At 35.8% G+C, this 576,716-nt stretch overlaps 1 protein-coding gene across 3 annotated transcripts; it reads right to left on the minus strand.

Annotated features, from left to right (window-relative positions):
• Window positions 1–26,802: 26,802 nt before the first annotated feature.
• Window positions 26,803–263,243, minus strand: TLL1 (tolloid like 1). Of its 3 annotated transcripts, none has more exons than XM_021101281.2 (21): window positions 262,562–263,243; window positions 145,398–145,508; window positions 141,269–141,349; window positions 139,500–139,652; window positions 138,588–138,705; window positions 129,233–129,411; window positions 124,531–124,636; window positions 111,859–111,983; window positions 99,996–100,111; window positions 83,669–83,771; window positions 80,480–80,596; window positions 78,605–78,750; window positions 68,816–69,011; window positions 66,251–66,376; window positions 64,984–65,144; window positions 62,408–62,588; window positions 51,792–51,917; window positions 49,457–49,584; window positions 34,622–34,835; window positions 30,155–30,405; window positions 26,803–29,020 (listed from the first exon to the last, which is right to left on the minus strand). In XM_021101281.2, the coding sequence occupies exons 1-21, from the start codon at window positions 262,728–262,730 to the stop codon at window positions 28,886–28,888; spliced, it is 3,042 nt and encodes a 1,013-aa protein (XP_020956940.1). In that variant the 5' UTR covers window positions 262,731–263,243; the 3' UTR covers window positions 26,803–28,885. The 3 variants fall into 3 exon arrangements, with proteins under 3 accessions (XP_020956940.1, XP_084830017.1, XP_084830018.1); XM_084973891.1 differs by having other exon boundaries at window positions 124,518–124,636; XM_084973892.1 differs by lacking the exons at window positions 141,269–141,349; window positions 145,398–145,508; window positions 262,562–263,243 and having other exon boundaries at window positions 99,996–100,170; window positions 111,827–111,983; window positions 124,518–124,636; window positions 139,500–139,521.
• Window positions 263,244–576,716: the final 313,473 nt, after the last annotated feature.

Genomic DNA, 576,716 nt, shown 5'->3' on the forward strand with positions numbered 1-576,716 from the left:
TTGCTCACCAGCTAGCAGAAAGCTGTGCTTCCCAGTGCATCCCCCCTCCCCCTACCCTGTGTGTACACACTGGACCTGAGGCTGCCTGCCATCCTGGAGGGCTGGCCTCATCATTTGCAGGAAGCTGACCACCACAGGGGTTTTCCCTGACCTGGCCTCCCTGCCTGCTGGAGGGGCTAGAACCCTGTGGAGCAGTGCCCAACACCACCAGCCCCCTGGAAAAGGCCCTTAGCCCAGAAAGGATAGAGCAAGCTCTGCCCAGCTGTGCAAAATCTGCTTTCATTGCAGGGTGGTCCTGCCAGTTCTGGCTGCCCTGGGGAAGAGCCCCTTGAGTTCTCAGCAGCCCAGCTAGCTGCTCCCACCCTTGGGGGTGCTGTACTCCTGTGGAACAGCTGCCCAGCACTGCCAGCCCCCTGCAAGAACTCCCCATGCCCAGAAAAGCTAGAGCAAGCTTGGCCAGGCTGTGCAAAATCTGCTTTCATTGTGGGACAGTCCTGCCAGTTCCGGCTGCCCTGGGGAAGAGCCCCTTGGGTTCTCAGGGGCCCAGCTTGCCACTCCTAGCCTTGGGGGTGCTGCAATCCTGTGGAACAGCAGTCCAGCACCACCAGCCCCCTGGAAGAGCCCCACAGCCCAGAAACACCAGAGCAAGCTCTGCATGGCCCTGTGAAATCTGCTTCCAGTCCTGTCTGCCCTTAGAAAGTCCTCCTTTGATTCAGAGAGACCATGTCAGCCCCACCCACCCTCAGGAAAAGCCACACTGACTCAGAGAAGACTGAGAAATAATGCCAGCCCTCAGGAAACATTCCACAGCAGTGCCAAGGCAAACCCTGCCTGGCCATTGGGAGTACAACTCCACCAAGAAAAAGAAAATAAGCAAGATGAAGAAGCTGAGAAATCATCCCCAGTTAAACCAACAGGAGAACTCACTTAAAGCAGTCAACAATGAAACAGACCTCTGCAGTCTGACAGACTTGGAGTTCAAAAGGGAAATAGTGAAAATACTGAAGGAATTAAGAGAAGATATGAACAGTAATGCAGATGCCCTCAAAAAGGAACTAGAAAATATAAGGAGGAGCCAACAAAAGCCATAAAATTCATTTGCAGAGATACAAACTGAGCTAAAGGCAGTAAAAACCAGAATGAATAATGCATAAAAACAAATTAGTGATGTGGAAGATAGAATAGTGGAAGTCTCCTAAACAGGACAGCAGATAGAAAACCAAATGAAAAAACATGAAAGCAATATAAGAGACCTATGGAATAATATAAAGCAGGCCAATCTACACATAATAGGATTTCCAGAAGGAGTAGAAAAAGATAAGGGGATGGAAAATATATTTGAAGAAATTATCGCTGGAAACTTTCCAAATCTAAAGGATACTGATTTCAAGATACAGGAAGCACAGAGGGCCCCAAACAAGTTGAATCCAAATAGACCCACACCAAGACACATTATAATAAAAATGTGAAAAGTTAATGATAAAGAGAGGATCCTAAAGGCAGCAAGAGAAAAGCAAAATGTTACTTATAAGGGAACCCCCATAAGGTTATCAGATGACTTCTCTACAGAAATTCTACAGGCCAGGAGGGAATGGAAAGAGATATTTAAAGTGCTAAAAGGAAGAAATACACAACCTCCAATACTCTATCCAGCAAGAATATCATTTAAAATAGAAGGGGAAATAAAAATTTTTTCCAACAAACAAAAAGTAAAAGAATACAGCAATACAAAACCCAGGCTAAAAGAAATATTGACAGGGCTTCTCTAAATCAAAAAGAAAGAAAGGAAAGAAAGGGGGGAATAAAGAGGAAGAACTAGGATTTAGGAAACCACAATCAGAGAGCAGTCACTCAAATAAGCCAGCATACAGATTTAATCATGAACATGTTTAAAACAAAATAAAATTAAAAATAAAAAAGAGTCATCAAAATCATAAAATGTGGGCAAGGGAAGTAAGGAAATAAATAGGCTCTTTAGGAGTTCCCATCATGGCTCAGTGGTTAATGAATCCGACTAGGAACCATGAGGTTGTGGGTTCGATCCCTGGCCTTGAGCAGTGGGTTAAGGATCCGGCGTTGCTGTGAACTGTGGTGTAGGTTGCAGACATGGCTTGGATCCCAAGTTGCTGTGGCTCTGGCATAGGCCAGTGGCTACAGCTCTGATTAGACCCCTAGCCTGGGAACCTCCATATGCCACAGGAAGCAGCCCTAGAAAAAGGCAAAAAGACAAAATAAAAATAAAAATAAATAGACTCCAAAAAAATTTTTTATTTCCTTTTCTTTTCTCTCTCTCTTTTTTCTTTGTTTTGTTTCTCTTCTTAATTTTAGTATAGTAATGAAGTGTTTGAACCTACAGGACTATCAAGCTGAAACACACAATTATAGGAAGGGGTTAGCATACTTAAAAAAACAGGGCCACCACCAATCAAAACCAAACATTGCATTTGCAAAAAATGAAAAGAAAAACACCCAAGCAGAAAATAATCAGAGACCATCCAACCAAAAAAAGAAAGGAAGAATGGAGAATCATAGAATCAACTGGTTTAAAATGGCAATAAATAATCATCTATCAATTATCACCTTAAATGTCAATGGACTGAATGCTCTAATCAAAAGACACAGAGTGGCTGAGCGGATAAAAACACAAAAACCTTCAATATGCTGCCTACAAGAAACTTACCTTAGGACAAAGGACACATATAGATTGAAAGTGAAGGGGTGGGAAAAAATATTTCATGCCAATAGACAGGACAGGAAAGCAGGAATTGCAATACTCATATCAGACAATATAGACTTTAAAACAAAAGACACAAAGAAAGACAAAGAAGGACACTATTTAATGATTAAGGGATCCATCCAAGAAGAGGATATTACTATCATCAACATATATGCCCCCAATACAGGAACACCCAGATACATACAACAAATATTAACAGACATAAAGGGAGAAATTTATGGGAATACAATTATAGTAGGAGACTTTAATACCCACTCACATCAACGGACAGATCCTCTAGACAGAAAACCAACAAAGCAACAGAGATCCTAAAGGAAACAAAAGAAAATTTAGACTTAATTGACATCTTCTGGACACTATATCCAAAAAAACCAGAATACACATTCTTCCCAAGTGTGCATGGAATATTCTCAAGAATCGACCACTTATTGGGACACAAAGCTAACCTCAACAAATTTAGAAGCGTAGAAATTATTTCAAGTATCTTCTCTGAACACAATGGTGTGAAACTAGAAATCAACCACAGGAAAAGAAATGAGAAAAAATGCACTACATGGCAACTAAACAACATGCTACTAAAAAAACACAAATGGGTCAATGAGAAAAATCAAGAAGGAAATTAAAAAATACCTTAAGACAAACGATAATGAAGACACAACCTCTCAAAATCTATGGGACACCGCAAAAGCAGCGCTCAGAGGGAAATTCATAGCGATACAGGCCTCCCTCAAAAAAGAAGACAACTTAACCCTACACCTAAATAAATTAGAAAAAGAAAAAAAAAAAAGACCTAAAGGCAGCAGAAGGAAAGAAATTATAAATATCAAATAGGAAATCAATAAAATAGAGATTCAAAAAACAAGAGAGAAAATTAATAAAACCAAGAGCTGGTTCTTTGAAAAGGTAAACAAAATTGACAAACCCCTGGCTAGACTAAGAAGAGGAGAGAAAGAATCCAAATAAACAAAATTAGAAATGAAAAAGGAGAAATCACAATGGATACTGGAGAAATACAAAATACCATAAGAGAATACTATGAACAACTATATGACAACAAATTTGACAATCTGGAAGAAAAGGACAGTATTCTAGAGTCTTACAGACTGCCAAAACTGAATCAGGAAGAAACAGACCAACTGAACAGACCGAGCAATACAAATGAAATTGAATATGTCATAAAAACACTCCCTACAAATGAAAGTCCAGGACCAGATGGCTTCACAGGTGAATTATACCAAACATATAAAGAGGATCTGGTGCCCACTCTCCTTAAACTTTTTCAAAAGGTTGAAGAAGAAGGAACACTCCCAAAGACATTCTATGATGTCACCATCACCCTAATTCCAAAACCAGACAAAGATACCACCAAAAAAGAAAACTATTGGCCAATATCTTTGATGAATATAGATGCAAAAATTCTCAACAAAATCTTAGCCAACCAAATCCAACAACATATCAAAAAGATCATACACCATGACCAGGTAGGGTTCATCCCAGGTGCACAAGGATGGTTCAACATACGCAAATCAATCAGCATCATACAACACATTAACAAAAAAAAGTCAAAAACCATATGATCATCTCAATAGATGTAGAAAAAGCATTTGACAAAGTCCAACATCCATTCATGGTCCAAACTCTCACCAAAATGTGTATAGAGGGAACATTCCTGAATATAATCAAAGCCATTTATGACAAACCCACAGCAAATATAATACTCAATGGAGAAAAACTGAAAGCCTTCTCATTAAAATCTGGAACAAGACAGGGATGCCCACTCTCACCACTGCTCTTCAACATAGTTTTGGAAGTCCTAGCCATTGCAATTAGACAACAAAAGAAATAAAAGGCATCCGAATAGGAAGAGAAGAGATAAAATTGTCACTGTATGCAGACGACATGATACTATACATAGAAAACCCTAAAGATTCAACCCAAAAACTACTTCAACTGGTTAATAAATTCAGCAAAGTAGCAGAATTAACATTCAGAAATCAGTCGCATTTCTGTTTACCAGCAATGAAATATTAGAAAAGGAATACAAAAATACAATACCTTTTAAAATTGCACCTCAAAAAAACAAATACCTTGGAATACACCTGACCAAGGAGGTAAAGGACTTATACATTGAGAACTATAAAACATTAATCAAGGAAATTAAAGAAAATATAAAGAAATGGAAAGATATTCCATGTTCCTGGATTGGGAAAATCAATATTGTAAAAATGGCCATACTACCCAAAGCAATCTACAGATTCAATGCAATCCCTATCAAATTACCCATGACATTTTTCACAGAACTAGAACAAACAATCCAAAAATTAATATGGAACCACAAAAGACCTGGAATTGCCAAAGCAATCCTGAGAAACAAAAACCAAGAAGGGGGCATAACTTTCTCAGACTTCAAGCAATATTACAAAGCCAGTCATCAAAACAGTGTGGTACTGGTATCAAAACAGACAGACAGACCAATGGAACAGAATAGAGAACCCGGAAATAAACCCTGACACCTATGGTCAATTAATCTTTGACAAGGGAGGCAAGAACATAAAATGGGAAAAAGAAAGTCTATTCAGCAAGCATTGCTGGGAAACCTGGGCAGCTGCATGCAAAGCAATGAAACTAGAACACACCCTCACACCATACACAAAAATAAACTCAAAATGGCTGAAAGACTTAAATATAACACAAGACACCATCAAACTCCTATAAGAGAACACAGGCAAAACACTTGCTGACATCAACCTCATGAATATTTTCTCAGGTCAGTCTCCCAAGGCAACAGAAATAAGAGCAAAAATAAACCAATGGGAACTAATCAAACTGACAAGCTTTGGCACAGCAAAGGAAGCCAAAAATAAAACAAAAAGACAACTTACAGAATGGGAGAAAATAGTTTCAAACAATGCAACAGACAAGGGCTTAATCTCTTAAATATACAAGCAGCTTATACTTGTAAGCCAATCACCCAATGGAAAAATGGGCAAAAGACCTGAATAGATATTTCTCCAAGATATGCAGATGGACAACAAGCACATGAAAAAATGCTCAACATCTCTGATTATAAGATAAATGCAAATCAAAACTACCATGAGATACCTACCACCTCACACCAGTCAGAATGGCCATTATTAATAAGTCCACAAATAAATACTGGATGGGGTGTGGAGAAAAGGGAACCCTCCTGCACTGCTGGTGGGGATGTAAGCTGGTGCAGCCACTATGGAGAACAGTTTGGAGATACCTTAGAAATCTATACATAGAACTACCATATGACCCCACAATCCCACTCTGGGCATATATCCAGACAAGAGTTTCCTTGAAAAAGACACACGCACCCACATGTTCATTGCAGCACTATTCACAATAGCCAAGACATGGAAACAATCCAAATTTCCATTGACAGATGATTGGATTAGGAAGATGTGGTATACATACACAATGGAATACTACTCAGCCATAAAAGAGAATGTCATAATGCCATTGATGGAACTAGAGACTCTCATACTATGTGAAATATATCAGAAAGAGAAAGACAAATACCATATGATATCACTTATAACTGGAATCTAATATCCAGCACAAATGAACATTTCCATAGAAAAAAAAATCATGGACTTGGAGAATAGACTTGTGGCTGCCCTGGGGGAGAGGGAGGGAGTGGGAGGGATCAGGAGCTTGGGGTTATCAGATGCAAACTATTGCTCTTGGAATGGATTTACAATGAGATCCTGCTGAGTAGCATTGAGAACTATGTCTAGATACATCACAACAGAACAAAGGGTGGAAAAAAAATGTATACATGTAAGTGTAACTTGGTCCCCATGCTGTACAGCATAAAAAAAATAAAAGTAAATTAAAAAATAAATTAAAAAATTTAAAAATTCTTTCTGAGAGTTCCCCTGTGGAACAGTGGGTTAGGTATCTAACATTGTCACCAAAACAATTGGGTCACTGCTGTGGCACAAGTTCGATTTCTATCCTAAGAATTCCACATGTCATATGCACAGCTGAAAAAAAAATTTCTTTCTGTTTCATGGTCTGATTGGATAACATTCATTTTCTATATTCCAGATCACTTACTCTTCCTTATGTATTATTTAGTCTGCTATTCATTGCTTTCAGATTGATTCTTACTATGGAAATTGAATTATGTAATTTTGATTGGCTTTATGGTTCCCAGTTACTTCTTACAGTTATCTGTATTTCTATTGACAATCTTTATTTGTTTAGCATTTTTATTATCTCCTTTTTTAACTCAAGGGTCTAGTAGACTTGTAAAGTCTGTTTTATTATTTGTTCTTTTAGGGTATTCCTCTTGTTATTTTACTTTTTATTTATTTAAAAAAATTTTAAAGTATTTTAAAATTTATTTTTTTTTAGGACTGAACCTGTGACAAATGAAATTTTCCAGGCTAGGGGTTGAATTGGACCTGAAGATGAGGTCTGTGCCACAGCCAAAGCAATGCCAGATCTGAGTCACATCCACTACCTATGCCCCAGCTTGCAGTAATGCCAGACCCTTAAACCACTGAGTGAGGTGAGAGATCAAACCCACATCTTCAGGAACACTATGTCATGATCTTCACCTACTAAGCCACAGTGGGAACTTCTCTCTTGCTTTTTAATTGGGAGTATTTCTTCTATCTTTTCATTTTACTTAACTTTTATGTATCTATGAATTTTGGAAAAGCAGTTATCTACCATGGTCTTAAAAATGTGTTTTAGGGAGTTCCCATCGTGGCTCAGTGGTTAACAAATCCAACTTGGAACCATGAGGTGGCGTTTGATCCCTGGCTTCACTCAGTGGGTTAAGGATCCAACATTGCCATGAGCTGTGGTGTAGGTTGCAGATGTGGATCAAATCCCGTGTTGCTGTGGTTGTGGCTGTGGCCAGCAGCTAAAGCTCAAATTAGACCCCTAGTCTGGGAACCTCCATATGCCACTGGTATAGCCTTAGAAAAGACAAAGAGACAAAAATAAAAATGTGTTGTGAGGAGTTCCCATTGTGGTTCAATGAAAACAAATCTACTAGTATCCATGAGGATATAGGTTTGATCCCTGGCCTTGCTCAGTGGGTTAAGGATCTGGCATTGTCATGAGCTCTGGTATGAGTTACAGATGTGGCTTGGATCCTGCATTGCTGTGGCTATGGTGTAGGCCAGCAGTTGGAACTCCAATTCAACCCCTAGCCTGGGAATCTTCAGATGCCACAGGTGAGGTCCTAAAAAGACAAAAAAAAAAATGTATTTTGATGTGGGAATGTCCCTATGTTCACTGTACAGATACCAAATTTTTGGCATGAGGACTGTTTTTGGTACAGATGTCCTCCATATCTTTCCTAAGAGTGTGCTGACCATTATTCCACTGATTGGGGTGTGATTTGTATTGTGGTGTCCAGATACTGCACTGATGGCCAGAGTCTCCTCTTAGCTCTGAGGTTGTCATAGCCCTCTTGTGGATGGGATCTTCTCTCCAGTTTTTGAGTAGAAACTCTGAGGGTTGGGTTTGATAAGTCTCCATTACCCCGAGTGCATGCTCTGTCCCAAAGGAGGTGAGGATTGAAGGAAGTAAGGTCCACATGAGCACAGCAAACCTGTGCACCATCCATGCAGGCATCCCCAGTTTCATCTAGAAGCAACTAAATGTCATGTCCATTTTTTTGTTGTGTTCATCCAAGACCTAGTTGTGTTCATCTAAGACCTAGTTCTAGGCTGGTTCTGGGGGCAGGGATTGTTGCTGCAAAAACTGAGGTGTTTTTTCTGCTGATTGGGACCTAGGCTGCCTCTGAGACAGACCTGTCCCAGGACATTTCTTCCCCAGATTTGGCTCCAAGCTATGGTGTACAGAACTGAGGCACACTTGCAATGAAAACAATCACTGTGTACTCCTCCCCAGTGGCTCTCTGCCTAATATTTTCATTTCTGTGGTGTCACAGAGTATGTGTGCCAATAAAGTCTGTGGCCTTTCCTGAACCTGCAGTGTGATGACAGTAAGCTTTAATGCTAGACCCATTCCCTGTTATGCACACGCTCAAAATGGGCTCTGATGCTGGAACCATATCTGTGGTGTTCCCACTGACAATGAGCTCTGAGATTCAGCCTGATCTATACCCCAAGTCCTCTGGGTTGTCTCCATGCAGTTAGAATTCTTTGCCAGGGCCCATCTGTCTGAGATTTGGTGCCTGGATACTAGCCCAACCCAGCAAGTATTTTGGGCTGGGAGTGTGGCAACATGGAACCTGTCAGTGCCAGTCTTTCTCTGTCCTGGTTGCTAGAAAGCCAGGTCATGTGCACAGCTTGTGTGTAGAATACAGGTCCTTCCAGCTCCTCTATCTGATCCAGTGGATCTGTCAGAAGGCAAGGGGGCTCCCCAGGGTGGGGGTCTGCTTATGTGACATTCCCTCTTTCACAAATCCTTCTCAGGGCAACTGGTCTCATCATAATGCTTTTTCATTTTTGTATTACCAGGTTGTGTGGAATTTTTTTTTTTTACAACTTTGGGTGCATAAAAGATATTCTGCCAGTTTCTTTTAAAATTAATTAATTAATTAATTTTGCTTTTTAGGGCCATACCTGTGGCATATGGAAGTTGCCAGGCTAGGGGTCGAATAGAAATGCAGATGCCAGCCTGCACCACAGCCACATAAATGGGGGATCTGAGCTACGTTTGCAACATACACCACAGCCTGTGACAATGCCAGACCCACTGAGCAAGTTCAGAGATCAAAACTGCATTCTCATGGATACTAATTGGTTTCATTACTATTGAGCCACAACTCCTCCACCAGTTTCTTATTGATTTTCTATGAATTATTCCAGATGTAATTGTATTTTGGATGTGTTTGTGAAAGGGGGTAAGTTCCATGTCCTCCTATTATACCATATTTTCCCTATTCCTGTGTTTTTTAATATTAAATGCTCATTATTAAAGAGTTTTAACATAAATGAGAAAGTAATGTTTGAAAATTCATTATTTATACCATAAATGTCTTTGAATGTTTAGCATGATAAAAATAGTAAATTAAAAATGAGAAGAAACCAACTATAATGGAAAAAATCATTTAAAAATAAAAATGAGAAGGTAATAATTTCATTTTCATACTTTCCAAGGAAAATAATAAAATATGACATGAAAAATACATGAAGTGATCACACAAATCAAGGACATAAAATGCTGTAGTAGACATTTTCTAAAGTGGCTTCAAATTACTCCTGCCTGTGTGACCATTTCCTCTTGACTGTAACTAACTTCTAGTTAGTGACTTACTTCTAATAATGAAATATGGCAAAAGTGATGGAATTTCACTCCTGGGATTAGGTTATTAAAAGGCTATAGTTTATGTTATGATTGTGTTCTCTCATTCTCTTCCTCACTCTGAGAGAAGTCAGCCCACATGTTGTGAGTTTCCCAGATTCTCATGGCTGAGAGCTTAGGGGAGGGAGAACCCTGGCCAACTCCAGTGACTAACTGAATCCTGCCAACAATCACATGGAAGTGGCTTCTACCCCAGTCAAATTTTCAGATGAAACCACAGGACCAAGTGGCACATTGACTGGAATCTTGTGAGAGGCCTTGAGGCAGAGGCATCCAGATAATCTAACCTGATTCCTGACCCCCGCTATGAGGTAAGAAATATTTCTTAAGTCATCCAATTTTATGGTACTCTTTTACACAGCAATAGATAATTAATATAGATGCCAGCTTGTGTTTGTATAGCATCTAGTCTCATATTTTTTTCATAAATTACTAATTTGCCAGGATATAAATTTTAAAACCTTACTTACTAGGGTTCTTGAAGCTTGGGTTTTGAAGGTCATTGCTTTACTAATTAAAAACGACAGAATGAATTTGGAAAGGCAAAAATAAGGTGGAAGTTATTTTTCTGCTACTGTTGGGAGCTCAGCAGCTTGGTAATGGGATGATTTTCTTTAGCACTTTTGCAGGGTCTAGTCTTCAATTTCAAAGAGGTCAAGAGGCACTAGTGGCCGTGAAATTCCCATCAGCAATGTGCTCTTGAGCTCAAAATCTCAACAGGCAGTTTTCTACCCTCTAAATTGTAGCACAGAGAGCAGTTCCTTTGGCATGTCAGTTTTGCAATGTTCAGGGAGATAATGCTGGCAGCCCAGACAGGAGACTACCCCACTGCTATTCTCACAAGTATGTAAGTTTCTTCTCTATTTTTTTTTTTTTTGTCTTTTTGCCTTTTTTATAGGGCCACTTCCCATGGCATATGGAGGTTCCAAGGGTAGGGGTCAATCAGAGCTTTAGACACCGGCCTATGCCAGAGCCACAGCAACGCAGGATCTGAGCCATGTCTGTGACCTACAGCTCATGGCAATGCTGGATCCTTAACTCACTGAGCAAGGCCAGGGATTGAAGCCACAACCTCATGGTTCCTAGTCACATTTGTTATCCACTGCACCATGAGGGAAACTCCTGTAAGTTTCTTCTTTTTATACTTAAAACACCCAACACAGTTTTTACTTCCTGCAGTAAACACAGACTCATTCTTGAGTACACACTTATAAAAAGCAGGTATTATCACTGTGGTTTTATCCCAAATCTACTTAATTTTGTTATACTTGTGCATAATCATCTCTATGTACTATCCTAATATAGAGTTCATTTAATTAATTTAATAAGATTTGCTTGCTCTCAAAATTTGTATTGATTGCTTCCTTTTTATCATTAAGAATGTTTTTTTTCAGTTGCAGTTCTCCACTCTGGAGACTAATCCAATTCTTAGTCCTTTACCCTCATTTAAGTCCACCCAAATTGAGAATTCATTTAATCTAATTCAATACAAATGAAGAAATGTAGTTCATAGATTTTAGAACTACATCTGTATATTTTTATTGAATTGAATTGCACTGAATTTGTATTGAATCATTTTGTATTGAATTGTATTAAGTTTGTTTAGGAAAAAGCAGTTTCAGGTTTGCTGAAGGTTAAATTAGAATAGGAATAGATTATCTGTTCATTTCAAACTTCCTGCCTATTCAGTTTTGTAAGGTTTCCACAGAGATTGAAATCCCCTCTTTCCAGGAATATTAAAAGAACAAAATATATCTTATTTAGGGGAAAAAAGTTAAATGGAGGTAAAATATTTAAATTTTTAGTTTTTCATTCACTTATTAAATAGAGGTTGATAATCCAGCCTTTTTAAAATGATAAATAATTGCCCTTTCAGTCACATAGATTAAAGGCAGTTAAGAAAAATATTTACTTAAGAATGAGAATGTAAATTTTCCTCATTATTTCCATTATATATATAATAATTTGCATCTGTTGATCTCAAAAACTCACTATCCATCTTTCTCTCATTCTCCTTCCCCTTTGGCAATCACAGGTCTATTCTCTTTTGTAGATAAGTTCATTTGTGCCATATTTTAGATTTAATATATGTGATGTCACATTATATTTTTCTTTCTCTTTCTGAATTACTTTACTTAGTATGAAAATCTGTAGATCCATCATGTTGCTTTAAATGGAATTATTTCATGCCAGGATGGATATGGAAATTCTGGGTCTTTTATGGTTTCATATAAATTTTATAATAATTTTTCTAGTTCTGTGAAAAAATGTCATAAGTAATTTGATAGAATTTGTATTAAATCTGTAGATTGCCCTGAGTGGTATGGCCATTTTGACCATATTAATTCTTCCAATTCAAGCGAATGGATATATTTCCATTTTCTTGAATAATCTACAATTTCCTTTGTCAATGTTTTCAGCATATAATTCTTTCACCCCTCATCTTGTTTATTTCTAAATATTTTTTAATGAGAATTTATAAGGGATCATTTATTTACTTTATCTTCTTGATGTTACATTGTTTGTCTGAAGAAATTCAATTGATTTCAGTGTATTAATCTTGTATCCTGCTACCTTGCTGAATTCATTTTTCTGTTCTATCAGTTTTAGTGTGAAGTCTTATAGGGTTTCTATATGTATATATAGTGTTATGTCATCTGCATACATTTTTTTCTCTTCCTTTCCAATTTGGATAACTTTGATTCCTTTTTCTTCTCTGATTACTGTGAAATTCCATTACTATATTAAATAGAAGTGGTGAGAGTGTACATACTTGTCTTGTTCCTGATTTTGGCAGAAAGGCTTTCAGCTTTTCAACATTAAGTAATATATTGGCTGTGGGTTTGTCATAAATAGCTTCTATTATGTTGAGTTATGTTCCCTCTAAACCCACGTTGGTAAGAGTTTTCATCAAGAATGGATGCTGAATTTTATCAAATGCTTTTTCTGCATTCATTGAGAGAATCATGTGGTTTTTGTCTTTTCTTTTATTGATGCGATGTATCATATTGTTTGATTTGTGTACATTGAATCACCCATGTGACTTTGGGATGAATCTAACTTGGTTGTGGTGTATGATCTTTTTTTTTATGTATTGTTGGATTCAGTTTGCTAATATTTTATTGAGAATTTTTAGTTCTTATTCATTAGAGATGTTGACCCATAATTTTCTTTCTTAGCACTCTATTTGTCTGTTTTTTTTTTTTATCAGGGTGATGAATGACTTCATAGAATGACTTTGGAAGTATTTCCTCCTCTTCTGTCTCTTGAAAAAGTTTGAGGAAGATTGCTATAAATTTTCTGTGTACATTTTCTATAATTCACCTGTGAAGTCTTCAGGTCCTAGACTTTTTTAGGATTCTTTTTTTTTACTCATCTGCATACCCACCTTTCCTCTGCCAACCACAAGTTTGTTCTCTGTATCTATGAGTCTTTTTCCATTTTGTTTGTTCATTAATTTTGCTTGTTTTTTAGTTTCCCTATACAAGTAATATATCTGTCTTCCTCTATCTCACTAATTCCACTTAGCATAGTACTTTCTAGTCCATCATGCTGTTACAAATGGCAAGACTTTTTTTTATGGCTGAATAATATTCCAAGTAGGTATATGGAATATGTAGATACATATAGTGTGTACACACACGTCTTTTTTTTTTCTTTTTTAGCCACACCTGCAGGATATGGAAGTCACTGGGCCAGGGATCAAATCTGAGTAGCTGTGACTGATGTCATGCCTGTGACAATGCTGGATTCTTAACCCAACCTGCTGTGCTGGGGAAAAAACCCACACAACCACAAAGACAAGCCAAACCATTAACTCACTGTGCCACAGTGGGAACTCCCTACCCCACATCTTTTATTTTAATCCATTCATCTGTTAATGAACACTTAGGTTGTCTCCATATCTTGCTATTGTAAACAATGAATTTATCATTTTGAGTTAGTGTTTTTATTTTGGTCTTAGATAAATACCAAAAAGTGGAATTGCTGAATTGCCTAATATTTTTTATTTTAATTTTTGAGAAACTCCATACTGTTTTCCAGAATGGCAGCACTAACATTCAATCACACTCACTGCACAAGAGTTCCCTTTTCACCACATTCTTGCCAACATTTTTTATTTGTTTTCTTATTGATAATAGCCAATATGACCTATGTGAGGTGATATCTCATTGTGGATTTGATTTCTATTTCCCTGATGATGAGTGATATTGAATATCTTGCCATGTGCCTGTTGGCCATCCATATGTCTTCTTTGGAAAAATGTCTATTCAGGTCTTCTGCCAGTTTTTTAATTGGGTTGTTGGGGGGTGTGTGTTGAGTTGTATGAGTTCTTTGTATATATGGGGTAATAATCCATTTTCAGATATATCATTTGCAAATATCTCCTCTCATTAATAGGTGATCTTTTTGTTTTGTCAATAGTTTGCTTCACTATGCAAAACATTTTTAGTATGATGTAGTGCTATTTATTTTGCTTTTATTTCCCTTGCCTGTGGGAATATTTAAAAAAAAAACTGCTAAGACTGATGTCAAAGAGTGTATTGCCTATGTTTTAACAGGTTTTTGTTTCTGGTCTTACATTTAAGTCTTTACTCTTCAGTTTATTTAGTATATTGTGTGAGAAATGTTTCTAATCTCTTTCTTTCATATGTAGCTGTTCAGTTTTCCAAAAACCACTTATTGAAGAGGCTATCTTTCCCCCATTGCATATTCCTGCTTCCTTTGTCATAGATTATATGACCATATAAGATTTAGTTTATTTCTTGGCACTATTCTATTCCAGGATAAATGTAATTATTTTTGTGCCAGTACCATACTGCTTTGATTACTGTAGTCTTGAGTATAGTTTGAAATCAAAAGCATGATATCTCCAACTCTGTACTCCTTTCTCAAAGTTGCATTCTGCTTGAGATCTTTCCATATATAAATTTTAGAACTCTTTGTCCTAGTTCTGTAAAAAATGCCATTGGTATTTTCTTAGGGGTTGCATTGAATGTGTATATTGTCTTGGGGATTATGATCAGTTTAATAGTACTAATTGTTTCTATCAATGAGCATGGTATATTTTTCCATTTGGTTGTGTCATCTTCAATTTATTTCTCAGTGTCCCATAGTTTTTAAAGTATAGGTCTTTTACTTCATTGGTTAGATTCATTCTTAGGTATTTTATTCTTTTTGATTCAAATGTAAATATGATTGTTCTCTTAATTTCTCTTTCTGTTATTTTGTTATCAATGTACCTAGATTTCTATATATTAATTTTGTATCCTACAAATTTATTGAGTCCATTTACTAGTTCTAATACTTTTTTGTAGTTTCTTTAGGATGTTCTGTACATAGTATTATGTGATCTATAAACAATGACAGCTTAACTTCTTCCTTTTCCACTTGGATTCTGTTTCAGTCTTTTCCCCTTTTCTTTCTTTCTTTCTCCCTTCCTTCCATCCTTCCTTCCTTCCATCCTTCCTTTCTTTCTTTCTTTCTTTCTTTCTTTCTTTCTTTCTTTCTTTCTTTCTTTCTTTCTTTCTTTCTTTCTTTCTTTCTTTTTCTTTTCTATCTTTCTCTCTCATCTCAATGCTGTGGCTAGGAGTTCCAATACTATGTTGAATAAAAGTGGTGAGAGTGGGCATTCTTGTTCCTGATCTTGGAGAAAATGGTTTCAGCTTTTCATCATTGAGTAGGATGTTGTCTGTAGATTTTTCATATATGACCTTTATTATGGTGAGGTATGTTTTCTCTATAACTACTTTGTGGAGAATTTTTTAATCATCAATTGATGTTGAATTTTTTCAACAGCTTTTTGTGCATCTATTTATATTATCTTATGGTTTTTATTGTTCATTTTGTTAATGTTTTGTATCACAGACATCAATTTGCACATATTGAATCATCCTTGTACTCCTGTTAGAAATCACACCTAATCATTCTAACATTGTTAAATTTGATATTCTGATGTTTAAGTTTTTTTTTTTTTTTTGGTCTTTTCTAGGGCTGCACCTGCGGCATATGGAGGTTCCCAGGCCAGGGGTCTAATCAGAGCTGTAGCCACCAGCCTACACCAGAGCCACAGCAACACCACATCCAAGCTGCATCTGTGGCCTACACCACAGCTCATAGCAATTCCAGATCCTTAACCCACTGAGCAAGGCCAGGGATTGAACTTGCAACCTCATTGTTCCTAGTTGGATTTGTTAACCACTGAGCCATGATGGGAACTCCCGGATTTTTGCATTTAAGTTCTTTGGTGATATTGGCCTGTGATTTTCTTTTTGTGTGTCTGTGTGTGTGATGTTTCTGTGTGGGTTTCGTATCAGGGTAATTTTGACCTTATAGAATTAGTTCAGAAATCTTACATCCTCTTCAATATTTCAGACTGGTTTGAGAAAGATTGGTGATACCTCTTCTTGAAACATGTGGTAGATTTCACCTGTAAAGCTATCTAGTTCTGGATATTGCTAATGGTAAATTATTTTTTATTACTGATTCAATATCACTATTGTAATTGATCTGCTTGTATTTTTTATTTCTTGCTGATTCAGTCCTGGAAAGCTGTGTGTTTCTAGTAATTTATCAATTTCATCTAGTTTGTCTGTTCTGTTGACACATATTTATATTAATATTTTATATACTTTGTATGTTTCTGGTGTTGGTTTTTACTTCTCTTTCATTTCTGATTTTATTTATTTGAGCCCTCTCATTTTTGGCTTGATGAATCTGTCTAAAGATTTATCAAATTTATCTTTTCAAAAACCCAGCTCTTATATTCATTGATATTTTCTATTGTTTTCTTCATCTCTTTCATTTATTTCTTCTCTAACTTTTATGATTTCTTTTCTTCTACTCAATTTGTGTTTTCTTTGTTATTTTTTCTTTAGTTGCTTTAAGTATAAACTTTGTTTATTTGAGATTATTTATTTGAGGCTTTGTTTGTTTCCTGGGGTAGGCTTATATTGCTATAATATTCCTTTTCATAACTGTTTTTGTTTCATTCCATAGACTTTGTTTTTTTGTGTTGTCATTTTATGTATTTTTAGGTATTTTTTGATTTCCCTTTTGATTTCTTCATTGACCTATTGGTTATTTGGTAGTGTATTGTTTAGACTACACATGTTTGTGTTTTTTTCCCCCAGTTTTTCTCTGGTAGTTTATTCATAGTTTTATATTGATGTGGTTTGAAAATATGCCTGATAAATTTCAATTATTCTTCAAATTCCTGATACTTTTTTTGTGGCCTAGCATGTGATCTCTCATTGGAGAATACCCTTTAAAAGAATTGTGTACTGCAACTTTCAATTGGAATATTCTGTGTATATTTGTTAATTCTGTCTTATCTAATGTGTCATTTAAGGTTAGAAATTCCTTATTGAATTTGTCTGAATTATTTGTCCATTCCTGTAAATGATCTATTAAGGTCTCTTATTATTGTATTACTGCAATTTCTCCCTTTATTTTGATAATATTTGCTTTATATATTTAGGTGCTCCTATATTGAGGTCATATGCATTCAGAATTGTTATATTTTCTTGATAAATTGATCCCACATTATTAAGGAATGTCTATCTTTATCTTTTGCCATAGATTTTATTTTAAAGTATATTTGTCTAAGATGGCTGGATTGAAGGACTGGAGCTCAACTTCTCTCAAAAACAACAAAATTACAACCATGTGCTGAACAACCTTCAACCAAATGGACTGGAAACTTTCAAAAAGATATCCTACTAAAGAAGACAAAGAGGAGGCCACATCAAGAGGTAGGTGGGGCAATTACGTGTTATAAGCAACCCCATACATCCCAGATGGGAAACTCAAAGAATGGAAAGTAACTGTATCACAGAGACTCACCTACAGGAATGAGAGTTCTTAATCAAGTTCCCATGCCTGGGGATCTGCATTGGGAGAAAGTGTCCCCAGAACATCTGGCATTGAAAGCCAGTGAGGCTTGTTTATGGAAGCTCCATGGAACTGGGGGAAATGGGGACACAATTCTTGAAAGGTGCACACAGGTTTTCATAAGCACTGGGTCCCAGGGCAAAGCAGAGGCTCCATAGGAATTTGGGTCAGACCTGACTGCAGTTCTTGGGGAATCTCCTGGAAAAACAGGGGGTTACTGACTGTGGGTCATTGTGGGGGAATGACATTGGAGGCAAAGCTCTTGGGAATATTCATCAGCCTGTGTTTCTCTGGAGGTGGCCATTTTGGGAAAATATGGCCCAACCCTTCAGTGCTGAGAAGTGCCAGGCCAAACAACAATCCAGGTGGGATCACAGCCCCACCTATATGTAAACAGGCTGCCTAAAGTGCCCACATACACAGCCTCTTCTAGTTTCACCCAGAGACAAAGATCCATCCATCAGAGGGACAGGAATAAGCCCCAACTACTAGTGGGCAGGCAACAGTCCCTCCCATCAGGAAGCCTACAGCAAGCCCTTGTACCAACTTTAGCCAGACATCAGAAGTAAGGGAGCCTGAAACTCTACAGTCTGCAAAAAGGTCACCACACCAAAAACCTCTAAAAATGAAAATGAAAAGTCAGAGAACTAAAACTCAGATAAGGGAGAAAGGAAAAAAAAAAAAAACAGAAAAACAGCTAAGTGATCTGGAGATTATCAGCCTCCAGGAAAAAGACTTTAGAGTGATGATGCTGAAGATGATGCAAGGCATTGGAAATAAACTGGAGACAAAGATGGATAACTTAGAGCAAACATTGAGAAAAAAATACAAGATTTAAAACTTAAGCAAGCAGAGATGCAAACTACAATAACTGAAATAAAAAATTCATTAGAAGCATCCAATAGCAGAATACTGAAGGCAGAAGAATGAATAAACGAGGTGGAGGACAGATTAGTGGAAATCACTGATGGGGAACAGAAAAGAGGAAAAAAGATTGAAAAAAAACAATGAGAGTCTAAGAGAACCCTGGGATAATGTTAAATGTACCAACATCCATATTATAGGGGTGCCAGGAGAAGAAGAGAGAGAGAAAGGGACAGAAAAAAAATATGTGAAAATATAATAGCCAATAACTTCCCTAATATGGGAAAGGGACCACTCACTCAAATCCAGGAAGCACAATGAGTACCACATAAAATAAACACAAGGAGGAACACCCTGACCAATTAACACATATTAATCAAACTGACCAAAATTAAAGACAAAGAAAACATATTGAAAGCAGCTAGGGAAATGAAATAAAAAAAATATACAAGGGAACCCTGACAAGGTTATTGGCAGAGTTTTCAGCAGAAACTCTGCAGCTCTGCAGGCCAGAAGGGAGTGGCATGATATACTTAAGATGAAAGGAAAAAAACCTCCAACCAAGATTACTTTACCCAGCAAGGCTCTCATTCATATTTGAAGGAGAAATCAAGAGCTTCACAGATAAACAAAAGCCAAGAGAATTCAGCACCACTAAACCACCTTTACGACAAATACTAAGGAACTTCTCTAGGCAGAAAAGAAAAGGCCACAATTAGAAACAAGAATACCACAAATGACAATGCTCACCAGTAAAGGCAAATACACAGTAAAGATAGGCAATCCATCCATGCACAATTACCGCTACCCAAATCAGAAAGTGTGAGAAGAGGAGGGCACAAATGCAGGACACTGAAGATGCACTTGCAATTAGGAGACCAACAACTTAAAACAATCTCATTTATACAGACTCCTATATAAAAACTTCAGGGAATCTGCAAACCAAAAATCTACAACTGATACACAAACAAGAAAAGTCAACTCAAATACAACACTAAAGATAGTCATAAACCCACAAGAGGAGAGACCAAGAGAAGAAGGGAAGAAAAAAGAGCAACAAAAAAACCCCAAAACTGTTAATAAAATGGCAATAAAAACATACATATCAATAATTACCTTAAATGTAAGTGGACTAAATGCCCAAACCAAAAGACACAGAATGGCTGAATAGATACAAAAACAAGATCCATATATATGTTGTTTTCAAGAGATCCACTTCATTTCTAGTGACACATACAAATTAAAAGTGAGAGGATGGAAGAAAATATTCCATGCAAATGGGAATCAAAAGAAAGCTGGAGTAGCAATACTCATATCAGACAAAATAGACCTTAAAATGAAGAATATTTTAAGAGACAAGGAAGGACATTACATAATGATCAAAGGATCAATCCATTGAAGAAGATATAACAATTTTAAATATATATGCACCCAACATAGGATCACCACAATATATAAGGCATTTGCTGACAACCTTAAAAAGAGAAATTGACAACGACATAATAAGAGTGGGGGACTTTAACACCCTGCTTACAGCAATGGACAGATCATCCAGGTAGATAATCAAGAAGGAAACACAAGTCCTGAATGAAGCATTAGACTAGATGGTCTTGATAGATATTTATAGGACATTCCGTCCCAAAGCAGCAGAATACACATTCTTCTCAAGTGCACATGGAACATTCTCTAAGATTGATCTCATTCTCAGCTACAAATCAAACCTTGATAAATTTAAGAAAATTGAAATCGTATCAAGAATCTTTTCTGACCACAACACCATATGACTGGGAATCAACAAGAAAAAAATACTCCAAAAAAACACAAGCACGTGGAGACTAAACAACATGCTACTAAACAACCAATGGATCACTGAAGAAATCAAAGAGGAAATTAAAAAATACCTAGAAGCAAATGACAGCCTCATGTAAAAGAAGGAAGTTAGAACACTTCCTAACACCATACACGAAAATAAACTCAACATGGATTAAAGACCTAAATATAAGACCAGATACTCTAAAACTCTTAGAGGAAAACATAGGCCAAACTCTCTCTGACATAAACCACAGCAACATCTTCTTAGATCCGCCTCCTAGAGTAATGACAGTAAAAATGAAAATAAACAAATGGGACTTAATTAAATTCTGCACAGCAAAGGAAACCCTAAACAAAATGAAAAGACAACCCACATAATGGGAGAAAATATTTGCAAATGAAGCGACTGACAAGGGATTAATCTCCAAAATTTATAAACACCTTCTGCAGCTCCATACCAAAAAAAACAAAGAACCCTATTAAAAAAAAAATGGGCTGAAGATCTAAACAGACAACTCTCCAAAGAAGACATACAGATGGCCAAAAACTACATGAATAGATGTTCAACATCACTCATTATTAGAGAAATGCAAATCAAAACCACTCTGAGGTGCACCTTACACCAGCCAGAATGGCCATCATCAAAAATTCTACAAACAATAAGTGCTGGAGAGGGTGTAGAGAAAGGGGAACTTTCATACATGGTTAGTGGGCATGTAAATTGGTGCAACCACAGTATGGAGAGTCCTCAGAAAACTAAACCTACAATGACCTTTTGATCCAGCAATCCCACTCCTGGGCATCTATCCAGAGAAAATGACAACTCGAAAAGGTACATGTACTCTGATGTTCATTGCAGCACTATATACAATATCCAAGACATGGAAACAACCTAAATGTCCATCGACAGAAGAGTATATAAGGAAGATGGGGTACATATACACAATGTAACATTTCCCATCCATTAAAAGGAATGAAATACCAGCATTTTTAGCAACATGGATGGACATAGAAATTATCATGCTATGTGAGGTCAGTCAGATGGTGCGACACCAACATCAAATGCTATCACATACATGTGTATAATAAAAACAGGACACAATGAACTTCTTTGCAGAACAAATACTGACTCACAGACTTTGAAAAACTTATGGTTTCCAAATGAGACAGGTTGGGGGTGGGGGATGGGCTGGGATTTTGAGATGAAAGTGCTATAAAATCAGGTTGTGATCATCATTATACAACTATAAATGTAATAAAATTAATTGAGTAATTAAAGTAAATAAATAAAGTGAAAAAAATAATAACAGGTGAGGATCTAAAAAAAATAAAATAAAATATATTGTTCTAATGTAAGTGTTGCCACCCAGTTTTCTTTCCTATTTGAATGGAATACAGTTTCTATCCTTTCATTTTCAGTTTGTATGTGTCTAGATCTTAAGTGGTTCTTTTTAAGCATTGCATATATGGGCCTTTTTTTCCCTAATACATTCCATCATTCTGTGTCTTTTGATTGGCACATTTCATTTAAAGTATTTATAGGTATGTACCTGTTGCCATATTGTTAGTTTTTTCCTGGTTTTTTTTCTAGTTCTTATTTCTTCCTATCTTCTTTTGATCTTTTCCCTTGTGATTTGATTACTGTCTTCTTCTTGTTCTTGCTCTTCTTCAGTGGTTGCACCCATGGCATGTGGAAATTCCTGGGCCAGGGATTGAATCCAAGCTGCAGCTGTGACCTTTGCCTCAGCTACCAAAACCCTGGATCCTTAATCCACTTTTCCCAGCCAGGGATAGAACCCATGCTGCTACAGAGACAATGCCAGTTTCTTAACCCACTGCACTGCAGAAGGAACTCATGATGACTGCCTTTACCATTATGTTTGTTTTTATTTTCTTTTTTTTGCATATTTATCAATTATAATTTGGATGTGATTATCATGAATTCATATCATTGAACTTTTAGAAAGCACAAATGCAAGTAATGACAGTGGAAATTCAAGGATAGGGAAAGATTGCCTATGTTAATACTTGTCTCAAAATCCTTAAACACGTTGTTTGGAATAATACTCTCCAAGTGGTAGTAAAATGCACGAGTATTTTATATTAAAATTATTTTTTTCTGATTGTTTTGAATTACTACTAATATTTATCTCTTCATCTAAAATCTAAGTTTCATGAGAGGAAAGATGGTGATTCTTTTTACTGTCTCATTAAATTCTTAATATTTAACATAGTGCTTGGCATATTATAGGCATTAAGCAAATATTTGTTGAATAAATAAATAAATGGAATAAATGAATAACTAAACTATAGGGTTTATGCCTTTTGGTTTGAAAATGATAAAAGTTATTATGAAGGATTCTTTATTCCCTTGGAATTCATACACAACTAATAGACATATGATTGTGTAAAAATGATTTTAAGAATTTATTAGATCCCTGTGGAAATTTTTCCTGCAATTTGTTTTAAATTTTGATTATGCCCCTCTAAGCAATGTCCAGTAATATTGTTTTAAGATAGGTTTCCATATTTAAGCCTCATTATCTATATCCTTTCACTATTTGTCTTTTTTACCTTTTGTCTTTTTAGGGCCCTAACCATGGCATATGGAGGTTCCCAGGCTAGGGGTCAAATCAGAGCTGTAGCTGCTGGCCTACACCACAGCCACAATCAACATGGGATCCGAGCCATTTCTGTGATCTACACCACAGCTCACAGCTATACCAAATCCTTAGCCCACTGAGCAAGGTGAAAGGTCTAATTTATGTCTTCAGGGATACAAGTTGGGTTCATTAACCACTGAGCCATGATGGGAACTCCCACTTACTTGTCTCTTATGGGTGATTCTCCCTGCCACTTCAACCTTGTCCCTACTATTTTAGCAGTTGGCTATCATTTTTGGGAGACATCCATTTTTTTACATACCCCGAAAACTATCATGAGGGAATATAGATGCACTTTACATTTTGACTGAAAAATTATTATCTAAATCTCTATAGTTACTCTTTAAAAAATTCCCAAGAGAGGGACTTCTTGTCTTTGGCTCAGCAGGGTAAGAACATGACATAGTGTATGTGAGGATGCAGGTTTGATCCCTTGCCTTTCTCAGTGGGCTAGGGATCCAATGTTGCCACCAGTTGCGGCATAGTTTGCAGATGCAGCTCAGATCTGGTGTTGCTGGGCTCTGGTTTAGGCCTGCAGTTGAAGCTCTGATTCAACCCCTAGCCCGGGAACTTCCATATGCTGCAGGTGGGGCTGTAAAAAGGAAAAAAAAAAAAAAAAAAAAAAGAAAAGAAGAAGCATATAGTGGCCCAGAAGCAAAAATCTGGAAAACATTATGCTCATGATGGGGCAGAACACACACAAAACCTTAATTAAAAATAAAAATTAAGCTGAAAAACCTTACCATAATTTCCTGAGAGCTTTTTATGGATATGAAATTTGTCAGTCCTTAATTTGTTGTATAGTTAAATATTATGATTAATATAATCATAATATAATATTTAATAGAAGAGGCATTCTTAGACCTGCTTTTTAAAATGTAATTTACAAAATACACTGAAGTGTGGAGCGCTCGTTTGAAATAATGTATAGCGGTTTGAGTAAATTTAGTTGCTATTTTTATTTCAGATGCAAGAATGTTCTAAAAATTTGACAGCTGGGCAAAAATGAAATAATGTGTAACTAATTTTCTTGCTATAGAGAAAATATACAAGTAGATGGAGCAGAGTAAGGGCAGAGGAACTGATGAGCCATTTTCTTGTATTTGTACAGAAACAGCACATAATAAGAAAAATAATTTCATTACTTAACACCTCCATACTGGAAGCAAAGGCAAGACCCAACTGCTAGGGCCTTCTATCTATGTTTTGTGCTCTATGTTAGTGTTTAAGTCTTCTGTCTTCATAGGCTTTAATGCAAATATATTTCTACTCAAAAACCTTCTAAAGTTATAAGTTGAGATTTACTGCATTGATTTTTTTATTCAAATATTAGATGAGAGGGAAATTATATATAAGAGACATGCTCAGGGTCCTACACACTCTTTGGAATCACCATGATTTCTGAACCATGTAGGTGCATGTAGGTGTCATGGTATTGACTAGAATTACATGGTAAACCTGAATTCAGGCTGAATACCTTGGTGGGGACTGAAAAGTAGTCAGGTTGAAGGTGGACAATTTAAAAAGCACAATTTAAAAGACAATTTGGAGACTAATAATATTTATAATGTATAGGTGCCAGCCTTTCCATCATTTCCTAAGCTAATGACAAAATCTATTTTATAACAATAGCACTAAAAGACTAAAAGTTAAATATACATTGGCAACCATTTACTATGCACTGAAGTTAAAAAAAAATTCAATTCATTCATAGGCCATCATTTTTTCTTTTTGATAAGGTCATATTTTTTCTTATAAAACAGAAAGCATCACTGCAGTTCAAGTTATAGGTCTTTATATGGTAATTATTTTTCCTGTTTTCCTCCTCCCATGCTGGATTTAACAAGTAGTATTAAATGTTTTCCTTTATCCAAAATATTCTCACTAAATAAAATTGTCGTTAAATAAAATTTCCAAACATTTTGATAATTGCCTTAAGTAAAAGTTATTTTTAATATTGCACATGGCTATAGTTCACAAAATCTAAACAGATGTTTTAAAACCAAAATTTAAGGTTTCTTTCAAAATATTTTATCTTTGTAAAGAATAATAATTAGATGGTTTTAGAGATTTTTCTATGTGAGAATAAAATTTCATTACTTGAAGCTTACCATGAAAAATATAGTAATAAAAATAAAAGAGACCAAGATACTCTAAAAAAGTAGACATAATTTGAATCTAATACAATGGTATGCAAAAATTAGTCCTAGATAACAAAACTCAGACAATACAGGCAGGGGACATTTGCAGACTCTGGAAATAGAATTGCAGTTTCCCATACATTTCTTTAAAAATCTTGTTTTGTGCAGTTGTGTTAAGTCATGGTCTCCTAAATAAAGTAGATTAATATTCAAATTTGCCTTTAAAAATAATTTAATAAAATCATATTAAATGGGAGCAGGGTTTTTTTTTTGGTATGTGTTGAGTCAGTGAAGAATGTATAGGAGTTAGGACTTTGGCAAACAGAGAACACAACCAAGACTAATGGAGGAGTTGATGTCGGGATTGAAAATAAATTTACAAAACTAATAAAATGTCTAGAACAGTAACAAACAATTATTAACAAAATAACAGTGAAACTACCTGTATTTGAATTTAACAACACACACAAGCCAAAGTGGAATTAATATAAAAGTAATATGCAGTGAGCTGATATCTGACATAAGGTACAATAAAAATTAATATACCCACTGAAGACCTAAGTTCTGATAACACCTCTCTGGTATGCCTTCTAAACACTTCTCAATTGTGTCAAAAATATCAACCCAAACATCCACAATATTTCTAAAAGGAGAATCTCTCCTACCATACCAGATAAAATAATTTAATATATTTATGTTAATAAGAGGCTCACAGTTACTAACTCCAAAATTCAGAGTAGGCTTTTTTTTTTTTTTTTTTTTAGTTTATAGCATTATGGTTCTTAAAGTATCTACAGTTGGTATTTGAATTGTCATGCTAGTACTGAAAGGAACAATGTCTATCCTGAAAGTTTTACTCTAATTCACCTCTAAAACTGACTTTAAGTGAAGTTTCATCATAAAAATATACCTACATAAAAAAATCAATATTGATTCTATTACATTTTGTAGAACAAGCAGATTTTTGTATCAGATAATCTGGGTTTAAACACTATAACCCTGGGAAATTTATATACCTTCTTTGAGCCTCAGTTCATAAATTACAAAATGAGACCATTACCACGGTTTTTCAAGGGTGGTATAAAAGTTTAAAACTAGTATACTGGACTGGGCACAGTGAAGTGCCTTAGGTGTTAATGGTTTTTATTCCTCTCATTCCCAGTATTTTGGCTAATTGAAGATTAGTGAAAAAGATATAGGAGAAGTTACCAGAATAAATCAGCTCCACTAAAAATCTCATTATATTGCAAGCATCAGTTATGCATTCCCAAAGTAAGATTCAATAAGATCAAAAGATTGGTTTTAAAAATGTATTTACATAAGCAAGAAAAGATTTTTCAAGGTGACAGATGACAAGAAAACAAGCTAAATCTGTGTGTATAGTTTAATTTTGTAAAATAAAGAAAAATTCTCAATTTTATTAAATGTTGAATGTTCATGGACAGGTAACAGAACCAAACCTACTTCATATAGCAATCTATACCAACATCAGCATCAAAAAATATCAAAATAGAGTTTCTCTAAATGAATGCGCCTTTTTTAAAATGGGGTTGATAATAATTAAAAGTTCCCATTATTTGTCCATGAAACATCCTAAGGAAGGTGCTACTTCAAACAGGATTCTAGTAGAACTTGGCACATAAATTTAAATTTTTTAACCACCCACAGCTTTTCACCTTCTTATAGCTTCACTCACTCAATCTCACATATATATACATTAATATATATTATATAAAAAAAAAACACAGCAGCTGGCTTTAAAGCGGAAAATTCATTTTCTACAATAAAAGCAGGTCACCATATTTATATCCAATGCTCTCAGCCACAGAAACGGAAATGAATTTTCCTCATAGAGATGCTAATTACCACACACTATTATGTTCAGCTTTTCAAAAGGTATGTCTCTTAGGAGGATCTGTTTGATCATGTGAAAGAATTCTAAGGCATTATAAGCAGTTGTTCAACAGGACAAGTGCTGCCCTTGCAATGATATACTCTTGATACATGTAACAAGTCTTAAGTCTTCAAGTGCTACCAGCCAGAGATGTTCATAGCCTACAGGTTGGCTCAAAGGTCAAAAACTTTGTTTAAAAAAAAGAAATGTTTATGGAATAGCACCATAGAAAGTTTTTCAAAAACAAATCCCTTTTTTTTTTTCAACATTGCTTTTTAGGGCCACACCCATGGCATATGGAGGTTCCCAGGCTAGGGGTCAAATCGGAACTACAGCTGCTGGCCTACACCACAGCCAAAGCAATGCAGGATCTGAGCCTCATCTGCAAACTACACCACAGCTCATGGCACTTCTGGATCTTTAACCACTGAGCAAGGTCAGGGATCGAACCTGCAACCTCATGGTTACTGGTCAGATTGGTTTCCGCTGTGCCACAATGCGAACTCCCAATACTGCATATTTAAAAAACTGATTCCTAGGAAGAGAAAGAAAGAGATCTTTCAGTTCTTACAAGGCCTATTGCCAATTCATTTCATTTCATTTTTTAGAGAATACGACATTTACCATGAAAATATCAATAATAACAATGATAAAAGATCAACAATAAAAGAAACAATAGCAGCAGTGGAACTTGAGTATGAACCATCCAGGCAGTCACTTAGAAGAATCCTGTTCACACCGGTTGGGAGTTTTTTCATCAAGTTCATAAGATATTACGTGGCTTCCTGGATTTGGTGTGAAAAGGCAGCACTTTCACTGAAAGAACTGAGTTTACCAATTAACTGTGCATTTTCCAGCACTTAAATAAATGATGTCTAGAGTGAACTGCAATAGACACTATTGACATTTCAAACTGGTTGAAATCTCAGTAAAACGAAGTGGTCTCAAGATCCTTTACATTTCAAAGAGGTTAATTTAGCCTGCAAGTAAAAACAATGAAGCTGAAATATTCCAGTTTACAAACATTGGACACACCCACATTTAAAGTATAAACAACTCTCAAAAGACTCCCATTTCACAAGACCTTAAATGGATCTGGTTTACATTGTCTTCAAGATACAAAGTCAAAGCAATTATCCTAAGGTATGGGGAGAGGGTTTTCCAGTTTTTCACCTGCAAGATAATTTTATTTCTTCCATATACTGAAAAATTGTCAAAAAGAACACTCTGCAGGGTCACAGACCCTGAGCGGAACTGTCTGAATTGTGAAGCATCTGTGTTGAGCTGTGAAGAAAAGATTGTGGTCTTCACTGAAGCATGAGATGCTTTCACAAGCTTTATTTATATTTATACCATCAAGAACAGAGTTCAGATATCCTGGCAATGCTGATCACGGTTAGCAGGAAACTTCTCTTTTGATACAAAGATAATTCTGGTCTTGTAGTTTTCTTCTGTTCAAATTCATTATATAAAACATTTGTGCTAAAATCTTCATTTAAAAAAGAAATACATCTTCTCTCCATTATGCACATCTCTTTATGTTCTGATGGAGATTTTGGTGTTATTTTTTGGTATGCGTAGTATCTGGATAGCTGATGCTTTTGTATCTTATATGAAATCCTTTCTTGCTGATTGTGTCATCAGTGTGAAAATGAATTAAAACAGTATCACCAATTGAATTGATCTCTTCTGGTGGCTGAAGACAAAAACAAACAAAGCAAATAAACAAACAATAATGAATTTTTCTTCAATGCAATTCATGTTTGGAAATTTTTTGGTATATAATTTCATCCTCCCAACAACTTTGAAAAGTGGATAACAGTGACTTTATTTTACAGACGAAAAAACTTGAGTTTCAGAGAAGAGATGACATGCTCAAGATCACAAGGCTGATCAGGGATGGACCTGAGCTTTGAATACACTGTTTCCAAGCTCTGGAACTTGGTGTTTTTTTCCCAAAATTTTAAACCAATTTCCTTGGCTTTTACAAGTAAATCAAATGAGGTTGAAAGGAAAGGGGGGCATTAAATCTGTTTTTGAAGCTGCTCTGAGGCAGAGCCACTTCCAGAATCCAAATCATCCATTCCTTGTTTTAATAATCTAATTACCAAGGAGCATATTTGTTTCATTTCAATTTTTATTTGCTTCAATATTATTTAAGCTCAGTGTTATTTAGGCAATAGGTACTGGTAGACATTTCAAAAATGGGACTAATATATTCAGGACAAAATATGTACTCAGAAGTATAGTCAGCATGAATGAGATCCTGGAGGAAAAAAAGCACTGAGAAAGCCTTAAGGTTTTTTCCTATTTCTCACAGGGATACTCTCTGACTTGTGATACACAGCAGTGGAACAGCATTCAACAATATTGGCTAAACCTCCACACTGATGGTGGACCCTACCACTTATCAAATATATTGTTGATGGGAGTGCCAATTTAAATAGTGTGCATATTGTTTTTCTTGTATCTTTTAATTTAGGAAGCTTGCGAAATTATCAAAGGTGTGTGTTTAAGCGTATTGTTTGTAGATAAAATATTTAAATAGTTATTGCGCAATAAAAATAAGAATTTTAAAAATTAGGATGTGCATAGTAACAAGAAATTATAGCTACTAAATTCATTTGTCTTATTCGATATTATCAAGCAAATTCACTAGATAGGGAAAAAATGAGGGAAGATGAGGTGTGCCATAATTTTCAAATCATTAATAATATGAAGTGCTATTTTTTTGTAAAAAGCATTGTTGATTGTATACAATACACACATCAATAACCAATTGACTGACATTTTTATCAGATCTATGGTATCCTGTTGGTACTGTATTTACCCCTGATCCACAGAATCGACCAAGCCCCACTGCTGTTGAATTGAGACCGTCAAAGAGCTCAACATAGTCATAGCCACAGTCAGCTTCTTCTTCCACTTCAAAAATCTGGAAGGATAACTCGAGTCGAGAGCCCCGTTCTGACACTAACACCCATTCACAGTCAACTTGTCCTGGGTAGTTGTTGTCACCAAACTGAGCATGAGAATACAGATCTCCTGGTTTTGATTCTGCTTTCAGTCTGCCACCACATTCTGCCCAGGAAAGAAAAATAATAAGTGAGCTCAATGAGCTTTAACAATTCCAACTTCACTTTCAATATAGTCTAACCTCTCTCTGTCTTCCGTATTCTTTTCCACCATAAGTCATATTTCCCATATTTGAAGATTAAGATGGTGAAATGGGTTCTGCAATAGGTCCTAGAGAGGCTGCTGGGATGGAATCTCAGCTCCGATACATACAAAGTTACCTATAGTGACTTTGGCTAAGTAACCTCACTCCTCTGATCTGTAGGGTAATGTGGTCAAGAGTAAAATGCAATTGATAATAATAGTACCCATCCTAGTGGGTTTTGAGAATTTAATTAATACATGGAAATAAAACAGTGCCTGCCATAGAGAAACTTGCAACAAGTATTTTTATTATACATTTCATATTGTTTTCAGTCTAAAACAACTGTTTTCACGGAAAAAAAAAGGTCAGTGTCTTAAATCAAGTGTAATCTTAGTAATTTAAGAACCTGGGTTCCAAAGAAATAAGAAATAACTTAGACATCAACAAAATCCTGTATGTGTCTGTGTGTCATATAGAACTCTTCACATAGAATATACAGACCAGTATTGCTTAACTTAGGTAGAAATAATTATCTAAATCTGTTGGGGAAAACATAAACAAACCATTAATTGTAGTTACTTTTGTAGTTCCAGAACTTAGTTATAGTTTGTGTTTTTAATAACAAAAAATTTCGTATTTATTTATTTATTTTTGGCTGCACCTGACGCTTGTGGAAGTTCCCAGGCAAGGGATGGCACCTGCGCCACAGTAGTGACCCAAGCAGCTACAGCGACAATGACAGATCCTTATTAACCCACTGTGCCACTAGAGAACACCCCACAAATTTTAAGTGCTCTTTTTACAGCTTCTTTTTAAAGAGCTATTAATAAACATATGCTTTATTAGTTACTACTTTTATCAGTAGAAGTAAATACACCAAAGAAATAAATAAGACCGCATAAAAATTTGCAGTTAGTATAATTTAGAGAATAAAGGTTTTCAAACTTTTCTCAGGAACTCTCTGTAGTCTGAACTCCCCAATCTTATTTTATTTTTTATTATTATATTTTTTTCTTAAGGCCACACCTGTGGCATATTGAGTTTCTCAGGCTGAGGGTTGAATGCTAGCTTCAGCTGCTGGCCTATACCACAGCTACAGTAACATCAAATCCTTCACCTACTGAGAAAGGCCAGGGATCAAACACTATGTCAGGTTCTTAACCTGTTGAGCCACAATGGGAACTCCTTTACTTTATATTGATTAGGGATTAAATAAAAATAGAGAAAGTCTGCAATGTCCCCTCCAATCAAGTCCATATGCAAACATATGGCTGTGGGTAAGGAGAAAATAGAAAGTGATACGAAAAGTGTCAGGAAAAAGTAGTTTCTTTCGGCCCTTATTTGCCAATGACTAAGGTTCTTGGGAAGTAGTAATTTCAGTACTAAAATCAGGAAAGTCCCAAGAAAACTGGGATGAGTGGGGAAGGAACAAAAATAAAAATTCAGTGTGGAAAGATATGGGCAGTTAAGCAAATAGTTATCAAAACACAACTGTAGCCCTGATGTGGTCACCTGTGATAGAAGAGGCTTGGCAAAACCCTATGAGGGTGGATGAGGACAGCTAACGTTCCTACTTGGATTTTTCAGATTTTAAAAAATCTGAAAATGGTTTACTTACATCGTGATTTCATGATTATAAATAACAAAATATTTCTCAGAGTTCCCGTCATGGCTCAGCAGAAACGAATCTGACTAGGATCCTTGAGGACACAGATTTGATCCTTGGCCTTGCTCCATGGATTAAGGATCCCAGTATTGCTGTGAGCTGTGGTGTAGGTTGCACACGCAGCTTGGATCTGGCATTGCTGTGGCTGTGGTGTACACCGGCAGCTGTAGCTCTGATTCGACCCTTAGCCTGGGAACCTTCATATGCCACAGGTGCAGCCCTAAAAAGACAAAACAAAAATAAACAAACAAAATATTTCTCAATCCCCAGGATGGAACACTGTTCAGCTGTGTCTGAACAGGCATAGGCTCAACCCAAACTGTCACAGACATTCAGAGACCTTTGTGTGACTAATATATGAGAGAACTTCTAAGTAGGGTTTCAATCATGGGAATGGCTTCCCCATCATGTTACAGGTAAATGTCCCTCTGTCTTCCAGATGGTAAGTGGGGAATCCTGCGTCATCTGTTGATATAGGTGCCGCTATTACGAACGTAAACATGTGAAGGAACACATGCGCTTAGAACCCTTCTGGAGAGCTGGGAATCTAATCAGTCTTGAAAAATCGTCTCTTGGGTCCCACAGACTGGAAGCCAAGTATCCTTTCTTTCCCACCATGGTGCTTCTCTTATCCCAGTAATTCCAAGAATTGTCCTCTCCCTGTGACAGAACACCATACATAGCCACATGGCCTGGGTATCAATACTAACCTGTTCTTCATCAGCTGTGGGACTTTGTTCCCCACTTCATTCCCCAAATGGGGATCATACATAGTACTCACATCATAGGGTATAGATGAAGAGAATATAATACATGTAAAATTCTTGAAAGATACCTGGCATGTAGGAAAAGCTATATAATTGTACAGTATAATGTACTGCTATTATTTTCTAGTGAGAACATCCTAAATATCACTATCTATACTTCCAGGGATCCATTCAGGAATATAAAGAAAAGCCAGAAAAAACTGAAAAACAATTTAAAGCAATTAAAACAATTTAATTAATCTGTTAAAAAGGAAGAGTCGGAGTTCCTGCTGTGTCACAATGCGCCAGAAGTGTCTCTACTACACTAGGACACAGGTTCGATCCCTGGCCAGGCACAGTGCATTAAGGATTTGGCATTGCTGTAGCTGTGGTGTAGTTTGCAGTTGTGGCTTGGATCTGATCCTTGGCCTGGGAACTCCATATTCCTTGGGGCAGCCAAAAATAAATAAATGAAGGATTATATTTTTGAAGGCCAGCAAAATAGTTTGTAAAAATATTTCTGAATTCAATACATAAATGTATAAACCAGTTTAATCTCATTTACATATATTAAAAAATTCTGATTCTCAGTATTTGATATAATTGAATGATTTATTTTGTTTTCAACTGTCAGCACTTGTATTTCTTTTATTCCACAGCCCAGGAAGGGTAGACTGTGAAGTACAGAGAAGCACTGACTTCTTGTACCTGTTTGACAGAAACAAATCAGCAACTGAGTGACCAGGATCTTGGGAGGGCAATTCTCTCAGCCCTGGCTCAGAACAGAAATCAAGAGGGAAATGCAGTATTTGAACAAAATGGGAAGAGATTTTGTAAAGCCTTTGCGAATCTGAAAATGACATTTCTAAAACAAAATGAAAGTAAAAGAAAAAACAACAATCAAGAAACTATGACAAAAATTATTGCACTAAAATCTCATGAATGAATTTGCAGACTTTTATAGCAAGACAGATTTCTGAGTCTCAATAGTGCATGCATTGAGTTTGCCACTAGGTGTCACTATAAGCTAGATAATTTCAGTAAATAGTTAACTGATTTTTTTTTTTTTTTTTTTTCAACTGAATCAAAAAAAGGACATTTGCTGGACATTTATGGACTATATTATTAAATTGGTTCCAAATAATAAAAAATTATTTTGCATTTTTGCCTAAAAAAATCCATATTTTTTCCAAGTTATATTTTATTTCTTAAAGACATCCATTACAGCTGAAATCTATGAGTCAAATTAGGGATTAGGATTAGAGAAAAGATTGTGTTGCATACCAAATAAAAGAGGAAGAAATGAGGCTATGTAAAACAGAGTTAAATCCCAAATTTGATTTACAAAAATATATTAATGCAAAAATTAGCTAATCAGGTAGGATATTAGCAGAAACAAAATTTTGAATACCAAGCTACAGGACACTGTCACACAACATAAAAATCAAACTTAAAGTTAATATGGAATACATTATATAAATGTTTAGAGATATTGCTTGGTCATACCACATTGAACATGAACCAGATCAAACTACTGCATTTCTTTCTAAACATTAGTCAGCTACAAAGAGATTTGGCAGGATGCTCTGTCATTCTCAAATACTTCACATGGTGCATCAGTGAGATTCCTTCTGATTCACTTGTCATTCTGTTACAGGATGCCCTGCACTCACTAGAAGAGAAACGTGGATCCTAGCAAAGAGAAGGATCCGCTAATTTACTGACCTGTAGAATGTGTGGCTTGAAAGCCTTTTCTTTGAACAGATGCATCAGAAACAAACCGAACAAACATCTTATTTCCAGTAGCCACAATGGGCTCTGGTATCTTGTTCCCACACAGTCGTCCAAGAATGGGTGATTTTTCTGTTTCTCCATCAAATACTTCCAAGTGATCATAAGCACATTCTTGATGCTGCTCAATCTCAAACTCACTAAAGGCCTGTTAAAAAAAAAAAAAAAAGAAAAAAGGAAGAAAACAAAAAACACAAAAACACATATCACTCAAAATAGGTCCTATTTTGAGTATGATGTTCTATTGAACATCATGATAACTTTGAGCACTTAAACTAAATAGAAAACCCCATAAAGTAATTTAAAAAGCAGTTATTTTTGCAAAAACTAAATGCAGTGAATCCTAACAGAATACCTAAAACAAAGATTTTTTTCATTATATATTTCTTTATTCATATCTTACAACCTAAATTATTAGATAATACTAATATGACTTTAGGCTAGATTATTTTTAACTAATTTTTCAGAGAGATGGTACACTTATTGTAATATTTAGAGTCTTACAAAACATATTAGTGTGTTTTTATGTGTAGGTGCTAGCAAATTCATAAAATAAAAATATTAAATATATAATATAATAGAAAGTTTAATATAACAGTGGAAGGTTTAATTGCGATAGACTGAAAATAACCATTGAACAAATTTTATAATTCCAGGTATTATAGATTATTTGCCATTGACAATTAAAGCTTTTTCCTTTCCTTAAAAACCATCATACATTTAAGAAATTAACCATTACTCCTACTTAAGTCCATGGAGCAAAGCTAAAGAAAAATAAAAGAGTGAAACCTAAGGAAATAAATAGTATGTTTGAAAATGAGTTACATTTGCTACAATCCCTGTAGGATAAAATATTTACACATAAACATTTATATATGGGTTTTCTTTAATGCAGTTTTGTGAAGTGATCATAATTCGCAATTTAAGACATATTTTTGTATTTTTGAAAAAGTGGCTAAGCCTCATCATTATCCCTTACTTCTGGCCACACTACCATCTGCTCTCACTTCTGACTTTGGAGGAGCAAGGGAAGAAATGAAGGAAGCAATTTATATTAATTAGGGAGTAAAAGAAAGGAGCAAAGAGACTAAAAAAAGAAGCAGGCTGACCACTCATGTCTCATTCCATTGTGCCCCACTTATAAGTAGAAATTAAAAAATTATAACCAATAAGCGTTAGTGAGTCACTGTTTGTTATAATTATTATGGATAAAAAGGAATATTCACTTCCTTCAACCAAAGTCACTGGATACTGCAAAAAAAAAATTTAATACAGCGCAAAGATATTACTGGAAACAAATACAATGCAGAAAAATATAGTGAGCAAGGAGACTTCACCAGAGTTTATTTCATCTGAAGCACAACATTCAATCTACACCATCACTAAAGGGTTTGTCACTATTACTTTTTTTTTACTTTTTAGGGCTGCACCTGCAGCATATGGAGTTTCCAAGGCTAGGAGTCGAATCAGAGCTACAGCTGCCAGCCTACACTACAGCCTCAGCAACTCTAAATTCAAGCTTCATCTGTAACCTACCCCACAGCTCACAGCAACACTGGATCCTCAGTAGGCCTTACTTACTGACCAAGACCAGGGATCAAAACCACATCCTCATGGACACTAGCTGGATTCGTTTCTACTGAACCACAACAGGAACTCCTATCACTTATTAATTTCATAATCTAGTGGGAGAGAGTGAAGCAGAGTAGATACACAGTGTATGGAATATAGAAGACCCTGAATGGATGTTGGCTGGATGTCTGGATAAATCTGTCCATCCATCTACCTACCTACCTAAACCTTGTTTATGGCCAATATCAATGGATGGAAACACAGTAGACATGGTAAATCAAAAATTCTTTTTTCTGCCTCTCATGAGCTGCTGCTCAGTCAGCTTCTATTATCTTTGTGTACACATAAACAGTCAATATCAGTTTGTAACAGTTAAGAAACCAGTAAGAGCAAATTGGCCTAAATGCACCCAGGTTTTTTTTTTTTTAATTAAATATGAAATCACAGTTCTGAATAATCAGACAAATAGTGTTTAAAGAGAAAAATAACAATATCTGAAAACCACTGCATGTTGAATGATCATTAGCATCATTCATCTATAAATATAGAAAGCAGACAAATCTACTGCATAAAAGAGAAACATTTTAAGAACGATGGGCATAAAGGCATTCTAAAGTGTATACTTTAAGTAAAAGTTAAAAATGGGATTATAATTTACAGACCACACATGTTCAGTTAATTGGTCCGCTGAAAACTAAGTGAATGAGATAACTTCACTCTCTAATGAAATGCAGGATGTCTGGAATAAATCATGACATCTGTTTTATGGAATAGAGAAACACCACACAAGGTGGCACTGAGCTAGTGGTCTGGAGAGCCTGCTGACAACTGGCGTGGAGCCAGCTGGCTCCAGCTTCTTATCAAATTACTAGTGGAATCAGAATGACTCTATAAGAGTGACATTAGGCAAAGGTTTTGTAGCTAACACTTTCTCGAGTAATGCAAATGACACTCATTCATTAAAGTGTTAATTACTTTTCCTCTTGAAATTAGTAGTAGTTTGCTAGGTCAGCTAATGATTGGTAGTCTTTTTGGTCCTTTTCCAGAAATCAGCGTAAGGCAAAAGCTCCACCACATACAAGCAAAATGTTACAAATTCACATACCGAGATCTTATAAATTTTCCCTGTAATATCATAGAGACATCCACAGAGAGACACTTCCATTTATAGTGACTTTGCTTTAATAAAAATTATTTCTAGGCCACAGAAAGGTATTAGAAGAATCCAAGGGAAAATGGAAAATCTGTTTGTTTTTGTTTTTAGTTTTTGGTTTTTCTTCTTTTTTGGCTTTTTAGAACTTCCATGGCATATGGAAGTTCCCAGGCTAAGGGTCTAATCAGGGCTGCAGCTGCCAGCCTATGCCACAGCCACAGCAATGCAGGGTGTGAGCCACGTTTGCAACCCACACCACTCATGGCAATGCCAGATCCTTAACCCACTGAACACGGCCAGGGATAGAATCTGAATACTCATGAATACTAGTTGTATTCACTAATGCTATGCTAAAACGGGAACTCACAGAAAATGGAAAATCTTTAAAAACAGTTTTTAAAGTTTCCAAAGCTAAAGTGAGGTGCACAGTTTATTATTTTATTCTATCACACATTCTGGACCATGAATTTAATTATCAGTTAAGTCTCTCAGAACCAAGACAGGACAAGGCCAGGAATGAGAGGTCCTTCTCCTTATTTGTTCAGAATGTTATCCCTTTTCTAGCAGGAAGACTTTTGAAGTATCTTTTGACCAAGGTTTCTTTTACTTTATAGTTATTATCATGTAGTTGGCATCTCGGGATTAAACACACATGGACACACTAAAAACAAGGCAAACATATTAGTTTCCTACTGCTGCTCAAGCAAATTACCACACACTAGTGGCTCAATACAATACACATTTATTGTCCTAGAGCTTCAATTTATTTATAAGTCAGTGGTCTAAAATGGGCAAGGTAACACTGTGTTACTTCCAGAAGTCCTAGGTGTGAATATGTTTATTTGCATTCTTCCTGCTTCCAAAGGCTGCTCTCATTCCTTGGTTCATGTCCCTTTCCTCTATATTCAAAACCAATAGTATAGGACCTTCTTTCTGAGCCCCTGCCTCCCTCTTGTAAGGATCCTTATAATTACTTCAAGCCCACCCAGATATACCAGGATAATCGTTCTGTTTTAAGACCCTTAATTTAGTCGCCACTCTATTTGTCATGTAAGATAATATGTCCAGATTCTAGGGATTAAGACTTGGTCATCTTTGCAGGGTGGAGAATGTTATTCTGCCTATCACAGAGAGTAAGGCCAAATGCTTTCACTCTGTGATTGTCAGTGGAAATGTGGACATATACTTATGACTACGTGGCTTCAAACTCTTACCCTTGACTTTCTTTGCTCAGGTGAACAAAGTCCCACAGGGGAAATCTGGCCTGAAGCCTGTTTTTAGTAATTAAACTTTTACTGTTACACAACCATTTCAATTCATTTGTGTATTGTCTATGGCTGCTTTCACACTAAAATGGTAGGTTGTTGCATCACAGACTATTTAGTCTACAAAGTCTATAATATTTAATATCTGGCCCTTTAAAGAAAGAGTTTTCTAAAAAGTAATCACTAGCTAAATTTGTTAGGATTGAATTTCAGGGAAATTAACTAAGATTATGAAGGAGAAAGACCCTTAGTTCACCTCCTTTCATGAGCACACCAAAATTATAACTATTTGCACAATAATCACCACTAAAAAAACTAGGACCTACCAAAAAAGATATTCTACAAGTAAAGACATAAAACAAAGAATCGCAATGAGAACAGTAAGAGGGGTAGACTTGGTCAAGTCCCATGCCCCCAGGTGGGCAACACTCAAACTGGAGAATAATGATATTGCAGATGTTCTCCCACAGGAATGAGAGTTCTGAGCTCAATGTCAGGCTCTCCAGCATGGGAGTCTTGCACTGGGAAGATAAGCTCCTAGAGAATTTGGCTTTGAAGCTCAAAGGGCTTAATTATCAGAGTCCCACAGGACTAGAGGAAATAGACACTTCACTCTTAAGTGGCACATGCACAAATCTCACATGCACTGGGACTTTGATAGAAGCCTGTGCCAGACCTACATGCTGGTCTTGAAGAGTCTCCCAGAGAGGCAGGTGAGGGGATGGTAGCTATACCTTGGGGACATACACACTGGTATGTTGATAAACCCCAGAAGAACTAAGTGAAGTAGAGATAGGCAATCTCTCTGAGAGAAGGTTTAGTGTGGTGACTGTAAAGATGATTAAAGAACTTGGGAGGAGAATGATGCACCAAGCAAGAAGTCAGAAGTTTTTAACAATAAGTTGGAAAATGTAAATAACAACTAAACAGAGATGAAAAATACTATAATTGAAATGAAAAGCACACTAGAAGGAATCAGCTGTAGACTAAATGATTGAGAAATGTTTAGTGAGCTGGAAAACAGAAGTTGTGGAAATCGCTGATGCTGAACAGAAAAAAGAAAAAAATGAAGAGATAAGGACAGTTTAAAAGGCCTCTGAGACAACATCACATGCACTAATATTCACATTATAGGGGCCCCAGAAGAGAAAGACAAAGGAGCTGATAATATATTTGAGCACATATAGCTGAAAACTTCCCTAACCTGGGAAAGGAAGCAGCCATTCAAGTCGAGGAAGCACTGAGTGCCATATATGATTAACAAAAAGAGGAATGCACCAACACATATGGTAATTACAATGACAAAGAGATAAAGAGAGAGAATTAAAAGCAGCAAGGGAAATCAATAAATAAAATATGAGGGATCACATATAAAGCTGATTTTTTAGTAGAAAATCTGCAGACCAGAAGGGAGTGGTTTATTTAAAGTGATGAAAGGGAAAAACCTACAACCAAAAATACTCTACTCTGAAAGATTCTTGTTCAGATTTGATGCAGGGAGATCAAAAGCTTTAGAGAAAGCAAAAGCTTAGAGAATTCATCAGCATTAAACCAGTTTTGCAACAAATGTTAAAGAGACTTCATTAGGTGAAAAAGAAAAGACTACAACTAGAAACATGAAAATTATTAAAAAAAAAAAAACTCATCAGTAAAGGCAAACATCAAGTAAAGGTAGGAAAACATCCATGCACAAAGCTAGTAAGGAAGTTAAAAGACAAAGTAGTAAAAACACAATAAGCAGTTAAGGTGTACATAAATTAATTAGATTAGATATAAATTATGATATCAAAAGCAGTAATTGTGTGGAGAGGAGAGTACATATTTAGAGATTTTAAAATGTATTTGAAATTAAGAGATCAGCAACTTAGAACAGATATATATATATATATATATATATATATATATATAGTAGATATCTCATAGTAACTACAAACCAAAAATCTATAATAGACACACACACAACAAAGAAAAAGGAACCCAAACATAACACTAAAGATAGTCATCAAATCACAAGAAACAAAAGAAAAAGAAAGGGAAAAAAAGACCTACAAAAACAACCCCAAAACAGTTACCAAAATGAGAATAAGAACATACATATAAATAATTACCTTAAATTTAAATGGACTAAATGCTACAATCAAAAGACATAGATAGCTGAGTGGATACAAAAACAAGGTCTATATGTTTGTTGCCTACAAGAGACTTGCTTCAGATCTAAAGACACACAGCTGGAAAGTGAGGGGATGGAAAAAAGTATTCCATGTAAATGAAAATTTAAAAAAATCTGGGATAGTGATACTAATATCAGCCAAAACTGACTTTAAAATAAAGATAGTTGTAAGAGACATAGAGGGATACTATATAATGATCAGAAGATCAATCCAAGAAGATATAAAAATTGTGAGTATATAGGTACCCAACATAGGAGCACCTAAATATATAAAGCTAATATAAAGGGACATAAAGGGAGAAATTGACAGTAATACAATAATAGTAGGGGCCTTTAATACTCCACTTATATCAGTGGACAGATTATATACACAAAAAATCAATAAGGAAACACTGGCCTTAAATGACACAGTAGACCAGATGCTACTAAAACAATCAATGGATCACCAAAGATTGGATTTCAAATTGATAAGGATACACAAAAACTTGACCATGGTTGAATTATTCAATAAAAATAAAAATTAAATAAAACACTACCATAATTATGATTTACATTATGATATCATACATCAATGTTTATTGGCATTTAATAAAGCACTGTGTCAAATACATTATACACAAAACTTGTGAATAAATAGCAGCTTAAAATTCCAGATGAAAAAATCAAGGCTTTAAAATGAGAAATATCTTTTTTTTTTTTTTTTTTTTGTCTTTTTTGCCTTTTCTAGGTCCGCTTCTGTGGCATATGGAAGTTCCCAGGCTAGGGGTCTAATCAGAGCTGTAGCCTCCAGCCTACACCACAGCCACAGCAATACGGGATCCGAGCCACGTCTGCAACCTATACCACAGCTCACGGCAACGCCGGATCCTTAACCCATTGAGCAAGGCCAGGGATCGAACCCACAACCTCATGGTTCTTAGTCGGATTCGTTATCACTGAGCCATGAAGGGAACCCCTAAAATGAGAGATATCTTCCAAAGATAACACAACTAGTAAGTAGAAGTGCTAGGATCTAGACTTATCTCTTTGAGTTCAAAATATGTTTCTAATCCCTCCATATGTCTCTGTTGTGTATTTATTTTATTTAATCATTTTAACTGTCTTCCTAATACGATTATTTTCCACTTAAATTACTGCATAAGTGTACACAGCAATTATGGATCTCTTTCCTTTCTGATGCAGGATGTTATAATGAAAAATAAGATTTTTTTATAGAGACAAAATGCTTGGCATATGCAGGCATTTATATGCTACTTTGCTGGGTATGATGACTTTTCTCTGTTAATATTAGTTACTGTTTTTATTTGTGCAAATTTGAATTTTAGCTAAGCCTTACATTAATCTATACATGTATTCTAGCAATGTATTTGATAACTTAATTTTCATGTGACATCAATTACATTAAACAATGTTAGATGGAGGAATTGACAGGAAACATTAATCAACTGGGAAACTAAAAAAATAAGATACTTAGACAATATGACTATATAAAATCTTCTTTCTCTTAGCCTAACTCTTCTCCTTCATTTTCTTCTCGTCTAAAATTTTTTTTAATTATTTTTCCAGCACAATAGAAATAATTCTTGGGCTTGAAGGTGTTTAGACCTCTACTACCTTTATAACTTGCCAACTCATCTAAGTGTCTTGTGACTGTGTCCATATCTATAAATGTTATTTATGACACCAACCTCATATAATATACAGGATACCATTTTGAAACCATTGGAAACCATACACACTATCTTACTCCAAGTCAGTTTTAGGAGGTACAAATATGTCAAGCTACATTTTATTATTTGGAGAGCACTTTCAAGAAATGGAAAACTTAAGAATATTCACATTTTTATTTGAGAATTCCATATGAAAGTCACTATTTTAGAATTTTTTAAAGGATATTCCCAGGCTCTCTGGATCCTAGCTCTCCACCTTACTGCATTTATATGAATATGATGTTTCAATGTCTTATAAAGATCAGAGAAGGTATAAGAAAGAATATAGAAAATGTCAAGAACTGACATATTCACTCATAAGCACAATTCTACTTAATTTTCATATTTAGCTTTAATAGGAAATTCATGATATAAGGACAAAAATTAATAAGTATGTTCATTAAGTAGTATATACATAATTTAAGTTGTATTCAAATTGCCATTTTATATTACTGGATAGAATTTACTATGGCATTAGAGAAAATTACCTTTAATTATTTCCTATTTATATACCAGGTGGTGAAAAAACTAGTCAGTAACTCATTTGTGTTATCTTTACTTCCCTGAATATGTGCAATCTCATATACTTAAATGAATGTGTGGGATTCATATGGTCACATATTCTTTGCTACTCCTCCCACTGAGACATAAAGTCTAATACTCTTCCCCTTCAATCCTGGCCAGACTTTGTGATTTGCTTTACCAAGAAAATGAGTGCAGATAATGTTCAGGAGCTACTGGGATGTTCCCCTAGGCCTCTTAAAATACCCTCTTTGGGGGACCATTACTGCCATGTAAAAGGGTACAGTTCCCCTGAGACCACCATGCTAGAATGGTCATGTGTAGATGTTCTAGCTGTCCCAGCTGAGTCAGCTTTCCAGCCCTCCCTACCAAGGTGATAGACATACAGTTAAAACCAACCTGATCCTCCCAACAAGAACATGTCCCAGGTGAATACCTCAATCAATTACTTACCTCAATCAATGCCACGGGCAACAGAAGAACTGCCAACATTATTCAAATCATGACTTTCTCTCCCCCAAATTATGGGCTTATAACATGGTGCTTATTTTAAGCCATGAAGCTTTGGGTTAGTTTAGTATGAAGCAGTAGATAAACAAGAATAGTTCATAAAAGAAGAATAATTGCATTTTAATGCCAAAGTCTTAAATTTCTATAAATCTATAATAAATTGACCACTGCTGATATTTCAGTCCTTAAACATAATTATTGTATAATAATACATACTAGATATGAATAACCACACTAAGAACTGAATATACTTATGATAAAGGAAGAATGTTCATATCTCACTGGACATTGAATTTCATTACAGTACTATTATACCACATAATGGCATGATGATCTAAATAACTTTAATACTTACAGTCTCACAAAAAAACTAAAATAATGGTTATTATAGACACAGTGAATGAGCCTTGCTTAGAACCATAAGCTACTACTTGCATGTCACTCAACACAATTTTATACTAGATTAAAGGGATATTTGGGTTAGAAAGAACAATAAGACTCTCAAAGTTCATAAATAAGTTCTTTTAATATCTTGTTAAGTTGTCTTCAGGAAAAATTTCCATTTCTTTGCTTCTATATGAAAAGATAAAATATTTAGAATTTTTTTCTTATTTTTCCATGCAGCCTAAGGTCAGAAGGGTAGTCGTGAGTTGTAAAGAAAGGTCCACAGTGCACATGAGGACAAGTTTTTTCTTTGCTTTTCCTTTTCACCTTAGCCTATAAATAAACTAGCTTGAAACTAAGTATCTATCCAGCTCTTGATCTAATAGAATTAAGAGATTTTATAATTTCCAAGTTTTCCTGGAATCTATTTTCAAAATTAGTTTGGGTTCAAGTTCCTCCCTGAAAATTAAGTCTCCTAAAGAAGCCGAGAAACATACATTTATTTTAAATAAATTATCTTCTGGATGAAATATCCTATTTAACAAATGTCAAATTATTTGGGTAGGTGATTGAATTTTTTGAACATTACAAATAGTTTTGGCCAAATGTCCATTGGCTGATGTCTGCAATAGTGATTTCAGATTTAAAGTAGGTAAGATTCATTAACAGTTCTATTACAAAGCCAGTATTACCAATGATAATGTCGAAACGGTAAGAGGTAAAAATATAGAACTAAAATATCACTTGAAGTTAGTAGCTAATTTGTTACAAGACACTTTTTACTGATGCTGATTGTTAGTGATATTGTGAGTCAGGTTTAATATGAACATGGTTAATGAAATAAGATGGTGGAATCAATATTATGCTCTGATTCAGAAAACTTGTCATGGCAAAATGTCTTTTAACAAATCTCCTAGGCAATTCTGATGCATAGTAATATTGAGAAAACCTAGCTTAGACTGTAGCTACTTCAACAAAGACCACAAAATCAAATACTTAAAAATCAATAGTTGCATTAGAGCTTTCATTTTACTTCTGAAAATTACCTTAGGATACTAGCAGGTATGACCATTTTGTGTGTGTGTGTGTGTGTAGTTTTATTTATTTATCTATTTTCTTATTGTTTTAGATGATTTTTATTTTTTACATTATAATTGGTTTACAGTGTTCTGTCAATTTTTACTGTACAGCAGTGATCCAGTCACACAAATACATTCTTTTTTTCACATTATCCTCTATCATGTTCCATCATAAGAACCATTTTTGAACAAACTATCCTGATCCTCAGGTGGAATATTTACCTGTAATTTGTGAAGAAGTAGACTGTCCTAGAGTTGGAAGGGATGCTCAATAAGCTGAAAGGTATATAATTGAGAACATATTATTGCCATTTTTCAAGTTGAGGTTATTAGGAGTTCTATTTCCCCTTGAACATAGAAAGTTGAAAGAAATACTGCTTCTACTCTACCAAGAAAACTCATGTAAACAAACAATCAAAAAATCATAACTTTGCTGAACACATCAAAGAGCCAAAGTCACTAGTCAACCAAATAGTATCAAATCCACTGACTCTCAGGCCCCACTGAGGAGAGATGAGACATGAACTCCTGCTACATTTAGAAGGTGACATACTACATTTAGAAGAGATGCTGTGTGGGGTTCCTGTCGTGGTGCAGTGGTTAACGAATCCAACTAGGAACCATGAGGTTGCAGGTTCGATCCCTGGCCTTGCTCAGTGGGTTAAGGATCCAGCAATGCCATGAGCTGTGCTGTAGGTCACAGATGCGGCTTGGATCCCGCATTGCTGTGGTTCTGGTGTAGGCCAGTGGCTACAGCTCTGATTAGACCCCTAGCCTGGGAACCTCCAAATGCCACAGGATCGGCCGTAGAAAAGGCAAAAGACAAAAAAAGACAAAAAAAAAAAAAAAAAAGAGAGAGAGAGAGAGAAAGATGTTGTGTGCCATATAACCAAGTAAGACACATTCAGCTACAATTGTAATGTATCAGTAAAGGTGAGGTGTAGATTGGGGTAAGAGTATAGCACACTGGGAGCTGTAGACACAGGAGTTTGTACCCACTCGCAGGCTCTTTTCCATGAACTCTATTCTCCTGCTCATGAGAAATATTGTGGGAAAAGCAAGAGATGGACAAGTGCTTTCCTTGGTATTGAAGGCTTGGAGGGTTAAGTGGTCACTTCTCGGAAGAAAAGCATGAAACCTTGATGCAACTCTTCTCTGGGAAACAAAGCCTCAAGCCTCTGGGAGGAAGAGCATAAATCCAGGACAAATGTTCAGACCCACAGTAGCCACAAGAAAGCTTAAATAAACAAACAAAAACACTTCCATCCCCGGGGAAGTCTTGGACCCAGGAGCCTACACCAATAACATCAGAGACCTGCTGTAACTGGGAGAGGGAAGAGAAACTCTCCCATGGAGAACTAAGCATAGTTAAAAAATGGAGTTTGGCTGCTAGAAAGAGAATAAACAGAACCACTTTTTTTTTTTTTTAAAAAAAAAAGGCTCTCTCTAACACCTAAAAACATAGATCCTGTCTAAGATGGAGGCTACTAAAACAGTAGAGAACCCCTTGCCCTCACTGCAAGACTACCAAGCACCAAGCAGCATGTAACTGCAGTCTACCACTGGTTGAGGGGGAAAACATACGGGGAGGTAATACAGTTTGGGGTAGAGATGAATGAGGAAGTTAAGATGAAGGAGATATTGAAAAAACACATCTGAAATTCCAGCTTTCAATCTAAGAGAAAGGAACTCAGAGCCAATGGCTTACTACAGTTAATAATAGAAACAAGACAACCCAAACTCAGCTAATTACTGACTATAATCACTCAACAACATCCCTTCCCATTTACATACATTCACTAACAGCCTAACAGAAGCAATATAGTTAGACACATAACATCTAATGTTTAATTAAAAAAACTACATGACACACAAAAGGGCAAGACAAAAAGTACAGTGTTGAGAGAAAATAATCAACACAAGAGACTCAAACATGACCTCTATATTTACATTATCAAATGGAATTTAAAGTAACTATCATTAATATGCTAGAGATTCCAGCAGACAACACTTAAGAATGGATGAGAAATTTCAGCAGAGAGATGCTGTTATGAACTCAATTGTACCCCATAGCCAAATTCATACATTGAAGCTCTAATCCCAATGTGATTATGTTTGCAGACAGGTCCTTTAGGGAGGTAATCAAGATTAAATGAGATCCTAAAGGTGAGACCCTAATCTCACAGGACTAATGTCCTTATAAGAAGATGAAGAGACACCAGAGTTTGTCCTCTCTTGCTCCCCCTTTCTCTCTATGAGGGAGAGTATACCACAGAGGAAAGGCCATGCAATGATAGTGTTAAAGTGGCCACCTACAAGAAAGGAAAAGAGGCCTCACCAGGTACCACCCCTAACAACACCTTGATCTTGAACTTCTAGCCTCCAGAAATGTAAGAGAAAAAAAAAAAACTTTGTTGTTTTAGCCACTCAGTGTGTTGCATTTTTCTAAAGGTAATCTAAGCAGACAAATACACAGGGGGACTATAATAATGGATCAAAGGGAAATACTAGAAATAAAAAACAAACATGATAAGAGAGATAAGGAATACCTTTGGCAAGCTCATTAGTAGACTCAAGACTGCTGAATAGATAATCATTGAACTTGAAGACAGGCCAATAGAAATTACCATGCTTCAATTCAAACAGAGTGACAAAAATAACAGAGAATTCAAGATTTATAGGATAGTATGAAAAAATCCTACATATGTGTATTTTGAATACCAGAATAAGAGAGACACAATGCAGAAGAATCTTGTAAACAAACCATGGTCGAGAATTTTCAAAAATTCATGGCAGACATCACAATACAGATGCAAGAAATTCAGAGATTTCTCAGAAGTATAAATTATTAAACACACACACACACACACCCCAGATACATTATATTCAAACTGCTGATAAAAAAATGGTGAAGGCAGCCATCAGAGAAAAGAAACATTACTTCCACAGGAATAAAATTAAGACATCACAGACATTAAAAACCATGAAAGGCAGAAAAGAATAGAGTTAGGTATTTAAAGTGGAGAAGGGAAAATAAAATTGCCGTCTTAGAATTTTATACCCAATGAAAATATCTTTTAAAAATGAAACTACACAGACATACTCTACACAAAATATGAAAGGAAATTCTTCAGGGATGAGGAATACAATGCCAGACAAAACTTGGATCTACACAAAAAAAATGTTCAGAAAAATCCATTTTCCCAACTCCCTTAGCTACTGCACCACTAAAAAATGAAGCCTCTGTATCTCAGCCCATAGCTTCAGAGTGGGCCTATCAATCAGGATCTTGAACAGGATTGGAAAGCAATAAAACGCCTACAATGTTATTTCCTAGCACCTAACATTCTTTCAAAGAGTGGCTAAAATGAAAATGTCAGAGTTAACATCTCTGTTTGGAAAGTCATTTACTGATAGTTTACAACTGTGGTGATTGGAAGGAACTGCATAATAGGAATATGTATGTCTCAGTGACAGTCTCTAATATTATTATGTTGCATATGAATAAGACATCTTTACTGAACAAAAAAGAAAAAAAACTACTGAAGGAAAGAGTTCAAACAGAATTAACAACTTTATGGCTGGACTGGCTCAGTAAGCTACCATGAACTCATTCTCAAGACAATTTCTTGTCCTTTATAACGGTTCCTGCTAGACTGTCCTGAGCCTTGATAGTTGGAATCCCCTCCTGTTTTTGAAATAGCATATTGCAGAAAATTGTTAAAATTTCTATATACCTATGGTTCTATTTCTTTTAATTATATTTTTCAAGTATTCTGTAGCCTATAATGAAATTTAATAGGTACTATCAGATGACCAGGACAGAATGCATGACTCAAAGAATACAGGAGAAAGGACAAACATTATGTTCACATTTGTATTTGGGAGAAGCCTAAGGATATTGGTATTCATCTAAAGAGGGAAACATATTATGCAAAAATAATACTCCATAAACCACAAAATTAGTTTTATTATAAAAATAAATATGATTTGCATTATGAGGCATATAGAACAGACACAACCAGTAGAGTTTACTCTGCTGGGCTGAGTGAACACTTGTTACTTTTTTGGTGAGTTTCTGATATTTTTGTTCCTTCATTTATTTTTCCATTTGGAAACATTTTCCAGCATATTAGGAAGAGCCTATTGTTCTACAGTAACTTCAGTAATGCATTTCAAAGCATCCCATCCTGGATAAGAACACCATAAAAGAATTGCCTGGCTACCATTAGTATCACCTTGATCTAGGAAATCAGGGATTTATTTAGTGTTATTTAGGAAAATATTTCCCACTTGCCTCTTAATTCAGTTTAATTCAATAAACATTCATTTCCATGAACTAGCTGTGCAAGACATGGGCAGGCAGCTTAATAAAAAAAAAAAAAAGAATGATGTGCTCACTTACTAATTTGACTCGATGACCAGGTGTGGCACTGATTTCCCATGTGCATTCCTTCCTGCTTGGGTATTTGTCTGGCCAGTTGGGGCTAGTGATGAAGCCACTTGGACTGTGAATCTTCTGTTCACACTCAGCTATGCCAATAAAGATAATAATATTAATTAGCGTGGAAATGTAGCCCAGGACTGGACTAGCAAGCAATAGCCTATTTACCTACTATTTCTGCTGAAAAATTTGCTGAATAACTAATTGACACTCTAGTCTCCATTATCAAATGTGTTGCTAATCATAATCAGGCAGTTTTGTTTTCTAGTTCATATGAAATTAAATGTTTACAATGAATTAGATAAATGCTAAAAAGAAAATAAACTGTTTTGTCAACTGTTAGATCTATAAGCTCAGATTTTTTCACAGGGCAAGATTATTGACAATTAAGGGTATCAACTCTTGGTATGTGCAAAATATTTAATGCAATACCACAACAAAAATCAACGGACTATGCCATTTTCAATTCTTTTTTTCCTATTAACAGAAACATCATTTATATCTAATTAGTGTCATTAAGCCACTTCATGAAACACATCTTTACATTTTCTCTCTCCCTTTGTTAAAGTATACACTTGAATACCTAAACCATAATTTTAGCTGCTAAAGTAAATTATCTGTAATTTCATCAAAATTAAATGAAGCACTAAGGGGAAAATAATGAACAGTTACTAGCTTCTGAACTAATTTCAAAGAATATCTCATTCAATTAAACATGAAACATTTTAGGTTTTACAAAATTTAAATAACTTCATTTTGGAGGGGACCATTCTATACTGTGACTATCAAGTTTCAAAACATGATTTATTTATTTATTTATTTATTTATTTATTTATTTATTTATTTATATTTTAAGGGCTGCAGTCGAGGCATATGGAGGTTCCTAGGCTAGGGATCTAATTGGAGCTGTTGCTGCTAGCCTACGCCAGAGCCACAGCAATTCCAGATCCGAGCCAAGTCTGCAACCTACACCACAGCTCAGGGCAACACTGGATCCTTAACCCCTGAGGGAGGCCAGGGATCAAACCTGCAACCTCATGGTTCCTAGTTGGATTTGTTTCCGCTGCACCATGATGGGAACTTCAAAAACATGATATCTTTAGACTGTGTTCTAAGTATATCGTTTATGAAGCTTCATCCTGAACATCCTGGTTTATACTAGAAATTATTTGTTCTTTATTGTGTATCCCATTCTAAAATACAATTAATTCTCTGAAATTTTCCAAGAAATCTCAAGGGAAATTATTTACTATATGAGCAAAACATCTGTTACATTACAGGACTGTACAATAAAAATAAAAGGCCCCACACATTACTGTGTTGTTGGTTCATGACTTCCTACTAGAACTTTAATTGTGCTAGGTTTCCACAGGGAGATTTGGGTTTCATGAAGTGGCTTAATGATGCTAATTAGATTTAAATGGATCTGAATGGAGCAAGGATGATTCGGGGTATTCTGCACTATTCAAATGTACATTCAAAAAGTCATTACCTAATTGTGGTTCTAGTCAGGCATTTATCACTCTCCATGTACTAATGACTAGTTATAAAATCTGTCTTAGTAATAAATCTAAGTTAAATAGAAAATTCAAGAGCGGACCACAAAGGAAAAAATTAAGGCTTGAATAAGTAATTCTTGTTCCCATGTAGCTCATATTTGCTGAGAAGATTAAGGTAATTATCTTTATAAAACCTTGGAATGTTGTAAGGCCTTGGGACCAAAACGGGTAGGCTACTATTGTGCTACTACGATACTCTGTCTATGAGCATGTGTGTGCAAAACCATGAATTAAAACTTTAAATGGCACACTCTATACCATTTTAAATTGTTTTCTTTCTGGTAGGCATTTAAGTTTGATACTCTTGGTATTTAAAATGACATCACTCATGTGGCACATATATGAGATATTCTGGGGAGGGAAATTAAACCAAATGCAAAACATTTAGCAGAAATTAAGTTTAAATGTGGAGACTGCTATAAGATCTGTTCTATGAAAACTGGGGGATAATACAGTGCTTTTCTGGGTTCTAGATGGCATCACAGCAGCTTTATGTCTGTTATAAAAAGTTATTCTAATGCCACCCATGTGTGAGGTACAGAACCTTTAGGTAATATGAGATTTCCAGTAGTATGCCATGTATCTTTGAACACTGAATGAATTTTTTTTTTTTTTTTTTTTTTTTGGCATTAGAACAGTCGACAAGGACATCACTCATTGATATGAGTGGAAGCAGTGCTTTACCCAAACTGTATGAAATTCCAGATGTTGTCAAAAAAAGAACATATCTTTCATACCTTCCTTGCAATCATGTTTATTTTCATGCAGCACAAATCCATTCCGGCACTGACATGTGTAGCTTCCCATTGTGTTGACGCACTCATGTTGACATCCACCATTATCCTTAGAGCACTCATCTTTGTCTAGCAAAGAGATAACCCCATAGATTAGTAAGGAACTTTGAAAACAAAGAATATCACGAGAGTCATTTAGTGGTGATTAACACTGTCAACGGGTAAACTAAGTCACAGTTTTCCCTGTTGCCAACATAAAACACCCCCCCTCCCATTTATAGTGTCTTAGTTCTACCCACTCCTTGTTTAGCTTGGAGACTTGTGCCATGAAGTGAGTTTCCAAGATCATTTGTGCTAGGATGACAGCATGTAGTCCTCTTTCACTCCTATGCTGGAGAAGTTTTGAGTAGGACAGAGGAAAGGAAAGAATCATTTTCCAACTAATCCTAAACATTTATTGCCAATTTTTAAGATACATTAAAATTTGTGAGTAGTTTGAATAAATGCAAAAACAAAACAAAACCAAACAAAACAGCATTTAAGTGGATGGAAATCTTTCACTATATTAACCATGGCATATAGACAGAGGCTAAACAAGGTTCCAAGATTTGTGTGTAATCACTTTAAAAAAAGTCACTCAGTATAACTACCGTAGCTGACTTTTTTTATTAACTTGGCGGTTATGCATAGCATTCATGAATCTGGACATTTTACAATATTCCAAGACAGAAAAGAATAGACTACCCTAAAGAAGAAATTTAATTTATGTCTTTTAAATTACTCTACTCCAGCAGGCCACTTTATTAAAAAGTAATTCCCTAAAAGGGCTTTTACTGTGCAAAAAGTAAAGGTTAGAATAGGAAACATGAGCTTTAAGAAACAGTCAACAAATTCCCTACAGGGAAAAAAGCCCAACTCTATTAGCAAGCAGTCAAATCAGTGAGAGGCATCAGCCACCATATTATGTCACTCAGCAGTCATTCTATGGCTGGTTTGTCCATTAAAGTCAAAACTAGCCTCTACTCCTGACACATGCATATGATGACACAACACTCAAACCTTCCCACTCCTGTACCATAGAGAACAGAAAGAACACATGGCAGTCACATCAGAGGTCAGGCTGAATTTAAAATTTACACTGTCAACTGATTTTTTCCAGTGAGAACTTGTGAGCTCACGGTATTGCACAAATAACAAATGCTATTTTTGCTTTTTTTGTCAAATTAATTTTCCTTTGATGGAGATGGGTTTAGCAGAGATGTTTTTATCCAAGAATCTGATAATAATTTTTAAAGATGTATTTATTTTTCCCATTTTGGAGATTGACAACATGACATAGCACACATATGCTCCTGGGATATATTCACGCATTGGAAATAGCAAAATATTCCAAATACATAAGGCAGTCTCAAAGTTCTAAAAAAATACAGAAGAGTCAATAATATGTGATTTATGTGTTCTCTACCTATCCTTTACATTTCCACTATAGTTTTTAATATTATGGAGACTAAGCAAAGAAAAAAACATAGAAAATAGACAATTACTCTCTAAAAGGACATCAAACATTGAAATGTACAAGAAATTAGAAATTAATAAAGAATTGGCCTTGTAAAATTAATGTCAGAGCAATTTATAATTATGTGGAAGTCTCATCACCTTAATTGTATCAACAGTGAAAATTACAGTTGATGAATTGTGAATAACATGGATAATAGGTGAATGGTGAACCATAGTTTCTACTGCTATGTCATCAGCTACCTGCAATTCCTAATTTGACAGTCAAGCAGTAAATGATTTGAATTTAAGATTTTAATGTACTTTTCCAGAGGTTCTTTGGAAAATACTTCCTCATGAGTTGATGTAGAAATATATTTCATCATTGCTAAATGAAAGAGCCAATTTGAAAATTTCTGGCCCTAAGATTACTTACTCTGACATAGTTTCATACTTCCTACAAAAATGTTTATCTAGTGATTGTTTGGAGTACCTAAAACCTGATATAGAGTGAACTTTAGTTGTACACTAGGTCAACCAGATTTTTGAGAGTTGATTGGAAATGTAACAATTGTATGTAAAGACGTTTAGAGAAAATTAGTTCGTATTTTCAACTGACTGGTAAACAGGTTGCTCAGTGAAAAACCTAGTGCAGCATGGACTGCCTGAGCCATCCTTTTATTCAGATCTGTTTAGATTGCGAGTACAAAAATGTTAAAAATGTTAAAAAAAACCCACAAACACAAAAATGTTAAAAATGTTTTAAAAAAACCCAAAACACAAGTTAGTATTGCTGAATTTTTAAACCCATAGTCATTTTATGATGAAAACAATTCCAAAACATAAAATATTTCTAACATTTAAACTTTATTCTAGTGGAAATCTTATGTTACAAGGTTATATTTCTTAGGGAAATTATTTTCTTTAGATTTAATAAAATATAATCTGACTTGTGGTAATGGTAAAGAGAAACAGTGTTGAAAGTGAAACCACTCATATTTGTATAGTAGTTTTTGTAGCCAACTTTTCATCCTTCTATCATGCTGAAAAAAAAATATTTAAAAATAATTTTTAGAGCAAGAAGAAGAAAATGAAGGAGAAGAGTCAGGGGAAGAGAAGGAAGATTTTATATAGTCATGTTGTCTAAGTATCTATTATTTTATTAGTTTCCCAGTTGATTAGTGTTTCCTATCTTAATCTCTATATCTAACACTGTTTAATATAATTGATATCTCATGAAAATTGAGTTATCAAATACATTGCTAGAATACATGTATAGATTAATGTAAAGTTTAGCTAAAATTCAAAATTGGACAAATAAAGACAGTAACTAATAGCAATGGAGGAAAGTCATCATGCCAGCAAAGTAGCATATAAAACTGTGCCTGCATATGCCAAATAGTCAATATGAAAAAAGAAAATTTCAGTAAACATTGGAATACTTGAAATTATTCTGACTTTTTACATCATGCAGACAAAGAAAGCTATTCATTTAACTTCATTTTATAAAAGACAAATTCCACAAATATATTCTGGACTTGTTATTATAAAAGGTCATCAAAGATGGGGAAAAAATATTAGAAAACATGATTTTGTTTTCACTTTCTTCTCTTTTCTCCTCTCAGGGCACAAACTACAAAAATTTTGAACAATGAAAATCCAAAGAGAGAAAAGGAAAGAGGATGTGGAGTTTTAAAAATTTCTCAGAATGTCTGCATAACATATTCAATAATTGCAAATTATATATGATCATTTGAAATTTTCTAGCATTTTCATACTGTAGGCATGAAATTTTAAAAATTGTTTTTATTAGTAAGAGAAACAAATGTTTTATTGAGTAGAAATAAAAACATTTACTTTTTGCAGATGGAAATTAGCCTCCTTCTTTAGGATGGATATATTTGATTTCCATTCCTTCATGTTAGATGAAGGAAAGGTCCATTATTAGGGAAAAAGGAGGTGGCATTTTCCCATCAGAGGCCTGCAGAGTATCTCTGAGACTATTAGAGGCCATCAGTTTATGAATAATACATACTGTATGGAACTGGAGTAGCAACCTGTATCAAGTTCTTGCAAGATTCAAAAATAAAAATTTTCTCTTTGCAGAAAGCTTCCTTGTCTGTAGGAAAAAGAAGTAAAGGTTCCATGCACCAGAACAGAAACACAAATGGGCAGATATACTTACAATAAACTCAAATATAAAATAAACAGACCATGCGCACACATGCGTACACATATACACCCCAGAAATTTGTGCATGCAAATAAGGCACACACAGGTTTCAACATAAAACTGTTTTTAAAAAAATCACCTTCAAAAAAGCACTCGTAAGCTCTATTGAGAGCTACAACACAGATAATTTTTTCTTTCCAAAACATGCAATTATATAAATATCACTAATCATGAAACTTGGAATAGGATTCAGAGTCATAGGAGAGTTTTAATTATGTCACTATTTGAAATTAATCACACTAATATTTAAAGTTTTGTTAGAATAATATCAGGTTGAATTTATTCTAAAAATATCTATGACCATTCCATGAGAGAAACGGTGTACAGAAGGAATAGAAATATTTAGAGAAATATGTGAACAGTGAAAGGTGGGTAAGATGAGAAGCAGGTCAGTTGAAATCACTTGAATTTAAAGGTAAGAAAATCATACAAATCATTTTATCTGACTTCTATATTTGTTACAGACAGAAATAAACTGAGAGTCAAGAACTCTGGGTTTCATTGCATTTCAGACAATGTGCAAGTCACAAGGTCCTCAGGAAAATATCACATTCCCATTAAGTTACCCATGAGGGAGATTGCCATTAAAAGAAACTTATCCTTCTTGCTTCTGCAGAGGTTGTGACTAAGTCTTTTCACCACTACAGGGCTGCCTAAAGAAGGTGGACATCTCTGAATAGCTCTCAACGACTGAAATCACTCGTCACATTATTCCTCAATAATGAACTGTGATTAAATTTAAAGTCAAGTTTCCCAAATGTTACTGTTTTTATATGCATAAAATAACTACTACGATTTTCCAAGTTTAACCTATTTAAAGAAAAATAACTTTGTTCTGAGTAGAATACAGTTTGCTTAATCACGTAAAACAAGTAAACTATATCATGTATACCTGTGCAGATCTGTAGAGTTTGGTTCAATACATCATATAAAAGTAAGTTTGGTTTTTACTATCATATAAAATAATTATTGTTAATCTAAAAAAAACCTCCTTCAGTCAAAGAAAATAACAGTACTATATTGCTGGACCAAATATCTTCTAGAAATGCCTATGCCATTATATTCTGAATTACCTAAAAAGTTTAATAGACACATAATTCTATATCATGATCAAGGAGCCTGACTTTGATAGTCCTAATTTCCTTACTTACTTTGATATTATTTCATTATATTGTTTTATAAATATACCCATAGAATCAGAAGTAGATGAAACTGATTTTTGTCGAGGAGCTTGTGGATTTTCATCTGTAAAAGCCACTAACTTTTAGATTTTCAAGCTACAGAATTTTTCATGACTAATTTAAGATATTAAATAAAAATTTATATAATGGGTTCTTTGGTGAACAGAAATCTATATTAGTTAATTAGTTATTCTGCTACTAAGTTTTTAGGGTCACCTAATTCTATTTCTTAGGTCTAAAAAGCACTTATTTATTTATTTATTTAATTTTATTTTGTCTTTTTGCCTTTTCTAGGACCGCTACTGTGGCATATGGAGGTTCCCAGGTTAGGGGTCCAATCAGAACTGTAGCCGTGGGCCTACACCAGAGCCACAGCAATGTGGGATCAGAGCCACGTCTGTGACCTACACCACAGCTCACGGCAATGCTGGATCCTTAACCCACTGAGCAAGGGCAGGGATCGAACCCGCAACCTCATGGTTCCTAGTTGGATTCATTAATCGCTGAGCCATGATGGGAACTCCTAAAAAGCACTTATTTAAAATCAAATTTATTTAAAAATAAAGTTTTGCACAATTTATTTGTGCAAAATAATTATAATGTCAATATTATTATTTCATTAAATTACTGTATTTTAAAAATTAATGCCATAGTTTTAATATAAATCGCCTTGTGTTTTTTCTTCTTTGATGCATAAATTAGTTGCAAGAAAACTAGAACATATTTTTATTTTTATTTATTTTTATTATAGTTGATTTACAGTGTTCTGCTAATTTCTGCTATACAGCAAAGTGACCCAGTTATACATATATATATACACATTATATATATATTCATTATATATATATATATATATATATATACACACACATTATTTTTTCTCACATTATCGTCCATCCTGTTCCATCACAAAGTGATTGGATATAGTTCCCTGTGCTATATAATGAAATTTTCAGCAAAACAGATGGAACTAGAAACTCTCACACTGGGTGAAGTAAGTCAGAATAAGTCAGAAAGAGAAAGACACCATATGATGTCACTTACATGTGGAGTCTAAAATATGGCACAAATGATCTATCTACAAAACAGAAACAGATCATGGACATGGAGGACAGACTTGTGTTTGCCGGGGGGAGGTGGAGGGAGGGGAATGGATGGGATCTTGCTGTATATACTTATTTTTAAATAGATTTCCTTTCCAAGTAATATGGTATCACCTATAATAAATAATGTTTCATTTTTTGTTGAATTTCTTGACAATGTTTCTGGGGAAAATTATATGGAAAAAATAGCTGAACATGTTACATTTCTCATTATGTTTTGATAACCACTTCCAAAATTTTCAGAACATGGACTACACACAGAACCACTTAGGATCAAGTCTTCATAAAATATTTCTGGATTATTATACACAATATAGCAAATGTTTATTAAATTGTCTATAATATCAATTAACTACAAAAATCATAAAATTTAACTCACTACAAAATACCTGTGTTAATATTAACTTAATCTTTATTAACTAATTCATAAATATATGGATTTAAGAATTTCTTCACTCTCAAGGAAATATTTTCAGATCTAGAAAATATTTAGGGTAAGAGTAGGAAGAAATGCAATATGTGTCTTCCTTCTAAAGTTATTTTTATATTTAAGTCAGATGAAAACTGAGAAAATTGGAGGAAATCTATAATGCACCATCTTTTCACCTTAACACAAACATTCTTGTATTTTTTATATAACAACTTTCAGATCTGTTCCCATCCACATGCTTAGTTGTATGCACAGGGCAACAGATAGAGTCCACACAGTGCATTTGAAGGTTGTTTCAAATTTCTGTTGCTTTCACAGTGTATTGAAAATCCTTCTTCCAGATTTTGAAATATTTCTTTATGAAAGAGTCCCAAGAATGGAATTTCTGAGGCGAATAGAATAGTCATTGTATGGCTATGACTTCCAAAACCATGTTGAATAGTAGTGGCGAGAGCGGACATCCTTGTCCTGTTCCTGATCTCAGCGGGAATTCTTTCAGCTTTTCATCATTGAGAATGATGTTAGCTCTGGGTTTGTCATATATGGCCTTCATTATTTTGAGGTAGGTTCCCTCTATGCTCACTTTCTGAAGGGTTTTTATCAAAAACGGGTGTTGGATTTTGTCAAACGCTTTTATTGCGTCTATTGAGAGGATCATATGGTTTTTATTCTTCAGTTTGTTAATGTGGTGTATCACACATTGATTTGCGGATACTGAAGAATCCTTGCATCTCTGGGATAAATCCCACTTGATCATGATGTACAATCTTTTTAATGTATTGTTGGATTTGGTTTGCTAGTATTTTGTTGAGGATTTTTGCAGAATAGTCATTGTATGCATGCTAAATTTATTCCTAAAGAGTTTGTCACAATAAACCCAGTAATGCGTCATGACAAATATTCCGAGAGTGAATTTTAACCTTAAGATATTCTTCAGTTTTGCTTGTAAAATACAATATCTTCTTGGTTTACATGTCTACTTTCTAGTAAATATGATGAGTAATTTGACTTTTAACACATGATTATATCACTAAAATTATATTTTTTTCTCCCTCTCTCCTTTTTTTAAAAATTTTTTTTTTTTAATGGCTGCATCCACAGCATAAAGAAGTTCCTGGGCCAGAGAATGAATTCTAGCCTCAGCTGTGACCTAAGGTGCAGCTGAAGCAATGCCTGATCCTGTAACCCACTGCACCCGGCTGGGGGTCTAACTGCACTTCTCTAGCAACCTGAGCCTCTGCGGACAGATTCTTAGCACATTACACCACAGCAGGAACTTTTAAAGTTATATTTTCAATGTGAATAGAACCTATAAATTAAAGTGGATGATCTTTGGTACATTGCGACTTAGTAATATGATCATAATCAGAACATTAAGTAATGCTGCCATCTCTTATGGTACTACATCAGCTTTTTTCACAAATATGTTTTTGTCTTCCCTTTTCTTGACCAAACAACTTCCTCACTAAGAGAAACTTCCAAGAATTTAAATGTGAAATAGATCTAATTACTTATCCAGGACTACAGTATTTTAAATATGAATCTGACAAACTGCCAAGACTTTTCAATGAATCAAAAAGAAAACATTGAACATTTATACTTATTTATCTTGGAATTTACAAAATGGTAATCTAATAAAGAAGTGAGACGTATATCCATTGGTTTCCAGGTAACAAATATGTTGAATGTAGCATACAACTAACACCATTTACAAAGGGCATGATCAACTTTTATAGTTAAGACAGGAATTCCGTTGTGGAGCAGCGGAAACGAATCTGACTAGTAACTAAGAGGTTGAGGGTTCGATCCCTGGCCTTGCTTAGTGGGTTGAGGACCCAGTGTTACTGTGAGTGTAGGTTGCAAACATGAATCAGATTCAGTGTTGCTGTGCCTGTGGTGCAGGCTGATGGCTACAGCTCTGATTTGACCCCTAGCCTGGGAGCCTCCATATGCTACAGGTGCGGCCCTAAAAAAGTTTTTTTAAAAATTAAAAATTATGGTTAAGAAAAACTAAGGCAAACAACAGTTTAAATGTTTTGTGACTCTGAGCAGTTTACTTATTTTCTCAGCTGCTTAGTCTGTCAAATGAATATACAATGAGATTATTAGCTTTATTTTGATTATTAAAGAGATAATGTATGCTTGTACAGTAATTTCTCAGAATGGCAGCTACAATATGAGGATTTGGGGTTTAATTTCCCCTTCAACTTCATTGTTCAGGTTACTTAACTGCATTTCAATATTATTGTCCTAAAGACATAATTTGTCCTTACAATTTAGAAAGTTTTGCCTGAACAGAAACATCAGAGCATGAATTTTAAATATTCTGGATAACTTTAATCATATTTTGTCACCAGTATATGTAGCATATGTCTTTTTAAAAAGTCTTATTAGGAGTTCCCATTGTGGTGCAGCAGAAACGAATCTGGCTAGGAACCACAAGGTTGCAGGTTCAATCCTTGGCCTCGCTCGGTGGGTTAAGGATCCGGCGTTGCCATGAGCTATAGTGTAGGTTGCAGACATGGCTCAGATGTGGCGTTGCTGTGGCTGTGGAGTAGGCCAGCAGCTTTAGCTCTAGTTGGACCCCTAGGCCTGGGAACATCCATATGCTATGGGTGCAGCCCTAAAAAGACAAAAGACAAAAGGAAAAAAAAAAGTCTTATTAAATAAAATGAATGATTTAAGGATCATGAATATTAATATTACGAAAAATTTATTCACCTTGTAATTTTAATTTTTAAAATAAATATTTAGGTGGCTTGAACTTAAGAAGCCTTATCTCTAACCACCGGGTCATCTCGAATTTGTAAAATACATGATATTTAGAAAATAAAAAAGTCTAAGGAAATCTAACTTTCATGAAAATAGTATATTAAAATTCTACTTTGAATAACGAGTCTTAAATGAATGCCTGAGAATAATTTTTATTTTTTATTTTTATTTTTCCTATTTATTTATTTTTATTGAGGTACAGTTGATTTCAATGTTATATTAGTTTCAATTGCCCAACATCATGATTCAATATTTTTATAGGTTATACTCCATTTAAAGTTACTATAAAATATTGGCTATATTCCCTGTGCTGTACACTGTATCACTGTAGCTTATTTATTCTATATGTTATAGTTTGTACCTCTTAATCCTCTTTCCCTGTCTTGCCTCCTGTAAGAACTACTAGTTTTTTTTCTATATCTGAGAAGAATTTTTAAAAGGCAATTAAATCTGAGGAAAGGAAGGGAAGGAGAGCAAGGGAGCCAAATCCATGTATTTTGAATGTACTTTTGTATATCACTTGGACCTCAATGGAACTTGTGAACCATTAACTTCAATTACACTGAAAACCCCAAACAAACCCTGAGCATTGTAAATCTCATTAATTTTAAATACATTGGGACTTTATTAAATGGACTTTGAATTAACTCGATCCAAATTACCTAATATTAAAATGTAATTGGAATTCAGTTGCTTTAGATTGCTTGCCAGTCTGAAAGGCAGAATGGATTGTTCTACCAAAGCTTGTTACAATTTTATCTATTTTTGAAGTTTCAGAATAATATTTTTAAGAGGTACAATTTTAAAGTTAGGAATATGAGGAAATCTCACTGATGTTTCTATTTTAATAAAATTTAGGGCCCTTTAATCAAATTTCAGCTCTTTAAGAGGGAGTTTTTTACTGTGAGCTGGTTCATGTTAAATTCCAAACATAGACCTGTGAACTGCTAGATATATCTGAAAATATATTATTTTTAGTAAAATTATAATTTACACATTTCTAGGTCTCTATCTGCAGTCATTTCTATAGTGATAAGGTAAAGTATGATTTTAATGTCTGCTTAATAATAAGAATGAAAATGTAATAATAAGAAACGTGTTGCTTAGCAGTAAGAATAAAAAATATGTTTCTAAAATGAGACCACACATTCCAAAGACAAAGATAAATTGTTTTGAAAAAGTCTGCTACTTTTCAGAGGTCTGGTAAAGGGTGTGTTTCATCAGGGCCTTATTACTAATAAACTAATTTTAAATAAAAAAATTATTAAACTAGGATAAATGTTCATGCATTCTATGTACCTTCAAGTTCATTTACAGAAAACTATGAAGAATGGATAGTATATAATTTAAGCCAATCCACCTTGAAAAAATACATAATATATACATGCAGCATGAAAATACTGATACCTGAAAAGAAATGTGCTTTGAACCCCTTCTTGGATACAGTATTGTCGGATTTGAACTCAATTCTCATATTGTTGAACTGGGATGTGATCACTTCAGGCACTTCAGCACCACAAAATTTGCCATGCAATTTAGACTCAGAAGAAAGACCACTCCAAATTTCCACATAATCATATTTGCAAACCTAGAAATAAACATGGTTACTGTAACCACAAGATTTGAAAGCATCAGATGATTGACATTTATTTTTGAAAAAAATGACCATGTTTTTCCCTCTTTAATCCTGTAGTAGTAAAACTGGATTTAACAGATCCAAAAATCAAGAAAAGTGTCCAAAATGAAGCAGAAGTCATGAAAGACAGAAGATTCTTGCTCTGAACATCTCCAAGAGCTCTATATACAACAGTATACTTGTATATATGTACTTACAGCATGTATCTTTTCCAAAAAATACTGAGTTAGGGAAAACTGAAATGACTTGTTTAACAATGTGTGTGATTGAACTCTGGGCCGGATGTATACTTTGCAATATGTCAACTCAAATTACTGGTTCTTGTGATATTAATTAAATGATAAGTCAGTAAACCTTGCTAGGAAAAATAAGATAAATTTTCCATCTACTTTGTTACAACTGTAGCTTTTATTTAGAGAGGCCTCTGACTCCAAGATAGGATAATGTTACCTTGGCTAAAGTTGCTTGATATTGGCTTTCCTTTTGGATATCAATATAATGAATAAAGCAGTGAAGTTATAACTTAATCCAGTATTCTATAAATCAAGATTATGCTTACACCTTTATTTTAAATAGCTAAGACTTCAAACTACAAAAATGCACAGAATTTTAGTAGCTTCCCACACAGTAACCTCATCATGAGTTTAAGAATTCCAAGATATGTTACAGAGTTTATAAAGCCTGCATCCAGGAATAAAGACTGCTACCATGAAAAAAATGCTTCAAACATACTGCCCCATACATTTAAAACTATCTACCTTTCTTCCTTCCAAACATAAACATCTTTCCTTCTTAGGAACATCTCTCAATGAGTGAGTCAAAATGTCATTTTGCCACAACAGCTTTATGGAAACTGAGACAGTAGAAGCCATTCAATAATAAGCTCACATGATACCACAGAACTGGCAGGGAGATTCCCATTCAAAAAGTGTCACTTTTATAAACCCTTTTCTAATATTACTATTATAAAAATATTTTCTTCACTTTACAATTTCCTCAAATTTAAGGTAAGTAAGAAAAATGTTTCATGTGGATAAAGTTTGTTAGAATATAAATTGTAGTCTTTTCCATCATAAAGCTTACACATGAGGTAAAGAAGTTCTTAAAGTGTCCATTGAGCTCTAAAACTCTATAACATCAGTTCATTATATTTCAGACTATAATTTCCTTTAAGGAAACACAAAAGTTTGCTCTTCTTTTAACCTTAAAGCCATCAGAAGACACTAAAAAATTACAGAGAAATGCCGTGTTCTACAATAAGCAGAATTTTAAAAAGGTAATTAAAAAGAAGGAAGGAAAAGTAGGAGGGAAAAAAGAAGCAACTTTACATACACAAAGACAAAATTATGGTATAAAACCCACAAATGTGACTAATGGTTATTGCCCAGGAGCACAGATATATTATATTTCTGTTCTTTCACTTCTCTGCAAGTGTTCAACAGATATACCTCAAAGACTAAACACTTTTTAGGAATGAATTTTATCATATTTAGAAGTTTGAACCTTATTTTAAAAAACGGCAGCTGAGAGAAAGGATAAGGGCATTTTACTTAAAGAGAAAAGAAAAAGTAGAAAAGCGCAAACAAAACAAACATTTGCTACATTTTTTTCCTGGACTTAACCAATGTTGATCAATCACACAAGACACAATTCTCAAAGGTGTCATTTCCAGAATCGACATTCCATTTGAATTTGACGTGTGTATACTACCACGTGGGAATTCTCAAATAAATGATTTCACTTGTCTAAATGTGATCACCCACAGAAAACTGGACCTTTACTACAGTAAGCTATATTATGTAAAGGAAAGACAGTGTCAACTAAATGCATTTTTATTAAGGTTAAAAAATTAATCTTTATTTGTGAACCTTAGGCATACTCATGATGCGAAACTACTTACATAAGGAAAATATGCCTAGTTCTACAAGTGAAATGCACCAGGTTCTCCCAAACAGGTATTTTTGTTATGACTCAACAAATGCATTTTGGATTATTTTTTTCTAGATAAGTCTATGTGACATGAGCCTAATATTTTCGCAGTATTTTAATAAATCAGGAAACCACTGAGTGTTAATACAAACTCCCTCGGAGTCATTGTCAACCTTCCACAAGCAGTCTAAAATATCCTCCAATGCCAACAGGAATACAAGCAGTTGCACAAATGAGAAATAGAGCAAAGAAAGATTACAGCATCTATACTATTGTACTACTGAAATTTTCCTTCCTTTTTTCCTTCCTCCCCCTCTCCCTCCCTCTACCTTTCTCTTTCTTTCTTTTTTAGTTTACCAGATTTCCTTTAGAGATTCCCAAAACATGATATAAAATTTTGTATTTATTTTTCACTTACTTCATTGCCCTCCAATTCAAAAAACTCAAACTTCATAGAAATTCTGTACTGTGTTGGTGCGACCACTTGCCACACGCAGTGTTTGTTGGGGGGGTATTCTTTGGGCCAGCCTGGAGTGGTTATGGTACCATTCAGTTTTGTGAGAAGTCCACCGCAAGCCGCTGGAAAGAAAGAAAAAGAAAAATTTCCCCTAATAAAGTCATCCCCTTAGCACCTTTCCATTGATAATCAAACATCTCAGCATTAAATTTCAACCACCTGGAGTTTTCAAAATCTAGAAAGCTGCAGTCTCTATTCCTTGGTCTTTAGCACAACTATTTGAATCATCTAATCCTATTTATAAAATGTTATTTTGTAGCTTTGGAGCCAAATAAATAATGGCTGTACTACAACATTTTAGATCACTTGAAAGTTGGGAGAGCAATATAAAAAAGGGGGGGGGTCAATTTTCTTATCTTTTAAATGGGTATAATAATATCTGTACCATACAGTTGTTGTGAGGATTAATAAATACATATATATAAAGGACAATACAGTCTGATGTAGTAAGATGAAAAACAACTGTGTATTTACTCAGACTCTTTCCAAGACGAGCAACTCTTGGGAAGAGTTACTTGAGCAAGCACGCAGGATAAACTATAGTAAAGAGAGTATATATGCCCCCCAAACTCTTTTTAACACTGGATTTCTTTCCCTTTTGGATGATCTATTTAACAGAGGTATTATTTATGTTACCTCTCCTTATTAATAGTGAAATTAGCAAATTTAGAGTATTAAAAAGCAAGTTAAATGAAAAGAAAATAAATATACCATTCACAGCTCTTAATTAATTCCTAGGGAGTCAACAGTTAGCTAAAGTAACTGGTCTCTATTTTTTAATTGCCTTTTGTATATACATATATGTGTGTGTGTGTGTGTGTGTGTGTGTGTGTGTGTGTGTGTGTATTAACTAATATAGGTATTACTATACCTACAAATATATTTTAAAAACTGCTTGTACTTTCATATTTATTTCTTTTTGGTAAATTACCTACAAAAGGTAAAAGTTTATTTTTAAGAGTCACACAGAAATAACAGCCACATTACCTCATTGTTATCTGGTATATAACGTCCTCTGTTTTAAAGATACTGACTTTTCTTCATAATTGTGTGCATTTTATTCTACTATATTAGGAAGGCAGAAGAAGATAAAGAGAATGAGACTACCTGAAAGAAAGGATTGAGCAGGGATTTTGGGCAGGAGTGCCATGTGCAAATCCAGTCCTACCTTCACAGGTCCTTTTGTCAGGCCCTAGCTCATAGCCAGGCTCACAGGAGCACTGGTAACTGCCCAGTGTGTTCAGACAGCGCTGCTCACAGCCTCCACGGTCAGGCTTGGCACACTCGTCTTCCTCTACAAAGGTGGTGGCAATTAAAGAACAGCTAAAATATTTGGTTTTTACATATAATGTGCTGATTTTTTCTGAAAATATGATGTTTAATAGCTCTGAATGAAACTAAGACAATTGATTTCTTTAACAAAGGAGCAGGAACAATTTGCAAGCCCTCGATGGATGACATAACAAGAATTCACATCACACAGTTCCCATTGTGGCCCAGTGGATTAAGAACTGAACATAGTGTCCATGAGGATGCAGGTTTGATCCCTGGCATCAATTAGTGGTTTAAGGATCTAGTGTTGCCTCAAGCTGTGGCATAGATCACAGATGTGGCTCAGGTTGGTGTTGCCATGGCTGTGGCATAGGCCTCAGCTGCAGCTCCAGTTTGACCCTACCTAGAAACTTCCATATGCTGCAGGTGTGACTGTTAAAAAAAAAAAAAAAAGAATCTGTGTCACTGCAATCTAAGAATTGTGTAAGAACTAGAAGGACTGGGCCAACTGGCGATCATCTTATCTCAGACCCAGTATGTTGTTTTCTGATTTTGAAGTCAAAAGGGATTAGCAAAGCCTAGAGATTTTTCAGAATGAAATAGAAAACAACTACTGAAGAAAAATCTTTTTTTTTTTTTTTTTTAGGGCCGCACCAGAGGCATATGGAGGTTCCCAGGCTAGAGGTCAAATTGGAGCTACAGTTGCCAGCCTATGCCCCAGCCACAGCAATGCCAGATCCGAGCCGCATCTGTGACCTTACACCACAGCTCACGGCAATGCCGGATCCTTAACCCACTGAGCGAATCCAGGGATTGAACCTGCAACCTCATGGTTCCTAGTCAGATTTGTTTCTGCTGCACTACAACTTTACTAAATGCTTTTAAAGAAATATCATTATTAAGAAATAGATTATGGTGACTAAAAAAATTAGAGAGGGAAAATTCAAAAACTTATTGGATCTCTTTAAATTTAAAACATTTGTTTATAAAGACATGTTGATTCCATATTTTTGTAAACACATACACTAATGGTATATGGAAACATGAAAAATATATATGAAATAGACGTGAAAAAATATACTATTTTAAAAAACATAAATGACAAGATACTGCATAATCTCACTCTTTAAGAATAACCTATTCTGAATTAGGAAAATGGTAAACAATATTCACTGGAGAAATTATGCATCATCAAAATAAAAAGTATTTTGATATTCAAATACACAAACATCACATGAGAGCTCCTTATAGCATGTTTCCTCCGCTATAAAATATAACAGAGAAGGTCTGAAGCATGATTATTTTAATGAATACTTTGGATACATATAGTAGTATTGTCAAAGTTCTCTGCCTTTCAATTCATATGGTGAATATCTAAGTAACACTCAGGAAAAATTCATGATATTGTTGCTCTTTGAATAATAAAAATTATTATCCACACTAAATTTTGACATAAATGAATCCATCATTTATTCTGGAAATAGTAGTGTAGAGAAAATTTATTTTATATTTATTTTAAAAGAATTTTCTTCTATAATAACACATTTAACCTAAGCACCTATGAATTTTCTAATTGCAAATTTGATGTTATTGTCATTTCCACTAAAATAGCTTTCTTTTGACATCAGAAATATATATCGAACATAGGACAGGAAAATAAACTAAAATTGGTTAAGCCATTCAAAATTAAAACTGATAATTAAGAATTATTTGTCAAAAGTACATTTTGGAAGAAAATCACGGACTTGGAGAATAGACTTGTGGCTGCCCGACGGGAGAGGGAGGGAGTGGGAGGGATCAGGAGCATGGGGTTATCAGATACAACTTAGAATAGATTTACAAGGAGATCCTGCTGAATGGCATTGAGAACTATGTCTAGATACTCATATTGCAACAGAACAAAGGGTGGGGGGAAAAATGTATACATGTAAGAATAACTTGATCCCCATGCTGTACAGCGGGAAAAAAATAAATGAAAAAAAAATACATTTCGGGTTTCAGAATGTTCTACTAAGGAGGTTATAAATGATCTCTAATGTGGTAAAATGCCATTCTCTAAGGGATGGTTTAGAAATGCTGCCACTTAGAAATAAATTGATGGAACTATATGTCACTAACCCCCTTCTGGTTATGAACCCTTTGTTGACTATATTGTAAATATTTTCTTCTGTCTGCCTGTATACCACTTTCTGGATTTTGCTATTTTGACTATATTTATGAAAAGTAGAATGGTAGAATAAAAGCAGATGGTAGAATACCCTAGTGGACCTACATTGTGCTACAAAAACACTAAATTCCAGTATTTTACCACCAATCATTTTCATCAAAAAACATCAAAATATCTTTATGAACAGTGCATACTTCAACCTTCAATATTACTTTAGTTCTCCCCTAATTCAAAGCTGAATATCACATTACCCATGACAAAGAAAAGCTTACACTTTAAATGATTTCAAGTTACCTTTGAAAAAATTGGCAGCAAACCCTGCCTTGTTCACAGTTCCATCAGAAACAAACTTCATCCACAGGGTATTGGAGGTAGATTTGATATCTTCAGGTTTATCATAGCCACAAAAACGCCCTATCAAAGGGCTATTTTCACTGTTTCCATCTCGAACTTCTAGGTAGTCATAAGCACAGTTGTCATGTCTTTCAATCTATGGCGGTAAAAATATGTGAAGGTCTCTCTCATTAACAGACACAACACTTTCTATAAGAAGAGTCAGTGCCATGGTACTGGTACACCCATATAACAAATGACTTAATCCAAGTGAGAGCATTTCTGATGAGTGTGTATGGTACTATCCAAACTGTCTGTGAACAAAGGACATATTCATCTTGTAGACAGAGAGAAAGAAAAATCGATGAAAAAGTACATCCGCATGCATTAAGATCTGCAGATGTTAGCTGCCCTTTAAAATAAAATTAAAACACATATAGTAATTCTTAGGAAAATAGAATTTAAGAAAATCTGATGCTGTAGAGTACAGGGAACTATATTCAATCACTTGTGATAGAACATGGTAGGAGATAATATGAGAAAAATAAGTCATACACATATATGAGTCATATATGTGTATGACTGGGTTACTTCGCTGTATAGCAGAAATTGACAAAACACTGTAAATCAACTACACTCTAAGAAATTTTAAAAAAGAAGAAATAATTTAAAAAAGAAAATCCAGACAAAGTGATCATTAGAAATGTGGGCTAGATATGCTATATAAGAAATGTATGATACATTCTGAAACATAGTTACAAAAATTATTCATAGTTCACCAACAAAAATCATCATTTTATTAACAGAGGGGCTTAACTCAAATTCTATTGACAGATATTGCACTGTTTCACATTACCCATGACAAAGAAAAGCTTACATATCTTTTGGAAGGAATATGTCGTAACATGGGATTACATTTCTTCCTAGTCTATGTAGCTCGTTATCCACAGTTAGCACAGCTGTGAGTGGGATGACACCTTCAATGTAGAATCAGCACTGGCTACCCCTCTCAGGGTAACAGAGCTTGTTTAGAGGGGCCCTTTAACCTCAATACATTCTTTTCAATCTGTGTACCCTGGAGGAACTCAATCTTTCCTAAACAGTCATATGCAAATATTAGCTCAGATTATTGGCCTATGAAACTTTATGAAGAAGTGCAGGTTCGTGGGCTTTTAGTCCCAAGCTTTGACAAACAACAAACCAAAATTTACACGCTGTTTTACAAATTATAAGACAATTTCTAAATAAATTCTTGCTTTTTATTTTTTCATAGAAAATTGGCACTAACCCTGAAGTCTTAATAGAGTCAACTGCTTATTAGGTATTGGAAGCTGGAAAGCATAGCCAGCTCTAATTAATAATACATGAAATGTATCACCTCTTGCCAACCATCATCCAACATGCAATTCACTTATCATGGAATTCTCCTATTACAAAGCAAAGGTCAGGAAACATGTTCATTCCATGGACATGAATCAATCTGTAGGCATGAAACAGCTGGCATAGTTGGCTGAAGAATTCATTTCCTGATTTGTCAATACATTAACAATGACAGTCTTGAAATTAGGCAGCATAAAGACAAACAGGAAAGAAATAGATTTCGAAGCAGATTTGGTTAGAATGTAGTACTGCATTTGCTACTGCCCTTTTCCTAATCACACATCAGGATTTATTCACTTCAACAAATATTCCCTGCCTGCTCTATGCTGGGTACTCTTCCCACAGATTAGTGTGCATCACTCAGCAAAATAACAAATTACCTTGCCGTCCAGGAGCTTACCCTGGTGTGTAGAGAGCAAAGGTAAAATAAACAGTGTAAATAATAATCATAAAATATCAGAAAGTAAAACATTCTGTGCAAAATTACAAAGTGACACAAATAGGAAGTATGAGAATTGGGGCTGGGAGGGAGTGAAGGTTGTGATTTTAAATTATACTATCAGTAGAAGTTCACTGTGATGCATAAATCCAGATCTGTTTCCCTAAAAATGTATTCATGTCGTGTGTGGAATTATGGGAAAGAATTAAAGATATCTCATTTTTAAAGCATGTTTTTGAGACTGTAGCTGTTAAGAAGAGAGATAAGAGAGAGCCAACAGCCACACTAGTAACAAAATGAGTCATGGGGTGACCAGGCCAACCTGACCAGCTATAGCTAGAACTTCTATCAGTCTTTAAAACACTCCCTTCAGAATCAGAGTTCTTTATGAATAAGAGAACATTTCCAGATGGCCAAAGGCAATCCCCTTTGGTCAGGGGATACATAAAATAACATCTAACACTCTCGAGGTGTAGAGCTTGATAAAAGAATAAGCAAAACTGAACTAATGACAAAACTGTGGGGAAAATAACCAACCTAGTTTCACCTCCTTGAACAGCACAGAATGAACTGCTCTCAACTCAGGAGTCATATGGACAAGGGGCAAAGGCTAAGTTAGAAGGAGAAAGGTGTGTTCAGAGCTTGGTGTTAATGGATGTAAACTATTGCTTTTGGAATGTATTAGCAATGAGATCCTGCTGTTTAGCACTGAGAACTATGTCTAGCCACTTATGATGGAGCATGATGATGGGAGAAAAAAGAATGTATACATGTATGTGTAATACATGTATGTGTCACGAGACTGTACAGTAGGAAAAAAATTGTGTTGGGGAAATAACGATAAAAATATACATACAGCCATGGTCATACTAGCTGTATTCATAATAGCCAAGAGGTGGAAGCAATCCAAATGTCCAGCAGTGGATGAAAGGATGAGCAAAATGTGGTATACACATAAGACGGAATATTAGCCTTAAAAAAGAAGGAAATCCCTTCATGGATGAGCCTTGAGAATATTACATGAAGTGAAATAAAGTCACAAAAAAGTCAAATATCATATGAGTCCACTTACATGAGATAACTACAGTAGTCAAGCTCATAGAGACATAAAGTAGAAGAGTGATTGCCAGGGGCTTGGGGAAGGGAGGAGTGGAAAGCTGTTGCTTAATGGGTGAAGAGTTTAGTTTTGCAAGACGGAAAGTGTTCTGGAGGTTGATTGCACAACAGTGGGAATGTACTTAACACTCCTGTGTTATACGCTTAAAAATTAGTTCAGATGGTAAATTATATATTACGTCTGTTTTAAAATAATAAAAAACCTCTTCTAGGAGTGTTAGAATGTAATTTCAAAATTTAATCAACACTATCAACTATATAAATTATTAATCTTTTATAGACAGTGTAACTTAAAATTCTAAACATTTGGAACAATGCTAAAGTTGTTATTTTTTGCTTTGGGGAAAAATGTTAAAATATGACTAACAAAAAAAATCCAGATTAGCATCTATTACCAAAAATAAATGTTAATAATGGGAAAAATAAAGTCTAATAATGCTACTGACAAAAGGAATTTTAAATAAAAAGGAGAAAAGTGTAATAGGTTTTAAAATGTACTATTATTCTACTTAATATTTAATGAATTAATGTTATATTTATTGCTACTATTTAATATTTAATGATATATACCTGCAGCTCAAAATAGAGGGGAAAAAAACAAACTTAGTCAACTCTGTGAAAATCAAAATCATGAGTCCGGGTTAGGTCTATTTTCATATGATTCAGGTTTTGCAATGCTGCCATTTAACGTTTTTCCTTCATGACAAAGTTATTTTTAACTCATAAATTTAAAAACATTTATTGAAAACCTATGGTCAGATAAAACATACTCGATAGTGTATAAACACTGATGAATAAATAGACTGACAGACATTTATTGTTTAAACAGCACAAATGTACAAATGACAATAGTTATTGAAGGGAGATGATTTAATGCCATGAGGGAATACAGATGCCTCACTTAACTACCAAGAGCTGGTGCAAGAGTGCCAGGCTGTGGAACTGGTTTCAATCACAGTGCTACCAGCTATGACTTACGTGTTCTTGGGCAAGTTTATTTAATCTATTCTTTCAGAGTAGAATGATGGACTAAACTATAATTCTGAGGAGCTAATTAATTCTGCTTTACAGTCATTAACCAATACATATTCTCAGCCAAATATCCAAAAATAGTACAGGGCAAGCATAAAAATGTTAACTGATTAAGATCTCCTTGTCTGGGCTTCCTAGTTTATTTACAAAGACTAGTCTACGTAAATTCATATAAAATATTTAAAGGAATTAAAGGATTTCCTTTTTTCCCCAAGGGAAATAAACGTATTTTTACTAACATGAATATGTTATGAAGTCTGAGGTAACAATGAGAAAACTGACTAAAAGTGTCTTAGATATGCTATAAAGTATTTTCCCACATTGCATCAGCACTTGTTGCTGCTCTCCATGAGGCTAGATACCCCATATTTTTTCTTTAAAGAAAAAAGTTTATTAAAGTGTAGTTGATTTACAATGTTCCTTCAATTTCAGCTGTGCAGTGAAACATCAGTTAAATCACAGAGAATATTTGACTGTTGCACAACAGAGGGGTTAGGGGTGCCAACCCAGGGCAGCTATCTCCGCCTCAAAAACAAAGGAATTGCTAAATGACTCATCCAAGAGAAGGAAGCTGAATCAGTTTGGAGAACTTCACTCAAACTCAAGTTCTTTGTTCTTTTATTCTGCATATTTTGATCTCTAATTAAACACAAATTTTCCCCATGCTTGAAGATCCGTAAAGTGAAAATAATAAGTACTATGTTTATTTTTAAAAAATCTACATACAAGTGGATCCTTGCAATTTAAACCTGTGTTGTTCAAGGGTCAACTATACCAAGATACAAACTTCTGTACATAGTTTAGAATATTGAAGTTGGTAGTAACGATGTGGAGGACTACTCACACCATGGTTTTATAACTGGAAGTATAACCAAATCGGAGTGTGTAGAAATGTTGCTAAGTACCTCAAACTTAATCCCACTTAAATAAATACATGGAGGGGTTTCAATTAAACAGGAGTAAGCTCTGGTTTTATTTCACTTATTTTCTGCTTCAGTGACATTTCTTTGAAGGTCTACTGTAAACATTTTCAGTCTCCCCAACTTTTTCTCTTATGTATTTCTGCATGCTGAAAGTATCCGAATAAAACAGTCTTACAGAAGTTTCTTTACAAATAACACTGCTGCTGAAGGGAAGACAAGCTCTTCAAAATGATTTTGAACACTCATGTACAAATTCACTTCAGTAATGGTCTTAAGAATCAATGTACAGTAACTACTAGAGAAGAGAAAGTTTCCCAAAGGGTATAATTACAGAAGTATTATGACTCTTTCACCCTCCAGATAGGGTCTTTTCCTGCTCAAAGAGTCCTGAAACTCACTAACAAAGGTTCTTGTTCAGATTTTCTTTCTGTACCTACATCAAAATCAAAGTAGATTTTAGAGAGGAAGTTATGACATAAATTCACAGAAAGATGTAAATTCTTTATAGTAGATTTCAACAGATCTAGCTTATCTTAAGGGCCCCTTTATCTGAAAGGAGAGAGAGTAACAGGCAGTGAAAAGAAAGTTTTTGAAAAAGTCAAAGACTGATATCAGTGAATAAAAAGTTTTGTCAGAAAAAGACATAAAACAGAAATAGAGAAGACAAAAATTATACATTTTTCAATATAAAATGCATAAGCTATATATTGAAAATACATTATATAAACAAAGATACATTGATATAAACAGATAAATGACTAACCAAAACAAAATACCTAATGACCACTAGATCAAATTAAATACACAGTTGGTTCTGGGTATTTACCATAGTTGAGTTCAACAAAGTCACTGAAAACACTGAGTTAGTGTTTTCCTAACACTAGGCTCCTGGCTCCTGGGGAAATACAGGGTTAGTTTTCTCTGAGCTTCTGGTGACAAAATTTTTCTCAACTAATCTATACTTAAATGCTTTTTATGTGTGTTTCTGTTTAAAGGCACCTTCACATATGCTGCCAATTCTTTAACACTGAACTCACGGCCAAGAGAGCTGTATAACACATTCCTGAAAATCTAGCACAAAGCTTTTTCTTTATGAGGCACATCATAGGTGGGAATGTGCATACTGGATGACTCAAATATTTTGCTGTTCTCTGCATGTTCATAGATGACCCAGAAAACACTGCACTGATTTGAGGGTTAAGAATGAATTTTAATGAGTAGGAGAATTTGTAAACAAAGAATCTGTGAATAATGAAGATTGACTATACTTGCTAGCTTAACCCTTGCTCACTTAGTATAATACTAGGTTAATGGTTTAGTTCCCTCACTTATGAGATTTAGACAGCATATTATGACACCTAAATTCCTTGTAATTTCTGAAATTTTTAGACCCAAGGATCTCTAGTCTAAATTCAGCCACACTGTACACTAGGTCTTCCAAAACCTAAACCTTTTTACCTACCTAGGCTTGTTTCCCTCTGCATGGAAACTTATGTACATTTGATAAAGAAAGGATATATTAATTTCCACCCACCAGTCATCATGCACTCACACCTTCAAGTATAACCATCCTCCCCTTATTAACTATTAATCATATATCTAGTGGTGATGGAAAGAGTGATCAAAAAGATCACTGAAGGTAAGATTCCTATCCTTTAGTGCATATTTTAGTGAGACAGACAATAACTAAACAAGCAGATTCATAACATAAATTCCAGTATTTGTAAGTGCAATGAAATAAAATAAAAGAGAATAATGGTTCATAGGCAATTATAAGTAAGAAAATATTTTAAACAGAGTTAGCAGGCAAAAACTTTTTAAGGAGGCAATGATTAAGCAGAGATTTGAATGAAGAGAGGAATGAAAGCACAGATCTAGAGGTAGACCAACATCAATGGCAAATGCTGTTATGTGAGAGTAATCTTGGCAGTTTTGAGGAAGAGAAACAAGACCAAAAGCACTGGTAAAGAGGGAGTGAGAAGAAGCTCAGGACCAGATCTTGGGTGGCTTGAGCCATGGTAAATGAGTATGGGTTTCATTTTAGGTGTGATTAAAAAAAAAAAAAAAAGACAAAAGCCTGGAAGAACTTAAGCAGAGTAGTGTTTGCTGTAACTTACATTGTGAAAGTATCATCCTGGCAGTTGTGTGGGTATCAGGATAGGTAGGGCAAGAGTAGAGATGTGAAATGCTCACCACATGCCAAGACGAGCGGCAGTGATGAGAACAGTGGGGGCCAGATGGTAGATATCAAGTGATGATATTGCATGTGGTATATTTTGAAGACAAAGCAAATGGAATATGCTGATGAGCTAGCCTTGGGGTTTAAGAGGAAAAGGTAGAATCAGGGATATTCCTTGAGTAAGTAATAACTCCACTGAAACACTAAATGCTGAAATAGGGAAGACCAAAGATGAATGGATTAGTCTAAGACATGACTATCACAGATTTGGTGTTAGTCAATTAAAGATGAAAGGCCTACTAGACATTCACAGATGTCCACTATATAAATAAAGGAAGAATAAACATAAGGAAATAAAGCAAAATGAAGAAAGGGTAGGAAATGAGATAATATATAAAATGTACTGTCAACCAAACTATGATATGACTTTACCCCAGTTGCAAAGCTTGTCAATAACTTAGTCATTTATTCAATCAACAAATATTTATTAAGTGACTACTCTGTGGCAGGCATGGCTCCAAATGCCTGAGGTATAAATATTTCCTACTTGGCTTCACATTATCCTATTACTCTGTGGCAGGCATGGCTCCAAATGCCTGAGGTATAAATATTTCCTACTTGGCTTCACATTATCCTATTTTTGAAGAATATCACTCAATATATTGATATATCAAAACAAACAAAAAAACAGAGAACAAAAACTGCAAACCAGCTAAAGCAGCAATTTCTGCATCTTAGGTATTTTTTTTTTTTCTTGCTTTTTAGGGCCACAGTTGAGGCATATGGAAATTCCCAGACTAGGGGTCAAATAGGAGCTACAGCTACCAGCCTATGCCACATCCACAGACACGCAGGATCTGAGCCATGTCTGTGACCTACACCACAGCTGAGAGCAATGCTGGATCCTTGGTCCACTGAGTGAGGCCAGGGTTTGAATCCTCATCCTCATGGATACTAGTTGGGTTCATTACTGCTGAGCCACAATGGGAACTCCACATCTTAGTTTTGGGATGCAGGGAATCAATGTATTCTCTGACATCATATTGAAAGACAATTCATCTCAATTTTTGCAATAGCACAAAATACATGCAATGTGGTCATTATGCAGATAACCAGTGGTTTTGGTCTAAAAAGTGGGTGAATCCTACCCAGTTAATTTACTCTTTATAATATGGTGATCTATTTGAATAATGTTTGTGGGCTTACTGATCAAATAAAATGACAAAATTCCAACGTGAATCAAATAATCCAAGAACTAAGATTTCCAAAAATGCAAAGTAGTCAGGAGTATAAACATCGTGATCACGGCAGAAAAATATAATTTTCCTCTTGATTATAAGAAGAAATATGTCTTGAAAATTAAATGGTACAAGCAAAGAAGCAGAGACAGGAACCAAAACATATGTGACCCAGCTTACAGGTGGGGGTATGAGGTTCTCTGGGCTTATGGGTCATACCTGGATCCCCCTGATGTTCCTGCTCTGGGCACAGGGACATCGTGCAGTCACCACACTCAGTGATAAGGATATCCTGGCTGTGGATGGGGTTCCCGATGCCCTTCTGATCACATGGGCAGTAAGGAGGCCTCCTAATCAGTAAATCAGTAACCTCTAATTATGGCATTTGGGTCTCTAACTCCTTCCTGGACCTTCTGCAACCACCTCCCCATTCCTTCCCACTCCACCTGGGGCTCTCAATTTCCAGCCTGAATCTATAATTTAAACATATCCAGGAGTTCCTGATGAATTCCTACATCTCTTGACTTCTAGTTCCTCATTCAGTTCCCCTCGCCATTCAACAATGACTCATCAGCCTTGAGCTAGTTTTGGACGCAGACTTTGCTCCAGGGTTCAGACTGACCTTTGGTTTATTCTGCCCTCATCTAATAATGCAATGTTGCTGCTGATCTCTTCCCTGATAAATTTTTTTTCTTTTGTCTTTTAGGTCTGCACCCATGGCATATGCAGGTTCCCAGGCTGGGGGTCTAATTGGAACTACTGCTGCCAGCCTATGCCACAGCCACAGCAATACCAGATCCAAGCCATGTCTGCGACCTACACCACAGCTCATGGCAATGCCAGATCCTTAACCCACTGAGCGAGGCCAGGGATCGAACCCTCAACCTCATGGCCCCTAGTCAGATTTGTTTCCACTGCCCCACAACGGGAACTCCCCTGATAAATATTTTTGATGAAGTCAAAATCTCCTAAGAATATTTAAACCCCTGTTTCTGATATAAATGATTTTCTACCTAATGATTAAGAGGTGAAAAATGGATCCCCCCCAACAACAACAAAAAAGACAATCTATCCAATCTAACCTTTTACTTTGGAAGAAAAATCAAAGTTCTCTTATTTAATGGATACTTCAAGCGTTCTTGTGAAAGAAGCCTGGGCACTTGTCAAAAGAAACTATTGTCAGGTACTTCAAACATTCTAATTCGAAAAGCACAGATAATGTAAACTCACTTTAATCTTCTTGAAAATGTCTGCAACAAGACGAAAGAAAAAGAAAAAAACACCCTCTTTTGCTCTTGATGTTCCATTTTATAGGCAATCATTTGCTTCTTCACTGATTAAAAAGCTGATTCTCTAGTTCTTTGCTTCTTTAATGAGGATCCCCTTAAATGCACTGTCATTTATAGAGTGTGTGCCCTGCACAGGCTGCCTGAAAGACTTTACCTCAAAGGCCTGAAAGGTCAGCCCCACGTAACAGTCTTCTGACACTGCTATTTTCCACACACATTCTTTCATTGGCCTATAGTCATCCGGATAATTAGGAGACTGAATCTGTCCTTCATTTTTACGTATCTCACCTCCACAGATAGCTGAGGAAAGCAAAAAGAAAAAATAAATAAATAAACTGAGACATGCCATTTCATTTGCATTTTTTTCTAGGAGAACATTTTAGTTCACTGCCTGTAGCTGAGTTCAAAAAGTTCAGGTTATAAAAATCAAGGTTTTTATTAATAACCTGAACTTTTTTTTTTGAGGTTATAAAAAAACCTTGGTTGTAAGTATTTAATTGATTGTAAAAAAAAAAAAAAAAAAAAAAGACCTAGCCACCTAACTGTAAATACTGGATAACAACCTGTGGAGGAATTTGTGATTTTTTTCACTGTTAATTCACATCTTTACAAAAATAAGCATTTAAAAAAAAAAAAACTTTTAGAAACCTTTTGAGATTTTGTAAATTTACTCTATGAGAGTTTGTCCTATGATTTTTTTGAACTGCTTTTTTCTGTCTTTCAGCCTCAGGTGGAAGATGATCAGGAGAGGCACTCCACAAAACTCCCTGGGCCTCTGGCTTTGAGTGGGCCTGGAGCTCAACATCTGTGGCTCCACCCAAACCATCCTCTTCACAGCCACACAGTTAATCTCTAAAACAAATGCTTCCGTTCTCCTAAAAGTCTAAGGGAAGCAGTAATCTTCTGTCTTCTCAATTGCCTTAACTGCTGTGCTGGCATAGGCAGGAGCAAGAGGGTCTTCTCTGCCCCTGACCTGGCAAGAAGGGAGCCGTTTCCAAAGGCAGGAAGCACAACACCAGCTGATTGTTTTTGAGATGTATGGAACAAAGCATCTAGTAAATTCTTCTTGAATGCTGACTCTTTCATTTAGACAAACAAGCTCCAGAACTCTGCACAGTTACTTTTTCTGCAGTTTCCTATAACAGGATTTTCAGCAGTACAGGCATCAAATATACACAGACCCAGTACAAAGAGAAGTGGTAATTTCTTTTTCTTTTTTTTGCCTTTTTGTCTTTTAAGGGCCAAACCCGAGGCATATGGAGGTTCCCAGGCTAGGGGTCTAATCAAGCTATAGCCGCCAGCCTATGCCCAAGCCACAGCAACGCCAGATCTGAGCCTTGTCTGTGACCTACACCACAGCTCACGGCAATGCCAGATCCTTAACCCACTGAGCAAGGCTGTAGATCGAACTCGCAACCTCATGGTTCCTCATCTGATTTGTTTCCACTGTGCCATGATGGGAACTCCCAGAAATGGTAATTTCTCTATAATATTTTAATACTTATCATGAAAAAACAACAGAAGTTCAATAACTCTTGCATTATTTTTTGTTGTTTTCTATCCTTGATGAGTTCCTCTCCCCCAGACCACCTGCATTCTGTTAAGTACATTTACATGTCACTACATTACTGGTACCAGAAAACAGGTTGTTCTTGCTGTTTAGATATACCAAATATGTTAATTAAAATCATCCTAATGAAAAAATACGATTCTTACATGGACCATGTTACTATGGTGGCATGACTAGCACATTCTCTTCCTGTAGTCAAATGCTTGGGAGGCCATATCAGAACCAGTCTTTTTTTGTGACATTATTGCTCATTCACTGATTTATTAAACAAGTATTTATTGAGCACATATTATGTGCCAGGTAAAACAAACAAAAATCATCCTGATGAACATTATAAGAAAGTTTTCTAAAACTTCATAATTAAAATACAGTTGCAATATCATTCCAATGAAATTGAGAGAAAAGACATTTTTGTTAAGTGACGTAAGGGACGCCATGTCTAAGCTCAAAGTGACTTACCTTCATAGATTGCTGCAAAGCCCTTTCCTACCCAGTTACTGCTGCTGCGAAACTCAATCCACATTCTGCTGTCTGTAGAGGTAAGAACTTCAGGCAATTTGTCCCCACAGAATCTACCTAAGAGAAATAAAAGAATAAAGAAAAACTCTTAAATATGACTTTATATTCTAATTGGTTTCCACACTAGCTACAAATTACTTACGTAAAACCTGATTTGGTTCCTTTCTCTATCCCTAGCAACTAGACCCATGCCTATTTCTTAACATTTGCTTAATAAAGATGGATAAATAGCAAATCTCTTCATATTTATTTCTAGAATATTGGAACATATAACCCTCAGATTAAATAAGTGATGTCAGTATCATTATCTGTAGAATCAAGAAACAGCTAGCTTAAATGTTTCATCTGTAAAAAAACACATGCTACATTAAGGTGGGTAATATTATTTATGAAGAACAGAAAAAAGTACAAGCGATCTTGAAAAACTGGTTCAAATGATCAGTCTGGTCATTAGCAGAGGGAGTGTCAGCTCAAGGTGTAGCCAGGTCTTTGTTTATCCAGGTTCCTGGTGAACTATCAGGGAAATCCACAGCCTACCCAAGGGCCTTATATTACTACATACATTCCGTCTCATTTATAAAGCTGTAATATGCAGTGTAGTAAGCAGAGTGGCAAACAGTATCAGAAGGCTTTTTTTTCTAATTGTGTATCCATAAGCGAGTATAATTCCAAATAAACATAATGATACCTGTCGTTCCTTCTCCTTCCCTCAACCTTTCACAAATATTCATTGCTTACTGTACAACTGTGCTTTAAGCTTTCATTTGATGACGAAAGGTTAGATATGACAAGGCACATGAAATAATTCTACATAGAATAATGAGTTGTCATTCTGTGTGCCCTTGGTAATGACATTGTACATAGTTTTAGTATATGAAACATGTCAGTCAACTGAAAACAAATTCATACCACCAGCTAGCAGGTGAAGAAATGTCTTCCTAAATGGTGAAGTACATTAGGGATATGTAAAAGAGAGCAATGTTTCTTAAACTATAATGTGTGGGAAAGGGAAGGGGAGAGGGACAAATTAGGAGCATGGGATTAACAGATAAAATTATTGTACATAAAACAAATAAACAACAATGATTTACTGTATAGCACAGGAAACTATGTATCTTATAATAACCTATAATTGAAAATAATTTGAAAATATCTTTCTATATACTGAATCACTTTGCTGTATACCTGCTGCTAACAGAATATTGTAAATAAATCATACTTCAATTAAAAAAAAAGCTTAGAGTTCCCATTGTGGCTCAGTGGGTTAAGGACCCAACATTCTCTCTGCAATGAGGTGGGTTCAACCCCTGTCCTCGCTCAGTGGCTTAAGCGAGGTATAGGTGGCATTGCTATAAGCTGTGGCTTGGTCCAGTGTTGCTGTGCTGTGGCATAGATTGGCAGCTACAGCTCAGATTAGACCCCTATCCCAGGAACTTCCATAGGCCACAGGGGCAACTATTAGAAGAAAAAAAGAAGAAGCATGAAAAAAAAAAAAACAAAAAAACAAAAAAAAAAACCTGACTATAAGAGAAAAAGCTATAAAGTCCATATTAATTGCCAGGGAGTCTGTTAAAAATGCAGTCTCTGGAGTTTACTGCTGGCTCAGAGGATTAAGGATCTGGCATTATCACTGTAGTAGTGTGGGTCACTGTGTGACGTTAGTTGGATTTATGGCCTAGGACTTCCACAGGCCATGGATGAAGCCAAAAAAAAAAAAGCAGTCTCTGGTTCAGAAAGTTTGGAGTGGGACCCAAATTTCAACATTTCTAACCTTCCAAGTGATTCTGATGCTGCCATGTGAGGTTACACTCTGAGGAGCAAGGGCTCAGAGGAAATAGTTTCATGTGAACAAGTGGTCAGAATGAGCCATTCTGGAAGGCAGCATGTAATGCTGATGGTGTGCTCAAAAAAGCGCCTCAATATTTCAGCTGTCGATTTGATTTTTCAACATGAGTTTAATGAAACATTTCCTCTGGAACAAACACATATATGTTTGTGTTACAAGTTGCTTCATCTAGGCTGAGAAACTAAATGTTCAAGACAATGTTTTCCTCAACCTGATTTATCTTTATTTTCCCTTATTTTTTAAGCATTTCAACAGATCTCTCAGACTTACTAAGACTGTCACTTTTAATACAACTGTGTCCATTCAGCAGGTTTTAGGTGTTAAAAAAAGAAGATCTGTATGGTTGTTGTATTTTTATATAAATAGAACTTAGCAAAGCTACCTCTAAAAATAAAGAAAAGGCTTTCCAGTTGTGGTGCAGCAGAAACAAATCCGACTAGGAACCATGAGATTGCGGATTCAATCCCTGGCCCCACCCAGTGGGTTAAGGATCTGGTGTTGGTGTGGCTGGGGTGTAGGCCGGTAGCTACAGATCCGATTGGACCTCTGACATGGGAATCTCCATATGCCTTGGGTGCGGCCCTCAAAAGACCAAAAGACAAAAAGCCAAAAAAAAAATGAAATAAAAATAAAGGAAAAGTCACAATCTCAAAACAAACAAACAAACAAAAAAACAAAGCAGCTCTCACCTTTGAGAAAACATTGGAAAATGTGGTGTGGTCCATGGTTAAATGTCGGCATATTTTTATAAGCACCAAATCTGAGCTACAATGTATGGCACAAATTACAAATGCAACTTCTCAGCCACAAAAACCTGTCTGAGAAGCAAAACTGTGATGTCTACAGTACAAGCCAATATCCTTGCTGTAGGAAGCTAAACCTGTTCCTAACAACTCAGGTCCTAGTACCTTAGCAAAAAAAAAAAAAAAAAAAAAAAAAAAAAAGCAAAGCAAAACAAAACACACACACACACACAATTTATTTGGTTTTCTCATTAAAATTCTGATTTTTAAATTAAAAAAATAGAAACATGATGAATAGTTACTATAAGCATAATATGAAAGCTATTATAAATCATTATGTTATGCCACACACCTATAATTTAAGCTAGTTTAAATCAGTCAATGGTCTATTTATTGATATGTCTGTATTTTGCTATGGTTGAAAAAAAAGTATAATAAAAATTAAAATATTGGTCTCACACATTTTAAACTCTAAGTTGACTCTTGAAAGAATTGTCTTTCAAGACAGAGCAGACACGTAAGAGGCAACTAATCTCTTACCAAGGAGAGGTGATTTCCTCCAGTATCCATCTCTTACTTCAATGTAGTCATACCAGCACAAACTACTTTTGTATAGGTCCATGGTAGTAAAATTTAAAACAATCTGCAAAATGGAACAAAAGAGCACAGATTAAAAATAATTGTAACTTCACATAAGTGATTTGGCTCCCGGAGGCTGGGAACACAGGACTGCTGTGAAAATGGATTCACAGCAAATTGTTTTTGCTCTTCCTAGGTTAGAATGCCTCTCATACTTTTTTCTTAAGAAACACTTCAAGGAACCCCACTTTCACATTTACATTAACTTTTAACAATTTAGACACACAACGTCCATAAACAAACTAAACATCTTAGCAATTAAAAAGTTTCTGGGAGTTCCCGTCGTGGCGCAGTGGTTAATGAATCTGACTAGGAACCATGAGGTTGTGGGTTCGGTCCCTGCCCTTGTTCAGTGGGTTAACGATCCGGCGTTGCCGTGAGCTGTGGTGTAGGTTGCAGACGCTGCTCGGATCCCGAGTTGCTGTGGCTCTGGTGTAGGCTGGAGGCCACAGCTCCGATTTGACCCCTAACCTGGGAACCTCCATATGCCGCGGGAGCCGCCCAAGAAATAGCAAAAAGACAAAAAAAAAAAAAAAAAGTTTCTGTAATTTGAACAGTTGTGAGACAAATAGAAAGCTTTATTCAAATAGTTTATTTTGAATCTTCTTAAATATGACTTAAGCCATGAGAACTTATGATTTTTGCCATGAGTGTCTTCTTTTTAATAATTTATTTCAGACGTCTATAATTATGTTAAAAATAACCACCATGTGCCATATTCCAAGAACATAATATCATTGTGTATGTTGAAATGTTTTAAATACAGCTCTAGAATTCAAATTTGTCCATGTAACTATAATCAAAGACAGATGTCACTATGTTTCTCTAGATCCAAGAATATATATTCAAAGACCTTTCAAGTTAGAAGATCTTGTAACTGACCCTTCATTCTGTACTTCGTTTTCAAATAAAGCTTCTTTTTAAGATATTTCAAGAACAACTCTAGGAAAAACAGTTTTCTTAATGTTGTATAAACGACTTTACTTTTCAAATAATTAACTTTCTTTTTAGTTGATTATACCAAAAGTAAAGCCAAACTAACATAAGAAATGCATGTGTCTGATGAGGTAAAATTCATCTGGAAAGTTTTTATTTTTTTATATTCAATAACTCATTCTCACACTATTCTGCTTAAAATATCTCAGATTCTTAATGAATATAGTGAACATATACTTTACTGTAGAAATTGAAATAGACTTTGGCCAAAAGCAACAAATTATGAGTATTTGAAATACTTCTAATATAAAACCATAGTTTGTAACAGTATTTAAAAAGTCCTTTTGGAAAAATATAAAATTTTGAGTATAAGAGGACTCTTGAGGAATGAAAAAAAGAAAAACATAAAAAATATAATCCATCAATCTTGAGTTTATATTCCTAAGAGTACTACCATTTTTGTGTTAGAAAACATGTGTTAGAAAACAAAAAGTTCTCTCTTTTCTTGAGCACAGCATTTAACTGAAAGGTTAAGTACTAATTTACAGCATATCAATCCTTATCTAGTTTACTTCTTCCTAGAATGAAGATACAGCATAACAAAAAATATTTCTCATGGCATCTTATATCTCAGCACAGTGATCACTGATGAAATTATATGCCAAAGTTGGTTTTAATTGTCCATATAAACAATCGTTTCACAGAGATAGAGACCAAGAATTTAACCATAATGAAAGTCAATAGTACCTTATATTAACATTTCACCATCAAATTCAAAGAGATGAAAAAAAAGGATGAAATCTATCAAGGATGTGAAAATGATGCTATTTTTTAAATGTAATAACAGCAGGCACAGCATAATATTGTTTAATTTAATACAACTTTTCCTTTATTTCTGTCTACATTATTTATAGTTTTTCTCTTTCATTTTTCTTTTCCTGCATCTAATTTTATCATGCTAAATATTCTTAAAAAAGGTTTACAAGAATTTGCAAAATATCAAAGGACTAAGGACTAGTCCTTTTTTTCCCTTTCTTTTTCAATAATCCTCAATACTTGATTATTAAAATGCATAATTTTTTCATCATTTTTCCAAAATTCCCAATATGGTTGCTCCTCTATCTCTGAACACTAAATACTGATGCAACATTAGGTTATTCTTATGACACAATTAGGAAATAATTTCTGGTTTCCCCCCCTTAACTTTGTATTTACTTTTTTTTTTAAAGGCTGCACCAGTGGCATATGGAAGTTCTCAGGTCAGGGGTTGAATCAGAGCTGCAGCTTTGGCCTATGCCATAGCCAGGGCAATACCAGACACATCTGTGATCTACGCTGCAGCTTGCAGCAATGCTGGATCCTTAACCCACTGACCAAGCCCAGGGATCGAACCCTCATCCTCATAGACACTATGTTGGGTTCTTAATCGTCTGAGCCACAAAGGGAACTCTGCATTTACTTTAAGTCTGCTACAAATGGGGAATGCTACCACTGTCTCATATTATTTCCTTCTACACTTGTAGTCTCCCTATAGAAACCAATTTGGTACAATCATGTAAGAATTCATTTAGTATGGCAGAGAGGGCCAGACTAGAATACAGACACAAACAGTATAAAGGGGAGCTTTATAATAGTATGTAAAGAGTTTAAATTTCCTCCTGGATGAGGAAAAAAATCAGCTAAACTGGAAAGATGTGTATCATCAAAATTTATTCAAAATTGAAATAATTTGCTAACAAATAGTTAATATTTTAAGTTTGGAACACACACACATATACCCACACACACCCACACACACAGTTGAGGGGTAACTCTAAACAGGAAAGTTTCCTATCTTGTTTTTAATCTACTACTTTAAACTCCAAGCATAGCAAAAGAACAAAACTGGCCTACTTTAATATAAAACACAGTGCTTTAGAAGCAGAAAATGTAATAAAGATAGGTTTTCTAATATCAAATCTTAGGACTCTGATGTAGAAATAAAATGCTGGCCTTTGACTAAGGTTGCTAGCAGATTTCCATACACAAATTACCAATTGAAAACACCTGACTATATTTAGTTGTTTTATATTATACTATTTTATGAAATATGTTGCATATTTTTTTCAAAGAATGATGAAATAAAACTACCAGCAGGATTATATAAATGTTTTATTTCTTATGGTAAGTATCAATTTACCACTTATCAATTTAAAATGAACCATAGTTCCCTTGGACCATGGGATTGAGGGGGATACATGGAACAATTCTAAAATTTCCTGTGATCTGTTAGGAGTCTCAGCTGCTATTATGCAAAGTTAAATTTTAACAATTGCTGTAGAGTTTCCTTATTAAAGAGTTTGTTTTAAAATCCTGCAGAGTGCACAGCCTTGAAGAAAGGTAGATCAATGGTCAAGAGACCAGATGTCTGGAAGTCTCCAGAGAAAGATATAATCAGTAAACTTTTGTCATCACAATTAAGACATTATTGACTACCTAATTCCGTGAGTACCATAAAAAGACCAATTAGAATAATATTTATACCTTAGAGTGCTGAGAATGGGGAAGGCACAAATCTCATCCATTAGACTGATAATTATTAAACAGTTCTTTAGAAAGAGATATTAGAATCAAAAGCAGTGAAATAAAATAGAAGCTAGGCTCCAGCCAGAAGCAGCTTGGACAAGTCTAATAAACTCTCTAGGGAAACAACAATTTTCTCAGAAGTAAGACCAGGGGCAAGATCAGAGATCAGTAAACTGTACCCTGTGGGCCAAATCTAGCCTTCAGCCAGTTTCTGTAGAGACGTTTTTATTGTACACATTCCTTTACGTATAGCCTATGGCTGCTTTTGTAATACAACGGTAGAATTGAGTATCTGAACAAACTGTATAGCTGGCAAGGCCAAAAATATTTACTGTCTGTCCTCTCCAGGAAATTTGCCAAATCCTAGAATAACGATAAAGTTTTGCTCAGCACAGAATTGTAACATATTAAAGGAGGAAATTTGCGTTTTTTTTTCTACAGCTGGAAGCTATTTGTGGGGCTGGGAATCAACAAGCCTGGGTTCAAGTTCTAGCTTCTCAGTTTGCTAGGTTAAATTTTCTGAGTTTGAATTAATCTCCTTACTATAAAATGGAGATCATCATATTGAGCTGATCTCAGCTGAATTAAATCAGAACAATTTAATTGTATAATGTGTAGAAAAACACTAAATTAATTTAAATACATTTTTGGAATTCCTGCTGTGGTGCAATGGGTTAAGAATCTGACTGCAAAAGTGGGTATAGAGGGAAGGAACATTCCTGAATATAATCAAAGCCATTTATGATAAACCCACAGCAAATACAATCCTCAATGGGGAAAAACTGAAAGCCTTCTCACTCAAATCTGGAACAAGACAGGGATGCCCACTCTCACCACTGCTCTTCAACATAGTTTTGGAAGTCCAGGCCACAGCAATTAGACAAACAAAAGAAATAAAAGGCATCCATATAGGAAGAGAAGAGATAAAACTGTCACTGTATGCAGATGACATGATACTATACCTAGAAAACCCCAAGGACTCAACCCCAAAACTACTTGAACTGATTAATAAATTCAGCAAAGTGGCAGGATATAAGATTAACCTTCAGAAGTCAGTTGCATTTCTGTATACCAGCAATGAAACATTAGAAAAGGAATACAAAAATACGATACCTTTTAAAATTGCACCTCACAAAATCAAATACCTCAGAATACACCTGACCAAGGAGGTAAAGGACCTATATGCCGAGAACTAGAAAACTTTAATCAAAGAAATCAAAGAAGATGTAAAGAAATGGAAAGATATTCCATGTTCCTGGATTGGGAAAATCAATATTGTAAAAATGGCCATACTACCCAAAGCAATCTACAGATTCAATGCAATCCCTATCAAATTACCCATGACATTTTTCACAGAACTAGAACAAACAATCCAAACATTTATATGGAACCACAAAAGACCCAGAATTGCCAAAGCAATCCTGAGAAACAAAAACCAAGCAGGAGGCATAACTCTCCCAGACTTCAAGAAATACTACAAAGCCACAGTCATCAAAACAGTGTGGTACTGGTACCAAAACAGACAGACAGACCAATGAAACAGAATAGAGAATCCGGAAATAAACCCTGACACCTATGGTCAATTAATCTTTGACAAGGGAGGCAAGAACATAAAATGGGAAAAAGAAAGTCTATTCAGCAAGCATTGCTGGGAAACCTGGACAGCTGCATGCAAAGCAATGAAACTAGAACACACCCTCACACCATGCACAAAAATAAACTCCAATGGCTGAAAGACTTAAATATACGACAGGACACCATCAAACTCCTAGAAGAAAACATAGGCAAAACACTCTCTGACATCAACATTATGAATATTTTCTCAGGTCAGTCTCCCAAAGCAATAGAAATTAGAGCAAAAATAAACCCATGGGACCATCAAACTGAAAAGCTTTTGCACAGCAAAGGAAACCAAAAAGAAAACAAAAAGACAACTTACAGAATGGGAGAAAATAGTTTCAAATGATGCAACTGACAAGGGCTTAATCTCTAGAATATATAAACAACTTATACAACCCAACAGCAAAAAAGCCAATCAATCAATGGAAAAATGGGCAAAAGACCTGAATAGACAGTTCTCCAAAGAAGATATACAGATGGCCAACAAACACATGAAAAAATGCTCACCATCGCTGATTATAAGAGAAATGCAAATCAAAACTACCATGAGATATCACCTCACACCAGTCAGAATGGCCATCATTAATAAATCCACAAATAACAAGTGCTGGAGGGGCTGTGGAGAAAAGGGAACCCTCCTGCACTGCTGGCAGGAATGTAAACTGGTACAGCCACTATGGAGAACAGTTTGGATTTACCTTAGAAATCTATACATAGAACTTCCATATGACCTCGCAATCCCACTCTTGGGCATCTATCCGGACAAAACTCTACTTAAAAGAGACACGTGCACCCGCATGTTCATTGCAGCACTATTCACAATAGCCAAGACATGGAAACAACCCAAATGTCCATCAACAGATGATTGGATTCGGAAGAGGTGGTATATATACACAATGGAATACTACTCAGCCATAAAAAAGAATGACATAATGCCATTTGCAGCAACATGGATGGAACTAGAGAATCTCACCCTGAGTGAAATGAGCCAGAAAGACAAAGACAAATACCATATGATATCACTTATAACTGGAATCTAATATCCAGCACAAATGAACATCTCCTCAGAAAAGAAAATCATGGACTTGGAGAACAGACTTGTGGCTGCCTGATGGGAGGGGGAGGGAGTGGGAGGGATCAGGAGCTTGGGCTTATCAGACACAACTTAGAATAGATTTACAAGGAGATCCTGCTGAATAGCATTGAGAACTATGTCTAGATACTCATGTTGCAGCAGAAGAAAGGGTGGGGGAAAAATGTAACTGTAATGTATACATGTAAGGATAACCTGACCCCCTTGCTGTACAGTGGGGGAAAAAAAAAAAAAAAAAAAGAATCTGACTGCAGTGGCTGAGGTCACTGTAGAGGTGCAGGTTCAATTCCGAGCCTGGTGCAGGGGGTTAAAGGATCTGGCATTGCTACAGCTGTGGTGCAGGTCACAGCTGCAGCTTGGATTCAATACCTGGCCTGGAAACTTGCATACATCATGGGTGTAGTCATAAATTTTTTTTTTTAAATAATAAAAAACAAAACACTTTGCTGTACAGTAGAAAACTGGCAGAACACTCTGAACCAACTATAATGGAAAAAATAAAAATCATTTAAAAGTTTTCATAACCAAAAAAAAAAAAAAGTTTCACAGGAAAATCAACAAGTTAAAGTAAGGGATTCTTAGTTTGAAATCTAAAGAAGAATGGACCAGAGAATTTGGGCCCTTAGTTTAAGCCCCTGCTTTTACAACAGGTTAGCTGCATAAATCAAGTAGATCCTAATTCTATCAGGGATTAATTTTATGATAGGTGAAAATTAGGAGTTGGATTATGCTATGAAAATAAGCTTTCTGCTTAAACATATGGCATCAGTGTTTTGGAATTTTGATTTGTCTTCGCCAACTATTCAAAGGAACATTTTTTTTTATCCCTGCCTTTCCTTAACCCCCACTCTATCCCCATATTTAGTCAGTTACCAATTTCTACAGATACTCTGCAATGCCCTACAAATATTCTTCTCCTTTTCTTCTGTCAGTGCTCTCCATGCTCCTCTGAGTTAATGCAATAGCTTTGCAAGATGCATTTTGGTTTACAGTTTCACACTTCTCCAATGCATCCTACACTCTATGGCTGTTTAATTCCAGTAAAGTAGAGTTCCCATCATGGCATTGGTGGCTTATATCCAACTCAATATAAATTTCTAAGCCTGGTCATCAAAGCCTCTAGGCCATAACCTACCTTTGCTGCCTCCCTTTCACTATCTCAAACAGAGAATCTTCATCGCACTCCTGTTGTTGTGTCTGGACAAAGTGCCCCAATTTCAGTATCCCTTTATGAAAGGTGTACACACCTGAGATTCCATGTTCCCCTTTCCTATATCTAGAAACTCTTCTCATCTCTTAAAGACAGAATTAAATGCTATACTCTCTACAGTCAGGTCTGGATCACTCAACAAGATCTGAGCTCGCTTATCGCTGCAAATCCTTGGCAAGTTGTATCTTGCTTTCTTTAGTTATTTTTTCAATTTGCCTCATATATTACTGGGCTTTGCCCTTACTGTATGTTTGTAAGATACTTGAAGGCAAAGATTTATTTCACATACCAGGAGATGCATTTATTTTAAAGAGATCAAAGATTTATCTACACAGTAATTGCTAAATATAAGCAGTGCCTTCAGCAATATAAATATCATATTGGGAATTGACCCCATATGTGTAAATCATTAGAGTCTATAAAAAGAAAGTTTTGCAGAATGAAAGTGGTCAAATGATAGCTTTGAAACAGGCTATAGCGGAAAAGAAAAAAAAATATTAACTCTATTGAAGACATAAGCAATATGCCCTTGTTAAAAGGTCAGGGGATAAAAGAATTGATACTGTTTGCTTCTATCAGCTCAACACAGCTATGTTCTCAGAGGCATATTCTGGGCTATTCCCTGCATGTGTTGTGCAACATCAATGGCAGCCTGAGATCTGACAGGACTGTCTTTAATTTAGGAGGCTCAATCCTAGGAAAACATACGAGTACATTGACAATCTTATTATTTTTAACTGTGATAAAATGAACATCATGTAAAATTTAACATTTTAACAATTTTAAGCATTACAGCTCTGTGGCATTAAGTACATTCACATTGCTGTGCAGCACTCTTATTTAAAAAATATCTTTTCCCAGATAAAATAGTATATGCTTATTGAAGAACATAAAAGAAAGAAGAAATGAAAAACTATGTACATCCATCAGGAAGAAATAAACATTGTCTTGGTATATATTCTTCCATAATTTTGTCTTTAACATATGTAATTTAAAAATCAGATCTTTTTGTGCCTATGATTTTTAACTTGCTTATTAAATTTATCAATAGTTTGAGAACATGGTCCTCTGGTTCCAGGAAATACAGTCTTTCACAAAAAAATAACTTTTGCAATGAGTGCCATATTTTTAGATAATAACTCGTGATTATCTTCAGAGAGGTGAATTTAGTGACAGCCTTCTCCCTTTATACCATGTTTTATTCCTTCTTAAACATAATTTGATAATTATCAAATGAGCATTTCACTTTTACATTGGCCATTGTGTATGTTTTTGTAAAATAGAATATTTAATCCTTAAAAAAATCAATCAATCCATGTTTTCTTTTGCCTTTCAAATTTTGTTTTCAATTTTTCATTAATTAAAAATAACTAATCTTTGCACATACCCAGATAATTGTTGTAAGATAAATTTCTAGGATAAGTGAATACATGCTTTGCAAAATGCGATACAGTTTGCCAAACTTCTTAAGAAAAGTTAATTCAGTGTGTGTCCTCACAATCATTTGATATCATCATCATATCCCTTCTTTGCCAATTTGACAGTGTGAAATACAACACACCATTGTTGATTCAAATAGCATTCTTTGATAAAGAATTAGAGTAAACAATTTCATATATTGATTATCTATTTGCACTGATACTTTAATAAATATTTTGCTTCCTTATCTAACCAAGTATTAATCTTTACTTATTTATAAAACAAACCACTTGTGTTTTCTTTAGAAAAAATATTCAGTATGAAGTGAAAGTTGAAATTTTTAAAAAAATATTTTAAAATGATTTCATTATTTAAAAATTCATTTCTGATTTATTTGAAAAAATCTTCTCTATAAGTATATGACAAAAATTTTATATTCCCTCAAGTTGAGTTCTGGCCTTTTTTGATTGTTCCATTAATCCAGAAGCTTATTTTGACATTACTATAAAATTTGCATTACTGAAACTTAAAAATGTTTTTCTACCACCTTACAGTGTAATTCACTCCCTTTCATTAATTATTTTCAAATTTGCCTCAGCTATTGCAACCCTTTGATTTTTAGAAATAAACTCTGGAGAAATTTGATCTAGCTATAGATCTATTGGAAATTTATTTGGAATTGCATTAAAATCATACATTAATTTTGGAAAAACTGACAATTTATAACATATTCTACTATACAATGTATCATTTCGTTTTAGTCCTAGAGTAATCTTCAGTTTTCTAAAGACTATTACATTTTAATATATTTGTTTTTATTTGATCAGCTCTACTCCTGTTTTCTAGTTGATTATTTTGAATTTTCAAGAAGAAAACCTATTCTCTATAACTAAAAAAAATGCAAATCTGTGTGATGTTAGGAAGATTATTCAATCTTAAATTCAATTTTCTTCACATGTAAAATGGTGATATTTGTAATACTAAACTCAGTAGGGTGTGAGTATTAGAGAAATTTAGCACAGCACCTGTCATAGTATAAGCACTCAATAGAGATTAATTTCTTCTATTTATTGTATTGAAAACAAAACTTTCTAATCCTAATTTACTAGATTATCATTAAATATAGTAATTGAAATCTAGCATTTATGGAAAATTTTGAAAAATTTAAATTTTTTCCATTTTCATATTATTAGTTGACTAATTAACAGATTTTATAACACTGGCCTCTCAAATTACTAAATCAAAACACAATTTTATAAATCATAGCGCTTGAGTTGATTTTATTATATGTATACAATATGTATACAATATCCATGTGTTTACATTTTATAAATTATACATTAAGCATTTCATAATTATTTCATATGTGTTGGAGGGTGCCTGTCAAAATTTTACTACTTCAATAAAATAAATGACGAGACTACACAATATTTTCCAATGCACTTGAAATACATTTTATATGGAAAGCATCATTTTAAATAATACTTTTTAGCAATTTATTTATATGGTTGTTAACATTAAACTTCTTGTGCTCATTAAATCAGATTTGCTAACTTGAATTTCCAGGAATCCACATTTTAAGAAATATTTTAAAAAAGTGATTTTTCAAGTTTTGATTATTAGCAAATCAAATATATAGCTAGTTGTAGCTACTGAACCTATTTTATCATGAATTCGAGTTAAAAAAACCTTTAAAGGGAGTATAGTATACAAAAAATATTGAATCACTATATTGGACACCTAATGAAACAAACATAATATTGAAAATTAACTACACTTTAATTTAAAAAAATGTACATTTCAAACAGGAAAAATACTGCCAAAAGAAGCTGAGTTAAAAAACTAATCTAAAATACAAACAAAAATCAGGACAAAATGAGCTTGGTGGAAGTCTGAGACGTGAGAAGAAATACTGAATAAAAATATTTGGTAAATCTTCAATAAGTGCCTTGCGAAAAATGGCTCTCCAGTGGAAGAGAATGATGTTAGACTCTTAAGCCATATACCAAAATCAACTCAACAATGGATTAAAGACCTAATCATAAGACTCAAAACTCCTAAGAGAAAAAATAGGGGGAAAGCTTCATTCTATTGGATCTGAAAATAATTTCTTGGATATGGCTCCAAAAACCCAGGAAACAAAAGTGAAAAATTAGTACTATGTCAAACTAAAAATCTTCTGTGAAACAAAGGAAACAATCAACAGTGTCAAAATGCAACTACAGAAAAGGACACAATGTTTGTAAACCATATATCTCAAAAGGGGTTAATAGCCAGAATATATAAAGAACTCCTACAATACAACAAGAAAAAAATAAAATAATCTAATTTAAAAAATGGGCAAAAGACTTGAACAGACATTTCTCCAGAGATGATGAACAAATGGTCAATAATCATATAAAAAATGTTCAACATCACTAATCTTCAGAGGAATGCAAATCAAGCCATAGGAGTTATCACCTCATACTCATTAAGATGGTGATTATGAAAGATTTTAAAATAACATGTGTTGGTGAAGATATGGAGAAATTTGACCTCATGTGCACTTGGGAGAGATTCTAAAATAGTGAAGCCATCTATGAAAAACAAAAAATTAAAGATAGAACTGCCAAATGATCCAGCAGTCGTTGAGAATTTATGCATGCTACAACATGGATAAGCCTCGAGGCCATTATGCAAAGCAAAATAAGCCAGTTACAGAAGGACAAATACTATGTGACCCCATTTTTATGAATTATCTTAAAGTAGTCAAATTCATAAGAAACAAAAAGTAAATGGTGCTTAGCAGGAGCTGAGGGGAGGGGAAAATGGAAAATTGGTGAATGGACATAGTATTTCAGTTTTGCAAGATGAAAAAGTTCTGGAGATCTATTTCTCACAGTGTGTATACACTTAATGCTACTGAATTGTATATTTAAAAATGGTTAAGACAATTTTATGTTGTATGTTTTTTATCACAATATTAAAATGTTAGGTAAATATCTACATAAAGTTAAATTTTACGTGCAAAAAATAATATATCTTCTTTTTCTCAGGAAGAAAATGTGCTTGAAAACGAAACAAAAAAATAGCTTGTAAGATAAAGACAATGTGAATCATAATCTTTTTTTTTTTTTTTTAGAATCTTTTTATGGTTTAGGAAGAGGCTAAAGATACCAATTACATATGCCTAGAAAAAGGTACCAAATAATAGACAACACATTTAAAATTTTCAAACCAGTAGAGAAAGAAATTACATGAGGGGAAAGTAAACCATAATTCAATACATAAGAAAGCAAAACATAGAATAAAAGAAGTCAGTGGACATAGAGTATGCTGATAAGAAACAATAATATATCTGTAATTGTAATAGATGTAACTGTAATAAGCGCTTGAGTTAAAAACAAAACTTTACATTATGGATTCAATAAAGAACAAAACCAAATCATTTGCTGTCTAAAAGGGAAACACCAGAGACACAAGATCTTAAATGGCTAATTGTCTAAAGCAGGATAGAAATACCAGGCAGAAATATTAATCAAAAGAAATCACAGATTTATTAATATCAGAAAAAATATTTTTAACCTAAACTATGAATAGAGATTAAGAGATTCACTATATAATGATAATAGTTTACCTTATTAGAAAGCCGTAATAGTCTAAAAGTATTTATGTATACAATATGTAATAAGATAGTGTAAACAAATATTTTAACTGTAGAGTAATTAATAACATCTACCAAATAGTGGGAAATAATATTTAAATATATTAATAACATATCTTTCTACTATTTCATAGATGAAGTCAAAAACAATAATATAAAAAATATATCAACAGCACAATTAAAAAACTAATTCATATATAGAAAACTCTGTACTCAACCACTGCACAAAACATATTTTAAATCAAAGATTATTTTTCTATGAATATTGGTCAATTCCCAAGTCATTCTGCCAGCCTCAAGCTATTTCAAAGACTGACATCAGACAAATGATAATCTCCAAAAAGTAATTAAAGGAGAAATTAATAAGAAAAGGGAGACTGAAAAACAACATGTTTGTAAATTAAAAAAATATTATTGAAAAATATATGGGCTTAGGAGAAATGATAAGATATGAAGAATTAGAATTGAAAAATAACAAAAATACTATGCATCAATTTGGTAAAATTCAGATAGAGTAGTTCTTAGAAGAAAATTCATAGCCTTGAATGTCTGTATTGGAAAAAAAAAGATGCTTGAAATTAATGAGTTAAACTTGCAACCAAAGAAGTAAAAAATACCAGCGTAAAAAAGACCCATTAAATTTACAGGTTTAATTCCTATCAAAATATCCATGACATTTTTCACATTACTAGAACAAATAATTCTAAAATTATTTAGAATGGCAAAAGACCCCAATACCAAAGCAATTTTGAGAAAAAAGAACATAGCTGAAGGTATCACATTCCTTGACTTTAAATTGTGCACAAAGCTACAGTAATCAAAACAGCATCATTTTGCCACAACAACAGACATATAGAAAAATGGAACAGAATGGAGGGTCGAGAAATAAACCCACACAATTATGGTCAATCAATCTAAATCAAAAGAGGCAAGAATATATAACGGAGAAAAGACAGAATTTTCTATAAATGGTGCTAAGAAAACTAGACAGCTACATGCAAAAGAATGAAATTAGAGTATTTCCTCACACCATATAAAAAATAAATTCAAATTGTATTAAAGACCTAAATGGCTGAATCCTTAATCACTGCACTGGGCAGAGGATGGAACCACATCCTGGCTGCTGCAGAGACATCTATCAATCTTGGTGTACCACAGCAGGAACTCCTAGACTCATAATTCTTAAATTTAAAAATAAGTACATAAAGAATTATATATGCGACCATGTATTGCAAAGTTGTAAACTTTTATGTGTAAAATCTATTTATGCTACACAAGAGTTTCACTTAGTCTTCATTGCGAGTATTGCCCATACCCACCATACTACTCATTATAACACAGAATTATCAGAGAGATCAAATTTTCTTTAACTGTATTTGCATTCTCATCAATACTCAAAATGTGGGTGAGTCATTCCAGATGAATTAGTGAAAGGCAAAAGACAAAAACCATTTAACAACTACTAAAAAACAAAGATAAATATCAATACGATCTTGCTCTGGGAAGACTTTAAAGGCTAGCATTTAAGACAGAATCTAGAAATTAATAGATTTATTCATTTTATTTCTTAATAATTTTAAATTCTATAACCCAACAATATGATAAAGGAAAGGTTATGTCTTCATTTTTAATTTATATATATATATATATATATATATATAATTTCATTATCTTGTGTTAATGTGCCACTACTTTCATCAAAGTGTTAAAAAAGAAGAGAAGTGGTAAACATTCTTGGTTTTTTACCTATCTTGAGAGAAATACTTTCAGAATTTCTCCAATGATAAGGGTATTTGCACTAATTTTTGTTGATTCCCTTTATAAGATTAAGAAGGCATTCTTGGTTTGCTCAGGATTTATTGTCATAAAATCATTAATAGATTTTTTCTTGATTTAATTGATATTTATCTAATGATATTTGTACATATATACCCATACATATATGTACACATACAAACATCTAAGTAATAAATAATACATATATACACATACCCAAGTACATATATTTGCACTCGAAATATATATATAACATATTTTATATCTTATTTATATATTTATATTGTATAGACACATACATATATGTGCATATATATTTGCATTTGATTTGGTAATGTGGGGAGGATTTTACATAAGTATTCAAGTGTGAGTCTGGGTTAAAATTTTTCTTTATTACACCATTTGCGTCATCAGGATGGCTATCAAGGTTTTGCTAGCCGTATAAATAAGAGAGTATTTTTTTAATTAACTGAGAGATTTTATATGAGATTACACTTATTTTTTATTTGGTTATTGGGTAGAACTCACTAATTAAGCCATCTGAGCCTGGATTTTCATTGTTGAAAATTATGACTAAAATTTTAATTAAATAGTAATTTGATTTCTTTACTGGTTATAGGAGCATTCAAGCTTTTTATTTCTGCTTGACTATGACATTAGTAACTAGTATTTTGTAGTAATTTTCCCATTTCATTTACATTTTAAAGTTATTGGCATAATTTTAAAATGTTCTTATTCCCATTTTGGTGTCTAAAGCATCTATGTTATAATAATCTTTTTTATTCTAAAAATTAGATAATTGTGCTTTCTCTGTTATTCTTTTTTCTTTCTTGATCTCTTTTCATCCTCTCTTCTATTTTTCTAAGTTGTTTCAAAGTACCAACTTTGTCTATACTTTGTACCATGATATTTTTATGTTTTTAAATTTATCTTTTTTGTTTTTTTGGTCTTTTTAGAACCACAAGTGTGGCATATGAGTTTCCAGGCTAGTGGTGGATTCAGAGCTGCAGCTGCTGGCCTATGCTACAGGCACAGCAATGCTGGATACTTAATCCACCGAGAGAGGCCAGGAATTAAACCTTCATTATCATGGATATTAGTCAGGTTCTTAATCCACTGAGCCGCAATAGGAACCCCCTAACTTTATCTTTTATTTATAACTTCTTCCTTTTTGTACATTTCCATTAATTTTATTGCTCTTTTCCAGCCTCTTTATGTGGATATCTATCTCATTAGTTTTGAGTTTTTCTTTTTTTTTCTTTTGCTTTTAGGGCTGACCAGCAGCACACGGAAGTTCCCAGGCTAGATGTCAAATCAGAGCTTTAGCTGCTGGCCTACACCACAGCCACAGCAATGAGGGATCCAAGCCGCATCTGCAACCTACACCACAGATCATGGCAATACTGGATCCTTAACCCACTGAGCGAGGCCAGGGATCAAACCCACATCCTCATGGATACCAGTCAGATTCGTTTCTGCTGAGCCACAATGGGAACTCCCCATTATAATTATTTTCTTATGGGAGTACTCAAGTGTGTGAATTTCCTAAATACTGCTTTTAGGTGCATGTAGGCTTGGTGTTCTCAGTATAATTCTCATAATTGAAAATAATTTCTAATTTTCATTATAATTTCTTCTTGGCTAAATTGGATATTTGATGTAAATTTCTTAATTTTAAAATGTGTGGGATTTTTCTAATTACCCTTCTGATACCGAATTTTAATTTAATTGTGTCTGAGATCACAATTTGTACCATTATTTCAACTCTTAGACCATTTACCACTTATTTTAAATTTACGTCTTTCAAAAAATTCCTGGATTTTGAGTCATTTCCTTTATAAATTTTCTGAGCTATTTGGTCTCTTATTTGATGAGTTAAATAAGAATTAAAAAAAGTAAATTATATTTGAAAGAAGATGAACTTTTGCTTATCTGAGATTAAAAGAGACTTGATGGGATAAACTACCTTCTCCCCTGCAGTCACAGAAACTCTCCAGATGCAGTGTGTATAAGAAGGGTAGCCATTTGGAAATCCTGGGGAGGAAAGATTGCCATTGGATTCTTGAAGAGTTTCTCCACATGCTAAAAGAAAAAAATATGTATATTTGATTTTTTTAGATAGATGAAATGATAATATCATTCTTTAATTTTTTATGAAAGACATGGCATCATACATAAATGAAACCTTGAGCATTTTGGTGTTAGACTAGAATATATATTTGTATTTCACAAAACACTTATGTCTTTCTTACCACAATTTCCATACACTTAATGGAATCACTAGAGCTAATCATATAACAAGATTCTGAGATTAAATAGTCTGGCATTCCTAAAGTTCTTCCTCATGGAAACCTTTCTCATTCATTCCCAAGGAGCCAGCAGCCAACTTCTAAGTCACCCATATTTAGACTCAGGCCAGTGGATGCCTAGGGTGGCTTTGGGACCACATGAAACATTCCACTAATACATCTGAAGTAAAGTAAGGTTAACCTTTTTTTTTTTTTTTTTTTTCGCTTTTTAGGGCTGCACCTGCGGCATATGGAAGTTCCCAGGCTAGGGGTCAAATCTGAGCTACTTCTGATGGCCTTTAATACAACCACAGCAATGCTGATCCGAGCCATGTCTGCAACCTACACCACAGCTCATGGCAATGCTGGAAACCCTGACTCACTGAGCAAGGCCAGGGATGCAACCCATATTCACATGGATGCTAGTGGGATTTTTTTCCACTGTGCCACAGTGGGAACTCCCAAAGTGAGGTTAATATTAATAATGAATACCATATCAAAGTTGAAAAAAAGAAATCTTAATAACTAAAAATTATCAATTAAAGAGGTTTCAAAATGTCATACACAAAGAAAATTTTTCTCAGGATAAGCTGGAAAAAATTGAAAGATAAAAACATCAGAGAAGACTCAAATATTCCTACAAGAGGTAGACATTTATTTACTCTGTTTTCTGCTGCTCATACGTAGAAATTGCTGGAAATGCAATTATATTTTCCTCCTACTAAGCCTGTGTAACTCCTTGGAAGAAATTATTAGTCATCTTAAATGGCAAATAATCATCTGCACAGAGTCAAGATGTATGATTGATACCTCCAGGGCCATTTCAACAGACAAAGAGAGCATAATTGGCTCATTGGTTCAGCCACTGTTGTAGTCAGAAGCATTTTATAATGGATTTTCTTGCTGCTTTTGCAAAGTGTGGTACAAGCCACATGAGCTAGGCTGCTTTAAGCACCCTTAATTCAAAAATAATTCCTCTTTCTGACTTACTTCACTCAGTATGAGATTCTCTAGTTCCATTCATGTTGCTGCAAATGGCATTATTTTGTTCTTTTTATGGCTGAGTAGTATTCCATTGTGTATGTATATTTGGAATCTAATATACAGGACGAACGAACCTTTCCACAGAAAAGAAAATCATGGACTTGGAGAATAGACTTGTAGTTGCCTAGGGGGAGGGGAGGGAGTTGGATGGATTGGGAGTTTGGGATTAATGGATGCAAACTATTGCTTTTAGAGTGGATTAGCAGTGAGATCCTGCTGTGTAGCACTGAGAACTATGTCTAATCACTTATGACAGAGCATGATAATGGGAGAAAAAATAATGTATTCATGTATGTGTAACTGGTCACTATGCTGTACAGTAGAAAAAAATTGTATTGGGGAAATAACAATAAAAAAATTCCTCTATGGCAGCCCATTTATATAAAGATTTATAAAAAGATATTTATAACCTTCATTAAGTAATTTGAAAGAGCAACTCTTCCCTCTGAAGGAGACTTAAATAAAAACTGATATATTACCATATTACAGAGCCATAGCTACCATCAGGTGAACTCTTGCCTCATCAAAACTCAATAAATGATAAATGGTTCTGCATCTATTGAGTTAAATGAAGAAACAAAGACGACAACTTTGAAAACATAAAGTAGAGCTGTAAAATCTGACACAATATGAATATTTAGAAACACAGATATTTATGTTTGCAAAACAAAATAAATTTAAATTTAGAGCAAGCAATGTGTGGCCTTAAAATGAATTAACAATGAGATCCTACTGTGTAGCACTGAGAACTACGTTTAGATACTTATGATGGAGCATGATAATGGGAGGAAAAAGTATGTATACGTGTATGGGTAATTGGTTCCCCATGCTGTACAGCGGGGAAAAAAAAATGTGTTGGGGAAATAACAATTAAAAAAAAGCAACAATGCTTACTCTGATGAATAGGCAGATAAAATCACTTTAGAATAGAATGAAACAAAAATACTCAAGGTAAAAAATATATAATCAGCACTTTCCATGAGTCATCTGAGGGCACTTGATAAATGTGACGTTATAAATAAGAATCCTTAGAAAAATGAAAAATTTGTTGAGATCATTAACACAAACAATGTGCTTCTAACTAGGATTGGTTTTTTAAAAATAAATTCTGTAATAATTGAAAACTCTATTAAGCCACAAAGAATGCTGGTACCGGATTTTCTAAAGTTGAATCAAAACAATTAAATATATTTAATACATAAATGTAAATAAATTATATTGTTTTGGTAAAAATATAAAGCAAAACACTCTCTAAAGAAGAAAAAAATAATTCAAAAATTAAATAAATCTATTATATAGCACCTACTTATAATGTAAAAATTGCAAACATCTATTATCAAATTCAGGTAATTATTCATACATTTTTCCCAATGAGTGTGGCTGTCTCAGGCTACCTGATCCATATTTCAAATCAATTTTCCCAACCATTTGTTGATTCATGCTCAGATATAAAAAGGAAACTTTATTATTAAAAGAACTGAAGGAAAATTATCAAGGAAAAGGCAATACCACTGAGTTAAATGCATAGTCTGTCCATTTACTCAGAAAGGTATGTGGATAAAAAAAGAGAAGTTTGCGTAGTTCCCACTGTGGTGCTACAGAAACAAATCCAACTAATATCTATGAAGATGCGGGTTTGATCCCTGGCCTCTCTCAGTCAGTTGGGGATCCAGCGTTGCCATGAGCTGTGGTGTAGGTCACAGATACTGCTTGGATCCCACATTGCTGTGGTTGCTGTGGCTGTGACATAGGCCACCAGTTGTGTCTCCAATTCAGTATAAAGCCTAGGACCTTCCATAAGCCATGGGTGTGGCCCTAAAAAAAAAAAAAAAGAAAAGAAAAAGAGAGAGAGAGAGAAGTTTAAGTCATGGCATTATTCCTTGTTAATTATTTCATACAAGCAAGTTTCAAAAACTTTAATCTCAATTTTTTTTTTCTTCTGTAAAGTGTATTTCATAAAGTTGCCTTGTAGGGCTCAAGAATTGTGATGCCAAAGACCCCTTTTTACCTCTAATACAAGTAGGAAGGTTGTCACAATTGCTACAATTAACAATTGTTAATTGCTACAATATGCCTTTGAGCTATAAAATTCAGTCATATTTAAGAGAAAAAAAGTATAAAGTAATATACAAAGGTAAATTATTATCATTATGTTCCTAATCAAAATTATTCTAAAACATAATCCAGAAGTTAAACTTCTATCTCTCTAGGCAGATGACATGATCTTATATGTACAAAACTGCAATGATTCCACAAACACACAAAAATACTGTTAGAAGTAGCAGAAAAATCAGCAAAATTGCAGAATACAAAATCAACACACAAAGAATGAGTCGCATATTCATAAACTAACAACAAACAATATGAAAGGGAAATTAAAACAATCTCATTTATGAGAACACCAAAAAGAAATAAAATATTTAGGAATAAACTTAACCAATGAGGCAAAAGACATATATACTGAAAACTGCAAAATGTTGCTGAAAGAAATTAAAGAAAGACACAAGCAATGTGTTCATGTATTGGAAGACTTAATGTTAAAATGTTCTCCATACTACCCAAGGCAATCTACAGCTTCAATGCAGTCCCTATCAAATTCACAATGGCATTTTTTGCAGAAATGGGGAGAAAGTCTTAAAATTCATATAGAACCACATACCTTGAATAGAAAAGAAAAACAATCTTGAGAAAAAAGAACTAAGTTGGAAGCCATATACTTCTTGACTTCAAAACATATTGCAAACTGACAGTAATCAAGAGTATGGTGCTGGCATAAGGAGACCAATGGGACAGAATGAAGAGACAAAAATATATCCACACCTAAACAGTAAAGTGGGATATTCAACAAGAGTGCCAAACCTACACAGTGGGGAAAGAATAGTTTCTAGATATAAACATATAAAAGAATAAAGTTAGACCCTTATCTTTCACTACACACAAAAATCAACTCAAAATGGATTGAAGACTTACATAACACCCTAAATTGTAAAATTCCTAGAAGAAAAAAAATAGGTGAAAAGCTTTATAAATGTAGGCTTGGCAATGGTTTCTTGGATTTGAAATAGCACAAGCAAAAAAAGCAAAAAAAGACAAGTGGGACTACATCAAAGTAAAAAGTTTTGTGCAAAAAAATAATACTAATACAGGAGTTCCCTGCTGTGGTGCTATGGGTTAATAGTCTGGTTTGTCTTTTACCCAGTGTAGCGGGTTAAAGGATGCAGTGTTGCTGCTTCTGCAGCTCACATTCATTCCCTGGCCACGGAACCCACATGTGTTGAGGGTGCAGCTGAGTGAAAAATAAATAAATAAATAAAAAGCCTTGTTCAGCAAAGGAAACAATCAATGACATGAAAGCCAGTCTTTGAAATGGAAGAAATCATTTGCAAATCATACATTTCATGTGGGATTAGTATCCAAAATAGATAAAGAACTCCTACAACTCAATAATAACAAAACAAAACAAAACAAACAACCAAATTTTAAAATGAGCAAAGGACCTGAACAGACATTTCAAAGAAGACATACAAATGGCCAACAGAAATGTGAAAAAAATGCTCAACATCATTAATAACCAGGGAAGTGCATATCAAAACCAAAATGAGATATCACCTGTTAGGATGGCCATTACCCAAACAAACAAACAAACAAAACAGGAAATAACAAGTATTGGTGAGGATATGGAGAAATTGAAACAAGTTTGCACTGTTGGTAGGAATGTAAAATGGTGCAGTCACTGTGGAAAACAGCATTGAGTTTCCACAGAAATTATAAAAAGAACTACCAAATGGTCCAGCAATTCCACTTCTGGATATTGATCAAAAAGAACTGAAAACAGAATCTTGAAGAAATATATATATACTCATATATTCATTGAAACTTTATTCAGAGTAACCAGGAGATAGAAACAACCTAAATGTCCACTGACAGATGAATGAATAAAGAAAATGTGGTATATACATACAGTAGAATATTATTAAGCTTAAAACAGAAAGAAATCTGCTATGTGCTACAACATAGATGAATCTTGAGGACACTATTCTAAGGGAAATAAGTCAGTCATACATAGAAGGACAAATATTGCATGAGGTTTCTAAAGTCATCAAACACACAGAGGTGGAAAGTAAAATAGTGGTTGGGAGGAGGGGAAAGGGAGTTGGTCTTCAATAGGTATAGAGGTTCAGTCATGCAAGATGAAAAAGTTCTAGAGGTCTGCTGTATGATATGCATATGATTAACAGTACTGTAATTAAAAGTGTGTTAACAAGATAGGTCTCGTTATGAGTGTTAATTAAAATAAATTAATCATTAAAAATTAAACTTCTAAATGCTTTATCATATGATCCATCTCATTTTTGCATCGACTCTTATGTATTTTTTTTCTTCTAAGATAAAAAATTGTGTATGAATTGTACAAATGCTAGTTGGATTGTGTGTGGCTAAGTAATTATCACAAATTCTTGTGTTTTTAATAATATGGTTAAATTTACAGCTAACTGTATATTTGCATCGACAAATATTTTACCAGCAAATGTCTATGTTATCTAATAAATATCAAAGGTTGAGAACTATTTCTCCATATTCTGTAAGAACACATTTACAATTTTACTAACTCTAAAGAAAACATACACTAACTTATATCAAATTAATCTCTTCCCAAAGGATCTTTTATTTATCTCTATATTTATTTTATTACAATTGATTTAGTGTTCTGCCAATTTCTGCTGTACAGCAAAGTGATGCAGTTATACATACACACACACACGTATATATACACACATTCTTTTCCTCACGTTATTCTCCATCATGTTCCATCACAAGTGATCAGATATAGTTCCCTGTGCTATACAGCAGGATCTCATTGCTTATCCACTCCAAATGCAATAGTTTGCATCTACTAACACCAAACTCCTAGTCCATGCAATCCCTCCCCCTCCCCAGGGCAACCGCAAGTCTGTTTTCCATGCCCATGAGTTTCTTTTCTATAGACAGGTTCATTTGTACCATATATTAGATCCCAGATATAAGTGATATCATATGGTATTTGTCTTTCTCTTCTGACTTACTTCATTCAGTATGAGAGTCTCTAGTTCCATCCATATTTCTGCAAATGGCATTATTTTGTTCTTTTCTATGATTGAGTGATATCCCATTGTATATAAGTGTCACGTCTTCTTAATCCAGTCATCTGTTGATGGACATTTAGCTTGTTTCCATGTCTTGACTATTGTGAATAGTACTGCAATGAACTTAGGGGTGCATGTATCTATTTCAAAGAAAGTTTTGTAAGATTTATGCTGAGAAGTGGGATTGCTGAATCATATGGATATGTAATTAACTTTTTCTTACATCTATGGCTCCCTTGAACTTTTATTTGTAATAAATAAGATATAGGTTTAAATGATTTTAAGATAAGGAATGTTAAAAGGAATCCTAAATTATCTGAGTTGTAATGGTTAGATTAATTTACTGATTTTATTTTTTATTTTTATGGCCCCGCCTGTGGCACACTGAAGTATTTTAAAATATATTTCAATAGTAACTGCCTAGCCAAGTCTGATTCATTCATTTCTTTGGCCACGCCTATAGCATGTGGAATTTTGTGGCCAAGGATCAAATCCGCACGATGGCGGCGACCCAAGCCACAGCAGTGACACCAGATTCTTAACCTACTCCTGAGTCATCCTTTAAGAGGAAGCACAAATACCAACTCCAAGAAGACTTCTTCCTCCAGAGTGTGCTCATTGTAGGCAACTCTCTCAGAACTGCTTTAGCATCCTTGCCTGAAAAGATTTTCTTCCTCGATAAGTGATATTATTTATATAATCCAACAGATGATTGGCTATTTATGTGTATCATCTGTGTTTTCTTCTCTGTGATTATAACATCTGGTACAGTGCCTTTCACAAATTAAAGCAACTATTTCATTCCTACAGGAACCACCTATTGTGCACCTAATTTATAGCTGATTCAGAATATCATGAGGGAAAAGCCCAGTGGCAGTCCTAAAGAATCTTATACTCTAATGTGGAAAATGAGAAGTAAATTGATGATTATAAGATTAAGACATAAAAGCTACAATAATATAAGACATTTACAACCATGGGTGTCCCAGGAAACCAGGGAGTTTTTAAGTAGGAGGTTACACAGGAGAGAAATCCTGAATATGAGTTAAGATTTAGCCAGGGAGGCAGTTATGAGTTTCTTGTCTGGAAGAGGAGACAGAAGGCAAGCATACTTTAGTGTCAGGACTGAATGAAATAGAGGTGAGAAACTAGGCTGTTAAGGGAAATACATAAAGAAGAGGCTGAAGGAAGAGACAAGGAAAAATCTTGAAGGTGACATTGAAAAGGAAATCACACTTTATCCTAAAATAAGCAGAGTAAGATTTGCATATTAAGAAGTTCCTTGAAGAGCAGTGTAGCCATAGAACTAAAGAGATGTAAGAATGGAGGGAATAGGTCAACTGGGAAGCATTGTAGCAATCCAGACACAGTGAGGATCCCTGGCCTAGAGGATTCACTTCAAAAATGTGAGATACCCAGGACTACCTAGTAGCTGGTGGGAGTGCAGTGGGTGAGGGGTGGGGGGGATAGACCATGATGGAAGGTAATATAAGAAAGAGAATGTATGCATATATGTGATTGGGTCACTTTGCTGTACAGCAGAAATTGGCATAACATTGAAAATCAATTACACTTAAAAAAAACCTCATATTAATTTTAAAAATAAATTTAATAAAACAAGTGTTTAAAAAGTTTCTAGTATTCAAATTCCATGCACATTGAAACTGGTCTTCCATTCCTACAACCTCCACACAGATGTGCATCCATAGACATGGATATTCTATACATATACCGTATGTTTAACAATACTTCATTTTTTTCTTTTTAGGGCTGCACCCATGGCATATGGAGGTTCCCAAGTCAGGGGTCCAATTGGAGCTACAGCTGCCGACCTATGCCACAGCCACAGCAACACAGGATCCGAGCCGCATCTGCGACCTACACCACAGCTCATGGCAATGCCAGATCCTTAACTCACTGAATGAGGCCAGGGATCGAACCCACAACCTCATCGTTCCTATTCAGATTCATCTCCGCGGTGCCATGACAGAAACTCCTAACAACACTCTTAAATTTGTGAACATAAATTTTATGTGTGTTCATGGGTAAATACAATACACTTTTATATAACAAAGAAGATTCTAATCCTCAGAAACCATTATTTTTAGATATCGATTTACTTTATATTTTTCCTAATTTTATTATATTACTTGATATTTAATTAAAGAAAATTTACTCAGAGAATATTAAGATTGACAGTCGGTATAAGTATTAAGTAGTTATAAGCCAAAGATCATGGGACTATATAAAAAACTATTTTAAGAGAAAATGCAAATAAAGACCAGAGACTGTATCAGGAGAGAAGTTAAATTTGAGCAGTTTAGAAATAGAAAGGGAAAGTAATCCTAAATTTAAATTAAATAAGAGGAGAATATATTTAAAAAACAAGAGCCACAAGAGAAAGAAGGTCCCAAAAAGAGAGAGAGCAAGAGAACAAATGAATCATTTATAAAGAGAAGAAGACACACCACTGACACACCCCAGAGAGGATCTCTTTCACCAGAAGACTGCTGAGTGCTGGGATAAAGGGAAGATGAAGGCTATCCTCTGCCTTAGGTGGATATTCTTGTGCTAACAGCATGTAGGGTGCAAGCGATGATAATGCCAGGTAAGTGGGTATCCTTTCAGATGCCTTAATGGTAGGAAAGCTTGGAAGCCTTTGGAGGGGCACAGGATTGGTTCTTGGACAGCAGTGTCAAGACATCTATTCAATCTCAGGGTTGAGCAGCGTCCTTCCCTTTCCCTTCCTGTTTCCCCCCTGGGTGTGTGCTCTGGAGATCAATGACTGCGTCTTAGATCAGTGGAGCGCCAGGGCTGTAAAGGATCATATCCCTTCTTCACATAATAATGTGCAGGGAGACTTCCCTTGCTTGCTTCTAAAAGTAAGAACAAGAAGTGGCAATGAAAACAATTCTAAACTGAAAGAAACTTTTCCTCATCCCCCTCATGCTAAAAACACAACTCTATTTCTGTATGGAGCATTTTCATGATGCATATACACTGTACAATAAGTAATTGAGTTTTCACACAGAAATCTAATTTACATTTTTGGCACATATATATATATATATATATATATATATATATATATATATACTACAATGGGTTACAAATTCTTTATCTTCTACAAAGACCCACAAAAATACCAGTTTATACTGTTTTAAGGGAATTGAAACATATACATTTTTAATGTTGTTCATCTTCCAGTTGATAAACACAACAGTATTTGCAGTTGGCCAACTATTACCTGCCTATCAGAAACTAGCCTTTTGAGACTCAGGGCCCAACTTAACAAGCCTTATCCTTGTATATCTTAGTGTGAATCAGGTCAGTATTCTTTTCAAAATTAAACTCTATGAAATAGTTCTATAAAATACAGATCTATAATAGAGTTTTGAGCATAAACCCATAAAGAGTAAAATGTTGGAGTAAAAACTAGCCAAATACCTCTGATTGACCTTGTTCATCAGAAATTTCTAACAAAAGAAAACAATAATGTCCATTGGCAGATGAATGGATTAAAACATGGTACATAAATGAAAAGGAATACTACTCAGCCATAAAGTGAATGAAATAATGCCATCTGCAGAAACAAAGATGCAACTAGAGAGTCTCATACTAAGTAAGTCAGAAATACAAAGACAATTACCATATGATATCACTTATATATGGAATCTAAAATATGTCACAAATGAACCTACCTACAAAACAGAAACATACGGACATAGAGAACAGACTTGTGGTTGACAAAGGGGACAAGGAAGTGAGATGGATAGGGAGTTTGCAGGTTAACAGATGCAAACTATTCATTCAGAATAGATAAGCAGTGAGGTCCTATTGTACAGCATAGGGAACTATATCTAGTCTCTTGGAATAGACCATGATGGAAGATAATATAAGAAAGGATACATATATGACTAGGTCATTTTGCTGTGTATCAGGAATTGATACAACATTGTAAATCAACTATAATCTAATAAAAATATAAAAAGAAGTAGACAGTGGAAATATATAAACAAAACAAAAAGAAAACCAGACATACTCCAAAGGAATATGCAGTTTTATAACCCTCTCATCTCTGTATTAAAAATAAAATATACTAGATCTTAATTCATAAACCCTTACTGTCTTTCTAGGTGATCTATCAATATCAATGACCAGATCAATGAGTTACATGTCATCATCCATATTGAATTATGAAATTCCTAGACGTTTCCTGAGTTTATTCGACCAAGTCACTTTTTTTTCGGCTTGCACTTGAGTGTTAATTTGCACAGTAAGAGAGTTTTATACTATATGTCAAGGAGCAAATATCACATTTTTGTGAATGACTCAGTGAGCCCTCTTCTGTATTCTATAAAGGAATTTCCTGGACTAATATAAATAATCACAGTAAATTTACTTACTATAACTTTTCATAATCAAATATATATGAAATTTTAAGCATCAGAATCTATGTAAAACTTCAATGATTAATATACCCATCGTATCTCTGAATGTATGTAGAAATTATTAGAATAGCATCCAATTAAAACTTTTATAGTCATTTTACCACTTGTGATCTTAGTATATGGAATAATATTTCTAAAAGTGAATTCTATAGGTAAGTATTAGGTAAAAAGAGGTTTCCATGGGTAAAAAAAAAAAAATCTGAGAAAGCCGTGTTAAGCAAGTTAGGCATATATCTTTGACATGGGCTATTCCAAAGTATGTTGAGTGTACAGGAGGTGCACTGGGTATGCAGTATTTCCAATTTGAAAGCAGACTCTTTTCCTTCTTGGGCCAGCAGGGTATTAGTGTTCCCTTGGAACACTATTATTGAGCATTTCTTTAATCTTTTTTCACAACTTTATCTAGTAGCAAACATACAATAATTCATTAACAGCATAGTTAGAACTTTTTTTTTGCAACAAATTTATAAATCTCACCTAATAAAATTTAAATTTATATACTGGTAATGATAGCACTTGCAAGAAAAGATCATTCAGGAATCAGTTCTGAAGTTGAAATAAAGAATTTTTTTATGTTGACAAGGAAACTCATCATTTGAATATGAAACCATGCCACTATTTAATAACAACTATAAAACAACCATGTTTTCTTACTCTTTTACTCATTAAATTAAAATAAATAAATAAATAAATAAAAGCTTATTATCTCTGTTCTTGATTTCTAACAATATGTTTTAATTATAGCAATGGGTGTCCTGGAGTTCTCTCCTATTACACTTTGTGATTAGTGACTTTGAACTGAATATGTTAGTCACTTGGCAGTATGGAGAGAGACAAGTAAACAATGGAGTAAACTGTGGCTTATTCATCTGGAAGAGCACTATCAGGCACAATTATGCTTCTAAGTTTGGATGGCATAATACCTGGACATCTATACAGCTTTCTTGCCTGTGCAATATCTCCTTTGCTTAAACGGGTTCGTTGACCAATTGCTGGACGTATGCCATTATCATCACGAGAGGGGAGAATGGTATCCAGAAACATCCCCCTGAAGAAAATGAGAAGCAAGCAACACATAAGTCACCAAATTAAGACACATGCATTCCTTACAAATATAAGGTTATTTTTTTCTAATACATATCAAAGAGAAATACACCAATGTTGATATTTAAACAATGTGCCAGGCTTTCACAAGACTTTCATCAAAGTAGAAAAAAAATGTATGTTAAATGTGTATGGCTAGCATAAAGTCAATGGTGACATTCACTTTTTATTTAAAAGTATATGTTTCTTGGGTGGGGGGATGTGCTTGGGCTATGGGATGGAAATCCTGTGAAACTGGATTGTTATGATCATTATACAACTACAGATGTGATAAATTCATTTGAGTAATTAAAAAATAAATAAAATAAAATAAAATTTTAAAAAGTATATGTTTCTTAAAAATCTAAAATTGTATATAGTCTCACATCAAGTGTTTGTTTTGGTCTCTCAAGATCTAAAAGTACTTAACTTACCAAGTTGCTAATCAATTCTTCCTAATAGAGATCTGTTTTCTTAAGGACAGTTTATAATACAATATGTTTTAGATGATTAAAATTGTAAAAGCCCAACAAAATATATATGTTAATATTTTTGAATTAAACTACTAATTTAATTTAAATATTTTAGAGGTTCAAAGATTTTAATATATGTTAAAACAAGAAAAGAACAAGACTGTCAAATTTTAGGACAGTTTAGATCAAAATAATTTTTGGACACACACACATATACACATACAAGCACACATGTGTACATACAGTATAAAAACTTCATGGTAAAACTAATAAGCAAAAAAGCCTGAGCAATGCCCTAATTGCCTAAGCTACAGACACTGAGTTGTTTATCACAACTCAACTCAAGGTTGTGATAGAAACTTGCTATTTTTCTTTATATGCACTACTAAAAATTCGGAATATAATGCACTAAAGATACAATCTAATTTTGTAAGAAATAGCAACATTTATAGCTCTAAAGAAACTGCTGAGCTTAAAGGACGAATGGATGGGGAGACAGACTAGTGGAAATCACTGATGCAGAAGAGAAAAGAGAAAAAAGATTAAAAAGAAATGAAAAGAGCCTGAGAACTCTGGGACAATGTTAAATGCACCAATTTAACATTGGTTAAATTATAAATTATAGGGGTGCCAGAAGGAGAAGAGAGAGAGAGAAAGGGACAGAAACAGTATTTGAAGAGATAATAGCCCAAAACTTCCCTAACATGGGAAAGGGACCACTCACTCAAATCCAGGAAGCACAAGGAATACCATATAAGATAAATGCAAGGAGGAACCTTGAGACATATATTAATCAAACTGATCAAAATTAAAGACAAAGAGAAATATTGAAAGCAGCCATAGAAAAGAAACAAATAACATACAAGAGAACCCCAATAAGGACATTGGCAGATTTTTCAGCAGAAACTCTGCAGGCCAGAAGGGAGTGGCATGACATATTAACGTGATGAAAGGAAAAATCCTCCAACCAAGATTACTCTACCTAGCAAGAGTCTCATTCAGATTTGAAGGAGAAATCTCCTTCAAATTTACAGATAAGTGAAAGTTAAGAGAATTCAGCCACTCTAAACCAGCTCTACAACAAATACTAAAGGAACTTCTCTAGGCAGCAAAGAAAAGGCCACAACTAGAAACAAGAATACCACAAATGACAAGGCTCACCAGTAAAGACAAATATATAGTAAAAACAGGCAGTCTATCCATGCAGAATTATGCTACCCAAATCAGAAAGTGTGAGAAGAGGAGGACACAAATGCAGGACACTGGAGATGTATATGCAATTAAGAGACCAACAACTTAAAACAATCTCATTTATATAGACTCCTATATAAAAACTTCAGGGCAACTGCAAACCAAAAATTTATACTTGATACACAAACAAATAAGAAAAATCAACTCAAATACAACACTAAATAATTTCGCCAAACCATAGGAGGAGAGAACAAGAGAAGAAGGGAAGAAAAAAGAGCAACAAAAACAAATCAAAAATAGTTAATAAAATGGCAATAAGAACATACATATCAATAATTACCTTAAATGTAAATGGACTAAATGCCCCAACCAAAAGACATAGACTGGCTGAATGGCTACAAAACAAATTCCATATATACTATCTTAAAGATACCCACTTCACATCTAGGGGCACATACAAACTGAAAGTGAGAGCATGGTAGAAAATACTCCATGAATATGGGAATCAAAAGAAAGCTTGAGTAGCAATACTCATATCAGACAAAATAGATCTTAAAATAAAGAATATTATATGAGACAAAGAAGGACATTACATAATGATCAAAGGATCAATCCAAGAAGCTATAACAATTGTAAATATATATGCACCCAGCATAGGATCACGTCAATATATAAGGCAACTGCAAACAACCTTAAGAGGAGAAATTGACAATAACACAATAATAGCAGGGGACCTTAACACCACACTTACAGCAATGGACAGATCATCCAGACAGAAAATCAACGAGAACACAGGTCCTGCATGAAGCATTAGACCAGATGGAACTAATGTATATTTATAGGACATTCCATCCCAAAGCAGCAGAATACACATTCTTCTCAAGTGCCCATGGAACATTGTTTAGGATTGATTATGTTCCGGGTCACAAATTAAGTCTCAGTAACTTTAAGAAAACAAATCATATCAAGCATCTTTCCTGACTACAACGCTATATGGCTGGAAATCAAAAACAAGAAAAAAACTGCAAAAAAACACAAACACGTGGAGACTAAACAACACGCTACTTAACAACCAATGGATCATGGAAGAAATCAAAGAAGAAATTTAAAAAAATGTGTAGACGCAAATGACAAGAAAGATACAACACTCCAAAACCTATGGGATGCAACAAAAGGAGTTCTAATAGGAAAGTTTATAGCAATACACACCTCCCTCAGGAAACAAGAAAAAGCTCAAATAAACAATATAACTTTACATCTAAAGCTACCAGAGAGAGAAGAACAGATAAGACTTAAAGTTAACAGATGGAAAGAAATCATAAAGATCAATGCAGAAATCAATGAAATAGAAATGAAGAAAACCCATGAAAAGATAAATGAAACTAAAAGCTGGTTCTTTGAAAAGATCAACAAAAGTATAAACCCTTAGCTAGACTTACCAAGAAAAAAACAGAGAGGACTCAAATCAATAAAATTAGAAATGAAAAAGGATAAGTTACAATGGACATCACAGAAATACAGAGGATCATAAGAGACTACTGTAAGGAATCATATGCCAATAAAACAGAAAACGTAGAAGAAATGAACAAATTCTTAGAAAAGTACAATCTTCCAAGACTAAACGAAGATGAAATAGAAAAGATGAATGAACCAGTTGCAAGTACTGAAATTGAAACTGTGATTTAAAAACTTCCAACAAGCAAAAGTCCAGGACCAGATGGCTTCACAGGCAAATTCTATCAAACATTTAGAGAAGAGATATGAAAACCAGAAAAATACCACAAAAAAAGAAAAATTACAGGCCAATTTCACTGATGACCATAGATGCCAAAATCCTTAACAAAATACTAGCAAACAGAATCCAACAATACATTAAAAGGATTGTATATCATGATCAAGTGGGATTTATCGCTGGGATGCAAGGATAATTCAAAATCTGCAAATCAGTCAGCTTGATACACCATATTAACAAATTGAAGAATAAAAACCATATGATTCTCTCAAAAGATGCTGAAAAAGCCTTTGACAAAATCCAACACCCATTTCTGATAAAAACCCTTCAGAAAGTGAGTATAAAAGGAACTACCCCTCAACATAATAAAGGCTATATATGTCAAACCCAGAGCTAACATCATTCTCAATGGTGAAAAGTTGAAAGAATTCCTGCTGAGATCAGGAACAAGACAAGGATGTCTGCTCTTGCCACTACTATTCAACATAGTTTTGGAAGTCCTAGCCAGGGCAATCAGAGAAGCAAAAGAAATAAAATCAATCCAAGTTGGAAAGGAAGAAGTAAACCTATCACTATCTGTGGATGCCATCATACTATACCTAGAGGATCCTAAAGACTCTATCAGAAAACTACTAGACCTCTTCAATGAATTCGGTGAAGTTGCAGGATACAAAGTTAATACACAGAAATCAACTGCATTTCTATATACTAACAGTGACAGATCAGAAACAGAAATTAGGGAAGCAATGTCATTTACCGTCACATCAAAAAGGATAAAATACTTAGGAATAAACCTACCTAAAGAGACAACAGAACTTTACTCTGAGAACTATAAGACACTGATGAAAGAAACCAAAGATGACACAAACAGATGGAAAGACATACCATGCTCTTGGACTGGAAGAGTCAATATTATCAAAATGACTATACTACCCAAGGCAATCTACAGATTCAATGCAATCCCTATCAAATTACCAAGGACATTTCTCACTGAACTAGAACAAAATATTTTAAAGTTTGTTTGGAAGCACAGAAGACCCAGAATAGACAAAGACATGCCAAAAAAGGAAAATGGAGCTGGAGGAATCAGGTTACCTGACTTAAGACTATACTATAAAGCTATAGTCATCAAAACTATACAGGACTGGCACAAAGACAGAAATATAGATCAGTGGAACAGGATAGAAAGCCCAGAATTCAATCCACGCACCTATAGTCAACTAATCTATGACAAAGGAGGTAAGAATATACAATGGAGAAAAGACAACTGCTTCAACAAGTGGTACTGAGAAACTGGACAGCCACATGTAAAAGAATGAAATTAGAACACTTCCTAACACCATACACAAAAATAAACTCAACATGGATTAAAGACCTAAATATAAGACCAGATACTATAAAACTCTTAGAGGAAAACATAGGCGAAACACTCTTTGACATAAACCATAGCAACATCTTCTCAGATCCATCTCCTAGAGTAATGACAATAAAAAGAAAAATAAACAAATGGGGCTTAATTAAACTTAAAAGTTTCTGCACAGCAAAGGAAACCCTAAACAAAATGAAAAGACAACCCACAGAATGGGAGAAAATATTTGCAAATGAAGTGACTGACAAGGGATTAATCTCCAAAATTTATAAACACCTTCTGCAGCTCAATACTAAAAAAAAACAAACAACCCATCAAAAACGGGCAGAAGATTTAAACAGACAACTCTCCAAAGAAGACATACAGATGGCCAAAAAAAAAAAAAGAGATGAAAATATGTTCAACATCACTCATTATTAGAGAAATGAAAATGCAAATCAAAACAACCAGGAGGTACCACCTTACCTTGGGCATAAAGGCCATCATCAATATGTCTACAAACAATAAATGCTAGAGAGGGTGTGGAGAAAGGGAACCCTGTTACACTGTTGGTGGGAATGCAAATTGGTGCAACCACTGTGGAAAACAGTATGGAGATGCCTCAGAAAACTAAAAATAGAATGACCATTTGATCCAGCAATCCCACTCCTGTCATCTATCCAGAGAAAACCACGACTCAAAAAGGTACATGTACTCTAATGTTCATTGCAGCACTATATACAATAGCCAAGACACAGAAACAACCTAAATGTCCATTGACAGAGCAGTGGATAAAGAAGATGTGGTACATCGGAGTTCCCGTCATGGCGCAGTGGTTAACGAATCTGACTAGGAACCATGAGGTTGCGGGTTCGGTCCCTGCCCTTGCTCAGTGGGTTAACGATCCGGCGTTGCCGTGAGCTGTGGTGTAGGTCGCAGATGCGGCTCGGATCCCGCGTTGCTGTGGCTCTGGCGTAGGCCGGTGGCTACAGCTCTGATTCAACCCCTAGCCTGGGAACCTCCATATGCCGCGGGAGCGGCCCAAGAAATAGCAACAACAACAACAAAAAGACAAAAGACAAAAAAAAAAAAAAAAAAAAAAAAAGAAAAGAAAAAAAAAAAAGAAGATGTGGTACATGAATGCAATGGAATATTACTCAGCTACTAAAAGGAAAGAAATAATGGCATTTGCAGCAACATGGATGAACCTAGAAATTATCATGCTGAGTGAAGTTAGCCAGATGGTGAGACACCAACATTATATGATATCACTTACATGTGAAATCTAAAAAAAAGGACGCAATGAACTTCTTTGCAGAAGAGATACTGACTCACAGACTTTGAAAAACTTATGATTTCCAAATGAGACAGGTTGATGTGGTGGGGGGGGAATATGCCTGCAGTTAGGGACAGAAATGGTATAAAACTGGGTTCTGATGATTGTTGTACAACTATAAATGTAATAAAATTCATTGAGTAATTAAAAAAAAACAGATATTTATTGAGCGTTGCTATAGCCCTGGATTTATAACAGTAAGTAAAAGAAACAAAAATCCTCCTCTTAGATTCTCACATTCTAATAGAAGGAGAAAGTCATTAAACAAGAGCTTAATGACAGGTACTATGGAGAAAAATAAGGAAGAGAAGATGAATATTGATTATCCACTGATAGGAGAGCTTTTAAAAGAGTGATCAAAGGAAAATGCCTTTGGAGTTTGACATTTTAGCCAAACATGAAGGTGAGGAAAATGTGGGTAACTGTGAATAGAGAGTCCCAGAGAGAAACAATTAAAGAAACACAACCACCCTGAGACGGGATACCCCTCAAGTGTTTGAGTGCCACAGAGTTTTAGCCTGAGGAAAACTCTTAATATGTGGATAATGGTAAAAAAAGGCATGACACGACCCATGAGTAATTTATAACTAAGCATCCTAACTGCTAGGTAAGGGTAGTGGGTAGAGATCTTTCGATAAAACCCGGGAAACTCAAATAGAGATTGGAACTCTGAAGCCAAATCTAAGTCTCTGCAAAACTCCAAACTACCTGAGGTGAAGGTAGGAAAAGGGAAAGATTTATGGGAATTGACCATCAAAAGTGAGAGCTTGCAGTGGTTAACGAACCTGACTAGGAACCACGAAGTTGAGGGTTTGATCCCTGCCCTTGCTCAGTGGGTTAAGGATCTTGCATTGCTGTGAGGTGTGGTGTAGGTCACAGACATGGCTCAGATCCCGCATTGTTGTGGCCCTGGCATAGGCCAGCAGCTATAGCTCTGATTCGACTCCTACCTAGCCTGGGAACCTCCATATGCTGCTAGTGTGGCCCTAAAAGACAAAAACACAAAAATACTAAATAAATAAATAAATAAATAAAAGTGAGAGCTTGTATACACTTAATAAGATGTGACTCTGTCTAGGCCAGTGCACTTGAAGAGGATGTTGAGCCATAGGGTAGCATTGAGAAAAGCCATTTTTCCACTTTGCTGCACAAATCAACAGATACATTAAGTAGATAAGTTCAAGTTAATAAACAGTTACAATTTCTGCAGTACTTCTGTACTAATGAAGTATTCATTATTTTCTATTTCTAAAGCATTTTGAAAAGTTTTGTTTTTTTTTTTTCAGTTTTCAAAAAAGATTCAATTTTAAAAGGTCAAGGACACCTTGGAGTAGATACATTCAAACTCAGACAATAGAATGATAACTTTTGGCTTATTCAGTTTATTGAGGCAAACTTCTTTCTATTTATGTGGGAGTCACCCATTCTTTTGATTTTTCTTTGTGGTCATAAAGTTAACAATTCTCTCCCTCCACATTCAGGCCATTAAGCAATGTAAACTCTTCCCAAACATTCTCTCAGACAGACCATAGATGGTGTCACTTACTAATATTCATTTGTTTTACCTACATTAGAAGAGCAAATTAACTATGCTTTTTATAATGCTTCATAAAGTTTCACCATTATTTTATTAATTAGAAATGGGAAGTTCCAGTTTGTGAACATCTACATTACAAATTACTGATACATATAAAGGCTCCATATATACAGTCTTGTTATCCCTACAGTAAGAACTTAAATCTGCTCATGGGCAACACTGATGAAAACAACTAAAACTTTTCTAGACTATCTGGGTTCAGAATAGAAGAAACCATAACACTTCACCTATTTACATTAGCAGAATGAAGGATAACAACCACGTGCTCATCTAATTTTCACCAAAAAAAAGGATGTGACAAAATTTGATACATTTTCATGATAAAAGCACTCAACAAACTGGTAATAGAAGGAAACTATCTCAACATAAAAGGTTATATAAGAAAAGACTACAGCTAACGTTATACTCAACGGTGAAAACCAAAGTTTTCATCTAAGATTAGGAACATGGCAAGGATGTTTGGTCTCATCATTTCTATTCAAAATATTATTGAAAGTCCTAGCCAGGGCACTTATGAGAGTAAAGAATCAAAAGGCATTCAAATTGAAAAGAAAGAAGTCATCTCTGTATGCAAATGACATGATCTTAAATATAGAAAGTCCCAGATAGTCCACCAAAAAACTGTCAGAACTAATAAATGAATTCACCAAAGCAGGAGGATACAAAACCAGAACTCAAAAATCAGTTGCATTTCTATGCAATACATTGAACAATTCAAAAAGGAAGTTGAGAAAACAATTCCATTTCAAATAGTGTCAAGAAAAATAAAATACTTGGGAACAAACCCAACGAAGAGGAAAAAGACTTCTACACTAAAAACTATAAACTATTGTTGAAAGAAATTAACAAAGACACAAATAGAAAAACATTTTATATTTATGAATTGGATGACTTACTTTGTTAAGATGTCCACACTACTCAAAACAATCAACACAAGCCCTATATAAACCCCAATGGCATTTACCGCAGAAAGAGAAAAAAGTTCTAAAATTCATATGTAATCTCCCAGGACCTTGAATAGTCAAAATTTTTTTGCAAAAGAAGAACAAAGTTGGAGAACTCACACTTCCTGATTTCAAAACATATTACAAACCTAAAGTAACTAAAACAGTGTGATATTGTCATAAAGACAGACCTATAGACCAATGAATAGAACAGGAATCCCATAAACACATGTCTATAGTAAATGACTTTTAACAAAGGAATAAAAATAATTCAAAGGGGAAAAGATAGTCTTTACAAGAAATGATGTTGGTAAAACTGGATATTCAAGTGCAAAAGAACAAAGTTATATCCTTATCAAAGCTATATATAACTTAAAAAAATAACTCAAAATAGATTAAAGACCTAAACGTAAAACCACCAAATTATAAAGCTCTTAGAAGAAAACATAGAGGAAACCTTCATAACATTGAAAAAGACAACAACTTCTTGGATATGACACCAAAAGCATAAGCAAAAACAGCAAAAATAGGTAAGTGCATGGCAAAAACAGCAAAATAGGTAAGTGCATTCAATCAACAGAATGAAAAGGAGAGAAAATATTTGCTATATATATTATATATGCGCTCTCTCTCCACACATGACAAGAGGCCAGAATATTCAAAGAAATCCTATGACTCAACAGAAAAATTCAAATAATCTGATTAAAACGTAGGCAGAAGATTTAAATAGATATTTCTTCAAAGATGATATATAAATGACTAAGCATATAAAAAGATGATTAACATTACTAATCATTAGAGAAATGCAAATCAAAACCACAATGAGACATTATGCCATATTTGATAGGATGGCTACTATCAAAAAAATAAAAAAACAAAACAGAGGGAGTTCCTGTCATGGCTCAGTGGTTAATGAACCTGACTAGTATCCATGAGGATGCAAAATCGATCCCTGGCCTTGCTCAGTGAATTAAGGATCCGACTTTGCTGTGAGCTGTGGTATAGGTTGCAGATGTGGCTTGGCTCCTGTGTTGCTGTGACTGTGGTGTAGGCCAGCAGCTATGGCTCCGAATGGACCCCTAGCCTGGGAGCCTCTGTATGCCCATGTGCCGCAGGTGTGGCCCTAAAAAGACAAGAAAGAAAACAGAAAATAACTCATGTTGGTAAGGATATGGAGAAATTGGAACCCTCCTGCACTGTTGCTAGGACTGTAAAATAGTGCAGCTTCTAAGAAAATGTCATTAAGTTTCTTTAAAAAATTAAAAATGGAACTACCACACAATCCAAAAATCCCACTGCTGTGTATATATCCAAAAGAATGGAAAATAGGGTCTGGAAGAGATATTTGCATACCCATGTTCATAGCAGCACTATTCACAGTAGCCAAGAGGTGAAAGCAACTCAGGTGTCCATCAACAAGTGAATGAATAAATAAAATGTGGTATATACATCCAATGGAATATTATTCAGCCTTAAAAAGGAAGGAAATTCTGTTACATGCTACAACATAGATGAACCTCAGGGACTTTATGTTAGGTGAAATAGGCCAGTCACAAAGAGACAAATAACGTTTGATTCTATCTGGTATCTAAAATAACCAAATTCATCAAAACAGAAAGTGGAATGGTGGTTACCAGAGGCTGGGGGGAGAGGAAAGTGGAGAGTTGTTGTTTAGTGGGAATAGGGTTTCGGTTTTGCAAGATGAGAAAGTTCTGGATATTCATTTCAAAATAAGAGTACTAAATTGTACACTTGAAAATATTTAATATGGTAAACTTTATATTGAAGTTTCTTTACCACAATAAAGATAATCATCATCATCATCATCATCATAAAACTTCAAATGCTTTGGAGGTGGTAGCTGGGGACTGTGTCAAATATTTTGTCTTCTTGAAATTTAATTAAAACATATTTATTAATAAATATCTTCCTTAAAATCAGGGGGAAAATGTTAATTAGATCACATTCATAGTAGACATAGTTACTTTCACTTTAGGAATATAAGTTTATTTGAGAAAAGTGAAGAGGAAAATTTTGAAACAATAAGAGAAAATAATAGTGCAAAGATAACTGGCATGCATCACCAAGGTAGGTATAGGGGGTGATAAACCACAAGAGCCTTGGGCCTTATGGAAAAAAGACAATTTAAACACATAAAAGGAGTTTAGGATTGGGCATTGCCATGACCTGTGGTGTAGGTTGCAGAGGTGGCTTGGGTTTGGCATTGCTGTGGCATAGGCTGGAGGCTGTAGCTCTAATTTGACCCCTAGCCGGCTAACTTCCATATGCCGCAGGTGCAGCCTTAAAAAGACAAAAATAAATAAATAGATAGACATGTAAAAGGAGTACAGAATAAAGGAAATATATATATTTCAAATTTGGGTATAGATTCATTGTCTATCAGTGACAGAGAAAATAAACAAATTTTCCACTCTCCAGTTCCAAAGACTCTAAACTTAGTATATTTCTAATTAATATAATTCAACAATATAAGAACATCACTTTGGCCAAACTGGTACCAAGTCCCCATTTTTTACATATTTCTAAGGAAAATTCAATTCCAAGCATTAACCTAAAAACAAATATTCATAACACTTTAATTTCAGGCCAAACTTATGGATGTATATTTGAACAAATATATGTACATTATAAATACTTTAGGTGAAAATAATTTTAAAAATACAGTCAACATCCAATTATTTTACTAACAAAGTTTGGTCTTAAAAAAGCATATTGGAGTTCCCTTTGTGGCGAAGCAGAAATGAATCTGACTAGGAACCACGAGGTTGCAGGTTCAATCCCTGGCCTCACTCAGTGGATTAAGGATCCGGCACTGCCATAAGCTGTGGTGTAGGCTGGCAGCAACAGCTCCAATTAGACCTCTAGTCTGGGAACCTGCATATGCCATGGGTGCGGCCCTAAAAAGACAAAAAGACAAAAAAAAAGGAAAAGAAAAAAGCATAATTTAAAAATGTATCTGAGAAAAATGTATCTAAGTACTAAGAGTTTGTTTACACCCATCTCCACTTTTAGAATTGTTTTTTAAAAGGGAATTAATTTGAATTTTTGTCTTCTTGACTCTGCCTTTACATACAGACATTAGTGAATTGTGAAATGAACACGGTGATAAAAAAGAATGAGTGCAATGGACATATGAGTGTAAAAAGGGCATAAAAATGGGAAAAAGAGATGACTTCAATGGTTTAACAGTTCCAAATTCCTTACCTGGAAATTATTTTCTTGATGACATCTTCTTTATACAGTAAAATAGATCAAAACCTAAATTTATTACACTCTTAAACATTAACATTCAGTCACTAGTGAAATAGTTTAAGGTTAATAAGTGACAAATTCTAAATTATATGAAGTTAAATATCTTCCTAAAATGCTCTCTGAGGATTATATACTATAGCAGTTTTCTATTATAACTAGTATAACAAGCAACAGGAAATACACAATAGAAAACACAAGTCACATAGAGAGTATAACATTGCAACTAAACAACTGAGTTCTCTATTTGATTGAAATGACTAATTTTCATTAACAGCACTTTGCCAATTAATGTGCTGATTGGTAATCACTTTAATTGATTACCAAAATAAATTTATAAATAAATTTATAAATAAATTTATATTTATGATATTAAATAATTTAAGTAAATCATACCCTTTTAATTTTTACTTTGAGTCTATTTATTTCATAGGAAATGTGAAAATGTATTTTTAAAATATCAAATGCCTAGTGTTGGCTATAAATGCCAATCAAGTAATTTTTTGTACTTTATAGCAGCAATATTTGAACATGGTTCTATTCTAACATTAAACCTAGTTTGTGAGGAGCCACACAGAGAAAAGGAATTAAAAGTCAAAAGGTATAACCTGAGACTCCAACCTTGAGAAGGTGTTCCTGGCATAGTGCATAATACTGTCAAAATCATATCTTTCTCCAAGTGAGTTTACTTCTCCAGGCTCCATCTTCAAAAAATTGTATTCTTGACCTAAGAATCAGGCACAGAAAACACTTTAGAAGCATGTTAACAGACAGAAAAGAGCATAGAAGAAAGATTCTGGCTGGTATCTGCTCTCTACTGAACCCTGGTCATCATGTGGTTGTATTTATTCACAAACAGGTACATGCCAAAGGGTATATTCATGCCATTGTGTGCACTTGACTACTGCCCATAAAGAGTAATATTGAATGTCATTAATAATTTCAGCAAAAAAAGGTAGATTACAAAAACATACTTTAGATTTGTTTTCTTGTATACAATTTCACTTTGTCCTAACATTTATTTCTTTAAATTTTCACTGTTATGGGGAGTTTATATCACAGCTCAGTGGGTTAAGAATCTGACAAGAAGATGTGGTTTGATCCCTGGACTTGCTCAATGGATTAAAGATCAGTATGGAAATACCTCAGAAAACTACATATAGACTGAGCATATGACCCAGCAATCCCACTCTTGAGCATATATCCAGACTAAATTTTCCTTGAAAAAGACACATGTACCCACATGTTCATTGCCACACTATTCATAATAACCAAGACATGGAAACAACCTAAATGTCCATCAACAGATGAATGGATTGTTCTTTTTTATGGCTGGAATACTACTCAGCCATAAAAAAGAACAAAATAATGCCATTTGCAGCAACAGGGATGGAACTAGAGACTCTCATACTAAGTGAAGTAAGTCAGAAAGAGAAAGACATACCATATGATATCACTTATATCTGGAATCTAATATATGGCACAAATGAACCTTTCCACAGAAAAGACAATCATGGACTAGGATTACAGACTTGTGGTTGCCAAGGGGGAGGGGGAGAGAGTGGGATGAATTGGGAATTTGGGGTTAATAGTTGTAAATTATTGCCTTTGGAAAGGATAAGCAATGAGATCCTGCTGTATAGCATTGGGAACTATATCTAGTCATATATGATGGAGCATGATAATGTGAGAAAAAATGTATATATGTATGTGTGACTGGGTCACCTCGCTGTACAGTAGAAAATTTTTAGAACACTGTAAAACAGTTATAATGGAAAAATAAAAATCAGTATAAAAAAGAAAAAGAAAAAAAAAGTTCAGGTGTTGCCGCAGTGTAGGTCATAGATGCAGCTTGGATCCTGCGTTGGTGTGGTTGTGGCATAGGCCAGCCGGTGCAGCTGGATTCCACCCCTAGTCCAGGAACTTCCATATACCGCAGGTGTGGCCCTAAAAATAAATAAATAAATTAATTAATTAATTAATTAATTAAAGTAATAAAATAACATTTTACTGTTTTTTATAATATTGTGATTGTAAAAAGTTATATTTTTATGTAATGAGTTTTCCACCTTTCTCTTATAACTATACTTACCAAAGCCAAAGAAATATCTCTCTCTTTGTTTTAGATTCTTTCTATGAAACACTGGGGAAAATATAAAAACAGTATTGTATATATACACAACGTTGCAATCATTTGCTATGTAACTTTGTCATTGAAGATAAAACAACAGCATAAATATCACTCAGAATTGAAATGAGTTCTTTCTGATGAAAAAGAGGCTCTATTTGGAGGGAGGGCTTTTTTGGTCAAGAGAATATGCTTCAAGCTTAATAATTTTTTTTGTACTTTCACATCCGTTATTTTTAACTTCTGGACATCATGTTAATAGATTTCTCAACTGCCCATTTGTGTCTGTATTGTAATATTATTTCTTGAAATATGAAAATAACATAGAGTTAACTATGTAGATCTACATCAATAGTTCCAGAAGCAGAGTGTTTCCTCAGAAAGATTTTAGGTTTCTTGATTCATTTTTCACAATTTCACAGCCAAAGATGGCTGCTTTTATAACTCGTTTGGAAACATCAAAATGTAAAGGTGAGCTGTTTAGGATTCCAAACTCAAGGCTGGAGTTCAAAACAGAACTATTAAGACATTTATATAACTATGTTAATTTTACTCTAACTGACATGTTACTACTACATATGAAAAAAATCACATTAAGAAAAAGATTTCCAGGAGTTCCAATAGTGACTCAGTGTTAATGAACCCGACTAGCATCCATGAGGATGCAGGTTCAATCCCTGGCCCCACTCAGTGGGTTAAGGGTCTGGCACTACCATAAGCTGAGTAGCATAGGTCACAGATGATGCTCGCATCTGGCATTGCTGTGGCTACGGCATAGACCAGCAGCTGCAGCTCCAATTCGATCCCTAGCCTGGGAACTTCCATATGCCACAAGTGAAGCCCTAAAAAGAAAAAAGAAAGAAAGAAAAAGTTTTTCAAAAATCAATAAAGAAACTGAATGATGCCCCAGAGTATAAAACCTTTCCTACATGTGATAAGGAAATCTGATATACTCACTTGAGCATTAAAGATGAAACAATCAGCCTGAAGTTACAGAACTCATGTACCAGAGGAAAGCGTTTTAGTCCATGTTACAATGAATTCATACAATACATAGTTTTCAATAAACTAACCAGACCATGTAGTTAAAACATATGTTTCACAAATCTCTGCTTTATTTTCTCTATTACGACCATTCTGAGGAAAAACTCTGCGTTATCTTCAACCTCTGATAGAAACAACTGTTAAAACTCTCTTCTTTATTAAAAATGGTTTATGGTAGAATGGAACAAATCTGATTCTAAGGGGAGATTTTAATAAGGCTATAGAGTTGATTTTATAAATATTAATCTATAACCCACCAATGATTTCAATCTTCAGTCACAATATGGGATCACATTATTTAATTAAAGCAAGAAGGTTCATAAAAATTTCTGAAAGTGTAATATTAAGCAACTTCGGTAATACATTTTGCTGCATATAACTGAGTATATGACACAGTGTTTTGTCATAATTAAAAAGAACACAGCCACACATGGTCCAAATAAAGAAAATTAGATTTATTTCATGAAAGAATAGAAGAGGATCAGAAGATACAGAGCACCAGCCAGAACTCACCCTACACAATTTAAGAAAATAGCAAGCCTCCTTTTTGAAGGAATTTTCTAAAATGGATCAAAGAAATTCAATCCTTATACCAAATTGGCTGCTATCAAAGTCACTAATTTTGCTTATAAACACAAAGCTAAAGTCTGCACTTGAATAAAACTTGATCTTAAGTTTCTGAGCCAAAGCAAGTCACAAATTTGTTGGAGATTATTCTCTAACACGAACTCTCATACTAGAATTACCTTACTATGGTACAGTCAGTTTTGGGAATCTTCAGAGGGTTGGTTCCAAGACCCCCTTGGATATCAAAACCCATGGATGCTCAAGTCCCTTATATAAAATGGCTAGTACAGTGAATGAAAAATTTCAGTTCAAAGGTTGGTTGAACCCACGGAGGCAAGACCCTGTGAATACGGAGAGCCAACTATTCATACATACAAATGATTGCAAGTGAGTGAGAAAAGTGCGGAGAGTCAACTTGACGGTGTTTACAATACCATCAAGTCCTAGCAAAGTGTGACAAAATGTGCATGGAGTTCCGAATACTCAAGAAATCTCAATCAATCAATGTTTTCTTTTCTTTTCTAAAACATTTTTTAGGGCCGCACCCATGGCATATGGAAGTTCCCAGGCTAGGGGTCGAATTGGAGCTTAGCTGCCAGCCTACGCCACAGCCACAGCAATGCCAGATCTGGGCTGCGTCTTTGATCTACACCACCCACAGCTCACGGCAACGCTGGATCCTTAACCCATTTAAGTGAGGCCAGGGATTGAACCTGCATCCTCATGGATACTAGTCAGATTCATTTCTGCTGAGCCACAATGGGAACGCCAATCAATATTTTCTACTAGCTTGAATTATGAAAAGCCATAATTTACTTAGCACTGTGTTAAGGATTATATATGTACATACATTTCTACTTTGCTTATTCTTAAAATACATACAAGCTTATAAGAAGATTCCAAACAACAGGACTTTTTTTTGGGCAACTGGAATGTACTGATCTCAATGAATTTTTGAAAGGTAAAACAAATGAAGAGCTTTAAATGAGGGGATTATCACACATGGACTGTCAGAGAAAATTAAATTTTAATTATACATTAACTAGTGAACTATTGAAACTATCAAACATATTCTCAAGTATTTGCCTTTAGGTTAGTCAAATTTAAGGTGAACTCTCAAGAAAATATTTGGGCTACTTTGGGAACCAATCACTTCCATGGAATTTTCTCCAGAAATTGTCCCTGGTATAAGATAGATTCCCACGGCAGGAGCACACTTTGTGGCAAATCCTGGACCTTTTCTAAATCCTTCCAACATAAATTATAGAACTAAGTATAGAAAATACATTTTAAAATTTAATATTATTTTATAGTTCATAGCTATACCTATCCTTGGAAAGCACAGAAGTTTTAGACATAACAGCCATCTTAAGGGGAAAAAAAGCAAGCTAAAAAATGTGTAAGATCATTCAGTTTGTAGATAAAAATTTTAAATTAACACTATACTGAATATTTTTTAATCAAGTTAAATGTTGATATACAATATTCAATTCACATCTTTTAAGAAGTTAAATGATAAATAGTACAATACTATTAACAGATATTTAGTCAACCTTAAACCCAACACATTCTGAAGGGTCTCACCTGGCTGGATGTTTTCTCTTATGATAGTTACATGATTATCTCGATCTGGTCGTGTGTGTTCATGCCAAAAGCCTATTACATGGCCCAATTCATGAACAACAATTCCAAATTTATCACAGTTCTTGCCAATTGAGATTGCCTGAGGTCCATTTCCACGCCGACCTACATAGGAGCAGCATCTGGAATAAAGCAGAAAATGCAGATGGTGGTGGACAGGAAGATGCTGAGTGAAGTACAATAGGGTGAAAATTTTGGTAAAAAGTTCTGATGGACTTTACTGTGGGATGGAAATCCTGTGAAATTGGATTGTTATGATCATTATACAACTACAGATGTGATAAATTCATTTGAGTAATAAAAAAAATTCTGATGAACTTTAAAGTCCAACACATTCAGAAAAAGACGGTTTTTCATTAACAAACATAGCTAATTTCTAGTAATTCTGATAATTTTCTGTACAATGAGTCTCTAAAAAATCAATTGAAATACCTTTGTATTAATTCATATACTAGAAGATGTTCCTTAAATCATTTTTAGGAGTATTTAGAAGATAAATCCAAAAATAAAATACTTATGATGATGGTTTTTGGTTATTAAATATATAGCTAACCTCAAGACATCAAGTCACTTTTATTTCTAATACAACTTTTTATCCTCACTACCCATGGAAATCATTCAGGTAATTACTTTGTCAATATGGTTATCTAGCAATAATTCATTATTTCAGTTTTAAATATAAAAACAAAATTTATTTCTCCTCTTTGAAAAAATAATTACACTTGTGAAAGATGTTGGTTAACTAAAAGAGGGAATTACTTTTCCTCAACATGAGAAAAACTTTGTTAAAATAAGTCAATTGAGGAAAATTAGTTTCAAAAGGCAAATAATCAAGGGTTAATGGTTGATTGACCAGTGAAGAATTATGAGACTGGTGAGACTGTTTCAAATTGTCAGGCAAATATTTAGTGTCATATTCCATCTCACCTTCAAGAAAGAATCTCTTGGACTGTCAGAGTGTGAAACATCCAGAGCATCTTCTTGCAAATTTTTGTCGATTTTTCAAAATTTATACATAATTAGGGATGTGTTTCTACTCAAAGTACAGAAATTCTGTTTATTCATTGTGTGTGTGTGTGTGCATGCATACCCGTGTGTCAGCATGCGTGAGTGAGTGTGCACACACATATAAGGGGGGAAGCACAAAGGACACTCTGTAAAATAAACTTTAAAAGGTATAACAATGTAGTAACTACAATTACAATTATAAATATAGTTACACATAAATTTCAATAAATTGGAGTTTACTTTAAAATAGCTTATATAAGGCCACCTCTCTAGACAGCAAAAGAATGCAGTAAAGAATTGGTTTTGAAGAGAATAGGAATCATGATGTACCAGAAACCAAACATCTTTTCTAATTTATTAAGTTAAAAGAGAAAATTGTTCAAATTTAATTTTCCAAACGATTAAAATGAATTCCACTAATTTCACTTTTCAGAGTAAGAACATTTGGTAATCATTTTGATTGTTCACGAATATAAATACTTGTCATTCCAATTATTCCTGAAGGCTTTAATAGCATTTTAACCTATACCATACCAGTTAGGGGTAATTTGACCTACTATTTATGAATCTAGTATAAGGGTTAATTAAGCCTAATAAATCAATACTAGAAAGAAAAGTGAGGTAACTGGTAGGAAAAAAAAAAATCAAGGAATTGTATTTTTACTGCCAGGCTTTTTGTAAGCACACTTTAACTTTTATAGACATGGTTATTTATTACATACTGAAATAGTAAAGTATTAGCTGTAGAAAAATAATATTTCACAGATTTTGAAGATATTTAAACTTAAATGTATGCTACCATAAAACAACAGAAATGAAACTGAAATATCTGAGGATTACATAGCAAATAAATTGCTCACACTGAATTATTCTTGCTGGTTATATTCAGAGAAAAAAAAGTATTTTGCAAATCAAAATCCAGGAGATTGTCAAGCAATGTGGTGAATTTATTTAATCTAAAATACCTTTTATTAGCATAATTTTACCTATAAAAATTTCCAATAAATAAGATGGGTTTTCATAATGGAAAGCAAAAATAAATTTCACACTGATTTTTACAATGGTCCTGTGAAAACAGAAAAATAAGGTGGTTGAATCTCTGACATACTACAGGTCTAGGGACAAAAGAATTCTAGATGCTCAAATAACTAAATAGATAAATATATGCACATACAATTATGTATGGAATGGCTAATATCAGCATTTATAAAAACATGATTTTAGCACAGCTATGCCTTATCTTCATTTCTTACACAATCTTCACACTCAAATATCTTACCATGTAGATCTCACCTCTTATCGTCCTTGTCACTTCACTCAAACTATGAAGTTTCCTTGCTGTGCCCTGAGCATGCAGACATATTCTTGCCTCAAAATCCTTTTACTATCTATTGCCTCTGTCAGGAACTCTGTTTCCCAGGTATCCACAAGGCTTGTTTCCTCATCTTTTTCAAGCTTTGTGTAAATGCCCTCCCATCCAACTTAAACTACTTTCCTCTGTCCTAGAATTTACTGTCTACTAATACACTTTGGTTTGGTTTGGTTTGGTTTGATTTCACCCATGGCATGTGGAAGTTCCCAGGCCAGGAAGTGAACCTGTGCCACCTGAGCCACTGCAGTGACAATGGCAGATCCTTGACCTACTAAGTCACCAGGGAACTCCCATTTTACATTTCATTTATTTTTGTTGGGTTTTTGCCTCCCCACCTAGAAGGTAAGCTTTTTGTGGGCAGAAAACATGCTATAACTCCAGCTCCTAGAATATAGCCTGGCACCTAAAAGAGCTCAGTACATAGAGAAAACAGATTGTCAGAATCAGGGGATGGGGGAGGGTGGAATGGGTAAAGGTGACCAAAAAGTACAGACTTCCAGTGTACAATGAATAATTTCTGAGGAGGTAATTGCAGCATGGTGACTAAAGTTAACAATACAAAAGATAACACAAGAAAAATATGTAACTATGTATAGTGAACTTATAATAATAATAAGCAATCATTTTAATATATACAAATATAAAATCATGTTATACACATAAAACAGTACAATGTTATATGGCAATTTTATCTCAACAAAAGTGAAAATATTTTGAAAATAAGAAGTCAAAAAAATTAAATAAATAAATATTTATTGAAAAATCAGATCTCCTAAGGCAGGACAGAGCTAAGACTACAGTAATTAGCAGCAAGCATCTGAAGAAGTGGTGGAAAACTCATGGTGAGGGGTTTAGCATGTTCTTGTTAAGATTCCTCTTTCAGCCTGACTCTCCACTTTTTCCATTAGTGTAATTCTATAAATTCCTTCCAAAAAACTGTTTTTTTTTTCTGCTTAAGTTAGCCAGTCTCTGTTGTTTAAGAACAAGAATCCTGGCTAGTACACTTCCTCTGTCTAATAATAATCTCCTTGAGGACAGAAAACACCTTCCATTCAATTTTATAGTTCCCCAAAGTTAGTACAGTAAGTGGCACAAAATGAGAATTCAAAAGGAGAAGAAGAGTAAATGCTATTGTATAATCTGAATAATCAAACTGACCTAATAATCAAATTGTGTTTAAAAGTTAAACACAAGAGTTTCTATTGTGGCACAGTGGAAGCAAATCTGACTAGTATCCATGAGGACCTGAGTTTGATCCACGGCCTTGATTAGTGGGTTAAGGATATGGCATTACCATGAGCTGTGGTCTAAGTTGCAGACATGGCTCAGATCCTACGTTGCTGTTGCTGCTGCACAGGCCAGCAGCTGCAGCTCTGATTTGACCCCTAGCCTGGGAACTTCCATATGCTGTGGGAGCAGCCCTAAAAAGCAAAAAAAAAAGTTAAATATAATTAAAGCACACAAAATATAGAAAATAAGAAAATAAGTTAGCTTTGTTTGGCAATCATTAAAAATTAGCACATAATAGACAAAGGTAATAAACTGAATCACATAAGTTTCTGACATGTGAAGCAACTTCTATTATAAATAAAATCAAGCAACTTCTATTATAAAATGGTCTCACATTTTGCTGATTACAATTAATAATCTAAAATAATGCCACTGAAGATAAATATTCCTTGAAAATATTTATATCTCAGTTCAAACCTTTTGCCAATATAAAGGTTAAAGACTATGCCCCACTGTAGATGGATCAAAGATACCACATACCTAGAATATCACCTCACACCAGAGGGTGTAAAAAAAAGGGAACCCTCCTATACTGCTGAGGGGAATGTAAATTGGTGAAGGCATTATTGAAAACAGTATGGAGGGTTCTCAAGAAACTAAAAATAGAGTTGCCATGTGATCCATCAATCCCACTCCTGGGCCTATATTCAGAAAAACTCTAATTTGAAAAGATATAGGAGTTCCCGTTGTGACGTAGTGGTTAACGAATCCGACTGGGAACCATGAGGTTGCAGGTTCAATCCCTGACCTTGCTCAGTGAGTTAAGGATCCAGCTTTGCTGTGAGCAGTGGTGTAGACTGCAGATGCGGCTCAGATCCCATGTTGCTGTGGCTCTGGCATAGGCCGTTGGCTACAGCTCTGATTAGACCCCTAGCCTGGGAACTTCCAAATGCCATGGGAGCCGCCCAAGAAATGTCAAAAAGACAAAAAGACAAAAAAAAAAAAAAATACATGCACCCACATGTTCATAGCAACACTATTCACAATAGCCATGACATGGAAGTGACCTAAAAGTGCATCAAGAGATCAATGGATAAAGAAGATGTGGCACATATATACAATGAAATAACTACTCAGCCATGAAAAAAGAATGAATTAATGCCATTTGCAGCAATATGAACGGACCTAGAGATTATTGTACTAAGTGAAGTCAGAAAAAGACAAACACTATATGATATTACTTATATGTGGAATCTAAAATATGACACAAGACATTATCTATGAAACAGAAACAGACTCAGACATAGAGAACAGATTTTTGGTTGCCAATGGGGAGGGAGGGGGAGTTTGGGATTAGTAAATATTAACTATTATATATAAAATGGATATACAACAAGGTCCTACTGTATATCACTGAAAACCATATATAATATTCTGTAATAAACCATAATGGAAAAGAATATGAAAAAGAATGTATATATTATATGTATATATGAATATATATGTGTATCTGTGTATAGCTGAATTAATTTGCACAACATTGTAAATCAACTATACTTCAATAAAATAAATTTTAAAAAGCTATCATATACCTGGACACATGTGTGTGAAAATACATACAAACAGATATATATAAACATACTGTATAGCTATAATGCAGCTTAAAAACAGGAAATACACTGGAGTTAAATGACAAAAAATTCTGACCTCTACTTTTTGCTTTTTGAAATTTTATTATTTTCTCACTTATCAAAGACCTGATACAGAAATATTAAATAAATATTTATTGAATGAAAATTGATTGTAGTGGAATAAGGTGGGAAATATAATGTTCAAATGATACAGATAATTTCCTATTTATTAATTCTTCCCATAAGTGTAGAGATTATTTTAGCTTTTATATTAAAAAAATTGCAAGAGCTACAAGTTGTCTGACTCAGTCAAAGTGATGACACTGCTAAGAAGTGCTAAAACACGTTTGCCTTCCAGATTAAAGCTAGAAACAGAACTGACAAATGTTGCCATTCATATCAATGGCACCACCTTCCAGATTCTCCATATTCAATGGAGATTGACACTAGGTGTTGTTAAATATGATACATTATATGCCACTGCTCTCATAAGAAAGACCCAACACTAAGTCCAATAGGATATATATTGAAATATATCTTATTCTAGATGGCCCTCAGTATTTTGTGCAATACCAACTGTCGAACTCTTTAATAAATTAATTTTTATGAGATGTAAATGTAGGATTATCATAGCAAAAGTGATGAAGTAACTGTTTCATGAAACTGTGACCAGTAATAGTAACATCAAATGATATTTAGAAGTCACAAGATGATTAGAATGATCAGCAAACCAATGACTAATTTCTATGAAAAGTATCATCTTTTTTATCATGGAAAAAATAATACAGGGCAAAATTTGAACTAGAAAATGAGCCCCCAAGCAAATCACTGCAATATTGCTACCATAACAGTCATAAATACACATATATATGAATACTCAAGATTCTAATTTCAGTGATGTAATTACAGATTCAAATATCTTTGGGCAAGTCACGGCTTTAGGTTTCACATCTCTAAAATCATGAAATACGTGTTCTTCAAAACTCCTTTAAATTTTCACCTTCTCTCATTTTAGCAATACACACAATTAACTTTAGCTGACATGTAAATTGTCAGTATTGTCCCCATCACCTGCTTACAAAGCGCTGTTCTGGGGCTCATGGGAACACAGAGGTAAGCTCCCTGCCCTCATCACTAATGAAGGCAGACATTTAAACCAACAGTAGAAATGGAGCTATTACAGCTGTTTGTAGTGCAAAGTCCTTCTGCGGGTAGCTCAAAATGTATGAGAATGAAAAATATTTCCACTGATGAAAAAAGAAAGTTAAGGCATTCGAGCAACTAAAATGTCACAAAAACAAATATGAAGAAATGATAATGAATGGGGAAAATAGTTTAGCAGGATAAAACAAGTGAAATGGAAAACTTTGAAAAGAGTCAAATTAATAAAAGAAAATGAATATTAACAGGAATTTGATACAAACAGAAATTGAGCATTAAAATAATAAGTAGTTGGTGGTTTGGATGTATTTGTTTTACAGAATTGAAGGGTGGGAAAGGGAAAAGATGTACTGATCTAAATAATTATATAGTTAGAAATATGTGGGTTGAGATATATCCACTTCTATTAGATAACTAGAAGAAGGAAGGACAGTCTACATTTGTGCTTTTTTCATATAAGAAACTAGGAGAAACTTTAAATGTAACCAAAACTTAGCAGGCTAAAACATAGAGTGATTCAGAAGGAAATATTGCTTAAATAAGTCATAGCTAAAAAATTATGGCACTATCTAAAAATACATAGAAAGATGATAATGTATAATTCTTCTTAATGTCACTTGATAGGGCCAAAATTAAAACTCATTACTTCTTTTTTTTTTTTTTTTTTTTTTTTGTCTTTTTAGGGCCTCACCCGCAGCATATGGAAGTTCCCAGGCTAGGGGTCAAATTGGAGCTGTAGCTGCCCGCCTACCCCATAGCCACAGCAACACAGGATCCAAGCCATGTCTGTGACCTACTCCAAAGCTCATGGCAACACCAGATTCTTAATCCACTGAGCAACGCCAGGGATCAAGCCCGTGTCTTCATGTATACTAGTTGGGTTCATTACGGCTGAGCCACAATGGTATTCCAAAACTCATTACTTAAAATAAGTTAAATGTTCTAGGAAAATATTGTAGAACAAAGCCAGATGATGTAATGACCCCAATACCTAGTGAAATATATATTTTCCTCACCCTGAAAACATGTCCAAAGGAATTAAGCTTTTATTTTTACTTCCCTACATGAACTATAATAGAGGGTATTCAAACAGTCATAGCTGATTAGAGAAAATTTCTTTTTATAGAAGAATTTTAGTTAATAAATGTTGAAGTAATAAAAAATAAAAGGCCATTTTAGAAAATCACTATTTTGCAATGAGGAGAACTTACAATGGTGGGACCTTGGCTGTCAGCACTTGAACCAACTGATCCATCACAGTATCACTAAAGTGGCAGGTCCAGGCACATGTGCCTTTTGATGTGATGCAGTGTAAAGTAGATAGCACACCCTTAGCAGGTGAACAAACAAAAATGGAAGCTGAGGGGGAGGGAGTGGGGTAGACTGGGAATTTGGGGTTGGTAGATGTAAATTATTATATTGAGAATGGAGACTCAATGAAGTCCTATTGTACACATGGGGAACTATATCTAATCTGGAGATAGAACATCATGGGGGATGATATGAGAAAGAGAATGTATATGTATATATGACTGGGTCACTATGCTGTACAGTGTGGATTGGCATAATGTTGTAAATCAACTATCCTTCAATTTAAAAAATGGAAGTTGAATTTAAATATTCAAATATTTAAATACGAGTTCCAGTTAACTGGAAATACAGAGGAAAAAAGTTTGAAAATTTTCACAATGAAAATCTTTTGAAGTATACACTGTTGCTTAAAGAACTGCTGTAACTGTAACTTGGCTAGATGATGAGTTTTGTGGAGAGATGTGGAGGCAGAAGAAGCAGCAGATGGCAGTTGTGGTAAGTTCATGAAGGCATTCCTTAAATGTTATATCAAAGAATTTCAATTTTACTCTCAGGCTAGCATTTCCCAAAATGTTTTCTGGGATACTGATATACGTTCTTCACTATTAAAAGGGTGATATGTGTGCTCCCTTTTTAAAATGGGGAACACTGTATTCTATATTCTTTTTAGTTGGCTGAATGTTAGTAAGATTTGACATGCTGCTTGTAGAAATACCTATTGAAATTTAACACAGCATTTTCACAATTTACAGAATAGTTGTTTTGGAGAGAGTATTACTATAATTCCTGTAAGAAGCAAATCTAGAAGACCCCGCTGTAGGAAGAAACCCTGAGGAATCACAGATGTATTTGCTCTGACTAGCACTTTGGGGAGATCATTCTAGTGGCCGTGAATTGGTTCGGCAAGACTGGAGAGCAGTTGGCATAGACCAGGTGTGAGATGACAAGACATGAGTAGACCAGGAGACTGACACAGAATAAAAATGGGAACTGAAAGACATAGTGAATATCAATTCATTGTGTAGATTTTAGAGGAAGCACAACAGAATCACTAAAGAACAACCCTGAGGTTTCTAACTCAGGTGAGCAGGATGTTGGCAACACCGCTGCATAGTTAGAACAGAAGGAAATACCGTTGAGGTGGTGAAGGAATACTCTTGGAATAGATGCAGAGACGTCTGTGATTAAAGAATATATCCATTTAGAATATAATATTCTCCTATGTAAAACTCATACCTTTTCATGGGCAAAATACTAAGCAAATATTTAAAAATGAATCTTACCTGTGGATTTAACAAATTTACTTATTTTTATTAGAGTATAGTTGACTTACAGTATTGTGTCAATTTCTGCTGTACAGAATGGTAACCAAGTCATTCATATGTATATGTGCTTTCTGTCATACATCTTCCATCATGTTCTATCCCAAGCGATTGGATAGAGTTTCCTGTGCTATACAGTAGGATCTCCTTGCTTATCCATTCTAAATGTGGAGTTTGGCGTTGGTAGATGCAAACTATTTCATTTACCTGTGGATTTTTTTACCCTTCTACATTTCTTTAAGTCTTTCCCTGATTCTACTTACCCACAAGGCCTGTATGTGAATACAATGTAACTCTCTTCATCCATTCTTTCAATGAAAGTCACACACGTGTGTTTTTCCCAGTGCCTCATGGCCTGCTTGAACATGGCTCGCTGGCTGCCTGGAAAAATGGAGTGACACGAATAAAACAGTGCCGCCCCAGAGAGGAGTGTGCATGTGGCTCCCCCTTCCCAGACCAGCCGTGCAGTTCAGATGCCACCATGATCATCAACTAAAGAATACCAGCCCGAGGACCATGGTAAGCCATTGCTGAGAGTGGACACTGCCTTCATTACCAGTAGGTTTCAGCTTACTGTCTCTACAAGTATGTGTGTACAAGGCTCCATGAATGAGACATACATTCTTCCTGTCAGCTGAAAAGAAATCAGCTTCCACACTGAATGGGCATATTTGAAACCCAATTTAAAAATCAGAATAGTTCTTTAGATTCTTAGAACTCAAGACTAACTATACTTTTAAATTTTAAGATTTCCTGATGACTGAGGAAGTATTTGGAGTATTTCTCAAGTTTGATTTAATACTATGGGGTTTTTGTTTTTGTTTTTGTTTTGTTTTGTTTGCTTTTTAGGACCACACCCACGGCATATGGAGGTTCCCAGGCTAGGGGTCCAGTCGGAGCTACAGCTGGCAATCTACGCCACAGCCACAACAATGCCAGATCCGAGTCACATCTGTGACCTACACCACAGCTCACAGCAATGCCAGATCCTTAATCCACTGAACGCCAGGGATCAAACCTGCAACCTCATGGTTCCTAGCTGGATTCATTTCCACTGTGCTGCAACAGAAACTCCTAATACTGTATTTTATATTAACATTCTATATAACTATATACTTAATCTATATGAAGATGATTATTTCTTTATCAGTGTAGACCCTCTGGGAATATCTTACCAGTAAAGTTGCCTCCTATAACATAAGGAATGACACCTCCAGGCCATACTCTTTCAGTTCTTGATGTAGCAGCTCTGGGAACTCGATTTTTCTCATTTTGCCCTGAGAATTTTAGAGGTACTTTTTCTTTAACTGTGTTGTTTTGCTCCAAGCCTGCAGTGACATTTAAAACATTCTGTGAAACAGAAGTCCTTGGTCAGGGAATCATTTACCTCTTAAAGGACAAGTTAAAATGTCTTATTTACATATTTATATAAATATGCCTGAAGTCAAAGTGCATTAAAGAAAATGTCAGTTATATTACGATCTTGAAAAAATCCTTAAAATATTTAAGCACTTTATGTCAAAATACTATTTCATAATCCTCTATGAGCAAATACTGATGAATTTCCATATAACGGGCTCCAGTGGACAGAAGTCAGACAAACTTTGTAAGCCAACAGACAAGTTATTTTATGTATTCAACTTTACTAGATGAAAGAATTTCGCCACCAGAATACAATAAACATTTTTTAAAAAGCCCTGTGATGTTCAGATCTCCTCTTATTCCTACTAAATCCCTAATCCTTTAAGTCAGAATTAATATTCTATAGTACAGCTTAAAAATTGTGAAGATTACACTGCAGGGATAGTAAATGAAATAAGGATAAGACAGATATAATCTCAGATTCTGGGACAAGGGGCTCTCTCCACTCCAATTTCCTGTGACTCATATCCAGGCAATAGCATGATTTAGATATCAGCACACAAGGTGAACAGGTCAACCTAAGTGTGGTCTGTTCTGGAGCAGTTTTCAAAAGGTCTACTCACTAACTTTTCTTGCTGTCCTTTCATAATTTTTTGTTACTGTTTTATTTTTCCTAAATTTTCATGATTATTTTTTCTTATTTATATATATCACTGTTGATATAAGTATCTTCCACCTTTCATACATTTCAGACACAACAAATACTGAAAGTCCTATGCATGTCCCTAATATGTATCTTTTTAATATCCTAGAGCAAAGTATCTTTGCTTTGGAAAATTTAATCCTTGAATGTAAGTACTTTTAAATATTTAATTAATATGAATCAATGTAAGGTATGTTACAATATGAACTTTGAACAGACAATTTTAAAAAGAAGCTCTAAAATCTACAAATAGGGATTAATAAATACAGTACTTTAAATATTAACTAATCATGAAGCCAGAAGGCAGTTTTCTCATATATATATATATAAGATAAATATAATATAATATATATATTATATTTATATAATATATATTATATAAATATAATATATATAAATATAAATAAATATAATATATATAAATATAATATATACACATAAATATAATATATATAAATATATTTTGGAAGGACTGAAAATATTTCAAACTATTTTTAATCTAATAGTTTGTCAATTTGCTTTAAGTGAATTTTATTTCAAAACAAATGTTTTTTCATTTGATTAAATTTCATGTCGCTCCATGCTTGATAAAAACACCTTAGTATGATACCAACTTGTAAATAAATATCAACAATAAAGTAAATACCTAATACATTTTCAAATAAGGAGAAGATGAAAATAAACAAATAGTTCAAGGGTCCCAAATTAAGTTCTAAACAATTTATATTGATTATCAACTAACAAAATAAAAATTAATAAAGGACCCTTTCTCAGTATATACCCTTTTCATACTTTGCATCTTAATGGCAAACTGAAGTACTATGAGTATAATATTCATTGTGTATCATCAGGTGTCTGCAACTTTAAACATTTATATACCAGAGCCAATTCTTCTTATTCTGTCTATAAGTTGGTAGAGGGCCCCTCTTTTCTTTGATATACCATGGTCTCCAAATCCACCTTAAAGAATAAAAGAAAATAGTTAAGTTAAACTCATTGTAAATTAAGATTCTTTTAAATCAGCAATAGTATTAGGCTACATTGATTTATCTTTGAATCTCTTTTTATGTGGTCTTAGAGTGTTAGAGTCATGAATAGCCATAAATCTTGCAAGAGGGTAAAAATTCTACAACATCACATTTTAGTAACTAAGACTAAGGGGAAAGGAGAGGTCTAGAGAGCAATCTAAACGACTGTATTTGGGAGTTCCTATCATGGTGCAGCAGAAACTAATCTGACTAGGAACCATGAGGTTGCAGGTTCGATCCCTTGCCTTGCTCAGTGAGTTAAGAATCTGGCATTGCCATGAGCTGTGGTGTAGGTCACAGATGCGGCTTGGATCCTATGTTGCTGTGGCTGTGGCAAAGGCTGGGAGGTGTAGCTCCGATTAGACTCCTAGCCTGGGAACCTCCATATGCTGTGGTTATGGCCCTGAAAAGACAAAAATAAATAAATAAATAAAAGACCATAAATGACTTTATTTGAACATCATGGCAACTAAGTCATCTATTGATAATGTGAAGCACTTTTCTCCACTGTGACTTTGACTTTACATAGTGTTATGTAGGATGACAGCAAGTTGTTCTGCCCTGTTCATTACGTTCCAGCTATTTCCCCAATGCAAACTAAATGTTTTTAGATGCCAAATCAGCAAATAGAAGTAAAAACATGAGAAGAGCATGATATATGTCAGTTATTTCTCAATGAAACTAGAAAAAAACCAAGCTTTGCTCCAAAGCTTGCATTGATTTATAAAAGCATGATATTTTAATATATTCAGATAAATTTTCAAAATTAGATTCTACAATTTATAAAAACCAATAACATATACTTAGAAAAAAGTCACAAGATGAGAACCCAAAAGGATGTCCAGCTGCAAAATACATTCTGTTATGTAATCTGCAAATTTTACTTTAAAAGACATAAAGAACTTTACAGTTCAAAAGGTAAAGATGAGGTTGGGGATAAGGTAATATGTCTTCTTACAATTTTAAGAACAAAGTCATGTCAGAAAGCAGATCTTTGATGAAAATCCAAGTCTTCTGATTCTCATTCTTTAATAAATATTCTTTATTAAATGTTTTGTTAAAATGCTCCCTCAATTTTATCTCCTATTTTGCCTACTCCTTGAAATTTTTTTTTTTTTTTTTTTTTTTAGCAGTATCCACAGTATATGGAAGTTCCTGAGCCAGGGATCAAATCTGAGCCACAGCTGTGACCTATACTACAGCTGAGGAATTGCTGGCTCCTTACCCTGTTGCACCACAGCGGGAACTCCTCTCCTTGAATTTTTGATAGACACATGACAAAGAGGTATCACTGAGCAAAACACTAATATGATCACTAATGATATCAGAACAAGTAGTTCATGAACCTGTGTGCAAAGACCAGAAATTCATGAAAAAAACAAACTGTCCTTGCACTTTGAAATATTTCCTTCTATTACCTCTTCCCCCTTTGAAATTGATACTGAAAATTACCTAGATTGAAGCTAATAAAAAAACAAAAACAGTGGTAAAAATTATTACCATATAATCCTCTTATATAAAAAAAATCAGTTAAGTCAAATAAGGCAAATAAGTTGGAAGCTTGTTCACTGACTAATAATCTGCTTAATTACTTGTATGACATGGTCACATTTTTGCTGGGCCCTTGAGAAACATTTTTGAATTTTTTCTTAGTGAACAGTGGTAGAAAAATGAGGTAATAGATAAATGTATCCATTTCTAATCAGTTACAAGAAACATTTTTAAAGGATGGTGAAAACGTATTTGAAATGACCATTGCATAACAGTTGTATTGGATATTACATAGGCCTGAAATATATGTAAATAGATATAGAAGGAAGTTAATTATGAGGAAAAATGTCTTAACATTAAAGTGATTATAAGGATAAGAGTAATCATAGACTAGGAAAAACATTTTAAGACTATCAAAGTCACTAATGTTTTTAATATTTTAGTAATTTTGAATAATTTTATAACAATTGAAATAAAATCTTGTGTAGGTATTTCACTGAAAAAAAAAGAAAATTCATTCATTATACAAGTGGTTATTTCTCACATAGTCTAAAAGTTCTGAAATTAAAATATACAAACCAAATAAACATTTATGGTAAAGACAATACATTCTGAAATAAAAAAATAAGAATTATAGTCAATTCAGCACAAACTAATAAGAAAGGAACAGAGAGAATAAGGAAAAACTAAAATATAGAATACTTTCATGATCTTTGAAATTTAACTGAAGAGTACAAATTACTTTGAAATGTGTACCCTTTCACATATATATTTAGAATGTATGTTTTTATGATTGATAGTCTAATCTTGCTTTGTTATTTATGTAAAATAATGATGTTTTCTTCCAAATATTCCTATTTTAGAGCTTAACTATCAGTGAAATGACAAAATTATATATAATCAAAATTTTTTAAATCACAGAAAGAATCTCAGTACAAAGAGAGGACAATGGATTAATAGATGACTTGAATAAAGCTTTAATCAAACACAAATTAAAAAAAAACCTGAAAATGTAACATGATAAATCTAAGATTTTGCTGAGTTGTATCATGGTCCCAAATCCATTGTCTCTGTGGCACTGTTAAATGTGAGATGGTGGTTGGAAAGTCTGACAATAAACATATCCTGCAGGAATGCACTATCTTGGATTATATTGCAGAGCAGCTTTCCTCCTATATTTGGTGTATATTTCAGAAAAGACTTTCACTATATATAACAAAGCCTAAAGCATATTATTTTTAAAGTTCTGTATTATTTTAAGTAAACCCCTTAAGTTTTATTATCTTATATGTTTCTTATATGTAATAATGACATTTTGACTATATACAATGTTTTTAGTCTTAGAAAGTGCAGGCTAAACTACTTAGTATTGAAAAGCTATGCTGTCTGGAATTAATTTCAAAATATTTTATACCTACTCATGCATGTATACATGCACACACACACACACACAGAGCAAATATAGAAAACCTAATTGTTGAATCCATAAGGTGTGTTGGTGTCACTTGCATTATCCTATCAACTTTTCCATATCTTTGAAACCATCACAATAAAAAGTTCTGAAAAAGTAAACTGGGCAAAGAAAGGTATTAATTCACAATAAAGAGTATTAAGTCTAAAAAGTATTTGTCAGCTGGATACCACACAGGAATTATGTATTATATTTTCCTTAGATAAAAGAAGAAAATAAAAATGGTTTGGGCTGGAGGAGAGATTCAGTGTGACAAATCAAAAAGCATGACATCGAATAAATGTTTTAGCTACAACTACAAAAAGAAATTTTACTTTTTTAATCTTCCAATTTTTCTCCAAAATAAAATACAGAATAAAAATTATATCAAGATAATATAAATAATTTAACTCTAATAAAATATTTTAAAATGATAACCCAAATAAACTTTGAAATATTACAAGGCTCATATAGGCATAATTTAAACATGTTCAAACAGCTAAAATTGAAACTGTCTTCTGGGTTTCATAAAAATTATAAGGATAGATTAGATATCTATATTTTTTAAGTAAGTGTGTGTATAATTACTGCAAGAACAATTTACATTTTGTAACTCAGTATCCAAATGGGAGACCACTGAATATAATGTTCAAGAGTATGAAATGTGGCCTTCCTCAGAACTGAATTTTGGTCCTGACTCAGCTGTTTGCAAATCTCTATCTCCTCACTTGTAAGTCATGGTACTATTATTAGCACCTACCCTCATGGGGTTGTTATGAAGATTCAAAGAATTAACACCTGCAAAGTGCTTAAACCAGGCCTGGTACATGGTAAACACTACAACATTTTTATTAAATGCATTGATTAATAAAATTAAAACTATGAACAAAACCTTGATTCTAAATAGACTCATTTATTTGTATCAAGGAAATCAGAGTTAATTAGTGGAACATTAAAAATGATTCAAAGAGCATTTTAGCATTTCAAGAGTGTGTTTTCTTCTAAACTAATGCAAACTGAATCAAATAATCAACCATACCTGTGGAATGTCCAAATTTTCCAAAGGGGTTCTGTGTAAGGTCAATTGTCCTATCAATTTGAAAGATATTTAAATCTTCATCATCTAAGGCAATGTCACCCCAAAACACAGCTAAAAAAGAAAAGTTCAATTAAAATGTAAATTATTTAAGAGCAAAAATCAATGCAAACAAATCTAACTAAAAATATTGCTAAAAATAATGGAAATGTCATTATAGATATAGATATATTTTGGAAACTTAGTATAACTGAACATACTGAGCCACCTGTGAAAGGATGCAACTCTTTTTTTGCTTTGAGGTTTGGCGGGAGAGGGAGAAAGTCACTTCTTTGAGTGAAATGGTCTCTGATTTATGGGGGGAGGTTCTAAGGAAAGAGAATTCAGCAATCATGGTCAATTTGTAAAAAAAAGCGAAAATCTAATAAGAATGCTTTCATTTACAGTGGACTCTTGAGGTCAGAAGTAGGTCTTCACTAATAGAAGGAGAGATAGTAGCAGGTCTTCACCAATAGAAGGGGAAATAGTAGCAATTAAACCATGTGCTGGGCTAACTTTATAAAGTGAGGTGCAATTAAGACAAAAGAAGATTGTGCTGTTGAAACAATGCATTCATCACATTTTATACAGTTGTAATGTACTTTCTCTAAAGATAGCATTGCGTCTGAGTCTCTATGTAATGGATAAATAACTACCAAAATTAATATTTGTCAACACTTATTTAGGCAGTGACTAGGTGCTGGCCTTTAATCTTTAATGACAAATAAGACATTGCCTATATTTTCTGGAGCTTCAAAATCATTGCCCTGATCCTGGAAACACTCTAACTTATATAACTAGCAGTTTATGCTACTTAATAAAGCAAACCTACTTAAAAACCAGTATGTGAATTGTTAATCTACTTAAAAACCAGTATGTGAATTCTCTTAAGAACTGAAATATATATTTGTATAACTAAATGGCCTCCTTGTTTATTTGTTCAAATATAGACTAATCAATTCCTTTGTATTGCCAGATATCAAAATAACTTTAGGAAACATAGCTAACTTGAGAGAGAGAATAAAATAATCATGAAATAGTAAAACATTGACAAATGCCTTAGAAATTCTGGGATATTTGTTTCTTGATGCATGTTTACAAATTACGTTAAAATTTTATTTCAGATTTTTCTTCTGCAAAACCAAAATGGAGAGGAGGAACTTACCATTAAAAAATTAGAAAATAACAAAAATCCATGCTTTTCAAATCACTATATTTTACTGGGTTCAAACCTTATTTATTTTGCATGAATTTTAGCTATAAAAATCTAACTAGTAAAATTAATTTATAAAATTTAAACTTCAGTCCTGAAAGCTATACAATGCTTTAAGCTTTAATCAAAGTTTATCATAAAATTGTAGAGTTCATGTAGTTTGCTTATACAAAACTGACATGAAATAAGAAGGGGTTTATTTATGTGTAAATATAGAAAGGAAGAAAATAAAAATTAGTGTAAGGTGGGTTATCAGTTCAATATATGAAAAAAAAAATTATTAGAATTTTCTCATCAGCCCTTCTCTTCTGCCCTACTGTTCATGAATGGCAGTTTGTAGATGTAAATTGATACTTACAAAGTAATGGGAAGTCTGTAGGACAGTTAACAGTGCTGGCTAAGAAGTTGGTCCTGATGCCTGAAATTAAATCTAGATTCTAACCAGCTTTACATACACATAGGAGGCACCACTGAGTCTCCACCATCCCTAAAGCCAGACACCTTAGGAGATAGATGGCTTACCTAAACAAAATAGTTTGCAATTATAGAAAAGCCTTGTTAGGTTTTATAAAAACAAATTTTGCACTGTGTTTTTTGCCAAGATTTTTCACTGTTCTAAAGTAAGTCCAAGTTTGCTAGTTATTTATTATGCAAATAGTTGTGGGCACTGACTGGCAGTGATTCTCAGTCTGCCTCTTCCTTTCGTAGTGGTGGGGGACAACTAGAGACACTAAAAAAGTGCTTCTCTAATTTTGTTTGCTCAGGAATCACAGTGAATCTGGTTAAAATGGAGGCTCTGACTTAGTAGGTAAGAGGAGAGGCCTCAGATCTGCATTTTTAACAAGCTCTCATTACTACAAATGATCATCATTGTCATTGTGTTTATCGGTATTTTTTTTCCCTGCAAGAATAAATTTTACTTCTCTTTGGATCACCTGGTTGACTTGAAAGCTTAGGCACTCAACCGAATAAAATGTAGTTTGTCAAGACTACATATACAATAAAAGTAGTAGTAAAATAAAGCTCAGATGTGTTTTAGATTTTTTCACTTTATTGTAGTGACTTTTCACATGCAGGATTCATTTCTTGATGGATTATATCAAAGAACAGCAATCCAAGAAGAAGAAGAAGAAAAAAAAAAAAAAAACTACTTCTGAGAGAAGCAGAGGCATACAGCCAGATCGTTCTCAAAAGGAGACAAAACTGCTCTGGAGTATGTTAAGCCATTTTATTCTTATTTATTTATTCATTTATTTATTTTACTTTTTTGCTTTTTAGGGCCACACCTGCTGCATATGGAGGTTCCCAGGCTAGGGGTCGAATCAGAGCTACAGCTGCCGGCCTATGCCAGAACGACAACAATGCCAGATCTGAGCAGCGTCTGGGACCTACACCACAGCTCATGGGCATCACAGGATGCTTAACCCATTGAGCGAGGGCAGGGATCAAACCCGCAACCTCATGTTCCCAGTTGGATTTGTTTCTGCTGGGCCACAACAGGAACTCCCTGTAAGCCATTGTAAATGTATTGTTATTTTTTTTCTGAACCAATAGCTTCAGTAGCTTTACAGTTTTGAATACAGCGTGAATTGCTTCAGAAGAAAATAAAAATAAATATCTGAGAATAGTGAGTAACTAAACCAATTAATTTATTGCAGACCTGATATACTATAGGCCATATACATCTTTAAATTTTTTTTTTGTCTTTTGCCTTTTGAAGTCCACACCTGCTGCATATGGAGGTTCCCAGGCTAGAGGTCTAATTGGAACTACAGCTGCTGGCCTAAGCCAGAGTGACAACAATGCCAGATCTGAGCCACCTCTGCAATCTACACCACAGCTCACAGCAATGCCGGATCCTTAACCCACTGAGCGAGGCCAGAAATTGAACTACAACCTCATGGTTCCTAGTCGGATTCATTTCTGCTGTGCCACCACAGGAACTCCACATCTTTAAATCTTCATATTACCAACAACAAAAAAATAGACATCTTAGAGTTTTCAACCTATTACAGAGTATAAAGTGCACAATTTCTTTTTTTCTTTTGCACACATTTGAAAGTTTCCTTAATTCATCTTGCCTAAGTGTCTTATTTCTGCATGTTAAAATATTTACTTATGCATTGGCGTGGCAAGCTGGACCATGACAATTTATATAAATATGAATTTAGAATTTGCATTCTCACATCCACTGTAGAACTTTTTGTTTTTCTTTCTTTTATTTTCTATTTATTTTATATTGAAAAACAAAAATTAAAGACAGTTTTAAAAATATGAATTATCAGTCACTAGCCCCATTTAATATAGTGATTTGAATTTAGTGACATCAGAACTGAAAGCAATATAGGAAACTAATTGGCACTGATGATACTGGGGAAATGCTCAATGCAATTAGAATATTTGCTATCTGTTTGGAATTCTGCTCAGAATCTTATGGTCAAAAAATGGGGTTAGAGCTAACCAGTAGGCCAAAATAAAAAGTCAGAAAGAACAAATTTGAAACTACATGGAAAACCACAGGTTTTGTTTCTCATATGAAGGCTATTTGCATTCATTGCATTACACAATTTTTTTTAATCAGAGCCCCCCAAAAGTGTGCTTTTTTGGTAGTAGAGAGAGTAAACACATTTTATAAAAGAATGTGTAGGGGGAATAAGAAATCCAAGATTGTGATTCCCTACACTCTAACTTTAAATAATCTTTTCCATGCACCTCCCAATTCCCCAGTGATCTTTAATACTTCAGTTCTGAAGCTAAGGTCCAGGGAACAGCTTTAAGGAGGCCTTAAGTCTGTGATTTCTAAAAGCTATATGCAAAAAAAACATGTATGAGTTTGTAAACACAATCACCACATGTTTTTCAATGGAAAGGTCCATAATAGATTTTTAAAATGAATCACAAAAAGTAAAGAACCACTACTTTGGCCAAAAGCAAAGCCTTTCAATGCAGTAGGGAGAAAATACTCTGAACCGAATACCCTCAAAAAATGAATATATTTTCTTGATAGCTGATTACTTGGCAGCACACTGTAATAGACAAGGTGATAGAATCTCTTTGGGCAATACAGACAGTCCTCCTAGAAGCTCCCTCCAGCTGACCCCATTAGGTGTCTCATCTGCTTCTATGCCTATCATCTTGCCAACACACAAGATTTCATAACATGTTCTCAATTTTCTTATTCCTCAGCCTAATTTTGAAAATACTGGCCACAGGAAGCATGTGTTGCTCATCTTTAAACACTCACTGCAAGAGTGGCTGACATAAAATAGGGCCTCAGCATTATGTGTTGGGGCACACACAAAAAATGTGAATGAGAAAATGGATTGTGTATTGGATACAACAAAAATGAGGTTAGGTATGCATCATACTTCACGAATTTGCCTTAAGACCCCCAATACTGCTATTCAACTATTCCAAAGAATATTTCAAATCCTTTCTGTCTTACAGTGAATTACTGTTATGTACTTTAAAAAAAAATTAAAAGGCAGCTGCTGGGAGTTCCTGTCATGGCTCAGAAGAAACTTTTCTCCTAAGCATCCATGAGGATGCAGGTTTGATCCCTGGCATTGCTCAATGGGTTAAGGATCAGGCATTGCCATGAGGTGTGGTGTAGGTCACAGATGGGGCTTGGATCCAGTGTTGCTGTGGCTGTGGTGCAGGCCAGCAGCACAGCTCCAATTCGACCCCTAGCCTGGGAACCTCCAAATGCCATAGGTGCAGCCCTAAAAGACACACACATGCATACACACAGGCACTGCCTTTCTTTTTTATTCTAATAGTATATATTGATAAGCATAGCTATGGGAAATGTGTCCCTTTTTTTCTAAGCACCACACTGATACACTCAGGAAATAGATGACTAAGGTAACAGATCAATTATTTTGAGATTTATGGGATTTGCAGAGATAGCTTAAAGATTTAGCAATAGCCAAGAAGACTTGCTTATTATACTTTTTCCATATACAGTTTGAATTTTATGCTGTTATTGACATTGGATTTAGAGAAGAAGAATGATACTGTGTGAGGGCCTGGCAAAGCTACTTTGGCTACTCTACACCACAATAAAGGCCTAGTGAAAATTTCCTCAGACAAGGGCAACAGTGAAAGTTTAAAAGCCAACTATTTTTACATTAATTGACAACCACTAAGCAAATGTCCAAGGAAAAGTAAGACTTGACAAAATTCCAATACATACATTTTGGAGACAATGTTATATTACTTAAATGAGAAAATAATTTTCTGGTGGCATTTCACATGAACTGAATCATTTTTTTCCCCAAACAACAAACATGAAAGTTAACTTAAATTACAAGTTTGGTAAAAATTATCTAACATTTTAAAAGTTCTTGAAATAACATAAAAACAAATAAAGGTTTATTTTTATATAGACTCTCAGAAATGCTCTTCTTCACCCCTACTACTACTGAGGCTGAGTGATGCTGTTAGCACAGTGGTGCTGATACTCGCATGCCCCAGAGCAGCTCCAGGCCCACCCACTTTTGTCCAGAAATATTGGCTTCATACAGTGTCACAAAGATTTTCTGCAAGAGAGGAAAGGGATCAAGATGGCAGAGGAGTAACTCACGGTGCTCATCTTCTCCCACAAACACATTTAAAAAAAAACCATCTACATGTGGAATGATTTGCACAGAGCATCTACTGAATGCTAGCAGAAGACCTTAAACCTCAAAAAGGGCAAGAAACCATCCACTTAACTGGAGAGAACAAAAGGAAAAAGAGAGAGAGAAGGAATCAGGATGGACCAGCACTCCTGAGAGGGAGCTGAGAAAGAGGACAGGAACTCACACCCTGTGAGGCTCCCAAACCAATGGGGAGAAGAGCCAAGGTGGAGGGACCTCAAAGCCACAGAGAAAAGTGCAGCCACTGGACTGAGGAGGGCAAAGCAGAGTGAAAGCCACACTGACCATCAGTACCACTGCTCCTGGACACCATAAATTGAGATGCTTGGGTGGGGGAAGTCACCTCAGACTCCAGAGGTGGGTGTGGCCCACCACTATGGTTCTATGAACAGGGATCACCTGGGGCCCAGGTCACCTCAGAGGTTGGCACAGCAGAAGGCACTGTAACCAAGTGCCACCCGTTGTTGCTCTCACTCCCCTGGGAATGCACACACCTAGCTGCTGCCACTGCCAAATGCTGCAGTACCTCTACACCTGCCTAAGGGTCACTGCAACTTCCCAATGGTCCACTAACTAGGAGTAACCTGCACCATTTTCTGCACGTCCTTGCCATGTCAAGGGCACAGCAATCAGGTACTGGCTACTAGCCCTGCCTATTGCCTCTATTCCTCTGTAAGCATGCACAACACCCTATCAAGGGGATAACAGGGACAAAATTCCCAGGGACACTATTGCTTATGAAGAGCCCTCCAAGATTACAGTAGTTGTTTTCCCTAAACTCACAGAATAAGAAAAAAATATAAGAAAAAAGGAGATGCTCAGGAACAATTCCCAGTTAAAAGATAAGGAGAATTCCCCTAAAGGAGCAAATAATGAAACAGAACTCTGCAGTCTAATAGACACCAAATTCAAAAAGGAGATAGTGATAATACTGTAGGAATTAAAAGCAAATATGAAGGAATTAAGAATGAGGATGACACCAATGCAGGTTACTTCAGAAAGGAACTAGAAAATATAAGGAGGATCCAAGAAAAATTAGAAAATTCATTTGCAGAGATGCATGCTGAGTTAAGGCACTGAAGAGCAGAATAAAAAATACAGAGGAATGAATAAGTGACTTGGAAGATAGAATAATGGAAATCACCCAATTAGGACAGCAGGCAGAAAAACAAGTGAAAAAACATGAAAGCAATATAAAAGATCTATGGGATAATATTAAGTGGGCTAATATTAAGTGGGCTAATACTGGATAATATTAAGTGGGCTAATGTAGATATAGTAGGGAAAAATGGGGAGGGGAATATATTTGAAGAAATTATGGCTGAAAACTTTCCACATCTAAAGGAAACAGTTATCAAGATATAGGAAGCACAGAGGGCCCAAAACAAGTTGAACCCAAACAAACTCACACCATGATACATTTTGAAAACATGGCAAAAGTAAAGATAAGGAGAGGATTATAAAGACAGGAAGAGATAAACAAAGCATTAATTATAAGGGAACCCTCATAACTCTAGCAACTGATTTCTCTGCAGAAACACACTCAGAAGAGAGTTGCAAGATACATACAAAGTTCTAAAAGGGAAAAAATGCCAGTCTAGAGTACTCTACCCAACAAGAATATCATTTAAAGTAGAAGGACAAATAAAGAATTTCTACAACAAACAAAAACTGAAAGAGTACAGCAATACTAAACCCATTCTAAAAGAAATACTGAAAGGGCTCCTCAAATTCAAAAAGAAGTAAGAAGAAGTATGATGGAGGAAATCGCAATTGGAAAGTGATCACTTCAAGAAGCCAGTATACAGATATAAAAGGTAAAAACAAAACAAACCCTATTGCAAAAGTGACAATATGCACAAGCAATAGCAAAAGGGCAAACATGAAGATGTTAAAAAAAGGACTTCAAAATCATAAAATGTGGGGAAGGAAAGTGAGAAAACCTAGACTCTTTTTTAAGAATGTATTTGAGCCTATATGACTATCAGGCTAAAGCAAGTAGATATAAGAAGGGTTAACATACTTGATAACAGGTCAACCATAAATCAAAACAAACATTACATTCACAAAAACTAAAAAGACAAGTACACAAGCATAAAATAAAAAGAAATTATCCAACCAAAGAAAGGAACAAAGGAGAAACATAGAATCAAATGGAAAATGGTTTAAAATGGCAATAAATACATGTTTATCAATAATTGCCTTAAATGTCAATGGACTGAATGCTCCAATCAAAAGAGCAGTCACAAGTTCCCACCCATCATGGTGCAGCAGAAATGAATCTGACTAGGAACCATGAGGCTGTCGGTTTGATCCCTGGCCTTGCTCAGTGGGTTAAGGATCCAGCATTGCCATGAGCTGTGGTGCAGGTCACAGATGCAGCTTGGATCAGGTATTACTGTGGCTCTGGAGTGGGGCAGCAGCAACAGCTCTGATTAGACCCCTAGCCTGGGAACCTCCATATGCTGCAGGTGCGGCCCTAAAAAAAGGACAAAAAAAAAAAAAAAAAGCCTACAATATACTGCCTACAATATACCGCCTATAAGAGACTCGCCTTAGGGCAAAGGACACATCTAAATTGAAAGTGAGAGGATGGAAAAAATATTTCATGCAAATGGAAAAGATAGGAGAGCAGAAATTGTAATACTCATATCAGACAAAATAAACTTTAAAATGAAGACCATAAAGAGAGACAAAGAAGGACATTATTTAATAAAAAAGGATCCATTCAAAAAGAGACTATAACACTTTATTTATATAAAGCTCTAATATAGGAGCACTGAAATACACACAACAAATACTAAGAGACATAAAAGGAAAAATAAATGGGAATACAATAATAGTAGGAGATTTTACCACCACACTCACATCAATGGACAGATACTGTAAACTGAAAATGAATAGGTTAAGAGCGATCCTAAATGACACAATAGAAGAGTTAGACCTAATTGACAATTTCAGGACATTACATCCAAAAACAAACAAAAAACCCCCCAAAACCCCATAATATTCATTCAAGTGCACATGGAATATTCTCAGGGATTGACCATATACTGGGGCACAAAATTAACCTCAACAAATTTAAGAGTATAGAAATTTTTTTCAAGTATCTTCTCTGACCACAATGGCATGAAACTAGAGATCAAACACAGGAAAAGAAATGAGAAAAAACTAACTACATGGAGACTAAACAACATGCTACTAAAAAACCAGTGGGTCAATGAGGAAACCAAAAGGGAAATTAAAAAATACCTTGAGACAAATGGTAATGAAAAAACAACCATTAAAAATCTATGGGATGCCACAAAAGCAGCGCTTAGAGGGAAGTTCATAGCAATACAGGCCTTCCCAAAAAAAAAAGAATAAAAATCTCAAATCGACAAGTTAACCTATTTCCTAAAGAATTAGAAAAACAAGAACAAATGAAACCTAAAATCAGCACAAGGAAGAAAATCATAAAGATCAGAGTGGAAATCATAAAATAGAGATTCAAAAAAACAATAGAAAAAATCAATAAAACCAAAAGCTGGTTCTGTAAAAGGGTAAACAAAATTGAAAAATCTCTGGCCAGAATCACCAAGAAGAGAAGAGAAAGAACTCAAACAAATGTAAAAGGAGAAATCTCAATGGATATTGCAGAATAAAAAAAAATAAAATAAAAAAAAAATAAGAGAATACAGTGAACAATTATATGCTAACAAATTTGACAACCTAGAAGAAATGGACAATTTTCTAGAGACATATAGCCCACCAAAACTGAATAAAGAAGAAATAGATCAATGAACAGACCAATCACTAGAAATGAAACTGAATATGTAATAAAAACACTCGTTATAAACAAAAGTTCAGAACCAGATGGCTTCATAAGCAAATTCTACCAAACATACAAAGAACTTATAGCTATCCTTCCTAAAAATTTCCAAAGCATTAAAGAAGTGACACTCCCAAAGACAATCTATGAAGCCACCACCATCCTAAACCAAAACCAAAGACACTACCAAAAAAGAAAATTATAGGCTAATATCTTTGATGAATATAGATGCAGAAATTCTCAACAAAATTTTAGCCACCTGAATCCAGCCAATGTTTAATTAAGATCATACCCCGTGACCAAGTGAGATTCTTACCAAGTTCACAAGGATGGTTCAACATACCCAAATCAATCACCATCATACACCACATTAACAAAAGAAAAGACAAAGACCACATGATCATCTCAATAGATGCAGAAAAATCACTTGACCAAATCCAACATCCATTCATGATAAAAACTCTAACCAAAGTGGCTGCAGTGGGAGCATAACATAATAAAAGCCATCTATGACAAAGCCACAGCCATTAAAATACTCAACAGACAAAAGCTGAAAGCCATCCCATTAAAATCTAGAACAAGACAAGGATGCCCCACTCTAACCACTTTCATTCAACATAGTATTGGAAGTCCTAGCCACAGCAACAAGATAAACCAAAGAAATAAAAGGTAGACAAATTGGAAGAGAGGAGGGAAAATTATCACTCTATGCAGATAACATGATGCTATGTATAGAAAACCCTAAGAACTCCACACAAAAAACTACTTGAACTGATTAATGAATTCAGCAAATTAGCAGGATACAAGATTAACATTCAGAAATTGGTTGCATTTCTATTTTCTAAAAATGAAATATTAGAAAAGGAATATAAAAATACAATAACTTTAAAATCTTACTGCAAAAAATTTAAATGCCTAGGAATAAACGTGACCAATGAGGTGAAAAGCTTATATGCTGAGAACTACAAAACATTAATCAAGGAAATTAAAGAGGATTCAAAGAAATGGAAAGATATTCCATGCTCCTGGATTGGGGGAATTAATATTGTTAAAGTGGTCATATTACCCAAAGCAATCTGCAGATTTAACATAATCCTTATCAAATTACCCATGACATTTTTCACAGAACTAGAACAAAATAATGCCATTTGCAGCAACAATGATGGAATTAGAGACTCTCATACTAAGTGAGGTAAGTCAGAGAAAGACAAATACCATATGATACCATTTATAGCTGAAATCTAATATATGGCACAAATGAAATTTTCCACAGAAAAGAAAACCATGGACTTGGAGAATAGATTTGTGGTTGCCAAGGGGGAGGGGGAGGGAGTGGTGTGGATTGAGAGCTTGGGGTTAATAGATGTAAACTATTGCCTTTGGAATGGATTAGCAATGATATCCTCCTGTGTAGCCCTAGGAAGTATATCTAGTCATTTATGATAGAGCATGATAATGTGAGACAAAAATGTAAACTTATATGTGTAACTGGGTCACCATGCTGTACAGTAGAAAAAAAACTGTATTTGGGAAATAACAATTAAATAGATAAATAAAAAAATAATTTTTAAAAAGAGGCCAATAAACAATGAATACACATATCTGCCCCCCCCGTTTTAAAAATAAGCTATTCAAATTGAAAAATAAATAAATAAATAAATAAATAAATAAATAAAAAGAGCATATCTACTTCTAGGTAAATATAGTGCATTAAAATCTTTCACCTAAAAAAAAAAAATCCAAAAATTTATATGGAATCATAAAGGACCCAGAATTGCTAAAGCAATCCTGAGGGAAAAACAAAACAAAACAAAACAAAACACACAGGATGCTTAACTGTCCTGGACTTCAGTCAATACCTTTGTAGTATGTTACAGTAATCAAGACAATGTGCTACTGGTACAAAAACAGACATGCAGACTAATAGAACAGAACAGAGAACCCAGAAATAAAACACGTTAATCTGCCTTTCTAACCCAAAGTGTCCATGGAGAGAGTTTCTCAGGACATTTCTAAAATATCCACACCACAAATACTCATTTTAAACTCAATAACTCAGAAGAGTAAACCCAAGAGAAGAGCACTTTGAACAATGAATATTGAAATATATTTTGTGTATGGCCTGATATTTTCTGCCACAAATTTTAAGAAAACAGATTATTGTAGCTCATAAGTTTCTAAAAACTGCCATTCTTATACAACTCAATTAATATATAATCGATACTACCAAGATTTGAATATTTATATTCCCCGAGTCCTGCATCTTTTAACAACAGAGATAAGACCTATTTTTTTCTACCCTTATACATAATTGTCTACATTTGTGGACAGTGTTGGAGTCATCCTGATACTTTTTAAATTAATTTAAATTTTTAAATTAAATTGGTTTATTTTCTAAATATTTACATTAGCTGTTGTATTAAATGTCGATGCCTTCCTGGAAGTAAGACCATTCATGAAAATATGCTATTTTCTATAGTTTAGCTATGTTTTACCCAATGGCTGCTCACCTCTTCAAACAAAAAGAAGAATCTTTTTCTTACTTTTTTCTGTTTTTATTGAGTTTACTATTATAGGTTAAGAAGTAAATGCTGCATTCTAACCTTCCTTGCTATTCATCTTTGTAAAAGATTTCCTCTAGGGCACAAGTCAAAGTTCCTCTAGCCTTTCCCCTTTGCTTAATAATGCCACTGCATAGCCCTCAGGTCAACATGTGCTCAGTGAAATAACCTTTTAAAAAATTCAAAAGCTCACTGACATCTTAAAAACTTGACTCTACATACTGCTTTATATTTCTTCTCTTCATAGTCCCAGAGACCTTCAACAATTGCAAGAATAACTTAAGAGAAATGTATTTATACTGAAACAAACAAACAATTGAAAGTCTGTGAAATATCCATAGTCAATATAATTTTGGACATTGTAAAAGTTCTGTGAATTGTCAGCAACTTATATTGATATATATTGGAGTACCAGCTATTAAATTCTCAAATTTCTCTGTAGCATTGCTGATGAGTTCTTTTTAAAAGAGAATAATTTATAAGCTAAAAAACTACTAAATATGTATAATAAGAAAAAAACTATATATTTATAAATAAATATTGTATATAACAACATATTAAGCAAAACGATCCATCTGGGGAAAAAAAGCTATGTATTAATTAACTTGAATACAGTCATTGTTGTATTATAAAGCAAATCAATGTCTAAAAAATGAAAAGAAGGGTCATAAATACAGGTTCACTTTTACTACCGCCACATTGTAATTTCTTTAACATTCATACTTTACATCTTTAAGTGTATCCCTTAACTATTTATTGTGGATATAGACAATTTTATTACTCTTGTCTTTTAACTTTCCTATTAGCTTTATAAGTGCTTGATCTATGTGCTATGTATTTGTCTTAACCAATGAGATTTTTCATTTTTATAATGTTCATATTTTATTCCATCAACATAAAATAAATAACTATAAAACAAAAACATATACACAAAGAAAACACACACACAAAGAAAGTAGCCCTATCATAACAGCAAATATGGTCATCGAATCACAAGGGGAGATAGGAAAAGAAGAAGGAACAAAAAAGAACTACAACATAACCCCAAAACAGTGAACTAAATGGGAATAAGTACATACTTATTAATAATTACTTTACATGTAATGAAATAAGTGTTACAATAAAAAGATATAGAGTGACTGAATGGATATGAAAACAAGACCCATATATATTCTGTCTATAAGAGACTCACTTGAGATTTAAAGACACATACAGACTGAAAGTGAGGGGATGGAAAAAAAAATATTCCATGCAAATGGAGATGAAAAGAAATCCAGGGCAGTAATAGTTACATCAGAGAAAATAGAATTTTAAATGAAGGCTTTAACAAGAGACAAAGAATACATTACATAATGATGAAGGGATCAATCCAAGAAGAATATATCACAATTGTAGATATGTATGCACCCAACATAGGAAGACATAAATACAGAGCAAATACAAATGGAGAAATTGACTCTAATACAATAATTGTAGAGAACGTTAACATACCACTTACATCAACAGGCAAATAATTCAGACAGAATTCAGTAAGGAAACCCTGGACTTAAATGACACAATAGACCTGACAGCCATATGTGTGTGTGTGTGTGTGTGTGTATAAAAGGGGGGGAATAATCCATCCAAAAGCAGCAAACCACACATTCTTTTCAGGTGCACACAGAACATTCTCCAGGGTAGATCACATACTAGTCCACAAAACAAATCTCAGTAAACTCAAGAAAACTGAAATTATATCAAGTATCTTTTATGACCACTACAGTATGATACTAGAAATCAATTACAAGACTAAAACCACAAAAAACAAACATGTAGAGGCTAAACAATATGACACAAAACACCCAATAAGTAAAAAAATCAAAGAAGAAATAAAAAATACCTGGAAAAAAATGAAAACGAAGAGACAATGACCCAAAACATATTGGACACAGAAAATTCAGGCAGGGAAATTTATAATGATAAAAGAAATGTTAGAGTGATACAAACCTATCTCAGGGGGAAAAAAAGAAAAATCTTAAATAAACAACCTAACTTTACACCTAAAAACACTAGAAAATATGAACAAATAAAACCCGAAAGTTAGTAGAAGGAAAGAAATTATAAATATCAGAGCAGAAATAAATGAAATAGAAGTTAAAAATATAGAAAAAAATAAATGAAACTGAGATAATTCTTTGCAAGATAAACAAAATTGATAAATTTTAGTCAGGACTAACAAGAAAAAGAGAGGGCCAAATGCATGATCAGAAATGAAAACTGAGAAGTTATACCATAGAAATACAAAGCAGGGAGTTCCCATTGTGGTTTGGTAGAACTACCATTTGATCCAGCAATCCCACTCCTGGGTATCTATCCAGAGAAAACCACGACTCGCAAAGACACATGTACTCCAGTGTTCATTGCAGCACTATTTACAACAGCCAAGACATGGAAACAACCTAAATGTCCCTCGACAGAGGAGTGGATCAAGAAGATGTGGTACATATACACAATGGAATATTACTCAGCCATTAAAAAAAAACGAAATACCAGCATTTTTTGCAACATGGATGGACCTAGAAGTTATCATGCTAAGTGAAGTCAGCCATATAATGAGACACCAACATCAAATGCTTTCACTGACATGTGGAATCTGAAAAAAGGACAGTCTGAACTTCTTTGCAGAACAGATGCTGACTCACAGACATTGAAAAACTTATGGTCTCCGGAGGAGAAAGTTTGGGGGGTGGGGGATGTGCTTGGGCTTTGGGATGGAAATCCTGTGAAATCAGATTGTTATGATCATTATACAACTACAGAGTGGTAAATTCATTTGAGTAATTAAAAAAATGAAAAAATAAATAAAAAAAAGAAAAAGAAAACAATGTACATAGTAAAAACTGAATTTTGTTTTCATTTATCAAACTTCAAAACAAAGTTTTCACAAATGACTTAGGAATAGTTTTTATGATGGTTTTAAGCATACAGAGAAACAATTTTTGAGCAAAATCTTCTTGAAATGATTGCAAGAGAATGTTAAGCATTTGCTGTGGATAATTACCGAAGAGATTTTGGAGTTCCTGACATGGCTCAGTGGTTAACGAATCCGACTAGGAACCATGAGATTGTGGGTTCGACCCCTGGCCTTGCTCAGTGAGTTAAGGATCCAGCATTGCTGTGAGCTCTGGTGTAGGTTGCAGATGCGGCTCGGATCCCACATTGCTGTGGCTCTGGCAAAGGCCGATGGCTATGGCTCCGATTTGACCCCTAGCCTGGGAACCTCCATATGCTGTGGGAACGGCCCAAGAAACGGCAAAAAGACAAAAAAAAATTACCAAAGAGATTTTAGTTTAATCAACAAGCTGTAAGTGACAAAATTCTATATTTGACATGTTGCTGAAACAGTAATTCTTAATTTATATTGTGTTGTGCATATGAACAAAACATTAGCAATACTATGAATCAGTATTTTTCTTATTTTTATAATCACATATTTAAACAAATTTTTAAGTTTTACTGTGATGAGCTAATAAATAATTTAATTATTCTTCCGCTTTACTTGTTGGGAAATTTCTAGGTCTTATATAGCTAGCAACTGAGGAGATGTGATTGATGAACTATTTATGGAATGCAAAATCAGTAAAGTAAATGTCATATAATTGTGACTGACAGTGAAACAAATGTGGTGAAATCTAGGAGTGATATGTAAATAAGATGGTGGAATTTTTTTTTCACATCCTTCAGTTACATGTTAGAAATATAATTGTAATACAGAAAATATAACAGAATGACTATTCTTGGGCAGAAAACTAGTGAGCTAATATTATCACTTAAAAATATCTATTTGACATAAGAGATTATGTAATTACTTTGTCAGATATCAAACAAGATGTTCAAACAAGATGGGATAAAACTGTTATATTTTTTAAGATTGAATTTAAGAAAGATTTAACACTTCACTCTGCCAATAAAAACGCCAACTTTCAAGACAGCTTGCTTGTAGAGAATATAGTTTATTAGAATCTGGTAAAGAAATAGTCAAATTGGTGTGACTTCAGAACAGAAGTATTTCTTACATTGTGCCTGGTAGAAGTAGTCTTCCAACATTGAACATGCTGAAATTAGTGTGCATCTGATGCAAGCCAGTGGAAATATGGAGATTTGCTATATTGAAATAATTAGAGTAAATAATTCTTTACTACTATATTTCTTTTTTTTTCTTTTTTCTTTTTTTGTCTTTTCTAGGGCCACACATGGCATATGGAGGTTCCCAAGCTAGGGGTGTAATCGGAACTGTAGCCGCCAGCCTACACCACAAGCCACAGCAACCCGGACCCAGGCCGTGTCTGTGACCTACACCACAGCTCATGGCAATGCACAGCTCACAGCAACGCCGTATCCTTAACCCACTGAGCAAGGCCAGGGATCGAACCCGCAACCTCATGGTTCCTAGTCAGATTTGTTAACCACTGAGCCACGATGGGAACTCCTACTACTATATTTCTAAATGCAAGATCAAGGGAAATTTTATCTCAGGGAGGTAGGGGTAAAATAATTTTAAATATTCTTGATAAAATAATATGTGAAGACATTTTAAAGTCTTCTGAAAATATGAAGAATTTTCTTCGAGCAGCACAAACATCTCAAATTTGAAGAATGGACTAGGTAAAATAACAGGAATTGAAGGATCTGATTAATCTTTACCCAGATGATGGAAATCTTTGAAACTTAGTGATGTTACCATCAACAATAGCCTACAATGGTAAACATTTGACACCCGCTGATCACCTTTGGAAGTGAGTGGAGAAATTGTTTTTCCCAACTAAAATTTTAAACTGTTAGGATTGATTTTTAACACTTTTATTAGTGAAATTAAAATCTTTTGGAGAAAATCATATTCTCTTTCAAGTCTCATAAGTTCATTCTATGATGGTATTAGTTGGCTTTCCTAAATATTACTTTTAACATTCAGCTATTTGGTATTCACACAAAAAACATATTGAAGCCGTATCTATAATTGTAATATGGTGGAATAAATTTATCAAGAAAGACATTAACACAAGTTCATCATGTAGTTGATATAGTAGATGGTGAATTCTGTGATAGGGCAAGATAAGTTCTACACAAATGTTTTGAGTAGCAATCTGCCAGATGACAATGTCACTTTTATGATAGTATTTAGAAACAAACAAGAACTGGTAGTGATAACAAGTTTGACAGAAAGTTAAAAGAGTTAATAAAATTGTAAATACAACTGTGACATAACTGCATTATTTACAAAAAAAGCATCATTAAGTATATTGTCTGTGTAGCCTGTCAAATGTAGGTATTATAAAAATAAAATTTGCATATGTAGTATAATATATGTAATATATTGATTGCATCTGAATATTTACATGAATGTTTGGTCTTACCAATAAGGGAAGCAGGACAGTCTTGTTTATATCTATTGTGAAGAACTGAAGGTTAAACATTTATTTGCACATTTCAGAAAAGCTATTTAAAAAAAAAAAAAGAAAAGCTATTTTTTTCATTTGTTTATTTCTCCTATGATACTTGGAATTTATGAAATTGTCAGGGACCTCAAATAAAAACTAGATAAAATGGTAGAAAAGAAAAGAAAAGAAAAGTTCATAAATAAAGACGTCCTCCCAAGAAGGATACATTTAAAAACTAATGCTTAAACAATGCTCAACATCATTGATTATTAGAGAAATGCAAATCAAAACAACCATGAGATACCACCTCACACCGGTCAGAATAGCCATCATTAATAAGTCCACAAATAACAAATACTGCAGGGGGTGTGAAGAAAAGGGAACCCTCCTGCACTGTTGGTGGGAATGGAAGCTGGTAAAACCACTATGGAGAACAGTATGGAGGTATCTTAGAAAACTACAGATAGAACTACCATATGACCCAGCAATCCCACTCTTGGGCATATATCCAGACAAAACTTTCCTTGAAAAAGACGCATGCACCTGCATGTTCATTGTAGCTCTATTCATAATAGCCAAGAGCTGGAAACAACCCAAATGTCCATCAACAGATGAATGGATTAGGAAGATGTGGTATATATACACCACAGAATACTACTCAGGCATAAAAAAGAACGACATAATGCCATTTGCAGCAACATGGATGGAACTAGAGACTCTCATCCTGAGTGAAGTAATTCAGAAAGAGAAAGACAAATACCATATGATATCACTTATATCTGGAATCTAACATATGGCACAAATGAATCTTTCCACAGAAAAGAAAATCATAAACTTGGAGAATAGACTTGTGGTTGCTGAAGGGGAAGGGGAGGGAATGGGAGGGACTGGGAGCTTGGGGTAAATAGATGCAGAATGTTGCCTTTGGGAGGGATTAGCAATGAGATCCTGCTATGAGACCCTCCAATGAGACAGAGCACTGGGAGCTCTGTCTAGTCAATTATGATGGAACATGTAAAGTGAGAAAAAAGAATGTATACATGTGTGTTAACTGGGCCACCATGCTGTACAGTAGAAAAAAATATATATAAAGAAATTTAAAAAAAAAACCACTTAAAATCCATTTTTTTCTCATTTCATTTGTGGTCTTTTGTGAAGTAACAAATTAATCATTGTTATAGCCATTGGCTCAGAGGAAAAAGTAATTCAAGCATCCAATCAGTTGTAATGATGGACAGTCATCAGGATCAATGTTTTATTATACCTAAAGGTACAAAAGCTAGTAAAACCAGATACCCTGTGAGCAGTTACTAGGGTGATGTGAGTAATTCTGGCAGTGAACTCTATTTTTATATTCCTTGCAATAATTGAAATTGGCTGTCAAGTACCCAAGGCTACTGTAATTTTCTGAATGGTAAAATAGAAAGTTATGGTGGTTTTTAAATCAATTTAAGTTTGTGTTGGAGTTCCCATTGTGTCTCAGTAGGTTATGAACCCAAATAGTATCCATGAAGATGCAGTTCAATCCCTGGCCTCACTCAGTGGGTTAAGTGCAGCATAGGTCATGGATGCAGCTTGGACCCAGCATTGCTGTGGCTGTGGCATAGGCCTATAGCTGCAGCTCTAATTCAATCCCTGGCCACAGGTGTTTCCATAAAAACTAAAAGAGGAAAAAATTACCTTTGAATGTTTAAAAGAGCCTACCTGATGTATAGCTTTATTGAGATAACTGTTACATTTTGACATGTAAAATTGTAAATTTAAGGTTGTACAAACATGGTGATTTTATAAATGAATATACTGCAAAATGATTCCAATGAGATTAGTGAACACACCAAACACCTCACATAGTTACACATTTTTTGTTTTGGTAAGGACTTTTAAAATCTATTCTCTAGATTTGGTTGAATTTACTTCTCAGTAAACATTTAGATTTTGTCACTATAATAAATATAAATTACATTTTAAAATTATATTTTCTAGGTATATCTTGTAGGCAAGAAAAAAATTTTATAGTTTATCTTGCATTTATACAGATATATTGAACATTTCTCCTGGCTCCAGTAGATCTCTTGCATTACCTTTGAAGAGAATTCTCTATCATTCAAAAGTAATAAGTTATGTTCATCTTTTGCATTTCCAGTATGCGCATGTTAACTTACTATTTTGTTGTACACAATTCCTAAAACCTTAGCCTTGAAAAAAAAAACCTGATAGCAGAAATACTTGTCTTACAACTTTTTAAAGAGAGGCCTTCTATGGAGTTCCCATCATGGCTCAGTGGTTAACCAATCTGACTAGGAACAATGAGGCTGCAGGTTCAATCCCTGGCCTCTCTCAGTGGGTTAAGGATCCAGCATTGCCATGAGCTGTGGTGTAGGTCACAGATGTGGCTAGGATCCCATGTTGCTGTGGCTCTGGCGTAGGCCGTTGGCTACAGCGCTGACTGGACCCCTAGCCTGGGAACCTCCATATGCTGTGTGAGTGGCTCTCAAAAAGGCAAAAAGACAAATAAATAAATAAAAAATAAAGAGAGGCCTTCTAATATTTTTCTGCTGACTATGTGTTTAGCCAAAGGATTTTGGCAGGTACTTTTGCAAATCAAAGTAGACTCTTACACTCCTATTTTGAATTTTAGCAATTTGATTTTTAAAAGAGACTGGCTCATAATATTTTTCTCTTTTTTCAGCTGTCTGACTTTAGAATCAAAGTTGTAGTAGCCTCATAAAATGAGATGGCATTTCTTTTCTAGTTAGTCAATTTGTATAAGAATTGATTATCCCTTAAATAGTTTATAGCAATGAGCTGCACCTGTGTCTGGCATGGCATTATATTTAATGGCATATATTTTTCTATATAGTAGCCTAGATGTTTCCTGCCTCCACTGCTCCTATAAATAGGGAGAGAAGTGGGAGAGGGGTACCACTACTAGAGTCTTTTTTTTAAAATTTATTGAAGTATAGTTGACTTACAGTATTATATTAGTTTCAGATGCACAACATAATAATTTGGTATACAAAGCTATAAAAATATTAGCTATATTTCCTGTGCTGTACATTACATATCAATAACTTGTTTATTTTGTAACTGGTAATTTGTGTCTCCTAATCCCCTCCATCTAGTTGTCCCTTTCCCCACCCCTCTCCTTTCAGTTTGTTCTCTGTATCTGTGAGTCTGCTTCTATTTTGGTATGTGTTCATTCATTTTGTTTCTTTTTTTAGGGCCACACCTGAAGCATATGGAAGTTCCCAGGCCAGGGGTCGAATCTAAGCTATAGCTATTGGCCTATGCCACAGTCATAGCAATGAGGGATCCAAGCTGTATCTGCAACCTACACCACAGCTCACAGCAACACCAGATCCTTGACCCACTGCGTGAGGCCAAGGATCAAATCCGCATCCTCATGGATACTAATTGGGTTCATTTCCACTATGCCACAACAGGAACTCCCATTTTGTTTCCTGGATTCCACATATAAGTGAAAATATGTATTTGTCTTTCTCTGTCTGACTTATTTCACAAAGCATGATACATTCAAGGTCCATCTACCTTGTTGCAAATGACAGAATTTTTTTAATGGCTGAGTAGTATTCCATTGTGTGTGTGTGGGGGTACATTTTCCTATAAATTCATCTGCCAATGGACACTTAGGTTGCTTCCATATCTTGGCTATTGTGAATAATGATGCTGTATCTATGGTGGTTTTTAAAAGTTGCTTTGATGGGCTGCTGAGAGCCTACCTCTTTTTTGAAGAATTTATTCTCAGATGCTAGAAAAGTTGTTGACTGAAAGACTTCAGCTATACTTTCTCTTGGCTGACGACCTGTCTCATCCAAAGCCACAACACTTTCTGTAGGTAATCATCATCCAATGACTGGTAGAGGAGAGTTCATAAGGCTGTAGCTGCCCACCTCAACGCAACCTGAGACATCTCTGATAAGCCATCCCAGCAGCAGGGCTCTAAATTTGCCAGGCACCTTCCCTGAGACTATATTATAGCCCAACATCTTCTTTTGCCCAGTCTTGCTTTCTTCACTTTCCTTTCACAAGTAGTGCTCCCAAGAATTCTCCCTGATAAACCCCACATATTAATGTCCATCACTGTGTCTGCTTCACAAGCAACTCAACCTGTGGCACTTAATGTCAATATTGGTACACACAGGCAGACACTAAAATGAGATCTTGGCAATAGGAATTTTGGGCTGCAATGAAAATGTCATCATTGGTTGTAGGTAGAGCACAAATAGCCCTTGGCATAAGATAATAGTATAATCTCTAAATCCTTTTCCTGCAGTGATGGTAGATCATATTAAGGAACATTAATGTAAAGTATCAGGTTTGTGCAATATAGAGGAAACATTAATTCCAAGGATTGCAAATTAGGAGCGTAATACTAAACTCCATTGATGTTTGTTTAATGTTAATAAAAGACAGAGAACAATTGATTAGTAATTACAAGCTATGGGTGACAGCCAGAAAGCCTTCTAAGTAGCATATAAATATGCTCTTGTCACCTACAGCCTGATGATGGCAGAGAAAATTAAAGAGGAGGTCCAGGACAAAGTCCTAAGAATTATTAGACCTGTAAGGAAGTGACATCTTCCCGATTTTAGCAGGTCAGATATACCAAAGTTAGGTTTTACTTGGGAAAAATGGTATCCTGATACAAAACGAGGATATAAGAGTTGATGCACCTGAAAATTTTGATCATCCAGATCTCTTTGAAAACTCTGAGTCTGAAGAAGTGGCCTACTCCATCTTATTAAGGACTAATATTTTCCCCTTATTTAAAGATGATGCAGTGACTCTACCATGAAAGACAAAGTGTATCCCTCAAACTTGCCCTCACCTTTCTTTCTGGCTTCTAAGCCAATAATAACCGCAGATAAATCATAAAACAACCTGGCTAGGATGTGGTGGACCTAAAACGGGAAGCAAGAGACTATATCCAGAAGGATTACAGATCTTAGCTAACTTGTATCTGGAAGAGCCCAGAGAGTACACAAGGACTCAAATCTAAGAGTGGAACATAAAGTTATATAAGACAGAATGTATTCATTTGGAAGTGCAATTCTGGGACATAGATTTTAATGCTCTCGACAAGACACCAGAAGATGCAAACATGCTATTAGCACTGACATAAGTAAGAGAGAAATGCCAGAAGTTTAATATCAGAGGGATTAAGTCTCAAGAAGTAAGTATGCTTGAATGTACATACTATGTTCAGTCAGAAAAGCCATCTGATGAGTATTGCATAGAAATACCCTGACAATGCACCATTTACCATTACCAAAGTCATAAGGAGCACAATGGTGAAAGAACAAATGTCACTAAGAAGTGATAATCCTCTGAAAACCAAGACTGATGGCAGAAGATTGTGTTACAGAACTGGGCTTGCTAACAATAGGTATGATAAATCCCCCAAACTCCAAAATAGCAGTCATAGGATAAAGCTCAATTATCATAAACAATTGCTACAAGCCAGGTGGAGTTAATTATCATAATTCATGACAAGGTTGTGGTCACATGCAGGAACCCTGACTCTCGGAAAGTTATAAGATAGTTCATAGAACATGGCATACAAGGAGGAAAAACAAATGGGAAACCATCTAAGGGTATTATGCAATGTGTACAATAAAAAATATGAAAGCTGCAAGAAGAGGAGATTGAAAGCGGTTAATTTTCACCTTCCAAAAATACCTTACTGAGCTTCAGGATCTGAGCCAGTGTTCAGACCTGGAAACCATGTACTGAAGAAGGAAACAGGGTTCTAAGAAGAAGAATCCTGTACACCATGAATATATAATAATGATTCTTCAGTTCTTCCACAGATGCTTCAGCTATTTCCTTGGATAACCATACACAGACATTTTGAGGAGTGTTGGAAACAGAGCATGAGAAGAAGATGTAGCCCCTCAAAACTAGATGAAAGAAAACATCAAAAATTAACAAATTCTTAAAGGCTCAGTGTGGACTGGTATCAAAATAAAAAGCCTAGAGGGAGAAATAGAATGGCCCTATTACGACCACTTTCAGTTGGTCATTGGAAAATTTGTGCTTCTCTGGAATACAGACCAGGATTTTAAAGGTCCTGGTTGACAAAGAAAGAGCTTTTCTACCTGAAGACAAAACAGGAATCCCATTGAAATTTAAACTATGACTGCTGTCTGGCCTCTTTGTGCCAAGGGAAGATGAGGAGTCACCATCCAGAAATGGTAATTTATTCTGATTATCAGAGGAACTGGGACTGCTGTTACACACTAGGCCATGGAGAAATATTTTGGGTAGCAGTTAATTCCCTTGGGAACTTCATGATACTTTCTTGACTAATTTTTATTATAAATGTAGCATCTGTGGCCTGAGAAAGGCATAGTAAGTGACAGTTTAGAGCCCTTAGGTAGTGGGTATAGGTGAAACCACTAGATAAGCCACCCAGAGTAGTCAAAGAGAATCTAAAACTACCAAGCCTAAGGTGTTATCTTGGGGAGGAAAAGAAAGCTCATGAACTTCAATTTCTGTTGCATATGATAGATATTGGATCACCAGTAAACGAATTCAATTTTATATACACTACTTATTCTTTAAAAATAGAATAACTATAATAACTTAAATAACGTATAAATGTAATTTAAAGAAGCATACTCTATAATAGGATATTTTAATAGGTAAAAATATATAGTCTAATATTCTCAGAGTTCAGTTATACACAGTCGAAAAGAATAATGTCTGTTTTAAATGCTACCATTTTTGTGTTGCCTATAAAAAAATTATACCCGGAGTCCCCATCATGGCGCAGTGGTTAACGAATCCGACTAGGAACCATGAGGTTGCGGGTTCAGTCCCTGCCCTTGCTCAGTGGGTTAAGGATCCGGCGTTGCCGTGAGCTGTGGTGTAGGTTGCAGACGCGGCTCAGATCCCGCGTTGCTGTGGCTCTGGCGTAGACCAGTGGCTACAGCTCCGATTAGACCCCTAGCCTGGGAACCTCCATATGCCGCAGGAGCGGCCCAAAGAAATAGAAAAGACAAAAAAAAAAAAAAAAAAAAATTATACCAACCTCTTCCTGAAGTCATCTCTTACCAGAAGAGAATAAAAATTGAGCATGGAAAGCAATATACTTTAAATGTCTCAAAGAATTCACTTGCTTAAGGACTTTATATTTGGTCATATTTCAGTTACTAGTGAATCCACTGTAGTGAATTCTCATTGGATCACTCCTGAAGATGTTGTGATAGTGTGTACTTGTGTTCTTTCTTTCATACATTTAGAAATCAAAGAAGGAAGAGAGATCAAGATGGCAGAGTAAGAGAACATGGAGCTCACCTTCTCCCACAAACACATCAAAAAATACATTCACAAATGGAAAAATTCTCAAGGAAAACTAAATGAAAACTTGCAGAAAGACTCCTATAAAACCAAGTTTGTAAGAAAGATACACATATAATCAGGTAGGATAAGAAGAAAAGCATCAGATGGGGATCTGTGCCCTTGGAAGGGGACTCAGAGATAAAGGGAGATCACATGGGCAGACACTTGCCCCAGGAAGTGAGTGAGACAAGCCATAGACTGGGCATCCCAATCTTGGGGTCCTATGCATAAGAAACCAGCCCCTTTGGCTACATGGAGAACTTCTAGGACAGATAGAAGGCCTGGAAGAGCCTAGGCTCCATTCCTGAGGAATGCAAGGGTGCTGCCTTAGAGGTCTGCCCTAGCGTCTCCTCAGCACTAGCTAAGCACCTCAGTCTCACTAACTCCATGCCACAGTTTGACACGGCATCTAGGATGCCCAATACCTGGGAAAATACTTGACTTAGGGATGCAGAGACAACCTCATCCTGTGACAGAGCTTACATGGGCAGTGGCCATTGTTAGTGTTTACTCAAGCAGCACCTCAGAAGCAGCCCCTAATAATGTGTCATTGGCCAGCATACCCTGAGTAAAGACATGACTGGCATCCATAGCAAACCCAGCCCTCCCACCAAAGGCACTGTGACAGTCTCACATAAGAACACCCCTTCAGAACCAAAATAGGTCTTCAGGTTTTACCCAAATTCATAGAAACAGAGAAAATTAAGTAAAACGAAAAGGCAGAGAGGAACTACTCTTAATTGAAAGAGTAAGAGAAAACCCCTGAAAAATAAATAATGAAACAAATAATTTACCAGACAGAGAATCTGAAACATTAGTAATAAAAATGCTAAATGAACCAGGGAAGAGAATCGATAACACAGATCATTTTGGCAAGGAACTAGAAAATATGAAAAAGACCCAATTGAAAATAGATAATTCAATATCTGAGATAAAAGGCACTCTAGAAACACTCTAGACTAAATGACACAAAAGAATGCATAAGTGATCTGGAAGGTAGAATAATGGAAATAACCCAATCATAACAGCAGACAGAAAAACAATGAAAAAAAATGAGTGCAACATGTGAGATATATGAGATAACATCAAGTGTGACAACTATTTCATATTAGGGTTCCAGAAAAGAAGAAAGATAAGGGTATCAAAAATGTATTTGAGGAGTTCCCGTCGTGGCGCAGTGGTTAACGAATCCGACTAGGAACCATGAGGTTGCGGGTTCGATCCCTGCCCTTGCTCAGTGGGTTAAGGATCGGGCGTTGCCGTGAGCTGTGGTGTAGGTTGCAGACGTGGCTCGGATCCCACGTTGCTGTGGCTCTGGCGTAGGCCGGAGGCTACAGCTCCGATTAGACCCCTAGCCTGGGAACCTCCATATGCCGTGGGAGTGGCCCAAAGAAATAGGAAAAAGACCAAAAAAAAATGTATTTGAAAAAATATGGCTGAACCTTACCAAAGAAAATAAAGAAACAGATATCCAGGTACAGGAAACACAGAGTCCAAAAAAATATGAACCCAAATAGACCCACATCAAGACATATGAAGAGACAAAATTTAAAGACAAAGAAAGAATTCTAAAGGCAGGAAGAGGAAAACAAAGAGTTAGTTATAAGAGAAACCCCATGAGTCTATCAGCAGATTTCCCTGCAGAAAATTTGCAAATCAGAAGGGAGTGCCATGATATATTCAAAGTCTTAAAAGGGAAAAACTTAGGATAGTCTACACAGCAAGATCATCAATTAGAATGAAAGGAGAGATAAAAAAAACTTCTCAGGCAGACAAACACTGAAATAATTCATCAATACAACCTACCTTAAATGAAATGTTGAAGGGTCTTCTCTAAAAGGAAAGGAAGTAAGAACTCTAGGAAAGGGAAAGTATATAATAAGGACTGAAGGTCATTTAAATAAGTGAGTACATTGATTAAAAGACAAAAAAATTGTAAACACAACTGTAATGACAATAAATAGCAAATGAATAAGCATGAAGATATAAAATATGACCTCCAAGACACAAAATGTTGGGGAGAGGAGTAAAAAAACTGTAGATCTTTTAGAATGTGTTTAAACTTAAATAACTCTCAGTTTAAAGCAAGAAGATATGATGATGGGTCAACATATATGAGCTTCATGGAAATCCCCACAAATTAAAAACCTACAGTAGATATGCAAAAAGCAAAAAGAAAGGAAATTAAGCATTATATAAAAGAAAATCTTAAAACTACAGTGGGAGAAATAAAAAGAAGAAGAAATGAATAAAGTAGAATTAAAAAACAACTGGAAAACAAATACTAAAATGGCAGTACATACGTACGTATCAAAAACTTCTTTAAATATCAGTGGACTTAATGCTCCAATCAAAAGACATAGGGTGGCTAACTGGATTAAAAAAATAAATAAAACACTGTCATATGCTGCTTTCAAGAGATTCATTTCAGGGTTAAGACACATACAGACTGAAATGAAGGAATATAAAAGAATATTTCATGCACAGGGTAATGATAAGAAAGCAGGGGTGGCAATAATCATAGCAGACAAAATAGACTTTAAAACAGGCAAGAACAAAAGACAAAGAAAAGTGTTATATAATGATAAAGTGATCAATACAAAAAGAGAATATTACGCCTGTTAATATATATGTACCCAATATGCTTAGAAACACCTAAAAACATAAAGGAAACAATAATAGACATAAAAGCAGAAATAAGACAATAATAGAATAAAAATTGTGGGGGATTTTTATCCCATTGACATCAATGGACAAATCATTCAGACAGAAAAATCAATAAGGCAATGACATGACACACCAGTTGAACTTAATAGATATCTATAGACCATTACATACAAACACAGCAGAATACACATTCTTTCAAAGTGCACATTCTTTTAAAGAGCCTGTTGTGGTTCAGTGGAAATGAACCTGACTAGTACCCATGAGGATGTGAGTTTGATCCCTGGCCTCACTCAGTGGGTTAAGGATCCAGTATTGCTGTGAGCCGTGGTGTAGGCTGCAGACGTGGCTTGGATCCCAAATTGCTGCGGCTGTGGTACAGGCTGATAGCTACAGCTTCTATTTGACTCCTAGCCTGGGAACTTCCACGTGCTAGAAGGCAGGCAAGGCCTTAGAAAGCAAAAAATAAATAAAATAAAGTGTACATGGAATGTTCTCTAGAATAAATCACATACTAGGTCACAAAAGAAACCTCAAAAAATAGAGGAGGATAGAAATTATATCAAGCATTTTTTCCAACAGCAGTATAAAACTAGAAATCAGCTACAGATAGAAAAGCAAAAAAAGAACTAACACATGGAGACTAAACAACACACTACTAAAAAATCAATGTGGCAATGATGATACCAAAGAAATCAGAAAGCATCTCAAGACATATGAAAATGAAATACAACTTTCTAAAAACTATGTGATAAAGCAAAATCAGTTCTAAGAGGGAAGTTCATAGAGATAACAGGTTTTCCTCAAGGAACAAGAAAAATCTAATAAACAACCTAGCCCACCTGCTAAAAGAATTAGAAAAAGAACAAACAGAACTCCAAGTCAGCAGAAGGAAGGAAATAATAAAGAGCAGAGAGGAAATAAAGTAAAATTGAGATAAAAATGGAAAACATCAATGAAACAACTGGTTTTTTGAAAGATAAATGAAATTGATAAACCTTTAGCCAGGCTCACCAAGAAGAAAGGAGAGAGAACCTAAACAAACAAAATAAAAAATTAAAGGGGAGGAGTTCTCTTGCGGCAGAGCAGGTTAAGGATATGGCCTTGTTATTGCAATAGCTTGGGTCACTGCTGTGGCATGATTTCACCCCTATTCCAGGAACTTCCCCATGCCAAAAATAAATAAATAAATAAATAATAAAGAAAGAAATGAAAGAGGAGAAATAATACCAACACCACAGAGATATAAAAAACACAAGAAAATACTATGAACAGTTATATGTTAAATTAGACAACATGGAAGAAATGGACAAATTTCTTGTCAAGACTGAGTCAAGAAGAAACAGATAATTTGAACAGACACTGGAAGTGAAATTGAATTGTGAAAGAAAGAAAGAAAGAAAGAAAGAAAGAGAAAGAAAGGAAGAAAGAGAAAGAAAGGAAGAAAAAGAGAGAAAGAAAGAGAGAAAAGATAGAAAAAGAAAGAAAAAGAATGAAAGAAAAAGAAAAAAAGAAAGAGAAAGAGGGAGTTTCCGTCATGGCGCAGAGGAAACAAATCCGACTAGGAACCATGAGGTTGCAGGTTTGATCCCTGGCCTTGCTCAGTGGGTTAAGGATCCGGCGTTGCCCTGAGCTGTGGTATAGGTCACAGATGTGACTTGGATCTGGCACTGCTATGGCTGTGGCATAGGCCAGCAGCAGCAGCTCCCAATTAGACCCCTGGCCTGGGAACCTCCATATGCCACCAGTGCAGCCCTAAAAGAACAAAAGACAAAAAAAAAAAAAAAAAAAAAAAGAAAAAAAAAAGAAAAAGAAAGAAAAAGAAAGAAAAGCTCCCAACAGACATAAGTCCAAGACCAGAAGTCTTTATAAGGGATTCTGCCAAATATATAAAGAAATGATACCTCTCCTTATCAAACTACTCCAAAAAATGAAGAGAAGTAGATACACTCAAATTCATTCTCTAGGGTCACAATTACCCTGATATTAAAAGCAGAAAACGGCACTACAAAAAAAAAAGTGAGAGAGAGAAAATTACAGGTTGGAAACTTTGCAGAATATAGATGCAAAAATCCTCACCAAAAGTTTAGGAAACTAAATCCATCAATACATGAAAAGGATCATACACCATGATCAAGTTGGATTTATTACAGGGTCTCAAGGATGGTTCAACATTTGCAAATCAATCGGTGTGCTATACCACATTAACAGAAAGGCAACATCTCAAAAGATGCAGAAAGTGCATCTGACAAAATTCAACATGTATTCATGATAAACTCTCATCAAAATAAGTATTTAGAGAACATATCTGAACATAAAAAGGGCCATTTATGACAAACCTATAGCTAACATAATACTTAATGGTGAAAAGCTGAAAGACTTCCCACTAAACCAGGAATAAAACAAGTATGTCTATTCTCACTACTTCTATCAACATAGTATTGAAGATCTAGCCACAGCAATTAGACGAAGAAGAGAAATGAAAGGTATCCAGATTAGAAGGGAAGAGGTAAAACTATCACTGTTTGCAGAAAACATGATACTTCATATACAGAACTCTGAATCTTCACCCCAAAACTATTAGAATTAATAACCAATTCACCAAGGTTGCAGGATACAGGATTAATATACAGAAATCTGTTGTATTTCTGTACACTAAAAATGAACTGTTAAGAGGAAAAAAAAAATCCCATTTCAAATTACATCCAAAAAATTTCCTGGAGTAACCTTAGCCACAGAGGTGAAAGAACTGTACTCTGAAAACCATAGAACACTGATGAAGGAAACTGAAGATGACACAAAGAAAGGGAAAGATCCCTGTGCTCTCAAACTGGAAGAATTAATATTTTTTAAATGGCCATACAACCCAAAGCAATCTACAGATTTAATGAGATCCCCATTAAAATACCCATGCTATTTTTCACAAAACTAGAGCAAATGACACTAAAAGAAACAAACAAACAAAAAAACCTAAATTGAAAAAAAACCTTGAGAAAAAAGAACATAGCTGGCTAGATATACCCCACCCAGTTTTCACACCATACTACAGAGCTACGGTAATTAAAACAACATGATGGTGGCACTGAAATAGGTACAGATTAATGGAACAGAATAGAGAGGCTAAAAATTCAAACATTTATAATCAATTAATCTTCAACAAAGGAGGCAAGAATATACAATGGAGAAAAGATAGTTCTTCAACAAGTGGTACTGGGAGAACTGGACAGTTATATTTTAAAGATGAGAATAAAAGTACACTCATGGTGTAGTGGTTTAGGATCCAGCATTGTCACTGCTGTGGCTTGAGTTTGATCCATGGCCTAGGAACCTCTGCATGCTGCAGGTGCAGTAAAAAATAAAAATAAATAAATTTTTTAAAAAAATGAGAATAGAATATTTCCTCATAACATATACAAAAAATAAACTCAAAATGGTTTAATGACTTAAATGTTAACACCTGAAACCATAAACTCTTAGAAGAGAATACAGGCCGAACACTTTGACATAAATCACAGAAATATTTTTTTGGATCTTTCTCCAAAGGCAAAAGAAATAAAATAAAAAATAAATAAATGAGACCTAATTAAACTTATAGGCTTTGTACAGAAAAGGAAACCCATCAACAAAACAAAAAGAAGAGTTCCCATTGTGGCTCAGTGGTAACAAACCTGATTAGTATTCATGAGGATGCGTGTTCAATCCCTGGCCTCAGTCAGTGCGTTAAGGATCTGGTGTTGCTGTGAGCTGTGGTGTAGGTCGCAGATGTGGCTCAGATCCTGCAGTAGTCCAGGAACTGTAGCTCTGATTTGACCCCTAGTTGGAAACTTGCATATGCCGCAGGTGCTGCGCTAAAAAGCAAAAAACAAAACAAAGAAAACCAAAAAAGATAATCTATAGAATTTAAGAGAAAATATGTGGAAGTGATGAGACTGCCAAGGGGTTCATATTCAAAATATACAAATAGCTCATACAACTCAATATACATTAAAAAAAAAAAATCCAAAGATGGGCAGTAGACCTGAATAGCCATTTCTCCAAAGATGTATAGATGACCAACAGGCACATGAAGAGATGCTCAACATCGCTACTTATTATTAGAGATATGCAAAATCAAAACCACAGTATCACTTCATGGCTATCACTATGGCCATCATCAAAAAGTCTACAAATAGGGGAGTTCCCGTCGTGGCGCAGTGGTTAACGAATCTGACTAGGAACCAGGAGGTTGCGGGTTTGGTCCCTGCCCTTGCTCAGTGGGTTAACGATCCGGCGTTGCCGTGAGCTGTGGTGTAGGTTGCAGACGTGGCTTGGATCCCGAGTTGCTGTGGCTCTGGTGTAGGCTGGTGGCTGCAGCTCCGATTGGACCCCTAGCCTGGGAACCTCCACATGCCGTGGGAGCGGCCCAAGAAATAGCAAAAAAAAAAAAAAAAAGACAAAAAGTCTACAAATAGCAAATGTAGGAGAGGACAGGAAAAGAGAGGAAACTTGTACACTGTTGATGGGAATGTAACAATTTACATTGGTGCATCCACTATGGAAGACAGTATGGAGGTTCTTCAAAAAACTAAAAGGAGAACTACCATATGATGTAGCAATCCCATACCTAGGTATATATCATGAAAAAATGAAAACACAAATTTGAAAAGAATACATGCACCCCAATGTTCACAGCAGCATTGTTTCCAATAGCCAAGACATGGAAGCAAATCCATGTGTTCAGCATCAGATAATTAGATTAAGATATGATAGGAGTTCCCACCATTATGCAGTGGGATAAGAATGAGACTGCAATGGCTCAGGTTCCTACAGCGGTGCAGGTTCAATCCCCAGCACACCACAGTGGGTTAAAAAATCTGGCATTGCCAAAGCTGTGCGGCATAAGTCAGCAACTGCAGCTCAAATTCAATCCCTAGCTCAGGAACTTCCATATGCTGTGGGTGAAGACATAAAAAAGAAAAAAGAAAAAAAAGATGTGATACACTAGGGGACTGGGGGTGATGGTGGTGGTATTACTCAGCCATGAAAAAGAATGAAGTACATGGGGATTGACCTGGAGAAAATATGCTTACTGAAATACATCAGACAGAGAATAACAAATACTATTTGATATCACCTAAATGAGGAATTTAAAAAATAATAGAAATGAGTGCATATGCAAAAGAAAAACAGACTCATAGATAACAGAAAACAAACTTGTGGTTACCAAAGGGGAGAGGGAAGGGGAAGGGACAAATTAGGTATGGGCCAAACAGATACAAACTACTATATGTAAAACAGGTAAGTAACAAGGATATGCTGTAAAGTACATGGAATTATAGCCAATATCTTTTTATAAGCTATAAAGTAGTATAATCTGCAAAAATGCTGAATCACTATGCTGTACACCTGAAACTAACATATTAAAAAACTAACATATTAAACTAACATTAAAAAAAAAAAAAGAAATGAAAGAAAGGAGGGTTCCTCAAGGAAAGGCTACCAAGACTGGAACAAAGGATGGAGCCAGACTCTGAGGGCTGGGGGCTCTCAACTTGAGAGCTTATAAGCACTAACTTTACTAGTTTAATGCAGATTTATGGCCCTATCTTCAGAGAACATATTCCACTGGATTTTTTTTTTTTGACTCCTCACTAATTCTAATGTGTACAATCCACACTGAGAAATGGTACTAGGGAAGATGGAGCCATTCTTTGAAAGCTTTGCACAGAATTTGGGTTAGAGCTAAAATTTGGAGTCTGTTTGAAAATATGCAACATATATTCAGGGTTTTAAAAAACATGTATACATATGACTAATTGCATATGTTATGCATTCCAACTCTACTAAATAAAGTTATAGACAATCTTGATGCATTAGGGTTCTGATCTCTCTAAATGGATGTCTGCTGAAACATGATAATAAAGGTGAAACTATATAAGCAATGATAGAATAGACTAAGCATTTCATTAATAATTAAACATACTGGGAGTGACTTAAGACATTTGGCCAACCAAGGCACAAATTAAAAATTTAAATTAACAGAGGCATTCTGGTCTAGAATAAAATTTAACATTGAAAAGACAAAATTTCCAAGTTCAAATAAGAAGCTCCCATAGTTAACAGAAATTTCTCATAAAATATTAGAAATTAATCAGGAGGAGTTCCTGTTGTGGTTCAGCAGAAACGAACCCAACTAGGATCCATGAGGATGAGGGTTCAATCCCTGGCCTTGCTCAGTGGATTAAGGATCTGATGTTACCATGAAGTGTGGTGTAGGTCACAGACACAGCTTAGATCCTGCATTGGCATGGCTGTGGTGTAGGCCAGCAGCTGCAGCTCCAGTTTGACCCTTAGCCTGGAACCCACCACATGCCACAGGTGCAAGCCTAAAAAGAAAAAAAAGAATCAGGAATGAAAGTCCTTCTTAAAATATCCAGAGTTATAAACTTAAGAGAAAAAGCAGTTTTCAAAATGTGTTTTGAATTTTACTAAACAGAAAACATCTCAATGTGAAATTTAATTTTGCCAAGCTCTAAACATTTCTAAGTCTCCAAGGCTTAACACATGTACATTTATATTCTTTCTTTTCACCATCTAGGCAACAATGAAAATAGCTTTCCAAAACCACAATTGATATTTCTTTGACCCCAAGTATCACTGTTCCCTATGTGGCTCATCTCGACTATTGTTACAGTCACATGGAGGGAAAAGTTCTGACTTTTAATTTAAAAGATGAGCCAGTAAAACAATTCTGATCTTATGGGTTAAAAAAAAAAAAAAATGATATTTTGGTAGAAAATAGTACAGTTTGAATCTTTTTCCTTAAAAATATTGGCACAACAAAACTCATTTCTCTCTTTTAGCCTATCAATGTGGCTGAATTGGCTTCAATTTTCTGTGGGAGAAAGCCAATACCTCCATGTCCATTTTAATAATCATGCATTTAATACAACTATTTTGGCAAATAATGGTCCTCTAACACATATCCCAAAAGAGTAAGGACTGAGCCTGAGACCGAAAACCTCTCCTCCAAAGAGTCATGAAAAGGCAATGCTTTTCACCAGTCACTTGATTGTCTATGTTTCCCAGGCAGAAAACTGGTGAAATAGCAACTAGGGGTAATAATTCAGAATTGGAAGTGGGCACAGAAAAAGTATGCTTTTAAATCCTTTGGCCTAGAAGCTGTTTGTTTACTATGAGAAATATATGAGTCCTTTATGTATACTATTATATAGTGGCTACTAATGTAAAAGTTCTACAAAAACAGTTAAAACAACCTCAGAAATTTAGATGTATGCTTCTTCTTAATAAGTTCCATGTTGTGAAAGAAAAGATGAACTGTATAGGTAAATTACAATTCTTGTTCTGCAGACAGAATTTTGAGTGAGACCCAAGTTAAGTAAAGAACTCTTGGATAACTGCTCACACTTAGAGAGGGGGTGTAAAAGTACTATGCAGGCACTTATTTCTAACAACAACTTTGTAAATTTGGTACATCCTTTTACAGATAAGATAATGGGAAGTTCAGTGAGGTAAACAAACTTGACTAAGGGATAATATTCAAACTCAGGCATTTATTACCATATTATATTAACTTACAAATAAATTAAAGCCAGATTAATGATAACTAAAGGATAAATTCCAACGATTGATTTTAAAATCATTTCCTTTCCAGTGACATCTAAATATGCTGCTTTGTCATTGCCTCTCCCTCTTGTCTGTCATATTTAGTGTGGCCACCACATTCTGTTGACTCTGCCCTCTACAAATCCCTAATATTTTTCTGTCTTTTCTAATGTTTCTGCCACTGTGCCAGGCTAGGTTCTCATTACCTCCTAACCTAACTAATTAGTACTTTTCACATTGACCACTGGCATGCCACTCTACTAGATTACTCTTTCTGGAACATTTTCAACATTGTTTTTCTGGGCAAAACTTCCAATGGATGGCTCCATCTTCCCTGGTACCATTTCTCAGTGTGAGCCTTAGATTGTACACATTAGAATTAGTGAGGAGTCAAAAAAAAAAAAAAAAAAATTGGGAAATGTTCTCTGGGGCCATAAATCTGCATTAAACTAGTGAAGTTAGTGCTTATAAGCCCTCAAGTCGAGAGCCCATAGCCCTCAGAGTCTGACTCTATCCTTTACTCCAGTCTTGCAGCCTTCTCATTGTCTCACAACCTCAGATTCTGTTCTACCCCCTTCACGCTGTTTACTGATGCACCCTCTTCTCCTATCCTTGTACTTTCTAATTGCAAATCCATGTCTTTCATGCTGCTATTCTAAATATGGTAATGCTTCTTAGTATTGGACAAGTGAACATCCATATGAATTCTTAGATGGCAATGTAATAAAATATAATTCACATGTACAACCTTCATGAAGAGCTAACACTCTCTCTCAGTGACTCATAGTAGGTACTAAGCATGCAGCTTATTGGGAACTGCAGGATACACCTCCACGCTGACATTAAGGTTGCTCCGTCCTCCCCAGGATATATGGGTCACTTCTCCGGCTGCTGGGACTCTTACTTCCAAAAGCTTTACACCATCCTCTTCAAGTTCTCAGATTCAATATGATGTGGGTCACTAAAACTGCTAAGTAAGCTTGTTAAAAACCTACACTAGGAAGGAATCAATAAGGATCTGGTAAAAATTTCATAAAATAACGCACCCAATTTTTGTGCCAGAGAGTTGTGTTGCATTTTGGAGTCCTTTACCTACTTCAAGATTCAATATTCTGCTCTCTAGGGTTGAAAAACATTCTAAATCTAATTTCAGAATAAATGGGTGTTGATAAAAATCATCTATAATTGCTTTTTTTATATGTAAGTTTTCTTAAAGGTAAGCATAACTTGATCAAAATTATCCAAACATTTCTACAAAGAAATATATTAAAGCTTTGCTAAGTCTATATAATATCCCAACATGATACATCTATATTTAGATTTTCATTATTTTAATTGAAGACAGAAATAAAGTTAAGGGCAGAGTAAAAATGTAATTTTAGAAATCTAGAAGATCTGAACATAAAAAACCAGGTAACATCAATCAACATAGTATTCACACATTAAAAATGAAAACTAAATCCCCTCAAATTATGCAAGGGTAATTGAGATGAATGCATTTATATACATTTGATCAAACTTTTAGAGAATCTCTGTAATACCCACACCACAAGACTTTGAGGCAGAGATTACAACATATGAGAAAACTAAAGATAAGAGATGAATGAAACATCAGAGTCACAACTAATCAGCCTCAAGGCAAGAACCAGGCCTGGATCTGTGTGACAACTTTACAGTTGGAGTTCTTAAGAGAACCACGCCCAAACAACACACACTCACAGATACAGAGACACATTCAGACACATACAGAGATTTCTGATGCCCTAGATAGCTTCTTATTCATAATTATTCTTGTAACTGGCTGTATGTAGAAAACACTAAAGATAGTATTTTGCAAATATTGATAGACAATAACTTACTAAATAATCTAGCTATTTTCCTCAGATTAAAAAAAAAAAACTGATGAAGAAATTAAGCCTCAGAGAAATTCACCAGCAAATTACCAGGCTCAAACCCAGTCTAATTACAAAACCCAAATATTTAACCATAATTACCTTTCTAATATCTTCTTTTATAGCACTAAATTCTTTCTAGTGTATATATCAAGATATGTTTCCCCCCATAAAATCTTAATGGGACTCTGTTACATTTAGCTTAAATCTTGAGATTCTGGCACACTGCCTGCCATATAAAACTTTCTCATTAAGTGTTAATGACAACACAATTCTAGCAAAGATATCATTTCACACTTGTTGAGTAATCAGTGATATTTTATTTTATTTATTTATTTATTTTTTTATTTTCCCACTGTACAGCAAGGGGGTCAGGTTATCCTTAGATGTATACATTGCAGTTACAGTTTTTTCCCCCAAAAGTAATCAGTGATATTTTAAATAATTTTCTGATGCACTGGTATCTCCTTCCATTTCTCCCAAACTTAGTTTTCACTTAATCCATTTCCATGCTGAATGCACAGTGCATGTGAATTTGTAAACCTCACAGCCATCACCATGGAGACTCAGATAATCATCCTCTCCCACCAGGTGTAGATAGAGACCCTTATCTATTGAGCTTCCACCCTTGCTCCTCACAGTTTATGATAAATTATAGACAACTGCAATCCTTCCAGTCCTTCAGTAATGTTATACATTTTTCCCTTTGCCTGGATTATCTCTTTTGTTTATTATTCTTCAATCCTCACTACAAAAATCTTAAAATTACAGAATCAAAATTCAACCTTCCCTGAGCTTCAAGGAGAATATAATGCCCTCACTTAGCCTGCCAAAGAAAGAAAATATGACATATGACAAACATAAAACAATGGTAAGACCATCATGAGGAGAAACTAGTCCAAATATGTGCTTATTTAAAGATCTTTGTAACACTGAATCTAAAAAACCTATAGTCTCAGAATTCTTTCTTTTGTTATCACACCCCAAAACTGTGCTGAGCTGATTGGCTTTTTTTTTCCTGCAGTACTATTTTTAAGTTTGTGGTCATAATTTGTTCCATTTATCTTTTTATGAGTCTACTGATATCTTCCAGACTCTTAAAAAAGTCTTCCTTTTGAAGAAGTTACTTGTTCCCTCTAAGTGTATTTACCCCTTACACTCCTCTCAAATGTACATGTATTCTGAGTATTCAAACAAATAGTTATGGTCAGTCTTATTGAGACATTCTTAAAATTCTCCTTTCCCCATACACTTGGCATCTTCCACTGTGGTTGGGTGATGTTGTGTGACCCTTTGCAACATTCTTATACAAATCCAATCAGTGAATATTAGAAAGAAGGCAGTAATTATTTGAGGAGTTAAAGTCATAAAGATCCAAAATGAGTATAATAAAAATAAATTTTGAGTTTGAAAGATTATTATAAGAAATTCTGCCACAGGATCCTTTCTTAGGCCTAAAAACCTCACAAGGATTCCCCACTGGAATTTATTTCAATGACAAAAGGTTAGCATTCACATTCCAATTCAGAAACACCTTCACTCTAATAAAGTTGTAAAAAATGATTTAAGGGAAATTATGCTCTACTGTTAAATAAAGAGAAGTATATAAATGGCATTGTGTCCTTGACTAAACTGAGTGAAATTCACTCTCTTCCTTTGCACCAAAAATATGACAGAGGGAATGGGTGACCTATCTCAAAGGTGTTTTTGATGATAAATAAATACCACTGCAGTTAACATCTCTGCAAATGGAAAGCAACAACAACAAAACCAGCTGGGTGCTGCAGCATGAGGCAATATATAAATAGATGCTCCAGGGAGAGAACGCAGCAGTGGAAAGGCAGGTAGAAGTTGGCTCCTGGTGCTGCAGCATTGGCACAGTTAACCAGACTCCAGATGGAGAAGGGAAGCTTGGGGGAGCCAGGTATGTGAGAAGCACCGGCTGTCCATCTGGCAGCCCCTCGTGGTTCATGAAAACTACAGCATGGGTGAGAACTTGAGCAACGACAATTAAAAAAAAAAAAAAGGACAAATACCATACTCACTTGGATCTGCCTCAATTACTCAAGGCCATGGTTTAGTGTCAAAATATAGAAGTCATTCATCCTTTCAGCATGACACTGCTAGTCATGGTGTCAAACCTAGTATGTGTAGTACTGTGCCTTGACAAGACAGTAACTGCTTTTAACATCTTATTTTGACCTTCATTTTGACTTTATCTGAGACATGTTAATTCTGTTTGAAAGACTGGCAAAAAAAAAATTTAATAGTATTATAATTAAGGAAATATACATAAGTGAAGCTGGAAATTAAGCAAATGTGTCAACAACAAAATCTACATAATATCTCAAGTTGCCTTTCTGTTTTTAACCTCATTCTTGCTCTTTAGTGTAAGACACTTTGTCCAGTATAATTTAGAAGACAAAAAAAGACATTTTTCCTTTTAATTATTCGATCTATTTGTCTTTTGAAAATATGATTTTGTTTTCTTCCCACTCATATCATAGCATAGGTATTTTGGCCGAGAATCAATTCTATTGTGCCCTCCATTGACTGTTAATATACTTGAACCATGAAAACAGTAGCTCTGTATGTCCTTAGAAGGCACTCAACATCCTCTACATATCCTATAATCCTTCATTTATTTATTTACCCGTATTTTCGAACCCTTCAATCCACCCATTCTCATCAATCTTCATAAGAAATCCATAAAATGAAACAGCAACAACTAGGCGAGGGGCTTGAAGGTCACAAAGTTATGAGCTGTAACTAAAACTTACTCAGGCTCTTAATTCCTTGCTCAATGATCTCCCAACTTTACTTTCTCATTATTCAAATCACTGTTTAAAATATTCAACTGTAAATTTAATGTACAATTTATAAATCACTCTCAAACCAGTTTTCTTCAAAACCAGAATAGAGAATCATTCAAATGTTTCAAATGTTTTATCAAAATTGTGCAAAAAACCTGAGTTCCCATCATGGCTCAGTGGTTAATGAATCTGACTAGCATCCGTGAGGACACAGTTCAATCCCTGGCCTTGCTCAGTGGGTTAAGGATCTGGCATTGCCGTGAACTGTGGTGCAGGTTGCAGATGCAGCTCAGATCCTGCATTACTGTGGCTGTGACATAGGCCAGCAGCTACAGCTCCGATTCAACCCCCAAGCCTGGGAACTTCCATATGCCACGGTTGTAGCCTTAAAAAGCAAAAATAAAAAAAGAAATTGTGCAAAAACTTTTAAAAGTTATATCTGACATTTCATAATTTTAATAAGGGACAATATGAACAAAATAACAGTCAAGTATTATTTAAATTTAGTATGTTGTGGAATGTTTCCTATTTAGAACAGCATCATTTCACATTTTCCTTGACTTGACCAAAATTGTGGAGTCCATTAGAATAATTTGATGAGCAGGAAATTCTCCATTTTGAACAATATGAGAACTATTTCTAACAGGTGCTACTTGTAATTGCAAAAGTCAACACTTTGTTTCACCTGTTCATAAAATACAACAGAGCAGCTGTTCAGATTTATAATAAAAGTATAAAATAAGCACAATGCTACACAAAATGTTATGCAAAGCAGATTAGCAGTGCTCTAGCAATGTGCCCTTTAAGATCAACAACTCTGCTTGAAAAGGATGAAGACGTATGATCACCTAGGTCGTGTTGGTGCAAATGGACCAATGATTAACATAGAATTAGAACACTTTTCAGAGTATAACAAGGTGCTTGTATTTGTCACCTGAAGAAACTTTACTCCAGGACAAAACACCATGGCTGAATAGGGAGTTCATTGTAGCACTTAACGCCAAAAGGGGAACCATCTTTGCCACTAGTACCACCAAAGCTTGAAGTCATGAAAATAGGTCAAAATTCTCCACATACCCTCTGCATCACTGGTGTAAGGCACATAATTAGCCCTTTCTTTTTACATGACACACCGTTTTGAAACTTCTCTCCTTCCAAGCCTACTTAGACATTCTTGAACGTAGCTACTGAAGTCAATAGGCCAATATTGACCAAGACAGAATTTATGTCTGTGACCTATTCTTGGCAGGAGGCTGAGTCTGGGACTCCCCTTGGTGCAATGAATCTGCATTGGGGCACTGCACCATAGCCTGGTTTGCCTATTTTGTGCTGATCCCAACATTTTTCACCAAATTCCAGCTTTTCTATACCTGAAGTTTTCTCTCTTGGAAGGATTTTATCTGGAATTTGATTCTTTAATAGATATATTAAAGAAATATAATTACCATCTCTTCTTCGATGAGTTTTGGTAGTCTGTGTCTTTCAATGATCAGTCCATTTCATCTAATTTATGTGTGTAAGATTTTTTGCGGTTTTCCAATTCACTTGTTACGGGATCCATAATTATTTCCCCTCTTCCATTCCTGATGTTTGTTTGTTAACTTGTGCGAGCTCTTTTTTACTTTGTCAGTCTGAGTAAAGTTTATCAATTTAATTGTATATGTTTCAAAGAATCAGCTTTTGGTTTCATTGAATTTTCTCTAATGTTTGTCTCTTCTCAATTTAACAGATTTATGTTCTGATATTTATGATTTCCTTCCTTTTACTTGCTTTATCTTTTTTCTTCTTCTCATCTAGATTCTGAAGATATAAGATAGAGTTTTTGATTTGAGAATTTTATTTTCCAATGAAAGAATTTAATGCTATAAATCCCACGCTAAAAACTGCTTTAGCAATAACGTAGATATTTTGATACGTTGTTTTCTTTCAGTTCAAATTTTTCCTAATTTGTTTTGATATATTGCTTCTTTGATCCCTAGTTTATTTACTGGTATGTTATTTAGATTATTTAGTATTTTCAAATATTTGGAGATTTTCCCACCTATCCTTCTGTTATCTATTTCTACTTTAATTCCATTACAGTTTTAAAAAAGCTTCAATAATTTCATTTTTCATTTTTTAATAATAATTTTTTTAATAAGGCTGATTTTATGACCCACAATACAGCCTAACTTGGTGAATGTTCCATGTATACTTGAAAAGAATGTATATTCTAGAGTTCCCATCGTGGCGCAGTGATTAACGAATCCGACTAGGAACCATGAGGTTGTGGGTTCGATCCCTGGTCTTGCTCAATGGGTCGAGGATCCTGAGTTGCCGTGAGCTGTAGTGTAGGTTACAGACACATCTTGGATCCTGAGTTGCTGTGGCTCTGGTGTAGGCCGGAGACTACAGCTCCGATTAGACACCTAACCTGGGAACCTCCATATGCCGCAGGAGTGGCCCTAGAAAAGGCAAAAAGATTTAAAAAAAAAAAAAAAAAAAAAAAAAAAAGAAAAGAAAAGAATGTATATTCTGCTGTTGTTGAGTAGAATGTTTTCCAAGTCAAATAGGTCAGGTTTATTTATTATGTTGTTCAAGTTTTTATTTATTATGTTGCTCAAGTTTTCTGTATATATTTGCTCATTTCCTTCTTGTTACATCAATTAATGAGAAACCAAAGTTGAAGTTTCTAAATATAATTGTGGATTTTTCTATTTCTTTTAGACCTTTTCATTTTTGCTTCACATGTTTTGAAGCTTTATTGTAAAGATGTACATAAATTTTTATGCCTTAATGAGTTGACCCTTTCATCAATCCAAATTATTCCTTTTTGTCTCTGGTAATTTTTCTTGTTCTAAAGCCCTCTTTGACTGTTATTATTTCACCTCTCTAGCATTTTTTTTTTCATTTTAATTTGTGTGGTATACTTTTTCAATCTTTTTGTTTTTAGCCCACCAGTCCTATCGTGTTTCAAGTGAGTTTCCTGGTAGACAACATATAGTTGAGCCTCACTTTAACATCTAATCTGATACTTGGTCTTCTAATTTTATAGTTAGACTGTTTACCTTTAATGTAATTGATGTGGCTGGATTTATGGCTAACATTTTAGAATTACTTTTCTATTTATTCCTTACATTTTATTGTATTAGTTTTCTACCACTTTTGCAGCAAATTAGCAAAAGTATAGTGTTTGAAAATAATACTCATTTACTATATCAGAGTTTCCACAGACTGCTAGTCCAGGCACAGAGTGGTTCAATTAGTTCCTCTGTTTAGAGCTTCAGTAGGCTGAAATGGAGTAAGGGTCTGGGAAAGCATCAGTTTCCATCCTCTGTCAGGTTGTTCGAAGGATTCAGTTCCTTGTAGCAATAGAGATGAAGTCTCCATTTCTTTGTTGACTCTTGGTTGGGAGCCTCTCTCAGCTCCTTAGTGTTACCTGCATTTGTCATCACCTTGATCTATAATAACAGTAGGTTAAAGACTTCCTCACTTTAAATCTCCCTGACTTCTATTTTTACTGAATCTCCCTCTTTTACCTTCCTCTTCTGCTTTTGAGGGCTCATTGATTACACTGAGCCAATCTAAATCAAATAGGATAATCTCCCTATTTTAAGATCAGTTGGTTACTTTTTTGTGTGTGTGTGTGTGTGGCTTTTGTCTTTTTAGAGCCACACCTGCGACATGTGGAGGTTCCGAGGCTAGGGGCTGAATCGGAGCTACAGCTGCCAGCCTACACCACAGCTACAGAAATGTAGGATCTGAGCTGCGTCTGCGACCTACACCATAGCTCATGGCAACACGGGATCCTTAACCCACCTATTGTGGCCAGGGATTGAACCTGCATCCCTGGATACTAGTCAGGTTTGTTAACCATAACCACTAAGCCACCATGGGAATGCCCCAGCTAGTTACTCTTAATTACATCTGCAATGGCCCTTCACAGCAGTAGTTGGATTAGCTTGATTGAATACCCAGGAAACATCTGGGAAAAAGATCTTATGAATTATGTCTATGGGTGCCCTCAGGGCCCCAAAGGTTCAAAGCACTCCCAAATGCAAAATACATTTGCAACCCTCCCAATGTTCCCAAGAGTTTCATACCATCATGGCCTCAACTGAAAGCATAAAAATCTCATGTAAATTTCATCTGCTCAAAAGTCCCAAATCTCTTCATTTAAATCAAGTATGGGTGAGTAATCTATTAAGTAGAATTCCTGGAATTATCTCTCTGTCTGTGGACCTGTGAAATTAAAGACACATGTTATCCGCCCCAATACACACCTGTGAGACAGATAGGCTGTTACAAATACACTAGTTCCAACAGGAGAAAAATGGAAGATAAAACAGTCACAGGTTCAAAGTTTTAATATCTAGGTAGGAAAAACACAGTAGGGAACTTGGACACTTGGGAAAATTCTCATTTGGCCTTTGGTTCTGCTCTCTAGGACCCCAGTCCCATTCTTTAGGTTCAGTGCAGCTCTGTTTTCTCTGAAAGGCAGCACCTATTGGCAGCTGAGTAGTTTTACCCTTAGTTTTATTTTCCAGTAGAGTTTTAGGGATCAAACAGCCAATTTTATTTCACTTCATACTCTCTGTCCAAGCTGGCAGTGCTTCCACAGTATAAAATTCTCAAAACCCCTATGGGCTTTTTGTGAATTTCACAGGGTTTCACTCCATTAGACAAGATGTCCCTCTACAGATCTTTTCTAGATAATCTCTTCTCTACTTTGTGCTTTGAAGAGATGGCTGAGGAAAAACACCTTCAGATTCCTAGAAGCCACCAGTTTGAATGAAGGGATCACACCCTTAATCTCTTCAAAGCCTGGAACTTTGATCTTTTGTAGAGTCACACCCTTAGCCTCTTCTCCACAGCACTTTCACTGGCAATATATCTCTTAATTTTAGAGTCTTTTGCCATCTGGACAGGCTAAGAACCTCCAAAATCATTGAGTTCTTCTTTGTTTTTAATATTTTCCCCTCAATTTATCTTCCTCTTCTCACATTTTAGAGTCTTTTGCCATCTGGATAGGCTAAGATCTTCCAAAATCATTGAGTTCTTCTTTGTTTTTGATATTTTCCCCTCAATTTATCTTCCTCTTCTCACATTTTATAGACTCTATAAGCCAGCAAGAAGAAACCATATGTTATGGATTAAATGTGTCCCCCTAAAATTCATACCTTGAAACATTAACCACAATTGTCTGTATTTGGAAGAAGAAAGTAATGAAAAACATAAGAGTAGGGCCTTGATCAAATAGGATTAGTGTTTTTAGAAGAAGGCCTAGAGAGCTCACTCTTCCTCTGCACAAATCCAGAGAGGTGTCCATGTTAGCATATAGCAAGATGTTAGTCACCTATAAGCCAAAAGAAGAGCCCTCAGAATGAAACCTACCTGACCAGTACCTTGACCTTGAACTTCCAAAAGTCCCAGCCTCCAAAAGTGTGAAACATAAGTTTCTGTTGTTTAATCCTCCTATTCTGTGGTATTTTGTTATGGTAGCCTGAGCAGACTAATACAGGGTAACACCCTCCATATTTTGCTTGGAAATCTCAAGTAAATAACCAAGTTCATCACTGGCAAGTTCTGCCTGTAACATAACTACAGGGCACAATTTTTTATTGTACTCTGCCACACTGTGACACTCTGCCACTATGTGACAGTGATCCCCATTCCTCCAGTTTCCAATAATGTGTTTCTCACTCCCTTCCAAGCTTTCACCAGAAGCATCCTTAATGTCCACATTCATGTTCAAGGCAATCTAGGCTTTTTCTATCATATTCTTCAAGTTTCTTCCAGCCTCTTCCCACAGCCCTGACTGTAAATCCATTTCTACTTTTTAAGTATTTGTTACAAATGCACCCTGCTTCCCAGATACCAAAATTGTATTAATTTTGGAACTCTACCCAATATTCTGTGATATATATGGGAAAAGACTCTGAAAAAGAATGAATGTGTATATGTGTATAACTGAATCATTTTGTTGTAGAGCAAATATTATCACAACACTATAAATCAACCATAGTTCAATAAAATTTAAAAAAATGAAAAAAATCTTATTAATTTTTATTGCTGCCCTAACAAATTATGACAAATTTTGTGGCTTATCCCAACACCATTCATCTCATAGTTGCAGAGGACCAGGCATGGTGTGGCTCAGCTGGTTCCTCTCATGGGGCTGTGAGCACATAGCAGCACAGCAATGTTCCTTTCCATAAGATCTAGAGAAGAATTAGCATTCAAACTCCTTCAGGTTGTAGGAAAACTTCATTTCCTTGGGCCTCTAGGGCAGATGTCCCCAAGGACACTTATCTTTGGGAGCCTCTTTCAGCTCCTTAGAGACATGTACCTCACTCTTCACTTTGTGCCTCCTGCAAAAAGCAGGTGGAGCTGTTTTTCCCTCACATGCACTGCAGGTCTCTCTGACTTCTCATTCTATTGCATCTCTCTGACTGACTCTTCTGTCTTCTCTTTTCAAGAGCTAATGTGACTACAGTGAATTCACCTGAACAATCTAGGATACTCTCCTTATTTTAAGGTCAACTATTTAGTAACCTGACCTGCATCTTCCAAATGCTCTCAGAGCAGTACCTGGATTACTGTTTGACTAAATGACCTATGGACAAGAATTGTGGGGGGACATCTTTAGAATCTGCCTACCAAACTTCCAATTCTTTGGTTTTCCATCCCTCCCCACTTTTGATATCTTTGAATACTTTTTTAAGAATTCCATTTAAATTTTCCCTTGGCTTTTTTTTCTATAATCTTTTATATAGACTTTATATAATCTCTTCAGTTATTCTAATTCTTACAGTATATAGTTCACACTTTACACCATCAACTTAGAATGAATAATTTTCCCATTTAGAGCAAAAATAAATAAGCAAATTTTATATTTATACAGGTCCTTTACCATCCCCCTTTTGGATGGCATTTTATGTATCACATTGAAAGATTTATCACAGAATTTCTCTGCTCTCTGCTGAATCACCAGCCATTCCCTCTACACAGGGTGACTCCCATCAACATACAAACTTGCTCCAATACCTATTATTTGTAAAAGTCCTCCTGATCCCAGATGTCTCTAGTGCTATTATACCACTCTCTGCTTATCATACAGAGCAATTTTTAAAAGTTGTCTATACATGCTGCCTTTAGTGCTTCATCTCCTCTTTAACAAACTTCTGTCCAACTTTTGCCACTATGACCACACTAAAACTTCTCTTGCCAAGTTAGTTATAGTGCATGTGGTTTATTTCAATCTCTCAGGAACATCATCCAAGGCAGAACATTCACTCCCCTCAGCCCCACAATCCTAGCTTTCCTCTTACCTTATCTGCTGTTCCCCTCAGTCTATTGCTGATGCTACAAAATTTTGCTTCCTAAATGTTAGGATTTCTCAAGCTTTTCCCCTGGACTTACCTCCTTTCCAAAACTGCCTCCCAGTTAAATATATCCAATTCTGTGTATCTGAATAACGGTTACATATTGAAGGTTGGAAAGTTAATTTCTTTAGTTAAAACATCTTTTCTGAGTTTTCCACTCTACTACCACTACTGAAATCCACATCACCATCTTCTTCCCTAGATATGCACAAGCCTCATAATGGATTTTTGCAGTATGATTCTTTTCTACATCTAATCTAATCTCCAAGAGAAATGAATCTGAAATCTTTTAAATTCAGACCTTTTCATTCCTTGCTTGAAAACTTACCAAGATTTCTCTTCATACTATGAAATAAATCCAGTTTTGTTTAATGCTGCCTTACAGCCCCTGATACATTAAGTAACTTAATCTCATGACAATATCTTGCCACCTATTATGTTCCAGTAACACTGGGATTTTCTTCAGTTTCAGGAACACATCAGGCTCCTTCCTGCCTCAGGAACTTTGCATAAGCTATTCTCTATGTGTGAGGAAATATATTCTTGATCATTCATTTCTTAACTTTTCTTACATTCAGTGTTGATTATGTGCTAGTCATGATGTCAATACATGGAGCCAATACATGGGCTCCTATTAAATAATATAGATAAATCCCAAGTCTTCAAGGCCCAGTGTTGGTGGTGGAGAAGACAAACAATAAAAAAGGAAACAAAACCTATGTATAATCAAGTAAATAAATAATATTATGACAAACAACATGAAGGAAGGACTAAGTTGAAGTTAATGAAGAAGGCTTCTCCAAGAAGGTAATAATTGATTTGAGGCCTGCATGATGAGTATAAATCAACTCAGTCTATGAGCCAAGAGCATTCAAAGCAAAGGAAGAGAATGTGCAAAGGCCCTGAGTCCAGAAAGCATCCTGGGTTAGAAGATGTGAAATAAGGCCATGGAGACTCAAGCACTTTGAGTTAGAACAGAGGGCCTGCAATAAAGTAGGGAAGCAGAGAAAGGCCGAATCAGGCAGAAACTGGATTTTATAAGCATATTGGACATCTTTTAGAGTTGTTTAAGTAATAGTTGTTTAAGTAACAATTTGATTTTAAAAAAAACTTTAAAAAGTAATTTTAATGTAGTGCATTTTAACATCTCTCTCCATAAGACACCTAAAATCAAAATTAAGATCACCAGTAATAAGGGAATCTGCAAATAATGAATGTCTTCCAAAGGAGCATTTTACCCTTTTATTATGAAGTTATATCAGAAGACAGCTATTCTCAAATAAAGTCTGAAACAATAATTTTTTTAAAAACCTCCAAAATATATATACACACAAGAATAAAAGGTCAATCCCCAGAAGGAAGGTAGAATAGCTAAACCAAATAATATCATGATGGGCAGAAGCCAATATACAGTTGTGCATATGCGGCAGCAATAAAAAAAAAAAAAAAAAAAAAAAAAACCAAGGAAGTTCAATTCAAATAAAATACAGAGCAAAAAGTCATAAATAAAAAATAACTCCAATCTACTTTAGCAGCATTATTTATGTAGTGCATGCATTTTCTTTTTCATGACTTTGTCTTACTATGGATTTAACAATGAGGTCAGTAATAAGAATTTTGCTTCACATTTTCCAGAGCACATGCGGCTTAGGAGGACTACAGGAAACAATTTCCAAATAACCACAGATTAGAACTCAAATTCATGGTTTACTTAATACTTCTTGGCATGATTTATTTTAAAGGTTCAATTATAAGGAGATAAGCAGTTTTCTTTTAAAGAAAGTTTTCTCTACTATATGCATTTAATCTTTTACACAAGAAAAACCATATTAGGAATATCCAAAAGCAGTAAAAAATGTAAAATACTACCAAGAGAGAAGACCGTATGATGTTTTAAAATTTGGAACTTCCAAGTTCTCTAAGAAGATTTCTAAAAGCATAACTAAAACTGACATTATAGTGTATACAACTAAAAAAATAAGTTTTTCTTTTTTAAATCAAGGAGTTTCTAAGAAAACTAATACCACTTTTCTTCTCTGCATGAATGCTTAAAATTAACTGTTTTTTTGGGGTTTTTTTGTCTATTGTCTTTTTTAGGGCAGCACCCATGGCATATGGAGGTTCCCAGGCTAGGGGTAGTACCAGAGTTATGGCTTCCAGTCTATGCCACAGCCACTTGGGATCCGAGCCACATCTGCAACCTACACCACAGCTCAGGGCAACACTGGATCCTTAAACCACTGAGCAAGGCCAGGGATCTAACTTGCATCCTCATAGATGCTAGTCAGATTCGTTTCTGCTGAGCCACAATGAGAACTCCAAAATTAATTGTTTTGATAATCTTTTTAAATTGTTAAATAAAAAAGGAGGAAAATCCATGTAATCAATCATTTGATTTGCATGAGCTAGCAGTCCTTTCTTATACACCAGTATAGTAAATAGATAAGTCAATCTTGCAGTGCAATTAATTTTTTAAAGTACCCAGACAAATATTGCAAATTTAGAGAGCATTAAAGGAAACCTGAATGTCTTATTCACTTTAGATAACTGAAAGGTTTTTTTTCGTTTGTTTGTTTTTTCCCCCTGATCTTTCTAACCTTTAAATGAAATATTCTGGCAGAGAAAATACTTGTCTGACATGAAAATAAATAGTGCTAAAGTTCCAGGCCCAGAGATATATGACATAGTTAGGTATTCTGAGAAAGCCTAAGTTTATGAATAACCTAGAACACTAATAATAGTCACAGAAATAGCTCTCACTGAGTAAGTTTCAGTGGCATATATGCACTTAACTTACGTTATCTCAATGCTCACAATTATCCTGTGAGCATGGAAATAATGCTAAGCCTATTTGTACAACTGAAGAAGCAAAAGCCTAAAGAAGCAACTCATTCAAATTATAACTTATAATTTAAAAAATTATATTCTTATCTCAATTGCTGTTCCATACTGAAAGATACTCAGCTAGACTCTGGTAATAGAAAGACAGAATACAATTTCTGTCCTCAGCCTGATCATGGAGTTAGACAAATAAAGCAGTGACTATAAAGCACAGTGAAAAAATTAAAACAAGGAATGCCATGGGAGCCCAGCATTATTATTTTTTTAATGATGCTGGACAGAGAAGAGAGGCTTTTTGCTAGAAGTGAGGCAAGGATTTCAACTGAGTCTTGGAGGAGGATGAAGAGTTAGCCAGGAAGAGAAGTGCACAGGGTAGTGGGAAAAACCTAGAAGTGCATTGCAAAGTCATGCTAATATGAAAGGCAGCTGCAGATGCCAATGGTGTTGGGAGCATAGGCTTGTGTAGAGAAATGGCCAAAAATGAACCAGAAGAGACATCCATAGAAGTCCCTAATGAAGACATAATGAATTATGCTACTCTGGGGAAATCTACTTAGTTTTTCTCCATGCTCTCATTTCCTCATCTTTAAAACAGGTTAATAATACCTACACTTTTTGTGAGGAATAAATATGTACAGAACACAGTACGTATTCAAATATTTGCTAACAGGAGAAAAGTACCTGGGCCCAGATGGTACAGTTGATAAGTATTCTAGCTAAGACCTTAACTCCAGTCAGAGGGACCCTGATGTCAGAATAATTCAAACAGCAAATGTTTTTCCTCATTTTTTACTTGGGAGCTCCCAATATTTTTAAAATCCCAAAATTAAAAAAAAAAGGAAAAGAAAAAGAAAGAAAGCCAAGGTGACAAGGAAGGAAGAGTTAGATAACAGGAGAGATTGAATACAATAATTGCTTTATAACGTAGAAAAATTAAAGATAGAGATATAAATGAAAGAGACAGGAAGGAAGGAAGGTAGGCAGGAGGGAAAGAAGGAAGAAAGGAAGAAGGGAGGGAGGGAAGGAAGGAAGGGGAAAAGGAGGAAGGAAGGGAGGAAGGCAGTCTAACAAACATTAGCTGTTGGTAACAGAATTTACTTCTTATATGTGGAGTACTTTGGACAGTTATTTCCTATTTTAAACTTAAAGTTTTTTTTTTTTTCAAAAGATGTACTTTAAACTTAAACACAATTCATTTTAGCACTGGGCCATAAAAATCCCAATATTTTGTTAAGGTGTAAAGCTAAGTTAGATAAATCACTCCATTTCAACAACAATGAATTATTAAAATATGTCTTAGACTATCATTCATTAAATACATTGGGCTCTGTTTCTCTCCTCATAAATGTTCAGCTATAAAATAAAATGCTTTGTTAATAAAATGTATAAAATGGTTTATACCTTTGTTTCATTCATTCATGGTATATGTTCCTTTCACACTTTTTTTGGCCATGCCCATGGCACATGGAAGTTCTGTAGTAGTCACAACACAGGATCCTTAACCCACTGAGCCACCAGGGAACCTTTTCAAACAATTTCTTGTCTTCAATTTATCTTTACTTTACTTATGTTTACTTTTTCCCTAAAATTTAATTATTGCCTCATCATTAGAACAATCTCAATTTATTCTGTGGACCTGAGAAGAATTACCTCTTCTCAAGCCCTCTCTTTTATTAACTGGTAAATAAGGAGTAAATTAAGTCAGTAAAGTCTTTAAGTTAGAAGTAAAGACACTAGAACAAAATTACAGGAGATGAAATAATGTCTTTCAAATTATGTAGTAAGAAGGCATCCATTTTAAGTTTTCATATAACTTAATTAAAAAGCTCTGGACCCAATTACAAAGCTCTGAAGATATAGAAAATATGTTTTATTCTCCGTTCTAAATGATGTAAAGCGAGTAGGAAATCCGATACAACAAAATCATGTTAAATTCTGAGTATCATATACATATATATATATGTATATAAACAAGCAATTGTAGGAAATAGGATTGAGCAAACATATAACATTTCTGGCTAAGTAGCATGATATAGAACACCAAGAAGAAAGAATCCAATACATGGTAAATGCTTACAAAATTCAAGAAAAAATAAAAAGGCATTGTATAGATTTGGGAGAAATTAAACCAATCAGATGCCAAATTTAGAAACACCAAGCACAATTAAATAAACCCAGGAGGAGAAAGGCATTTAAAACAAAATGGTTAAGTGATATTCAGCATAGCTATCAGTGAGATACACAGACCCCTTTCCTGCCCCAAATTTGTAAGGGTAACAGCTTACATAATCAGGAAGAACATGAGTGGATCTTTCTTTGGAGGTAGAAAACCACACGCACCAAGCAAAACATGTACAAATAATTCTGGAATTACCAGTGAATACATTCACTCTGCAGTGAAGCCCAACACCCTGCATGGCCCATTTAGGCACATGGAGCCTCCAAACAGCTTTTCAGCACTTGACACTTCATATGACTGGATAGTTAAGAACCACCAGACATCTGAGAAATATGCCTAACTTGAAAAAGAAGAGCGAAAAAAAAAAAAAAAAAAAAACAAAGAGAAAAAGAGAACCCTGAGGTTGCAGAAAAACCTTCCAGGAAAACTTAATTCATATACACAGACAGATAAAACATCATTGCAGCCATGAAAAATGAACAAGATGTTAAAAAAAAATTTACATAAGAAAAGGAATGTATATGTATGTATGACTGGGTTACTTTGCTGTACAGGAGAAACTGGCACAACATTGTAAATCAACTACACTTTAATCAAAAAATAAATTAAAATATAAAAGAAAAATTTTAAATACAGCTTAAATTAAAATACTTTTTAAAATGGTAGTTAGAAAAGTTCAGGAAATCTATAAGAAAGTAGAACAAAAGGACAGAGATTTTAAGAGTAACTGCAAGCACAGAAGACAGTGGTTGCCAGGAAAGGAGGACAGGGAAAGGGGTCTGATGACAAAGGAGCACAAGGGAAGCCTGGGATATTGCAGTGGTAGTTAAATTACTGAATGCATTTGTCAACACCTTGAACTCTAAACTTAAAAAGGGTAACTTTTGCTGTATGTAAATTATATTAAAAAAAATGCAAAGATATGATGTCTTACTCCTTTTGGGCTACTTAAACAGATTACCCCAGAGCGGGCAATTTATAAATGACAGGCTTTTATTTCTCAGAGTTTTGGATGCTGGGAAGTCTAAGATCAAGAAATTGGCTGGGGAGAGCCTGTTTTGTGGCTCCTAGACAGTCATCTTTTTCCCCACATACACAGGAAAAGCAAGTTGTCTGGGGTCCCTTTTGTAAAGACTAATCTCCTTCATTAGGGCCGCACCCTCACGACAAAACCAACTCCATCTCTAAAGATCATCCCATTGCAGATTAGGAATTCAACATATGAATACAAGGAGGGGCAAACTTCAGACTATAGCAGATGGAAACTAGAAAAACAAAAGGAAGACAATCAGAAAATTAATCTAGGAAGCTAAGCATTCAACTAAATATGAATTATAAAATGTGAGAATTAAGAAATGGAGAAGAGAAAAATTAAAGAAATAATAGAAGACACTAATCATCAGAGAAATGTAAATCAAAACGACAATGAGCCATTACCTCATACTTGTTAGAATGGCTATTGTCAAAAAGACAAGGAGTTCCCATTGCGGCGCAGCAGAAAAGAGTCCGACTAGGAACTATGAGGTTGTGGTTCAATCCCTGGCCTCACTCAGTGGGTTAAGAATCCAGCATTGCCATGAGCTGTGGTGTAGGTTGCAGACATGGCTCAGATCTGACATTGCTGTGGCTGTGGTGTAGGCCAGAGGCTACAGCTCTGATTGGACCCCCTAGCCTGGGAACCTCCATATGCCACAGGTGTGGCCCTAAAAGGACAAAAAAAAAAAAAAAAAAGACAAGAAATAATAAGGATGTGGAGAAAATAGAACCTTTCTATACTGGAAGGTTGGTAAACTAGTGCAGTCACTGTGAAAAATAATATGGAATTTCCTCAGAAAACTAAAAATGGAACTGCAATATGATCCAACAGTTTCACTTCTGAATATTTACCTGAACAAAATGAACAATCTAATCCCAAAAGATATATGTATCCCTATGTTCACTGTAGCATTATTCACAATAGCTGAGATATAAAAGCAACCTAACTATCCACTGATAGATGAATAGATAAAGATATGGTGGAAATATACAATAGAATATTACTTGGCCATAAAAAAGAGTGAAAATTTTCCATTTGTTAAAGAAATGGATGGATCTAGATAGACAGTATTATGCTAAGAGAAATAAGACAGAGAATGACAAATACTCCAGGCTCTCAATTATATATGCAATCTAAGGAACAAAACAAGAAAAATAAAATGAAAACAGACTCAAAGATACAGAGAACAAATACATGATTCTAAGGAAGCAGGATTGAGTGAAACAGGTGAAGAAAACTAAGAGGTATAGACCTTCAGTTATAAAATAAATAAACTGGGATATAATATATGGCATAAGGTATAGTCAACAATATGGTAGTAAGTTTGTATGGGAACAGATGGTCACTATCTACCATGGTGATCATTTCATATTATACAGAAATGTCAAATCATTAGAGATCTGGTCAAAACCAGGATATTCATTGGCTGTATTAATTCTGGAAAATGGGTATCTATAGTTATAGTCCTGAATTAGACAATGAATGGGCTGATATTCAGAATCTGGGCTTTTAGATATTATAACAATTAAATACATTAAATAAATTAAACTCAGTAAGGAGTTCAGATTTTTCAAAAAGAACTACAATAAAAAGGTGGTAGTGGAAAAAACACTAGAGTAAGAGTCAAGGGGCACATGGATTTCAAGCCTTGCAATAGCACTATCTTCAGATCACTCAAAATTCTAAGTTCTGTGAAAGTAGGAACTGTTTGTCCTATTCATCATTAAATCTTCAATCAATAAATATTTGCTACTTAATGAAAATAGTCAAATCACTATGCAGTTCACCTGAAACTAGCTATATTTCAATTAAAAAATAGAAATAAAAGAAGAACATTTTCTCAAACTGAAGAACCAGACTTTCCACATAAAACTATTTTACCTGGTGCCTAGCCTAGTGAAAGAATAAAGACACTAAGGCAAATGCTTGAAGAATTTCAGAAAACTTAACATGAAAATCAGAAAAAGGAGAAACAAACAGTAAAACAGGACTCAGTACAGCTTCTGAATTTCTACATAATATTAGATGCTCAAAAACAGTGAGGCAATACTATCAAAATAATTAAAGGAAATTATAGTCACTCTATTATTTTATATCCAGTCCATGAAGGAAACAGATAACAAAAATTTCCCAAAATAAAAATATTTGAGACAATATATTAAGAAAGCACATCGTATACCTGAAAGTATCAACCCATAACTATTAACATTGATAGGTAATCTAGTAAAAATCTGGACTTAAAAGAAAAAAATCCTGGAGGTCTTAAGATAAAAGAAGTATATGATATATAAAGGATATTTAAGAGTAATGCTTTATTTCAAAAATAGAGTATGTTAAGATGCTAAAAAAAATGAAAATGTGAGCCAAAGATATTTAACCAACAAAACTGACTTTTAATATAAAGTATACAAACTGTTACTTTGGAAGGAAAGAACTTACAGAAGGTGGTTACTATTAGCCTTTCTTGAGGAATATGTGAGAGAACAAATTTCAGACAAAACAACTAGAGCGACATCAACAGAAGAATTTGTGTGGAATATTAAAGAAATAGCTACTTGCGGAACAAAGAGAAATGAAGGTTGGAAGGCAGAAACTGTATGTCATGGCATAAATTCTGATTAAAAATGGAGGTTCCCAGATGTACTATATGCAAAGATATTTTGTTTTATTGTTTTCAGTAATCAGGATTGCTAATAATAGTCCTAGTATTATTATTCTGAGAATGTTGTGTATGATAAGTGGGAGAGAACAATTATGGAATATTCTAACATCCTCTGTGACCTTAAAAACCAAAATGAAATCGATAAGTGGAAACTCCAAGATCCAAACTTTAAATTGGTAATATCTGAAAGAATTCACCAGCTATTTCATCTTTAAAAATATCTACTATTCCCTAGTTTTTCCAGTAACTAGTCCAAGAAACAGTTGTAAATGATAGAACAAAGGATCTTGGAAAATGAGGAAAGAAGAACAAGAGAAGGAGTAGAATCTGGGGTCTATACAACAGGATCATGAATTTTATAAATCATATTTGATGATTAAAATGAAAATTATAATACTGCTGCTCAAGATGATATTTATTTTTCCCAGATTTATTGAGATAAAATTGACATACAACATTGTGTAAGTTTAAGGTGTACGGTATGTTGATTTGGAAACTTCATATATTGCAAAATGATGGCCACCATACCTTTAGCTTCTCTATCATGTCACATAATCACCATTTCTTTTTTGTGGTGAGAACACTTAAGATCTACTCTTCAGCAACTTTCAAGTATATAATACAGAATTATTAACTGTAGTCACCATACATTAGATCCCGAGAACTTCTTTATCATAAAACTGGAAGTTTGTACTATTGGACCAACATCTTCCATTTTCCTCTGCCCATCAGGGCCTGGTAATAAGCATTCTAGTGTCTATTTCTATAAGTCCAGCTTTTTTAGGTCCCAAATGTAAATTACAGCACACAGTATTTAAGAAAATGATATTTAAATGTGGGGAAGGTAAAGAGACCTAACTGGTGAGAAAGTTTTTACCTTCTTTAAAGAAGTCAAATGTTAATATCGCTAGATGATATCATGGATGTATACTGTAATACCCAGAGCAACCACTAAGAAAACCACATCAAAAATCACAGTCCAGGAGTTCCTGTTGTGGCTCAGTGGAAACAAATCTGACTAGGAACCATGAGGTTGCAGGTTTCATCCCCGGCCTTGTTCAGTGGGTTAAGGATCAGGCATTGCCTTGAGCTGTAGTGTAGGTCACAGACGTGGCTCAGATCTAAGTTGATGTGGCTGTGGCATAGGCCAGCAGCTGTAGGTCCAATTTGACCCCTAGCCTGGGAATCTCTGTATGCCGTGGGTACAGCTCTAAAAAGCAAATAAATAAATAAATAAATAAATCACAGTCTAAACAAGCAAGTCCTCAAATACTGCCTGTTCCTAACAAGGAAAATGCAGAATTTTGGTTAGGAGTAATTAATCTTTTTTTTTTTTTGGTCTTTCTCCCTTCTTAGGGCCGTGCCAGTGGCATACGGAGGTTCCCAGGCTAGGGGTCCAGTCAGAGCTGTAGCCACCAGCCTAGGCCAGGGCCACAGCAGTGTGGAATCTGAGCCTTGTCTGTGACCTACACCACAGCTCATGGCAACACCAGATCCATAACCCACTGAGTGAGGCCAGGGATCGAACTTGTGTCTTCATGATGCCAGTCAGGTTTGTTAACCACTGAGCCATGACGGGAACTCCCAGGAGTAATTAATCTTAATATTTTTATTCCCTTTCCCATTACTAGCTTCCATGTATTTTGAACCAAGAACTATTACAGGTTTTTTTTTTTTAATTAAACTATTTTTCATTATAGTATCTTTTTATTATAGGATCCTGTGGCCATGGTGACAAAGGCACAAAAATGTACCAGATTTCTGGAGGCCACTGACAAGAGGATGAAGCCACAAGAAGACTGGCTAGAGATGACCCAGAGTTGCTGGAATGAACTCAACTAAGGCAGTAAAAAGGCATGTGGTGCCAGGGCGGGGAATGAATTCCTGAGCACTGGCCTTTTCTTTTTAAGCAAATCTCTTTTTTTCACTGACTTCAGCACCCTGGGACATCCTCCTAAAGCTAGACACAAGGTCTTTGTGTCTGGTTTGTAAGCACCACTTTTTGTACTTAAAACTCATTTGAATCATTGCCTGATGGCGAGCCCTCATTCTCTAAATTCCAGTTGCTGGAGCCAGTGCAGTCAGTTTAAGTCATGTATCAGAGTGTACAGAAATGATATTCCGAAACATCACTGTATTTAAAAAAAATTTTCGGAGTTCCCGTCGTGGCGCAGTGGTTAATGAATCCGACTAGGAACCATGAGGTTTTGGGTTCGGTCCCTGCCCTTGCTCAGTGGGTTAAGGATCTGGCGTTGCCGTGAGCTGTGGTGTAGGTTGCAGACGCGGCTCGGATCCCGCATTGCTGTGGCTCTGGCGTAGGCCGGTGCTACAGCTCCGATTCAACCCCTGGCCTGGGAACCTCCATATGCCGCGGGAGCGGCCCAAGAAATAGCAACAACAACAACAACAAACAACAACAACAACAAAAAATGACAAAAGACAAAAAAAAAAAAAAAAAATTTTCCTCTAGGACACAGAGTGTTTCCCAGCAGGCATTTTGCCCTTGAAAAGGGAGTATGGACACAACTTTGAGAAGGAAGTGGCTCTGACCTATGGGAATTTCCAGCAAAACTGAAAGGAGAAAGAAAAGAAGCTCACAGAAATTTGAAGGGTAAGAGAAGCAGCAGGGGTATCAGTCATGAAGGGTGGTCCAGCTCCCACACCATATGTTGAAACAGTTAAGGGTACAGGGGACGGGACGAGCTTGGGCTGCTGAGAGAAAGCTGAATGCAGAGGGCACTTGGAGAGAGAAGCCCCCCGGCCACTGGCCTTCCTCCAGCGGGGGCCATGCAACTTAGTACTTCCCAACTCTTGGGGGCAGGGAAGGTGGTCAGGATATTTCTCCATGACTGGCACAGGATGCAAAGGTAGCTAAGGGTGCTGGATAATTCTTACAAGGGAGTCACTGCATCAGAGTCAAAGTGGTCCTGAAATGAAAAGCTGAAGGACAGACTACCAGGACGGAATGGACTGTGGAAGTAGGGATTTTCAACCATGGTGACACCCATGGGGTTTGTGTCAGCAAGGGCACAAGTTCCTCATCCCTGACTTTCCACAGTGACTTCCAGCTAAGGAAACAACAGTGGGCACAAGGCTAGCATCATCACCACCCCCAGCAGAGACCAGTGAGAACACAGAAACAATTCTCAGAGCTGAGGCTTCCTTTCACTCAAGACCATGATGTAAAAAATCAACCTTTCTACCCGGTTTCCATGCACCCATGTAACATCCCAGGAAGTATATGATGCAATGCTGATCATACAGGGAGGTGAATTTATTGAACAACTATGCAAAATGAAGACTGAGGTAACTACTTGGGGCTTTAAGTACCCATCACCACATCCAAACTACCCCAGCATGCAATGAAAGCTTGAAAAATAGGACAGAGGAAAGAAAAACACTTGGGTTTTATTTCAGGGTTTTTGTTTTGTTTTGTTTTTTGTTTTGAGGTTTAGGGGGCACATATAGTAGGGTATGAACTTTAGAAGTCTTATACAAGAATTATTTGAGAAAGGACTTCCCGTGTGGCTCAACATGTTATGAACCCAACTAGTATCCATGAAGATGCAGGTTTGTTCCTGGCCTTGTTCAGTGGGTTAAGGATCTGGTGTTGCCAGTGAGTGGTGGTATATGTCCAAGACGTGGCTTGGATCCTGCATTGCTGTGGCTGTGGTGCAGGCCAGCAGCTGCAGCTCTGATTCAACCCCTTGGGAAATTCCATATGGTCCTGAAGATCCAAAAAAAAGAGTATTTTGAGAAGGTTCCTGTAATTAAGGCTGCTCTAACATACTAATCAAAAGTGGAAAAGTGGTACACATACCTAGGTAACCTAAGTGTCTTACTGCGCAACTGATAAAAGCAGTAGTGTATCTGACCAACATTTACACTGTAGCTTTCACAGATCTTTTCCATACATCAAACGTCACAATTCGTTCCACAGTGCAGCAAACCTTATCATCTCAGAAGAAATTTAAATTTTCAAATCAATGCATACAAAATGGATGGCTTTATTCATAGAGTCAAAGGAACAAGGAGTATATTACTGATTTTAATGTATTAAAATATGATCAATGTATAGCTAATTAATGATTTAATATACAAATAATATATAATTACAACTGACATAAATTACATAAGCAAAATAATTATAGAATTAGTATTAATGTATTAGTGTTTTAAAATATTTTCCTGTCAAGTAATTCTAAATCTGTTCAATAACAACCTATTATAAATAATTTCAAAATAGTTGAGTCTATTTCTGTTTTGTGAATAAGTTCTTCTGTATAATTTTTATTGGATTCCACATATTAGTGATCTCATATGTTTGTCTTGGATGGATTGAGAGGTTAGTATTGGCATATACACACTACTATATATAAAATCGATTGGTAACAAGGACCTACTATATATCGTGGGGAAATCTATTCAATACTCTGTGATAGCCTATATGGAGAAAGAATGGATATGTATGTATATGTATGGCTGTTTTGCTTTGCTATACACTTGAAATTAACATGACTTTGTAAGTCACCTATACTCCAGTAATATTTACATAAAAAATAATAATTTCGAAAGAACAGGAGGGAATCTGAATCATGAATGTCAGAACATTCAGCTACAGTCTTCATGAACCTGGACACTGAGCTCCATCTCCTGAGTTATGAGTTATGTGTGGTTACTGCAGACCTGGATCAGTGTCTTTAATTTGAAAGGTTTATAAGATTTCTGTTTATGAATCTGCCTTTTTACCTTGAGGTAACTAGCTATACAAATAGACCTTTATAAAGATGATAGGAATAAGGTATGAGAAATACCTTGTTAGGAATATCCACTTTCTACACACAAAAATATTTCAGCTGAAACTCTCCCAGTATAAAGAAACAATCTAGAAGAGATGGTGACAGGAAGAACAAGAGAAATAACATTTTCAGAGTTAAAAGCTCATGGCAACATGCCAAAGAGCTGAAACCACAGTGCCAAGGGTTCAAGAAAAAGGGATCTGGCGGGAGTTCTCATGAGCATGGACTAAGAAGGGGACTTTCTGATCTCAAATATCTCTGACGGCATTCTTTGCCTTTGCTTCTCATCACTTTCCATTGTATTCTTTGTGCTTCCCCAAGACATGTTCTGGAGTTAGCAGAGTAAAGTGGCATGAAATACTGGACTGCAAGCATCTCACTACCTATTTCACAACCTTTGTCTGACTTAAGTCCCTTTGGTGCTTCAAACTCGAACAGTCAATCCTCTGACATGGTTAATGATCAATTTAGCATAGCTTCTGCTTTACTGCTAAAAGCCATGGAAGGGACTATACCCTTTGCTTGCCAGTTATCCACTCACCAGCTAAGAACTTGTCTTTGCCTCAGGCAACTTCCTCTCTGTGTAAACGTAGTATCTCAGAATGAACTGCTGAATGGAGAACTACCCTGTGCAGGGTAAAAGCCTGTCACTGAAATCTCCAATATGGGCTCACTTGAGTTAACTTTGGAGAAACAGAAAAATAAACCCAATAGAAGCCTAACTGAATAAAAAATTTAATTAAATTTAGAAGTTTAAGAAAATTAAGTTAAGCTCAGAACTGAAAACTACCAAATTACAATTCAAGGTAACTCTCCCATGATATTGAAACTATTCCCATCATTCTTAATACTTTTGTCATGAAGTGTACTTAGTGCCTTGGCTTTACAGTCTCAAGAAATATAACTATTCATTCGTATCAATAAACCCATGAAATATACTATAAATGATAATTAGGTTTTTTTTTTACAAGTTAAAGTCTTCAACTGCATTCATAACTAAAAAATGTCATTTATAAAACAAGGATAGTAATCATCCAACTTCAAATGGTTGTTGAAGAAAGAAATTTAAAAGTACTTAGAACAGTGTCTAACACAGGGTAAGCATTTTAGGAGCATTTGCTATTGTTATTTTTATTTATTCATATACCTAACATAACTGGTAACATACAATTCAAGACTATACTGCTATATGCATGTTTTTTTCTGGATTACTTACAGATAGTAAGAAATGTTTTTCCTTTTACATATTATTTTAATATTTGCATTTAAAAAATTTCTCTGGTATTATAAAGCAAATAGGATACAAAATAAGAATTTGCGATTATCACTTTTTCAAAAGACAATAATTCCATTTATCTAGGTGGATACAACCCTGAGAGAATTTATCTATATTTTCTTGTTTCCCTAAGGTATTTCTTTTTCTTTTTTTTTTTTTTTGCCTTTTCTAGGGCTGCTTCCCGCAGCATATGGAGGTTCCCAGGCTAGGGGTCTAATCAGAGCTGAAGCCGCTGGCCTATGCCAAAGCCACAATTATGCGGGATCCGAGCTTCGTCTGTAATCCACACCACAGCTCAGGGCAACACTGGATCCTTAACCCACTCAGCAAGGCCAGGGATCGAACCTGAGACCTCATGGTTCCTAGTCGGATTCGTTAACCACTGCGCCACAATGGGAACTCCCTTAAGGTATTTTTTTAAATAAAGGGTCAGCATACTTTTTCTGCAAAAAGCCAGGTAATAAATATTTTTTTTGTGGTCCATGAATCCTCCATTACAACTATTTAACCTGCCACTGTAATGCACAAGCTGCCACAGACTACCTGTAAGTGAATGAGTGTGGCTCTCTCTTAAGCAGGCATCAGATAGTATTTACATAGAAAATAAAATAGACCATAAAGGAACATCCACCTATGGCATAACGAACAATCTTTAAGAACTGAAAACATTTTAAATCTCATGTCACACTTAGGATTGCTTGCCTATTAATGAATGCTTCAGTATAGTCCATCTTTTAGTACCATCACAGGGCTGTATATACCAAAAAGGAACATGTTGGCCTTGAATACCTCTTCCTCCTCTTACCGAGCTGATTGACAGCTGAGTTTGATTGATTCTGGGAGCATGCACCCCAGGCCTTGATTTCTGAACATTTCCCCTTAGCTCAATACAGATTTAAAACTAGTGGTTTAATTTAGTGGTGACGTTAGTAAAGATGTACTGATTTCACTTCAGCCAAGTCTACTCTTTTCTGGGATGTTTATTAGGTTGAATGAAGTTGTGACAAGTTCAGAATGAATAGCTAATCATGAATTTTATGTTCTGGTGGGGAAAAAGAAAAGAGTGGTTGCCAAATGTTAGACTACTTAGAATTCAAACATACAAACAGGGAATTAACTTATATCAAGGGTGGAAAAATACTTATTTGTGTTATAGAACTTTTTCCTCTCAAAATACTCTATAGACATTACTTCATAAGTCCTAAGCCATGAACAGCAGGTATTACTAGATTTATTTCTAGAAGGAGAAATTCAGACATCAAGAAGTTAAGCATAACAGAAAGTCAGCAGCTTGGCTGGAAATAGAAAACAGATTTCCTGAACTCTCAAGTCACTGTGAAGTCTACTACGTAACTTCTTTTTCTATATAGACATTTCCAAAGAAAAGCAGTAAAAGGATTTATTCCACTTAAACTCCCTTCTCCTGAGCAAAGTCAGATTTGCTGAGGGAAAATTCAGGCAAAATGTGTCTACTTCTTTACAGCCGATAAAAAGATTAATTTCCCTCAGAATACTTGTTTCCTTTTATGACATACTCTAATTTTCTGATTTTCACAGCTGCAAAAAAAAAAAAAAAAAAAAAAAAAAATCAAGTATGATGGTGTTTAGGCCAAGCTGAGGACCACTAGTTCGGCAGTGCTGGCCAGTTTTTGGTCACCAAGCCAAAAACTGGTGCTGCCTGTCAACCACGTGTGCCAGAAGCCTTGGCATTACTTCTGTCATTGTGCTCCCTTGTGTGTTAGGAGGGCTGAACGAAATGATACTACACTTGGCTCACTTGCATTTGTGAAGTAGATCAGCAGTTTTAATCACCCACGTCTACTGCCCCAAGGGGTTATTAAAATTTTAAATTATTTTCAAGGGAACTTGACAGTGGTGGTGGTAAGCAGGCACCTTTTAAAACATTGGATGTGTTGTTCTTGAATTTTCTACAGCACAAGCCACAGCTTTAACAATGAAGCAGCAGATGAGGCACAAGTTAAAGCAAGTACAATAGGAAAGACGGGACCTAATGGGATCCTGGGGCTGTTAGTGCTTGCGATATACCCGCTGGACACAAACCAGTGCAAGGGCCACGTGACATATACTTTTCACGGTCTTAAAATTCTTTTGGAAATGTTGGATATTTTAAAGCAACATAAGAAGGGCATTTTTATTCAGTGACAATGTTCCCATTACACGAAGCTTTTCAGCATGACTTAACATAGCAGGGCCTCATAATGGTAAGCTATCCCTAGCCTACTCCTTCTGTCTGGGTGTCCTGCCTCCCCTTCTGCCAAATGCCTCCTCTCCTCCAATGGCCACATCAGTTTACCTTCTCTCTGATGACTAGTCACAGGTAGTGGCTGTCTACCCCTGTCCCATAGACTTTTACTAAAATGCTCATCATATTGCAGGGTCATTTCTGTTTAAGTGTCCATCTCCCCAATTAAATCACAGGCATTTAGATTATCAGGAACTAAATCTTCTGGTCTCCTGCATCAGTTCACTCGCAGCACCTAGCATGACATGAGACAGAGAAGAGGTTCTCGAGTCACCTTGAATAAATGGTTTAGCCAAATAATTTTGATTTTATTGGGCTAGAATAAACCTTAGATCTTGTTCAGTTCTGCCTTTTAGAGATAAAGAAATCAAAGAATGTAAATGATATGTCCAAGGTCATGCAGCCAAGTGCAGGTCTCCTGACCTCCTTTTCACTCTGCACAAGCCACACCTTAGGAGAAAACTTTTAAGAGATTACACTGAGCACAAAACAGACAGCCACTTACCTTTCTCCATCAAGTAAGAGGAATGGAAAGAGAAAGAAGGAAAAGGAAAGAAGACAGAGATGAGAAAGAAGCCAAACTGTAAACACTTCTAGACCAGGACTTCTCAACATTGGCACTTTTGATATTTTGTACCAGATAATTCCTTGCACAGTGGGATATTTAGCAGTATCTCTGGCTTCTACTTATTAGATTCCTGTAGAACCCACCTCCCCAATTGTGTCAACCAAAACTGCTTTCAGATATTGCCAAATATGTTCCCTGGGGGCAAAACTGGTCCTTGACTGAGAATGACTGCCTCAGTGAATAATCTCAGAAGAGGTAACATTACTTCAAGAAAAGTGCCAACACATGAGCAGGGGTAGTATACTGGCTTCAAACCAATACTCTCATATTAAGCATTGAAGCCAGAATCTGAAATGTTTAATCCTCTTACATTTTTATTAATCCGTTTTATTAAAAACAATGATGTTGTCACTTAGACTATTGCTGCTAATGCAAACGCTAGAGCAGGAAAAAATAGTTAAAATGCCTAGTTCTAAAGGGAATTAAACACACTTAACATGTTCTAGAAATAATCTCAATAATGTTTATTTTAGTTTTATTTTAAATTTGCTTAAAGGTCCTTCGTAGTATCTAATATAAGAATTACAAATTCAATACTCCTACAAAACACAGTCTAAGGAAATAAAAATTTGTGAAAGAGTGAAAGAGTAAGTGAATTTCCTTCTTTTGATTTTAATATCTATATTTCAAAAGCCATGTCTTCACTCATGGTAGCAAAAACTTCCAATTGAGATTTTTATATACTTGTGGTTTTTTTTAATTCTTTTTTTTTTTTTTGTCTTTTGTCTTTTTTAAGGCCGCACCTGCAGCATGTGGAGGTTCCCAGGCTAGGGGTCTAATCACAGCTGTAGCCGCCAGTCTATGCCACAGCCGTAGCAATGCCAAATCCTTAACCCACTGAGCAAGGCCAGGGATCGAACCTGCAACCTCATGATTCTTAGTTGGATTCATTTCCACTGCGCCATGATGGGAACTCCTGTTTTTTAATTCTTAAGGATCGTTCCAGTAGATAGAGTTTTGCTCTAGATTCTAAATAAGTAGCTTAACACCAAATTCACATTTCAAAACTGTAACATCAAATACGAATAGTCAATGGCCAGAGTTATTACTTTTTATTTTGATAAAGAAGCTGGAATTGATTTAAAAAAAAAAAGAATAATATACACCTAGTATTCTCAATTAATCTAATGTAATAAAACCTTATCATGATGATTTAATGAGTAGAAGTCCAAAACTATAGTTGCTCAATTGTATAAACCATGAGGCTCCAAATGGAAAATTTAGTGAAACAGAGTTGGGTAGTACAACGATCTGGCTGGGAGTTTTGGGGTCTGGCTTTTAGCTCCTGGCTCTGGCATGGCACCACTGTGTAGCAGCTGTCCTCTCTAGTTTAAATATCATTGAAGGAGTTTCCATCATGGCTCAGTGGTTAAAGAATCCGACTAGGAACCATGAGCTTGTGGGTTCGATCCCTGGCCTTGCTTAGTGGGTTAAGGATCCGGCATTGCTGAGAGCTGTGGTATAGGTCGCAGACATGGCTTGGATTCCACATTGCTGTGGCTCTGGCCTTGGCTGGCAGTTGTAGCTCCGATTCAACCCCTAGCCTGGGAACCTCCATATGCTGCAGGTGTGGCTCTAGAAAAAGGCAAAAAGAAAAAACAAAGTAAATAAATAAATAAATATCAATGAAAACTGGAGTTTCCTTCATGGCTCAGAGGTAACGAATCTGACTATATCCATGAGGACAAAGGTTCAATCCCTGGCCTCACTCAGTGGGTTAAGGATCCAACCTTGCCATAAGCTGTGATGTAGTTTGCAGATGCAGCTCAGATCCCGCATTGCTGTGGCTGTGGTATTGGCTGGCAGCTACAGCTCCAATACAACCCCTAGTCTGGGAGCTGACATGTGCCATTGGTGTGACCCTAAAATAAATAAATATCACTGAAGACAACACATGGCACTAATGCTAGCTGAGATGTCCAGAACAGCAGGAAGCCCTGAAAATCAGGTGATTTCATGACTAGATTGTGCAAATTAGAATCAAGACTCACCCTCTGGCTTCTCTTTCCTGAGACTAGGTGGCCTCCTTTTTCCCTCCCTGTATCACCCTCCCCCATAAGAACTTTAAGCAGAGGATAAGAGCAAATTGCCAATCACATTATTTCCAAATTTAATTTCTTTTGGGGTTTTAATACACTCACTCATGGTTTTAAATGCATTTAAGAATATTACAACTTTAATATGAAGTTTTTAAGCAAAAACGTTTCCCATTCAGCTTGCAATCTCTTCAATAGGGTCTTAAAACCTGAATACATATATTAAAAAAATGGATAGATACAAAGATAGGTAGATAGATAAACCTACACACACACACACACAATTTGATATTTTAATTCTATGCAAACCCCAGGCTCCCAAGTTATCTGAGAATCTGAGATGCTATCAAAGTTGGCAAATCATAATTGCTGACACCAACTCTTTAACCCATAATAGCATTCAAATTTTAATCCTTTATTTATTTATTTATTTATTTATTTATTATCTTTTTGCCTTTTTCTAGGGTCGCTCACACGGCATATGGAGGTTCCCAGGCTAGGGGTTCAATCGGAGCTGTAGCTGCCAGCCTACTCCACAGCCACAGCTACGCAGGATCCGAGCCATGTCTGCAACCTACACCACAGCTCACAGCAACACCGGATCCTTAACGCACTAAGCGAGGCCAGGGATGGAACCTGCAACCTCATGGTTCTTAGTCACCACTGAGCCACGACGGGAACTCCTAATCCTTTATTTAAACTGCACAATATCCTAGCTCCAAATTCTCACTAAATAGCATAGAAATAATCTTTATATTTCAGATTTATTTTTATAATAATTAATATCATATGGCTGTATGTAAAACAAATACTTTATATAATATTTTAAATAATACTTTAAAACTTTGAAAATGGACAGATAAAATGTGGATGATCTGTTAGTTCTAAAAGAGAGCCATTCTTGTTTATTAACTAAGAGTAAAGAAAAGTTTTTGCTTATTGCAATTCTTCTGCACAGAGAAGGTACTTGTCTGTAATTTATTCAAAAACAAATCCAGGCAAATGATATTCCTACCTGAGAGAGAGAGGTCTGCTAACACAGCCTGAGAGTCAATCAAATACAGAAAACCAAGCAAAGGATGAAATCTCAAGGGACCAGGGGCCGATGTTCACATGGTGTGCTGGCTAGCAGATCCTCAACTGCAAAGAAAAGCAGCCTCTATCTAAAGATCACACTCCAAAATTTCCAGTTTTCACACACATATAAATTCTGGAAATTATAAGATGACACGAAAAAATAGCCCAGATGGATTAGCAATGAGATCCTGCTGTACAGCACTGGGAACTCTGTCAAGTCACTTGTGATTCAACACGTAATATGAGAAAAAAGAATGTACACATGTATGTGTAACTGGGTCACCATGCTGTACAGTAGGAAAAAAAAAAAAAAACAATAAAAGGTTTAAAAAAAAAAAGCCAATCTAAAAATTTTGGAATAAAAATGAAAATTTTTAACTTAAAACCCCAAATAGCCCAGATTATTGAAGTAGTGCTCTAGTTTTTTTTGTTTTTCTTTTAAACTTTTTTGTTTTTATCACTATCCATCTCTATACAACAAGGAAAATTTGAAAATTCAGGGGGGCACATGACCCTTCCTTGAGTTGATGGTGCCTGTGATCGATGCTTGAGGAAAATCCTCTGAAGATGTGCCATTGACTTACAGCCAGTGAGGAGCTATAAGTCTAAAGAAATCATTCTAAAATCATGGGGTGGGAGAACTGAAAACATGGAAGGAAAGAAGGCGCAAAGAGACGTGGAAAGAAAGGCAGGGAAGGAAAAGGATGATTGTAGTAGAGAAATGAAGAAAAGGGAACTCTGAAGAAAAATCAACCCCAACTTTCTGCCTCAGGGTAATTAAAGAATGGTAAACAATGTTCAAGCAAATATTGAGATTTTTAAACCACTCTTTCAATTGCAGGCTTCAAAAACAACCAAGTAACAAAGAATCACAGAAGTATTTGATGCTAATAAGTTTAAATAGTTTCAAAACGGACATTCTTCTCAAGTTTATGAAGTTTAAACTATGAATGCCAAGATAAATGAATTTCTTACCTCCTGCTACCCATTCATTTTTTTTCCTCCCTTCCACTATTTTTGGTGTGCACTGTCCCCCAGGTGCCAGAGGCCCAGTCAGCTTTCCTGAAGTCATCCCAACAAGGCACAGCAACTCTGGTATAGTGAGTTCTCTGTCCTTCTCTCTCATCCAACAGCCTTTCAGAACTTATTTCCAACCAAAAAAAAAAAAAAAAAAAAAAAAAATCACCTTTGACTGCTCTTCTGTTTATGCAACTCAGGGTTTCTATGCATTTCTTCTCAAACTCCACTTATTTCCTTTAATGAATTATTTTTCTGTTTCTGCTCTTCTCTGACTTTTCATTCTAAACGCATGATGTGACTCTATAAATTTTTCTTTAATTGTAAACGGTAGTGACAGATACAACTAAAGGGTTTCAAACTACAGAATTCAGCTGAAGTGTGGCTGTACACACCTGTCAACTCTGCCTGACAGTGGTTTTGTTAATCACTGACTGGGTCATTTCGTTGTACAGCAGAAATTATCACAACCTTGTAAATGAACTACACTTCAATAAAACTTAAAAAAAAAATAAAAATTTTAAAAAAGACCATTCTCTTTTCTGTGGTCTGCATCTCAGAGCTCCATCTTGTCTTACAAGAAAATAGCAAGGGAAAGGTGCCCAAACACTTTCTACAAAACCTGCCAGATGTCTACATGATTCAATACCAAAAGATGGGGTCCACAGGGCATAAACCCAAGGTCAGGAGACAAGCAGGAAAGTCTCACCTACCTTGGAAAGGAGGGAGAAAAGAGAAAACAGAGTTGAGAAAGGTAGAGATGTGGTAAGTTGGAGAAGGCAGGGGAGAAAGGAGAGGGCTGACAAAGACAGTTTGATTCCAGGATATGCCCAGGATATATGTATATGTATGTATTTGCTTTTCCAGGGCTGTACCTGTGGCATACGGAAGTTCCCAGGCTAGAGGTCGAATCAGAGCTGTAGCTGCCAGAATACACCACAGCCACAGCAACATGGAATCCAAGCCATGTCTGTGACCTACACCACAGCTCACTGGCAACTCCAGATGCTTAACTCACTGAGTGAGGCCAGGGATCAAACCTGCACCCTCATGGATACTAGTCGGGTTCATAACCTGCTGATCCACAATGGGAACTCCTGCTTTTCATAAATATTTTGATGTTGTTATTCTTTGTATTTCAGCCCACTCTCTATTAATTACTGTGTTTATTACTCTCTTTTCAATTAAAGCTATATAAGAAGACAAACTTTAAAGTTGCTGGATAAAATACCCAGAATATTTTAAATGTTTTGTGCTAAATCTTGTACCCAAAAGATTAACAAGTTTTTTACAGTGTGTTACAGTTAACAACATACTTTTACGTATTTAATCTCATTTGGTCCTCACGACAACCTAGGAGAGTAGGCAGGGCAGGCAGGAGTCATATCTGATGCTCAGAGAACTTAAATGACCATTAAACCAATTTTGGGAATCCTAAAGAATACCTGGGGCTTTTTGCTTTATGTACCATGTGCTTTCCAGTACTCACTATTTTAATATGTTATGGATTGGATTCAATTAAGGAAAGTGGCAATATGTAAAACACTGACTTATACTATAGCAGTTCAAATTTGTTTATCAGAGTAAGACAGAAAAACAGAAACTTTTTTTTTTTTTTTTGGCTTTTTTGTCTTTTTAGGGCCACACCCACAGTATACGGAAATTCCCAGGCTATGGGTTGAATGGGAGCTACAGCTGCTGGCCTACACCACAGCCACAGCTGTGAAGGATCTGAGGCGAGTCTGCAACGTACACCACAACTCACAGCAACATGGGATCCTTAAACCACTGAGTGAGGCCAGAGATCGAACCTGCAACCTCAGGGTTACTAGTCAGGTTCATTTCCATTGCACCACAACAGGAACTCCGAAAAACAAAAACTTATTTGAAATGTTACTTACTGTAGAATTTTGTTGTCCCTCCTGTATAATTTTTACACAAGATGTCTAGATAAACTGTACAAGGTAAATTATCTTCTTGTGATCTTCAAGCACCATAACCTTATAGCTTATAAACAGTTAGAAAAATTATTTTATAAGAGGCTTACGGGTTTCCTGTTGTGGCTCAGGAGTAAGGATCCCAACTAGTATCCATGAGGATGTGGGTTCCATCCCTGGCTTTGCTCAGTGGATTAAGGATTCAGCTTTGCCATGACTGTGGTATAGGTTTCAGACTCAGCTTGGATCCTATGTTGCTGTGGTGTAGGCCGGATTTGACCCCTAGCCTGGGAACTTCCATATGCCACATATGTGGCCTTAAAAGGCAAAAAAAAAAAAAAAGGAGAGAGAGAGAGATTTAGATCTCCGGGATTTGATAAGAATAAAACAATGATACTACAATATTTTTATTATTTCATCACTTTTTCCTCTTATCTATGTTTTTAATGAAAACCCTATCTCAATACAAGCATCATAGTATAACTTCATTATTTTGCCCTAAAGGATAACCCAATCCTGATCTCCTCTAATTTATCACAAAGGCATGTTATTACTACTACTATTATCCATTTGTACACATCAAGTGTCTTCTGATACAATTTACTGAGTTTTTTCCTACTTCTCTGGCAATTCATGAAGTAACATCACTGAAAAGAAATAAATCTGTATTGAGCCACAATGCTCAAATTATAGCAAAATCAAAACTATTTTCAAAGATAGAAAATTTGCAGATTTAATCACTTATGTGCATTCATGAGTACATTTAAGCTTAGATTTAAAGGCCAAGAAAATTTAAAATTAGATCTATAAGTTTTCTCTAAATTATTGTTGATGCAAATATTCAAGTTCAGTCCAATTTCCTCAAATTAATATTTTCATGGAATTGAACATATCCCTTGTATCAAGGGTAATACAAGGGAAAAAACAAATTGGACACATTCTATCTTTGGACTATGCCTTTCACCAGAGATTCATAAGAATTAGTACTTGAGAAACAGTTTTTTTTTGGTCTTCTTAGGGCTGCACTGCGACACATTGATGTTCCTAGGCTAGGGGATGAATCAGAGCTGCAGCCGCTAGCCTACACCACTGCCACAACAATGCCGGATCTGAGCCATGTCTGTGGCCTACACCACGGCTCAAGGCAATGCTGGATCCTTAACCTACTGAGCAAGGCCAGGGATCGAATTTGCATCCTCATGGATACTAGTTGGGTTTGTTTCCGCTGAGCCACAACGTGAACTACAAGAAACATTTCTAAAGTTTTATTTTAGGTTAATAGCAAGAGTTTGGGGTACGATGATGACAAGCACCATAGACTAGAAATCAACTTTTACGTGGCTGACTTCACAGACCTAACTCCCTGACAGGATTTCACTGCCCCAGTTAGGAAGTCACTTACATGGATTCTGAACCCACTTCATGAGAAGTCCGGGTGTTCCTTCCTGAACATCAAGGGCTCAGGCGTCCCAGGCATTGCCCCAACACTGATTAGAGCAGTGGTCAGTCTGGATGTAGAGAGTCACAGTGGTATCCCAGAGGGAGTGCTTTAAACAAGCCTCCAAGAGGCATTCCCACGGCATCCAAGATTGGCCACATGTCATTTGAGACTGTACCATTATCCCACCACAGCAAGAAATGGTGATGAAAACCTAGAACAAACTATTTTTCCAAAGGATGTATCACAAAAGGTTTCCGAATGCATTTTTCCATATTGCCATTCTTTGGGAAATTAGTTTTAATGGCATAACAATATTATAACTCCCTATTTTTAAAAATCCTGGAACACATAGAAAGCCAATTAACTATAGACAGTATATGAATAATATCACCGCTTATAAATGAGAAAAAAAAATCACGAGAATTAATATAAAATACTTAAATTACTTTAAGTGATCTTTAATTATAGTATGTATGTATTGTTTATTCTACCATCTTTAAGCTTAATATCTGTCCCATAATTAAAACTAGTCTATTACACATATATTACATAACTACTGAATTAAGTCAAATGTAATATAGCAAACACGAAGTGCATAAAATTTGAGTAACCAACTAAAAGTACACTGTACTTTTCTTCTGGCCACAGACAGCTCTATTTATGCCACAGATGGACCAGTCCAGGTCAGGTACATAGGGGCTAAGCCATTCCCCAGTGCTTCAGAAAATACAAATGTACTGTACCCATGAGGCTCATCCACCAAACCAAGGCCTGGCTACACATGATAGGTCTATCCCAAGGGTTTCAGGGACCACACAAACTCAAAAGAAAAATACAATCAGGAGTAACCAAAGGAACGCAGTGTGAGAGAGTGGGAAAAGCACCGGTTTAGGGAGACTAAGATTCTTTCTCAATTCTGAAGGCAAATAGCTCTGTGACTTCACCAAGATCTAGAGCATTTCTGTTTCCTTTCTAAATGTTGCCAGAAAACAAAAAACAAAAGCAGATGGATGATTCTGACATTAACATTACAGTAGAATCACCGGGGGAGCTTTTGAAAACTAGGGCTATTCACAGCCTATTCACAGAGATTCTATTTTAATGCATCTGGAGAATGACATTAGTAATTTTTTAAAACTCCCTGAAATAAGGATTAAAAAACACTAATTTAAAATTCCAGATGATCTCAAAGCTTCCTCCCAACCCTCCAAACTGTATAATTCTAAACTATCAGCTTATTTCATCACCTTGAAAAATATGAAATATCATGATTTAAAAAATAATTTGAAATGATATACAAAAAAAGCATTGCATAACTAGTGAACTATAGTAAATATAACTTTGACATTTATTTCTCCTTCAAATTATATACTATTATATGTTTATACATGCTGAGGTGGATAAATATATTTATTTATATATCCAGCTAACATTTTCATTAGTCAAAAATGGTACCTACTACAATTAAGACTATCATTATCCACTTACTGTGAAAAAAATGGAATCTTTACATTGCAATTTTTTAGTTATATTAATGATTTAAGTTTTAATTTCTCATTCTTTTAAAGTTCTACTGTTCTTATATTTTGAAATATAAGAACAGTTCTTACATTTTGAAATTTTAGGGAGAACACAAGAAAGCAGTTAATCAACACTAAAACCTGAGAAAGCAAAAAGAGTCTTTTAAGGCCAACAGAGTTAGGGAAAAAGTAAACTTAATAGTGATGGGCTTTATAGACGACTCATGCTTCTGTGTAAAGAACTGTAATAATTACAGTGTGAATGTTTTATTGACAGGGCAAGTGAAAATGTAAATCCTATAAATATTTAGAAGTACAATCTCTTATGAAAGTGAATGTCAGCTATAAATAAAAAATAAATAAAACAAAACATAAAATGTTAAAAAAAAAAAAGTCATTCAACAGCAAATGCTAAGGTTACCACTAATAAAAGCTATAACAGATTTCAGTAAATACTATGATCTGTAGAATGCAATTGTTATCCCTATTTTACATCCAAGGAAAAAGCTTCGGAGAGTTACTCAAATGTAACTTTCCCCAAGGTCTCACACTTAGAAATGTCACAACCAGAATTAAACCTAAGGTAGTTCTGACTTAAAGATTCTTATTCGCGGATTTCTGGAAGAGTATATGAGTAAAGAAGAAGTCATTTTTAGGTAGTCCTTCATTATGACTTATTCCAGTCAAACACCAGAGGCAAAGTCATTTTTTTCCCCCAAAAAGACATCAGGAGAATCTATGTAAAAGTTCATGGATCTTTTCTAAAGAAATTGCCCTCACTTCTGTACTTTCAAATGAATTCATTGATTAAGAAGTGCCATTTGCATTAATTTGTATGTGAAGGGAAAACAGAATGGAAAGTTGTTCTAAATATCAGAGAATATATAAATTCATAATTGAGTCTAATGTGTTAAACTAAAAGAAGCGCAAAAAGTATCTCAATGCTACCAGCATGGAAAATTAATAAGGGAAGGAAAAAGGATAGTCTCTGGAAATTAGGAGTTTCAGTAGCCCCATAGAATGCCCTTTCTTTTTCAGCTTTGATAATACTCATGATTTTTCCGACATTTATGTAAAGAAATTTTGGAGCAAATGCTCAAATTTGAATGTAAGACGAGCAATAGAACAAGTTCTTTGAGGATTTTTGGGTTCTAGTTGCTGCCCTGCCAATGACTGAATCTTATTCTCCCTAAACTGCACTTTTCTCATTTAAAAAATGAGAGTTGAGGAGTTCCCATCGTGGCGCAGTGGTTAACGAATCCGGCTAGGAACCATGAGGTTGCGGGTTCGGTCCCTGCCCTTGCTCAGTGGGTTAATGATCCGGCGCGTTGCTGTGAGCTGTGGTGTAGGTCGCAGACGCGGCTCGGATCCTGCGTTGCTGTGGCCCTGGCATAGGCCTGGGGCCACAGCTCCGATTAGACCCCTAGCCTGGGAACCTCCATATGCGGCAGGAGCGGCCCAAGAAATAGCAAAAAGACAAACAAAAAAAAAAAAAAAAAAAAAGAGAGTTGAGCTATATTGATGACTGTTCTAAATATACAGCAAAGTTGAAAGGAGCATATCTAAGAACACATATATCCTACATCTACATTCTACTATTAACATGCAACTGCATTTGCCTCACTGGTTATACATCCCATATCCACCCAAAAATCAATTTATTTTTGGTGTTTTTTTAAGTAAATCACAGACATCAGAATATCTCCCTCTAAATACTTTAGCATGCTTTAACTGAGATCAATAACTGTTTACAGTTTCTTTACATAAAATTTAAACATAATGAAACACACAAATCTTAATTATCTATTCACTTAGTTTTAAGAAATGCATGCGTCCAAACTCCTGCCAAGTTATAAAATATCCTCAAACTATTCCCCCAAAATTGAAGAAACGGAACACTCTCACACTCATTTTCTGAGGCCACCATTACCCTGATACCAAAATGAAAGACACTACAAAAAAAAAAAAAAAAAAGAAAGAAAAAAGTAAAAGAAAGAAAATCACAACCAATAGCTTTGATGAATATAGATGCAAAAGTCTTCAACAAAATATTGGGAAACCAAATTCCGCAATATATATAAAGGATCATACCCCGTGATCAGTTGGCATTTAGTACAAGGATGCAAAGATAGTCCAGATTGTTTTCTAAATAACAGAAGCCAAGATGTGAAACAGGTAAACGCTGAGTAGATCAATTAGAAATAAGAAAAATGACTATCTTTACCCTCACTGGGTCCCTCTGTCATGAGCTTGGGGTTCTAAGAATGTGGGTCTCAAAAGGAAAAATTTAATCCCAACAGATGCCAAGATTCTTTCAGGTTTAGGATGGCCAATGCCTCTGACTACAGATGAAAGTAGTTAAACCACTCTGACATTATCTGCCTTTTGCCAAACGTGAAACATGGCCAATTCTTCAATGCTTGAACATTTCATTGGTAAATTATAATTGGTTTAATTGTTTGTTTATTGTGCTTAAGGCAGTCTTATATTTGTGTCTCAGATGTTCATCTTTTTAAAATGATTCTGAAAGGAATGAAATACCGGCATTTTTAGTAACATGGATGAACCTAGAAATTATCACGCTAAATGAAGTCAGTCAGACAATAAGACACCAACATCAAATGCTTTCACTAACATGTGGAATCTGAAAAAAGGACAGAATGAACTTCTTTGCAGAACAGATACTGACTCACAGACTTTGGAAAACTTATGGTTTCCAAATGAGACAGTTCGGGGGCTGGGGAGATGTGTTAGGGTTGTGGGATGGAAAGCCTATAAAATGGATTGTGATGATCTTTGTACAACTATAAATGTAATAAATTCATTGAGTAATAAGAAAATAAAAATAAATAAAACATTTTCATCTAATGTAAAAAAAAGTGATTCGGAATGGCAATTCATATTTTTCCACCCTAGGGCTGAGCTCTAGTCCTTAGCTGAAATGCACCTTCAACATTCTGGAAAGTTCTCAAATACAGTACTAATTTAGGTAGGTAGTTCCAGCAACAAGTGGAATTTTCTATACATGCAGGATTAAATTCCTGCTGTCTCTCTCATTTTTGACATGAACATAATTTGCCCCTTTTATTCAGACAAATGACCTCCAGTAAGGCACGCTCCTCCCTCTTGTGTAACTTTAAGCAGGTTACCCAGACTTCCTGAGCCTCAGCTTTCTAGTTGGTACTGTTGATTTGAGAAGGGAGGACAAAACACTCAGGATTAAGAACCTCAGTCATATGACTAGTTAACACAAAATTCATTTTAAAAGAGTCATTAGTCTGCAGGCAGTTAAACACCCAGCAAAAAGAGATAGCTTGTAGTTCATCACATTATGCCATAATCTTAAAAACCCAATCCTGGAGTTCCCGTTGTGGCACAGTGGTTAGTGAATCCAACTAGGAACCATGAGGTTGCCGGTTCAATCCCTGGCCTTGCTCAGTGGGTTGAGGATCCGGCATTGCTGTGAGCTGTGGTGTAGGTTGCAGACGTGGCTTGGATCCCACGTTGCTGTGGCTGTGGCACAGACTAGCAGCAACAGCTCCAATAAGACCCCTAGCCTGGGAACCTCCATATGCTGCGGGAGCGGCCCTAGAAAAGGCAAAAAAAAAAAAAAAAAAAAAAAAAACAAACCAAACACTCAAACCTCACTACATGCTTTGACTCCAGCTATAGAAATAGTCCTGTCTGAAGAGCTGGTCCTTATTTCTCTGACATGTTTTCTTATTACCCTTTGGCTTCTCAGACCATTTTCTTTAAAAGGCACTTCCAGGAGTTTCCATGGCTCAACGGGTTAAGAACACAATATAGTTTCTATGAGGATGCAGATTCAATACCTAGCCTTGCTCAGTGGGTTAAGGATCTGGCATTGCCACGAGCTATGGTGTAGGTCACAGATGTGGTTCAAATCCAGCGTTGCTGTAACTGCAGCTTAAGCCTGCAGCTGCAGCTCTGAGTCAACCCCCTAGCCCAGGAACTTTCACATGCTGTGAAGAAAAAAAAAAGGCAGTTCCAGTTTGGGGTGTTGTTATTTAACATGTTTCTTAGACCCCTTTTGCACAGAGTTCATTGCATGAAAGGGGGCTGGTCTACGATGAGCTACTCTTCCCTCTTCTGTACTTCCAGGTATTATGTTCTAGCCAGATTTTTAAAAAAATAAATTTTATTGGAGTATAGTTCACTTAAAGAGTTGTGTTAGTTTCATGTGTACAGCAAAGAAATCAGTGTATATACACATATCCATTCTTTTATAGATTATTTCCCCATTTAGTTTATTACACAATATTGAGTACACTGCCCTGTGCTATAGAGTAGGTCCTTGTTATCTATTTATTTTGTACATGGTAGTGCATGTATGTCAATCCCAACCCCTTAATTTATCCCTCCCACTCCACATTTCCCCTTTGGTAAACATAAATTTGGTTTCAAATTCTTTGAGTCTATTTCTGCTTGGGAGTTCTTTTGTATCATTTTCTGTTAGATATGTCCAAATTTTAACTATCAATATTGCCTGTGATTCAAGTGATATAAAAAGATATATTCCAAGATAAACTCAAGTCACTGGAATTAACAGAATGGGTAAATATTCTGATAGGAATAGTTTAAAACAAGAACATATTTGTTGCTCAGGACTATTGAAAGGTAATTTCTCTTGTGAGTACATCCTGTGATAAATAGAGATGTCCTTCATTCTAGACTATCTTTTCAAGGAATTGTTATAGAAAACAACCTGGGCAGACAAGTCAGAGGGCAAATTTGTTTGCTGAGTCGTATAACTTCTCTTTCCAGGACTGGGTTTGGACAGGCTTGGCTACAGCCCCTTTGAGGTCCCTAAGCATGGGTTCCCTGATTGTGACACAATTCTGGCACCCCAAGGGGCCTGAGGTGTGAAAAGGACTCCCACAAACAAAAAGTTCATACTGTTTGCTGTGTTAGGGGTTGTTCATCTCTGAAACAAAAACTTCTGCCAGCATCTGTAAAACTGCAGCAGGTTAACCCCTCAGCCTGCAGTAGCCTACAGGACTCTCAAACTGGTCACAAAGCTCTTCACAAGGGCATTGTCATTGTCCTGGCTGTCATGCCCATGTGTCCCTCCCTCTGTTTCAACCTAGGGTCATCGAGTCTCTTCTCATGTAACACTGAACTGGCTTGAACATCAAACCTGCAAAAATTCTCCTGAAGTCAGAGTACCCTATGAGTTTGAAAAGCAGTACAAATTGCATTTTATAGAATCAAAAAATTATACATGTTTATTTAGAAAAGAAAATCTCAGGGGAAAACATAAATAAGAGTTCTCCAAATCTGCATAAATATAACATTTTTACGAAAGCCTGTTGTTCTCTGTGGTAGTAATGGAAAAATAAACTTTAAAGCATTTTACACATGCTAAACAAATGAAAGCCAAACACAGAATACTATCAAATGAAAATAATGAATATAAAAAAAAATTAACATTCCTAAGAAGAGTTTAAACTTCATTTCTTGTTGGTGCTAAAAGCAACTAAAAAAAGGTGAAGAGGAGAGGATTATGGAGATTGATTCATAGACTTGTTATAGCAGTGGAACTTCCCATAACAGCTATAAATAATTAGAAACTTGAAATATAAGCACTTTACATAGTACCTCAGTTTAAATGGCTACTATGAGACAGCTGTTATTTTGCAAAACTGCAAATTAAAGGTAAAATACAGGAGGAGAGGCTCAATAACATGGAATTCTGTTTGGAAACACAGTATTAAAGTGTATTTTCGACTAGACTTCCATACCTAAGCAGGAATTTCTCAGGTGAATAAATTATATATCATTTTATTTGCTTTAAGTAGTTCTTTATAATTAAACCATAGTTCAAAAAGTAATCTGCACGTGCTGTATCAGAGAGAAAAGTAACATGAGATGCCTAACAAGAACACTGGGCTCTGTAATGGCTATTTTCATGCAACAAAAATAGACAATAGCCAGCAATGTGAAGACATAAACTATGTTTGTCTCTAGTACCTAATAAGATTGTTGCATTTAGGAGATATATGTTAAATACTCACTAAGTAAATTAACATAAATAGCTTTATTTTCATTGAATATTTTAATCATAAAAAACTTGTACTAAAAGGAATTTTAAAAATCAGTGATCTGGACATGCTTTTCAAGAAACAAAAGTATCCATTGGAAAATTGGCCTAAATCTCTTATTTTGAAAACTGTTTGGAATAAACACCTCACAGCTCATACGGTATAACGATGATTTTTTTTTTTTTAATTTAGAGTTCCCATCATAGTGCAATGGAAATGAATCTGACTAGGAACCATGAGGTTGTGGGTTCGATCTCTGGCCTTGCTTAGTGGGTTAAGGATTTGGCATTGCTGTGAGCTGTGATGTAGGTCGCAAACACGGGTCTGATTTGGCATTGCTATGGCTGTGGTGTAGGCCTGCAGCTACAACTCTGATTGGACCCCTAGCCTGAGAACATCCATATGCTGCAGGTGCAGCCCTAAAAAGACAAATGACAAAAAAAAAAATTTTGCATGTAAACTCCAATTCATAGAATGTTTTACATTTCATTAAAGAAGGTAAAAGAGAAAAAAGATTTAACCCAGAAGGGATTTTTGTTTGTTTTATGGTAAAATGGACCCCTCCACAGAGACTATGATTCTAAAAATAATTTACTATAATGTGCTTATACAATATTTTTATGGAGATAGAATACCTTCTTATTATAATTCTCTATAATAAAGTTTCTAGTCAAGGTGCCATGACGGAATGATAATCAATTCTTTAACTTCCATAATTGGTGAAGAACCCAACCACTGAACCAGTCAAAATTTGGCATGGGCACCTGCTTCAGGTAAAGACGACACGTGGGCAAGAATTCCCAGTCTGGCTATGCATGGATACAGTTCTTTTCTTTTTTCTTTTTCTTTTTTTTTTTTTTTTTTTTGTCTTTTTGCCATTTTTGGCTGCTCCTGTGGCATATGGAGGTTCCCAGGCTAGGGGTCTAATCAGAGCTGTAGCCGCCGGCCTACGCCAGAGCCACAGCAACACTTGATCCGAGCCGCATCTGCAACCTACACCACAGCTCACAGCAACGCCAGATCCTTAACCCACTGAGCAAGGCCAGGGATCGAACCCTCAACCTCATGGTTCCTAGTTGGATTCATTAACCACTGAGCCACGATGGGAACTCCACAGTTCTTTTCAATATCTATTTCCAGCTCCCAATTCAAGCAACTGATTTTGCCCTTCTGATCTGTACTTTGGAACCTGTATTTTAAACACCTTTTTGGGTGATTCTGACACTCTGACAGGTTTGAGAGCTGTTCACATGGATTGCAGAAATTGAGCAGGAAACCAGAACAGTAGTCAAACCAAACCAAATTCTGGAATGAGAATTAGGAAACAGCAGAGAAGTGGGTCAGACACTGAAGGGCTCTATGTCTGACATTTCAGAGAGAAATGAAGTCAGAGACTCAAGCCGGATATCTGAGCAGGACAGTGAGTTAGGAGCAGGAAGATAATCGGCTGGATATGTAGGCCTTGGGCTGTTGGAGGAAGTGGCAGTGCTGCCAACATAAAGTCTGTTGTCTCATATTTTGGATTCAGAGACAGTATTGTTTTTAAGAAAATCTTTGACTTTAATTTTTTTCTGTAGAAAAAAGAAATACTGTCACATTAAACAGACCCATACATTTTTAAGGCATTTGTGTTTCAGAAACATTAAAATTTGGGCAATGCCATTTATGATTGAAGAACAAGAGTAGAGGGAGTTCCCATTGTGGCTCACCAGGTTAAGAACCAACATAGTGTCTGTGAGGATGTGGGTTCGATCCTTGGCCTCACTCAGTGAGCTAAGGATCTGGCATTGACAAGGCTGTGGTGGAGTCCTGGGCTGCAGCTCTGATTCGACCCCCAGCCTGGGAACTTCCATATGCCGCAGGTGGGACTCTAAAAAGAAAAAAAAAAAAAAAAAAAAAAAAGAAGGAATGAGTATTGGGTTATAAAATGTGAGACACAGGAAGGAGATGTAAGCAGTTAACTGAGTTAACTTCAAAAAATAACTTTAAAAGACAGATAAGGGGTTTAGAGATGAGGCATTTGTGAAAAATCAAGCTAACTCTTTTTTTTTTTTTACTCTGCTAGCTAAAATAAATCATTACTTCCCCACATCAAGGAAGGTGTACAACTCCCCCCCCCAAAAAAAAAAAATGACAGCAGATGTGTTTCGTGGTTATGATTCAGGTGTAAAACTCGGATTTTATTACTTAGCTGCTTGCTGTGTGATCATGGGCATGTCAGTTAGTCTTGATAAGCCCCAATGTCCTCATATGTAAAATTAGATGACAGATGATAATAACAGTAACAATTTCAAGTGATTATTATGGTTATGCAGAATAATGTATTATTTTAACTAAATTACTTAGTACTGATTTACAAGTTCAGCATTTCAGCGAACCAAGGTATTCTGGTTACCTGATTTACATGAGTATATTAGGTCAAAAATTCCCTTTATATAGTAGTGAGGAAAGGACCCCACATCTTAAAATCCATGGCTCTCTCTAGGATCACTGGTTGCTAGAGTTGGAAATGGTTTTCAGGACTCTAGTCAAACTCCCTCATTTTACAGATATCAAGTGGGTACAACTCCATCTTTCTACTGATGTCTAGAGATTGCTTAATTGAATTTTGTCTTATAGTTTTCCTCATTTTTATTTTTGATAAATCTTAGGACAGTCATGGAGTTCCCATTGTGGCTCAGTGGTAACAAACCCAACTAATATTCAAGAGGATGTGGATTTGATCCCTGGTCTTGCTCAGTGGGCTAAGATTCCATCATTGCCATGAGCTGTGGTGTAGGTTGCAGACGTGGCTCAGTTCTGGTGTCTGTGTGGCTGTGGTAATGTAGGACAGCAGCTACAGTTCTAGTTCACTCCTAGCCTGGGAACTTCTATATGCCATGGGTTCGGCCTTAAAAAGACAAAAAAACAAAACAAACAAACAAAACTTAAGACAGTCATACAAGTTCACTGAAAACAAATCAAACACACTAAAGAAGAAAGTAAGTCTCCTTCTGTTGATCTTCTGAGCCCAGTCTTCTCCTCAGAAGAAACTTCTTCATGTGTATGTCCTCCCCCACTTCCTTCTTTTTTATTTGTTTTTTTAGGGCCACACCTGCAACATATGGAAGTTTCAAGGCTAGAGATCTAATCCGAGCTGTAGCTTCCAGCCTATGCCACAGCTCACCACAATGCTGGATCCTTAGCCCACTGAGTGAGGCCAGGGATCGAACCAATGTCCTCATGGATACTAGTCAGGTTCATTACTGCTGCACTACAATGGGAACTGCCCCCACCTTTTTTTTTTTAACAGTTCCCCGGGAAGGGGTCCAACCAGACCTGCAGCTGCAGGCCTATGCCAGAGCTTGCAGCAATGCTGGATCCTTGACCCAGTGTATGAGGCCAGGGATCAAATCCTCATCCTTGTAGACACTATGTGGATTCTTAACCTGCTGAGCCACAGTGGAAACTCCCTCCCATACCTTTTTACTGGGCCTACAAATCCTTTTCTACATGAAACCCAAGCTCTCAGCAATACATAGAATCCTGAGAGATTGGTTTTAAGGCTTTCAGAAAGTTAAACAGCCAGGTCTGGCCTCCAAATTTCCCAATTCTCAATCTAGTACTTTTTCACCACACCAAGGAGTCCTGTGTCCTTGCAGATCATGACACTGTGCTCTAAATGTTCTTCTGTTATGTTCCTTAACATCAATCACTTTTCTCTACTTTGCTCTGGTCTCTAATTGGCTCCTGCTTGTAAAACACATCAGTCTAGAAAATCAGCAAGATCTTTGGCATCAGGGGCTATAAGAGTTGTTGAAAATTGACTTGACTTTAATAACGAAAAAATTGTGCTATCATTAATTGTCAAGCCATAAGCAATTCATCTTCTCTGATACCAATTTTCTCATGTTAAAAACAAAGAATAGGAATTTACTATTCCTACTACTTACTTCTTTCTTTGTTATTGTGACAACTTAGAAAAACATTGCTTCATCTAATAATAAAAATGTTTATCAATACAGCATTTAAGGATGGACTTTTTTTTTTTGTGGCTGAACACATGGCATAAGTAAGTTCCTGGGCCAGGGATTGAATTTGAGCCTCAGCTGCAACCTCTATCACAGCTATGGCAAGGCCAAATCCTTTAACCCACTGCACCAGGCCAGGGATCAAATCTGCACCTCCACAGCAATCCAAGCTGCTGTGGTTGGATTCTTAACCCACTGCACCACAGCAGGAGTTCCAGGATGGACTTTTCTTGAAGTATTCACTGCCTAACATATCATTATGCCTATAGTATGATCTAGAAAAAAAAAAAAAAAAAAAAAAAAAGCTTTTAAGTTATAGTTCAACATGTCCTTACAGCTCTTTCCACACCTAGCAGCCTCTCTCGTTTCTGCTTATTCTAAAGCATCTGTATTACTCTCAAGCTCCTTATGGCTTCCTCCTTCGTCCAAGAACTCAGAATCCTGGAGCACCCCAGAACTAAGTTATCAGACCTCTTCGCTTCTTTATCTACAATCATTCCCCTAGTGGTGTCACCCAGTCTCACCACTATAAGTACCAATTACATTCTGATGGCTTCCGAGTTACTATCTCCAGCCTAGACTTTCCACAGAACTCCAGACTCACATGTGTAACTGTCTATTTGACACCAGCACCTGGAAGTATAATTGGCATCCCTACTCCACACATCCACACATCTAAAACTCAACTCTGACCTCATCTTCCAGTGTTCCCCATAATTGCACTCTTCCAGTTACTCAAGTTTTAAACTTTGGAATCATTTTGACTCTCTTTCTTCCTCTCAAAACCCCACATTCTGTTCATCAGCATATACAATTGGATCTGTCTTCAAAATATATACAGAATCTAAATACTTCCCTCCAACCTCAGTGCTAATACCCTGTTCTGCGCTACAATATGTCTGGCCTGGATTATTGCAATGATCCACTCATCTTCACTTTCCCTGCTCCCACCTCAAATCTATTCTTAGGCATTTAAGAAGCTTCTGAATCTAGACCCTCTCTACCTCCCAGCCTAATTTCCAACCTCCTTTACCTGAATCCCAGGCAAACTGATTCCAGCTTTGTGCTTTCCACTCTTCTCTTCAAGGGGTGGTATAATACAGTACTTAGAGGGTTGAGTTGGAAGACCTGGGTATGAACAGACTCTGCATCATTTTAACACTTGTGTGGTACACAAGCCATTGAACCCCTCTTAGTTTCGAATTACTCTAAAAATCAGAATAACAATACTACTTATTCTATTGGATTGCTTCAAAATCAGATTGTATATAGAAAAGCATTTTAAAAATTAAGTGCCATAGAAATATTTAGTTGTCTTATAACTAAACCCTTCCTATCTACTTAAAACCCGGTTCCACTTCTTTGTAAAGCACTTCAAAGGTAAATTAGTAAAAGAGTATCTCTTCCTTTTCAAGTCCTATAGCCCTGTTTATTGCAGAGATTTATTACATTACATATCAATTTGTATTACTGTCCTGAGTAAGTGTTTCAATATTTTAATTCTGTTTATGTCTTATGCAAGGCTGACCTTTCTTGGGCATTTTTATTACAATCATCTGTATACTTTTTCTATTACTCTCAACCAGACTATGATCTCTTTGCAGGACATGAAACTCTCCATAAGATACTCTAATTCTTCACATATTCTACAGGTACCTAGTAAAAGGAAATGGACAAGTTTTTGCAGCTGATGTGGCAGTTTGATGTGATGAATAGGGATTGCTTTAATACCTCATGATGAGCAAAACTCATGCTTCCCTTATTGCAAGAAATATCTATTATGGTCCTAAAAGGGAAAGGACATTATGGTTTGAATCCCAAAATGGACTAAGCTCTGGTGTGATGATCTTTCAATAAAAGCGTAACTCTAAACTCTGGTCACAAGCATAATTTCCATTAGGAGAAACAGTTACCAAAGAGTATGTTTACAATTCTCAAACTTTTTTGAGATCACTGTGTCAAAAAATCCAAACTCAAATAGTTTAAAGAAAAATAAGCAAGCTGTCAGAATCTCTTAAGCCTGTTTTGTTTCACATGTTTTAGTTGCAAACAATTACTGAAATAAATGCTTACTGATTTCTGTACTACTCTGATGCAGAACATATAAAACAGGTTTAAAGAAAACTCAAAGTTATGAAACTTAATACTGGAAACAATTTTGATTTCTCAGTGGAACAGTTCCACAGATATAACACTGAACCAAACCAAACCAAAACAACAAAAAATACCAAAAAACAAGATAAAATTTAAAAAAAGAGGAAAGTGAGAAAAGAAGCCAGAGTCTACTATCCTATACAATTGCTACACTGAGATACAGACCTAAATCAAAAAAGTATTTTACTAAGGGTGGATAAAACGAAAAAATTTTTAAAAGGCTTATCACACAATACTTCTTCATGGATAGGTCTGAAGAAACTACAGTAATTAATCCAAAACTAATTACATGTATCTTCTTTCTTATAATTAAAATAATTGCCTGTTTCTTTCTTAAATTGGCTTGTTGTCCACCACAAATTTAGAACGTATTCTATATGCTGGATTTCTTTTAAAGTTCTGTATTTATTTCTTCAACTGGAGCAGTAGTATGAGACAGCTGTTAAAAACTCAGAGTTTGGAGTCAACCCGCCTTTGTTCAAATCCTGTCCTTACTACTTAATAGCTTTGTGACTAAGGACAAATTTCTTAACCACTCTGTGTCTGAGTTTCCCCAGTTAAGTAAGTATTGTGACAGTATCTACTTCATATGGTTTGTAAGTATATTAGAATTAGTATTTTCACTTAATATATTTAAATAACCTGGGACATAGTATGTGAAGCATTATCTGTTATTAATTTTAATTAATTTTAGGTATCAGCAAATATTTCCTTAAAGTGAATAATTTAGACCTGCAAGAAGGCGTGCAGGCACTCAATTCTGCTGTTGTAGCGTGAAAGCAGCAGTAGACAATACATAAAAGAACAAGCATGGCCTGTGTTCCAATAAAATTCTTTTTGTCTTTTTAGGGCCTCTCCTGTGGCATATGGAATTTCCCGGGCTAGGAATCAAATCGGAGGTGCAGCTGCCAGCCTACACCACAGCCACAGCAACACCAGATCTGAGCCGCATCTGCAAACTTCACCACAGCTTGCAGCAACTCTGGATCCTTAACTCACTGAGCGAGGCCAGCGAATGAACCCACATCCTCATGGATGCTAGTCATGTTCTTAACCTGATGAGCCAAAACAGAAACTCCCAATAAGACATTTTTTTTTAATGAAACTTTTATTTACAAAAACAAGTCACCAATTTTCTGATTCCTAAACTATATTGTTTAGCAAACTGCTCCTATCTTAGAAATGAGCTGTGGCATTATTATTCTAAAAACACAAGCAGAGTCACTCCTAGAATATAATGTGGGCACCTGCCTCACTGACATCTGCGGAATCTCTCATTGGTGAGCAACTGAGGAATGAGTCATAAAAGAAACTATGAGGCTTTGTACTTATTTATTTATTTGGCCATGCCTGTGGCACATGGAAGACACCGAGCCCAAGCCACAGCAACAACCTGAGCCACTGCAATGACAATGCTGGATCAGATCTTTAACCTGCTGAGCCACCAGGGAATTCCTGATGATGCTTTTAGGAAACAAATTAGGAATCATAACATTGGTTCTAACACATCTGGCTACTCTCTTTATTTCAGCCCTTAGTCCTAACCATTTCTAATATTTATCACTCATAATTATTCTATGACTCCTTCAAAGTTGTATTCAGTGCTAATTTTAACCAACCCTCACATCTGTAAAAGCAGGTGTATATATGTTTAATACAGGGAGGAAGGGGGTGCAAGTAGAGAGGGCCAGTCAAAAGGATGACAGGGATAAAATGACAAGATAGATATGAGCCAGAAGATAAGAGCTAAATGAAGTGTGAAAAGTCACAACAAATAGGAGAATTTAATACACCAGGTACTTTGTGAAATCAGAGATAAAATACAGGGCAGAAGGAAAGTTTTAAACAATGAAAGGAGATTTACGCAAGGAAAAAAAAGCCTTTGTTTAACAATGTAATTACCATTCTGTATTCTCCTTATTTCTTTGAGTAGATTCAGATCTACATTTGTTATCACTTGTCATCTACTTGAAGGGTTTTTTTTTTCTGTCCATCCAGCTTTATTGAGGTACAGTTGGTATGCAGCCCTGTATAAGTTTAAAGTGTACAGCATAATAATTTGACGGATATCATGAAGTGTTTATCACAATGTGAACATCTATCATCACTTATAGATACAAAATTAAAGAAATAGAAAAAATATAGTTTTCCTTGTGATGAGAACTTAACCCTTTTACTCACTTAACAACCTTCATATGTAATACACAATAGTGTTAATTATACTTAACCTTGCTGTACACTACATCCTTAGTGCTTATTTACGTTATAATTGGAAGTCTGTATTTTTTGACTGCCTTCATTTAATTTCCCCTCCCCTTACACCTTGCTTCTGGTAACCACAAATCTAATCTGTCTTTCTATGAGTGTGTGTGTTTGTTTTTATTGTTTTTATCTATTTTTTTATGTTATTTTATTTTTTATGGCTGCACCTGTGGGCACATGGAAGTTCCCAGGCTAGGGGTTGAATCAAGGCTGCCGCTGCTGGCCTACACTGCAGCCACAGCAATGCAGGACTGGAACTGCGTCTGCGACCTACACCATAGTTCATGGCAGCACAGGATCCTTAACCCACCGAGTGAGGCCAGGGATTGAACCTGCATCCTCATGGATACTAGTCGGGTTCTTAACCCGAGCCACAATGGGAATTCCTATTTGTTTTTAAAATATAACTGACCTACCACACTATGTTAGTGTTGTGTATGTTAAAATGATTCAATCTTGGAGTTCCCGTCGTGGCGCAGTGGTTAACGAATCCGACTAGGAACCATGAGGTTGCGGGTTCGATCCCTGCCCTTGCTCAGTGGGTTAACGATCCGGCGTTGCCGTGAGCTGTGGTGTAGGTTGCAGACGCGGCTCGGATCCCGCGTTGCTGTGGCTCTGGCGTAGGCCGGTGGCTACAGCTCCGATTCTACCCCTAGCCTGGGAACCTCCATATGCGGCAGGAGCGGCCCAAGAAATAGCAAAAAGACAAAAAAAAAAAAAAAAAAAAAAAAAGATTCAATCTTGCTATACATTTCAAATCAATCACAAGTCTGGTTACAATCTGTCACCACAAAAAGATATTACGTAATTATTGAATATATACTTTTCATTATATATTTCATACCTGTGACTCATTTATTTTGCAACTGGAAGTCTGTACCTCAACTCCCTCATTTATTTCTTTTTACTGTCCTGGCAACCACCTGTTTTTATCTATAACTCTCTTTCCATTTTATTGTTTATTCATTTGCTTTTTTTCCTAGATTGCACATATAAATGAATGAAATCATACAGCATTTGTCTTTCATTGCCTGATATTTCACTTAGCATAATACCCCCAAGTCTATCCTTGTCGCAAATGGCAAGATTTCATTCCTTTTAATGGCTAAGTAATATTCCATTGTACGTGAAGGACTGTTTTTAACATTTCTTATAGGGTAAGCTTCCGTAGGGTTGAAAAAGTATGTCACCTTCATTTCCTGACATATATTTTTACTAGGTAAAGAATTCTAAGTTGACACTGTTCTTTGTTCAGTATTTCAAAGATGTTGCTCTACTATCTAATAGTTTGTATTGCTTACAATGAGAAATCTGCTGTCATTCTTTGCTCTGCTCTTTACAAGTTGACCCTCGAACAACACAGATGTGAACTGTCCACTCATACACAGAATTTTTTCAGTAAACATAGAACATATATTTTCATTTTACAGATCTTTAAATTAACTGTATGGGGGAAAGTTTGTGTTCGATTAGAGCTCTATGTGGAATCAAAAGATTAGGGTTTGAGTCCTTATTCTATGCAGAATGATTCAGTTTCCTCTCCTTGGGTGAGTCATTTATCAATTCCCTTGTTTTTGAGACAGAGGTGGCAGTATTCAGATGTTTGCCTGCACAGGGTCAGGGCCCCTAACTCCCAGGTTGTTCAATGGTCAACTGTAATTCCTCTGTATGTTCTTCTGTCATATGTTCTCTTCTCTGGCTTCTTTAATATTTTCTATTTATTGCTAGATTTGGGAAATATTATGATGTGACAGTACAGTTTTCTTTATGCTTCTTTTACTTTGGATTTATTGAGATTATTGCATCTACAGATTTACTGTTTACATCAGATTTAAAAATTGTCAGCTGTTATTTTTTCAAATGGTTTTCTAGGTTTTGTTCTCCCCCACCCCACCCCATTCATGTCTTCCCCTTCAGCAAGTCCAAACACTTGCACACTAAGTCACTGATGCTCTATTGTGCTTTAAAGTCTTTTTTCTCTGTGGTCCATTTTGCATAGTTTCATGTATCGTGTTCAAGCTTATTAATCTTTTCTTCTGCAATGTATAATTGTTTTGTAATACCATTCAGTATATTTTAAATTTCAGATTATTAGATATTTCATCTCTAGAAATTTGATTTAGGTATTTTAAATATTCTTCATGTCTACACGATACATTTAAAAATTTTCTTCAAGCTTCTCGAACATATGAAATAACATAATAACAATTTTTAATGGCTTTGTCTACTAGTTCCATCATCTGCATCTTTTTTTTTTTTTTTTTTTTTTTTTTTTTTGTCTTTTTAGAGCCTCAGCCGCTGCACATGGAGGTTCCCAGGCTAGGGGTCAAATCAGAGCTATAGCCACTGGCCTACATCACAGCTACAGCAACGCCAGATCCAAGCTGCATCTGCAACCTACACCACAGATCACAGCAATGCCAGATCCTTAACCCATGAGCAAAGTCAGGAATCACACCCCCATCCTCATGGATACTGGTCAAATTCATTAACCACTCCGCCATAACGGGAACTCCTGCATCATTTCTTAGACAATTTTATTTGATTGATTTTGCTCCTCATCATATTTTTGTGGCATTTTGCAAGCCCAGATGGGTTTTGAGTTATTTATTATAAGGACAGTACAACGTTACATAAAGCGTGGGGAAATTGAAAAAACAAAATGATTTATAAGCCTGCCCTGGTAATAACTTTCATTTTTACATTTTCTCATCTGCACTTTGTCTACATCCACCTTTGTTTTACATTCTTTACATCATTATTGCCCACAAATGTTCAGAATTATCATTGTTATTGCCCACAAATGTTCAGACATAATGGTGGGAGGAGTAAACATACATACCTCTATCATTCTCTAAAAAAGTCTCAAGTTCTTACTAGTCTTTATCCACATGAATATCTAATTTTTACAGCTGTACTAAACATATACTCAAATTACTATTTCTATACTATCATTTTATTATAAAAATATTTAATATACCTGTATAGTCTTTGTCATTAATTTTTCTATTAAACATTTTAAGTCAAAAAAGTAACAATGTAATTTATGCTTATTTTATAAGTAAAATAATTATGTAGTCTCTACTCCAATTCCATTTCCTGAGGTGACAACCTAATGTGCATTCTTCCATATCTTTTGTTCTATTTATTTTTTTCATATGTATACAATACATAGACAAAGTATATGATTTTGGTGTTTTTTTCTTGAAACTTGCTTTTATTTTTCACTTATTAAATCATAAATAGCTCTCTAAATCAATATATATATGCTTAACTAATTCTTTTCAATATCTTCATTTGATTATCTAATAAGGATATAACATATTTTAGTTAACCATTTCCCTAATGTTGGGCATTCTTATTGTTTCCATTTTTTAAATTTTTTTTTATTTTTGGACCCTTTTAAAACAATGCTTCAATACTGACTTGATGCCAGAAACAATGCTGATTGAATTTTAACTTTTTGGTTATTGAATATTTTTACATTTCTATAAATATTCTTGAGTTTTGTTCTTGGAAGCAATTAAATTACTTGGATCCTTTCTTATCTTTCTTCCAAGCTTCATTAGGTAGGAGCAGAGCAGTGTTTAGGCTAGAGCTAAGCTATTCCCATTAACTGTGGAAAAACTCTTTTCAGATTCTACCTTATGTCCAATAAATTATGAGGTTTTTCCACTCTGCTGGGCGAGAATAAAATACTATTACCAGCTCTATGTGAGCTTCAAGGATTTTTCCCTCTTATCCTTTTGGATAGTTATTTCCGGAGCCTTGGGTAGTCTTCTTGCATGCATGCACTAATAAGTAGGAATCTGTGTATTTGGGTTGGACACTGCTGAATATGGGAATTCTCTGTAGGTCTCCAAAGTTCCTTCTCTGTGCAGCTCATTCTCTCTGTTCCTTTCCCCCATAAAGTAGCTGCCTTGGATTCTGGAATCCTAGCAACATCTCCTCAACAAAGAGACTTATGGTCATAGGGCTTACCTCATTTATTCCCTGTTAAAGACCACTGTCCTTTGTTGCCTGATGCCCAATGTCTTAGGAACTATTGTTTCTCATATTTTTCAGAGTTTTTAGTTGCTTCAGGCACAATGATAATCTTGTTCCTGTTACTCCAATCTTGCCAGAAGCACAAGTTCACATAGCTTGGATTTATTAAGATTTTATTAAGAAATATGAACATTCAATTTGGATCAAATTTTCATTAAGCAGTGAACACTCATAAAAAAACAGTTTAAAAATTATTTTCTTGGGAGTTCCCATTGTGGCACAGCAGAAACGAATCTGACTAGGAACCATGAGGTCTCAGGTTCGATCGCTGGCCTTGCTCAGTGGGTTAAGGATTGGGCATTGCCAGTGAGCTGTGGTGTAGGTTGCAGACGAGGCTTGGATCCTGCATTGCTATGGCTGTGGTGTAGGCCAGCAGCTACAGCTCCGATTAGACCCCTAGCCTAGGAACCTCCATATGCTGCAGGTGCAGCCCTAAAAAGATAAATAAATGAATAAATAAATAAATAAATAATTTAAAACAAAAAACAAAAATTATTTATTTATTTGTTTATTTATTTTTATCTTTTTAGGGCCACACCTATTTTAAAATAAAAGAGGCTTTGAGAGAGCAATGCTTAATTCAAAGAAATCATTAACAGCATATTGTCAGGAAACCAAAATGAATCAGTGAATGATGGCAGTGAGTGACCTTTCTAATCACCTCCATCCATATACACAAGTCACCACCACCAACTTCACCTATTTGCATAATCTGCTCCAAAGTAGGTTAAGCATGAAAACTTGGATTGGTTAGGAATTCAGAATATTATAGTGCCTCTCATATGAGGAGTTTGGGGTTATAAACTTTAAGAGTACATTCAGAGCTACATTTCTATGACCTCAATAATACGATCTCTTTTGAGGTCCTGTAATTAAAAGGTAATGCAGGACATTTTGAAAGAGTGAAAATGTTAACTGAGGTTAAAACTGTATTATTAAAAATTTGAATAGTCATGTGAGAAAAGGTTAAAGATATTCTTTTTATTTTAAGGGAAAAAAAACTTTATTAATTTCAAAAAAATTGAAGATATCAAATGATGGTAGGTCATTTCTCTATTTTTTTAAAAATCAGTAAAACAAATGCATTAAATATCAAAAGGTACAGGATTTCCCGTTGTGGTGTAGTGATTAATGAATACGACTAGGAACCATGAGGTTGTGGGTTCGATCCCTGACCTTGCTCAGTGGGTAAAGGATCCGGCGTTGCCATGAGTTGTGGTGTAGGTCGCAGACGCGCGTCGGATCCTGCATTGCTGTGGATCTGGCGTAGGCTGGTGGCTACAGCTCCGATTCAACCCCTAGCCTGGGAACCTCCATATGCCGTAGGTGCAGCCCTAGAAAAGGCAAAAAGACAAAAAAAAAAAAAAAAAAAAAAAAAAAAAAAGGTGTAGAAACACATTCTCAATCTGCCTCACTGGAAAGTTGAACAGCATAATCCCATCTCTTTCTACAAGGTTAAAGAGTAATCGAATTTGCCTAAATGCAGTAAATCAGCGCAAGTAACTTGTAGCTGCTTCATTCAAGCAGTGTGTCTTTCCCTTGCAAATCACAATGGCTAGCTTGGGTTACATATGGGTGTTATTCTCCCACAAAATCTGAATTGAATCCTTTCAAGTGAAGACCATAAAAATGTTTACATTTACAATGAAATCTTCACACAAAATTCATGAAACTTCCATAGTTCCTGTGCATCCCTGGTATTGAATGAATATCCTGAAAGGTCAGCTAAAATAAATGGTGGTGACTTGATCATTATGAAATTATCATGTTAACCAAATTAGACATATGGTATACTCTCATAGAAGACCTTATGGTGATATTTAATAAATAATTATAAATTAGTTTTAAATAAAGCCATTTAATCATTGTAATGTTTAAGATCTAGAGGGAAACACCCTGCTGATTTTACAGTTCTTTTTACATTTAAAGTCATTTTTAAAGACTGCTGTTTCTGCCAAAATGACAGACTAGGTACTATGGGGCTCAGCTTCCTACATAACTAAAAGTGCTAGAGAAAATACTTTTACTCCCTGAATGTATGACAGCATGAGTAAAACATTTTCATGGCCAAGTGAAGGAGGCAGTCCAGACAGATAAGCAGAAGACTAAATAAAGCCAGCTCTCAACTGAGGGTGTGCCAAGCTTGGCTGACATGGCTACTGAATTTTGTTGTCAGGCACGACTCAGAGGACAGAAGACACAGTCCAAGGGCCACCTAAGCTGGAAGGTATAATAGAATAACCCCTAAAAAATCTGGGACTCCCAAATTTGGGACCCACACCACCCCAGATAACTTCATAAAAACTGATTTTCTGGAAGCTTGAACCTAAATGGAAGGGAGAAAAGCTAATATCCCCTGAATTCTTATAAGCAAAAGTCATTGCCAAAGCAGCTCTGCATTATAAATTTATATGACCACAGTAGTCCAGTAAACTCAAGCAGAAAATTTAGTTGAAACTTGTCCTGAACTTTTAGTACTCCCACACACCCAAGAGAAACAAAGAGAAAGGCTTTCAATTAATTAAAGGAACAAATCACTCCGATCTTCCACAAATTATCCCAAGGTATTTATAAGGCTCACATACCTTGACACTAAAATCCAATAAGAATGGTAAAAGAACAAAATTTTCAGGCCAATTTAACTACTGAAGATAACCAAAATTCCAAACCAAAATCAATAAACTGAATATAAGGAAGTAAAAAGAATAACAGATTATGCTCAAAATGGGTTCATCCCAGAAAGCAAAGTGGGTTAATATTATTAAATCAATTATTCTAATCTACTGCATTAAAATGTGAAATGAGGTTAATTACATCATCTCAGGGAAAGCAGGATTCCTTGCTCTGAAAAAAAGGTATACACTTTTTAAAAGACACTAAATATCATCATTGATAAATAATTGAAAGCATCCTCTTTAAAACTGGGAATAGAGGAAGCTAGCCCTCAATCATCACTTCTATGTAACACTGGAAGACCATCAGCACAGCAAGCAAGATAAATTATATTAAGCTAAAAGCATAGGAATCATAAATGAAGGAATAAAACTACATATTTACTGTCAATGATTTGATTACCTATGTGAAGAATATACAAATAAATTACTAAAATTAATGAGAGGTTGGAAAATATTTGGATAAAATGTAATTGCATCAAAAATCAAATACATTTCTATACAACAGCAGTAAATGACCTAAAAGAGAAATTTTATAGAATGGTACATCAAATATCATCAAAAAGTAGAAAATACAGGAGTTCCCTGGTGGTCTATGGTTGTCACTGATAATAGTCCAGGTTTGCTCCCTGGCCCAGGAACCAAAAACACAACAAAAACAAAAAATAGAAAATACCTATCAGAGTTCCTATTGTAGTTCAGTAGAAATGAACCTGACTAGTATCCATGATGACGTGAGTTCAATTCTTGGCCCCATTCAGTGGGTTAAGGATCCAGCATTGACATGAGCTGTGGTGTAGGTTGCAGACATGGCTCGGTTCTAGCATTGCTGTGGCTGCGTTGTAGCTTGGCAGCTGTAGCTCTGATTCGACCCCTAGCCTGGGAACTTTCATATGCCACACCTACACCCCTAAAAAGCAAAACAAACGAACAAAAAGAATCAACCTATCAAAACACACAGAAAAAAATCTTTACAGATAAAAACATTAAAATTTTGTTAAATAATATTAAAGAAGGCCTAAAAATACAAACATATTCTTTGAATATACCTTGTTCATGCATTGAAAGACTCAATATCAAAAATAATTCTCCATAAAGTAACCTATAGATTCAATGCAATACCAGTCTAAATCAAAACAGTAGGACATGATAACTTGATTTCAGAGTTAATATAGAATACAAAAGCCCAGACATAACCAATCTACTCCTGAAGAACAGCAATAGCATGCTAAGACCTGCATAACAAATAGCAAGAATTAATGTACAACTCAAAGGGATCTAAAAATCAAATGTATTTGCTTTACAAAATACAAAAGTGCTCTTCATCCTGTTTCTTGCCTGGCTCATCCATACCAGTTTCTCATGCCACTTGCGTGTGCAGCCATGGAGACCTCATCCTGGATTCCTTTTCTTCTATATCTATTGATAGCCACCCAAGGTCACCCAGTTACTGACTGGCCTTTTAAATAGAGGCCCTCTTTTCTAAACTACTGACACAGTGCAGGTGCAAGTACTCATCAATGCTTGCCTCTACTCTTACTCTAAAAGTTTCCCTGCTCCCAATTACTCCTTACTTCCTATAGCAACTATATCTGACTGTCCTTTACATCTTCATTCATCCTTGAAAAAGATGGCTGTTATGAAGCTAATGAGATGCTTGAAAAGTTCAGTGGGTCCCCTTCCCATTGCCAAGGGGATCAAATTCACACCCCTTAGCTAGGCACTAAAGATCCTTTACATTGCACAATCATTTCTTGCCAAAGCACAAACCTTTACACACCCTCTGTTCTACTCACATTAGATTATTTACCACTTCCTTTACTTTCATACAAATCCACGAAATCTTCACAGCTTCTGTTTTTAGCTTAGTTATTTGACTCTAAAGTTTTGTACCACATTTTCTCCAGGAAAAATACAAGACTTCAATATCCAGCTCAAATACCACCTTCCCTTAGAAGCCTTTTGTTTTCCAAACATAATTAATTAATTCCTTCTTCTTTTTATCACAGTATTCTGTCTACTGCACTTTCATACGATAACAAAAATGCATTACTTTTTCTGGCAGATATTTGAAATACTTATAGTAAAGAAACATGTCTTATTTGCATACCCCAAGTATCTTCTTGAAACATATCAGGTGCAAAATATTGGTTGTATTAATTTACATCTGTACAGTGTATACAGTTTACCAAGACCTTGTGCATTTAATTCTTACATATTTTATGGACTAAGTATCACTACACTCATGCTACAAATGAGAGAACTTAAGTTCAGAAATGTTAAATAAATTGTCTGCAATAATTTGGCTAAAACCATGAGAAACCTGATACTGTAGCAAGACTGACCACTGCAGAAGTGTAAAATCTCCCCTTTCCTCTCAATGGACATTATGTGCAATTGTCCCTGAGACTTCTTGGTACCACTTCAGAGGAGCTCTTGTTCTGATGTCAGAAGCGCCAGGATTCTTGAAGCACTGTGACTTGAACAATCTTTGCGATTTCCAAACCTCAGAGACTAAGGTCCAGAGAAATCAAGTGATGTCCCCAAGAAAGTTATTCACCAAACAGAAACAGACTCACAGACTTTGCAAACAAGTTAATGGTTATCAAAAGGGAACTATGGTAAAGAGGGATAAATTAGGAGGTTGGGATTAACATATACACACTACTACATAAAATAGATAATCAACAAGGACCTGTTGTATAGCACAAGGAACTTTAATCAATATTCCATAATAACCTATATGGGAAAAGAATCTGAAAAAGAATGAATATATGTATATGTATAACTGAATCACTTTGCTGTACACCTGAAACTAACACAACATTATAAATCAATGATACTGCAATATAAAATAAAAATCAAGTTAAAAAATACAACAGCTGAGGCAGCAGTGGAAATTACATTTCTTGACTACCAGTCCAGTTTGTTTTCCAACTGCCATACCACTACTCACATAAAATTATGTAAAGAAAGGAAAATTTACATTTGCTTTTCAAAACTACAGCAGACTAGTGTAAATAAAAAGACTACATATTCATTTCTTCCATTTTATCATTTGTTTTTTCTTCTCCTGACTTGTAAACAAAGAAAAAGTTAGCCATATACCTTTAAGTGCATTTAAGGATAAGGATATGGTGTAGAGGACAGAAATATACTCTGGTAGCTAATATGGGAAAATATGACAAAAAGAAGTTGAAATTTTTAAATAAATATATTTAAAGGAAATTTATCCTTAGGTCAAGATAAATTGAAAGCATGACTGCCATTACAACCTATGTCCCACCCCAGCCTACTGCCAAATAACAGTCTATAAAGTACTTACTTAAAGTGATGCTCTCCACAAAGCTGTTTTCTTTTTTTTTTTTTTTTTTTTTGTCTTTTTGCCATTTTCTTGGGCCGCTCTCACAGCATATGGAGGTTCCCAGGCTAGGGGTCAAATCGGAGCTGTAGCCACCAGCCTACGCCAGAGCCACAGCAACGCGGGATCTGAGCCGCATCTGCAACCTACACCACAGCTCACGGCAATGCCGGATTGTTAACCCACTGAGCAAGGGCAGGGATGGAACCCGCAACCTCATGGTTCCTAGTCGGATTCGTTAACCACTGCGCCACAACGGGAACTCCCAACAAAGTTGTTTTCTTCATGTGTTGGGAGTAAAGACAATTGCAGGAAAAATTTATAAGAATATATATTATGATTATCATAATTAATTTTTTTAATTAAAAATTATTTTGGCCACAACTGCAATATGCAGAAGCTCCTGGGCCAGAGATTGAACCCATGCCACTGCTGTGACTAGAGCCGCAGCAGTGACAATACCAGATCCTTAATCCATTGAGTCATGAGGGAACTTCCTGATTGTCATAATTTATAATAGTACCATTTTCAAATGTGAAACTGAAATAACTTTAGCATATAAATATGTAAGTAATAAACATAAACAACTATTTGTACATAAATAATCATCTACCTACAAATGGTAAAGTTAAGACTATACCAACTCAGGAATAGCATCATTTTTCATATTCTGTAACTCAAAAGATAAATCCATTCTTCATTCACAATGTGTTTAATAAAGATTTGATTAATTTAGGAATAATTGTAGCTTAGAGGCATATGTAAACAAACCCAGCTCTATGTAAACATAGGATTGAATATGTAAACTTTTCACATTAATCCAGATGGCAAATAAAATATGAACCAGAACTTACTGAAAGACCCTAAAGCCAAGATTCTATTCACACATTAGGTAAAAAGAATTGGAAACTGTCTATATATTTTGAATGTATTAGGCATTTGAGCAAATAGCCCGGAGAACAACACATAGAAGATATTTCTATTGGTGATCTCTGATATCTTTCCAAACAAAGGGGTCAATCTGGGGGCTTAAACTTTTCATTTTAAGGTTTAGAGAATTTGAGATATGAGTTCATATTTTATTTGGGCAATAAAAAAATATTATCTCACAAATGCTTTTATAAAGATCATCTTTCTATAAGTAAGTAGTCGCAATTTAAAAAACCCTCTACTTAATATTTATGCTACTATGAATAAAAATTACAGTGTGATTTTTACTTCACATCCATTTAATTCTTATAATAACACCATGAGCATGATAACATCATTGCCATTTTATTGATCAGAAAACTGAAACATTAAATAACTTGTCAAAAGCCATACACAGTTACTATGTGGTGGGTCCCATATTAGAACTCATGTCCATGTCACTCCAAAGCCCAAGCTGTTAATAGAGGTCCTATTCTGGCCTCACTGAAAGGTTAAAAAAATAATTTTTGAAGCCATCCCCAACTTTCAAATATGTACCCACACCAAAAGACAGAGAATGAGAAGGGAAGGAGGAGGAGAAAGAAAAAGAAGGGGATCAAGAGGGTAGAGGAGTAAGATGTGGTGCTCAACTTATCCTAGAAACACATCCAAAAAAAACCACCTATATGTAGAAAAATTCACACAGAATATCTACTGAACACTGGCAGAAGAGCTTAACCCCCCCCCAAAAAAAGTAAGAAACCATCCACATAAGTGGGTAGAACAAAAGAAAAGAGAGAGAAATGAATTGGGATGGGACTAGCACTCCTAAGGGAGTTGTGAAAGAGGAAAGGAACTCACACCCTGGAAAGCCACCTATTAGCCACCAGAGATAGAGGGTCCCCAAAGCCTCAGAGAAAAGCATAGCAACTGGATTGAGGGCAAAGCACAGAGAGAGCCACACAGACCATCTGTACCACCTCCCCCAGACACCACAGATTAAGATGCTCAGAGGGGGCCTGGGTGCCAAGATTCATGCTCTGGAGGTCAGTTCTGGGGAAAGGACTAGGGTTGGTGGTGGTGTGTAGACAGCCTGAGGGAGGTAGAGAGTGGTATGCCAAGGGAACCTGGGAGGAGGTCTGAGCCTGCAGGAAAAGCAAGATACCATTGTTGGAGAGGGCAAGAGGAGGAGGAGTAGACCACCACAGGAATAGCTTTCTCTGCTCACACGCAGATTTTTGGAGGGTAGGGCTATGGGCAGTGAGGCACCTCTTGCACAGGCTATGGGTGACAGGCCCCACTTGTGTGGGCTATGAGCATCAGCACCTCCTGCATGGGCTAAGCATGATGGGGTGCTAGTTGCATGGTCTATAGGCAGTGGGGACAAACTATCCCAGTCAACACAGAATCCAGAGGCAGGCATGACCCATGACCACTAGGGGTCTGTGAATAGTCACCATTTGCAGCTCCAGTCATCTCAGATGTTGGCATAGAGAAGGGTATTGCAACCTAGCACCATCCATTGTTGCTCTAACTCCCCTGGGAACACACACACCCTGCCACTGCCACTGCCACTGCCAAATGCTCTGGGTGCCACCCACAACTGCCTGAGGGTCACTGCCACTTCCCAGGGCCCAACAACTAGGAACAGCCTGCATCACCTTCCCATGGGTCCTTGTCACTGTCAAGGGCTCAGAAACCAAACACTGGCTACTAGCCCTGGCATCATCTCCATCTCACTGGAAGCACACACAACACGCTATCGAGGAGATAAGAGAGGCCCTCACAAAATACCCAGGGCACTCTTGAATATAAGTAGTGCTTTAGCACTATAGTAGTTGTTTCCCCTAAACTCAAAGAAAAAGGAAAATATAAGAAAAATAAAGAAGCTTGGGAACCATTCCCAGCTAAAAGATAAGGAGAATTCCTCTGAAGGAGCAAACAATGAAACAGACCTCTGCGGTCTGACAGAAAATAAGTTCAAAAAAGAGATGGTGGAGTTCCCGTCGTGGCGCAGTGGTTAACGAATCCGACTAGGAACCATGAGGTTGCGGGTTCCATCCCTGCCCTTGCTCAGTGGGTTAACGATCCGGCGTTGCCGTGAGCTGTGGTGTAGGTTGCAGACGCGGCTCGGATCCTGCGTTGCTGTGGCTCTGGCATAGGCTGGTGGCTACAGCTCCGATTCAACCCCTAGCCTGGGAACCTCCATATGCCGCGGGAGTGGCCCAAGAAATAGCAACAACAACAAAAGACAAAAAAGAACAAAAATACAAAAAAAAAAAAGAAAAAAAAAAAAGAAAAAAAAAAAGAGATGGTGAAAATACTGAAAGAATTTAGAACAAATATGAAGGAATTTAGAGTGGATGTAAACAGTAATGCAGATTACTTTAGAAAGGAACTAGGAAAATATAAAGGGGAGCAAATAAAAATTATAAAATTCATTTGCAGAGATGCAAGCTGAGTTAAGGCAATGAAGAGCAGAATGAAAAATGCAGAGGAATTGATAAGAGACTTGGAAGGTAGAATAATGGAAATCGGAGTTCCCGTCGTGGTGCAGTGGTTAACGAATCCGACTAGGAACCATGAGGTTGCGGGTTCCATCCCTGCCCTTGCTCAGTGGGTTAACAATCCGGCGTTGCTGTGAGCTGTGGTGTAGGTTGCAGACGCGGCTCGGATCCTGCGTTGCTGTGGCTCTGGCGTAGGCTGGTGGCTACAGCTCTGATTAGACCCCTAGCCTGGGAACCTCCATGTGCCACGGGAGCAGCCCAAGAAATGGCAAAAAGACAAAAAAAAAAAAAAAAAAAAAAAAAAAGAATAATGGAAATCACCCAATCAGGACAGCAGACAGAAAAACAAATGCAAAAATATTAAAGCAATATAAGAGATCTATGGGATAATATAAAGCAGGCCAAACTATGCATAAGAGGGATTCCAGAAGGAGAAAGAAAAGAAAGGGGGATGGAAAACATATTTGAAGAAATTATGGCTGAAAACTTCCCAAATCTAAAGGAAACAGATATCAAGATACAGGAAGCACAGAGGGCCCCAAACAAGTTGAACCCAAACAGACGCAAATGAAGACATATTATAATAAAAATGGCAAAAGTTAGAGACAAAGAGAGGATTCTAAAGGCAGCAAGAGAAAAACAAAGAGTTAATTAAAAGGGAACCCCCATAAGGCTATAAGCTGATTTCTCGACAGAAATATTACAGGCCAGAAGGGAGTGGCAAAATATATTCAATGTTCTAAAAGGGACAAACGGTCAGCCTAGAATACTCTACCCAACAAGAATATTATTTAAAATAGAAGGAGAAATAAAGAATGTATCCAACAAATAAAAACTAAAAGATTATAGCAATACTCAACTCACTGTAAAAGAAATACTGAAAGGGCCCCTCTAAATAAAAAAGAAGTTAAGAAGATATTGGATGGAGGAAATCACAATTGGAAAGCAATCACTTACATAAGCCAGTATACAAATATAAAAGGAAAAAAAAAAAACCTATTGTAAAAATGATGATAAACACAAGGAAGAGCAAAAGGACAAACAAGAGGATGTTAAAAAAAAAAAGGACTTCAAAATCATAAAATATGGGGAAGGAAAGTAGGAAAATATAGATTTTTTTGGGGGGAGGGGCGGATTTGTTTGAGCCTGTATGACTATCAGACTAAAGCAAGCAGATATAGGAAAGGGTTATCATACTTGAAGAACAGGGCAACTGCAAATCAAATCCAAATCATACATTCACAAAAACTAAAAAGAAGAGTACATAAGCATAAAACAAAAGGAAATCAACCAACCAAAAAAAGAAAGGAAGAAAGGAGAAACATAGAATCAACTGGAAAACATGGTTTAAAATGGCAACAAATACATGTTCATCAATAATTACCTTAAATGTCAATGGACTGAATGCTCCAATCAAAAGACAGAGTGGCAGACTGGATTTAAAAAAAGAAAAAAGCCTACAATATGCTGCCTACAATAGACTCACCTTAGGGTAAAGGACACATATAAATTGAAAGTGAGGGGATGGAAAAAGATATTTCATGAGAATGGAAGAGACAGGAGTTACAATACTCATATCAGACAAAATAGACTTTAAAACAAAGACCATGAAGAAAGACAAAGAAGGACACTAGTTAATGATAAAAGGATCCATTCAAGAAGAGGATTTTACACTTGTCAGTATACAAGCCCCTAATATAGGAGCACCTAAATATATACAACAAATACTAAGAGACATAAAAGAAGAAATTGATGGCACTACAATAATAGCAGGAGACTTTAACACCCCATTCATGTCAATGGACAGATCTTCTAGACAGAAAACCAATAAGGCAACAGAGATCTGAAATGACACAATAGAAAAGTTAGACCTAATTGACATTTTCAGGACATTACATCCAAAAAAAATCAGAATATACATTCTTTTCAAGTGCACATGGAATATTCTCAAGGATTGACCACAAAATGGGGCAGAAAACTAGCCTCAACAGATTTAAGAGCATAGATATTATTTCAAGTATCTTCTTGGACCACAATGGCATGGAACTAGAAATCAACCACAGGAAAAGAAATGAGAAAAAACTGACTACATGGAGACTAAACAACATGCTACTAAAAAACCAATGGGTCAACAAGGAAATCAAAGGGAATTTAAAAAAATTCCTTGAGACAAATGATAATGAAAACACAAGCAATCAAAATCTACAGGATGTCACAAAAGCAGTGCTCAGAGGGAAGTTCATAGCAATAAGGCCTTCCTTAGAAAAGAAGAAAATCCTCAAATCAACAACTTAACCTACCAACTAAAAGAATTAAAAGAACAAACAAAGCCTAAGTTCAGCAGAAGGAAGGAAATCATAAAGGCAAGAGAGGAAATCAATAGTACAGAGATTCAAAAAACAATAGAAAAAAAAAATCAATAAAACCAAGAGCTGGTTCTGTAAAAGGGTAAACCAAATTGACAAACCTCTAGCCAGACTCTCCCAGAAGAGGAGACAAAGAACTCAAATAAAAAAAATAAGAAATGAAAGAGAAGAAATCTCAACAGATACTGCAGAAATACAAAGAACCATAAGAGAATACTATGAACAATTATATGCCAACAAATCTGACAATGTAGAAGAAATGGACAACTTTCTAGAGACATACAGCCTGCCAAAACTGAATCAAGAAAAAAACTGTTCAATGAACAGACCAATCACTAGAAATTAAATTGAATATGTAATAAAAGCACTCCCTACAAACAAAAGTCCAGGACCAGATGGCTTCACAGGCAAATTCTACCAAACACACAAAGGAGAACTTGTACTCATCCCTCTTAAAATTTTTCAAAATATTGAAGAAGAAATAATCCCAAAGATATTCTATGAAGCCACCACCATCACCCTAATATCAAAACCAAAAACTCTACAAAAAAAGAAAATCACAGGCCAATATCTTTGATGAATATAGATGCAAAAATTCTCAACAAAATTTTAGCCAATCAAATCCAACAACATATAAAAAAGATCACACACCACAACCAAGTGGAATTCATCTCAAGTTCACAAGGATGATTCAATATACGCAGATCAATCAACATCATATGCCACATTAACAAAAGAAAGGTCAAAAACCACATTATCATCTCAATAGATACAGAAAAATCACTTGACAAAATCCAACATCCATTGATGATAAAAGCTCTTACCAAAGTGGGTATAGAGGGAACATATCTTAATATAATAAAAGTCATTTATAACAAACCCACAGCCAGTGTAACAGTCAATGGAGAGAAGCTGAAAGCCTTCCCACTAAAATATGGAATAAAACAAGGAGGCCCGCTCTCACCACTTTTACTCAACATAGTATTGGAAATCCTAGCCACAGCAACAAGACAAACAAAAGAAATAAAAGGTATCCAAATTCTAAGAAAAGATGTAAAATTCTCACTCTATGCAGATGACATGATGCTGTGTATAGAAAACCCTATGGACTCCACACAAAACTACTGAAATTGATCACAAATGAATTCAGCAAAGTAGCAGCATACAAGATTAACATTCAGAAATCAGTTGCATTCCTATATACTAACAAAGAAATATTAGAAAAGTATATCAAAGTACAATACCTTTTAAAATCATACCCCCAAAAATTAAATACTAGGAATAAACCTAAGGATGTGAAAGACCTGTATGCTGAGAATTATAAAACATTCATCAAGGAAATTAAAGAGGATTCAAAGAAATGGAAAGGTATTCCATGCTCCTGGATTGGAGGAATTAAAATTGTTAAAACGGCCATGCTACCCAAAGCAATCTACAGATTTAATGCAATCCCTATCAAATTACCCATGACATTTTTCACAAAATTAGAACAAACAATCAAGAAATTTATATAGAACCATAAAAGACTCAGAATTGCCAAAGCAATCCTGAGGAACAAAAACCAAGCAGGAAGCATAACTCTCCCAGACTTCAGGCAATATTACAAAGCCACAGTCATCAAGACAATGTGGTACTGGTACCAAAACAGACATACAGACCAATAGAACAGAATAGAGAACCCAGAAATATACCCAGACACCCATGGGCAGTTAATCTTGGAAAAAGAAGGAAAGAATATAAAATGGGAAAAATACAGTACCTCTTTAACAAGTGGTGCTTGGAAAACTAGATAGCTGCACATAAATCAGTGAAACTAGAACACACCCTCACACCATGCATAAAAATAAACTCAAGTGGCTTAAAAACTGAAACATAATACAAGACACCATAAAACTCCTAGAAGGGAACATAGACAAAACATTCTCTGACATCAACCATACAAATGTTTTCTTAGGTCAGTCTCCCAAAGCAACAGAAATAAAAACAAAAATAAACCAATGGGACCTAATCAAACTTGCAAGCTTTTGTACAGCAAAGCAAACCATAAAAAAAGAAAAAAAGACAACCTATGGAATGGGAGAAAATAGTTGCAAATGATGCAATGGACAAGGGTTTAATCTCCAAAATATACAAACAACTCATACAACTTATCAGAAAAAAAAAAAGAAAGAAAGAAAAAACAACCCATTTTAAGATAGGGCAGAAGAACTAAATAGACATTTCTCCAAAGGAGACATAGAGATGTCCATCAGGCACTTGAAAATATGCTCAACATCACTAATTATTAGAGAAATGCAAATCAAATCTACAATGAGGTACCACCTTACACTGGTCAGAAATGCTGTCATTAATAAGTCTACAAATAACAAATGCTGGAGAAGCTGCGGAGAAAAGGGAACCCTCCTACACCACTGTGAATGTAAATTGGTACAACCACCATGGAAAACAGCATGGAGGTACCTCAGAAAGCTAAATATAGAACTTCCATATGATAGAGCAAGCCCACTCCTAGGCATATACCCAGACAAAACTTTCATTCAAAAAGGTACATGCACCCCTATGACCCCTGAAGCACTATTCACAGTAGCCAAGACATGGAAATAACCTCAATGTCCATCAACAGATGAATGGATTAAGAAGATCTGGTGCATCTACACAAAGGAATACTACTCAGCTATAAATAGGAACAAAATAATGCCATTTGTAGCAATGTTGATAGAACTAGAGACTGTCGTACTGAGTGAAGTCAGAAAGAGGAATACAAATACCATGTGATATCACTTATATCTGGAATCTAACACAGGGTGCAAATGAACCTATCTACAGAAAAGAAACTCATGGACATGGAGAACAGACTTGTTGCCAAGGGCCAGGGGGAGGGAGTGGGATGGACTGGGAGTTTGGGGTTGGTAGATGCCAACTATTGCATTTGGAGTGGAAAAGCAATGGGATCCTGCTCTATAACACAAGGAAGTATATTTAATTACTTGTGATGGAACATGATAGAAGATAATGTAAGGTAAAGAATGTATATATAGGTATAATTGTGTCACTTTGCTATACAGCAGAAATTGGCAGAACATTGTAAATCAAGTATTAAAAAAATTAAAAGATGAACAAGAAGAATCACTGCCACACATGGAATCCAGAATTCTGGATTTAAATTCTAATTCTATCACTGTGTGACCTAACACAAGTTATCTTGAAGCCCTAAGCTACAGGGGCCACTTAATACAGAAATAAGGTATATTATAGAATACTTTTTTATGCAGCATGCATTTTTTTGTGTATGAAGTTCTATAATACTCTCATGTACACTAAAAATCTGTTCTTATTGTTAACATTTAAATCCTGGGACACACTAGAGGTGTAGTCTATAATTAGTATCTTCTTTAAGTATTTAACTCTTGGTCTCTTATTCCCCCAGCAAACTGCTCACAAATCTCTTTCCCCATAGAAACACGTAACACAAGGCCCTGATTTTTAGGTTGTTACTTCCTTTATCCTTTCCAGTGGTAAATCCTAATGTTTCTTCCCCTGGCCACACTCCATGAGGTCCCAATATATGCTTCTTCTCCTCTGACTAAAAAATAAATATGAAAGGAAAACTTTCCCTTGTTCTTAGGTTCAGAAAAGGAGACAGAAAAGGGATGCCTTTTTTACCAGTTTCATTCTTACTCATTTGTTAGAGAAAAAGTACAAGCAGAAAATCTTCCTCCTAGAAAACACGGTAATTTGCTAAAGGTAATATGTTTTCCTCAAATAAATATATTAAATATTACACATAGTATATATTTTGAATATGTCAGACTTCCTCCTCTTAGGAAATCAGACTGGAGTTCCAAGAAGTTGAGTTAAGCCCTCAAAGCTTCCAGTTTTTTGATCTGATGGCTTTTAGAAAAGTTGGGATTGAAAAGATAAATTTAAGTACTTTACCACAGCATATTTGTTTTCTCAAAGACATTCACACATCATTTACATACATAATGTACACTGTAAACCACTTTCCTGAACAGCCTGAATTTGAAAAGATGTTCTTCTCACTCTTTATGGCTCATAAGCAGGAATTCAGGGAATACTCAGAGAACAATCTAAAGTGTGAAACAATTTAATGGGTACCACACAAAATGCCAGACCCTGTGCCAAAAATAAGACACTAATGACTGAATTCTACTCAAATCCAATTCAACCTTTGCCTTAATCAACAGAAAGGCTGTTGTCACGGAGTCCCCATTGTGGCCCAGCAGTAAGGAACATGACTAGTATCCATGAGGATGTGGGTTCCATCCCTGGCCTCGCTAAGTGGGTTAAAACGATCCAGTGTTGCTGCAAGCTGCAGTGTAGGTTGCAGATGAGGCTTGTATCTGGCATTGCTGTGGCTTGGTGCAGGCTGGCAGCTGTAGCTCTGATTCACCTCCAGCCTGGGAATCTCCATATGCCTTGGGTGGGGCCCTGAAAAAAAAAAAAAAAAGAGCAAAACAAAGAAAGGCTGTTGTCACAATCTATATACTTAGGGCAACATGTAGCAATTTTTTCCCCTACACTACTTTGTGCTTAAATTCTATTAGAATTAGTCATATACATCTTTATTTGTCTTATACATATTTGGGGCATTTCATTTGTAACTCTACACTTAGAAAACACTCTCTTGAAGGGGAGTAGAGTCTGCCCTATATTCCATTGCAATTGAAAGTATTGGCCTTACTCAGACAGGACTGTATACGGCTCATAAAATGCAAGAATGTTGAAGGAAAGATATACTCTTACTAAAGAAAATCGCATTGGATGGATTTCCACAATACAAATAATCACTTCAATTGCCAGTCTTCATACATTTGTATTGACTGGACAGCAAGAAAAAGGGACCCAAAATAAGAAAGCCACCTAGATACAGAACCTGGATTGGAATTCTCACTGTTTATCAACTGTGACGACAGCCCAGCAAGTGAACCCTTCTGAGTCTCAGTTTCCTCATATGTCCAAAAGGGGTAATGATAACATTAATTGATAGGGACATGGTAAAGACAGGAGACATTTACAATGATTAATATAAAAATACGAGCTGGGTTACGTTGACATGAGTCATGAAGGTGATTCCTTGATAGGTGAGGCATATGGGGTTCCAAGAATTAATTCTCTAGAAAGTTCTCCACTCGGCTCTTTTCCAGTTATGTACGATGCTCTTTATGGGGTATCTTAAGGTTTAACTTTCACGCACTGAGGGATACTGAATAACACAGTCATCAGAACACAAAATACAAAACCATAAACTTCAACTACTAGGCATTTGGGTCAGAAATATTAGGGCAGAAGGACAGAGATCTAAGCTTTCAGGACAGTCAATCCACTGATCCACTGATCTGATGTTAAGGTAGTTCCAGCACCGCACAACGGCCAGGATTATCTTAATAAAAGCTCCAAATTCACTTGGCCAAAGAAAAGACTCAGAACACACTGATATCAGCCACCAGGGCTGTTTGAGGTGCCCCATGGCGCACAGTCTATGTGGTGACAGTTTAACATAAATGAGAAATGTAGGTAATACAGAAACTCTTCCACCTCCTCGTTCCCCATCACACAAATTTAGTGTCATCAGTAGGAATACCATCAACACAGAAGATACCAAATGCTGATAGTAAATATGGGGTTTATGTCTCCACCTCCACAATAACTCCTTGATTTGTAAAATGGTGCAGTGTGTTAGAAATTTCTGAAATGTCTTATTTTTAAACACTGAATAAATGAATGCTTTAGTACTAAAACTCAAAATTGAATTTTGTTTTGGGAGAAGCAGAATATTTGGAGCCACTTCTGACCCACTTATGATTTCAATTTTTCAAAACTACTATCATTTGAGGGAGTTTTTGTTTGTTTGTTTTATTTTTAAATATGGTAAATGGCAAATATTTTCCTTTAAACTATAAATGTTAAGTTGCAGGAGAAGAGCTGATTAAGACAAACACCTCGCTAGTTTACTTTCTGAGTTTCAATTAACACTTAATTTACAATACTTCTTAATACAAAGAGATAGTTGAACATTTTAGAACAGCTTGACAGGATTAGCACACATTTTGTAAGAAGCTGACAAAACGAGCATTCCATTAGCCAGCCCACAATGTCTGAAAAGTTAATAGCCAATATCCCATCTTCAGAGCTGACAATGGCAAGAACTAAATAAATAAGCAAGGAGTCACCCCCTTTGGTTTTCTGGGAAAGAACACATGGTATGTAATTCATTCCACAGCTTTGAGGCTATAAATTAAAAAAAAAAAAAATGCTTCTCCTCAAGTATTATTCTCCAACAGAAAACTAAAGGAAATAAACCACTAAAGCCATATTGCTAGATCATTCTATTGAATCTAGGGTTGGGGAGAGGACTCCACTTATTAATCTAAGGAAGGTAACTCTACAGTTAATTCCAGATCTTAGGATATGAAAGAACTGCGAGAGTCCTCAAAATTTCCTTAGTAGAGGGAATCTCACATCCCCAGGAATCTTGCCAGGCACCCAAGCCCTGGCCTAGCCCTGGTCTAGCTGTGGGATCAAGATCCTGAGAGGGGGCAGTCCCTACAGTTTGAGGGACACAGCCACCTTCTCCCACCTCTCCAGACATCAGATGGTCCCAGCAGGATGTGCAAGGTCGCATTTTATTTTATTTATTTATTTTTTATTTTTTGCTTTTTAGGGCGCAACTTGCGGCATACGGAGGTTCCCCAACTAGGGGTCCAATCAGAGCTATGGCTGCCGGCCTACACTACAGCCACAGCAATGTGGGATCCGAGCCGCGTCTGTGACCTACACCACAGCTCATGGCAACGCCAGGTCCTTAACACCCCCCCCCCCCCCCCCGCAGCAAGGCCAGGGATTGAACTCACAACCTCATGGTTTCTAGTAGGATTCATTTCCACTGCACCACAATGGGAACTCCAAGGTCGCATTTTAAATGGATTATTTGCCCCTATCTTCTCCAAGCATTCTTAGAAAAGCTTAGGAAAAGTCCTAGTTTTAAATATTTTAAGCAGATGGTGGTAATGGATCTATTAGAAACAATAGATAATATTCTAAAAAGAAAAAAAAAATAGTGCTAGCAAATCACTAACATTTGATACTATCTACTCGAGATCTAGAAACATTTAAGGTTAAACTCTGTTTCACTGATTGAGAGACCTAAAGATTTATTAATGTAACTAACATTCTTAAGGTTTACAAAGAAGGTGATGGTAACTCCAGGCAAGTGAGTCTAAATTTTAAATCAGGGAAAGTTGCTAAGACATAAAAATCTAGGATTCATACATAAACAGGAGGGGAAGAAAATATGATTTCTATAAAAGAAACTATATACAGTATATATAGACTTTCACTGAAAAATAAGCCATCACCAGGGCAAGAGGAACAGTTGTGTAATTATACATTAACTTTCTCAGAAGCTTTCACTAGGCTTTTACATGTTTAACTATTCCACTGTGGGCTAAGGAAGCCTAAACAGAGAAAGGAGGGTTCAAAGGCAGCCTACTTGAATGGAAACCATAAAGGGTCCATGAATTATTACATGAACAACCTCAGGGAAGGATGCCAGTTAAATTTTCAACTTGCAAAGGAAACTACCCTCTTCGGAGACAAAAAGTGGAAGATCTCAGGAGATTGAGAAAACTAGCAAACAAAAAGGAGCTTGAGAGCTGGCTTAGTCTGAGGGGATATATTTAAGAAAAAAAGATATATCTTCTTCCTACTGAGTATTAATAACTTCCATTTGTGGACCAAGAAAAAATTGATGTGAGCCCTTAGGAAAAGAGTCACATAGTACTTCTTTAAGGTACTATTGGCAAAAGATTAACAGAATTCAACATATAGAATTCCTATCCATCCCTTTTGCAAAAAAATACATTTTGGCCACTCTTGAGTTGGCACCAGAGGCAGGAGGAGAAAAAAAAATCAAGATCTGAGGAACAAAAATTAAACCCAAAGAGGCTGGTTAAGAGAAGTAGCGCTATGAGATGCATTTTTTTTCTTTTCTTTTCTTTTTTTTTTAAGTTTTTTACAGCTGCACCCTCAGCATATGGAGGTTCCCAGGCTAGGGGTCTAATTGGAGCTACAGCTGCTGGCCTACGCCACAGCCACAGCAACATGGAATCCCAGCGGCATCTGCAACCTACACCACAGTTGAGGGCAACACCAGATCCTTAACCCACGGAGCAAGGCCAGGGATTGAACCCGCAACCTTGTGGTTCCTAGTCAGATTTGTTTCCGCTGTGTCATGATGGGAACTCCTGAAATGCATTTTTAACATGAGTGTTTGGCAACCTAAAGAGGTGCCAAGGAAGAAATATATGTTTGGATATTTGATATTATGATGAAACAAAGTAGACATGGAGTTGAACATCAAATTCTAAAATGCCATACCTAGGAAGCTAGAAAGTACAACACTGAGAACCAAAAAAAAAAAAAAAAAAAAAAAAAAAAAGGATAAGATCTTACTAAGAGATTATAAATTTATGAAAATTCCCCAAGAATGAGTATATTAAGACCCTGGTTATAAAGAGAAGCAGAAAGAAGAATCTTTTGGAGGCCAAAACCTATTTTTATAGAAACACACTTGCATATGCCACTTTAAAAGCAATTTTAACCTTGCAAATCACTGACCTTTAATCATGTTTGGATTTCTCCCAAGAAAAGAAGTCATTTACTCAGAAGATTAAGGGTAGAAAGTCTTTTTTCAGAGTGTTCACACTTGCTTAAGAGAATAAAGATGCTCTCTGGACAAACATTTTGCCTCATTAGTCTTATCAGCCTCTAATCATCATTCAACATTCTAATTTCTTCAGTGTCTCTTTTTAGATATATTTCAATTGCCTGGGCTTTCCTGATATCCCCTTAAATAGAAAAATAGAGAAAGGGAGAGAGGATGAGGGATAGAACACAGAGTTGGTTTATCAGGTCTCTCTGCTTTTCCAGGTAATCTCCAGATCAATCTGAGAGATTAATTTACACATTGAATTTTCCCAGCCTCTTCACAGATATTCACAGATACTCAGATTAACACCTATTGGGACAGTACAACAGGGAAACAGGACACCTTGGGATCTGTTCTGGAATGGCTTCCTACAGCATCAGCTTCTTAATATCCCTCAGGACCCTTCCGAACTAGAGATGGTAAGAGAAATCGGATTGCAAATTCAGATGACTGTGTACTATGCTGACATCTTAATGTGCAAGACAGACATTCCTTTGAATTATCTGACTCTTTGTGTCTGTCTGTTTACATAGAGAGATGAATTACCTATTTTCTGTCCTAATGGATTTGGCTATACAAATACATCTGAGGCTGTGCTGCACTGACTTACCTACTTTCACTTATAAATGAAAATATCTTTCTAAATCAAAGTTGAATTAAAGAAACACAAGTCTTCCCTTTGTCCTGCAGTTTCATGAACTTGAAATCAGATCTGAAAAGTATATAGATTATATTGTTTCACAAATATATTAAGGATGGCACAATTTTAACAAGTTATAATGAAGAATATTCTCCTTGGGTAACATTTAATCTCAGAAGTTAGTGGATGAGGGATGGAGATCAATATTGATAGTCTACAGGTATTGAGAAGGTCTTGAGAATTTCTGGAATGGCTTTCTATAGCATCAGCTTCCTAATATCCCTAATTAATATAGTAATTGAGAACTTACTAGATACCCAACAGTGGTAATCCATCCCTGTGATAAACATTAAAACTCTGTTATGATCTCTTTCCTCAAGGACTTTATATTCTATGTTTAGAAAAGATGAAATTATGTCCTTAGTCATTTGATTCAAATCAGATAATTAAAGTAACTGTGTTTCTACTAATCTAGAGTCCAGATAAACCTGGACAAATTTCTATTGCTTACATTTCAAGGAAGGTTTCCAAAAAGTCATCTAAGAATACAGTGCAATTATTAAACATACAAGCAGACTTTGCAGCCAGGAGACTTGGAATTGAGTTCTGGGTAATCTTAGCAAATGTGTTTGACCTCGCAGAACATCTGTTATATTATCTGTGTAATGGTAGTATTCACAAATTCCACCATATTGGGCCATTGTGTTGAGCTGAAATAATGTACTCACAAGTGCTTTGAAACCAAAAAGCTATATTAGTCATTATGACATCAAGCCACTGTATAGTTTCAGGAACCTTAGGACCCTTGTTAGAGAAATTCAAAAAGGGCACTTTATTCAGTGGGCCATGCTCTTCATTCTGCTGTTGGGAAAGAGCAGATCAAAGGTTCCCCAGAGTCTAGAGAGCAACCCCTCTTGATTTTTCCAGACTCTCTTTCACATGTCTTCATCTTTCTTATTTAAGAGAGCTTTTTGGAAGCATTTGGGATTTCAATGTACTGTTTTATTTTTTCCCTGTTATTACAAACTTTGTCTTATACAGTGCCAAAAGGAAGCACTAAGATTTTGCTACTCTTTAGCCAAGATGGTAAATTAGACTTTCATTTCATTAAGTTCAAACAGCAGGGTTGACCATTTAAAAAGTGATCTCAGATTTGGGGCCTACTTCTCAGTCCTTCACTTAGGCCATTCTTATTTCTCTTTCACTACACATATGTACATGTTTACCTCTTGTATTCAAAGATGGGGAATAAATAAGTTTAGAGTAAAATCCATTCAAACTAATAGTAAAAGAAAAATAAAAGTAAATGCTTTTAAAGGTGTTTTTGTTTTTTTTTTCTTGCATAGATAGTCACATGCTGAGGAAAACAGGCATTTGCACTTGAGGTGTGTTTCAATACACATGGCACAACTAAATCTTAAAATTATAAACACTCTTAAATAAAAAAGAAAACATGTTCACAGAAACTTCTAGACAATTTCTAACAGTAAGAGAAATCTGAAACAACATAATTTCTGAAAATGTATTAGCTAACTTTTGACATCTCATATTCATATTCGAAGTTAATATTTTTAAAAACAAGCTTTTACTTTAATATGTATAGAAACTATATTTATTTTCCTGAGATCAGACATATATACCCCCTCATGTGTTCTCATTTTGGTAGCTGGTTGAATCTTTCACACAACAAAGCATCAGCATAGGTGTTTTCTTAGACAATCTTTAAAAATAACATTTCTAACTTACCAAAAACAAGAAAGCCCTCAATTTTCACCAAGTTGCAAACATTACTGAAAACAAATTTCTCAATAAAAAGTAGGTTTAGGGTATTATAAAGTACTGAGTTGGCCGTCCAGCCTCCAGTCATCCATCACAGTAGAAAGGTGTCTTGTCCTCTAAACCATCAAAGAAGGCCCAGGAAACTTCTGGTAGGATAGACTGAATGTTAAAGGTGATGAAGAAACATATAAGCAAAACTGAATTAAATCAGAATTCTAAGTACCAGCCTGACATGTTTCTGCTAAGCTACTTCAAGTTTTGAATAAGTATGTGCAGTAAGAGAGCACCAAGAAAGATCTGATACCGAGAACTCATATGCTCTTTGTCACAAAAAAATACCTTCCTTGTCAGAACAATGTGTCATCAAAGGTACAAGTTAACAAGGGAATTTCCAGCATTTCCCTTCATTTGCGTCCATCTCTTCTAACGTCAGGTGCAAGAGAGGTGGAAAGAAATTTACAGGAGTTCCCGACATGGCGCAGCAGAAACAATCTGACTAGAAACCATGAGGTTGCCGGTTGCCATTAGATCCCTGGCCTCGTTCATTGGGTTAAGGATCAGTCGTTGCCCAGAGCTGTGGAGTAGGTCCCAGACGCGGCTGGGATCTGATGTTGCTGTGGCATCGGCTGGCAGCTGTAGCTCCGATTGGACCCCTAGCCTGGGAACCTCCATAAGCCGAGGATGTGGCCCTAAAAAGCAAACCAAACCAAAACAAAGAGGTTTACTTAGCTACAGAAGGGAAAAATCGAGTCACATGCAGACCACCTACGGATAATCCAAGAAGCACAGCTACTCTGGGGATTTTTGCCCTCCCTTCTTCTTGAGATGGGGCAGAACCTGCCTTCGGCTACAGACACTCACGTAATCGAGCCCAGCACCATCATGACCACTTTCCTCGCAAAGTGAATAGTGGATCCACCGACCCTGGGTCATTTTGGCCTCAACTCGGCAGAGCAGGGCCGGAGGCCAGGGCGTGTGGCTCCAATCTCATGGCGGGAGGAGGGTCGGGCGGGGCTTCCTGGCCCCACCGCAGGCACCCAGGTGCAGGCGCGGGAAGAAATAAGTTTGAATGGGACGGCAACTTGGAAGTGGTTTTAAGGCTTCTTGAAACGGGCAAAAGCACTTGAACCCATCCAGCGGAGAAGCTTTCGAGGGCGTCGCTATCTCCTAGTTGCCTGGGACGCACAGCGAACCCTGGCCGAGAGGGGGCGAAGGTGTCCCGACTTGCAGTCCGCCCGCCGGCGCGCGGGACCGCGGGCGCCGGGCACCAGGGAGGCGCCGCCCGAGACGCCCAGGGCCGCGGGCTCTGGGCTCAGAGCCCTGGCGGCGGCGTCCGCCGATCGTTGCGCCGCGCCAGGACGGGAAGCGGGGGAGGGGGTCGGAACTCCAGGAGGTCCCCAAACTGGGAGACGGAGCTTGGCATCCGGTCTCGCCAGCTCGTAACTGCGGCAGCAGAGGCGGCGCGGCGCGGCCCCGCGGGGTGGGGAGGAGGGTGGGAAGAGGCAGGTGAGACTAGGCGCCCTCGCAGCGCCAATCGCGCCCCTGCCGTCTCGCCCCGAGAGAGCACTCACCAGCTTTGCACGGGTCCTTGTAGTCCAGCGACTCCGTCTCGTCCTCTCCATTGCCACCGAAAGTGTAGTCATAGTCGAGGCCGGCGCAGACCCCCAGCTCAGCGCAGAGGACAGCCCCTGCGGCCACCAGCCACGCAAGCATCCCAGGGGAAAGCGTCTCCAGCCCCATCTTCCTCGCGAGGGAAGCAGGGCACGGGCGCCTGTCCCCGCGGGAGGCTCCTCGGCGCGGCCGGCGCTCAGGTGTCCGGGGACATGGGGCGCCGTCGGGCGGAGAGAGGGCAGGACGGCCTGTCTCCCGGCGCGGGCGAGGTGGCGGGCCGCGGGAGGGCGGGCGGGGGCAGGTAGGGAGCGGGTCCGGGCGGGCGAGCGGCCAGGCTGTCTCCCGGCGGCGGTCCTTCCCGTGGCTCAACTGTTTAGCTGCTCCAGGGTCAGGTTCCCGGGCTCAGGCCCGGCGCGTGCCCGGCACCCGGGACCTGGCGCTGCTCTGGGAGGACGAGCCCAGTCTGCACATCAACGCGTCTGAGCTGCAAGTGGGGACCGCGGACGCGGGTGGGGGGCAGACGTTCCTTCGCTGCCAGACCTTAAAAGCCGCAGAAGCAGCAAAGCAACTGACTGAGAGAAGAGCGAAAGTGGGAGGATTTGGGGATGCACTGTTTGCCTTTTCCCCCTAGGCTGTCTTTTTACCCTCTTACTAACTTGAAAAAAAAAAAAAAATTCTTCACAGCATCTAACCCAATCACTTGCATCCTGCTTACTTATTCATACAATCAGGGTCAGGATCCGGGCCACAGCCTCCTCTCCGCCTCCTTTCGGTAGCCCTACATGAGCAGACAGACACTAGCGCGCCGAGAATTCCATTTATAATTTACTAAAGATAAAAATGAATATATCGTGCAGTGCGTCCGCGAACAGCAGTTAATAGACGATGTACGCGCCAGCCGAAAGCGCCAGACCGGGGGTGGGCGAGGGATGGTGACAACTTGACTAAAACCTCCACTTCCCCCCAATACACAAGGAGCTTGCCTATCCCCTTTGCTGCCTTTGCCTCGGTGCAGCCGGGAGGGGTGGAAAGTGTCTGGGCCTCCAACTGAGGTAAGGAAACTGCTTTCAAAAGTCCCCCAACCACAAAGTTTTGCTGAGACGATCCTCAGAACTGCAGTGTTTTTATGTTTGTTTGTTTGTTTGTTTAATCCAAAATCCAGTTACAGATTGCAGCAGCAGCAGGAAACGCGAAGACCTCGCCAAGGGCTGAGCTGTGGCTCACGCGGGCTCAGGAAGGGAAGTTGGAAGGAACACTGGGGAAGCAAATTTTCTGTGACAGCTCTGGCGCCCATGCCCGGAGTTGCTCAGTATCCTTTGGCTTTAGTTGTTTTAGTTAGGAGGAGAGTGTGTAAAACCTGGCAGCAGGATTAGCGAGGTAAACCACATGTCAGCCTAGCAGACGCAGGACAAACATAGGCTGTGGGAAATTGAGGAGGAAAAAAAAAAAAAAAATCAGAGGAAATCTCTGCAAAACCCCTGTTGTGAGCAATTCAGAGGTTTCCCCACATCTGCAAGTAGTTTCCAAAATAGGTGAGAGGACTTCTCCTCCCCCAAATTTCCAAATGACTGTTGATTAGGAGCCTTGCCTTTTCCAACTAAATCCTGAACTGTCATTTTAGCTGGGACTTGTAAAAAATCTTCTGCTGCCTTTACATTTTAATTTAACTTTTAAATGTCCCCTCTTTTCTGAGTTACCATCAACATACAGTCTAATCTAGAGGAAAATATGAAGGTAATCACAGGCGCACACATGCAGTGTTTGCGCACACACACACACATGTCCTTTGACAGGTAGACCTAGTCTTTGGTTAGGGGATTTGACCAGGTTTTATATTTGTCTAAAAAAAAAAAAAATTAGAGGCTAAATTTAAGGAAGTATCATTTATTTCCAACTTAATTACCCATCTTAATGATCAATTAATTCCAATTTAAATTAAGAGTAAAAGGATGGGAGTACTGGGTCTGATTCCATGTTCCTGTCAAAGCTGAAGCTTTCTTAGAAGCCACTAGAGATCTCAAACTTCTAACCCAGTTCATAGATCAGAGAGCAGATCTGAAAAGAACAAGTTCAATAAGCAGGTAGACGGATTTGGTTTTGAAATGTCTTGCTGAGTCATTCTCAAATTCTTTTACCCACCAAAAAAAAAAAAAAAAAAAAGTTTGCATAATTAATACTGGTGTTCCTCTAGTGCAGGGCTCAACAAGAATGTATTTTGCTTAGCCTATTCGAAAGCCCAGGAAATGCAACTTTCCCTTAGAGGATCCTTTTGAACTGCTGACAGTGTCCCCACTCCCTACTGCCAGACCTTTAAAATATCCCTTGTTAATCTAAATGAATGCAAACATCTCTTTTTATCATATACAAGTTTGCAAGAGTTTGGACCTGGCATTTGCCTAAACATCACTTATTTTGCAGTAATAAGTATGTTTCCTTCATTTGTCATGAAAAAAATCACCATATAGGGACATCTGCCTCATGTTTCCCTTACAAATCCAGAGGTAGGATGACTGACATAGTAAAATCTCAGATCAAAAGATGGACATGTTTTTATAGCTAAAATACTTGCAGGGAATACTCACATCACAATATCCTAGGCCTCAACCACTGATTTATTTTTGAATATTATTTTAAAATATTTATTAAATATAGCTCTAATTTTATCATAATAAAAGATCCACCCTTAAGCTTTATTTCTATAGTTGCCATGATTGCATTCTAAAATAGATTTTGCCTTGTCCATTGAAAAATATAAATTTGCAAGGATTTTTAAGAAAATATAAAAAACAAAAATATGCATGTAAGAAAGGAGTTGAATGTCCTGTCAGAAGAATACAACCATAGACAGGTGCCCTGTGTCAATCCAATCTCCTCGGGAAATAAAAGGAGATTGAGTCCTTGAGTTAGATGTGTTGAAGAAACCTTGGCTTCTAGCTGGCAACTGTCTCTGAGTACCATCACCACTTGCAGCAGAACCTCACTGCCTCCAGCAATCCTAGGGAGAAAGCAACCCAAGATAGCTGAGGTAAGAGATACCCTCTGGGCCAAATGGTATATCCTGTCTGCTGTCAGAATCATTAAAACAAACTTGCCTGTAAACGATGTCAATTAGAAATGTTTATCAGACATGGAGAACAGATTTGTCCTTGACAAGACGTGCACGTGGGGGGCTGAGGGGGTGTAAAGCTATTATGTATAGGGTGGATAAACAACAAAGACCTACTGTAGAACACAGGGAACTATATTCAATATCCTGTGATAATCTGTCATGGAAAATAATATGAAAATGTGTGTAACTGAATCGCTTTTCTGTATACAACAGAAATTAGCACAACACTGTAAATAAACTATACGTCAATAAAATTAAAACAAAACAACCCCCCCATTAGAAATGTCTATTTCCTAATCTAGTCAATTTACGATTAGCTAGTTGGGATTGTTTTTTGCTATGAAACCAAGTAATACATGAATATATTCCCCTCGTAGTCCTTGTAAAAAAAAAAAAAAAAAGATAACTCAGACATAAATGGACTAAAATGTATGTGAGTGTGTGTGTGTGTCTCTCTCTCTCTCTCCCTTGGTCTCACTCCTGGGAATGCTCTTAACCTACTAACTAAATAGTGTATATATATATATAGATTGGGTCCATGAAATTGTCTAATCTGTAGGTGAAAAACAGCAAATATTGACAACTTTATATGATTTCAACTTATTACGTCAAGGCTTTAAAAAATTCTACTTTGTATTAATGCTGTTCTTCTGAATTAACATATAAGCATCTTAGTCAAATATTTTTAGATGAGAGGATGAGTCTTTGGGCCTCAATGGTGTTTGACTCCTACATTTTCTTTTCTTTTTCTAAAACCTTATATTCTCTGGTTTTTTTTAATACTGCGTTATTTCATATACACCACTGCAGGATGATTCCAACTCTTGATAATTAGAATGACACAACATTTGATCAAAATCTATCCCTTATTGCTGCTTCCAAAATAGCAAGTAGAAACAATGAAAAAGTGAACAGAAGACAATATTTGCTTCACAACAAAAGGATTACAGAACATGTTTGTTTGTTTAGAAAAAGACACACCTCCCCAAGAAATGAAGACAAAGAAAAGAGCCTTCCTTCTGAAGTGGATTCTGCTCTGAGCAGGGGCTCCATGACCTAAGTCTCTGGTCATTTCTTGGTACAGCTGATTGGCTGCACTGCCCTTATTACTAGCTTACCCTTGCTGTGGGGAACAGAGACACCCTTTGTTTTTATGATTTTTGGCTACTTCAGACCCTTTAACTCTCCCTTTCACCCCATTCTCATAGGACCCTCTATAGCATACATAAGCTTTATTTTACTTTCTTTCCTTTCTCAGCCCTGAGCAATTCTACATAGCACCTCTTAATTCTAATTCAGCGTCCCAAATGCTACGAAAGCTACTTAAGATTATTTTGGGTAGATAGTGATAAACTTAAAATATTTTTGAGTTACATATGTGTATATATGAGGAAAAAAATCTCAACGAATTTGCAATTGCAGTTCTTATGATGCTTAGATTAAAAAACAAGTTAATTGCTTCATGAAATTAAGTCAATAATATAAGCGACCCATGATGTTTGATTAACATTGATCTGATCCAGTTCCTATGTCTCTCAATCTGAATTCCAGCTCTCTGCTTAATAACTTGGTAACTTTGGACCCACATTTTAAACCTAATGTGCCTTTTGTTTCCTCATCCATAAAACAGGGATAGTATTATTATTCCATAATATTTCAGAGAGTTGTTATAAGGATTAAGTTAGTTAATACATGTGATGTGATGTACTTAAAATTCCCCCTATAGAGTGCACTTTTGGTATCTGTTTGCTATTACCATCTGAAATAAGTTGTAAAAAGTCAAATTATCTCCAGTTCTTATGCATACATTATTTGAAAAGGCCTTTTCCTCCTTCACTTTGACCTTGATAGTATAACTCTTAAGGTAGAGTAACACATTCAAAGTTATGATGGAGCAAAGTAGTGGACAGACTGGTTAAGAACATAGGCCTCACTAGCAGAAAACTCAAGAGTTCTAAGCTGACTTTGCCACTTAGAAGTGAAGGAACTGTTTGGTCTTGGGAAACTTCCTCCCCTAGTTCCATTCTCCTGTTCTTTTGAAACAAGAATGAAATACCTAACAGGGTTGAACAAAAAATTAAGATGATGCAGGTACTGTACTTCTTAGTAGGGGTAAGCACATTACAAAGGGTGGTTGTTATTATCAATTGGCATTTTCATGGTGATCTATTGTGAAAAACCTGTACATTATGAGTTTTCCATTGTCAGACAAGAAATTCAGAACACCCACAAAACTGGTTACAAGTCAAAAAGAGCTAGGATAGCCTTATTTGAAAAATTCCACTAGTACAAAACCTATCAAACTGAAATAAAGATTTAGGTGGTGTTGCTGGTATCTCTTATAAATTCCCCAATCTATAGAGGTATATTTACTTCTGTGATTGGCATCTAGAATGTCTTTCATCTGGCCATCTTCTGTACCCTTAATTTAGCTAATATGGTTTTGTGTTCATATTTTTATATTATAAGCATAAGGTAGTTCTTCTCCCAATTTTTCTTATATAACTATCCTATCAAATAGAATTTGTACTTCATTTCATTCTACTTTTCTCATGAAGATTCAAAAATTGACATTGACATCTTCCATAAAACATACTACATACTTGCAATGCAATGAGAATAACTGAGTTTAAAAAATAAAATAATGAAGTAGTACTGGCCTCTACGAGAAAGAAATGCCTAAACTCCATAAAGCCCATTATCTATGTCAATTAATTGCAAACATTTTTCTGATCCAATGTTTCTTTCTTTCTTTTCTTTTCTTTTTTTTTTTTTCCTTTTTTGGCCTCCCCAAAGCACATGGAGTTCCCTGGCCAGGGATCAGAACAGAGCTACCACCCACAACAGATCCTTAACCCACCATCCTGGGCTGGGGATTGAATCCGTGTCCCAGAGCTGCAGAGATGCCTTGGATCCCATTGAGCCACAGAGGGAATCCCCCCCCCCCCCCCCGTTTTGTGGATCATATGTGCTCTTTTTTTTTTTTTTTGCGACCACGCCTGTGGCATATGGAAGCTCCCAGGGTAGGGGTCGAATTGGAGCTACAGCTGCTGGCCTACACCACAGCCACTGCATGCAGGATTTGAACCACATCTGCAACCTACACCACAGCTCATGGCAACGCCGGATCCTTAAATCACTGAATGAGGCCAGGACTCCAACCTGAGTCCTCATGTATACTAGTTGGGTTCATAACCCATTGAGCCACAATGGGAACTCCTTGATGCTATGCTCTTTTGAAGACAGGAAATAAGAATTAGAAATAGTGAGTCATTTGTGAACATATTACTGTCATCCATAACCTCTGACCCTGTGCTGGCTCCTTCAGGGGCTGTTCCTTGGGTGTCCGCAGTCCTGCTAAATCATTGGACAAGTGTTGGGCAGTGGAAAACTGCATGTCTTGGAAACAACCCAAATGTCCATCGACAGATGATTGGATTCAGAAGATGTGGTATATATACACAATGGAATACTACTCAGCCATAAAAAAGAATGACATCATGCCATTTGCAGCAACATGGATGGAACTAGAGAATCTCATCCTGAGTGAAATGAGCCAGAAAGACAAAGACAAATACCATATGATATCACTTATAACTGGAATCTAATATCCAGCACAAATGAACATCTCCTCAGAAAAGAAAATCATGGACTTGGAGAACAGACTTGTGGCTGCCTGATGGGAGAGGGAGGGAGTGGGAGGGATCGGGAGCTTGGGCTTATCAGACACAACTTAGAATAGATTTACAAGGAGATCCTGCTGAATAGCATTGAGAACTTTGTCTAGATACTCATGTTGCAACAGAAGAGAGGGTGGGGGAAAAACTGCAATCGTAATGTATACATGTAAGGATAACCTGACCCCCTTGCTGTACAGTGGGAAAATAAAAAAAAATTATTAAAAATAAATAAATAAAATAAAATAAAATAAAATTTAGTGTAGGCGTTTCCGTTGTGGTTCAGCAGGTTAAGAACCCAACATAGTGCCCATGAGGATGCAGGTTTGATCCATGGCCTCATCCAGTGGATTAAGGATCTGGTGTCACCAGGGGCTGTGGCATAGGTCACAGATGTGGCTTGGATCTGGCATTGCTGTGGCTGTGGCTAGACCAGCAGCTGCAGCTCTGTTGGACCCCTAGCCCACGAACTTTCATATGATGCAGGTGTGGCTGGAAAAAAAGACCAAAAAAATAAAAAATTAAATTAAATTAAAAAAAAAAAAGTAAAAGAAAACTGCATGTCTGACCACTTTCTAGCCCCAGTGAGAGCCCATTCTGGTGACGCTGTCCTTTGCATTGTTCCTTTCTTACACCCCATATTATATTCTAGACAGAAGTGCCTACTCTGCCTGCATCCAAGTCATTGTTCTCATTGAGGCCACGTCTTTTCCATGTATGCAATCCACAAAATAAATATTTTGCGTGTACATACGTACTAGTAAAAAACAATTTTTTAACCTAACAAAAATAGAATTGAGTCTATTTTAGCAATCTAAGTAATATTCTAATAGGCCGGCACTGGAGACATTTAACATTAGAATAAAGTGAAAGTTAATTTTAAAAATCTATACATTTTGGGAGTTCCCATCATGGCTCAGCAGAAACGAATTGGACTAGGAACCATGAGGTTGCAGGTTGGATCCCTGGCCTCGCTCGGTGGGTTAAGGATCCGGCATTACACTGAGCTGTGGTGTAGGTCACAGATGCAGCTCAGATCTGGCATCGCTGTGGCTCTGTCATAGGCCGGTGGCTACAGCTCTAATTAAACCCCTAGCCTGGGAACCTCCATATGCTGAGGGAGCGGCCCTAGAAAAAGGCAAAAAGACAAAAAGACAAAAAAAAAAAAAAACCTATGCATTTAATACAAAAATAGAATTTAGGATTTGAAAATGTCTTTGAATCCTTGCTCAACTTGTTAAATGCCTTTGGACACATTCTTTCTTAGCTCAACTCTTCTCACCTTTAAAATGAAAAGCTTACCTCATGTGGTTATCTTGTGATGCAAACACATCTAATTTATAAACCACTTAGTATGGAGCATAGTGTTTGACAGGAGTTCTGTGGCTATAAAGTCCTTACCTCCTCCCTTCTACAAATAGCAATATCTATGAGAGCACCAGCAATCAAAACAGAGACCCTGCACAGAACCTTGTAATAGTATTTACAAAATGGTTGGGAAATACATGAAATTTCTTTCAAGGTAAAAAGAGAATCTGAAGAGATATTACCAAACCTAGATTTGGCTGCTCAGGCAATAATTTGAGAAGCAAGTGTTAGTAGAAAGGAGAGTTGCTTTAATCAGAAAAGCTCAACGAGACTGAAGAGGAAGAATGCTTATATTCATAATGACTCAGTGACTTTGGGATTTCTCTCTCCTTTCCGGTCCCTACCTGTAAACAACTAAATGTCCAAAGAGCAGTAATACCCCATGGCTAATTTGACTTCTCAACACAAATTTCTGACGGCCTAGATTTATCAAAGCAAACATCTTTGAGTAAAATTGGAAAAACTTACTTTGTCCACCAACCTCTGGAATAAGTCTCTGGGTAATTGGGTGGTGTATGTTTGAAATTTGTTTGACATCAGTTTTTACGATGCATTGTAAAATCACCAAGTTATTTTATAACTTATTTAACTCTACTCACAAGTTGCGGCTGCATTTGAACACTGGTTTTTCTGTATTTCTAAACCCTCCATCATGCTCTGGGGCTGGTTTTGGGGCCAAGCCAGATTTATTTTGTAAGCTGCGCTGGGCTCTCAGGTGACAACAATTAATGGCCTTGGCCTTCGGTTTCAGGCATGAGAACTTACTTTGGATCACTTTTCCAACCACTAAAGCAATAGTTTTGCACTGTAAAACCAACCCCTAATCAATATGAAATATCTGAAGTGTGTTTATTTATATATTTATTGCTTTTCATCTTCAAAACACTTAACAACATTTAACTGATGGTCCTTAAAATAGGTGAACATCATTTGTTCAAGGCTAGCAACAAACACTAACTCTAAAATCCTAAAATACTGAAAAGGCTACAACTTGGGACAATTTCCTTCATATTTTTCCTCTTCCTCACTTCTTGGGAAAAGCTTTTACTCAGATGTACTCTAGGTCTGAAAACCAAAACTAAAAAGAAAAAAAAGAAATCTTGTCAACAGATCAGAGAACAGCTGGTCCAAGGGTACCAATCTCTGCACAGTGGATTTGGATTTCTTTGGGCCGCTAGAGTGCTGGAATATTCCCACTGCTTTGCCAGGGTACTTGGGAGAGCTTGGTTATTGAAAGATAATTACTCAGGTAAGACATTGATTTTTGTTTTTTTAGGTTTTTTTGGCTGCCTCCATGGACCAGGGCCAGGGGTAGAACCCACACTGCAGCAGCGAGCCAAGCCTCTACTGTGACAACACCTGATCCTTAACCTTCTGCACCACCGGATAACTCCTTTTTTTTTTTTGCTTTTGTTTTTGTTTTTTTGTTTTTTTCCAGACAAGGTTTTGAAAGCACCCCTCACCCTCAATTATCAAGTTATTTCAAATGAAAATAGGTGTGGTGCTTTCATTTTTTTGCTAGTGGAAAAGTGCTGACATTTCTGCACAATTTCCTTCTTTTCCTACTGTAGTTAGCATGTATTTGATAGAAGGTTATACTCAGTGTTTTCCAAATTATTACTACTACCTTAAAAACACCATCTGTGATTAAGGTCACAGTTCATTTGTAAGGTTGTGCTTGGTTATCAGTTCCTCACTGTTAAGTAGTCTGGTATTAACAGAGATGTAGTGTTGCTACTTTTCTTTTTTTCCTCTCTCCCATTTTTCTTCAGAAGGATTTTTTTTAAGGTCTGTTCATTCATATGGGTTCTCACATCAGAATAAAAAGGAATTAACTGGGTCATCATGCTGTACAGTAGGAAAAAAATTTGTATCGGGGAAATAACTATTAAAAAATAATAATAATTTTAAAACGGTGAAAAAAAATTATATTGTGAGACCAGTTTCTAAGTATAGCTCCCTTTTAGAGGAAAATGCCTTAATTTGAAAGCCTTAATTTGAAAATTCCTTTCAAAAAGGAGTAACAACAGATTTAAAGATTTTTTTGATAACTTGTAAAAATGAGTTGGTCCTCCTTTGATTTCTTGCTTTCTAATAACAACTGCTTTGAGAAATGGAAGTTGTCATGTGTTTGGCTTTAAAATCAGTGCAAAGTTTATGGCTTTCTCTTTTGAAATCAGCAGACCACATGCAGAGAACCTGAGCTGTTTGCTCTTAATTACTAGTAAAACAGGAAAGCAATTAGTTGAGCAATTAATTCAATATGTAGTGGGAGCTTTTATTAGCCATTTTTGTTCCAATAACCATGTATATGAATTCCTCAGTTCCCAGGACATGCTCTCAAAGAATAAATAAAACAATTAGGAAACAAGAAGTTCTTCGTATGTGTATGTGTCAGTTAATGATCTTAACTGTACAAAAAAATATCAGAGCAGACTGTTACTAAATTGTGTTCTTTTTACCCCCCAAACTCAATTACACCTAGCTAACTCTCAATTTACTCTTGATCTCTGTTATCTGAATTGTTTTTAACAAATAATTTCCCAAAATAATAAACATTAAAGTGAGTAAGGTGACAAATTTTAATTTAGCACATCAGCACATTTTATTGCAAATGTGGTTGTTTCTTTCACATGTCAAATACTCTAGGCTTAAGTGATGACTATTGTTTTCTGATCTGAAAAACTTGATGTGGCTTTTGACTTCCTAATTTTTAATTTTCTAGTTTTGTGTCCCAAAGATGAAATGTCATAATATATTTTTCCAGGAGTTCCCGTCGTGGTTCAGTGGTTAACGAATCCAACTAGGAACCATGGGGTTTCGGGTTTGATCCCTGGCCTTGCTCAGTGGGTTAAGGATCTGGCATTGCCATGAGCTGTGGTATAGGTTGCAGATGCAGCTCAGATCCTGCGTTGCTGTGGCTCTGGCATAGGCTGGCGGCTATAACTCGGATTAGACCCCTAGCCTGGGAATCTCCATATCCCACAGGAGTGGCCCTAGAAAAGGCAAAAAGACAAATAATAATAATAATAAATTTTTCCATGAGGTTAATCCTTTAAACATATCATTCATTTCAGGATAAGGTTTTGGAATGATTTCTCCCTTTAAAAGTTCTCCTGGAGTTCCCATCGAGGCTCAACTGTTAACAAGCTCAACTAGTATCCATGAGGACGAGGGTTCGATCCCTGGCCTCGTTCAGTGGGCTAAGTTACCGGCACTGCCATAAGCTGTGGTGTAGGTTGCAGACACTGCTTGGATCCTGCATTGCTGTGGCTGTGGTGTAGGCTGGTGGCTATAGCTTCAATTTGACCCCTAGCCTGGAAAATTCTGTATGCCTCAACTGCGGTCCTAAAAAGACCAAAAAAAAAAGCTCTCCTTAGGGTTTGTATTTGGTGCTTTTGTACCATAATCGTGAGATATTTTTGTGTATGTTTTAAGTGTTATTTTGTTTTATTAATGTTCTATTTAATATGATGGACAAAAAAAAAAATCAAAATTATGAGTTCCCACACCAGAGTTTAAATATTGAAAGTACTATATATGATGGCATTTGAAAATTGAGGTCACCAGAGGAATGTTTGCCTGTGGAACCTACTCAAGTGCATTGAGTAAAAGGACAGGATGATTTTACCTCCTTTTTAACAACATGACTAAAACTCTTAAAGAATTGTTGGTCTTGTAAGAGTTAAATTTATAACATTGATTGTGATGCTAATTAAATATGTCTAGCATTTCATGAAAGAGAGAAAATACAATAATCGTCTAAATCATCAGATAATCTTTTTTTTGTTTTTTTTTTTTTGTTTGTTTGTTTGTTTTGCTATTTCTTTGGGCCGCTCCCGCGGCATATGGAAGTTCCCCGGCTAGGGGTCCAATCGGAGCTGTAGCCATTGGCCTACGCCAGAGCCACAGCAACGCGGGATCCGAGCCACGTCTGCAACCTACACCACAGCTCACGGCAACGCCGGATCCTCAACCCACTGAGCAAGGGCAGAGACCGAACCCGCAACCTCATGGTTCCTAGTCGGATTCGTTAACCACTGCGCCACGACAGGAACTCCTCATCAGATAATCTTAACTATACTGATGTGTTCGCTCTGAGTTACACCAATCCTTCAGCTCCTGTTTTTCCGCTATGTTTTCAAAGGCTGCATAGCATTGACACTCTTAGTTTCAAAGCCAGAGGCAGTGCAGGAGTCAGGCACTAATTGGCCTTAATGTGTTTTAGAGTACAGTGTTTTGTTTTTTTTAATAATGATTTTTACTTTATCCATTATAGGTGGTTTACAGTGCTCTGACATTTTTCTACTGTACAGCAAAGTGACCCAGTTACAAATACATGTATACATTCTTTTTTCTCACATTATCATGCTCCATCAAAAGTGACTAGATATAGTTCCCAGTGCTATACAGCAGGATTCCCATTGCTTATCCATTCATTCCAAAGACAATAGTTTGCATGTATTAACCCCAAATTCCGAATCCGTCCCACTCCCACCCTCTTGGCAACCACAAGAGTGTTTTCCATGTCCATGAGTTTCTTTTCTGTGGAAATGTTCATTGTGCCATATGTTAGATTCCAGATATAAGTGATATCATATGGTATTTGTCTTTTTCTTTCTGACTTCACTCAGTATGAGAGTCTCTAGTTTCATCCATGTTGCTGCAAATGGCATTATTTTGTTTTTTATGGCTGAGTAGTATTCCATTGTGCATATATACCACATCTTCTTAATCCAATCATCTGTCGATGGACATTTAGGTTGTTTTCATGTCTTGGCTATTGTGAATAGTTCTGCAACGAACATGCAGGTGCATGTGTCTTTTTCAAGGAAAGTTCTGTGAAATGACATTATTTTGAATATATTGGGTAAAGTGAAATGCCGTAGTAAAAATCAGTTCTCTTTTCTTTTTACTTTTTGTAATGTGCCTATTAAAAGATTTAAAATTGCATGTGTGGCTCATGTTAATTTTCTATTTTTACAGTTCTGTTTTAGAACTTGCAAGAGTGTGTCTCTTAGAAGAACAAATTTCACAATTTCACATCCGAAAATTTAGTTGTGAGGAAGTCATAAAAGTAGATTTTAGCTTTCTAGCTCTTATCATTCAGAAAGCCTCAAAACTGAAAACTGAAATATATATTGAGTAAGCTAAGTCAATATATCTTCCACATAAAGTATTTTTTAGTGAAGAGCTTAGGCAATATCTCATAAAGTTTAAAATTTGCTTTTCTCCTTGTAGTTATTTTGATAGTATATAGTTTTTTCTAATGTTATTACATTTCACTCAAAAATTAATGATTTTAAAATTTCAAAATACCTGAATTTTTCTTTTCTTTTTTGCCAATTTATTGTTAGTTTTTATTTCCTTTTATTTTTTACAATGTGATCAAAGAAGATGGTCTTACACATTTTTCACTGTTTGAAATGTATTAAGATTTGCATGTGTGTGCATGTGGCAAAATATAACCAGATTTGCAAAAGCCCCACAGGCATGGGATAGGAACAGGTTTTCTCTTCTGTAACATAAGAAACTAATTTGTATGTGTTAATGTCTTTATTTATATTAGTCTAACTGCCTGCCACTCCTTTGCTTTTTGTTTTGTTTTGTTGTTGTTGCATCTTGTTTTGTTTTAAATGCGCAGATTTTCTATAAAGATAGAGATGTTTAAAAATGTCCAAATTTGCTAAAAATAATTTGGGAGATGAAGTAAAACATTTAACAGTTGAGCAAAATATAGGCTAGAATGCCTTACCTGTAATCTAAAAGGTAAAAATAGGAACCATGAAAAGTTCATTGAGAAGAAACGGTTTGTCTGTGGGGATTGAAAAAAAGAACACCATGTAGGATAAGATATGTTACGTGATTCTTAAAATATGAATAGGATTTGGGGCTATAAAAGAGAGGAAGAGGTTACAGCCCATGGGACCAAATAATCTGAGGTTTGTCTTGTGACAACACAATTATGTTTGCTAAAGCTGATGACACAGATTGCCTGGAGTGTGAGTTATATGATGGGAAGAAAAGGAAAGGCTGTGGGATTGTTAATATGCAGACAATGAGGAGCCACTGAAGATTTCGAGAGAGAGACATAATAGAGTTAATGGCTTTAGAATATTAGTCTGGCGTAGAGGATATAGTGTAGAGCAATATAGTGTCACAGTTCAAGTTGGTCATAACAGCGAAAGGTCAGTCCACTAAATGGAATATTAAACACTCCATTAAGTAAATATATTACTGTAAAGAAATAATTCATGGCATTTGATAAAGTAGATTAATTTTTTTTCCAGTGGAAATGGACAGCATAGGAAAAAGGAGATTCAGCCAGAATGACCAGAGTTGCTAGAAACAGAAAGAAAATGGTCAGGAAGATACATTAACTCCCCAGTTTATAGCTCCTCTCTGCTCAAATCTCATGTATTCCCATATTCAATCTCTGAATTCCTCCTATACAGCTACAAATTAGCACTTGCAAGTTAATTTTTTAACCCAAATAGGTCTTTCCCCAGACTCTACCCCACATTATAGCCATATTTCTCATCTTAGTGAAATTTCTCTTACATATTAAAATATTTTCTTAATAGCTACATAGTATTCTACCTTATGGAAGCAGCAAAGTTACCTTTGTACTTTCTCAGTTATTGAATATTTAGACATTCCCTATTTCGTGTTGCTTCAACAAATGTCCTTATTTGTGTTTGTATCTTAAGCTACTCTTGTTATTTCCGTATAATATATTTAGTGCATAGTGAAATTAATATCAAAAAGTATGATCATTATTTAATCTCATATTAAATATTCTCTCTTCAGGTTTTACTATGTTAATATGTGATCAGTAGTAAATGAGAGTGTGTATTCTCTCCATATAATAGTGAATATAATCTACATTCAATCTTAGACAATTTAAATGTGCAAATTTTCTAGGCTCACAGATTAGAATTTATTTGATTAAATACTAGTGATTAACAATTTTTCTTTGTATTTATTATTTGCATTATTTTTTCTTAAAATTACCCTTTAAAATCTTTGCCTAATTTTCAATTGGATATTTTGGATTTTCCTTATGAGTTTTTTGTTTTTCATAGTCACTGTAAATATTTTCCCCAATTTTGTTATTTTCTTTTTAATTTATGTGACATATTTGTGACATATAGAAATTTCTACTTTTTGTGGTCTTCAATCATTCTTTACTTTTTGATTTAATTTTAGTTTATGACATCTTCATTCATATCTAAAGATCAGATGATAAATGCAATTTGTCTATATTTTTCCTAATTTAATAAGCTAGGAAATCAATTTCCCTAATACCATTTTATTGACCAATTTTTCCTTTCACAATTTTTTGTGATACCAGAGTCTATTTATAAACTATAGATTCTGTTCTTTTGAAGTGTCTACCTATATAGTGCTGAATCTACATTGTCCTAATTATTTTGACTTCATATTATATGAAGTCTGTGATATAAACTCTATGTTTATATCACAGACTGAGTAAAGAGTTTATATCACAGACTGAGTAAAGCAGATTGCCCTCCCCAATATGGCTGGCCTCAGAGATCTATGTATATGTCTCCTATCAGTCCTGTTTCTCTGGAAAACCCTTATACAATTTCTAACAAGTTTAAGCAAACAAAACTCCAATGAAGTTTTTTTTGTAATTATATAAAATCTACAAGATAATTAGGAGATAACTGACATCTATATACTAACCTATATTTTTATTCAGGAACATAGTTCTAGACTTTCCTTTAAGTCAGCTTTATTGTCTCTCAGTAAAATTAAATTATGCTTAGGTATTTTTATTGCAAATAAGTAGGATATATTCTATCAAAGTAGCTAGTTGGATTTTAAGTTTTTTCCTTTTCTTTTTTTAGGGTTGCACGCACAGCATATGGAGGCTCCCAGGCTATATGGGTCAAATCGGAGCTGTGGCTGCTGGCCTATGCCACAGTCACAGCAACTTGGGATCCCAGCTGTGTCTGCAACGGACACCACAGCTCACACCAACGCCAGATCCTTAACCCACTGAGCAAGGCCAGGGATTGAACCTGCATCCTCATGGATATTAGTCAGATTCATTTTCTGCTGAGCCATGACAGGAACTCTGGATATTGGGCTTTAAATTGCAATCGTTAGATTCTGATTATCCATCACAGTAGAAGCCCGGCTTCTCCCCAGAACAACTAGGCACTCATGTACTTGTTTAAGAAAGAATTTGGTTTTTGCTTTCTTTGGCTAATACTCATTAAAAAGAGTAGCGAGTTTTATTAAAAAAATTCATTGGACCAAATTCACATAAGCTTTAATTTGAAGGGAATAGCTCTTTTACAACATGGAGGCAAAGGACCTATAGAGAAAATATTGGATAAGGGCAGTCTATACTTCTCCCTGGCCTAACAGATTTGCAAACACTCTGGCTTAATTCTCTCAGAGAACAGAAACTAGCTCTCCTCCCTCACTAGAAATACTGCACAAGTGCAGGAGGAAAAAGAATAAACATGTGCGCATATTTCACATGGGTCATCAGCTGACATCAGCAGATGGAACCACAATAATGGGGCTGGTAAGATAAATTCCACTTTGGACTATTAAAATAACCAAATCATTTTGATTTGACACTCAAATAATAATGTTACAACAATGAAGTTTATTGAAAAGAAAACAATCTATTATTATAGATTAAATATCTTAAATGAAGCATATCAGACTTAAGTTATTTTATTTTTGCATACTAAGATAGCTGGAATTTAAAGTATTAATATCAATCAATGAAGTATATACCTATTAAATTTGGATATTTGCATACATTCTCTGTAGGTGTCAGCATTGCTTTATAACAGTTGTATGTATAGAACTGTTTTCATTATGTCATAGGATGTAACTTTTATGTTTAATTCATACTTAAACATAAGAAGAATCAATCTAAGACTTTGAGATATTGCTCAAAGTATTTTTTATCTTTTAGCATAAGTTGTGACTGAATGATTAAATTCCAGTTGGCAAAACAAATGTATGTTTGTATGTTTCTGCTTTAGGCATGAATCAATACTTTAAAAGCTTTGCATGGCATTCTCTGGGTTTAAAAATAAAATGTTTTGAAAATATATACTACAACATTCTTAGAACCTTATGATGTATTGAATACTTATAAATGATATTCCATATTTGTTGTTGAGAAAACAATTGACATAGCATTCTACAGAGTGATTCAAATTACAGATGCCATGGCATCACCATGTACATTTCATTGTTTTTAAGGTTTCAGGAAAAAAAAAAAAAAGATCTTAGAATATGATGCACAAGATGCAATACTATACAAAGCCCTTTCCATTAGTGTGTAAAAATAGCACAACTAAAGAAAAACACATAAAATTGTATATCAGAAAATAATTTTCTCCAATTACATTAAATCTTTTACTGGGTTGTATTATTAGAATTCAGTCTAAAGAGCACCTATTTAAAAAGGAGAGAAGTACATGTTCATACCAAAAGGCATCTCTTCTTGGGGCAATTTCTCATTCTCTGTTGTTCAATAGCGATTTTTATTAATGCTTACTATCTTCAAGGCTCTAGAAATTCAGTAAGATCCTGAAGTGGTAGAATCTGGTGTAATAAATGCTTTGCAAATGAATTTGCACCCACAGAAGTTCTGCTATGCATAGCCTCTGTCAGTAGGGACTTATTTAGTGCCTATACAGCTCTCATTCTCTACTGCATTGTTAGAATTACTAAGGAGGGTATGATGCTCACAAGAGACTCAAATCACTTGAATTATGTTCAAGTCTGTCATCACAAAACCAAGAATTCATGAGTTTATAATTGTAAATGACTATCGTAAATTTTAAGGGTAAATGCTTAAATGTAAAATGCTAGAGAAAAATCAAGATCTTAGAAAGCATTCAGCAGGTGTAAACTTCAGTTAGCAATTGACTTCCAAGCATAGGCATAGACATAACAAACCTTTCTGTTCACTCAGTTTCTTGCTTTATTTATTCATTTATTTATATTGAAGTAATGTTGATTTAAATATTAGATTAGTTTTAGGTGTACAACATAGTGATTTAATATTTTTATAGGTAATACTCCATTCAAAGTTATAAAATATTGACTATATTCCCTGTGCTGTAAAATATATTCTTGTAACTTATTTATTTTTATATCTAGTAGTTTGCACCTCAATCCCCTGGACCTATTTCATCCCTCTCCCCATCCCTCTCTTCTCTGGTAACCACTAGTGTGTTCTCTGTATCTGTGAATTACTTCTGTTTTGTTATATTTATTTGTTTCATTTTTTAGATTTCAAGTCACTTGCTTTAAATGCTACTCTAGTAACTAGCAACTTTACTAGCTTCCTTCTTTTATATGTACTGGTGTGATATGTTAGTAAATACTATACAATTTTTCCTCCAGTAAATGATACCAAAATAATTTTATAATCTTTTTGCAGCTCCTTTTTAGGCAGGCATTCTTCAGAACATCTGAAGTAGGACAGTTCAGGTGTGAAAAAAATCAAAAGCGTTTCTCTTTAAATTCCACACAACATATGGAAATCTTACTTGTAGCTGGCAGAGATATCTTTGTTAAAAAAAAAAAAAATCAGAAATGTCCTCCACATCTCTCCAGAAAGTGAATCCTTCTGAACCAATTTTGATTATTTTCTCATGTAAAATGAAATAAAAATGCAACTGAAGAACACTACCTAGAGAATGCCACTCTGCATAGCTTATTGCCAACATGCAGATATTTAGAGGGAAAATGTTAGCAAGGTGTACGTCTTAAAGTTTGAAAATCCAAACTCCAAATTTTCCTACCATTATTCATTTAAATACACTTAATTTTTTTTACACATTTCAGTGAAAGCCATTCTCATATATACATACTTACAAGGTCAAGAGGAAGATTAATGGCCAATGACAGCAACGTGGTTTTGATGGTTTAATCACTGGGACAGAAGCATAAAATGTCAGAGTGGGAAAGTACCTTACAATAAAAATAATCCAGTTTGTTCATTTTTATAGTGAGAAAACTGAGGTTTAGAGGTTTTAACCCTCACCCAGTGGCTCAAGGACCAGTTCCACCAAGTCAGGGCTCCTTGATGAGATCTCAGTGTTCTTTCTTTGATTCACGAAACCTACGGATTGATTTTGCGCTTGAGATGTTTAAACAGTCAGACTGTGCCTTTTCAGCTTTTTAAACTAACTTATTAAAACCCAAAGTAAATGTATATATTTACTTGCTAAATATATGTATTCGTCAAAGTAAATTTATTTATTTGCCTTTGTTCAAATAAGCTGCTTTGGCATTTATATTTTAGTCAAATAACCACAATTTCACATAAAACAGCCTTAAAAATTAAGGTGGCTAACAGAAGGAAATTACCAAATTTAGCCTAATCCCTTGTACTTATGTGTATTTTGTTAAGCAAATTTCTTTTTACTTAAAGAACTTCTCATTATTACTAGTTGGGACCACTCCAGTCTCTACACTAGATATTAATTATAAATATCCTTCCACAAAATAGGAACATAATGAAATCTCTGTTTGATGAGTCATATATGCATTTTTATTAGAATTTCCACAGTATGCTATAGGTACTTAAAACTAAAACTATATCCTTGGAATATTCCACTGATAGACTTACAGTTACAAAGTTTTTATATATATTATATTTGTAATTCATACATGAGACAATTTCTGATATTGATTAGATATTTAATCATTGTCTGTTGAACACAACTTTTAAAGCATTATGATTAAAACTTGGGTAAAACGCTATCACTTTCTCCTCCTGACAACAAATCTTAAAGTTGACCAAATTTCACAGGTTGAACTGATTTATTTTTAGATTGTGTGTTGCAAGTAATTAAATGCTTCTATTGAGGCTCCAAAATGTGTATATTAGTGTATAATCTATAATAATAAAATCTCTTCTCCACCATAAATATGTTCCTAGGCCAAACATGCATCCTCATTTCCTTGTTTCTCCTGCTCAGCACTGGTTTATACCTATGGCTCCAGAAGAGTAACAGTGTCTTTGTCACTCTCAAAAGTATCTTGGTTTGGATGATGATTTTTTTTATGCTTACTATCGCAATGATGCAAACACACACACACACACACACACACACACACTATTTACAGTCTTCATATACAAAAAAAGGTAAGATGCAGGAGAACCTGCTTAGTTTTGCTCTGTGAGCCTGATGCTGCTGCTATAATTAAAATAAACCCTTCGTGGCCTCAGCCCAACTACTCCATGTTGTTCAGTCATGTGAGGCTGTTTTGAGGGTCAGCATGTTATTTGCTCCAAAAGGCTTCAATTTAGCCTTAGGAATGTCACATTGGATTGCAAGGTCAGTGTTGCTAATAATATTTATCTTTTCTCTCTAAAAAGTTCTCTTTCTAAAAATCTATATACTGTGGTTTCTGACCTTCCTTCATCACACAGAACTTGCATGACACTGTCCTGCTTCTTCCTTTTTCCTTGTCATTAAAGAACAGAGGAGTTCAAAGCTGAAAGAGCTTTCAAACACAGCCAGTCTTCAGACAGTACAGTTGACAGAAAAAAATAGCAAAAATAGCTTGTTTACATTAGCCTCTGTGTCAGGAACATTTAAGAATTAATACTATTTTTTTTTTTTTTTACATATGTTACCTGAGCTTTTAATCAATCTTGAATTATTTAATTTGTGGTTTAGAAATGATCAAAATTGATAGCAAAGAATAATTTATGGAGTATATACAATTACACACTGTTTTACTGGCAATATAGGAGAGAAAATGAAATCTCTATTGCAGCTGGGTACTATATGACTGATGGTAATATTTATAATACTAACTTGTAACTGAGCTCTGGCAAAGAGGCATTGTTTCTTCTTATGTGACCATGGTGGCACCAAAGATTATGGACAAAAATTCATTTTCCTATGGGTGGTCCAAAGGATCCTACATCTAGAAATCCCCTGAATTGTTACAGATTAATAGTGTGTTTCTGTCTGTGTGTATGTGATGTGGTGTGTGTGTTTAGTTTGTGGCTGTGTGTGGCTGTGTGCATGTGAGGAAGAGAGAGAAAGAAAAAACAGCTTTTAACCACATTCACATCTCTATAATGGCTCTTGCCAACTTTTTTTTTTGTCTTTTTTTTTTTCTTTTTAGGGCTGCACCCATGGCATATGGAGGTTCCCAGGCTAGGGGTCCAATCGGAGCTGAAGCTGCTGGCCGATGCCACAGCCACAGCAACACCAGATCTGAGCCGTGACTGCAACCTACACCACAGCTCATGAAAATGCCAGATCCTTAACCCGCTGAGCGAGGCCAGTGATTGAACTGGCAACCTCATGGTTCCTAGTCAGATTTGTTTCCATTGTGCCAAGACGGGAACTCCAGCTCTTACCAACTTAACTACCATGGTGGTTTGCAGGTTTAGAATGATTTAAGAGGGAAAAAAAAAAATCCCTTCTGAAATGGAAGACCCAAAGCTTATGGCAGAGGAAATTAATCCAATTAAAATGTTAAAGTAGGGGGTCTAAGAAGGCAGAGTAGCAGGACATGAGGCTCACCTACTCCCACAAATTCATTGAAAATACAATTAACTACATGTGGAACTATTCACGCAGAAAATTTGCAAAAAACTGACTAAAAACTTAAGATTTTGATAGAGCAAGGAAAATTTTACAAAACCAGACAGGACTAAAGAAAGAAGAAAGAAGAACAGAGAAAAAGAAGCTAAAGAAAGCAAGATGGGAGGGAACTGGAAAGAGGAAAACTCCTGCACTCCAGGAAATTCCTCCACAAATAAGGACATCAGCCAAAAATGGAGGAGGAACTCTAGACAAAAGATGTGAAGCAGTTAAAAAGGAGAAAATCCTCCACAAATGATCAGTGCTATGGGCCACTATAGGCAGATGCCAGTGGGTGTTGGGAAGTAAAACTCTGGACATAGAGATGAGATCCAAAGAGGGAGCTGGGGCTGCCTATATGGGAAAAAACCAAGGTTAGCCATGCTGAAACAGCCTGGAGGGATTAGAGTATAGGATGACCACAGTGGAGAGCATCTAAGTGGAGGCAACCCAGTCAGGCTTAGAGACTAGACACCATTGTTTGGGGGTGCTGGAAGGAAGAGGCGGGGATACACTGCTAAAGCCTTGTTCCCTGTGCCTGCTTTCTCAAGCTACAGGACACTGCCTGCATCAGCTGGGGAACCATTTGATGGCTGCCTAGCAATGGCTGAGAAGCAGCCCCACCCTTAGGGCTACAGACATCCTGGAGCAGGTGGAATAACTGCCTGAGGAATAACACAGGTTCCTGGTTTTTGCCAGTGGCCGCTATGCTAGTGGAGCCCAATCTACACTAGCACCCATGTTTTCCCTGATTGAGCAGCTTACAGTTCTCATGGGGGAAGGTTGCCTTGGCTCCGCCAGAGAATCTGTAGAGGCTCAGGCCAGTGATGCCCCATCAGTGCCAGAAGAGCTGCCAATGGCAGTGCCCATTCCCACAAAAGGGCTGCTGGTTCCTGCTCTCTGCCAGAGCTGTGGGTTGCCCAACTGGAGAAAAACACAAGATACAAGGCCCTGACAGCGGCTCTGCAAAGGCCCATGTCAGTGGCACTTGTTTCACACTAAGGGAAACAGGGTGGCCCATTAACCCCCATTCTGATCTGCAACAGCTACAGAGAGCACTCCTACCAGCAGCAAGGTGGGGGGAGAAACTGCCAGAAATACATATCCAGTAGCTACAGAGACAGCCTATTAGCAACAATTAGGAAAAAGCCCCACACCACTGGGGCTTTAGAGAGGGATCTCTAGAGTGGCCAAACAAGGGGAGTACTAGCAGAACTGTGGCGCCTGCTCTTATACAGAGAACAGTCCCTAGAGCTTTCTGGGCAAAGGGAGGGGTGGCAGTTTCTTCAACTGCTGACATTGCAAGCTACAGAAAATATCCCTGAGAGCTACTTGCTACCCACAAGAGATACTGCTACCCCTGCAAGCTAGAAAAGCAATCCTGTGAATAGTGATTCACTGCCACCTGCCTAACAGACCCTATCCCTAGCAGCCACCTAGCTCCAGAAGTGTGATACTGTTGATCCCAACATGTGCTCTGGGTACATTTGAATCACTACTGCCCATGAGAACTATAGAACTGGGCACTTGCTTTGACATCTATATACCAACCTGTCAAGAGGATGATAAAGAGAAAGGTAGACACTATGAGAGGACAAAAAAAATCAGTTTTCAGACAAAGGAACAGGATGAAAACACACAAAAACCACTAAATGAGGAAATAGGCAATTTACTTAAAGAAGAATTCAGAGTGATGATAGTAAAGATGATCCAAGGTCTTGGAAAAAGAATGGAGACACAGATTGAGAACTTAAAAGAAATGTTTAAAAAAGAGATAGACAATTTAAAGAGCAAGACGAATAGCAAAATAGCTGAAGTGAAAAATAATCTAGAAGGAATCAATAGAAGGTTAATGGAGGCACAAAAACTAATAACTGAGGTGGAAGACAGACAGAATGGTGGAAATCACTGCTACAGAAAAGATAAAGGAAAAAAAAAAAAGAATGAAAAAAACCTGACAAGAATCTAGGGGATATCTGGGACAACATTAGAGTTACCAACATTCACATCATAGGGGTTCCAGAAGGAGAACAGAGAAAGAGCCAGAGAACATATTTGAAGAAATGATAATGGAAAATATGGGAAAGGAAACATTCTCTCAAGTGGAAGAAGCACAGATAATTCCATACAAATTAACCCCCAGAAGAAATACAGCAAGACACATACTAGTCAAACTAACACAAATTAACTTCAAAGAAAAAATATTAAAAGACACAAGGGGGAGTTCCTGTCGTGGCTCAGTGGTTAACGAATCCAACTAGGAACCATGACATTGCAGGTTCGATCCCTGGCCTTGCTCAGTGGGTTAACGATCTGGCGTTGCCGTGAGCTGTGGTGTAGGTTGCAGACATGGCTCAGATCCCGTGTTGCTGTGGCTCTGGTGTAGGCCGGCGGCCATGGCTCCAATTCGACCCCTAGCCTGGGAACCTCCATATGCCGCAGGAGCAGCCCAAGAAATGGCAAAAAAAAAAAAAAAAAAAAGGAAAGAAAAAGTCACAAGGGAGAAGAAACAAATCACATGTAAGGGAACTCCCTAAGGGTAACAGTTGATCTTTCAGCAAAAATTCTAAAAGCCAGACGGGAGCAGCAAAATATATTTGAGGTGATGAAGAGGAGGAGCCTAGAACCCAGAATACTCTACCCAGAAAAACTCTCATTCAGATTTGATGGAGAGATCAAAATCTTCACAGACAAGCAAAAGCTGAGAGAATTCAGCCCCTCCAAACCAGCTCTACATCAGCTACTAAAGGAACTTCTCTAAACAGAAAAAGAAAAGCCACAATTAGAAACAAGAGTATTAAAAGTGAAGAAGGTCACTGGTAAAGGCAAAGATAATTTAAAAGTAGGAAATCACCCATTGACAAATATGCTATCAAAACCAGCAAGCATGAGAAGAGGAGAGGACGAATGCAGTACATTGAAAATGCATTCGAAATTAAGAGACCAGTAAGCGGAAATAATTTTGTACACACATGAATGGATATATCAAAATGTAATGGGAACCATAAATCAAATGACTATAATGATCACACACATAAAAAAGAAAAAGCAAGTCAAACTTAACACTAAACATGGTCAGCGAGTCACAAGAAAAGAAAAGAGGAAGGAGAGAAAAAAAAATATATGAATCCAAAAAAAATTAAGTAAATGACAATAAATACATACTATCCATAATTACATTTAATGTAAATGGATTAAACAGACCAACTAAAAGATACAGACTGGCTGAATGGATTAAAAAATAAGACCCATATATATGTTTTCTACAAAGAGACTCATTTCAGATCTAAGGACATGTACAGACTTAAAATTAGGGGATGGAAAAAAAATTACATGCAAATGGAAATTATAGAAAAGCAGGAGCAGTAATACTCATATAAGACAAAATATATTTTAAAATAAAGAAGGTGACAAGAGACAAAGAAGGACATTACATAATGATTAAAGGATCTATAAAAGAAGAAGAAATAATGATTGTAAATATATATGCACCAGACATAGAAGCACCATATATAAAGCAACCATTAATAGCCATAAAAGGGAAAATTAACAGGAACACAATAATAATGGGGACTTTTACAGCAATGGACAGATCATGCAGACAGAAAATCAAGGAAACACAGGCTTTAAATGATGCACTAGACCAGATAGACTTAACTGATAGCTACAGAACTTTTCACCCCAAAGCAGCAGAATATACTTTCTTTTCAAGTGCACATGGGACATTCTCCAGGATAGATCACATCTTGGGCCACAGATAAAGCCAGTTAAATTAAAAAAAAAAATTGAAACTATTTCAAGCATTTCCTCTGATCACAATTCTATGAGACTAGAATTCAACTATAAGGGAAAAAAAAATGGCAAAACCCACAAACTCCTAGAAGTTAAACAATATGCCACTAATGGATCATTGAAGGAATAAAAGAGGAAATTAAAAGATACAGAGAAAAAAATGACAATGAAAATACAACAATCCAAAACCTATGGGACACAGCAAAAGCAGTTCTGAGAGGGAAGTTTATAGCAATAAAATCTTGTCTCAGGAAAGAAGAAAAAACTCAAATAAACAACCTAAACTTACACCATAAACATCTAGAGAAAGAAGAACAGAAAAGCCCAAAATTAGTAGAAGGAAAGAAATCATAAAGAGTAGAGTAGAAATTAATAATATAGAGACAAAGAAAACAATTGAGAAGATCAATTAAACCAAAAGTTTGTTCTTTGAAAAGATCAACAAAATAGATAAACTTTTAGCCTGATGTGGCAAAGGAAAAAAAAAAAGGAGAGGGTTCAAATCAATAAAATTAGAAATGAGAGGAGTTCCCATCATGGCGCAGTGGTTAACGAATCTGACTAGGAACCATGAGGTTGCGGGTTTGGTCCCTGCCCTTGCTCAGTGGGTTAAGGATTGGGCATTGCCATGAGCTGTGGTGTAGGTTGCAGACGCGGCTCGGATCCCACATTGCTGTGGCTCTGGCGTAGGCTGGTGGCTACAGCTCCGATTCAACCCCTAGCCTGGGAACCTCCATATGCCACGGGAGTGGCCCAAGAAATAGCAAAAAAAAAAGACAAAAAAAAAAAAAAAAGAAAGAAATGAGAAAGAAGGTACAACTGACACAGCGGAAATACAAAGGATTCTTAGAGACTACTAGGAGCAACTGTATGCCAATAAAATGGACAACCTAGCAGAAATGGACAGATTCTTACCAAGCTACAACCTACCAAGACCAAACCAGGAAGAAATAAAAAATATGAATAAACCAATCACAATACTGAAATTGAAAATGTGATTTAAAAACTTCCAAAAAACAAAAGTCCAGGACATGACGGCTTTTCAGCTTAGTTCTACCAAATATTCAGAGAAGAGTTAACACCTCTTCTTTTGAAAATTTTCCAGAAAATTGCAAAGGAAGAAACACTCCCAAGCTCAATCTATGAAGCCACTGGTACACTGATTCCAAAACCAGACAAAGATACTGTAAAAAAAGAAAATTATAGGCCAATATCACCGATGAACATAGATGCAAAAATCCTCAAGAGAATATTAGCAAACTGCATAGAAACATACATTAAAAAGATCATACACCATGATCAAATAGGATTTATCCCAGGGATGCAAGGATTCTTCAATATCTGCAAATCTATCAATGTGATACACCACATCAACAAACTGAAAAATAAAAATCATATGATCGTCTCAATAGCTACAGAAAAAACTTTTGACAAAATTCAGCAAACATTCCTGATAAAAACTCTACAGATAGTGGGCATAGAGAGGAACTACCTCAATATAATAAAAACATTTTATAACAAATCCACAGGTAACATCATTCTCAATGGTGAAAAAGTGAAAGCCTTTCCGCTATGATCAGAAGCAAGACAAGAATGTCCAGTTTCATCACTGTTATTCAACTTAGTTTTGGAATGATTGCCTAATCATGGCAATCAGAGAAGAAAAAGAAATAAAAGAAATCCAAATTGGAAAAGAAGAAATAAAACTATCACCATGTGCAGATGACATGATTCTATACCTAGAACATCCTAAAGACATTATCAGAAAACAGAGCTCATAAATGAATTTGGTAAAGTTGTAGGATACAAAATTAATACACAGAAACCAACTGTATTTCTTTATGTGAACAATGAAAGATCAGAAAGAGAAATTAGGGAAACAATCCCATTTACCAGTGCATCAAAAAGAATAAAAACCTAGGAATAAACCTACCTAAAGAGACAAAAGACTCATACTCTGAAGACTATAAGACACTGTTGAAAGAAATCAAAGAAGACACAAATAGTTGGGAAAATATACTGTGCTCTTAGATTAGAAGGATAGTATATATGTAGAGACAATCTACATATTCAATGTAATCTCAATCAAATTACCAATGACATTCTTTCCAGAACTAGAATAAAATATTTTAAAATTTGTATGGGAACACAAAAGTCTTTGAATAACCAAGGCATTCTGAAATAAATAATGGAACTAGAGGAATCAGGCTCCTTGGCTTCAGACTGTACTACAAAGCTACAGTCATCAAAACTGTATGGCATTGGCACCAAAACATAAATATAGATCAATGGGTATCGAAAACCCAGAAATAAAGTCAAGAACCTATGGTCTTATAATCTATGACAAAGGAGGAAAGATAGTCTCTTCAAAAAATGGTGCTGGGAAAACTGGACAACTACATGTAAGAGAATGAAATTAAAACATTTTCTAACACCATACAGAAAAATAAACTTGAAATGGATTAAAACCTAAGTGTAAGGCCAGATACTACAAAACTCCTAGAGGGAAAAAAATAGGTAGAATACTCTTTGATATAAATAATGGTGACATCTTCTTTGACTCACTTTCTAGAATAAAGACAATAAAGACACAAATAAACCAATGGGACATAATTAAACTCAAAAGCTTCTGCACAGCAAAGGAAACCGTTAACAAAAGGGAAAGACATCCTACAGAATGGGAGAAAATCTTTGCAAATGACTCAACTGACAAAAGTTTAACCTCCAAAATATACAAACTCATACAAATCAACAACAAAAAAACAAAAATCCAATAAATAAATGGGCAGTAGACCTGAAGAGACGTTTCTCCAAAGATATATAGATGGCCAACAAGCACTTGAAAAAATGCTCAACATCACTAATTATTAGAAAAATGCAAATCAAAACTATAATGAGGTACCACCTCACACTGTTCAGAATGGCTATCATTAATAAGTCTACAAATAACAAATGCTGGAGAGGATATGGAGAAAAGAGAACCCTCCTACACTGTTGCTGGAAATGTAAATTGGTACAACCACTATGGAAAACAGTATGGAGGTAACTCATAAAACTAAATATAGAATTACCATATGATGCAGCAACCCCACTTCTGGGCATATATCCAGACAAAACTTTCATTGAAAAAGATACATGTACCCCTATGTTCATTGCAGCACTCTTCACAATAACAAAGACATGGAAACAACATAAATGTACAACAACAGATGAATGGATTTAGAAGATGTTGTACATATATACAATGGAATACTACTCAGCCATAAAAAGAACAAAATAATGCCATTTGTAGCAACATGGATGGAACTGGAGACTCTCATACTGAGTGAAGTAAGACAGAAAGAGAAAGACATGTGGATTCTAAAATATGGCACAAATGATCTACCTACAAAACAGAAACAGATCATGGACATAGAGGACAGACTTGTGTTTGCCAGGGTGAGGGGGAGGGAGTGGGATGGACTGGGTGTTTGGAGTTAGTAGATGCAAACTATTGCATTTGGAGTGGATAAACAATGAGATCCTGCTGTATAGCGCAGAGAACTATATCCAATCACTTGTGATGGAACGTAATGGAGGATAATGTGAGAAAAAGAACGTATATATATGTATAACTGTGTCACTTTGCTGTATAGCAGAAATTGGCAGAACATTATAAGTCAAGTATAATAAAAATGTTAAAGTAACATATAGCAGTATTCTTGATATATATCCTTAGATAAGAAAAAAGAATCAAATTGTTATTTTTCATATTGTTTAAGAAAACTCGTAATTAAAACATTTCATTTGCTTGGCACATATTAACCCAACACAAAAAGACCAATCAGAAGCCTGCATGAGCTTTCAGAATTCAATCAGAAACGTTAAAAAATTAAATTCGTTATTAATATCGTATTATAAACAAAATATCCATTCTTTGTCAAGTCATAGCAAATGTAATCGTCAAACACTAAAGATAAATAAATAAATGAAAATTAAAGATGAAATGATGGGATAAGCCTGCAAGATTTCACAGCTTAAAAAGTAATGTTGATATTCAGCCTCCCTAAATTCAAAGACGGTAAATGAGAGTGTTAAAAAATAAACAAAAATATGTTACTGATTGGTCTTTGACATTACCTTCATTGTTTGGCCCAGAAATTATAGCATCAGACAATGACCTGCATCTTGCAAGTGTAGCCTGTTTTGAAATTGTTGCCCAGTATTGGACCTACACCACTTTCATTGTTCTTAAACTCTGATAATTTTTTTTTTAATTCTAACACTGAATTATGAAAATGAATACTAATATTAAAGGGAAATCTCTGATCTGGCTAAGTGTCTATCCAGATTAGATAAAGTACAAAAACAATAAAGATAAGATTATACTGGCACTAAGAGATTATTTAGTAGTAGCTATTTAGTTAAATTACCTTGATAATACCATTCATATCATTATTATTCTTTTAAATTATTTAAAAAATACACATTTGGCCTTTCTTTGCAGCTCTCTCTGGTCACCTTGAGAAATGGGGAGTCCTCTCACACTTGAGATCAGCTAAAATCTGACTTCATCTTAAATTCCTGAGATGCACACAGATGTGGCTTCCCCTAGTACCTACCCTTTTCTGGTCTGAGTGCTGAACCTCCCAGCAGTGGGCCTTAGCCTCTCACTAGGCCATGGGGAGAAAGCACGTCATCATTTTTTCCTTCCTCTGGGCCTCTCAGGGATTCTGAGGCCTCCTGATTGTCAGAAGCCCTTGAGAGCAGGTGACTGTGTAGCTCCAAAGTAGGTGATGCAGACTTGGGAGGTAGGAAGATGACTCTGTTTTCATAATTGTCCCCTAAGCCAGGTGTTTTAAGCCTAAATTTTCTGGACAATTAGGCTATTTTCGTTGCATACATTCTATCTATCTATTGGCAGCCAACACCTCTGCTGCCAGTAATTGACTAGAACTTTGCTTTTAATAGAATTGTAAAAAAAGATTAGAAAAATCCCTTTGATATTTCAAAGAAGTGGGAATTTTTCTCATGGTTATATTAATGTGTGTGCCAACATGTATGATGTTAATTGTATGTGCAGATCATATTAATATGTATATCAAATAGTATTTATATGTAAATTAATATGTTGAAAAATGATTTCTCACAATTTGCTATAACTTACTAGCTTAGTATGCGAAAAAAAAAAAATCTTGTTTTATTTATTTATTTATTTTTGCTGTACCTGCATCAAGCAGAAATTTCAGGGCCGGAGACTGAACCCACATCACAGTTGTGACCCAAACAACAGCAGTGAAAATGACTGATATTTAACCCACTGTGCCACCAGGGGACTCCAAGACGATCTTGTTTTAACTTAATAAGCATTGAAAAATTTATTCTTTCTATGTAAGAAAAAATAAGAATTTTCAACAAGATTTTTGCTAGGTTTCTCTGGTTTGGAGTTTCATTTAGACAATTTTGGAAAGACGGGGCCTTGTCAAATTATTGTATTCAACTTCCACCTGTATGGCTAAGTTTACTGGGTCACCATGCTGTACAGTAGAAAACTGACAGAACATTGTAAACCAGCTATAATGGAAAAAATAAAAATCATTATATAAAAAAAAATTAAAAGAACATTGGCATGGATGGAAAAAAAACCTATCTAATACAAATATCTAATAGCAATTACCAATTCCTGTTCACAATATATGACTCTTTTAGATTTTTTAGGTATAAATACTTTGTTTTCTGGTAATGAAAACTGACTAAGTATCTGTTGAAAGAACTGGTATTAATGATTGCTCCAAAAGAGGCAAATTTGAAGCCAGGAACATTTGACCTAGTTAAAGACAATGGGTACTTCACTGTGTGTGTTAGAGAAAGAAAGAGACAGAGACAGGGACACAGAGACAAAAAATGATACAGACAGACATATGAAGACAGTTAGAGAGAGTCGGTCAGAGAGTGGCAGACCCAGAAAAAGAGAGTTTTGGCATAATGAAATCACATTTTCAAAAACTGTTACTTTTTTAATTTATGAGTGAGAAAATTTATAAACTGATAAAAAATCATTTGAGAATTTTGAAAAAGTACAAAGGGTCCCAAAGCAAAATTAATTGAAATTTTCCTGGCAAGTCTTCTCAAAAGTATCAGCAGTATTTGAGATTACTTTTAGAGAATATTATTTTGTTTGCTTTAGGTTTATTAAACTTTCAAGTATCTTTTTTTTTTGCCATTTCTTGGGCCGCTCCGGCGGCATATGGAGGTTCCCAGGTTAGGGGTCTGATCGGAGCTGTAGCCACTGGCCTACACCAGAACCACAGCAACGCGGGATCCGAGCTGCATCTGTGACCTACACCACAGCTCACGGCAACGCCAGATCGTTAACCCACTGAGCAAGGCCAGGGACCGAGCCTGCAACCTCATGGTTCCTAGTCGGATTCGTTAACCACTGCGCCACGACAGGAACTCCTCAAGTATCATCTTAAGGAACCTGGAGAAAAGTAATTTATAGTGATGCCACATATTTGGTAGGCACACCATAAACACTGGTGATGATGAAGTCGTACCGTGTGATTCCACGCTCTGGCGTCTCACGGTCTCACACGGACCTTGGTTGAATTGCTGGGAGAAGAATGTCAAGTATCCCTCTTTCTTGTTTTATTCTCTTCTCTAACCTCTATATAATCTATATATGATTTATTGGCTGTTTAAGGAGTAATAGCGAACCTAACTTTTCTACTAGTAAAATATAGGAAACCAGACTTATTGTTGTGATCCACAGAATATAGAGCATACAGAGTCACATAGCTAGTGTTCAATATAGATTTGAAAGTGTATGTGCTCATGTGCATGTGTGCTTGTGTGAGTGTACATATAAATCTGGGTGTGTTGCAATAAGACTTGTCAAGAAGAGTTGTGTGGTTGGCATAGAGAACACAGTTTTTCTTCAGGCAATTTTCAGTAACTTTACTGTGCTCCTCTAGAGTTTTCAAGAAGATACTTTTTTTTCTGAGATCAATGGTTATGTTTTGGTCCAGGAAGACCTAATAAACAGGATTCAAACGACTGTACATACCTTTAAAAATGTTTTGCAAGACAAAGATTATCAGTCGGATCTAGATCAGAGACATGAATCAAGTGTTATCTTGCACTATATTTGACAAATACCTCTATGTCTTATTACTTAAGGAAAGCAGACATTGTTTAAATATCTACTTTATTATAATAAAAATAAGTGATAGGAGTAGTAGTTCAAGCAGAGTATATTTTATCGATCACACAGGTTCTTCCCTTTTTTTGAGAGCAAGCCATTTCCTTTCAGACTGAGTGTTGACTCCATTAAAAAATAAAAGCCAGTGCTTTATCTCAGTTTTATTCTTTCTTGCTTTTTATAATAACCATCTCTGAGTTAATAGTTTGTATATTGGTGTGCTATTTAGATTATATATATATATATATGTATGTATATATACATACACACACACATATATATACATATGTATATATAATTATATATATAATTAAAGTTATAGGGCATAGAATTTAGAGTTTCTAATAGCCCACAAATTTGAATATAATTTTAATATAACTTTTCTCTTTATTGTACTTATTTTTCAGAACTCTGGCTTACAGGTAAGAAAGCAGTGGTGAAAAAAGTACATTAGTAGAAAATTTTGCTTATTGTGATTTCTAAAATACATACATTCTTATTATGTTTCTAAAGAGCTTAAACACTGAAATCTAAGTAAACAGTCTTTTTGTCTTATGGTAAGTTCTTAAAATAGAACTAAGTTATGTTTATCATTTTATAATCAAGAGATACAATATTTTTGATATTCCAAAACCTCAAATTTGACACTAGCGAAACAGAAGCATTTTTGTACATAGGGTGAGCATAAATAAGGAAGGATAAATCTCAGACATTCGTCTTCAAGAAAAAAATAATTTCCGGAGCATTAGTTGCAACCAATCATGTTTAAGTGTTTTCTGGAACAGAGAAATCCCTAAAATGGTATAACTCAGAGTCTCCATATCTTGATACTTTTGTTTTTTGGTATATTGTTCAATTAAAAAATTTTTTCTTTTCACTGCTGCATCTGTGGCCTATGAAAGTTCCCAGGCTAGGGGTCAAATCAGAGCTGCACCTGCTGGTCTACACCATAGCCACACCAGATCTGGGCCACATCTGCTACCTACAACACAGTTCGCAGCAATTCTGTATCCTTAATCCACTGAGAGAGACCAGGGATTGAACCTGCATCCTCACAGACACCACGTTGTGTTCTTAACCCACTGAGCCACAAACAGAACTTCTCAATTGCAAAATTTTATGCACTTTGAACTCTTGCAAGCCACATTTGTCTGTGCCATTTCATCTGAAATAATGTCACCTTAATTCAATGTCTTTGGCAGTTTTCAGGAGTTTGCTTGTATGTTTGCCCATGTGGCTACAGAAACACGGCTCCATATGGTTGCATAAGATGTTTTATTCCAGGGACTTCTTTGGGTTTTAATTCAAAATAGCATAACCACTAAAGTCCTGCATTTAGTTGTAATATTACCAATAACTTTTTTGCAAAAAGAGCATATGTTTCACCTCATAAAGGAAAATTTAAGTATTTTTATCCTTAGCACATAGCCTTTTTCAAAAAAAAAAAAAAAAAAAAGAATCTGAGGCTGTGTTGTGTCAGAGTGATGATATTGATCTGTTCTCCCATCTACTGTAAACCCTGGCTAGAATTTCCCTTAACTACTATAAATATTTCAGAGATATTGAAAGCTAAAATATCTCCAGGTCAGAATGAGACTTTGATCTCTTTTAGCCAGGTTAAAACAGATCACACTGAATTATAGTCCATATCTTTATTATGGAGATAACCCCAATAATTTCAATAATCACAACAGTAATAATAATGGCCACCATTTTCTGGGTGCTTGAATGCTGTGCTAGATCTGCGTTAACTTATATGATAGCACGATTAGGTAAATACGAAAGTGTTTCCATTCTCTAGATAAGAAAATAGGTTAATAAAACTTGAGTAATGGCCCTAGTCATATAGCTACAAGTGGTTGAGCCATGATCCAATCTCGTGCAATGCAGTGCCTGCACTCATCACCTCCACCCTACACTGCCTGTGTAACAGGTTTTCAATTATTCTGTAGTTTGGGTTTTTTTTTTTTTTTAATATTTGCATAAGTGAGAGAAGATATACTGAGAGTTGTCAGTATCTCCTATGATCAGGCATGGAAAGTCAAGAAAAATTAAGCAAGTTTTTATGCTTAAATATAATTTAAAGGGGAGGATTTAGAAAGGAGGAAGGAGACATTTCCATCTGCAATGAAACTTCCAGAAGGACCCCTTTAACCCCCCAGTTGCTGCCATTTGCTAAGTTAGTGAGTGAGTGACTGAGTGAATGCATGTGCCTGTGTGCCTGTGTGTGTGTGTGTGTGTGTTTAGGCTACTCACTGAGGAATGAAGTTCAAAAATTTGGCTCTGATTCATCTTGGGGGGGCGAGTAGAAACCTGGTAGGAAAACAAACTCCACTAATTAGAGTACAGGGTTAAGCATGATTTTGTTCAGAGGGCCAGACACAAGTCACGATGCCTTTCACTTTAAAAAGAAACCCAGATGCACAAAAGCAAAAATCTGATGTTTAGACAATTGTTTGAATTAAATTGAGAAATGCTTTGAAATTATCCATGTATGAAGGAAATCATTACTCAAGCAAAATTAATGTCTAATACAAATAAATCCTTCTATTTTAATTAGCTGTAATCCACTGTAAATTTTAAAAAGGCAATAATGGGAGGCTGGACAGGATATAGGACAGGAGCCTAATGGGGTAAACACAAAACTATCATTCTGAATAGAGAACTTGAGGTTGAAGTGAGAGAGTAAGTGATTCTCTGACATTCAAAGACAGGAGCAGGATAAGATAAAGGGCTGGAAATATGAATACTAAACCAGAAAATAATTATAAATATATTTGTCAAAATTTTTATGTTTACAAAGAAGAAAATTTTAATTTTAATTTTAAAATAGCAAATATACATTAAAAAAATCATACCCCTCCTTTCCTATTGCTCCTGGCATTGTGTAATCCAGGACAACACTGGCTAGGGGACGCTGAGGATACAGAATGTCCTAGAGGATAGCAGCAAGTTGCTAGGGGCGCAGACATCATGTTACCCAGGTGTGGAGTTTGCTTATATACAAGATATTGCTTCTATAATAAAAAGTGGGATAGAGACTGTGACTTGTTCTGTTCTAACTGAGGAGGAGTTTGGTTCTGGTTCACAATGGGTCAGATTTTACATGAGATGTGAGGGAGGGTGTGTGTGCTTGTGTATCTTAGTTCTGAGAATATTAAGTCAAACCATGATTCAAAAAGTACATTGTAAGTTCTTTCTATCCCTTCAATAATAGTTTTGTTTTGTTTTGTGGTTTGGTTTGTTAAAATGAAATTTAATGAGCTTAAACCAAAGCATTTTCTTCTTTAAAAAGAAAAATCATTTTAGGAGTTCCCACCATAGCACAGTGGGTTAAGAACCCAACTTCCGCAGCTCTGTGCGCTGTGGAGTTTTGGGCTGGATCCTCAGCCTGGCGCAGTGGGTTAAAGGAGCCAGAGTTACCACAGGTATGGCATGGGTTGCAGCTGTGGCTACGATTCAATCCCTGGCCTGGAAGCTTCCATATGCCATGGATATGAGCATAAAAAGGCACACAAAAATTTTTTTAAATCATTTTGCTCACACACAACCCTTGAAAAAATACGGAAGGAAAAATAGTGTTGTTAGTTTCATAGTATTTTCAATGTGAATATTGTTACCATGATTGATTTCTTTTTTTTTTTTTCTTTTTTGGCTGTCCCATGGCATATGGAGCTCATGGGCCAGGGATCAGATCCAAACCGCAGTTGTGAATTTCAAGCTGCGGCAACACTGGATCATTTGGCCCATGTGCTGCATCCTTGGTGCTGTAGAGAGGTTGTGATTCCATCGCACCACAGCTGGAACTCCATAATTGATTTTTAATTATAAACTTTTTTCTAAATACAAAGAGAGGGGAGTTCCCATTGTGGTGTACTGGTTAACAAATCCGACTAGGAACCATGAGGTTGCAGGCTCGGTCCCTGGCCTTGCTCAGTGGGTTAAGGATCCGGCGTTGCCGTGAGCTGTGGTGTAGGTCACAGACGCGGCTCGGATCCTGCGTTGCTGTGGCTCTGGCATAGGCCAGCGGCTACAGCTCCGATTGGACCCCTGGCCTGGGAACCTCCATGTGCTGTGGAAGAGGCCCTAGAAGAGGCAAAAAGACAAAAATAAATAAATAAATAAAAATAAATAAATAAAGAGAGGTTTGCATTTTGTAAGGAACTCTGATCTGAAGGACATGCATGATATTATGGGTTTCATTTTTCTCAGTATGGTAATTAACCAGAAACTCTACAAGACTATCCATAAAATATCCAGCATTATTTGTCTGCTGTCATGATAATTACGACACCCACTTTCTGTCCTGAAGATAATTGAGTTTAGAATAACAACAGCATAGGACAGCTAAACTGTCACCTCCATGGAGGCAGTGATGGAAGAGGCCCCAGTACGTTAACTTGTGTGGCCTAAACTGAATTAATAATTAGAAATGAAGTTAATCTCAGGAAAACATTGGTGGAGTAGGTGGTTCTCTTTTCTTTTTTTTGTACTTTCAGGGAGTAGGGAGAGAAAAGAGACAAAATTTTGTGAAATGTTCTTTAAAAAGGAATCTGCATAAATAGAATCTGAATCTCTAATGCTTCCTGATCAAGATTCTAGAAAGAACAGGCAGTAAGGCAGCAAAGGCCTATGTGTATAGAATCTATTTTACTTAGAAACAAAATTGGGCATAGATTTTTATCCACTTTGCCTTTTCAGGTTTGTTTTTGCCCTCCTTCCATTGCTTACACTGAAGAGGTATATTAATCCAGGGGCAGTATTCCTTGTTCTACAAGGAAGCTGGATCAGTGTCCATTGATTTCAGAACTGTCTAGAGAAATAGTCTAAGGATTTATTCAGCACAATATTAGCTGGATATTAGGCATTCATTTTCTAGTACTAAAAAATTAAATTACCTTAAAATTTGAAGTATAACTTTCCAGCCCAAATTTACTAGGTAACGCAATTTCTGCCTTTGAATCATGTTTTTCTCCCTGGGAGATAAAAGATAAATAGCAGCATTTAGATAAGGCAGGCAAGTGGAAAGAGGACTTACATTTGGTTACATCCTGTGTATACCAGGCATTGTGAGACATGTTTCTCATATCTTACTTGATTTAATCCTCAAAAAAAGAAAACTGAATATTATAATCTCCATTTTATAGCTAAATCAACTAAGGCTTATTAAAGGTTAAGTTGTGCAGTGTCACACTGTTTTAAATTCAAAGAGTTTCTATGAGAATCCACCTGATGAATTTCAAAAGTTCTCTCCACTGTGTCACGTACAAATCCCTAGAGACAACTGTTGGCTTTTTAGAGGCCACCGCGAAGTTTTTGTTTTTGTTTGTTTGTTATAGTTTTTGTTTGTTTGTTTGTTTGTCTGTCTTTTTAGGGCCACACCCGTGGCATATGGAGGTTCCCAGGCTAGGGGTCTAATCAGAGTTGTAGCTGCCAGCCTACACCACATCCACAGCAATGCCAGATCCAAGCCTCTTCTGTGACCTAAACCACAGTTCAAGACAATGCCAGAGATCCTTAATCCACTGAGCGAGGCCAGGGATTGATCTTGCATCCTCATGGATACTAGTTAGGTTTGTTACAACTGAGCCATGATGGGAACTCCTGAGAGATGCTGTAGTTTTGACTCAATAGAGCATTAGGTTGTAAATAGGATTTTCTGCATTCTATTGCTGGATGCAAGCTAAATTTATATTTTAAAAATGATTCAATATTTCTGGCTAAATGGGTCTTTAAATAATGTAATTCAATGAGAATGTCATCCATGTATTGTATATTAGTGTGAGATTAATAAGTGACTGAAATGTCACTGCAATACTGTTTTTTATAATTGCTTATTTCTGCCATTGACTTCGCTATATAAATTAAAAAATCAGATCCCTCTAAGGTTTTTTTCTGGCTTATACTTTTTGCGTTTTTTCTTTTATTTTAATACAATGCAATTACAACTTCTTTACTATATCGTTATGCTAGTTCTTTCCAGAATCTAACCTCAAAGACCTATCACGTCACCCTTAAAAGACCCATTAAATATTTCATAATACACAAATATAATGATAAACAAAACTATTTTCTCACTAAGAATGATTCTGTCACCAGTTATTTAAATATCTGCTTTTTCCTTCTGCCACAGTGTTCTGGAATTTTCTCTTCTCTTCTTTCTCTCTTCTGTGCTTTCTTTTGCTTTTTCTTCCTCCTCCTCCTGCTTTCCTTCTCCCTTTCTCTTGTCCCCCGTCTCTCCTCTCTCCCTTTCTCATCTATTTCTATTTCTCTATCTCTCCCCCCACCCTTTTCCCTCTCTTTCTCTCTCAGTCTCTCCAGTGGGTTAGGTTTTTACAACCCTAATTTTTTTTTCCCAGTTAACACCTGCAATGGGCCAGGCATTGTCCTAGATGCTAAGCACACAAACTACTGACTCAGTTCACTCTTATCTCTTTCTTATTCTAGTAAACTTCCTCCCTTATGGAATAGTGAGCTACAAGGCCTCTTGGAGAGCTTCCCCAGTTTCCCCCAGACAGAAATGCCCCCTTTGTACTTCTTTTAAATAAGTACTATAATTATAGTATTTAGTTATGATAATATTAGTAAAATGAATTAGGAGGTGGCATGATGTGTGCTCTTTCGGAGAGAAAACAGCACAAGATCACAATTTTGTGGTAGAAAATTTTCAAATAGAATATGCTAAATGGGGGTAAGGAAAAGTTGACTATAATCAGACCTGTGGTTACTCAGGCTTCACACCACCTACCATGAAGAACATACAAGTATGTAACATACAAGAGGGATGTTAGGCAGAGAATCCAGAGATCCTAGTCCAGGTCTTGGTTTGTCCCTTACTAACTGTTTCACACTGGGCTGAATTTGTACATCTGGATCCTGAACATCTGTAAAACTGATCAATTGTCTATGAAGTAGACACCCCCTAATGTCCTTTCCACTTATAAATTCTATGATTTCCAAAACTTTAAATGCCCTCAAGAGAGTAAATCTTGATGATTTATCCACTCCTATCTAGTAAACTGCCTTATGTCCAAATACCACCAATGTTTATTATACCTGATTTTGTAAAGTTGTTCTCTCTTACTTATTAGCTGTCTGGCTGTGGTAGGTAAGATTTTGTTTTGCTTGAGTTTTGTTCCTGTTGCCTCATACTGTGCCTTGAGAACAATACAATAGCTTGAATGAAGTGAGATGAAGATAAATATTGTCCTCAGAGCAATGGTAGCCAAGGTTCAGCAAGTAGAGAATGGGATAATGGCCCATTTCCTCTTCTGTATAAGCATGGGTGGTAGCCAAAGGTACTTTGCTGAAGGTTGCTTCCTGTATACACTGTGTATCATTGCATGTGTTCCTCAAGCCAAATTTTAGAAGGTATGCCAAGTGGAATTTCACACCAGGTTTGGAGGAAGGGAAAGAAAAAAGCAAGTTCACCCCCTCTTCTCTTCATCCCATTCCCATTCTTCACTAAACAGAGAAGACTCACATACAGCAAATATTTTCAATGGAATAAAGTTCTGGTTTGCCAAGCAGATGAATCAAATATCAACAGTTATTATTTTTGCCATGTATCCCAGGGGGAACTCCAGGCAGTTATAATCAATGCTCATCTCATGACAGAGGGAGTGTGCTTTCCTGCCCTCTACTGACAAGAAGGCTCATTGTGGCTAATCCCCCAGTTCCCAGTTATCTTGCCATTTAAGAGCACACCTGTAACTAGGCCCTTGTGTACCCCCAGCTTTACCCCTCTCAGATAACCTCAGGGATTTATGAGGTAAAAAAGTCTTGCAATTTAATGGAAAGGCTAGGAAAGAACTAAGCCTAGCTGCAGAATCATGTTAGGAAATATCAGTGCGAGAAAAAGATAGAGGGGATCAGCAAAGGGAAAGGAGTCTCAGAAAGCTGCAAAGGTTAAGACACACAGTTCAAAAGAAAGATTTGGCATTAATATAGCCAATGAAAGGTGAACTGGAGAGCAACTGAAAATGCAGAGTGGGTTACTTACTCTCAGTGTCTCAGTTTTCTCATCTTTATTTATTTATTTATTTATTTATTTATTTTTGTCTTTTTAGGGCTGCACCCATGGCATATGGAGGTTCCCAGGCTAGGGGTCCAATCAAAGCTCTAGCCTTCAGCATATGCCAGAGCCACAGCAATGTGGGATCCAAGTTGCATCTGAGGCCTACACTATAGCTCATGGCAATGCCGGATCCTTAACCTACTGCTCAAGGCCAGGGATTGAATCCACATCCTCATGGATGCTAGTGAGTTTTGTTAATGGTTGAGCCACAATGGGAATTCCAAGTTTTCTCATCTTTAAAATGGTACCCACATGAGACAGTTGTTACTAAGATCTAGTAAATTAATGCAAAGCATTTAGCATTACACCTATTAAGTATTCCAGAAATTATTATTAATGTGATAATAATAAAAGTGATTATTTTATGAGTAATTTAAGAAAAAAACATAGTTATTTGGGACAAGAAAATTGTCAGAATGTGGAAATGAAGAGTGCAATCATCTTAAACTACAGAAGACTATATGGGAATGAATCCTAGGTTGATAATGAAATAGAAAAATATGTCATAAATGTACTGAAGCATAATTTTGTTTTGACACAGACAAGTAAAAAAATAGGAATTAGAAGCAAATCTAGCAATCTAACATTTTTAAGCTGAGAATTTAAAAATAAACCCTAAAAGAAATCTAAGCAGGTGTCAGAGCAACTAAAGAAAAATAAATATGGAGGTGAATGCCAAACAAAAAGAACAGGGAAATCCTGGAAACTTCTATTAGTGTGCGCAACTTCCTTCCCAATTATACTCATGGAAGATATATTAGTAGAACAATTTGTAAACAGCTTGAAATATTCCAAATCTGACCCATCATTGACAGCATTTTTTTCAGCCAGGTCATCGTTGTCCACAGCAGAGATACTAGTACCACTATGAGAGAAGTTTCCAATGACTGTGGAGATAGAATCTTCTGGCAGAATCAACTGGCTGCCTTCCATGATAGACCATCCTCTCTGGACTGAATAAAGGAATTTTCTCATTTAAAGGAACTGAAAGTAGGTTTCATTATGAGATGGATCTCTAGTGTGCAGTAAATAGTAAGTTTTTAATCGGATTTTGTTTTCATGAGCGTTTTAGATGTCTATTGAAAAAATGGGTAAGAAATATACACACACAAATACTCTGAGTAGAAATATCTTAGAACTCTGTCGGGGGGGTGGGTAGATGCATATATATACACATACCACAGTGCTAGTGGTTTTTGCTGCTTTGAAAAGAAAAACAGCAAGTTGAAGAGAAGGCTAGGAATAAATTGTGGAAATTAGGACTTTGGGAATACATGCTGTGCCATATCTGCAGAAATGAGTAGTTAGGAGAAGTAGGCTGAAAATGAGATCTGGCAACATTTCTACTTGGAAGGCAGCTCACAGGTGAGACTGAGTAGGAATGTGACCTTTAGTCTGTATCTTTATGAAGTTATGGTGTGCTAAAAGATCCTGGATACCATCTAGAATGCTATTTTCAATATTACATGCTTTCTTGATTGATTTAGTTTCTAAATTTGTAGACATTAACATGTTTAGTTCATGGCTGATTAGAGTATGTGTTATTTGATAACTGTAATTCCTCAATTTTTTGTTTTCCAATGAAGAAATTGTTCTTTTATCTTGGTATAAAATCCTATAATTTATGTAGTTTTATATCCCATTCTTGTGAAATAAGTAACAAAGGCTATCGCAGGCTCTCCATGAAATTATGTAATTCTTTTTTTCCCCTACTTTTTAGGGCAACACCTGCAGCATATGGAAGTTCCCAGGCTAGGGGTCAAATCGGATCTGTAGCTGCCAGCCTACACCATAGCCACAGCAATGCCAGATCTGAGTCATGTCTGTGACCCATACCACAGCTCAGGGCAATGCCGGATCCTTAACCCACTGAGCGAGGACAGGGATCAAAACTGTGCCCTCATGGATGCTAGTCAGATTCTTTAACCACTGAGCCATGACGGGAGCTCTGCAATTACGTATTCTTACAGCAAAAAGTAATTGTAATATTGGGAAAGAAATCCTTCTCATTTATGGAATTATAGGAAAATGTCACTTGTTGTGTATTAGTTTTATTTGAGGAGAATAAAAACATTAATGAATACACTATTACAGTATTCCTTACAGTAGTACAGTATTAATGAAATACTGCCTCATCCAATCTTGAATGTGTATGCAAGTCTAAGCAGTCTCTTTCATCTATTAATATGCCTGTTAGGAGTTCCTGTTGTGGCGCAGTGGTTAACGAATCCGACTAGGAACCATGAGGTTGCGGGTTCGGTCCCTGCCCTTGCTCAGTGGGTTAACGATCCGGCATTGCTGTGAGCTGTGCTGTAGGTTGCAGACGCAGCTCGGATCCCGCGTTACTGTGGCTCTGGCGTAGGCCGGTGGCTACAGCTCCGATTCGACCCCTAGCCTGGGAACCTCCATATGCCGCGGGAGCGGCCCAAGAAATAGCAACAACAACAACAAAGACAAAAAAAAGACCAAAAAAAAAATATATGCCTGTTACCATTCTCTGTATTTACCTTCCCAAATTGTTAAATCTAAATATTTAAGATTCACAGAATCAGTTTACCACGGAATCCAACTAGAAACCTGAGCTAAGCTATACAGGGAGCTTGAATACACTTCAAGAGACACTAAAACGGTTCCGTGGGTCAGACAAACAGATTCAGGAAGGATAACTGTGCCTCAAAGTGTTCCTCTATTTCTTTCCCTCTGTGCGCTATGCTCATTCCCACACATATTGTATCTGCCAAAGAAAAGTTAGCGGTTTATAGAAACTTAAAATACCTTGGAAAATACTTTATCACTTGTGATCATTTTGCTTTAAAAAATATTCTGCAGGAGCATGAATCTTTTGTTCTGGTGTTATAGACACAAAATATCTCTAAAAGGTATTTGTTACTAGGCTTTTTCACATTTAGAATAGTTTTCTACTACGGATAGAATTCAAATGAGTAGTTCATATTAACACAATGGTAGACTGGAGACTGGCAAATATAAGGTGGCTAAAATCAATAATTTAGAATACTTAACCTTAATGAAAAGATGAAGAGACCTGAAAAAAAAGGGGGGGGTTGTCTATAGAAAAGTCAGAGTGAAGGACTTAAGGATAGTCATGAAACACAAAGGTGCTACCAGAGGAATCAGAATAATCTAATTTTACTTAAATCTAGCTAAAAAGGTGGCTGCCATACTAGTAAAGTCTCAAATAATACTGAATTAAGAAGTGTTGACAACTACCAAAATTTTGCAATTTCCTTTCCTCTCCAACTCAAGCTGCAGACAGATTAAAAGGGCTATTTTAAGAATTCATATCTGACTAATCTAATTTCTCAAGACTGAAACAATCATTTTATTTCCACAAAAAATTTTCAATTCTGTAGATTCCTTCCCCTATATCTCTAGTGGATCTTGAGTGGCCTAGAAATAGTCAAATCAGGAGACTGAGAATAAGGATTTTGGAAAAGCAAACATAAATCCAAAACAATAGAAGTTACAAAAATTTTTCTATATTAGACTAAATATAGATATTTTGATTCATTTGGAAAGATACATATTAAACTTGAATGTAGGCCTTAATCTAAATTATGTATAACATCTATGTAGTTAAGAAACTTTTACTAGTTGCTTATTAGACTAACCTTAAATTCACCTGAGACCTTAACAAGGTAGTAGACATCAGCTACAACACAAAACCAATTAGTTAATGCAGATTACACTGAAGACCTTTCAGGTAGAATAATTGTGTGTTTAGATAGGTGTAGCTGGGTGGTTATGACCGTTCTTAGCCATATCACATTCTCAAATGCCAAAAGAAAGAGCATGTTACCTTAAAAATATTTAATAAGGAAATTTCCTTCAGAAACTCAATTTTCCCCAAACCCAAGAAATTCATAATGACATACAGCATTGTTGTAAAGCCAATATGAGTTCGGTCAGAATAGTTCCCAATACATTTTAAATATTCCACGTACTTGTGTTTGGTTGGCCCAAATCTAGTGAAGCTTATCTACTAAATCATTATATTTAACACAGAAGTTGAAGCTCAAATAGATATTGATAAAAGTAGTTATTTTGAAACAAAGACATTTCATTATTTCCCCAAGGCTTACAACCAATACAGTATTTTTGATTATTGTTAATATTTTTGCTTCCTGAAGATAAGTTTTGCCAAATGAAAAACAAAAAGTATGGCCAAAACTCAAGTAACTAAACACCTTTAACTAACTTGTTTACCATCTTCTAAGTCATTTCCAGGCTTAAGTTCCTTAATATGTTTTTTTCAACTCATCTTTGAGCTTGTGAAAATTGTCATTAAGCTATAAAATATGTTAACCACCCCACAGAATTTACAAATTGTAGTATAGAAGGCCTTTACCAGGAAGTATTGGGAAAGCATTTTTTAAATTGTTGGCAGACTCAGTCACCAGTGACTCTGAGAAACAGTTGGCTTCTATTTCCTCCTGAAGGCAGATTTATGTTCATGTTCTCTGAGTCCCATTCATTCATGCTGTCCTTGGTTTCTAGAAACTTTCAATCTCCTAGCAACTTTTCTGATCACTTCATTCTCTTTAAAATTAACCAATCTTTTCCCCCATTTCTCTCTACATTTCCAGGAAATAACTAATTAATTCAATAAGCGAATCTGTACTAATCAGATACATTTGCATGTATATCATAGTTTTGGTTGGCAGTGTTTTAACCAAAAATGATGGGACCTGCAGCCAGGACACTTGGGGTTGCAAGCTGACCTTTGGTTATTTTTCAAATTTTAATATTTAGTCTGCCGATCTAGCATATCCTAAAGCAATATACCACTGAAATATAATAGAGGTTAAGTTTCATTTCCACTACATGAACTAATAGAATCACTACCAGGTACTCAGAGGAATTTCACATGATAGACAGTTATGCAGGGAGTTATTTTACTTTATGCTTGCAACAACAACAACAAATTTCCTTTTGAAAAAATGGAATCCCTATTGCTTTTTATAATATGTAGCCAAATTTTTCCTCTCTCCTTCTCTCTCTCTCTCTGCCAGCATTGGCAGCCTGGGTATTTTCATGCTGCTTTACATAATTGGTCTGAATACATGAATCTGCCATTTATTCACAAACATACAAATCACTCTCCTTTGAGAGCATGACGTAATTGAGTCAGGTTCACATCTGTACAAACATAGATTCACCTCCTACACTCAGTCGGATAATTTCTCATAATACAATAAACGTTATATTTAAATGAAAAAAATGAAATTATTATCTTGATCTTATTTTGATTTTATGTAATTCTTCCACTTCACCCATTCCACTTGTCTACTCTACTCACTTTACCCCACTTTTGCTGAGAATATGCTGTCTAGTTATCCTGTCAAAAGCAAGCATTGTTTTCTCAAAAGACATTGCCCAATACAGAATCAAATATTCAGGAGGAGTTCCTGTCATGGTGCAGCGGAAATGAATCTGACTAGGAACAATGAGGTTATGGGTTTGATCCCTGGTCTCACTCAGTGGATTAGGGATCCAGCATTGCTGTGAATTGTGGTGTAGGCTGGCAGCAACAGCTCTGATTAGACCCCTAGCCTGGGAACCTCCATATGCCATGGGTGCAGCCCTAAAGAGACAAAAGACAAAAAAAAATATTCAGGATATAACATTTTTTAGACTATAGTTCTTCATTTTGCCTAGCTAAAATAATACAGAGCCCACCAAACAGTACTTTTAATCATTAAAATTTTTTATTATAGTTGATTTACAATGTTCTGTCAATTTCTGCTGAACAGCAAAGTGACCCCATTTTATTTCTTTTTCTTTTTTCTTTTTTTTTTTTTCTAGGGCTGGGTCTGTGGCATATGGAAGTTCCCAGGCTAGGGGTCGAATTGGAGCTTCAGCTGCCAGCCTATGAACCTGCATCCTTCTGGATACTAGTTGTTGGGTTCTGAACCCGCTGAACCATGATGGGAACTCCAAAGAAACAGTACAATTTGGTTTTATTTCTTTTTCTTTTTCCAGTTTTATATATATATTTGTCTCATATATCTTCTATCATGTTCTATCACAAGTGATTGGATATAGTTCCCTGTGCTATACAGCAGGACCTCATTGCTTTGTCATCTAAAGGTTTTGAACAACATTGACAAACAACATAGTACATAGCTGGAAAGAGACTATGTCTTTTCATTAGTGCTTTAAAACATTTAAAAGGATTAACTGTCATTATATTATGCAGCCAGTTTAACTGGCTAAAGAAAATCTCATACTTGCAAAGCCATTTCTAACCATGTTCATAGTAGACACTATCTTGTGTAAAAGAAGGTCCAAAGAAACTTACAAAGTTTCCTCAGATTGAAGACAAGTTTACTTAAATTAATATTTTAAGAACTGATTCAACCAGAACCCATTATGTCAAGAATAGCACCATATTTTCCATTGGAAACATTCCCAGTGTTACTTGTAAAGTACATATTAGAAAAGGGGGGAATTTAATATGACTGTGAAGTTGAGACATAGAAAGAATATAGATAACAGGCAAAAGTATATGATAAACAAACTTCCAGAGTTCCTGTTGTGGCTCAGCAGGTTGAGAACCTGACATAGTGTCCATGAGGATCTGGGTTCAGTTCCTGGCCTCACTTAGTGGGTTGAGGATCAGTGCTGCTGAAGCAGCAGCATAGGTCACAGATGTAGCTGGGATCTGGCAGTACAGTGGATGCAGTGTAGGCTTGCAGCCATAACTACAATTCCACCCCTAACCTGGGAACTTCCATATGCTGCAGGTGTGGCTGTAAAAAGAAAAAAAAATTTCCATATCTCCTAACATCATTTTTTTAGTATTTTATTTTATTTTTATGTTTGATTTACAATGTTCTGTCAATTTGTACTGTGAGAAGCAACACATTTATGCATATATATACATTCTTTTTATCACATTATCCTCCATCATGTTCTATCGCAAGTGATTGGATATAGTTCCCTGTGCTATACAGCAGGATCTCATTGCTTATCCACTCCAAATTCAATAGTTTGCATCTACTAATGCCAATCTCCCAGTCCATCCCAATCCCTCCCCCTCCCCCTTGGCAACCACAAGTCTGTTCTCTATGTCCATGTGTTTGTAGATAGGTTCATTTGTGCTAAATATTAGATTCCAGATATAAGTGATATCATATGGTATTTGTCTTTCTCTTTCTGACTTACTTCATTTAGCATGAGAGTCTCTAGTTCCATCCATGTTGCTACAAATGGCATTATTTTGTTCTTTTTTATGGGTGAGTAGTATTCCACTGCATATATGTACCAAATCTTCTTAATCTGTCCATCTGTTATTGGACATTTAGGTTGTTTTTGTGTCTTGTCTATTGTGAATAGTGCTGCAGTGAACATAGGAGTTCACGTATCTTTCAGAATGAAAGTTTTGTCTGGATATATGCTTAGGAGTGGGCTTACTGGATCATATGGAAGTTCTATATTTAGTTTTTGGAGGTACCTCCATACTGTTTTCCATAGTGGTTGTGCAAATTTACACTCACACCAACAGTGAAGAAGGGTTCCTTTTTTTCCACACCTTCTGCAGCATTTGTTATTTATAGACTTATTAATGTTGTCCATTCTGACCTGTGTGAGGTGATACCTCATTGTACTTTTGATTTGCATTTCTCTAATAATTAGTGAGGTTGAGCATTTTTTCATGTGCCTGTTGGCCACCTGTATGTCTTCTTTGGAGAAACGTCAATTTAGGTCTTCTGCCCATTTTTCAATTGGGTTGTTTGTTTTTTGCTATCCTAGCATCATTTTAATTCTTGATTCCTAAAATCAGGAAGGACAATATTGTCATCCATAATCTTAAAAATTCATTGGAATTTTCTGGTACCTTCTTTGACTACCATAACTAATTAGTAAGTGACAATTGGTTTTCTACCTCCCCCCAAATCCAACATTTTATGACTGTCATACTATTATGGCATAGGAGCTATGAAAAAATATATATTACATTTATAAATATACATAATGCATAAGTTAGTTTGTCTAACACAGATATTAAATCTTATAAAATATATTTACCTTATAAATCTTCATAATTCTAAAATTGGAAGGAGGCTATAAGATTGTATGATCTAAACCTTTTATTTTAGAGATAAGGACATTAAAATCTTATAATGAACCATAAATCCAGAGAGAGTCGTGATCCAAAAGAGAGGAATCGTGTCTGTTTTGTTAATTTTTATAGCCATGGTGCTGTATAAAGTGGCAGGCAGGCACTAGATACATGTTTATTAGGCAAATGCTTCAGTGAACACTGAACAAGAAAGGTGACATTTTTCTCTATGCCTTTACCATTTAGACCTTCATAAGCAACAACTATTTGGTCTTTAGCAAATTCAATTCTATAATTATTGAGTACTTTCTATCAGGGAAAATGCAATATAATTTGGAGGAAACAGTTTGTTAAGATGAATGCCAAGATGCATGCCATAACTTTTGTCTTAATGTAATTAGTTATGTATAGTTTACCTTAATATCATTAAAAGAAGATATCTGCTAAAAGACAGTGACTCAATCCTGAGAAGGGAGACATTGTTTCTCACTGGTAGTATCTGGAGAGTCTTCATGAATGAAGAGTTATTTGGCCTAGAACTTGAAAAATTGTTAGAAAATAAATTAATAGAACTATTAGAAAGGTCCCAAGAATATTCTATGAAGGACGAATTTGAACAAAAACACAAAGGCAAGAAAAGGAATGACTTGTTATAGTAATGGGGGGGAGGGCTGGCTAATGAGTAGTTTATAAAAAAAGTTAGAAATAAACCTGAAAGAGATGGGAGGAAGCCAGATTATGAAGGGCTTTGCATGTCTGCACTTCATTAGTCAAGCAGTGAGCAAGGCTGTGTGGAAAGTAATATAATGTCTTTTCTATCAAAGGAAATCTTTGTTATTCCATTTTGCTCTGGTTTCAGCTGAAACACCTTCCTGAGACTCTCCCTCCTCTTTCCCTCTTCTCCCAGTAACCGTTTGTTTCAAATTAGCCAACTGACAGGAATGTGAGCCCTGACCTGACCAATGGGAAGGGGACAGGAGCATCACCTGAGTTAGGGATAAATAGGGAGGGTTTTTTTCTTCTTTGCACATGCTTTTTGAGTACCCACACCCTTTAAGATTTCTCATAAAGTTCTAACAAAGCCAATTAAAAAAAAACAAAACCATATGATCAATTTTATTCAGGTAAATCATCAGGCCAAGGTTGACACCAGACTTAATTGGCAAATAAATTAGGCTTGGTTTGGCTAATATTTGATAAAAATGAGAGTAATTTTAGAGATAAAGAGATGTTTCAATGAAAACTTGCTAAATCTGTTAATCTCATTCTTTTAATTGTGGTCAGTATCACTAAGACTTCCTAGATAGTTCTTTGCTATTGTGTTATATTGCTGCAAAGGTCAACTGGTTTCTAAAAGAATATTCTAAGCTTGTTTCTAAAGTTTATCTCAGTAATCTACTTTTGGATAAAGATCAGATGCCCCAAAACCTGCAACAAAGTAACTATGCATACTAAAAGGGACACAATATGAAAGGGCTATTTCCAAGCTTGTAGAGGAAGACTCTGATCCCTTACTATGGAACCGGGAGGAGGTGCAACAATTTAGGGATTTGAGAGAGGTGCTGACAGGGTCCCCGTCTTCTGGCTCTACCATCCTTTTGAAAAACCTTTTCATTTATTTGTAAGAATGGGCTGGGGAACAGCTCTAGAGGTCCTCACACAGAAACATTGGGGAAGCCACCAGCTGGTGGCCTTCCTTTCCTGCCTCCTGGACCCCATTGCCAGAGGATGGCTGAATACATACAATTGGTAGCCACCACTGCCCTATTAACTGAAGGAAACAGAAAACTCACCTTTGGAGGAAGGCTGACTGTGACTATAAAAACAGGATATGGGGACACAAATGCCTGGTTGAAATGGAAAAAATATTCTGTGGACATACTACACAAAGGCAGCTGTTACACTTGTGCCACAGGGAGACCGGAGGCCCAAGTCGTTCCCTTTCCTTTGGGATGGTTATCAGACCCACGGGGTCTTGAATGTGTGATGGCCCTCTCCCAGGACAAAATGGTTTGAAATAATGAGTCCAGTCAGACTTTTTCATTGCTGTTCCCTGAGGTCAAAATTTCTGCAGGAGTTCCCTTCGTGGCGCAGTGGTTAACGAATCCGACTAGGAGCCATGAGGTTGCGGGTTCGGTCCCTGCCCTTGCTCAGTGGGTTAATGATCCGACGTTGCTGTGAGCTGTGGTGTAGGTTGCAGACTCGGCTCGGATCCCACGTTGCTGTGGCTATGGTGTAGGCCGGTGGCTACATCTCCGATTAGACCCCTAGCCTGGGAGTCTCCATATGTCGCGGGAGCGGCCCAAGAAATAGCAAAAAGACAAAAAAAAAAAAAAAAAAAAAAAAAAAAAAGTTCTGGTCAGCCCCCAAGAATTATTCAGCAGCCAAATGAAAATGTCAACTTCTCAAGTCTAAAATGACAAGAGGCAAAGGAGACTTTCTTAGGCAACCTGACCAGGTGTAGTGAAAGCTGGTCCTACATCACCCCACAATAAATGCCAGTTCCAAGTGCCCTGGGCAGATGTCTGGTGGTATTGTGGGAGTCCACTAATGGGCATCCTTCTGGATAATCAAAGTGACGCCTGTACTTTGGTACAATTGGCCATCCCTTTCACCCTGCATTTAGGACCCAATCTCAAACTCAACCAATCCTGAGGAAACCAGACATCATCCCTCCACCCTGGGGGAGGGTCCTTTGACCCCAAAGTCTACATCGATTCAGTAGGTGTTCCAAACAAATTTAAGGCAAGAAATCAGGTAGCTGATGGATTTAAATCTGCTCTCTTTTGGTGGTCAACCATAAACAAAAATGTCGATTGGATAAACTGCATCTATTACAATCAACAAAGACTCATTAATTACACTAGAGATGCCATTAAAGAAATAACTGAACAGCTAGGGCCAACTACTCAAATGGCATGGGAAAATAGACTTGCTTTAGATATGATGCTGGCAGAAAAGGGTGGAGTCTATGTAATGATTGGTATCTAGTGCTGTACATTCATTCCCAACAACACCACCCCAGACGGCACCATCACAAAGGCCCTACACAGATTAATGACCTTAGCAGATGAGCTTTCAGAGAATTCTGATATTAATGACCACTTCACAGACCTTTTAAAAAATTGGTTTAAAAAAAAATGGAAAGGACTAAATAGCTTCAATCTTTACCCCTCTAATTGCTGTAATTAGTGTCCATGTCTTAGTTGCATGTTGTATAATTCCTTGTGCCAGGGAACTTATTCAAAGATTAATAGAAACTGTCCTAACAAAGCAACTGGGACCCCCTCTCCACCTAGCCAATATACCCCTGATGGAACAATAAAACATGAGAGCCAAACCATGCTCAAAGAGTTTGAAGAAAAGAACATTTGATAAAAAAAAAAAAAAAAGAAAAAAAATGAAAGGGGGAATTGTGGAAAGTAACATAGTGTCTTTTCTGTCAAAGGAAACCTTGCTATTTTTCTCTGGTTTCCGCTGAAACACCTTCCTGTGACACCACCCCCTCTTTCCCTCTTCTCCCAGTAACAATTTGTTTCAAATTAGCCAACCAAGAAGAATGTGTACCCTGACCTGATCACTGGGAAGGGGACAGGTGTATCACCTGCATTAGGGATAAATAGAGAGGGTCTTTTCATCTTTGCATGCACTTTTTGATTACCCACACCCTTCTGCAGAAATAAATAGCCTTGTCAAGATCTCCCTGTGTTCATGTGTCTCATTTTCTGACACTGATGATCTGAGCAATCTCCCCAACAGCTCTGACCAGAGGAGTTACATACTAAAGAGCTATCAGGGCTATTTAGCTGCAGTATCCAGAAAAAAGTAAAGATCAGACCTGTCCTGTAGGGCCCTTATGTAAGGGACTGAATTGCATGTTGGATTGTACAAATAATAAATACTTCCTTTAAAATATCCAATGTGTTTGTCTGGACATAATTCTTTTATTCATTGTAAAATGACTACTTGTAGCATGAAGGTAAGAGAGAGACATGTGGGTGGATGTGAGCAGGAAAAGTAGAGGAAATGGAGAAATAGTTTTTGTATTTTGAAGACATTTGTTGTTTTAAGAAAATATATTTTCTGTAAATGCATTCAGTATTAAACCTTTTTTGGAGGTATTAATGCTGTCTTTCTGGGAGACCAGGAGAATTACAGGAAATCAAAATAGAAATGGTGCAAAAAACTTGAGATATTTGGAAAAACCCCTCTCTTTTTGAGTACATACAACAACCATTGCAATTCGTTATCTTCAACTGGATTATAGTCAAGTTTAATAGAACTTGAGTGAAAATAATGTTATTTCTGGTATGATTATGCTTTTTTCCCCTGCATACTATGTTCAATGTCCTTAACAAGGATAAATCAAGGGGTATTCTCCAAAGACTTCCTTTTTTTTTTTTCCCCCCTTTCTCACCTTTTTATATCTTCAGCCTTCCTTCAGGCATATTATGCTATCATTTGCTGGGTTACTTTCAAACATACAAGCATACATTTGAAAGTATGTTTGTTTTGCTTTGTTTCATACTAAAGCAACTTCAATCTGATTATGTACTCTTAAATTACTCCATTTCCAGAATTAGGAAAAAATACAGGACTATATTTGGTGGAACTTTTAAATACTTTTATTTTTTTATTAACTTTTATTATAGCTGATTTACAATGTTCTGCCAATTTTTGCTGTACAGCAGAATGATCCAATTGTACATATATATATATATATATATACATTCTTTTTTTCACATTATCTTCCATCACGTTCCATCACAAGTGACTAGACATAGTTCCTTGTGCTATACAGCAGGATCTCATTGTTTATCCACTCCAAATGCAATAGTTTGCATTTACTAACACCAAACTCCTAGTCCATCCCACTCTTTTCACAAGCCAATTCCAATTTAAACAGTGTTGGAATCCAACATCATTAATGGTTAGACAAACTAAACAGGAGGTAATACTGTTGACACATTTTGCATATGTATAGTATGTACCAAACATTGTAAACTAAAATTGAAACACGTAAAGGAAGTTAAAATGTATCAATTTTTTATTCACTGATAGTCTGTTTAATATTAGAGTCTGGGTGGAATGCTATCCCTTCTTATAAACAAATGTATGCAGGAATCATTGTTACTTTGGCATAAAGAAAGTGTAATTTACAAATTACTTTTCCCTCTCTCCTGGCATCCTGCAGTAAGTCTCCCATTGAGATTTAAACTCAGGACCTCCAGAGAACAGATGGTGGAGACCTTGTCTTCTTGCTGATCACAGCATGGGGCAGTGTAATTTGGTCTTATAATCCAGTCATTTGAAATAGGATGCTCCTTTTAGTCTTCCATTTGCCTCTGTTTTTTAGATAAACACTTTATTTTTTTCAATAAGAAATGCTTCATTTCTATTTGATCTGTCCTCACAAACTGACCTGGAGCAAATAAAACCAACAGAAACAATGTCTTTTGTTGTTAGATTTAGGTTTGACTAGTAGTGTGGAGTCAGGAATCCAAATTTCTTCCTTCTGGTATTTCTTGTCAAGCAAATTTACTTCACGTTGTATGCATAAATCTTGCTGAGGACAAAATAAATCCATTAAATCTGATGGAGAAGGACAAAGATAGATGCAGTGATTTTCAACAGATAAATAATGACTCTGTTAAAACACTGCAATGGATTTTTTTCTTCCCATTTATTCCTCAGACTTAGATTTTGTGTTGATTTGGATTAAAGAGTGGGTATTTAAATGGTACTAGCATTTCTCTTCATTTCTTTCTCAAACATGTATATCTACATTCATACTGTAAATATATATATTAAGCTTTGTAACAGAATCCTCTTATAAAAGGCAGGGGATTTCAAAACAAAATAGAAACAAAGAACTATAACAACAATGATTATATTATTTTATTATCACTGAATGTTATTAAAACCTCACCAAGTTTTCAGCCAAGTCTGAAGATATAAAAAAGTGAGAATGGAAAAAAAAAAAAAAAAGGAAGGCTGAAGATATAAAAAGATGAGAAAGGAAAAAAAAAAAAAAAAAAAAAAGGAAGTCTTTGGAAAATACCCCTTGATTTATCCTTGTTAAGGACATTGAACATAGTATGTGGGGGAAAAAAGCTTAATCATACCAGAAATGACATTATTTTCACTCAAGTTCTAATAAACAAAACATTGTGAATGTTCTATCCAAGAAAAGAAACAAATGTAAAAGTGAACATTTAAGCAATAATTCTCAGTAAACCAACTCAAAAAATTGAAGGATCAGAAAGCATTTTCAAATATGTCAAAGGAGGCCCAGGCATGTGGCACCTGACCAGAACCCTTGTGGGAAGAACATACTTCACAGTAAGTGGGGGGCAGGGATAGCTTAATCAACATACAAAAAGAAGATGGTGAAGAGGGAGCAATAGACAAATGGTATGAATAACAAAACATTAACCTTTGATTTTCTTACTCTTAGAAACAGTATCTAATTTCCATAACCTATTTCTGAATGAAGCAATTGAGGCAATACCTTGCTACTTTGAGAATGGAAAGGTTTTTGTAGTTGCTCACTGTGTATTATTGTGGTAAATGCTGGTTAAGTGGCCTTTATGATGCATTTCATTCATGATGCATTAGAAACAATTGACAAATTCCATCCAGGGAAAGTGATTATTATAGAAGAGCTATAGCTCTTTTTTTTTTTCTCTTTTTTTCAGTTTTACTTTTGATAATGAAGACAAATTTAGTTATTAAACACTTCTCTTAAAAGGGCTATTTGACAAAAAAAACCGAAGTTTTTTCAATTTTTTAAGATCTCTTTATAGATGCTATATATTATAGGTAGTCTGTTTCACAGTAAGTGACTTTTATCAGACATATTTTTAAAGCTTTCTTAGTGTTAAACTTCCACTGTGCTACTTTTATAAGTTTAATTCATAATTAAATTAATATAACCACAGCACCTTTGGAAAGCTTCTATTTCTATTTGATTCACATAAGAGTTGAATTCCCCTACTCTTAAAATCTTGTCTTCCATCTTTGCCTTCAAATTCACATATCACTGCAAAATGTTGCAAATAAAAATTACAGTTTCAAAAAGTCTATTAATATTGCACTGGAATTTTAACATAAGGAAAAGATATAAATATTGATGACATCATAATAGGAAGCAACTGTAAAGTAGATAATTTTGTTTAAGAAGTAACACAGGTCAAAATGATTTATACAGATAACACTGAGCATAACTCCTGTATAAAACAAATACCTACTGTTGTCACAGCTGGGAGAGTGACCTTTTCAACTTTTTGAGGCTCCACCTTTGTAAATTATTGGCAATTTCCTCACTATTGGGAAAGCATCCCCTTCCTCTGCCCTTCTTTCTATATCTGTGTACACAGTAACTGAATAAAAACAGGACTATTGGCTAGTTGAATGTTTTTGCTGTGCAAGCCACCGTTTTAAACCAAAATCTAGAATCTTTAAGTGGCAATTGTCACACTAGTGCACCTTCTGGGAAGTGCCCTGGAAATGCTCTTGTCAATCCTGCTTTTTGTAGCGCTACCTTAGATGATCATGGGAAAAGAATGGAGAGCAAATGATATTACAGTGAAACTATTCCATTTGTAGGAGAATAAACAGCCATCCCTACTTTGTTGGTACCATTTTTAGGAATTAACTCTTAAACTTATTCAACCTAACACTCTTAGTTCACCCCGAAGGACCACAAAAAACCAAGGAAGAATGGAAGCCCTTCAGTCTTCTAAGGGGGAGCCATTGCCTCGCTGAGTGCCTAGTCACTCTCTTGATAGTCACATTTCTCAGGAAACAGTGGCTTAAGGAGTCTCAAGTTCAATGAAGCTGGAAAAAAGTACGCTTAAGGGACCCATGTACAATTCTAACAAGTCTTGTGTAATTTTACAAGTCTGTGGCAATTTTTCCCTTTCCAACATGCTTTAAATCTATTCTTTTGTTTGTTCCTTGTAACAGATCTGTGATGCAAATGAAGAAATCAAGGTAAAATGCTTTAAATTTTTTCTGCTTCTTAGGAAAAAAACATTATTGAACATTTTTAGTGTCTGCCATTAGATAGCTCTGCCACCTTGGATCTCCCAACTGGTTTCAGGGCATTCTGGGTTCTAATGGGAACCTCAGAAATACAGTGAGACTCCCACAGGACACAATTTATCAAGGCCTTTCTTTTTCTTTTTTCTTTTTGGTCTTTTTGCCATTTCTTGGGCAGCTCCCGTGGCATATTCCCCATCTAGGGGTGGACTACGCCAGAGCCACAACAACGCGGGATCCGAGTCGCATCTGCGACCTACACCACAGCTCACGGCCAGCACCGAATCCTTAACTCACTGAGTGAGGCCAGGGATCAAACCCGCAACCTCATGGTTCCTAGTCGGATTCGTTAACCACTGAGCCACAATGGGAATTCCATGCCAAGGCCTTTCTAAATCAAGATGAATTGTTAAGGAATTAGAAAAACCTCCAGGTTAAATCCTCCAAGTCTGTATTCTCAGGAATAATATCCTTATTATTTGTTAGGTTCTTTATAAATATGTCAAGATGTTTATAAAAACCACATTTGGGGGAGTCAGTTCTTTGGGGAAATCAGTACTGTTACTTTAAGAAAAACTTAGAGGGGACCTCCAATTCTCACAATAGGGAGACAGAGTTCCTAGAAATCTTGTCAGCTAAAGCACCTAAAATTGATAGTTAGAACTTAAAAAAATTATTAGTAATAAATATAGTTCATTTATTTGTGAAATGGTGCATATCCTATATATATGAAACTGATAATAGGAAGGTCATAGGGAGGGAGTGTAAATTGGTGCAAATATAACTATATTCCTTTCCTGTTTCAATGTAAATAATTGCAACTACAAAAATTGTGGGACATTGTGAAAAACAGATACAAGGACTGAGTTAGTTTTGTGTTTGTTTGTCTGTTTTAAGCAACATGTATTCCTCTGGCTGGATTATAGCTGCTAAAATGGGTTTAAATTGAGATCTAGGCAAGAAGGTAATTCCTAGAGCTAGAGGTCTGAGAGAATATGGGATGGGAGGGGGAGGGAAAGCAGGGAAGAGCATTAAGTTTAAATAATAAATACAGTACAAAAGCTTAAAATGTCCATGGAACTGTTTTCTCCTGTCTTAGCATCTCTATCTCTTAGCATCTCTATCTCCACCTCCACCCTGATCCATCCTTCCTCCACCTTGGCAGATCCAACAGTACAAGGCTAATGGGGGGAGGTGGGGATAGTTGAGGTTAGAAGGGACACAGGCTTTATCAAGGCTCCCAGAGATGTGTCCCAAATACAAATAGGAGGGAAACAATGGACAAAGTATGTGTCTTATGGGTGGAACAAATACTCCTAGGAGAAGCAGATCGATACCACTTTCCTGAGGAAGAGTCCTCCACTGTGCAAGGGGATAGATTACCGGATTATAGAGTGTATTCCGCAGGTAGTCATACTAAGGATCACCAAACACATTTTACCTTTTTCTTCATCGTCATTCTCTTTGGAATGGAAATACGCCTCTAGTATTTTCATTTTATTTTCTTTCTAGTTTTTTTCTTGTTTAAGTGATGCTTGTGATAAATATTTTAAAAGCATTTTTAATTCATTGCTAAGCCAACAAAAAGAAAGGAAATTTAAGAGGACAAAAATGAGGTAAAGGCAGGAATCCAGAAAGGTAAGCTAGCTCCTAACCTAAGGGCATTCACCAAAAATTTGAGTTTTTCAGTCAATTTAAATGTTTCAAGAAAACAAAATATACAGATTTGCAGGGGGGCAGGAAGGCTACATAAACACCTGACTAAAGTGAGGAATGCAAAGAGTTATGGCCTTGGTATATAGGAAATCCAAAAATAAAACTAAAAACAGCAAACTAAGAATATAGCAAGAAAACTTGCCTGTCTAATTTGGGTAAAGAGGAAAAAATATTCTGTTTATTAAAAACTATAAACTAAGTGTCACCTGGATTTGTGGACTGAATTGACTAGGAAGTCTTCAAATCTTCAAACTGAGAATTTATTCAGTCTTGGGCTGAAAGTGTCCTCAAATACTAGGTGTAAATGGATACAGTTTTCTCAGGAAAAACTTATTCAGCCAAGGTCTTAATTCTCACAGAAAACTCTCAAAACACAGTAGACAGTAGAATATTACAAAATACCTAAAGAAGCAACAGAAACAAAAGACTGAAGACACAGGTTTTAGAAATTTCAGATGCTGGAGTAATCAGGTAAGAATATAGAATAATGGTATCTAGTATGTTTATTTTTTAGTTATAATTTTTTTTTTTGCTTTTTGTTTTTTTTGCTTTTTTAGGGTGCACCTTTGGCATATGGAAGTTCCCAGGCTAGGGGTCAAATCAAAGCTAAAGCTACTGGCCTATGAAACAGCCACAGTATTACAGGATCCAAACCATTTCTGTGACCTACACCATAGCTCACAGCACAACACCAGATCCTTAAGCCACTGAGCAAAGCCAGGGATTGAACCCACAACCCCATGGATACTAGTCAAGTTCATTAACTGCTGAGCCATGAGAGGAACTACCCTACTAGGTTTAAATAAATAAAAGAAGACATTGAAAATATATACAAGCATTGTACAAAAACTGTGAAAACAGGTTAAAGAGTTTTGGAAAAGAACTTACCAGAACTTTTAAAATCAAAACTATAATCATGAAAAAATTTTAATTATCCCTTGCTTTAAAAGCAGATTACACAGTACCAAAAAATAGTAAGCTGGAAGATAAATATAAAAAAACCTTTTATAAGGTTGTGGCACAGAGAGACAAAGAAATAGGAAATATAGATTAAAAATACATGGATAATAAAGTGAAGAAAGAAGAGAAAGACTGAGAGAAAGGAAGTTCTGAAGAGTTAATGACAGAGGTGTTTCCCAAATTGTTGAAAGACAACAGATTCGGATTCAGGAAGACCACCACTGTTAAAAAAAAAAAAAAACATAAATTGGCATATCATGATGAACTTCAAAAACACCCAAGACAAAGAAAGATCTTAAAATATGCCAGAGGCAAACATCAAATTACCTGCAGAGAAATAATATTTAGACTGACGTCTGTTTCCTCAACTGGTTATTGAAACCAGAAGGTCATGTAATAACTTCCTCAAAGGACAGAAAATTCAATAGTTGATCAAGTAGTGAAATTGCCTTTCAATAATAAGAATATAATGAATCCACTTCAAACAAATATAGATGATTTGACACTAGGACAGTCTTATTAAAGAACACTTTAAGGATGATGCTAAGAAAACAAATGTAGGAGTTCCCATCATGGTTCAGTGGTTAACAAACCCAACTAGTATCCATGAGGATGAGGGTTCAATCCCTGACCTCTCTCAGTGAATTAAGGATCCAGCATTGCTGTGAGCTGTGGTGTAGGTCACAAATGCAGTGCAGATCCTGGATTGCTGTGTTTGTGGCTTAGGTCAGCAGCTACAGCTCCAATTTGACCCCTGCCTGGGAACCTCCATATGCTGGGGATTCAGCCCTAAAAAGACCAAAAAAGACAAACAAACAAACAAAAAAACAAATGTAATCCCAAAGAAAAGACCTCATGTGCATAAGGGTATGGTGATCAAAGAAATTGATAAATATGAAAGTAAAGTGTGAGTTGAAAATGTCTATATAAAACATAATAATAATGACCAATTTAATGAGTTAAATATAGAATTAAACATGGACAAGACTACCATATATGACAGAAGTGAATAATGAGGATCAAACCTCTAAAGTCCTTGTAATATCTAGGAATAGAGCAAAATTAATAACATCAAAGTTTTAAAAGTATGCATGTTGTTAATTTTTTTTGTCTTTTTAGGGTCGTACCCACAGCATATGGAGGTTCCCAGGCTAGAGGTCCAATCGGAGGTGCAGCTGCTGGCCTACGCCACAGCCACAGCCACAGCAACTTGGGATCTGAGCTGCATCTGCAACCTACACCACAACTTAGGGCAATGCTGATCCTTAACCCACTGAGCAAGGCCAGGGATTGAACCTTCATCCTCATGGATCCTAGTCAGATTTGTTCCTGCTGACAAGATGGGAACTCTGCATGTTAAATTTTATAATATACCCTGAAAGGAATAAAAATATAAAATAAAATAAAATAAAATAAAATAAATAAAAAATCTTAAATTTTCAAACCACTAAAAGGATAAAAAATAACAAGGAGAAAAACAATCAGTTTAAAAGAAAGTAAATAGAGAACATGTACTAAATATAAAAATTAAGGCAAATATAAAGCCAAAAAAATAAGAATTGTAGAAAAAATAACTCTTGGAGCTCCAGTCGTGGTGCAGTGGAAACAAATCTGAATAGGAACCATGAGGTTGCGGGTTTGATCCCTGGCCTCACTCAGTGGGTTAAGGATTTGGTGTTGCTGTGAGCTGTGGTGTAATTTGCAGATGTGGCTCAGATCTGGAGTTGCTGTGGCTGTGGAATAGGTCAGCAGGTGTAGCTCTAATTAGACTTCTAGTCTGGGAAACTCCATATGCTGTGGGTGCAGCCCTCAAAACCAAAAAAAAAAAAAAAAAAAAAAAAAAAAAAAAAAAAAAAAAAAAAAAAAAAACAAAAAACCCTCTCAAAACAATATTAATATAATACTAATTGAACTAAGACAAAAGGCATTCCTAGACATATATACCCATATAAAACATTTCATTTCTAAGGAATAAAACTATTCTAAACTTTTATGTACCTAATATGGAACCAAGCATTTAAAGCAAAACTTAACAGAAGTAAAAGAGAAATTTGACAAAACAACTACTGTAGTGACATATTAAACATCTCTCTCAATAATTGTTAGACTAGGCAATAAAAATATTTTATGAAGATGTTTCAGATTTTAATACTACAATAAATGAACTTTATCTAAAGATATACATATATTGTACTTAAGAGTTTAGGAAACATACCCTTTTTAAGCACACAAATAATCATCATGTACAAGGCCACAGACAAACTGTAACAAATATCAAAGAATACATATACCTTATATTACATCATCTGCCACAATCCAATTTAAAAATCAGTAACAAAAAATAAATAAATAAAAATAAAAATCAGTAACATACAAAACCAGTTTTAACAGAGGAAGGAATAAAAGAGAGTCAGTGATCAGATTAAGTGCTCAAAGTTCCATAACTGATCAAAGATGTCAATCCTTTGAGTTGGGAAAAACAATACCCGAAAAGGGGAAATTTTTCTTCTAAGCAATTCAAAGATAAAGAAGAAATCATGGAAAGAAGATATATAGAATGCATTAAAATTGAATAAAAATTAAAGTACACATAACAAACATTGAGGGATTTTTTAATACAATTCTTAGATTGAAATTTATAGCCTCAAACACTTCCATTAGAAAGGAGAAAAGGGTGTTCCTGCCATGGTGCAGTGGGTTAAGGATGCAGCCATTGTTATCTCAAGCAGCTTGGGTGCACTGGTTAAGAATCTGGCATTGCCACGGAACTGGCTTAGATTCAGACCCTCACCTGGAAACTTCCATATGCTGCAGGTACAGCCAAAAAAGAAAGAAAAAGAAAAAGGAAAGAAAAGGAGAAAAATTGAAAATTATTAAAATAACTATTCAATTTATGACTTAGGAAAAGGACACTAGAATAAACCCAAAGATATAAAACTGAGGAAGTAGGAAAGATATAAACAGTAGACTAGAAGAATAATATAAAACAGAGAGGATCAAGAAAGCCCAGATTTGGCTCTAAGACAAAACTATAACAAGATTGATGAAGGAAAAGAAAGTGAAAAACAAAATTAGCAACAACAGAAAAATTTTAAAAGGTATCTAACTATAGATGTTAAAAGAGTATGGAGACAAAAGGTATTATAAATGCTTTTATACCAATAAGTTTAAAACTTTAAAATGGGAAAAAATTCTTAAAAATATAACAATTTAAAAAAGAAATAGAAAACACAAATTGCCCTATAATCATTAAAGCAAGACCACAAAGGAAATACAGACCCAGATGGCTTTGTAGGTATACACTACAGAACACTCAAGGGAATAATTATCCTACGATTACGCAAATTTTTTTTTTTTTTTTTTTTTTTTTTGCTATTTCTTAGGCCGCTCCCGCGGCATATGGAGATTCCCAGGCTAGGGGTCTAATCGGAGATGTAGCCACCGGCCTACGCCAGAGCCACAGCAACGCGGGATCCGAGCCGCATCTGCAACCTACACCACAGCTCACGGCAACGCCGGATCGTCAACCCACTGAGCAAGGGCAGGGACCGAACCCGCAACCTCATGGTTCCTAGTCGGATTCGTTAACCACTGAGCCAGACGGGAACTCCACTTACGCAAAATATTAAAAAACATAGACCAAGTAGCAAATCCATTTTTTTAAAGTCAGGTCCAAACTTATTATAAAAATAAACAAGGACTTTAAAACAAAGGAAAAGAATAGCTCATTCTCACTCAAGAAACATAGATGCAAAAATGTAAAAAAAAAAAAAAAATAGCAAACCAAATCTAGGTAGCTAAATTGGAAATGTTCCCAGGAATGAAGATTGTTTTAATGTTAAAAAATTAATTGATGAAAAGATGATAAATTAACTAATATACTAGAAGAGTATGACCATAACAATCACCTCAACAGTTCAGAAAATGTATTCATTAAGTCCAAATCTATTCATGATAAAATACATGTTTAGAGAACTTGGAATAAAAGGCAACTTTTGAAGACTTATAAAGTGTAAAAGTGAAAAAAGCTATAGCAACTATCTTTTAGTAAAATAATTAAAATAATACCCTTTAAGATCAGAAATAAGAATATTATCATTACTATTTTTACATCGAATTAGATACTAACCAAATAAATCTTTAAGAAAAGAAAAAGAAAGTTTCAAAAAAGAAAGAAAAGATAAAGTGTGGTATATATATACACAATGGGGTATTACTCAGACATAAAAATGAATGAAATATTGTGACTTATGACAACATCGATAGACCTTGAAGATATTTTTTGCTAAGTGAAATAAATCAAACAAATACCATGTGATTTCACTTATGTGTGTATTCTAAAAAGCAAAACAAATGAACAAACAAAATGAAACCAGATTCAAAAATTCCGAGAATGGTGGTTGCCAAAGGGGAACAGCTTGGAGCTGGGTGAAATGGATGAGGGCAGAGATCAGGAGGTACAAACTTCCAGTTATAAAGTGAATGGGTCATGGGATCTAATGTATACATCTTGTAATGCCAAATCCTTAATCCACTGAGCAAGGCTGGGGATCAAACCTGCAGCCTCATGAGGACCATGTCTGGTTCTTAGCCTGCTGAGCCACAATGGAAACTCCAAGCACCACACTTGTTTTTAAAAAGGCTATTATGAACAATAAGGAAGACAGCTCATATGTGGTCAAAAAGATCACTCTGGGGTTCAGTTTTGAAGAGAATTTTCTGTTTTAGCATAAGTTTTTTACTGTGGTCTGTTTTTCTGATGGATATTTTTAATAAAGCTTTGGATAAAGATAGTAGGGTTATCAAAAGAAGCTAGAATCAATATTATACATGCTGGTTAATAGAGAATCCAAAGATTTCAACATATTAAAGCAGTGGTATAATTCAAAGGAAATTTTGCAACTCCGGGTCTGAGCCACATCTGCGATCTACACCACACCTCATGGCAACGCCGGATCCTTAACCCACTGAGCAAGGCCAGGGATCAAACCCACAACCTCATGGTTCCTAGTCAGATTCATTAACCACTGCGCTACGACAGGAACTCCATGAAGAAACACTTTTTAAAACCAAAATGTTTAGCTTAAAAAATAATGCTGATCAGATTTACTGTGAACCGCAAATCTGAGCTAGAATCCAGCCTTACCTGACTCCTAGTCTCTGGTCCTGACCCTTTTCTTTGGGAGTCTTATCTTACTGAATCCTCTGTTCTCTTTCCCTTACTCAGTCCTATGGGAAAACTTTATGTACAATATTTAGAAATATTTTCCTATCATTAGTCTGAAACCATGAAAGGCAAGGGGGTTTGGGATTTTCTTGCTTCTCTGCATTGCCAGGTACTTTCTAGTTGGCAGTGAATGAAAAAGAAGATTAAGTGGTAAAGAAAGAAAGTAGTTACAATTCTGTATTCAGACACTTCAAAAAAAAAAAAAAAAGGGAAAATATTCTTTTGTATTATCCACTTAAATCCTAGATTAGAAAACTCCAATATGGAAAACAACTGAGCTTTCATGATTTCAGAATGTTGATTTTGTATAATAGCCTATTTCAAAAAAAATATTTGATAGGTATTTAATGGAAAAATAACATAAAATATGCCTTTTGAACCACATCATATTTTGGCAGTTTTAATTTTACTCTTATTTGCTGTTGTCATCACAAGTCTTACTGAAGAGGATAAAAAGGATTATCTAATGTTCTGCACTCGCTGAGAATGGAGTGGTTTCTGGTGACTCTGACTCAGTAATTAGTAACCCTGAAATCGAATGTGCCTTAGACAGTGTTCCAGATATCACTGGACTGTCAATTATTTTAATATTTGAAATTAAAGATTGATCATTTATCATTTAGTCTCATATTATTCTAGAAATATTTCTGATAGTATCAATTTTTTAAAAAAAATTACAGTGGATTTTCAATGTTTTGCCAATTTCTTCTCTACAGCAGTCATATATGTATATGTATTCTTTTTCTCATATTATCTTCCATCATGTTCTATCCCAAGAGAGTGGATATAGATCCCTTTGATAGCATCTATTTTCAATATTAGTAAAGATTATGTCTTTAAAACCAGCATGTAGAGACAAAGGGGAAAGGCAGTTATGATTAGGGTTTCAAGACCAAATAATTTGGGTTGGAATCCCAGCTCTGTTTCATACTGGCTATGCAATCTTGAGTGTTTTACTAAGCCCAAACCACTATGACTCAGATTCTCAGTGTGCGGTAAGGACATAATGAAATGGTACACAGCAAATGCCCAGCATATGGAAATACTCTATAAATAATGACACTCTGGCATTCTCTGTCAGCCAGGTTCTAGGTTCTAGGAAGAGCTGGAAGGCATAGACAGCTTAGCTTAGCCTCCATTTTATTGGGTTAATTTCTTTATTACTTTCAACTTCTGTCTACTAAGATGTTAATAAGGGAAAACATTGATCATTTATGATGTTAAAGACCTCAGAGGAGCCAGCAATCTATAGCCAATGAACAGAGCCACACTTCTTCATTTATGTAGTGTCTAGGTTGCTTTTGAGCTACAATATGACAGTTGAATAGTGGTGACAGTATTTCCTGTAAACCTTCAATATATATTATTTGTCCATTTCAGAAGTTTGCCACCCTATTTCTTCCCAACTCCCAGAGTAGTGTTTTCCTCCTCCCTTGCCTCTGAGATTCAACTTAGTCTTCAAGATTAAGCTCAAAGCTTTTCTTTTGAGGTTTATGCAGAACTAAAATCCTTTCTCTTCTCTTTTTCCCCTGCTCATTAGCACATGTTTAAGGTTGGTCATTACACATGGCTAGAGTAAGCCTGTGCTTTCCAATGATTATGATTCATGGCTCATGTGATAACATGCGTGTATAATATGCCCAAACTTACAGAATAGTATACCATAATTACATGCAGTTTTTTGTGTGTATCAATTATATCTTAATAAAAGAAAAATCCAGAAAATAGCAAGTGTTGATGAGGATGTGGAGAAATTAGAACTCTTGTGCATTGTTAATGACAATGTAAAATGTTATAGCCATGAGTGAAAAAAGAATGGTTATTCCTCCAAAAATTTAAAGAATTACCAGATGGTCCAATAATTCCACTTTTGGGTATATATCTAAAAGAATCAAAAGCAGGGACTTGAATAACTATGGTACACAAGTGCTCATGGCAGGATTATTCATAATTTCCAAAAGGTGAAAACAACCAAAATGTCCACAGAGGGATAAATAGATAAACCACATGTGGCATATGCATGCAATGGAATGTTATTCAGTGATAAAAAGGAGTGGAATTCTGATACATGCTATTAAATGGATGGACCTAGGAGACAGTAGGTCAAGTGATGTAAGCCAGACACAAAAAGACACAAATATTATACAAATATTATATGGTTCAACTTGTCTGAGGTACCTGGAATATTCAAATTTAAATCCATGGAGACAGAAACCTGAATGATAGTTATCAGAACCTGGAGGAGAGGATAATAAGTACATTGAATAATGTGAAGGTAATTAATGAGCACAACTATACACTTAAACATGGTTAAAGTAGTAAATTTTGTTATGTGTATTTCCCCAAAATTAAAAATATGCATCAGAGAGCATATTGAACATATTTATATGGCTCACTGAGCTAAACCAGATGAAGATTATGGTGACTAAAGGGCTTGGGATTCCAGACACACGAGACCTCTGGTCTCTCTGAGGACTGAAGGCATTGAAATCAAGAGCTATGTATAAAACCAACTCATAAAAAAGATGTGACATTGGTCCTTTTGGGAAACAACATGGGGTTTGGTTTTTACTGTGATCTTAGGGCCCAAGAAAAGGCCTCCTACCCATGTCCTACCAATTCAGAAATCAAGTTGCTTTCTGTTTGATTCTTGGAGATTCATTCTTTTGATCATGCTTCTTAACATTCAGATGCTTCTGGAAAGGATGAGTTCCAAAGTTTTGGGTAAATCGGATATCACTCCCTTCTGCTAATATGTAACCCATAAAAAAGCTAGATAAAGAGGGAGAATGTTAAAGGAATCCCATAGGCAAGAGGAATGACTGTAGAGGCTAAGACATGACTGTGCCAAGAGTGGTGATACCTCATGAGTGTCTATGCAGGGCAAATCGAGAAAAGGAAGAATGGGAAGCCATCAAAGAAAAATTATAAATGCTCCACAATTTGATAAATGCTGTGCCTTTACCACATATTTAATTCCTGATTAAATTAATTTTTTGTACTATTCTGAAAATTGAGTATTTGTCTGTAGAAGAACTATATACAAACTAAGACTAGAAGCATCTTTAAACAAGTATCCGCTGTAGTTTCCTGTATCGTCCATAAGATCACTGGGACCACTGAGAGGTGTTCTCTTGGGGATGCACACAACACAGAGTAAATTGTAAATGGTGACCCCAGATGTTGTGCTATAAGCTAAACTTGGTATTGAGCACCTAGAAGAGAACACTACCTGAATTAAGTGAACTGTATTAAAGCTGTAAGGTGACCGATGCCTCCCATACCCAATTCTTGGCCCAGTGTGAACATATTTCCCAGGTAGTCAAAACATGGTAATTTCCAGTGCTAGATTGTTTCAGTTATTATGGAAAGGCTTGTAGAGGCATGGATTTTACTGTCAAACAGATTCATGTTAGACTCATATCACCTTTAGTACTACTTTCCATGACCAGGGACAAACTGTCCACTCTCTCCACTTCTGTTCTCTCACTTATGACATGTTAGCTCCAGAAACCTTTCCCACTCCTCTACCACTGTGGAAATTTGACTCAAGGCAATAAAGAATCATCATTGTTTTCCTTACTATTATAATTATTGTAAAGCATATTACGCAGCTGTGACAATGTTTATGATAGTATGCAGTCATCTATGTAATTTCCATATGATATATTTTCAAATTATTATAACTTTTAGAAATAGTCATCAAAAATAATATTAAACACTTTAGCATGCTACAAAAAGATAATTCTGTTTTTGGAATGTGAAAAAGTCCAAGCATCTTTAGATCTATAAAAAACAATTTCCATAAGGATGCTACATTATTTGCTTCAAATAATAGTTTGCCTTTGAGATGTCAAGTTAATATGTCAATTGTGAAGGAGGTAAGGGGTTTCTCAAAGAAAAGAACTGTGATTTTAATTTATGCTAAAAAAATTTTGCTTTTCAGACAATGTTGTGCTATCAATGATAAGGAAATAATAACAATGATACACAGGTGTACACCTATTTTAAATCTAGATTGCCATAGAGTACGACTGAATCCCTCAAGGCCAACCTTATGTGATGACGCCATTGCATACTTACTTGTTAGCACTCTTCCAAGTCTATAGGATAATAATACGTACTTTATAGTAAGATCAATCAGGAGGAATGCAATGTTTACCTGTGGGTCACCACTGAGATGCAAGAAGTCATTATATGAAAAAACAATTATTTTTTTTTTTACTGTTTTATTTTATAACAGTCCACAAAACTAGTACCTAAGCCTAATATTTTTCAAGAGATTACTATTAGCCCAACATGGCAGTATTTTCCAAAAAATATGCTATGTAAGTGCTCCATCAAATAAATAACCCCAAAGGAAAAAGTATGAAATAAAGGATGAGAAAGTACTGTGCAAAATTGAATTAGTTATCACCAAAATCTATGTGCCCTATTTTGCATTTGTTTGTATTATCAAATTAAAAGAAGGTAATCAAATAGCAATACATGAAAATAAGAGAACAGAGAGTTCAACAAGATAAGGATTGCATTTTTTTTTTTTTTTTTGGCAAGGATTCAAGAACGCAGACTTCAACAAAATAAAAATTACAGATTTTTTTTTTAATGGCTGCACTCATGGAATATGGAAGTTCCCAGGCCAGGGATTGAATCTGAGCCACAGCTGTGGCAGCACCAGATCCTATAACCCACTGTGCCAGGCCAAGCAGGCTGGGCTGGGTGGGCTGGGCCAAGGATAAAACCCTTGCCTCCACAACAACAGGAATCAATCGGGTCAGATTCTTAACCCACTGGGCCATCATTCTTTGATGCAATTTTAAATGCATTGGCTTCTTCAATCCTTTTTTATTCATAATGTATAATCTTTTTTATATCTTTACTAAACTTCAAACCATTCTAATTATTGCTGTTCCAACAAAGAACTATAAGAAAGGGGTTGCCTGAATAAATGCAAATATGATGAAAAGCACTAGGCTTAGAACAGATTCTTTTATTGTATGCTCGGAGTAAAATTCACAATGCAAATTTATTAAATTCTCCTCAGTTTTGTTACCTTCCTTGTCAGCAGTTGGATTTCATGTATATTATGATATACTTATACGTATATATGTGTGTGTGTGTGTGTGTGCGTGTGTGTATGTGTAACACCAGGAAAAACAAGGAAAATAAAGATCAAACAAAAGTCAAGAGTCTTAATACCTACTCAATTATCTCTTACTATTGAGTCAAATTCTCATTTTCTATTGTTCAATTTGTGAAATAAGAATAAAAAAAACCGACATTATTTTTGCCTTCCTTGGACAGGACCAAAAATTAAATCGTTCATATAGTTCTTTAAAAAACAAACTATTCCTTATCTTAAGATATAAAAACAGAAACTCTGAAAAAATTATTTACCTTGTAAACCTGCTATGGATTCAATTTTTATAACTACCTATTAATTTAAAATGATAGTCAGACCTAAAAGAATTTTCCCCTAGGCTTGCTCTAGACTCCTCAGTTGTTCTCAGTGACAGTAATTCTAAATAACAAATAAAAAAAAGCCATTTCTGTCAAATTTCCCAAAGGACGTATCTTCTCAGTAGGATATGCTAAGTAGTTTTAATCCTCTATAAAGCAAATCACAAAGAAAACTTACATATTAAGGAAAATAAATTATTATGTATTTGGGTTAAGAAAGTTGAGTCATGGATGGTGACCAAGAAAACCAAAGATCATCTATTGCCAGTCAGAGAAATTGAGGAGACCTGACTAGGATTAACAGAGCTATGGGACTACTCTGCTGTATTAAAGAAGAAAAATTAGACAGAAATCTGAAAGTATTAAAAAATTATGTGTGTGTGCAAGTTTACGGCCACACAATATGCTAAGATCCTAACACATTGAAGCATTTTAATGAAACTTCAAATATGCCAGCTAAGGAGGTTCCTGTTGTTGCTCAGCAGTAATGAACCCAGCTAGTGTCCTTGAGGATGTGGGTTCAATCCCTGGCCTCACTCAGTGGGTTAAGGACCTGGTGTTGCTCTGAGCTATGGTATAGGTTGTTGACACGGCTCAGATCCAGCATTGCTGAGGCTGTAGCCTAGGCTGGCAGCTGTAGCTCCAATTAAACCCCTAGCCTGGGAATTTTCATATACTGTTGGTGCAGCCCTAAAAAGAAAAAAAAAAAGCCAGCTAAAAAATTAATTGGAAATATATAGATAATCTATTCCTTATCTAAACTAATGTGCTGAGAAAAAACCCCATCACCCTAGCAGCCTCATAATGCTCTCCATTCAGAGTTAAGACAAAAATTGTCCAGGAAAACACTGACTAGAAAATCAAATGTTAACACATAGATTTGGATTTTTTCTTTATTTGAAAATAAAACATACATTTATTCAGATAAAATTACCATCAAATGGTGTGGTAGCTTGTGCCTTTGTATTTTTTTGGCAAAAGATATTGCTATAATAAAAAAATAACTAATAAAAACTTGGAGTTCCCGTCGTGGTGCAGTGGTTAACGAATCCGACTGGGAACCATGAGGTTGCGGGTTCGGTCCCTGCCCTTGCTCAGTGGGTTAACGATTCGGCGTTGCTGTGAGCTGTGGTGTAGGTTGCAGACGCGGCTCGGATCCCGCATTGCTGTGGCTCTGGTGTAGGCCGGTGGCTACAGCTCCAATTCAACCCCTAGCCTGGGAACCTCCATATGCCGCGGGAGCGGCCCAAGAAATAGCAACAATAACAGCAACAACAACAACAACAACAAAAAAGACAAAAAGACAAAAAAAAAAATAACTAATAAAAACTAAGAAATTTTCACTAAGAATTATATTTTATTATAACTGATACCTTGCTAATATCACTCAGACCGTTTCATTTAGATTTTTTTCACTAATGGTTTGTTGTTTCCATTGTAATCATTATCATGATTGTAGTTTTTGTTCTTCTTATTTTTATTACTAGGGGCTTGAAGAAAATATGGAACATTCATGTAATATTGAAAGCTGAATTTTTATTATACTATCAAAAATTTCTACCTATTGCTGAATGTGGAATGTGAAGATTAAGCACTCCAGAGGACAGAAAATTGCCATTCAGGGAGTCATAAGCTGTTTCTTCTTATGGTGAAAGATGGACTTGGTATCTGGAACAGTATCTCCCCTGGTTCTAAAAGAGGTCAGCTTTTAAGAACAAGAAGAAAAAGAAGGAGAAGGAAAAGAAAAAGAAGGAGGAGGAGGAGTGGGAAGCGGTGGGTAGGGGAGGAGGAAGGGAAGAAGAAGGGGAAGACGGGGAAGATGAAAGAAGAAAAAAAAGAAGAAGAGGAAGAAGAAGGAGGAGAAGAAGGAGAAGAGGAAGAAGGATGGGGGAAAGAGGATGAATAGAAGGAAGAGGAGGAGGTTGGCTCCTTCCCAGTACCTCAGGAATAAAGGAATCTAAATGTAATTATTTTTTATTGAAATATTAAGTAACCTGCTCTTTAGAGACAATTGGATTTTTGTAGAGATTATCATGAAGGCAGCAATTTCTTATCCTACATCATGGAAGTAAGGAACTTTTTGCAACATTGCAGCAGGACCCAGCTGTGAAAACAAACAGCAAATGGTGAATGGTCTTTAGAGCATCTTCCTTGGTTGACTCCACATGCATTAAGACTTGTCCCCTTTTCTTTGCGTTTTAATTCCCTGTTTTCCTCCAGGCATTTCATAACATTTTATTAAACCCTAAGCGTATTGTTAGGTGGGTTTTGGAAAAATTAAGAAGAGAGTACCTGTGTACCTTTGGAAAAAAGTCAATCAAGGAGATGACATTTTAAAAAATGCAGAAGCTAGCCAGCAAAGAAGCCCAAGGCAATGGTCAGGAAGGAGAGACCATAATTTTCTTTTTTTTTTTTTTTTTTCTCTTTTTAAGGCCGCACCCACAGCATATGGAGGTTCCCAGGCTAGGGGTCTAATCAGAGCTGTAGCTGCCAGCCTATGCCAGAGCCACAGCAATGCCAGATCTGAGCCATGTCTGTGACCTACTCCACAGCTCATGGCAATGCTGCATCCTTAACTCACTGAGCGAGGCCAGGGATTGAACCTGCGACCTCATGGTTCCTAGTTGGATTCATTAACCACTGAGCCAGTTGGGACCCCTCCCCTTCTTTGTTTTTTGTTGTTGTTGTTGTTGTTGTTGTTGGAGACATAATTTAACCCTGTTAAATTTATGGAACAAGTAAACAAAAAACTATTCAGTATTATACATCCTATTTTATAACTTACTTTCTCACTTAACTAGTTTTTTAAAGAGTTTGTGTGACTTTAAATATTTTCCATTGTGCTTGAAAAATGTTATTTTAGCCAAGCAAATCTATATCCAAAATAAAGTTTACTGAATAAAATCATAGAAAAAACTTATTTTAAAGAATAATTAACATATTTTTAAATAAAATGAAATTATGGCCCATAGATATGTAAAATGAACATATTTTATTTTATTCAATAATTAATTATGGAGTCAGTAAGGTAACATAACTGGTTCAAAGGAAAATTCAAAGAACTACACATACATAGGCAAATGAAAAATGTTGAAATAAATAGGCAAATAGATGTAAAATGTCCTACTCAATAGACAATAATCAATTCTATCTGTGAAGACTTGATTATTTTGGATTTCTATGAACAAGAATCATTTGTTTTATTGTCAGTTTTGTGTTGTAAAATAACTCAAAGACAAGAAAGGCAAGGTAGAACCCAGAAGGGTTGGCTAGATAGGAAGACAGGACTCTTAATAATGTTTTTTTCCCCATTTCAAAAGTCTTTCAAATTTTTATATGACACTTAATGAACACTTACACTGTTATTTTAACCATCTAAACCTACATCAAACATAAATGTTGGAGTCCCCATCGTGGTGCAGCAGAAATGAATCTGACTAGTAACCATGAACTTGTGGGTTCAATCCCTGGCCTCACTCAGTGGGTTAAGGATTTGTTGTTGCTGTGGCTGTGGCGTAGGCTGGCAGCTGCAGCTCCAATTCAGCCCCTGGCCTGGGAACCTCCATATGCCATGGGTGTGGCCCTAAAACAAACAAAAAAATGTTAAAGAAAAGTCACAGAAACTTTAATCAGAATGGATCCTTGAAACAAGGAGTTAAATGAAAGTTCAGAGCCTCCTCTTACCTCCTTCCCAGGTGACCCTGTGTATGTCCCCATGGAATCACTCCATGGACCACTACTGAGAAACTATTCTTCTTTGTTGCTATTTTTCAATGACTACATAGAATTGCATTCTTGGAAAAACCAAAATCAAGTTCTAATAATTTATCCTCACCCCTCCTTTTTTTCCAGCATAGATAACCTATTAGAAAATAACTTTCTCCACAGGTTTTCCAAGGGACATGTTTTTCTCAGACTCGACATATTCCAACATGTTCTCAAAAACTGATTTCTGAGAAAATAAGTTTAATCAGCATAAATAACTGCCACAATCTCTTATGATTAACCATTGAAATTGTTTCTAATATTTCAGTTAATAACACTGTGAGAAACATGTTTGAGTGAATACAAGAAACATGCCTTTAGGGATTAATTCCTACAATGGAATATCTGAAATAAACAATACAAAGACCTTGGTATATATTGCCAAATTACATGTGAGAAAAAATTGTACCTATCAGTAGCAAATGACATTTCTTTTCTCTTTTTTTTTGCCCCCCCTTTTTTGTTTGTTTTTTGTTTTTATTTTTTTAGGCCTGTACCTGCAGCATATGGAGGTTCCCAGGCTAGGGGTCAAATTGGAACTACAGTTGCATTTAAAAAAACTAAATTTATTAAAGCTAAATTTAATAAATTTAAACTTAATAAAACTGTCTGGAGTTGTCTAGTTCTCTATGTACAGTCTTATTTGAATACTGAAATATTTAAATAACCCATTTTATTGGTCTAATAATAAGCACTGTGTTTTGTTTTGTTTTTGTTGGTTTCTTTGTTTGCTTTGGCCTTGCCTGTAGAATTCTGAAGTTCCAGGGCCAGGGATTGAAACTGCACCACAGCAGTGACCTGAGCCATAGCAGTGACAATGCCAGATCCTTAATTGCTAGGTCACCAGGGTGCTTCTGAACCTTGAAATCTTACACTTAACACACACACTTTAATATACTCCAAAATTGGTGTTCAAATCATTCTTCAGGAAACATGGAATTATCAGACTAATTGAATATTAAAAAATTCTTCAAATAATCTTTCTTAAGCTAATTGAATGCCATTGTTATCTAAAACAATACTTAAACAAGAGTGTCAATCTGAATTTTGTATTCAATTTAACTGAACTCTTTCTTATACCGTACATTTTCATTTTATTTTTGTCTTTTATCTTTTTTAGGGTCACACCCATTGTATATGGAGGTTCCCAGGCTAGGGGTTGAATTGAAGCTACAGCTGATGGCCTATGCCACAGCCGCAGCAATGTGGGATCCTAGCTGTGTCTGCGACCTACACCACCAGTCACAGCAATGCTGGATCCTTAACCCACTGAGCAAGGCCAGGGATCAAACCCGAGTCCTCAGGGACATTAGGTTCATTAACCACTGAGCTATAATGGGAAGTCCCATATATTTTTTTAATGTAAGTTTATGATGCTTTAAAAAATGAGAAAACTATGACTTTTTATCAGTTTTCTATTTTGAGGATATTTTTTCACTAATACTTTCAATGAACACTAACCTATTCAGAGTTTTAACTTTTTAAAGTTGGAAATGTATATTTTGTATGAGATTTTCAAATTTATTAGTCTAATGTTGTATTATTTTCAAAAAATTTCTAAAACCCTCTGATTATATGTCCCTTACAATTTTTAGTGTTTTAAGTTTATTTTTGCTTATTATTTGACTGGTTGTGGAAATGATGCAAAATACATTATTGATCTTTTCAAATAATTAGCTCTAGATTAATTTTAACATTTCAAAGATTATATAAAATGTTCAAATGCATGCAATGTAGAGAGAATAGTATAATGGACATTAAGATTTATTACCCAGTTTTAGCTATGATCAATTCATGGTCAATTATTGTCATCTCTATTCTTGCTCACTCCCACCACAGGATTATTTTGAAGCTAATCCTACTCAAAATCATCAATTTATCAGTAAATATTTCAGTATGCATCTCTAAAGTGTGAAAACTCTTTTTCCTTAAATTATAACACAATGTCACTATTATGACATAAAAAATGTAATTTCTTCATCTCATAACTCCAACCATTATTTACATTATCAAAATTATTATTATTATTATTATTATTATTATTTTCATCTTTTTGGCTATTTCTTGGGCCACTCCCGCGGCATATGGAGGTTCCCAGGCTAGGGGTCCAATCGGAGCTGTAGCCACCGGCCTACGCCAGAGCCACAGCAACGCGGGATCCGAGCCGCGTCTGAGACCTACACCACAGCTCACGGCAACGCTGGATCGTTAACCCACTGAGCAAGGGCAGGGACCGAACCCGCAACCTCATGGTTCCTAGTCGGATTCGTTAACCATTGCACCACGACGGGAACTCCCAAAATTATTTTTAAAGCAATTTGCATCAGTTTCTGAATAAAGGCTCAATACCTTCTTTTTTTTTTCTTTTTATGGTTTCACCTGTGGCATATGGAAATTTCCAGGCTAGAGATCAAATTAGAGCCATAGCTGAGGGCTATGCCACAGCCACAGCAACAATGAATCTGAGCTGCATGACTTATGCTGCAACTGTGGCAACTGCTGGATCCTTAACCCAGTGAGTGAGGCCAGGGATTCAACCCATGTCCACACAGACAGTACATCGGGTTCTTAACCTGCTGAGCCACAACAGGAACTCCTAAATATCTTGTTTCTCTTTTCATTTTGCTTTTATTTTTGTTGTTGTTGTTAAAGTAGATTATGTTTTAGAATGATTTTGTAGATTACATCCTTTGTTATCATTAATCTGTTAATTTTATTTCCTATTAATCAGTAATTAGATCTAGAGGTTCAATTGGATTAAGAATCAATGCTTTACAGTTTTATTTATTTATCTATTTATTTTGATAAGACCTCTTCAGAGTTTATCCTTTCGTTTCTTCAAGAGGTCCAATTGTCTGATTGTCTCTAACTTGTGAAGTCAGCCCTTGATCAGTATCCCTCAGATCTCTAAACTCATGCGGGATTGCAACATGATTCTGTTTTATTCAGTCATCCCTCCTTTGCAAGCAGAAATACACCCAGAATGAAAAAAACTTCCCTAGGGTATTGCTTATATAAAAAAGACAGGGTTAATTTCCCTTGTGGCTTAGTGAATTAAAGATCCAATTTTGCCACAGCTGGTGCAGGCTGCAACTTTGGTTGAGGTTCGCTTCCTAGCCCAGGAACTTCCATGTGCCATGAGGAAAGAAGGAAAGAAAGAAACAAATAAACAAATAAATGGAGAAAGAAAGGGAAAAGACAGGGTAAATGCTTGCTATGTCCCCAATTTCTACAAAAATTAGGTGTTTCCCAGCATTCTCCAGAAGCTACCAATGAGGTATATTTCTTTTTCCTTAGATTTATTACTAACTGATGTATTTAAGCATATTTGATGTGTTTCAATCCATGGGAGTTATATTTTTTGCTCAAATTGTCCAATCTTTAGACCAGTGGGAGCTTATTTAGATTAACTCTTACATACTCTTCATATGATGTTAGAAGTATTTGAAAGCTTTCTTACTCCATCTTGTATATTTTCTGCCTTAAACTCTGAAAAAAAATCATTTCATTAAATGGTTTAGCTCTTTTTCAAAAAAATGATGTTTGCAAATCAAAATATGGCTGTTAATTGTGCTCTCATAGCTAGTTGTTTAATCATTGTTTCTAGGCTCTTATACTAGAAAATTTTCTGTGAGTGTGTCACAAAAATGTATCATGAGTTCATGGTGATATTTTCAATTGAAATTCAGACTAAACTGGAAACAGCATAATCAGATTGATGTGATGTGTCATTCATTTTAACTTCGCCCCAAATCTTGATTTTTTTCAAAGATGCTAACTTAATTATTCATTTGATTTATTTTATAATATAAATAAAACACTTAGAATAAAATATCAATAATGCCACTGTCACTTTAGTTACTAAAGGTTTTAAAATGTTTTGTGCTTTTTTTTAGCATAATCATGAATTCATTGTCTCTTTTATTTTATTTTAATTACTCAATGAATTTTATTACATTTGTAGTTGTACAATGATCATCACAACCCAGATTTAATAGCATTTCCATCCCAAACCCCCAGCCCATCCCCCACACACCAAACTGTCTCATTTGGAAACCATAAGCTTTTCAAAGTCTGTGAGTCACTATCTGTTCTGCAAAGAAGTTCATTGTGTACTTTTTTATTTTTTTTTAATTTATCATTTATTTTTTATCTATTTCTTTTGTCTTTTCTAGGGCTGCAACCCACAGCATATGGAGGTTCCCAGGCTAGGGGTCTAATCCAAGCCGTAACTTCCATCCTACGCCAGGGACACCACAATGCAGGATCTGAGCCACGTCTGCAACCAACACCACAGCTCATGGCAATGCCAAATCCTTAACCCACTGAGCAAGGCCAGGGATAGAACTCGAAACCTCATGGTTCCTTCTCGAATTCATTAACCACAGAGCCATGACAAGAACCCCATTTTTGTGTACTTTTTTAGATTCCACTTGCAAGTGATAGCATTTGATGTTGGTGTCTTACTATCTGACTGACTTCACTTACCATGATGATTTCTAGGTCCATCCATGTTGTTGCATATGTGGTTATTTCTTTCCTTTTAATGGCTGAGTAATATTCCATTGTGTATATGTACCACATCTTCTTGATCCACTCCTCTGTTGATGGACATTTAGGTTGTTTCCTTGTTTTGGCTATTGTACATAGTGCTACAATGCACATTGGAGTACATGTGTCTTTCTGAGTCATGGTTTTCTCTGGATAGATGCCCAGGAGTGGGACTGCTGGATCAAATAGTCATTCTATTTTTAGTTTTCTGAGGAATCTCCATACTGTTTTCCACAGTGGTTGCACCAACTTTCATTCCCACCAACAGTGTAATAGGGTTTCCGTTTCTCTACACCCTCTCCAACATTTATTGTTTGTAGACATATTGATGATGGTCATTCTGGCCGGTATAAGGTGATAACTCCTAGTGGTTTTGATTTGTATTTCTCTAATAATGAGTGTTGTTGAACATCTTTTCATGTGTTTTTTGGCCATCCATATGTCTTCTTTGGAGAATTGTCCATTTAGATCTTCTGCCCATTTTTTGATGGGGTTGTTTGTTTTTTGGTATTGAGCTGCAGAAGGTGTTTATAAATTTTGGAGATTAATCCCTTGTCAGTTGCTTCATTTGCAAATATTTTCTCCCATTCTGTGGATTGTCTTTCCATTTTGTTTAGGGTTTCCTTTGCTGTGCAGAAACTTTTAAGTTTAATTAGGTCTCCCTTGTTTATTTTTGTTTTTGTTGTCATTACTCTAGGAGGCAGATCTGAGAAGATGTTGCTGTTGTTTATGTCAGAGTGTTTGGCCTATGTTTTCCTCTAAGAGTTTTATAGTATCTGGTCTTATATCTATGTCTTTAATCCATTTGGAGTTTATTTTTGTGTATGGTGTTAGGGAGTGTTCTCATTTCATTCTTTTATATGTGGCTGTCCAGTTTTCCCAGAACCACTTTTTGAAGGGGCTGTCTTTTCTCCATTGTATATTCTTGACTCCTTTGTCATAGATTAGTTGACTGTAAGTGCCTGGGTTTAATTTTGGGCTTTCTATCCTGTTCCACTGATCTATATTTCTGTCTTCAGTTTTGATGATTGTTACTTTGTAGTATAGTCTGAAGTCAGGGATCCTGATTCCTCCAGCTCCATTTTTCTTTCTCAGGATATCTTTGGCTATTCTGGGTCTTTTGTGCTTCCAAACAAACTTTAAAATATTTTGTTCTAGTTCAGTGAAAAATGTCCTTGGTAATTTTTTTTTTTTGTCTTTTGTCCTTTCAGGGCCACACTTGTGGCATATGGAGATTCCCAGGCTAGGGGTCTAATGGGAGCTGTTGCTGCCAGCCTACATTGGAGCCACAGCAATGCCAGATCTGAGCTGAATCTGTGACCCAAATCACAGCTCATAGCAACGCCGGATCCTTAACCCACTGAGTGAGGCCAGGCATCAAACCCACAACCCCATGGTTCCCAGTCGGATTCGTTTCCTCTGTGTGACAACAAGAACTCCATGTCCTTGGTAATTTGATAGGGATTTCATTGAATCTGTAGATTGCCTTGGGTAGTATAGTCAGTTTGATAATATTGACTTTTCCAGTACAAGAGATGGTATACCTTTCCATCTATTTGTGTCATCTTTTATTTCTTTCATTAGTGTCTTATAGTTTTCAGAGTACAGGTATTTTGTCTCTTTAGGTAGGTTTATTCCTAAGTATTTTATCCTTTTTGATGTGATGGTAAATGACATTGCTTCCCTAATTTCTGTTTCTGATCTTTCATTATTAGTATATACAAATGCAGTTGATTTCTGTGTATTAATTTTGTATCCTGTGACTTTACCAAATTCATTGATGAGCTCTAATGGTTTTCTGATAGAGTCTTTAGGATCCTCTAGGTATAGTATCATGTCATCAGCAACCAGTGATATTTTTATTTCTTCCTTTCCAATTTGAATTGATTTTATTTCTTTTACTTCTCTGATTGCCATGGCTAGGACTTCCAAAACTATGTTGAATACTAGTGGCAACAGTGGACATCCTTGTCTTGTTCCTGATTGCAGTGGGAGTTCTTTCAGCTTTTTAGCAGTGAGAGTGGTGCTAGCTCTGGTTTTGTCATATATGCCCCTTATTATGTTAAGGTAGTTTCCTTCTATGCCCACTTTCTGAATTTTTATCAAAAATGGGTGTTGGATTTTGTCAAAGGTTTTTTCTGTGTCTATTGAGAGGATCATCTGGATTTTATTTTTTTTCAGTTAATGTGGTATATCACACTGATTAATTTGTTGATATTGAAGAACCCTTGTATCCCTGGGATAAATCCCACTTGATCATGATGTACAATCCTTTTAATGTATTGTTGGATTCTGTTTGCTAGTATTTTGGTGAGGATTTTGGCATTTATGTTCATCAGTGAAATTGGCCTGTAATTTTCCTTTTTTTGTGGTATTTTTCTGGTTTTGGTGTCAGGGTGATGGTGGCCTCTTAGAATGAGTTTGGGAGTGTTCCTTCCTCTGCAATTTTTTGGAATCATTTCAGAAGGATAAGTGTTAGCTCTTCTCTAAATGTTTGATAGAATTTGCCTGTGAAACCATCTGGTCCTGGATTTTTGTTTGTTGGAAGTTTTTTAATCACAGTTTCAATTTCAGTACTTGTGATTGGTCTGTTTTTTTTCTTTTTCCCTTATCTGAGTTATAGTTCTCTGTCTTTTCATTTCTATTTTTAGAGGTTTTGGGTATGGTGTCCTTTTTTCAGACAGTAGATTTGTTGCCTCTTGTGCTTGTGGCTGAAGTTGGTATGGGGGCTTGCTGCAGACTTCCTGATGGTGGGGACTGGTGCCTGCCCACTGGTAGGTGGGGCTGATTGCTATCTCTCTGGTAGGTAGGACTTTGTCTCTGGTGAGATTAAAGGTGGCTGTGTGCCTGGGGGGTCTTTGGGGGGTCTTTAGCAGCCTGTTTACTGATGGGTGGGGCCGTGATCCCTCCTGGATTATTGTTTCGCCTAGGGCTTCTCAGTGCTGATGAGCTGGGCCATAATTTCCCAAAATGGCCACCTCCAGAGAAACACAGGCTGATTATTATTCCCGAGAGCTTTGCTTCCAATGTCCTTCCCCCACAGTGAGCCACAGTCACCCCCTGTTTTCTCAAGAGATCCGCCAAGAATTGCAGTCAGGTCCAACCCAGATTCTTATGGAGCCTCTGCTTTGTGCTGGGTCCCAGTGTACATGAAAGTCTGCATGCACCTTTCAAGAATGGGGTGTCCATTTCCCCCAGTCCTGTGGAGCTCTGGAGCACAAGTCCCACTGGCCTTCAATGCCAGATGCTCTGGGGGCTCTTTCTCCCAATGCCAGATACCCAGGTGTGTGAACTTGACATGGGGCTCAGAACTCTCACTCCTGTAGGTGAGTCTCTGTGACACAGTTACTTTCCATTCTGTGGGCCTCCCACCTGGGAGGTTTGGGGTTCTTATATCACATAATCGCCCCTTCTACCTCTTGATGTGGTGTCCTCTTTGTCTTCTGAAGTCAGATGTCTTTTTGAAAGTTTCCAGTCCATTTGGTTGAAGGTGGTTCAGCATTTGGTTCTAATTTTGTTGTTTTTATGAAAGAAGTTGAACTCCAATCCTTCTATTCTTCCATCTGAATCCTGTCTTTCCATTTTGTGCTTTTTTAAATTATTCTTTGGTATATCCTACTAGAGAGATAGAATCAAATTATTGTGCTTGAAGCTTACTTGTAATGATTTCTCTCTGTGTGAAAATGCTATCAAATGGATACAAATTTCGAGTTGTTTCATTTTATTTTTAATTTTCAAATTAAAATATTTTATAATATTTGGTTCTGAAGTTAAATCAACAAAACAAGCTATATTCAAAGAAGTCTAAAATTTACCCTTTTCCTTCATCCTAGCCCTTCTCTTCCTCCTCAAAAGAAAACCCTTATAAAATTTAAATAATTATCTTCCCAGTACTTTTATTTATTAAAACCAAACATATACATATTTATTAAAAGCAAGTACATATTTTTTCTTAGATAACTATTGGCACATTACATGGACTTTCACCATCATGCTCTTCCTCTCCACTTGTTTTACATAACCGCATATTCTGGAGATTATCGCATAGCAGCTTATAGAGATGTTCTTTGCTCATGTTGACAGTTGCATCATACTCCATGGCATGGATTTATAATAGTTTATTCAATCATTCCCCAACTAATGGATATTTGGGGTTATTTCCAGTCTTTTATTATTACAAATTTTGCTTTTACAAATTTGAATTTTTCTATTTCTTTTTTTTTTTTTTTTTTTTCGGTCTTTTTAGGTCTGCACCTGTGGCATAGGGAGGTTCCCAGGCTAGGGGTTGAATCAGATTTGTAGCCACTCTTCTACACCACAGCCACAGCAATACCAGGTCTGAGTTGCATCTGTAAACTACACCACAGCTCATAGCCACGCCAGATCCTTAACCCACTGAGTGAGGCCAGGGATAGAACCTGCATCCTCATGTATGCTAGTCAGATTCATTACCGTTGAGCCATAATGGGAACTTCTTTTTCGTTTTTTTTTTTCCCCCAGTGTATCTTTGGGATCAAAATCTAGAAGAGGAATTCTTTCATGAAAGTTAAAAGGATAAGGAATTTTTTTATATATTGCCAAATTCCTTTCCAAGGGTTTATACTGTTCTGGATACTTATCACCTTATATAAAGGAATCTGTGTTCTCCGCAGACAGTAGTAGAGTAACCAGCTAAAATTTTGGATTTTGCCAATCTGGTTAGGTGATCTCTTTTATTTATTTATTTATTTTTTAATGGCTGCATCTATGGCATGTGGAAGTTCCCAGGCTAGGAGCTGAATCGGAGCTGAGCCAATCTGTGACCTCTTTGCAGCTTGCAGCAGTGCTGGATCCTTAACCCACTGAGCATGGCCAGGGATCAAATCTGCCTCCTCACAGAGACCATTTCATGTTCTTAACCTGCTGAACTGAAATGGGAAATCCCAATAGGTGATCTCTGAATATACCTTATATATGCATTTCTCTTATGGGAAAGTTTGAATATGGTTTTATATGCTTCACAGCTGCTTGCTTTTTTTCTCTGTAATCTGTCAGCTTAATATTTCTAGCACTTTTATAAGGTTGTTGGCCTCCCCCACCCCTGTTTCTTTAGAAGCTATTTATGTCATGAAGATATTAACCCTATGCCGCCAATATAATGCCTCCAAGCATTATTCCTGGGTGTCATTTGTCATTTTATTTTACTTCTTTTTTGCTCTGCACGGAGTTTAAAAATCTATTTGCATAATCAAATTATACACTTTTTTCCTTTATTGCTTCTAGATTTTGAGTCATGGTTAGGAAAATTTGACCTACTCTGAGATGACAGAAGAGCACAACTATGCTTCTTTTAGTATTTGTGTGTTTTTCCCCACCTCGTTTATTTCTCTGATTAATTTGGAATTTATCCTTGTGTATGCTTTAAAGAATTTTGGCGTTTTTCCACATGGCTATCCATTTAGCTTTACAGTCTCACATATCATATTTAATAGATTATTTTACGTTTACTTCTATTAAAATAATAGAGTTCCTGAAATATCAATTCTTCTTTTTACTCCCTGGGTTGTAGGTTTTAATTTGCTTTTACAGTTTATTTTTGACACAGCTGTTTGTCACAGTTGTAACAATTTTCTTTTGTTAATTGTCATCTATTTTCCATTTTTTTATCCTATAATCTTTTCCTCTTCTTTTTCATCTTAGTCCTTTCTCATCTTTTGACATCTCACTTCTATGCTTAACAGTCGACTGAAAATTTTTCTTGATATATACAAATTATTTTCATAAATAAGTTCTTTCTTTGAGCTTTATAATGTAATCCCTTCTTCATTTTGCTATTTCTCATCTCCCTTCTCATAAGTTCTAAGGGGTTTTATTTTTTCCTCTATTTTCCAAGATTTATTTTATCCAGACTAATTTTTTGTCATCTGTCAGAGTGGGAATTATGATTAGATTGTATGATGGCCAAATCCTCTTCTCAAATCTTTAACTTGAGAAAAGGTGTATGTGCATAGTTCTCAGTTTTGACATTCATCATTTGCAAATTAGCTATGTTTTGTTAGTCTGTTATCATCCTGCAGTATGTTTCTTTGACAATTCAAACAAAGGTATATGTAAACCTCTGGGATCCTGAGCATGTATTCCCAGATTTTCCTGTCTTCTACCCCCACCCAAAATATATTCCTACTAACACTAGAATTTTCCAGCAGCAAGATGTCCAGGATGGACTCCTCTGTCTGTTCAGATGCTTTACTGGAGTTGCAGACATTGTACAGACGTGCGAAGCTGCAGTAGTGGGTGGGAATAGAAAGGGTGGCTTTGGGTACAACTTTCTAGTTGCCCCAAAACTTAGCTCTTACACAGTAGTGAAAGAGATATATTATTTTGTGATGGGAGATGTGTGATATTTTCACACATTTTTCAAGACAATTTCTCATAAATTAAAATCTAGGTGATCTGTGAGATGAAATCTGGAAAACACTTTCTTAATTCAGTTCTATTTACTGTATTAGGTTGTAAATCTAATTTTGAATGTTGTCCTAAATTATCTTTTTTTTCCCCTGCTTTGTTCACATTTATGGTACTAGTATTTCCAGCTGGATACATTTTAAAATCAAAATCTCCTTTATGTGGAAAGGTGTACAAAACAATGCTTACTTTTTCCACCTAAAATTGGCCAAGACTATAGCCAAGGTATGAAAATTGGGTGAAATACCACAAGAGGTTTTATAATATTCTATTGCAAACAGTTGACTTTAGCCAACATCTATGAGAAATTTCCTACTTTGCGCCAGTGGTAATACATTCATGTCAATTTGTACCAGGAGAATATTGGAAGGTTGGGAAAACCAGCTGTGTAAATTTCTACATGGATTCATTTAAATGGTCAGGAGTGCATTCTAGGTATAATGCTGAAAAGAAAAATACATAGGCTTATTTCAACATTTCATTATGCATACTTTTCAAAGTACTTTTGAATTAATTAATAATGGGCTTTTAATCTAACAAACATCCTGTTATTCTTAGATATTTATTTAAATACCATGTAGTTTTTTTTTTTGTTGATGCTGGTGTCATTACTTACTAAGCTGAATCTTCAGTGTGGAGAAATGCATTATTATTAATCAAATGATGGAGAAATGTGTGTGGCCTTATTTGAGAAGCTATAAAACTTCCTTTTTGGAAGATCGGACACTACAAAAAAGGTGGTTAGGAGACAGTAGAGTTCTGTGATAAAGAGGGCAATGTTAACATGCAACTCTGATGCTACCTGCAGGACTAGAAAGAAAATCTAGTTTTCCTCATTGGCAAAGCACTTCTAGTGTTGTCTTGACAATTACAGGAGAAAATTCATTGGAAGTGATTAGCATTTTACAGAACATAGTAAGTATCCAAGAAAAGTTAACACCTTTGATAATTAGGTTGCAGGAGGAGTTTAGAATTGGTATTACCTTAAAGAACACAGATTAGTCAAACCTTGCCCCTCACAAATTAGCAATTTTCTGAAACAAGTAAGAAGAGTACTGTAAGTCTCCTCTGTTCATTCATTACCCATTCTGGAACAATTAGGTATTTAGTCCTGGAGATGAGGTGCAGAACAGGATAGAGGCTAAAATAGCATGAGAGCTAAAGGACATGGGGAGATTATCTAGCATAGTATGAATCAGTTATGAAGCTGATTCAGAAGACAGCAAATCGGCTCTGTGAGATCACCAGACATATGGCACCCACAGTGTGACAGCTGCCAAAGTATTGCCTGAATCGTTTCAAGGTGACAAGACTAGATGACATCCAATGTGATTTGGGTGTTCCCAAATGTTTTTCTTTTTCTTATCATGTAACTACAGAGATTACTGCTCTTAAACTGCGCCTAATTACATCCCACAGTATTCCATCAATTCCTCATACTCCCAAAACTGTATGAGTTCAAGATTCTCAACTAATTAAAAAAGCAAAGATATAAAATATGCAAGTTTTATGAGGATAAAGAACCTGATCGAGAAATTTGAAGGCCAGAGTTGTTCAGTACCTAAATAACATTTATATTAATTTCTGAGATATGAGGTATTTAATTCATGTGATAGGAAAATTTGAATGGTAAAATACCAAATGTGGTTTATTAATTAAAAATACTGAGATTTTAGTGTTACTAATCAACTCATCAGGAATGTATAAATATTTATAAAACTTAGGACAACAGAATTTTAGAAATTATTTAAAGCAATGATTCCCCAACTATGTCTCTTAGCATTTTAATAGATGCAATGTTTTGTGGTCAAATCAAATTCAGAAACACTGAGTTAAACTACATGGTTTCTTTACTCCTGGACATCTAAAAGTCCTTCAAATGAGAATTTCTTTATGAATTCCTAAATGTGATAGAATTACAATATTTGTGTTTCCTTAATTTATATAATCATAAAAGTCTTCGCTGTGGATCTTGAAGAATTAAGGTCTATGTTTACTTTTAGAAATATAAGTTGAATTCTTTATTTTATGTGACAGAACTAAAATCCAGGGTAATTAAGTGGCTAAGCAATGGCAGAGCCAGTACTAGAAATTGTAGATCTTAATCTTGATAAGTGATATTTTTCTTCTACTTCTTTAAAAACTGATATTTTAAATAATATGATGGTGAAGTAATGTTTTTTTTGTGAGACAGTTTTGTCATCATATTTTCCTATATCACAAATTATTTTTGTTAGTAGCTGGAAGTTTATTAAAATTCTTATGCTACTTAGGTTAAAATCTCCCTCCCTCTGCCACACACACACACACAATGTGTAAAATATTACTTTATAATGATTTCACTTAGCATTAACTGGCTTTATTCTAAAGCAGGAAAATGGAGTTTGTCACCTAATCCATATATTTAGAGCACAACTCATTGCATCACATTTTATTTTAAAATGTACTTGAAATTGCTTCTGAAAAGTGCAGAATGTCCACTGACATGGAAATGGATTGCACATGGCAATACACATGACCATCTGCCCAGGCAAAGTTGCCCTTTTTGTTGAGTTGAGTGGAAAGGTTAATTTCAACTTAGTTCTGTGTGTGGCTGGATAGTTCCCAGATGAAAACCAAACATAATGAAACATTTATTTAAAAATAAAGACTGCATAGTTAGTGTGTGTGCCCAGTGTGAGCCACATTAAGTACCTGTGTGAGTGAGTTCTCCTCATGAATAGGCTCAGGTGGCTGGGTGGAAGATAAGCTCCCCCTTGGGCCTATAGAGGGGCCTTAACAAGGAAGAATTCATTACTTATACTGTGGCAAAAAGTGGCAAAGGAATTGTGAACACTTTGCAATACAAAATCATGAGGCAAAACACCTGCTATGGAAGTTAATCTAAAATGGATACAACTGAAGTAACTAAGAATAGTCAGATTTTTTTTTCTTGAGCATTTCATCTAGAGTAACTTGACAGAACAATCTTAAAAAGAGATGTCAGGTGGAAGTGCTACATGTGCAACTGTGTATACAGAAAGCCAAGGTGGATGCTGAGATCATCAGAAATTGATATATTCTTGAATAGTTTATTTGTTTATTTTTGGCCACAGCTGTTGTAAGAGGAAGTTCCTGGGCCAGGGATCAAACCTGAATCACAGCAGCAATCACACCAGATCCTTAACATGCAGCACCACCAGAGAACTCCTTGAACAGTTTATTTTTGACAGCAGAACCACAAGCTATGATTTACATGTGTATACAAAATTCATATGGCATGTGCCACCCTGCCAGAAAAACACCATTTAAAACTAGAGCTAAATTCTAACAGTTCTCGGGAAGTAATGTGGATTTCACAGTCTGATGACAGATATAGAATATGGAATTATGACATCTGTTCACTTAACAGAATTCATTCTTTACTTGTTTACCTTTTAGTTTAAGAAAAGGCATACAATGCATATGTCCCTGGGAACATTTTCAATAACAAATAATATTTTGTAATGAGTTAGGAAAGAGCTGGGTTTTTCATGAATTGAAGTGAAAGCTTGATTAAGATAAATGCATCTTTCAATGAACCCTAGGTACACAGTTCATAGACAATAAAGAAAATGAGGAAATCTTTTGCTAAGAATGTCTAACTTCCATGTACTCCAACTTATAAAACAGATCAGGCAGCACAAAATTTGGCTAAACATTCACTATTCTGGGAGTTCATTGATAATCCTAAGACACCTAGCCTATAGTACAAAGATGCAAAGAATACACCAATTGCTTATTTCTTGATCCTAGACACAGACAAAGCAAAACTAAATGTACATATTCTGCATATTCTGTTTATTTTTCTTTTTATGGCCATACCTGTAGCATATTGATGTTCCCAGGCTAGGGGTAGAATCAGAGCTGCAGCAGAGGCCTATGTCACAGTCACAGCAACATCAGATCTGAGCCACATCTGTGACCTACACTGCAGCTTGCAGCAGTGCCAGATACTTAACCCACTGAGAGAGACTAGGGATCTATCCTGCAGGTTCACAAAGACTACATCAGGCCCTTAACCCACTGAGCCGCAATGGGAACTCCCAAGTTTTATTTTTTATGTATAATGTTATAATTTCTTTACATCATATTATTCATTCTAAATGCAAAGTAACTGGAAGATAGACAACTCATTACAAAATTATACAACGATAACTTCTGTGGTTTAGAAAGACTAGAGAGAAATAAGAAAGGAAGAAGGTCTAAGACAGCTCAGTATGGGGAAAATACCCTAGATTTTGGTTTCAACAGTTTGGCATGGTAAGATTTCAAAAATTTATATGACCTCCATTATCCTGTACCTTGTATTGAGTACATCTTTCTATTGTCTAATTCTGTTGCAAAATATAAAACAGGTCTAGAGAATGTTTATTTTTTAATATAGCCAATAAAGCAAATAATCAGTACAGTAATATCTCATCTTGAAAGTACTTAAAGGAGATTTCAGATTTCTCAGATATATTGCAATTATTTATAAACATAGGGTAGTACTATTCTGTATTTTACTCTAGAAAATCAGGTTAATACATTATTGTATCAAAGTGAATATCAATTGAGATGGTAGAAAAATTTATGTAAACCTATAGTTATATAACATATAGCATATATAATAATAAACAGTATATATAATTCTAATATGTATATATTGTATATAATGTGTATATATGTATATTTTGTGTATATAGTATATGTATATATAATACATGTATAACGTGATATAAATAATGTGTTTATTTATTATGTACATGTTATAAAATGTGCATATAATATGGATACCTCATTCAAGCTAATGATTGAGTGACAATGCATACTTTTCATTTTATATTAATTTCTTAGTACTTCAGCAAACAAAGAAATGGTAAACATTAGAGTATTGCATAACTCTGACATGGCAGTCCTATTAAATGGAATGTAAAATCAAATAACAAACTCCATAATATTCTCCAGTTGAGCTTAATATATTCAATCATTTATTCAACATTTTCATTCATTCATTTAAAAAACATTTTTTCAAGTACTTACTCTTTTCCAGGATTTGTGTTAACTGCTCCCTACTTTAGGTAAATTACAATTAATATACAAAATAGTGACTTTGCAGATTTTTAATCCCTGTTTTAAAGTTTCCAATGAAAGGGATTTTTACACAAAATTAGAAGTTTTTACTACTAGGATTCCTAACTTTTAAAAAAACAAATGATAACTCAGCCTTCCAAAATGTTTTGCTAACAATAGGGGAACACTTCACATTAGAACAGTTTGGAGATACCTTAGAAATCTATACATAGAACTTCCATATGACCCCACAATCCCACTCTTGGGCATCTATCCAGACAAAACTCTACTTAAAAGAGACACATGCACCCGCATGTTCATTGCATCACTATTCACAATAGCCAGGACATGGAAACAATCCAAATGTCCATCGACAGATGATTGGATTCGGAAGAGGTGGTATATATACACAATGGAATACTACTCAGCCATAAAAAAGGATGACATAATGCCATTTGCAGCAACATGGATGGAACTAGAGAATCTCATAAATCTCATACTGAGTGAAATGAGCCAGAAAGACAAAGACAAATACCATATGATATCACTTATAACTGGAATCTAATATCCAGCACAAATGAACATCTCCTCAGAAAAGAAAATCATGGACTTGGAGAAAAGACTTGTGGCTGCCTGATGGGAGGGGGAGGGAGTGGGAGGGATCAGGAGCTTGGGCTTATCAGACACAACTTAGAATAGATTTACAAGGAGCTCCTGCTGAATAGCATTGAGAACTATGTCTAGATACTCATGTTGCAACAGAAGAAAGGGTGGGGGAAAAAATGTAATTGTAATGTATACATGTAAGGATAACCTGACACCCTTGCTGTACAGTGGGAAAATAAAAAAATAAATAAATTAATTAAAAAACACTAACTTAAAAAAAAAAGAATGATTAGAAACAAATAAAACATTTCAGATTTTGAGATTTACAACAAGTGGTTTTAAATGGTATTTTTTTTTTCCACAAAGGTGACATTCTTTTAGAGAATGGAAAAAAAACCAAATGGACAAATAAATATCATGAAATGGCTTATTCAATTACTTGAACATCATACAGTTCTTACTTAGCAAAAACTTTCATGAGTTAATTGTAAATGAATTAGAAACATATGGATTAGATTTCTTTTGAAACATATATGGGTTTAAAATTAAATATAAAAAGTCCTTGGCAAGTGGATTTTAGATTTTATTTTACCGAAAACGTTTGAATAATAGTTCAAGATGTTCAATGAAACCCAAACACAGCTGGGTTCCTCTATCCTTAGTAATTATAGAATTACTGGGCATAAGATGAAACCATATCCTTAGCAAGCATTCACCAAATACCCAGTGAAAATACAAATAGACAGATAGTAACTAGATTAAGAAGTTTTTAGTGAAAATTGCATTCCTTTCATGCTTGAAGTACCATGAAATCAAATTAATTTCAAAATATCAATGACACAATATATTAGGGAAACATTAGCTTAAGCGTTTCTTTTTGATGCAGTCATATATTTAAATTGACCCAATGCTTATAAAATTTTATAGCAATTAAACCTTTGTTAAATTCTACTAATTTTAGTGAGAACTCTGAGAAAATGAAGTCACCATAGTCTCCCTTCCATGAAATCCTGCTGATGGCTTCAAAACAAGAATTTCAATTTCTTGGGAAAAGATTTTTTTATTATTGATATATTTGATATAGTTTTGCTTCACATGTCTTCCCTTTTCTGAAGGTTTTCATTTTATTATACTTAATTATCCATCAATTAATATTATGGAATCCCAGTAAATAAGATTTTAGATAGGATTGCTTATCATTAAGTTTCTCAATTCCTAGCAGACAGAAATTTCCTTATTTTTGTATCCCTCACACTCTTGGGCATAGAGAAATTGCTTAGATGATATAATTGCTTAGACAAACATTTTCCAATAGAAATATGATGTGACAAAAAATATAATTTAAATTTTTCTAGTATTAGCATTTAAAATCAGATGAAATTAGGATGTCCAAGATGGCAAATTATGAAAACCCAAAGCTTACTTCCCTCTACAAAAACTGCAACTACTTACAGAGTAACTATCTATGAAAATGACCAACAGATTAGAAGAAAAGATTTTTCACAACTAAGGATATAAAAAAGGAATGACAACAAGTCAGAGGGGAGGCATGGAGATGCAGTATAGTCAAGAGCCACACGGCCAGGTATGTGACCCACAAATGGGAGGATAATTACAATTGCAGAGGTTCTTCCCAAAGAGTGAGGGCTCCAAGCTCCACGCTGAGCTCCCAACTTGGGATTCTACATTGGGAAGACAAGTCCCCACGACATCTGGCTTTTAAGACCATTTGGGCTTATATACTGAAGAGCCAGAAGGCTGTTGGAAACAGAGACTCCACTTTTAAAAGGTACACAAAAAATCTCACACAGTCTGAGATCCAGTGCAGAGGCAGTAATTTAAAAATAGCCTGAGTCAGACCCACATACTAATCTTGGAGAGCCTCCCAGAGAGCCAGGAGACAACTGGGATTCCTGCTGGAGGCATAGATGCTGGCAGCAACCATTTTGGGACCTTATTATACCATGAGGGCACCAGTGCTGGCAAACACGATTTTGGAGTCCTCCGCCTAGCCTATTAGTGCCAGAGGCTTACCTCCCACCAAACAGTTGGCACCAATCCCAGCCCAACTGGCCCCAAAGCCAGCAACTGCAAGAGTCAGCTCCATCCAGCAACAGGCCACTCCAATCCCAGGAAAACTCAAGCTATGAATCCACCTGTACCAGGACAAGATTGCACTCATCAGTAGGCTGGCAACCACAACATGAGATAGAGCCTGGCATTCAAGTGGGCTGGGGGCCAGCTCTTCCTACCAGAGTGTACATCCTTGCCACCAGATAAGAGTGCACACAGTCCACACAGGGGACACCACCAGATTATATAGCTATAGTGACCAGAGGGGAGAGTGATGCTTGGACCCACAGACTCCTCCATAAATAAAGCTATTTCTACAACACCAGGAAACGTAACTGACCTACCCAATACATAAACACAGAGAATTAGGCAAAATGAGGAGATGAAGGAATATATTCCAAACAAAGGTACAAGACAAAAAACCTCAGAAAAAGAACTAATAAAGCAGAGATGAGCAATTCTCTTAAAGAGTTCAAGATAATGATTATAAATATGCTCAATGAACATGAGTAAAGAATTAATAATGCAGAGTGAATTTTAACAAAGAGTTAGAAAATATAAAGAAACACCAAACAGCTGAAGAACACAGTGACTGAAATAAAATATACACTAGACAGAATCAACACTAGATTTGATAATACAGAGGAATGAATCAGTGAACTGGAAGATGGAGTAGTGGAAACCACCCAAGCTGGACATGAAAAAGAAAAATGGAACTTACGAAAATGATTATAGTTCAAGAGAGCTCTGAGACAATATCAAGGTTACTAACATTTGCATTGTAGGGGTCCTAGAAAGAGAAGACAGAGGGGCAGGGAACTTATTTGAAAAAACAATAGCTAAGAACTTTCTTAAAATTGGGAAAGGAGACAACCAAGTCCAGGAAGCACAGAGTCCAAACAGAGAGTCCAAACAAGTTAAGCACAAAGAGGTCCACAAAAAGGCACACTGTAATTAAACAGCAAAACTGGAGTTCCTGTTGTGGCTCAGCAGGCTAAGAAGAACCCAACTAGTATTCATGAGGATGTGACTTTGATGTGTCTCTCAGTGGGTTAAGGACCTGGCATTGGCATGAGCTATGATGTAGGTCACAGAGGTGGATTGGATCCTGTGTTGCTGTGGCTGTGGTGTTGGCCATCAGCTGCAGCTCCAATTTGACCCCTAGCTTGGGAACTTCCATATGCCACAAGTGCGGCCCTAAAAAAGAACAATGAATAAATGAACAAATGAATGAATAAAGAGCAAAACTTAAATGTTAAGAGAGAATCTTAAAAGCATTAAGAGAAATGCAATAATTATGTACAAGGGGAGCTAACGTAATGCTATAAAACTGACTTCTCAACAGAAACTGCAGGACAGAAGGGACTGACACAAGATATTTAAAGTGATGAGAGGAAAAACTTACAACTAAAAATGCTCTACCCACCAAGATATTATTATATTTGATATTTGAATGAGAGATAATTTTACAGACAAATAAACAGTAAGATAATTCAGCACCACTAAACTGGACTTTTAAGAGGTGTTTCTCTAAGGGAAAAAGAAAAGACTACAACTAGAAATATGAAAATTACCAAAGTAAAAATCTCATTGATAAGGACAAATATGTATAGAAAGATAGTTGGTCAAGCACTTATAAAGCTAAAAGGAAGATTAAAAGGCAAAAATAGTAAAAAAAAAAAATCTGTATTTGTAATAAGTAGTAAAGTAATACACAAAATAAAAATATGTAAAAGGTGATGTCAAAATGTTAAGTGTTAGGGAAGGGAATAAAAATGCAGTGTTGTAAGAATGTGTTAAATCATCAACTTAAAATGATTGTATTAATATACAGATAAATATGTTTTATATATATAAGCCCCATGGTAACCACAAATCAAAAACCTATAATAGATACAGACACACACAAAAAGATTCTAAACATAAAGCTGATGATAGTCATCAAATCACAAGAGAGCAAAACAAAAAGGGGGGGGCAAAAAAACCTACAAAAACACCCCCCCAAAATTAAAAAAATAACAAGTACCTACCTATTATAAGCACTTGAAACAAGTTTGAATGCTTCAATAAACAGACAAGTACTGTATGAATGATAAAAAGACAATATCTATGTATATGTTGCCTATAAGAGACACACTTCAGATCTAAAGTCACACACAGACTAAAAATTGAGGTAAGGGAAAAAGGTATTCTATGCAAATGCAAATGAAAAGAAAGTTAGGGTAGCAATAATTATACCAGAAAAAAAAAATGGATTTTAAAACTAGACTGTAACAAGAGACAAAGAATGATAATACATAATGATATAATTATCAATCCAACAAAACGTTATAATAATTGTAATATAGATGCACCCAAAATAGGAGCACCTAAATACAAAAGAAAATATTAATAAATATAATGGAAGAAATTGACAGTAACATAATAATAGTAGGGGATGTTAACATCCCACTTACATCAATGGACAGATCATCCAAACAGAAAGTCAGTAAAGAAACACTGGCCTTAAATGACACTTTAGACAAGATGGATACACACACACACACACACACACACACACACACACACACACATATACACACACATATATATATATGATATTTTATTTAAAAGCAGAATAATACAAATTCTTATCAAGTACACAATGAACATTCTCCAGGATAGATCACACACTAGGCCACAAAACAAGTCTCAATCAATTTAAGAATAGTAAAATTATATTAAGTATCTTTTCTGACCACATAATATAAGATTTGAATCAAACTACAAGGAAAAAATGCTACAAAAAACACAAACACATGGAAGTTAAACATCTGCTACTAAACAACCAATGGGTCACTGAAGAAATCAAAGAGAAAATTTTAAAAATATGTAGAGACAATAAAAATGGCAACACCATGGCCCCAAATCTATGGAACACAGCAAAGGCAATTCTAAGAGGGAAGTATATAGCAATACAAGCTTACCTCAGGAAACAAGAGAAATCCCAAATAATCACACCTAAAGAAATTAGAAAAAGAAGAGCAAATAAAACTCAAAAGTTAATAAACATCACAGCAGAAATGAAATAGTGACTTAAAATAATGGAAAAGATCAATGAAACTAAAAGCTGATTCTTTGAAAATATAAGCAAAATTCATTCACCTTTAACCATACTCATCAATAAAAGAGAAAAACCCCAATAAATAAAATTAAAAATGAAAGAGAAGTTACAGTGGACAACACAGAAATACAAGGGATTATAAGAGATTATAATGAACAACAATATGCTAATTAAAAATGGACAACCTGGAAAAAATATATAAATTCCTAGAAATAAATATCCTAAGACTGAGCCAATAAGAAATAGAAAGTATGAACAAACCAATTACCAGGAATGAAATTGAATCACTCATAAAAAAATATTCCAGGAGTTCCTGTCGTGGCGCAGTGGTTAACGAATCCGACAAGGAACCATGAGGTTGTGGGTTCGATCCCTGCCCTTGCTCAGTGGGTTAAGGATCCGGCGTTGCCATGAGCTGTGGTGTAGGTCGCAGACATGGCTCGGATCCTGCGTTGCTGTGGCTCTGGTGTAGGCTGGTGGCTACAGTTCCGATTCGACCCCTAGACTGGGAACCTCCATATGCCACGGGAGCGGCCCAAGAAAAGGCAAAAAAAAAAAAAGACAAAAAAAAATATTCCAAAAAATAAGAGTTCAGGACCAGATGGCTTCACAGGTGAATTTTTCCAAATACTTAAAGAAGACTTAATTCCTATTCTTCTCAAACTAGTCCAAAAAACTAAAGAGGAAGGAATACTTCCAAAGGTATTTTATGAAGCCATCATCACCCTGATGTCAAAATCAGATGAAGATGCTCCCCAAAAAGAAAACTGGCCTGATGAACATAGAAGCAAAAACCATCAACAAAATATTAGCAAGCTGAATCCAACAATATTTTCAAAGGATTGTACATGAAAATTGAATGGGACTTATTCCAGGGATTCAAATTGGTCAATGTGATACAGCACTTAAACTGAAGAATAAAAATCCTGTGACCATCTCAATAGCTTTTGACAAAACTCAGCATCCATTTGTGGTAAAAATTCTCAACAGAGTGGGTATAGAGGGAACATACCTCATCATAATAATGGTCATATATGATAATCCTACAGTCAACACCATCCTCAGTGGTGAAAAGCTAAACATTTTTCCTCTGAAATCAGGAATAAACCAAGATGCCCATTTTTGCCACTTTCATTCAGCATAGTGTTAGAAGTCTTAGCCATAGAAATTAGTCAAGTAAACTAAAGTCATCCAAATTAGAACAGAAAAATAAAGTTGTCACTATTTGCCTATGACATAATACTATAGAGAGAAAATCCTAAAGCCACCAAGGATTATTTTACTAATAAATGAATTTAGCCACATTGCAGAATACAAAATTAATATACAGAAATCTGTGAAGATTCTGTACACTTAACAATTAAATATCAGAAAGAGATAGTAAGAAAACAATCTCATTTATAATTGCATCACGGAGTTGCCATCGTGGCTCAGTGGTAATGAACTCAACTAGTGTCCATGAGGACTCAGGTTTGATCCCTGGCCTTGCTCAGTAGGTTAAAGATCTGGTATTGCTGTGAGCTGAAGTGCAGAAAAAAAAAAAAAAAAGAAAAAAGAAAGCACTAATTAGAAAAGATACATACATCCTAAAATTCATTGCAACATTATTTATAATTGCCAAGTTATGGAAGCAACCCAAATGTCTATCAACAGATGAGTGAATATGTACAATAGAATACTGCTCAACCCTAAAAAGAAATGAAATTATGCTACTTGGAATAACAGATAGAATTGGAGGGTATTGTGCTAAGTGAAATAAGTCAGAGAAAGGAAAACAAGTATTGCATGATATTTCTTAATGTGGGATCTTTTAGATTTAGTTTTTAAATAAAGCAAACTAGTGAGTATAACAAAAAAGAAACAGACCCAGAAATATAGAGAACAAACAGTCTTTACCACTGGGGAAGGGAAAGGGATTGGGAAGTCTAGGTGTAAAGAATTAAGAGGTATAAACTGCCATGTTTAAATAAATAAATAAACAAACAAATAAACAAGGTACATGGATATAAGTACAACACAGGGAATGTAGCTGATATTTTACAATAACTATAAATGGAATATGGTTTAAAAATTATGAATTACTATGTGGTACCCCTGAAACACATGTAAAATTGTGTGTCAACTATGACTTAATAAAAACTTAAAATAAATCAATTATTAAATGAGGATAAAAAAAACTATGAAAAAATGTGTTCTAATGGCATATTTAAAATTCTGTGTCCCAGTATTATAAAATATACATGCTTAAGTACTTTTTAAAATTGAGGAACATAGGTTAGTTAGTCTCAGTAAATATCAGAAAGTAGATTTCATAAAGACCACATACCTTGAAAAAAAAGAAATCTCTTTTGAATGTAAGAAATAAGTAATAAAATTTCAAAATTCCTAAATATTTCAAAATTAGAAAATATACTTCTAAATAATCCAGATGTTAAAGAAAATATTATAATGGATAGTTAAACACACTTATAATTGAAATAATAAGAAAAATACATTTTGGGAAATACAGAGAAAATTGTAATAGAAAGGAAAATTATAGCTTTAAGTACTTAAAAAAAGACACTGAAAATTAATAAGCTGTCCAATTTAAGAAGTTAGGGGAGAAAAGCAATAAAGTAAATCCAAAGGAATTTGAAGGAAAGAAATAATAAATATATGATATAAAATCAGTAAAATAGAAAACAGGAATACATTAGAGAAGTTCAACAAAAGAAAAATGTATTTATTAAAAAAAAACTTTGTGAGACCAGTGAGGAAAAATATTTAGATGGAATTATGACTTTGTTAAATCAACACCTATAAAGTGGTGCACAGAGTACTGGATGGAGAGCTGGAATTTTAACAACAGACCATAAGGGTCATTGAAGCAGAGAAGTCTGTTACTCACAGGTCCTGGAGGGCACAAACAGAGGTCAAGCAGTGTGCAGAGTGAGAGACAGGAACTGGGCTACATAGTTTTACTAGGTTTTGGTCAATTCAAACCAAAAGACCATGATTTTGGTAAGCCCCAGGAGATCTTATCTACAGGGTCTTATCTAAACAGGACCTGGGTGGCAGACTGTTAACCACAAGGGCTATTGGGGAGTCATGTCAAGAACTTCCATTTGCTTTGACTTTGCACTGCCATTCAGGTGTGCACTTTGTTCACATACAGGGCTGGTGTCAGCTTAAGGCCTCTGAAGTCCACTTGGTCACACAAAATGCACCCCTGGCAGCAATACTGTAGGGCAGCTTAGCTAAACTCTGAAGGTATAAATGAATAAAATCATGCTTAGAAGGGAGACACAGATATGAGATTAAAAAGACAATGTTAGAATATAATCAGAAACTTGGCAAATAAATTTGAATGCTTAGATGAAATGAATGAATTTACAGAATAATATTAAATAAAAAGCCTGAATAATGGGAGTTCCCTTTGTGGCCCAGCAGTAAACAAACCTGACTAACATCCATGAGGATGCGGGCCCAATCCCTGGCCTTACTCTATTCGTTAAGGATCCAGCGTTGCTGTGAGCTGTGGTGTAGGCCAGCAGCTACAGCTCCGATTCAATGCCTAGCCTGGAAACTTCTATATGCCACAGGTGAGGCCCTTAAAAACAAAACAAAACAAAACAAAACCCTAAATAGTGCTATAATTATTAATGAACTTGAAGCAATAATTAAAATCTTTCTACAAAGAATATACCAGGATCAAATCATTTTATAGGATAGTTTTACTAAAACTTTCAAGGAAACAGATTCTTCTCTTTTTTTTTTGGTCTTTTTTTTAGGGCCTCACCTGCGGCCTATGGAGGTTCCTCAGCTAGGGGTCAAATCGGAGCTGTTGCTGCTGGCCTACACCACAGCAACAGCCACAGCCACAGCCACACAGGATCTGAACCTTGTCTGCGACTTACACTACAGCTCATGGCAACGCTGGATCCTTAGCCCACTGAGCAAGGCCAGGGACCATACCCACAACCTCATCGTTCCTAGTCAGATTCGTTTCCACTGCACCATGGTGGGAACTCCCAGATTATTATAATCTTATATAAACTGTCCAGAAAACAAACTAGAGATACTTCCTCATATATTCAATGATGTAAGAACTGAAAAGGAAATTTGTAAGCCCATTTTACTCATACAAATTTTTGGAGAAAAGCTTAAAAAATAACAGCAATCTGAAACCCGCAAAGTAGGGGGAGAAGAAATAATAAACCAAGATTCCTACAACCTAATATAATATAATATACCATACCTAGAATGAAAGATTAGTTAAATTTTAGAAAATCTGCAAATGTCTTTCATGAGATTAACCAATAAAGGGAGGAAAATATACAAGACTACATTATTGTGAAAATAAATAATTGATTATTATTTAACATCCTATAATTATCTATATATGTACATATCTATATAAAAATCTGCGAAAATTATTATACAAAATAATATAGGTCAGCAAAATGGTCAGACATAGAATCAATATACAAAAGTCAATTACATATTTATACAACAAGGAAAAAATACAAAAAGTTAATTTAAGTAACACCATTTACTTAGCAACGAAACTGCAAAGTATCAAATATTAACAAATATTTAACAAAAGAGTTGCCAGATTTTAACAGAGTAAAGGATAAATTTTTACTTAAAAAATTACAGAAGACTTTAAAAAGAGAAGAGCTGGCCTATTTTCATGACTAGCAAAGTAATATATGAGATGTAATTCCACCAATTGAGTCACAAATTCATTAGTAACTCCATTAAAATTTCAATAGTATTTTTCAGGAAATTTTCATGTTTTTTTTTTTTAAATTATATGGAAGAGCACATACCTGAGTTGCCAGCTAAAATGGGGTGGGGGGTAATATGAAAGAGGAACTTCCTACAATATAAATAGCCTTATTGTAAAACCATAGTAATTAAAATAAGTGTAGAACTGGCACAGAGACAAATTAACCAATGGGAGATACTGGAAAGCCCCAGACAGATCCACATGTACAAGGGATGTTACTATTGTCACAGGTACCATAACAGACCAGTGAAGAAAGGCAAAACTTTGAAAAAAACTGAGCTGGGAAAAAGAGTTGACAGTGTCGTTTCCTGCAAACCTGGTCAGTATTGTTTCTCCAAGGTATTCCTGAGTTGCAAAATTTTGAGTCTTTAAGGAGCAATAGATTGTCTTCCCTCACTGGATATATTTTCCCCATGTATATGATTGTGCATCAATTAACCTTACATGTTTGCCATTGTCTTCACCAAAGCCTGCAGAAGAGCAATAACAGGTGATGGAGATAAGAGTTGAGAATTGTTTTAAAGGACAGCCAGTTGGGGAGTTCGTGTCATGGCTCAGTGGTTAGCAAACCCAACTAGCATCCATGAGGATGAGGGTTCAATCCCTGACCTCACTCCATGGGTTAAGGATCTGGTGTTGCCATGAGCTGTTTTATAGGTCACAGACATAGCTCAGAACCCACGTTGCTGTGGCTGTGGTGTAGGCCAGCGGCTACCCCTAGCCTGGGAACATCCATATGCCATGGGTGTGGGCTAAAAAGACCAAAAAAAAAAAAAAAAAAAAAAAGGGGACAGCCAATTGGAAAATATCTTTATTTCCCCAGACTGTAGCTGGTTTAATCAGCAATACTTTCTGTCCAAGTGTTCAGATTAAATTATTTTTCCATTAACTGTCTGAACACAAAATTCATGTGGTGTATAAAATCCCATGGTGTTAGCTAAGATATGACAGTTTAAAAGAAGCTTTGGTAATTCCTTAATATGCACCATAAAAATAAATAGGACAGAATGAAGGAACTCACCCTAATATACTTTTAAATGTGTGGTATTTCTTGTTGTTAAATAGAACAGAATGAAGGAACTCACCCTAATATACTTTTAAATGTGTGGTAAATTCTGTATCTATTTTGCACACAGCAAAATGTGCTATTAAATATTATTTATGTACTTGACAAATTCTCAAGTATAGCATCAGTCTTGCTAAAATACCCATTGGCATGACTTTGCACTTCCAAATTTAGCATTATGGCTGATAGCATTTTTCCTGGTCTCTCAAAAAGTGACCAGACAAAATTTCACTGCATCCATTTCCAAAAGATCTGATTCTTATATTCCCCTTTTTAGAAAGTAAATTCCCTGAGTATGAAACAAACAACAACAAAAAAAAACCCCTCAGATACAAACTTTCACCTTATCAGGTTTTAGGAGAGGAAAAAATAAGTATGTAAATATCATCCAGTTACTGTTAAAATAATTATGTCACTTGGAGGGATTAATGTAAAATGAAGTTTAGCTTGAGAAAAATTGTATATGTATATCTAGACTGTAAGAGCAACTTGGAAATTCAAATATTTTCATTAATTTTATGTAATGACAGTGAACATGGAATTTTACAATCTCTCCTGATCTTAAACTTTTTATGTCATGAGACACACAGGAAGTGCTCTCTTGATCTTAAACGTTTTATGAAAAGGAAGGGTGAGTGGAGATAAATATTTTAATAGCATTAATTTTAAAGGATATTTTCAAGCATAGAGTCATTAGAAGGCAACCAAAGTTAAAATTAAAGCACATATGAATATTATCAGTGATGGAAATTAAACTGATATTGCTTAATTGATATTGCTTAATATGATAGTAACTTAGATTTTTAAAGTAAATATTGCAATGACAAAAAAAATGAGTAAGGGATAGATTAATATTTAAATGTCAGCCTCTTATTTTTCCAAATTGAATACAAACTTTGTTTTGGCTCTAAATTTCCATTTCAGTATCTACACTGTCATGCTCATTTTTAAAAATAGGAACATAATTCTGTGCCAAGAAGCAAGGGCAAGGCCAAACCTTGAAAAAATCTATAAAATCATGTTTAGGAAAGAATTGAATTTCTTATAAATGTCAAAAGCTGTGAGGAGTAGTAATTTAAAAATAATCACAACAGATCTTCTACTGCTTTGCTTATAAGATCTGAAATACCCTGAAGCCACTGTGGCCAAGAATAGATTTATATCTGAAAATCAAGTCATCATCTTCACTTACATTTACACACAAAAATACTGGTTTGTGGTTTGAGGCAGTGTATCAGCTTAAGCACTGTACACATGACTTTGGGTGTCCTGATCAAGAATATATCAGTTTCTAGCTCTATACTGCCCAGTCCTTTTCTCTCACAGCATAGCCTCAAGAAGGCATCTGAATATTTGCATCTTGTGGAAATGTGCAAGTGCTCATCTGTGAGCCCAAGGCAAGTTTCTAAGCCTTTGTAGGGCTTTATCACCAGAGAGAACAACATTTCTCTGAGTTTCAATCCTAATGCAGACCAGAAAAATTCCTGATTTGCAGTGTGAAGACTACAAAAGGTTTAATTTACTACAGAATTCTGACCAACATCTGTCTGCTAATGAAGTTCATCCAATTTTGGTATTTACATCAGAATAATAGGAATGATATTCTGAGTATATATTATGTGCCAGGCATTTTGCTAAATACTTGATACAAAATACTTTGTATCAATTCTTAGAATAGCCCTCTTTCATACTAATAATTTGGGATTCAAAGAGATTAATCTATTTGTTCAAGTTCCCATAACTACTGAGTGACAGAATTGGGATTCCAGGGAGTTCCCTTCGTGGCGCAGTGGTTAACGAATCCGACTAGGAACCATGAGGTTGTGGGTTCGGTCCCTGCCCTTGCTCAGTGGGTTGACGATCCGGCGTTGCCGTGAGCTGTGGTGTAGGTCGCAGACGTGGCTCGGATCCCACGTTGCTGTGGCTCTGGCGTAGGCTGGTGGCTACAGTTCCGATTCAACCCTTAGCCTGGGAACCTCCATATGCTGCGGGAGCGGCCCAAGAAATAGCAACAATAACAACAACAACAACAACAAAAAAAAGACAAAAGACAAAAAAAAAAAAAAAAAAAAAAAAAGAATTGGGATTCCAAACCCATCAGTTTCCAATAAATACTGTAATATTTGTGATATTGAAACAGCTCTTGTATTTGTCTATGGCATAAAGCCAGCTCTCACCTGCTAAGTTTCTTTTTTTCCAGTTTTATTGAGATATAACTGACATATAATATCATTTTAAGTTAAGGGGTTCAAACTAATGATTTGATGTATGTGCACTGCAAAATGATTAGCACAATAAGCTTAGTTAAAGCCCACCACTTTGCATGGTTATTAACTCTTTTTCTTATGATGAGAATTTCTAAGATGTACTCTCTTAGCAACTTTCAAATATGCAGAACAATATGTTAACTCCAGTCACTGTACTGATTGTATTTATCCTATAACTGGAAATTTATACTTTTTGGCACCTTTCACATATGTTACTCACCCCCTGCTTCTGACAACCTGTTCTCTGTTTTATAAGTTTTCATTTTTTCAGATTCCACTTATAAGAGACCATATAAGAGACCATTTGTCTCTTTCTGTCTGACTTATCACTTAGCATAAATGCCTTCAATAGGCTTGTTTTATTAATTAATCTACATAATGATTATCTTGTATTGGTAATTTAATTGAACAATATGAGTTCCTTGTGCATATGCCTGTTTGATATTTACTAATCAATATTTATCATTTGTTATGTCCCTCCAAATGAATAGGTTGAATCCTTAATCCTCAGTGCGACTGTATTTGGAGGTAAGTCCTTTAAGGAAGTAATTAATGTTAAGTGAGGTCATAAGGATGGGTCCTTGATGAGAAAGACTGTTGTACTTATGAGAAGAGGAGGTCGCTAAAGATACAGACCACTCTCACTTCCTCTCTCCAAGAATGGGTTCTGGGAAGGCAGTGCGAGAGGGTGGCCATCTGCAAGCCAGAACAGAGGCTCACCCAGAGACAAAACTGCTAGAAACTTGATCTTGCCCTTTTAGACTCCAGAATTACAAGGAAATATATTTCTGTTGTTTAAGCCACCTGGTAGGTGACACTTTGTTATGGCAGTCCAAGATCACTAATGCATCATTCCTGATAGAGATTTGATGGCATTCAAAAACAGTGATGTTACATGTGTAAAAATTAGGGAACAAAAGCTATGTGACCATAGGACATAATTTACAGCTCTTTCAGATAACCTACACCTATGTTATGCATCTTGAAAAAAAGACAGGAAAAGACTAGCAATGGGCCTTTTTAATGGCGTCAGATCTACTTCTCTGATCTACTTTGTCCTGAGCCTGTTGATAGCAAGATATTTTGATAAAATATATACTTTGGGTGTCTTATTCTAGAGTAGGAAATTTGGCAACTATAGAAGTCAAGGATAGTACAAAAATATTCAAGTTGATCAACTGCCAGTGAATTCTACTGCTAGGGATGTTCTGTTACTTGGGCTGTTTATGGTGTATCACCATGCCCAGGAGCTGTCACCTACTTTAGAGGGCAGAGAGAATATTTTGTCATTATATACCATTATGATTCTAATTGTGCAAACACGGGGTTTCAATAAGAGTAAGAATTTTTTTTTCTGCTCTGATCTATTAACAACAAAAAAAGAATGTATTTGTATATTAGCATTCTGATTCCTTGTGTAGGGAAATTTTTTCTGTTTGGTCACTGATGTTTATCTTTAAAATCACTTTCGTGTGGTAAAAAACAATACCTAACAATCCGCTGCTACAGAGCTGATTCAATTAACAGAAATCTTAGATGGATAAATGTACATGATTTTTTTTTATCCTATGCTTTACAAAACCATGTATAAAGTAATCTCTTTATAACACACTCAGTTTTCAGAAACATATCATGTAAACTCAGGTGTACTATGCCTTTTGACTCATTTGTCACATGTTAATATAAGATGCCCAATAAATATTTGCTGGTGACAAGGGTAATTCTGAATGTGTTTTGTGCCAGAGAAATCCTGGTTAGGTGTGGCCACTTCCCAAGGCACTGCATTTCTGGCTTCATTTTTAAATAAGCAGTGGTTAGCTTTATTGAGGGGACTAGACAGAGTTCACTTGAGGAGTCAGCCAGAATTTGGAAGTGGAACACTGCTGGCTTTCAGTCCTGTTTCTAGCAACTACCCCACACTGTTGTTCCCAAGAGAACAAATGTACACTTGATAGCTGAGCAGGTGGCCTGGGCTGCAGTAATAAACAGCTCCTTTCCTGTAAGGGATCAGTGGACCAGGTTTATGGATCCATGAGCTTTCCTGTGGGGAAGCCATTATGTCCAGTTAAAATTGTAACTGAAAACATCCATCTCTATCAACTTCTCAGTAATTCTACTCAAGAGTAGTCCAAAATCCCTCAGTATTTCTGTCCGTCAATTCATTTGAGCATATGTACAGTCAGCTTCTATGCTGAAAGGTATCTTGGGGACACCTAGTCTGTGTTCCTTAGAAATGGCTGTAGATTTAGTCTACTTGCAAGTTAATGTTGGAGAAAGGAAGTAGATTGAGATTCAGTGGGCCTCTTTCCCTGTTTTTCATGTGTTTACTTCCTCTGCTTCCCTAATGAACTCCATAGCTTTGGAATTCTAAACCATTAAATGGAATTAAGACACAGGCTCATTATTTAGAGCCAAAAGGTTATAATCAACTCCCTTTCAACAATCAACCAATATCCTTTTGTTTACTTGAAATATAACAGGAAAACACTACCTTGTGCCTAAATGACTTGGAGAGTTATTTTCATAATTACTTGTTGAATTTTCCTAATTAATCAGGAGCCTTTGGCACAAAGAGTTCAACTGTTGAGACCTGAGACACAGGGCTGGCAGAAAGTTTGTCAGCAGAAATTGTCTTTTGTGCAATCTGTGTGCTACCTGGCACAAAAAGTACTTTGTAAATCTTGATTATGATTACAACACAATGGCTAATTAGCTGGGCTTTTCTTTGTCCTCACAAACTTCTTTAGACTCTTTGACATTAATGAATTAAGGAATGATAGTTTCCCTACTTTTGTATGCAAAAAAAAAAAAAAACATAAAGAGAGAGAGAGAGTTTGCGTTGTTTTCCAAAGGATATCCATTGTGCTGACAGTATTCCATGGCGTGAGCCCCATATTACCACAGCCAAGGACTCAAGCTGGCCAAAGAAAATGCTGACCCTACTGGACTTGAGCAGGTCAAGGAGTTTTTATGGTGAATGGAGAGTGACTGTAAAGCTAATCTCTTATTTATGTTACACGGTGATAATCCTGTCTAAGAGTTGCAGCAGCCACAAAAGTCAGGAAGTTGAAAAGAACTAACAGTAAAAAGGAAAAAAACTTAGACCATCTTTTTGTTTTGTTATTGGTGTCAACTTAATGGAGGGTTTGTTCAAAAAGCATTTTTTGTAAGTCTAATTAAATGCATATATTTTATAAGAATATATATTTAAATGGGCACAATATAGGATATTCTGAACTGTAAATTAGGAAAAACACATTTATATAACACATAATTTATAAAATTTAGATTAAATGGGCATCTAAATTGGAAAGCATTCACAGTACCTCTGAAATGATTTAGGATTTAATTTTTTTTTAAAAGACCTGAGTTAGATTAAAGAAGGTTGGCCAGGAATAATTTAAAAAATGGTTTTGCAGTTTAAAGAAGTTCCCTTACAGACATTGCCAGTGAAGACATAGTAAAATAAAACATTTCAGCCTATTGTGAAATATTCAGGTTAGATGAGAAGTAATTTCCTGAGAGGATTTAGTCACTGAAGTAAGTCACTAAAAGTAAGCTCTAAAGCCTTTTCCTCTAGGGGGTCTTTAAAACATGATACATTTCCATGCATTTCATCTCCTCTAAACAGTGTTATGTGGGAAGATGGCTAATCACAATGAATGATTTCAGGGAGAATAGGGATTTTTGACTGTGTGTATGATTTTATTTGTTCAGAAATACTTAAGATGGAAAAAAAGCATTAATTAGACTCTAGCAGAGTAATAGAAAATAAGCAGAGTTTTACAGAAGTTTTCAATGCTTCATGGATAATAAAGAGTATGGTGTTGCTATAGGCACTATAAATTGTTAGCATAGATTTTGCTGCATGAAACTTACAGTCTCTGAACTCATATTTGCAATTCTAAGCAATTATAGAATTTATTAAATCTTGCCAAGGTTAGATTTTTTTCTTGTTGAATATGGATTGCTTATGAAAATTAGTGATCATACATCATACCAGAAAGGTCCTAGAAAATGAAGTTAGATATCAAAATTATCATACTGAAGTTAGAATAACTTCATTCAGAAATTTTTCACCGATGAATGAATACCATTTCAACCCATACAGTGTAATAATCTTGGGGGTGTAACATAGCCTTCTGAATGATTCATGTATCAATAGCCGTGTCAGTATTTCCCAGTCAATGAGATCAAAGCAACTCTCAGATACACTGCTTATTTCTCTATACATCTCTGAAATGAATGATCATGTGTGAAAAAGAAGATATTGTCAGAAAAATCAGAGAAGGGAAGGATAAAGAAAGACCTTAAGGCACACATGCCTGGAAGAGAAGGGAAAATTAAGAAATGTCAACTAGATAGACAGAAAGGAGTATTCTCAGCAGTGCAGGGAGAGACACGAACCAAGTGAGGAAAAGCTTCGGTAAGGAAAGGGATGCCACTAGATTTGACAGTGAAGATATTATTGGTGACCTTCCTTATCAGAGACTGAAGTGTGTGAGAGAGGATGACAAGTGAGGAATTAGAGAGCAGTAATGTCACTAATTTGCTGGACCTTTTACAGTTGAAAGTGGATAGGGGAAGCATCCATAAAGAGGAGTAAAACCAGAGGCATAAAGGATGCTTATTCCAAAATGGAAGGAAAACTCCAGTGCTGCCCAAGAGGAATCTGCAAAAGGACTTAGAAAAAAATCCTCTTCCTGTTCCTCTCCTTGAGTGCCAGGCTGCAAGTACTGATTTGTGTTTCTTCTCCTTAATGCATTTTTGGTGTGATTTTAAAGAATATAGTTATTTTATATCATCATTTTTATATTATTTACCATTTTCTGAATTGAAACACAAAGTACATGATCTCTATATTAAAGGGTCTCACTGGCTTCTAACAACAGAGTTTTATGTCTTTTCTACATACATGTGAATTCCATGTGTGCTCTTGATTTGTGGGTGCACAATGACAGATGGTCCCTAACTGGACAGGAGGAGAACAGTGACAGAGGCTCATAGTGGTTGAGATTCTGCTCAGACATAGCAGACATCTCTCCGCTCACATTTAATTGATCAGAGCAAGCCATCCTCCTAATAGATGGTGTGTAAAAGCATAATTTTTTCACAGAGAACATTTGGTAAAATTCAATCTCTGAAATTTTGGAAAGTATAAACTGCATAGAGAAAAAAATTAAAATTGTCTACATTTTTCCAAGTAGTTTTCTGACGGGATCATTGCACGAGTATACTTTGCATTCGAACTTTAACTTAATATTAGATTATACATTTTCCTCTAGGTTATTTAGTATACTTAAATTTATGACTTTAAAGGCTGTACATCATTCCATCATCTGCACATATCATTCTGGTCACTCCCTTGACTTTCATGCTTTTTCTTTTTTACTTCTTTGTTAGTACACTGTCTTTCAGTATTCTATGACACATTTTCTAAGCTATTTTTCAGCTCACACTGTGAGGAATGCTAATGACCTGAAACAAATGCCTCTACACCCTTAAAAATGGCAGTTTTAATCTTTCTTCTAGAAGAGTTAATACTCTATTAAGAAAATAAGATTGTTTTTAGTTTCAGTTGCATCTGAACACTCATCTAGATAATGAAAGCAATGCTCAGGAGTGTTGATAAATTTTTGGTGTTTCACACCCATGATTTGATTCATTGTGAAATTGGGTGATAAATTAACCCATTTTTTCAGCCATAAGAATTCCTTTTAAATACAGCAACAGAGTTAGCAGTTTAGGTACTGTTCATTTCAAAATCTTTATTAAGAATATAAATTAGAAAATTGAATTTAGAGATTTAATAAATTTCTCATAACAATCCGAAATCTAAAGAAAAGTCAAATATTTTAGTGATGGAGCTGATATGAGTTTGCCTTTTCATCAATCTCTCTCTTTTTCTTTCTTAAAAGAACCTTCTCACAGTCATCCAAGTGATTCAGTGGAGATAGACCTTGCTCTGCCCTAAAACTTGAGCCTGGCAACTCTAAGGTCAACCATGGTTTTCTCAACAATGACCAATTCAGGAATGGGCAGTTTGCTCCATCCTGCTGTGATAAGACAAGAAGCCTTAGGAGAAAGTCACATGAAAAGTTTTTCCTCTTGTTCCTCCTGACATTTTCCTGTTTGGAAGAGATACCTAGAATAGCTGCAGGCCATTTTCCAGCACTTTAAGGTGAAGCTAAGAGTAAGGGTGTCAAACACAAGGACTGAAAGAACCTTGGACTTTGATGACCTTGGTGAGCACTGAATCAACCATCCTGGAAATTTGCCTGACCTCTCGGAGTTCTATGATATAAAAGTTAGTATGTTTCCTTATTGTTTAGCCAGTGTAAGTGGTCTTGAGTGTATTTGCAGGAGGAGGCATTCTACTTCACACAAGACAAGCAGAGAAGCAACAGAATGTTAAAAAATGTCAACTGAAAAGGCCAAACTCATCATTTGATTTCTAAGATATAACTTTGTCTGATATTACATACATGTCCACAACACAAACCTACATATCAATTATGCCTCTGTCTTTGACTCTGTTGCTGGAAGTTCTCTATGTCACACTCACATGTGCTGTGACTAATAAAATAGAGAGCAAGTTAAATTTGATATTTAAATCTTGAAGCAGAATGGATGATGTCATTATTAAAGTATAAAGTAATGTACATTAAAATAAATAAAATCAGTTCTAGCTCATACACTTGTAAATTATTTCCCAGAGATGCCCATAATTTGCATTCACAGTAGATCATAGTCTAAGCAAAAAAATGATGCTGACAACCTTAATGTGTTTCCCTTAGGGCAATTAAATAGAGCTAGAGAATTATATTTAAGAATTAGTCATACAATCAGTTGATATGAAATGCAAATAATTCTTATTTGTGAAGAAAAAGCATGTGAATATCTTGGATTGGTGAAAATCAGAGGTAATAAAATCTGATTCCTATCATTGCCTTTAAAGTTCTTCTGTCCAAGTTTCTTATCCAAGTTTGTGATTGTGAAAATTACTGATTCATAATGCTTTTCAGGTTTTTACTTTCCATTCTCTAAATCTCATGGAGGTATAAATAAAAACAACTGGCTAAATTTGAATAAATAGGCATCTATAATTTAGACAACTAAGACTTACAGAATTAAATCCTAACTAGAAAGACACATTATCATACACAATATCTTTCAATAAAAAACATAGGTTCAAAATATTCTGATTTTGAACTCATTTGAGTTTCCCTTTGGCATATGTAAACTGTTATAGATAAACATTCCAATCTTTAATCTTGTTTGCATGAACGTTTACAATCGAAGAGAAAAAAAATAAGTTTTGTTTTTGTCTTTTATTTTACCTCTGACCATTATAATGTGAAAACTGGAGTTGGGAGTTAAAGAATGATTTTTAAATGATATATATGTATATTATTTTCCTTTAAAAACAATTGATACCTGTAGCTGGACATAAAAATCAATTTTGCAGAGAATTAAATTAATTTACTGATTTTTATTGCCCCTAGTTTCCTGGTAGAGGCAGAGGAAAACTTTCCCAATGAGGCCTACAGAATTCTTAGAAATTATTATCAAGAAAATATAACTTCAAAATAAAAGCATAACCAAGAATAAGCCAACAGATATAGAAAAAATTGTCTTTGACTCTTAAGGATTTCAGATCTTGAGGCAGTCAGATACAGAATATAAAATAGTTATGTGTTAGTTTTGTAATGCTGCTGTAGCATATGACTACAAAATTAGTATTTTGAAACAACACAGATTTACTATATTATAATTATGGGGGTCAGATGTCCTAAAGTTAGGGTGTTGGTGGGGCTTTGTTCTTTCTGGAACTGCTACAAATGAATCTATATTTTTGCCTTTTCCAGCTTCTAGTGACCACCTAGATTCCTTGGATTATGACTGTATTTTTATCTTGAAAGTCATGTTGTATGTCTCTGATCCTGTTTTCATTGTCACACCTCTTCCTTTGACCCTCTTCTGCTTTTCTCTCCCACTTTTAATGATTTTTGTGATTATATTGGATCCATGTAGATAATCAGGATAATCATCTGACCTGCTGATTAGTAATCTTAATTCCATCCATAACTTTAATTCCCCTTTCATGTACCCAAAATAATCACAGGTTCTAGTGATTAAAACAAGGACATTGTGGGGCATTACACTATGCCATAAATTCTAAAGAAAATGTAATATGGAGCCACAAATATGTGTAGGCAATATAAAACATCAGATAAATGAAGACAAAGAATGTTTACCACTAATAATTCTTTACTCAAGGAAATTCTTTAGAAGTAGATGTATTTCAGAAAAATAAAATTATCACACAAGGACAATCTGAGAGGAAAGAAAAAATAGCAAAATGATGGTGGACATCTATCCTGATCTAAACAGTAGGGTCTTCATAAAGCAATAAAAGTGTATCTATTTGTAGTTTTATTTTAAAGGTCAACTCTAATAAAATATTGGGCAATAATCAGTGTTATCAGTGTTACTGTATTCTTACAACTTTATAATATTTTGGCAGGATTTTGGATCTCTTTAGACAGTATTAATTTGTTATGAATGGGAAAGAATTCTATAATAACCACTAACTTAAGAGTAATATCATATAAGCAGTAATGTTACAGAAAGAAAAATGAAGAAGGAACATAACCAATTAATTAAAAAGGGGGGGAGAAAAGGAATATTGAAAAGTGAGAAATTTTTAAAAAATAAAGTGGTAGGAGTTCCCATCGTGGCTCAGTGGTTAATAAATACAACTAGGAAACATGACGTTGCGGGTTCGATCCCTGACCTTGCTCAGTGGGTTAACAATCTAGCATTGCCGTGAGCTGTGGTGTAGTTCGCAGACATGGCTCAGATCCCATGTTGCTGTGGCTGTGGTGTAGGCCGGTGGCTACAGCTCCAATTAGACCCCCTAGCCTGGGAATCTCCATATGCCGTGGGAACAGCCCTAGAAAAGGCAAAAAGACCAAAAAAAAAAAAAAAAAACAAACAAAAGAGTGGTAGAAATGTCAAAATATATCAATAATGATAACAATGAACCAATAAACTTCCTATTAAAAGATAGATTATTGGATTGGATTTTTTGGGGTTCTTTTGTCTTTTTTGTCTTTCTTTTAGGAGCACACCTGTGGCATATGGAGGTTCCCAGGCTAGGGGTCTAATCAGAGCTGTAGCTGCTGGCCTATGCCACAGCCACAGCAACACCAGATCCGAGCCACATCTGCGACCTACTCCACAGCTCACAGCAATGTCGGATCCTTAACCCACCGAGCAAGGCCAGGGATCGAACCCACAACCTCCTGGTTCCTAGTCATATTTGTTTCCACTGTGCCATGATGGAAACTCCTGGATTGGATTTTTAAATGTACTTATATGATATTTATCCTTAATATAGGAACATGGGAAGGCTAAATAAACAGAGGCAATTAGATGTACTTCCCATTTACCTATCATCTATCTATCTATCTATCTATCTATCTATCTATCAATCATCTATCTATCTACCAATATGCAGCTATTCTTACATAACAAATTACCACAAATTTTAATGGCTTAAAACAGGCATTATTTCACATTTTCTGTAGAGCAGGAATTTAGAAATGGCTTAACTTCATGTTTCTGAGAGAGCCTCCCAAGAGACTGGAGTCAAGATATAGTCTGGACCTGCAGTTATCTTAAGACCTGACTGGAACTGAAGGGCATCTTATAGGCCTGGTACACACACAACATAACATCTGGCTTTCTTCAGAGTAGGTGATCCAAAAAGTCATGGTGCCTTTTGAAACCTGAGCCTAAAGATACACACTGCCTTTTATACAATATCCTAGTGATTATGCAGGTCAGCCCCATTCATTATGAGAAGGAACTAGTTAAGGATGTGATTACCAAAAGGTGGGGTCCTTTGTGAAGGATGGCCAAAACAAAGATATACCAAAGTAATACAATCAAAAGAAAGATGAGGGTACCTTGATTCATACCAGACAAAATTGGTATGTTATTGTTAAAGATTAGAAAATATCATTAAATAATGATAAAAGTTTGAATTTATCAAAAATATTTAATGACTCTAAGTTCAGATCTTGTGGGGGGAAGTCAGTCTTAAAATATAGAAAGTAAGAGTATATTGAACAAAAGGGAAGAAATGTCAAGCCACCAACAGGGATAAGCGTCAACATATTTCACTAAGTTATTTACAATTCAAAGAGTAAAAAATTAGTAAAGATAGAGAAGATCTGAATGCCAAGATTAGAAAATTTGATTTCTGTGTACAACAATTAGCAAATATGTATTATATAATGTATACATAAATAACCTATAAGAATTTTCCATACATTAGGCCAAAATCAGGTCTAAGGTAATTTTTAAAAATCATTTCATTGAGACCACGCGTCTTGGACATTGTGCAATTAAAAAACAACAATAATAACATATTTATAATAAAAACCACATTCGTAAATACAGGCATATTTCATTTTATCATGTTTTGCTTTATCGTACTTTCCAGATACTGCATTTTTTACAAATTGAAGCTTTGTGTCAAGTTTACATTGAGCAAATAGGACCATTTTTCTGATAGCATTTGCTCATTTCTTTTCTCTGTTTCACAGTCTGATAATTCTCCCAATATTCAAACTTTCTCATTATTATTATATTTGTTATGGCAATCTATGATAAATGATTTTTGGTGCTACTATTGTAATTGTTTTGGGTTGCCAAGAACCACGCCCAGATAATAAGGTGAACTTAACTGGTAAATGTTGCGTGTGTTCTGATATTCCAACATCTCTCTCCCTCTCTTTGGGCCACTCTCTTCTGTGAGACAAAAATATTGAAAAAACACCAATTAATAAACCTACAATGGCCTCTAAGTGTTTAAGTGAAAGTCATATGTCTCTTTACTTTAAATCAAAGCTGAAAGTAAGTTTAGTGAGGAAGACGTTGAAATCTGAGCTAGGCTGAAAACTATACCTTTTGTACCAAACAGCCAAGTTGTGAATGCAAAGTAAATGTTCTTGAAGGAAATTAAAACTTCTGCTCTAGTTAATACATGAATGATAAGAAAGTAAAACACCTTATTGCTGATATGGAGAAAATTTGTCTTCTGGAAAGATGATCAAACCAGCCATAACATTATCTTAAGCCAAAGCCTAATCTAGAGCAAGGCTCTCACTGTCCTCAGTTCTATGAAAGTTGAGAGAGGTGAGAAATCTGCCAAAGAAAAGTTTAATGCTGGCAGAGTTTGATTTCTGAGGATTAAGGAAAGAAGCTAGATCTATAACTTAAAAATTCAAAGTGAAGCAGCAAGTGCTGATGTAGAAGCTGCAGTATATTATCCAAAAGATCTAGAGAAGATTATTAATAAAGGAGGTTACACTAAACAACAGATTTTTCAGTCAAGATAAAACATCCTTATGCTGGAAGATGATACCATCTAGGACTTTCAGAGCTGGAAAAGATACATCAATGCCTGGTTTCAAAACTTCATAGGACAGGTGTGGCCTTTGGTACTCTACAGATGGAAGAGTAGGAAGATCCTGAGCTCACCTTCTCCCATGAGTACACCCAAACTAAAAATATTTGCAGAGAAACTATCACTGAGAACAGCCTGAAGACTAGCAGAAAATATTTTCCACAACTTAAGGGTGTGAAGGGAAACCACAATGAGGTATGTAGGAGAGGTAGAGAGGCTTAAAGAACCACACTCCCAGGTGGGTGACCCACAAACAGAAGGAAAATCACAAGGAGTAAGAGTTCTGAGCCCCACATCAGGCTCTCCAGGTGAGGGTTCTGCAATAGAAATATGAGTCCCCAGAACATCTGGCTTTAAAAGCCAGAGGGGTTTGAGTATAAGAAGCCAGAGGGCTATAGGAAACAGAGAGACTGCTGTTAAAGGGTTCATGTAAAAAATATCTTGTGCTCTGAGACCAAATATGAGGCAAAAATGTGAAAGGAGTCTGGATCAGAACCAATGTTGATACTGCAGATACCCCCTGAGAGCCAGAGGCAACTAAGACTCCCTTTTGGGACATTACACTAGTGGCAGGCATTCTGTGGATCTGGTCATACCAGGATGAACTGGTGCTGGCAAGTGTCATTTTGGTTTCTTCTCTCTAGACTCTCAGTGTTGGGAGCTTACCTGCCCCCTCCCAGTTGGTACCAGTCCTACTAGTCCTGGTACCACACTAGGATGAATATCTATGTGCCCCATCTCATGGACTTTCCCAAAAGTGGGCTGTGATCAACCCCATGCCACCCTGGGCTATGTGGATAACCATGCTGGGACCAATTTGCCCATAGGTCATCTAGGAGTTACTGTGAGAGGCAGGGCTAACAATCAACAGGGTCAGGAGCCAGATCTACAGAGATACACAGCAGTGAGCCCTACCAAAACAGGAGAGCCACACAGCCCACAGAGGGGGAACCCCTAGAACATATAACTCTGGTGACAAGAAATGAGTGTGCTGCTGGGCTCCACAGGATGTCTCCTATGTAAGGCCTCTTCTCTAAGATTAAGAGATATAACCAATCTGCCTAATAGAAATAAACAGAGAATTATGCAAAATGAGGAGATGGAGGAATATGTTCCAAATATAAGAACAAGACAAATCTCTAGAAGAACTAAGCAAAGTGGAGATAAGCAACCTATCCAATAAAGAGTGCAAGGAAATAATCATAAAGATGCTCTCAAACCCAGGTGAAGAATGGATGAACACAGAGAGTGTATTTCAATAAAGAGTTAGAAAATATGAAGAACCAAACAGAGCTGAATAACACAATAACTGAAATAAAAAGTAAAACACTAAATGGAATCAAGAGGAGATCAGATGATACAGAGGAATTAATCAGCAACCTGAAAGACAAATTGTGGAAATTACCCAAGCTGAACAAAAAATAGAAAAAAAAAATTAAAAATAATTAAGGTTTAAGACACCTCTGAGACAATAGAAAGCATCTAACGTTCACTTTATAGGGATCCCAGGAGAAGTCAGATAGAAAGGGGCAGAGAACTTATTTGAAGAAGTAATGTCCAAAAACTTCCCTAAAACTTGGGAAACGAAATAGACATGTAAGTACAGGGAGCACAGAGAGTCCCAAACAAGATGAAATCAAATATTGTATTTAAAATTGCAAAAGTTAAAGATAAAAAATGAATCTTAAAAGCATAAGGAAAAAAGCAACAATTAATGTATAAGGGAAAATCCATAATAGACTATCAGCTGACTTTTCAGCAGAAACTTTACAGATCTGAAGGGACTTGTACAATATACTTTAAGTGAAGAAAGTAAAAAACCCCTACAATCAAGAATACTCTACTATGAGGCTCTCATTCAGATCTCATTCAGAGCTAAAGAGTTTTACACAACCAAAGCTACAAGAGTTCAGTTCAGTACCGCTAGACTGGCCCTATATGAAATGCTAAAGGGATTTCCCCAAGGAGAAAAGATTGCAACTAGAAATATGAAAATTACAAGAGAAAATATTTCAATGGTAAAGGCAAGTATATAACAAAGGTAGTAGATCAATCACTTATAAAGCTAGTAAGAAAGTTAAAAGGCAAAAGTAGTAAAATTACCTACATTGGCAATAAGAAGTTAAGATATACACAAAATGAAAGATACGAAATGAAAGATGTAAAATGTGATGTGAAAAATATTATATGTTGGGGGGAGTAAAAGTGCAATGTTGTTAGAATGAGTTCAATTTAATAAATCAACAACTTAAGACAATCACAGTTACACAGAACAATGGAATAGTAAAGAGAACTCAGAAATAAACCCACACTTATATGGTTAATTCATCTACAACAAAGTAGGTAAAAAAACACAATGGGAAAAAGTGTTTTCAAAAAAGATGCTGGGAAAGCTGGACAGCTGCATGCCAAAAAATCAAACAGGACTACTTTTTCATACACTGTATGAAAAAAAAAAAAAAAAAAAAAACAACCTCAAATGGTTTAAAGGCTTCAATGTAAAGCCTGAAACCATAAAACTCCTAGAACATAGTGAGCTCCCTGACACGCCTTAGCTGTAATTTTTGGATCTTCTCTTCAAGCAAGGGAAACAAAAGCAAAAATAAACAAATGAGACTCCATCAAACTAAAAAATCTTGCACTATGTACTAAACTATCAACAAAATGAAAAGGAAGCCTACTGAATGGAAGAAGGTTTTTGCAAATCATACACCTGATAAATGGGTTATATCAAATATATATATAAAGAACTCATACAGTTCAATATCAAAAAAACCAAACAACCTAATTCAATAACAGGGAGAGGACTAGAATAGAATTTTTTCTCCAAAGGAGACAAACATATAGCCAACAGACACATGAAAAGATGCTCAACATCAGCAATTATTAGGGAAATGAAAATGAATCGAGTGAGACGTTACCTCTCACCTGTTGGAATAGCTATTATCAAAAAAAAAATAACAATATTTGGAAGTATCAAAAAAAAAGAGAACACTCATACACTGTTGTTGGGATTGTAAATTGGTACAGCCCATATAGAAAACAATATTGAGGTTACTCAAAAAATTAAAAATAGAACTATCATATGATCCACCAATTCTACTTGATATTATCCCAAAGAAAACAAAAACTAATTTTAAAAGATATATGCACCCCATGTTCATTGTTGCATTATTTACTTTTCTAAAAATTTTTCCTTTCTTTTTTATCTTTTTGTCTTTTCTAGGGCTGCACCCGCAGCATATGGATGTTCCAGCTAGGAGTCTAAACAGAGCTGTAGCCGCTGGACTATGCCAGAGCCACAGCAATGCAAGATCCGAGCCACATCTGTGACATACACCACAGCTCACGGCAATGCTGGATCCTTAACCCATTGAGCAAGGCCAGGGATCTAACCCGCAATCTCATGGTTCCTAGTCGGATTCGTTAACCATTGAGCCACAACGGGAACTCCCAGTGCTGCAATATTTGCAATAACCATGTAAATAATGTAACTATACTTTACTTATATGTGGAATCTGAAAAAAAATGAACAAATATGACAAAATAGAGACAGAATCATATATACAGAGAAAAAACTGGTGATTGTCGGAGGGATGCGGCCTGGGGAATAAATGAAACAGATGAGGTAAATTAAGAGTCACAAAATTTGAGCTGTAAAATAATGAAGTCACAGGCATGTAATGTACAGAATAGCAAATATGGATAGCAATATTTTAATAATTTGTATGGTGACAATTGGTAACTAAACTCATTGTGCTGATCATTTTGTAATGTATAAAAGTGTAGAATCACAATGTTGTACATTTGAAATGAGTATAATTTAGCAAGTCAATCACACTTAAATTTAAAAAAAAGAGGAAATTCCTAAACAAGGGAGATGATTGCATCTATGGTCTGTAAACCAATGAACTGACAAATTAATTAAATAATTAAGTAATTAAAAATAAAAACAAACAAAAAATGTTCAAAGTACAGGTTGACTCTTGTCAGGGGTTAACGTAACTGATAACTTTAAGTTGAAATCAATGCTCATTTGCCATTCTGAAAATCCTAGAACATTTAAAATTATTCTCAGTCTATTCTACCTGTACTCTATAAACGGAACAATAAAGCCTAGATAACAGTACATCTGTTTACTGCATGGTTTACTGAGTATTTTACTGTTCATTGATGATGATACTGATCGCCTGAGCTCTGGTGAGGATGTTCAATGAGATTAATGTTATTTTCAGCTTCTAATGCAACATCCATTCTGCATTCTGTGGATCAAGGATTAATTTCAAATTTCAAGTCATTCTTTAAGAAATAACAGTTCATAAAGCTATAGATGCATAGATAGTGATTCTTCTGATTGATCTGGGTAAAGTAAATTAAAAACTTTCTGAAAATGATTCACCATTCTAGATGCCATTAAGAATTTACATGGTACATGGGAAGAGGTCAAAATAACAACATTAGCAGGAATTGGGAAGAAGTTGATTCCAAACTTCATGGATGGCTTTGCGGAGTTCAAGTCTGCAGTGGAGGAAGTCACTGAATATGTGGTGGAAATAGCAGGAGAACTAGGACTAAATGTGGAGCCTGAAACTGACTGAATTGCAGAAATCTCATAGTAAAACATTAAGAAATGAGTTGTGTCTTACAGGTGAGTAAAAGTGTTTTCTCGAGATGGAATTTATCTATTCCTGGTGAAGTCTATGAAGATTGTTGAAATGACAACAAAGGGTGAGAATATTACATACACTTAGATGATAAACAGCAGTAGGATTTGAGAGGATTGACTCCAATTTTGAAAGAAGTTCTACTGTGGGTAAAATGCCATCAAATAGCATTGCATATTACGGAGAAATTGTTCCCAAAAGAGTCAATCAGTGTGGCAAACTTCATTGTTGTCATATTTTAAGAAGTTGCTACAGCCACTCCAAACTTCAGCAATCACCACCCTAATCGTAAGCAGCCACCAACATCAAGATAAAACCCTCCACCAGCAGAAAGACTATAACTTGCTAAAGACTCACGTGGTGTTAGCATTTTTCAGCAATAAACTATTTTTAATTAATATGTGTACTTTTTTTTAGTCATAATGCTATTGTACACTTAATAGACTACAGTATAGTGTAAACATAACTCTTTTTTTTGTCTTTTCTGTCCTTTTAAGGGTGCACCCATGTCATATGGAAGTTCCTAGGCCAGGGGACAAATCGGAGCTGTTGCTGCCAGCCTACACCACAGCCACAGCAATGCCAGATCCTTAACCCACTGAGCAAGGCCAGGGATTGAACCCTCAACTTCATGGTTTCTAGTTGGATTTGTTTCCACTGTGCCACAATGGGAACTCCATAAACATAACTTTTATATTTACTGGGAAAGCAAGAAATTTGTGTGACTCAGTTTATTGCAATATTTGCTTTATTGTGGTGGCCTGGAAAGATAATAATGAAACAACATTATCTCTGAGGTATGCCTGAAATGTATGGGTTAAAAAGAGTTAATATTAGGATCTTGAATTTACTTTGACCTGAATAATTATACAAATTATTAAATATAAAACCCTGTGAACTGCTGTGAAAGTAGTATTTTGAAGTATATATGTTTATAGTTATAGATGCTATATTCAAAGAAAATAAAAAATAATGAGTTAATTATCCAAAACACAAAAACAGAATAACAGCAGAAGAAAAAAAAATGTAGAAATTAGATACTTTTTTAAGTGGTGGAAATAAATGATGTAAAGATGATCAACTAAACCAAAAGACAAAACTCTAGGGAGATTAAGAAAAAAGAGAGAGGAGTTCCCGTCATGGCTTGGGGGTTAACGAATCCGACTAGGAACCATGAGGTTGCGGGTTTGATCCTTGGCCTTGCTTAGTGGCTTAAGGATCTGGTGTTGCCATGAGCTGTGGTGTAGGTCGCAGACATGGCTTGGATCCTGGGTTGCTGTGGCTGTGATGTAGGCCAGTGGATACAGCTCCGATTGGACCCCTAGCCTGGGAATCTCCATATGCCGCAGGAGCAGCCCTAAAAAAGGCAAAAAGACAAAAAAAAAAAAAAGAAAAAGAAAAGAAAAAAGAGAGAAAACACTACCAACCAACCATAGGAATTCAAAATACAACAAACTACAGTTACAGAAAAGATTAAAAGACAGTAAAGAAATATTGAGAAAAACTTCATATTAATAAAAATGTACTTAAATGAGTGAAGTCTGAGAAAAGTATCACTTATAAAACTGATTTTAAAAAGAAGAAATATACTAAATATAGAGTAGTCATTGAATCAGTAGTTAAAATATGCACATAATAAACATGTACCATATTATTTTTACAAATTGGACAAAATGTTTAAAGTACCAAATGTTTTGATCTTATGTACATATTTAACAATTGAAGAGGTAGAAATACTCCCAACTCTTCCTTTGAAGTCAAAACAAACTTGATACCAAAATCAAACAAGAATTATATAAAAAAGGAAAATTAAAAGAAATGAACAACTTTCTTACAGACTGCCAAAACTAAATCAAGAAGAAATAGATCAACTAAACAGACTGATCACTAGAAATGCAATTGAATATGTCATAAAAACACACCCTACAAATAAAACTCCAGGACCAAATGGCTTCACAGGCAAATTCTACCAAACATACAAAGAGGAACTTATACCCATTCTCCTTAAATTTTTTCAAAAGGTTGAAGAAGAAGGAACACTCCCAAAGACATTCTATGATGCCATCAACACCTTAATTCCAAAACCAGACCAAGATACCACAAAAAAAGAAAACTATAGCCAATATCCCTGATGAATATAGACCCAAAGATTCTCAACAAAACTTTAGCCAATTGAATCCAACAACATAAAAATAAGATCATACACCACATCCAGGTGGGATTCATTCCAGGTTCACAAGGACGGTTCAACGTATGCAAATCAATCAACGTCATACACCACATTAACAAAAGAAAAGTCAAAACCACATGATCATCTCGATAGATGCAGAAAAAGCTTTTGAAAAGTCCAACATCAATTCATGATAAAAACTCTTATCAAAGTGGGTATAGCGGCAACACACCTTAATTTAATATAAGCCATTTATGACAAACCCACAGCAAATACAATACTCAATGGAGAAAAACTGAAAGCCTTCCCATTAAAATTTGGAACAAGACAAGGATGCCCATTCTCACCACTGTTATTCAACATAGAATTGGCAGTCCTAGCCACAGCAGTCAGACAAACAAAAGAAACAAAATGTACCCAAATTAGAAGAGAAGAGGTAAAATTGTCACCTGTATGCAGATGGCATGACACCATGTATAGAAAACTCTAAGGACTCAACCCCAAAACTAATCAAACTGATCAACAAATTCAGCAAAGTAGCAGGATATAAGGTAAATATTTACAAATCCGTTGCATGTCTGTATATTAACAATGAAATATTAAAAAATGAATACAAAACTATAATATCTTTTAAAATTGCACCACAAAAATTCAAATACCTGGGAATAAACCTGACCAAGGGGGTGAAAGACTTATATGCCGAGAACTATAAAATATTAATCAAGGAAATTAAAGAGGATGCAAAGAAATGGAAAGATATTCCATGCTCCTTGGTTGGAAAAATTAATATTGTGAAAATGGCCATACGACCAAAGCAATCTGCAGTTTCAATGAAGTCCCTATCCAATTACCCATGACATTTTTTCACAGAACTAGAATAAACAATCCAAAAATTTATTTGGAACCACAAAGACCCAGAATTGCCAAAGCAATCATGAGGAACAAAAAACAAGCAGGAGGCATAACTCTCCCAGACCACAGACACTATTACAAAGCCACAGTCGTCAAAGCAGTGTGGTACTGGTACCAAAACAGACATACAGACCAATGGAACAGAATAGAGACCCCAGAAATAAACCCAGACACCTATGGTCAATTAATCTTTGACAAAGGAGGCAAGAATATAAAACGGGAAAAAGACAGTCTTTTCAGCAAGTATTGCTGGGAAAACTGGACAGTCGCATGTAAATCAATGAAACTGGATCACACCCTCACACCATGCACAAAAATAAACTCAAAATGGCTGAAAGACTTAAATATAAAACAAGACACCATCAAACTCCTAGTAGAGAACATAGGCAAAACATTCTCTGATATAAATCTTACAAATGTTTTCGCAGGTCAGTCTCCCAAAGCAACATAAATAAAAGCAAAAATAAACCAATGGGAACTAATTAAACTGACAAGATTTTGCACAGCAAAGGAAACCAAAAAGAAAGCAAAAAGACAACATATAGAATGGGAGAAAATAGTTTCGAATGATGCCACTGACAGGGGCTTAATCTCTAAAATATACAAACAACTTTTACAACTCAACAGCAAAAAAAGTCAAGAATCCAATAGAAAAATGGGCAAAAGAACTGAAGAAGATATACACATGGCCTATATGCACATGAAAAAATGCTCAACATCACTGATTATTAGAGAAATGCAAATCAAAACTTCTATGAGGTACCACCTCACACCAGTCAGAATGGCCATCATTAATAAGTCCACAAAGAACAAGTGCTGGAGGGGCTGTGGAGAAAATGGAACCCTCCTGCACTGTTGGTAGGAATGTAAATTGGTACAACCACTATGGAAAACAGTATGGAGTACCTTAGAAAACTAAATATAGAACTACCATATGACCCAGCAATCCCCCTCTTGGGCATATATCCAGATTAAACTTTCCTTGAAAAAGACACTTGCACCCACACGTTCATTGCAGCACTATTCACAATAGATAATACATGGAAACAAGCTAAATGTCCATTGACAGATGAATGGATTAAGAATAAGTGGTAGGAGTTCCCATCATGGCGCAGTGGTTAACGAATCTGACTAGGAACCATGAGGTTGCGGGTTCGGTCCCTGCCCTTGCTCAGTGGGTTAATGATCCGGCGTTGCCGTGAGCTGTGGTGTAGGTTGCAGATGCGGCTCGGATCCTGTGTTGCTGTGGCTCTGGCGTAGGCCGGTGGCTGCAGCTCCAATTGGACCCCTAGCCTGGGAACCTCCATATGCCGCGGGAGTGGCCCAAGAAATAGCAACAACAACAACAACAAAAAGACAAAAGACAAAAAAAAAAAGAATAAGTGGTATATTTACACAATGGAATACTACTCAGTTATAAAAAAGAACAAAATAATGGCATTTGCAGCAACATGGATGGAACTAAAGACTCTCATACTAAGTGAAGTAAGTTAGAAAGAGAAAGAAAAATACCATGTGATATCACTTATTTCTGGAATCTAACATAGGGCACAAATGAAACTTTCCACAGAAAAGAAAATCATGGACTTGGAGAATAGACTTGTGGTTGCCAAGAGGGAGGGAGTGGGAGTGGGAGAGACTAGGAATTTGCAGTTAATAGGTGTAAACTATTGCCTTTGGAATGTATAAGCAAGGGGTTCCTGCTGTATAGCACTGGGAACCATGTCTGGTCACTTGTGATGGAGTATGATAATGTGAGAAAAAAGAATGTATACATGTATATGTGACTGGGTCATCTTGTTCTGAAGTAGAAAATTGAAAGAACATTATAAATCAGCTATAATGGAAAAAAATAAAAATCATTATAAAAAAACAAATAAATAAAAAATAAGGAAAATTAAAGACCTGTTTCAGTCCTAAGTTAAAATGCAATAGGCCCAAAATTAATATAGTAGTGGATTAAAAAATTAATTAACAAATGACCAATTTTTATTTATCAAAGATTCAAGAGTAGTTTAACATTTAAACATCTGTAAATATCATTCACCGCATAAAATATTAAATACACTCAAAACAAAACTGTGATAAAATTTCACACTGCAAATATTAAAAAAATTTAACACACTAGTAGGAAAAAGAGGGAAAACTTTTAATTTGAAAAGAATTTTCCACCAAAAGTCTAAAGGAAAAGTAATTGATAATGGTGAAATATTAGGAGAATTCCTTTTAAAATTCTGAACAAGTTAAGGATACATAATCTTACTATGCCATTAAACACGGTATCAGAAATTTTTGTTTGCATAGTAACACAAGAAGAAGAAATAAATGTTATACACACTTAAAAGGAAGAAAAAAAAATTGTTTTCCTCAATTATTTGTTTGCAAATAAAATAAAACAAAATAAATTTGTGGGGAAACAAATTTACAGACAATTAAAACACAAATTTAGCAAGCTAGCTAGAGATATGATCAATAATAAAATACCCATTGTATTTCTTTATATCAGCACCAAATACTGATTCAGATTTTGACTGTTATCATTTAAAACAGGAACAAAATATATTGTACACCCAAAAATAATTCTAACAAAAGTTGTGGAAATATTTCATCAATAGAATTATACAACTTTTAGGAAAGGTATTAAAGTGGACCTAAACATTGTGAAGATAAACACTTTTATTGCTAGGGAAACTCAATTATCACAAAGCATTAATTACCATTGAAAACTATATATATATAGAGAGAGAATATTTGTTTCATCAAAATCCCTAGAGGTATTTTTTTTTTGGTAGAATTTGACAGGATGATTCTAAAATTTATGCAGAAGAAAAAATAACCAAGAAAACAGATACTCCTGTAAGCAGAAAAATAAGGTGGAAGCATCTGCCTTGTAATTATTCAAATACACTTTTAAGCTATATTAATTTAAAAAATATGGCATAGCATAGGAATAGAGAAATCAACAAGTGAAACACTAGATAACACAGAATCATGCTCATGTTTATTTGGACATTCATCATACAATACAGGGAGTATTTTTAATAAATTTGGAAAGATAGTCAGCAAATAGTCCTAGGACAATACAATATCTATGTGGAAAAAATGAAATTGGATCTCAATCTCACAACACATGTAAAAATAATGATCAGATAGGTTAAAGATTTATCTGTTCGGAGACCTGGCTGTGTGACACTTCTTCATGAGAAAACTGGCTGGTTTTCTAGAGTCAGGTATTTGGCTTGTTCTCTCTATAGATGGACATATACCAACAAATGCCTTTCTCATTCTGTCTTCTTTTATAACTTACCTACCCTACTTATGAAGATCCTGAGGCATATATATGGGCAATTTGCAGTGGACTTTTTATTTGTTTTTTAAGACTTTGGTGTAATAACAAAGAAAGTATCTATTTTATAATCCCTCACATATTAGGCCTGCTATAAAAAAAATTGTTTTGGGAGTTCTCCAATGGAACAGTGGGTTAAGGAGCCAGAACTGTCACTGCAGCAGCTTGGGTTTCTTCTGTGGTTGGGGTTTGATCCCTGGCCTGAGAACTTCCACATGCTGCAGATGAAGCAAAAAAAGTAAAACAAAAATGGTTTTGTCTTTTACAACATCTATCCAAAATCTGGCTACAAGTTCAAATTCTTCCTAAAGTGTCTGTTTCACAGGATCTACCAGAAGCATGTGGCCACGCTAGGACACTTTAAAATATTTCCTCAAGAAATACCATTACTAGCAACAATTTCTTCTGGATTCTTAAGGATACTCTATTTATAAAATCCAGTGATAAAATGTGTCACTGGGGACAATAAAATTTAAGTTACCAGCCAACATCTTCTCCAGGCTATTTATGAACAGCTCAGAATAGGTCCTTGGGCTCCAGGTAGGCCTAGAGGTCTGGGACCAAGCAGAGATATGGAGAGATGGGAGAGACAGAGGATGGGACAAAGATCAAGCTGTAAACTACACTATAATTTTTTGAAAGCTCTCAAGGTCATTTCAAGATAAATTATTTCATCTACTTTTGTTATAACTGTGAAACAAAAAGAGTGTATTCAAAAACTACTTTAGGAAGTATATATTTATAGATTAGGAAGAAAAGCATAAAGTTTCTAAAAGAAAAATATTCCAGGCATTTCATAGGCTAGTTCAGGACGCCTAGAGGTATAGTATCAGAGTCAGAAATTTTAAAATAGTACCCATTTGAGAGCTCCCCAGCTCAATTAATCAGTTCTAACTATTTCTAAAGATGAGGAGAAAAATCCTGCACAAGCTTGATGTCCTTCAGAAAAGAAAATCATCCCTTCACTTTCAATTTGTGTGTGTACTTTGCCCTAGGGCAAGTCTCTTACAGGCAGCACATTGTAGGCTCTTGTTTTGTTATCCAATCTGCCATGCTATGTTTTTTGATTGGAGCATTCAGTCCATTGACATTTAAGGTAATTATTGATAAATATGTATTTATTGCCACTTTAAACCTTGTTTTCCAGTTGATTCTATGTCTCCCCTTCGTTCATTTCTTATTTTTGATTGGGTGGTTTCCTTTTATTTTATGCTTGTGTCCTCTTCTTTTTAGTTTTTGTGAATGTAGTGTTTGGTTTTGATTTGTGTTTGCCCTGTTTATCAAATATGTTAACCTCTTCCTAGATCTGCTTGCTTTTAGCCTGATAGTCATACAGGTTCAAACACATTCTTAAAAAAAAAAAAAAGTCTAGATTTCCTTACTTTACTTACCTACATTTTATGATTTTCATGTCCTTTTTCTACATTTTCATGTTTATCATTTTTCTGTTCCTTGTGCTTATGGTCACTTTTACAAATAGTATTTTTTTTTTTTTAGATCTGTATACTGGTTTATTTGATTACTTTCCAATTGTTATTTTTTTTCCATTGTATATCTTCTTACTTCTTTCCTATATAGAGGAGACAATTCAATATTTCTTTTAGAATGGGTTTAGTATTTCTGTATTCTTTTAGTTTTTGTTTGCTGGAGACAGTCTTTATTTCTCCTTCTATTTTAAATGATATTCTTGCTGGGTAGAAAATCCTAGGCTGCAATTTTTTCCCTTTTAAAATAAAGTGCCTTTTAAAATCACACCCCCAAAAATTAAATACCTAGGAATAAACCTGACCAAGGAGGTGAAAATCTTATATGCTGAGAACTATAAAACATTAATCAAGGAAATTAAAGAGGATTCAAAGAAATGGAAAGATAGTCCATACTCCTGGATTAGAAGAACTAATATTGTTAAAATGGGCATACTATTCAAAGCAATCTACAGATTCAATTCAATCCATATCAAATTACCCATGACATTTTTCACAGAATTAGAGCAAACAATCAAGAAATTTATATGGAACTATAAAGGACATCGAATTGCCAAAGCAATCCTGAGGAACAGAAACCAAGCAGGAGGCATAACTCTCCCAGACTTCAGAAAATACTGAAAGTTATAGCAATCGAGACTGTGTGGTACTTGTACCAAAACAGACATACAGACCAATGGAACAGAATAGAGAACCTAGAAATAAACCCAATACAGTCAATTAATCTTCAAAAATGAGGGAAGAATATAAAATGGGAAAAAGACAGTCTCTTCAACAAGTGGTACTGGGAAAACTGGACAGCTGCACATAAATCAATGAAACTAGAAGACACCCTCACACAATGCACAAAAATAAACTCAGAATGGCTTAAAGACTTAAACATAAGACAAGACATGATAAACCTTCTAGAAGAGAACATAGGCAAAACATTCACAGACATCAACCATACAAATATTTTCTTAGGTCAGTCTCCCAAGAACAAAATAAGAACAAAAATAAACCAATGAGACCTAATAAAATTTAAAAGCTTTTGCACAAAAAAGAAAACCATTAAAAAAATAACCTATGAAAAGGGAGAAAATAATTGCAAATGATGCAACCAGCAAGGGCTTAAACTCCAAAATATACAAACAACTCACACAACTCATGAGCCAAAATACCAACAACCCAATATAAAAATGGGTGGAAGACCTAAATAGATATTTCTCCAAAGAAGATATACAGATGGCCAACAGGCATGTGAAAAAAATGCTCAACATCACTAATTATTAGAGAAATGCAAATCAAAGCTACAATGAGGTACCACTTCACACAGGTCAGAATTGCCATCATTAATAAATCTACAAATAACAAATGCTGGAGAGGGTGTGGAACAAAGGGAACCCTCCTACATGCTGGTGGTAATGTACATTGGTACAACCATTTATGGAAAACAGTATGGAGGTACCTCTATAAACTAAATATAGAACAACATCCATATGATCCAGCAATCCCACTCCTGGGCATATATCTGGACAAAATTTTCATTCAAAAAATACATGCACCCCTATGTTTATTGCAGCACTATTCACAATAACCAAGACATGGAAACCACCTAAATATCCATTGATAGATGAATGGATTAAGAAGATGTGGTACATATACACAATGGAATACTACTCAGACATAAAAAACAATGGAATAATGACATTTTGAACAAAATGAATGCAACTAATGCTTCTCATAATAGGTGAAGTAAGTCAGAAAGAAAAAGACCAATACCATATGATATCACATATCTGGAATCTAATATAAGGCACAAATGAAAAGAAACAAACTCTTGGACAAGGAGAACAAACTTGTGGCTGCCAAGGGGAAGGCGGGAGGAAGCGGGATGGATGGTGAGTTTGGGGTTAGTAGATGCAAACAATGACATTTGAAGTGGATAAGCAATGAGGTCCTGCTGTATAGCACAGGGAATTATATCCAGTCACTTGTGATGGAAGATGATGGAGGATAATATGAGAAAAAGAATGTATATATATATATATATATATATATGTATAACTGGGTCACTTTGCTTTACAGCAGAAATTGATAGAACATTGTAAATCAACTATAATAAAATAAACTAAACAAATAAAAAAGAAGAAAAACTGTGAAAACATTTACAGGCACAGTCATTTAAACTGTCATCTGTCTAATAATGGAAATAACTATGACAACAGGAAATGTAAGTTATAACCTCAAATGTTATGGTCATTTTTATTTCAGTTTTATTGAGAAACTATTGACATACACAGCTGCATAAATGTAAGGTTTATGGCATGATGGTTTGATTTACATATGCTGTGAAATTATTACCACTATAGATTTAGTTTACATCCATCATTTTATAATAAAAAGAAAAGAAAAAAAAAACATATCTCTTTCTGATGAGAACTCTTAGGATCTGTTTTAACTTCCCTGTATATCATATAGCAGTATTAGTCAGGGTCATCACATTGTACATTACTTCCTAAGGTCACTGAATTTAAAAAGATGCATCTACTAAATATTCTGTGATAATCTATGTGGGAAAATAATCTGTAAAAGAATATATATGTGTATATGTATAACTGGATCACTTTGTTGTACACCAGAAATTATCACAACCTTTTAACTCAATTACAATAAAACTTTAAAGATGATAATAAGGTCCACTGAAGTTCTGAGATACACATTTTCAGGATTCTCATTTTTAAAAGCAGTAAATCCCATTTGAAAAAATACATCAATATTGCTATTTTCATTTTCTAAATGGATTACTAAATACACTCTTAATTCAATTAGATAACCATAATTAGACTGTTCTTTTTTTTTTTCTTTTCATATTTATTTCCAGGTAAATCAAGATGTATTTTGAAATACCCATTCAGCTACTTTTTAAAAATTTTCTTGCTATAGTTTCAACTGGTGGGCAGAGAGAAAGCCAAAAAGAATATATCTTAAGAATTGTAGGCAAAACATTCCCTCTGTGTATTTTGTTCTGATCTTAATGAGGATATCATGAATCAGAATGTTGAGAACTTGCTAGAACAAATCAAGGTTAAGAAGATTCTGAGTAGTCAGATGAACCTTATGACATAGGAAACTATGATTTTCCAACATGAGAGCTTACAATACAGGACATGAACATGAATCAGAGGAGTAACAGATATATTCTGAAAAATGGGAAGTCCTCTCAAGGAGGAAAAAGAACATGTGTTAGTAGTAAGAGAAAATATAATGAGCATTCAATCAGCCAGTCATTAAACAAATACTAATGAACACGTCATACGCCACACAGGAGATACAAAAATACCTAAAGCAGGGCACATAATTCCTAATTTAGTGTGTGTGAAAAGAGGACAGAATGGATGATGTGCTGAAATAGTGAACTAACAGGTTGTGGGTGAAGACTGCAAGCATGTGTGTCGAGGTGCTCCTGCACCATGAGCTATAACTGGCCTTGCAAAACATGTTACAGAGACAGAGAGTTTAATGTGTAAAATGATCAAAACCATATGCTGTGAATTTCACAAAGGATAATATTACTTGACCAGAAAATAGAAGCTGGTCCTCCTAACAAAAACACAGTAAGACGTCCAGCCCACGTACATTCTTTGATGAGGGACCTGGGAGCTGGGAATGAGGTAGTGGATGGTGACATATATCCTGGCTCTGAAGATTTAAAAGCATAACCGGATCCATCTGAGTTTCTCTGATTCCCCCTGTATTTTTGACCACAGGCCAGTGAGGTAAAGGAAGCCCTCTGTGGGGATTCGTCTTCATGAGCCCTTCAACAGCACACATCTCCAATGGCAGTTAAGATTTTCTGCTCCACTCTTTGTCCTACACTGCAATTTCAAACCAGCTGACAATGCAGTTCATGATTTCTAAATTCACTTATTCAACCATTAAACAAATAATTATGAAGCACTTAACTCTTATGTCAGGAACTGTGTTAAGCGTGAGAGATATGACATTGAACAAAATGGTCCCTGCCCTGCCCTCATGAATATTACAGTCCAGTGTTAAATATAATTTATCAAATATTTAACTCCCTTGTGTTTCTTGTTATTTGGAGGCTATAAAAGCAGCATGACGCGATCTGTTCTCTGGGAGTTAAGAGTTTGCAAAGACATGTACATCAAGTTTTAAAATATGAGGCAGTACATAATGAACAGCAAAACAGAGCAGCATCAAGTGCTGGAACATCCAATTACATAACAATCAATGCTTGGGAACGGGCCACTGATTCCCAGCACGACATTCACAGCACCAACCAGGCAGTGTCTGACGTCAGACAAGTGGTGTCTTCCTCTGCCATCTGTCCCTGGAGTGCACATGACAGAGAGGAAGAGACCTGGGGAGAGTCCTACAAAAAGAAAGAAAAATCACCCTAGTGTGGATACTTGCAAGAGAACCAGAACTTTCCATTTAGAAACCAGAAGTGATTCAACTGGCATTTGACTAGTGAGGAACTAACCAAAAATCAGCACTCAAATAAAAGAACAAAATATTAATATCAAAAAAACAATTTGAAGACAACTGGTACAACTGACATATTTTCTCCCCTATCTCACTCCTGCTCAGGGACTTAAATAAACTAAAGCAAAAGACAGGGCATCTTTTCATCAGGCCCCCATTGACTGTCCTTTACCCTCCTCTCCTTCTTTCATAGTGAGTGTACCATTCCCTTGGGTGGGACTCACTCAGGGGCCCTCTCTCCAGGGGCAAGCCCTTCCTTGTACCTGTCAAAATTATGTTAATCTACCCATGTGAAATCCAGCCCTGATTTTGCCAATTACATTGGGGACATTAAGGACATTCTTCACCATATGACTACAAAAAATAATTGAATCACCCCCCCTTTTTTTTTTGCGAAACAAGAATTATTATATTTTATTACACATATAGGGACTATATTGTTGAAGAAACAAATGTGATAAGGATAACAAAAAATGGTTGGGAAAAGAAAAATTCATGTCATTCAACTTCTGTCTTGCAAAGTATTTAAAATGGAGGCATTCTTAAAAGAATGTATTTTTTTGGGATTATATATGGTGTAAATTTCTTTTTCTAAGTTTTTTAATTAAAATTTTTATTAAAGTATAGTTGATTTACAATGTCATGTAAATTTCTGCTGTGAGCAAAGTGACCCAGTCATACACGTGTATATATGTGTGTGTGTGTGTGTGTGTGTGTGTGTGTGTGTAATCCCTTTCTTATATTATCTTCCATTATGATATGTCCCAAGAGACTGGATATAGTTCCCTGTGCTATACAATAGAACCACATTGCTCAACCATTCTAAATGTAATAGTCTGTATCTACTAACCTCAAACTTGCCATCCATCCCACTTCCTTTCCCTTCCCCCTTGGCAACCACTGGTCTGTTCTCTATGTCTGTGAGTCTGTTTCTGTTCTGTAAATAAGCTCATTTGCGCCACATTTTATATTCCACATATAAGTGATATCATAAGGTATTTGTCTTTCTGACTCACTTAGTATGAGAATCTCTAGTGGCATCCATATTGCTACAAATGGCATTATTTCATTCTTTTTTATGGCTGACATCATTTCACCTCTTGATTCAGATGTTTTGTTTGTTTGTTTTTCCACTTTAGACAACTGTCAGTTAATTTCATTGCTCATGAAGAGCTCTCTGCTCACAGAGCAGGAAACATGGCCTAAGACTGACAAGGAAGAAACTCAAATAGTAGCAGTGAGACTAACAAAACAGGCTGTATGCTACTAATTACCAAGGACTCAGAACCCTAATCCCTCACAACATGTTCATTAGCCAGTCTAATAACATGAGATAAATCCAAAGGGTGAGGGTCATTGTCACACTTCAAGCAGCTGTGCTAACTGTCCTCTGGTCAACAGACACAGTAAAAGTCTTATTTTGATATTTATACTTTGGCATTTGCTTATCTTCTTTTCTATATTGATATGCTCATTTTCCCACAACATGGTCAAAATAATGACCCATATTTTCAAAGATAAAATGTTGAAGAAATAAGAAGACTGACCTATGAAATTTATTTGAAAATAATGTGTTTGTGAACATACATTTTTAGATGGATATCTGAAAGCTATTGCATTATAGTTCTAACCAAAATAGTCGGCTTTAAAAAAAGAAAACAGTTATTTTCCATGAGTCCCCTAGGTTTTCCTTAGTCCCCACATTATAAGGGTCGTATTCTGATTTTAACTGCTCCCATTCTGTGCAGTATCAAAGACTGAGTTGGACACAGCACACAAATTCTTGGATGAAACCTCAACATGCACAATAAGAAATTCATTTTGTGAATCTTTGAACATCCCCATATATTGCTGAAAATGTACCTTGCTGATTTTCAACAAGAAACAAACCACAGAAAAATCTAATTTTTTTAAATAAAAAAAATAATATTTTGAAACAAAACAAAATAAAAAGTGCTTTATCTTCCAAAGCCAGAAGTGTGGAGTTAGCGGCACAGTGGCTGACCCGTTTTCAGTATATTCTCCGTTCTAAGGGACATTGACAGGAAATGGTCAGCCCGGAGATACAATGAAAGGAAACTCAGCAGTGAAGGTTTCACTGATAACATGTGATTTGAAGTCAGTGAACAGACCTAACAGTCATTCACCAGTTAAGGCAAAAGTGTAAAATAATCCAAAGGCGCCATTAAAAATCTTGTCATAAAAGCACACAGAGGATGGCATTTGACACAGGAGGAAGGGCACATTTTTCTACTAATAGTTTGGTTGCAATTACTGATATCAATATTAAGGTTTTACTTCTCAACATACTGTTTATCTGATCTATATTTGTCCTAAAGTTTCTTATGCAATAAAAGATGACTAATTTTAAAAGTAGTTTCCTTTATAATAAAACTTAGACTAACCAGAATATAACCCTTTCTTTCTCATCTCCTATCCATCATTTTCCCTTTAATCTTAGAAGATAGCTATTCTTAGTAGACAAAAATCACCAAAGTTCAATGTTTTATTTTCATAATTTTAGATAGAGCTCATCTTATGTTTTCTGAAATGAAGCATACTCTGTGAGCCACATTTAACTTTTCCTAATATCAATAACATACTGAACTGTACTAGGAAGTCCTCAGAGACTGCAGAGGTTATAACACACTTGTTCCTGAGCAAAGCACACTGTGTGGTCCCCACAACTTAGGTTTGTTGTTCTATCTTCTTTTCATTGTCTTTTTTATTACCTCCCATGTTATCAGGTTGCCAGCCTAACAAGATGGAAAGGACTAAAAGTCTGAATTGTCAGATATAAGTGTGCTGCTATTGGTTACCTTTCTCAATACTTGTACTTTTTTTTTTCTTTAGAAAGTGAATACATAATTTTTTAAAATTGTGAGTAAAATAAGAGAAAATAAATTTAGGGTGGAAATCTGATGATTTTCATTGGGTAAACTTTAGTACTTTGATTTTTAAAACAGATTTTTATTACTCAAACATCTTTTGCAGAATTCCAAGTTTTCAGTTCTTTTAAATAAGTAGTAAATAGGTATAAAGCTGATATTAGGTGAAGTTGTTTTGTATCCATCTTTTATAGTAAAGAGAGGCACCATCCAGTGGAAGTATCTTGTCAGTCACATATTTAATTGTAAATTTCCTACTTAACCTAATAAAAAAAGTAAAAAGAAAGGTGGAATTAATTTTAATAATATATTTTATATAACCCAATATATCTAAAATATCATTTAAACATAGAAAATTATTCAGATTTTTTTAGTCTTATTCATACTAAGTCTTTGAAATCCCATGCTTTGTTTATACATAAAACATACCTCAACTTCGACTATCTATCTTTAACATGTTCACTAGTCACATGTGGCTGGTAGTTATCATATTGGACTGTATAGGTACAGATGATTTTTTTCCCCTTTAATCTTTAGGTCTCTGTGGGTCTAATCAATAGCCTTTTAAAAAGTTACAATGAATTTAATGGAAAGTTATTCTATATAAAAGGACCATATGTACCTAGAAATATAGGGAGAAAAATGAGTTTTACTCACTTGTGTCTCCAGAATGTACATTTTGCTGGTAAGCTATGACCTCCCAAGTTTAGATTTTTCTATTTAATAATACCTGAAGTGGTTCTTAGAGTCAGTACTTGATGAAAATGTTAAAGTATTCATGGAGAATGGCTGAGCTCACTAAGGATGTTAATTATAACTTAAAATGCATATTTGTACACAATCTATTTACCTAACAAATTGTAGTCATGTATTTCCTCGGTGAAAGGCTAAGTGTAGGGAGATGAAGGGTTGCGAAGCCAGACATTTTCCGCCCTCAAGGAGTGTCCATTCTAGTAGTGAGAAAGAGATAGGAATCAAATAATCAAGTAACTAAAATCAGATAAAACTGCAACAATGAGAAAGGCTGTAAATACTCTGTCTTATGAACATAAAAAAGGAGGTTTGACCTAGGGGGCAAGGTCAGAGAAAACTTCCTCAAGGAAGTGGTGCTTGAGCTGAGATCTGAAGGGTGAGTAACCTGGCTAGCAGAGAGGAGCTGGGAACATACCCTGTGCAGTTTGATTTCAAGCTTTAGCTTTGTCTCATGAAGAAACTGGCAGTGAGAAACCTCCCTTGTGGCTGAGGGAATAGTTCTCACCCAGACTGAATTCCTGACTTTTCTTCCTTAGAGTCTTGAATGAAGCCCAGGACTCTTTTCCTGTAACTTTGGTGCCAAGCTGGGAGTATCTCTTGCTCCAGGGACTCTCATTTCTGCTTAGGCAGTTCGTATACTCTAGGACTTGTTTAATTATGCATTTTATCTTTTTTTAAAAATACAATATATGAAATATATGTGAGTGGGAATTTCTATGTAATTAATTCACCAACTGGTAAAAGCTCTTACAACAGGCTAAAAAATATATAAGATAAAAAAAAAATCTTATGAATCAGTAAACAGACAAAAAAATCAAACCGAAACAAACAAAAAAGTCAGTGAATTAAATGGGCAAAGGACAAAAACAGTCAAATAACATATAACGAAATACAAAATACAAATGCACATGGGTTCAACAGTTATCAAAGAAATAAAAGATTATCTGTTGATTTTATATAGCTTATCTTACTGAGAAAGGGGCCAAGGAGCATGGTGTGTCTCTAAGGAAACAGGTATATAATCTAACATACTACTGGGTAGAACAGTTGTCTGGAGCCACATTTCTGGAGGACAATTAGTCAACACGCATTAAAAGATTTAGATGACCACTGACCCAGTATTTCCGCTCTTGGAATTTATTTTGAGGAACTAATCAGATATGTAGTTAAAACAAATGTATAAATTTGGGGCTATATTAACTAAATAAAATATAAATGAGACCCACCTAAAACAATAGAGGAAAGGTTAAAAACTGCAATATGTTAATACCAATATATTATAAAGTATGACATATATGTATATTTATTCAGAAGAAGATAACCATTGTATACTAATAAGTGTAAAGAAAAACAGAATATGAAACAGAAGGAACAATATAATTCTAAATTTTTGGTAAAAATTTCTGCATACACAGGAAGTATAGCAGTGTTTTTTCATTGGAAAAGATCTGGAAAATATAGCAAAGTCTTAACACATAGCAGTATATGTTATATATAACTCTTTTTTCATTTTCTTTTTTTTTTTGTCTTTATGTCTTTTTTTTTTTTTTTTTAGGGCTACACCCGGGGCATATGGAGGTTCCCAGGCTAGGTGTCTAATCAGAGCTATAGCTTCCAGCCTACACCAGAGCCACAGCAATGCCAGATCCAAGCTGCATCCATGACCTACACCACAGCTCACAGCAATGCCCAAATCCTTAATCCACTGAGCAAGCCAGGGATCATACCCGCAACCTCATAGTTCCTAGTCAGATTTGTTTCCGCTGTGCCATGACGGGAACTCCTCTTTTTTCATTTTCTATGTTCTGCTTCTAATAGCAATTTCTTTTCATACCTAAAAATATTCTCTTTAAAATAATACTTTTTCACTTAGAATGTTTTAGAAAACATTTTATAATGGAAAAGAAAATAAAAAAATTCATTATATTACTATTCAAAGACTATTAATTTTATGAAATATTTCCTTTCAATCTTTTTTTTAAACTATAATTTCTTTTTACACAGTTTTGATCAGTTTTAATTGGGTTTCTGAGACCAGTGCTAAACTTTGCCTGAGGGACAAGCTTTTCAGAGATTTTCTTGTATCCTATTACAGGGTTTTACCATAACAGGGTGATAACAGTTTACAATTAGGTTGGCTGATTAAGCTTTACCCAGACATCCTTGTAAATAGAGACCCACCACTCCCTATTCTTGGTGAGTTCAATTTAGTCAGATGTGGTTTTTCTAAGTCAATGATTCTCCTTAGGAATTTTAGCTGAACACCTATAAATAATAGCACAAAATAGTCCTGCAAATACTCGAATTAGCATTAAGAATAAGTTTATCAATAATCTTATTTAAGAAACACAGTGGTGACTCTGGAACCAGAGTACCTGTGTTCAAATCAGAGTTCTGCCACTTTCTAGCTATGTAACCTAAGATTAGTTACTTAACTTTATGTGCTTTAATTTCCTCTTCAATAAAATTGAAAAAGTCATCTACCTCATAAATTTTTGGAAGCATTAAATGTTAATATAGGCAAAATGCTATTACAATAACGTGTGGCACAAATATAAATGCCCAATAAATGTTAGTTTACATCATTATTCAGAAACATACCTACTTAAAAATGCTGCCATATGTACCAGGTGGACAGGTACAGTGTGCAGAAATATTTGTTTTGGCTTCAACAGTACAATCAACTGAACAAATGTGCACCCTATATGAATCACCAGTCTTTACAAGGACACTTTAAAATAAGCGTTGGTTCTATTTTTAGGATTTTGTAACTGGGGTCCCTAAAGTTAAGTAACTCTCCAAAGACACATACTTAAAAAGAGGTCGAACATGGAGACTGAAAAAGATGGTGCTCCCTTGGTTTGTGCCCTTCATTTGCTAGAGAAATTTCTGGATTGGGAAATCTAAAAGGCAGAAATAAAGATGCCATAAATGTTTCCTAGCTTTCTTCAATAACAGAATTAATTCAACAATATTTATGGAGCCCCTGTCTTGGGCCAGCATTGTTGTTAAGAATTGGAAATACCTTGTCCTTCAAAGAGTTTATTTTCTGGATGGAGAGACAGGTAATAATAGAGAGTGTGCCACTTATTAAGTGATTGTTTCTCATCTCCAACCATCCTTTTATACTCAGCTTTGGGATGGTGGGTCACACGCCACCCTCCCCAGCCAGCTTTAGGTACCTGCTCTCTGGCACCATAGCTGGGGTGGAACTAGCTTACTGTGGCTCGGGCAGGGTGGGGGGAGCTCCTGCTCAGCCCTGCAGACCAAGGGGTGTCCCAACATCACCCCATTCCATCTCAACTTGCTCTCCCATTGCTGGAAGCCAGGCACCCTTGGAGATGCTAAATGAAAGGGTGGGCACATATATGGGCTGACAGTCTCTCTATAAGGTGGGAGTACAGGGAAGAGACAAATACTTCTGCTTTACCTGCTGGTTCCTTGTTAAACTCTGCCAAGAGGGGGTACCACAGAGAGAGTGGAGAGCTACAAAAGAAAAGTGTACTTCCTGGGAGCTTCATATCCACTGCTTATGTCAAGAATATCTTCCTATCCACTGCTCGTGTCATCACCTTGCAAGGTGCTGTTCTCTCCCATAGCAGCAGATGAATCAGGTTTGCAGTAATTTCAACAATTAGAGAACAATTACAAGACCAAGTTCCATTTCAGCATCAGCTATCTGGGCTGCCTTTTCAGAGGTCTGGGCTCCAGGTAAAATGATACTAAGTAACTAAGATTAGGACCTCCATTCTCTTCCCTTAGTACCCCAGCCCCAAGTGTGATAGTTTTTTCCAGCAGTGAGTACTCCTGTGATACCTTTTTACTTTTTCTAATCCCTTCAGTTACTTAAAGTGTGATACCTCACTATGTTGATGTACCGTTAGTTACCTCTTTATCAGCACTTGTTGAACAAGTACTGTTTCCAGTTTTTCACTTCTAAACACTCCTGCCACGAAGATTGTGGATAAATCTATTTTCTTCTTCAATATTTAGAATTATTTCTTTGAGACCGATTCCCAGAAATGGAATTACTATATCAAAGGCTACAACTGTTTTAATATTCTGTGTATATTTATGCACACTCGCATATGGCTAAAAATGTATTATGTGTGCGTGTATTTTTCCAAAATTTTTACCAATTATTCTTTTTCAAATAATGAAAGAGAATGTTTATATGATTTTTCCTAACAAATTCTTCATAAAATTATATATATGTGTGTTTTATATATGTATAGTTTTTGTTTAATTTACTTGCAATGTGTTACTAGTGTGGTCTAGTGCATTTTCATTTGTTACATAGATTTTGAGATTGTATTAATATTTTTTCAATAATTCTTCCAAATGTTTGCTGTCAATAGTCTAATAGATTTAATATCATACCCATGATAGGAATGAGTAAGACTCTAGGTAATGATTTTATTCTTCCTTTTAGCATTCCAGTAAAAAAAAAAAAAAAAAAAAAAAAAAAAAAAAAAAAAAAAAAAGGGCATGATTTACATATAGTTTCTTAAGGGTCCCAAGATATTTTCAGGAAGTGATCCCTATAGAGGAGCATTATAGATTTTTAAATAAATAGTTTATGAATGAGCTAGAAATTTTACTATTTATTTTCTCCTGAAAATAATTAATAGAAGGTTTTTGTTGGGTAGCAAACAGTACTGCAAACCTTTTAACAGAGAAAATTGCATTTAACCAAATTCTACTCTTCAGCAAACTTCTTAGTAAATCACCGTGCATGTGCCCAATGACTATTAATAATACTTTCGCACTTTCTAGTTCTAGTTTTTTTGTTTGTTTGTTTGTTTGTTTTGCCACACCTGTGGCATGTGAAAGTTCCTGAGCCAGGGATGGAACACATGCCACAACAGCAGCCGGAGCTTGTGACAACGCTAGATTAACCCACTGCACCACAAGACAATTACAGTGACAATTCTTTTTTTTTTTCTGCAATCATTATAGTCTTTGAACCAGGGTAGATCGTTTTCCATTTTCAACTGTCACCTTCATGTACTAAATTTTTCTTTTTTTTTTTTTCTTTTCCCACTGTACAGAAAGGGGGTCAGGTTATCCTTACATGTATACATTACAATTACATTTTTTCCCCCACCCTTTCTTCTGTTGCAACATGAGTATCTAGACATAGTTCTCAATGCTATTCAGCCTGATCTCCTTGTAAATCTATTCTAAGTTGTCTCTGATAAGCCCAAGCTCCCAATCCCTCCCACTCCCTCCCCCTCCTATCAGGCAGCCACAAGTTTCTTCTCCAAGTCCTTCATGTACTAAATTTAAGTTGATTTCTCTTATTACTTTTTGATCAGAGGATTAAATTAATCAAGGGCACTTTTTTTTTTTTTGGTCTTTTTGCCATTTCTTGGGCCGCTCCCATGGCATATGGAGGTTCCCAGGCTAGGGGTCTAATCAGAGCTATAGCTGCCAGCCTACGCCAGAGCCACAGCAACGCAGGATCCGAGCCACATCTGCAACCTACACCACAGCTCACGGCAAACCTGGATCATTAACCCACTGAGCAAGGCCAGGGATCGAACCCACAACCTCATGGTTCCTAGTCGGATTCGTTAACCACTGGGCCACGACGGGAACTCTGATCAAGGACACTTTTTAATCCATTAGTGGGGCATTTTTAACATGTGGGGTGATGGTTTGGAAGACTGAATAAGTACTGTCCTTAAAAGTAGTAAAATCCTATGTTCCTTTATGGATGAGTGGCAGAAATAGCAAATATGTGCCACAATACATTCTCTTTTTAGTAATAAATATTTAGTTTTATCCATGCAATGAGGAGCTAGAGAGTCCACCTTTTCCATGCCCTTTGGCAAGTAATATGACTGGTGAGATGCAAGCAGAAGTTATTGGGTGAGATTTCTGGAAAGACATTTTAGCCTTTCTTTCTCTTTGTCCTGTAGCCTAATAGAAACAGTGATCTGATGGCTGATCTCCAGAAACCACCCTGCGCCTGTGGAAATAGAAAACATGTGCTGAGTACAGCAGAGCAGAAAGAAAAAGCATAATTCCCCAATTTATAGTGTATATAGAAAGATAGATGCATAGATATAACACACTTCCTTCAACCATGTTAAGTTTCCTAGCTTCAGATTTTTTAACATGAGACAGAGATACATGTCTGTTGTTTAGACTATTGTCTCTGGTAGCCAAATATAATTCTTTTTTATTGAAGTATAGTTAATTTACAATGTTAGTTTCAAGTGTACAGCAAATTGATTGTCATAAATACATATATAAATATATTTACATATATTTATTCTTTTCAGATTCTTTTCAATTATGGATTAAGATATTGAGTACAGTTCCCTGTGCTATATGGGAGGTCCTTGTTGGTTATCTATTTTCTATATGTGTGTATATGTTTATCCCAAACTCGTAATTTATCTTTCCTCCTACTTCTGCTATCCCCTTAGTAACTATATTTTTTTCTATATATGAGTCTATTTTTGTTTTGTAAATAAGTTCATTTTATCATATTTTCAAATTCCACATATAAGTGACATTACGTGATATTTGTCTTGTCTGACTTACTACACTTAAAATGATAATGTCTAGGTCCATCCATGTTGCTGCAAATGACATTATTTTGTTCTTTTTATGGTTGGGTAATATTCTATTGTATGTAATATTCTATTGTATGTATATATGCACTGCATCTTCCTAATCTCTTCATCTGTAGGTAGATATTTGGTTGCTTCTGTGTCTTGGCCTTTGCAAATAATGCTGCTATGAACATTGGGGTGCAGGCATCTTTTTGTCTTTTTTTTTTAGGGCTACACATGCAGCATATGGAGGTTCCCAGGATAGGGATCGAATTGGAGCCGTAGCCACCGGCCTATGCCACAGCCACAGCCATAGCCATGTCAGAGCCAAGCAGTGTCTGTGACTTACACAACAGCTCACGGCAATGATGGATCCTTAACCCACTGAACGAGGTCAGCGATCGAACCCGCAACCTCATGGTCACTAGTTGGATTCGTTTCTGCTGCACCACAACGGAAACTCCTGCATGCATCTTTTTGAATTAGCATTTTCTCAAAATATATGCCCAGAAGTGGAATTGCAGAATCATATGCTAACTCTATTTTGACTTTTAAGGAACCTCCTACTATTCTCCACTGCAGCTGCACCAATTTACATTCCCACCAACAGTGAAGGAGAGTTCTTTTTCCTCCACATCCTCTCCAGTATTTATTGTTTTTAGACTCTTTAATGATGGCCATTCAGACTGGTGTGAAGTGATACATATCGTAATTTTAATTTTAATTTCTTTAATAATTAGTGATATTGAGCATCTTTTCATGTGTCTGTTATCATATGTATGTCTTCATTAGAGAAATGTCTATTTAGGACTTTTGCCTATTTTTTGACTGGGTTGTTTGTTTTTTTGATATTAGGCTGTATGAACTTTTGTACATTCTGGGAATTAATCCCTTGTTGGTCACATCACTGCAAATATTTTCTCCCAGTTTTTAGGTTGTCTTTTTGTTTTGTTTATGGTTTCCTTTTCTGTGAAAAAGATTTTTAAAAATTTGTATTGAAATATATTTGATTTACAATGGTGTGTTCATTTCAGGTGTATGTGAAGTGATTCAATTATATATATATGTATATATAAAAGGTATATATGTATATATTCTTTTTTCACATTCTCTTCCATTATAGATTATTATAAAATATTGGGTACAGTTCCCTATGTTATACAATAGGTCCTTAGTGTTTATCTATTTTATATATAGTAGTATGTATATTTTAATCCCCCCCAAATCCCAAACTCCTCTCTTATCCCTCTACCCCCTCTTTGGTAACTATCAGTTTGTTTTCTATGTCTGAGAGTCTGTTTCTATTTTGTAAATAACTTCATTTGTATCATTTTTCTAGACTCCTTATATAAGCAGTATCATGATATTTGTCTCCCTCTGTCTGGCTTACTTCATTTAGTACAATAATATCTAGGTCCATCCACGTTGTTGCAAATGGGATTATTTCATTCTCATTAATGGCTGAGTAATATTCTACTGTATATATGTATATATCAGATCCTCTTTATCCATTCATCTGCTGATAGGTAGGTTACCTCCATGTCTTGATTATAGTAACTAGTGCTGATATGAATATTGGGATGCATGTATCTTGATTTTTTGTTTTGTTTTTCTTCAGATATATTCTCAGAAATGAAATTGCAGGATCATATCATAGCTTTATTTTTAGTTTTTTTTTTTGTGTGTGTGTGTTTTATTTTTATGGTCACACCTGTGGCATATTGAAGTTCCTGAGTTAGGGGTTAAATTGGAGCTACAGCTGCTGGCTTGTGCTACAGCCACAGCAACACTGGATCTGAGCTACATCTGTGACCTACACAGCAGCCTGTGGGAATGCCAGATCCTTAACCAACTGAGTGAGGCCAGGAATCAAACCTGCATCCTCATAGAGACAATGGTGGGTCCTTAACCCACTGAGCTACAACAGGAAATCCCTATTTTTAGTTTTATAAGGAGCCTCCATATTGTTCCATATAGTGATTGTACTAATTTACATTCTGACCAAAAGTATAGGAGGGTTCCTTTTTCTCCAAACCCTCTCCAGCATTTATTGTATTTAGACTCAAAAAGACATGTCTCCAAGGAAGAGAAAAGGATGGCCAAAAGACACATACAAAGATGCTCCACTAATTGTTAGAGAAATGCAAGTCCAAATTACAAGGAGCTATCACCTCACATCAGTCTGAATGTGCAAAAGCTTTTAAGTTTAATCAGATCCCATTTGTTTATTTGTATTTTTATTTCCATCTTTGAGATGGATTCAAAAAGTATTGCTGTGATTTATATCAAAGAGCATTTTTTCTCTGTTTTCCCCTTGGAGTTTTATTGTATCCAGCTTTCCATTTAGATGTTTAATCCACTTCAAGTTTGTTTATTATTGTTATTTATTTATTTTATGAGGCTGCACCTGAGGCATATGGCAGTTTCCCCTAAGGCTAGGGGTTGAACTGGAGCTGCAGGTGCTGGACTATGCCACAGCCACAGCCACAGCAACATGATATCCAAGCTGCATCTGCAACCTATGCCACAGTTTGTGGCAATATTGGATCCTTAATTCACTGAGTGGGCCAGTGGTTGAACCTGCATCCCCACAGACACTATGTCAAGTTCTTAACCCTCTGAGACACAACAGGAACTACAAGTTTATTTTTGCATATGGCGTTAGAAAGTTCTAATTTCATTCTCTTATGTGTAGCTGTATAGTTTTCCAAGTACCACTTATTAAAGAAATTGTCTTTTCTCCATCATATATTTTTGCCTTCTTTGTCATAGATTGATTGACAATAAGTGTTTAAGTTTATTTCTGGACTTTCTATACTATTCCATTGACATCTATGTCTGTTTTTCTGCCAGGGCCATATTATTTTGATTATTGTAGCTTTGTAGTATAGTCTAATGTTAAGAAACCTAATTCTTTCAGTTCCCTTCTTCTTTCTCAAGATTTTTTTGGCTATTCGAGGTCTTTCATGTTCCCAAACAAATTTTAAAAATTTACTAGTTCTGTGAAAAATAACATTGGTAATTTGATGGAGATTGCATTGAATCTGTAGATTACCTTGTGTAGCCTGGTCATTTTAACAATATTGATTCTCCATGGAGTTCCCGTCATGGCACAGTGAAAACAAATCTGACTAGGAACCATGAAGTTGTGGGTTCAATCTCTGGCCCCACTCAGTGGGTTAAGGACCCAGTGTTGCCATGAGCTGTGGTGTAGGTCCCAGACACAGCTTGGATCCTGCATTGCTGTGGCTGTGGTGTAGGCTGGCAGCTGTAGCTCCGATTTGACCCCTAGCCTGGGAACCACCACATGCCACAAGTATGGCCCTAAAAAGACCAAAAAAAAAAAAATTGATTCTACAATCCAAGAACACAGTATATCTTCTTATCTGTTTGTATCTTTTTCAATTTTTTTCAGTGGCATATTATAGCTGTCAGAAAACAGGTCTTTTGCCTCCTTAGGTAGGTTTATTCCTAGGTATTTTATTCTTTTGATGCAAAGCAGTAGTGGAATTGTCTCTCTGATTCTCTTTCGGCTCTTTCATTTTTTGTTTATAGGAAATTAAGGGATTTCTATGTATTAAGTTTGTATCCTGAAACTTTACTAAATGCATTGATTTGTTGCTGTTGTTGTTGTTGTTGTTGTTGTTGTTGTTGTTATTGTCTATTTAGGGCCACACCTATGGCATATGAAGGTTTCAAGGATAGGGGTCTAATTGGAGTTGTAGCCACTGACCTACACCACACCTCACAGCAATGCTGGATCCTTAACCCACTGAATAAGGCCAGGGATGAACCCTCAGCCTTATGGTTCCTAGTCAGATTTGTTAATCACTGAGCCACAATGGGAACTCCTGAATGCATTGATGAACTCTAGGAATCTTCTGGTAGCATCTTTAGGATTTTCTGTGTATAATAACATCATGTCATCTGCAAAAAGTGACAATTTTGCTTTTTCTTTCCAATTTGGATTCCTTTCATTTCCTTTTCTTCTCTGATTACAGTGGCTAGGATTTCTGAAATTATTTGAAATCAAAGTAGCATAAGCGGGCATCCTTGTCTTGTTCCTGATCTTAGCAGAAATGCTTTCAGCTTTTCTCCACTGACTGTGATATAAGCAGTGACTTTTCATATATGGCCTTTGCTATGTTGAGATATCTTCCATTCTTGAGAGTTTTATCATAAATTGATGTTGAATTATCAAAAGCACTGTCTACATCTGTTGAAATTATCATATAATTTTTATTTTTCAATATATTAATGTGGGAATTCCTGTTGTGGCACAGTGGTTAACGAATCTGACTAGGAACCATGAGGTTGTATGTTCAGTCCCTGGCCTTGCTCAGTGGGTTAAGGATCCAGTGTTGCTGTGGGCTGTGGTGTAGGTCGCAGACGTGGCTCGGATCCTGTGTTGCAGTGGCTCTGGTATAGGCCAGAAGTTACAGCTCCAATTTGACCCCTAGCCAGGGAATCTCCATATGCCATGGGAGCAGCCCTAGAAAAGGCAAAAAAAAAAAAAAAAAAAAAAAAAAATCAATGTGGTATATCATATTGGTTGATTTGCAGATCAATACTTGGATTCTTGGGATAAATCCCATGAGTTCATGGTGTATGATCCTTAAAAGCATTTTTGTAGTCAGTTCACTGGTATTTTTTGTGGATATTTGCATCTATTTTCATCAGTGATATTGGCCTATAATTTTCTTTTTTTGTGTTGTCTTTGTCTAGTTTTGATACTAGGGTGATGGTGGCCTTATAGAATGAGTTTGGAAGGGTTCCTTGCTCTGAAATTTTCTGGTATAATTTATGAAGCATGGGCCTTAACTCTTAATATTTGTTAGAATTCACCTGTGAATCTCTCTGGTCCTTTTGCTTTTTGGGAGTTTTTAAATTACTGATTCCACTTTAGTGCTGATAATTGGTATGTTCATATTTTCTATTTCTTTCTGGTTCAGTCTTGGGAAAGTGTACCTTTCTAAAAATGTATCCATTTCTTCTAGATGTCCATTATATCCATTACATTGGCATATAGTTGCTTGTAATAGTCTCCTATGATCCTTTGTATTTCTGTGATGTCCTTTGTAAAACTTCTCCTTTTGCATTTTTAATTTTATTGATTTAGGCCTTCTCCCTTTTTTCTTGGTCTGGCTAAAGATTTATGAATTTTGTTTATATCTTCTAAGAATCAGCTTCTAGCTTTATTGATATTTTTATTTTTTTATAGTCTCTTTTATTTATTTTGCTTCATCTTTATGATTTCTCTCCTTCTACTAACATTGGGCTGTGTTTGCTCTTTCTCTAGTTGCTTTAGGTGCTGGGTTAGGTTATTTGAGATTTTTGTTTGTCTGTTTTCTAAGGTAATATTGTATCACTTTAAACTTTCCTCTTAGAACTGCTCTTTCTGCATCCTGTAGGTTTTTGGATCATTGCATATTCATTATCATTTATCTCTTTTTTAAATTTCCTCTTTAATTTCTTCAGTGATCCATTGGTTGTTTAGTAGCATATTATTTAGCCTCCATTTGTTGTGTTTTTTGAAGTTTTTTTCTGGTTGATCTAGCATCATAGAGTTGTGGGTCAGAAAAGATGTTTGATACAATTTCAGTTTTCTTAAAGTTACTGAGGCTTATAACATGGCCCAGCATGTGACCTATCTTAGAGAATGTTTCATGTGCACTTGAAAACAATGTGCATTCTGTTGCTTTTGGATGGGACATTTTATAAATATCAATTAAGTCCATCTGGTCTAATGTGTCATGTAAGGCCTGGGTTTCCATATTGATTTTCTGTCTTGATGATCTGTCCATGGATATAAACGGGGTGTTGAAGTCCCCACTATTATTTCTGTTAACATTTGCCTTTTATATTGAGGTGCTCCTATGTTGGGTGCACATATATTTACAATTGTTATATTTTCTTTTTGGATTGATCCTTTGCATATTACGTAATGTCCATATTTGTCTCTTGTAACAGTCATTGTTTTAAAGTCTATTTTGTCTGGTATAATATTGCAACTCTATCTTTCTTTTGATTTCCATTTGTATGGAATATCTTTTTCTATCCCCTCACTTTTGATCTGTATGTGTCTCTAGATCTGAAGTGGGTCTCTGGTAGACAGCATATATATGGGTCTTGTTTTTGTATCCATTCAGCCACTCTCTGTCTTTTGTTTGGAGCATTTAGTCTGTTTACATGTAAGGTAATTATTGATATGTATGTTCCCACTGCCATTTTGTTAAGTGTTTTGGGTTTTTTTGGGGGGGGTCTTTTCCTCCTTTTTTCTGTTCTCTTCTCTTGTGATTTAATGACTATCTTTAATGTTAAGTTTGGACTCCTTTTTTTTTTGTGTGTGTGTATATCTATTAGATTTTTTTGTGTGTGTTTACTATGAAGTTTTGTATAGGAATCTTTATTTATACATCATTTTGAAAAATTTCCTATTTCTTAATTTTAAATGCATTTGAGACTCCCTGCATTTGTACTCTGCTCCGCTCAAGACTACTGTTTTGATTTTATATTTTACATCTAACTCTCTTGCGTATCCTTTAACTCCTTATTGTAGATACAAATGATTTTACTACTTTTGTCTTTTCACTCTCCTACCAGCTTTGTAAGTGGATGATTTCCTGCCTTTATTGTGTGTTTGCCTTTGCCAGAGAGCTTCTTCATTTTCTAATTTTCTTGCTTCTAGTAGTGGCCTTTTCTTTTCCACCTAGAGAAACTCCTTCAGCATTTGTTGTAAAGCTGGTTTCATGGTGCTAATTTCTTTTAGCTTTCGCTTGTCTATAAAGCTTTTGAGTTCTTCATCAAATCTGAATGAGGGCCTTGCTGGGTAGAGTATGCTTGGCTGTAGCTGTTTCCTCTCTTTTTAAGTATATTGTTCTACTCCCTCCTTTCCTAGAGAGTTTCTGCTGAATAATAAGCTGATAGCCTTATGGAAGTTCCTGTTATTTTTTGCTTTTCCCTTGTTGATTTTAATGTACTTTCATTATCTTTAATATTTGTCATTTTGATTACAACGTGTCATTGTGTATTCCTGTGTGGATTAATCTTATCCTGGACTTGGGTGAACATTTCCTTCCTCAGGTTAGAGAAGTTTTCAGCTATTATCTCTTCAAATATTTTCTCAGGCCTTTCTTTCTCTCTTTTCCTTCTGGAACTTCTATAATGCAGACATTATCATGCTTGATATTGTCCTAGGGTGTTCTTTCCTAGAGTGTTCTTAAACTGTCCTCATTTCTTTTCTTTTCTTTTCTTTTCTTTTCTTTTCTTTTCTTTCTTCTTCTTCTTTTTTTTTTAATCTGTTTGGCAACAGTGATTCCAGCTCACTGATCCATTCTTCTGCTTCATTTAGTTTACTCATTTTAGTCTACTGCTTCCTTTAGTGTGTTTTTCATTTGGTTTATTTTATTCTTCAACTCTGTTTCATGGTTCTTAATATTTTCTAATTGCTTGTTAAAAACTTCTAATTTCTCACTCTGTATATCCATTCACCTCCTGAATTCTTTGATCATCTTTATAACCATTTCTCCAAACACTTTCTCAGGTAAACTTTGTATTGTCATGTCACTTAGTTCTTCTTCCAGGGTTTTATCTTATATCTTCATCTGAAACATATTTCTCTGTCATCTCATTTTGTCTAAATTTCTTTTCATATTTTTATGTATGTAGGCATGTCACATTTCTCAACCTTGGAGAAGTGATCCTCTGTAGGGGATATCCTGTGTGTCCCAGCAGTACACTGCCCTCTTGCGACCCAAGGGCCAGGGACCAGCTGCTCCCATGGTAGTCTATGGCCTGCTTTTGCTGACTCAACCTTCAGGCTGTGAGACTGTATTTTTCTTGCTTCTGTGTCTACTGTCTGATGGGTGAGGCTGGTCTAGAGGCTTGTGCAGGCTTCCTGGTGGGAGAGGCCTTCTCCTGTCCCCTGGAAGTGGAGCTGGGTCTTGGTCCTCTGGTAGGCAGGGACATGGCTATGGATTCAGGAAGTCTTTATGCAGCCTATTTGCTGATGGGTGGTAATTGTGTCCTCACTCATTTTATTGTTTGGCCTAAGGTATCTCATCATTGGAGCCTACAGGCATTTGGGTGGGGCCAGGTCTTGATGCTAAGTCTTTGAGTGAACTCAGGTAGATGAATGCTCCCAGATATGTCCACCACCAGGGTCTATGTCCCCAGGGTTAGTCAAGCCATCCCTGCTTCCCCAGGAGACCTTCAAAACCAGCAAGTAGGTCTGGTCCAGGCTTCTATCAAATTACTGCTTTCGAACTGGGTACACATGAGATTTTGGGTGCACCCTTTAAGAGTGAAGCCTCTATTTCCCTGATCCTATGGAGCTCCTGCAATCAAGTCCCAATGACCTTCAAAGCCAAATGCTCTGTGGCTCCCCTTTTTGGTACTGGACTCTGGGGCATGGGATCCTGTCTTAACACTCAGAACTCTTACTCCTTTTGGAAAGTGTCTGTAACATAGTTATTCTCCCCTTGTAAAGAATATCTTCTGTTAGGTTTCGATCTTTTCCAACAATTGCTGTTCTGCAGATTTTTATGATTTTGATGGGCTTGTGAGAAGAGTTGAGTTTAGGGTCCTTCTACTAGGCCCTCTTCCACATATAGTTCTTAACATTTCTTTAATGGTAAAACATTGACACTGCATGTGAACAGATAATTTTGATTATTATTATTTCTCCTTTTACTTTAATTGGTTAACAGTCATAAATTTGAATACATTTATTTTATTTTATACATATCTGATAATTTATTTTAAAAATTTTCTGAAATGTTCTAAGTTTTTTGGATGTTTAGATTTTACCTTAACATCTTAGGGTGACATCTGCAAAAGCAATCACCAAACACTTGTGAAATGGGGATAAGAGTAATATCTAATTTGTAAGACAATATATATGTAAGCACTCAGTAAACTTTAAAGGAAAGTATAAATATTGGCTGCTATTCAACCAGATAGGTCCTATGAAGCTAAGGTTAAGTCAAGAAAGCAAAAATATTTACATGAAAGATAAACCAATGAAAGTAATTCTGAGGTAAAAAGTATATTCTTATATGTTTTGGCTATACAGAATTTCAAACAAATTCCCTTCTTATAATTTTTTTACAATCTTACAATTTTATATGGATGATTTATTATTTTTTTTTCATCAGAGGTAAAAATATTTTGTAAAGATTAGACAACCAGCCCTGGCTCATTTTAAGAATGCTTATGCAGTCTCCATAGGGCTAAATGCTGTACTGTGAAACTAGCAGGGAAGTTTTATAAAAAGTAACCTCACTCACATTTTCCAATATTAAAAAATAAAGTTTCAGTTTCAATGACATTGACCTGTACTCCAGCTGTTTGTACATATTTTTGCGTGACTCTGCATTTTCCCTGGAGATTAAGATGGACTCATAAAGAAGTCACCCTTTCCAAAATAGGGAATTTGCTTTTTAATACGTTGCAAAGTATGTGCTCCAAAGGAAGTGAGGGAGAAGCCTGAGCCGGTGGGAAAAACAGCTCTGCAAAGTCATAGGATTGAAATCTTCAGGGGAGAAGCTGAAGGTAAGAATAAACATGCTTGCATTTATATTCAGATATATTATCTGAAGCAAGACAGCAGTCTGATCTTGTAAAAACAAAGCCAGCATTGTTTTGAGAATTATCAAAATCCTTCTTTCCAATTCAGCTTAAAGTGTTAAACACATACTCTCACTCACTCACAAGAGCTTAGAGCCTGGTTCATTGCACATAACATCAAGTTTTACATAATTGATTAACTGAGCATTTATTCTTTGAATTGAATCTAAAAACAAGCGTCATACTTAATAAATTCCTTTGATGTGTTATAGAGTTACTATGTTTACTTCTTTTCGTGTCCAGTATTTCAATTAATTACATGACCTGATTTTAGTACCTGCCGTATAAAAACTCCCATGGAACAGGAAGTGAGTAAAACCTAATCTCCAGGCCTTTGTAGTCCACTAAGAGAAGGCACACACATCCAAGGACCAGTGTGGCACAAGCAAAGCTCTAAGGATACAGTAGATTAGATAAAGAAAAATAATCAGGCAGCAATGCTGGGTTGTTGCCCAAATCCTTGTTGCATCTCATCATCCCATCAGATTAGCTTAACCTGTTCGTTTTTAAGAGTGCAGCTTTTACAGAGAGCACAAATGTTGAGTTTGGACAATACAAAAGGGGAGATATAATTCTATTTTAGAAATAGGAGAAGAGTTGATAGACATTTGCTAAACAGTTTTCCCCTTTAGATCTTTAAACAATTATGCCAAATGCAAGACACACATTAGATGCACATTTATATTTTTTGACTTGGAGGACTTTTGCTTTTCACATGGGTGCTTATCATAAGTGAGATTTTTATTATGTCTCATTCCTAAAGAATTTTCTAAAAGAACATATATTTGATTTATTATAAACTTCTTTGAAATAAAAACCTAAAGTTGTTTCAAGATCACAACTCTTGTGTTACATAAGATATACATATTCCTATCCCGTGTCTATATAACAAAGACCAGATTAAGAATAGTCCACTTAGTTTCTGTGATGTGAAAAGCCAAATTAGGTAATGAGAGATTTTGCAAAGATTTATAAATAAGATTATTAAAACCACAAGTCAAGTGAAAAAGTATTGGTATAGATGCCATATGTAGAAATTTTTATTATTTAAATGAATAAATATTTTTTATATAAATGAGAAAATTTTGCCTGAGTAAACCAATTTTATTTTATTTTATTTTATTTTGCTTTTTAAGGCTACCCCTGTGGCGTATGAAGTTTCCAGACTAGGGGTCCAATTGGAGCTGCAGCTGCCAGCCTGTGCCACAGCCACAGCAATGCCAAATCCTTAACCCACTGAGTGAGGCCAGGGATTGAGCCCACATCCTGATGGGTACTAGTCAGGTTAGTTACTGCTGGGCAACAACAAGAACTCCAGTAAACCAGTTTTAGGTATAGGGCCATGATTGGATGAAGAAGCAGGGGTATAATTGTAAACAATACATGACTCATCCTCCAGCTACTTGTAATATTGTCTAATATATCATTAATTTTTAAAAATTACTATAGCAGCAGTGTTGAAAATGAATTGACAGGAATGGATGAAGAGATAGCAGTTAGAATATTGGATGCTTCCTAAAGTTGACTAAAACTAGGGTTATGTTTGTGGGTATTTATTAATTCAAAAAAAAAGTGTTGAATGTTAAATATGTGTCAAACACTGTTCTTGCACTGAGGATACAGCCATGAGCAAAGCAAACAACAGTCTCCACCTCATGGAACTAAAATTCCACTGGGAAAGATATGTAATAAGATAATTATAGGAGATGAAGCTGACTAGTATCCATGAGGACACAGGTTCGATACCTGGCCTCACTGAGTGGGTTAAGGATCTGGCACTGTTGTGAGCTGTGGTGTGGGTTACGGACATGGCTCACATCCTGTGTTGCTGTGGCTGTGGCATAGGCCAGCAGCTGCAACTCCAATTCAACCCCTACTCTGGGAACTTCCATATGCTATAGGTACAACCCTAAAAAGCAAAAAAAAAAAAAAAAAAAAAAAAAAAGGAAAAAATCTAATATTTTAAGTGAGAAGAGTAGAGGGAAGCAAGAAATTAGTGAAGATAAATTTGAAATGCCATTATGCATTAAATTGTAGGTGGAAAGTGCAGGGAATTCCTCCCTGAGGAAGTAACTTTTGAGTGGATAGAACTGAAGGAGCTAACTATGAAGACCAGTCTTGAAGAGAATATTTCATTCAGAGTAACGACAAACATGAGGGGAGACAAGAACACACCTGGGCTGAGAGTCTGCAGTACAGCAGAAGGATCAGAGGGAGAGGACTAAGAAATGCAACAGGGAGGTAGCAAGGAACTAGGTTATGCAGAACGTATAGATCATCGCAGGACATTGGTGTTTCCTCAGGATGAATAGGAAGATTGTGTCAGCTGTTTACCTTTTATTTTTTAGTTCTAAAGACCCTCTAAAATACTCTCCTCTATGATGCTGGAGTGGGGATTCTGTAAATTACAGGAGTAATTAGTCAAATATATTCCTGCTCAGTTTTGGCAATAGAAGGAGATTGGAAAGCAAGGCAAGAAGAGAAGAGACACACGTCTCTGTTTTTTCGTCTGTTTCTCTTTGTATTATTCAGCAGCAGCTGATAGATACAAGCTTCACCTTCCCTGAGCACTTCCAGGATCAGCCCTGTTGCACCTCTCATGAGTTCTAGCAGCAGTCCTTTGGGACCCCCTTCTCTGAGATCTGAGGACCAGTGATGGGGCTTCTCCTTTGACCTTTTTGGTCCTGGTAGCTTTCTCTCCTACCGCAGTCCCTACAACTAGGACTGGGAGCTCCCTCCTGAGTTATTAATGCGTGGGTCACTGCAATGTTTCTTTTTTGTTCCTTCACCTTCAAACGTCCATGTTACCAATTCTAATTTTAAATACCTGCTGTGAAAAATGCTTAATGTGGTTTCTGTTTTCTTGATGGCTACAGTGCCAGGAATCCAGGAATCCCAGGAAACCTTCAAAGACAGGATTATGCAATTATTTTAAATGTATCCTTGACCTTGAACTTAATTAATGCTACATTCCTTGTCAGTAGAAACTGGGATAACTGATATTGCCATCATATGCAGTATTTAACTAAATTACCACCTCTGGCTGCTTGGGATAAGGTGCTTATTGAAATCAACATCTTAGGGGACCAAGTGGCTGCTACAGCTGACTGATACGGAGGTAATAATTACTATGATGACTATGGGGCAGATGGCTATTTTTGACTGTGCTGGAGACCATACAAAAAAAAAAAAAATGATGTGTTCAGGGGTTTAATAATCTCAAAGCTTCTCTTGTGAGACTAAAAGAATCTTATTTTGTATGAACGTATTTATTTTATTTGTATATAGCAGGGCAGGTATGGCTAAAAATTGAACTCAACATTTAAATATTTGGTTTAGTTATATAATTACAAATGGAAAGTATATTCACAGGTGTTCCAAGTGCCCTAAGTGAAAGCTGGGACACAGTGGGAAGGAGTGGGTATATCTGGGTAGATACTAATAGAGCCGAAAATTCATGAATCTACTTCAAGCCTTCCTTTAAATGAGTTGCTTATTCTCCCCAAGAGCTATCACTCCAATTTTATCTAGTCCTATAGCTAGAAAAATCTGAGTGCATTCCACAGACAAGTGGAAAATCCAACCCAGGAAAAACAGGTTATACTCCAAAAGAGTTATAGTATTTTCCTAAATTATATGGGCATGAACCTAGGGATATAAGTGGGAATACATTATGAAGGTGTTTGACCAAGGACAATGAAATATAACATTTGATCTGTCTCAGAGGAGGAACAGCACCCTGACAGTGGCTCATCCCTTAGAAGTATGAGAATCAGCCCTGTGGACCCCTTCTTCTAAGCTCCCAGGTTCTAGTAACCCACCTCTTTTCTTTTATTCCCTGGCCTAATGATGGCAGTTCTTTCCCACAGTTGTCAGTTTCTGTGTTACCCTTTCGCTCTTTAAGTCATCCAGCACCTGTGTAAGAAATAGGTGCTAAAATGTCCAATATTGCTTCTGTTTTCTTGACTATACCCTAAATTAATACGAAGACATCAGAAGGTATTGCGATCAGGAAGATTTACTTTGCATTTTAATAGAATCACCTGGCTGCCGTGTCATGTGCTTCTATAACTAACCCAGATACTTAAATGTGGAGTTCAATTTTGAGCCATTCTGCTCTGCCATCAGAGTATGTTGAGGTGAAAGTGGTGGTGGGATTGAGAAAATGATACAGGAAGGGTTCTCAACTTGGTCAAGAAATTTGTCAAAGTCAGAAGAAGACAGATAAATGATAGAAGTAAAACTTGGGTCCAGAAAAGTTTTATTTTTGTTTATATTTTTGTTTTATTTTGTTTTCAAAATAAAAATAACTCTAAATGCTTATGAGAAGGATTCATTTGAGGAAAAAAGGAGTTGATTACATAGGAAAGCAATGGGATAATAGAGCATGCTTCCTAGAAGGTGAGAGGGAATGGAATCTAGGACACTGTTTAGAAGGACTAACCTTGAGACATTAAGAAGCAATGATGCTTATATTTGAACGCTAGGGAAAGAGAATAGGGTAGGTACAAATGCAACTAGGTTTACAGGTTGAGTGCTTGGGAATAAGTGTATACTCATCCGATAGCTTATATTTTTCTCTTTTGGTAAGTAAATTCACCTAGCCCTGAAAAATGATTGCACTGATGTGGTATAAATAGATGTTGAGAAAAGTATAGAATATGTAAATAATTGAGGCCAGTGAGAGATTTGTTAATTATCTAGACGAGGTCAGTGATAATAAATTTATAGCATTATGCTGTTCCTTTTCTTATTATCTCCAGTATCATTCACTGGCTAAGACACAGAAAATTTATTCTTTCAGAATTTAGTTTTGCTAAATTAATGAATGAAAACCAGAGGAAATTGGAATTTATAAGAAAAAGGATAATTGAAAAATGGACCATGGAATCTCAGTTGAACAAGAAGGCAGTAAAGATAAGAAGGATTATGGTTATGGTTATAGTCACAGTTATAATTAGATTAGTATTAGAATTATAGTAAGGGTATAGAGTGAAGAGGGGACAAAAAAACTAAAGATCCTGAAAAGATCGGAGAGTAATCATCATAAGATTAGCTGAAAAAATAAACATTATGGACAGATGATGATTTGAATTTTATTAGCTTCAGATTATAGCCTGGTCCAGGTTATGGCCTTAAGAATGAAGCAGAGGAAAACACTGAAAATAAGTGGTTACAATCTTGTATAGGACTGGAAAATTATAGAACTATAAATATGACAGAGCTGGAAATATTACATGATAAAAGCAAAAATCTGAGTTGAAGAGGAAGTCTATCTGTGACTCAGATTCAAAGTGCTCAGTGAATGAGGTGAAGTTAGGATGGCAAATTCCACCCCTAAGGGATTGGAGTGACAGGATTGAGTGGCAGGCCTCCCAACAGTAGGAGTGTTCACTGGACAGAAATGTTTGAAATCTGCTAATTGCTGCTTATGCTTCATTTACGGAGGTGACCAAAAAACAAAAACCACTTCCTGAGGGCCAGGGGTAAAATTGGGCTTTTAAGAGAGTCAGGGTCCAGTAGAGGCAGAGGTAGAGGTTCTGGATGGAAGTTGATGGCATAGAGGAATTTTTACATTAAGAAATAGACCTTTGAGTGGCCACTGTTGCATAAGGGAAAAGAAAAGTGAAGGAGGAGGGGCTGGGAGAAGTTGTCTCAGAAAGGTAAATAACATTAATGCAGTAGAAAATAGATTTTTTTCTTTTGTAATAGATTATACCATTTTTAAAAATGTCACTTGAGACTTTAGATATTGGCTGAATTAAGCGGAAAGTAAAAGTCTGGTGTCAACTAAAAAAAAAAAACCTTAAAATTGAGAGTTAAGTTTTATTTGGGGTGAAATTAGGACTTAAGCCTGGGAGACAGCATCTCAGGTAGCCCAAAGAAAGCACTCTGAGGAGGCAAGGGGGGAAGCTAGGATATATGAGTTTTTGCAACAGTGGGGAGGTAGTAGGAACAAAGGATTTACAGATAACCAGATTTACAGAAAACCATTTCTAAGAGAAGATATAAAGGTCTGGGTTTACTGGAACCACTCCTTTGATGCTTTCCTGAGTTCCCTCAGGGGTTGTTGCCCCACCCTGGGAGTGGCTGCTCTCACAGATGACCACAGCATCTTTTGTTCTGCCCACTAACTACATCCCAGAAGGCAGTATTTCAGATAGCCTCAAAGAGGAAAGGGGGACTATCAAGATATAAGTCATAAAGGTGAAGGGGGAGGTGTATGCAGCCAGGCACACATTTCACAGAAGTTTTCTGCTGGTCTTATGAAGGTTACTACTAGTCACAGACATTAGTCATCATTGATGGATTTTAGGTACGAGGAGATGCAAGAAGTGGGCTCAAAAAATCTTCTCCTAAAAATATCTATCTGAAGACCTGCTCTCCAGTTTTTCCAGAGCAGAGTGTCTCACTCCTGGTCTCCACCCTGAGTTTCACTCAGGGGGTGCTGCAGGTAGGCAGATGCAATGGCTCATATTCCTCTCCATGTAGAGGCTAATGTCAAGTGCCAAACTTCAGTTCACACTGGGGAATCATGAATTTCATCCTGACAATCTTTCCAAAGGAAGTGGAACCAAGGGATTAGTGGATAGTTCTTGGCTCATCCAATTTGAAGCAATATTGGTTTGGCCACAGAAGGTTCAGAGCAGAACACAGGGTTTTGAGTGGTGTGATGACCCCATCTTGGCTAGCCAGCATGTTTATTATTTGTCTAAATGTTTATTACTTTGACTACAATCTGTTATTGCATGTATCTTTCTGTATTGCATTTGTTTGTTTACAAATCTCCTCTGCTAAACTCTGGGTTCCCAAAGGGCAAAAACTGAATCTTGTCTTTTTCTCTTAGCACTTGGCTTAGTGCTTGATCCAGTGACTTTAAACACTATTTCTAGTTCACATTCATTGTACTGCCTCTTACTCAATATAGCTTATCAATGCTGTGCTAGTTCATAATTACTTCCCAAAAATGTTAAAGTCTAGATATGCAGAGAGATTGGATACAAACAAGAGGAAGAATGTGGAAACAATAGTTTGTGTACGAGTCAGTGATAAGAGAGAGGAAACCAATTAGCATTCTTTTCATTATCAGTTGTTTTCAAATTTGTGTTATGATGACCTGGATAGGATTTCCCATAAGAACTAGGTAGTGAAAAATAAATAAGTCAAGGAGGAACAAGGCAATTGCTTAACTGCATTTGATACCTAATTAATCAATCTGAAGTAATTTTTTCAATGATAATGGCTTAATGGACTCTATTTAGAGTCTAGCCAGATTGGTGGTAGTTGACATTTTACAATAAAACATACTTCCTCATTTGCATTGCTAGATAATATAGTGAAACATAAGTAAAAAGAGTTAAATTTCATTCACTGTGTCAACATTCAATCAGAGCCTTAATTCTCAATAATCCCAGTTACAATTTACATTTTTTTGTACTGAGTGAGAAAATTTTTCCTGTTCTAGAATTCTGAAACTTTTATATTAGATTGTAATTCCTGACCACAGGCTTTGTAGAGGATATTGTAAGATAGTAGAGAGTGTGTGGTTTCATTAAACATGATCAAATATAGCTCTTGCCAAATTCCAGTGGTGAAAATATATAATACTCTTATAGGAAGAAGCAGAATAACATTTTCACAAAGTGAGGTTTCAAACTGATCTCTAACACAATTACACTTCCCTTTGCAATCAATCATAGATTTCACTGTTACAGTTCTAATAACACTGTAGTAAACTTATTATTAGAATTACAACTTATCAAGTGCCTACTCTGTGTTGGATGATTGACAGTATCTCATATTATCCTAAAAAAAGTCCTAAAAAGTTGTGTTTAAAGCTCTCAGATTACAGATGATAACACAAGTTTAGAAAAACCGAATTATCTTCTGTCACAAGGTTTTTTCTTTTTTCTTTTTTTTTTTTTTTTTTTTTTGTCTTTTTGCCATTTCTTGGGCCGCTGCTGCGGCATATGGAGGTTCCCAGGCTAGGGGTCGAATCGGAGCTGTAGCCACTGGCCTACACCAGAGCCACAGCGTCTGCGACCCACACCACAGCTCATGGCAACGCCAGATCCTTTACCCACTGAGCAAGGGCAGGGATCGAACCCGCAACCTCATGGTTCCTAGTCGGATTCATTAACCACTGCGCCACGAAGGGAACTCCTGTCACAAGGTTTTAAAGAGAGTACCCGCAATTTAAGAGCAGCTTTACTAATTCCCATCCCCAAGCTTTTTGTGCTATTAACACATTAGCTCTATACCATACCTTATTTACCAGTGTTTCCTTAGGAACAAAGTCAAACACACACACACACACACACACACACACACACACAAAACATACAATAAGCGCTGGCCAGGACATAGAATAAGCCAGGCCCAGTTGAATGAGAACTAGGCAATGAATCTAATGAAAATTTTGTCTTTGAAATCATGTTGAGCCTTCTGTTTGTTCATTTTAAGTGGGGAAAATTGTATTTTCTGAAGAATTTCATTTCTTTGTAGTTTTTTGATATAGATACACATTAAAAAATGAAAATGAATAGCAGAAAAATATTACATTTAAGTAAAAAATGTTAATTCACCCTCACAGTAAGTCTCCTAAAAGCAGAAACTTTGGGATTACATTTCCCCACTCGGAAAACAATGCCACAAATTTAATGTTGGCCAAGATTTCCTACACCTGACAAAAATACCACTTCATTACAACCCCTTATATAACATTGAAATACAGAAGCCATGTTCTTTGTTGAGCCATTTTAATAATTATTGATAATTTGAACTACATTTCCACAATGCCTTATTTGCAATTCCAAAATCCAAAAATCTTTAGAAACTGAAAGTTTTGGATGAATATGGTGCTAGAACTGATTTAGCTTAGAGGCAAACCCTGAAGTGATGTAGGCTGTATATAATTTTTAATTTTCTTTGTATGAATTTTCATATTTCACTACAGAAATACCAGCATTTTAATTAAGGTATGATGCAGATGCTGTGTAGTGTTTGGTATATACATCTCATTCTTACTTTAAATCCAAACACTTCTGAATATGAAACTCATCTGCCTGAAGAGTTTTGGAAAATGAACTTTAAAATTGTACGTTTTTCTTTCATGTTCACCTTTGCCGCAATTATGCCAAAGCTATGCTAGATGTACATAATGAGTTTTTACTAATTCAATATATTTAAAATTAAAACAATTGAAATAATGGGGAATATTTCATAATTAACTTATTAATGTATAAATAAGTAGATTTCCACAGGAAGGGCATCCACTCTTTGTAGAGGTAAGTATGATCTTTCTCTCATATACTGTGAAGTCAGAAGAGTTCAATGGTTAAAGTGTAGGGCATTCCCATCACACCCAAAAGTTTCTTCCAGATCTTTTTGCAGTTCATAACATTTCCACTATCAGAATGGCAATCATTTCTTCCATAATAGAATGGAATTATACAATATGTGTTCCTTTCTGAACGCCTTCTTTCACTCAGGTTCATGATTTGGGGATTCACCCATCTTCTTTCACATTATCAATAGTTTTTCTGTGTGTAATTTTTAATAGAATGTCATTGTATGAATATTTCACAATTTGTTTATCTACTTACCTATTTATGGGCATTTTTTTATTAGGGCTACAATAAGTAAATTTGCTGTAAACATTCATATACAAGATTTTGTGGGTATATATTTTCATCTTTTCTTGAGTAAATATCTATAAATGAAATAAATGTCTACACAAAGGAGTATGTTTAACTATAAGAAGTGGCCAAACTGTTTTCTAAGATTGTTAACCATTTTATACCAATACTAACAGTGTATGAGAGCTTCAGTTGCTATACATACTCAACACAGATGGCATTATCAAGGTTTTGTGGGATTTTTTTTAAATTTTTAATAATTTTAGCTTATCTAATGGGTATGTGGTAGTATTTTATGACGCTTTTAATTTGAATTTTCCTGATGACTAATGAATTTGACATCTGTCTATGAGCCTATTAGCTATTCGTATGTTTCTTTTGTGAAGTGTTTATTCAAATATCCCTCAACCCTTCTATTTTTGGTCATCTTCTTGTTGAATTTTAAGAATTCTTATTATATTCTGGATTCAAGTCCTTTATCAGATATATGTGCTGTGAGTATTTCTTTCAGCTTGTGGCTTGAATTTTCATTTTCTTAGTAGTAACTTTGCAAAGCAGTGGTTTTTATTTTTAATTAAATCCAATTAAAAATTTTTTGGTATGGCTCATGCTTTTTTTATCCTAATAAATATTTCCTTACCTAATGTGGCAAATATTTTCTTTGATTATAACTGTTCAAAAATAAAAACAACTATCCTTTTGCTTCTATATTGAGCCAGAAGTTTGGCCAGATAAATATTAAACTTCTCAACTAGCATATTTTATTATGGCTGCACCCATGGCATATGGAAGTTCCTGGGCCAGGGATTAAATCCAAGCCACAGTAGTGACAATGCCAGATCTTTAACCCTCTGCAGCACTGCCATGGCTGGGATTGAACCTGTGCCTCCACAGGAATGCATGACACTGCAGTCATATTCTTAATCCACTGTGCCATAGCAGGAACTTCCTTAACTAATATTTTAAAAAGGAATTTCTGAGATTTTCTGTGACAAAACCTGTACTATATATTTTTTCAAAATAATGTGGCTGAATCAGAGGTTGCTATTTCTAATTCTCATTGGGCATACACTCTATATTAGGAGAAATAAAGAAGTATAGTTCAAGGGAAAATATGCTGAGTGCTTCAAACCATATAACCATATCTCTAAAGATGTTCTAGGCACTGGAAGATCACTCCTGATGGAGCTAGAAAAGCTATGTCAAAAAGGCAGCACTTAAACTGGGCTGTGGATCATGGTATAATTTTGATAGGCAGGGATGAGGAAAGGCCATCCAACATAACACGGCATAAACAGCAGCACAGAGGTGATTTTTAAAAAATAGGTGTGTTCAGGCAATAGAGGACCATGTAATTTAGCTGAAGATTAGTTCCATTTTAGGTGAATAGTGAGAGAGAAGGCTGGAAAACAAATTTAGAGGATAGGTGGGTTGAAAGAGGGTTCATGCTCTGTTTAGAGCTGCTTACCTTGGTAATTCCAGGTTCCTTCTGAAAGTACACCTATTGATAATTTCAGGTAGAGAAAGAGTATAGCTCAAAGAGGTGCTCTAGAAGGTTTTCATGCAGCCTTGATGAGAATGGTTCAGAGGTAACAAACTGGGACTTAGCTGGAAGGGATAAGCCTCCACTGCCTGGTATTATATTTCTTTTTTTTCTTTTCTTTTTTTTTTTTTTTGTACTTTTTTCTCATGCATTAATGTTCTATCTCTCCGTAATAATTGTGAGTTTTTTTTTTTTTTAAGGATGGGCTGTGACTTATTCTTTTCATATTTTCCAGCCTCTAGAGTAAATCACTCAGCAATGTTGATCAATACACATGCAATCCGAAGAGAATGTAGGAAGACGGCAGAGAGGGAATCGAAATAGCCAATTCCAGGGGTCCTAGTCTCATCATTATAATTGCCTTGTAGGACATATATCATGTTGTATTATAATCTCACTTGTTTAGAGATCAGTTTTAGTTTTGGCCCGGTGAACATAGGCAAGTCTCATTTGCCCTAAACTCTCTCAAATTCGCTTTCCCTATCTATAAAATGAGAGGTTTATGTGAAATATTTCTAAAGTGACTTCTTTCTCTCAACCTGTAAATACTGGCAAAAATCAGCATGTTATTTCTTTCTTAGATATCACTTAATGTGAGGTTATTTACAGAGGGGTCTTAAAAGGAGTCATTTTGTGTTCTAAAAAATAAATTATTCCAATATTGGCATTTAGAATGAGCAACATAATAAATCATTAAATGTGCAATTTACAGGGTATTGATTCTCTGGGGATGGAGTGATTTCTGTCAGCATTTCTCAGCCTTAATCACATATAGCTTTTATCACATTATACACTGAATTAATATAACATAGTCATTGTGACATTGTTTCAAATCTCCCATTTTCCTTTTCCTATAAGTGTCTAAACACAAAGCATCTTGCTGTGGGTTTAGAAGATAGTGCTTATCATCTACTGCTTTTCCCCTGTAATCCCCCAACCATAAACATGGTTGAAAGGAAGGAAAAAAAGAAGGAAAGGAGGAAGGAAAGAATGAAGGAAAAAAGTAGACCATTGGTCCTCAAAAGTGCCTTTTGGGCTGATAAGGGGCAATGGCAAAGGAGAGGTTGAAGCCTGCTAGGGTACTAGAGGCTGAAAGAGAATGATAGCGCCCTTCATTTCCCCACTGTTACTATCCTGTGACTCTTGACACTGATAAGTTATAATCCTCAGTTGGAGATACTTTGACTTGGTATTTAGTTAATACAATAGCTTTTCCAGAAACTTGAATTTCATTACACACACATGGTAAAATAATGGATTTTAATATTGAACTCATTTGCACATTTCTGAATATGGTTTCCCAAGTTCTACTGAATTATTAATTTATTGGAAAATTATAGATTTTTTGTTCCATAAAATAATTGGCACACTTGTTGCTCAATGATTCATAAAATTAAATTTTAAACTCTCACCATTGCATTTTATAGACAGGAAAGTAAGAAACTCTCCAGATAAAATTTCTGTACAAGCACAATGCGTCTCCAAAAGGCTTGTGAAACTCCATTTGATACTGTTGTCTACTAAGAGAGAGAATGAAATTATCATTTGATAAAGCCCAAAGAAAACTTGATGGTCTCAGATAAAATGAGTGATCTTTACAAAGGAAAAGTACTTCACAGAAGCAGGAAACTGGGATACCAAAGGGAGGAAACTGGTACTAGAATATTTCACTTAATGACTGTATGACAAGTCCATCACAGGTCATTATTTATAGGTCATTTTCCTGTCAATTGTAGGAATCCTGGCCTTAATCATTAGTGTCAACACACACTTCCGTATAAAAACTTCCAACATGATACAGATAATTCTGAGAAACACGATATGTGTTCTGACAATTTTGTGCTTTCCTTTTGACTCTGAATTTGCCAAGATATTTCCTGTTAACTCCTTGGCATGAGTGTTTTCAAGTGTCTGTTACTGATGCCAGCACTGGGTGTCATGCTGGGAAAATCCAGTTTTTGAAAGGAAAGTTACAAAGCATTGTGGTCAGCATTAAATTTAAAGGAACATCCGTACAACCTTAAAATACATTTCCACAGCAGGCATTTTAGTATTTTAGACAGAATTTCATTGTTAACATCTTTACTGAAGTATAGCGGATATACAAAGAACTGCTTGTGTTTAATGGACACAGTGTGCTGAGTTTGGACATAAGCAAACACTCATGATCACTGCAGTCAAAGTCATAGACATAGGCAACATATCAAGGTTTCCTTGGGTCCCTGTGTTTTGTTTCTGTTTTGGGTAGTAAGAACACTTTTAACCTGAGTTCTACTCCCTTAACAATTTTTAAGCTCACAATACTGTACTGTTAGTTCTTGACACCATGTTGTACAGCAGATCTATAGAATTTTTTCATCCAGCAGAACTGAAACTTTATGCCCATTAAAAAACAACTCATTTCTTCTGCCTCAGCCCTTGCAATTACTATTGTATTCTCTACTACTATGAATACTACTACGTTCTTTTTTTTTTTTTTTTTTCTTTTTGTCTCTGCCCATTGCATGAAGAAGTTCCCAAGCCAGGGATTGTATCTGCACCACAGCAGTGACAAGAGCCACAGCAGTGACAACACCAGGTCCTTAACCCACTAGGCCACAAGGGAACTCTTGAATTCTACTACTTTTAGGTATCTCATAAAAGTGAAATCATGAAGTGATTGTTCTGTAACTAGTTTATTTCACTTAGTATAATGTCCTCCAGTTTCACCCATCTTGTCACAAATAGAATTTCCTTCTTTTTTAAAGCTGAGCTAAATATCCCTTCATATGTATATACCACATTTCCTTTACCTATTCATTTGTCAGTAGACAACTGGGTTTTTCCATAGCTTGGCTATTGCAAATAATCCTGAGATAAACATGGGAGTGAAGATACCTATTCAAGATCCTGATTTCAATTATTTTGGATATATACCAGAAGTGGGATTGCTAAATCATGTAGTGGTCCTAATTTTAATTTTTTGAGGAATGTCCATACTCTTTCCATAGCTGCTGCAGTATTTTACATTTCCAGGAAAAGTGTACAAGTGTTCCAATTTCTCCAAATCTTTACCATCTCTTGCTATTTTTAGTTTTTATGATCATAGCCATCCTGAGAGGTGTGAGGTGATAACTCATTGAAGTTTTTATTTGAACTTCCCTAAAAATTAGGGATGTTGAGATCTTTTCTTATACATCTTGGCTATTTTATATCTTCTTTAAAGAAATGTCTATTCAAGTCCATTGCCCATTTTGTAATCATGTTATTTCTTTTTCTTCTTTTGTATTGAGTTGTAGAAATTCCTTATATATTTTAAAAATTAACCCCTTATGAGATATATGATAGGCAAATATTTTCTCTCACACTGAAAATTGCTTTTTTACCCTGTTAGTTTTTCCCTTTGCTATGACATATGCTTTTTAGTTTGATGCAGTCCCACTTGTCTATTTCTGCTTTTATTGCCTGTGCTTTTTGTGTCATATCCAAGTAATCATTGCCAAAACCAATGTCAAGAAGATTTTGCTATGTATTTTCTTGTAGGAGTTTTACAGCTTCAGGTCTTACATATGTCTTTAATTCACTTTGAATTGATTTTTATGTACCGTGTAAGATAAAAATCCAATTTCGTTCTTTCGCAATGGAGATACCAAGTTTTTTTTTTCCTTCCTTCCTTCCTTCCTTCCTTCCTTCCTTCCTTCCTTCCTTCCTTCCTTCCTTCTTTCTTTTGTCTTTTTAGGGATGCATTATGGAGGTTCCCAGGCTAGGGTTCAAATCGGAGCTGTAGCCACTGGCCTATACCACAGCCAGAGCAACACCAGATCCAAGCCACCAGAGCAACACCAGATCCAAGCCACATCTGCAACCTACACCACAGCTCCCAGCAACACCAGATCCTTAACCCACTGAGCAAGGCCAGGGATGAAACCTGCATCCTCATGGATACCAGTCAGATTTGTTTCCACTGAGCCACAATGGGAACTCTGATACCCAATTTTCTAACATCATTTTTTGAAGAGATTATCCCTTCTCCACTGTGTATTCTTGGCACCCTTGTCAAAGATCTGTTGAATATATGTGTGAGGATTAATTTCTAGGTTTGCTATTCTGTTCCCTTTGTCTATATGTGTGTTTTCATTTCAGTACTATACTGTTTTAATACTGTATCTTTATAACATATTTTTAAATTAAGTGAAATATCTCCTGCTTTCTTCTTTTCAAGGTTATTTTGGCTGTGGTGAGTTTTTGTTGTTCAATATAAATTTTAAGATTTCTTTTTCTATTTCTGTAAGAAAAAAATACCATTCAGGGTTTGAGGAGGTTTTCTTTGAATCTAGAGATGGCTTTGGGTAGTGTGGCATCTTAACAATATTGAGTCTTTAGGTCCACAAACACAGGATGTCTTTACATTTCTGGTGTCTCCTTAATTTCTTTCATCAATGTTTTGTAGTTTTCAATGCCCAAATCTTTCACTCCCTTAGTTTAGTTTATTCCTAAGAATGTTTTCTTTTTGGTGTTATTGTACAATAGATTGTTTTCTTAAGAAATTTCCTTTCCAAATGATTTGTTGTTAGTGTATAGAGATGCAGCTGGTTTTTGTATGTTGATTTCTGTATTTATATTCTGCAACTTTACTGAGTTTGCTTATTAATTCTAATAGTTGTTGGGTTTTGTGGAGATTTTAGGGTTTACTATATATATGATAATGTAATCTGCAAGTAGAGATAATTTTACCCCTTCCTTTATGATTTGGATGCCTTGTATTTATTTGTCTTGCCTAATTGTTCTGGCTAGCTCTTCCAATACTAAACTACATGGAACAGAAGTGGCAGGAGGGTAGCCTTTCCTTATTCCTGATCTTTAAAAAAAAAAAAGCTTTCAGATTTTTATCATTCAATATGACGAGAAATATGGACTGATAATATATGGCCTTTATTATGTTCTGGTTCATTCCTTCTATACCTAATTTATTGAGATATCAAGGATGTCAAATTTTGTCAAATGTTTTTTCTGTATCCATTGAGATGGTCATATGATTTTCCCCATCATTCTGCTTTCTGATATATCACATATATTGATTTATATATGTTACACTGTCCTTGCATCCCAGGCTTTTACCCTCCTTGCTCATGGTGCATGTGCCATTGAATTCAGTTTGGTAGTATTTCATTGAGAACTTTTGCATCTGCATTCATCAGTGATATACTGGCCTGTAATTTTTTTTTTCTTGCGGTACCTCTGTCTGGATTAGTATCAGGATAATGCTGGCCTCATAAAATGAGTTTGAAGTGTCTGCTCCCCTTCATTTCTCTGGAACAGTTTGAGAAGGACTGGCATTAAAAATCACTTGTGAAGCCATCTGTTCCTGGGCTTTTCTTTGTTGAGATTTTTGATTACTGACTCAATCTCTTTACATGTTGGTCTTTTCAGATTTTCTATTTCTTCATGATTCTTTCTTGGTGTAATATATGTATTTAGGAATTTACCCATTTCTTCTGAGTTATCCAATGTTTTGGCCATAATTGTTTATGGTAGTCTCTTATGATCATCTTTATTTCTGTGTACCAGTTGTTCTGTTTCCTGTTTCATTTCTGGTTTTATTAATTTTAATCTTTTCTGTTTTTTCTTAGTCTGGATGATAGCTTTTCTATTTTTTTCAATCTTTTCAAAAAACTAAGTCTTAGTTTTGTGGGTTTTTTTTTTCTCTTGTTTTCCTAGTCTCTGTTCTATGTCTGCTCTTATCTTTATTATTTCCTTCCTTATGCTAACTTTGGGTTTAGTTTGTTCTTCATCTAGTTCCTTGAGGTATAAGTTTAAGCTGTTTATTTGAGATCTATCTTCTTTTTAGTGTAGGCATTTATTGCTATAAATTTCCCTCTTCTTGGTACTGCCTTTGTCAAATACCATAAGTTTTGGTCTATTGTGTGTGTTATTTTCCTTTGTCTCAAGATATTTTCTGATTTTCCTCTTGATTTTTTTCTTGGACCCATTGGTTGTTTGGAGTATGCTGCTTAACTTCCACATATCTGTGAATTTTCCAATTTCCCTTCTGTTGCTGATTTCTAGCTTCATACCATTGGAGTCAGAAAAAATATTTGATATGATTTCAAACTTTCTACATTTTTTTAGGAGTTGTTTTGTGGCCTGAAATGTGTCCTATCTTGAAAATGTCCCATGTGTTCTTGGGGAAAATATATATTTTCTGCTGTTGAATAGGCTGTTCTGTATATGTATGTTAGTCCATTTGACTTTTGTGTATTATTATATTTAATCATCATATGTTAACCTGTCAATTTGGTTCCTTAAATCTTCTCAGTATTTAATACTTTTTATTTTATTTTATTAGGGTATAGGAGATTTACAATGTTGTGCTAGTTTCAGGTGTACAGTAAAGTAATTCAGTTATACATATACATACCATGGTGTTGTTCAAGTCTGTTCTTTCCATAAGATTTTTCTGTCTAGATGTCTGTCCATTGTTGAAACTGGGGTATTGAAGCAACCTACTATTATTACATTGCTGTCTATTTGTCCTTTCAGTTCTGTTAGCTTTGTTTTGTTTTGTATATTTATGTGCTCTGACATTAGGTACATACATATTTACAAGTGCTATGACTTTCTGATGAATCAGAAGATATACGTGTGTGTGTATATATATATATTCATAACTTTTATCATTATATAATATCCTCCCTTGTCTCATGTAGCAGTGTTTGATTTAAAGTCTAGTTTGTCTTTTATAAATATAGCCACTCCTGGCTATTTTTGGTTACCATTTGTGTGGGAGTTTTTTTTCCATCCATTCACTTTCAGTTCATGTGTTTTTAATTTTAAAGTGAATCTCCTGTAGACAACATAGAATTTGGTCTTATGTTATAATCCATTCATCCACTTTGTTTTTTGATAGGAAAGTTAATTCCTTTATACTTAATTAGTGATTGAAAAAGATTTACTATGCCATTTTGTTAATTGTTTTTTTCTGGTTTTGTAGTTATTTTGTTCCTCTTTTCTTCTCTTGTTTTTCCTTGTGTTTTGTTGATCTTTTTGTAGTGATGTTCTTTGTATAATTTATATGGTGGTTTTAATGAGGATTACATAAGTTACAACAGCTGATTTTAAACTGATAATTTTAGAGCAATTACATGCCAAAGCTCTATACTTTACTTCTCCCCCCACATATTTCATGTTACTGATAACACAATTTGCATCTTTTTATATTGTGAATTATTAACAAATTTTTATAGTCATACTTTTAATATTTTTGTTTTATCATCCTTTCATTCCAAACTGAAGGACTCTCTATGGCATTATAGTGAAGCAGATCTAGTGGTGACATACTCCTGCTTTTGTTTGTCTTGGAATGTATCTTGCCTTCATTTTTGAAAAATAGCTTTGTTGAGCACAGTGGTTTTGATTGGTTTTTTTTTTTTTTTTTTCTACCAGCAGTTTGACTAAATCATCCCACTTCCTTCTGTCCTGTCAGGTTTCCTGCTGAGAAATCCTATGATAGTCTTACAGGGGGAAGTGTTCCTTTGTACAAGATGAGTCATTTTCTCTTGTTGCTTTCAAAATTCTCTCTTTGTCTTTGACTTTTGACAATTTGGTTTTATGTGTCTCAGTATAGACTTAAAGTCCTTCCTTTTTGGGTCCTATTGGTTTTATGAATCTGTTATGTTCTTTCCCATCCAAAGACTTGGGAAGTTTTTAGCATTCTTACTTTAAATCAGTTTCCTGGCCCTTTTTCTCACTTCTGGGAGTTGCATGATGCAAATACTGCTTTGGTTGATCATATCCTATAAGTCTCATAGTTTTTTTTTTATTCTTTTTCATTCTTTATTTTTCTATTCCTCTGACTTGATAATTTCAAATTATATGTCTTTGAGTTCACTGATTCTTTCTTCTGCTTGATTGAGTCAGATGTTGAAGCTCTCTATTGAATTTTTCAATACTGTTATTGTTTTCTTCAGCTGCAGAATTTCTACTTAGTACTTTTTTAAAATGGTCTCTCTTTGTTGATAGTCTCATGTCTTCATATTGTTTTCCTGATTTTGTTTATTTGTATATCTGTGTCTCATAGCTCTCTGAGCTTCTTTAAGACAATTATTTTAAATCATTTGTCAGGCAATTCATAGATCTCTATTTCTTTGTGGCAAATTACTGGAGTTTTTTGGTGTTATTGTTTCTTTGGCAGTGTCACATTTCCCTAATTCTTTATACTGCTTGTAATTTTGGATGTTTTTCTGAATTTTTAAAGAAGCAACCACTTCTTTTGTGAACAGCAAGCAGGCAGTAAACCTTCACCAGTAAGCCTGGATAGAGATTCTAAGAGCCTCTTAAATATTTTCTGTAGATATGCACTCCATTCTTCTTCCTCCTTTCAGAGTAATAAATTTCAGGTTTGTGTTCCTTCTCCCAATCTCACAGAACTATGCAGGCCATTGTAACACTCTGCTCTTTTTCTTAGCACAGTGCACTGAAATGCCAAGATACTGGGTACAAATTCTACTTCCACCCCTTCCTTTTGAAGGATAATATTATGGAGTGTGTCTTCTCCATGTCCCACAGAGATCTCCAGCTGCTAAGAGCCACTCACCATTTTTCCATAGGGCAATGAACTAAAATGCATATATGATGGCTGTAAGCTCTGTTCCCCTTCCTTTCTCCTGAAGGGAAAATCTCAGGAATGTATACCTTCTCTCAATCCTGTAAAAGATTTCAAGCTACTGAGAGCTGCCTGACTTTTTCCCTAGGGTGGCTGCCAAGATGGTGGATGCATGTTCCACAATTCTCCCTGAAGCCTTGGCATTGTGTACTTTCTCTCAATACCATGCAGTATTCTGCATGCTCCTGCCCCTTTTTTTTGTTAGCTGCCCAGCGGCTCTGGTTACCTCAGCATTCTGAGTGAGTAAGACAGAAGTAGGTCTCTTGGGCAGCACCCTGAAAGACTAGAGATGTCAAAGGCATGCTTAATTTATTCCTTCCTTTGATAAAGAAATCATGGTTGGGGTGGATTTCTCTGAACACTGAGCTATGCTAGCTTAGGCTGACATGAGTAAAGTGAAACTGCCCTACTTAATCATTTCAAAGTAGTTTTCTCAATTTTGTTCTCATCTGAGGTTTTGCAACTTCTTGACTAGATTCTGGAGTTCTCATAAAATACCTTTATCAAATATTATTTTATTACTTTTTTCTGTGGGAGAGAAATGTGCTGAGACTTCATATTCTACTGTCTTGCTGACATCATAGACAAAACTACTGAAAATTTTCCTTTTAAAATTTTTCCATTTTGGGATTATTTTTTCCATTCCATAATTGTTTCATGAGTAAAAGAAACAAAATTATTTTGTTCCTATGTGCCATGATCTATAGGAAGAATAGACATATCTCAAAAGAAACAACAACAAAATTTTCTGTGTGACAAGGTAGTTAATACTCTAGAATGTAAATTGCATTTCTCAGTATAATTAACTATGATATGTATTTGGAAAATGCTCCCTCAACTGATAGGAGAGGGTGTTTCTTTTTAAAGCATTATATTTCACCATCTAAAAGTTACATATTCCTAAACAAAACCATAGAATGTTTTTTTAGGTATATAAGGAAGAGCTTTGCCTAGCTCCTATCCTTTCTGGACTGGGGCACTGAAGATTTGGGTTGTGGATCAATTAGAAATTCAAAGAAAATTACTGTTCCAAGATGAATTTGATTACGATTTTCTCATCACTATAATATTTCTAATAGAGATAGTAATAAGATTATAAGTGATCATGTCATCTGAAAGAGTCTATGTTTCAAATTAACATAATTGTTTACAAACAAAGAGGGAGGTGCATGTGTTATGGGAAAGTGGACTTGGTAAATCAAGAATATTGAAAACATTTACCATTTGGATGAGCTGAAAGAAAAAAGTGAAGAATTCAAAGAATGAGGAAATAAATATTTTCATATTAATTGAGTGATTTATAAAGCACAAGATACAAAGGATCCCTAACTAGCCCACCAACAAAATAAGAAATTAATTTTATAAATGTGATTTAATGAATTCTAAAGACCCCTCAAATAGCACTTCAGAAAAAATATTTAATAAAAACAATAAATGAGGATTAATCATATAATCTAAACTTAAAACTGACATAGGATACAAGGGTATTACTACAATTTAGCCTAATTTAATTAATTGGTTGACCAGAAGTACTGAATGACTTTGTGGGCATCAGCATTGTGAATACTACTCTGGGAATTATAAAATATTAGGCGAAGAACCTTAAAAATTTCAGGATAAGAATTCAAATTCATTAAGCAGGTATCTAAGGTATACTAAACAGTGTTCACTGCACTCGTTGTGGAGTGCATGGATGACTAATGTATGGTCCTACTCATGAAGGATTCAGTGGCATAAATGAGGAACCAAATATAATGCAATAGGAAGATGTCACAGTAATAAAACAGCCTTACATCCCATGTTCTTATTTAATTTATTTGAAAATTCCTAAAGTATAAAATAATATAACAAAAGTTAAGGCAATGGCAGGTTTTTTTTTTTTTTTTTTGTCTTTTTGCTATTTTTTCGGCCGCTCTCGCGGCATATGGAGATTCCCAGGCTAGGGGTCTAATTGGAGCTGTAGCCACCGGCCTACACCAGAGCCACAGCAACACGGGATCTGAGGGGCGTCTGCAACCTACACCACAGCTCACGGCAACACCGGATCGTTAATCCACTGAGCAAGGCCAGGGACCGAACTGCAACCTCATGGTTCCTAGTCGGATTCATTAACCACTGTGCCATGACGGGAACTCCGGCAATGGCAGTTTTAATATGACCTTACTCAAATTACACACGTCTTGAGATTTTACTATACCTTCTTTAGGATTATACTTTTTGCTCAAGAACCACTGTACCTGATTCAGATTAGATTTGAATAAAGAAAAAGATTAATATACAGAGTATGCTTAGGCTTAAATTTACATGCTACAGTGAATGTCTACTCACCTCTATCACCTTGCCTCAAAACTACAGTCTGAACTCCTTTTTATTATGCCAAAACCTAGAGGATGGGCTGCAGGCAGATATTTAACAAGTAGGGCTCCCTCTGCCCCATTATGATATCTTTTTGCAGCAGTAACCCTTGCACCTACCATGGTTCCACAACAAACTAGGTACTCAATTTTTTGGCACTCAATAGCCATTTATTATTATCATCCCTAATTGTAAACCTGATATTTTTACCACATCATAGAGGCTTTTCCAGACAATCTACACAGGCAGAGCAGTTTTCAGTTGACTATTAAATGTACGTCTAACCCTAGCTTTATTGACCAAAGTGGATACAATGAGATAATGTAGGAATAGTAGTTACCTGTTGCTGCTGTAAAAAATTACCACAAATGTAGTGGCTTAAAACAACAAAAATATATTCTTTTACAGCTCTGGTGGTCTAAAGTCCAAAATGTTTCTTATGAAGCTAACTAACATCAAGGTGTCTGCAATGCTTGTTACTCCTGAAATCTTCCAAGGAGAATATACTTCTTGCCTTTTCCAGCTTCTGGAGGCTGCTGGCATTCCTTGGCTCATGGTCACATCATTCCAGCCTCTGCTTGTGTTGTGGCATCACCTTCACTTCTGATCTGATCCCCTCTGCCTCCTTCTTGTCAGGACCCCTATGATTACACTGGGCCTTGCTGGTTAATCAAGAGTCACTTCTCCACTTCAAAGTTCTTAAATTTATCTCATCAGCATAGTATCTGTTGCCATGTAAGTTAACATATTCACAGGTTCAGGGTATCAGGGCATGAACATCTTTGTGGGCCATTATTCTGTCTTTCCCAGTGGGCTGTCTGGGAAGTTTCTCCAGGTTTTCCTATGTCTGAGAAAGGATCTTGCCTTGAGGGAGAAAAAGTGCCATGCTCTGATTTGGCCCAGGTCACTTCAATTTCTCAAGACAGTACTTCATTTCACCTGCCACACCCTGAACTCTCTGACTGAGGGATCTGCAGGCTAATTTCCAATTTTATTTTTGCAATCTTCTCTAATTCTGAATGTTCCTGAGAAATGTCATTTGATATCTAAATTGAATATAAAGTAGTCTTGACATCTTTCAAAACAAAAATAAAAGAACTCTCAGGTTGATTAGCTGGACATTTCAGCAGACACTTTTGTTTAAATAAAGTGTAAATCAGGAAGTTCTCCTCCATACAAATGGCAGGCCAGTGTCTATAGTTACATAAAAGATTACCTTGAAACATTAGTCTTGGGTGCTCATGAATTTCACTGTAACAATAGCAAAGGTTTTCTTTACCAAGAGCTTTGTACCATTGAGAAAGTACAGTGATATCAATACTGAATTATATATGAACGACCAACTTTTTAAAAGTCTCAATTAATGTGTTTCAAATAAGAGGAAACTTTCAAAAGAACTCACTTAAACTAGCTAATAATAAGAACAAAACTCAAGTTCTGCCCTATTCAGTATTATCAGAATTTAGATTAAACTCCCCAGAGGAAGTGGTGGAAACAGGTAGGATAAATGTTCCCAAAGAAATAATGACTCATCTGGAAGTTTATAATTAAAATCTGGGCCAGGCATTTCAAACACTCCTACCAAAATGAACTCAACAGCAGAAGTTTTCTTCAGAGCAATAGACTGTATAACTTAGCCATGTAAAAAGCACTTTTTCTTTAAAATAGGATGACTATAATGGTCTTTCATTCACAATATCGTTAAGAATGGTCCCTATTTTTGGTTTTCTCTTATATAGAAAAAGAAACCAAGTCCTCTGCAAAAGAAGGTGATAGAGTCACTGAAACTATCAGTAGGTCAACATTTAATAAATGTCTGCATCATTCATTAACTCAGCAAATAATTGCTGAGCATCTGACACATGTCATGCTGTGTTCTAGGTGCTATAGATGTAAAGGTAAACAAAAGAAGAAAATCATCTATCTTCATAGAACTTACACCGAGTGGAGGTTCTGCTAAAAATACCTAAATACCAATTAATACCTCCATAACAAGTTAATCCTTAAATAACTCTCACATGAGAAATTGTAACATTATATAATATTTTATGTACATTGAAAAAAAACAAAAGCAAACTAAGTAATTAGGTTGTGATGGATGGGGTAGCAGTATTTTCAATATAATGGTCTGGAAATACCTCTCAGAGAAAATGACCTCTGTTCACAGGGACCTGAAGGAAGTGAAGCTGCCAGTCATGTGAAGATCAGGAGAAAGCACATTCCAAGCAGAGGGGACAACAGCATAAAGCAAGCTCCTGACCTGGGAAAGAGTTTGACTTGCTCATGAAAGCGTAGCCAGTGTGGCTGGCCAGAGTGAGCAGCAGCAAGAGTGGTAGGAGGAGATAAGGTCTGTGTAGCCCGGGCTGTAAGTTTGAAGTTTATTCTGAAGACAATGGGAATTCTTTTGAGACTTTTCAACAGAAAAATAGCATGATTGATTTCTATTATTAAAAATTTACTCTAGCTGTTTTTGTGGTGGACTCTGTAAGACCCAAGAGTAGATGCAAAGAGATAAAATAGAGACCGTATCAGGTAAAAGACATTAGCTAATTGGACTAGGGCCTGAATTCTATCCATTATGACACACCACCATATAACAATCACTGATATAGTGTGTGTACTGAATCTTAAATGATTAGGTTAGCGAGGCATCAAATTTGGTGCCTGAGCTGTGTCTTCAACAAATTGTTGGATTACACTCAGCCCAACAGCCTCTGGGTAGGGGATGGGATACAACCACTAGATCTCACATTGTGTGTCCACTGCCTCACTTCTTTTACTATTAAGTGGGTCCCTCCAACGTGGCTACAGGCATGAGTGGAGGGAGAAGCATCAATGGTAGGTGACATGAGGCTCCCAGAGTTCTAGGCTACCTGCTCAGGCAGCTTCTTTGTGTCCCCAAGCCCTGCACTTACCTGACCCCAATGGAACCACTTCCACAACCTCACGATAGCTGAATGCTATCTGCCAGCAGCACTCCCATAAGCAAGGAAAAGTGGTCCTTTATTCAAAAGTGGAAACTGGGAAGTGTATCTCAGCACTCACTGAATACCTCAGAGATTCCAGATGTTAATTTAATGTTTCCTCATAACACCTGGCACCAGAATCAGTATTTTATCCTCTTTCAGAGTAGGAAACTGAGATGCAGAAGATTATGTTATGTAAATGTCTAACATATTTCATCTGTATGTTTCTGCAGATGATGCCATAGAGCTCTATAGAATAAAGAATCCCTCTGACACCATGTCGTTTACTCTAAATCCTTTCTCCACTGAATTGCACACTGCCAGTTCTTTTCATTGCGCATGTTTCTCAGACCATTCGCCCTTCCCTGCACAAACTCAAGTTCATCAATGTCCCTTCTAAAGTTTGATGTTCTTTCTCATAAGTATATATGAAGCAAAGAATCCTTTATTCTATGTTTTACAACTGAAATTTAAAAATGATGTCTAACACTATGCAATTTTTCCTCTTAAATAAATGTCCTTCTCTTAGATTTGACCTCTTGTTCCAGACTTTGAAAGTATTTGAAACCCTGTTCTGTGATCTAACCTATTATTCAGCTGAATGAACTATAAAGAGCCCTCTGCTAGTGTGAGAAATGTTTTCAAGTCATAACTTTTACCATTTATTAACTCTATTGTACAGGAGGAGATTTATAACATTGTTAAATCATTGGAATTCTGTTAAGATTATGGAATTAATGTCTTCAGCAAACTTTAGAGTAATACTAATTTTAGCTTATTCTCACTAAATGCTCACCACTATCAAAAATGAATACAGTTTTAGTGAGTAATCTTCAGTTTTACTAAAATAATAATAATAATAATAATAAAGTCCATGGACTTTCAGACCCATTACCTATAAGAACAAAAGAAGCAACCTGTATATTCAGATATGTTTTAGCTCCTTCAGATTGGCTTCTGGTGAGCCTTAAAGTATAGGTTGAGAGCCAATCTGATTCAGGCTATTAATCCACATTTTCAATGTACTTGACTTGTCATAAGACCACTTTTTTCATTTTGTTCGAGAAGGTATCATAAGATGGTCTTTGCATCATTCTCTTCATCTCTGAGCAGAAAGGATTTTTCTTGGTAGGTAACTGAATCTGAAAGACAACTGGGGTAGTCCTAGAGAAATGGAACAGTGAAAATGGACAGCTCTGGGGACCTGCTGGAGGCTGTGACAGCACTGCCTATCTGTCCTAGTGGGTAGGACAATGCCTAGTGTCCAATGCCCATAGTTCTGATGAGTTACTAGCTCAAGCACCACCACTAAAGAAATATGTTTGTGAGTCACACAATAAACACTATTCCCTCAAAGTTTTAGTAACACTGAGTATCTAAACACATGGTAAAATTGCTGATTTCTCCTGCAATTTTTAAACGTAAGCAACCATTTCTCCATAAATCACAGTTTATTCCATGTTACTTCCCCAATTAGCCATGGACCAACATAAGACCTAGTTGGAAGGCTTTTCACTGTTGGCCTTGTAGATACATAGCTAATATAGCTGAGCCAATGATCATAAGCTACACATTCAAAACAATGATGCTCAATCATTCTATAGGCTGAAATAGACTCAGAAATCTCAAGAATATTGGCAGTTTCTGCAATCTTTCTAAGGTGGTTTTTACCCTTTCAGGTGGTTTTTACATTTAAATACACCTGACACTGGAATGAGTATGTATTATGTATATGTGTGACTCTATTATATCTATGCATTTATATGCATATAGATATATGTATATTTATGTTATATATATGTGTGTGTGTATATGTATTTTATATATATATAATTTCAAGTGCCAGTCTACTTATTTCAGAAAAGGAAATTGATACAAAGGAAAATAAAAGAAGACAGATTTTTCTTGGCCCCTTCATTGCTGATGATAAAATTCCATAAGAAAGGAGGGTGTCAGGGGTTCCCATCATCCTCTTTTGCTTCTTGCTTTTCTCCTGAAATAAATACCACAGTGAGCTTTGCAATTAAACTGAATCAGATGTTCTTCAGGAGCATTTCCCCTTCTGCTCCAAGCATTTGTCTTATTAGCTGGTAGAAGAGAACACAAGAATTGGCTGGTCAGAAGGAAATTGGGTACCTATAGAGAGTTTAATTGTTGCTTTTAAACTAAATTATTAAACTGCAACTCATCTGAAATAGCTAAAAGACTGAAAAAGACATAAATTGGCCACTACCTGCATGCTTGATTTCATCACATTTTTATTTATACTGTTTTAGTATTTTTGTTCAGTTTGAATAATGAAACAATCAATTGGTTTCACTTTTAAAGCAATGTTATTATAAACAGGTAATCAAACTGAATAACATTCTGGAATAGATTTTATGTAATAAAACATATTTTAAGGCAACTCAGTTCAACCCGGGTAGCGAAATCTCTTTTCCCATACACCTGAATGGTTTTAGTGTATTTTACATTCTACTGAAATTATTTATCAGAAATTTTTCTATTAGATTTTTTAATGTTTTTATATTTTCAATAAGCCAAAATTGTGACCTAAAATATAAGAATATTTTAAAAGTATACCTTTGTTTAATATGAAAGTTAAATAAAAACACTAAATACCTTAAAATATCTTCAAATTTTGAATATTGGAAATTAACACACTTGGCTCTTGATATTTGGAAAGAAATGTTTTTCTGGTTGTGTAATTAGATTAAAAATATACCTTGACCATTTTAGCTCTATATAGAAAATTGAACAAAAATATAAAAGTTTTTAAGAACTTTAATGTAGTTAAATTATCTTACATCCCTATGTGACTTCAATTAACTAAAGTGTCTTTATTTTGATCCAAACACCATTGAAAGTTTTATGATGCACTTGAATTTACTGGAGGGTGAAAATAGCTTTGTTTTTCTTTTGAATCATTTCCAAGTTACTGTTAACTAATATGTATATTTTTTAATTACCAATTTTTATTGAAAAGAATTTCTCCATCTGGAGAATAAAGTATTCATTATTGTCATATTCAAGGACTAACATATAAGATTTGAGTTTTGCAGAGCAATACTATAAGGGATTTTCAGAGGGGTCTGGCTCAGAGGCTAGAATTGAGGAGGGAGAAGTTTATCTGGCTATAGGGAGCAAAGCACAAGATTGCACATGATCTGCTTTAAGATGGTCCCTTACAACCAAACCAATATTTAACACCTCCCTGTTGATATGTTGCACTGGTAGAAAAAGAATCAACCTTCCATGTGGGCCCATGTGGGTGCAGAGTCGCTGCTACATCCTTTGACACATCTGAGCGTGATCTATTCTTGGGAGAGTTTACTATAATGTTTTGCTTTACTAATTGGCAAAAGCTTCTTTTCCTTTTAAAATTTATCTAAGATTAGTCAACAATGATTTTTCCTAAAAGTTTAGGGTTTTCGTCAAAATATTTATGTTTTTCTGAAAAGATGGAGACTACCTAAGGAAAAATTAACTGAAAAAAACTGCATATAATTAATTGCTGTTTTCTAAGATCCACTCTCATGTATGTAAGGATGTATGTGCATACTGGATAGTGGTTTTGAAAACTACACGTTGTTCAATAATGATATTTATATTCCTGTTGATATTAAAGAGGTAGCATTGTAAAATGTATGCAGGGCTGGATTGGGAACCAGGAATCCTTGGTAGATGTTTTAGTTTTGCTGCATGATCTCGTAAAAGTTGTTGATCCTCTCTGGGCCTCGGTTCCCTCATTTATAAAATGAAGAGCACAGACTAAATGATTTCTAAAACCTTTTCCAATTTTAATAATTAAGGCCTCTCATTCTACTGTGATTCTTTTTTAATTTTTTTTATTCATTTTATTTTTTTTATTTTTAGGGCTGCACCCGTGACATATGGAGGTTCCCCGGCTAGGGTTGGATCAGAGCTGTAGTCACTTGCCTACACCACAGCCACAGAAATGCAGGATCTGCCGCATCTTTGACCTACACCACAGCTCACAGCAATGGCAGATCTTTAATCCACTGAGCGAGGACAAGGATCGAACCTGCATCCTCATGGCTGCTGGTCTGATTGGTTTCCACTGAGCCAACTATGGGAACTCCTCTACTGTGATTCTTAAAGTTAAATTTTTAATTATTTTATAGTCTATTACATAGTAGTTTTGAAATAAAAAGAATGCATTGCATAGCAAGTATTTTCATCCTTGACTTGGAAATGAGTTATGCTTCCAAAATATCTTTCTTAGATGACGTGGTAAAAAAATAGGTAATAAAAATAAAAATAAAATGTACTTACACTATATTAATACTAGCATTTACTTAGTGCACCCAATAACTTTTGTTATTAAAAGTTAAGAATCTGTCGCATCAATACTGATTTTTAGTAAAAGTTTTTTTTGTTTTTTTGTTTTTTTTAGAGGATCAACTAAGAAAGAATTTAAAGAGAAGGAAAAGAACAATATTTGGAAAAAGTATAGCAAATGGAGAAAACATTGATAAAACCCAGACTGAATCAGGCCTAAAAAAAAAAATCTGATTTTCCTTTTACCTGCTTCTTTAACCCTCATGGTGAGGATCTCAGAGGATCCCATGCCTTTACTGCATACCCTATTTTTTTTTTCCCACTGTACAGCATGGGAGTCAAGTTATTCTTACATGTATATATTTTTCCCCCACCCTTTGTTCTGTTACAATATGCGTATCTAGACATAGTTCTCAATGCTACTCAGCAGGATCTCCTTGTAAATTTATTCTAAGTTGTATCTGATAACCCCAAGCTTCCCATCCCTCCCACTCCCTCTCTCTCCCTTCAGGCAGCCACAAGTCTATTTTCCAAGTCCATGATTTTCTTTTCTGTGGAGATGTTCATTTGTGCTGGATATTAGATTCCAGTTATAAGTGATATCATATAGTATTTGTCTTTGTCTTTCTGACTCATTTCACTCAGTATGAGAGTCTCTAGTTCCATCCATGTTGCTATAAATGGCATTATATCATTCTTTTTTATGGCTGAGTAGTATTCCATTGTGTATATATACCACATCTTCCGAATCCAATCATCTGTTGATGGACATCTGGGTGTTTCCATGTCCTGGCTATTGTGAATAGTGCTGCAATGAACATGCGGGTGCATGTGTCTCTTTTTTTTTTTTTTTTTTTTATTATTTTCCCACTGTACAGCAAGGGGGTCAGGTCATCCTTAGATGTATACATTGCAGTTACAGTTTTTTCCCCCTTGTGTCTCTTTTAAGTAGAGTTTTGTCTGGATATATGCCCAAGAGTGGGATTGCGGGGTCATATGGAAGTTCTATGTATAGATTTCTAAGGTAGTTCCAAACTGTTCTCCATAGTGGCTGTACCAGTTTACATTCCCACCAGCAGTGCAGGAGGGTTCCCTTTTCTCCACAACCCCTCCAACACTTGTTATTTGTGGATTTATTAATGATGGCCATTCTGACTGGGGTGAGGTGGTATCTCATGGTAGTTTTGATGTGCATTTGTCTTATAATCAGCAATGTTGAGCATTTTTTCATGTATTTGCTGGCCATCTGAGCATACCCTATTTTTTAATGTACATTTTGTGCTTTTATAAACACAAAATTGAAATTTATGACACTTAGAATCTTAGTTCTAAGGTTGGACTTATCCCAGGGCAAAGCAGTTTTGGAAGTATACATTTGTTTGTACTCTAATACTTTTATTGAAAGCATTTTAACTGTGATAAAACAGAACAGTTTCTTACTACGCTTAACCAAAATTGTCACGTTCAGTTGACAGTTGCTAATAAAACCTTCACAAGACCTCCATCACCCAGTTCTCTAAAAATAATCTCATGTGTTTTTTAATGGTTTTAGTTGCCTAATAAAATTCAGTGTTCTGTCACATATTGAAGCTTCATTCTATAAAAGGAGTACTTGGCAATAAAATATGTTCACACCAATGGTATAAAATAGGATTTTAAAACAATTATTCATTTAGTTATATCAATATTACAAAGATAGCTCAAAACTCCAAGAATTTCTTCAATATCTTTCTTCTTTTGTTGGCTTATTAACTTTGTTCATAATATATCCATTTTTCCTTCTCCCAAACACTAAACAAAAGTTAAGGTTTGAACTGAAAGGTAATTAATAACACAATGTAGTATAGAAAGTTATACCGCTGTTAAAAGCATCTTAATTGTCCATGACTAACAGTTTTAATTTTTCTCTCTTTGTCTCAAATATTTTTCTCAGGTATTCTTTCATGTTTTTGTCTCCATGAGCCCAAATTGAGGATTTATATATATTCCCACTCCTGATCAAATCTGATCATTTATTTTTCTCATGCTATTTGAAACATATTACTAGCGCAATGCCAGATTCATCCAGAAAACCCTTCAATAACACTGCAAAACAAATTGTAAGAGAGATCAATTAGCTTTTAAAGAGCACATATGAATTCAAAATTGGAATTATTTTCACAAAAGCCCGTATTTCCAATTAGTTTCTTTCACAGTGTACTCTTGAGAGTCTTATGAAAACATAACAAAAAAACCTTACTGAGAATAAATATGTCTTAAGACACTTAACATTATATACTTTTCCAAAGGGTTTTTTTTTTTTTTTTCCCCATACACACTGGAGGAGTCTATTCAAAATATTTTGTTTCAGGCACTGCAGGCCAAACCTGCCAATTGGAGGTGATGGTCAGTGCAGACGCCCTGCTGTATCAGGTGACTTTCCTTCTTTCCTTCTTTCCTTCTTTCCTTCTTTCTTTCTTTCCTTCCTTCCTTCCTTCCTTCCTTCCTTCCTTCCTTCCTTCCTTCTTTCTTTCTTTCTTTCTTTCTTTCTTTCTCTCTCTCTCTCTCTCTCTCTCTCTCTCTCTCTCTCTCTCTCTCTCTTTCTTTCTTTCATGGCCACATCCATGGCATATAGAAGTTCTTGGGCTAGGGGTTGAATCTGAGTCAGAGCTGCAACCTATGCCACTGTGGCAACACCAGATCCTTTAACCCACTGCGCTGGGTTGGAGATCCAACCCGCATCTCTGCAGTGACCCAAGCTGCTGCAGTCGGATTCTTAACCCACTGCACCAGGGCAGGAACTCTAAGGCCTTCATTCTTAAATGAGTGGATCTGGGAGGTTGGGTGGTGGGAGAGGGACTGGGGCAGTGGAGGCAGGACAGCTTATTTCCCAACTTCTTTGGAAAATAAGAATAATTTAACAATTGTTAACTAATAATTATTTAGTTAAGCCAGTGCTTCCCCTGCCCTATATTAACTGAAAATATATCTTTCGACATTATTTTCACAGTACACACAATGGAAATTTAGAAATTGGGGTATTTTGTTTACTAATTCAACAAATATTTATTGAGGACACAGTTGGCACTGGGCTAGGCCCAGAAGAAAAGAGGACAATTGGGGCTAATAGAAGAAGTTGCTCTAATGGAGATCTTATATAAAGTCTAACAGCTAAATTCCCTACTGCCTTTCTTCTGCCCATACTGCATTTCTATTACTCTGAATCTTCTGGGAATAAAAAGGGACTGATCACTTATCTTCTCAGTTTGACTTTGCAACAGAAAACTAGAAAAATTTATTTTTCAATTTTTCTGCATTCATTCCAAATAGATCTGCTGAGGTCAAGAAAGTCTGACCCATAGTCCTTAGATTTCTTTTCTGTTGTCTCTACTCTACTGGAGGGCGTTCTTGAAAATATTCAGCTTTTTCCAAGCATTTTGTACGCTGTCTTCTCCTGACCAGAGAAGAGGACACGTGACCCCATACCCTGGAATACCTCCATTCACACACACACACCCTTTGGAAGGTTCCAGGCCTCCCATCTCCAGAAGGGCTCATGAGGGCTCAGGGGAAGAGTACATTTCTCTTAAATTAAACATTTCCTGTTTAAAGACAAGCCTTTTAATTTAGGGGACATTCATCCCCCTCAGGTTTAAAACTGGGGCATTTGTGCACACTGCAGCTTTCTGTTTGCTCCTGTCTGTCACTGTGTCTAAAAATTCAGAGCTGCGGCACCCCAGTCAGGACCTAGAGTCCAGAAAACTATCTTGGGAAAAGAACCTATTTCTTCCAAAATGCTGCAGATTAAACAATAGTTAATACATTGCCTGGAGCAAACCTTGGCACCATGGTTAAAAATATGGGGCCCTTTAAAACTGGTGGAAAGTTATCCTCTGTACAGGAGAGGGAGTGAGGGGATGAAAAGGGCAAAAAGCAAAAAATTAGAATCAGAACTGCCATCAATGTTTCAAAAAGTGTCTGAAACTATCCTCGGTGCACACTTTAAGTCATAAAGAAAAAGTGCATAGGATTTATATAATTGTTTTGTTTTAGGGAACTCTGTGGCTGAAAGGGATCCCAGCAGATCTGAGGAAGAGACACTCTAAATACCAGGCCCTCTATTTAAGGGTAGAGCTGCTCAGTCCAACATAGTAGTCTCCAGCCGAAAGTGATTATTACACAGTTGGAACATAGCTGGTCCAAAAAGAAATTTGCTATAAATATAAAACACACACTGGACTTAGAAAACTTAGGATGCACAAGAAAATAATAATGAAAAATATTTCACTAATAATTTTATAATGATTACATATTGAAGTAATAATATTTTGGATAAATAAAATATGCAATAAAAATCCATTTCAAACAACAAGGTCCTACTGTGTAGCACAGGGAACTATATCCAATCTCCTGGGATAGACCATGATGGAAAAGAATATTAAAAAAGTATAGATATATGACTGACTCGCTTTGCTGTACAGCAGAAATTGGCACGCACTGTAAATCAACTATACTTTAATAAAAAATAAATAATAATAAATAAATAATTTTACTTTAAAAAATTGTTTAATGTGGATAGTAGAAAATTTAAAATTGCATGTGTGATTCGCGTTTTCTATTAGAACTGTTCTTCATTAGCACATTACATCCCAGAAGAAGTTAACTAATTGACAGACATTTAATAAAAAGATAGTGGTGATTTGTAGTGGGCTTGGCAGACTGTGTTAAGTTCCTGAGCAGACAATGGTTTCTTCCTGAATAGCAGCGACATTGCTTTAAATATTTGGAATCACTCTGGTTTTGAACCAGACACAGGGTAAAAATTAGCATATCCAACATCTACTAGCATCTCAAGGCAATCTCAGGGGATAGTTCTGGATCAAGTTGTTGGAGGGGAGCAAAATCATTCTTAATACTATTCTTTCGAAAGACCAATGCTGATCCTTTAAGAATGGATATTCCAAACTTAAACTGTGTTTGAAGGAGATAGAAGAGAAAGCTAAACATTTGGAGGGAATGAGGAGAGCAGGAGAGATCACTGGATTATAACCAGAGTTGTGTGGAAGAGAAGAAACTCATTCTTCCCAAAGGTCTGCCTTCATATGGGGCTGCCACCCTTTGGGATCTGGAACCAAGGCAAGTTGTACTTGGGGAATGGGTTGGGATGTTAGGACTGGTCTAATGGGGGTGAGGAGTGCCTCTGGCCCCACAACTTCTGTTCACTCTCCTCTTGCTCTCTGATTCCCATTCTGCATCCTTATGGAAGTATCTTTATAACTAAAAGAAAGATTCCTGGCTATTGGCCACAAAGTAGAGAAATAAGTTACCTCCTAGACTGGAAATAAGCCTGATTTAAGGGAGGAATTCAAGAATGACAATAATTTTGTACTTCCTTCTTTGAATTGTTAGAAAAGTGCCTCCAAGAACAGTGATTTTCCCATGTTATCATCCAGTTGGCTTCTATAAGCACCACCTGCATTTTTGTTGCCAAATTATATTGGAATTGGCACTAACCAGAGAAAGTGAGAAAGACAGTTGAGGGAAAATGAGCTATTTCAATCTTTTCTTCTAATTTTGATGATGTTTGCATGCATTTTGACTATGTTTCTTGCCTTTTCTCTCCCTTTTCCTGTGGGCACCACAGTGGGACATGGCACCATAGGAAGTGTGGATTTCTTGTCTTGCTCAGCTCTTAATCAGTGACTTCTTGGAATTGGTTATTCACCAAGCCTTTGAGCTATTTCTGCTCTGATGCTTGTTTTTTTCCTCCTCTACTTTTTTTGACTGCCTGTTTACTTTTCCCCTCAAATGACTGCAACCCATAGCCTATACTGTGATATTAAATTAATAAAATATCCTCCCTTTGCTAACGGAAAAGTAGGCCTGTGAGTTAAACATTTGCTTTCCAATTCTGCTTGTCAAATAGGTGACATTGGTCTTCCACACATCTGTTGTATCTGTAAAAATATGTAATTTATCATTAATTATAGATCTTATACTTTGGGGCTTCAAAACCAAGATTCCTGCTTCATTTAAAGTTATAAATATTTAAACTTTGGCAATGAATCTGAATGAAAAAATAGATTGAGTTATCCTCTGAGAAGAGTTCACTGTTAAGAAGTTTGGCATGAAGCATTTTTCTTAGCATTTGAAAGACAAACCAGCTTCTCAGTTCATGCACATCACTGGGCTATTGTGACTCTGCATAAAAATAATACTAACCTGAGAGAAGCAGGCCTGTGAAGGGGTGAAATAAATATACTAGCAGTAGCCAAAATTAAAGACAGACAGAGCCTAGAGAAATGTCTCTGCCAAAATGCCATATGATTTATCACTGGAAATAATTCCCATATCTGGAAAAAATATTTGAATTCTGCACTTAAGGTAAACTGAGGGCTTACATGAATTGTTTAGCTATTATTAAAGTGAACTCATGACATTTTCCTATTTTGAGACAACTGCTGTGTTATACATACCACCACAAAATCCACACATAAAAGTAAAGCTGGGTCAACAGTGCCACATGGCGATGTATGTGTGGTGTGTAAGGCTGACTAACAGCAAAGTGATTAATGTCCTACCAGTCTCCAAAGGCTAGACTTCCCATAATTATAAATTTCTATATTCCATATATCTTTAGAATCACTCACAAATGCTGTCAAAATCTTAAATCCAGAGTTCTCTTTGTGGCTTAGTGGAAATGAATCTGACTACTATCCATGAGGATGCAGGTTTGATCCCTGGCCTTGCATAGTGGATTAAGGATCCAGCATTGTCATGAGCTGTGGTGCAGGTCACAGATGCATCTCGGATCTGGTGTTTCTGTGGCTGCGGGTGTAGGCCAGTGGCTACAGCAACGATTTGACTCCTAGCCTGGGAACTTCCACATGCCACAGGTACAACCCTAAAAAAAAAAAAAAAAGTTAAATCCACAATGAAAATAAGCATAAAAATGATTTTGGCCATTTTTGAAGAATGACTTGAATGTGGGATATAAAGGCTGGCAACATCTTGCTATGGGTCAGGATGGCAGAGAGACATCATCACATACCCATCAGACTTCACCAATAACCACTATATCAGCTGACACCAGGGAACAGTTCTTTGAGGCTACAAGTGATTTGAAGGACTCCAGATATTTTCACACAGTGTTGGAAATCCCTGTCAGAAGGGCCATTTACCAAGTGCTCTTAAGTGATATTCCAAATTCACTATTGGGGATGGGTGTTGGTGAGGCCTCAAGATATGTATGGAGTTTCTGATGGTGTTTTCAAGAAAGCATAAATTTAATTCACCAAAAGCTTGCTGCAAAGGTTTTTAAATGCCAAAAAATATTCAACTTGTCCTGCCTGGTTAACTTTAAGTTTAAGCTTCTGTAGTGGGGGAAAGGGGTTACAAACCCAATAGCTAAAAGCCTAAAATAAAACACTAGAGGTTCAGGAACTCAGGTCACGAACATTGGATTGAGAGGAAAACTCACTTTCAAATTATTGTTCCTCAAGTGTTCCAGCCACCCTCTTCTGCAGGACCTAGACTTGCAACTGTGCCCTTGAATGAGCCACAGAACAAGGGGTGGCAAAAACTCAGAGAAAATGTTTATGGAATTATTTCTATATGGCAGGCAGAAAGCAAGTCTGTGTGAGGAGAGTGAAGAAATATAATTTGGTTTGTGCACTGAAGAAGCTCACAATTCATATCATCATATGGAATTAAAATGCCAAAAGTATTATGGTCAGATATATAATGCAATTTGTCACAAAAAGAGATGAAAACTTTCCTTTTTCTGATTTAGCAAGCATCCTGACAATTTGATTGATTTTGTCCTTTTTTCTACTTAGTTGCCCATTATCTGAAAAAAGTTATACATGAAAAACCTAAAACATTTAATGAAAGGTTGAAGAGAAGCGTGAGGGCTGGGAAAAAAATAAACCCAAGTAATTACCTCATTTGTACACAGAGACTCCTTAAGGTCCCATTGCCTTTCCTGAAAGATGAAAACAAAGATGCAATTGATTCATTCAGATGTCAGATTTTGCTGATTGTTACAAGCAAGAATTCAGCATTGAAATAACCATTTTTTTCTGAATTACTATCTCTTCAACTCTCCACTTTACTTTGAATGAGAATATCTGCTTTCTTCTTTACTATTTCTGAATTATTCCTGGGAAAATGTTGAAATCAAGTCTCTGAGTGGATAATATTACTCCTAACTATTAAACAAAATCAGAGTTGACACTTAATGAATATTTAACTATTTAGAGATTCCAGCAAAGTGTTCTCAGAAAAAGACCAAATGTAGATGCTTCCAAAAGTCTACAAAATGCCCATGACTTTTGTCTGAAAGGTTTCACTGAAAATTTTCAGCAGCCCAGGTGGTTTCCTCACCTGGTTCCAGCAGAGGCCTTAAGGGAGTAGGGCTGGAAGAGTTCCAAGACACAACATATTATGGTAATTATTTGCTGCTATAATGATAATCATACATGGAGTAGTTTGACTTTGTTTAGAATTCAATAGTGATTTTGAAAATACCAATGATTTCATTAGCATATTTGTAAAGATTTTGATAGGAAGTTAAAGAGACAAGCGTATACGAAGGTTTTTCTTTCAAGATTATTAATCCCTCTCGTGAAAGAAAAATAAGTATAACAATTTGTGGGATTCTATGACGGATTTCAAAAGCATAAAAACAGTCAATAGGGACCTGCCACATAGCAGAGAGAACTCAAACCAATAGTCTGTGATAATCTAAACGGCAAAAGAATCTGAAAAATAATGTATGTGTGTACATGTACAACTGAATCACTTTGCTGTACAGAAGAAATTATCACATTGTAAATCAGCTATACTTCAATAAAACTTTAAAAATGGAAAAAAGCATAAAAACAATACATTGAATGTAATCATTTCAAAGAAACTTCTCATTTGTTACAAAAGAGATTTTTTTCTTTCAGTCATTTGGTATCATGGAATCAACTGTATTAGAACCAGAATTGTGAAGTAAATGACAGAGAAAATACTCGCCCAGGTGTCTGGACACTTGGTTTTTTGCGTTTCCTTTACTATTGAGACGAAAGACCTTCCCGGTTGAATAGAGCGCTCCAGCGCAGGCAGGAAGAGGGCACCAATCTGCTCTGACCACCGCCCAGGAGCATGTGCGGTTGGTCAAGCTGACTCTGGTATGGGCAATGAGGCAGAGACCTGGCTCTGCGGTTGACCAGGTGACAGTGAATAGGGTTTCCTCTGCATGTCTATGGAGCCCCAGTCTCCAGGCTTCTGATGCTGAAAAGCCTCATTAGAACCTCTGGCTATCCCCACAGAGGTTTCCAAGGCTGGGGCAATTTTAGAAGTTTTGTTTGGCCAGAGTAGTTTTCCTCTTTCCAATCATTTGTCCACGGTGACAGATGGAAGGAACTGGACACTTGACTTCCTTCTTACCCCATGCAGAGGGGAACCAAGAGAAAAGGAGGACTCATGTATGTCAATACATTCCAGAACAAATGTGAAAGAAAGGTAGGACGGTCTCCCACACTTCGATACTTTCATCTTAAGTGTATGCCTCAGACCAAGCCAATCCCTACCCTAAATTTTTTTGCTGTCATTTAAGAGCATCGTAATGATGTGGATTTAAAAAATCATAAAAATTTTAAATGATGGTTGTCTTTTGACATAAAAATAAATGTAACCTGACAGGAACATTAACCAGCTCTTTTTGTTGACAGAGTAGAGCGCTCCCTGGCTTAAAGAAGTGGTCCCCCAACCTTGGCCTGGGTAAGGTTTGTGAAAGGACTCAAAAAATGTTGATTATCAGGCCCATCCACTGAAATTCTGATTCAGTAAATTTGGGCTGTGGCTCAGGAATCTTTTTTTTTTTTAATACAATACAATTATATTTTAATACACAACCAAAATACAAAACACCATAGTCAACTGATGGCAAAAATACATGGTATTTCATTTTGCAATGCATCACAAATACTTAACATCCTTAGTCAAAAATGAATTCTTAGAAAGCAGTAACACAGACACCGATATTCCAAGGGAAATGGAAAAAAAAAAAAAAAAAGAGGAAAATGAAATAACACAACTGACCAGTCAAGAAGTCAAGATTAAGCATACATGAAGATGACTGAGCTGAACAACAGAGAAAAGCAATTTCTTTGCTGTCTCATATTGTCAAAGGTTAATATTTGTACAGTTTTAGGAAGTGGACCCTAATTAAAAAAACGCTAGGGGATAAGACTGATAAAGACCTATCTATACAGTTGGGGGAAATCTGTAGATTGGATTCAAAATATATATTTTGAGTACTAGCAGTTCTAATTCCTTGGAATTATTTCAACAAATTAGTTGGACAAATTATAATAATTTATGAATAAATCATACTTACCGAAAAGAAAAAATTTTGGCTAGTATATGGACCCCCCAAATGCCTTGCATTTTAATTTATCAATAATTCAAAAGGATGTTCACACAATTCTAATAATAGCAGATAATGTAGAGTGGTAGAATTAGGAGATTCAAAGGTATTTAAAAAGCAAAACCATACTTCGCAAAAGTCCATGTCCTTTGAAATCTTGAAAAAAAGATGATTTTTTTACGGGTCAATTTTAGGGATGTGATATGTGAAAAATTTAAATGAATGCACCTAATACTAATGAAAGCATTGAAATGAAGCCTTGCAATTGCACCATGCTGAGCTTTTCTGTGTAATAACACCTCCTTCTCAGTCAAGCTCCTGAGATTTAGTCCAATGCCAACAATGAAAACGGTCAACAGGCTGGGTTAAAATTCTCATCGATAACATCATTTAAGTCACTTACAAGTTGGAGCCTTCTCAGTCCTGTTCTTACAATCTACAGGGAGTATCCATTGCAATACATCAATATAGAGTCTACATTGTGAAGACTGTGTTTGACTTAGTAAAAATGGTGGTAGAAGCAATGGCATCAGTTTTCAGGAATCTTTTCAACAGTGAAGCCCAGGTTTTTTTTTTTTTTGGCTGTGCCCATGGCATGTGGAAGTTCCCAGGCCAGGAATACCCCCCCCCCCACAGTGTAACCAGAGCCATAGCAGTGACAACATCTGTCCCTTAACCTGCTGAGCCAAGAGGGCACTCCAAAACCCAGGTAATTTTAATGTAGGGGTGCTGTGGTTTTCTCAGAGACTCTGGCTTAGAGAATATATTCTCAGAGGTAACCGAACAGTTAGAGGCCTATCTACATGTAACCTTGACAGATCATACACATATAAGCCAAAAAACCTCAAGTGCTTTGCTTATGAATCTTCACAGAGCAACTCTGAGGTGGGCACAGGACAGGAAATAATATAATATTCCATAGAAAAGCTAAAGTACTTTACTCAAAGTGACTTAACAAATCTGTGTTTGAACAGCTGTTGGAACAAGAGCCATCGGCCTCTTGAGCCCAATACTTTCTCTTCAAGATCTACACTCCCAGCATTATGGAGTACAGGCTGCCTACCCCTGTGCTGTCAGCTCCTCTGAAATACTATGTGATGTTTCTATTGTATCTGTTACACAAATACACATGTTAAATAGCAAATGATAGTCTAATGTGGAAATGTTACCACTTCACAAGCCATTGTCTCTACTTGCCCTGTGGCTTCTGCATCCACTACTCATTCTCCAACTCTCAAAAACCTGCCTCCCTTCCCTCAAAGTTGTTAAACATGCTCTCACCAAGGTCACACAATTTTTCTTATTGCAAAATCCATGGGTCAAAGTTATGGAAAAAACATAATTTTCTGTCTCACTTCCTGAAACATAATTCTTAGGATGACCTAAGGACTTCTAATAAAGAATAAATCTAAAACTTCATTAAGAAATGAGAAAGTGAAATAAGTAAATCAGAAAATTGGAGGAATTCCTAAAAGATTAATACAAATTGGTACAACTGAAGGAGAACAAGAATGGAGAAATAGGAGCCAAAAAACTACACAGGAAAAACAAACAAACAAACACCCCTAGTAAGGTTTCAATGATATCTCAAAGTAAAGAATTAAAAAGACATTCTAACAGCTTTGCTTCTGTTGTGCCTCCCCACTCTCCCACTGATCATAATAGCACCATTTATATATAAGCTAATCCCTGAGAATTGCTCTCTGAAACAAGTAGTTAATCTTCCCAGGGGAGTGTTCTTCTAAGAATAATGGGTGTCATCACAAGAAAATGAAATGCATAACTATGCAGTGATAGATGTTAACTGGATTTATTGTGGAGATTGTTTCATGATATATACAAAGACTGAATCATTATATTATCCACCTGATAATATAATGCTATGTGTCAATCATACCTCAGTGAAAAAGACTATTGGAACCTAATTGATGTTGTCATTGAGATAATGACATAATTATAAAACCCACTAACACCAGCAAAGTGTGTACTATGTGTCAGGCCCTGTTCTAAGCAGCTTTTAAGTAGTGAATCCTTTAAGTACTGAATCTTCACCATAACCTCACAAGGCAGTTTCTGCTACATTCTCCATTTCAATGAGAAATAGAGAGATCAATTGACTTGCCCAAGCAGAGTTGCTGTACAAGCTCAGGCAGTTGCAAAAGTCTATGGGTTTAGCCAGTGTGCAACTCTAGGTCTTGACAGAAATCATAAAAAGGGAGAAAAAAGGAAAACAGCCAATCCCAGTAGACAAGTACATTCTGTACGGAATGGACCTTTTAATTTTGGAAATCAGGTGAGGGAGTGTTTGGTCCAGTTATAGATTAGGAATAGCTGAGAAAATTCATACCCACTACCTACCCCAAGCAGCCAAATACTTCATGCAAAAAAATAGCAAATAAGGGACAACAGATATTTGAGAAAAAAGAAGAAAGAAAAGCAAAGATCAATAAACAGAATACCTGACCCAAGGAAGAAGAAATATAAAGAAGAGAGAGAATTTTAAAATATTCTTCAGGACTTCCCACTGCGGCTCAGCAGAAATGAATCTGACTCGTATCCATGAGGATGCAGGTTTGATCCCCGGCCTTGCTCAGTGAGTTAAATATCCAGCATTGCCGTGAGCTGTGGTGCAGTTTGAAGACGCAGCTTGGGTCCTGCGTTGCTGTGGCTGTGGCATAGCCTAAGGGATACAGCTCTGATTCAACCCCTAGCCTGGGAACTTTCATATACTCTGGTTGTACCCACCCCCAAAAAAAGACAAATAAAATAAAATATTCTCAATAGTACCCTCAGGGATCCAAGAGAATACTTAGTCTATAAAAGAAAAGAGTCTGCTAAATTTTTTTAAAAAAGAGCAATCATAACTGAAGAATGAGTTCTTGGAAAGTAAATACATGATTACTGAAACTGAACATCCATTATATCCATTGACCAAATTCTGAAATAGTCATCCCTCAAGAATAATCTGGGAGGACTTCCCATAGTGGCACAGGGGAAACAAATCCGACTGGGAACCATGAGGTTGTGGGTTTGATCCCTGGCCTTGCTCAGTGGACTAAGGATCTGGTGTTGCTATGGCTGTGGTGTAGGCTAGCAGCTGTAGCTTCAATTGGACCCCTAGACTGTGAACCTCCATATGTCATGAGTATATCCCTAAAAAGCAAATAATAATAATAACAATAATCTGAAAGATAAATTCAAGAAAACCTTCTAAAACATAGAGCAAAAAAGACAAAGCAACTTGAAGAACCAGGGACATGGAAAATTAATATAAGTTCAACATCTTCCTAAAGAAATTCCTAAAAGAACCAAGAAAATAAAATAAGAAATAACAAAATAAAATTTCTTTAGGTTAAATAAATGTACACGACTCAGATTGAAAGGGTTTATCAGATGCTAAACAGTAAAATAAATTCTGGAGAAAAAAACAATGGCAATAATAAAATAGTCTTATAGTACACAAGAATAAATCCAATTATCTATTATACAAGTTATAATAAAATAAATAATTTTGAAGGACGTAAAAGTGACCTACGTGGAAAATTTCACTGTCTGAAGTTATCGATTCCTCTAAAATTTTTCTACAATTTAAAGCAATTCTAATAAAGATCCCACTAAGAACATGTGCAAAACTTAAAAAGATGGTGGTAAAATTCACATAGGAGTTCCCATCATGGCGCAGTGGAAACGATTCTGACTAGGAACCATGAGCTGGCAGGTTCGATTTCTGTCCTGGCTCAGTGGGTTAAGGATCCAGCGTTGCCATGAACTGTGGTGTAGGTTGCAGATGTGACTCAGATCCCACATTGCTGTGGCTGTGGCTGTGGTATGGGCCGGCATCTGTAGCTCTGATTCGACCGCTAGCCTGGAACCTCCATATGCCACGGGTGTGGCCCTAAAAGCAATAGAGAAAAAAAAATCACATAGAAGATTAAAAGCCCAATAATAACTAAGAGAGTTTTGAAGAATAAGCTGCCAATCAATATGAAGCCTTAATACACAAGTAGAGTAAATAGGACCATGTGGTGTTGGCACAGAAGGAACTACTGGTGGGACAGAATAAGAACCTGGAAATGTGGAAGCCCAGCGTCCTACAGAAGTGGGATTAAATCAGTGCGGAAAAGATAGACTGTTTAGGAAGTTCCCATTGTGGTGCAGTAAAAACAGATCTGGTTAGTATTCATGAGGATGAGGTTCAATCCCTGGCCTCGATCAGTGGGTTCGGGATCCAGCATTGCCATGAGCTGTGGTGTAGATCACAGATATGGCTCAGATACCACATTACTGTGGCTGTGCAGTAGGCTGGCAGCTACAGCTGTGACCTGACCCCTAGTCTGGGAAAGTCTATAGGCTGCTAATGAAAGGGAAAAAAAAAAAGATAGACTAGTTAACGCATTTTTCAAGGACAAATTATTTTTCATGTTGAACAAATAGTGATCTCTGCCTCACACAACACTGAAAATTAATCTTAGATTGATTAAAACCCAAAATATGTCAAGTGAACTTTAAGACTTTTAGCATCTTAAATATTGAAATACACCTAAGATATTGAAAGATCTTTGTGACAGTAAATTTGAGCAAGAAAATTTATTTCTGGGTATGAAAACTAGAAAACTTTGCATCCATATACATAAGGACATATACAAAAATGCTCATTTTATAATCTCTTGAGTGAAAAACTTGAGAAAAAAATCTGAAAAAAAATACATTGAAGTATATGCCTCCTATATGAAAAAATTAAAAAAAGGAAAAATAAGTAACATTAAATTATACAAAATTATATACTCTTCTTATAGATGTTTTAAACAGTTTCATGAAAAACTCATATTGGTGTATATAATTCATATATATAAAGTTTTAAACATTCATCATTTCACATTACTTATGGAAATATATGCATATAGTAAAAATATAGAATCATGCATAAGAAAGAAACAAACCAGAGTCCCATGGTGGCTCAGCAGTAATGAACCAGACTAGTCACCATGAGGACATGGGTTGAATCCCTGGCTCTGCTCAGTGGGTTAAGGATCAGGCATTTCTGTCAGCTGTGGTATAGGTTGCAGTAGTGGCTTAGATCCCATGTTGCTGTGTCTGGGGCATAGGCCAGCAGCTATAGCTCAGATTCGACCCCTAGCCTGGGAAATTCCATATGCTGCAGGTGTGGCCCTAAAAAGAAAAAAGACAAAAAAAAAGGGGAAAAAAACCCACAATTTCTGGAGAGTAGCTCCCTCTGAGGGGGTGAGAGGTGAATAGCATCAGGAAGAGCTAAACAGCACCTTCAATTAAATCTGTAATGTTTGATTATACATGTAAACATATGGGTAGTTTGTTATTGGCTGTGATTTTGCATATGTTTATAGCATTACGTGAGACATTTAACTATTAAGACAAAAGACACAGAACTTATTAAAGTGAGTGATGTATTTTCTCATAGCAAGCAAGTCAACCTCTCCAGCACCTGGGAATGTTTTAGCAGGAAATGTCTAATAGTAATTGTTCACACAGTGCTTTAATATGCCCTGAACATGGATATAACCTCCTATAATGATGATGAGTAAGCACTATGTATTCCAAGGGCCTCTTGGGAGTGAGGAAAGAAACTCAAGTGGAAAGCTCCATCCAGGTGTCAGAACCCAGTCCATTGAGGGTCTGAGCAGCAATGCAGGAGCCATTCTCACACACTCAGGAAGGAGTTAGACCACCTTTCATCCTGGGTTTGGATTGGAACTATCCATTACCTAGGAACCAGAGATAAGTGAAGAAAGCAGGAGTAGGAAAAAGTGGGATTTTCTTTGAAATTTGATATATTTCTCTATATAATATAGTGAACGAAATCGTGTCCTCATCAGTAGACACAGTCAATATTGAGGACACACAACTAAGGTCCCCCATGACAGGTGAACAACAAGGATGAAGTTCTGAGACCCAGGGAAGCCCAGGATGGCACAAGATTAGGCCTTTATTGATTTTTTAAATTTTTTTATCAGGATATAGTTGATTAACAGTGTTGAGTCAATTTCTGCTGTACAACATAGTGACCCAATCCTAATACATACATATGCTTTTTCTCATATTATTTTCCATCATCTTCTATCCCAAGAGACTGGATAGAGTTCCCTGTGCTCTACAGTAGGACCCCTTTGCAATGTAATAGTTTGCATCTACCAACCCCAAATTCCCAGTCCATCCCACTTCTTCCTCTCTTCCACTTGACAGCCACAAGCTTGCTCTCCATGTCCATGATCTGTTTCTGTTTTGTAGATAGATTCATCTGTGCCATACTCTAGATTCCTCATATAAGTGATATCATATAGTATTTGTCTTTCTCTTTCTAGCCCTCTTCACTTAGCATGAGAATCTCTAGTTGCATCCCTGTTGCTGCAAATGGCATTATTTCATTCTTTTTTATGACTGGGTAGTATTTCAAATGTCCATTGAAAAAGATGAATGGATTAAGAAGATGTGGTATATATATACAAAGGATTAGACCTTTACATGGGCTGCACAGAGCCCATGGAAGAGAAACCCCAAGGACATTTGGAACAGTTCTGCTCTGGCCAGTAAGTGAATGAACACACCATAGTCCCAGAGATACTTGGGCATGAAAGTCATGGTACACATATAGGGTTAGACATTTACTGTTGCTCTTTGATCTCACTTTGGATTTTAAATAAAGCTCTGTTCTCTTTACATGTAAAATACAGCCCTTAACTTTTATTCAGCACTTTCAGGTTTATGATTTCATTTAATTCTTAACAGCTCCCTGCTGTGGTTGATTATGTGCTATGGAGAAACATCACAAAGGGACAGGAATGGGAGTTTCAGGGTCATTTCAAGAGCAGGGATTCTTCTAGGGACTTTGCTTGGCTTCAGATCAAAATGTCAGGCACCTCCAAAGTTACCTGTCTTGTTTCCCTGACCATAATCAAGTATAGGAGTCAGGAGTCAATTGTTCATTTCAATATTGGAAGAAATAACACAACTTTTCCCAAGTTTTCCAGTAAAAGACACCTACAGCCAGCCCCACAAAAGTTTTCTGCTACACATTGAAACTATGAGAGAAGACATCTAGGTCAATTCCTATTTGCCTTATTCTGATCTTATTAGGCCATACTTCCAAGTGGAGTGAGCGTCCTGGGCTGGTAGCCCTAGGCCACCTGCGGTGCTTGTTAAAACACATCTATCTGGATCCTACCCTAGGAATTCTGACTTAGTAGGTATGAAGTGGGGCTTTAGAATCCAATTTTTGTTCAAAGTTCCATAGGTAATTCTTAGGTGTAGTTAATTTGGGAATCAACAGCAAAGAAAATGATAAGATGACTGTAAATGCTTCAAGTAGGTGTTTAGGGTGTATACAGAACTGAATTATATTTCAATTAAGTTTATTATAAAACACTTTTGCAAGGGCTTCCAAATGAAAGGATTTGAAATACTGCGATAACCTTTACACATTTTTATTTTTACATTCAATATTATATTGCAAGATGTGTGCTGAAGCTGGCTTGTACAGCTTTGTGAAGGTCAGCAGTTAAATTTCAGGAATTTTGCCATTCAGTTGTTATACTTGTACAAATTATTACTTGTAGCTTTAACTCAGCTATGGTGAAAATATTTACACTATGGAAATCAAAATAATACTACAAATCAGAGGATTTTTCTCCCTTGGGGTGCTTGTTATAAATTTACCATGTACCTACTGGTTGTAGAGAATATAAGAAATAGTGTATTATGAACATTTTATACAGTACTATTTCATCGCTCTTTTAAATGTATCCAATTAAATTTTATCCAGGAATATCTGATACCTTATCAGCCACTATCCACTTTAAAAAATGTAAGTCAGGAGTTCCCGTCGTGGTGCAGCAGTGGTTAACGAATCTGACTAGGAACCATGAGGTTGCGGTTCGATCCCTGCCCTTGCTCAGTGGGTTAAGGACCCGGCATTGCCATGAGCTGTGGTGTAGGTTGCAGACGCGGCTCGGATCCTGCGTTGCTGTGGCTCTGGCCTAGGCTGGCGGCTACAGCTCTGATTAGACCCTTAGCCTGGGAACCTCCATATGCCATGGGAGCAGCCCTAGAAAAGACAAAAAAAAAAAAAAAAAAAAAAATTAAATAAATAAATAAATAAATAAACGTAAGACAGTCTTCTTTAATACCCCCCAAAATTATGTTGCCCCATTTTTTTCTTGAACTCATATTTCTTTTGGACATTCATCATAGAACTTTATTCAAATATAATGTTTCAGCTTAAAATTCTATTTTTGTTCATCCTATCACATTTCTCTGTCATGGAATATATACAGAAATTAAAATTAGAGAATTAATTTTTTTCTGTGATCATAAGCCTCTAAGTTTCAAATGATTTTTTTCTGTATTGAATTAACAGTCCTATTAACAGTTGAAAATTTGATCAAAACAACACATATAAATCCACAACATTGTAAGTCAACTATACTTTAATTTAAAAAAATTCTTAAAAACATGTAATTACTAATTATAAAAATCAGTTTCTGAAAACACATCTTTTAATAAAATGGACAGGGCTGTTAAAATGTGTTCAAGGAGTTCTCCTGTGGTACAGCAGGTTAAGGATCCAGCGCTATCACTGCAGCAACTTGGATTGCTGCTATGGCACGTGTTCTGTCCCTAGACTGGGAACTTCCATGTGCTGCAGACACAGGCAAAGCAACAACAACAACAAAACAAGATTGGTTTATGTGTTCAAGGATAAATACTCTCTATTGCTAGAATGAGACTGACCTCAGCCTAAGCTTTATAACGCCTTCTCCTTATTTAATAGAAACACTGGGGGGAAAAATCTTGTTAAAAAATAGATAAGGGAGTTCCTGATGTGGCACAGTGGGTTAAGAATCTGGCTGAAGCATCTAGGGTCACTGCAGAGGCACAGGTTGGACCTCTGCCAGCCGGTGGCTTAAAGGATCTGGCATTGCTACAGTTCAGTATAGGTCACAGCTGAGGCTCAGATTCAATCCCTGGCCCCAGGAACATCCATATCCTGTGAGTGCAGCCATTAAAATAAGTTAAAAAGGCATGAAAATAATTCAGTAGTAGAAGTCCTCAATTCTTTAAATTCTTTCTTAGTTACAGGCCAAAAATCTCATGGTGATCTAGTTATTAAAAACAATTATTTGATGTAATATGATAATTTGATTGGGTTCTCTTTCTCTTATGATAAATGCAAATACTTGGGAAAAAATTACATTTCAAGTGGTTTGCGCATAAGGGTTGGTCATTCCCTTTCTCACTGCCAACTGCAACATTTCTGTTCCTTCATTTCCTTCTGGAGGTTTTCCCACTCTGAGGCAATGCACCATGGTAAGAGTAAGAATGGTTGAGAACTGTGCCCTGTTTTCCTGTTTGGTAAGTTGTGGAAAGGATGACCTTGAAAAGGGAGGTGGAAAAGGACAGCTAAATGACAAGGTGAATCCTCAGACTGATCCACATTGGGAATGATCAGATATGGGAACTGAACACTTGGAAACTGACCTTCTATGAAGCTACTGATGCTTTCATGGCCCTGATACAGTCTTTTTTATACCTAATAGACAGTATTCAGCCCTGCAGCCTGAATGTCCCTAATATGAACAACCATCACACCCAGAAATCCACCCTCTCAGTTCTTTCTAGAGGCACCAAGTAATCTCCTTTCTCCTTTGACTTCTTGAGTGTTGCATACAGCACTTTTACAGTTAAAGGCCTGCTTCTATATAAATTACGGAACTCATTTTCTAATGAACAAATAATAATATAAATTTAATTTGATTGGTCACAGATACAAAGTCTAATGTTTAGGATCTATAGGCTAAATTGAATGATCATGGTCTATTGCAATCTTAAAAGACCTTCAATGTCTTGTATCAACTTCTCTTGCCTCTTTTCCCAAATCTCTGTTTCAGTAGTAAAAGAAATACTCTGAAGTAATGGAAATCTTTTTTGAAATATCTTTCTTCACTTTTTAAGCAGTACATTTTATAACTATTTGGAGCAATAAAACTTAATTTTGTATTCCCAAAGAATATGATGAAAGATGTTTATCCCCATAAGAAAATGCATTTTTTGAAAATACATATAACATGTGCCTTCAACTGTACAAGATGTTGTTGATTCTATAAAGCCCACCCATGGGCCACAGTTAAGGGACTCTTGGCAACTCTAGGAATGCTAGAGAGAGATTATCTCTCATAACATGCAGTTTAAATAATTAAAAAGTATAGGTAATGTTTTAATACGAAAAAAAAAGAGTGTCAGTAAAACGGACTAGGATGTCTTAAAACGGGTCAATTTCTCTAATGCATGTGCATTTTAATCTGTAGTGGCCCTTTGTTATAGAAGATTAAATACAGAACTTGGAGTCAGACACACTGAGATTCTGATTTTAGGGCTTATTATATTGCATCAAGAATCATATCCAGTGTTTCTGCGCCTTTCCCATTACTTATTTGCTAAATGTGGATATCCCCATCTTGCATGGCTGCTGTGAAGATGAAAGAAAGTAATAAGAGGAAATGTCTAGTACCATGTCTGGCATGTGAAAGTGCTCAACAAATAAGAGTTCCCACTTTTTAAATTTAAATTAACTATTTTAGGAAATTTCCATTTTCTAGAATGAGATGCATCAGTAGGCTAATCTTAACAAAAGCCTTAAGGAAGAGTAAGATTGATGAGATAGAAAAAGGAGGATTTTTTGACTCCTCAAAGAGGCCCAGGAACTCTTTGGTGGATGTTTGGAATCCAGGTTGCTTATTTTTGACTCTTATATTCTCTTCATGGAACAAAGTCTACACTGGTGGACTCTGATGGAAATGAACACACCATGTTTCATTCACGCAAAAGTGTAAGTTACCTCTGCCTAATTCCTGCCATATTTAACGAAAAATAGCAGTATAAATCTTTTTTCAGATCAATGAGAATAGTAGACATCCTAAAAGTCTTGGTCCTTAGGCAAGAAGGGACGGATCGGTTGTCAATTTAGGGTTATGTAGTCAAGATTATAAACAAGTGGTATATTTTAAAACTTTTATCCAGCAGAGTGCAGACTGGCTTTGGTATAAATTTTAAAGAAAATTGACCTTTTCCTCCAGCTCACTACTCATTCTGTCCAAGTGATACAATGATAAAATGCTTATAAACTTAATCATTTTAATCACACAAAAGAGATATATGAATTTTAAGTAAATATTTACTTTTTTGCCCCCTGAAACGTCAAGTGAAGAATTATTTACCAAACAGTATTTCTGAAAACTTGGACCAGACTACATCCTAATTAAAAAAAAAAAAAAAAAAGCCAAGCATCTCTGGTGATGAATTTTAAGCCAGTGGAAAATTGCAAAGATCAAACCTCAAACCTCTCAGCAAGACCGTTTTGATAGGAAATGCTAACAGCCCCACTGCTGGGTGCTGCTATGATAAACAGATGAACCCTTCCGTATGTGCCCCAATTCCAGTTACACCCATTGGCTGGAGCCACTATTGGCCAAACTCTGCTGCTGTAACCACTAGGCACTGATGAGAAAGGTGCCAGGAATAATAAGTCGGAGCTCAGGCAAAAGCAAAGAGGAAACACTTGATATCAGATATGAGCTTGCCATTGTTTTGAGAGAATGTGGATGGAGGAAAAAGTCAATGCCTGTGCATTTGAGACGATGTATGTATGCTGAGTATCAGAATGGATCTTATTTTCCCTGGCCACTCACAACTGCCACAAGATCATCTTTTTCTGATATTTACTTTAATGGTGACATTCACTTCCAGGCTGCTATCCAGAGTTATTCTAGTGTTAAGAATGTTTTTTAAAATAATAAATATATGAAATAATGAAACATCAGACAGATATTTATCAACATTAGCTGAGCTCATTTCATATGGTTGTGACATGATATCCACTTGTAAGGAATTCATTTTGCTGGAGGGAACACATAACCTCATATGCCCCCCATGCTTATACTCAGCTTTTGTCATCACTAGTATGTGGTAGGGAGGCAGCCAGGGAGAAAATCTCACAAAAGACATGAACATCCAAGCTCCTTATATGTCCCCATGGCTGTCCCTATCTAGGTATCTTCACGGAGGCCAGAGCTGACCCTTTTATCCAGAGAAGGATAAGACTGGAAGCTCCTGTCAAAAAAAGCCACCTAGACTCTAGAAGCCAGTCAATGTTAAACTGACCTAGAATCATGTAGTTTCTGGACTTGGCTTGTTCCCTTTAGCAAGACACAAGGCAGTTTAACTTGCCGTTTATAAGATTTTGTTCAGTGTTGCTAATTACATCTGAACTGTTTAATAATCTTTGTATCTCTAAAATACCAAAGAGAACCACAGAATTTTAGACTCAAAAGAGACCCAAGAAATGGTAACATCAAAAGATACCATCCAATAAACATTCAAAAGTTACTTGGTATATATCTATCATGTACCAGGCCCTGAAACCACAAAAATAAATATCATCGTCCCTACTCTTAGGGAGCTTACAGTCTGGGAGGAAGAAAGACTCACAGGGAACAAAATGATACTGCAATATCACTGTGCTCACCAGCAGAGGTACAGACAGAGCAGCAGGAAGGAGGTAATGATTAATCTTTTAAAGTCAGTGCCAGCTTCCCTGAGAAGGCAGATTTTTGTTCCATTAGGAAGCATAAGTTATATGTCATCCACCAGAAAGGTGGAGGAGAAAGATACAGGGAAGAAGGCCAGAGGGAAAAGGTCCTCCAAGCATAGAAAACAGTGTGAACAAAACACACAAACACATGAATGTTAGCCTACATGTTGTATTTTCTAACAAGAACAAAATGTGGATGACAGGAAGCACAGGATGAGTGGAAGGGAAGTGCTGCTTGACTGCTTTACTCAGATGCCTAACTTGATCCCAAAAAGTGAGGAACCACAAGTAATTTTTAGCAAAGGAGTGGCATGGTTACATCTAGGCTTTAAAACATTAACTTTGATGGTAAGGTAAAGGATGGATTGAAAATACTAAGCGAAGTAAGTCAGACAGAGAAAGACAAATATCATATAATACTTATATATGGAATCTAAAAAAACATAGTACCAATGAACTTATTTACAAAACAGAAAGACAGACATAGAGACAAACATGGTTATGAAAAGGTAAAGGGGGTGAGGGATAAATTAGGAGTTTGGGAGTAGCAGACACAAAGTACTGTATATAAAATAGGAGTTCCCACCGTGGCACAGTGGAAATGAATCTGACTAGGAACCATGAGGTTGCAGGTTTCATCCCTGGCCTCGCTCAGTGGGTTAAGAATCCGGCCTTGCCAGGAGCTGTGGTGTATGATCAGATGCAACTTGGATCTGGCATTGCTGTGACTATGGTGTAGGCTGGCAGCTGTAGCTCCAATAGGACCCCTAGCCTGGGAAACTCCATATGCCATGACTGCAGCTCTAAAAAGACAAAAAAAAAAAAAAAAAAGAACTATATGTAAAATAGATGAATTAGTTCCTACTGTATAGCACAGGGACCTATATTCAATATTTTAGAATAAACTATAATAGAAAAGAATATGAAAAATATGTATATGAATACGTATATGTGTATATATGTATATATACACATGTATATATACAAAACTGAATTGCTTTGCTATACACCAGAAAGTAATTAAACTATATTTCAATTTAAAAAAAAAGGAAAAAGTGAGGATAAATCTCTAAAGGTATCCAATGAGAATGCAGATACAAAAAGCACAGATTAATTATAAGTCAGAGCAATGAATAAAATTGATTAATGAGGGCCAAATGAGGTCTTCAGACCTTTTCATCTTGATTCCATGATTCCTGTTTTCTCTTTGGTTCTGCATAGTCAGCCCTCCCTACCTTCAGGTTCTGTGTCTGTGGATTCCATCTGCTGTTTGTTGAATCCATAGATGAAGAGCCCATGGGAATAGCAAGAGCCCATGGTACTGATAAAATGTAAAGTGAAAAGTTACCCAAGTTTCAAGTAAAAGAATAAAGCCACATTGAAGAGCATTTGGCAACCTGGCACCCAGTTATTTGCAGTGTTTTTGTTCAAGGCCCGTCGTCAGCAACAATGTGGGGAACTTGAAGGGAAAGATTGTGTCACAGAAAACCCTAGGAAGTCAGCTTGCCGGCTGCCTGTGGAAAACTCAGCAGTACGCTGGTGCTGCAAACTGTTTGAATAAAGATGCAGCCCTATGAATTCCCACAATTAACAGTTTGTCAAGTCCCTGGCAATCTGCATAGCTGGAGCAATGAATGACAGGACAGTAGCTGCCAAGGCAGCTGCCCCAGCTCCTAAACTTCCTGCTTCCCCTTGTGGGTTCATACAAGGAACTTTCTTCCTGGAGGCAAAGCGTTCCTTCCTGATTTAGGGATTCTGGGGCTATGTCCTTGTACCTGTTCTCTGATGGTTTACTCAGCCTCCTGCTTACCTGCATGGCTCTTTTCTATTCTGGGATCCCAAACAGACCACAACTATCAAGACCCCTGCCCTCCCCACAGCTGTTCTCTCATTTGTAGCTTCTCAGCTCAGACCCCTAATCTAGAGTTGTTCAGGGTTCTGATACCAAAAACTAAAATGGATCAGAGATAAAAACATAGTTCTATAAAGTGAATTTTTAATGGTATGATTGAAAGTAAAAACACAAATATAGTTGGATTTTACCTTCTTTTTTCCCAAGAATCAAACTTACAACTCCCAGTTGTTCTGAAATGTTTTGCTAAATACTCACTATATCTATTATAAATGATGTTGTCTAGATTTCCCTTTTCTTAGCTTAATAAAATGAATGACAGAGATGTATCTGAACTAAGTAATGAATATAAGATTATTAAAGAACCTAATACAATCTTAGAATTGGGGGAGTAAAGGCCATCAAGTGTCATCTGTCTCCCAGCATATAAATACCTCCTATGAGGACACAATTTCTGAGTTTCCACTGGGGCACTAGCATCAGCACCAGTTAACTTCTGGTTCAAGAGCCCGTTTCCATTTATCACTTCTGATGGTAGAGTCCCAACCATAGGCAGCTCAAACACCTCTCTTCCAACCACTGATCCTCTTCTGTCTTTTGGGGCCACATTAAGGCTGTTCTCCCATTAATTAGTTGTGATGTAGGTGCAGGTATAGATATAATACAGATATGCGTTTGAAAAATGTAACTATAATCACCTACGTTTATATTTTTTTAAGTTCTGTATGCCCCATTCCACATTTATATTTTTTCTGAGTTCTACACACCTCATTCTTCATATAATAAGGTTTATAAATCTCCTGCCCTCTCGGTCACTCCTCCTCATTTTGTCATCATCCTTTTAGTGTTTCCAGAGTATCGTGAGAACATCTGGAGATAGTTGTAAGATTCATTTTTTTTTTTTTCAACATCTGTGTCACACTGTTGACTCATTTTAATTTTGGGGCCAAATGAAACCCATAGGTCAATTATGTTACCAAGCTATGTGTCACTTGCTAATTATTTCTCGTTGTAACAAACTAATAAGAAAGGAGGTTTACCGACCAGGAAGGAAGTAGCTAGTCTAGACAAGACTCAGCAAATTTCAGAGAAACATATTTCCATTTGAAATTCCTGTTTTTAAGGCAATTCACTTTTGTTCACTTGTCAAAAGTGAATTGAGCAAGATGGTATTATGCATAGTAGTTTGAGTTCTAAGTGACATTACAATATATATTATAAATCTATAGCTAACAGTTCCAAAAATCTTTAATTTTTGAATAAAAATTTTAACAGAAATTGTAATTGAAAATTTAACAGAAATTGTCATTGAATATTTTCTGAGCAAAACTGAAACACATATGAAGCACTCTGACATCTTCAATTCACCAACGTACTGTTTATTTTGCTAGATTCAACATCACTATACCAGGACCAGAGCCAAGCCTGGACAAGTTGTTGAATGAATCTAAGAGGGGACTTTCCGTCCACTGTTTTAAAACCCATCAGCAGACTATAAAAACCATTTACATCTCACCATGCCTGGGGTGTACTTTTTGTGGAACAACTATAAACTTTACCTTAAGCATATTCTTTAAATGCAAACACTTTGATAATATGCATGGGAAAAGAAACTCTTTTCTGCAGTTGGCCAAAAAATTCACCTCTGCTTTCCACAATGAAGAGATTGCCTATTGATAACTATTACTTATCAATCTAAAAGTAATAGTTCTAAAAGATGGTGTTGGGGTGTTGGAAGATGTCAGTTTCCCAATTTCATTTTCTAAAATTATATTGAACCATTATGCATGAAATGATGTACCTACTGAGTCCTGTGAAATCCATCACAGGAAATTGTCCCACAGTTAAGGACAGGCACAGCCTCCACACATCCAATCCCATAATCTCTTTTAAGAGACCCATTAATACAAGTGTTGAGAAAATACTAAGATTTACTATTTAGTTCCATAATCTTAAGCACTTTGTTAAAACATTTGACTCATTTTTGAAACAATTTCTTTAAAAAGTCTACTTTTATTCTCCAGGAAATTAAAAAAAAAAAAAACTTCTGAATATTACTTTCTTTTTTTTTTTTTTGAAAAAATGATTTCCTTTGAGAACATGGGATCTCTGATGCTCTCATGCCCTTAGTAAGTTCCCTGTCCAATTACCTATCATCACACCCTGAATTTAGATTTAGTGGCTAAAAAAAATTCACATCCAGAACAGAGCAAATGAAACAGGTCAGAGGAACAGAGCACAGATTAATTCTGAGCACACAGATGTTCAACAGCAACAGTTCAGAAACCAACATGGAAATATCGTTGCATTTGTAATCCCTGCATTTGTGACCATTAACAGTAGAGAAGCCATTAAACAATGTATGGTCACCTGCCCTGCAACATCTATATTCACTGTGTGATTATTTTTCTAATTATGCCAGTTTTACCAAGTTATAACTGGTATAGGTTGCTTTCTAGATACTGAAGAATCATTCCGTAAAATATTTGCTGAAGATTTAATAGTAAAGAGAATGTAATAGGGTTTCCTTTAGTAGGTCCTAATGGTCATTATCAGTTTACTGTAACACTCTGCAAAAATATACATTTGAAGACAACAGCCCTCCACCAGAAGTAATTTGCTTTAGAAGTCAGGGGCTCATCATGGTTCTGTAAGTTTTAGAGAAAAAAAATGGCAAAAGGGGGGAAAAGAACATAGCAGAGGAATATTCATACTGGATAAGAGGACAACTATGTCAAATGAGCATGAGGTCAGAGCTCACCAAGCCACTTGTGAACAGAAATAAAAGGTGACCTTTCCAGACTGAGGTCCTCACCTCATCCCAGCTCTGGCCACATAGCGGAGACTCTCAGAGACCTGCAACTGATGGTCACCATGTGATTGTTAGCCTCCACAGGAAGACAAAGATGTCATGAATCAAACCACAAAGCAATATTGATTGTAGAAAGTACTATGCTAGGTGCTCACAGAGATGAGAAGGTCCTCCAGACTTCTGTTCTCTCATGTCTAAAAGAGGAGATAAAAACAGGTATATAAATAAGAACTGTGGAAAACACATGAATTGCTGTGGGGACTGAGAAAAAGGAAGGGACACCTGAGCAGGGCTGAGAGGAGAGAACTGTGAGGAAGGAAATAGTATTTTCTGAATATGGTAATTTGCTGGATGACTTGTTCATAAATCTTTTAACATCTTTCTCCAGGTTGTTCTGGAGGTCTTCTTCCATAAAGATGAATAAAAACAGAATATGGGCTTTATCAATAGAGTGCAATGTTAGATAATATGGTGATACCATTTCCAATTCAGCTAGAAAAACATATAAGTCCTTGCTGATCATCTAGCTGCACGCACTATTCAATATGGTAACTATTAGCCACACATGGCTATTCATATTCAAATTAAGAGAATTAAATAAAGTTTAAAATTCAGTTCTTCATTTGAACTACATAAATTCCAAATGCTCAATAGTCACAGGTGGCCAATGGCTACCATTTTGGACAGTTATAGAACACTGCCACTGTGTCAGAAAGTTCTGTTGGACAGCACTAAAAGAATGAGTATTATGGAAACTGCATTTTGCCATGGTGATGTTTGGATAGCTCCACCTAAACAAATATGAAATGCCATAAATTGTGTTCAGAATGGATATAAATATACCATTAAAAAGATGATGGAGGCCTAAAAAAAATAATCAAAATGGAGTTCCCGTCATGGCTCGGTGGTTCACGAATCCGACTAGGAACCATGAGGTTGCAGGTTTTATCCCTGGCCTTGCTCAGTGGGTTGCAGACACGGCTCGGATCCCGCGTTGCTGTGGCTCTGGCGTAGGCCGGTGGCTACAGCTCCAATTAGACCCCTAGCCTGGGAACCTCCATATGCCCCAGGAGTGGCCCTAGAAAAGGCAAAAAGACAAAAAATAAATAAATAAATAAATAAATAAAGTGACACTGGATCCATTGTGTAATTTTAGATGATAAAGAATGCAGTTCTTTGAATTTTCAAAAAATACCTCAGGAAATCAAATGTGAACATTTTCAGGAAGGAAAATAAACATAGCAGTACTCAAGAAGTAGGGAGGGCAGGATAAAAGATCAGGAGTAGGGAGAAAGGCAACTAAAAGAGAAGCAAAGTCAGTAAGTTGGGTAATATGAATTAGCCAAAAAAGGAAAGTGGCAATAGGAAGTACACTTTGGTTAAGTGCCATAAGCGATTTATTAAGTGGAAATGATAGAAACAGAGAAATACTCTGGGGTAGAGAAGAAATATTTTCTGAGTCCATTATCCTCATTATCTAACTCTCTGGGTATATCTAAATCATCTACAGGAAGGCCACTTCCCCTACATAATTTCTCTCACATACGCAAAGTGTCTGATATAAATTTGTCTGCTTATTTTTTTTAATTAGCAGAATATCTATATGTAATTTTAGTGCTCTATTGAAATTAGTCTTTTAACCTTCATATTATAAATTGTAGGTGTAAAGCTCCATGGGATTAACGTATCATGTCACAGATCAGTGGACATTTTCTTAATTATTCATAGAAAAATATAACGCCCTGAAATGAAGCAAAAGTTTCCTGTTGGGAATTCAAAGAAGACATAATAGTTTACCTCATTTGTATCTTTATCCTAAATAAAACAAACTTGGAGGGAACAGTTTTGGATTAAAATATATTTTAGGTAAGCTATACTTTAATTTTATACTCCTGATATTTGTAAAGCTGAGGAATGTACACTTAAGTTGCTTTAGGAAACCAGCCAATCATCTTTATAAAAGAGTGAGGTAACTTTCCCTCTTCTTGACAAAGCAGGGTTGAAGAAGAATTGTGTGCATTTCATAGAGGAATGCAGGGCACAGTTGCTTTGACAGCATATTTCATGCTCTGTAATTAATGGAAGGGAGACTTGTTTAAAATGTGAGTTTATGAAGAAGGTCACAATTCTAAGTTGCTTGAATGAGAAGTAAATCCTATTTTGATGTAAGAAGTCATAAGTAATAAGGAAAGTTTATGGTTTTCAATGTGGTTTAAGGTCACTGATTACTTCTTAATGTATGCTCTCTTATAACAAGATGTTTTCACATTTAAAAGTAGCACCATACAACTAATCAATTATAAAAACAGTGTTTCATGAAAAATTAAGGGGTAAAAGACCAAATACTGTGACAACTACATATTTTATATTTGAATAAGGCTTCCAAGTTTTCAGAGCTGTTTTTATATAATATTACTTTTGTTTAATCCTCATAATAGTATCTGGGAAGTGTTATTTTTATATCATTTATATGGACAAGGCTTAAAGAACCCACATAAATTGGAAATAAGATAAAAATCAAAGCAAATCACAGCAAAGCAAAAGTTTCTGAGTGAGAAGACCAGTGGTGAGCTATGAGTTGGGAAAATTGAGATTCTGACTCAGGGTTCCAGATTTTCTGTTCTAATTCTATTGTGGTAGATATTATTCTTACTCAAAGATATTTTCAGCTCATTTCATTAAGGGACATGAAAGGACTACACTTCAAATCCTCTTTTCATAGCTTGACGTGGCCATGGAACTTTGTTTGACCAATGAAACAGGAACAGAAACGATGTCACATCCTGGCAAAAGCATTTAATTGCAAAGCAAGTCTCTAGCCCTGTCTTCCCAGCATATGGTTCATGTTCATGTTCTACACTGAGCCACAGAAAGGATTAATCATTCCTCACATTAAGTCTCTGAGATATTTAATTTTATATCATCGTGGCCTAACATAGTCCATCATGGCTGAAGTATTTTTTCATTATTTAGAGCATAACTGGGCCCCAGTTCTGGCAGACATATAAAATGCGGCTTTTCTTTGAATTACCATTACCATTCATTGCCATTTTGGTTCACACAAAACAAATGTTTTAAAATCCTAATTTTTTACATTCTCTCTACTTTTCATAACAAATCTAGTTATCTTCATTCAACTCAATAAGAGACTTCTTCTCAGCACCAAACCACAAAGCAACTACTTTTTGCTTTTTTTCTGGTGAATAAGGATTATTCCTGAGTTTTACTTCCTTCTCGCTAATTCCTCCCCGCTGCTTTTCATTACGACATAAAACTGACTTTTCTGTAGCTACCTATCCCTAACATGACAAAAACATGTCATTAAATTGTCTTAGAGTGGGTATTTTTTTTAATCAAGCAAACTGCAGTGGTGGTGGACAGGAGGGCACTTTATTAATTATTTTCAAACCAATTTAGGCAAAGAAGGGGCCTCATTGGATCATAAAGAGCTGAAGATTCAGAAGGTGACAAGAACAGATGATTGTTCTTCAGGAAAACCTGGAACCAGGGACAAAATCCTGGCAGTGTTCATTCCTCTTCTCTCTCCCAGCTTCATTCTCTATCACTGCAGACAATTGCTTTCACATGTCAGTGACAGCCAAGCATTTCCTATCTTACACAACTCTCCACCCAGAAGACACTGATTCTTTCTCAATTATAGTCTGAGATATCCCGTGTAAAGTCTCAAGGTTGCTTAGTTTGAGTCACAATCTATTCCTGAACCAAACATCTGTGACAAATAAAGGGGGACCATGATGGCAAGGGATTCAGGTCCCCCTCCAGCGACATAAACAACATGGGGGCCTGGAGATGGGGGGACATCAAGCTGGGCAGACAATACCACAGATACACAGTATAGACCCATAAAAGTCCACCTTTTTGCAAATTGTGCAATTTGACTTTAATATATACAATTAAAAAGTGAGCTTCACCACAGTGTAGCTTACTCGAGTTAGATTACAGTGGGTTGCATGCAGCCACACGCCACAGTATCTAAAATCTACTCTTATATGAATATACCCATATACCTACAGATTCACAGTTGCTATAATAACTTTCAAACTCAAAGTTAACAGTGAGATCTGGACCCTGAAATCCCAACTTTGCATGGAGATTAAATAATGAAAAAAACAGTTTTGGATCTGAGACAAAGCAATGTGGATGCACCTGCAGGTCAGGTCTCCTATGGAGACCTTGACCTCACCTCTCCTACCCGCCGTCCATTCCCATCTCACATTTCAGCTACCTTTAGGTTTCATTAGTTGAAAAGAAAGTCTTGTTTCACACTGAGAATCACTTCTTTCCAGAAGCTGTGCTATTCACATATGAATGAAAAATGTATAGAAAAGAAGAATTTCCTCATCCTGGAAAAAAATTGTTTTTCCAACATTGCCATTGAAATGATTTACTAGGAATAAAATATGTGTAAGAACACAGGAGCATCTTTGATATATTCTTTACGTTATAAATTAGTTCCTAGATATGTGGAAGTTCCAGGTTGAGCTTCTCTAAGGTACTAAGTTGCTTTCATTTGGTGAGAGGAGTTTTCAAAAAGCTAATTTCAACACTTTCTTAAATGCTAACCTGTTTTCTGCAGAGCAGCATTTTAAGATATTATGCTTACCTACAAATCAAAAGGTACCTTAAAAATAGGATGACCATAGCATTTACTGTCTAAATCTGCACACCTTTGAGGCTCAAAGGGAGCACTATTAATAACTATGCCAGGACAGCAGAGTTAACTAAAACAGTCCTGCCCAAACAAAATCTTACAATCTCCTTATCTAAAAATAGCATTTGATCAATATGGCTTTCCACTATGCTCCATTTTCCGCTGATGTTGTAAAAGAAAAAAAAAAATCCATTGCCATATTTTTTTTTCAAAAAGAATGCTAGAATTGACTTGTTTTGCATAAAACAGTCACATGTAACTGACAAATTTTGGAAGAAATCCTGATAATTTGTACAGTTATAATGTATACATAGAGATGCCATTTAGAATTCATACTTAGTTTCTGAGCCTAACAAACAGTTAACATTTGTCTTCGGCCAAAACAGACAAGGCCTTGGAACTCCCCAAGTGTGGTGGACCACAGCCCTGGAGAGTTTCAGCGGGCTGAGGCCTCTGCCCAACTGCAGATCTGAAGCTGTAAATCAGACTTTCCTTGGAATCATGATGAGAGGACCAGGACTGTTCTGGTCTATTTTTACTCTTAACAAAGACCTTTCAATCATGAGTTATTGTGAGACAATATTTTGGATTAAAGCAGAAAAAGAACATCAGCTGAGTGCTGCATGCACTCACTGTGAAAAAAAGGAAAGCAGAAATCACTTTGAAGTTATCATGTTTGCCAGAATTAATGTTTTGAACCTCCTTTTCAACTCACTTTCATTTTCTAGCACTATGCTGACATTACCTGTTTCTAATATAAAGCAATGTAGATATCTATATAAGGTGTTACACAGATTCTGAGTACTGTGTTCCTGCCCATTTATTCTGGCATTTCCTTTGCTCTCCAAAAAAATGTCAGGATAAAATACCTCTTAGTATTGATCATTATTTAAATCCCTTATAGACGGTAGAAAAAAACTCTCCTCTTTATAAGTGCCCTTTTCCCCTGTGATCCTCTAAGAAGTTTTTCCCACTATCTATTCATAAAGATACAGATTTCACTTACATAACCTTGCAGCACATTTATTATGAATTTTGTGGCTTGTAGCCCATGATTCTGAAGCATTCAAATGGAGACATCAGACTTCGGATACATTTCATTCTCTTCCTGAAATCAAAGGTAAGGAGAAACAGTTAATGTTTTAAAATCACGTTTGAAAAAAACTCTCTGGCTGGTAACTGAGTGTTGAAATGTTACAGCCAGTGGTGCAATTACACACTATTAATATCCTACAAATAAGGGATTTATCTCTTCTTTTACAGGTCACCCTAGTGCTAGAAGGAGCCGCTTAAAAGTGAATTCTGTCGCCTTGTGAAGACAGATTCACCAGTACCCTAAGTGTTTTTCAAGTATAATTTATTACCTGTACTTAAATATAGGATGAAGCCATTCAATCCTTTTTAAAATAAATTTGGCAGGAAGGTATAAATCGTAACTCAGGAGAGGGAGAGGAAACCCAATAATACCCTGCTCTGAATCTATTTAGGGTATGAATCAGCCAATCATGTTCAGAATGAACTAAACAACTTACTTAGCTCCCACTATTAAGATAACTCTAGTAAATGAATCACTAAATTTTCTCATTGATATGCAATAGTCTTTTGTAAGTTTGTGAAATATGTTAAATATTAAAGAATAAGGTGAACAAACACCCTCCCACATGTGTGTATATGTATATATGTATGTACGTTTATGTGTACACACATGTGTACATGGATAGAGAGATAGATAATAGATAGAATGAACTATATAGATATATAGACTCAGTAGATACAGCTCTCTCGCTCTCTCTCTCTATATATATAGAGAGATGTATGCAGAGAGAATGAACATATAGAGATGTACGAAGGAATTAATCACAGATGACACACAAAAAAAAGGTGTTAGGGCTAAAAGAATTATTTTCCATTGAGCTCTGTGGTGCAGTTTTCGGTGTTGAGTAAGCAGCCTCTCGCCCATTTGTTGGGTCTCTCCAGTGCTGAGCTTACAACTTCAGTTTTCCACAATGTAAAGGCTAAGTGGGATATGCCCAGTTAGTCACCATTATCTCCCAACTTTAGGAATGTGAAGGACCCATGCTCACTTGCCATATGCAGCCTAAGTCATCTCTTTAATCATGAGTCAGTGTTCATTTTAGTTTTAAGGCTTTAGAATTTTTATATATTTAGAAAACTGTTCAGATGAGAATAAAACTGAGAGTAGAGCTGCTTGTAACATTTTGTGTTTCCCCTAAGCGTCACGACTAACTGTGACTAATCCCCCCAAATTAATTTAATTTCATAGAATGAAGCATCTCAAAATACAGAACAGAATAATTCTCTTGAAGATGAGCCAGCTTCATAAATTCACTCTTCCTGAATACTGTGAACTCATCTGGGGACATTTAACATTCCATAGTTCAACAACACTGGCAAATTACTATTGCTAGGGAGTAGTAAATTTTCACTTTCCTTCTTAAAATATTTTATATCTGAATATAGTTTATGTCTCAATTTTTACTTTCTTGACTTACTGATAACTCGATTTTATTTTTTGGGTCACAGCATGTGGAAGTTCTTGGGCCAGGGATCGAAGCCACAGAAGCGACCTGGGCCTTGGCAGTGACAATGCTGGATATTTAACCTGCTGCACCACAAGGAAACTCCTGTTAATTCACTCTTAAATAGAGAAAGGGCCTTAAGCTGACCATAAGGAAAAGGGACAACAGAGAAATAGATAATGAAAAGGCATCTTTTTTTTTTTCCATTTTAAGTATTATTTTTTTTTCATTTTAATAATACCTTTATATGTTTTGGCTTGTTGTCCATATGTTCAAAAATGGATAACAATTTATATTCTAAAACATTAGATATTCACATAGCAGTGAAATTGGAAAATACTTTATTGCTCTCTACCTCTCAACAACACAAGCTGAGTTACAAAAGCAGCTAAAATATGAGTAGCAAAAGAGAAGGTAATAAATTTTCCATAATGTAATTATTATCATTGGGTTACCTACCTACAGAAAAATGCAAGTTCAAATGAATTATGTTCCCCAGATGCTGGATTGATAAAAGTCTGAAAATTAGTTTTTAATAAAAACTGGTAGTAATTTACCCCAAGGTATGCCAGTGAACTGAATGCACATTATTAAAACTTACAGGAAAATATCCTTTCGGAAAAGAATTACTCAATTTTTCTAAAAAGTGTTTTGCAAACATTTCTCTAAAAGTTCTATATTTTAATTCATTATAGGGCCATTATAGTGGCACTTCAACCCCCCCGCCCAAAAAATTACAGCCAAAACTCAACAACAAAAAATAACTCCCTTTGGTTGCCAATGTTGAAATTGCTTTCCTGTTCCAATTCCCTTGCTATCTAAGTGGCTCCCTGAGGCAAACACATGAATGCATACAGAGAGATATGATGTGAGATTGTATTGCCCCAAATAAAAACTTCATTTCTCCCCAGATCCTTTCCTTGGAATCACATTGCTTCTTCTCATAATATGGGCAAGCTCACCTATCTCAAGGTACTTTTCAATAGTTGATTTGATGGTGTGTATTTCCCCAATCGTATTACAGTATCCTAACCTCTTAACTCCCTGGGGCTCACAAGTCACCTCCCAGCAATTTGAAATCAGAGTGTCTCTAACCTGTGCTAGGTCAACTGCAATCCCTGCTGAATCTGTGGGATCACCAGGCTTGGTAGCAAAATGCATGTGTTGCCAGCTCACACCATCCTGCCTTCAGAAGAAGCGCCTTTTTTTTTTTTTTTTTTTTTTTTTTTTTTTTTTTTTTTCAGTTTGCCACACCACAAAACACCAGGAGAGGAATATTTCTCCTTTTTTTTTTTTTTTTCTGAGCCAGAAAGCATTTCTAGATCCCTTGGATGCAAAGAGGAGATTTGGCTCCACTATCCATTATATTATTACGGCAATCATGACGTACTTAAGACTTTTTTTATTACTCAAATTATTTTATTTCTTGGCAGAAAATAGGGTCAAAAAATAACCAGAGGATGACATCATCACTATTAAAGGCATTAGAGAAATATGAACAAAGAGCTATTTTCAGCTGTTTTCTGATTTTTCTATTCCTACAAACACGTCCAAAGTCCTACATGGATCCCACCACATGGAAATAAGTAAGTACATTTTGAGTAGCACTCTAAAGAAGAATATGCTATTGGACTCTCCTTTACAACAAAGGGAAAGAGTGTGGCTCTTTTTGCATGTGTTTATCACTAGGGCTGTGGAAAATATGATAGTTCAGTTTTACGACTCCCACATATGCAAGAGCATACACGTCAAACACCCACAGAGGGGTTTAGCACACCTGCTGTCACACATTGGCTTTGCCTCTTAGCTCACCTAACTAACTGTATGGTTGAGACACACAAAGGGCATAAATTTTAAGAGCCAATAGAAGAATTCCTCAGAAAGAGAATTATCTTTTATAAGCAAATCAACATGATGGCTCACTTTGGTTGTAAAAGGACAGCTCTCTGCACATAGGGTGATTGATGACTGAGAAAAAAAATAATCAAATTTTACTCCATGGGACTTTGAGATTAGTAGATGCAAATATTACATTTAGAATAGATAAGAAATGAGGTCATACTGTCCAGCACAGGGAACCACATCCAGTCTCTTGGGATGGAGCATGATGGAGGATAATATAAGAAAGGGAATGTGTATATATGTCGCATATATGTATGACTTGGTCACTTCTCTGTACGGCAGAAATTGACACAGCATTGTAAATCAATTATTCTCTAATAAAATTTTAAAAAACTAATTGCAAAAAGTTTTACTCCAGAAAAATTTCAACAGTAGCTCAAGATGAGGGGATTAGTGTCAGAAATAGAGAAGAGGCAGAGGACTGTAGAGGGGAGAGAAGCAGGGAGAAGCCAGACCAGTGGAGGGCAAGGGCAGGGTGGGTCCAAGAGGAGAGCAGTGCCCCTGGAAAAAGGGGTGGCTGCTGGCATTTTAGAAACAAGGATGTGTAATATTTACCGTTAAGATTTTTTTTAAATGTCGGGCTATGTCGTATAACTTAAGGAAAGAGTTAAGGAAATAACTCTTCTTAGTTGTAACTCCCCCAACCTGTCGATTACATTAATTAAGTTGTAAATGACATAATATATATGTATGTTATTAATCATAAAATAATACAATAATACACCTCTTACTGTCACATGACAGTGTTGGAGGAAATGAAAAGTGGCTGCACCAATGACATGGAGAAGAAAGGAGGCCACCATTGGTCGTGGCAAGATGCAAAAAAAAAAAAAAAAAAAAAAGCAAAAAGAAAATCTTGATTAAAAAATTTAAAGGAAAATATGTCTAGGAGAAATTGCCATCAGTTTTGTGGGGGACATGTTGGGAGTTCAAGCCATTTTTATTTAAATATCAAGGGATCACACATGCTCCACAGGCTGAGACTCAGGGAAGTCCAGGCAGCTGGCATTTGGCTGCAACATGAAGTAATTAGCAATGGGGTGCTGAGTGGTGTTAGTATTCAATAAATCACAGGAGAGCCATAGAGAGGTACATGCAGCATTCTGTAGCTATTTTAGTAGTATTTACCTTAAATATACAGCTACCTCTTCTCTCAGCCCCCCTCAAACAAAAATATAACTTTAAAAAGCAACAGAGTAGGCTCTGACCCACTAGAAAATAAGGGATCATTGAGAAACCACAAGCAAAATAATCTATTTTTGTCAAACTCTATCTAGAAGGCAACATCTCTAAAACCCTTCCATAAGTTAATAAGGAAGGCAGTATTATCAGTTTATATTTTTAAAAAAATGTGCATAGTGGAAAACGTCAGTTCCTTACAGCTGCATACCCTGTACCTACAAGAAAATGAAAGCAATTAATATTGTCCAATGGAAAATAAATGTTAAATTCAATCCATGATGATTCAAAGCAGAAATAGAGCAAAAGTCTTTTAATGGGGGTGTATAACACATCTAAAGAGAGAAAATAGGAGTTCCTGTCATGGCTCAGCAGTAACAAACCAGACTAGTATCTATGAGGATGTAGGTTCAATCCCTGGCCTCACTCAATGCTGTGGCTGTGGTGTAGGCCTGCAGCTACAGCTCCAATTTGACCCCTAGTCTGGGAACTTCCATATGCTGCAGGTGCAGCCCTAAAAATACAAAAACATTTTTAAAAAATTTTAAAAAGAGAGAGAGAAAATATTAGCTATGCAGCAAAGAAAAAAGTTTTCAAAGACAAAAGTTGTGAGTACTTATTGGTGCATATGAAGGTGAAACGGTCTGTTAAATATGAAGTCTCAATCTGCTGAGTCAACAGGTATGAAGTGTTTTAGGTTCCCTTAGTTGGCCTCTGAAACATTCAAATCATGAAGCCGACTCCACAATTACTCACTAAGTAAAACTGGGTGTTTGTACTCACAATTACAAACCTCTGTGTGACTTGGGCTCTCCATGTAGATTGCCTACAATGAACTAAAATATAGGTTAATAAATTGGCCATTCTCCATATACACCAAGGTTTTTAGTTTGTAGTGTAAGTCTCTCTGAGACAAAACCAGTCTCAGAATGCTGAGAACCAGGCTGCTCAGTCTGGAAAGCTGAAGGCCAAGTTCTGGGTCATCATAGATCAACTGGAGGAATGACCACGCTGGGACAATTCTGGGGAAATAGCCAGAGAATTTAGGCTTTAGGTGCTGCCCTCACTGTTCAAAGGTCTTCCTTGAAATTCAACAGAAAATGCCTCACTAAAATCATTGTACTGTTAATCTCTGGTGACTCAAACAACTGTTATCAAATAACAATAAAAAATAAATTAATAAAAAAATATCTTTAGTCTCAAATAAAGAACAACAAAAAATAATGAACTGTATACATTTAACGCAGTAAATTACCAAAAACAGCAGATACCGAGTGGCTAGATTAAACTACACTAAAAAATGCTCTAGGAAACTTAACCCACCACTTTGATTTAGTTTTTAAAACTAATACTTCTTTATTTGTTAACACAGTAGAATTTAGCTAATGGTAAATTTTTCTTGTTTGTTTGTTTGTTTTAAACATAACGCTAAAGGCTTCTTTGTGAAATGTTTCTATTACTTTCTAAGTAGAGAAAAACTTTATCTGGGAATAAGATTATTTTGGCTTTGACTTGTGTGGACAATTGCAATGACACAAGCAGCTGTTGAAATATAAATGAGAAATAGGTTAACCATGTATAGAAACTACACTTTTTACTCCAGCTTAATGATCCTTCTTTCCTTTAGCTTATTATGCTATGCTTCACCTTTGTTTAACATAGAGCACAATTAGGCATAAGTAATTTAGCTTAATTTCTTATATTTCATATTATTTTTTCTTCTTTCATAGAGGTAGAATTGAAGAAATCAACTAAAATTAAAAAGCGTATTCAGTGATATTCCATTGAAAGGTATACAAAACACATTTTATTTCCCTTTCTGGAAAAATAAAAATTTCTCTGAATAGAATCAGTGCAAAATGATGTGAAATCTGTTCACAGGTCAACCCTTGTCACCCACTGACTGAAAGAGACAAGACAGCAGTAACATGGCTTTGAGGTCAAAATCCACAGAGTTTAGCATATCAATTCAAGTACTGCTTACAAAAATCTCTTTTAAATTTGAAAGCATTTGTTAATTCACCTATTTAATAAAGATTTAGTGGGCATTCCCAAATGCCCTAGGCCTTATTTTGGTGCTGGAAATACAAAACTTCTGTCTTCCTGGAGCTCACATTCTATTAGGAGAACTAGATTTAAAAAAGATCACTGAAAACATATGTCTGTTAGTGATAAATGATAAGCAGACAAGGGAGGAAAGGCATAATAGTTTGATGGTTTGAGGGTTTTTTTTTTCTTTTTTCTTTTTTTTTTTTTTCTTTTTTCTTTTTTTGCCACACCTGCAACATGTGGGAAGTTGCTGGGCCAGGGAACAAACATGCACGGCAGGAGCAACTCAGTGACAACTCACTGAGCTGCCTCAGTGACAGCACTGGATCTTTAACCCACTCAACCAGAAGGAAACTCCTGGAGTGGTGGGTTTTACAGTTTTAGATAGGATAGTAAGGAAGACTTTACTGAGCAGGAGGCATATGAGTAAAAAGCTGAGATGTAAGAACACCTGGCTGGTTCAAGGGCCTACAGACAAGTCTGAGTGGCTGGAACAAGGTGAAGACCAGAGAGACCAGGTAGAGAGGAGAAGGTGGAGCATGGTGAGATAACAGGCCAGGGTGGGAAGAAGGCTTTGTAGGGTGCTGGGTGACAAAAAGGACTTTGGCTATCAGTGTGAAACGAGAGCACTGGGAGGCCTTGGGCACAGGAAGCTATGATGTGAGTTACCTTTAGGAGGACTTCTCTAGCTGCTGTGTTAGGAAGAGAATGAAGGAGTCAAGAGCCTCACTAATAGGAAAATGGCTGGTGTTTGGAGAGAAGTTCATAAGATAATTGTCAACTAATTGTAAACAAACTGTTTTTTGTGAATAAACGCTGGAGAGGGTGTGGAAGAATACAAACCCTCTTACACTGTTGGAGGGAATGTAAATTGGTACAACAACTATGGAAAAGAGTATGGAGGTTCCTAAAAAAACTAAACATAGAACTACCCATATCATTCAGTAATCCCACCCCTGGGCATCAATCCAGAGAAAACCACGCCTCAAAAAGATAAATGGACCCCAATGTTCATTGCAGCACTATATGCAATAGCAAAGGCATGGAAGCAACTTAAATGTCCATCAACAGAGGAGTGGATAAAGAAGATGTTGTACATATACACAGTGGAGTACTACTCAGCCATAAAAAAGAATGAAATAATGCCATTTGTAGCAAAGTGGATGGGCCTAGAAATTATTATGCTAAGTGAAGTTTGACAGTGAGAAACAGAAATCATATATCATCACTTATATGTGGAATCTAAAAAAAAAAAAAAAAGGATACAAATGAACTTATTTGCAGAACAGAAACAGACTCACAGACTTTTAAAAACTTATGGTTACCAGAGGGGACAGATGGGGGTGGGGGAGGGAGGGGTAGACTGGGGATTTGGGATGGAAATGTTCTAAAATTAAGTTGTGATGATTGCCGTACAATTATAACTATAAGAAAATTCATTTTAAAAAGAACTCACACTAAACTTTAAAAAATTATTTTTGCTTCTGTGTAACAAGAATGTATTGGTCAGAGTTCTCTGGATAAACAGAACCAATAGGAGGTATATACACCTGATTAACACAGTCTGGCAATTCCAAAGTCTGTAAGGTGAGTCAGCCTGCTAGAGACTCAGGAAGAACTGATCCTTCAGTTTGTGTCCAAAGGCAGGGAAAAAGCCCATGTCCAAGTTCAAAGGCCTCTCAGGCAGGGTGAATCCTCCCTGCTCCAGGGAGGGTTAGCCTTTTTGTTCTGTTCTATCCCCAGTCACATTAGGGAGGGCGTTCTGCTTTAGTCTGCTAGTAAAAATGTTCATCTCTTCCAAAACACCCTCACAGAAACAATCAGAATAATATTTCACCAAGTATCTACGTATTCTGGGCCCAGTCAAGTTAACACATAAAATTAACCATCACACAAGTCAACCCCTGGTCAATTTGGCCAACACTTCTTTTTTTTTTTTTTTTTTTTTTTTTCAGAACAGCTAGCACACTGATGGATAGTAACTACTTCTCAGCTGAAGACAGTTTTGTTTTGTTTAGTTTTCCCAAGGGGTCTAAGCAGGGAGCTTTTGCATCACACTGGATACTGAAGGACCTGAGTGAGCAGGGTGAGGGTGCCCTGATGCTCCTGCCCTCCAGATAGGAATCAGAACACTGTTGAACAGCAGGGACAGGCCACCATGCTAGGCAGGGCTGGCAACACTAGGCCTTGTTCTAGGGCACTGTCCTCCACCATTTGAAGGCCAAGAGCACCCAGCAGGTGTTGGCACAGGGCAGGTGTCTCCAATTTCAGTCAGGGAGTAGCAAAGTCATCAACAAAGGTGTGTTAGAATCCCAAGGGCTCCAGCCACCAGCAGGTCTTTTCTTCCAGGCAGCAAGTACCCTCAATCACAGTTAGTTACCAGCAGCAGGTAAGGGATTCAGGGCCTTGCCAAGAGTCTCCAGGATGCTGGCTAGAGGGGACAATTTTCAGCTGCTCCAGGCATAGGAGCTCCTGTCCACCAGGCTCAGCTCCTCCTCAGGATGTCATCGGCAGGTTAACATACTTTTCTGCACAGTCATTCTGCTTCCTCATGTTTTCATCAGCCAGAGTGAATTAATGGTATTGGCCTCCCTCCCATTAGAAAGGAGCTGGCCTTTATTCATGATAAAATACAGAGAAAATACTCATGGAAATTACAGTCATTTCTATAGCTGATCATATGGTCATAGCTGGCATATATAAATAGCTTCTTATACTATCTATTCTGTATTTCCTTTGCCTTCAACAAGCCCCTCAGCTGGTCATGGTTATTTACCTGACGGGCTAACTCAAACATTAATTCCTGGAGCCTCGGCCATTACTGACTAATGGGCCTATGACAAAGGAAGCAAGAATATACAATGGAGAAAAGATAGTCCTTTCAATAAGTGGTGCTGGGGAAACTGGACAGCCACATGGAAAAGAGTGAAATTAGAACACTTCCTAACACCCTATGTAAAAATAAACTCAAAATGGATTAAAGACCTAGATATAAGACTGGATACTGTAAAACTTAGAGGAAAACATAGGCCAAATACTTTCTGACATAAACCACAGCAACATCTTCTCAGATCCACTTTCTAGAGCAATGACAATAAAAACAAAAATAAACAAATGGGACCTAATTAAACTTAAAAGTTTTGTACAGCAAAGGAAACCCTAAACGAAATGAAAAGACAACCCAGAGAATGGGAGAAAATCTCTGCAAATGAAGGGACTGACAGGGGATTAATCTCCAAAATACATAAACACCTCCTGCAGCTCAATACCAAAAACACTCAAACAACCCCATCAAAAAATGGGCAAAAGATCTAAACAGATACATACAGATGGCCAAAAACACGTGAAAAGATGTTCAATATCACTAATTATTACAGAAATGCAAATCGAAACTACTATGAGATACCACCTTATGCCAGCCAGAGTGACCATCAAAAAGTCTACAAACACTAAATGCTGGAGAGGGTGTGGAGAAAAGGGAACCGTTTTACACTGTTGGGGGTGAATGTAAATCAGTGAAACCACTGTGGAAAACAGTATGGAGATTCCTCAAAAAACTAAAAATAGAATTACCATTTGATTCAGCAGTCCTACTCTTGGGCATCTATCCAGAGAAAACCATGACTTGAAAAGATACACGTACCCAAATATTCATTGCAGCACTATATGCAATAGCCAAGACATGGAAGCAACCTAAGTGTCCATCAACAGAGGAGTGGATAAGGAAGATGTGGTACATATACACAATGGAATATTACTAAGCCATAAAAAAGAATGAATTAATGGCATTTGCAGCAACATGGACGGGCCTAGAAATTATCATGCTAAGTGAAGTTACTCAGTGAGACACCAACATCAAATGCTTTCATTTATGTGTGGAATCTTTAAAAAAGGATACAAATGAACTTCTTTGCAGAACAGATACTAACTCACAGACTTTGAGAAATTTAGGATTACTAAAGGAGGCAGGTTGGGGGAAGGGGCAGGCTGGTTGTTTGAGATGGAAATGCTGTAAAACTGGATTATGATGATCGTTGAACAACTATAAATATTATAAAATTTATTGAGTTTAAAAAAATAAAATATATATAAAATTAACCACAGGGCATGGTGACATTAAGAAAAGCCTTAAGGGACCTCATATTCCAGACATGTTCTTCCTCACCTCTATGTGGAGTAGGCCTCCACTTTCCTGTTGCTAGTTGGCATCAGTCATTCCAGCCAGCACAGTAACTGCCTTCTTGGCCTATATATTCAGAGGCCTGAGGAGCCCCATAACCAAGGGGCAGTCTTAACTTTCATTTCAGTGAAATTCTCCCTGTGTCTCCTGATGGAAGCATCCCTCCCTCTGGAACTAAAACCTCTAGGCCAGCAGAGCATAAGGTCCTGGGAACAGGAAGCAAAAATTTTGCCAGTGGGTCACCAGAGGTAATGATGAGTAGTGCCACTCCTGTCCCCACCCTTTGTTTCCTGATATGAATCCTGGCTCTGAGAGAAATAGCACATATAGACACAAATGAGAAAGAATAAAACAATCTCAAAAACATTGTCCCAGCTCTACAAGGTATTGTCATCAAGCTAACACTGTAACTGAGTCTTCAAAGGGCCATTTGACCATTCTATCAAGCCAGCTGCTTTGAGGACAGTGGGAAACCTGGTAAGACCAGTGAATTCTGAAGCACAGGCTCACCACAATTGCTGCCAAGTGAGTTCCTTGGTCAGAAACAATGCTATGTGGAATACGTAACAGTAGATAAGGCATTTTTTAAGCCCACAAAAGGTAGTTTTGGAGGAAGCATTGCTTGTAAGGAAGGCAAAACTGTATCCAGAGTGTCTACTCCAGTTAGTAAAAGTGCTGGCCCTTCATGATGGAAGTAGTACATTGTAATCAACTTGCCACCAGGTAGCTGGCTGATAGCCCCAAGAAATAGTGCCATATGGGGCTTGTCATTGGTCTTTGCAGCAGTCAGGTTGGGTACTCAGCAGTGCTTGTAGCCAGATCAGCCTGGGTGAGCAGAAGTCCGTGTGGCTTACCCTATGTATTACCTCCATCCCTGCCACCATGGCCACTTTGTCCATGAGCACTTTGGTTATTGACAGGTGTGGGTGAGGATAGAGGCTGGCTGGTATCCACAGAATGTGTCATTTCATCCTCTAGATTATTAAAATTTTCCTCTGCTGAGGTCACCCTTTGGTGAACATTCACAAAGGAAACAAGTATCTTCATCATTTTTGCCCATTCAGAAAGGACTATCCACATGCCTCTTCTCAAATTTTCTCATCACTAGTTTTCTAATCATGTTTCTTCTATCCAACCAAACCATTATCAACAGCCCATGAATCGGTATATAATTACATGTCCAACCAATTCTTCTTCCATGTAAAGTGAGCAGTCAGGTGCACTGCTCTAAGTTCTTCTCACTGGGAGTATTTCCCTTCACCACTGTTCCTCAGGGAGGTCCCAAAAATGAATAATAGCACTGCAGCTGTCCACTTTCAGGTGGTGACTGCATACTGTGCAGACCCAACTGTAAACCAGGCCTGAGGCTTCTTCTCTTCCTATGTCAACTGATCATAGGGAACTCCCCAGGAGAGCATAGGTGCAGGCTGGGGAAGGGAAATCAGAGTAGCCAGAAGGGGACCATGGGCATTTGAGCCATTTTTCATATAACATGAGGGCCTGCTCAGTCCTAATCATGTCTAAACCACTTTCACTAGATGGAGCACTGATATACATGTCCAAGTTTATGTATTTGTGGGTCATACAACACCTAGTTCATGCCAGGCAGTTTAGATTGCGTGGTAACTTTGTCCATGCTTAGTACCCAATAGCTCCCTAAGAGTTGTTTCTCGAAAGGAGAATAATTATCTGTGAAGGATAGTACAGCTTTGCTGCAAAATCCTAAGACCCTGTGCTTTAATTCACCTATAGAGGCCACAAATAGCATCCCTATCTGCCACTGCCGCTTTAAGCATCATTGGATCTGCTGGGTCACATGGCTCAAGTGGATCCAGCTGGACCAAGTGGTGAAGCGGCTTGTAAGGTAGTCTGGATCTGTTGCAGAGACTTCTCTTCATCTGGGCTCCACTCAAAACTAGAAACTTTTTCAGATCACCAGGTTAATGGGCTGGGGTAACATTCTAATTGAGGAAAATGTTATCTCCAAAATCCGAAGAGGTGCACTAGGCATAACTTCTGTGGTCATAGAAAGGCCAGATGCAACAACTCATCTTTCATTTCAATATGCCACACATACTGGGCCCATAGACATTTCAATGAGATAGAAAGTCCCTTTTTGTCAGATGTGCTCCTCAATCTCCTACACGAAAAAGTCCACCAATAAGTATAGAGTATTTGCTTCTTTTAATTAACTAGGTCCACTCAGATTAATGACCAGTATGATTCCTGTAGGGAATTAAAAGGCAATCAAGATCACTGAAAACTAAATTTTGATATAGGGCTAGAGGATGAGGGTTGATATATCCCTAAGGTAGGACAGTGAAGTAGCAGTTTTGGCTTTGCCACGTATAGTGATCTTCATGAACAGCTAAGAAGAAAAAAATAGATTTACCAGTTTCTATCTGCATACCAGGTACCAGGAGATGCATTAATTTTAGCTCAAGCAGTGAAACTGCAATCTGGTACAGCAGCTGAAATGGAAGTCCCCACTTGCTTAAGTCTATGATAATCCACTGGCATTCTCTAAGATCCATCTGTCTTTTGCAAGGACTGAATAGGCAAATTGAATGGGTATGTGGTAGGAATCATCACCCACACATCTTTAAAGTCCTTGATTGTGACACCAATCTCCTCCATCTCTCCACAGGTTCAGTGCTGCTTTGCATTGTCTGTTTTCCATGATAGAAGCAGTTCTGATGGATTCCGCTTGGCTTTTCCAACCATAATAGATCTCACTCCACAAATCAGAGAATCAATCAGGTATTCTATCAACTGTATGTGTTTCTATTCCAATTAGACATTGTGGAACTGAGGAAACAATCACAGGATGGGTTTAGGAACCCACTGGACCCACTTTGATATGGACCTGAATTGAAACTCCATTGATCACCTGACCTCCAAAGGACCCTACTAGCAGACTGCAATGAAGTTTTGAGTCTCTCAGAATGTGTCAGTTCAACGCCAGTGTCTAGTAGTCTCTAAAATGTCTATTTCCTTTATCCCAAAGTACAGTTACCCGGGTAACAGCCACATGTCCATTTAGGGAAGGCTAGAGAAAGTGTAACAGTATAAATGTTGGCAGTGTTCCAGGGCCCCTTCTCATGGGGATCTGGCCTTCTCTTCGTAAAGGCATTCTAACTCTGTAAAGAGGCTCAAGTCTAGGAGTTGATTGAGAAGCCGTGACACTGTTTTTATAATTAAGGTGAGACTTTTCTTTACTTGAACTAAAACTTTTCTGCTTATAAAGATCAAGTAGGAATTTAACAGGCTTCTTATCTGTTTCACATCTCAGAATACCACTAGCCAATGCCATAGGTCTGAGTCAGACTATTCTAATGATGGCTTTAACTCTGCTGCCCATCACAGTAACCACCCCAACTTTGCTTTTGGTGGTTGAGAGCCACCACTTAGTCTCCATCCCCCAGGGATCTAATCATTTCAATTGCATTTAGGTTTCCTAATACAGTATCTTCAGTTCCCACAGCAAAGTCTACCCTGAGGAGAAGAGCAATCTCATAGCTTTTTTTTTTTTTTTTTTTTTTTTTGGTCTTTTTAGGGCCACACCCATGGCATATGGAGGTTCCCAGGCTAGGAGTTGAATCGGAGCTATAGCACTGGCCCATGCCACAGCTACAGCAATACCAGATCTGAGCCACATCTGTGACCTACACCACAGCTCATGGCAACGCCAGATCCTTAACCCACTGAGCAAGGCCAGGGATCAAACCTGTGTCCTCAAGGCTGCTAGTCAGATTCATTTCCACTGAACCATGATGGAAACTCCCCCATAGCTTTTTTACTGGAATCTGGGGCTCCCCTCACAAAGGTATTTCTTAGTGAAAGGTATACCCTTTAGACCCTCCCAGGGTGAACAAGTACATCTTAAATGATAAAAAACATTCTAACATTCTGATCTCTCTGAACCTTTGAATCTCTTCCATTACATTAAATAAAAGCTGGCAACCTTTTTCCAAGACAACTTTGTCAAGGAGGGTCTTTACATTTTCCTAAGATACAGGATTGATCCCCTCAGACAGATGAAGAAACTGCTTCCACTATGGGGAAGAGACAATTTCCTCTAAGAGTGAGGAGGCCTCTTGCACTGGCAAAGAAACTCATCAGATTTCAGGAGCTCAATGTCCCTAGCTTCATCAAGATCTTCCCACACATCCCCACTCTAACTTTAATTATCTCATTTTTTTCATAAATGTTCTCACTTTAACACACACCCTGAAAGACTAGGAGTTCAACTTGCATTTTAATAGAGAGAGTTGTAGGATGAATTGTGGGTTTGATTCAATAAGCTCAGCCCCACAGCTGTAGATGAGTCTCCTTAGGGCATACATAGAAATTTTCAGGTCAGTTATACAACATTGGAGCTGGGAATTTGAATCCCTGAACTTATCCTTTTCTTTCACATTTTGTCCAGAAACATTAGGAACAACCAGCCCATCTCATTGTATTCATCAGTTTGACAAAAATGTTTAAAAATATAACATTCTTTTATATTATAATACTATACAATTCTATATACTGTATTATGTAAATTTAATATACTACAATTGCCACAGATCCTTCCTTTTATAAATATTTGCTACCAATTTTGAATTGTATTTTTTTAGTAACTCTATAGTCAGATCATGCATGGACTCTTTGTGCTCTTTTTATTACTGGAAACAGAGTCATTAGCAACTTTAAAACTAACCAGAGAGAAAACCAATCCCGGAAAACCCAGAACCAATTCAGAAGACTCATCTTAAAATTCTTTTCCTCTAGAATTACTCTCAGCATGTGTTAGGGTTCTTCATAGGAACAGAATAGTAGGATAAAGATACATAGAGATTTGTTGTAGTTGATATAGATATATAGGGATATAGATGATCTATAGATAGGATGTGGAGAAAATGGAAGCCTTGTATAATGTTGATGGGAACAAAAATTGGTGGAGTTATTAGAAAAAACTGTATGCATGTTCTCTAAAAAACCAAAAATAGAGCTACCATATAATTTTGCAATTCCACTCTGGTATCCAGAATAAAAACCTCTCTAATTTGAAAAGATACATGCATCCCAATGTTCAGAGCAGTACATGGAAACAACACAAGCACCCATTAAGAGAAAACTGGTTTAAGATTCAATGAAATATCATTCTGCTATAAAGAAGAGTGAAATATTGCCACTTGCTGCAACATGGATGGACCTAGACATTATTATGCTTAGTGAAATGAGCCAGACAGAGAAAAATAAACATATCAATTGTATGTGAAATCTACAAAATAATACAAATGTATCTACATTCAAAGCAGAAACAGACTCACAGACATAGCAAACTTATGGTTACCAAGGGAAAGAGAGGCAGGGAGGGACAAATTAGGAGTACGGAATTAATGGATACAAACTAGTGTACATAAATAGATATGCAACAATGATTTATCATTTAGCACAAGGAATTAAATTCAATATCTTGTAATAATCTATAATGTTTAATCTATAAAAATAAATAGATGATAGATAGATAATAAAGTAATTATCGATAGATATGTACCTATTGCCATTTTGTTACTCATTTTCTGGTCATTTTTATAGTTCTCTGTTCTCCTTTTTTATGACTTTCTTTGTCATTTGATGATTTTCTTTAGTAGCATGCTTGTGTTCCTTTCTTTCTAGTTTTTGTGTATTTCAGATTTTTGTTTTGTGGTGACCATGTAGCTCATATATTTTTACCTTTAAATATATTAATTGGTTTAAAATTGTAGTCATTTAAATTCAGACATTCTAAAATATCTACATTTTTTACTCCCTTTTCCTACTTTTTGTGTTTTCAATGTCATATTTTACACATTAATGTTTATCCCTTCACTGTTTATTGCAGTTACATTTGCATTTAAATCATTTTGTTTCTTAATCTTTATACTAGTTTATTTAAGTGGTTGATCCTCAGCCCTTACTATATACTTGCCTTTCCTAGTGGATTTTTTCCCTTTTCTATAGATTCTTACTTCTTTTCCACATAGAGAGGTCCCTTTACCATTTTTAGGGTAGGTTTAGTATTGATGAACTCTTAATTTTTTCTTGTCTAAGAAATTCTTTATCTCTCCATCAATTCTAAGTGATAATTTTCCTATACAGAGTATCATAGGTTGCAGGTTTTTCCCTTTAAGGACTCTAAATATATCCTGCCACTCTCTTCTGGCCTGCAAAGCTTCTGCAGAGAATTCAGCTGATAGCCTTATAGTGGTTCCCTTGTGTATGACTCTTTGTTTCTCTCTTGTTGCCTTTAGAATTCTCTTGTTGTCTTTACCTTTTGTCATTTTAGTAATGATATGTTTTGGTGTGAGTCTGTTTGAGTTCATCTTGTGTGGGAACCTCTGTGCTTCTTGTACCTGAGTATCTGTTTCCTTCTTCACATTTGGATGTTTTCAGCCATAATTTCATCAAATATATTTTATACCCCCTTTTCTCTCACTTCTCCTTCTAGGAATTGATAATGTGAATGTTGGTATGCTTGAACATTTTTAAATGTTCTTATTTTTAAATTTGGTTTTCCTTATACTGTCCTAATGGGGTGATTTCCATTATTTTTTTGGATCACATATGTGTTTTTCTGTATCACTTAGTCTGTTGTTAATTCCTTCTAGAGTGTTTTTTTTTTTCATTTCAGTTATTGGATTCTTCCATTCTAACCGGTTATTTTTATATTGTATAGTTCCTTGTTAAAAATCTTGCTGTGTTCATCTATTATTTGACTCAATTAGCATTCTTAATACTAAGGCTTTGAACTCTTTATCTAGTAAATTACTTATTTCTGTTTCATTAGTTGTTTTTTTATGGGTTTTCTCTTGTTATTTCAAAAAAAATGAATTCCTCTTCTTCTCATTTTGCTTAATGTTCTTTGTAAAATTAGGTTACATAGTTACCTATTGTAGTCTTGAAGGGGTATCTTTGTGTGAGACCTCCCTATACAGTCTGCATGTGCCCAGTGGCTTTGATGGATGAGCTGTTTTTGACATGAATAAAAGTCACATCTTTTCCCAAGGTATACTGACAGTCATCATTTTGTAGGAGTTGGGGCTGGAGATGGAGGGATTAGAGACAGATCCAGGTGTGAGCCAGGGCTTCTCTTCTTCCCAGTGGCTGTCACTACCCTATCAAGTGTTGGGTGCAGATCCCAAGTCGCTAGAGTAGAAGCCCTGAGGTTTGCATTTGACTGGCTCAGTTCACTTCAAGTGTGTGCTCTCCCCTCTCCCAGTTCCTATATCCTCACCCCAGAGGGTAGCAAATCTGGGAAAAAAAGGAGCTCTGCAGGCTCTTGGTTTGTGATGTAGTACAAGTTGCAATGTTCTAGAGGCAGAGGTCCAGGCTGCTTCTGATATAGTGCTTTTGTAATTGCCAGCAGTGGTTGCCTTTACCCCACTCAGACATCAGTTTGGATCTGAGTTACTCTTGTTCCTTCTGGTTGATCTATCCCCCAGCCTCCTTCACTCCTGCCCTGGCATGGAGCTGTGACATAGGGCAGGTGGGTCCGCATTGTCTAGGGTGTGTTCAGTATAAGTTATAAATAAAAATATTGTCTAGGTGGTCTAGCTGCGGTCAGAAATTCAGAACACTTTTGATGTGCCCCCTGTGTAGGTACCAGTAATGGCTGTCCCTGCCCTGCTCGGATGCCTCCTTGTGTCTGAGTAGCCTCTGCATTCCACAGCCAGGCTCCTTCCCTAGTCATGACACCCCTCACTCCAGTGTAGAGCCATGATGTGAAGTAAATGGGGATAGAATGTTCTTTCGGCTCAGGCTGGGGCACACACCAGGGTGGAGGTGAGAAACTGGTGGTTTTCAGTCTGCTTTCCCCGTCTCCCCTTGGGTGCAGGCCAGCACCTACATTCTACGTGGGCTAGCCCAGGCTTTCCTGGCTGGCCCTCCCGTTAATCCCAGTAGCCCTCCAACCAGCCAAGGGGGCTCATCTTCCCTGTGTTGGATGCCAGGGCTAGGGAGCCAATATGCGATTCACACTGTCACTCCCCAGGGAAGGTATCCACCCATGGACTCTCCCTCTTCCACTGAGTCCCCTCCCAGGGGCACAGGTCCCAACCTAACCACTTCTCTTCCATTCCTACCCTGTTTCTTGGTGATCTTTCCCATAGCCTTGGTTTTACAGAAGTCTTTCTGACAGTCTCCAGTTAGTTTTCAGTTATAATTGATCCACATGCAGATATTTTTGATGCGGTTGTGGGAGAAGATGAGTTCCATGTCCTCCTACTCCACCATTTTGATCAAACTGGTCTATTGATTAAATGTTAATATCCAAGACACCCTCACAGACACACCCAGAATAATGTTGAACCAAATATCTGGATATTAATAGACCAATCAAGTTGGAATATAAAAGTAACTATCACAAAGAAGTATAGGTTATAAATAAAAATATTGTCAACACTTCTCCCTCATCACATATAGTATATACTCAAAATTGATTCATAATTGTGTGTTAGTTATTGCATCCAATTTAAAGCAAATTCCTGCTCTCATGGACATACAATACTAATTTTTTTTCACAGTATGCCACTGATATGTTTGATAATACTGCAAAAAAGTTTATTATGCTTTCTTTCCAAGTTATGATATTTTTACTAACTCTGGGTATGATTTTGTAAACTTTTTAGCTAGAATGTATATTTAGGAATTTTTAATATAAGAACTAAAAATTTGAACCTACCTTTAGCCTATTATTCTTCATTTTGGGGATAGCACATTATTTTTAAAATATTTTCTTTCTATAAGTATGCACAATTTACTTGTCAGAGATTGTACTATGTAAATCTGAAAATGACGTAAAATCTTCTATGACTCCTTCCTACTATTTGAAAAAGTCCCATAACAGTCAACACACTAGGGACTAGAGTTAAATGACTCACTGATCTAAATAGTCTGATTTTCAAATATTCATGAGCATGTTTCCTAGTCAAGCTTTTGTTTTTTGGCCAGTCTTATAAAATTATCATCCTTACAATTTCAGCAAAATTTTCATAAGGAAATTGGAGTCTTCTTCATTCCTAATGATTATAGGACTATTTTGAATTATATTACTTATACTTCTATTTTATCATTAAGTGAATGTTTCACTGAAGTATATTTGAATTATTGATCCATTTTGTGAATTCAGAATATGTACAGCACTATGGTCATAAGAACGATAATAGGGTTATCAATAAACAAAAATAATAATACACAAACGATACGAACATTAGTTATATAAACTGACTAATACAGAGTCTTAGCATGTGTACAATCCTTAAAACATAATGATTATTCAGAACATGAAGACATTTCTGTATTATGTTCTATCTATACTACATATTAACATGTTATATTATGCAGTATTATTGTTGTGTTTCAAATTTATGAAATGTATGTGAGCAAACATTTCATTTATTTTGTCCTAAATCACCTAACTATTATGAACCACCCAAAGGCTCTCAGGGTCACCAGGGTTCCATGGACTGTGTTTTGAGAAGTACTGCCTTGGGATCCACTGCAGATACCTCAGGGAATAGGACAAAAGCAAGAGGAAGGAGTGGCTGGCAGAACAGAGATATCTTATTTCAGTGAGAGGATCCAGCTTTTATGTAACTTATATACTGAGTTTCTAAGGAAAACTTTTCTTAAAGAAATGTTTCTACTTCAAGAAAAAATTTTTATGTTTAAAAAGCACAATAACTAAAATTTTCTAGAACAGAAAATTAAATATAAGTTATTTTAACAATATCATTCTATTAGTTAGTGGCAGAATGAGATCCTAAGGTCTAACTCAACAGTTTTTTTTCACATACACTTTCTCTCCTTTAGACTAGATGAAGGAAAAGGGGTAGGATTCTCTTAGAGCAAAAAACTGTTAAAACTGTAGAAAGAAGGCCTAAGGGATATGCCAGAAGTAAATCATATGTGGTATACCCAGTAAAACATTTGTCATGAGCAAGATAAAGAGAGGGGATGTATATGGAATAGTTTTATGCTACTTCATGCTCAGAGAAAAGAAAGAAAATTGAGAAAATTACACATTACAGTGTTTCAGCAGTTAAAGTGAAATCTATTTAAGATATTACCAAATGGATTAACAGATTTTGTTATACCAAACTGATTATTCAGCAAATTCAATGGATCATCTAAATTTTTGCTCTGATTGAAGTTATTTCTGTGGAAGACTTAGAATTCACTTGTAAGTTCCATTCTCTGAACATACAGTTTCCCAGCCAGAACAGCCTCAAAAACAAGCATCAACTGCTGACCTTTTAAATTCATCACTCTTTGTAACTCCAATCACAGAAAAATACTTAGGAAAATGTGGCTCTTTCATCTCTGTGTGGTGGTGGACACACAGCTCTTCCTACAGAAGCTGGCAACCCCCAGTTCCTTTCCTCACTTGTGAGAAATGCTTTGAAAAAGCCATTTCCAGCCAAAGTTCTTAGCCTTCTATTTCCTTCTTTACTTAAAATGAGGAAATGATTTGTAGAAAGGGAAAAAAACAATAAAAGGATTCATTTATTGTCTACTTAGCTGCTCTGAATTATCTCCTAATTCACATCTTTGCTGACTTTGGGAACTCCTCAAGTCCCCTCTCAGGAATTGACAGAGCCAGCTAGTTTTCAGATTTTTTGTTCACATAACCAACCTGAGAGTTGGTAAAAAACAAAACAAAACAAAACAAAACAAAAAAACTTTCTTCAACATATATCATATATCAGATGCTTAGGCTAGTACTATGTAGAAGGGATCCAAAGCAGATATAAATCAAAATTGTGTTTGTGTGTACAGCATCTTTATGTTTCTTGAATTTTTTAAATGATTTATTTTTAAGAATTATTCTTAATAATTTAATTTAAATCAATTTAGATTTACAATGTTGTGCCAATTTCTGCTATATAGCAAAGTGATCTAGTCTTACATATATATACATTCTTTTTCTCATATTATCTTCTATAATGTTCTATCCTAAGAGATTGGATATAGTCTCCTGCTCTGTACAGTAGGACTTCATTGCTTATCCATTCTAAATGTAATACTTTGCATCTACTAACCCCAAATTCCCAGTCCATCCCACTCCCTCCCCACTCCCCCTTAGCAACCACAAGTCTATTCTTCATGTCTATGAGTCTGTTTCTGTCCCATAGATAGGTTCATTTGTGCCATGTTTTAGATTCCACATATAAGCAATATCATGTGGTATTTGTCTTTCTCTTTCTAACTTACTTTGCTTAGTATGAGAATCTCTAGTTGTATCCATGTTGCTGAAAATGGCATTTTTTTTTTATGGTTGAGTAGTATTCTTTTGAGTATATGTACCCCATTTTTTTTATATATAATGATTTTTATTTTTTCCCATTATTAACCCATTCCTCTGTCAGTGGACACTTAGATTGTTTCCACGTCTTAGTTATTGTGAATAGTGCTGTGCAGTGTGTTTAAAAATATATATTCAAAACTGCAATTTTTCACATTACTCATTCTTACATTAATTTAACTGTTACCATAGTTATTTGAATAAGTGCCTTTGCATCCACAAGTAACCACAGATTAGGAAGAGCTAACATTTATTGAGCATTTGCCACCTGCTGTGCTGGCACTCCACATGTCATCTCACTTAATCTTTGCCTCAGCCTATGAGGAGGACAAACTTTACAAATGTGAAAAGAGGGACTTAGTAACTAAGTTAAATAAGTTTCCTGAGGTTATATAGCCAGCCATGAAAGTGCAGAGTCTGAATTCCACTCTGGGGTCTAACTAAACAGACCACAATTATATGTCACTCTCCCTGTAATGGATAAGGGGACAGCAAGGATATTACTTTTTACAGTGCTGCTGCTTCTTTATAAAGACTCATGGGAGAAACCATAAGACTCAATACCAAGAATAACTGAGCTTCTCCGGAGCAAATGATTATTATTATCCTTATATGCCTACTAAAAAATGTACAGCCAAATTCATGGCCCTCTTGAAGCAGTGACAAATCTTAAAGCATTTACCCAGTAAATCTTTCTGATATCCTCATTTCATTTTCATTCTCATTTTCCCTTGAGCCAGCCTTCTTCATTTCTGTAATTTGTGTTTCATTTTGTCTTGTTTTACTTTCTGAGTCCGTAGCAGGTATCTCAAAGTTTTTCTGGAAAAGAAAGTAGATAAATATATAAACATATATAAACAAAACTGAGATGATAAGAGTCTAGAGATGTGAAAGGCATTATTACAGAAAAGATGTGACCCTATGACAAAAAAAAATTATTTCAGATGACAGTCATAGTGAATAACTCACAAGTGTCGAAGTAAGAGTTTATTTTAAGACACTAACATGGTGCTGGTAGGATTACTTTCTCAGATGGTAGAACCTCAGTTTTTCTCAAAAGAGCTTTGTCAACTCAACAACAAATTGGAAATGTCAACCTTAGCTTTTCTTCTGAAGTTGTCTAGAAAGCATAAAAATGAACTCAGTGGTGAGTACAAGAAAAAGCTGGTAAGAGAAGTTGTTGCTGTTTCTGAGTTTTCCCTTCAAAACAGAATGACTACATATGTTTCTTTTTTCTCTAAAACTTTATATTGGACTGTATTTCATAGCTTAGTATGTAAGTGAATACTTTCATTACTCTACTAAAAAAAAAAAATCAAATCATCACAGAAAAACACAGAAGTGCTACTCTTTCTCCTTTCTTTGTCAGTACCCAAAAAACTAAAACAAGGCACCATTCCTCCTGTATAAAAAATGACATTTACTGATCAATGATACCATTTTGTAACCATTTGGTATTTTGAAATCACCCGTAATATGAAATTATAAGAATTGCCATAATTTTTGATGCTGTTATTACAACAAAAGATCACAAATAAATAGCCAATGAATAAAACTTTTTATTTTGCTATAGTCTATAGTGTTACCTACCATTAAAACCATCAAAATAAAATAATGTACCTTTGGACCAGTATAGAAAAAAAATCTCCAAAATTTACCAAAATTCTCTCCTTCTTCTCCAAATGTATATATCTTATCATTTTAAACATATAAAATTTAAAAATCTTAATATCTCATTTTTTAATAATCACAGTCTCCTCTCTGTAACTTTAATTATAAAAAGTTGGAATTTTAACATGTTTTTGCAGAACATATCATGTTAAAATATATCCCTCCAAAGGAATTCATTCTATTTATATTAGATTAAAAAATAGTAAAGTTTTTTTTTAATTAGAAGTCTTTCTGAGGTAGAATTATAATATACCTATAGAAAAAATTCTGAATTGAGTCCATTTAAAGAACAATAAAATTTCTTAGGTGAGATATTAGCCTTGAATACAGTACAGTAATTTTTACTTTGAATTGTTTACATCTGGATTTTTAACATTATTTCCATCTAACTAAATTGTTCAATTGAGAATATTTTCAGTAAGTATAAAAAAAGAAAATGTGTCTAAGAATTCCCTGACCACTTAATCATCCAAGTTCTCCCAAATCCTTGGAATAAATGACAATGAATTGCCCGAGACCTTCACATCATTCGCATTTTCTTTCTTTGCACAAACTTTATTAAATTTTTTTTTTAGGACCACACTTGTGGCATATGGAAGTTCCCAGACTAGGGGCTTAATTGGAGCTGCAGCTGCCAGCCTACACCACAGCCACAATAACACGGGATTTGAGCCACAACTGTGATCTACACCACAGCTCATGGAAACACTGGATCCTTAACCCATTGAGGAAGGCCAGTCCTCTCACCGAACTCATCTTTTGGCTTAGTTTGATTTTATAAAATTATTTGTGCTCTGATTAATATTTTTGAGAATATAGCTAATTATCTATAAACTTCTTGCCAACCTTCCTGAGTTCCTGAAATTAAACTCAAAGGAATTTGTGCTTTTGGATTAATATTTGTCAACTATTCACAAGAATGAATACATCCAGAAAATCCAGATCTTATTAAAAAACAAACTTAATTTGAAATTCCATAATCCACCCATTCATGCACAGCACAGAATCCTGAGTTCCCAAAATTAAGCTCAAAGGAATTTGTGTTCTGGATTAATATTTGTTAACTATTCATTAGGATAAACACATCTAGAAAACCCAGATCTATTTAAAATTAATCTATTTAAAATCCTATAGGTAGATTTTTAAAATCTACTCATTCATTCACAGCACAGAATCCTGGGTTTTATTCTTACCCAACTTCCAAAAGATGTTGCCCTGCAAATATACATCTCCCATAGCTCCATTCTGTAAGCCCTTTCTGTGATTCTCTAAATCTCTTTCTCTCTTGCCTTTATTTGTCAGGATCTTTGAATAAATGGCCTAACTGTTAATTGGAATATACTGCCATCACCTCATCCCAACCAAGTCCAGCACTAGTGCTTATTATCTTCTGGTTGTCCTTTTGTCTTCTTCTCTGTCAGTGGTACCATCACAGAGTTCTCCCAGTCAACAATACTCAAGACTTTAGGATGAACTTTCATCCTCTAGGTCCAGTTCACCAAGCCTTCCATTCTTTTCCTGAATAGTTTCAGAGTCTTTTTTTGTGTGTGTGGTCTTTTTGCCATTTCTTGGGCTGCTCCCGTGGCACATGAAGGTTCCCAGGCTAGGGGTCTAATCAGAGCTGCAGCTGCTGGCCTACGCCAGAGCCACAGCGACGCAGGATCCGAGCCGCGTCTGCAACTTACACCACAGCTCATGGCAACGCCAGATCATTAACCCACTGAACAAGGGCAGGGATCGAACCCACAACCTCATGGTTCTTAGTCGGATTCGTTAACCACTGCGCCACGACGGGAACTCCAGTTTCAGAGTCTTTACTTCATCTCCTTTCCCACTGATGACATCCTGGTGCTGACCTTTATCTTCCAACAGCTAGAAACTACTGCACAAGGGTTCTCTAGGAAAGTTCCCTAGTGGCCTAGCAGTTAAGAATTTGATGTTGTCACTGCTGTGGCTTGGGTTCCATCCCTGGTCTGGGAACTTTTGTATGCCATGTGTGTGGTCACGATAAAGAGTTCTCTAGAGAAGGCTCATAGGTTTTAGTCCACCCCACTTATTTCAATGTACCTTCATTATGTAACCATTATGGAATCAGCACCATTCCTGATTTCAATTTTTGTTCCTACCTTATTTTTTCTGTTCTTTCTCTGCTGCTTCCATCTGCCTCTTTGAGCTCATTTCCACCACACTCCTAGCATCTTAGCTACAAAGGCATAATCCTAGCTCAGGACTTGTGTATTTACTCTTCCCCCTGCCTTAAATGCATTTTCTCTTAATCTTCCCACAGCTGGCTCTTACATCTTTCAGATTTCTGCTCACCTTTTCAAAGAGGACTCTGTCTTATTCTCCATCACTCTCTACCCGCTGATGTCAGATATACTGTCTGACTGTTATGTATTTATGAAACTGCTCACTTGAGGGTAAACACTATGAAGAAGCAATTTTTTAAAATTTTTCTTTTCTGTATGGTCTCTACAACATAATAGGAGCTCAGTAAATATTTGTCAAATAAATTATGTTTCCTTTTTTATTATGTACCCTACATATAATAATAAATTTTAATATTCTTATGTTCTCCATTTTTCTGGGACCACCATTTCCTTCTTCATTGTAGCCTAAATGTGAGCCAACAGTTGAAATGGGTTTTTTGCAAAGTCCAGAAAAATCAGTGCATGGGAAGAAGGAAGAATTCCTGAGCTTCTTTTCTGGTGTTTCTCCTCTTGCACAAAACTCCTGGGATGAATCTTCCTCCACTATTTCTGGATGTCAGATAAACCAAGACCCTCACCCATTCTCATGTTCTCAAATCTACTTTCTTGGAAAAGGTGGTCTAGCCTCTCTGATTTCCTCCACATGAACAGAAGGAACTTTAATAGAAGCGCCCACCCAAATAAGCTGATGGCTCTTGCTATCGTCCCTGTATATTATTAATGTCTGACATTTTCTCTTCCTGCTACAATCAATGATTAAAAACTTGGAGTTCCTGTCATGGCTGGAGTTCCTGTCATGGCTCAGCAGCTAAAGAACCTGACTAGCATCCATGAGGATGTGGGTTCAATCCCTGGCCTCAGTCAGTAGGTAAAGGATGAGCTGTGTCGCAGACACAGCTCAGATCTGGCATTGCTGTGGCTCTGGTGTAGGCTACACCAGACAAAAAACAAAATGACAAAAAAAAATAATAATAAAAAAATAAAAACTAGTAACTCATACTAGTGGTAAACATGGATTATTTAATAATTTCCCAACACACATTCAGTTCTCACAGCAACTCAGTGAAATAGGTATCAAGTTCCCATTTACAGATAAAGAAAATTAGGCTTAGAAATTTAATTTGTCATGTGAAATTAATTTGTAAAACAGTTAGTTCTGACCACAAAACCCGCCACCCTGTCCCTCTTACACCATAGTACTAAATCCCTTTTGCATTAAGTAAATCAAGTAAATGCTAATCTCTTTTGGAGCAAGTAGGGGGTGAGTGAATGAATAAATGAATGATTAGTTGCATCTATTTTCCATATTATTAATGGCTTTTATAATGTACTTGCAAGGTGAATCAATGGAAAGACTTGTTTCCCCCCAGGAAGAGTATCCTGTGAATAGTGTCCCTTGAGTCTGAGGACCTTTGCCAAAGATTTAGCAAAGGATGCTTTTGAACTGCATAGGAGACATAAATCCACAATCTCTAAGTTCCTGTCAAGATCAAGGTCTGCATTCTATGATTGCAAGATTTTCCCACAAAGTGGAAATTTTAGATTGACTAGATCTAGTCTGTAGAAGAAGTAAAAATTATCCAATTTGCTCTTCCTTTTATGGTCTTTTTAGGATGAACCCTGGAGATAACAATCAAGAATATCAACATTTTGAACTCTATCCATTCATTTTTCCCTTTAAGTTTGCACTTTCAAAGCACCGATTTTTCTCGAGAGTCAGAGAAAATTACACTGGTAAATAACAAGTACTTCTTGTTCCTGGAACAAACTACCCAGTGCTAGAAACGCCAGCTTTAGCGTGTGCTGAGAAAGCAGCCAGATGTTATTCAGCTGAAACAATATTTCCCAGTGCATCTAAATAAAAAATTCACCTTCATTTAAAAATCAGAAATCAAAATGAATTTCAGGGGTCCCAGTAAGAGTCAGGAAACTATAAGTACTAGTGAATCTATAAACTTATCCTTTGCCAAAGGTATCCATACAGTTCCTAGAACACTGAGAATGAAAAAGTAAATAAAACTCTAGAGATAATTTCTTATCTTCAAATTTCTGTACATTGAGCTAATAATAGTAAAGATGCTCATTATTTATTGGTTAGTTGTGATTTTCACATGCCAAATCCTGACTTGGAAGAAGGAAAGCATATGCCCCAGCAGGTAGAGGTGCAGGAAAGAGGGGGGCAGATGAGAGAGGGGTTGTACAGACCATGGAGAGAGCTGGGGAGGGGGTGGGGCATGCCCACTCCCCTCAAATCACTAATCGAGAAAATAAATAAAACAACAAGCAAACAGAACAAAGTACTGACAAGCCCAGAAAAATTTAGAAATAAGAATTTGTTCTCAGAGTCACAGAAAAAAATTAGGTTTAATCTAATAGAAAATAGTTTGAGGAAAAAGTGGAATTTGAATTATAATTGTGACATAAAGCATGGATAATTTGGTTTTTCACTAGAGCTTGCTGCCATCACATGAACCAGGATGAACTTGAGTATGTTTCCCAAAGTGTGTCACACAAATCACCAGCATTACATTATAAGGGAGTTGATAAAAGGAATTTAAAATGCCAATTTCTGAGCATTGCATCAAACCCAATGAATAAACATTCCTAGAGGTAGGTCTCAAACAACCTGCATTTTGTAAGAATACACCAGTGATCCTTATATATACTGCAGTTTGAAAATCAGGTAACTAATATTTTTTAGAGAAATGTGAAGTCCAGGATTGTGATTAGTTTTGAGTACAAGAATGAAAAAAGAGCCAGCTTAAATTTTAGAAATTGTAAAGCAAATTAGGGGAAAAAATTTGTAATATAAAGAAAAAAGCTCAAACCAATGTCTCTCTTCTATTTTTTTTCCTTTTTTGTTCTTAGAACAAAAGAAAGAGGCATTGCAGTAAAAGATGTCCACTTGTTTGTTTGCAGACAATTAATGTATCTTTAAAAGAATTTTTTTTTTTCATTTTACTATGCTCCTTCTACATTCAATCTTGCTTTCCTTATCTATCTTTTTCTGTTTTTGCATGTTGGGACATGTGACAAATTGACACTACTCCAGACATAATCTTAGGTAAAATTGAAATAACAAAAGTTTTTCTAAATAGGCAATTGAGAAGCTGTGCTAGTTTCCTGTATTGCCATAAAAAAATGACCACAAACCGGGGGCTTAACACAAGAGCTGTTTATTTTCTCACTATTCTGGAGGCCTGAGTTAAGTCAAGGTGTTGGCAGGGCAGTGCCCTCTCCAGAGGCCTTAGAGAAGCAGTACCATTCTATGCCTCTCTCCCGGCCTCTGGTGGTTAACAGCAGTCTTTGATGTTCTCTCCAATCTTTGCCTGCATCTTCACATGGCACTCTTCCCTGGGTATCTGTCTTCACAAAGCACTCCCCTCTCTGTGTCTGTGTGCACATTTCTCTCACTTTTTTTTCATTTTTTATGTTTTATTGAAGTATGGTTTTTTCACAACATTGTGATAAGTTCTATAGTATAACAAAGTGATTCAGTTGTACATGTACACACATCCATTCTCTTTCAGGTTCTTTCCCCACATAGATTATTATAGACTCTTGAGTAGAGTTTTCTACATTACAGCAGGTCCCCAAGGGCCAATCATTCCGTATATCTCATTGTATATGTGCCAATCCCAAACCCCCAGCCCATCCCTCCTCCCACCAACCTGTCCATTTTGGTAGTCATAACTTTGCTTTTAAAGTATCCGGGTCTGTTTCTATTTTGCACATAAGTTCATTTGTATCCTTTTTTTTTTTAATATTCCACATATAAGTGATACCGTATGATGTTTGTCTTTTACCGATTGATTAACTTCACTTAGTATGATCAACTCTAGGTACACCCATGTTGCTGCAAATGGCATTATTTCATTATTTTTATGGCTGAGTGTGTATTTGTATATCTGTACCATATCTTATTTATCTATTCCTCTGGCATTTGGGTTGCTTCCATATCTTGGCTACTGTAAATAGTGCTGCAATGAACATAGGGGAGCAAATTATTTTTCAAGTTATGCTTTTCTCTGGATAGATGCCCAGGAGTATGGTTGCTAGATCATATAGTAGTTCTATTTTTAGTTTTTTGAGGAAACTCCATAATGTTTTCCATAGTGGTTATACCAATTTACATTCCCACCAACGGAATAAGAGGGCTTGCTTTTCTCTCCGCACTCTCCAGGTTTCACTGTTCATAGACTTTTTGATCATAGCCTTTCTGGCTGGTGTATGGAGCTACCTTGTAGTAGTTTTGATTTGCATTTCTCTAATAATTAGCAATGCTGTGCATATTTTCAGGTGTTTTTGGCCATAAGTCTTCTTTGGAGAAAAGTTTATTTAGATCTTCTGCACATTTTTTAATGGGGTTGTTTGTTTTTTTCATATTGAGCTGCATGATGTGTTTGTATATTTTGGAGATTAATCCCTTTCAGTCACTTCATTTGCAAATATTTATTATCATTCTGTGTGTTGTCTTTTTGTTTTGTTTAAGGTTTCCTTTGCTATGCAAACACTTTTAAGTTTAATTAGATGCCATTTGTTTATTTTTGTTTACATTTTCATTACTCTAGGAGGTGGATCTCAGAAGGTATTACTGATGTTTATGTCAAAGTCTTTGGCCTATATTTTCCTCTAAGAGTTCTAGGTATCCAGTCATATATTTAGATCTTTAATCCATGCTGAGTTTATTTTTGTATATGGAGTTAGAGAGTGTTCTAATATTCTTTTACAGGTAGCTGTCCAGTTTTCCCAGCACCACTGTTGAGGAAACTGTCTTTTATCCTTTGTCATAGAGTAGTTGAACATAGGGGACTTTAAACTATACTATGAAGCCACATTTATCAAATCAGTATGGTGCTGACACATTTCTCTCTTCTTATAAAGGCCTACCCCAATCTAGTATGACTTCTTCTTAACTTCGATGCAACTGCAAAGATCCCATTTCTAAATCGGGTCTCAGGTTGTAGGGATTATGACATAGACACATCCTTTCAAGGGCCACCATTTAACTCACAGGAGAGGAGATGGAATTTGAAAGCAGAGTCAATTTTCACGTGTCTGAAATGATGTGGGTATATTCCACAAAGTGGAATAGACTAAATTACTCTTTAAGGCTATTCCCAATCATCTCAATTCTATAATTTTATAATTACATCAGAATTTGTGTTTCCAGAACCATGGCTAAAAAGAGGAAAAATTTCTAAGCAAATCTTTTGTAAGTTAAATGCAAAGCACTCTATTTTCAAAAATTTAACTATGTCTAGTCACTTGTGATGTGCATGATAATGTGAGAAAAAAGAATGTATACATGTATACATGTATGTGTAACTGGGTCACCATGATGTACAGCAGAAAAAAAAAAATAATGTATCAGGGAAATAAAAAAAATAAAAAATAAAAACATAAATTCACAAAAAAGTTTTATTCTGAAAGATAATAATAGCATTTTCATACTCAATTTTGAATAATGAAATATTTTAACATTTAGTGATTTATTAAATGATGTGAATCTCAAAGATGAGCCAATTTATACCCTGAGTTGATAGTTATTTAGCATAATCTCCTCAAATCATTTGTTTTACACAGGTCAGATTTAAACAGTTAGAAATTAAGGGAGTTCTCCTCATGGCTCAGTGGTAACAAACCTGACTAGGATCATATTTCAAATGATATTCTTTCTGGATAGAGTGTTCTAGGTTGTATATTTTTTCCTTTCAGTGCTTTAAATGTATCTTGCCACTCCCTTCTGGCCCGTAGTGTTTCTGTAGAGAAATCAGCTGATAGCCTCAGTGGGTTAGGGGATCCTACATTGCCGAGGGCTGTGGTGTAGATCACAGATGTTGCTCAGATTTGGCATTGCTGTGGCTGTGGCATAGGCCTACAGCTACAGCTCTGATTGAACCCCTCACCTGGGACTTCAGTATGCTATGGGTGCAACCCTAAAAAGCAAAAAAAAAAAAAAAAAAAAAAAAAAAGGAAAAAAGAAATTTAAAAAACATGGGCTAAAACAAAGTCTTAGGGTGGATATTTTATCCTTTCAGTGTCTGTGCCATCTCTCTCTTTTACTCCCCAACTCAAAGTTTGAAAAATTACTAAGTTTTCCTGAAGGACTTCATTCTGTTGGTGATTTAAGGAAGAGAATTTTGGTGAAATTTATCAACTGCCACCATCACTGTCTTTGAATCTCAAAGTGACTTAAGTATTATAGAGTTCATATAGCTCTATTTCCTAAATATTCTTCCTTGACAGAAAACTGATTGGAAGATCCATCAGTGGGGAGGTTTGAATGAGGAAGAGAAGAGGGATGCCAAAATTCAGAAAATTAACTTCTACTTCACTGTTTTCCAATGCAACCACTCTCTACCATTTGGAAAATTTGGAAGAGTTCTGAGGGTGAGGTACTCAAAAGATAACTTCATAAAATTATTGAATTTTAGGGTTAAAATTGGGGAAAAAAGGTGGGGAAGGCACAGGCATATATATGCACACACAGTGTTATACCCTGTATGATCAATACTGACAAGTCTTTGAAGGCTAACTCCACAAAGTAAACACACAGACCAAAATCCATCATTCCATGAAAATCTATAATCCAACAAACAAACAAAAAATTACTATATGGCCAAATTAACAGGATTTCAAGTGGAATAAAGTACATAGCATCTATTTCTTTTATGATTTCCTAGTTATTTAAATCAGTGGTCTTTCAAATCAGTGTCATTCAAATCAGCAAGTTATGAAAGAGCATCTACTGGGGTGAAAAAAAGAACATCTGTTTACACTTATTTTTAACCTTAAAACACAAGAAAAAAAAACAAGCTTTACTTAAATTATATAATGGTATCTCTAATTTATAAATTTAAAAGTATATATTGAGATATATACCCATAATATGTTTATTTATGTTAATGCATTATCAGAAAATTTTGGAAGCCTTGATTTAATAAAATAATTTAATTTTTATTTTCTTGTGAATTTTTCTTTTCTTTTTTTTTTTTTTTTTTGGTCTTTTTACCATTTCTTGAGCTGCTCCCACAGCATATGGAGGTTCCCAGGCTAGGGGTTGAATCAGAGCTGTAGTTGCTGGTCTACACCACAGCCACAGCAACGCAGGATCTGAGCCATGTCTGCAACCCACACCACAGCTCACGGCAATGTGGAATCCTTAACCCACTGAGCAAGGCCAGGGATCGAACCCGCAACCTCATGGTTCCTAGTCAGATTCGTTAACCACTGAGCTACGACGGGAACTCCAATTTTTCTTTTCTTATGTATGGGTATATTTTATATAAAAGGTTTTGGGATACTTCTTTGGGGGTCATTGAAGGCTAATTCTGATTCACATGCTGAAGAAGCAAATAACCCAATGGTATGATGAGAAAATTCCAACATGTCACATCTCTAATAAAATACTTTTCAACAAAAATCATACTGTAAATCAAACATTTAGTAGTTTAGAAAATATAGAGAAAGAAAAAGATCAAGTTCAATGATTTCTCAAACCTTCATAAAAGTTCAGTATTTACTAATGTTACATACAGTACACTCTGCAATTGAAATATTGCCATGACAAACACAGGAGTTATTGGATTCCATGCATGACCCACATTCTGTTTCCCTCGACATTTCTAATTCACTAGAGAAAAAGGTGAATAATCCAGAGACTTGTTCTAAGAATTGAATTTTATCTGTGGGAACTATCTTTCACTTGTTTTAAATCTCACTCAAATAGCTCTCCTCAGCTGCAGTATCAAGACAAATTGATGGTCATGATCACATCACTAGACATGCCACAAACATTTTATTTTGAACAATAGTACAAGTACAGAAGTTGGAGAAAAAAATCAGTGCTTTCTACCTGCCACCATCCCTCCCCATTCTTCTAGTGCAAAATCCTTCTTTTCATTGTACCAACTACCTTCTTCTGAGTTTGAGTCTGCTGTCCATAGAAGGATTTGTCCTGGAGTTCCCATCGTGGTGCAGTGTTTAACGAATCCGACTAGGAACCATGAGGTTGCGGGTTCGGTCCCTGCCCTTGCTCAGTGGGTTAATGATCCGGCGTTGCCCTGAGCTGTGGTGTAGGTCGCAGACGCGGCTCGGATCCCGCGTTGCTGTGGCTCTGGTGTAGGCCAGTGGCTACAGCTCCGATTCGACCCCTAGCCTGGGAACCTCCATATGCCCCAAAAGCGGCCCAAGAAAATAGCAAAAAGACAAAAAAAAAAAAAAAAAGGTCACAGAAGGATTTGTCCTCTCCTCCCACAGGGGTCACCACTTGATTTAAACCATTAATTAGTCCAGGATGGATAATTAGCCAAATGTCAGGAAGAGACATTTGTAGGATTCAAATAAATGCTGCGGATTGAAGAAGCACTTCTTTTCCTTCTGAAGACTGTGTATGGTTGATGCTAGCAGCCCCACTGTTTTGCCACAAGGGGGGGAAATTTGGTTGAGTATAAGTCAACAGAGAGGGAAAAAAAGAGCTGTGAAATGGAGGGAAAGAGAGTGCCCAGTTTTATCTGTGTACTTTTCCATTATATGGGGGCAACAAAGTCCCATTTGGGGTTGGATTTCCATCAGCTGCAACTGAAAAATCTTATTAACATAAAGGACAATATACTAAAACATATTCAGTTTATTACTTTAATAATATCACTATGCACTATATATGTATTGTTTTATACAGACATTGTTATATAAGACATTGTTGACGGCGTGTATTGTATCAATACCATTGTACAGTATCATTTATTTTACTTTTTTCCCTTTTTAAAATTTATTTTTATTTTTTAATTTATTTTATTTTTTAAATTATTTCCCAAATACAATTTTTTTCTACTGTACAGCGTGATGACACAGTTACACATACATGTACACATTCTATTTTCTCACATTATCATGCTCCATCATAAGTGACTAGACAGAGTTCCCAGTGCCACACAGCAGAATCTCAGTGCTAATCCATTCCAAAGGCAATACTTTGCATCCATTAACCCCAAGTTCCCAATCCACACCACTCCCTCCCCCTCCCCCTTGGCAACCACAAGTCTATTCTCCAACTCCATGATTTTCTTTTCTGTGGAAAGATTCATTTGTGCCACATATTAGATTCCAGATATAAGTGATATCATACGGTATTTGTCTTTCTCTTTCTGACTTACTTCACTTTGTGTGAGAGTCTCTAGTTCCATCCATGTTGCTATAAATGGCATTATGTCATTCTTTTTTATGGCTGAGTAGTATTCCATTGTGTATATATACCACATCTTCCTAATCCAATCATCTAAGTGGACATTTGGGTTGTTTCCATGTCTTGGCTATTGTGAATAGTGCTGCAATGAATATGTGGGTGCCTGTGTCTTTTTTAAGGAAAGTTTTGTCAAGATATATGCCCAACAGTGGGATTGCACAGTCATATGGTAGTTCTATGTATAGATTTCTAAGTTGCCTCCACACTGTTCTCCATAGTGGTTGTACCAGCTTCTATTCCCACCAACAGTGCAGGAGGTTCCGTTTTCTCCACCCCCCCTCTGGCATTTGTTATTTCTGGAATTAATGATGGCCATTCTCACTGGTGTGAGGTGGTACCTCATAGTAGCTTTGATTTGCATTTCTCTAATAATCAGTGATGCTTAGGATTTTTTCATGTGCTTCTTAGCCATCTGTACATCTTCTTTGGAAAAAATGCCTATTCAGGTCTTTTGCCCATTTTTCAATTTGGTTGCTGGCTTTTTTGCTGTTGAATTGTATAAATTGCTTGTATATTCTAGAGATTAAGCCCTTGTCAGTGGCACCATTTGAAACTATTTTTTCCCATTCTGTAAATTGTCTTTTTGTTTTCGTTTTGGTTTCCTTTGCTGTGCAAAAGCTTGCCAGTTTGATTAGGTCCCATTGGTTTATTTTTGTTTTGATTTCTGTTGCTTTGGGAGACTGACCTGAGAAAATATTCATGAGGATGATGTCAGAGAATGTTTTGCCTCTGTTCTCTTCCAGGAGTTTGATGTTGTCTTGTCTTATATTTAATTCTTTCAGCCATTTTGAGTTTATTTTCATGCATAATGTATGGGTGTGTTCTAGTTTCATTGATTTACATGCAGCTGTCCAGGTTTCCCAGCAATTCGTGCTGAAAAGACTGTCTTTTTCCCTTTTTATGTCCTTGCCTCCCTTGTCAAAGATTAATTGACTGTAGGTGTCTGGGTTTACTTCTGCATTCTCTATTCTGTTCCATTGGAATGTCTGTCTGTCTTGGTACCAGTACCACACTGTTTTGATGACTGTGGCTTTGTAATATTGCCTGAAGTCTGGGAGAGTATGCCTCCTGCTTGGTTTTGTTCCTAAGGATTGCCTTGGCAATTCTGGGTCTTTTGTGGTTCCATATAAATTTTTGGATTATTTGTTCTAGTTCTGTGAAAAATGTTATGGGTAATTTGATAGGGACTGCATTGAAACTGTAGCTCGCTTTGGGTGGTGTGGCCATTTTTACAATACTAATTTTCCCAACCAAGGAGCTTGGATCTTTCCACTTCTTTGAATCCTCTTTAATCTCCTTGAGTAATATTTTATTATTCTCGGCATATAGGTCCTTTGCCTCCTTTGTCAGGTGTATTCCCAGGTATTTGATTTTCTTGAGTACCATTTTACAATGTATTGTATTTTTGTATTCCTTTTCTAATATTTCATTGTTGGTATACAGAAATGCAACTGATTTCTGAAGGTTAATCTTATATCTTGCTACTTTGCTGACTTTATTAATCAGTTCAAGTAGTTTTGGGGTTGAGTCCTTAGGGTTTTCTATATATAGTATCATGTCACCTGCATATAGTGACAGTTTTACCTCTTCTCTTCCTATATGGATGTCTTTTATTTCTTTTGTTTGTCTGATTGCTGTGGCTAGGACTTCCAATTCTATGTTGAATAACAGTGGTGAGTGTGGGCATTCCTGTCTTGTTCCAGATTTTAGTGAGAAGGCTTTAAGCTTTTCTCTATTGAGTATTATATTTGCTTGGGTTTGTCATAAATGGCTTTGATTATGTTAAGGAATGTTCCCTCTATACCCACTTTGGTAAGAGTTTTTATCATGAAGGGATGTTGGACTTTGTCAAATGCTTTTTATGCATCTATTGAAATGATCATGTGGTTTTTGACTTTTCTTTTGCTAATGTGGTGTATGTCATTGATTGATTTATGTATGTCGAACCATCCATATGAACCTGGGATGAATCCCACCTGGTCATGGTGTATGATCTTTTTGATATGTTGTTGGACTCAGTTAGCTAAAATTTTGTTGAGAATTTTTGCATCTATATTTATCAAAGATATTGGCCAATAGTTTTACTTTTTGGTGGTATCTTTGTCTGGTTTTGGAATTAAGGTGATGGTGGTGTCATAGAATGTCTTTGGGAGTGTTCCTTCTTCTTCAAACTTTAGAAAAAGTTTAAGGAGGATAGGTAAAATTTCCTCTTTGAATGTTTGATAGAATTCACCTGTGAAGCCATCTAGTCCTGCACTTATATGTTTTTATTACATATTCAGTTTCATTTCTAGTGATTGGCCTGTCCAGTTCATATATTTCTTCTTGATTCGGTTTTGGCAGGCTGTAAGTCAATAGAAAGTTGTCCATTTCTTCTAGGTTGTCAAATTTGTCAGCATATAATTGTTGATAGTATTCTTGTATAGCTTCCTGTATTTCTGTAGTATCCATTGTGACTTCTTTTTCATTTCTGATTTTGTTTATTTGTGTTTTTTCTCTCCTCTTCTTGGTGAGTCTAGCCAGAGGTTTGTCAATTTTGTTTACCTTTTCAAGGAACCAGCTCTTGGTTTGACTGATTTTGTCTATTGTTTTTGAATCTGTTTTATTGGTTTCCTCTTTGATCGTTACGATTTCCCTCCTCCTGCTGACTTTAGGTTTTTCTTGTTCTTCTTTTTCCAATTCATTTAGGTGGTGGGTTAAGTTGTCAATTTGAGATTTTTCTTCTTTTTTGAGAAAGGCCAGTATTGCTGTGAACTTCCCTCTGAGCACTGCTTTTGTGGCGTCCCATAGATTTTGAGTGGTTGTGTCTTCATTATCATTTGTCTGTAGGTATTCTTTAATTTCCTTTTTGATTTCCTCATTGAACCACTGGTTTTTTAGTAGTATGTTGTTTAGTCCCCATGTAGTAGGTTTTTTCTCATTTCTTTCCCTGTGGTTGATTTCTAGTTTCATGCCATTGTGGTCAGAGAATATACTTGAAATCATTTCTATACTCTTAAATTTGTTGAGGTTAACTTTGTGCCCCAATATGTGATCAATTCTTGAGACTGTTCCATGTGCACTTGAGAAGAATGTGTATTATGATTTTTTTGGATGTAATATCCTGAAAATGTCAATTAAGTCTTATTTTTCTATTGTTTCCTTTAGGATCTCTCTGTTGTTTTATTGATTTTTCTGTCTAGAGGATCTGTCCATTGATGTGAGTGGGATGTTACAGTCTCCTACTATGATTGTATTCCCATCAATTTCTCCTTTTATGTCTGCTAGTATTTATTGTAGGTATCTGGGTGCTCCTATATTAGGGGCATATATATCGATGATTGTAATATCCTCTTTTTGAATGGAACCCTTAACCTTTCAATAGAGTCCTTCTTTGTCTTTCTTTATGGCCTTCGTTTTTAAAGTTGATTTTGTCTGATATGAGTATTACTACCACTGCTTTTCTGTCTTGTCTTTTGGCATGAAATATCTTTCCCCATCCCCTCACTTTCAATCTATACATATCCTTCACTTTAAGGTGAGTTTCTTGTAAGCAGCAGATTGAAGGTTTTTGCTTTTTTATCCAATCAGCCACTCTGTGTCTTTTGATTGGCGCATTCAGTCCATTGACATTTAAGGTGATTATTGATAGATTATTTACTTCTTGCCATTTTAAGCCTTGTTTTCCAGTTGACTTTATGTTTCTCTTTTCTTCTTTTCTTTTTTTGGTTGGATGGTTTTGATTTATTTTATACTTGAGTATTTTTCTTTTCAGTTTTTTTGAATATAATGTTTGGCTTTGACTTGTGGTTGCCCTGTTTTTTAAGTATGTTATCACTTTCCTATATCTGCTTACTTTAGCCTGATAATCATGTAGGCTCAAAAACGTCATTAAGATTAAAAAAAAAAAAGAATCTAGTTTTTCTTACTTCCCTTACATTGCATGATTTTGATTTATTTTTTGTTATTATTATTAACATCTTCATGCTTGCATCTATATGCTGGCTTATTTAAGTGACTGCTTTCCAATTGTGGTTTCCTCCATCCTAGTTCTTCCTTTTAAAAAAAAATTTAGAGAAGCCCTTTCAGTATTTCTTTTAGAATGGGTTTCATCTTGCTGTACTCTTTCAGCTTTTGTTTGTTGCAGAAATACTTAATTTGCCCTCTATTTCAAATGATATTCTTTCTGGATAGAGTATTCTGGGTTGCATATTTTTTCCTTTCAGTACTTTAAATGTATCTTGCCACTCCCTTCTGGCCTGTAGTGTTTCTGTAGAGAAATCAGCTGATAGCCTCATTGGGGTTCCTTATAATTAACACTTTGCCTTTCTCTTGCTGCCTTTAGAATCCTCTCTTTATCTTTAACTTTTATCATTTTTATTATAATATGTCTTGGTGTGGGCCTGTTTGGGTTCAACTTGTTTGGGGCCCTCTGTGCTTCCTGTATCTTGATATCAGTATCCTTTAGATTTGGAAAGTTTTCAGACATAATTTCTTCAAATATATTTTCAAGCCCCTTTTCTTTTTCTTCTCCCTCTGGAATTCCTATTATGCGTAGATTGTCCTACTTTATATTAACTCATAGGTCTCTTATATTGCTTTCATGTTTTTTCATTTAGTTTTGTGTCTGCTGTTCTGTTTGGGTGAATTCCATTATTCTATCTTCCAAGTCACTAATTCATTCCTCTGTTTTATTCATTCTGGTCTTTATTGCCTTTAGCTCAGTTTGTATCTCTGCAAATGAATTTTCTAGTTTATCTTGGCTCCTTCTTATATTTTCTAGCTCCTTTCTGAGGGAATCTGCATTACTGTTCATATCCTCTCTTAATTCCTTCAGTATTTTCACTATCTCCCTTTTGAACTCAGATTCTGTCAGACTGCAGAGGTCTGTTTCATTGTTGATTGCTTTAAGTGAATTCTTCTGTTGCTTTAACTGGGAATGTTTTCTGAGCTTCTTCAGTGTGCTTATGTTTTTCTTTTTCTGTGAATTTGGGGAAGCCAAACTATAGTTTGGCACAGTCTAGGGTGGTTTGGTGGGGCTGGATCCATGAGGGCAGGGCATGGGTGCTGGGAGTGTGCCAAGGTGCCAGCAGGCCAGATCCATGCAGGCTGGGCATGGGTGCTGGGAGCATGTGAGGGTGCTGGAAGGGCTGGATCTGCATGGGCTGGGCACAGTCACCAAGAGTGCTCAAGGGTGCTGGCAGGGCCAGATCCGCATGGGCAATGCTGGATCTGCGTGGGCTGGGCACAGGCACCAGGAAGGAGTGCTCAGCTCTCTGCAATCCAGTGGGCAAGTGTGCACACTGGGACCCAAGGAGTTTTCTCTGGAGGCCTGCCCCTCCTCCTCTCCCCTTCCCCACAGTGGTGCCCTGCCTCTCCTACGGGTCTGGACCTTCTCCCTGGTTCCCTCTACTGTGACTTTCCACTCCCCAGCCCTTAGCGTATCACTCCCCCCACAAGCAGTGCACTGCTCCCTAGTCCCTTAGGCTGTCTCCACACCACCAACCCCAGCCTGCTCCCTGGAACTGGCCTCCAGAGCCTAAGTCTCAATGCCCAGCCCCCACCAAGCATCTCAGTCTGTGGTGTCTGTGCCAGTGGTTCAGATGGTCTGTGAGTTTCTCACTCTGCTTTTTGGATCTCAGACCAGCTGCTGTGCTTTTCTCAGCTTCTTGGAGTTCCCTCTGACTTGGCTGATCTTTCCATTGGTTAGGTGGCTTCCCAAGGTGTAGGTGCCCTTTCTCCTTCACAACTCCCTTAGGGAAGTGTTAGACCCATCCTGATTCCTTTTCTCTCTCTCTATTTTTTCTTTTGTTCTACACAGTCCTGTCAAGAGTTTCTTGCCCTCTTCAGATGTTTAAGTTCTTCTGCTAGCATTCAGTTGATGTTCTGTGTGAATCATTTTACATGTAGATGTGTTTTTTTGATGTGTTTGTGGGAGAGGGTGAGCATGTCCTCTTACTCTTCTGCCATCTTGCCAGCCCCCTCCCATTATTTTACTTTAAGGAGTTTATTTCATCTTGGGCCAACTTGGAAAGCCTTTCAGAGGCCATCAGCAATCTGGCTTTCTTCATATTATATATCTATACATAAAATATATATGTAATATGTATTTTTTCTTTATATTACATATATTTATTCATATTTTATATATTATACATTCTATTACATAGAATATATAATACATTTTTCTTATAATATAATATATATAATATGTTTTTTATTTCATCATATTATATATATAATGTGTGTATGTGTGTGTGTATATATATATATATATATATATATATATGTGTGTGTGTGTGTATGTATGTAAAACCTCTGAATAGCCTGAAGTCAATCACATGACTGTAGATATACTCATAGAGTGTGTCAACCATGTGACCATCATACATTACATGTCTCATTTCACAAATATACCCCCACACACACAGGTCTTATACTGTTGCCCCAGTGTAGCTTAACAGAGAGCCCTGCACATAATAGTTCATCCAACAAGCATAACCAGCTGAGCAACAATATAATACTTGAATTTCCTCCAATAATGTCTACCCATTGGATAATCTGTTTCTTTCCCCTTTGACATTCTTTTATTTTCTTCACTTATAATTTTTTTTATTGTCCACTACCTTCTTCTAGGCCACACAATATTAAAAACCAGTGAATCCAAATGTTCACAGTATTTTCTGATTGACAGTTTTACACACTAAAGTTCACAGAATAGAAATTATCATTGATCAAAACAATCAAATATTTATTCAAACTTTCAGTCAATTTGAAATATTTTGCTAAATCAACAAAATAAGCACTTTTCTTTGAAGAAAGCAAATGATTTCACCTTTTCTTAGATTATCTAGTACTGGCACTTTTTAAAGAGTAGGGTCTAGGGGAGCACTCCTTTAAAAGTGAAATAGATGGAGTAAAATCTCTTACAGATCTTTCTTGGTAATAAAAGCTGATTCTTCTATTAACCTCTTTCTCTGCTATGATGTATTATAAAAATGGAAAGACATAGTTGATGGCATGTATTGTATCAATAGCATTGTAGGGTATCACTTATTTTACTTTAAGGAGAGTTTATTTCATCTTGGGCGAACTTGTAAAGTTTTTCAGAGGTCATCAGCAAACTGGCTTTCTTCATATTAGGCAAAAGCAAGGACACTGCATATACACATTGATCTGGAGTTATTCAAAGAGTGGGTTGGGGAAGAGAGAATTTCCTTGTTACAGAGTAAATTTCATATCATATTAATACATTCATAATCTTCAAAACTCTTTGTATATCAAGAATCTCAGTGGGAATTTTTCACCTTTTTTGAGGCATAAATGGAAATGTACATTCTAGCAGAATAGAAAAGGGATAAAATAAAAATAACATTTGATGTCAACTTTAAATGGCAATGTATTCTAAAATAAAAGAGTGGGAGCTCCTATAATGGCTCAGCAGAAAGAAACCTGACTAGTGTCCATGAGGACATGGGTTCAATCCTTGGCCTCACTCAGGGGGTTTAGGATCCAAGGATCAGGTATTGCTGTGAGCTGTGGTGTAGGTCACAGGTGCAGCTCAGATCCTGCATTGCTGTGGCTGTGGTGTTGGCCAGCAGCTGTAGCTCCAATTCAACCCCTAGCCTGGAAACTTCCATATGTCACAAGTGCAGCCCTAAAAAAAGACAAAAAAAAATGAAGTAATGAAAACTGGATTTAAACCATACTGTTGAGTATCTTTAATTACTTATTTGCAAGTCATAAATTGTAGGCTAATATATACTGTTTACTTATAGAGTACTAAGTGTATGGCTCCCAGTGAACAGTTTTCTGGCAAATATTTTTTATTTAATGTTTAGTTCATAAATATTTAGGCTCTATGGGATAGCCAGTCTCTTCTAAACTCTGCCATGTAGTGTGAGATCATCCACAGATGATGCACAAATGCATATGTTCCTATAAAACCTTATTTGCAAAGTCCGGTGATGGGCCAGGTTTGGCCTACAGGTTGTCATTTACCTACTCCTGCTCTGTACCAAATTCTAAATTGTTACGTAAGTTTCTAAGAGTGAGATGGCTTATATATTTAATAAATAGAATTTTTTTTCCTTAAAATCAGATGAGTTAAAACATTGGAGCTCCAGGTAGAGCAGTCCTTAAGCGAATTCCTGAAAATGAAGAGAATTCTATTCAACTGGACAAGTTTAAGGTTCTTATAATCTCTAGAAGTGAATGAGAAAATCAGAGGAATGCAGACATGGTCTCACTTCAAAGCCATGACAGTCTAAGAGGATCTATAACTTCCATCAAAGCACTAGATGTGTACTTTGGGTAACTACACTAAGTGAATGGTAATGCTTCATCTAAGTTCCTATTATCCAAATAGAATGACTTTCTTCCTTCTTTCTTCCTTCCTTTCTCTCTTCTTTTTATGGCCGTATTTGCAGCATATTGAAGTTCCTGGGCTAGGGGTTGAATCAGAGATGCAACTGTCAGCCTACAACACAGCCTGCACTACAGCTGTGGCAACACTGGATCTTTAACTGACTAAGTGAGGCCAGGGATAGAACTCACATCCTCACAGACACTATGTCAAGTTCTTAACCTAATGAGCCACAACAGGAACTCCTAGAATGACTTTCTATAAACATGATTTATGGATTCAAGGAAAATATAGTCTAATACCCCAAATTATCAATAATGTCCTATAAAATTATGTATTATAATAAATATGTAAATATTAATTACCATTAACACAATATCCCTTTATTATATAAGTATTTTTATATAAAAATACATAATATATATATATATATATATACACACACATGCAGAGAGAGAATGAGAACAAATTTTCCCTAGCTCTCTGTTCATGGCATCCTTAGTGTTTCAGTAATTTTTCATGGCACACCAGGCCAAAATAAATACCTAATAATTTCATTTTTAACAAGTTAGGTATCACCAAAAACCCAACTTCATAAAGAAAAGACATCGGCAAAAGGAAGGCAGCAGGATCCAATAATGAAATTGTGAAATACCTCGAGTGTAATGCGGTGATCAAGTGGTATGGAGTATTGTTGTGTTTAGCTTGCAAATTTAAAATATCCAATGGCAACCCTGTGAGTTTAATTTAACACCTTGGGATGCCTCAGCACATTGTTCAGAAACCATGGTTTTGGAGTAAATCTAGGAAGGATCTTGTATCTAATCTCCCATCCCACTTTAGTCACACAACTCTAGAGGCCAGCATTTTAATTGTCTCAGTCTCTGCTCAATATTAAATTGACCATTCCTTCAGGTTTAAGGACAAAATAAACCTGAAATTGACTTTAAGGCTTCAAAGAGAACCCATGGTTCTCTTAGATACTATCTGTTTAAACTTCTTCAGTGGAAGAGTCGCAGTTGGCTCCGCACAACGTATGTGGTAAAAAAAGATGTATTTGTCCTTTTAAATTCACAATCAATGGCTTTCATTTTCCCCCAGAGGCAAAGCTGAAGAAACAGTTACAAAATATCTTCTCCATTCTGAATACATTCCTTCACTGAAAAATCTCCACGACTATCCTTAATAAGTAAGAAATTTCTAAATTAATAGTCCATCATCACATAAGCAGCTTGCCATTCACATGTGGTTAACAACCCTGACTGACATAAGGAGAAAACAGCTTTCTTTAGCCTCATGTTCCCCTTCAAGTTAGACTCTTCTAAAAAAAATTAAAGAGAATATGTTTAAAGGATAAAATAATTTTTCTTTGAAAAATTAAAAAGAAGCATCAGATGCCATCATTTAATAACAGAATAATCCTGTATGCTTATAAAGAAAAGCTGTGGGGTGGGGGTGCACACACCTGAATGCATACACAGGAGAGATAACTGAAGGCAAGAAGGGAAAGATAGAGATTCATCTTTCTTACAGGTACATTGAATGTGCACCTATTATAACAAGTAAAGATGGCAAAATGTGTAGGCACACAGGGAGGAAGTTGGGGTCTACACTCAAAGTATGGACAATATTATTGCAGTAGGTCAAAATATATTCTCAAATTATTGTCAGTTTTTGGATGGATCAGAAGTGATTCAATCTGTTGACCTGAAACAAATACACTCCAGTAAAGATGGGCTTATTTGGGATCATCAGAGAACTGCAACCCAGGGTCTGCAATCATGGCAAGCCATGTGCAAGTTCCCACATGGCAAGAGAAAGAACACTTGTGTAGAGAGGAAAGGAAGAGGGGAGCACTAGTAGTGAGCAAAGGCTTCATGACTTTTCGTTGGCTGGATCCTAGCCAGGAAAGAAGGGCAGTCTTTCTTCCTGTTAGGCTTTGCTATCACTATCATCAAAGGGTGTGAGAGCTCTCCTTCTGGTCCCCAGCTCTATTTAACTGAGGCTTCTGTTTTCATTTCTGTTTTTCAAATCAACACATGTTAAATACCAATGACAGCCAAGAGAAAATAACAACTTTCCAAAGAAATCTGAATTAAACTGCATTATCCTTCCTCCACACATTCCTGGGAAGCTTATCACAACAGCAACTATGTACATTATAAACAACATCACCCTTCAACTAGGCAATTGGCTTCTTCCCATGTAGTAGTGTGACTTGAGACTTCCCTCTGTTCCAACAATTGGTAAGATGCTCTGTATTAACCTTTTCATGATTATCCTCTAAATGCAAAAACAGGATCCTGTTGCATTCACAATTAGCAAAAGTGCCAAAGCAGCTGCTTTGACAAGGACCATAGTACCGCCTAGGTTGGTATTGATTGTTTCTCTTCAATACAGTTATGATTGCACTGCCATCACCTACAAACTATATCAGTGCACAAAGATCAAAAAAATCACACAAAAATAATGTTTATTGGAAATTAATTACTGAGTTATGTTTAAACATAAACTTTAAACACAGATACTTTGTAAAATTGTTAAATATGGTTTTCATTACACAGAGAAAAATGTTTGAAATTGATGTAAAACATTACTACATTACAATTTAAACTTAAATCTCAATAAATACCTACATTTAAAAGCTCATAATAGTTACTGGACATGTAGCAGAAATAAAGCCAGATGTCAGTGAAATGATCCCAGTATGAGCTCACTTCCCTTGCTATTTCCCTGTGACGACATTATGGAGCTCCACATGGCAGAGGACCATCATTCTCTGGCAGTAGGAACCACCAGAAAGAAACAGATTTCTAAAATTTTTTTCTAATCCATTTTTAACTTCCTATATATGATATCAGTAGTATTGTAGTAAATCCAAGAAGTTTTAACACGTAAGTCTTCTGGTAAACCCTCTTTTCCTTCGTGGTAATCCTTCATGGTAATCTAAAAGATGTCATGTGGACTGATGACACTTAAAATTTTTTTTTCAAAGAATTTACTAACCAGAGAATTGCAGACTTAAAAACAACAATTGCTGGTAAATATTTCTTTACTGACCTTTCCATTTCAATGTATTTCTCTATGAAATGGAGATTATGACTCTGCCAAATTTATAAAGTTGTCATGAAGACTAAATATGTTAGCACATGACTACTAATTCTCATAGAGAAATGTATCTCAGAATTTGGAACTTTGATTTTTTCTCTTTTTCTTTTGTTATTTTTATCTTTTTAATATTTTTTAGTAAAATATAGTTAATTTACAAGGTTCCTTCAATCTGCTATACAGAAATGACCCAGACATACATACAAATACATTTTTTTTCTATACTGTCTTCCATCACATTCTAACCCAAAATACTGGACACAGTTCCCTATGCTGTACATTAGGACCCTATTATTTATCCATTTTAAATGGAATAGTTTGCATCTACCAACACCAAACTCCCCATTAGGCCCCTTCTCACCACTCTCCCCTCTGGCAACCACAAGTCTGCTTTCCATGCCCATGATGTTTCTGTTTTGTAGATTAAATCATTTGTGCCACATTTTAGATTCAACATATAAGTGTATCATGTGGTATCTATCTTTCTCTTTCTGACTTCACTTAGTATGAGAATCTCTAGTTCCATCCATGTTGCTACAAAAGGTGTTCTTTTGTTCTTTTTTATGGCTGAGTAGTATTCTGTTGTGTATATATACCACATCGTCTTAATCCATTCATCTGTTAATGGACATTTAAGTTGTTTCCATGTCTTGACTACTGTGAACAGTGCTGCATTGAACTTAGAGGTACATACATCTTTTTGAATGAATGTTTTGTCTGTATATATGCCCAGGAGTGGGTTTGCTGAGTCATATGGTATTTCTATATTTTGTTTTCTGAGGGGGCTCTGTACTGTTTTCCACAGTGGTTGTACTAATTTACATTCCCACCAACAGTAAATTTCCACATCCTCAGTAGTATTTTTTTTTTGTTGACTTGTTAATGATGGCCCTTCTGACTGGTGTGAAGTGGTATATCATGGTAGTTTTAATTTCCTTGTCTCTAGTAATTAGTGATACTGAGGATTTTTTTCATATGCCTGCTGGCCATCTGTATGTCTTCTTTGGGAAATATCTATTTAGGTATTCTGCCCATTTTTCGATTGTGTTGTTTATGTTTTGTTGTTGTTAAGCTGTATGAGCTGTTCATATATTTTGGAGATTAAACCTTTGTTGGTTGCATTATTTGCAGATTTTCTCCCATTCCATAAGTTGTCTTTTAGTTTTTTTAGCAGTTTCTTTTACTGTGCAAAGGCTTTTGAATTTAATTAGGTCTCATTGGTTTATTTTTGTCTTTATTGTCATTATTCTATGATGTGGATCAAATAAGACATTGGTGTGATTTACATCAAAGAACATTCTGCCTATGTTTTCCTCTAGGAGTTTTATAGTATCCTTACATTTAGGTCTTAAATCCATTTTGAATTTATTTTTGCTTATGGTGTTAGAAAGTATTCTAATTTAATTCTTTCACATGTAGCTGTCCAGTTTTCCCAGCACCACTTATTGAAGGGGCTGTATTTTCTCCTTTGTATTTTCTTGCCTCCTTTGTCATAGATTAGTTGACTGTAGATGGGTGGGTTTATTTCTGGGCTTTTTATCCTGTTCTACTGGTCTATAGTTCTGTTTTTGTGCCAGTGCCATACTGTTTTGATGACTGTAACTTTGTAGTAGAGTCTGAGGTCAGGAAACCTGATTCCTCCAGTTCCATTTTTTTTCTTTACAATATTGCTTTGGCTATTTGTGTTTCCACACAAACTTTAAAATATTTTTTTACAGTTCTGTGAAGAATTTCTTTGGTGACTTGATAGGGATTGCATTGAATCTATAGATTACCTTAGAGAGTATAGTCATTTTGACAATATTGATTCTTCCAATCCAAGCTCATGGCCTAGCTTTCCAAAAACTTGTATCATTTTTGATTTCTTTCATCAACATCTTATAGTTTTCAGAGTATAGGTCTTTTGTCTCTTTAGGTAGGTTTATTCCTGGCCATTTTATTCTTTTTGATGTGATGGTAAATGAGATTGTTTCCCTAATTTCTCTTTCTGATCTTTCATTCTTAGTATATAGAAATGCAATTGATTTCTGTGTATTATTTTTATATCCTGTGACTTTACCAAATTCACTGATGAGCTCTTAACAGTTTTCTGGTAGTATCTTTAGGATTTTCTAGGTATAGTATTATGTCATCTGCAAACAGTGATAGTTTTACTTCTTTTCAAATTTGGATTCCTTTTATTTCTTTTTCTTGTCTGATTGCCATGGATACTACTTCCAAAACTATGTTGAGTAACCTTGGTGAAAGAGGACATCCTGTCTTGTTCCTGATCTTAGTGGAAATGCTTTCAGTTTTTCACCATTAAGAATGATGTTAACTGTGGGTTTATCCTATATGGCTTTTATTATGTGGAGGTAGTTACCTTCTAAGCCCACTCTCTGGAGAGTTTTTATCAGGAATGCATGTTGAATTTTGTCAAAAGCTTTTTCTGAATCCATTGAGATGACCATATAGTTTTTGTTTTTCAGTTTGATTTGCAGGTATTGAAGAATTCTCGCATCCCTGGGATAAATCCCAATCAGTCATGGTATATGATCTTCTTAATATGCAGTTTGCTAATATTTTGTTGAGGATATTTGTATCTATGTTCATTAGTAATATTGGCCTGTAATTTTCTTTTTGTGTGTGTGATATCTTTGCCTGGCTTTGGTATCAGGGTGATGATGGCTTCATAGGATGAGCTTGGGAGTGTTCCTTCCTCTGCAATTTTTTGGGACAGTTTCAGAATAGGTGTTAACTCTTCTCTCAATTTTTGACAGAATTCACCTGTGAAGCCATCAGGTCCTGGACTTTTGTTTCCTGGAAGTTTTTTAATCTTATTTTTAACTTCAGTGTTTGTGGTTGGTCTATTCATATTTTCTATTTCTTCCTGGTTCAGTCTTGGTAGGTTGTACATTTGTAAGAATCTGTCCATTTCTTCTAGGTGGTCCATTTTTTTAGCATACAGTTGCTCATAGTAGTATCTCAGGATCCTTTGTATTTCTGCAGTGTCAGTTGTAACTTCTCATTTTTCATATCTAATTTTATTGATTTGAACCCTCTCCATTTTTTTCTTGATGAAACCTGGCTAAAGTTTTATTAATTTTGTTGATCTTTTCAAAGAACTAACTTTTGGTTTCATTGAACTTCTCTATTATTTTCTTTATCATTAATATCTGCTCTAATCTTTATGATTTCTTTCCTTCTACCAATTTTTTTTTTTTTTTTTTTTTGCCACAGGTATGCCTGGGCCAGGGATCAAATCCAAGCCACAGCTACAACCTGCCACAGCTACAACCTACCACATCAGCAGCTGCAATGCTGTTCCTTAATCCACTGTGCCAGGCTGAGGATCAAACCTGCACCACCAGAGACAGTGCCAGATGCTTAATGCACTGTTTCATAGTGGGAATTTTTATTTTTTTCTTTTAGAGAGATAGCATAGTACATATGGTATGTGTTATGTGATGCTACAATCTAACACAATATTTCTGCAGAGCTTATAGTATTTACCTTAAGTGGGATAAGTAAAGATTATCATTTAACACCGTCCATCCAGACGGTTCTTGCTGCTAAGTGAGTTCAGGTCACATCTGGTTTTGCTGCTAATTGAGCTTAAAACAAACATTTTGAATTTTAGAGTCATAAACCAGAAATTGTAGTCCTATATATTGAGAACACTTAGCCATATAGTGCAATATCTGGCATATGATAAACATCAAGAAGGGGTTTTTCAATTGTTATATTATCATTATTATCCAATTTGAAACTCAAAAATGTTAATATCTTCTTCCTTTTTTTCATTTACTTTCCTCTTTATCTTTAAACAAATAAAGATTCAGGGCATGTTATTTATAAAGCATAATTCTATATGATTCAATAATTTGTCAAGGATAGCACTTACATAAAATACAATTTCTTTCCCAGGATTAAGGACCAGCAATATTTCTAAAAATAGTACTTTTATTGCTGCATAAGTTGTTTATCACCAAAAACAAAAGTGATAGCCTCTCTATAGCCATACTCAGCAGCTGTCACCCATACATTTAGAAGTCAATAATTGAATTTAATTGAATTTAATTAGTAAGTGAATGGCAACCATGCTAATTGTATTACTGTAATTGCTACTATTATTTTAATTACCAAGTTTTTCTTTCATCACTACTTATAACAGGAAAATTGTAAAACCCTAGAAGATCCTTCATAGTTAAACAATGCTTTAAAATAAATAACTAAACAATACATATTTAAGCTCACTTTGACATTTTCCAAAGAATCTCTCCTCTTCCCCACAAAATGAGAGTTTAAACCTAACTTCCTAATTTGTAACAGGGCTGAATGGAAAAAAAAAAAAAACAACTCTGATAATATCCCATTCATACTTGTCAAAAGTATTGATCAAAGCCAAATCCTTATTTTATTTTTTTTGTCCTTTTGTCTCTTCTAGGGCCGCATCTGCAACATATAGATGTTCCCAGTCTAGGGGTCTAATTGGAGCTGTAGCCACCAGCCTACACCACAGCTCATGGCAACACCAGATCCTTAGCCCACTGAGTGAGGCCAGGGATTGAACCTGCAACCTCATGGTTCCTAGTTGGATTCATTAACCACTGAGCCATGATGGGAACTCCCCAAATCCTTATTAAATAACATTATAAAAATTAACAAGTACAAAATCCCTGTTATAAAGTAAATAACTCTTGGAGATATACACCATGGGTATTATAAATTATATATTTGAAGGTTGCTAAGAAAGTAGATTCTTAAAGTTTTCAACACACAGAAAAATTGTAAGTGTTTGTTGTGACAAATGTTAACTAGACTTGTGATTATTTCACAATATATACAAATATCAGGTCATTATGCTGTCCATCTAAAACTAATATAATGTTATATGTCAATTATATCTAAATTTTAAAAGTCCTTATTAAATAACCTTTTACACTAAAGAGGTGAAAATCTTCAAAGTATTCCCAATTAATTCCATAAAAAATTTATTTGTGTTTGTTCCAAATCTGTACAGAAAAAAACTCTTGGGGCAAAATGTTAAGTATGCTTTTTTTTCCCAACAAAATAGCAATCAATTATACCCCCAGGCTCTATGTAAGTCCCATTCTAATTTCTGAACAGGAAAAACTCTTCTACTTATAATGTTTTCACCATTTTTCCCAGTTGTCCAGCTGTTGTCATAACATTGCTGAGATCTAACTAAAAGACTCACCAGGGGCTTTTTTGCATTTATAATTAATTTTGCCTATTTTGAATACAATACTATATAACATGGGGTGTAACTCTTACCACCTAGTGTTACTGTGTGTGTCCAATTCAATTTCAACAAATATTTAATTTCAACTAACTACTGTTCTTCAAATAAAGGCATGTAGGGGTTTCGTGACCTGTTAAGCAACACAAAATGGTAAGATTATTTACTCTTTTTTTTTTTTTGGCCACGCCTGCAGAAAGTATAAGTTCCCAGGCCAGGGACCAAACCTGCACCACAGCAGTAGTCCAAGCCACAGCAATGGCAATGCTGGATCCTCAACCTGCTGAGCCACCAGGGAACTCCTATTTACTCTTAATTTATTGCAAATAAAATAAATAAAAGATTGATGTAGAGAATCACATTTATACATTTCCCTTAGGTAGTGAATCATGTCAGATTCATCTTAAAATTATTCAATTACAAACCCATTTATTGGGTTTTTTTAGTAATCATTTTCTAAAAAGCTAGACACAGTCTATTTTGCATGTATTTTTACTCCCCTAGTAGCCCTTAAGGGGAAATTTCCTAAAGAAGTCCAAATATCATGCAGAGTTATCAATAGACACAGTCATTCCTCATTATAGAGGTCCTAGGCCCAGATATCCAGATGCTGTGTGACTTTCCTAGGTTGTCCTTAGTTGAAGCAATATGCCTTCCTGGAGACAAAGAGACTCAAATTTGCCCAAGTTCCCAAGGTGTCCCTAGAGCCAGCAACTGGGCTGAGTCCATCTCTGGAACTGAATTAGATTTTATTCTTGGGTAAGGTTAGAATCATCCACTCCACTTTGTATTGCCATTACACTATTACAGTGGCACATGCCTAGGATGGCATAGTGTGAATAGAGATACATTAAAAAAAGATAAGAACAGAGCAACGGAAGGCAGCACATGTGAAAAATCCAACAATAAATGTTGAACAAAATGGCAAGTTGCAAAATATATATAGTATATTATGTACATGTTATTTAAAATATGCAAAACATGATTTTATATTCCATATGGACACATACATATGTAGTAAAAGTATGAATATATAAATAACAATGATCAAGGGCAAATTTAGCATGTTTGTATCTCCGGAAAGGAAGAAAAAAGAATGACATCAGAGAAAGGACACAGAAAGCTCAAACCAAGTCCAAGATATTTTATTTCTCTATAATGAAGTTCTGATATAATTATGGCAAAATGCTAAGATTTGTTCAAACTAAGAATGGATAATCATATGCATATATTTTTATTAATTTTTATACTTTATGTCAAAATATTTCATAATCTTAATTTTTTTGGCCATGGCCATAGCATGTGGAAGTTCCTTGGCCAGGGATTGAACCCACACTGCAGTTGCAGCCTGTGCCACAGCTGTGGCAACTCTGGATCCTTAACCTGCTACACCACAAGGGAACTTCCAATTTTAAAAAATAAACTGATGGAATTCCCATTGTGGCACAGTGGAAGCAAATCTGACTAGTATCAATGTGGATGTGGGTTTGATCCCTGGCCTCACTCAGTGGGTCAGTGATCCAGCATTGCCATGAACTGTGGTGTAAATTGCAGATGCAGCTCAGATCTGGCATTGCTGTGGCTATGATATAGATCTCAGCTGCAGTTCCAATTTGACCCCTAGCCTGGGAACTTCCATATGTCATTGGTGGCCCTAAACCATGCCCCCCCCCCAAAAAATGTAAAAAATAAATGGATGTGCACGATAGCGAAAAAGTCAAAGGAGAAAATGTGCTACCAAGGCATTTTCTCTTGGAAGCTGTCAGTTTGTTACACAAACTCTGATTTTCAATTTATCTCTTTATCAGCAAAGCCAAGCCAAGATTTTTCTGAAGACTGAAAAAAAGTGTAATATCAAACACTTAGCATGACCGCAATTGTATACACTATGCTCTCATTTAATCATTCCAAAATTTTTGTTATTATTATCATCCCCATTTTGCAGGGAGGGCTATTCAGATGCAAAGTAGTTTGCTCAAGGCCAGAGAGCTGTGGCAGAGCTGAGCTTCAAACCTATATAGGTGTGAACCCAATATTCACTCTTTGTTGGCTGTACTATGTTGGGAAATCATAAAAATCAGTCAGAGGAGGTAGGAATGGGAAAAAACAGATATATCACAAGAGTAGAGTCAGAAACTAGCTTAGATGGAGAAATGCTTTTGAAGATGAGATCTGAACCATGCTCTCAATTAGATCTCATTAATGACAAAATTTTATATTATTAATGACTTAAAAGTATGAACACAGTGGTGGAAGTTAAAAAGGGATTGTGAATTCGCAGGAGAGAAGGTTCATTTCCTCAAAACAGGAATGGTGAGTCAGATTTATACAAAAAATAAATCAAGACAAAAGAGAGAGTAGGCCTAATGGAAACTTAAAGATTCAAATTAAAAAAAGGAATTAAATGTTAGAAAACATATGAAGACTCTAAGATATAAAAATAAGGAAAGTTGAGGAATCAAGCATCAGCTTCTGAAATTTGAATCAAGCCGAATTTTTAAGGCAGAAAAGAGAGCAGAATCATCTGATTTCAAAGGTAGGAAAATTGGAACAAATAATTAAATTGAGAAAAAAATCGGGAGCAGAATTGTGGTTTGTTTATTTTTAGAGGTTAAATGGAAGACTCTTTTGAAATATGCATTAAAAGCATCTGATTCCATGTAAGGAACTTTGAAAAGTGGAACAGGGAAAAGAATTCTGCTTCTGTTTCCCTGAGCCTTTTGTAAGTACTTAGGTGGGTGTGTTTGGGTGGAACATGAGGTTTTGTTGAACACCCTCAGATCTTCCCCACCTTAACCTGAAATTCTAAAGCTGTGTTTATGACAACACAATCATTTCTACAGTAACTAAAGAGCTGTCAGCAAAAGAGGATTATTACTTAAGTTGAGAAATAAGCAACTAAAAAAGTCTTAAACCACAAAGAACAGGTTCCCATGCCAATATCCCAAGTGACAAAGCCAAAGCAATGCAAATGTGGAAAAAGTTATGTCCTGGGAAGCCCTGACTGACCTTCTACTGAATGGTCTCCAAACTTCATGGAAACGATTCTACAGTTTAACCCAATGTAGTCAGACTTGATGCATTTTACTAACTCCTCAGACACAAATTTATCAATGGGTATCTAAAATCAAATTAGAAGGCATCTGGTTTGTATCCTGCTTACCACCCACATGTGATATACAGAATTCTAATGAGTCATTTGGGCGCTCTGTGATAAGTATTGTGAATTCCTTCTGAAGGTCTGCGATGGTCCAAACCCCATCAAAGAAATAAACTATTTGTTCAGTGAATGTTGCCTAGGAGTTCTAGGGAAAACTGATGTATTACTATTTTAGGAAAGCTGTCAGACCACCTACCAAGTGGTAGCAGAAAAGCTACCACATATTTTCTGCAGTGAGTTCATTTTCCTTCGCCTTTCTAATTCAAATTCTGAGTGCTCCACCATTCTCTTTTTTTCATTTATTACTACCAATAGGGAAGAGTTTTAATACTGTTCATAACAAAGTCTTTAGGGCTCAATAACTATAGCTTAAGAAAAAATGATCGTAGCAGGTATACTTGCTCATGTCAAAGAAAAAAGTATTTGGAACAGAAATTATCTACCTTAACTAAATACATATTCTGAATAAAATAAAACTACGAATTGCCTACTTTTTTTTAGTCATGAAAGCTTGTGTTCCAGTTTGCAAGGTAGCAAGTGATAAATTGACATGGGATGTATTGACATCATAAAAGCAATTTACTTTTAGTAACAGTTACTATGCTACTGGAGAATTAAAGTCCTTAAGGAATTCTTTCAAGAATTTTTATGCCATCATTTATATAACTTTAAAATGAACGTAAAATTTAGGATTTTTCTAATGCTGAATAGATGCAAATTTAATGTGAATTACAGAACATTGGAATTCCCTATTCTTTAAAATTTGACAATTTATGGAGCTGGATTAACTCAGTTGAGCTAGTAAGGTACATTTCACAACAGAGAAGTCCTTAGTCATTGGATGGTCCCTTCAAAAGTAGCTGCAGAAGAAGGTAGTGTGGTAGTTTTAGAAATGTGGAATTGGGGAGTTCCCCTTGTATCTCAGCTGGTTACCAACCCAACTAGTATCCATGAGGATGTGGGTTCAATCCCTGGCCTTGTTCAGAGAATTAAAGATCCAGTGTTGCCATAAGCTGTAGTGTAGGTCACAGATGTAGCTTGGATCTTGCATGGGTGTGGCTCTGGTGTAGGCCAGCAGCTGCAGCTCTGATTCAACCCCTATCCTGGGAGCCTCCATATGCAGAGGGTGTGGCCCTAAAAAGCAAAAAAAAAAAAAAAGAATGTGAAATTGAAGTGAAAAGATCTAGACTCTCTTCTAACGCTAATTATTTTTAACCAGTCAGGGAACCTTAGTTAAATCAGCCAGCACACAGTTTCTTCATCAGCAAACCAGAGACAATACCATCTAGGATTCTCTCACAGAATTGTGAGAATCATGTCAAAAAGTCTATTTAGACACATTTATGCGCATATGCATGTACTACTTGTCTCAAAAGTATTTGTGTATATATTATATATACATATATATATATGTTTGAAGAAAATAAACATAGAAATTGGGACAAAATGAAAGTACCAAAGTCAGAAAAAATAGATGATCAACATATGAAAATGCATGCCAAAAAATATGTGAGAGAGTGGACAGAAGGAGGCTGCAAATTTCGTAGAAAAATTGGTAGTTTCTGAGACACCAAAGCCAAGCAAAAAGCAGGAGAAATTGCAGAGTTCACAGTATCTAGAAACACAACTCAGTTACTGAGGTGAGACACATATTTTATGATATTTACATATCAGAGAAATTTCTCTAGTGGATCTTAAAAAAGTGTACACTTGGAGTTCCCGTTGTGGCTCAGTGGGTTAAGAAGCCAACATAGCAATCTCTCAGCAATTTTCAAATTATACAATGCAGTATTATTAACTGTGGTCACCATTCTGTCATCATCCTTAGAACTTATTCATCTTATAATGGCAAGTTTATATATTGTGACCACTCTGAAACATTTCCCCTAACCTCCATCCCTAGTAACCACCAGTCTATTTTCTATTTCTATAAATTTGGAATTTTTTGCATTTTACATATAAGTAATGTCTCACTGTGGTTTTTATTTGAATTTCCATGATAATTAGTGGTATTGAACACCTTTTCATGTATTGTTGGACCCTTGTATGTCATCTTTGGAAAAATGTCCATTCAGGGCCTCTGTTCATTTTAATTAGATTATTTACCTTTGTGTTATTGAGTTGTGTGAATTTCTTATATATATTAGATATTAATCCCTTTTAAGATATATGATAGTCAAATTATTTATTCTATTCTATGACTGCCTTTTCATTTTGCTGATTGTTTCTTTTTGCTGCCCAGAAGCTCCTTAGTTTGAGATAATCCCACTTTATTTTTGCTCTTGTTGCTGTGCTTTAGGTGTCATATCCAAAAGTTAATTACCAAGACCAGTGTTCAGGAAATTTCTTCTAGGAATTTTACAGCTTCATGTCTTACATTTCAGTTTTTAACCCATTTGAGTTAATTTTTGTAAGTGATGAAAGATAGAGGTCCAGTTTTATTCTTTCGCATGTGCATGTTCAGGTTCCCCAGCACCATTTACTAAGGAAACTACCCTTTCCCCCTTTGAATATTGAGAATACTTGCTAAATATTTGTTAACCATACATGCATGGATTTATTTCTTGGCTCTCTATTATATTTCATTGGTCTATGTAGGTTGTTTCTTCATTTGTTATTTTTGTTTTTGTTTTTGCTTGTTGCAATACCATATTGTTTGATTACTATACAGTTTGAAATCAGGAAGTGTGATGCCTCAAGCTTTTTTCTTCTTTCTCAAGATTTCTTTGGCAATTGGGGGTCTTTTTGGTTCCACAAAAATTTTAGGATTTTTTTCTTATTTAAGTAAAAACAAAATGCCATTGGAATTTTTATAAGGATCACATTCAACCTAGATTGCCTTGGGTAATATGGACAATTAACAATATTAATTCCCCAATCCATGAACAGTTTCCATTTACTTGTGTCTTCTTCAATTTTTTCTGCAGCCATCTTTTGTCAAGGGGCTTTTGCAACCTGTGTTCCCTGGCAGGGCAGTGACCCTGGTAGCTGGGCTCTGCATTTGCTCCTGGTTGAGTGGGGCCTCAGGCTGTGTTTCTCAACCAAATGGAGATTTAGTCTGCACTCCACATTCAGATGGATGGGGCCTTGGGCTGTATTCTCACTATCATGCAGGACACAGGCTATGTCCTAAAGGTGATCAGGGATACAGTCTGATTTTCAAGATCAAGTAGGCTATAAGATGTGCTTCATGGAAGCTGGGCATCTGTTGCCACACTTTCCAAAGGGCAAGACTGGACATTTTGTTCAGCAGTTGAGTGTGACTTTGAATTAGCTTCTCTGCCCAGGCAGGGACCTAGAATGGACTCCATGGCCAGTATGGACATTTATTAGGGACCAAATCAGGCAATACTGCCAGCTGAGCATTCTGGTCAGAGAGGGTTACCAGTCTGGCTCTGTAGAGGCATGAGCTGGCTAGAATCTCTGCTCAGACACCACTGTCTGTCAAGATCTGAGTACTGGTTGATGTAAGCCCTGGCCTCCTCCAATTCTCTTTGATTCCCAGTGGTCAAGCCCCATAGATTCCCCCAGTGATCCCCATGGGTAATCCTCATCTCAAGTGGGAAACTTCCCCCAGTGCTGAGGTTGCTAACTGTCTTCCTTGGGCATTTTCCACACCAGATTAACTGTAGACCCACGGTCACTCTGTTGATCTAATGTTGTGCCAACCTGGGGGAGGGACAGTACAGTCCAAGTGAGATTGCTCCTCTTACCCTTCTAATAGACCCCTCATCAGTCTTTGTGTTCCAGGAGTTCACTTCAGCCTTATCCCCAGTTCTAGGATTTTCAGATGGTGTCTTATCTATAGATAGTTACCAGTTGGTATTTTTGTGAGGAGGACTGAAGTTGGAAGTGATCTATGCTGCCATCTTAATGACATTACCCATTTATTACTGCAGTGGACTTTTATACTGTTCACTCTTCTGGTGCTCCAGGCACAAGGAGTGTGAGTGGTATTGCACATAGTATTGCCTGAATCAAATGAAGTCCTTCTCAGGCTTCTACTCTTCTGACTTGGTTGGAGATGCCTCAAGACCCTCTTATTCTTTTCTTTTCTTTTATTGGAGGATAGTTGACTTAGAAAGTTGTGTTAGTCTCAGGTGACCACAAAGTGAACCAGTTATATATGTACATATATCCATTCCTTTTCAGATTCTTTTCCCATATAAGTTATTACACTGTAATGAGTAGATTTCCCTGTGCTATATAGTAGGCCATTGTTACCAATTTACTTTATACATAGTAGTATGTATATGTCAATCCCAACCCCCTAATATATGACCCCACACACACATTTCCCCTTTGGTACCTATATGTTTGGCTTCAAAATCTTTGAGTTTGTTTCTGTTTGTAAGTTCTTTTGTATCATTTTTATTACATTCCGTGTATTAGTATCTCATGTGATATTTAAGACTCCCTTACTTGTTCAAGCATTAAGTTAGCTAAGTACAACAGTTAGTTAAGTTAGTTATAAATAACACTCCTTTATAAAATAAATACTCATTGATTCCTGAAAATGAAAAATTTTAGAAAAGTATAAAAATATAATAAAACTCTACTGAGTGAATCTTTAACATTTTGGCATATATCCTTTTAGACTAAACAGATATATTTATATAAATAAATATACGCATAGAAATTATAATAAGATGGTAATATACATATATTTATATATATAATTAGCATCATGCAATAGTTAAAATTGTATACTTATTTTAATTAAAATTTTGTAAGAAGCATTTTTCTGTTAATAAACATTCTAGAGAAAATATTTTTAATTGCATATACCATAATTTAGTATTTTTTCTTTTACTGTTAGCCATTTGGGTTATTTGAGAATACTTTGAAAACTGTAGATCAAGTATATAAATATAACTTATTCTGATTACCATTGTAACAGTCCCAGGAAGATTATAGGGCAACTTGAGTACTATCCTTTGTTGTAATGAAAGCCATAGTTTGCATTAATATATGAGTCAATTAACAAAACAGAGAGAAGAGTTTATTTGAAAGTAAATGCTTTGACACTTAAATCAGTTAACTTTTCTTAAAAGCCTGCTATCGAATAACAGAATGACTCTAGAATAACTACCCACTTCTTTCTAATGAATTTTTCTAAGTGGTTTGTCCTGTCTAATTTTATCAGTCTAATAAGAATCTATGCTTCAACTTCCTTACTGCTTTAGGCAGAAGTTCCTGTGAACATGTCAAATGCATGAGTGAATGGACAAATTGGCATAGTGGGAGAGCACACACACAAAAGTGAGATGATGGCTGACCGATTTCCCTAATTATTGAAGTTTTAATGAGACGATAAAGCCCTTACTAAGGATTTCCTAAGTTTTATTAGAAGTCAATACTCTCTTTCTGTTTCAAAATAAAGGCAGCCCAAACCAATTCACAAAAGGGCAGTGTCATACTCAGTTTACAGTTGATGGTCACATTTAGTGCCAAATGAAGCGATAATGCACAGCACTGCTGAACATGCAAACAAAACAAAGCGAAACTAAACTAAATAAAACATTTTTAAAAGGGGAAGTGATCTCATGCGATAATCATGACAAAACAGTGAGGCCATAATAACTGAATCTCATTTCTCCTTTAAAATTGTAGCCCTGAGTCCTTACTCATCTAGGCATCTGAACCTGCAAAAATAATTGAATCATGTTAATTCTCTTCTAATTCTGCCACAGCATATCTTTCCAACTAGAAGAGATCTGAAGAATATGCACTTTTTTCACCTGAACTACTATTTCACTTAATTAATCCAGTTGATATCCTTTGTTCATTATGCCCACCTCACTATCATTAGTTACTTAAATATCTACATTTTATCTCTAAAACTTAATTCCTGCAATATCCCCTTGCAGGATACTCTTGCATAGCTACACAACCATTGATAATTTTAAACTTTTTCTTAACTCCTCAGTCTTTTTCCAAGTCAATGACATAAGTACAAAGAGGAAAATTCGGAAGTCAACAATATATCTTCTTTATTTTTCCATGTTTCAGAGTAACTTTTTCTTTGGTAACACAGGTACTTAATGGTTATTGCTGATGGTTCAAAACTCATACAGCAGAGGATTATAGTTTAGTTCTCTGTCCTGTAAAGAAAATATAGGCAATTATACCTGCTCAAGAAAATCGTTTAGCCCAGACTAGTTTGATTTAGTACTATGATCCTGTGTTTTCTGTTGCTCTTACTGCATTTGATGACTAGATCCTAAAAAGCAGTTTCCTTTGACATGAAGTTGTATTAATTGATTTATGTAGTCATTATCCCTAAGAGAAGACGGCACTTTCTATCTTCTTAACACAAAGGTTGGTTGTTGATTTTATCAATTCCATAAACTTTTAGACTTTTAAAAGGACTTGGGTGGAGGAAGGACTTTACTATATTTTGTAAAAGAAATATTTCAAATTTAATAATAATATATTTAGTGAATGTCATTTTTAAGATGTGAAATGCATGTTTAACTTCTCATAACTAATTACCAAAATATATATGATATCCTTTAAATGCTGGCTTTGGAGTAGGCTCATTCAGTGAGTGGTCCTTCTCTCAGAAAAATATTTTGGGGGTGGCATTGGTGATCAAGTTTGTGGAGGCAACACTAATTAGAAGATTAACCCAGGGATAAACACCTGACCTAGATTCTCTTTCACAGTAATTTGGAATCGAGACTAGGAGAAAATATTTTACTTAGTTTTTAGGTAGAACTAAGTATTTAAAGTTTAAAAGGGAAAACCATGCTATACAGAGAATGTGATTTGAAGGAAACTGAGATACAAGGCCTTTTGGTCACAGACAGAGACTGATAGAATAACTGCCTTAGTTGCTGATGATTTTTCAGTTCTTGATTCCAAGTCCTTCATGGTATGATTAACTACTGGATCCTTATATTCCCTTTTCATTTTTAAGCTCACTTAGAAGGGACTGTGTAATTACTTACTTAGAACAAGAAGGACACTAAAGTTTACAGCTGTAGAAATGATGATATTTTTCATTTTATATATTATATTTTCAGTTCAAAATTTTCCATTTGGTTCATTTCTATGGTTTCCACTTTTTGTTGAGATTCTTTTTTGTTCTCTGATTATATTCATCTTTGCCTTTAATTCCTTGATTGTGTTTATAATAGCTATTTTAAAATCCTTCTCTGCTAATTACATTATTTCTATAATGCTGCATATATTTTGATTTTTTTGCAGTTTTTCTTAGCTATGGGTCACATTTTTTTTTTGATTCTTCACATAAAGAGTAGTTTTTTTCATTTTTTGAAGATTTATTAAAGTATAGTTAATTTACAATGTTGTGAGAATTTCTGCTGTACAACAAAGTGATTCAGTTATACATGTACACAAATCCATTCTCTTTCAGATTCTTTTTCCTCATAGATTATCACAGAATATTGGGTAGAGCAGGTTCCCATTGACCAAAATCATACCATATACCTCAGTGTGTTTATGCCAACTTCAAGCCCCTTTTCCATCCCCCCTACCCCCTATCCCCTTGGAAACCGTAAGTTTTTTTTTTTTCAAAGTCTGCGAGTCTGTTTCTGTTCTGCAAATAAGTTCATCTTTATCTTTTTTTTTGGTTATGATTCCACATATAAGTGATATCATATGATTTTTGTCTTTCATTAACTTCACTTAGTATGAAAATCTCTATGTCCATCCATGTTGCTGCAAACGGCATTATTTCATTTTTTTTTTCATTGCAGCACTATTTACAATAGCCGAGACATGGAAACAAATGAAATTTCCATTAACAGAGTAATGGATTAAGAAGATTTGGTATATATGTACAGTGGAATATTACTCTACCATGAAAAAAAGAATGGCATATCTAGTATTTTTTTATTTTATGTTGGACATTATGCATATATATTGTTACATGTCTCAATTTTCTTGACTTTCTTGGGTTTTAGGGTTTGTTCTGCCAGGTAGTTAAATTATTTGTTACTCAATCCTTTCAAAGATTTTCAAACTTTGTTAGGTTGGCCTAGAATTTCTTTACTCTAGGATATATTAGCTTTATTCCTAAGTGGCCTGCTTAGAAGTGCTGTTGATATCCTGAGTGTTCACTGAGATCTCTCTACTCTGTTTATCAGAAATTGAGTATTTCCCAGCCCTTTGCAAGCTACAGAAATTGTTGCCTTCTTAGCTCCCCAGCAATTTTCTTTCTCAATAATTGGGGTTTTTTTTTTGCTTATTTGTTTGGTTTGTTGGAGTTTTTTGTTTTGTTTTTGCTTATTTTTGTGGAGTCTTGCCCTGGGCATGTGTGAATTAGATATCATGAACTCCTCTTTGCAATGTTCTCCTCTTAGACAACCCACCTCCTTTGCTGACCTAAACTCTGTTCTCTGCTACATCATCTCAGTAAGACCACTGTGCTCTAGTTGGGTTTCCCCTATTGCACAGTGGATTAGAAAGTGCCTCCAAACAGAAAGCCAGGGCCATGATAGAGCTCACTTGATGTTACCTGCAACTGAAAGATTACACTCTTGAACCTTTTATCCAAAGTCTGAAAAGAATAACTTCATGTAATTTGTCCTGTTTAATGATCATTTAGTTGGGTGCCTCATCTGCCTATTATGGAAAGCAAATAAACAGACTTATTGTAAATTATTCCTTAAAATAAATTTTATCTAAAATGAATCTATGTGTAGATTCTATTTTCCATTTACCGTCTTGCTTCGTATTGGATTTCTTCATGCATTTTTAGAATTCTGTTAGTTGGCTTATTATGAGTCAGAGGATTTTATTACTTTGATCTCACTTTTGTTTTGTCTATGCTTCTTCCACCCAACCCAAGGGCTGTCTTTCCAGTACCAGCTCTTGTAATGATAGTTTGGGTTATCTGTCCTGCAGTGATAGTTCAGATCTAGATACAGAGCACATGGGTACCTTGTTTCATTCATGATCACCAGGGTCTTTGTAGGTCCTTTATACCCTTCCCATTTTCAGAATCGTTAACATTGATTCCACATCACTGTCCCCGTAAACACTTTAGTCTCTTCTACAATGAATAGAAATCAAACCTGCCACTACACATTTGTGGATAAGAAGCCAAATATGTCAGCCCCTTCCATCATCGTACAGTAGTAAGATTCTTCTAGCTTTTGGTTAACTCTTATACTTTATCTATTATTGCTATGTATTTGGAGAAGAGCATGAAATCACTGAGTCATCCTGATTAGAATACTTCCTTAAGTACCAATCAGACCTTTTTCTCTGAAATTTCCATAATTTAAACATGAGACAGACAAAAAAAAATCTAATTTTATATACTAAAACCAGGAAAAAAATAATAAATCACTAGGCATCATATCCGCATAATAACGTAATACTCTGTATTTATAAAAGGAACAGAATCATCATGTGAATTTCAACTAAAAATTCTCAAACCACCAAGCACTATCACTTTTGCCTTGTTAAATTTGTTTCCTTCTATTCTGTCTGCACAATGAACTAATATTGGTGAAAAAGTAAGGTATTAGTAAGAATTACTACCATATGATTTACGCTTCAAAATGGGTAGGCATAAATTTGTAAATCGCTCCACTGCTCTGTATGAAATCATGGAGTTGAGGTATGAAATACAGAAGTTGAAGTAGATCTCTACTGTCCCTTCCACCTTTCCTGTTCTCTCTATAAACCTATTGTCTCAACAGAAAACTATCATGATGTTATTGCAACCTTTGAGTTTACTATTTCTACTAGGCAAACTGTTCCAGAAAGATTCACTGACTGACCAAATTAAATGTTCAAATCACAGCTCATTGAATCAATTTAAAACATACAGTGAGAAGCAAAGAGAAAGAGATGAGGTAGGTTAAACCACTTAGGAACAGATGTTATCTAGATTTATTGTAGTGTTCACTTCACAAGGTATATGAATATCAAAGCATTATATTATATACCCCAAACTAATATGTTATGTGTAAATTATACCCCCCACACACACATACACACACAAACACACACACAGAGGCAGAATGCACATGGGGTGGAAGGACCACACCACCTTTTTTAAGCAATGTATACTCTTCTCTCCCTTCCCCCCTTCTCCCTTCGGTCTCCTTCCAGTAGACAGCACTGTTATAAATATCAGAGGTGCAATTGAACAGGAGAAGTTAGCAAATAAAAGATGCCTGGAATAAGCACACTCTTTTTCTATCAGAAATACACATGACCAAGTGCACTTGCCATGGCTATGACTCACCAAAAACTAGTAAAGCAGCCTTATCTTTGATCTGTTTGTTTCAGGGAAGATACAAAGGACCAGAATGGGTGTCACCAATGGGAGTCCAAGATGATATAGCCTATAAATCACAAACATTCAGAGACTTTATTGGATCCTTTCCATTTTTGTATATGTGTCCACTATACGTAATCTGTCTTTACTAATTCTTTGGGTTAAGCTCTGTCTAGAAAGCCTTAGAGAAGTTCCTATTGTGGCTCAGTGGTTAGCGAATCCAACTAGGAACCATGAAGTTGCGGGTTTGATCCCTGGCCTTGCTCAGTGGGTCAAGGATCCAGCATTGCCCTGAGCTGTGGTGTAGGTTGCAGATGCACCTCAGATCCTGCATTGCTGTGGCTCTGGCATAGGCCGGCGGCTACAGCTCCAATTCGACCCCTAGCCTGGGAACCTCCATATGCTGAGGGAGCGGCTCTAGAAATGGCAAAAAAAAAAAAAAAAAAATCCTTAGAAACTACTTTCTTACTAATGGAGTTTCATTTATCTTTGTTATTAGTATCTCTTATTCTCTATAGAAGATTTGAATATCACCAAATATTCATTAAACATATGTTTTCTAAAGTTGTAATAATATCTACAACCACGTCAGTCATTTTGATAGAGTATCACATACCTGCACACTGTGACAGAAACTCTTTGTTGCCTCTCTGGTAGCCTCTTCCACTGAAATAGGACCTGTTTGAATACTGACCCACTGTCCCCATGTGCATATGGTGCTAGGCTCTTCTTCAAGCATGGGGGCAATACCATGACTGGTTACAGCTCATTGAGGCAACCCCATTCACCTTGCAGGAATCAGCATTTGACACAGTTCTGGCCAGTGAGATCAGAGGGGATCTCTGTGGCGATTTGGGGAAAGATTGTCCTCACTGACAACAGCTTTGTAAGAATCACTCCTTTTTCTGAACATTTTTCAACTTCTTACAACTCTTTGATCTACACTAATCTCTTGGGATTATGGTGACAGTTTATGAAAATAAGCCAAAAAGATGAGGATGGCAAAGCAGAAGATGGAAAGAACCAGAGAATTTGATGACTCTGGTAAGCTACTGAATTAATCAACCCTGAAATGACCCTGTCTTCAAAATCCATGTTATGTAAAAATTTTCTTAATGTTTAAGGCACTTGTGGAATTTTCTGTGTAGAGTTTTAAAAATCCTAATTGATACCAAAAGATAACTTATTTAAACCTCCCAAACCTCTAACATAACAAAACTCAAAAGTCATAGAGCTTTGATTCAAATATAATTGTGTCCAACTCTAAAACACATGTTCTTAAACATCATGCTAAATTGACTTGCTAATAACAAGATTTGCTACAAACTGTTCAAATACTTTTATATTCCTTGGTTCCTATAAGTAGATATCTTGACTAGCCTAGAAAATCCACGTTTCCACCTTCCTTTGTGTCTTAATGATTTCCCACCATCCCCAACCTCTTAGCCTGACCAGTCATCTCGCCTCTCTGTTTTCTCATATATAACTTTCATCCTTCAAAATTTTTATACTGATGATACTAGCTAAAATCAGTTAAACCAATGTGATATAAAATATGCATAACCAGTTGTCTTTTTTCCTTTATTAACATATGTTTTAATATTTTTCATTTCATTGTGTGTTAGATAAACCACATCACTGATCCTTAATGACCTCATTAGCTACTAGTTACTGGAACAACTGGCATCTTATTCAAACGGACCTTTTTTCATATGCTAAACATAGCCCGCAGAGGGAAAATGCCTCCATAGGAAGGCACCCTTAGGAGAAACCGTCTGTGATATTCTTTATGCTCACATTGGAACATTTTCTAAGTGACCTTGAGTTTCTTCACTCTTTTTTTTTTCCCATTAAAACCAGCTGGTGATTTACTATCAGTTTCTCTTGGACTTACACAAGATTTCTTCAGCTTTAAGTCTGGAATATATGATTTTCATCTAGAAGATAGCAAACAGTCCTCATAAACACTTAGCTGAGTGATTTTGATATATCGTGTGAACTTCTAGAAGTCCCAGCATATTTCATGGAGCACAGAACCTTGTCCCTTGAGAAATGCTCATCTCCAAGATTTGAGTAAGGCTGTCAAGATGAGTTAGCATTAAGTGAAACATTTATTATCCCTTCAACTTTGAAGAGGTGAGAAGGAAGGCTCAGCTTCTCCATCAAAGAAGGTTTGTCTTTTTGTGTCGTGAAATCAACAGAGAAGTCACTTTATAAGCCAGAAAGAAGGGTTTGAAAAATATTATAGTAACATGATATTTATCTATAAATCTCAGTCATCTAAAGTGTAGCAGAGAATATAATAAGTAAATAAGAAAGCAAAGTCCTTGAACAAAACACTAAGTATGTAAAAGTTACATATATCACTTTAAGAACAGGCCTTCAAGTTCTTACTCAGAACTCATATACTCATATTTTATAGGCATCATTATAAAAAATGTGGTTAACTTGTTTTATAACACCTGAAAGTCACAACATGTTTATGGAAGGAGAAAGGGGATCATTTTAACGATATTCAAATTGAGAGCAAGGGAAAGAAACAGACAAAAAAATAAGCAAAGCACCACTTCACAAAACATCCCAGCCTATGGCCACTTAGTGCCAACAAATCAACAAGCCTTGAAATTTCCACTATTTTATGGATCAAAATGATAATTAATCATTATAACTTTAACAAGAAAAATGAATAACATTTACTACACATGCAAATTGCTTTAGCAATGATGTTTGAATGAATAGCAGTGGCAAAATGTTTCTTCCACTAAATCTGTGTAACATAAATAGGAAAATATCTGTCATTCAGAAAGATTAACAAATGTTCAAATATATACCACCAAACAAAACTAAGTTTTCAGCAATAAAAAATATAGAAATAACAAGAACTCCTACATGAAAAAAAGACATGATATATAAAGTGTACAAAGGGGGAAATAGCTGAATGTCAGCAAAACGGCAATGTAGGAGACTCCAGCCTGCATCCCTCCAAAGACCAACAATTGTATAGTAGTTCTATATCTAGTTTTCTGAGGAAACTCCATACTATTATCCATAGTGGTTGTACCAATTTACATTCCCACAATATAGGAGTGTTCTCTTTCCTCCTCAGCCTCTCTAGAATTTGTTATTTGTAGAATTTTTTATATTGGTCCTTCTGACTGTCATGGTGTTGTATCTCGTTTTTCTTTTGATTTGCATTTCTCTAGTAATTAGTGATGCTGAGTATTTTTTGATGTGTCTCCTGGCCATCCGTATGACTTCTTTGGAGAAATGTTGGCACCCCTATGTACAGCACTGTTGACAATAGCCAAGACATGGAAACAACCTAAATGTCCATTGACAGATAACAATAGAATACAGATTAAGAACTGTAATGATATCAGAGGTTAAAAAAAAATACAAAAACACAATGAGTTAAACAAAGAGTTAAGAACATAAAGAAGAACCAAACAGAAATTTTAGAAGCAAAGAATCAAGGGCTGAACAAAAAATTTAATAGAGAGCTTCAGTATGACCAAGAGAAGAAAGAATCAGTGAGCCCAATGAGAGATCAATTAAAATTATTCAATTAGAGGAGAAGAAAGAAAAGTTTGATAAAGTAAAAAGGAACAAAGAAAGAATACGACACAGCAAAAACATCAAAACACCAAAATCATTTAAAATATTCTAAAAACATAAAGTTCTATTAATTATCTAACACATCTCTACAATAATTTTTTCTACTTCATTAGAAGAAAGAATTTTTACATCATTGGAGGCCCAGAAAGAGAAGAGTGGGAGCAAAGGCAGGAAGTTTATTTGAAGAAATAATGGCTGAGGACTTGCCAAACATGGGGGTAGATTTGGACATCCGCGTTCATAAGTAACCCTCAAATTTCAATCCAAAATGATCTTATCTAAGACACATTATAATAAACATAACAAAACTATCTAAAATCAAAGACAAAGAGAAAGTTCTCAAAGCTCCAAGGGAAAAAAAAAAAAAAGCTTCTCTCGTGCAAGGAAACTACCATAAGGCTATCAGCCAACTTCTCAGAAGTAGTCTGGAGAGAGTGGGATGATATTTTCAAAGTTCAGAAAGAGAGAAACAGCCAACCAAGAATACTTATCTAAACAAAAGTTGTCCTTCAGAAATGAAGGTGTGATAGAGACTGTCCCTAACAAGCAAAACTAAAGGAGTTCAATGCTAGACCTGCCTTATAGAAAATTCTAAAAGGAATTCTTGTAGCTGAAATGAAAGTATGCTACCTAGAAATATAAAAATATGCAACACAAGCATAGACTCAGATTCAGAATTCTCTAATACTATAATATGGTGGTGCATTAACCACCTAATTCTAGTATAAATGCTAAAGGACAAAAGGAGTACAACTGCAGAATGTTATATTCATATAAGTGAAAAGAATCAGGACAAGGAATAAGAACAAAAAAAAAAAAGAAAAGCAAATAAAGTACATAATTTCTTGTTTTCTCCATTCCCATTTACTCAGAACCACTTGCCTGTCAGTGGAAAGACTTTCCTCAATTTAAAAATTGAATTGAGGAGTTCCCATTGTGGTTCAGTGGAAACCAATCCAACTAGTATCCATGAGGATGTGGGTTCAATCCATGGCCTCACTTAGTGGGTTGGGGATCTGGCATTGCTGTCAGCTGTGGTGTAGGTCGCAGATGTGGCTCAGATCTGGCATTTCTGTGGCTGTGGTGTAGGCCCCAAGCTGTAGCTCTGATTTGCCCCCAGCCTGGAAACTTCCATACGCCTAAGGTGCAGCCCTAAAAAGAAAATACATATATACATACATACACACATAACATACATACGTACATACATACATACATAGAGATATATTCATAGAATTCAAAACGTTTGAAGAATTTTTAAGTATCACAAGTCAGTATTGTGATTTGCAGATCATTAACTGTATTTAAGCAAGCATTTATTGAACACCAAATGGTTGATCCAAGTTCCCTTTTGTGAAAAAAATAGGGAAATTATAATAAAAATTGTAAATGAACAACAAAAACATTAAAAATATTAAAAAACAAAAACCAAAAAGATTATTAAAAAACATAAAGTTCCATTAACACGTCTACAAATACTTTTTCCTATTTTTATCTGATATGCTTGCCTACTTCATAGAATAATGATTTTTTGTTTTGCTTTATTCACTTTTTAATTTACGTACACAAACATATTCATTTTGGTATATAGTTCTATGAATTTAACATACAACAATCAAGATACGTGATAGCTCCATCATCCTCAGAAATGCCCTTCATGTTCAGTTCTTCAAAATCACTGACCCATTTTCTCTTCATATAATTTTACATTTTCCAAAAATTGGAATCATAAAGTATGTTGTCTTGTAGGTCTGGCTACCTATATTCAGCATAATGCATTTGAAATGCATCCTTGTTGATGCATTTAGCAGCAATTTCTTCTTTCTTATTGCTCAATAGCATACTATTGTGTGAAAACATTTCCATAAATGTTTATGAATTCCTCCTTGAAGAGCACTGGATTGATTTCCAGTTGGGAAAATTATGGATAAAACACCTGTAAATTTTTTTGTAGAAATATGTTATAATTTCTTTCAAGTGTGATACTGTGGAATGAGGATTCTAGGTAATATGGCAGGAGTGTATTGCTTTTATCAGGAATATCGGAACTAATTTTCTAAAACGTCTGTCTTCCATTTTGCATTCTCACTAGCAATATATGGAAATTTCACTTATGTATATTCTCCCCGGCACTTGTTATTGTTAGGTTTCTGTTGTTGTTGTTACTGTTGGCTTTCTATTGTTATTATTGTTATCCATCTGTTTGTATTTTGCTATACTAATACATATGTAATATCTTGTAATTTTAACCCGTGTTTTTCTAATGACTATCTTTTCATGCACTTATTTGGCATGTGTGTGTGTCCTTTGATGAAGTGCCTGATCTAATATTTTCACATTTTTAATTAGTGTTTGCTTTCTTTTTATTGCTTGAGTTTTCATATGTACTTAATACATATTTATCAGATGTGTGACTTGAAATATTTTTGCCCTGTCTGTGGTTTGTCTTTTCGCTTTCTAAAAGTGATTTTTGCAAAGTTTTTAATTTTGATGAAGTCCAATTTATCAAATTTTTATTGTGCTTTTCCATCACAAAGTTGCCAAAAATTAATTGTAAAAACCATATTATCCAAGGTCACAAATATTTTCTCCCATATTTTCTCTTAGAAATTTTATAGTTCTAGTTTTCACACTTAAGTGTATTGTTCATCTGTGTTTATTTTTTATATAAAATATAAAATATGAATGAATACACTTTTATTTTTGCCTATGGATATTCAATTATTTCAGCATCATTTGTTGAAACTACTATCTCCTCTCCACTGAAATGCCTTTGTACCTTTGTTATAAAACATTCGACCATATCATTATAAGTATATTTCTGGACTCTATTCTGATCTACATTCTCTATGTGTCAATCCATTCACCAATGTAACACAGATTTCTGTAACTATATGGTAAGTCTTAAAATTGGGTGAGTTCTCCAAACATTTTCTTCACATTCAACACTTTTGTGGGTATTCTAGTCACTTTCCATAAAAATATCAGAATCACTTTGTCAATATCTACCCAAAAAATTCTTTAGATTTCATTGGGAGTGACTTACATCCACAGATCACAAAGAAAACTGACAGGTTAGCAATGATTAGTCTTCAATCCATGAACATATGGTACATTTCTACTTATTTAGGTGTTTTTTTCATTTGTATATGCAGTTTTCAGCATACTGTTCTGCACCTATTTTTATAGAATTATAGCAAAGTATTTTATTTTGATATTATTGTATATTGTACTACTTTTGTCTCCATTTCAATTAAACATTGCTAATATATAGAAATATATTTTTTGTATATTGACCAGGTATCTTGTGATCCTCTTAAACTCACTAGTTAGATGAGTTTAGTTATAGATTTCTTAGGGTTATTTATAGATTATTTATGTAATTATGTAGTATATAAATAGAGACAGTGTCATTTCTCCCTTTCCAATCTATGTACTACTTAATTTTTCTTATCTCACTGCACTGCCTAAAACTTTCACTATGAATTTGAATAGTAGTAATGAAAAAGGCCACCTTTTCCTTGTTCATATTCTTAGTAGATAAGAATTCAATCTTTACCTTTAAGTATATGATGTTAGTTAGTTTTTTGTTTGTTTGTTTGTTTCGGGTTTTTTTTTTTTGTAGATACCTGAATTAGTTTGCTAGCACTCTCATAACAACATACCACAGACTGGATGACTTAAGCAACAGAAATTTATTCCTCACAAGTCTGAAGGGAAGAAGTCTAAGAGCAGAATGTCAACAGACTTGATTTCTTCTGAGGCCTCTGTCTTTGTCTGTGTCCTCTCATGGCCTTTTCTTTGTGTGACCACATTCCCAGTGTCTCTCTGCGTGTCCAAACTTCCTCTTCCTATAAAAAGCTTCTTCATCAAGTCGAGGAAGTTCTAAATTAGTTTTGAAACTAGTTTCTAAACTATTTCCTATTTTGCTGTTTCTTTTTCATAAACAGATATCAAATTTTATCAAATGCTTTTCTGCATTTTTTGACATTATTATGATTTTTCTTCCTTAGTTTGTTGACAGATATTGTATTGATCGATTTTTTTCATGTTCAGCTAGTCCTGCATTTGAGATAAACCTATTGGTAATGCTGGTTTTTTATACTTTATATGTTGAATTTGACTTGCTAATATTTTGCCAAAGATGTTTGTATATGTGATCATGAAAGACATTGGTCTTTAGTTTTTCTTTTACACTGTCCTTGGTTTTAGAATTAAGGTAATGCTGAACTCATAATGAATTGATTCTCTTGTATTTTCTATTTTTTTATTTTATTTTTATTAGTCAAAGAATTTATTACATTTATATTTGTACAATGATCATCACAATCCAGTTTTACACTTCCAGTTTTCCAGAAGTTTTTCAAAGTCTGTGAGTCAGTATCTGTTCTGCAAAGAAGTTCATTCTTTCCTTTTTTCAGATTCCACATGTTAGTGAAAGCATTTGATGTTGGTGTCTCATTGTCTGACTGACCACACTTAGCATGATAATTTCTAGGTCCATCCATGTTGCTAAAAATGCCAGTATTTTGTTCCTTTTAATGGCTGAGTAATATTCCATTGTGTTTATGTACCACATCTTCTTGATCCACTCCTCTGTCAATGGACATTTAGGTTGTTTCCATGTCTTGGCTATTGAAAAGAGTGCTGCAATGAACATTGGAATACATATGTCTTTCAAGTCATGGTTTTCTCTGGATAGATGCCCAGGAGTGGGATTGCTAGGTCAAATGGTCTTTCTATTTTTAGTTTTCTGAGGAATCTTCATACTGTTTTCCACAGTGGTGACACCAGTTTACAATCCCACCAACAGTGTATTAGGATTCCTTTTCTCCACACCCTCTCCAGCACTTAGTGTTTGTAGACTTTTTGATGATGGCCATCCTGGCTAGTGTAAAGTGGTACCTCTGAGCAGTTTTGATTTGCGTTTCTCTAGTGGTAAGTGATGTTGAACATATTTTCATGTGTTTTTTGGCCATCTGTATGTCTTTGAAGAATAATCTGTTTAGATCTTCTGCCCATTTTTTGATGAGGTTTTTTGCTTTTTTGGTATGGAGCTGCAGAGGGTGTTTATAAATTTTGGAGATTAATCCCTTGTCAGTTGATTCATTTGCAAAAATTTTCTCCCATTCTGTGGATTGTCTTTCCATTTTGTTTAGGGTTTTCTTTGCTGTACAGAAACTTTTAAGTTTAATTAGGTCCCATTTGTTTATTTTTGTTTTTACTCTCAAGACTCTAAGAGGTGGATCTGAGAAGATGTTGCTATCATTTATGTCAGAGAGTGTTTGGCCTATGTTTTCCTCTAAGAGTTTGATGGTGTCTGGTCTTATATCTAGGTTTTTAATCCATTTGGAGTTTATTTTGTGTATGGTGTTAGGGACTGTTCTAATTTCATTCTTTTCCATGTGGCTGTTCAGTTTTCCCAGCACCACTTATTATACAGGCTGTCTTTTCTCCATTGTATATTCTTGCCTCCTTTGTCATAGATTCATTGACTATGGGTGCGTGGGTTTAATTCTGAGCTTTCTGTACCTTTACTGGTGAGCCCTGACATTTGTGGTATTTTTGTTTCCTGTTGCAGCCTTTTCTTTTCTGCCTAGAGAAATTCCTTTAATATTTGTAAAGCTGGATAGCATTGCTGAATTCTCTTAGCTTTCACTTATCTGTGAAGCTTTTGATTTCTCCTTCAAATCTGAATGAGAGCCTTCCTGGGTAAAGTAATCTTGGTTGGAGGGTTTTTTCCTTTCATCACATTAAGTATATCATGCCACTCCCTTCTGGCCTGCAGAGTTTCTGCTGAAAAATCTGCCGATAACCTTACTAGGGTTCCCTGGTATATTGTTTGTTTCTTTTCCCTAACTGCTTTCAATATTTTCTCTTTGTCTTTATTTTTGGTCAGTTTGATTAATATGTGTCTCAGGGTGTTCCTCCTTGGGTTTATTTTATGTGCTACTCGTTGTGCTTCCTGGATTTGAGTGAGGTTCCTTTCCCATGTTAGGGAAGTTTTCAGCTATTATCTCTTGGAATATTTTTTTCTGTCCCTTTCTCTCTCTCTTCTCCTTCTGGCACCCCTATAATATGGATGTTGGCATGTTTAACGTTGTCCAGAGTTCTCTGATACTCTCTTTGTTTGTTTTCAATCTTTTTTCTCTTTTCTGTTCCACATCCATGATTTCCACTAATCCATCCTCCACCTCACTTATTTGTTCTTCTGCCTCCTGTATTCTGCTGTTGGCTGCTTCTAGTGAATTTTTTATTTCAGTTATGGTATTTTGCATCTCTTCTTGTTCAAGTTTTATATCTTGTATCTCTTTGCTCAGTGTTTCCTGTAAGTTATCCATCTTTGCCTCCAGTTTATTTCCAATGTCTTGCATCATCTTCAGCATCAACAGTCTAAAGTCTTTTTCCTGGAGGCTGAGAATCTCATGATCACTTATCTGTTTTTCTGGGGATTTTTCTTTCTTCCTCATCTGAGTTATACTTCTCTGTCATTTCATTTTTATAGGTTTTTGGTTTGGTGACCCTTTTACAGATAATAAAGTTGTAGCCTCTCTTACTTCTGGTGTCTGCTCCCCTTGTGGCTGGAGTCAGTATGGGGGCTTGCTGAAGGCTTCCTAATGGGAGGGACTGATGCCTGCCCACTGGTAGGTGGAGATGATTCCTATCCCTCTGGTGGCTAGGGCTTTTTCTCTGGATGAGATTAGGTGTGGCTGTGTGCCTGGGGGGGGGCTTTAGGTAGCCTGTTTTCTGAGGGGTGGGGCTGTGATCCCACCTGGATTGTTGTTTGGCCTGGGACTTCTCAGCATTGACTGATGGGTGGGGCCATATTTTTCCAAAATGGCCACCTCCAGAGAAGCACAGGCTGATGAATATTTCCAAGAGCATTGCTTCCAAAGTCCTTCCCCCAAAACAAGCCACATCCACCCCTGTTTTCCCAGGATGTCCTCCAAGAACTTCAGACAGGTCTGACCCAGATTCCTATGGAGACTTAGCTTTGCCCTGGAACTCAGTGCATGTTAAAGTCTGTGTGCGCCTTTTAAGAATGGGGGTCTCCATTTCCCCAAGTCCCATGGAGCTTCTGCATGCAAGCCCCACTGGTCTTCAGTGCCAGATGCTCTGGGGGCTCTTTCTCCCAGTGCCAGATCCCCACATGTGGGAGTTTGATGTGGGGCTCAGAACTCTCACTCCTGTAGGTAAGTCTCTGTGAACCAGTTAGTTTCCAGTCTGTGGGGCATCCCACCCAGGAGGTACAGTATTGCTTATATCATGTAACCACCCCTCCTACCTCTTGATGTGGACTTCTCTTTGTCTTCAAGAGTAGGATATCTTTTTGAAAGATTCCAGTCCATTTGGTTTAAGATTGCTCAGCATTTGGTTATAAATTTTATTGTTTTTAAGAGATATGTTGAGCTCCAGTCCTACTATTCCACCATCTTAATCCCCTTCTCTTGAATTTTCTAAATGATAGCATGTATAATTGATATTATTCTCTTTAAATGTTAGGTAAAACTTGCCATTGAAGTCATCTACTCCTGTTGATTTCTTTATTGAAGGTATTTATGAATTCAGTTTCTTTGATAGATATAGAACTCTTCTGGTATAGCAGTGTTTTTTACTATCATTTTCCATAGAGGGAACAGAAAGATATTCAGTCATTCCTCCAGCAAGGTTGATGGATAGTGTTTGTGTGTGTGTGCGTGTGTGTGTGTGCGTGTGTGTGTGTGTGTGTGTGAGAGAGAGAGGATGCTTAAAATACAAGCTTGTCACATTTCACAATTTGTGAAATAGCCACAGCTTCTCTTCCCCAACACAGGAAATCTCATATATTTTGTACTGTTTTTAAGCAATTCCCATTGAAAAATAAGGAAATATGTTTTACAAATACTACTTTATCATTTTATAATTTGTTGAATATGTACTTATATTATTATGGAAGAAAAAATAATATGCTTTATATTTATATTGTAATATATATACTTTACTATACTTTATATTTCTGTTATATGATATAATCCTGTTAAAATAAAACTTTCATTTTTATAAGATGTTAATGAGACATTATTCTTCGACTAACAATTCCCATGTCCCATGTTTAGAAGACTCTCCCACAGACTAGCTCCTGGCTTTATAGATCACAAATATCTTTTTGCACATGTGGAGCCCCTTTAATTGCAAAATGTCATGTATTAGACTAAATATGATGATCTCAACTATAAATTTCTAAATTTTAAAGCACAAAAACAAGGTTATCAGAGAGTAAAAAAACTGCAACAGTATTTTGATGATGAGATAAATAAAAACTATAAACACGAGTGGATGTGAGGCTAAATTAGTCTTTAAGAGGAAAGAAAACATGGCACCATAACTATCAAAACTGTCATAAAAGATAGAACCGCTATATAATTATAGAAGATATGATAAATAATAAAGAAAATGCATTAAAATAATATATGGTAAACAGAATAGAAAGTAAATTAACTAGAATCTATTAAAATGCAAAGAAAATATACAGAGATATAATCTAAAGCTTTACCTATAATTGACACAGCAAACTAAGAACAATAAGAACTATCATTAACAAAATTAATTAATAAAATAAGTTAGCATAGTAAACATCAACTTAAAACAAGAAATGCATCTTATTTTCAAGTGTACACCATTATTCATAATATGACCCTTTACTAAGCCACACACAAAAAGAAAACTTAACTAAATATGATATATGAATGTTTTAATTCTTAATGTTAATGCATGGACTATAATACATTAATTTATGAATTAAAAGTAAAACACTTGTGTTTGGACATATTTCTTAGTAAAATAACTAAATTGTAGAAAAACTCAATATTTTTTTAATAGATGAAAAGATTGAATAAAAATACAATAAATACAGTTAAAACATTTTTACTAGAAAAGAAGAATTTTAATTTACATTATTCTATTATTTAATAATGAAATTAATCAGATTATGATAAAAGTTTATGGTTTAAAATTTATAGAATATGCACATAAATATAATAAATGTAAAAAATAAAAATAAGATTGGTAAGTTTACAGTAATTTTAGTATGAAATCTATAGAATTAAACTGGAAAACTTACAGAGAAATATTTAAGTAACAAATTGAAAAAGCTATCCAAGAGCTCCTCTCAACCATAGCTGGGGAAGGAAGTCAGTTAAATTTGGTAAACACTTTAGAGAAATTTTTTGAGCTTTCAGATTGATGATTTCCTTGTAATTCATACTTTAAAGCTCAGAAAAAAAATCCTGAAATTATTTAATTTACTTCATGTGGTCTTTCTATTCCAATTTGTTTAATGCCAAGCTCTCACTTATAATTGTGAATGATCTATTTTTTAAATGATGTACTCACATTTAGAATTTGGTTATACTATATAAAATACCCTACTATAGCTAAATAAGTTATCTTAAAAATGCAACAATTTTGTATATTAAGCCCTTTGTTGCATCATTTACAAAGATTTTCTCCCATTTTGTGCATTGTCTTTTCATTTTTTTAATGGTTTCCTTTGCTGTGCAAAAGTTTTTGAACCCGTCATGGTCCAGTGGCTAATGAACCTGAGTAGTATCCATAAGAACACAGGTTCGATCTCTGGCTTTGCTCAGTGGGTTAAGGATCTGGCATTGCTGGTAGCTGTGGTGTAGGTTGCAGATGTGGCTCAGATCCTATGTTGTTGTGGTTGTGGCATAGGCCAACAGCTGTAGCTCCAATTCAACCCTTAACCTGGGAACACCTCCATATGCCATGGGTGTGGCCCTAAAAAGACAAAAGACAAAAAAAAAAAAAAAAAGCTTTTGAGTTTAATTAGGTCCCATTGGTTTATTTGTGTCTTTGTTGTCATTTTTCTAGGAGGTGAATCAAACAAGATGTTGCTGTGATTTATGTCAAAGAGTATTCTGCCTATGTTTTCCTCTAGGAGTTTTATAGCATCTGGCCTTATAGTTAGGTCTTTAATCCATTTTGAGTTTATTTTTGTGTATGATGTTCGATAGTGTTCTATTTTCATTCTTTTACATGTAACTTTCCAGTTTTCATATCACCATTTATTGAATAGACTATCTTTCTTCCACTATATGTTCTTGCTTCTTTTGTCATAGATTAATTGACCATAGTTGGGTGGGTTTATTTCTGGGCTTTCTATCCTGTTCCATTGATCTATATTTCTGTTTTTGTGCCAGTACCATATATTTTTGATAACTGTAGCTTTGTAGTATTGTCTGAAGTGAGGAAGCTTAATTCCTCCATTTTCATTTTTCTTTTTCAATATTGTTTTGGCTGTTTGGGGTCTCTTGTGTTTTCATACAAATTTTAAAATATTCTGTTCTAGTTCTGTGAAGTCCAGCAATCCCACTCCTGGGTATGTAGCCAGACAAAACTTTTATTCAAAAAGATACATACACCCCTATGTGTATCACAACACTATTCACAATAGCCAAGACATGGAAACAACATGTCCATTAACAGATGAATGGATTAAGTAGATGTGGTACATAGATACAATGGAATACTACTCAGCCATAAAAAGATAAACAAACTAATACAATTTTAAGCAAAATGAATGGAAATAGAAATTGTCATACTAAGTGAAGGAAGCCAGAAAGAAAAGGACAAATACCATATGATATCACTTATTTTTGGAATCTAAAATATGGCACAGATGATCCTATCTACAAAACAGAAACAGATCACTGCAAAAGGGAGCAGACATTTGGTTCCCAGGAGGGAGGGGAGGGAGGGGGATGAATGGATGGTTTACGGTTTTGTGATGCAAACTATTATATTTGGAATGGATGGGCAATGGGGCCCTACTGTACAGCACAGGGCACTGTGTATGATTGGGTCACTTTGCTATACAACAGAAATTGAAGAAACATTGTATATCAACTATAATTTTAAAAATGCAACAATTTTCTAATATTAAAGAAGCACTTTATTTAAATAAAAATATGTATAATCAATTTAGTAGGTGCTGAAAAGATTTAGGAACAGACTGTGAGACTCAACCATGTCCCACTAAGAAGCCCTGGAGAGCAGTAAACTGATGGAAAGTTCCTGAGGCCATTAGAAAGCAGATGCTGACATCTGCGTATTTTTGAAAGCAGGAGACCAGGAAGAAACACCATGGAGTCTACAAATAAAGGCAGCTGATTAGAGCTGGCATGGTGGCCAACAGCAGATTATGCTAAAGGGACTTGGTACCAAGATGAACCAGAAAATAGGGATTACTATTTATGAGATGGACAGAGTGGAAACAGAGAGTGGGCAGAATAATAGCTAGTAACTAGTTCTACAAACACAGGCCTAGGATTCCCATGGTTTTCTTGGTGGGGATAGTGACTGATAGAGGTGTGAAGGATTTGTGCTGACAGTATTGCAGTTTTGAATGTTGGCGAACTGGTACATCCAGTTTATGAAAAGTAACTGAGCTTTACACTTACATTTATGTTCTCACCTCTGTCAGACTTCAATAAAAATTTATTTTAAAAAATCCTTATTCTATTAAAGTGAAAAAAATGGAAGTTCTGGCTATAAGACAAAAGAAATAAATAAAAATATTGGAAATGAGAAAAAAATGCTTTTCTATTATGATTTTTATCTATAAAATCAAAAATTCAGCTGAAACAAATTACTCAAATTATTTTAAAAACATAATAAAATGTCCAGATAAAAATAAACACCATCAAACATGATGAATATGACCTAAAATATTAAGAGAATTTTTATTTTTACTTAGGAAATAAATAATGCATACTACATTTCTGGATATGAATGCATTATATATTAAAATAGCAATTATCTTAATGTACAGATTGAATACAATACTATTCAATCAAAAATAGATAACATAGATAAAGAGACATACAGACATATACATAAATATGGACATAGGTATATTCAGATAAAGATATAATTTATTTGCTCAAAGAAAAGCCAGTAATATCAGGTTGCTACATAAAAAATTAAGACATATATTTCAAAGCCTTAAAGTAAACCTTAATATAATGATTTAATAGATAATAGAATATCTTCAGAAGTCTTTTTTTTTTTTAGATAACCGGATAGAAGTTTGTGTTTTTCTATAATATATGTCATAAAACAAAATGCAATTCCTCCCTCTGACCACAAAATCTTTCCTTATCACTTTTCCCACTCTTGCTATAGAATATGTGCTTTAATCTCATTATTTCCCCTAGTCTCCTCATCCCACACGCTGGCATGGTTTCATTGGCTCCTCTGTGCATTTAGGAGCAGTAGTTTCAAGCAAGACCACCCTAACAGTACAGAATAATTCCTACCCTACCCATTGCTGGTCTTGATTGATTCTAGCTACTAGCTTATCCCAAATGAAAGAACATGTGTAAATGCACTTTATGAATTGTAGACCGCTATGTAAACACTACTTATTAATATCATGTATTGACCATGGCCCCAGACTCCTGAGTGCTGCTGGAGAAACTAACCAGAATGAATTGCAAAACCATACTCTCCAAGGTCAGAGGGGCAGCACTGCTACCCAGAAATCATTCCACCCATTGTGGTGCAGTACTCTACATCATTTTCCCACCAGTGTTTCTATAGATCTTTTCCACTATCCTTATATACCCAATCCCACCCAATATCTTTTATTCTTTTTATTCTAGGCAAATTACCACATTTCTTATTTGGCCAAGAAAATTGACACCATATGAAACAACTTTCCTATCTCTCACTGTAATCTATAAAATCTCATTGGATATTTGTAATCCCTTCCTTGTTCTTTTTGATATCTGAGAGGGAAAAATATGTCTTTTCTTGGCCAAGTTCATCCATTCATTTTAGTCTCATTCTCTATGACATCCTTTGGGATTTTTTCCAACCCTATCCTCCTTTCTCACATACAGTTTCAGTATCTTCTTTGCAACTAATTTCCCTATGCCTGATATCCTTGACACTTCACCTTAGCAATGGTCTTTCTTGATCATCAAACTTCTTGAAATAGTAGTCTTCTCTTAACCATGATTCACATCCACACCCAACAGTTAACAGTTTACAACCCAAATTCTGCTGCCACAAATTCACTGAATTCTAAGCACAAAGTACAATTACAATTTCTCTCCATTCATCTTCCTTTACCTCTGGGAAGAAGGTTGTTTTCCTTATTTTCTGGAGTACAGTGTCCTCCTTGTTCTCATGAAAGATAATTCTGTGTGTTCTTTGATTCATTTTCCCTTTCACTTCCCCTAAATGCTGACATTTTCCTCGTGACCACATTTCCCTCTCACTCACAGATTCTCACTCCTCACTATTTCAGCTATACCTTGTGTTTCTCTTTGTCAAAAGTTGCTGTTCCCATATTTCCAAATTACTTTAAACTCTATATATGTCATCCTGAAATTGTAAGCCCATGATAGACAAAATCATCTCTTTTTAATCTATGTTGATTAACTTCAGAGTACATTATTCTTCTTGAAAATATTTGCTAACTGAAATGGTGGTGCATAAACTTGATCAAGAGACTCACTTTTCTTCTATTTACACTCTGACTCACACAGGTACTTTGATTACCCAGGTACATCTGGACTTGCTCTCCTTTTCTCTATTCTCTGTGCTCACTCTCATCAGTCCCTGAACACTGATCTCCACATCACCTCCTTTATAAAGGTATTTCTATCATTTTGATCTATTAATATTTTTTCTTTTATCAAAACTAAAATACATATACCTATTGCATAAAATTTGGAAAATATAAAAGCATTTAAAAATAAACTTGTCTGAAATCTTAGCATCCAGAACTTTCTTCACATATATGTTTATATTTTACCATATTTATATTTATACAGGTATATAATTCTAACCAGTTTTCTGTTTAAGTATAGCATAATATCAAATGCTACCATTTACCAATGATATGATCTTGGGCAAGTTACTTAATCACGCTAAGCTCAATTTCTTCAATTATAAAATAGAAAAAAACTGTATCTGTTATAGATTTATTGTATGGTTTTTAAAAAATATTCAAACTAGCACAGACTGTCATACAGTAAGCATGAAACATGTAGCTTTTTTCCCATTGAAGATTTTTATATCTTAAATATTCTTCAAAATGCTACTTTTAATTGCTCTACTGTATTCCATTACAAGAATGATAAAAAAAATTTACCCTATTTCTTACTACTAGACTTTCTATTTATTTCCAGTTTTCACAATTATAAATAATACTAAATTTAATATCTTTTTTGCATAACTAACTGCATTTAGATACTGCCAGCATTTACTTATTGCTTACCATATGCCAGACTCTATGCTAAATCCTTGCATTACTTCCTTGAATTTTCACTATCATTGGTATCACTCTATACATGAATAAAGAACAACTTAGAAGGTTGAGTAACTTGTGTAATATCAACTGGTAAGTGTGGAAGAGAGGGTTTGGACTTGGTTCCTCTGACTGTATTACTGATAACCATATATTCCCAAAAAATAAATGTCTAGAATGAAAAGCATTACCATTTGATCAATATTATGACATTTTAATTTTATTTATTTACAATTTTTATTGTTTCCATTATAGTTGATTTACAGTGTTCTGTCCATTTCTACTGTACAGCAAAGTGACCCAGGCATACATGCATATATATATTCTTTTTCTCACATTATCTTCCATCATGTTTCATCACATGTGACTGGATATAGTTCCCTGTGCTATACAGCAGGATCTCATTGCTTATCCATTCCAAATGCAATAATTAACCCCATACTCTCAGTCCATCCCACACCCTACCCCTCTGCCTTGGCAACTGTAAGTCTGTTTTCCAAGTCTATGAGTTTCTTTTCTGTGGACAGGTTCCTTTGTGTCTTATGTTAGATTCCAGATATAAGTAATATCATATGGTATTTGTCTTTCTCTTTCTGACTTACTTTACTTAGTATGAGAGTCTCTAGTTTCATCCAGATTGCTGCAAATGGCATTATTTTCTTCTTTTTATGGCTGAATAGTATTCCATTGTGTATATATACTACATCTGCTTAACCCACTCATCTGTCAATGGACATTTATGTTGTTTCCATGTCTTGGCTATTGTGACTATTGCTACAATGAACATGCAGGTGTATGTGTCTTTTCCAAGGAAAGTTTTGTCAAGATATATGCCCAAGAATGGGATTGCTGGGTCAAATGGTAGTTCGATATTTAGTTTTCTGAGGTACCTCCATACTGTTTTCCATAGTGATTGTACCAATTTACATTCCCACCAACAGTGTAGGATGGTTTCATTTTCTCCACACCCTCTCCAGCATTTGTTATTTGTTGACTTGTTAAAGACAGCCATTCTGCCTGGTGTGAGATGGTACCTCATAGTAGTTTTGATTTACACTTCTCTAATAATCAGTGATGTTGAGCAATTTTTCATGTGCTTGTTGGCCATCTGTATATCTTCTTTGGAGAAATGTCTATTCAGGTCTTTTGCCCATTTTTCAATTGTGTTGTTGGATTTCTTTGCTGTTGAGTTGTATAGGTTGTGTGTATATTTTAGAGGGTAGGCCCTTGTCCGTTGCATCATTTGAAACTATTTTCTCCCATTCTGTAAGTTATCTTTTTGGGTTTTTTATGGTTTCCTTTGCTGTGCAAAATTTGTCAGTTTGATTAGGTCCCACTTGTTTGTTTTTATTTTTATTTCTTTTGCCTTGGGAGTCTGACCTAAGAAAATATTTGTCTGGTTGATGTCAGAGAAAGTTTTGCCTATGTTCTCTTCTAGGAGTTTTTATGGTATCTTGCCTTATGTTTAAGTCTCTAAGCTATTTTGAGTTTATTTTTTGTGCATGGTGTGAGGTGTGTTCTAGCTTCATTGCAGCTGTCCAGTTTTACCAGCAATACTTGCTGAAAAGACTGTCTTTTTCCCATTTTATATTCCTGCATACTTTGCCAAAGTTTAATTGACTATAGGTATCTGGGTTTATTTCTGAGTTCTCTATTCTTTTCCATTGGTCTGTATGTCTGATTTGGTACCAGTACCACACTGTCTTGATTACTATGGCTTTATAATATTGCCTGCAGTCTGGAAGAGTTATGCCTCCTGCTTGGTTTCTGTCCCTCAGGATTGCTTTGGCAATTCTAGGTCTTTTATGGTTCTGTGTATATTTTTGGATTGTTTGTTGTAGTTCTTTGAAAAATGTCATAGGTATTTTGGTAGAGATTGCATTGAATCTGTAGATTGTTTTGGGTATTTTTAGCAATTTTTATGATCTTAATTCTTCCAACCCAGGAGCATGGAATGTCTTTTAGTTTCTTTGAATCCTCTTTAATTTCCTTGATTAATGTTTTATAGTTCTCTGCATATAAGTCTTTCACCTCCTTGGTCAGGTTTATTCCTAGGTATTTAATTTTGGGGGTGCAATTTTAAAAAGTATTGCTCTTTTACATTACTTTTCTAAATGATACTTTTAAACTTCTGTACCAAGTTATACTCCCACTAGTAGCCAAATATGATAAGATACATTACTCAATGAAGCCAAGCAACTATGCCATTAGAGATGGTGAGGTTAGAATCTATTTCCTTAAGGCAAAGCATTACCATGTCTAGAGAATTTAGCTTGTTTGGTAGTCATTACTACGTATGATCCTCTGATATGCTGATGATAAAACAGGAAAGAATAGTGTGCTCGAATGGACTCATCCCATATAACTACGGGTTTGAAAGAGCTGACCTGGGAAGGGGTTAGCATACTTAAAAAACAGGGCAACCACAAGCCAAAAGCAAATATTGCATTTGCAAAAAATGAAAAAAAAAATACACTCAAGCAGATAATAACAGGAGACCATCCAACCAAAAAAAAAAAAAAAAAAAAGGAAGAATGGAGAACCATAGAATCAACTGGAACACGAGGTTCAAATGGCAATAAATAATCATCTATCAATTATCACCTTCAATGTCAATGGACTGAATGCCCCAATCAAAAGACACAGAATGGTTGAGTGGATAAAAAGGCAAAAACCTTCAATATGCTGCCTACAAGAAACTCACCTTAGGACAAAAGATACATATAGATTGAAAGTGAATGGGTGGGGAAAAATATTTCACGCCAATAGACAAGACAGAAAAGCAGGAGTCGCAACGCTCATATCAGACAAAATAGACTTTAAAACAAAAGACATAAAGAAAGACAAAGAAGGACACTACTTAATGATTAAGGGATCCATCCAAGGAGAGGATGTTACTATCGTCAACATATATGCCCCAAATATAGGAGCACCCAGATACATACAACAAATATTAACAGACATAAAGGGAGATATTGATGAGAATACAATCATAGTAGGAGACCTTAATACCCCCCTCACATCAGTGGACAGATCCTCTAGACAGAAAACCAATAAAGCAACAGAGATCCTAAAGGAAACAATAGAAAAGTTAGACTTAATTGATATCTTCAGGACACTACATCCAAAAAAAGCAGAATACACATTCTTTTCAAATGCTCATGGAACATTCTCAAGAATCGACCACATATTGGGACACAAAGCGAATCTCAATAAATTTAGGAGCATAGAAATTATCTCAAGTATCTTCTCTGACCACAATGCCATGAAATTAGAAACCAACCATGGGAAAAGCAAAGAGAAAAAACCTACTCCATGGAGACTAAACAACATGCTACTAAAAAACCAATGGGTCAATGAGGAAATCAAGAAGGAAATTAAAAACTACCTTGAAACAAATGATAATGAAGACACAACCTCTCAAAATCTATGGGATGCTGCGAAAGCAGTGCTCAGAGGGAAATTAATAGCAATACAGGCCTTTCTCAAAAAAGAAGAAAGATCCCAAATGGACAACTTAACCCTCCACCTAAACGAACTAGAAAAAGAAGAACAAAAAAGACCTAAAGTCATCAGAAGGGAGGAAATTATAAAGATCAAAGAAGAAATCAATAAAATAGAGACTCAAAAGACAATAGAGAAAATTAATAAAACCAAGAGCTGGGTCTTTGAAAAGGTGAACAAAATTGACAAATCCCTGGCCAGACTCACTAAAAAGAGGAAAGAACCCAAATAACCAAACTTATAAATGAAAAAGGAGAAATCACAACGGATACAGCAGAAATACAAAAAACCATAAGAGAATACTATGAACAACTATACGGCAACAAGTTTGACAATCTGGAAGAAATGGACAATTTTCTAGAATCTTACAGCCTGCCAAAACTGAATCAAGTAGAAACAGACCAACTGAACAGACCGATCACTAGAAATGAAATTGAAGAGGTCATAAAATCACTCCCTACAAATAAAAGTCCAGGACCAGATGGCTTCACAGGTGAATTCTATCAAACATATAAAGAGGAATTGGTGCCCATCCTCCTTAAACTCTTTCAAAAGGTTGAAGAAGAAGGAATACTCCCAAAGACATTCTATGATACCACCATCACCCTAATTCCAAAACCAGACAGAGATACCACCAAAAAAGAAAACTATCGCCCAATATCATTGATGAATATAGATGCAAACATTCTCAACAAAATCTTAGCCAACCGAATCCAACAACATACCAAAAAAATCATACACCATGACCAGGTTGGGTCCATCCCAGGTTCACAAGGATGGTTCAACATACGCAAATCAATCAGCATCATACACCACATTAACAAAAAAAAAGTCAAAAATCATATGATCATCTCAATAGATGCAGAAAAAGCATTTGACAAAGTCCAACATCCATTCATGAACAAGACCCTCGCCAAAGTGGGTACAGAGGGAACATTCCTGAATATAATCAAAGCCATTTATGGTAAACCCACAGCAAATATAATCCTCAATGGGGAAAAACTGAAAGCCTTCTCACTCAAATCTGGAACAAGACAGGGATGCCCACTCTCACCACTGCTCTTCAACATAGTTTTGGAAGTCCTAGCCACAGCAATCAGACAAACAAAAGAAATAAAAGGCATCCATATAGGAAGAGAAGAGATCAAACTGTCACTGTATGCAGATGACATGATACTATACATAGAAAACCCTAAGGACTCAACCCCAAAAACTCCTTGAACTGATTAATAAATTCAGCAAAGTGGCAGGATATAAGATTAACATTCAGAAGTCAGTTGCATTTCTGTATACCAGCAATGAAATATTAGAAAAGGAATACAAAAATACAATACCTTTTAAAACTGCACCTCAAAAAATCAAATACCTCGGAGTACACCTGACCAAGGAGGTAAAGGACCTATATGCTGAGAACTATAAAACTTTAATCAAAGAAATCAAAGAAGATGTAAAGAAATAGAAAGATAGTCCATGTTCCTGGATTTGAAAAATCAATATTGTAAAAATGGCCATATTACCCAAAGCAATCTACAGATTCAATGCAATCCCTGTCAGATTACCCATGACATTTTTCACAGAACTAGAACAAACAATCCAAACATTTATATGGAACCACAAAAGACCCAGAATCGCCAAAGCAATCCTGAGAAACAAAAACCAAGCAGGAGGCATAACTCTCCCAGACTTCAAGAAATACTACAAAGCCACAGTCATCAAAACAGTGTGGTACTGGTATCAAAACAGACAGACCGACCAATGGAACAGAATAGAGAATCCGGAAATAAACCCTGACACCTATGGTCAATTAATCTTTGACAAGGGAGGCAAGAACATAAAATGGGAAAAAGAAAGTCTATTCAGCAAGCATTGCTGGGAAACCTGGACAGCTGCATGAAAAGCAATGAAACTAGAACACACCCTCACACCATGCACAAAAATAAACTCAAAATGGCTGAAAGACTTAAATATACGACAGGACACCATCAAACTCCTAGAAGAAAACAAAGGCAAAACACTCTCTGACATCAACATTATGAATATTTTCTCAGGTCAGTCTCCCAAAGCAATAGAAATTAGAGCAAAAATAAACCCATGGGACCTCATCAAACTGAAAAGCTTTTGCACAGCAAAGGAAACCAAAAAGAAAACAAAAAGACAACTTACAGAATGGGAGAAAACAGTTTCAAATGATGCAACTGACAAGGGCTTAATCTCTAGAATATATAAACAACTTATACAACCCAACAGCAAAAAAGCCAATCAATCAATGGAAAAATGGGCAAAAGACCTGAATAGGCATTTCTCCAAAGAAGATACACAGATGGCCACCAAACACATGAAAAAATGCTCAACATCGCTGATTATAAGAGAAATGCAAATCAAAACTACCACGAGATACCACCTCACACCAGTCAGAATGGCCATCATTAATAAATCCACAAATAACAAGTGCTGGAGGGGCTGTGGAGAAAAGGGAACCCTCCTGCACTGTTGGTGGGAATGTAAACTGGTACAGCCACTATGGAGAACAGTTTGGAGATACCTTAGAAATCTATACATTGAACTTCCATATGACCCCGCAATCCCACTCTTGGGCATCTATCCGGACAAAACTCTACTTAAAAGAGGCACGTGCACCCGCATGTTCATTGCAGCACTATTCACAATAGCCAAGACATGGAAACAACCCAAATGTCCATCGACAGAGGATTGGATTCAGAAGAGGTGGTATATATACACAATGGAATACTACTCAGCCATAAAAAAGAATGACATCATGCCATTTGCAGCAACATGGATGGAACTAGAGAATCTCATCCTGAGTGAAATGAGCCAGAAAGACAAAGACAAATACCATATGATATCACTTATAACTGGAATCTAATATCCAGCACAAATGAACATCTCTTCAGAAAAGAAAATCATGGACTTGGAGAAGAGACTTGTGGCTGCCTGATGGGAGAGGGAGGGAGTGGGAGGGATCGGGAGTTTGGGCTTATCAGACACAACTTAGAATAGATTTACAAGGAGATCCTGCTGAATATCATTGAGAACTTTGTCTAGATACTCATGTTGCAACAGAAGAAAGGGTGGGGGAAAAAATGTAATTGTAATGTATACATGTAAGGATAACCTGACCCCCTTGCTGTACAGTGGGAAAATAAAAAAAAAAATTATTAAAAAAAAAAAGAAAGAAAGAGCTGACCTTAGCAGCAGCAAGATCAGCTCTGCATGTCTGGTCGCTACCTTGGTAGCTAGAACAAAGCTAGGAGCCAAAGGCTCCAAAGACAGATGCCAAGGTCTAGAAAGGAGGCACTGATGCAGATCCTCTTCCAGTGCCTGCTCATCCCTGATGATTAAAATCTGGACTCTGGTGTGAGATTAGGCAAGAAAATCAATTGCATAGAGAATGCAATTTGAATGAGGTCAGTTTCTATTTCTGTTACACAAGAAAGCTTATTATGAAGAAAGAGCTATCTGTCACCTGCCAGGTGCATCATCCATCTCTTGTGAGGCAATATAAGTCCTTTCATATTCTAAATGTGGAGTCTCAGAAAGGGAGAATCCAACTATTTAGCATTAAATAAAATTAAAATCTCCCAGATTTTAAGAGCAGAAACTTGAAGCACAGAATGTTTATGTGTGGTTTGTCAAAAATCACAGGTACTAATATGTCATTTGCAGCAACATGGATGGATTTAGAGATTATCATACGAAGTGAATTAGTGAAAGACAACCATCATATGATATCACTTATATGTGCAATCTAAAAAAAAGATACAAATGAACTTATTTGCAGAACATGAATAGACCCCAGATTTTGAAAACAGATATGTTTAAAAGAGGGGACAGGTGTGGGGAAGGAATGGACTGGGGGTTTGGGATTGGCATATGCACACTGAGGCATATGGAATGACTGGTCAATGGGGACATGCCATGTAGCACAGAGAGCTCTACCCAATACTCTGGGATAATCTATGTGGGAAAAGAGTCTAAAAAAAGGATTATGTATATGTATAACTGAATCACATTGTTGTACAGCAGAAATTATCACAATATTGTAACTCAAATATACTTCAATACAACTTAAAAAAAAAGTACCACAAACTGGGTGTCTTAAAGCAATAACAGCAAAATCAGCTACTAGACAGAAGGATCAAGGTCATAGTTGCCATGTGGCTTCTAAGTCTCTGCCCAGGGCTTTTATAATACACCCCACCTCGTAATAGCATGTCTTCCCTCAGCCTCTCCAGTGATGGCTGTGAGATAAGTTGCCTGGATACTAGCCCCCACCATGCCATATCCAGCAGACATCCCTAACCTCTAGACATGCCTTGACAATCGAGCTCTTAACCCCTAAAACACGAAGGTAAATGTGTCATTTGTAAACTACATAGCTAGTGTCTAAGACTCATCCTGGATTCCTGGACAAATTGTCAGAGGTTTTGGCTGCATAATGGAGAATGTGACACTGCAGAAGCACCAGGAGTGTGCAGTGCTCAAGCCAAGTGAGTGGGAGGTGCCTGCCTGACAAGACGCAGGGGTGGGCTTCCTAACTCTCTGGTGGTTTCTCCAGAGAATATGGCCAAAGAAAGTTCACCCGTGGCCAGACATCACCCACCCCAGAGTATCAGGGCTTCTTCTGGGAGTGTGGGATGTTGTCTTCAAGACTGTTCTAGGGTTTAATAACCACATTCCCAAAACAAGACTCTGACCAGATGGTTGGCATTGTCCTTGCTATTTAAATTTAGGAAACAAAATGAGAGGCCTTCCGTCTCAGAGGTTTCAAAGTCATCACTATCCATTGATGTCTGTGTGCTGATATTGTCTGTTTAAAATGACGTTTCTAAACAGTAGCCCTGAAATTATTCATTCATCAAGTATTAAAAGAATGCACATTTGTCATAAAGTTCTGCTTATGCCAAGCACTGTACAGGATACCAGAATATGCAAAACACAGAGAGCTTACCATCTCCTTCTATTCATGAGTATAAGAATAGCAGCAAAGCAGTGTGAAAGTTTATAGCAACACACGGATTTATTTTAGGTAGAGACCCAAGGACTGTAACAGTTAGGAATAATTAATGTATTCAGTTCTGACGACTGAAAAATACTGACAAATCTGAAAAATATAATATAGATGATGATCCATCCTTGTACTCATCCTCACTAGAAAAAAAAAAGTATATGAGAATTCATCAAAATAGAACGTTAATTTTTTTTTCTTTTTTGTAAATTGCAGTTATCAATTTCATAAAGACCAACCATGTGCCCTGTACCAGTTCAATGGACTCAAGTGAAAGCAATAGGTAAGTAAGGAAATAAAACTGAGTGAGAAAGAAAACTCTCAGGTCAGAAATTATTGACCCAAAAAAGGTCTAGATGACAATCACAGGTGGCAATAAAATGACTGACATTCTTCTTTGAAAAATAGACTCATGACTTTGTTCATTATGCATTACCTTAACAATAATGAAGAATTATAAAATATTTTTCAAGTATCAATATAAGAAAACACTCATGTGCTACCCAAACTGTGTTAATGAATAAAATATAATATATGAGAACTGTATAAATAGTCCTATATACTCTGATAATTGTGTTGAAAAACTTTCAGATACTTGGATGCACATGTAAGAAACTAAAGTTTGCACTGGGTCATTCTTTCTATCATACCTACTTTAATACAGGAAAAGACTACAAACATCTGCTGTAAATTATTCCTAAAATTAAAAATTTTACATGAAGATCCAACAAAAGTCAATAGAAAGGAAAATATGGATATGTGATTTCTATAGGAATAAAATTTGATCTAATTTTAGAAATTTAGAGCATCTATTACTTTACAGATTTTGGGCATCTATTATTTTATGGAATGCTTATTTATAATATTTTTAACATTTATACTTCAAAATTGATTTTTTTCCTGACCCTAAAAATCCCTTAAGTATGATGGGATAAACATTTTTTAAGCAGTGACCTACAATCCTGAAAGTGACCTAGAATTTTATAATCCAAAAGATTATAATTTATCTTTGAACAGATTTAATTTATAATTACCGTAATGCATTGAACAGAGCTACTCCTTTACCCCCCAAATTCTTGTCCATACAGGAACTTCAGACTGTGACCTCATTTAGAAATGGAATCTTTGTGTATATAATTAGTTAAGGATCAGGACGAAATCCTACTGGTATAGGATAGGCCCTAAATCCAGTCAGAGTGTCCTTGCAAGAATCAGAAAAAGCCATGGATAGGTGGAGGGAAGAAGGCCACTTGAAGACAGAGATAGAAATCAGAGTGGTGCCACCACAAGCCCAGGAGCCATAAGGGAAGAAGCAGTTTCCCCAGAACTCTCAGAGGGAACTTGCTTCGGATTCTGACCTCCAGAACCATGAGACATTAACTTCCTGTAATGCCTGTGGCAGTTTGTCTCAGCAGCCATGAGAAATTAATACAATCAGCATAATCCACCCCAGTGTTACACTGATGGAAGTTTAACCTGTAAGAAGATATGTTTATTCCTTTTCCTGTTGGAGCTCAATTTAACATAGTATGGAATCAATTGTAAATAATGTGTAATCATGGTGCTAAAATTTTAATCCTTCTCCTAAGGTCCTTAATTTGGGGAAAAGTTAGTTCAATAATTCAGACCTCTGTTTCTTTCATATGTTCTCATTTTAAACATTTTTACAGTTAAAATTCAATTTAAAGTTACCTTAAATTTCACAGTTAATTTGTTGAAACTGCAAGCGTTATAATTAATTTTTTTTCAAAATACTATGTTAATTTATCCAATCAATAATTTTATAAGATGGGATAATCAAATTGTTTTTTAAAAAATGTATGTTGGAGTTCCTGTTGTGGTGCAGTGGAAACGAATTCGACTAGGAACCATGAGGTTGTGGGTTCAATCCTTGGCCTCACTCAGTGGGTTAAGGATCCGGCATTGCCGTGAGCTGTGGTGTAGCCCGGCAACTGTAGCTCCTATTTGACCCCTAGCCTGGGAACCTCCTTGTGCTGCGAGTGTGACCCTAAAAAAAGACAAAAATAAAATAAAATTAAATTAAATTAAAAATGTATGTAAATTGTATTTTACTTTCTCTTGAAAACTATCAAACAATAAAGAGCAAATTCAGCCCTATACTTGCAATAGACAAGATGATCTCCACTGTCACTTTACAGGTTATATCCAAGAGGGAGTTTGTTTATTCCTTCCTAATATTTCCTATTGTGTACGAGATGATACATTTCAGTGTTGCCATTACTGCATTCTTTTCCTGCCCAACTACTGGTGGAGGTTGGCTCCATCTGAACTTCCTCTGGGTCTCCTGCACTGTCCGAATGATAAGTCCAGCAGGGTTCATGTATCACTGACACATTTTAGACTATTTTTCCCATCGACTGCATTGTTGTTGGAATTCTGATTGTGACTCAGTGGTAACGAGCCCAACTAGAATCCATGAGGATGCAGGTTTGATCCCTGGACCAGTGAGTAGGTTAAGGATCTGGCATTGCCATGAGCTGCAATGAAGGTCACAGACATGGCTTGGATCTTGCATTGCTATGGCTGTGGTGTAGGCTGGCAGCTATAGCTCTGGTAAGACACCTAGCCTGGCAACTTCCTTATGTCACAGATGCGGTCCTTAAAAGACAAAAAAAAAAAAAAAAAAAAAAACCAACAAAAACAAATAACTGTATTGTTGTTTTAGCTTGGCATCTAAAAGGTATGTAAGATTTGTGGCTAATTCAATCATCCTAAACCATAGTAGCAGGAACCCATTAAGAGACTATCATATCCCTTTAAGGAAACTATAGAGCTGGTCATGATTTGCTGCCTACAAAACCTGCCAGACTAGATTACAAGTCCTGTGAAAATTAAAACCAAAGTGACAATGCTTACCAACTTTTTGAGACTGATATAAACAAAAGAGATATACATGGTTTACCATGCTGAAACCCAGAGAAATGCCTTTATTCTTTAATACACAGACGTGAAAGTTTTCAGAAGGAGGTCATATTGTTACTTCCATACAGGAGTCTAAAACAAAGAGGGACAACTTCTCAGTCTTAATTCTTTCCATCATATGAAGACAGGGAAAGTTGACTTGGTCCAGGAAATGGGTGTTTTATCACTGAACCTCTGAGGGCAGATAGTTGAGTCCAAATGAATGTGTTGACAGAAGCAAAGCCAAGGGAACCTTTAAAGTAGAAAGTGCCCCTGCCATAGGCTCCTGGAATGTGCAGTACAGAGCAAAGATGAGAGGACAAGATGCTGTGCAGAGCAGGGGCACAACTCAGCACCAAAATCTCAATCTCTCAAGTATCTGAGGGTTTATTTTATGAGTAGGAACAACAGATGGCCCTGTCCCATTAAATGTCAAATATATGCCTATAAAGTACCAGCAGAATTAAAATGGTGCCCCATGGGTTTCTGATATCTGGTATAAAATATATTATTAATCAATTGATTTTCTTGTTTTTCCTCTATGACTTATTAGCAATGTAAGTTACTGCATTGTTTTAGAATGTTTATGAGCTCTAACGTACACTGAGTAGATGTATGGATCATAATCAAACTCTTTAATGTGTTTTTAAGATCCTTACAGCTTGAGTTCTTTCCTGACTCCTCCCCTGGTCTCCAAGTTCCAGTAAATATGAAGCACTTTCAGGTTAGGAAGTGCTGTGCTGGGTGGAGCAAATATCATTCCTGTCTTCCAAGAAATCTACGAGAATTATAAATACAGTAAGAGTTATGTCTATATGAGCATAGGATACCTAACTGTCTTAGGAGCATAGAAGGCTTTCCAGGGAAAATATCTAGAGCAACATCTGAAAGCTAAAGGTTAGGCAATTGAGGTTTTGTGGACATGCATTTTTCACAAAGGAAACAGCCTGTGCAAATGCTTGGAGGTCAGAAGTTCCTTAGAAACATTACAAACATTCTTCAGCTTATTCATAGTTTCAATTTGTTCATGGTGTCTAAGTGCTAACTATTGTGGGTAAATCTGAGCTGAGTCCTCAGTATGAGTTTTTCTCCTTAGGTTGTCCCAAGTTTCACAAGTTTTCTATGCCCACACCAATTACAGGAAAAAAGAAACAAGTCTCCCAAAATTAAGAATGGAACAATACATGTATCGTTTTGTAAATTGCTATCCCCTAAGCGCAGTATTCTTCCCTAAAAAATAATGCCTGGCCCCATGTGGCTGTTAAGTGTTTTATTTCACTCACTGTTAAATTTTTCTCAGTCTTCTTTATATTGAAGGCATGTGGTCTCCATGAAAGACAGTCCTAAATGTAAACTTAGCTTTGAGCAGCTGTTTCTCTTCTGTAATCTTTTATATTTCATACAATTCAGGTTCATTGGTCTCCCTGACAATATCCTCATTCAAAAACACAAAAGAAAAGCAGGAACAATGTCATTAACCAGGCATGATAAAAGTATGAGACGTTCCCACCTCCATTTCAGCCTGACCCCTCTCATTTACCATCTGTTGGCCTTATTCTCAAATTCCTCTAGTCATCCTCTCTGCTACCAGAAAAATACATTAAATGAGAACTTGTCAAAATATGGTCCTTCTTAAGCTACATATGCATGTGTGATACACATATGTGTTCAGAAATGAGGTAGGCAAAACAAATTTCACATGAACCACAGTGGCACCACATCTGTTCCCCATAAATGTCAGTTAAGGAAGAGAATTAACTTGGAATTGGCACAGTGATTAGAAACCTGTGTTTTCAATTCCTGGCACTTTCTTTTGACTCACAAAGTGATATGTCACAAATAGCTTACCGTTTTGTCACTCAGTTTTTCTCTTTTGTTAAACAGCAATGAAGCCTCCTGGTCTCTATCCTCCCACTGCTTGTACTGCTTAATTTCTGTATATAATTTTCACTGGTTGTAATAAGTGGTTCACTTAGAAGGAGAAAGGAGATACATATGGATGAAGAAAAAAAGATAGAGCTCTTTCTGGTATGCAAAACTATTTGATAAAAGTCAGAATAAGAGGTGTGAATACTGTCCTTGAAGTCTATTTTGGATGCCAGTTTTGATGCTAAAACATGCCCACATTTTTACTTATCACTTGCGCCATTTATTTTTTACTCCAAAAGATAAAATATGATGTTGTAATTCCAAAAGTTTTGCTAGGAACTATCAACATCCTTCTATTTAATTTCCTAATGTATTTTCTTTGCTAAAGCTCCAAAGACACAAAAATTTATATCGGTTCCTTTTTTTTTTAGTTCCAATAGTAAGTAAATTTGATTCTAACTACCTCTATGTGCTGCTTGCCTGACATTTTAAAATATAAAAATAAAAATTTTGAGAAAAATTAAAATGAAAATCTATAGCAATTCTCTTCTTCAGAAGAGTCCAAAGAAATCGATAAACACTCCTTCAACCATTTTTGGTTTTCTAATTTAAAATGATACATCATGCAAGAGTTACAAACAATCATTTTTTTATAAAATTACTTCCCATACAAAGTTTAGCAACAGCTCTTATAAGTCATTTCCTATGATTTCCAAATCATTTGGAGAGTAGTTATGCATCTGTGTGTTACTAAATGACCTAAATTACTTTTTCTGACTCATCATGCCTTCATTCTATTTTTATATTTAGCTTTATTTTCCCCCAAATTTCAATGACAATATGGAGCAAGGTCATGCATAAATAATCCCTAAACCTATAGCTTTATTGTTTGCTTCCTCAAAGAGATTTTTGCATCTTTTTTCCTCCTACCTCTTATTTAAGCTCTAAGCCATCTGGTTATGCCAAGCACACATACAGAATATTAAATCTGGAAGGAGCTCTCAAAGTTGACTAGTTTCAGCCTCATAACTAATGCAGGAATAATCTTCTTAAACACCCTGACAGGTAATGCAGACTCTAAATAGTTCTAGGACTGAAATGCCACTAAATCACAAAGAAGTCAATTTCTTATATTCCCAAATTAAGACATTTTACTTCTCTTCCAATGCCTGATGGGAATAACCTTCCTACAGGCCTTTACATAACTTTCTCCCTAAATACATCCAGGTCTTTGCTTTAATGTTGACTTCTCAGCATGGCTTGCATTCACTCTCTATCCTCTAATCCATCTTTCTTTTTCTCCAAATACTTATTGCTATCTGACATTATACTATAGGTGTATTTGCTTATTTGTTGATTATCTGATGCAGCACAGAATATAAGCTGCAAGAAAAAAGGGACTATATTTTATTACTATTGTATCCCCACCCCCTAGAATAATGCCTGATATATAGTAGGGACCAGATATATTTGTTAATTAATCAAATATTGAGCTTAAACGGGCATCCCTATAACTTTTACCCAATGGTCCAAGTTTTGCTTTTTTGGAATCAAATGAAAGAAAACGTTCTTCTACATTATAGCCAACATTCAGATATTTGAAAATAGCTTTCAAATCCTTTCCTTTCAGAACCATGGTGCACCAGGAAGTAGAAAACTTTTTTTTTTTTTTTTGTCTTTTTGCCATTTCTTGGGCCGCTCTCGCGGCATATGGAGGTTCCCAGGCTAGGGGTCGAATCGGAGCTGTAGCCACCGGCCTACACCAGAACCACAGCAACGTGGAATCTGAGCCGCGTCTGCAACCTACACCACAGCTCACGGCAACGCAGGATCCTTAACCCACTGAGCAAGGGCAGGTATCGAACCCTCAACCTCATGATTCCTAGTCAGATTCGTTAACCACTGCGCCACGATGGGAACTCCAGGAAGTAGAAAACATTTTTAAAAGCATGATATCAAAATGTGACTTCATCATCTCAAAGCAAATAAAACCAGAAAAGTGAATCTTGAAAATAAGACTTGAGGTCAACAGACAGTAGAAATAATACTGTGATTTGGGATTAGGAGGTGAAACTAGGGAACAGGGAGAAATTCAGACTATTGCTGTTTCCCCTATTTAAGGATTTTTGCAGAAAATGGATTTACTAGATCAGTACTATAGCTCTCTGATGGTGTACTATAAAGCCCAACATGTTGTAGAAATAGTCACAATATTTATTCTTGCTCAATGA

The sequence above is a fragment of the Sus scrofa genome, chromosome 8, assembly GCF_054392235.1.
Source record: "Sus scrofa isolate SSC_HxYL_T2T_F1_AM1 chromosome 8, Sscrofa_HxYL_maternal_Yorkshire_Landrace_v2.0, whole genome shotgun sequence".
Classification (NCBI taxonomy): domain Eukaryota; kingdom Metazoa; phylum Chordata; class Mammalia; order Artiodactyla; family Suidae; genus Sus; species Sus scrofa.

Coding starts and splice junctions, on each gene's coding strand:
- TLL1 (XM_021101281.2), bottom strand. CDS start 262,730: ATGGGGCTGGAGACGCTTTCCCCTGGGATGCTTGCGTGGCTGGTGGCC. Junction 124,637..129,232: donor AAGAGAAAACATCCAGCCAG/GTGAGACCCTTC, acceptor CCTGATTCTTAG/GTCAAGAATACAATTTTTTG. Junction 49,585..51,791: donor TAAACATGATTGCAAGGAAG/GTATGAAAGATA, acceptor TTATTGGCATAG/CTGAGTGTGAACAGAAGATT.